Raw genomic sequence first — 519,120 nt, 5'->3', positions numbered from 1 at the left:
ACAGGGCGTGACTTAAGGATTGAAGGATGTCCATTTAGAACAGAGATGGTGGTGGGGGTTTGGGGAAGGTTTTCTTTATGACCAAGGCTCAGTACTAGAGTAGGAGTAGCACCTCGCCATGGGACCAAGGAAATCCTCTGCAGTGTTTCTCTGCACTGGGTTGGAATTAGCTCTTCCAGCGTCCTTAACACGAACAGCTTTCCTTGTGTCCTAAATCCCACACTAGTCCTGGTTTTTGCCTTCATCATTCACTGTTCCCCACTGTTGCTTTGTTTATCCAATTTCAAAGTAAATTTATTATCAAAGTACATAAAACCTTGAGCTGCTTCTGATTTAGTCCAAATACATTTGAAATGTAGAAGACACTAGCACTTGTCAGCTGTCGTCCTTTCAATCCGCTCTGACGCTTAAGGCTAGTTTTGATAAATTATCAGAGTTACTGGGATCTCAATAGGAGGAAATAAAGATTTATTAGTACAATGCTATTACAGCTTGGGGTGTGAAAGTTAAATTCCTCCATGGAGTTGGTGGGTTTCCTTTGGCTGCTCCAGCTTCCTCCCACAGTACAAAGTACTGGTTTGCAGGTTAGTGGGTCATGGTAACTTGTTCTGTGATCAGGCTGTGTGTTGCAGCTCGCAGGGCTGGAAGAGTGTTCTGCTCTGTACTTAATAACAATTAAGAAAGGAACAAGAAACCATGTTGGAGTATTCCTCTACCTTTATACGTAACAAACAACAGGAATTCTGCAGATGCTGGAAATTCAAGCAACATACATCAAAGTTGCTGGTGAACGCAGCAGGCCAAGCAGCATCTATAGGAAGAGGCGCAGTCGACGTTTCAGGCCGAGACCCTTCGTCAGGACTCGGCCTGAAACGTCGACTGCGCCTCTTCCTATAGATGCTGCTTGGCCTGTTGCGTTCACCAGCAACTTTGATGTATGTTGCTTTATACGTAACAGCTGTCTTCAAAGACAATCACAATATGAAATACAGCAATGGATATGGGTACATGGTAGATAATGTTTTTGACCTTTAGAGCTTCTCACAGATAAAAGGCAATTCCAGATTTCTATCAATTAGCCAGCAGAACAATACACAGCATGAAGATTGCAAACTCCACCAAATTCAGACTTCTCAGAGTTGTACAGCAGCTCTTCTGGTCCTACCTCTAGTGAAGACATTTACCTAAATTACACCTAGAGCCTTCACTGCCTTTAGCAATGTCACGAGAATAGCTGCCTCCCCTCCTCCAAGGTAAAACATTCCAGACTCCAGTCATTGATTTTGATTTAGAGATACAACACCGTAACAGGCTGTTCTGCCCCCAACAAGCCTGACCTACCCCATCACACCCATCTGACCAATTCACCTAATAAAGTTTGGGAATGAGAGGAAACAAACGTGGTTACAAGAAAGTACAAACTTTACAGAGAGCAAGGGGGAAATGTGCAGATGCTGGAGGAACTCTGCGGGAGAGAGTTGCCGTTTCGGGTCAAGGCTCGTAAGCCGGACTGGAGAGTTTCCACCACCACCTCTACTCCTGAATCGTCTCGATTTAAGTCTCTACACTTCGCTCCGAACAGCTTCAGGAGATGATCTGATCTCCTTGTTTTACCAGCCCTCGGCAACCCACACTCTCTCCGCCCTGACAGCAGACACCAGTTCACCCTTCGGCTTCCTCCCTCGCTCATCTGTCCTGGCGCAGGTTGAGAGGTCTGCTCGATGGCCCTGTTCCACTCTTCACCGACCGTGCCGTACCGCTAACGGTCGACAGGAACCCCTCCCCACCACGCCAGCACCGCCTACGCTCTCCCAAGGATCACCACCGGCCGCTGGCCAGACCAAACGTTTCGGTATAAAGACTTCCGGCCTATTTCGATGACGTCTCAAAGCGAATTCTGATTGGTTTGACGAAACATTAGGGCAAACTGGACGTCCATTGAACTCCTCTCTGATTGGCTATCCTCCAGAAGCCGGAAACCTGTTGATCTATCGCTCGATTGTGACCTATCATGTTTCCTCTCCCACTGGTCAACAGATTGGCCAATCAATACGCTCTTCTCTACTCGGCTGGAGCGGTCTTTCTTCCATTGGTTATTTTGACTAGCTGTTACGTACCCTTTTTCTGATTGGTCAAGGGTCCGGTTGTCAATGAAACAGTTCAGAAGAGCCGAGCTCTCTGATTGGCTCTGATGGCGGCGCGTAGGGGCGGACACGGCGGCAACGGGAGCCGGGCCAGGGATGTGGGCGAGGCCGAGGCCCAGGCCCCAGGTGTGTAAGTTCCGGAGCTGCAGAGCCCGGGCCTCGGCTGCAGCGGTGCCCCGGGCCGGGCTCCGGCCATGGCCCACGAGAGGATGGATCTGGAGTTGCCTGATCCGGCACCGACGGACGGCGGGTTGCGGCGATCCAACAGTGCGCCGATGATCAGCGGCCTGAGGTAAACGGCCACCCGTGGTGTCGAGGCTCCCTTCTCCCAGCCGGGTGGTCCGGGAGGCCGGCTGCAGGTGGCGGCCTCTCTGACCCTGGAGATATGGATCTCACCCTCGGTGTCTCCTGTGGCGTCCGGGTCAGCTGGGGGAGAGGACCCGGTTCTGAGGCCGTAGGAAGGTGGGTTTGGCCGAGGACTGGAGGGGAAGGGCTACCGTGGTCTGGAGCGGAGAAGAGAGACGGTAGAGACTGCAGAAAGAACGGGCGTAAAGTGAGTGTACTTGTGGCGCAGCAGGGACACACAGAATGCTGCAGGAACCCCGCAGGCCGGGTAGCGTTCATGGGAATGAGCGAATAGTCGATGTTTCGGGCCGAGACGGAAGTTTCTGGTTACGGTCTTGGAGTATGATGCAGATCGAACAGTTCTGTGTGGTAAACGGCTATCCAAACATGCTACGAGCCTCCAGTTGTTGGAGACGAGAGCCGGAGGAATGCAGATTAGAATATTATTGGACATCGAGTGCAAAGCACTGTTGGTTTATTATTGTCACATCTGCTGTTTGTCAAACCAAATCATTACATAGTGCATTGTGTTGGAGTAAGGTAAAACAATAAACCAATATAAAAGTTTCAGCTACAGTGAAAGTGCGCTGCAGGTAGTACAGTGTAAGGTCTAATATTGATTGGCACCTGATTAGTTCCAAGGGTTTAGATGGGACGGAATTTGTTAAATGTGCCCAGGACGGACCTGTCACAGTATGTTGACAGGCTGACTCGGAGGAATGCCATACTAGATCTAGTACTAGGTAATGAACCTGGTCAGGTCACAGATCTCTCAGTGGGTGAGCATCTGGGGGACAGTGACCACCGCTCCCTGGCCTTCAGCATTATCATGGAAAAGGATAGAATCAGAGGGGACAGGAAAATTTTTAATTGGGGAAGGGCTAATTATGAGGCTGTAAGGCTAGAACTTGCGGGTGTGAATTGTGATGATGTTTTTGCAGGGAAATGTACTATGGATATGTGGTCAATGTTTAGAGATCTCTTGCAGGATGTTAGGGATAAATTTGTCCCGGTGAGGAAGATAAAGAATGGTAGGGTGAAGGAACCATGGGTGACAAGTGAGGTGGAAAATCTAGTCAGGTGGAAGAAGGCAGCATACAGGAGGTTTAGGAAGCAAGGATCAGATGGGTCTATTGAGGAATATAGGGTAGCAGAAAGGAGCTTAAGAAGGGGCTGAGAAGAGCAAGAAGGGGGCATGATAAGGCCTTGGTGAGTAGGGTAAAGGAAAACCCCAAGGCATTCTTCAATTATGTGAAGAACAAAAGGATGACAGGAGTGAAGGTAGAACCGATTAGAGATAAAGGTGGGAAGATGTGCGTGGAGGCTGTGAAAGTGAGCGAGGTCCTCAATGAATACTTCTCTTTGGTATTCTCTAATGATAGGAAACTTGATGACAGTGAGGACAATATGAGTGAGGTTGATGTTCTGGAGCATGTTGATATTAGGGTAGAGGAGGTGATGGAGTTATTAAAATACATTAGAACAGATCAGTCCCCAGGGCCTGACGGAATATTCCCCAGACTGCTCCACAAGGTGAGACAAAAGATTGCTGAGCCTCTGGCTAGGATCTTTATGTTCTCGTTGTCTACGGGAATGGTACCGAAGGATTGGAGGGAGGCGAATGTTGTCCCCTTGCTCAAAAAAGGTAGTAGGGATAGTCCGGGTAATTATAGACCAGTGAGCCTTACGTCTGTGGTGGGAAAGCTGTTGGAAAAGATTCTTAGAGATAGGATCTATGGGCATTTAGAGAATCATGGTCTGATCAGGGACAGTCAGCATGGCTTTGTGAAGGGCAGATTGTGTCTAACAAGCCTGATAGAGTTCTTTGAGGAGGTGACCGGGCATATAGATGAGGGTAGTGCAGTGGATGTGATCTATATGGATTTTAGTAAGGCATTTGACGAGGTTCCACACGGTAGGCTTATTCAGAAAGTGAGAAGGCATGGGATCCAGGGAAGTTTGGCCAGGTGGATTCAGAATTGGCTTGCCTGCAGAGGGTCATGGTGGAGGGAGTACATTCAGATTGGAGGGTTCACAAGGATCTGTTCTGGGACCTCTACTTTTCGTGATTTTTATTAACGACCTGGATGTGGGGGTAGAAGGGTGGGTTGGCAAGTTTGCAGATGACACAAAGGTTGGTGGTGTTGTAGATAGTGTAGAGGATTGTCGAAGATTGCAGAGAGACATTGATAGGATGCAGAAGTGGGCTGAGAAGTGGCAGATGGAGTTCAACCCAGAGAAGTGTGAGGTGGTACACTTTGGAAGGACAAACTCCAAGGCAGAGTACAAAGTAAATGGCAGGATACTTGGTAGTGTGGAGGAGCAGAGGGATCTGGGGTTGCATGTCCACAGATCCCTGAAAGTTGCCTCACAGGTGGATAGGGTAGTTAAGAAAGCTTATGGGGTGTTAGCTTTCATAAGTCGAGGGATAGAGTTTAAGAGTCGTGATGTAATGATGCAGCTCTATAAAACTCTGGTTAGGCCACACTTGGAGTACTGTGTCCAGTTCTGGTCACCTCACTATAGGAAGGATGTGGAAGCATTGGAAAGGGTACAGAGGAGATTTACCAGGATGCTGCCTGGTTTCGAGAGTATGCATTATGATCAGAGACTAAGGGAGCTAGGGCTTTACTCTCTGGAGAGAAGGAGGATGAGAGGAGACATGATAGAGGTGTACAAGATATTAAGAGGAATAGATAGAGTGGATAGCCAGCGCCTCTTCCCCAGGGCACCACTGCTCAATACAAGAGGACATGGCTTTAAGGTAAGGGGTGGGAAGTTCAAGGGGGATATTAGAGGAAGGTTTTTTATTCAGAGAGTGGTTGGTGTGTGGAATGCACTGCCTGAGTCAGTGGTGAAGGCAGATACACCAGTGAAGTTTAAGAGACTACTAGACAGGTATATGGAGGAATTTAAGGTCGGGGGGGGGTCATATGGGAGGCAGGGTTTGAGGGTCGGCACAACATTGTGGGCTGAAGGGCCTGTACTGTGCTGTACTATTCTAAGGTCATTATCTTAGTGTATACAAAAGGCCGTAGGGAGGTGGAGATTGGGCAAGGGCTGGAGAGGAATGGCTACTGGGGTCTGGAGTAGACAGTGGCTGTAGAGACAGTAGAGGCTGCAGAAAGAACAGGCACGATGCGAGTCCACTTGTGTTGAGACTAGACAGAAGGTTCTTAGGAAATTGGAAGGTTTAAAGGTAGATAAGTCACCTGGACCAGATAGTGTGCACCTGGAGTTTTGGAAGAGGGTGCTGAAGAGATTGTGGAGGGATTAGTAATGACCTTTCAAGATACTGGAAAAGGCTCGAAAATTGCAAATGTCACTCCACTCTTCAAGTAAGGAGAGAGGCAGAAGAAAGGAAACTATAGACCAGTTAGTCTGACCTCTGTGGTTGGGAAGATGCTGGAGTTGATTATTAAGGATGAGGACTCATGGTACTGTATTTGGAGGCAGACAATAAAATAGGCTGTCATCAGCGTGGTTCCACAAGGGAAGTTTGAGAGCCCTTTGCAACTACCTGGTTTTCTGCAAAAATTACTCATAAAATGTGGTCTGAATTTCATCTGTCACTGATAGACAAACATAATCTGCCTAAATGAATAACACAACAATTGTATGATTTGTGTCTTTATTGAATACATTGTTTAATCATTCACGGTCCAGACTGGAAAATGTACGTGAACCTTTGCACTTAATAACTGGTAGAACCTCCTTTAGCCACAATAACATCCACCAAACATTTTCTATAGCTGCTGAGCAGACTTGCACAACAACAAGGAGGAATTTTAGACGATTCCTCCATACAAATCTACAAACATTTGTATTTCAGTTCATTAATATTTCTGGGGTACCTTACATGAACAGCTCTCTTCAGGTCATGCCACAGCATCTCAATTGAATTAAGGTCTGGACTCTGACTTGGCCATTCCAAAACTTCTTGTGTTTTTGATCATTGTCTTGTTGCATCATCCAGCTTCTATTAAGCTTCAGGTGATGGACTGCTACCCTGACATTCTCCTGTAAAATGTCTTGATTAATTTTGAATTAATTTTTCCTCAACGATTGCAAGTTGTCCAGGCCCTGAGGCAGCAAAACAGCCCCAAACCATGATTCCCCTACTACCATGTTTCACAGTTGGGATGAGGTTTTGGTATTATTACAAACATAGCAGTGTGCATTTCTGCCAGACAGTTCAACTTTTGTGGTATCTGTCCACAGAACATTGTTTCAGAGGCGTTGTAGAACATTCAGGTGGCTTTTTGCAAACTTGAGACTTCCAGCAATGTTTTGTTTGGAGAGCAGTGGTTTTCTTGTGGTGTCCTTCCATGAACACCATTCTTGTTCAGTATTTTTCTTATAGCGGACACAAGAACAGAGGCTTTAGCAAGTTCTAGAGATCTCTGCAGATCTTTTGCTATTATCCTTGGGTTCTCTTTGACCCAACATTGAACATTGTGCTGTCGGTGCGATCTTTGCAGGACATCCACTCTTGATGAGAGTAGCAACAGTACTGAGTTTCCTCCATTTGTCGACAATTTCTCTGACTGTGGACTGATGAACACTCAGCTCTTTAGAAATACTTTTGTAACCTTTTCCAGCTTCAAGCATCTCCATAATTCTTCTAAGATTCTCTGGAAATTGTTTTGATTGAAGCATGCTGCACATAATCAGATCTTTCTTGAGAATAGCAGGCTCTGTCTGTGAGCTGACTTCGTGTGTCTTTTTTCTAGGACAGGGCACCTCTACAACCCACACTCATCTCAGTGATTGGAACACCTGACTCCAAATAGCTTTTGTAGAAGGCATTGCCCCAGAGGTTCACATACTTTTTTTGAACCTAGACTATGATTGTTTAAATGGTGCACTTAGTATTGACCAGAAGAAGTACAATTGTTTATGTGTTTTTAATTTAGGCATTTTGTGTTTGTCTGTTATTGTGACTTAGATAAAGATCAGATCACATTTTGAGTAATTAATGCAGAAAACTGGGTAATAGCAAAAGGTTCACAAACTTTCTTGCAATTGTATATTCCTGTTAGAAGAAATTGATGGATTTTTGTGGCAACGTTTGCAGGTGATACGAAGGTAGTGCTGAGGAAGCAATGCGTTTGCAAAAGGTCTTGGACAAGTTGGAAGAATGGGCAAAAAAGTGGCAAATGGAATACAATGTTACGAAATGTATGATGATGCATTTTGGTGGAAGGAACTAAAGTGCAGATTATTATCCAAATGGGGAGAAAATTCAAACATCAGAGGTAAAAAAAGGGACTTGCGAGTCCTTGTGCAAGGCTCCCAAAAAGTTAGTTTACATGTTGAGCCTGTGAGAAAGAAGACAAGTGCAATGTTTGCATTAATTTCAAGGGAATAGAATATAAAAGCAAAGAGATGCTGAGCCTTTATAAGACACTGGTCAGACCGCACTTGGAGTATTGTCAACAGTTTTGGGCCCCAAATCTCAGAAAGGATGTGTTGTCATTGGAGAGAGTCCAGCGGAGGTTCACGAGGATGATTCTAGGAATGAAAGGATTAACATACGTGGAGCGTTTGGCAGCTTTGGGCCTAAACTCATTGGAATTTAGAAGAATAGTGGGTTGGGATCTCTTTAGCCAGAGAGTAGTGACTGTGGAACGCTCTGCCACAGACAGCTGCGGAGGTGAAGTCCGTGGGTATATTTAAAGTGAAAGTTAATAGTTTCCTGATTGGTCAGGGCATCAAAGGTTATGGCAAGAAGGCAGATTTTTTGGGTTGAGTGGGATCTGGGATCAGCCGTGATGGAATGGTGGAGCAGACTGTATGGGCTGAATGGCTGAATTCTGCTCCCATGTCTTGTGGTCTAAGGGAGGGTGGGCTTGGAAAGGTAAGAGAACTTTGAATGTCCAGAGAGGCTGATGAATATAGTCTAGAAGAGAAAGGAAATGTATGCAAAGTTTCAGAAATTTGGATGAAATAAAGCACTTGAGTATAAAGAAACCAGAAAAGAACTAAAGAAGGGAATTAGGAAAGCTAGGAGGGGCCATGAAATGCCCTTGGCAAGTCGGATTAAGGTGAATCCCAAGGCATTCCATATGTACATCAAGAGCAAGAGGATAACTAGGGAGAGGGTGGGACCTCTCAGATAGTAATCTGCCTTCCTGTTCTTGCCACCAAAGTGGATAACCTCACATTTATCCACATTAAACTGCATCTGCCATGCATCTGCCCACTCACTCAGCCTGTCCAAGTCACCCTGCATTCTCATAACATCCTCCTCACATTTCACACTGCCACCCAGCTTTGTGTCATCTGCACATTTGCTAATGTTACTTTTAATCCCTTCATCTAAATAATTAATGTATATTGTAAATAGCTGCGGTCCCAGCACCGAGCCTTGCGGTACCCCACTAGTCACTGCCTACCATTCTGAAAGGGACCCGTTAATCCCTGCTCTTTATTTCCTGTCTGCCAACCAATTTCCTATCCATGTCAGTACCCTACCCCCAATACTATGTGCCCTAATTTTGCCTTCTAATCTCCTATGTGGGACCTTATCAAAGGCTTTCTGAAAGTCCAGGTACATTACATCCACTGGCTTTCCCATGTCCATTTTCATAGTTATATCCTCAAAAAATTCTAGAAGATTAGTCAAGCATGATCTCCCCTTCATAAATCCATGCTGACTCGGACCGATCCTGTTACTGCTATCCAAATGAGCCACTAATTTCATCTTTTATAATTGACTCCAGCATCTTCCCCACCACTGATGTCAGGCTAACTGGTCTATAATTCCCTGTTTTCTCTCTCCCTCCTTTCTTAAAAAGTGGGATAACATTAGCTACCCTCCAATCCACAGGAACTGATCCTGAATCTAGAGAACATTGGAAAATGTTTACCAATGCGCCCACGATTTCTAGAGCCACCTCCTTAAGTACCCTGTGGTGCAGACTATCAGGCCCTGGGGATTTATCAGCCTTCAGTTTTATCAGTCTATCCAACACGATTTTCTGCCTAATGTGAATTTCCTTCAGTTCCTCCGTTACCCTAGGTCCTTTGGCCACTATTACATCTGGGAGATTGTTTGTGTCTTCACTAGTGAAGACTGATCCAAAGTACCTGTTCAACTCGTCTGCCATTTCCTTGTTCCCCATAATAAATTCACCCGTTTCTGTCTTCAAGGGCCCAACTTTGGTGTTAACTAATTTTTTCCTCTTCCTAAAGAAGCTTTTTCCATCCTCCTTTATATTCATGGCTAGCTTACCTTCGTACCTCATCTTTTCTCCCTTTTTAGTATTGCCTTTTTAGTTACTTTCTGTTGCTCTTTAAAAGTTTCCCAATCCTCTGGCTTGCCGCTCATGTTTGCTATGTTATACTTCTCTTTTATTTTTATACTGTCCTTGACTTCCCTTGTCAGCCACAGTCGCCCCTTACTCCCCTTAGAATCTTTCTTCCTCTTTGGAATGAACTGATCCTGCACCTTCTGTATTATTCCCAGAAATACCTGCCATTGTTAGATTCAGAACTTCTTTGCACTTAGAAGACGGTAGTGGTTGAAGGGACTTATTTGAGTTGGAGGTCGGTAATTAGTGGGGTTTCACAGGGATCTTTGCTGGGACCGCTACTGTTTATGATATTTATAGATGATCTGGATGGACAGATGATCTAGATAGGTGGGTTAGTAAGCTTGTGGATGTTATTGGGATTGGTGGAGATGTGGATAGTGTAGAAAATTAGCAAAGAATACAGCACGATATAGATCAGTTGCAGATATGGCTTGAGAAATGGCAGATGGAGTTTAACCCAGATAAATGTGACGTGTTGCACCTTGGTAGGGTAAATGCAAAGAGACAGTACACTTAACTGTCTTGCAAGATCCCTAACAGTGTTGCTGAGCAGAGAGATCTTGGGATCCAAGTTCGTAGTTCCTTGAAAGTGGCTACACAGTTCGATACAGTTAAGAAGGCTTATGGAACACTTGTTTTTATTAGTTGAGACATTGAGTTCAAAGGTCAGGAGTTTATGTTGCAACTTTATAAAACTCTGGTTAGGCCACATCTGGAGTAGTGCATAAAGTTCTGGCTGTCCCACTATCAGAAGGAAGTTGAGTCTTTGGAGAGAGTGCAGATGAGGTTTATCAGTTTGCTGCCTGGTTTAGAGGGCATTTGCCATCAGGAGAGGCTGGATAAACTTGGGTTGTTATCCCTGGAGCACCGGAGGCTGAAGGGAGATGTGATAGAGGTTTACAAGATTATGGGAGGCACAGAGATTATCTGTTTCCAGAGTTGAAATATCTATCGCCAGAGGGCATGTATTGAAGGTGAGAGGTGTAGGTTTGAGGGAGATGTGAGGGGAAGTTTTTTACTCGGAGACGTGGATGCCTGGAATGTGCTGCCTGGTGTGGTAGTAGAAGCAAATAGTTGGTTCGGCACACTAAAGGCCTGTCCCTGTGCTGTACTGTCCCATGTTCTAAGATTTGTTTGACAGTTTTTCACTGATTCTGGTTATTATTCTGTAGATTTATTGAATCTACAGAAGGAAATGGATCTCAGGGTTGTAGATGGTGACTTTTATGTGCTGTGATAAGTAAAGGTTGTGGACACAGTAGATGTGAGTGAAGTTGTCCGTGCTGATTCAGGAGCCTGGTGGATGGAGGGTTATAACTGTTCCTGAACCTGGTGGTGTGGGACCTAAGGCTCCTGTACCTCCTTCCTGATGGCAACAGTGAAGAAAGAGCAGGGTGATATCGAGGCATAGGACTTGAAGCTTATTGATTAGATTCGAGGGGATGGACATATTGAACACTGTGCTGTTTTCAAGGAAGGGCATCCTGATGTTTCACAGTCCGGGTGTTCCAGGGTTGCGTGAAGTGCCATCTCCTGTTGATCGGGTGAGACAAAGGGCAAATTAGAGTGGATCCAAGGCACCCCTTGGGCAGGAATTGATATGTTTCATGACCAACCTTTCAAAGTACTTTCAAAAAGGTCTGAATGTCCCAATCTCTGAATTCCTCACAGTGCTGTGTGTGAGCAGAATAGGACAGTGAAGTAAATTAAGACCATGAGACGTAGGAGCAGAATTAGGCCATTTGGCCCATCATGTCTGCTCTGCCATTTAATCATGTCTGATCCTTTTGTCACCTCCTCAGCCCCACTCCCGAGCTTTCTTCCCGTAACCTATGCTGCCATGTCCAATCAAGAACCTATCAAACTCGGCCCTAAGTACACCCAACAACCTGGACTCCACAGCTTCATGTGGCAAAAAATTCCTCAATTTCACCACCCTCTGGCTAAAGAAATTTCTCCGCATTTCTGTTTTAAATGGACGCACATCTATCTTGAGGCAGTGCCCTCTTGTCCGAGACTCCCCCACCATGGGAAACATCCTTTCTACATCTGCTCTGTCTAGGCCTTTCAACTTTCGAAAGATTTCAATGAGGACCCCCCCCCACCCCCATCTTTCTAAATTCCAGCGAGTACAGACCCAGAGCTGTCAAATGTTCCTCATATGATAACCTTTTCATTACTGGAGTCATCCTTGTGAACCTCCTCTGAACCCTCTCCAATGCCGACACATCTTTTCTAAGGTGAGGAGCCCAAAACTGTTCCCAGTACTTAAGATGAGGCCACATCAGTGCCTTTCAAGCCTCAGCGTCACATTGCTGTCTTGTATTCTCAGCCTCTTGAAACGCATAGTAACATTGTATTTGCGAATCTTAAAAAAATTATTGGATAATGAGATAGGTAAAGACTGAAAAAAATACTGAAATCTTGGCATTATCTTCATTTTTATACCATTTACCCTGCCCATCAGTGTGAGGGAAGGGTTATCCACCTACATAGGTCCTCCTCGACATTCCACAGCAGGGGGAGATAATTAAGTTTATAAAGGTCATCCAAATTACGATTAAACTTAATCCCCAGATATTTCATGTTGAATTTAACTCATCAAAGAATGGGGAAAGATTCTGGGGATGGATTCCCTCTAGACCCAGAATTGTTTCTTCTGGGGAACTTAGTTTTGAAAGTTAACCTCCCCAAGAATAAATCCAAATTTATTAAAATTGCGTTGTCAGTGGCCAGGAAGCGCATAGCGGTAACATGGAAATCCGATTCCCTTGTACATGTTGATCGTTGGAATAAAGAAATGCAAAGTTGTATACCCCTTGAGAAGATTACTTCTACCCTTAGGAATGGATACACTGTGTTCATTGAGATTTGGCAACCATATTTGGATTACTTAAATGCCCAGATTGTTTAATCTATTTATTTTATTTTTTTTTAAATTAATATATCCCTTATTATAAGCTAGTTTCTTTAATTTGTATTTTAAACTGACTCTGAGAGCTGGATGCCAACTCTTTTTTTTTCTTCTCTCCTTTCTTTCCTCTGTCTTTTATGTTTTTCTCCCTCCTTTTTTCTAAATGCAGGGAGATGGTGTTGGGATAGGTGTTCTTTTTCTTTCTCTTGGACTTATTAATGTATTTGAATTAATTTTTTTTCAAAATGTATTGTATTAATTGAGTCCTTATATTTCTTCTTTAAAAATTAAATAAAATGTATTTTAAAAACTTTGTATTTGCCTTCCTCACCACCAACTCAACCTGCAATTTAAACTTTAGAATGTTTTACACAAGGACTCTCAAGACCCTTTGCATCTCAGATTTTTGGATTTTCTCCCTGTTTGGGAAATAGTTTGCACAATTATTTCTACTCCCAAAGTGCATGACCATGCATTTTCCAACATTGTATTTCATTTGCCACTTTCTTGCCCATTCTCCTAATCTGTCTGAGTCCTTCTACATCCTACCTGTTTCCTCAACACTACCTGCCCCTCCACCAATCTTGTATCATCTGCAAACTTGGCAACAAAGCCATATGTTCCATCATCTAAATCATTTATATACAGCATAAAAAGAAGTGGTTCCATCACTGAACCCTGTGGAACACTGGCAGTTAACCAGACAAGGATCCTCTTATTTCCTCTTGCCTTCTACCAGTCAGCCAGTGGTCTAACCTGTAATACCATGGGCTCTTAACTTGACAATCAGCCTCACATGGCACTTTGTCAAGGACCTTCTGAAAGTCCAAATATACCACACCCCCCCCCCACTGCATCCCCTTTATCTGTCCTACTTGTAATCTGCTCAAAGAATTCCAATAGGTTCGCCAGGCAGAATTTTCCCTTAAGGAAACTGTGCTGACTTTGTCCTACCTTGTTTGGTGTCACCAAGTACTCCATAACCTCATCCTTAACAACTGACTCCAATATCTTCGCAACAACCAAGGTCATGCTAACTGGTCTATAATTTCCTTTCTGCTGCCTTCCTCCTTTCTTAAAAAATGGAGTGACATTTGCAATTTTACAGTCCTCTGGCACCATGCCAGAGTCCAATAATTTTTGAAAGATCATTATTCATGCGTCCACAATCTCTATTGCTACTTCTTTCAGAACCCTAGGGTACAATTCATTTGGTCTGGGTGACTTGCGTACCCTTAGGTCTTTCAGCTTTTGAGCACCTTCTCCCTTGTAATAGTAATTGCACTCACTTCTCTTCCCTCAAACCCTTCAATATCTGGCGCACTGCTCGTGTCTTCCACAGTGAAGACTGATGAAAAATACTCATTTAGTTCATCTGCAATCTTCTTATCCCCTGTTATTATTTCTCCAGCCTCATTTTGTAGCGGTCCTATACCCATTCTTTCTTCTTTTATTTTTTACATATTTGAAAAAGCTTTTACTATCCACCTTGATATTGTTTGCTTTTATATTTCATCTTTTCCCTCCTAATGATTCTTTTACTTTGTAGGATTTTAAAAGCTTCCCAATCCTCTGTCTTCCCACTAATTTTTGCTTTGTTGTATGCCCTCATTTTTGCTTTTACATCAGCTTTGACTTCCCTTGTAAGCCGTAGTTGTGCATATATCCTGCATATTATTTTTCACAGGAACTCAAGCCATTGCTGCTCTGCCGGCAACTCCTTCCAATTTATTCTGATTAATGAGTGGTTGACTACGTTACAAGAAGGGCTTCATCCTCTTGAGTTGTTGAGACCCATTAAGACAGGTGGAGTTCAGAATCAGAATCAGTTTATTTTCACCGGCATGTATTATGAAATTTGTTAAACTTAGCAGCAGCAGCAATTAAACAAAATAAAATAATATCAATAATAAATAAGTTAATCAATTATAGCATACTATATTGAATAGATTAAAAATCATGTAAAAAAACAGAAATAATATATATTTTAAAAGTGAGGTAGTGTCCAAGGGTTCAATGTCCATTTAGGAATTGGATGGCAGAGGGGAAGAAGCTGTTCCTGAATCACTGAGTGTGTGCCTTCAGGCTTCTGTACCTCCTACCTGATGGCAACAGTGAGAAAAGGGCATGCCCTGGGTGCTGGGGGTCCTTAATAATGGACGCTACCTTTCTGAGACATCGCTCCCTGAAGATGTCCTGAGTTCTTTGTCAGCTAGTACCCAAGATGGAGCCGACTAAATTTACAACTTTCTTCAGCTTCTTTTGGTCCTGTGCAGTAGCCTACCCCCAATACCAGACAGGGATGCAGCCTGTCAGAATGCTCTCCATGGTACATCTATAGAAGTTTTTGAGTGTATTTGTTGACATGCCAAATCTCTTCAAACTCCTAATGAAGTATAGTCACTGTCTTGCCCTCTATATAACTGCATCAACATATTGGGACCAGGTTAGATCGTCAGAGATCTTGACAGCCAGGAACTTGAAACTGCTCACTCTCTCCACTTCTGATCCCTCTATGATGATTGGTGAGTGTTCCTTCGTCTTACCCTTCCTGAATTCCACAGTCAGCTCTTTTGTCTTACTGACGTTGAGTGCCAAGCTGTTGCTGTGGCACCACTCCATTAGTTGTTATATCTCACTCCTGTATGCCCTGTTGTCATCACCTGAGATTCTACCAACAATGGCTGTATCGTCAGCAAATTTGTAGATGGTGTTTGAGGTATGCCTAGCCACACATTCATGGGTATACAGACAGTAAAGTTTGTTCAAGGTGAATCCTGAGAGGATTCTGTTCAGTGCCTTGGTATGGGTGTGAAGGCTTTAAATTGGCACCAAGATGTGTACTGCATTATTGTAAAGATGCAAAAGAAAGTGTTAGGTGTGTAAAAATGATCCCTCACAGCTGGGAGAAGGGTAAGGTATGTAATTGTGTAGTGATTTACACTCTGAAGAAGTTGAAATAAACAGCCATGAGGGAATGAGATGAACTGGTGATAACAAACATGTCCCCAAAAAGATGATTGAGCTGGGCCTTTCGTGAACTGGCCTGTAAAATATTTGGCATCTGCTGTTGTCCTGTTGTGACAGTAGGCAAATTGGGGCAGATCTAAGACGCTTTTCAGGCAGGAGTTGGTATGTTTCATGACCTCCCTCGCAATTGACTTTGCTTTACAACAGCCTCACTACAGCGTATCTATCATTCGGTTCCATCTCTTGCTGTCTGATAATACTGCAGTGCATTCCTGTTAATTGGGCCATCTGTTAATCGGGGCAGCCACTTATTTGGATTAACTCTTAGAGGACAAAAACTTATCAAGAAGAGAGCCAGGATTCCCATTTATTTGGGACACTATGCCACTTAGTTGGGATAGAAGACTGTTGCGAACAGTTTCTCACTAGTGTCAGTCACGTGCACTTGTGTGTCTGATAGACTCACAGCTGTGCTTAGAGTTAACAGTTTTTAAATAGAGTCCGTTGTGTGTTTGTGTTCAAAAAGCAGTGATTTTTGTCATTGATAGTTGGTTAAAAATAGGCAGTAAAACAATGCAGAGCTCTTTTGCTCATTGCTTTCAAACATTCAGGCTTGGAGATGCCAGAAGCAGCCATTAGACGTTGTGGAACGAATAGTTAAGTATCCTCAGTTGCGTGTGCTTGTGTTATGTTATGTTATCTGGTTGGGCTGACAGATGCTGATTCAACCATCAGTGGGTTTTGATTTTTTTTAAAATTTTGACTTAATGCATGAAGGTAGACTGCTCTGTTGTTCATTTGCAATCAATCAGAAGAATACGACAGTGATTAATTCTTTGAATTGAATTGATTTTATTTCTTACATCCTTCACAGGAGGAGTAAAAATCTCCATGTTACGTCCGTCTAAATATGCAATGTGCAATCATAGTAATTTATAATAAATAGAACAGTCAATGTAATATAGAGTACACTCAAATCAGCGTCAGTTAATCTGATGTCCTGGTGGAAGAAGCTGTCCCAGAGCCTGTTGGTCCTGGCTTTTATGCTGCGGTACCATTTCCTGGATGATAGCAGCTGGAACAGTTTGTGATTGTGGTGACTTGGGTTCCCAATGATCCTATGGGCCCTTTTTGCACGCCTGTCTTTATAAATGTCCTGAATAGTGGGAAGTTCAAAACTACAGATGCACTGGGCTGTCCGCACCACTCCCTGCAGAATCCTGCGATTGAGGGAAGTACAGTTCCCGTACCAGCCAGTGATGCAGCCAGTCAGGATGCTCTCAATTGTGCCCCTGTAGAAAGTTCTTAGGACTTGTGGGCCCATATCAAACTTCCTGAATCGTCTGAGGTGAAAGAGGCTCTGTTGTGCCTTTTTCACCACACAGCTGGTGTGTACAGACCACATGAGGTCCTCGGTGATGTGGATGCTGAGGAGCTTAAAACTGTTCCCCCTCTCAACCCCAGATCCATTGATGTCAATAGGGGTTAGCCCATCTCCATTCCTCATGTAATCCACAAGCAGCTCCTTTGTTTTTGTGACATTCAGGAAGAGGTTGTTTTCTTGACACCACTGTGTCAGAGAGATGACTTCTTCCCTGTAGGCCACCTTGTTATTGTTTGAGATAAGGCCAATCAATATAGTGTTGTGTGGCACATTTTTTTGGTGACAACTATTAGGAAAAAATACAGTTTTATAACACTTTAGTAGTATTGGTAGTGTTCTAATTTGTTCTGTATTTCATTCAAATGCATAATTTGTCACTCAGTTAAACCGTAGTTTGTCTTTGTTATGCTTTTAAATTATTTCCATGGAACTTTCGCTAATTGGTGCTTCAGCTTAATTGGGCCAAAATGTACTGGTCCCAATATGCCTCAATTAACCAGAATCCACCGTACCCCTCATTCAGCTTCCATTGCCAGGTGTGTGTTAAGTGATTTCAGGGTGCTTGGAATGAGTATATTTGATGCTTTACCAGCAGATCATTGCTCGTTTGTGATGTCAGAGATTGTTACACAGCGACAAGCACTTAACACAACACTCAGTCTTTTTTTAATGTGGACGGCACCATGAACAATGGTCTCATGTTATTTATTGTGTGAAGTTTTGAAGAATGCGATGAAAGAATTTTTGGAAATAGACCCTGGGCTAAAAATTGAGTAAGTTATTCAATAGCTTGAGTGAATGGATTTCGGGATGGTCAAGAAGAGTGAACACTGAGGGGGATTTAGAAGGAGGATGGAAAGGATTGAGTGGGTGTAGGCAGTTAGCAGTGGAAAGATAAATGAGTATAGAACAATATTTCTGAATGAATGCAGGCTATGAAGGTGCAGCCAGTGATAATGCAATGTGGGTTTGTGATTGGAACTGACAGAAGGATGGGCTGCCAACAGCTACATGGTACTTAAGTTTAGAAGTAACACTTATTTTTGTTGAAGAACAGAGAAATGTACTTTGAGGAGGTACTTGTGGTTCTCGAGGTGAAAAAAATTGTCCTTTGATAGATTTAAGTTTTGATTGGGCTTATACTTGCACAACTCCAGAAAACAGATTTTTTTTTTATTGTGAGTGGCCTTGAAGATGACGATGTTTCAGAATAATCAATGTGGGAGGAATTGTGGGTCAGGCAGGAAAGCGTACCTGGGATCTGAGACCTGAGATCTGATCAGCTGTAAAGACTTTGAAATGACAAGGATAGCTTGAGAGAACAAACAGGGCTACTCTTTTAGTATTGTTTGCAAATGTATATCGAGAGTACTGGTGGGATAAGGTATGGGAGGGATTTACAGGTATCCAGGTTTCAGCTATGTTCACCTGAGTGAGCAAGGCTGGTGAGGGTTGAATAAGGTGATGGATCATAAGACATAGCAGAAGTAGGCTATTTGGACCATCAAGTCTACTCCACCATTCAATCTTGGTTGATACTTTTTTCCTCTCCTCAGCCCCACTCCTGAATTACTATCCAGAGAGTACAACCTTTTTGATTCTGCTATTTAATTTAGTCCCTAGCCGCTCGAATTCCCTGAGCAGAATCTCTTTCCTTGTTCTACCTATGTCGTTGGTACCCACATGGACTATGGCAACTGGAACTTCCCCTCCCACTGCAAATTCCTCTGCAGGTCAGACAAGATGTCCTGAACCTGGGCACCAGGCAGGCAGCACAGTCTTCGGGACACTCTATCCTCACGATAGAGAACTCTGTCTATTGCTCTGCCTATACTATCCCCAATTACCACTACATTTATCTTCTTTAACTCCTCTTGAATGGCTCCCTGAGCTATGGTGCCACAGTTAGGTTGCTCATCCTTCCTACAACCCTCACTTTCATCTACACAGGAAACAAGAATCTCAGACATGTTGGACAAACTCAAGAGCTGAGGCTCCTCCAGCACTGTTTCTTGGATCCCACTACCCGCCTCAGTCACAATCACATCCTCTTGTCCCTGACCATAGACTAAATTTGAGGCAGCTCATCTAATGGGTGTGACTACCTCCTGAAACAGAGATTCCAAGTAACTCTTTCCCTCCCTGATGTGCCGCAGTGTGTGAAGCTCAGATTCCAGGTCAACTTTGAGTCTGAGTTCCTTGAGCAGCCAACACCCACTGCAGATATTGTCACCAGGAACCACAATGGGGTCCACCAGCTCCCACGTCATGCAGATCACCTGGTCCTGCATCATCCCTACTTTAGCTGTAACTTAGTGACTTTTTATTCAGCCACTACAAAAACCTTATCTATTTACTCACCTGTGCCTCCCCGCCGAAGCCTCTTTGAGCCAAAGCCTCAAGTTCCCACTGCTACACTGGTCCACACACACATTGGCTGCCCTGCTCTGACCCCGCTTTACTTTTATTTGCTCCTCCTGATGAATCAGAATTGATTGGTCTGCTGCAAATGCGCCAAACCCCACGAAACACTCATTTTTTAAACTCTTCTCCCCGGCCTGTGCAAAGCCCTCTCTCTCTTTGAATCGACTGGTCCGCTGCTAATGCCTTTTCGATTGAGCTCCACTAATTTTAGTTGATTTGGGCAAGTGTTTTTGGGCTGTAGAAAACCTGAAGCAGACGAGTGTCATTTGGCTGTTCGGTTGTGTTTAGTTCCAGATTTGGGTAGGGGAGGTGGGGTTCAGGAGGAGGATCTGTGGCAAATTCTCACCCCTGGCCTTTGGACAATGTGGTGTGGGGTCCAGTGAGGATAAGATCAGTAATTCAGTGTTTGCAGTTTAAATGCAGTGTAGGCTAGAGGTTGCATTACATTTTAAATGGCAAGAAGTTTCAGTCCATGGGTTGCAGCATTTTGAAATTTCAAAACCACCTCCTGATTTCCAGATCTGCAGGCGGTGTTTCTGAGTGCTGGCTGGAAGCAGAAAGAAGCCAGGTACAGTCAGTACAGTTTTATTGGAATTCTGGCCAGTTTGAATTTTTCAGAGTGGGAAGTAACAAAGAGCGGTGTCTCTAATCTACATATATTTTAGTAATGTCTTTGGTAAGATCACTTGTGCATGACTGCTCAAAGTTTAGAGCCTTGGACTTTGTGGGAAGTTTGCAAATAGGATCCAAAACTAGCTTTGTGATGGAATGCAGAGGGTAAATGTGGAGAGTTATTTTTGCGATTAGGAGCCTGTTCTAGAGGTATTGGTGCTGAGACCCCAGCTGCCTATTCCATCAATGATTTAGATGTGAAAGGTGAGGTCTGAACTGTTTGCAGAAAATCGATGCTGTTGAGGGGCAGGACATTAGTATTTGGCCTCAGGGCAACAATGAATTGGTAAAATGGGGAAATCAGTGATGGATATAAATTAATCAGAGCAAACAATGTGTTGCATTTTCAGAGGGCCAAGGCTGGTGCATGCACAGTGACTGGAAGGGCCTCGGGGAGCGTAGGATGATGGACACTTTGGTTTACAAGTCCATCAAGGTGGCTGCACAGATGGTTAAGGCAGATGGGATACCAGCCTTTGTTAACATCTGCTTAGATTAGGGCTTCCAATATTGGGTCCATAGACCCCTTCGTTAATGGTAGGTGTTCATGGCATTAAAAAAGTCTGGGAACCTTGGCTTAGGTTAAGTTTATGATACAACTTTATCAAGCATTGGTTAGACCATAGGAAGAGTACTGTGTGCAGTTCAGATCTTCGATCTGTGGGAACGACATGATTACAGTGGAGATGGTGCAGAGGAGATTCCCCAGGTAGGAAACAGTGGAGAATGGGAAGGATTGGACAAGGGAAGAGAACAGAGTTGAGATATGAGGCGATAGATTAGTGGGGCCATAGCATGTGAGCAAGAGCCCTTTTTGTGAATGCTGGGTCAGAGACCGAAGTGGACGTTGTGAAGTTGGGGCACTTTCAGTTTGGAGGTGGTAGAAGGGAGATCTCCTGATGTGATGAGATCTGAGAGATGGTGGCCTGGTGTTTAATAGTGGTGTTGTGATCCAGGGGTTGGTACAAGGAAGTGTCTGCGAGCTGCCATTTGGCCTCAATAAGGTAGAGGTCACTCTACAGACCACAGAGGCTGTATCTACCCTTAGCTGCAGCATCAGAGTTCTAAGGAAGGGTCTCAGCATTGACTATCTCTGCCTTCACAGATGTTGACTGAAACTGCTGAACTCCTCCAGTGGCTTGTTGCTTGGGCATGGAATGCTTGACTGGGGGTGAGATGGTGGACAGGCTGTGTCTGCTTACTTTGAAGTGAATGAGGCTGAAGCTGAACTGAGTGAAATATACAGATAGGGTGAATCATAACAGCATGTCTAAAATGAGACTGAAGTTTAGAGAGGATCTGAGGAATTCTTTTCTCTGTTCGGCATCTGGAACTGCCTGAGCTGGTGGAAGCAATATGTGTAGTTAGATGTATGTGATTCACCAGTGCATAGATCAAGTGGACAGAAGGATCTGTTTCCCAGAGTTGAAATGTCTAGTACCAGAGGACATGAATTGAAGGGTGAGAAGGGGGTAGATTCGAGGGGGATGTGACATGTAAGGTTTTTACTCTGAGTGGTGGATGGATGGAATGCACTGCTTAGTACTGGTGATAGAAGCAAGTGCATTAGAGGCTTTTAAAAGACATTTGGATAGGAAGATGGAGGGATGTGGACGTGGTGTAGGTAGGGGGAGTAGGGTTTGGATGTTTTTGATTTGCTTTTCAGCTGGTTCAGAAGAACATTATGGGCCGAATGGCCTGTTCCTGTGCTGTACTCTTTGCTTTATGAAATTCTTATTTTTACATACATTCATGAAATAGGAAAAACAAAACCGTAAACAATGAATGACAGAAAACATTAGAACCCCAAAGCCCTCCTCCCACACTCAGGCAGCAGCAAAAGTATCAACCCTTCTCCCACTACCACCGTGCAAGCATCAACCCTTCTTGCACTACCACCGTGCAAGCATCAACCCTTCTCGCACTACCACCGTGCAAGCAAGACCCTTCTCCCACTACCCACCGTGCAAGCAAGACCAAAACCCACTACCCACCATGCAAGCATCAACCCTTCTCCCATTACCCACTGTGCAAGCAAGACCAAAACCCACTACCCACCGTGCAAACATCAACCCTTCTCCCATTACCCACTGTGTAAGCAAGACCAAAACCCACTACCCACCGTGCAAAAACTTACTCCTGACATCTCCTCTGTACCTACTTCCAAGCACCTTAAAACTGTGCCTTCTCATGTTAGCCATTTCAGCCCTGGGAAAAAGCCTCTGACTGTCCACACAATCAGTGTCTCTCATCATCTTATATACCTCTATTAGGTCGCCTCTCATCCTCCATCGCTCCAAGGGAAAAAGGCCGAGTTCACTCAACCTATTCTCATAACGCATGCTCCCCAATCCAGGCAACATCTTTGTAAATCTCCTCTGCACCCTTTCTATGGTTTTCACATCCTTCCTGTTGTGAGGTGACCAGAACTGAGTACAGTACTCCCAAGTGGGGTCTGACCAGGGTCCAATATAGCTGTAACATTACCTTTCGGCTCTTGAACTCAATTCCACGATTGATGAAGCCCAATGCACCGTATGCCTTCTTAACCACTGAGTCAGCCTGCACAGCAGCTTTGAGTGTCCTATGGACTTGGACCCCAAGATCCTTCTGATCCTCCACACTGCCAAGAGTCTTACCATTAATACTATATTCTGCCATCATATTTGACCTACCAAAATTAATCACCTCACATTTATCTGGGTTGAACTCCATCTGCCACTTCTCAGCCCAATTTTGTATCCTATCAATGTTGCGCTGTAACATCTGACAGCCCTCCACACTATCCACAACACCCCCAACCTTTGTGTCATCAGCAGATTTACTAACCCATCCCTCCACTTCCTCATCAAAGTCATTTATAAAAATCACGAAGAGAAGGGGTCCCAGAACAGATCCCTGAGGGACACCACTGGTCAGACCCCATGGAGAATATGACCTGTCTACAACCACTCTTTGCCTTCTGTTGGCATGCCATTTCTGGATCCACAAAGCAATGTGCCCTTGGATCCCATGCCTCTTTACTTTCTCAATAAGCCTTGCATGGGGTACCTTATCAAATGCCTTGCTGAAATCCATATACACTACATCTGCTCTACCATCATCAATGTGTTTACTTGCATCCTCAAAAAATTCAATCAGGCTTGTAAGGCCCAACCTGCCCTTGACAAAGCCATGCTGACTATTCCTAATCATATTATACCTCTCCAAATGTTCATAAATCCTGTCTCTCAGGAGCTTCTCCATCAACTTACCAACCACTGAAGTAAAACTCACTGGTCTATAATTTCCTGGGCCATCTCTACTCCCTTTCTTGAATAAGGGAACAACATCCGCAATCCACCAATCCTTCGGAACCTCTCCCGTCCCCATTGATGATGCAAAGATCATTGCCAGAGGCTCAGCAGTCTCCTCCCTCACCTCCCACAGTAGCCTGGGGTATATCTCGTATTGTCCCAGTGACTTATCCAACTTGATGCTTTCCAAAAGCTCCAGCACATCCTCTTTCTTAATGTCTATATGCTCAAGCTTTTCAGTTCACTGTAAGACATCCCTACAATCGCCCAGGTACTTTCCCGTAGTGAATACTGAAGCAAAGTATTCATTAAGTACCTCAGCTATCTCCTCCAGTTCCATACACACTTTTCCACTGTCACACTTGATTAGTCCTATTCTCTCATGTCGTATCCTCTTGCTCTTCACATACTTGTAGAATGCCTTGGGGTTTTCCTTAATCCTGCTCACCAAGGCCTTCTCATGGCCCCTTCTGGCTCTCCTAATTTCATTCTTAAGCTCCTTCCTGCTAGCCTTATAATTTTCTAGATCTCGATCATTACCTAATTTTTTTTAACCTTTCGTAAGCTTTTCTTCTTGACTAGATTTTCAATAGCCTTTGTACACCATGGTTCCTGTACCCTACCATCCCTTCCCTGTCTCATTGCAGAACACCACACAAATATCCCCTGAACATTTGCCACATTTCTGCCGTACATTTCCCTGAGAACATCTGTTCCCAATTTATGCTTTCAAGTTCCTTCCTGATAGATTCATATTTACCCTCACTCCAATTAAACGCTTTCCTAACTTGTCTGTTCCTGTCCCTCTCCAATGCAATGGTAGAGTTGTGATCACTATCTCCAAAATGATCTCCCACTGAGACACCTGACCAGGTTCATTTTCCAATACCAGATCAAGTACAGGCCATGGGAAACATCCTTTCCACATCTACTCTGAGTAGGCCTTTCAATATTCGAAAAGTTTGACTGAGATAGCCCCTCATCCTTCTGACTTCCAGTGAGTACAGACCCAGAGCCATCAAACATTCCTTGTATGATGACACTTTCATTTCTGGAATCATCCTTGTGAATCTCCTCTAGACCCTCTCCAATGCCAGCACATCTTTACTAAGATGAGGGGCCCAAAACTGTTCATAACACTGAAGGTGAGGCCTCACTAGGGCCTTATAAAGCCTCAGCATCACATCCCTGCTCTTGTGTTCCAGACCTCTTGAAATGAATGCTAACCTTGCATTTGCCTTCCTCACCACCGGCTCAACCTGCAAGTTAACCTTTGGTTGCTCTGCACAAGGACTCCCAAGTCCCTTTGCATAGAAACATAGAAAATAGGTGCAGGAGTAGGCCTTTAGGCCCTCGAGCCTGCACCGCCATTCAGTATGATCATGGCTGATCATCCAACTCAGAACCCTGTACCTGCCTTCTCTCCATACCCCCTGATCCCTTTAGCCACAGGGGCCATATCTAACTCCCTCTTAAATATAGCCAATGAACTGGCCTCAACTGTTTCCTGTGGCAGAGAATTCCACAGATTCACCACTCTCTGTGTGAAGAAGTTTTTCCTCATCTCGGTCCTAAAAGGCTTCCTCTTTATCCTCAAACTGTGACCCCTCGTTCTGGACTTCCCCAACATCGGGAACAATCTTCCTGGATCTAGCCTGTCCAATCCCTTTAGGATTTTATATATTTCAATAAGATCCCCCCTCAATCTTCTAAATTCCAGAGAGTATAAGCCTAGTTGATCCAGTCTTTCATCATATGAAAGTCCTGCCATCCCAGGAATCAATCTGGTGAACCTTCTTTGTACTCCCTCTATGGCAAGGATGTCTTTCCTCAGATTAAGGGACCAAAACTGCACACAATATTCCAGCTGTGGTTTCACCAAGGCCTTGTACAACTGTAGTAGAACCTCCCTGCTCCTGTACTTGAATCCTCTTGCTATGAATGCCAGCATACCATTCGCCTTTTTCACCGCCTGCTGTACCTGCATGCCCAATTTCAATGACTGGTGTATAATGACACCCAGGTCTCGTTACACCTCCCCTTTTCCTAATCGGCCACCATTCAGATAATAATCTGTTTTCCTGTTTTTGCCACCAAAGTGGATAACTTCACATTTATCCACATTAAATTGTATCTGCCATGAATTTGCCCACTCACCTAACCTATCCAAGTCACCCTGCATCCTCTTAGCATCCTCCTCACAGCTAACACTGCCGCCCAGCTTCGTGTCATCTGCAAACTTGGAGATGCTGCATTTAATTCCCTCATCTAAGTCATGAATATATATTGTAAACAACTGGGGTCCCAGCACTGAGCCTTGCGGTACCCCACTAGTCACTGCCTGCCATTCTGAAAAGGTCCCACTCTTTGCTTCCTGTCTGCCAACCAATTCTCTATCCACATCAATACCTTACCCCCAATACCGTGTGCTTTAAGTTTGCACACTAATCTCCTGTGTGGGACCTTGTCAAAAGCCTTTTGAAAATCCAAATATACCACATCCACTGGTTCTCCCCTATGCACTCTACTAGTTACATCCTCAAAAAATTCTATGAGATTCGTCAGACATGATTTTCCTTTCACAAATCCATGCTGACTTTGTCCGATGATTTCACCGTTTTCCAAATGTGCTGTTATCACATCTTTGATAACTGACTCCAGCATTTTCCCCACCGCTGATGTTAGGCTAACCGGTCTATAATTCCCTGGTTTCTCTCTCCCTCCTTTTTTAAAAAGTGGGGTTACATTAGCCACCCTCCAATCCTCAGGAACTAGTCCAGAATCTAAAGAGTTTTGAAAAATTATCACTAATGCATCTGCTATTTCTTGGGCTACTTCCTTAAGCACTCTGGGATGCAGACCATCTGGCCCTGGGGATTTATCTGCCTTTAATTCCTTCAATTTACCTAACACCACTTCCCTACTAACATGTATTTCCCTCAGTTCCTGCATCTCACTGGACCCTCTGTCCGGAAGATTATTTATGTCCTCCTTAGTGAAGACAGAACCAAAGTAGTTATTCAATTGGTCGGCCATGTCCTTGCTCCCCATAATCAATTCACCTGTTTCTGTCTGTAGGGGACCTACATTTGTCTTAACCAATCTTTTTCTTTTCACATATCTATGAAAGCTTTTACGGTCAGTTTTTATGTTCCCTGCCAGTTTTCTCTCATAATCTTTTTTCCCCTTTCTGATTAAGCCCTTTGTCCTCCTCTGCTGGACTCTGAATTTCTCCCAGTCCTCAGCTGAGCCACTTTTTCTGGCTAATTTGTATGCTTCTTCTTTGGAGTTGATACTATCCCTAATTTCTCTTGTCAGCCACGGGTGCACTACCTTCCTTGATTTATTTTTTTGCCAAACTGGGATGAACAATTGTTGTAGTTCATCCATGCGATATTTAAATGCTTGCCATTGCATATCCACCATCAACCCTTTAAGTGTCATTTGCCAGCCTATCTTAGCTAATTCACATCTCATACCTTCAAAGTTACCCTTCTTTAAGTTCAGAACCTTTGTTTCTGAATTAACTGAGTCACTCTCCATCTTAATAAAGAATTCCACCATATTATGGTCACTCTTACCCAAGGGGCCTCTCACGACAAGATTGCTAATTAACCCTTCCTCATTGCTCAATACCCAGTCTAGAATAACCTACTCTCTCGTTGGTTCCTCGACATGTTGGTTCAAAAAACCATCCCTCATGCATTCCAAGAAATCCTCTTCCTCAGCACCCTTACCAATTTGGTTCACCCAATCTATATGTAGATTGAAGTCACCCATTATAACTGCTGTTCCTTTATTGCACACATTTCTAATTTCCTGTTTAATACCATCCCCAACCTCACTACTACTGTTAGGTGGCCTGTACACAACTCCCACCAGCGTTTTCTGCCCCTTAGTGTTATGCAGCTTTACCCATATCGATTCCACATCCTCCCGGCTAATGTCCTCCCTTTCTATTGCGTTAATCTCCTCTCTAACCAGCAATGCTATCCCACCTCCTTTTCTTTCATGTCTATCCCTCCTGAATATTGAATATCCCTGAATGTTGAGCTCCCATCCTTGGTCACCCTGGAGCCATGTCGCTGTGATCCCAACTATATCATATTCATTAATAACAATCTGCACTTTTAATTCATCCACCTTGTTACGAATGCTCCTTGCATTGATACACAAAGCCTTCAGGCTCGCTTTTACAACACTCTTAGCCCTTATACAATTATGTTGAAAAGTGGCCCTTTTTGATTTTTGCCCTGGATTTGCCGGCCTGCCACTTTTACTTTTCACCTTACTACTTTTTGCTTCTACCCTCATTTTACACTCCTCTGTCTCTCTGCACTGGTTCCCATCCCCCTGTTTTGAAGTAACCTCCTCTCGCCTAGCCTCTTTAATTTGATTCCCACCCCACAACCATTCTAGTTTAAAGTCACCTCAGTAGCCCTTGCAAATCTCCCTGCCAGGATATTGGTCCCCCTAGGATTCAAGTGTAACCCGTCCTTTTTGTACAGGTTACACCTGCGCCAAAGGAGGTCCCAATGATCCAAAAACTTGAATCCCTGCCCCCTGCTCCAATCCCTCAGCCACGCATTTATCCTCCCCCTCATTGCATTCCTGCTCTCACTGTCGCGTGGCACACGCAGTAATCCCGAGATTACTACCTTTGCGGTCCTTTTTCTCAACTCCCTTCCTAACTCCCTATATTCTCCTTTCAGGACCTCTTCCCTTTTCCTACCTATGTCGTTGGTACCTATGTGTACCATGACCTCTGGCTCCTCACCCTCCCACTTCGTGATATCTTGGACGTGATCAGAAATATCCCAGACCCTGGCACCAGGGAGGCAAACTACCATCCGGGTCTCTGGACTGCGTCCACAGAATCGCCTATCTGACCCCCATACTATCGAGTCCCGTATTACAACTGCCCTCCTCTTCCTTTCACCTACCCTTCTGAGCTACTGGGCCAGACTCTGTGCCGGACGCACGGCCACTGTCGCTTCCCCCAGGTAAGCTGTCCCCCCCAACAGTACTCAAACAGGAGTACCTATTGTCAAGGGGCACAGCCACTGGGGTACTCTCTATTACCTGACTCTTCCCCTTCCCCCTCCTAACCGTGACCCACTTGTCTGCCTCCCGTGGCTCCGGTGTGACCATCTGCCTGTAACTCCTCTCTGTCAACTCCTCACTCTTCCTGACCAGACGAAGGTCACCGAGCTGCAGCTCCAGTTCCCTAACGCGGTCCCTTAGGAGCTGCATCTTGCCGCACCTGGCGCAGATGTGGACATCCGGGAGGCTGGGAGACTCCAGGACCTCTCACATCCGGCACTGAGAACAACAAACTGCCCTCACACTCATACTGCCCCCCTCCTCAAATAACAACAAAAAATGAATACCAAACCTTCCTCGCCTATCCGTTTCCACCTAAGCCCGTTGAGCCGAAGCCCTTAAGCCTTCACTCTGCTCTCGGCTCACTCTGCCACCCGCAAACTATGCTGCCCGCTGTATGAGGCTCTGTGCCTTTTAAATCTTCTGTGCTTCGCTGCCTGAGGTCACACGCCTGCGCAGCCCCGCCTCTCTGAACACTGATGGAAAAAAACCGAAAAATTCAAAAATGGCTTCCTCCGCACTCCCGCTCCCATTCTCAGACTTTCTTTTTCGAATTAAACCCGAAGCAGGATTTCTGTCCTTCTAAATCTTCTGCGCTTCACTGCCCGACGTCATGCCTGCGCAGTCCCGCCTCTCTGAACGCCGATGGAAGAAAAACCCGAAAAATTCAAAAATGGCTTCCTCCGCACTCCCACTCCGATTCTCAGACTTCCTTCTTTGATCTGAGATATTTGGATTTTCTCTCTGTTTGGAAAATAGTCCACACATCTATTTCTACTACCAAAGTGCATGACCATGCATTTTCCAATATTGTATTTCATTTGTCACTTTCTTGCCCATTCTCCTAATCTGTCTCGGTCCTCCTTCATCCTACTTGTTTCCTCAACACTACCTGCCCCTCCACCAATCTTTGTATCATCTGCAAACTTGGCAACAAAGCCATCTATTCCATCATCTAAATCATTTATATGCAACATAAAAAGAAGTGGTCCCAATACCGACGCCTGTGGAAAACCACTAATCCACTGGCAACCAACCAGAAAAGCATCCTTTTATTCCCACTCACTGCCTTATTCCAATCAGCCAATGCTCTCACCATTTTAGTAACTTTCCTGTAATCCTACGGGCTCTTAACTTGGTAAGCAACCTCATGTGGGGATAAGTCACCTGGACCAGATGAACTAGATCTCAGAGTTCTGAAAGATAATGCTGAAGGGATAATAGATGCATTGGTCATGATCTTTCAAGAATCACTTCATTCTGGCATGGTCCCGGAGGACTGGGAGTTTGCAACTATCACTCCACTCTTTAAGAAGGGAGGAAGCAAAAGAAAGGAAATTATAGGCCAGTTAGCCTAACCTCAGTGGTTGGGAGTGTGTTGGTTTATTATTAAGGATGAGGTTTCAGGGTACTTGGGAGACTAATGATTAAAAAAAAAGTCATCCTGGTTTCTGTAAGGGGAAATCTTGCCTAACAAAATCTGTTTGTGTTCTTTGAGGAAGTAATGAGCATGGTAGATGAAGGAGTGGCAATGGAGGGCATTTACTTGGATTTTCAGAAGGCATTTGATAAGATACAACACATGAGGCTACTTAACAAGATAAGACCCTATGGCATTACAGAAAAGATAATGGCATGGATAGAGGAATACCTGACAGGAGACAGTGAGTGAAAATAAAGGGAGCCTTTTCTGGTTGGCTGCCAGTGACTAGAGGTGCTCCTCAGGATTCAGTATTGTTTTTCATTGTTTGTCAGTGATTTAGATAGTGGAATTGATAGCTTTAAGGCAAAGTCTTAACCAAAGTTGCAGTCTACAGGGCCTGTGTCCTCAGCACACTGCTTTATGGCAGCGAGACCTGGAACCTGTACTACAGACAAGAGCTGTGTCTCAACGCCTTCCACCTTCGCAGCCTGAGACGCATCCTGGACATCACGTGGACTGACCGTGTCACCAACAATGAGGTCCTGGCCTACGCCCGGATACCCAGCCTCTTCACCCTACTCCAACAATGCGGTCTCTGCTGGCTGGGCCACGTACACCGCATGTCAGACGGGAGGATCCCGAAAGACCTGCTGTACGGGGAACTGGCCTCCGGCAAGAGAGCACAAGGGCGGCCCCATCTTCATTTCAAAGGCGTTTGCAAGAGAGACATGAAAATGAATGTCGAGAGGTGGGAGGACATCGCAAGCGATTGCCCTCACTGGAGGCTGGGACTACGCAGAGGTCTAAAAAGAGAAGAAGAGAAGCTGAGGCTTGCTGCTGAAGAAAAGCGCACTCGTCGAAAAAACAGCAGCAAGACAACACTGGAGGACAGCGCCTTCAAGTGCAGTCACTGCAGCCAAGACTGTCACTCCCGTGTGGGCCTCTACAGCCACAACAGACGCTGCTCTAACACAGACTGAAACAAGACTTTCCAGGCGCAGATCCATGGTCTCGCGAGACTAACGGATGCCACCATTGTGGATGATATAAAGATAAGTGGAGATGTTGGTCATACTGAGGAAGCAATGTGTTTTCAGCAGGACTTAACCAAATTGGAAGAATGGGCATAAAATGGCAAATGGAATGCAGTTTTGGGAAATGTACGATAATATATTTTGGGAAAAGGAACAAAAGTGCAGACTATTATTTAAATGGGGAGAAAATTCAAACATCAGAGGTGCAAAGGGATTTGGGAGTCCTCGTGCAAGAGTCCTAGAAGGTTGATTTGCAGTTTGAGTGTGGTAAAGAAGGCAAATACAGTGTCGACATTCATTTCAAGAGCAATAGACTATGAAAACAAGGAGATAATGCTGAGCCTTTATAAGACGCTAGTCATGCTGCACCTAGATTAGATTACATTATGAGGACACTCAGTCCTCGTTTAATATCATTTAGAAATGCATGCATTAAAAAATGATACAATGTTCCTCCAGAAAGATATCACAGAAACACAGGACAAACCAAGACTAAAACCAACAAAACCACATAATTATATCAAATTACGGTATTGCTTTGCATTGTTGTAACTATATGTTAAAGAGCAGATCATGGGCACGGTAAAAAAAAGTCTCAAGGCCCGACAGCCCCATCATCTCACGCAGACAGAAGAAGGGAGAAACTCTCCCTGCCATGAACCTTCAAAGCGCTGCAAACTTGCCGATGCATTGGAAGCACCCGACCGCAGCCGATCCTGAGTCCATCTGAAAACTTCAAGCCTCCGACCAGCCCTCTGACACCGAGCACCATTTCTGCCGAGCGCTTCAACCCCGCCCCGGCTGCCAAGCGAAAAACAAAGCCAAGGACTTGGGGCCTTCCCCTCTAGAGAATCTGGATCACACAGTAGCAGCGGCAGCGAAGCGGGCATTTCAGAAGCTTCACTAGATGTACCTCCATGCTCTCATGTCTGTCTCCATCAAATCAGGATTGTGTACGGCACCCTACTTGACAGATAACAGATATCATTTACCGGAGTGGCCGCTGCAAGCTGCGTTGTGCCGCTATCTTCTCCTCCCAACTTCTTGGAGTATTATCAACAGTTTTGGGCCCCATATCTCAGAAAGAATGTGTTGTCGTTGGAGAAAGTCCAGAGGAGGTTCACTAGGATGATTCCAGGAATGAAGGGGTTAACCTCTGAGGAGTGTTTGACAGCTTTGGGCCTGTCCTCACTGGACTAGTAGAAGAATTCAGAAGAATGGTGGGGAGGGGTGGTGGTGGTGGGATCTCACTGAAAGCTACCGAATGTGGAGAGGATGTTTCCTTTGTTGTGGGGTATCCAGAACAAGAGGGCACAGCCTCGAATTTGAAGGGTGACCTCCAGGACAGAGGTAAGGAAGAATTTTATTAGCCAGGGAGTAGTGAATCTGTGGAATGCTCTGCCACAGACAGCTGTCAAGGCCAAGACCGTGGCTATATTTAAAGTGAAAATTGATAGTTTCCTGTTTGGTCAGGGCATCAGAGGTTATGGTGGGAAGGCATGTGTATGGGGTTGAGTGGGATCCAGGATCAGCCAGACACGTCGAGCTGAATGGCCAAATTCTGTTCCTCTCTCTTATAGTCTACTTCTTTGTATCAATGAGGCAGAACTCCGTATGCAAACTACATTTTGTTTTAAGAGGTGATGACCTTCAGGACTGGGATGGAATGGGTAACCACCAGGTAGAACTGATTGAATCTCTAGAGAGTGCATCTAGAACCGAGATCTCGGCACTCCAGGTGGGTGCTTCAACTGAACAATGGGGGAAGTGAGAGAGTCTATGACCATAGTGGTGGGGACTTGGAGAAGGAAATTGGAAGAGATATGTGAATCCAGGCTGGCTGTCTTCTCCCTGGTGCCTGTGTCAAGGAAAGTAATGGTGATTGACAGGGTATTCTAAAGAGAGACAGTGAAATTCCATAGCTGGAAATTGGTCCACATTGGTCTTAACTTCAGTGAGGAGCAGGAGGAGGAGGTGGTGATCCTTGTTGGTCTTGTCCTCTGTGAGGAGCAGGAAGAGGTCATGGTTTTAACTTTGGTAAGGAACAGGAGGAGGTTGTGGTCTACGATGGTTTGAACCTTGCTGATGTCAGAGGGTGGTGAAAGTGTGTAATGAGCTGCCAGTGGAAGTGGCGGATGTAGGTTTCATTTCAACAATTAAGAAAGGTTGATAGAATGTTGGTAGAGAGGACATACTGGAGTGAGATTTGCCAATGAGTGGAGTGGTGCTGCAGCAACAACAACCTGGCACTCAATGTCAGTAAGACGAAAGAACTAATTGTGGACTTCCGGAAAGGTAAAATGAAGGAACACATACCAGTCCTCATAGAGGGATCAGAAGTGGATAGAGTGAGCAGTTTCAAGTTCCTGGGTGTCAAGATCTCTGAGGATCTAACCTGGTCCCAACATATCGATGTAGGTATAAAGAAGACAAGACAGTGGCTATATGTTATTCGGAATTTGAAGAGATTTGGCATGTCAACAAATACACTCAAAAACTTCTATAGATGTACCGTGGAGAGCATTCTGACAGGCTGCATCACTGTCTGGTATGCGGGGGGGGGGGTGCTACTGCACAGGACCGAAAGAAACTGCAGAGGGTTGTAAATCTAGTCAGCTCCATCTTGGGTACTAGCCTACAATGTGCCCAGGACATCTTCAAGGAGCGGTGACTCAGAAAGGCAGCGTCCATTATTAAGGACCTCCAGCACCCAGGGCATGCCCTTTTCTCACTGTTACCATCAGGTAGGAGGTACAGAAACCTGAAGGCACACACTCAGCGATTCAGGAACAGCTTCTTCCCCTCTGCCATCCGATTCCTACATGGACATTGAACCCGTGAACACTACCTCACTTTTTTAATATACAGTATTTCTTCTTTTGCATGTTTTTAAAATCTATTCAATATATGTATACTGTAATTTATTATTTTTATCACTTTTTTTCTATATTATGTATTGCATTGAACTGCTACTGCTAAGTTAACAAATTTCACGTCACGTGCCGGTGATAATAAACCTGATTCTGAGGCTCAGAAGGGAGGAAAATAGAGAGCTATGTTTAGGTCTGGGTCTGTGGCACCAGGCAGATTGATGGTTTGGCATGGGCTAGATGGTCCAGTGGGCCTGTTTCTGTGCTGTAATGATTTATGATTCTATGTTCTTGGACATCAGTGATCTGCCACTGCATGACAACAATATTTCCAAACATCTCTGCTTTTGACATTTATTTGACTTCACAGTGGTTTACGTTTGTTAGGTGAATCTGGAAACACAGGACACAATAAGACCATAAGACTTCGGAGCAGAATTGGGCCAAAAGGCCCATGGAGTCTGATTTGCTATTCCATCATCGCTGATCCTGGATCCCACTCAGTTTCGTACAGCTGTCTGCTTGTATCATTTGATGCCCTAAATAATCAGGAAACGATCAACTTCTGCCTTAAATATGTGTGTTGACTTGGCCTCCACTACTGTCTGTGGCAGAACATTCCACAGATTTACTTCAGTCTGGTTAACAAAATTCCTCCATACCTCTGTCCTAAAGGGTTGCCCCTCAGTTTTGAGTCTGTGCCCTCTAGTTCTGTGCCCCCACTATAGGAAACAGCCTCTCCGCATCCCACCCTATCTAGTCCTTTCAACATTCATAGAAACATAGAAACATAGAAAATAGGTGCAGGAGTAGGCCATTCGGCCCTTCGAGCCTGCACCGCCATTTATTATGATCATGGCTGATCATCCAACTCAGAACCCCGCCCCAGCCTTCCCTCCATACCCCTTGACCCCTGTAGCCACAAGGGCCATATCTAACTCCCTCTTAAACATAGCCAATGAACTGGCCTTAACAGTTTGCTGTGGCAGAGAATTCCACAGATTCACCACTCTCTGTGTGAAGAAGTTTTCCTAATCTCGGTCCTAAAAGGCTTCCCCTCTATCCTCAAACTGTGACCCCTCGTTCTGGACTTCCCCAACATCGGGAACAATCTTCCTGCATCTAGCCTGTCCAATCCCTTTAGGATCTTATACGTTTCAATCAGATCCCCCCTCAATCTTCTAAATTCCAACGAGTACAAGCCCAGTTCATCCAGTCTTTCTTCATATGAAAGTCCTGCCATCCCAGGAATCAATCTGGTGAACCTTCTTTGTACTCCCTCTATGGCAAAGATGTCTTTCCTCAGATTAGGGGACCAAAACCGCACACAATACTCCAGGTGTGGTCTCACCAAGGCCTTGTACAACTGCAGTAGTAGCTCCCTGCTCCTGTACTCGAATCCTCTCACTATAAATGCCAGCATACCATTCGCCTTTTTCACCGCCTGCTGTACCTGCATGCCCACTTTCAATGACTGGTGTATAATGACACCCAGGTCTCGTTGCACCTCCCCTTTTCCTAATCGGCCACCATTCAGATAATAATCTGTTTTCCTATTTTTGCCACCAAAGTGGATAACTTCACATTTATCCACATTAAATTGCATCTGCCGTGAGTTTGCCCACTCATCCAACCTATCCAAGTCACCCTGCATCCTCTTAGCATCCTCCTCACTGCTAACACTGCTGCCCAGCTTCGTGTCATCCGCAAACTTGGAGATGCTGCATTTAATTCCCTCATCCAAGTCATTAATATATATTGTAAACAACTGGGGTCCCAGCACTGAGCCTTGCGGTACCCCACTAGTCACCGTCTGCCATTCTGAAAAGGTCCCGTTTATTCCCACTCTTTGCTTCCTGTCTGCTAACCAATTCTCCACCCACACCAATACCTTACCCCCAATACTGTGTGCTTTAAGTTTGCACACTAATCTCCTGTGTGGGACCTTGTCAAAAGCCTTTTGAAAATCCAAATATACCACATCCACTGGTTCTCCCCTATGCACTCTACTAGTTACATCCTCAAAAAATTCTATGAGATTCGTCAGACATGATTTTCCTTTCACAAATCCATGCTGACTTTGTCTGATCATTTCTCTGCTTTCCAAATGTGCTGTTATCACATCCTTGATAACTGACTCCAGCAGTTTCCCCACCACCGACGTTAGGCTAACCGGTCTATAATTCCCCGGTTTCTCTCTCCCTCCTTTTTTAAAAATTGGGGTTACATTAGCCACCCTCCAATCCTCAGGAACTAGTCCAGAATCTAACGAGTAGGTTTTTATGAGATCCACCCCCTGCATTCTTCTGATTCCACTGAGTACAGGCCCAAAGCTGCCAAACACTCCTCATATGTTAACCCCTTCATTCTTGGAATCATCCTTGTGAACCTCCTCTGGACTCTCTCCAATGACAACACGTCCTTTCTGAGATATGGTGCCCAAAACAGTTGACAATACTCCAAGTGCGGCCTGACTAGTGTCTTATAAAGGCTCAGCATTATCTCCTTGCTTTTATATTCTATTCCCCTTGAAATAAATGCCTTCTTTAGCACAGGCTCAACCTGTAAATTAACCTTGGGAGTCTTGCATAGAAGTCCCTCCACACCTCTGATGTTTGAACCTTCTCCCCATTTAGATAATAGTCTGCACTATTATTCCTTATACCAAAATGCGTTATCATACATTTCCCAACACTGTATTCTATCTGCCACTTTTTAGCCCATTCTTCCAATTTGTCTAAGTCCTTCCGCAATCACATTGTTTCCTCAGCACCACCTACCCCTCCACCTATCTTTGTACCGTCCACAAACTTTGCCACAAAGCCTTCAATTACATTATCTAAATCATTGACAAACAATGTGAAAAGTACTAGTCCAAATACTGACCGCTGAGGAATACCACTAGTCACTGGCAGCCAAACTGAAAAGGCCCCTTTTATTTCCACTCGCTGCCTCCTGCTTGTCAGCCGTTCCTCTATCCATGCCAGTATCTTTCCTGTAATGCCGTAGGATTTTATCTTGTTAAGCAGCTCATGTGTGGCACCTCATCAATTGCCTTCTGAAAAGCCAAGTAAATGAAATCCACTGCCTCTCCTTTATGCACCCTGCTTGTTACTTCCTTGAAGAACACTGGATTTCCTTCTAGAGAAACCATGCTGACTTAGACTTATTTTATCATTAGTCTCTAAGTAACCCAAAACCTCATCCTTATTAATAGACTCCAGCACTTTCCCAACCACTGAGGTTAGGCTAACTGGAACTGGCCTATAATTTTCTTTCTTTTGCCTTCTTCCCTTCATCAAGAGTGGAGTGACATTTGCAATTTTCCAGTCTTCTGGGACCATGCCAGAATCAAGTGATTCTTGAAAGCTCATGACCAATGCATCCATTATCTCTTTCGCAACCTTTTTCAGGACTCTGGGATGTAGTCCATCTGGCCCAGGTGACTCATCGACCTTAAGACCTTTCAGTTTGCCTGGCACTTTTTCCTTTGTGACATTCACTCTTGCTCCCTGTCACTCACAATGCCTTCTTTTTGAGGATTAGTCACCCATTACCTAAATTTGAGCTTTTCATAGGTTTGGTGACACATGAATCTGATATTTGGTTGTTTTCTTTCTTTAGTGACAACTGTCAGGTTTTTCAGCCAGATGTTGTGCGTAATCGGAGGAACAGCACCACAGTGATGAACAGACATAGTCAGGTAAAAGCATCAAGAAGGCACTTTGTTCTCTGCCTGATACATACTTTTACTTCATGTGTGTTAATTCAAAAAGTTTGAAATTTAACTGATGTTTTAAAAAAAAACATGCTCTCAAGTGATTCCAATCAGTATTGCAAAAAAACTTGCTTGATTTAATTGATGTAGGAACCTGAAAAGACCCTTCAGTCCTTATGCCTGGCTTAACATTCGGTGTGATCATGGTTCATACTGTTACCTCATCAGTGACTTGCGTACAAGCCTTAGCTCCTTCTCAAATATATTTGATCATCAGATCCTTATGTGTCAGATTTAAACTTGGCCCAATGACAGTTTCATTTTGCAGGAGAGAGCCACAGATTTTATACTACTCTCTCTATCACGTTTCCTATTTTCACTGCTTTTGACACCCTCACCATCTACCTGTCACAAGTCAGAAATGTGGAATATTCTCAGTTATATGGGGAAAAACAGCGGCAAGCTTCAAATAGTTTGACAATATCGTCATTCTTTTCTGTAACTAACTTGACATTTGGGGACCTGTGGACACTATCTTGATGTCCCTGATGCATGCTTTCCCTGGCACAATGGTGATGCTGCTGGAGACTGGGTCTAGTACTGCCTCTGCTTTAGTGGGATTATATGTACCAGCTCAAAAAGCCCTTCTGGATGCACTTCAAAAAAGGAATTGTCACCATTTCAGGTCAAAACTCAGTCCTAATGCACGGTTTCAACTGAAACATCAGCTATTCCTTTTCTGCCACAGATGGTGCTTGATGTGCTGAATCCTTCCAACAGATTGTGTGTTGCTCCATGTTCCAGCAACCTCTGTGTCTTTCTGAGCATGTTTGAGTTCATCATAGGATATTGACAACTGTTCAAGTTCCATAAGTTTTGTAATGAAGACTTTGGGTGTTTATTTCATTGCTTTGTTTTCTAGATTGTCCCTTCATCACCAGTTCGTATCCCAAGCAGCCGGCTGCATCAGATCAAACAGGTAAAGTGAATATTTTTACCATGATTCAAAGCAGTTAGAACCCAGAAATGTTCAAACCTGGCAGGAAGTTAATTTGTATCTTGTAAGCCCTTCCACAACCCATGGCTGGACTGGAACTTAATTTTTGGACTGGTACAGTCTCTTAGCTTTTTGGAGGTTGTATCTCGATTTCTTGTAAAGGTCTAAATGCTGCAGATGTAGATGTCAGAAGAGAATGGATCTCCCAGTTCATCCATAGTTTCTGCTTTGAAAACATCCAGATTGTTCTCTTTGGTGCACAGTCCTCAACACACTTACTGATACAGTAAATGATGGTGGTGACATACTCTTCTAGGCTGACAGCTGAGACTTTGAATATGGACCAGTCTACTGTCTCAAAGCAGTTAGATTACAAAGAAGTTCATCTATTTCTACTGTGCAGTTATCTGTATTGGATCCTTCTGTTTCAGCTTCTGTTTAGCAAGAAGGAGCAGAACCTGGTGTCTGATTTACCAAAGTGTGGATGGTAGGCATCTTTGGTTGTACAGCAATGGTTGAGGGTGTTTGGACCCCTGGTGCACAGGAGCTACCAGTATTTTGATAGCACATTCCTGATGCTGGCCTTGTAGAAGGTCAACGACAATGATGAAAAGGGGCTCAATGATTTCAAGAGGTCTAGAATACAAGAGCAAGTGTGTGATGCTGAGGCTTTGTAAGGCAGAGGCCTCACATTGAGTATTGTGAACAGTTTTGGGCCCCTCATCTTAGAAAAGATGTGCTGGCATTGGAGAGTGTCTAGAGGAGGTTCACAAAGATGATTCCAGGAATGAAAGGATTATCATACGAGGAACGTTTGATGGCTCTGGGTCTGTACTCACTGGAATTCAGAAGGATGGGGGGGGATCTCATTGAACCTTTCGAATGTTGAAAGGCCTAGACAGAGTATAGGATGTTTCCCATGGTGGGAGAGTTTAGGACAAGAGGGTACAGCCTCAGGATAGAGGGGTGCCCTTTCAGACCAGAGATGCGGGGAAATTTCTTTAGCCAAAGGGTGGTGAATTTGTGGAATTTGTTGCCCCATGCAGCTGTGGAGGCCAGGTTGTTGGTGTATTTAAGGCAGAGATTGATAAGTTCTTGATTGGACATGGCATCAAAGGTTACGGGGAGAAGGCCGGGAACTGGGGTTGAGGAGGAGATTTTTTAAAAAAAGGATCAGCCATGATTGAATGGCAGAGCAGACTCGATGGGCCAGATGGCCTAATTCTGTTCCTACGTCTTACGGTCAATGATTAGGGTTTTACAGGTTGGTACAAGAACCAGATGTTTGAAGGGCAGTAATTGACATTGAACCTGGTAGTGTTGGGACTTGAGGCTTCTCTACCTCTGTTCCAAGAAGATGCTTGGCTTGGATGGTGGTAATTACTGATGGGGAGAGATGTGCCTGTGAGTGCATGGCTCCGCAGCTTCTCACATTCCTGAACATTTGAATTGCTGTAGCAGACCATAAAGCAACTTAGTGGTTCCGGTCCCCACACTGTGCGGAGGGCATGATTGCACTGGAGTGGGTGCAGAGGGCATTCCTTTTGAGGAGGGACTGAACAATGTGAAGCAGAGGAGGCAGAATATGATACAAGTCTACAGGATTGCCAGGTATTGATTGAGTAGGTGATAGGAAGCCACTCCCCAGAGCAGAGACATGTAAAATTAGAGGGTGTAGATTTAGGATGGAAGGTAAGAGACCTAAAGAAGAATTCTTTTTCCACCAAGATGGTGGTTGGAATCTGGCACACGCAGCCTGTGGGGAGACGCTCATGATATTTCAGGAGTATTCAGACGAGCAGTTGAATCGCCAAGGCAGAGGAGACTTCAAGCACTGGTAAATGGGAGGAGGGAACGTCAACTCAGACTATCAGAGGCCTGCGTCGGGCATTTTCATGCCTTACAAGGCGCAGATTGGAAGTCTGTGTGGGGCGCCACTCCTCGCACAGACTAGAGCAATGTGGGATTAAGTGCCTTGCTCAAGGACACAAGCACGCTACTACAGCTGAGGCTCGAACTAGCGACCTTCAGAGCACTAGACGAATGCCTGGTAAATGGGCTTAGTATAAATTGGGTCTTTTTTGGTCTATATGGAGGGTCTATTTCTACTGCATGACTGCAGCTTTCATTATAAATAGTGAAGTTGTTTGGAATGAACTGAATTGTCTTAGTTAAAGAGGGAATTGCTCCATGCTGTTTTAAAGGGACGGGTTACACCTGGATTTGACAGGGACTGGTATCTTTGCATGCATGTTTGCTAGAGCTGTTGGGGAGGGTTTAAAATAAGTTGGCGGGGTGGGGGGGGGGGTGGGGTTGCCTGTTGGGAACCTGAATGATAGGGCTGAGGATGGAGTAGTTGGTGTACAACAAGATACAGTGTGCAGTGAGACTGAAGAAGGATAGTCAGATGAAATCAGGGAAAGTGAAGAGGTGATAGACAGGAGCTACAGGGAGGTAGTCATCCCTAGGCTACAGGAGTCAGTAGTCATCCCTAGGCTACAGGAGTCAGAACACTGGGTCACTTTCAGGAGAGGGAAGGGAAATGCCCGGATAGTGGAGAGCACCCCTGTGGCTGTCCCCCTCAGCAACAAATATCTTGTTCTGGATGCTGTTGAGGGGGATGACCTGACGGGGGATGCCCACGGTGACCGGGTCTCTGGCACTGAGCCTGGCGCTGTTGTGCAGGAGAGAAGGAGGGTGAAGAGAAATGCGGTAGTCGTGGGGGATTCCATAGTCAGGGGAACAGACAGGAGATTCTGTGAGCCTGACAGAGATACCCACATGGTGTGTTGCCTCCCGGGTGCCAGGGTACGGGATGTCTCGGATCGAGTCCTGAATATTCTAAAGGGGGAAGGTGAGTAGCCAGTTGTCTTGGTACATGTTGGTACCAATGACATAGATAGGACAAAGGAAGAGGTCCTGAAGAGAGATTTCCAGGAGTTAGGAAGGAAGCTGAGAAGCAGGACCTCCAGGGTAGTAAGCTTGGGATTGCTACCTGTGCCACGTGCTAGCGAGGGCAAGAGTAGTCGGATCAGGCAGATGAATGTGTGGCTGAGAGACTGTTGTAGGGGGCAGGGCTTCAGATTCTAGGATAATTGGGATCTCTTCTGGGGAAGTATGACCTGTTCAAAAAGGACAGGTTACACCTGAACCCGAAGGGGACCAATATCCTGGCGGGGAAGTTTAATAGAGCTGTTAGGGAGGGTTTAAACTAATTTGGCAGAGGGATGGGAACCGGAATGATAGAGCGGAGGAAGGGGAAAACAGAAGTAAATCTAAGATAGTGAGCAGTAAAGATGTCAGGAAAGACAGGCAGGTGATGAGGCAAATGTGTAGCCATTAGGATGAGTTGCAGTGCAATAAAGTTGCAGTGAAATCAAAGCAAAAAGTATCAAATACTGGTCTTAAGGTGTTGTACTTAAATGCACGCAGCATAAGAAATAAGGTGGATGATCTTGTTGTACAGCTACAGATTGGCAGGTATGATATTGTGGCCATCAGTGCCACCTGGCTAAAGGATGCACGTCTCTGGGAGTTGAACGTCCAAGGATACACGGAGTATCGGAAGGATAGGAAGGTAGGCAGAGGGGGAGGCATGGCTTTATTGGTAAGAAATGATATTAAATCATTAGAAAGAGGTGATATAGGATCGGAAGGTGCAGAATCTTTATGGGTTGAGCTAAGGAATAGCAGGGGTAAAAGGACCCTGATGGCAGTTATTTATAGGCCTCCAAACAGCTGCAGGGATGTGGACTACAAATTACAACTGGAAATAGAAAAGGCTTGTCAGAAGGGCAGTTTTATGATAATTGTGGGGGATTTTAACATGCGAATAGATTGGAAAAATCAGGTCGGCACTGGATCTCGAGAGAGAATCTGTAGAATGTCTGCGAGATGGCTTTTTAGAACAGCTTGTTGTTGAGCCCACTAGGGGATCGGCTGTACTGGATTGGGTATTGTGTAATGAACCGGAGGTGATTGGAGAGATTGAGGTGAAGGAACCCTTAGGAGGCAGTGATCATAACATGATTGAGTTCACTGTGAAATTAGAAAAAGAGAAGCCGAAATCTGATGTGTCAGTGTTTCAGTGGAGTAAAGGAAACTACAGTGGCATGAGAGAGGAACTGGCCAAAGTTGACTGGAAGAGACACTGGTGGGAAAGACGGCAGAGTAGCAGTGGCTGGAGTTTATGTGAGAAATGAGGAATGTGCAAGACAGGTATATTCCAAAAAAGAAGAAATTTTCGAGTGGAAAAAGGATGCAACCGTGGTTGACAAGAGAAGTCAAAGCCAAAGTTAAAGCAAAAGAGAGAGCATACAAGGAAGCAAAAATTAGTGGGAAGAGAGAGGATTGGGAAGTCTTTAAAACCTTACAAAAGGAAACCAAGAAGGTCATTAAGAGAGAAAAGATTAACTATGAAAGGAAACTAGCAAATAATATTGAAGAGGATACTAAAAGCTTTTTCAAGTATATAAAGAGTAAAAGACAGGTGAGAGTAGATATAGGACCGATAGAAAATGATACTGGAGAAATTGTAATGGGAGATGAGGAGATGACAGAGGAACTGAACAAGTATTTTGCATCAGTCTTCACTGAGGAAGACAGCAGGATACCGGACACTCAAGGGTGGCAGGGAAGAGAAGTGTGCGCAGTCACAATTACGACAGAGAAAGTACTCAGGAAGCTGAATAGGCTAAAGGTAGATAAATCTCCTGGACCAGATGGAATGCACCCTCGTGTTCTGAAGGAAGTAGCTGTGGAGATTGCGGAGGCATTAGCGATGATCTTTCAAAAGTCGATAGATTCTGGCATGGTTCCGGAGGACTGGAAGATTGCAAATGTCACTCTGCTATTTAAGAAGGAGGCAAGGAAGCAAAAAGGAAATTATAGACCTGTTAGCTTGACGTCGGTGGTTGGGAAGTTGTTGGAGTCGATTGTCAAGGATGAGGTTACAGAGTACCTGGAGGCATATGACAAGATAGGCAGAACTCAGCATGGATTCCTTAAAGGAAAATCCTGCCTGACAAACCTATTACAATTTTTTGAGGAAATTACCAGTAGGCTAGACAAGGGAGATGCAATGGATGTTGTATTTTTGGATTTTCAGAAGGCGTTTGACAAGGTGCCACACATGAGGCTGCTTAACAAGATAAGAGCCCATGGAATTACAGGAAAGTTACATATGTGGATAGAGTATTGGCTGATTGGCAGGAAGCAGAGAGTGGGAATAAAGGGATCCTATTCTGGTTGGCTGCCGGTTACCAGTGGTGTTCCACAGGGATCAGTGTTGGGGCCGCTTCTTTTTACATTGTACATCAACGATTTGGATTATGGAATAGAGGGCTTTGTGGCTAAGTTTGCTGACGATACGAAGATAGGTGGAGGGGCCGGTAGTGCTGAGGAAATGGAGAGTCTGCAGAGAGACTTGAATAGATTGGAAGAATGGGCAGAGAAGTGGCAAATGAAGTACAATGTTGGAAAGTGTATGGTTATGCACTTTGGCAGAAAAAATAAACAGGCAGACTATTATTTAAGTGGGGAAAGAATTCAAAGTTCTGAGATGCAACGGGACTTGGGAGTCCTCGTACAGGATTCCCTTAAAGTTAACCTCCAGGTTGAGTCGGTAGTGAAGAAGGCGAATGCAATGTTGGCATTCATTTCTAGAGGAATAGAGTATAGGAGCAGGGATGTGATGTTGAGGCTCTATAAGGCGCTGGTGAGACCTCACTTGGAGTACTGTGGGCAGTTTTGGTCTCCTTATTTAAGAAAGGATGTGCTGACGTTGGAGAGGGTACAGAGAAGATTCACTAGAATGATTCCGGGAATGAGAGGGTTAACATGAGGAACGTTTGTCCGCTCTTGGACTGTATTCCTTGGAGTTTAGAAGAATGAGGGGAGACCTCATAGAAACATTTCGAATGTTAAAAGGCATGGACAGAGTGGATGTGGCAAAGTTGTTTCCCATGATGGGGGAGTCTAGTACGAGACGGCATGACTTCAGGATTGAAGGGCACCCTTTCAGAACAGAAATGTGAAAAATTTTTTTTAGTCAGAGGGTGGTGAATCTATAGAATTTGTGGCTACGGGCAGCAGTGGAGGCCAAGTCATTGGGTGTCTTTAAGGCAGAGATTGATAGGTATCTGAGTAGCCAGGGCATCAAAGGTTATGGTGAGAAGGCGGGGCAGTGGGACTAAATAGGATAAAATGGATCAGCTCATGATAAAATGGCGGAGCAGACTCGATGGGCCAAATGCCCTACTTCTGCTCCTTTGTCTTATGGCCTTATGATAGGGAAAATTTGCAGTCAGTGGGATAAGTTGCAGTATAACATGGGGACAAAATTGAAAAGGCTGACAAATACAGCACTGAATGTGTTATGTTTGAATGCACCAGTATACCGAATAAGGTAGATGATCCTGTAGCACAGTTAGAGGTTGGTAGGTATGACATTGTGGGATTAATGAGTCGTGGCTGAGCAAAATCATACTTTGGAGCTTAATATCCAGGGATGCACATTGTATTGAAAGGACAGTTGGCATGGCTGTTCTGGTATATAAAAAAAATGAAATCAAATCCTTAGAAAGAGATGACATAGGATTGGAAGATGTAGAATCCTTGAGGGTAGAGTTAGAAACTGCAAGGGTAAAAAGACTGGTGGGACTTATATACAGGCCTCAACAGTAACCAGGATATGGGCTACAAATTACAATGGGAGATAGAAAAAGCATGTCAAAAGGGCAATGTTGCAATAGTCATGGCGGATTTCAATATAAAGGTAGATTAGGAAAATCAGGTTGGTGTTGGATCCCGAAAGAGAGAATTTGTAGAATGCCTACAAGATGGGTTTTTAGAGTAGCTTGTGGTTGAGCCCACTGGGGGAAAGGCTATTCTGAATTGGCTGTTGTGTAATGAACCCACTTTGATTAGTGAGCTTAAGGTAAATGTACCATGAGGCGGCGGTGATCATAATATGATCGAATTCACCCTGCAATTTAAGAGAGAGAAGCTAAAGTCAGATGTATCAGTACTACAGTGGAGTTAAGGGAATTACAGAGACATGAGAGAGGAGCTGGCCAAAGTTGATTGAAAGGGGACGCTAGCAGGGATGACAGCAGAGCAGCAAATGGCTGGACTTTCTAGGAGAAATTCAGAAGGTGGAGGATAGATACATCCCAAAGAGGTAGTATTCTAAAGACAGGATGATGCAACCGTGGCTGACAAGGGAGGTTAAAAATGGCATAAAAGCCAAAGAGAGGGCATATAATAGAACAAAAACTAGTGGGAAGCCTTTAAATACTAACAGAAGGGCAACTCAAAAAGCCATAAAGAGAGAAAAGATGAAGTATGAAGGTAAGCTGGCTAATAATATCAAAGGGAATATCAAACGTTTTCAGATATATCTATATACTACTAAAACTCTCATGCTCTGTTTGTCTGTTTGTGACCTCCAATTAGGGCAAATGGTGCATTACAGCGGCACTTTTTTTTGGCTACATCGAATTAAAATGCACTAACTTACAGAATAGGCAAAGTTCATGGCTATATATTCGTATAAAATTGCTCATTTGCCAAATTCAACAGGCTCCCTTTTAACCCGAAAGCCGATCTGCCATCATGGAAATCGGGACGTGACAGCCCGACGCAAGCGCACGGCCAGCCTCAGCAGCGACACCTACCGGAGCAGAAGGGCAGGGCAGCTCTATTTCGAGGGGTCACATCCTGCTAATCACCATCAGCATGTGCGGGATTGGGACAGATCTAACTGCCACCCATCAATAAGAGATAATTAAATCTTATTGTAATGACCTACTTTGAGACACCCATCAAACCCTTTGCTGCAGTCAAAGGACAGCGGTGACTATTTCACGTCCATTTAGGAGAGTGCCAACCACATCATCAAGAATAATCAGCATCCTTTGGTGTTACTGCTTCATATCTTCTATTCTGTCTACCAATAGACAATAGATGCAGGAGTAGGCCATTCAGCCCTTCGAGCCAGCACCGCCATTCACTGTGATCATGGCTGATCATCCACAATCAGTATCCAGTTCCTGCCTTATCCCTGTAACCTTTGATTCTGCTATCTTTAAGAGCTCTATCCATCTCTTTCTTGAAAGCATCCAGAGACTTGGCTTCCACAGCCTTCTGGGGCAGAGCATTCCATACATCCACCACTCTGTGGGTGAAAAAATAGCATTAGGGTAAAAAAAATGGTCAGACTAATTATGCCGCGTGGAAAGGGAAGGGGGGCATTATGGTCAAGAGATGACGCCAAACGTCATCGGGAAGCAGCAAGAAGAGGGACAGAACAAGAATCGGATGAGGCCAGGGCTGCACGACTCCAGGATCAAAGAGTCAGGACAAAAAAAGTTGAGAGAAGAAGAGCCAGGAGGAGAGGCATGCACGTCTCCAGGATCAGAGACAAACAACAGCAGAAGAGCTGAAGAGACGGGGGATGAAAGGGCTGCACCTCTCCAGAATGACAAAAACTGGTGTAGAAGGAAGAGAGAGGAAGAGACAAAGGAGCTGAGAAATGCGCATCTCTAAGATCAGAGACAAAGAACAAACAGCAGAAGAGATGAAGAAACGGCAGATGAAAGGACTGCAAGTCTCCAGAATGACAACAAGAGGCACAAGGGTGGCAGATAAACCAGAAATGATGCCATCAAAAGTGTCCTTCGTGAAATGAGGAGGAGCTATATTTGCTTTACTACCCGTCATTCTTCTTCAATAAACTGAGGTTTTCTTCAGTTTCCAAAGCAAAGTGATACCAGTAGTATTCAGGAAAATTTAATGTTCATTCTGGTCACATCAGACTGCACTACCCTTCTCTCAAAGGGTACCCCAACGGGTCACCCTGTTGTCTAGTAAAGAATAAAAGCAGTGCTGTCGTTTCTATGTGCTTCAAGGCTGCCATCATCGTCCCCGTGCCGAAGAAGTCTTCAGTGTCCTGCCTCAACGACTACCATCCCGTTGCACTCACATCCATCATCATGAAGTGTTTCGAGAGGCTTGTCATGAGGCACATCAAGACCCTGCTGCCCCCCTCACTGGACCCTCTGCAGTTCGTGTACCGTTCCAACCGTTCAACAGACGACGCCATTGCCATCACCCTCCACCTGGCCCTAACCCACCTGGACAAAAAAGACACATACGTTCGAATGCTGTTCATAGACTTCAGTTCAGCATTCAACACAATCATTCCTCAGAAACTGATTGGAAAGCTGCGCCTACTGGGCCTGAACACCTCCCTCTGCAGCTGGATCCTAGACTTCCAGACTGGGAAACCTCAGTCAGTCTGGATCGGAAGCAGCATCTCCAACCCCATCACACTGAGCACAGGGGCCCCCCAGGGCTGTGTGCTCAGTCCACTGCTGTTCACTGTGCTGACCCACAACTGTGCAGCAATACACAGCTCGAATTATATCATCAAGTTCGCTGATGACACAACCGTGGTGGATCTCATCAGCAAGAACGATGAGTCAGCATACAGAGAGGAGGTGCAGCGGCTAACAGACTAGTGCAGAGCCAACAACCTGTCTCTGAATGTGAACAAAACAAAAGAGATGGTTAGTGACTTCAGGAGGACATGGAACGACCACTGTCCGCTGAACATCGATGACTCCTCCGTAGAAATCGTTAAAGCACCAAATTTCTTGGTGTTCACCTGGTGGAGAATCTCACCTGGTCCCTCAACACCAGCTCCATAGCAAAGAAAGTCCAGCAGCATCTCTACTTTCTGTGAAGGCTGAGAAAAGTCCATCTTCCACCCCACCATCCTCGCCACATTCTACAGAGGTTGTATTGAGAGCATCCTGAGCAGCTGCATCACTGCCTGTTTTGGGAATTGCACCGTCTCGGATCGCAAGACCCTGCAGCAGATAGTGAGGTCAGCTGAGAAGATCATCGGAGTCTCTCTTCCAGCCATTACAGACATTTACACCTCAAGCTGCATCTGTAAAGCAAACAGCATTATGAAGGACCCCATGCACCCCTCATACAAACTCTTCTCCCTCCTGCCATCTGGCAAAAGGCACCGAAATATTCGAGCCCTCATGACCAGACTATGTAACAGTTTCTTCCCCCAAGCCATCAGACTCATCAATACCCAGAGCCTGGACTGACACCAACCTACTGCCGTCTACTGTGCCTATTGTCTTGTTTATTATTGTAATGCCTGCACTGTTTTGTGCACTTTATGCAGTCCTGGGTAGGTCTGTAGTCTAGTGTAGTTTTGTGTTGTTTTACGTAGTTCAGTGTAGTTTTTTGTATTGTTCATGTAGCACCAGGGTCCTGAAAAACATTGTCTCGTTTTTACTGTGTACTGTACCAGCAGTTACGGTCGAAATGACAATAAAAGGTGATTTGACTTGAGTGGCAAGAGTACATATTGGACCACTGGAAAATGATGCTGGAGAGGTCCAGTTTCTACAGTATTTAGCCCCCACAACTACTTTGGAGTCATCATGTAGGATTTCCTAAAGGTTAATTTGCAGGTTGAGTCTGTAGTGAGGAAGGCAAATGCACTGTAATTTTAAGAGGACTAGACTATAAAAGCAAGGATGTAATGCTGAAGCTTTATAAGGCACTGGTGAGACCTCGTGAGCAGTTTTGGGTTCATGATGTACGACAGGAAGTGCTGACATTGGAGAGGGTTCACAGGAGGTTCATGACAATGATTCTGGGAATGAATGGGTTATCGTGTGAGGAGTGTTTGATGGCTCTCGGCATGTACTCGCTGGAATTTAGAAGAATGAGGGGAAACTCATTGAAACTTTTGAATGTTGAAAGGCCTATATAGAATAGATATGGAGAGGCGGTTTCTTGTAGTTGGGGAGTCTAGGAACAGAAGGCACAGCCTCAGAATAGAGGGACATCGAATTAGAATGGAGAGGAGGAGGAATTTCTTTAACCAGAGGGTGGTGAATCTGTGGAATTTTTTGCCACAGGTGGCTGTGGAGCAAGGTCACTGGGTGTTACTTAAGGTGGAGGTCGATAGATTCTTGAGTTGTCGGGGCATAAAAGGTTACGGGGAGAAGCCAAGAGATTGGGATTGAGAGGGAAAATTGATCAGCCACGATCAAATGGCGGAGAAGATTGGATGGCGAAATGGCCTAATTCTGCTCTGATCTCTTATGATCTTATAGTCTTGCTGTGAAATTTCTGGTTTTATATTTTTCACTAGTTTTCTTTTCTATTGTTGACCCCAGACCATTTTGTAGTTTGAAATTTCTTGCTAAGGTTGAACCAACCAGAGAGGGAGATTTAGTTTGCTGCACTAATTCACACTTTGCCTGTATCTGAGACTTGTCAACAGTTGCAACTGCAAAATAAATCTCCTTCACCTGGTTTTGTGTGCACATTTTCATACAGTGGCAAGAACTGTTATAAGAGATTATTCCGTTGTGACTCTGTCTGAAAACGTCACAACACTTCAAGATCATAAAATTCAAAGAATGTCCTCTGCAGGGACCAACAGACAGATGGAGAAGAGAGGATATAAAATCATTCGACTGACTTTGATTGAAAGATTTGAGTCTGATGAGCACAAATATCCCCCATGAGCAAACTCCTGTGCAAGGTGTTTCATTGTACCTGAAGTTTAATCTCCTGTTACTGGGTCAGCATCTTCAGATGCAGATCTCTCGGATTATCGAAGGAATAAGTTCTAAATGAGCCCTTATTTTTCAAATGGCTGGGACAGTAAATGCAAGAAGTATCATAGGAAAAGCAGATGAAGATGAGGTAGCTGGTTTACAAACAGAGGCAATGTGTAGTGAGAAGAGGCTGTCGATAGGGCAAAATTGCAGTCAATGGGATGAGTTGTAACTTAAAAGGTGGACAAAATCGAAAAAGGTGAATTCAGGACTGAAGGTTTTGTTTCTGAGTGCATGCAGTATACAGAATAAGGTAGATGAACTTGTAGCACAGTTGCAGACTGGCATGCATGATGTAGAAGTAATGCTCTGGTTACTGTCTGAATGCTGTTTAAGGATTGATTAAGCGGTTTGTGTGTTTAAACCAGGGTTTAACTAGTGTTAGGAAACGTGATTAAGGCATTTTAATAGGGATGCTGCAGTGATTAAAGTTTGGTAGGATTCGAAGAGGTTATCCACAAAGAACTCTTGTGTTCTGAGCGGGGTGGATATTCGAAGCCCCGACATGCTGCTGCTGAGTGCTGAGTTCTGTGGAAGCACTGGGGAAAGTTACGCTGGCTGAATGGCATTTTGAACAATCAGCTGGTAAGGATGTCACGTTCATCCACACAAGCAGTGACATAGCTAATGATGCGCTGCCCAATACAGAGTTGGGGTTATGGGCAGTCCATATTTTTAGAGAAGGGGAAAATGCAGCTGAAGGTGAAGACTTTAAATCAAATTGTTCTCAGTTCTGCAAAGTAAGGGAAAGGAGTAGTCTGCTGTGAAAGGTCTAATGGGTCCTTGAATGGTTGATGGAAATTCTCAGCTGGCATTGCCAATTATGTGGCTGGTGGATAAAAGCCAGAGCCTGGGGAGAACCAAAGTTACTGTCGGCTGAGAATGTTCTCTGGAGTCAAGCCCACCCCCTGCGGGGAGGAAGAATATGAGCGAAGCAGACATCTCAGTTACTGGATAAGTGGCAGTGCGCAGATAATAGGAAAATTTAGACTGGTAGAGTCTAAAAGGTCTGGCTGCTGAGGTGGTGAGGTTCCTAAAGGTAGAAAACCTGTTGGTCACATCTGTGGACTGCATGCAAGAGTTAGAAAAACATTTTTGGCATGACGGTCAGCTCGGCGGACCTTACGATGAGGTTTAGGCACACATTCCAGGAGAAAGGGGAGAAGCTGAACATGGGAGTGTCAGGCTTTGACTCAAGAGGCTTTGATGAGAAGCAGTTGAGGACGAAGACACAGGTTAGAAGATTTGGTCTTGGTTGCCCATTGTACAGTGCAGGCAGGGTGGCAGATATGGCAGTGGAATGTTCCTCCTGTAGGATGTGGGAATTCATGGAACCTGATGGTCTCCCTGATGACACCTGCAGGAAGTACAGCCATTTCAGCTCATGAAAGACCACATTAAGGAGCTGGAGCTGGATAAACTAAGGATCATCTGGGAGGCAGAGCAATTGATAGATATGACTTTTGAGCAGGTGGTTACACCCTGAGTGCAGAATTCAGGGAGTAGACAGGTGAACACAGAGAGCTAAAGGGGGAAGGAAGTCAGTGCAGGGTCTCCCTGTGGCCATTCTCCTCAGCAACAGCTACTGCTGAGGGTCATGACCTATCTGGACAAGGCAGCAGCAGCCAGACCAATGGTACTGTTGTCAGCTCTGACCCTCTGAAGGGTAGGGTGAAGTCAGGTGGAGCAATAGTCATAGGGGTCTCGATAGTTGGGGGACAGGTAGGAGATTCTGTGGCAGCAAAAGAGGAACCAGGATAGTGTGTTGCCTCCCGGGTGCTAGGGTCCAGGATGTCTCTGAGCGGTTGCAGAATAGTCCTGAAGGGGAGAGTGAGCAGCCGGAGGTCATGGTACATGTTGGTACCAATGACATAGGCAGGAGAGGGGTAGAGGTCCTGTGCAGTAAGTTTAGGGAGTTAGGAAGGAGGCTGCAGAGCAGGACCTCCAAGGTGGTAATTTCCGGATTACTGTCGGTTCCACGAGCTGGGGAAGGTAAGAACCAGGAAGATAGTGCAGAGGAATGAGTAGCTAAGGAGCTGGTGCAGGGGGTAGGGTTTCATTGGAACCTTTTCTGGGGAAGGAGTGACCCGTACAACTGGGACGTATTGCACCTGAACTGGAGGGGAACCAATATCCTGGAATGGAGGTTTGGTAATGCTATTGGAGAGGGTTTAAAATAGATTTGCAGGGGGGTGGGAACTGAAGTGAAGAAGCAGAGGATGGGGCGGTTGACGCATAAGTAGAGACAGTTTGTAGGGAGTTTTTGAGGAAGGATAGGCAGATGATAGAGCAAAGAAACACTCAGCCAGATGGTTTGAGATATGTCTAATGCAAGGAGGCAGGGAAAAGAATGGTAAGGTAAAAGAATCATGGTGTATGTACAAAGGATGTAGAAAATCTAGTTAAGAAGGAAAGAAAAGGTTATGTCCATGGTTACACGTTGTTTTGGAGGGAGAGGAAGGTAGACAGAGGGGCTGGTGTGGCTCTGCTGGTAAAGAATGGAATCAAATCAGTAGAAAGATGTGACAAGATTGGAAGACGTTGAATCCTTGTGGGTTGAGTTAAGAAACTACAAGGGTAACAGGACCCTGTTGGCAGTTATGTACAAGCCTCCCCACAGTGGCTGGGAGATGGACCACAGATTACAACAGGAAATAGAAAAGCTGAGTCAAAAGGGCAATGTTATGACAGTCATAGGAGATTTAAACATGGGTTGATTGGGAAAATCAGGCTGGTAATGGATCTCAAGAGAGTGAGTTTGTTGAATGCCTAAGAGATGTCTTTTTAGAGCAGTTTGGTGTTGAGCCTACTTGGAGATCAGCTATACTGGATTGGGTGTTGTGTAATGAACTGGAGGCAAGTAGGGAGATTAAGGTAAAAAACCCTTGGGAACCAGTGATCACAATATGATTGTCTTCAATTTGAAATTTAATAAGGAGGAAGTAAAGTCTGACATAGCAGTATTTCAGTGGAGTAAGGGAAGTTACAGTTGTATGAGAGAGGAGTTGGTCAAAATAAATTGGAAGGAGCTGCTGGCAGGGATGTCAGCAGAGCAGCAATGGTGTGTGTTTCTGGGAAAAATGAGGAAATGTTGGATAGATGTATTCCAGAAACGAAGTTATACCCAAATGGGAGAACAGTACAATTGTAGCTTACCGGGGAAGTCAAAGCTAATATAAAAGCAAAAGAGAGGGCATACAACAAAGCAAAAATTACTCGGAAGAAAGAGGATTGGGAAGCTTTTAAAACTCTACAGGGACCACTGAAAGAATCATTAGGAGGGAAAAGATGAAATATGAAAGCAAGCTAGCAAACAATATCAAAGTAGATAGTAAAAGTTTTTTTCAAGTTAAAAAAAAGTAAGAGATGAGGGTGGATATAGAACTGCTAGAAAATGAGGCCGGAGAAATAATAACAGGGGACAAGAAGATGGTAGATGAACTAAATGAGCATTTTGCGACAGTGCTCACTGTGGAAGACACGAGCAGTGCGCCAGATGTAGTGTGTGAGGGAAGAGAAGTGTATCAATACTATTTCAAGGGAGAAGGTGCTCAAAAAGCTGAAAGACTTAAGGGTACATAAGTCACTCGGACCAGTTGAACAGCAGTGATCTTTCAAAAATCATTGGACTCTGGCATGGTGCTGAGGACTGGAAAATTGCAAATGTCACTCCACCCTTTAAGAAAGGGGAAGGTAGCAGAAAGGAAGTTATCGACCAGTTAGCCTGACCTCAGTGATTGAGAAGATGTTGGAGTCAATTGTTAAGGATGAGGTTATTGAGTACTTGGTGACACAGGACAAGGAAGGACAAAGTCATCATGGTCTCCTGAAGGGAAAATCTTGCTTGACGAATCGATTGGAATTCTTTGAGGAGATTACACGTAGGATTGATATGGATCCTTTTCTGGTTGCTGGCAATGACAGATGTTCTGCAAGTGTTAGTGTTGGGGCCACTTCTTTTTATGCTCTGTATCGATGATTTTTATGATGGAATAGATGGTTTTGTTGCCAAATTTGCAGATGACACGAAGGTTGGTGGAGGGGCAGGTAGTGTTGAGGAAACAGGAAGGTTGCAGAAGAATTTGGACAGTTTAGGAGAATGGGCAAGAGAGTAACAAATGAAAAATACAATGTTGGGAAATGCATGGTCATGCACTTTGATAGTAGAAGTAAATGTGCAGACTATTTTCTAAACGGGGAGAAAGTCCAAAAGTCCAAAAATCTGAGATGCAAAGGGACTTGGGAGTCTTTTTGCATAACACCATAAAGGTTGACTTTCAGGTAGAGTCAATGGTAAGGAAGGCAATTGCAATGTTAGCATTCATTTCAAAAGGTTTAGAATACAAGACAGGGATGTGATGCTGAGGATTTATAAGGCACTAGTGAGGCCTCAGCTTGAATATTGTGAACAGGTTTGGGCTCGTCATCTAAGAAAAGATGTGCTGGCATTGGAGAAGGTCCAGAGGAGGTTCACAAGGCTGATTCCAGGAATGAAAAGGTTATCATATGAGCAATGTTTGATAGCTCTGGGTCTGTACTCGCTGGAATTTAGTGTGATGGAGGAGGATCTCATTGAATGTCGAAATGCCTAGACAGAGTCGATGTGGAAAGGATGTTTCCCATGGTGGGGGGTGGGGTGCTAGGACAAGAGGGCACAGCCTCAGGATAGAGGGGCATCCATTTAAAACAGAGATGCGGAGAAATTTCTTTAGCCAGAGGGTGGTGAATTTGTGGAATTTAGTACCACAAGCAGCTGTGGAGGCCAGGTCGTTGGGTGTATTTAAGGCAGAGCTTGATAGATACTTGATTGAACACGGCATCAAAGGTGACGGGGAGAAGGCCGGGGAGGAGATAAAAGGATTAGCCATGATTGAATGGAGAAGGAAACTCGATGGGTCAAAAGCCTAATTCTGTTCCCATATCTTATTGTCTTTACTGCTGGAGTGCTCGTGAGACCTGAACTGCAGAAAGTTCTGTCTGTATACTTAAACAGGATGACAGTGATTGTCAGGAACACCTTGGTGAGAGAGGTGACCCTCAGACATGGGATACCGATGGCACATCTTCTCCCATTGACCCTAATGTTTAGTTTTTCGGTGAGAAAACCGGAAGAGAAGACAGTTTCGTGGATCGGGAATGTTAACAACAATGTCATTCAACTTTGTTGACTCCCCAGTACCCAAGAAATGGAAAACAAGGCTAACAGAGAAGATGTTGAAGCTTGAAGATATGTTTTCTACTGATGAATTTGATGTGGGTTGGACTAAGAGTTCTCGCTACACTATTCGAGTGACAGAGGACACCCCTTTTAGAGAGGTCTCAACAGTTAGAACCAGTGGTGGTGAGAGATGTTGAGCAGCATCTCATGAAACTGAAGGAAGCTAGAATTATCACTGAGTTAAAGAGCCCCTGTGTGTCACCCATAGTGGTGATGAGGAAGAAGAATGGGGAGGTACAAATATGTGTTGATTATTGAACACTGAACTGACTTACAGTCCCCGACCAACATAGAACATAGAATAGTACAGCACAGTACAGGCCCTTCGGCCCACAATGTTGTGCCGACCCTCAAACCCTGCCTCCCATATAAGCCCCCACCTTAAATTCCTCCATATACCTGTCTAGTAGTCTCTTAAACTTCACTAGTGTATCTGCCTCCACCACTGACTCAGGCAGTGCATTCCACGCACCAACCACTTTCTGAGTAAAAAACCTTCCTCTAATATCCCCCTTGAACTTCCCACCCCTTACCTTAAAGCCATGTCCTCTTGTATTGAGCAGTGGTGCCCTGGGGAAGAGGCGCTGGCTATCCACTCTATCTATTCCTCTTATTATCTTACTGTTCCATGGATTGAGGATGCTCTAGCCTGTCTGAGTAGAGCAAAATGGCTCAGTGTGTTGGATCAAAGGAGTGGGTGTTATCAGATACCCATGAATGAAGCTGATAGAGAAAATGGCATTTATATGTTTATGTGGATTCTTTCAATTTGAATGAATACCCCAGGACATATCAGGAGAACTGTCTACTTTCCAATGTGTCAAGGAGAAGACTGTTGGGGATATGAACTTGCTTGAGATGTTGGTGTACTTGGAAGATCTCATAGTGTTCGGGTCTATTCTGGAAGTATGAGACTAGGTTACTGAAGGTGCTAGACCGTCTGAAAGCTAAAAGGTTAAAACTGTCACTGGACAAGTGCCAGTTCTGTAAGACATCAGTCGAGTACGTTTGACACACTGTCTCACAGTATGGAGTAGCTATGCATCTGGCCAAGATAGAAATGGTGACCACATTGCCAAGGTCCAAGAATTTGAGTGGCCTGTGTTCATTCCTTGGATCTGTGGGTAGTTCTAGAGATTTATAAAGGACTACTTTTGAGTTAGCCACCCTTTGAATTAACTTCTGTGTGGTTTAGCAAACCACCCCTGCCCCCCCCCCCCGGGGGGAGAAAGTGGGGAGACTGAAAGAGAATACAAGGTTTATCTTAACCCTTCGGAGCCTTTCACTGAAAGATAGGATGCAAAATATGAAGAGGCCTTGCAGCTACTGAAAGAGTTACTGACTGTAGCACCTGTGCTGACCTTTACAAACCTCTAGTTGCCCTACGTACTGCATACCGACACTGGCTGTGAGGGTTTAGGTGGGGATCTATATCAGGAACAGGGCAAAGGGTTGAGACCTGTTGCTTTTCTCAGCCGGAGTCTGTAACCCTCCGAGCAAGACTACCCTATGCACAGATTGGAGTTTCTGGCATTGAAATGGGCCGTGGTGGATGTTAGCTGACTATACAGTGTCAAGATTGAGGTGAGGATTGACAACAATCCACTGACGCATATTCTGACCTTGGCAAAGTTGGACGCCACTGGCCATCACTGGTTGGCGATGTTATCTGCTTATGATTTCAGCCTGAAATATCGGCAGGAGAGTCAGAACATTGATGTGGATGCATTGTCCTGATGTTCACTTGACGTGCTGCAAATAGGTGGAGGGGGGAGGATGTTCCTGTTTCTGGTGTTAAAGAAATGTGCCAATTTTCCACAATGTGGAAATCAGAGGCAAGACATGATAGAGCTGTGGACCATCTAGGAGCTTCCAGTTGTGACATTCCACAAGTATATTGCAACTCAACGACTCTGGATGTGAAGCAGTTGCCTACCCTGAATCCTATGGAATTGGCAGCAACCCAGCGAGACAAACCTTGTATAGGTGCCATTTGGTCACCGGTTGTCAAAGGGGATATGGCCCATTTTGAGAACACAAACACCCTATCATACCCCTACAGATGAGGGAATAGGATATCCTGGAGTTGAGGAACAAAGTTTTATTCAGGGTCAAGTCTTCCGACAGACCTCGGCATTCCCAATTGGGTTTGCCTGAGAAGTACCAGAGGATGTTACTGAAGTCACTTTATGATGATTCAGGTCATTTGGGGTTTGAGAAGACTTACGAATTGGTCCGAGATTGGTACTTTTGACCCCGAGTGAAGCCTGAAGTTGAAGAGTACTCTATAAATCATGCATCTAATGTTTTCAGAGGAAGACGCTGCCTCCAAGAGTTGCTTTACTATCTCAGTAACAGTGCAGGACCACATGATTAAGTGTGTGTGGATTTTCTTTCCATAGAGCCTGATCCCAGCAACCCTGCAAATGTCTTGGTCATTATGGATCACCACACCAGATATGTTCACGCCTTCCCCACAAAGGATCAGAGGGCATCCACAGTTGCCAAAGTGTTATGGGAGAAGTAATTTGTTCCTTATGACCTCCCAAGGACAATACACAGTGATCAGGGAAGGGATTTTGAGAGTTGGCTCATACATGAGTTACTGGGCATGCTTGGAGTCAAGAAGTCAGGAACCATGCCTTCTCACCCTCAGAGTGATCCTCAGCCTGAAAGGTTCAACTGGACTTTGCTAGACATGCTTGCAACTCTGGATGGCAAAAAGAAGAACAAGTGGGGTCAGCAAATTGGGCATTTGGTGCACTGCTGCAACTGTACGTAGAATGAAGCTACTGGATACTATTTAATGTTTGCACGCGAAGCGAGATTACCTGTAGATCTCTGTTTTGGAGCTGGCAGTGAAGCCTTGCCACAGAAGATGTATTTCAGAAGTGTGACTGACATGAAGAAAGAACTGCCAGAAGCTTATAAGCTAGCAGCGTTTTCTACTACCAAGCAAAACTAAGGAAACAAGAGAAGATGTGATCAAAATATTAGGTTCTCTCAACTGATGCCTGGAGACAGTTTTAACAAGAAGTCTTTTATCTGCTACCGGGGAAGCATAAATTGTCTGACCGCTGGGTGTTTACACCTCACATAGTGGAGAACCAGATGCCAAATGTGCCAGTTTCCAGGTGAATCCGGGGGATTGGAATGGTCCTGTTAATATTCTCAATTGGAATCACCCTCTACCCCTCGGGCAGGAAGTACATGTTGACCCAGAGCCTGACACAGAACCTACAGCTAGTAGGAGAATTCTGCACATGAGAACAGAAAGGCCACCAGCTGACAACAGTGTGATTTTAGTGGAAAGACCTGCAGAGGGGCAAACTACTGAGTACTGTACAGACTCAGAGGATGAGGAAATTGGAGTATGGTAAGCTGCCCAAGAATTGATGAAGAGATTTCTGAATCCCCTAGCCCTGACTCAGATGTAACAGGGAGGACTACCAGTGGACAGGCAGACATGATAAAAGACATTAAGGGGAAACTGGGCTCCAATACAATTATGGATGAAGGTGAGTTCAGTCAGGTAGCTAGGGGACCTGAGTCGCCAGAAGGTGTGAGTGATAGACAGGGGAATGCATCCCCAAGTAAACAGGAACAGTCAAAAGAAGTGCCTGAGACTGAAGAAGCTGACGATGAGATAAGAAGGTCTTGGAGGGTCAGGAAATTCCCAGAGACGCTGGCGTATGATGCACCGAGGAAACAGAGTGTTGCATCCATCACAATAGTCAGATATGTTATTGCCATTTACAAATAGATTGGGGGTTCCTGAAATCACAAAATTCATCTGAATATTGTATTATTAATAATGGCTTAGAAAGTTCCAAAGTGATAAGGACATGACTATTTTTGATGGGGGAAGAATGTAATGCCCAGATTAAGATTTCTACTGCTATGCTGTGAGGTATTTTATTTTAGCAGTTTTCTGTAAAAGCAGTGTGTCCTTTTGGTGAGAGTATTTTACTTTCGGCTAAAGATAAGGAGCTGTGCTGTCCAATTTAAAAATGTTGTGTCAGCCAATGAAGATAATGGGATGGAGAGAAGGTTCTAGAGAGAGCAGGGCAGAGATTAATTTCTGATGGACAGTAGTTGGGTTCATGGTCTTTTGGCAGGAGATGCAGAGAGGAAAGGATCAGGAAAGGTGCCTGGAGGATCCAAATCGAAGGGAAGACCTTAATGCAAGGAGTGCTTTGTGAAACAAAGGATTCCAAGAAGGGAAGTTCAACTTGTGGTTGATGATGAGAATTCAGCGCTGTGAGTAAAGCAGTACACCCAACCACTACAGGAATGAGCTCCATCGTTTATGTGCATATTTAGACTGGTTCAACAGTAATGGCCCCTTTTATTATTTTTCTTTTCTTTTTCCTATTAACTGTTTGAAAAAGCTGAAATAGGTAAATATACTTGCTTTATATTTTAATGCAGTGTATGATCTGTTGTTTCTGATGACAGATATGGACAGTATTTGCTTAACTTGAGGTTCCTTTAATCCTGTTTGGTTGAACCCCAATATACATCCAGGGTCAGTATGATTTGAACCCCAAATCATACTGACCCTAGATGTATATTGTTTAGAAAGGTGGCCTTCTCACCACTGAGTCACGTGGCTGCTAGCAGGCGAGCCAAACTGGCAGACAAGCTCTGGTGAGAGGGTTACATCGGCATCATAGTAGAAAGAAGATTGTGGTTGAGAGCTTAATGTCTGAGGATACACATTGTATCAAAAGGACAGACGAAGGCAGAGGGACAGGCGTTGCTTTGTTGGTAAAAAAAAAATGAAATTAAATCATTAGAAAGAGGTGACATAGGGTCAGAAGGTGTTGAATTGTTGTGGGTAGAAATAAGGAACTGCAAGGGTAAAAAGGGGGACAAGAAAATGGTGGACAAAATGAATAAGTATTTTGCATCAGTCTTCACTGTGGAAGACACTTGCAGTTGGTGGAAGTTCCAGATATCAGGGGTCAAGAAGTGTGTGAAATTGCCGTTACTAGAGGGAAGGTTCTTGGAAAACTGAAAGGTTTGAAGGCGGATAAGATGGTGTACACCCCAGGATTCTGAAAAAGGTTGTGGAGGCATTAGTAACGATCCCTCAAAAATCTCGAGATTCTGGAATGGTTTCGGAAATGTCATTCTACGCTTCAAGAAGGGAGAGAGACATAAGAAAGGAAATTAAAGGCCAGTTAGTCTGACCTCTGTGGTTGGAAAGATGTTGGAGTTGATTATTATGGATGAAGTCTCGGTGTATTTGAAGCACTTGATAAAATAGACCGTAGTCAACATGGTTTCCTCAAGGGAAAATATTGCCTAATAAATCAGTTGGAATTCTTTGAAGAAATAACAAGCCGGTTAGATAAAGGATATTGATGTTGTGTACTTGGATTTTCAGAAGGCCTTTGACAAGGTGCTGCACATGAGGCTGCTTAACAGGCTTTGAGCCCATAGTATTACAGGAAAGATTCTAGCATGGATAAAGCAGTGGCTCGTTGGCGGGAGGCAAAGAGTGGGAATAAAGGGAGCCTTTTTTGGTTGGCTGCTGGTGACTATTGGTGTTCTACAGGATTATGTGTTGGGACTGATTTTCTTTTTACATTGCCTATCAGTGATTTGGATGATGGAGTTGATGTCTTTGTTGCAAAATTTGCACATGATATGAAGACAGGTGGAGGGGCAGGTAGCTTTGAGGAAGTAGGGAAGCTGCAAAAGGACTGAGACAGATTAAGCGAATGGGCAAAGAAATGGCAGATGGAATACAGTATCAGGAAATGTTATGTACTTTGGTTGAAGAAATGAAAGGGTTGACTATTTTCTAAATGTAGAGAAAATACAAAAAACTGAGCAGCAAAGTGACTTTGGAGTCCTTGTGCACGATTCCCTAAAGGTTAATTTGCAGGTTGAGTCTGTGGGGAGGAAGGCAAATGTGATGTTAGCATTCATTGCAAGAGGACTAGAATATAAAAGCAAGGATGTAATGTTGAGGTTTTATGAAGCACTGGAGAGGCCTCACTTGTGTGCAGTTGGTGGCCTCGTATCATGGAAAGATTGTGCTTGAAAGGGTTCAAAGGAGGTTCACAAAAATGATTCCAGGATTGAATGGCTTGTCATATGAAGAGCGTTTGATGTCTCTGGGTCTGTATTCACTAGAATTCAGGAGAATAAGGGGGTGACCTCATTGAAACCTATTGAATGGTGAAAGGCCTTGATAGAGTGGATTTGGAGAGGATGCTTCAAATTGTGGGAGAGTCTAGCCAGAGGACACAGCCTCAGAATAGAGGGGTGTCCTTGTAGAACGGAGATGAGGAATATCTTTGGTGGTTAATCTGTGGAATTCATTGCCACAGGCAGCTGTGGAAGCCACCTTTATGTATACTTAAGGCAGAGGTTGATAGATTCTTGATTAGTCAGGGCATGAAGGGATATGGGAGAAGGCAGAAGATTGGGGCTGAGGGGGAAATTGGATCAGCCATGATGAAATGATGGTGCAGACTTGAAGGGCCAAATGGCCTAATTCTGCTCCTATATCTTATGGTCTAAAGGTCTTAAATATACCATAAATATACCTCATGGGGACACTGTTTGATGTAGGTAAGACAATAAAAGTTAGTCAGAGGGCGGTTAGATGCAATAAAATAAAAGCAAAATGTTTGTTATGACAAGCTGAAACTTGCAAATCATTCATCCAGTTAGAAGAAATCAGGTGCTTGATATTTTACCTTTTTAAGTACATGGTGACTTTTCTATTTCACTGACACCACTCAAGCAAAAGATTGTTTTTCTGTATTTCATAGATGTGTGTGAGAAAGATTGTGTCCAACTGTGTTCGCTACATTTCTCTGTGACGGATGAAACTTTCCGAAAGTGACAGATAATTGAAACTCTTCATTGTAGTGAATGGAAGCTCACCAAGGAGGCATGTATTTCAAACCAGGCTCTTTTCTTTTCAAAATAGGAAGAAGGAATGGATCTCATGAACAGAGAGACAGCTCATGAGAGGTAAGATTCTAGCAAGCTTAATCAGAGGCAACTTTAAATATAAGTAGGGTGTGCAGCCTATCACACCTGTACTGGTCAAAGGAGAACAAGTAGTTTAATCTGTCTGGCTGACACAAGTTCCCTCAGGTCAGGGCTCTTCATATCTTTATTCAATTACTGCTACAATGTGGGGAGGAGTTCTCAGAACACACCAGTACAGAACAGGAACAGGCGATCGTCTCGTTCACAGTCTCTTTGGATGATGCTTTCCTTTCTCAGTTCAGACATTTCTATGAATTACATTAAATCTGTGCTCTGGTTGTTGGCCCTGGGCAAAGGCAAATGGGGTGTCTCATAACTCTGGAGATCTGTTACTACTTTCAGTCTCCTCGGTTCGCAAGAAAACAACCCTGGGTTTTCCAATAGTTTATGTCTCTGTACAGCCTCTTAAACCTCCTCTACCCTCGCCAGTGTGGTCACACTTTATGCTGTGCTGATCACAATTGTACACAGTACACTGGTGTAATCTGTGTTATACTCATTTCCAGTGTTATCTCCTACCGTGATATACCATGTCTCAAATGACAATTAGCTGGTCAGGCAGTAGACTGTAATATCTGAAGTCGTGTTGTTTAGATAACAGAAGTTATTTTGGTTCTGTCAGGGAGAATAAAAGAAACAGTTGAAAATACAGAGGAAAACAGCTGCTAGAAATCTAACAGAAATGGAAAATACCATGGATGTTGTTTTTACCATAAGAAATAGGAACAGAATTAGGCCATTTGGCCCATCAAGTCTGGCCTGCAATTTCATCATTTTCCCTCTAGCCCCAATCTCCTGCCTTCTCTCCATATCCCTTCATGCTCTGATCAATCAAGAATTTATCAACCGTTGCCTTAAATATACCCAATGACTTAGCCTCCACAGCTGCCTGTGGCAATGAATTCCACAGATTCACTACTCTCCGGATGAAGAAATTCCTTCTCATCTCTCTTCTAAAAGGGCGCACCACTATTCTGAAGCAATGTTACTGTATTTAAGGCAGAGATAGATAGGTTCTTGATTAGCCAGGGCATCAAAGGGTATGGGATGAAAGCAGGGGAGTGGGGATGACTGGAAGAATTGGATCAGCCCATGACTGAATGGCAGAGCAGGCTCGATGGGGCCAAATTGCCTACCTGCTCCTATATCGTATTGTCTTATGTTCTCTGGTCCTAGACTCTCACCATAGGAAATATCCAACACACATACACTCTATCGAGGCCTATCAACATTCAATAGGTTTCCATTCGGTCACCCCTCATTCTTCTGAATTCCAGTGACCACACTCCAAAGCATCAAATGCACTTCATATGACAAGCTGTTCAATCCTGGAATCATTTTTGTGAGCCTCCTTTGAACCCTCTCCAGCGCCACCACACCCTTTCTAAGATAAAGTGCCCAAAACTGCTTACAATACTCCAAGTTAGGCCTCACCAGAGTTTTACTTTTCTTTTTCAATCTTTTTATTAATTTCATAGAATGAAAACATAACAAAGCAAAAATACAAGTAGTAGGAGATACGTTGTTACATTTAAAATGAGTAATTGTAAAACCAAATAGTAAAAATTAACAAAACTCCCAATCGTGCAGAATAATAGTGAATAATACAAAGCAAAAAAAAACTGGAGAAAAATCATGAAAAAGAAAAAAAAGAAAAAAAAAACAAACCCCATCCCCCAAAAAAACTAAACTAAACAGAATTAGTCAACTAAACTAAAAGACTCGGGCAATACTAACAACTTGAAAATGGGAAAGAAGAAGACCTTGGTGTCGATGACTCCATTCCTCTCAACCAACAGTACAGAGAAATAAAACAAGTTTGGAAATAAAGCAAGTTTGGAAATGGTCAAATTACATCAAATGAAAATGCTGAATGAATGGCCTCCAGGTTTTTTCAAATCTAATGGAAGGGTCATAAACCGCACTTCTAATTTTTTCCAAATTCAAACATACCATAGTTTGTGAAAACCAATGAAATACTGTAGGAGGGTTAATCTCTTTCCAATTCAGCAAAATTGATCTTCTAGCCATTAGAGTAAGAAATGCAATCATCCTGTGTGCTGAAGAGGTTAGATAATTTGAATCTATCATTGGTAATCCAAAGATAGCAGTAATTGGATGAGGTTGTAAGTCTATATTCAAAACCGTTGAAATAATGTCAGAAGGTCATCAAGGGAATGGCGGCGTAAGGAAAAGGTCTCTCGACAAAAAAGAAGGTAAACTGCCCCAAAATCGAATTTAGACAAATACTTAATATTGCATAACTATATTAATAAAAGGGGCAAGGATGATGTCAAAGAACAAGATTAAAAAGTCCGCTCCGAAGGCTGATAAACATAAAGAGACGCAGCAAGGTGACGGGCCTAGCTCCCCCACGGCAAGCCAGGACGGAGATAATGAGGGGGAATCGGTGACTCTGTCTTTAATTCTCGGAGAGATTCGCAAGTTCCGACAAGATAACAGCAAACAGCTGGAAGATATTAAAGGAGAAATAGTAAAAACTAACTCGCGGATAGATGAAGCCGAAGCGAGGATAGTTGGAATTGAAGAGAAGCTACAAAACGCCGAGGAAGTGATAGCAGAAATGCTGAAGCTGCAAGACCAGCTCCAGTGGAAACTAATAGATCAAGAAGGCCGCTCAAGAAGGGAAAATGTGAGGATTTACGGAGTTCCCGAAGGTAAACCCGGATTGATGATTCCCTTCATAGAGAAGCTGCTCAGAGAGAACCTTGATATACCGGCCGCAAAAGACCTACAGATAGAAAGAGCTCACCGCGCGTTGGCACCACAGCCCCCGGCAGGCGCCCAGCCCAGATCGATTCTGATCAGATTTCTCAGTTACAGAACGAAGGAAGAGGTGCTTAAATGAGCATGGCAAAAGAAAGGTTTCATGTGGAACAACTGCAAAATCAGTTTAGACCACGACTACGCACCGGGGATTCTTGCCAGACGGAAGGAATATACAGAAACACGGAGAGTCCTGAAGGAAAACAACATCAGATTCCAGACCCTGTATCCAGCTCGGCTGAGAGTCTTTTACGACGAAGGGACAAAAACTTACGCTACGGTGGAGGAGGCAACGTCGGACCTGCGGACTGGGGACTACCTATTAAAGTTATCACCCAACCGGAGTCGCTACTGGAGAGGATTCGACAGAAGTCGTGGCAGTTAGTGGGGCGAGGACTCTCCACTCGAACCAGAGTGTCAAACTACAAGGAAAAGCTGCAAATTGCTGGTTAAAAAAGAGATTAACGCAATAGAAAGGAAGGACATAAGCCGGGAAGATGTGGAATCGATATGGGTAGAGCTGCGTAACACTAAGGGGCAGAAGACGCTGGTGGGAGTTGTGTACAGGCCACCTAACAGTAGTAGTGAGGTCGGAGATGGTATTAAACAGGAAATTAGAAATGTGTGCAATAAAGGAACAGCAGTTGTAATGGGTGACTTCAATCTACATGTAGACTGGGTGAACCAAATTGGTAAAGGTGCTGAGGAAGAGGATTTCTTGGAATGTATGCGGGATGGTTTTTTGAACCAACATGTCGAGGAACCGACTAGAGAGCAGGCTATTCTGGACTGGGTTTTGAGCGATGAGGAAGGGTTAATTAGCGATCTTGTCGTGAGAGGCCCCTTGGGTAAGAGTGACCATAATATGGTGGAATTCTTCATTAACATGGAGAGTGACGTAGTTAATTCAGAAACAAAGGTTCTGAACTTAAAGAGGGGTAACTTTGAAGGTATGAGACATGAATTAGCTAAGATAGACTGGCAAATGACACTTCAAGGATTGACGGTGGATATGCAATGGCAGGCATTTAAAGGTTGCATGGATGAACTACAACAATTGTTCATCCCAGTTTGGCAAAAGAATAAATCAAGGAAGGTAGTGCACCCGTGGCTGACAAGAGAAATTAGGGATAGTATCAATTCCAAAGAAGTAGCATACAAATTAGCCAGAGAAAGTGGCTCACCTGAGGACTGGGAGAAATTCAGAGTTCAGCAGAGGAGGACAAAGGGCTTAATTAGGAAGGGGAAAAAAGATTATGAGAGAAAACTGGCAGAGAACATAAAAACGGACTGTAAAAGCTTTTATAGATATGTAAAAAGGAAAAGACTGATAACGACAAATGTAGGTCCCCTGCAAACAGAAACAGGTGAATTGATTATGGGGAGCAAGGACATGGCAGACCAATTGAATAATTACTTTGGTTCTGTCTTCACTAAGGAGGACATAAATAATCTTCCAGAAATAGTAAGGGACAGAGGGTCCAGTGAGATGGAGGAACTGAGCGAAATACATGTTAGTAGGGAAGTGGTGTTGGGTAAATTGAAGGGATTGAAGGCAGATAAATCCCCAGGGCCAGATGGTCTGCATCCCAGAGTGCTTAAGGAAGTGGCCCAAGAAATAGTGGATGCATTAGTGATAATTTTTCAAAACTCGTTAGATTCTGGACTGGTTCCTGAGGATTGGAGGGTGGCTAATGTAACCCCACTTTTTAAAAAAGGAGGGAGAGAGAAACCGGGGAATTATAGGCCGGTTAGCCTAACGTCGGTGGTGGGGAAACTGCTGGAGTCAGTTATCAAGGATGTGATAACAGCACATTTGGAAAGCGGTGAAATGATCGGACAAAGTCAGCATGGATTTGTGAAAGGAAAATCATGTCTGACGAATCTCATAGAATTTTTTGAGGATGTAACTAGTAGAGTGGATAGGGGAGAACCAGTGGATGTGGTATATTTGGATTTTCAAAAGGCTTTTGACAAGGTCCCACATAGGAGATTAGTGTGCAAACTTAAAGCACACGGTATTGGGAGTAAGGTATTGGTGTGGGTGGAGAATTGGTTAGCAGACAGGAAGCAAAGAGTGGGAATAAACGGGACCTTTTCAGAATGGCAGGCGGTGACTAGTGGGGTACCGCAAGGCTCAGTGCTGGGACCCCAGTTGTTTACAATATATATTAATGACTTGGATGAGGGAATTAAATGCAGCATCTCCAAGTTTGCGGATGACACAAAGCTGGGTGGCAGTGTTAGCAGTGAGGAGGATGCTAAGAGGATGCAGGGTGACTTGGATAGGTTGGGTGAGTGGGCAAACTCATGGCAGATGCAATTTAATGTGGATAAATGTGAAGTTATCCACTTTGGTGGCAAAAATAGGAAAACAGATTATTATCTGAATGGTGGCCGATTAGGAAAAGGGGAGGTGCAACGAGACCTGGGTGTCATTATACACCAGTCATTGAAAGTGGGCATGCAGGTACAGCAGGCGGTGAAAAAGGCGAACGGTATGCTGGCATTTATAGCGAGAGGATTCGAGTACAGGAGCAGGGAGGTACTACTGCAGTTGTACAAGGCCTTGGTGAGACCACACCTGGAGTATTGTGTGCAGTTTTGGTCCCCTAATCTGAGGAAAGACATCTTTGCCATAGAGGGAGTACAAAGAAGGTTCACCAGATTGATTCCTGGGATGGCAGGTCTTTCATATGAAGAAAGACTGGATGAACTGGGCTTGTACTCGTTGGAATTTAGAAGATTGAGGGGGGATCTGATTGAAACGTATAAGATCCTAAAGGGATTGGACAGGCTAGATGCGGGAAGATTGTTCCCGATGTTGGGGAGGTCTAGAACGAGGGGTCACAGTTTGAGGATAGAGGGGAAGCCTTTTAGGACCGAGGTTAGGAAAAACTTCTTCACACAGAGAGTGGTGAATCTGTGGAATTCTCTGCCACAGCAAACTGTTGAGGCCAGTTCATTAGCTATGTTTAAAAGGAAGTTAGATATGGCCCTTGTGGCTACAGGGGTCAGGGGGTATGGAGGGAAGGCTGGGTTCTGAGTTGGATGATCAGCCATGATCATAATAAATGGCGGTGCAGGCTCGAAGGGCCGAATGGCCTACTCCACCTATTTTCTATGTTTCTATGTAAATATTCAGATGCGAATGTACAGAGAGTACAGATTAATTAAGAGAAATGACTGAAAAGAGTAAATCGGACTTAAAGGTAAAATGAAAACTGGTAACTGAAAATAAACTAGGCGGAGTAACTTGAATGATAGCAATTTGGTCGAGACATAAATAGGAGAAAATTCTCTATGATTATTCAAACTGCAGAGGGCCCTCTAACACAGGGTGAAGATAGAGGTTATCCCTCTGAACTGAGGCAGGTCGGTGCTCAGGCCTCACTGTGGGAAGTCGGGAAAAATGTTCAAATGTTACACGTTCAAAAATGTCTAGGGTGTGGTTATATGTCTTGGTTTACTGTTGAGAAGGGATTGCTTACTGTTTGGTTAGAAAAGGAGAGTGTTTTTTTTCTACTAGAGAAAAATGCAAACTGAATTGGTAAAAATAATTTCCTATAATGTTAATGGGGTTTTGAATCCAATTAAAAGAAATAGATTATGTCTAAATTGAAAAAAGAGAGGGCACAAATAGCTTTCCTCCAGGAAACACATATGAGCCAATCTGAACATGGAAAATTAAAAAGAATGGGATTTAAGCATGTATTTTATTCATCATATAAATTGAGTCACAAAAGAGGGGTAGCTACTTTAATATCAAGTACTCTTAATTATGAACATATTTCAGAGACTAAAGACAAAGAAGGACGGTTTGTAAAAATCACAGGAAGAATAGAAGGTACAGAAATAACATTGCTGAATGTTTATGCTCCTCCAGGTTGTGAATGGTCATTTTATAGACACGTTTTTGACCTAATGGTCAGTTCTCAAGGGGTAGTAATTTGTGGAGGGGATTTTAATATTAGATTAAGTCCTGTATTAGATTCTTCAAGAATAGTTACTCAGAATAAACCTCTGACTCGGAAAATGAATTCATTGATGGAGGAGTTGGGAATTATAGATGTCTGGAGGGAATTACACCCTACTAGTAAAGATTATACACAATACTCTTTTCCTCATTCAGCCTATTCAGGGATAGACTATTTCTTTATCTTTAATACAGATAGACTCAGGATAAAAAACTGTAATATTGCAACAATTGATCTGTCGGATCATAGCCCAGTCTCTATGTCTCTAATTCTGGAAAGGAAAATGAGGAAAACACTATGGAGGCTAAACTCACATATACTCAATAACCCGAAAGTAATGGAGAGATTAAGGGGAGAAATCAAAGAATATCTAGACCTTAATGACACGCGAGAAACATCACCAGTGATCTTATGAGATACATTGAAAGCTGTACTGAGAGGGAAAATTATTTCTATTACCACTCACATGAAAAAAATCAATGCACAAAAATTAGCAGACCTTCAAGGAAAATTAAAACAACTTCAAGTTGTAGATAGCAACAAAAGTAATTCAAATCGAAAACAGGAAATTAGGAAATTGCAAAGTGAAATTGACGATATTTATACGTTGGAAACTCAAAGAAATTATCTTTACCTGAGACAAAAGAATTATGAAGTAGGAGGTAAATCAGCTAGATTATTAGCATATAAATTACGAAAACAACAAGCAGACAATACAATTCATAAAATAAAGAATCCAAAGACAAAGCTTGTGGAGAGTACAATAGGGAAAATTCAAGAGAGTTTTGAAACATATTATCGAGAGCTGTACTCCCAACCCCGGGCCCCCAATGAGCCCTATATAGACAGTGTATTGAATTTTTTAGATCTACCTAAATTTACAGATTTACAAAATGAAAGTTTATTAGAACCAGTAACTGTCAAAGAACTGAACGTGGCCATCTCTAGGTTAAAGGCTGGAAAGTCCCCGGGTTCTGATGGGTTTTCCTCAGAGTGGTACAAGTCCCTGAAGACACAGTTAGCCCCATTACTACTTAACACCTTTAATTGGATCTTGCAGAGAGGAGAAACTCCACCTTCCTGGAGAGAAGCGATTATTTCAGTTATTCCTAAAGAGGGTAAAGATAAACTAGAATGTGGCAATTATCGGCCAATTAGTGTTCTTAATTTAGATTACAAACTATTTACATCTATATTAGCGCGCAGATTGGAAAAGCTTTTACCTGGCCTAATCCATTTAGACCAGACTGGATTTATTCAACAAAGACAAACACAGGGCAACATAAGGAGAACTCTGCACATATTAAAACAGGTTAATAAGAACGAGACAGAGACAATGGTAGTAGGATTGGACTCTGAGAAAGCTTTTGATTTGGTTAGTTGGGCATTCCTATACAGAGTGTTAGGAAGATTCGGCTTTCAAGAAAAGTTTATTAAAGTAATTCAGACTCTATTGACAGCCCTACAGCCCGAATTAAGATAAATGGGGACCTCTCTGACTCCTTCATCTTAGAGAGAGGCACTAGACAGGGATGCCCAATTTCTCCTCTCCTTTTTGCGCTATATATTGAACCACTTGCCCAACTAATAAGACAGAGCGAAATCGTAAAAGGTATCAAGGTGGCAGGGATTGAACAGAAAGTGGCGTTATTCGCAGATGATGTTTTGGTCTATCTGAGTGAACCAGAAAAATCATTTATAGGATTGTTTACACTGTTGGATGACTTTGGGAAAATATCAGGTTATAAAATAAATGTAAAGAAAACGCAGGTTATGTCCCTAAATTATACACCATCCAAAAAATTGCAGGATACATACGATCTTAAGTGGGAAGCTAAATCATTAAAATATTTAGGAAATAATGTCAGAAATGTCTTTCCAATATTTTTCCAACAAAGACATGACCAAAACATATGAGTTAAAGAAGCTATCTCGGAATGACATCTATCACATATAGGATTTATATAAGAATAATAACAAGATAATTTATCTTTGGACATATGAGCCCTGTGCACTACTTTAAACTGTATCAACACATGTTTAGCACATATAGAGGATAAATTAACCAATTGAAGAATTGTTTTCCCATTTTTCAATCGGTATAATAATGTTAAGTTCACTTTCCCAGTCAGCTTTAATTTTATTGGAAACATCAGGACATAAATTCATAATTATATTATATATAATTGCTACAACACTTTTTTGAGAGAGGTTTAAATCTAAAATTTTTTCCAAAGTGTCCATTGGATATGGGTGTGGAAAATTGGGAGAAACAGTAATTAAAAAGTTTCTAATCTGTAGGTATCTAAAAAAGTGAGATCTGGGTAAGTTATGTTTATTAGAAAGTTGATGAAAAGATATGAAACAATTATCCAGAAATAACTCGCGAAAACATATTATACCTTTGGTTTTCTAATCAAAGTAAGCTTGATCCATAGTGGAAGGTTGAAAAAGGAAATTAGGTTTAATAGGACTTGCTAAAATAAATTGATTAAACCCAAAAAATCTTCAAAATTGAAACCATATACGTAAAGTATGCTTAACTATTGGATTATTCATTTGTTTATACAATTTGGAAGAAGTAAAAGGAAGCGAAGTTCCTAAAACCGAACCCAAGGAAAACCCTTGTAATGAATTACATTCAAGATTTACCCACTGTGGATTTAAAGGTACATCCAAATCTCGTAACCAAAATTTTAAATATCGAATATTAATTGCCCAATAATAGAATCTGAAATTCGGGAGGGCAAGCCACCCTCCTTTTTAGGTTTCTGTAAATACCTTTTACCTAACCTAGGATTTTTATTCTGCCATATATATGAGGAAATTTTTGAGTCTACATTATCGAAAGAAGATTTGGGGATAAGAATTGGAACCGATTGAAATACATCTAAAAATTTGAGCAAAATGATCATCTTAATAGCATTAATCTGACCAATCAAAGACAAAGAGATTGGCGACCATTTGGTAAACAAAAGTTTAATCTGATCAATTAAAGGTAAAAAAATTAGCTTTAAATAAATCTTTATACTTTTTCATAATTGTTGTCCCTAAATATATAAATGAATCAGTAACCAATTTAAATGGTAAACATCCATAAATAGGTATCTGCGTATTTAGGGGGAATAATTCACTCTTACTAAGATTCAATTTGTAACCAGAAAAATTACTAAATTGAGCCAACAAACCTAGAATAGCAGGAATTGACTTCTCCGGATTGGAGATGTATAATAACAAATCATCTGCAGATAGTGATAATTTATGTGTTTCGTTTCCACAGGTAATACCAAAAATATTGGGCGAGTCACGGATAGCAATTGCTAAAGGTTCAAGGGCGATATTGAAAAGTAAAGGACTAAGAGGACATCCTTGCCTAGTACCACGAAAAAGATGAAAAAAAGGAGGTCTATGATTATTAGTACAAACCGAGGCTACCGGGGAGTAATATAAAAATTTAATCCAAGATATAAATGTCAGACTAAGATTAAATTTCTCAAGAACATTAAATAAATAAGGCCATTTGACTCGGTCAAAGGCTTTCTCAGCAGCTAGTGAGATAATACATTCCGGGGTAGTAAGTGAGGGAGTATAAACAATATTCATTAACCTCCTAATATTAAAGAATGAATAACGATTTTTAAAAAATCCGGTTTGATCCATAGATATAATTTGAGGTAATACCTTCTCTAACCTAGTTGCTAGAATTTTTGAAAAAATTTTTGAATCTACATTCAAAAGAGATATCGGTCTGTATGATGCACAATCAGTAGGATCTTTATTCTTTTTAAGGATTAAGGAAATAGAGGCTTCGTAAAACGATTGTGGTAATTTACCTAAACTGATTGGTTCTTTGAATATTCTAGACAACCTTGGAGAGAGAATGGAGGAAAAAAAAAGTTTTACAAAGCTTCAGCATTATATCCTTGCTTTTATGTTCTAGTCCTCTTGAAATGAATGGTGACATTGCATTTGCCTTCCTTACCATCTCAACCTGCAAATTAACCCTTAGGGAATCCTGCACAAGTCCTCCTAAGTTGTCTTGAGCCTCAAGTTTTTAAAGAACTCTCCATTTAGAAAATAATCTACCTTTTAATTTCTTCTACCTGGAAAGTGCATGACCATACACTTCCTGACACTATTTCATCTGACACTTCTTTGCCCGTTTTCCTAATCTGTTGGCTCTGTACTTCTCAAAGATACCTGCCCCTCCACCTTTCTTCGTATTCCGTCGTCCAAGTCATTGACATGTGACTTAAAAAGAAGTGGTCCCAACATAGATCCCTGTGGAACATCAATAGTCATCAGCATCCAACCAGAAAAGGAATGCTCCCTTTATTTCCACTCTTTTGCCTCCTGCCAATTAGCTACTACTTTATCCATGCTAGTACCTTTCCTGTAATACCATGGGCTTGTAACTTGTTAAACGGCCTCATGCGTGACACCTTGTCAAAGTCCTTCCGAAAATCCAAGTCCTCAACATCCACTTATTTCTCCTTTATCTAATCCTGCTTATTTCTTCAATGAATTTCAAGATCTTTGTCAGACAAGATTTTCCCTTGAGGAAACCATGCTGGCTCCAGCCTCTTTTGTCATGTGCCTCCAAGTTCCCCGAAACCACATCCTTAACAATTGGGGTCCAACATCTTCCCAACCGCAGAGGTCAGACTAACTGACCTACAATATCTTTTCTTCTGCCTCTCTCATTTCTTGAACTGTGGAGTGATATTTGCAATCTTCCAGTCTTCCAGAACCATTCCAGAGTCTAGTGGTTCTTGAAAAATTATTACTAATGCCTCCACATCTCTTCAGCCACCTCTTTCAGAACCCTGCGTTGTACACCGACTGGTCCAGGTGACATCTACCTTTAGATCTTTCAGTTTTCCATGAACCGTCTCCTTAGTAATGGCAAATTCACATGCTGTCCTTGATATGCTCGAACTTCCAGCATGCTGCTAGTGTCTTCCACAGTGAAGACTGATGCAAAATACTACTTTAGTTCGTCTGCTGTTTCTTGTCCCCCATTGCCACCTCTCCAGCATCGTTTTCCAGTGGTCCGATATCCATTCTCACCACTCTAGTTTATGTATCTGAAGAAATTTTTGGTATCCTGTAGTATTATAGAGACATGGAAGCATAAAAAACCTACAGCACAATACAGGCCCGTTGGCCCACAATGCTGTGCCAAACATGTACTTACTTTAGAAATTACTAAGGGTTACCCATAACCCTCTATTTTCTAAGATCCATATGCCTGTCCAGGAGTCTCTTAAAAGACCCTATCCTTATTGCCTCCACCACCGTCCCTGGCAGCCCATTCCACGCACTCACCACTCTCTGCATAAAAAAACTTACCTCTGACATCTCCTCTGTACCTACTTCCAAGCACCTTAAAACTGTGCCCTCTCGTGTTAGCTATTTCAGCCCTGGGAAAGAGCCTCTGACTATCCACATGATCAATGCCTCTCATCATTTTATTCATCTCTTATCAGGTCACTTCTCATCCTCTACCATTCCAAGGAGAAAAGTCTGTTTTCACTCAACTTATGGCATGCTCCCCAATCCAGGCAACATCTTTGTAAATCTCCTCTGCACCCTTTCTATAGTTTCCACATCCTGCAGTGAGGTGACCAGAACTGAGCACAGTACTCCAAGTGGGGTCTGACCAGGGCCCTATACAGCTGTAACATTACCTCTCGGCTCTTGAACTTATTCCCACGGTTGATGAAGGCATATGCACAGTTTGCCACCTTAACCACAAAGTCAGCCTGTGCAGCAGCTTCGAGTGTCATATGGTCTCAGACCCCAAGATCCCTCTGATCCTCTACACTGCCAAGAGTCTTACCATTAATACTATATTCTGCACCATATTTGACCTACCAAAATGAACCACCTCACTCTCATCTGGGTTGAACTCCGTCTGCCACTTCTCAGCACAGTTTTGCATCCTATCAATGTTCCACTGTAACCTCTGACAGCCCTCCACACTATCCACGACACCCGCAACATTTGTGTCATCAGCAAATTTACTAACCCATCCCTCCACTTCCTCATGCAGGTCATTTATAAAAATCATGAAGAGAAGGGGTCCCAGAACAGATCCCTGAGGCACACCACTGGTCACTGACATCCATGCAGAATATGACCCGTCTACAACCACTCTTCGCCTTCTGTGGACAAACCAATTCTGGATCCACAAAGCAATGTCCCCTTCGATACCATGCCTCCTTACTTTCTCAATAAGCCTGGCATAGGGTACATTATCAAATGTCTTGCTAAAATCCATATACATGACATCTACCTGCTCTTCCTTCATCAATGTGTTTCGTCACATCCTCAAAAAAAATTCAATCAGGCTCGTATTATCAGTTAGCTTACTTTTGTATTCCATCTTTTCTTTAATTTGTTTCAGTTGTCTTCTGTTGGTTTTTAAAAGCTTCCTAATCCTTCAACTTTCCATTAATTTTTGCTCTATTATATGCCCTCTCTTTGGCTTTTATGTGATTTTGATTCCTCTTTTTAGCCATGGTTGTGTCATCTTGCGTTTAGAATACTATTTCCTGTGTGGGATGTATGCATCCTGTGTCTTCCAAATTTCTCCCAGAAACCCCAGCCATTGCTGCAGTGCCATCATCCTTGTCAGTGTTCTTTTCCATTCAATTTTGGCCAACTCCTCTCTCATGCCCCTGTAATTCCCTTTACTCCACTACAATATTTATACATCTGATTTGATGCTCTTTTCACCAACATATTAGTTCTCCTGCTATGTTTAAGGATGTGGTGGTAGCATCCGTTAGTCTCGCGAGACCATGGATCTGCGCCTGGAAAGTCTTGCTTCAGTCTGTGTTAGAGCAGCGTCTGTTGTGGCTGCAGAGGCCCACACGGGAGTGACAGTCTCGGCTGCAGCGACTGCACTTGAAGGCGCTGTCCTCCAGTGTTGTCTTGGTGCTGTTTTTCCGATGAGTGCGCTTTTCTTCAGCAGCAAGCCTCAGCTTCTGTTCTCTTTTTAGACCTCTGCGTAGTTAGCACAGAAATAAATGATTCGGCCCACTGTGGCTATCCCACCCATGGAGTACACATCAGTGTTAATGGTAGGGAACAAAGGATTGTTGGTGAACAAAGAGACAGTCTGTAAGTGGCAGCACAGCTAGATTGGTGAAGAACGCTCATAGTCTGCTTGGCATCGAGTATACAAGTTGGGACATAAATTGCACTTTAAAAAAACTGTTAATGCCACTTTTAGAATATGTTAGGCTGTTCTGGAAATGATGTAGTTGCGCTGGAAAAAGTGCAGAGGACATTCACCAGGTTGTGTGGATTGACAGACTCTATTTGTGGAGAGAGATTGGATCAGCTGGGTGTGTTTTCCACGGAGCGGAGAGGGCTAATGGTTAATAAGATGGAGAGGTGTGGAATAGGGTAGATGGACAGATTTTTCTCCCATGCCTTTGTCAGTCAGGGTAATGGGTATAAAAGTTGGCAATCTGTCAGAGTTATACAGCAGTGGTCCCCAACCACCGGGCCGCGGACCGGTACCGGGCCGCAAAGCATTTACTACTGGGCCGCAAAGAAACAATACGATTTGGCGATATGAAACGATATGAGTCAGCTGCACCTTTCCTCATTCCCTGTCACGCACTGTTGAACTTGAACGCATGCGAGGTCGTCAGTGACCCAAGACGCAAATGACCCAAGACGTGCAAAGGAATGGGTCCGTGACCCATTTGTGAATGTCCCCGGTGAATCATCCATGTCAGCGCGGGAAAAAGATCAACTCCTTGAGCTTGCAAATGACAGTGGGCTGAAAAGTATGTTTGACTTAACATCTCTGCCAGCATTCTGGATCAAAGTCAAGGCTGAGTATCCTGAGGTAGCCACAAAAGCACTGAAAATGTTGCTTCCATTTCCAACATCATATCGCTGCGAAGCGGAGTTTTCTGCAGTGAATGCAATGAAAACTAAATTGCGGAATAGACTAGACATAAGGAACCCCCTTCGAGTATCGCTGTCTCCCGTCACCCCTCGATAGGACTGTCTTGTTGCAGGGGAACAAGCCCAGGGCTCCCACTGATTCACGATATTGGTGTGTTGCAATGATTTTATATGTTCATACGGGGAAAATTTGTGCTGTGTGTTTAATATCCAAACGTTACTTAAAATGTTATGATGCTATTGACTTATAAGTGACTTATAATTCAGTGGTCCCAATCTCCGGGCTGCGGACCGATACATTGCCGCGAAGAATGCAGTGGTACAGCGGTAGCCGGGATGCATCCAGCACACCTTTAAGGAAAAAGACAAAATAAACAAACTAATTAATTAGGTGCCGCCCGGCACGTAAATGTCGGCTCAGATCTATACTGGAGAGCATTCTAACTGATGCACTACTCTCTGGTAGAGTCGGGCCACTGCACAGGATCAGAAAAAGCTGCAGAAAGTTGATTACTACTGATCATGTTGAACACCAAAATGTAATTAAGTATTCAGCAGTCTGCTGTAGGTATTGCTGTTGTCCAAGGCCAAGGGGAGAGCCAGTGAGATTACGTCTGCTATAGTCCTGTTGCTGCCTAGGCAAATTGCAGTGGGTCCAGGTCCTTATTCAGGCAAGAGTTAGTTCTAGCTATGACCACTCTCAGAGTACTTCATCGCTGTAGATGTTAATGCTACCAGTTGATAGTCACTGAGGCAGCTACCCTTCTCTTCTTGGGCACCAGAATGATTGATGCCCTTTTGAAGCAGGGGGGAAGCTTCAACTGCAGTAGTGAGAGGTTGGAGATGTCCTTGAACATTCCAGCCGGTTGATTGGTACAGGTTTTTAGTGCCTTGTGAGGGTTCACCCTTTAAAAGATGTTATGACATTGGTCTCTGAGACAGATATCAAAGAATTGCCAGATGCTGCAGAGATTTGCATAAGTGTAGTTTTATTCTCCTTTGCAACGCGTACATAAAACTTGTTGAGCTCATCGGGAAGTAAAAACATCCCAACCATTTACAATCTTTAATATTCCAGTTAGATTTTTACAGCTTCATTTTTATTGATGCCATCTTTATACTTGTAGATTTTTCAAAAAGATGCTGCTCAACCCACTGATTTCTTCCAGCAGTTTTTGTTTCAGGCATTGGAGAAAAATAGACTGTGTGCATGTACTTGTGATGGGTTAGGTGCAGACATGATGGGCTGATGGGCTGTTCCTGTGCTGTTTTGTTTATGTGCTATGTAAATCAATATGCAGTATATTGCATAAAGCCAAGTGCCACCATGAACACCCTGTGCAGTTTGGTGTACACGCCTTGAGGAACACAACTAGTAACTGCCTTCCAGTCATAAAATTCCTTTCAGTCGTTACCCTGGACTTCCAACTTCTCAGCCAAATGTTGATGTGTCTTGTCATTTCAATGGCATGGGTTTGTGGTTAAAATCTGTCCTTCTCCACCTCTGGATATTCCACCTGATAAGTTTTCTTTGGAAAAGCGTTGATCTATTTCAAGTCAGTTGCATGAAGTCAGAGGTTTTATGAATATTGCTCAGTCAGTGAAATCACTCTTATCTCTGCCTCCAATCTGGCCTTTAAAACTCCTCAAGATGCTGATTTTTGCTGTTGTATATAACATACTTTGTTTCTATATCCAGCAAAGACTGAAAGAATCTTTCGACTTGTCTTTAACATTGCGAATTGACTCTGGTCTTGTTTTGTGAACAGGGGAGTGCAGGCAGCAATGCAGATGAGTGTTTCATGGGAAGAAAGCTTAAACCTGGTGAGTGAAAAGTTTGAATTATTCACACCCTTTAGGTTGCGTCACCTCGAATTGTATCTGATTTCCTGAGAGCAATGTGTTCCTTGATTTGTCTGCGCATGCTGGTCCTCATCTACTAATTGTTGGGCTGTGAACTCACCAACTTCACTAAGACAGGTATAAGTCTCACTAAATCCTTGCAATAGATTCTCCCATGTGTTCAGGCTGTCACTATCATTGTCAAGCAACACACATAAAAGTTGCTGGTGAACGCAGCAGGCCAGGCAGTATCTCTAGGAAGAGGTACAGTCGACGTTTCGGGCCGAGACCCTTTGTCAGGACTAGCTGAAGGAAGAGCTAGTAAGAGATTTGAAAGTGGGAGGGGGAGGGGGAGATCCAAAATGACAGGAGAAGACAGGAGGGGGAGGGATGGAGCCAAGAGCTGGACAGGTGATAGGCAAAAGGGATATGAGAGGATCATGGGACAGGAGGCCCAGGGAGAAGGAAAAGGGGGATGGGAGGAAAAAAAACCCAGAGGATGGGCAAGGGGTATAGTCAGAGGAACAGAGGGAGAAAAAGGAGAGTGAGAGAAAGAATGTGTGTATAAAAATAAATAACGGATGGGGTACGAGGGAGAGGTGGGGCATTAGCGGAAGTTTGAGAAGTCAATGTTCGTGCCATCAGGTTGGAGGCTACCCAGACGGAATATAAGGTGTTGTTCCTCCAACCTGAGTGTGGCTTCATCTTTACAGTAGAGGAGGCCGTGGATAGACATGTCAGAATGGGAATGGGATGTGGAATTAAAATGTGTGGCCACTGGGAGATCTTGCTTTCTCTGGCGGACAGAGCGTAGGTGTTCAGAAAGCGGTCTCCCAGTCTGCGTCGGGTCTCGCCAATATATAGAAGGCCACACCGGGAGCACCGGACACAGTATATCACCCGAGCCGACTCAGGTGAAGTGTTGCCTCACCTGGAAGGACTGTCTGGGGCCCTGAATGGTGGTGAGGGAGGAAGTGTAAGGGCATGTGTAGCATTTCTTCTGCTTACAAGGAAAGTGCCAGGAGGAAGATTGGTGGGTAGGGATGGGGGGGACGAATGGATAAGGGAGTCGCGTAGGGAGCGATCCCTGCGGAAAGCAGTGGGGGGGAGGAAAAGATGTGCTTAGTGGTGGGATCCCGTTGGAGGGATCACGTTCACCAGCAACTTTGATGTGTGTTGCTTGAATTTCCAGCATCTGCAGAATTCCTCGTGCTATCATTGCCAATACAGCTTTGTCAGCAACAGTACTGTTAAAGAGTATCAGAGCAAAGATGTAGTGCTGAGGCTTTATAAGGCATTGATGAGACCACATTTGGAGTATTGTAAGCAGATTTGGGTCCTTTATCTAAGAAGAGTTGTGCTGGCATTGGAGAGGGTCCAGAGGAGGTTCACAAGAATGATTCTGAGAATTAAAGGGTTAGTGTATGTGGAACATTTGACTTTGCGGTGTATTCGCTGGAATTCAGAAGAATGAGGGGAGATCTCATGAAGCCTATCAAACATTGAAAGGCTTAGACAGTGGATGTGGAGAGGATGTTTCCTATAGTGGGTGAATCCGGGACCAGAGGGCACAGCCTCAGAATAGAAGGGCGTCTGTTTAGAACAGAGATGAGAAATTTCTTAAGCCAGAGGGTGGTGAATCTGTGGAAGTCATTGCCACAGTGGAGGCCATGTTATTAGGTATAATTAAAGCGGATGTTGATAGGTTCTTGATTAGTGCGGTCATCAAAGGTCACGGGAAGAAGGCAGGAGAATGGGGTTGAGAAGGATAACAAATTAACCATGATGAAATGGCACAGTAGTCTTGATGGGCCAAATGGCCTAATTCTACTTCTATGTCTTGTGGCGTTACGGTGTTAAAGTGACTGATAGTCAAATGCAGGGAAGTAACTTAGTTAGGCATCTTGTCACATGGATGAGCTTAGATTAGATTATGAGAACACTCAGTCCTCTTTTATTGTCATTTAGAAATGCATACATGCATTAAGAAATGATACAATGTTTCTCCGGAGTGATATCACAGAAAACAGGACAAACCAAAGACAAACACTGACAGAACCACGTAAGTATAACATATAGTTACAGCAGTGCAAAGCAATACCATAATTTGATGAAAAACAGACCATGGGCACAGTAAAAAAAAAGTCTCAAAGTCCCGAGTCAATCGACTCCCGAATCCCCGATAGCGGCAGCAAAATGGAGAAACTCCCTGCCGTAAACCTCCAGGCACCGTCAACTTGCCGATGCCTTGGAAGCAGCCGAACACAGCCGACACCGAGTCCATTCGCCTTCACTACTGACTCAACCTGTGGTTAACCTTCAGGTTACCCTGCACAAGGACTCCTAAGTCCCACTATATGTCTACATTTTGAATTCTCTCCCCATCTAAATAATAGTCTGCCTGTTTATTTCTTCCACCAAAGTATATGACCATACACTTTCCAACATTGTATTTCATTGTCACTTCTTTGCCCATTCCTCTAAGCTATACAAGTCTCTCTGCAGGTTCTCTGTTTCCTCGACACTACCCACTCCTCCAGCAATCTTTGTATCATCAGCAAATTTAGCCACAAATCCATTAATATCGTAGTCCAAATCATTGACATACATCATGAAAAGCAGTGGTCCCAGCACCGACCCCTGTGGAACTCCACTGGTAACCGGCAGCCAGCCAGAATAGGATCCCTTTATTCCCACTCTGTTTTCTGCTGACCAGCTAATACAACACCCATGCTAGTAACTTCCCTGTAATTCCATGGGCTCTTATCTTGCTAAGCAGCCTCGTGCGGCAGCTCGTCAAAGGCCTTCTGAAAATCCAAGTACACCACATCTGCTGTATCTCCTTTGTCTACCCTGCTTGTAATTTCCTCAAAAAATTGCAGTCGGTCAGTCGGGCAGAGTTTTCCTTTCAGGAAACCATGTTGGCTTTGGCCTGTCTTGTCATGTGCCTCCAGGTAACCCGTAATCTCATCCCTAACAATCGATTCCAACAACTTCCCAACCACTGATGTCAGGCTAACAGGTTTATGGTTTCCTTTCTGCTGCCTCCCACCCTTCTTAAATAGTGAAGTAACATTTGCAATTTTCCAGTCGTCTGGTACAATGCCAGAATCTATAAATTCTTGAAAGATCATTGTTAATGCCTCCGTAATCTCTTCAGCCACTTCCTTCAGAACCCAGAAGTGCATTCCATCAGGTCCAGGAGACTTATCCACCCTCAGACCATTAAGCTTCCTAAGCACCTTCTCGGTCATAATTTTCACTGCACAAACTTCACTTCCCTGACACTCTTGAATATCCGGTATACTGCAGATGTTTTCCACTGTGAAGACTGATGCAAAATACACATTCAGTTCCTCTGCCGTCTCTGCGTCTCTCATTACAATATCTCCAGTGTCATTTTCTATTGGTCCTATACCTACCCTTGACTCTCTTTTAGCCTCTATATACTTAAAAATGCTTTTAGTATCTTCTTTGATATTAGTTGCCAGCTTCCTTTCATAATTCATCTTTTCCTTTTTAATGACCTTCTTAGTTTCTGTCAAGTTTTTAAAAGCTCCCCAATCCTCTATCTTCCCACTAGCTTTGGCTTCCTTGTATGCCCTCTCTTTTGCTTTTACTTTGGCTCTGACTTCACTTGTCAGCCATGGCAGTGTCCTTCTTCCTTTCAAAAATTTCTTCTTATTTGGAATATATCTGTCATGCATCTCCCTCATTTTTTACAGAAATTCCAGCCATTGCTGCTCTGCTGTCCTTCCTGCTAGTGTATCTTTCCATTCAACCTTGGCCAGGTCCCCTCTCATCCCATTGTCATTTCCTTTATTCCACTGAGATACTGACACATTGGAATTTGGTGTCTCCTTCTTAAATTTCAAAGTGAACTTAATCGTATTGTGATACTGTTTCCTAAAGGTTCCTTAACCTTAAGCTGTCTTATCACCTCCGGATCGTTGCACAACACCCAATCCAGCATAGCCGATTCCCTAGTGGGCTCAACAACAAGCTGTTCTAAAAAGCCATCCCTTAGATATTCTACAAATTCTCTCTCTTGAGGTCCAGTACTGGTCTGGTTTTCCCAATCCACTTTCATGCTAAAATCCCCAACAATGATCATGACGTTGTCCTCCTGACCCGCCTTTTCTATCTCCTGCTGTAATTTGCAATCCACATCCTGGCTGCTGTTTGGAGGCCTGTATACAACTGCCATTAGGGTCCTTTTACCCCTGCCATTTCTTAACTCAACCCACAGAGACTCTACACCTTCTGTTCCTATGCCATCCCTTTCTAATGATTTAATATTTTTTCTTATACACAGAGCCACACCACACCCTCTGCCTACTAACCCTTCTTTCCGATACACTGTATATCCTTGGCTGTTCAGCTGCCAATGGCAGCCATCCTTTAGCCAAGTTTCAGAGATGGCCACATCATACTTGACAATCTATAGCTGAATTTCAAAATTGTGCAATTTAATTTCTTATGCTGTGTGCATATCAATATCTCTTTCTGGTTTTAAAAAAGAATTGCCTCTGTGTCCCCCTTCTTCTGTTCCCCACTCTTCTCACTTGCTTATCTCCTCCCCCTGGGTCCCCTCCTTCCCTTTCTCCTATGGTCTTCTCTCCTCTCCTATCAGATTCCTTCCTCTCCAGCCCTTTACCTTTCCCACCCCACCCTCCCGTCTTCACCTATCACCTTCCTGCTCTTTCTAACTGTCCTCCTTCCCCTCCCCCAATTTTTGTTCTGCTGTCTTCCCCCTTTCCTTCCAGTCTTCCTTTCTCGGCCCGAAACATCAACTGTTTCTTGTGGGCAGCTTTGTTAGAGCTGTTGAGGAGGGTTTAAACTAATTTGGCAGGGGGTGAGAACTGGAGTGAAGGGAGTCATGATAGGACAGATGGTAAAAAAGTAAAGATAACGTGCAGTCAGATTGTCAGGAAGGGCAGGTAGGTGATGGGACTTAGTTGCAGCCGACAGGCTGAGTATCAAATCATGAGAGATGCAGAATCAGGAAGGATAGCAAATACGGTACTCAAGGTGTTGTATCTAAATGCACTTAGTGTAAGAAATAAGGTGAATAAACTTGCTACGATATTACAGATGGCCAGGTATGATGTTGTGGCCATCACTGAAGGATGGTTGTAGTTGGGAGTTGAATGTCCAAGGTTACATGTTGTATCGGAGGGATAGGAAGGTAGGTAGAGGGGATGGTGTGGCTCTGCTGGTAAAGAATGGCATCAAGTCAGTAGAAATATGTGACATAGGATCAGAAGATGTTGAATCCTTGTGGGTTGAGTTAGGAAATTGCAAGGGTAAAAGGACGCTGATGGCAGTTATATACAGGCTTCACAACAGTGGCTGGGAGGTGGACCACAGGTTACAACAGGAAATAGAAAAGGCCAGTCAAAAGGGCAATGTTATGGTAGTGATGGGAGATTTTAACATGCAGGTCGATTGGGAAAATCAGGTTGGTAATGGATCTCAAGAGAGTAAGTTTGTTGAATACCTGAGAGATGGCTTTTTAGAGCAGTTTGTCATTGAGCCTACAAGGGGATCAACTATACTGGATTGGGTGTTATGTAATGAACTGGAGGCAATTAGGGTGCTTAAGGTAAAAGAGCCCTTGGGAACCACTGATTACAACATGGTTGAGATCAACTTGAAATTTGATAGGGAGAAAGTAAAGTCTGATGTAGCAGCATTTCAGTGGAGTGGGGGAAATTACAGTGGTATGAGAGAGGAGGTGGCCAATGTAAATTGGAAGGAGCTGATGGCAGGGATGTCAGCAGAGCAGCAATGGTGTGTGTTTCTGGGGAAAATGAGGAAGGTGCAGGACATGTGTATTCCAAAAATGAAGAAATACTCAGATGATAAAATAGTACCACCATGGCTTATAAGGGAAATCAAAGCTAATGTTAAAAGCAAAAGAAAGGGCATAGAGCAAAGCAAAAATTAGTGGGAAGATAGAGGATTGGGAAGTTTTTAAAAACCTACAGAGAGCAACTAAAAGAATCATTAGAAGGGAAAAGATGAAATATGAAAGCAAGCTAGCAAATAATATCAAAGTCAAGTTAAGTCAAATTTATTTATAAAGCACATTTAAAAACAACCCATGTTGACCAGAGTGCTGTACAATCCATAACAGGTAGCTAAAGTCACAAATACAAGAAACACAGATAGAAACAACAAGGCACACAGCTTATAGGCACAAAATAAACAACACATGAGCCTAAGCACAAACCAAAAAATCAGCCACATCAGGAAGATTCAAATGCTAGTGAATGAAGGTAAGGTTTGAGCCTGGACTTAAAAGAGTCAATGGAGGAGGCAGATCTGATAAGGATAGTAAAAGTTTTTTCAAGTACATTAAAAATAAGAGAAATGAAAATGGATTTAGGACTGCTAGAAAATGAGGCAGGAGAAATAATAATGGGGGACAAGGTATTGGCTGATGATCCAAATGAGTATTTTACATTAGTCTTCACTGTAGAAGACACTAGCAGTATGCTTGATGTTGTTGTGTGTGAAGGAAGAGAAATGGGTACAGTTACTATTACGAGAGAGGTGCTCAAAAAGCTGAAAGACCTGAGGGTACATAAGTCACCCGGACCAGATGAACTGCACCGTAGGGTTCTGGAAGAGGTAGTGATAGAGATTATGGTGGCATTAGAAATGATCTTTCAAAAATCATTGGACTCTGGCATGATGCCAGAGAACTGGAAAATTGCAAATGTTACTCCACTCTTTAAGAAAAGAGGAAGGCAGCAGAAAGGAATTTGTAGACCAGTTAGCCTGACCTCAGTGGCTGGAGTCAGTTGTTAAGGATGAGGTGATGGAGTACTTGGTGACACAGGACAAGATAGTACAAAGTGAGTATGGTTTCCTTCAGGGAAAATCCTGCCTGACAAACCTGTTGAAATTCTTTGAGGTGATTACAATTAGGATGGATAAAGGGGATGCAGTGGATGTTGTATATTTGGACTTCCAGAAGGCCTTTGACAAGGTGCCACACATGAGGCTGCTTACCAAGTTAAGAGCCCATGGTATTACAGGAAAGTTACTAACATGGTTAGAGCATTGGCTGATTGGTAGGAGGCAGTGAGTGGGAATAAAAGGATCCTTTTCTGGTTGGCTGCCAGTGACTAGTGCTTTTTCACAGGGGTTGGTGTTGGGACCACTTCTTTTTATGCTGTATATAAATGATTTAGATAATGGAATAGATGGCTGTGATGCCAAGTTTGCAGATGATACGAAGACTGGTAGAGGGGCAGGTAGTATTGAGGAAACAGGTAGGCTGCAGAAGGATTTAGACCAATTAGGAGAATGAACAGGAGAGCATCAAATGAAATAAAATGCTGGGAAATGCATGGCCTTGTACTATGGTTGAAGAAATAATTGTGCAGTCTATTTTCGAAACAGGGAGAAAATCCAAAAACCTGAGATGCAGAGGGACTTGGGAGTCCTTGTGCAGAACACCCTGAAGGTTAACTTGCAGGTTGAGTTGGTGGTGAGGAAGGCAAATGCTATGTTAGCATTCATTTCAAGAGATCTAGAATGTAACAGCAAGGATGTGATGCTGAAGCTTTATAAGGCACTGGTGAGACCTCACCTTGAGTATTGTGAACAGTTTGAGGGCTCTCATCTTCGAGAAGATGTGCTTGCATTGGAGAGGGTCCAGAGGAGGTTCACAAGGATGATTCCAGGAATGAAAGGGTTATCATAGGAGGAACGTTTGATGGCTGTGGGTCTGCTCGCTGAAATTCAGAAGACAGAGTAGATGTGGAAAGGATGTTTCCATAGTCATAGTCATACTTTATTGATCCCGAGGGAAATTGGTTTTCGTTACAGTTGCACCATAAATAATTAAATAGTAATAAAACCATAAATAATTGAATAGTAATATGTAACTGATGCCAGGAGATAAGTCTAGGACCAGCCTATTGGCTCAGGATGTCTGACCCTCCAAGGGAGGAGTTGTAAAGTTTGATGGCCACAGGCAGGAATGACTTCCTATGACGCCCAGTGTTGCATCTCAGTGGAATGAGTCTTTGGCTGAATGTGTTTCTGTGTCCACCCAGTCCATTATGTAGTGGATGGGAGACATTGTCCAAGATGGCATGCAACTTGGACAGCATCCTCTTTTCAGACACCACCGTCAGAGAGTCCAGTTCCATCCCCACAACATCACTGGCCTTATGAATGAGTTTGTTGATTCTGTTGGTGTCTGCTACCCTCAGCCTGCTGCCCCAGCACACAACAGCAAACATGATAGCACTGGCCACCACAGACTGGTAGAACATCCTCAGCATCATCCGACAGATGTTAAAGGACCTCAGTCTCCTCAGGAAATAGAGACCATGATGAAAGAGTCTAGGACAAGTGGGCACAGCCTCAGGATAGAGGGGCACCCTTTCAAAACAGATGCAGAGAAATTTCTTTAGCCAAAGGGTGGTGAATTTGTGGAATTTGTTGCCCCATGCAGCTGTGGAGGCCAGGTCGTTGGGTGTATTTAAGGCAGAGATTGATAGGTTCTTGATTGGACATGGCATCAAAGGTTACGGGGAGAACTTCGGAAACTTCGGTTGAGGAGGAGATTGGAAAAAAAAAGGATCGGCTATGATTGAATGGCGGAGCAGAGTCTGTGGGCCAGATGGCCTAATTCTGCTGCTATGTCTTGTGGTCTTATGGTTTATTCATTTCTATAGATACTGCCTGACCTGCTGAATGTCCTCCAGCATTTTGTGAGTTGCTGCAGATGAATGGGAACTTGGTCTGCCAATGAGAAAGTACCATATATACATTCTAAATGTGGAGGCAGTCTAACTGTATGAGAGCTGAAAGTTTCAGTTTCAAGGCAATCTAATTACACACTATAGCTGTGTTTCTCAGTGAGATGCAGTAGAGTGTCAGAGAGAGGGACGTTGTTGAGGGGATGGCCTACCAGAGAGAAGCTGCAGTGACAGGGTCTCTGGCACCGAGGCTCAGAGGAGGAGAGAGGTGAAGAGGACTGCAAAAATTGAGTGGAAGGGGACACTAGTGGGGATGACGACAGAACAGCAATTGCTGGAGTTTCTGGGAGCAATTTGGAAGGCGTAGGATAGATATAGGAGAGGCAGATGACTAAGACAACTGTGCTGCTCCAAAGAGGTGCCATATAATGGATAAAGTAATAAAATGGATTCAGCAGTGGCTGGATGGGAGACGCCAGAGAGTAGTGGTCGATAACTGTGTCAGATTGGAGGATGGTGTGTAGTGGTGTGCCTCAGGGATCTGTACTGGGTCCAGTGTTGTTTGTCATATATATTAATGATCTGGATGATGGTGTGGTAAATTGGATGAGTAAGTATGCAGATAATACTAAGATAGGTGGTGTTGTGGATAATGAAGTAGGTTTTCAAAGCTTTCAGAGAGATTTAGGACAGTTAGAAGAGTGGGGTGAAAGATGGCAGGTAGAGTTTAATGCTGAAAAATGTGAGGTGCTACATTTTGGTAGGTCTAATCAAAATAGGACATACATGGTAAGTGTTAGGGCATTGAAGAATGCAGTAGAACAGAGGGATCTAGGAATAATGGTGCATAGTTCCCTGAAGGTGGAATCTCATGTGGATAGGGTGGTGAAGAAAGCTTTTGGTATGCTGGCCTTTATTAATCAGAGCATTGAGTATAGGAGTTGGGATGTAATGTTGAAATTGTATAAGGCATTGGTAAGGCCAAATTTGGAGTATTGTGTACAGTTCTGGTCACCGAATTATAGGAAAGATGTCAATAAACTTGAGAAAGTACAGAGGAGGTTTACTAAAATGTTGCCTGGGTTTCATCTCCTAAGTTACAGAGAAAGGTTGAACAACTTAGGTCTTTATTCTTTGGAGCATAGAAGGTTGAGGGGGGACTTGATAGAGGTGTTTAAAATTATGAGGGGGATAGATAGAGTTGACGCGGATAGGCTTTTTCCATTGAGAGTGGGGAAGATTAAAACAAGAGGACATGAATTGAGAGTTAAAGGGCAAAAGTTTAGGGGTAACATGAGGGGAATCTTCTTTACTCAGAGAGTGGTAGCTGTGTGGAACGAGCTTCCAGCAGAAGTGGTTGAGGCAGGTTCTATGTTGTCTTTTAAAGTTAAATTGGACAGATATATGGACAGGAAAGGAATGGAGGGTTATAGGTTGAGTGCAGGTTGGTGGGACTAGTTGAGAGTAAGAGTTCGGCACGGACTAGAAGGGCCGAGATGGCCTGTTTCCGTGCTGTAATTGTTATGTGCTTATATATAAGATCATTCTTATGCTGGCCCATTAGGCTCTATAATGAGTCAACCTAAGTGATGACCCCCCTCCCCCCACCTCCTGTTAGACTGTTTGAGGTCCCTTTTTTTAATTCTTTCTTACTTCTAAAAGACACTGTAATTTCCTTTGGGATAAATGAAGTATCTATCTATACATCCCAAAGAAGTAGTATTCTAAAGGGAGGATGACGTTAACAGTGGTTGACAAGGAAAATTGAAGACAGAGAGAACAAAAAATAGAACAAAAATTAGTGGGAAAGTGGAGGATTGGGAAGCTTTTAAAAACCAACAGAAGGCAACTAAAACAATCAATAAGAAGGTAAAGATGGAATATGAAAGTAAGCAAGACAATAGTACGAAAGAAGATACCAGAAGTTTCTTCAGATACAGAAAGTGTAAAAGAGAGACGAGAGTCGATACCAAGAGTGGAGAGCTGGAAAACTATACTGGAGAGGTAGCAATGGGGGACAACAAAATAGCGGACAAAATTATTGAGTACTTTGCATCAGTTTTCACTGTGGAAGACACTAGCAGTACTGTGGAACTTCCAGGTGTCAGGGGTCGTGAATTCTGAATTTACCATAACTAGAGAGAAGGTTCTTTGGAAACTGAAAGCTCTGAAGGTAGATAAGTCACATGGACCAGATGGTGTACACACCAGAGTTTTGAAAGTGGTGGCTGAAGAAATTGTGGAGGCATTAATCTTTCTTTTTAAATCTTTTTATTGAGTAAGTATACAAAAAAGGTAAGCCATATAAACATTAATACAATGTTAAAGTATAATAAAATTCCAAAAGATAACAATACCAAAAAGAAAATACTACAAACAATGTAATTTAAGCATAAGAAACCAAGATAACATAATAGTATACTAGATTTTATATATATCAATGGAAAAAAAAGAAAAAAAAACCCCAAAAAAAAAACCCACCGTGCAACTAACTAAAAGCAAAGCAAAGCAATGGGCTAACTTGAAACCAAACAGAGTTAAACTTAAAATCACGTCCTCAATCCCGACCTCCATTAAAACAGTGAAGAAAAAAACAAGAAGGGTAAATATTACATTAAATGAAAATATCGAATAAAAGGTCCCCAAATCTGTTCAAATTTAAATGAAGAATCATAAAGGTTACTTCTAATTTTCTCCAGATTCAAACATAAAATCGTCTGAGAAAACCAAAAAAAGGTAGTTGGAGCATTAAGCTCTTTCCAATGTTGTAAAATACATCTTTTCGCCATTAAAGTAAGAAATGCAATCATTCTACGGGCTGAAGGGGAAAGATTACTAGAAATTTTAGGTAGTCCAAAGATAGCAGTAATAGGGTGAGGAGAGATATCTATATTTAATACCTTAGAAATAATATTGAAAATATCTCTCCAAAAAGTTTCCAAAGTAGGGCAAGACCAAAACATATGAGTTAAAGAGGCTATCTGCCCCGAACATCTATCACAGAAAGGATTAATATGCGAGTAAAAACGCGCTAACTTATCTTTGGACATATGTGCTCTATGAACCACTTTAAATTGAATTAGGGAATGTTTAGCACAAATAGAGGAAGTATTAACTAATTGTAAAATCTGCCCCCAATCATCCACAGAAATGGTAAGCCCCAATTCCTGTTCCCAATCTACCCTAATCTTATCAAATGGAGCTTTCCTAAGTTTCATAATAATATTATAAATCATAGCCGATGCACCTTTCTGACATGGATTAAGGTTAATTATCGAATCTAAAATATATATAGGAGGAAGCATTGGAAAGGAAGAAAGTATGGAGGCATTAATAATGATCGTTCAAGGATCACTAGATTCTGGAATGGTTCTGAAAGATTGGAAAATTACAAATGTTACTCTAGTTGGGCTAGAGGCAGAAGAAAGGAAATTATAGGCCAGTTCCTCTTACCTCAGTGGCCTGGAAGATGTTGGAGTTGAATCTTAAGGGTGAGGTGTCAGAGTACTTGGAGGCACATGATACAATAGGCTGTAGTCAGCATGGTTTCCTCAAGGGAAAATCTTGCCTGACAATTTTATTGTAATTCTTTGAAGAAGTACATGTAGGACAGACAAAGGAGAATCGCTATGTTGTATACTTGGATTTTCAGGCCTTTGACAAGGTGCCACACATGAGGCTGCTTAACAAGCTATGAGCCCATGGTATTACATGGATAAAGCAATGGCTGCTTGGCAGGAGGCAAAGAGTGGAAATAAAGGGAGCCTTTTCTGGTTTGCTGATGGTGACTAGTGGTATTCCATAGGGGTCTGTGTTGGGAATGATTCTTTTTACGTTGTATGTCAATGATTTTGATGATGGAATTGATGTCTTTGTTGCAAAGTATACAGACGATATGAAGATAGGTGGAGGGACAGGTAGTTTTGAGGAAGTAGAGAGGCTACAGAAGGACTTAGACAGATTAGGAGAATGGACAAAGAAATTGCAGATGGAACACAGTGTCGGGAAGTGAATGGTCATGCACTTTGGCAGAAGAAATGAAAGGGTTGGCTATTTTCTAAATGGAAAGAAAATACAAAACACCGAGGTTGCTAAGGGATCTGGGAGTCCTTGTGCAAATGCAATGTTGGCATTCGTTTCAAGAGGACTAGAATATAAAGCAAGGATGTAATGTTGAGGCTTTATAAAGCACTGGTAAGGCATCACTTGGAGTATTGTGAGCAGGTTTGGGCCCCTTATCTAAGAAATGTGGTTCATGAAAATGATTCCAAGATTGAAATGCTTGTTGTATGAAGAGTGCTTGATGGTTCTGGAGTTGTATTCACTGGAATTCAGAAGAATGAAAGCTGACCTCATTAAAACCTATTGAATGTTGAAAGCCTTGATAGAGTGGATGTGGAGAGATGTTTCCTATGGTGGGAGAGTTTCGTACCAGAGAAAACATCCTCAGAACAGGGGGGTGATCCTTTTTGAACAGAGATGAGGAAGAATTTCTTTATCCAGAGAGTGGTGAATCTGTAGTGAAGTCGTTGCCAGAGGCGGCTGTGGAGGCCAAGTCATTGGGTATTTCAGGCAGAGGTTGATCGATTCTTGATTAGTCAGGGCATGAAGGGATACAGGGAGAAGGTAGCAGATTAGGGCTGAGAGGCAAATGGATCAGCCATGATGAAATGCCAGAGCAGAGTCGATGGGCCAAATAGCCTCATTCTGCTCCTCTACCTTATGTTCTTATAAATAGTCAAAGAGTGACAACTAACCAATGTGTCAAAGAAGACAAAGTGTTCGTATATATAAGATAAGTACTGGGAGCTCAAGTTATATCAAGTCCTTGAAAGTGAGTCTGGAGTATTCAACCTTTCAACATATTCATGTCCTCCTGCCCTGGCAACCTCATGACTACCATCAGAGAAGAGGTATAGGAGCTTAAAGACACACACTCAATGTTTTAGGAGCCATTAGCTTTCTGAACTATCCATGAAGCCATGAACATAGAGTGTCCTTGAAGGCTGTTATTTTTCAGGATTATTTTGTGCTGTTCTCCACAGAGTGACAATGACCTGGATAAGTCCGCATCACCGAAGCGCATTGACTTCATTCCTGTCTCACCAGCTCCTTCACCAACCAGAGGCATCGGCAAGGTAGGGGGTCACTGTTATCCAGGAAGGGAGGCCATTTGTACAACTTTCTGTGGGTCAACTGTAGGCTGCTGATGCAGAGCTTGGTTGGGGGTCACCTGATGCTGATTACAGACCCTTCACCATCTCAGGCATTGTGAAACTAAAATCGGTTTTCAGTACATTGCGGTGAATTGAAACGATTTGACTTTATTTCTTACATCCTGCACATGAGGAATAAAATTCTTTACATTACGTATCCGTCTAAATGTGCAATCATAGTAATTTATAATAAATAGGACATCAATGTAACATAGAAGTACACTCAAATCAGCGTGAATTAATCAGTCTGAAGGCCTGATGGAAGAAGCTGTCCTGGAGCCTGTTGGGACTGGCTTTTATGCTGTGGTACCGTTTCCCGGATGGTAGCAGCTGGAATAGATTGTGGTTGGGGTGATTCAAGTCCCCAGTGATCCTTTGGGCGCTTTTTACACACCTGTCTCTATAAATATCCTGCATAATTGGAAGTTCACAACTACAGATGCGCTGGGCTGTTCACACCACTCTCTGCAGAATCCTATGATTACGGCAGGTACAGTTCCCATACCAGGCAGTGATGCAGCCAGTCAGGATGCTCTCAATTGTGCCCCTGTAGAAAGTTCTTAGGATTTGGGGGCCCATACCAAACTTCCTGAATCGTCTGAGGTGAAAGAGGTGCTGTTGTGATTTTTCACCCCACAGCTGGTGTGCACAGACCACGTAAGGATCTCGGTGATGTGGATGCCGAGGAACTTAAAGCTGTTCACCCTCTCAACCCCAGATCCATTGATGTCAATAGGGGTTAGCCCGTCTCCATTCCTCCTATAGTCCACAACCAGCTCCTTTGTTTATGCAACATTGAGGGAGAGGTTGTTTTCTTGACACCACTGTGTCAAAGAAATCATTTCTTCCCTATCGGCCAACTCGTTATTGTTTGAGATTAGGCCAATCAATGTTGTGTCATCGGCAAATTTAATTAGCAGATTGGAGCTGTGGGTGGCAACACAGTCATAAGTATACAGGGAGTAAAGAAGGGGACTTGGTATACAGCCCTAAGGGCCTCCTGTGTTGAGGGGTGTTGATGAAAAGTAAGAGGATATCAATATGTTGGGCTGGAGTGGGATCGGAGGGATACTACAGTACCACAGAGGCTAATCCCATGATGGAGCTGATAAAGTTTACAACTCTCTGCAGTTTATTTTGATCCTGTGCAGTAGCCTCCCCCTCCGCCCCCCCCCCCACCCCCCCATCTCTAGTGCATACCAGACGGTGATGCAGTCAGTTAGAATGCTCTTCCCGGTACATCTGTAGGAATTTGAATTTGTTTTTGGTGACATACCAAATCTCCTCAAATACCTAATGAAATGTAGCCACTGTAGTTTCTTCTTTGTAGCTGCATCGATATGTTAGGATGAGATGAGATCTTCAGAGATATTGACATCCAAGAACTTGAATTTGCTCACTTTTTCCACTTCTGATCGAATCCTCAGTGAGCAACACACATAACAGTTGCTGGTGAAATCTCTCACTAGCTCTTCTTTCAGTTAGTCCTGACAAAGGGTCTCGGCCCAAAACGTCGACTGCACCTCTTCCTAGAGATGCTGCCTGGCCTGCTGCGTTCACCAGCAACTGTTATGTGTGTTGCTTGAAATTCCAGCATATGCAGATTTCCTCGTGTTTGCGTTTTGGAATCCTCAGTGAGGACTGGTTTCCTCATCATTCTCTAGTGACTGTACATTTTCTAACAAGATATTGGATAGAGGGAGTTTCATTCCTCGGCGTTTTAGCCTGACTTGGAGTCCTTACTACTTCTCTTAATTCTGGCCATGGTGATGTACCTTCGTCCTCTTAAAAATGCCATAACTGCTTGCTTGAGAGTTAAGTCCACCGAGTCCTTCAGTAGATTGTGAACTCACTAGTTCATTAAGATGGTTCAAAAGTCCAGTGCTTACAGGGAAATTCCAGGCTGCAGATTACAGTGCGAGCAATTTACTATATATTCTGAGTGTATATTCATAAACAGCCCGCAAATTGCTGTGGTTCAACTTTGCCCTCTTCAATTTCTACTCGGTTGGGGTGGAGGGGAAGCAACAGATCTGAACAGATCAGCTGCGGAAAATTTTCAGCACTTTAGAAACATAGAAAACCTACAGCACAAGACAGGCCCTTCGGCCCACAGAACTGTGCCGAACATGTCCTTATCTTAGAAGTACCTACGCTTACCCATAGCCCTCTATTTTTCTAAGCTCCATGTATCCATCCAGAAGTCTCTTAAAAGACCCTATTGTTACCGCCGGCGGCGGCAGCCCTTTCCACGAACTCACCACTTTGTGTAAAAAACTTACCCCTGACATCTCCTCTGTACCTATTTCCAAGCACCTTAAAACTGTGCCCTCTCTTGCTTGCCATTTCAGCCCTGGAAAAAAGCCTCTGACTATCCACACGATCATGCCTCTCATTATCTTGTACACCTCTATCAGGTCACTTCTCATCCTCCATTGCTCCAAGAAGAAAAAGGTCGAGTTCATTCAATCTATTCTCATAAGGCATGCTCCCCAATCCAAGCAACATCATTGTAAATCTCCTCTGCACCCTTTCTATGGTTTCCACATCCTTCCTATAGTGAGGTGACCAGAACTGAACACGGTACTCCAAGTGGGGTCTGACCAGGGTCCTATACAGCTGCAACATTACCTCTCGGCTCTTAAACTCAATCCCACAATGATGAAGGCCAATGCTCCGTATGCCTTCTTGACCACAGAGTCAATCCGCGTAGCAGCTTTGAGTGACCTATGGACTCGGACCCCAAGATCTCTCTGATCCTCCACGCTGCCAAGGGTCTTACTATTAATGCTATATTTTGCCATCATATTTGACCGACCAAAATGAACCACCTCACAGTTATCTGGGTTGAACTCCATCTGCCACTTCTCGGCCCAGTTTTGCATCCTATCAGTGTCCCGCTGTGACCTCTGACAGCGCTCCACACTATCCACAACACCCCCAACCTTTGTGTCATCAGGAAATTTACTAACCTATCCCTCCACTTCCTCGTCCAGGTCATTTATAAAAATTGCAAAGAGTAAGGGGTCCCAGAATGGATCCCTGAGGCACACCACTGGTCACCGGCCTCCATGCAGAATATGAACCGTCTACAACCACTCTTTGCCTTCTGTGGGCAAGCCAGTTCTGGATCCACAAAGCAATGTCCCCTTGGATCCCATGCCTCCCTACTTTCTCAATAAACCTTGCATGGGGTACCTTATCAAATGCCTTGCTAAAATCTATATACACTACATCTATGGCTCTACCCTCATCAATGTGTTTAGTCACATCCTCAAAAAATTCAATCAGGCTTGTAAGGCAGGAACTGCCTTTGACAAAGCCATGCTGTCTATTCCTAATCATATTATGCCTCTCCAAATGTTCATAAATCCTGCCTCTCAGAATCTTCTCCATCATCTCACCAACCACTGAAGTAAGACTTACTGGTCTATAATTTCCTGGACTATCTCTACTTCCTTTCTTGAATAAGGAAACAAGATTTTAGAGTTTGTAAAATGTGTTCAGGAAAGTTTTCTAAATCAGTATATAGAGGGACCAACTAGAGGGGATGCAATATTGGATCTCCTGTTAGGAAACGGATTAGGGCAAGTGACAGAAGTCTGTGTAGCGGAGCACTTTGGTTCCAGTGATCATAACACCATTAGTTTCAATTTGATCATGGACAAGGATAGATCTGGTCCTAGGGTTGAGGTTCTGAACTGGAAGAAGGCCAAATTTGAAGAAATGAGAAGGATCTAAAAAGCGTGGATTGGGAAAGGTTGTTCTCTGGCAAAGATGTGATTGGTAGGTGGGAAGCCTTCAAAGGGGAAATTTTGAGAGTGCAGAGTTCGTATGTTCCTGTCAGGATTAAAGGCAAATTGAATAGGAATAAGGAACCTTGGTTCTCAAGGGATATTGCAACTCTGATAAAGAAGAAGAGAGAGTTGTATGAAATGTATAGGAAACAGGGGGTAAATCAGGTGCTTGAGGAGTATAAGAAGTGCAAGAAAATACTTAAGAAAGAAATCAGGAGGGCAAAAAGAAGACATGAGGTTGTCTTGGCAGTCAAAGTGAAGGATAATCCAAAGAGCTTTTACAAGTATATTAAGAGCAAAAGGATTGTAAGGGATAAAATTGGTCCTCTTGAAGATCAGAGTGGTCGGCTTTGTGCGGAACCAAAGGAAATGGGGGAGATCTTAAATAGGTTTTTTGCGTCTGTATTTACTAAGGAAGCTGGCATGAAATCTATGGAATTGAGGGAATCAAGTAGTGAGACCATGGAAACTGTACAGATTGAAAAGGAGGAGGTGCTTGCTGTCTTGAGGAAAATTAAAGTGGATAAATCCCCGGGACCTGACAGACAAGGTCCCTCGGACCTTGAAGGAGACTAGTGTTGAAATTGCGGGGGCCCTGGCAGAAATATTTAAAATGTCGCTGTCTTCGGGTGAAGTACCGGAGGATTGGAGAGTGGCTCATGTTGTTCCGTTGTTTAAAAAAGGATCGAAAAGTAATCCGGGAAATTATAGGCCGGTCAGTTTAACGTCAGTAGTAGGTAAGTTATTGGAGGGAGTACTAAGAGACAGAATCTACAAGCATTTGGATAGACAGGGGCTTATTAGGGAGAGTCAACATGGCTTTGTGCGTGGTAGGTCATGTTTGACCAATCTGTTGGAGTTTTTCGAGGAGGTTACAAGGAAAGTGGATGAAGGGAAGGCAGTGGATATTGTCTACATGGACTTCAGTAAGGCCTTTGACAAGGTCCCGCATGGAAGGTTAGTTAGGAAAATTCAGTCGCTGGGTATACATGGAGAGGTGGTAAATTGGATTAGACATTGGCTCGATGGAAGAAGCCAGAGAGTGGTGATAGAGAATTGCTTCTCTGAGTGGAGGCCTGTGACTAGTGGTGTGCCACAGGGATCAGTGCTGGGTCTATTGTTATTTGTCATCTATATCAATGATCTGGATGATAATGTGGTAAATTGGATCAGCAAGTTTGCTGATGATACAAAGACTGGAGGTGTAGTAGACAGTGAGGAAGGTTTTCAGAGCCTGCAGAGGGACTTGGACCAGCTGGAAAAATGGGCTGAAAAATGGCAGATGGAGATTAATACTGACAAGTGTGAGGTATTGCACGTTGGAAGGACAAACCAACGTAGAACATACAGGGTTAATGGTAAGGCACTGAGGAGTGCAGTGGAACAGAGGGATCTGGGAATACAGATACAAAATTCCCTAAAAGTGGCGTCACAGGTAGATAGGGTCATAAAGAGAGCTTTTGGTACATTGGCCTTTATTAATCGCAGTATTGAGTATAAGAGCTGGAATGTTATGATGAGGTTGTATAAGGCATTGGTGAGGCCGAATCTGGAGTATTGTGTTCAGTTTTGGTCACCAAATTACAGGAAGGATATAAATAAGGTTGAAAGAGTGCAGAGAAGGTTTACAAGGATGTTGCCGGGACTTGAGAAACTCAGTTACAGAGAAAGGTTGAATAGGTTAGGACTTTATACCCTGGAGCGTAGAAGAATGAGGGGAGATTTGATAGAGGTATATAAAATTATGATGAGTATAGATAGAGTGAATGCAAGCAGGCTTTTTCCACTGAGGCAAGGGGAGTGAAAAACCAGAGGACATGGGTTAAGGGTGAGGGGGGGAAGTTTAAAGGGAACATTAGCGGGGGGCTTCTTCACACAGAGAGTGGTGGGAGTATGGAATGAGCCGCCAGACGAGGTGGTAAATGCGGGTTCTTTTTTAACATTTAAGAATAAATTGGACAGATACATGGATGGGAGGTGTATGGAGGGATATGGTCCGTGTGCAGGTCAGTGGGACTAGGCAGAAAATGGTTCGGCACAGCCAAGAAGGGCCAAAGGGCCTGTTTCTGTGCTGTAGTTTCTATGGTTCTATGGTTCTATCTGCAACCCTCCAGTCCTCTGGAACCTATCCTGTTCTCATTGATGATGCAAAGATCATCGTCAGAGGCTCAGCAATCTCCTCCTTCACTTCCCACAGTAGCCTGGGATACATCCAGTCTGGTCCCAGTGACTTATCCAACTTGATGCTTTTCAAAAGCTCCAACACATCCTCTTCCTTAATATCTACATGCTCAAGCTTTTCAGTTTGCTGCAAGTCATCCCTACAATTACCAAGATCCTTTTCCGTAGTGAATACTGAAGCAAAGTATTCATTAAGTACCTCTGCTATCTCCTCTGGTTCCATACACACAATTCCACTGTCACACTTGCTTTGGTCGTATTCTCTCGCGTCTTATTCTCTTGCTCTTCACAGAATGCCTTGGGGTTTTCCTTAATCCTGTCCGCCAAGGCCTTCTCATGGTCCCTTCTGGCTCTCCTAATTTAATTCTTAAGCTCCTTCTTTCTAGCCTTATAATCTCTTAGATCTCTATCATTACCTAGTTTTTGTTAAACCTTTCGTAAGCTCATTACTTCTTGACTAGATTTACAACAGCCTTTGTACACCACAGTTCCTGTACCCTACTATCCTTTCCCTGTCTCATTGGAATGTACCTACGCAGAGCCCCATGCAAATATCCCCTGAACATTTACCACATTTCTTCTGTACGTTTCCCTGAGAACATCTGTTTCCAATTTATGCTTCCAAGTTCCTGCCTGATATCCTCATATTTCCCCTTACTCCAATTAAATATTTCCCTAACTTGCCTGTTCCTATCTCTCTCCAATGCTATGGTAAAGGAGATAGAATTGTGATCACTGTCTCCAAAATGCTCTCCCGCTGAAAAACCTGACACCTGAGCAGGTTCATTTCCCAATATCAGATCAAGTACAGCCTCTCCTTTTGTAGGCTTATCTACATATTGTGTCAAGAAACCTTCCTGACCACACCTAACAAGCCCTCCCGTCACTCTAGGGAGATGCCAATCAATATTTGGGAAATTAAAATCTCCCACCACAACAACCCTGTTGTTATTACTCCTTTCCAGAATCTGTCTCCCTTTCTGCTCCTCGATGTCCCTGTTACTATTGGGTGGTCTATAAAAACCACCCAGTAGAGTTATTGACCCCTTCATATTCCTAACTTCCACCCACAGAGACTCAGTAGACAACCCCTCCATGACTTCCACCTTTTCTGCAGCTGAGACACTATCTCTGATCAGCAGTGCCATGCCCCCACCTCTTTTGCCTCCCTCCCTGTCCTTTCTGAAACATCTAAAGCCTGGCACTTGAAGTAGCCATTCCTGACCCTGAGCCATCCAAGTCTCTGTAATGGCCGCAACATCATAGCTCCAAGTGCTGATCCACGCACTGAGCTCATCCGCTTTATTCATAATACTCCTCTCATTAAAATAGACACATCTCAAACCATCGGTCTGAGTGCATCCCTTCTCTATCACCTGCCTATCCTCCCTCTTGCACTGTCTCCAAGCTGTCTCTATTTGTGGGCCAGCCTCCCTTTCCTCCATCACTTCAGTTCAGTTCCCACCCCCCACTTTGTCATTAAGGTCTCCAGCATTTTCAGTAATTTAGGGACTTGTTTTTATTTCCATCGTATTCATTGAATCAACTGAATTGTTGTTAATTTATCTCTCCTGTTATGCACAAAGCCCTACCACATGTCTCCTTTTGTTCATTAGCTCCATCTTTTCCCATGACAATGTCTGGCTTTGGCTGTTACCTCACCGGTTCAGTTGAGGATAAGACCATAAGACAAAGGAGCAGAAGTAGGCCATTCGGCCCATTGAGTCTGCTCCGCCATTTTATCATGAGCTGATCCATTTTCTCCTATTTAGTCCCACTCCCCTGCCTTCTCACCATAACCTTTGATGCCCTGGCTACGCAGATACCTATCAATTTCTGCCTTAAATACACCCAATGACTTGGCCTCCACTGCTGCCCGTGGCAACAAATTCCATAGATTCACCACCCTCTGACTAAAAAAATTTCTTCGCATTTCTGTTCTGAAAGGGTGCCCTTCAATCCTTAAGTCATGCCCTCTCGTACTAGACTCCCCCATCATGGGAAGCAACTTTGCCACAACCACTCTGTCCATGCCTTTTAACATTCGAAATGTTTCTATGAGGTCTCCCCTCATTCTTCTAAACTCCAAGGAATACAGTCCAAGAGCGGACAAACGTTCCTCATATGTTAACTCTCTCATTCCCAGAATCATTCTAGTGAATCTTCTCTGTACCCTCTCCAACGTCAGCACATCCTTTCTTAAATAAGGAGACCAAAATTGCCCACAGTACTTCAAGTGAGGTCTCACCAGCGCCTTATAGAGCCTCAACATCACATCCCTGCTCCTATACTCTATTCCTCAAGAAATGAATGCCAACATTACATTCGCCTTCTTCACTACTGACTCAACCTGGAGGTTAACTTTAAGGGTATCCTGTATGAGGACTCCCAAGTCCCGTTGCATCTCAGAACTTTGAATTCTTTCCCCATTTAAATAATAGGCTGCCTGTTTATTTTTTCTGCCAAAGTGCATAACCATACACTTTCCAACATTGTACTTCATTTGCCACTTCTCTGCCCATTCTTCCAATTTATCCAAGTCTCTCTGCAGACTCTCCGTTTCCTCAGCACTACCGGCCCCTCCACCTATCTTCGTATCGTCAGCAAACTTACCCACAAAGCCATCTATTCCATAACCTAAATCGTTGATGTACAATGTAAAAAGAAGCGGCCCCAACACTGATCCCTGCGGAACACCACTGGTAACCGGCAGCCAACCAGAATAGGATCCCTTTATTCCCACTCTCTGTTTCCTGCCAATCAGCCAATGCTCTATCCACGTATGTAACTTTCCCGTAATTCCATGGGCTCTTATCTTGTTAAGTAGCCTCATGTGTGGCACCTTGTCAAAGGCCTTCTGAAAATCCAAATATACAACATCCACTGCATCTCCCTTGTCTAGCCTACTGGTAATTTCCTCAAAAAATTGTAGTAGGTTTGTCAGGCAAGATTTTCCTTTAAGGAATCCATGCTGAGTTCTGCCTATCTTGTCATATGCCTCCAGGTACTCTGTAACCTCATCCTTGACAATCGACTCCAACAACTTCCCAACCACCGATGTCAAGCTAACAGGTCTATAATTTCCTTTTTGCTTCCTTGCCCCCTTCTTAAATAGCGGAGTGACATTTGCAATCTTCCAGTCCTCCGGAACCATGCCAGAATCTATCGACTTTTGAAAGATCATCGCTAATGCCTCCGCAATCTCCACAGCTACTTCCTTCAGAACACGAGGGTGCATTCCATCTGGTCCAGGAGATTTATCTACCTTTAGCCTATTCAGCTTCCTGAGTACTTTCTCTGTCGTAATTGTGACTGCGCACAGTTCTCTTCCCTGCCACCCTTGAGTGTCCGGTATCCTGCTGTCTTCCTCAGTGAAGACTGATGCAAAATACTTGTTCAGTTCCTCTGCCATCTCCTCATCTCCCATTTTGATTTCTCCAGCATCATTTTCTATCGGTCCTATATCTACTCTCACCTGTCTTTTACTCTTTATATACTTGAAAAAGCTTTTAGTATCCTCTTCGATATTATTTGCTAGCTTCCTTTCATAGTTAATCTTTTCTCTCTTAATGACCTTCTTGGTTTCCTTTTGTAAGGTTTTAAAAACTTCCCAATCCTCTCTCTTCCCACTAATTTTTGCTTCCTTGTATGCCCTCTCTTTTGCTTTAACTTTGGCTTTGACTTCTCTTGTCAACCACGGTTGCATCCTTTTTCCACTCGAAAATTTCTTCTTTTTTGGAATATACCTGTCTTGCACATTCCTCATTTCTCGCATAAACTCCAGCCACTGCTGCTCTGCTGTCTTTCCCGCCAGTGTCTCTTTCCAGTCAACTTTGGCCAGTTCCTCTCTCATGCCACTGTAATTTCCTTTACTCCACTGAAATACCGACACATCAGATTTCGGCTTCTCTTTTTCTAATTTCACAGTGAACTCAATCATGTTATTGATCACTGCCTCCTAAGGGTTCCTTCACCTCAATCTCTCCAATCACCTCCGGTTCATTACACAATACCCAATCCAGTACAGCCGATCCCCTAGTGGGCTCAACAACAAGCTGTTCTAAAAAGCCATCTCGCAGACATTCTACAAATTCTCTCTCTTGAGATCCAGTGCTGACCTGATTTTCCCAATCTACTCGCATGTTAAAATCCCCCACAATTATCATAACACTGCGCTTCTGACAAGCCTTTTCTATTTCCAGTTGTAATTTGTAGTCCACATCCCTGCAGCAGTTTGGAGGCCTATAAATAACTGCCATCAGGGTCCTTTTACCCCTGCGATCTCTTAGCTCAACCCATAAAGATTTTGCACCTTCCGATCCTATATCACCTCTTTCTAATGATTTAATATCATTTCTTACCAATAAAGCCACGCCTCCCCCTCTGTCTACCCTCATAGTTCAGGATATACTGAAATGGGCAAAACGTAAATCTCATTTTCCTACTTTGGGTAGTTTCCCCTTCCCCTTCCGTCTTCAATTCCCCACTCTGTCGTCTCCCTCCCCTTACCTCTTCTCCTTACCTGCTCCCTTTCTCTCATGGTCCACTCTTTTCTCCTGTTGGATTAATTCTTCTCCAGCTCTTACCTTTTCTCTCCGTCACTTCCCAGCTTCTTACTTTATCCTCCTCCCCCACCCACCTGCCTCAGTCACCTTCTAGCTTGCCCTCCTTTCCTTCCCCCTCCGACCCCCACCACCTTATTTCCCTTCCTTTCCAATACTGATGAAGTGTCTCAGCCCAAAAGTCGACCATTCATTCATATGGATAGATGTGCCTGACCTTCAGCACTTTCCTCCAGGAATCTGCTGAGTTCCTTGGTAGGGCAAATGCAAGGAGACAGCACACAGTTTTATGGACAAGATACTTAACAGTGTTGCCGAGCAGAGAGATCTTGGGATCCAAATTCATCGCTCCTTGAAAGTGGCTACACAGGTTAAGAAGTCTTGTGGGATGCATTGAGTTCCAAAGTTAGGGGGTTCTGTTACAATCTTATAAAACTCTGGTTAGGCCACATCTGGAGTATTGCGTACATTTCTGGTCCCCCCCCCTATAGGAAGGATGTTGAGGCATTAGTGAGGGTGCAGAAGAGGTTCACCAGGATGTTGCCTGGTTTAGAGGGCATGTGCTATCACAAGAGTCTGGATAAACAGATTGTTTTCTCTCGAGCATCGGAGGCTGAGGGGAGATCTGATAGAGGCTTACAAGATAATGAGCAGCATAGCTAGAGTGGACAGAAAGCATCTGTTTCCCAGGGTTGAAATGTCTAATACCAGAGAGTGGTGGACGCCTGGAATGCACTGCCTGGTATGGTGGTGGAGGCAAACACGTTAGAGTCCTGCCATAAGGTCTCAGCCCAAAATGTTGACTGTACCTGACCTTCTGAGATCCTCCAGCATTTTGGGTATTTTGTTTGGATTTCCAACATCTGCAGATTTTCTCTTGTTTGTGAGAGGCTTTTAAGAGACATTTGGATAGGTACATGGATGTAAGGAAGATGAGGGATATGGACACGGTGTAGGTAGGGGGAGTGTTTTGCTTTTTCGTTGTTTCAGCACAACTTTGTGGGCCGAATGCCCTGTTTTTATGCTGTGCTCTTCGATGTCTATTTTGTGTGTGTTGCTGTAGATTTACAGCATCTGCAGAATTTCAGGTTATTTTATCTGACTCATTTTCCTCTTTCCCTCCAGCATAATTACACTAATAAAGAATGTTTCTTAGACCAGTGGTCCCCAACCACTGTGCTACCGGGCCGCGAGGAAGTGATATGATTTGGCGATGTGAACCGATATGAGTCAGCTGCATCTTTCCTCATTCCCTGTCACGCCCACTGTTGAATTTGAATGCAGGCGAGGTCCGCGAGAATATTGTCGATATTAAACAGGTCCGCGGTGCGCAAAAGGTTGGGGACCCCTGTCGTAGACAACAGAAGGAGCAGCAAATGAAAGTGGATTGAAGTATTTATACATGATTGGCTAAAGTCCAGACAAAATGCTGGAGGAACTTTGCAGGCCAGGCAGCATCTATGGAACAGAGTATAGTCGATGTTTCGGGCTGAGACTGAGAGTGGCCCGAAACATCGACTGTACTTTTTTCCATAGATGCTGACTGGCCTACTGAGTTCCTCCAGAATTTTTGTATGTTGCTTAGATTTCCTGCATCTGCAGATTTTCTCTTTGTGGCTAAAAGTCCAGATCTCTTTTGATTCTAACTAATGATTGCAAATTTTACTTTTGGAAGCCAATGTCCTTTCCTTTATTTACACAGTCCCATGTAATGTTGAACTCAACATTCACTTCATAACAAATGGTGTGTGCACACTCGTGCGTGTACGTGCCTGTCTACATGTCTGCGGTTGTTATGATGCAATGATTAATTGTCACTTTCCCCCCTCTATGTCCTACAGCAATGCTTCTCACCTTCCCTGCAGATTTTTGTCAGCAGTAATGGGCTCCCTCCAAGTCCAAACCCCAGCCCAACACGCAGGTTTGCCACGTAAGTCTTATGTGAACAGAATACTTTAAATTTTATCAGTTTTAGTTTTGGCTGAAAATAAGCAGTTTTTTAATGTTCACAGGGCAGCTTTGGTATATATTCCTCAGTTGTCGTTACTCTGATATAACCAAGAGAACTGTGCATTTTAGAACAACTGGATGAAGGGAATAATTAATACTCTTGATAAGCACACCTCTGCTTCGTTGCTGCCTATGTTGACATGAGGAATAGGGTAGAGGTGGAGGTAATGCAGAGATAACCTTCAGCACTCTACTGGGTAATGTTAGCTTATAAAATGCCTTGTTAGTTTCAACTTGGACAACTCTAGATTGCGGTTTTCTGGATTGGACAATGAATCTAAGTAGGATTCAATAGGTACATTTAATGTCAGAGAAATGTATACAATATATATCCTGAAATTCTTTTTCTTTGCTGACATCCACGAAAACAGAGGAGTGCCCCAAAGAATGAATGACAATTAAAACGTTAGAACCCCAAAGCCCCCCCACCCCACCAGCAAAAAAAGTATCAACACCCTTCACTGAGCACTCAAGCGTGCAACAGTCAATGGACACAGACTTGCAGTACCCCAAAGCTACTCATTCACCCAGTAATTCGACATGCCACAGTGTCTGTGTGTGTGTGTGTCTCTCTCCCTCTCTCACACTCTCCTCTCACTCTCACGCTGTCTCCCTCGCGCTCTCACACTCTCTCTCTCTTCAGGTGTCCCTGTTTCACAGCAAGAGGGGAGACATAACAATTAACTAGCTGATTGACCACGTTAAAAGTCTGTTGTGTTGCTTTCTCTGAGGTTGGCTCCAAAAAGGCACATCTCTCCGGGCACACAACCCCCTGCTAACCAGCCTTTCCCGGTGTTCCGTATTCTCCCGTGACACCTCAGTCAGGGGAACTAGCCTAGAATCAACACGTCCCCAGAGCCACGAAATCCCAGAACCCTGAAGGCATGCTCATCTAACAGGCCACGTCCTTGGGATATCAAAAAGCGGCCAGTCATAAGGCCCTGAGAGCGGGTTCCATTCCCGCTAAGAACTGAAGTCAGAGTGTAACTCCAGGTCAGGGTCTTCAAAAGAACCATCTTCATGCTGAAAAGGGAAAAAAAAGAGATATCAAAGAGAGAAATAAAGCTGTAGATGAGAAGTAATGTAGTAGATGGGAGAATCTGGTCTAAAACAGATCCACGAACCATTAACACTTGTCATGCAGGTTAATATAGTTGTCAAACAGCAAGCCACAATTCCATTTTGTGAGATATTCTAAACTGTAATGTGGAGCTGGCTTCTGCTGTGACAGGGAATATAGGCATTGGGAAAGTGCAGAACAGATGTACAGGGATTGTAGAAAAGAGAATTGTTGACAGATGACCTAGGAGAAAATGATGAAGGTGGTGAAGATTTTTTCCCAGGATGTAAGTATCAAATACTAGAGAGCAAAACTTTAAGGTGAGACAGAGAAAGTTTGAAGAAGATTTCTGCAGTAACTTGTTTTCGTACAGAATGGTAGACACCTGTAACAACTGGGTGTCAGGAAGCTGATGTGATAGCATCATTCAAGAAACATTTAGACAAATCCACAGTCAGGGTGTTAAGGGAGATAGCCCATATGTAGGCAAATATGCAATTAAACTAACATCATGATTGGTACCAATGTCACGGGCCAAGGGGCCTGTTCCTGAGCTGTACTGTTCCATGTTTAAGTCAGAGAAGGGAAGAGTCAGATATGGACCACGTTCGAGTGAAAAGGGGGGTGGGTCATTGATATAATGGTGAAGAAGCTGATTGGAGCAACAATAAAAGCAATACTATTCCATGTACCCTGCAGAGCAACAGGTGAAGTTGGAGCCACACCAGTTGCACTTTTGGCTTTTCTAGAAGTGAATAGAGTTCAAGGTGAAGTTATTGTGAAACCTGAAGGTGAACTGGTGTGGACTGTGCTCAAACAAGTGAAGAGTATTAGTGCATTGGAAGGAGTGATGAGGAAGGGCATGAAAAAGGCCTGAAACAAAAAGCCACTTTGACTTCTTCCACATTGTTAACTGTAAATTGTGTTGATGAGGGAGCTATGTGTATGTCGTCTACATGGGTTTAGAGTCATAGAAATATGCAGCACAAAACATTGTCTACATCAACTGCTGTGCCTCTCACTACTAATCCCATTTGCCTTTCAACCTGTATCATTCCAAAATGTTCCTACCCAAATATCTAACCAAATGTAGTTCTAGCTGCCTTTACCACCACACTATCTGAAAAACTTGCCCTTCAAATCTCCTTTATATTTCTCCCCTCTCCTTAAACCTGTGCACTCTAGTGATTCCCTATTCTGGAAAAAGACTCTGACTTTCTGTCTTGTCTCCGCCCCTATAACTTTATAAACCTCAATAAGTTCACCCCTCCGTTGCAATGAAAATGAACCCAGACTCTCCATTCCAGGCAACGTCTGAGCTCTGCCACATCCAAAATCTACATGCCTTTCTGAAAGAGTGATAAGAATGCATGTGGAATAGACTGAGGCTCGTGGAAATGAGGGCAGTGACAGGATGTTGACTAAAGGCAGAGGATAAGTAAAAGTCTTTCCCAGGATCAATGCCACATCCATGCTTTTTTCTGATAAATACCAGCTCAATTAGTACATATATAATACTCATTTTCTATATGGCTGTCACATGGGTATGCTATAATTGCCAATATCTTATTTCCACTAATAGTAAGTTGTTGATACCTTGTTGTGTGAAGCGTTCTGAATGACTGCCTCACTACGACATGATCCGTTTCCTTTGGGACAGGCTGACCGTGGTGATGGGAGCTTACAGTAAAGGTGCTCCTGGTCCAATGTGTCTGAGCTGTCTCTGAAACTATGCTCCACAGGACAGTACAGCACCAGAACTGGCCCTTCAGCCCACAGTGTCTGTGCTGAGCACAATGCCAAATTAAACTAATGCCATCTGCCTGCACATGGTCTACTTATTTATGCCTCTCATGATTTATTTTAGCTATCAGGTCATCGCCTCAGTCTCCGGCTGCAAAACAAGCAATCTAACTTTGTCCAACCTCTCCTTAGAGCTAATGCTTTCTAATCCAAACGACATCCTGGTGAATCTTTTCTACACCTCTGCTAATCCTCCACATCCTACCAGAACAGCATACAGTGTGTGGCCTGACTAAAGATTTGTACAGCTGTTGTTCGCCCTCGGCTTGTTCTTTTCTCCTCTTCTGAATCGTCCCTCTGTGTTGAATTATTTTGCTCTGACTTGCATTAATTTTCATTTATTATTTCAGGTAGTTTCCTACGTGACTGTTCCGTCATTCAGTTTCCTGTCATTTGCAAAAGTTGAAATGATGAAATGTCCATATCACAACCCTCTGAAATCCCCGTGAACACTGTTGTCTGTCACCTTGCAATCTAGAAAACTATTTGCCCATCCTATCATTTTGCTGACATTGCTTCTTTAATACACATTTTCATTTTGTTTCAGATTATTGCGGAGAAATGAGTTGAAGATTCAGGAAGTTATGATGCAGCTTTATAAAACAACTTGTGTTGCATCTGGAGTATTGCTGACTCTTCTGGTTGCCTCATTATAGGAAGCATGTGAAGGCTTTAGAAAGGGTTCAGGAGAGGTTTACCAGAGTCTTCTGGATTAGAGGGCATGTGCTCCAGCAATAGGTTGGACAAATTTGGGTTGTTTTCTTGGAAAAGCAGAGGCTGAGGAAAGATTTGACAGTGGTGTATAAGGTTATGAAAGGCATAGATAGAGTTTGCAGACTGTATCTTTTTTCCAGGGTCAAAATATATAATAACAAAGGGAATGCATTTCAGGTGAGAGGGGCTAAGTTCAAAGGAGATGTGTAGTGCAAGTTTTTTTTTTTACCAGGAGTGATGGGTGCCTGGAATGCGCTCCTTGGGGTGGGTGATGGTGGAGGCAGATATGACAGGTGTTTAAGACACTCTTCAGAGAGAGAAGAATGTGCAAGAAATAGAAGGGTATGGACATTGTATAGAGTTGGACAGTCCACACCAGGGATGTGTGAAAAGAGCTCATTTTTAATCAGGACGGCGATCAAGATTTCAAAGGCAGAGTTTCACACAGTTTCTTTGAGTTGAGGAGCAGCCATTCATCAAAAGGCAGTGTGTTAAGGCAGCTTCCTTTCAGCCAGGCGTGCATTCAAGGTTCAAAAAGCACAGCTTCGAGCCACTTTTCTAAGTTGGGCAACCTACACCAAGGATGTGTGAAAATAGCTGTTCTTTTTAATCAGGATGGTGTTCGAGATTCCAAAGGCAGAGTTTTGCAGCAGGTCTCTGAGTTGAGGAGCAATCAATCAGCAATTAGAAAGAGGGAATAGAAGTAACGCAGGTGCAAGCAGGGTAGCCATTCTTGGAGTGGCCATTCATTTGCCGTGTGCCAGTCTCTAGAGTGGCTTTGGCTCATCAGGCTTAGATGAGATCAGACTGGGTGAGGTAGGTTGTCCTGTAAATTACTCTGTTTGTGTTCTTAATGTTTATTCCTCATCTAATAGTGAGAAAGGTTTCAGGCGCAGTATTTTGTACTACATGTGGGAAGCGAGAAGTGTGGGAGACCTCCAGTCTCCCAGACAAACATCTGCACCAGGTATACTGAGCTAACATATGGAGAGAACATATGGAGGAAGTGGAACTACAGCTTGATGGCCTTCCACTCATACTGGAGAATGAGGAGGAGACAGCTAGGAGCTACAGAGAGGTAGTCACACCTAGCTTGCAGGAGACGGGTAACTGGTGACTCCCAGGAGAAGTCGGAGAAATGCACAGCCAGTGCAGAATACACCTGTGGCCATTCCCAACAAATAAGAAGAAAAAAGTGTTAAGCAAACTGAAAGGTCTTAAGGTTGATAAGTCACCTGGCCCAGATAGGCTACATCCCGGAGTCCTGAGAGAAGTTGCTGATTTGTCATGATCTTTCAAGAACCACTTGATTCTGGCATGGTCTGGAGGACTGAAAAATTGCAAACGTCATTTTACTCTTGAAGAAGGGAGTAAGACAGAAGAGGAAATTATAGGCCGGTTAGCCTAACCTCAGTGGTTGGGAAAGTGTTGGACTCCATTATTATTAAGGACGAAGTTTTGGGATATTTGGAGACTACAGAAACCATGCTGACTTTGACTTTATTAAAGGGAAATCTTGCCTGACAAACCTGTTAGAATTCTTCCAGGAAGTAACAAGGGTGGACAAAGGAGAGGCAGTAGATGTCATTTACTTAGATTTCAAGAAGGCATTTGATGAAATACCTCAGATGAGGCTGCTTGACAAGATAAAATTCTATGGTGTTACAGGAAAGATACAGGCTGACAGGAGGCTGTGAGTGAGAATAAAGTGGGCCTTTTCTGGTTGGCAGCCAGTGACTAGTGGTGTTACTCGGGGGTCAGTATTGGAATTGCTACTTTTCACATTGTTTGTCAATTATTTAGATAGCGGAATTGATGGCTTTGTGGCAAAGTTTGTGGATGATATGAAGATAGGCGGAGCGGTAGGTCGTGCTGAGGAAGCAATGCGATTGCAGCAGGACTTGGACAAATTGGAGAATAGGCAAAAAAGTGGCAGATGGAATACAGTGTTGGGAAATGTTACGTCAATGCATTTTGGTGAAAGGAACAATGATGCAGACTATTATCTAAATGGGGAGAAATTCAAACATCAGAGGTGCAGAGGGACTTAGGAGTCCTCATGCAAGGCTCCCAGAAGGTTAATTTACAGGCTGAGTCTGTGGTAAAGAAGGTAAATGCAGTGTTGGGATTTATTTCAAGGGGAATAGAAATAGAATTATTTTAAAAAGATAATACTGAAGTTTATACACTTGTCAGGCCGCACTTGGTGTGTTGTCAACAGTTTAGGCCCCTTATCTCAGAAAGGATGTGTTGTCATTGGAGAGAGTCCAGAGGAGGTTCACGAGGATTATTCCAGGAATGAATGGGTCAATATATGAAGAGTGTTTGGTAGCTTTGGGCCTGTACTCACTGGAATTTTGAAGATTGCGGGGGGATCTTATTGAAATCTACCAGATGTTGAAAGGACTAGATAGATTGTATAGAAAATTGGTTGGCAGACAGGAAACAGAGTAGGGATTAATGGGTCCTTTTCAGAATGGCAGGCGGTGACTAATGTGGTACCGCAAGGCTCGGTGCTGGGACCGCAGCTATTTACAATATACATTAATTATTTAGATGAAGGGATTAAAAGTAACATTAGCAAATCTGCAGATGACACAAAGCTGGGTGGCAGTGTGAAATGTGAGGAGGATGTTATGAGAATGCAGGGTGACTTGGACAGGCTGGGTGAGTGGGCAGATGCATGGCAGATGCAGTTTAATGTGGATAAATGTGAGGTTATCCACTTTGGTGGTAAGAACAGGAAGGCAGATTACTAGCTGAATGGTGTCAAGTTAGGAAAAGGGGAAGTACAACGAGATCTAGGTGCCCTTGTTCATCAGTCACTGAAAGCAAGCTTGCAGGTACAGCAGGCAGTGAAGAAAGCTAATGGCATGTTGGCCTTCATGACAAGGGGAGTTGAGTATAGGAGCAAAGAGCTCCTTCTGCAGTTGTACAGGACCCTGGTGAGACCACACCTGGAGTATTGTGTACAGTTTTGGTCTCCAAATTTGAGGAGGGACATTCTAGCTATGGAGGGAGTGCAACGTAGGTTCACAAGGTTAATTCCCAGGATGGCGGGACTGTCATATGTCGAAAGATTGGAGTGACTGGGCTTGTATACACTGGAATTTAGAAGGATGAGAGGGGACCTGATTGAAACATATAAGATTATTAAGGGATTGGACACGCTAGAGGCAGGAAACATGTTCCGGATGTTGGGGACTCTGAAAAGAGAATTTAGGGAGCTCAGTAGAAAGCTGAGAAACAGGGCCTCCAGGGTAGTAATCTCTGGATTGCTGCCTGTGCCACATGACAGTGAGGGTAAGAATAGCATGATTTGGTAGGTAAAGCGTAGCTGAGGAACTAGTACAGGGGGCAGGGGTTCAGATTTATGGATCATTGGGATTTCTTCTGGGGAAGGTATGATGGGTTGCACCTGAACCTGACTGGGTCCAATAACCTTGTGGGCAGGTTGGCTAGAGTCGTTTTGGGTGGGGTTAAACTAACTTAGAGGATGGAACTGGAGTGGTAGTGGGGTTAAGATCAGCCAATGTGTAGTGAGACTCCCAGTAAGGAGAAGCTGATGATAGGGCAAAATTGCAGTCAACATGATGAGTTGCAAAGTAAAAGGTGAACAAAATTGAAATGAGTGACTACAGGACGAAAGATATTGTATCTGGAGACAATAATTTCTTAATGATTGGCAAGTATGATGTTGTAGGCATCACACTGTATCATGGCTGAAAGTAGATTGAAGCTCGGAGCTTAATGTCCAAGGATACACATTTTATCAAAAGGATAGACAGGAAGGCAGATAGGGTGGCGTGGCTCTGTTGGTAAAAAATGAAATTAAATCATTAGAAAGAGGTGACATAGGGTCAGAAGGTGTGAAATCGTTGTGGATAGAGCTAAGGAACTGCAAGTGTAAAAAGACCCTGATGGGATTTATATAAAGGCCTCCAAAGAATAGTAAGGACATGCTTTACAAGTTACAACGGGAGATAGAAAATGCATGCTAGAAGGGTGATGTTACAATAGTCACTGGGGGATTTCAACCTGTGGGTAGATTGGGAAAATCAGGTTGGTGCAGGATTCTGAGAGGGGGAATTTCTAGAATGCCTATGAGATGGCTTTTTAGAGCTGCTTGTGGTTGAGCCCTCAAGGGGATCAGCTATTCTGGACTGGATCTGAACACTAGCAGTATGGTGTTGTGCAATGAATCGGAATTGATTTGAGAGCTTAAGGTAAAAGAACCCTTTGGAGTAAGTGATCATAATATGATCCAATTTATCCTGAAATTTGAGGAGGGGAAGCTAAAGTCAGATGTATCAGTGTTACAGCAGAGTAAAGGAAATTACAAAGGCATGAGAGAGGAGTTGGCCAGAATTATTTGGAAGAGAACACTGGCAGGGATGACGGCAGAGCAGCAATGCCTGGAATTTCTGGACGCAATTCAGAATGCGCAGGATATATACATCCCAAAGTGGAAGTATTATTATAAAGGCAAGATGACACAACCATGGCTAACAAGGGAAGTCAAAGCCAACATAATAGCCAAAGAGAGAACATATAATAGAGCAAAAAATTAGTGGGAAATTGGACGATTAGGAAGCTTTTAAATACCAACAGAAGGCAACTTAAAAAGTCATTAAGAAGGTAAAGATGGAATATGAAAATAAGCTAGCCAATAATAAAAAGGATACCAAAAGTTTATTCAGATACAGAAAGTGTAAAAGAGAGGTGAGTGGAGAGGTAGTAATGGGTGACAAGGGAATGGTGGATGAACTGAATAAGTATTTTGCATCAGTCTTCACTGTGGAAGACACTAGCACTATAGTGGAAGTTCCAGCTGTTAGGGGCCATGAAGTGTGTGAAGTTACCATCACTAGGGAGAAGGTTCTTGGGAAACTAAAATAGTCTGAGGATAGATAAGTCACCTGGACCAGATGGTGCACACTCCAGGGTTCTGAAGGAGGTGGCTGACAAGATTGTGGCGATACTAATAATGATCTTTCATTATTTTCACTTAAATGCACGCAGCATTAGAAATAAAGTGGATGACCTTGCTGCACAGCTGCAGGTTAAAAGGTATGACATTGTGGCCATCACCGAGTCATGGCTAAATGATGGATGTGATTGGGAGCTGAATATCCCAGGATACACAGTGTACAGGAAGGATAGGAAGGTAGGTAAAGGGGGTGGCGTGGCCCTGATAGTAAGTAACGATATCAAATCAATAGAAAGAAGGGACATAGGATCAGAAGAGGTAGAATCCTTATGGGCAGAATTAAGAAATGGCAAGGGTAAAAAGACCCTAATAGCAGTTATATACAGGCCTCCAAACAGCAGTCGGGATGTGGACTACAAGTTGCAGCTGGAAATAGAAAAAGCGTGTCAGAAGGACGATGTCAAGATAATTATGGGGGATTTTAATATGAAAGTGGTTGGGAAAGTCGGGAAGGTAATGGATCTCAGGAGAGGGAGTTTGTAGAATGCCTACAGGATGGCTTTTTGGAGCAACTTGTCCAGAAGCCCACCAGGGGACCGGCTGTTTTGGATTGGGTGCTGTGTAACGAACCTGAGGCGATTAGGGAGCTGGAGGTAAAGGAACCTCTTCGAAGTAGTGATCATAATATGATTGAGTTCAGTTTCAAATTTGAAAAGGAGAAGCTGGTATCAGGTGTATCGATATTTCAGTGGAACAGGGGAAATTACAGTGGTATGAGAGAGGAACTAGCTCAAGTCAATTGGAAGAGTAAACTAAATGGAGGGACGGCAGAGCAGAATTGGATGAAATTCCTACAAGAAATGAGGAAAATGCAGGAAAAATATATTCCAAGAAAAAAGAAAATCATGAATGGAAAAATGGCACAAATGTGGCTAACGAGAGAGGTTAAGGCAAAAATAAAAGCAAAGGAACGGCGTACAAGGAAGCAAAAATTAGTGGGAAAAATGAGGACTGGAAGACCTTTAAAAACTTACAGAAAGAAACTAAGAAAGTCATTAGGAAAGAAAAGATGAATTATGAAAGGAAGTTGGCGATTAACATAAAAAAGGATACTATGAGTTTTTAAAAAATATATGAAGAGTGTCCGGGTCATCAAGGGAATGGCGGCGTAAGGAAAAGGTCTCTCGACAAAAAAGAAGGTAAACTGCCCCAAAATCAAATTTAGACAAATACTTAATATTGCATAACTATATTAATAAAAGGGGCAAGGATGATGTCTAAGAACAAGAATAAAAAGTCAGCTTCGAAGGCTGATAAACATAAAGAGATGCAGCAAGGCGACAGGCCTAGCTCCCTCACGGCAAGCCAGGACGGAGATAATGAGGGGGAATCGGTGACTCTGTCTTTGGTTCTCGGAGAGATTCGCGAGTTCCGACAAGATAACAGCAAACAGCTGGAAGATATTAAAGGAGAAATAGTAAAAACTAACTCGCGGATAGATGAAGCCGAAGCGAGGATTGTTGGAATTGAAGAGAAGCTACAAAATGCCAAGGAAGTGATAGCAGAAATGCTGAAGCTACAAGACCAGCTCCAGTGGAAACTAATAGATCAGGAAGGCCGCTCGAGAAGGGAAAATGTGAGGATCCACGGAGTTCCCGAAGGAACCGAAGGTAAACCCGGATTGATGATTCCCTTCGTGGAGAAGCTGCTTAGAGAGAACCTTGATATACCGGCCGCAAAAGACCTACAGATAGAAAGAGCTCACCGCGCGTTGGCACCACAGCCTCTGGCAGGCGCCCAGCCCAGATCGATTCTGATCAGATTTCTCAGTTACAGAACGAAGGAAGAGGTGCTTAAAAGAGCATGGCAAAAGAAAGGTTTCATGTGGAACAACTGCAAAATCAGTTTAGACCATGACTACGCACCGGGGATTCTTGCCAGACGGAAGGAATATACGGAAACACGGAGAGTCCTGAAGGAAAACAACATCAGATTCCAGACCCTGTATCCAGCTCGGCTGAGAGTCTTTTACGACGAAGGGACAAAAACTTACGCTACGGTGGAGGAGGCAACGTTGGACCTGGTGGACCGGGGACTACCTATTAAAGTTATCACCCAACCAGAGTCGCTACTGGAGAGGATTCGGCAGAAGTCGTGGCAGTTAGTGGGGCGAGGACGCTCCACTCGAACCAGAGTGTCAAACTGCAAGGAAAAGCTGCAAATATTCAGATGCGAATGTGCAGAGAGTACAGATTAATTAAGAGAAATGACTGAAAAGAGTAAATCGGACTTAAAAGTAAAATGAAAGCTGGTAACTGAAAATAAACTAGGCGGAATAACTTGAATGATAGCAATATGGTCGAGACATAAATAGGAGAAAATTCTCTATGATTATTCAAACTGCAGAGGGCCCTCTAACACAGGGTGAAGATAGAGGTTATCCCTCTGAACTGAGGCGGGTCGGTGCTCAGGCCTCACTGTGGGAAGTCGGGAAAAATTTTCAAATGTTATACGTTCAGAAATGTCTAGGGTGTGGTTATATGTCTTGGTTTACTGTTGAGAAGGGATTGCTTACTGTTTGGTTAGAAAAGGAGAGTGCTTTTTTTCTACTAGAGAAAAATGCAAACTGAATTGGTAAAAATAATTTCCTATAATGTTAATGGGGTTTTGAATCCAATTAAAAGAAATAAGATTATGTCTAAATTGAAAAAAGAGAGGGCACAAATAGCTTTCCTCCAGGAAACACATATGAGCCAATCTGAACATGGAAAATTAAAAAGAATGGGCTTTAAGCATGTATTTTATTCATCATATAAATTGAGTCACAAAAGAGGGGTAGCTACTTTAATATCAAGTACTCTTAATTATGAACATATTTCAGAGACTAGAGACAAAGAAGGATGGTTTGTAAAAATCACAGGAAGAATAGAAGGTACAGAAATAACATTGCTGAATGTTTATGCTCCTCCAGGTAGTGAATGGTCATTTTATAGACACATTTTTGACCTAATGGTCAGTTCTCGAGGGGTAGTAATTTGTGGAGGGGATTTTAATATTAGATTAAATCCTATATTAGATTCTTCAAGAATAGTTATTCAGAATAAACCTCTGACTCGGAAAGTGAATTCATTGATGGAGGAGTTGGGAATTATAGATGTCTGGAGGGAATTACACCCTACTAGTAAAGATTATACATATTACTCTTTCCCTCATTCAGCCTATTCAAGGATAGACTATTTCTTTATCTTTAATACAGATAGACTCAGGATAAAAAATTGTAATATTGCGACAATTGATCTGTCGGATCATAGCCCGGTCTCTTATGTCTCTAATCCTGGAAAGGAAAATGAGGAAAACACTATGGAGGCTAAACTCACATATACTCAATAACCCGAAAGTAATGGAGAGATTAAGGGGAGAAATCAAAGAATATCTAGACCTTAATGACACGGGAGAAACATCACCAGTGATTTTATGGGATACATTGAAAGCTGTACTGAGAGGGAAAATTATTTCCATTACTACTCACATGAAAAAAATCAATGCACAAAAATTAGCAGACCTTCAAGGAAAATTAAAACAACTTCAAGTTGTAGATAGCAACAAAAGTAATTCAAATCGAAAACAGGAAATTAGGAAATTGCAAAGTGAAATTGATGATATTTATATGTTGGAAACTCAAAGAAATTTTCTTTACCTGAGACAAAAGAATTATGAAGTAGGAGGTAAATCAGCTAGATTATTAGCATATAAATTACGAAAACAACAAGCAGACAATACAATTCATAAAATAAAGAATCCAAAGACAAAGCTTGTGGAGAGTACAATAGGGAAAATTCAAGAGAGTTTTGAAACATATTATTGAGAGCTGTACTCCCAACCCCGGGCCCCCAATGAGCCCTATATAGACAGTGTATTGAATTTTTTAGATCTACCTAAACTTACAGATTTACAAAATGAAAGTTTATTAGAACCAGTAACTGTCAAAGAACTGAACGTGGCCATCTCTAGGTTAAAGGCTGGAAAGTCTCCGGGTTCTGATGGGTTTACCTCAGAGTGGTACAAGACCCTGAAGACACAGTTAGCCCCATTACTACTTAACACCTTTAATTGGATCTTGCAGAGAGGAGAAACTCCACCTTCCGGGAGAGAAGCGATTATTTCAGTTATTCCTAAAGAGGGTAAAGATAAACTAGAATGTGGCAATTATCGGCCAATTAGTGTTCTTAATTTAGATTACAAACTATTTACATCTATATTAGCGCGCAGATTGGAAAAGCTTTTACCTGGCCTAATCCATTTAGACCAGACTGGATTTATTCAGCAAAGACAAACACAGGGCAACATAAGGAGAACTCTGCACATATTAGAACAGGTTAATAAGAACGAGACAGAGACAATGGTAGTAGGATTGGACGCTGAGAAAGCTTTTGATTCGGTTAGTTGGGCATTCCTATACAGAGTGTTAGGAAGATTCGGCTTTCAAGAAAGGTTTATTAAAGTAATTCAGACTCTATATGACAGCCCTACAGCTCGAATTAAGATAAATGGGGACCTCTCTGACTCCTTCATTTTAGAGAGAGGCACGAGACAGGGATGCCCAATTTCTCCTCTCCTTTTTGCGCTATGACAGAGCGAAATCGTAAAAGGTATCAAGGTGGCAGGGATTGAACAGAAAGTGGCGTTATTCGCAGATGATGTTTTGGTCTATCTGAGTGAACCAAAAAAATCATTTATAGGATTGTTTACACTGTTGGATGACTTTGGGAAAATATCAGGTTATAAAATAAATGTAAAGAAAACGCAGGTTATGTCCCTAAATTATACACCATCCAAAAAATTGCAGGATACATACGATCTTAAGTGGGAAGCTAAATCATTAAAATATTTAGGAATAACCCTGCCGAAGGATCTTTCAACACTGTCACAGGTAAATTATGGGCCATTAATCTCAGAGATAAAAGCAGATATGCATAGATGGAATCTTATCCCCTTTTTAAGTTTAAATTCAAGGATAAATACTATAAAAATGAATATTCTTCCTCGGTTATTGTATCTTTTCCGTACTTTACCAGTGGAGGTGGATGATAATCAACTCAGGGAATGGGACAAATGAATTTCCCGCTTCATTTGGCAAGGAAGGAAACCTAGAATTCGATATAACATCTTACAGTTAGGGAAGGAAGGAGAAAGTATGGTTCTTCCTTGCCTGAGAAATTATTTTTATGCCTCACAGATAACCCCTCTGTTATATTGGTGTAATAGGGAATATATGGCTAGATGGAAGGAAATAGAATTTGGATTAGTTGACAGTTTTCCTCTTCAGGCCTCAATAGCTGACAAAGGATTGATGGCCCAGTTGGAAAAATTTAATAATGCTTGGATAAATCTTACATTAAAAGTATGGCAGAAGGTGGTTAATTCATGTGGAATTAATAACATGTTAAAACTCTTTAGATGGTGTGCATATGATACCGAATTCCTTCCCAACAGAGGAGATAAAAGATTTGAGCTATGGATAAAGAAAGGTCTTACAACCTACCTCTCATTTATAGATAAAAGAGTATTACAAAGTTTCCAGATCCTGCAGGACAAACATGGCCTAGAACATAATGACTTTTTTAGGTACCTTCAAATACGAAACTATGTTAACCGGAGTTGTAGATATACAGACCTATCAACAGTAGAATTAGAATTTTTCAAGATTCTGAATTCGGCTTGCAGTTCAATACCTAGTAAATCAGTTTCTCACCTATATAATGCACTCTCCCATGCTAAAAATGTAAATACACTGTATATTAAAGAGAAGTGGGAGAAAGAAGCGGGGTTGGTACTTTCAGAGGAGGCTTGGGGGAAAATCTGCAGCTTTCAATGGTCCTCGACTAATTCTTTGACTTGGAGAGAACATTGTTGGAAAAACATTATAAGATACTTCAAGACCCCATATCAGGAAAAATATAAAGATACAAATGTGATGTGTTGGAGAAGGTGCGGCTCCAAGGAGGCAAATCATTTTCATATTTTCTGGGATTGCCCTAAATTAAGTCTATTTTGGGAAGGTATTCATAGAACATTAGTTAAGGTACTTAGGTCCCAGATAGCTCTGAACTTTGAGACGCTCTATTTGGGGCATGTATTGTTCCTTGAACAGAAGGAAGATATAAAGTTGCTGCAGGCCCTCTTAGCGGCAAGTAAGAAATCAATCACTAGAAAATGGCTAAATCGAATGCCACCTACATTAGAAGATTGGTACGAAATTATCTTGGAAATATTTAAAATGGAAAAGTTGACTTACTCCCTGAGAACTCAAAAAGAAACATTTTATCAAATCTGGAATAAATGGATTGAATATATAACCCCAATGCGAGCAGACTTTAGATGACTCTCCTAATGATTTATATTGCTCTTCTCATCAACACAGTAATATTGCTAACGTAAGCACCCCTAGTCTAAATGTTTGTTTTTTTTTGGAAAATAGAGAATTAACACAAGTAAAGGGAAAGATTTGGGAAAGGGATAAAAAGAAATGAAAAAAATTAAGTAAATAAGTACATAGGGATTGGATAATTATGTTTGCGGGCAGGAACAAGCACGACCAAATTGGGATATAAACACCTACAATGGTTGGTATATAGGCTTGTATGCAACATTTTGGACCAGTGGAAATGGTCCAGAAGGGTTGTATGGAAACTATTATTACCATTTTTCTTAACAACTAATTTCATTACTTAGCCTAATAGGTTAGATTTACCACAGTACATAATTATCTATTTAAATGTTTATTTTCCTTTTATATCATCTCAATGTGTACTTAAGAATGTATAAATAATTGTAGTTTTATACATATAAAAAAATGGAAAAGGTTATATGTGTGAAAAAAGTACATGATAATTGTGAATTCCTTATCCAAATAAAAATAAAATTTAAAAAAAATATATATATATGAAGAGTAAAAGAGTGACAAGGGTAGATATGGGACCGATGGAAAATGATGCTGGAGTAATTATAATGGATAACAAAGAGATGGCGGAGGAACTGAATGAGTATTTTGCATCAGTATTCACAGTGGAAGACATGAGCAATATACCTGATAGCCAGAGGTATCAGGGAATAGAATTAGGTACAGTCAAGATAACTAGAGAGAAAGTGCTTGGGAAGCTAAGTGGACTAAAAATAGCTAAGTCTCCCGGCCCGGATGAGGTGCACCCAAGGGTTCTGAAGGAGATGGCTTTGGAGATTGTGGAAGCATTGGAAATGATCTTCCAGGAATCAACAGACTCTGGCATGGTTCCGGAGGACTGGAAGGTCGCAAATGTAGTTCCGCTATTTAAGAAAGGAAGGAGGCAGCAAAAAGAAAATTACAAACCTATTAACGCAAACAACAGGAATTCTGCAGATGCTGGAAATTCAAGCAACACACATCAAAGTTGCTGGTGAACGCAGCAGGCCAAGCAGCATCTATAGGAAGAGGCGCAGTCGACGTTTCAGGCCGAGACCCTTCGTCAGGACTAACTGAAGGAAGAGTGAGTAAGGGATTTGAAAGCTGGAGGGGGAGGGGGAGGTGCAAAATGATAGGAGAAGACAGGAGGGGGAGGGATAGAGCCGAGAGCTGGACAGGTGATAGGCAAAAGGGGATACGAGAGGATCATGGGACAGGAGGTCCGGGAAGAAAGACGGGGGTGGGGGGTGACCCAGAGGATGGGCAAGAGGTATATTCAGAGGGACAGAGGGAGAAAAAGGAGAGTGAGAGAAAGAATGTGTGCATAAAAATGAGTAACAGATGGGGTACGAGGGGGAGGTGGGGCCTAGCGGAAGTTAGAGAAGTCAATGTCCATGCCATCAGGTTGGAGGCTACCCAGACGGAATATAAGGTGTTGTTCCTCCAACCTGAGTGTGGCTTCATCTTTACAGTAGAGGAGGCCGTGGATAGACATGTCAGAATGGGAATGGGATGTGGAATTAAAATGTGTGGCCACTGGGAGATCCTGCTTTCTCTGGTGGACAGAGCGTAGATGTTCAGCAAAGCGGTCTCCCAGTCTGCGTCGGGTCTCACCAATATATAAAAGGCCACATCGGGAGCACCGGACGCAGTATATCACCCCAGTCGACTCACAGGTGAAGTGATGCCTCACCTGGAAGGACTGTTTGGGGCCCTGAATGGTGGTAAGGGAGGAAGTGTAAGGGCGTGTGTAGCACTTGTTCCGCTTACACGGATAAGTGCCAGGAGGGAGATCAGTGGGGAGGGATGGGGGGGACGAATGGACAAGGGAGTTGTGTAGGGAGCGATCCCTGCGGAATGCAGAGAGAGGGGGGGAGGGAAAGATGTGCTTAGTGGTGGGACTTACTCCCTTACTCACTCTTCCTTCAGTTAGTCCTGATGAAGGGTCTCGGCCTGAAACGTCGACTGCGCCTCTTCCTATAGATGCTGCTTGGCCTGCTGCGTTCACCAGCAACTTTGATGTGTGTTACAGACCTATTAGTCTGACATCGGTGGTTGGAAAGATATTGGAGTCAGTCCTCAAGGACAAGGTTATGAAATACCTCAAGGTGCATGACAAGATAGGCCGAAGCCAGCATGGTTTCATGAAGGGAAGATCCTACCTCACCAACCTACTGGAATTTTTTGAGGTAATCTCGAATAAGATTGACAAGGGAGAGGCTGTGGATGTTGTGTATTTGGATTTTCAAAAGGCCTTCGATAAGGTGCTGCATATGAGGCTGCTTAATAAGATGAGAGCCCATGGAATTATAGGAAAGATATTGAAATGGGTGGAGCATTGGCTGATAGGCAGAAAGCAAAGGGTGGGAATAAAGGGATCCTATTCTGATTGGTTGCCAGTTACTAGTCGTGTTCCACAGGGGTTGGTGTTGGGGCCGCTTCTTTTTACGATGTCTATCGATGATTTGGATTATGGATTAAATGGTTTTGTGGCCAAGTTTGTGGATGACACCAAGATAGGTGGAGGAGCAGGAAATGTTGAAGAAACGGAAAGGTTGCAGAGAGACTTAGTCAGTTTAGGAGAGTGGGCAAAGAAATGGCAGATGAGATACAACGTTGACAAATGTACAGTTGTACATTTTGGAAGAAGAAATAATTGGGCAGATTATTATTTAGATGGGGAGAAAATTCAAAAATCGGAAGTGCAAAGGGACTTGGGGGTCCTCGTGCGGGATACCCTAAAGGTTAACCACCAAGTTGGTTTGACAGTAAGGAAAGCGAATGCTATGCTGGCATTCATTTCAAGAGGAATAGTGTATAAGAGTAAGGAGGTTTTGATGAGGCTCTATGGGGCATTAGTGAGACCTCATTTGGAATACTGTGTGCAGTTTTGGGCCCCCTATCTTAGAAAGGATATACTGATGTTGGAGAGAGTTCAGAGAAGATTTACAAGGATGATTCCTGGAATGCAGGGGCTAACATATGAGGAGCATCTGTCGGCTCTTGGATTGTATTCATTAGAGTATAGAAGAATGAGAGGGGATCTCATAGAAACGTTTCGAATGTTGAAAGGGTTGGACAGAGTAGGTGTGGAAAGGTTGTTTCCCTTGGTGGATGAGTCCAGGACAAGAGACCATAGTCTTAGAATTAGAGGGTACCCAGTTTAAACAGAGATGAGGAGAAATTTTTTTAGCCAGAGGGTCGTGGATTTGTGGAATTCGTTGCCATATATGGCTGTGGAGGCCCGATCATTGAGGATGTTTAAGGAGGAGATTGACAGGTATCTAATTAGTCAGAATATCAAGGGATATGGGGAAAAAGTCGGAAATTGGAACTAGGTGGGTGAATAGTTTAGCTCATGGGGGAGCTGCAGAGCAGACTCGATGGGCCGAATGGCCTACTTCTGCTCCCTTGTCTTTGTCTTGTGAATAATCACTAGATTCTGGAATGATTCCGGAAGACTGGAAATTGCAAATATCACTCCACTCTTCAAGCAGGGAGGGAAGTAGAGAAAGAAAATTATATAGGGCAGTTAGTCTGACCTCAGTGGTCAGGAAGATATTGGAGTCAATTATTAAGGATGAGGTCTCAGGGTACTTGGAGGCACATTATGAAGTAGGCTGTAGTCAACATGATTTCCTCAAGGGAAGATCCTGCCTGACAAATCTGTTGGAATTCTTTGAAGAAATAACAAGCAGGATAGAAAAAGGAAAATTGGTTGATGTTATGTACTTGGATTTTCCCAAGGCCTTTGACAGGGCTTCAAGCTCATGGTATAACAGTAAAGATTTTGGCATGGACAAGGCATTGGCTGATTGGGGGGAGGCAAAGAGTGGGAATTAAGGAACCCTTTTCTGGTTGGCGGCCAGTGACTGGTGACATTTCACAGGGGTCTGTCTTGAGACCGCTGTGTCAATATGTCAATGATGTGGATGATGGAATTGATGGCTTTGTTGCAAAGTTTGCGGTTGATAAGATAGTTGTTTTTAGGAAATAGGCTACAGAAGGACTTAGATTAAGAGCATGGGCAAAGAAGTGGCAGATGGAATGCAGTGTTGGGAAGTATATGGTTAAGCACTATGGCAGAAAGAACAAAAGGTAGATTATTTTCTAAATGGTGAGAAAATACAAAAATCTGAGGCGCAAAGGAATTTAGGCGTCCTTGTGTATGATTTCCTAAAGGTTAATAGAACATAAGACAGGGGAGCAGAATTAGGCCATTTGGCCCATCGAGTTTGCTCCGCCATTCAGTCATGGCTGATCCTTTTTCCCCGCTTCTGAGCCCACACCCCGGCCGTTTGCCTGTAACCTTTGATACCTATCAATTTCTGTCTTAAATACACCCAACGACCTGGCCTCTACAACTGTGGTAACAAATTCCAAACATTCACCACCCTCTGGCTGAAGAAATTTCTCCACGTCTCTGTTTCAAATGGATGGCCCTCTATCCCGAGGCTGTGCCCTCTTGTACTAGACTCACCCACAGTGGGAAAACATCCTTTCCACATCTATACTTTCTAGGCCTATCAACATTTTAAAGGTTTCAATGAGACCCCTCCTCTTCCTTCTAAATTCCAGTGAGTAGAGTCCCAAAGCTAACATGCATTCGTTTCATTCCCAGAATCATACTTGTGAACCTCCTCTCCAATGCCAGCCCAAAACTGTTCATAATACTCAAGGTGAGGCCTCACCAGTGCCTTATAAAGCCTCAGCATCACATCCCTGCTCTTGTATCCAAGTCCTCTTGAAATGAATGTTAACATTGTATTTCCCGCCTTCCCCACCAACTCAACCTGCAAGTTAACCTTTAGGATGTTCTGCACAAGGACTCCCAAGTTCTCTTGCATCTCTGTTTTTGGAATTTCTCCCCGTTTGGAAAATAGTCTGCATGTTTATATTTACTATCAAAGTACATGACCATGTATTTTTCAACATTGTATTTCATTTGCCACTTTCTTGCCCATTCTCCTAATCTGTCTAAGTTCTTCTGCATCTTACATCCTTCTGCATTCAGATTATTATCTGAATGGTGGCCGATTAGGAAAAGGGGAGGTGCAACGAGACCTGGGTGTCATTGTACACCAGTCATTGAAAGTGGGCATGCAGGTACAGCTTGCGGTGAAAAAGGCAAATGGTATGTTGGCATTCATAGCAAGAGGATTCGAGTACAGGAGCAGGGAGGTTCTACTGCAGTTGTACAAGGCGTTGGTGAGACCACAGCTGGAGTATTGTGTGCAGTTTTGGTCCCCTAATCTGAGGAAAGACATTCTTGCCATAGAGGGAGTACAAAGAAGGTTCACCAGATTGATTCCTGGGATGGCAGGACTTTCATATGAAGAAAGACTGGATCAACTAGGCTTATACTCACTGGAATTTAGAAGATTGAGTGGGGATCTTATTGAAACGTATAAAATCCTAAAGGGATTGGACAGGCTAGATGCAGGAAGATTGTTCCCGATGTTGGGGAAGTCCAGAACGAGGGGTCACAGTTTGAGGATAAAGGGGAAGCCTTTTAGGACTGAGATTAGGAAAAACTTCTTCACACAGAGAGTGGTGAATCTGTGGAATTCTCTGCCGCAGGAAACAGTTGAGGCCAGTTCATTGGCTATATTTAAGAGGGAATTAGATATGTCCCTTTTGACTAAAGGGATCAGGGGGTATGGAGATAAGGCAGGTATAGGGTTCTGAGTTGGATGATCAGCCATGATCATACTGAATGGTGGTGCAGGCTCAAAGAGCCGAATGGCCTACTCCTGCACCTATTTTCTATGTTTCTATGTTGCTTACCTGTTGCCACAACACTACCTGCCCCTCCACCAATCTTAGTATCCTCTGCAAACTTGGCAACAGCAGCATCTATTTTAATCATAGAAACATAGAAAATAGGTGCAGGAGTAGGCCATTTGGCCCTTCGAGCCTGCACCATTTATTATGATCATGGCTGATCCTCCAACTCAGAACCCCGCCCCAGCCTTCCCTCCATACCCCCTGACCCCCGTAGCCACAAGGGCCATATCTAACTCCCTCTTAAATATAGCCAATGAACTGGCCTCAACTGTTTCCTGTGGCAGAGAATTCCACAGATTCACCACTCTCTGTGTGAAGAAGTTTTTCCTAATCTCGGTCCTAAAAGGCTTCCCCTCTATCCTCAAACTGTGACCCCTCGTTCTGGACTTCCCCAACATCGGGAACAATCTTCCTGCATCTAGCCTGTCCAATCCCTTTAGGATCTTATACGTTTCAATCAGATCCCCCCTCAATCTTCTAAATTCCAACGAGTACAAGCCCAATTCATCCAGTCTTTCTTCATATGAAAGTCCTGCCATCATCTGAATCATTGATATATAGCATAAAAAGAAGTGGTCCCAGCAGTACCCCGTCAACCAGAAAAGGATCCTTTTATTCCCTTTCACTGCCTCCTACCCATCAACCAGCGCTCTAACCATGTTAGTAACTTTCCTGTGATAGCATGGGCTCTTAACTTGGCAAGCAGCTTCATGTGTGGCACCTTGTCAGAGGCCTTTTGAGAGTCCAAATCTACAACATCCGCTGGATCCCCTTTATCTATCCTATGTGTAATCTCCTCAAAGAAACATAGAAAACCTGAGGGAGATGGGGACCCCTTCCCCCACCGCCACTCTGCAACCCCATCTCCCTCAGATCCCACTGTCAGCTCCTGGGTCCTCAGAGGCTCCATCTCCCTCTCACCCCCAGCCTCCCCTCTCTTCCCCCCTCTGATCTCAGCGCTCAAGATTCCAACCTTGAACTCCAGACCGGTTCTTTACGTGCTGCTATTGTGACTCCCGTCTCCCCTTCCCCCACCACCACTCTGCAACCCCATTTCCCTCATATTCCATCAGCTACTCCTGGGCCCTCGGAGGCTCCCTCTTCCTCTCACCCCAACCTTCCCCTGTCCACTGACACCACCAGCCTCCCTGCCCCTCCCCGCCTCTGATCCCAGCTCTCATCCGTGCTGGGTCTTTACCATCCCCTCCGACCTTCTACTGTCTGAGGCAGAGCGCTCTGTCCTCAGTAAGGGCCTCACTTTTGTCCCCCTTTGCCCACACCTCAGGGAGTTCCGCGTTCACCATGATGCGGAACTCTTCTTCCACTGGCTCCGTTTCCAAGCCTACTTCTTCGGCAAGGACTCTCCCACCCCCACTGATGACCTCTTCTCCCGTCTTCAACCCTCCTCCTCTTCATTGACACTCCGCTCTGGTCTGCCTGCTCTGGATCTCTTTATTGCTTTCTTGCTAACTGCCGATGGGACATCAATCATCTCGACTTCACCGCACCTTGTTCCCATTCCAACCTCACTCCTTCCTTCAGAGAAGGAAGTCTGAGAATCGGAGCGGGAGTTTGGAGGAAGCCATTTTTGAATTTTTTGTTTTTTTTTCCATGGGCGTTCAGAGAGGCGGGACTGCGCTGGCGTGTGACGTCAGGCAGTGAAGCGCGGAAGATTTAAAAGGAACACAACCTCATACAGCGGGCAGCGTAGTGAGCCGGGAGCAGAGTGAAGGCTTAAGGGCTTCGGCTCAACGGGCTTAGGCGGAAATGGGCGACGCGAGGAAGGTTTAGTATTCATTTTTTGTTGTTATTTGAGGAGAGGGGCAGTATGAGTGTGAGGGCAGTTTGTTGTTCTCGGTGCCGGATGTGGGAGGCCCTGGAGTTTCCAAGCCTCCTGGACGTCCACATCTGCGCCAGGTGTGTCGAGATGCAGCTCCTAAGGGACCGCGTTATGGAACTGGAGCTGCAGCTCGATGACCTTCGTCTGGTCAGGGAGAGTGAGGGGTTGATAGAGAGGAGTTACAGGCAGGTGGTCACACCGGGGCCACAGGAGGCAGACAAGTGGGTCACGGTTAGGAGGGGGAAGGGGAAGAGTCAGGTAATAGAGAGTACCCCGGTGGCTGTGCCCCTTGACAATAGGTACCCCTGTTTGAGTACTGTTGGGGGGAGACAGCTTACCCGGAGGAAGCGACAGTGGCCGTGCCTCCGGCACAGAGTCTGGCCCTGTAGCTCAGAAGGGTAGGGAAAGGAAGAGGAGGGCAGTTGTAATAGGGGACTCGATAGTAAGGGGGTCAGATAGGCGATTCTGTGGACGCAGTCCAGAGACCCGGATGGTAGTTTGCCTCCCTGGTGCCAGGGTCTGGGATATTTCTGATCACGTCCAAGATATCCTGAAGTGGGAGGGTGAGGAGCCAGAGGTCGTGGTACATATAGGTACCAATGACATAGGTAGGAAAAGGGAAGAGGTCCTGAAAGGAGAATATAGGGAGTTAGGAAGGGAGTTGAGAAAAAGGACCGCAAAAGTAGTAATCTCGGGATTACTGCCTGTGCCAAGCGACAGCGAGAGCAGGAATGCAATGAGGTGGAGGATAAATGCATGGCTGAGGGATTGGGGCAGTGGGCAGGGATTCAAGTTTTTGGATCATTGGGACCTCTTTTGGCACAGGTGTGACCTGTACAAAAAGGACAGGTTGGTTACACTTGAATCCGAGGCGGACCAATATCCTGGCGGGGAGATTTGCAAGGGCTACTGAGGTGCCTTTAAACTAGAATGGTTGTGGGGTGGGAATCAAATTAAAGAGACTAGGAGAGAGGAAGTTAGTTCACAACAGGGGGATGGGAACCAGTGCAGAGAGACAGAGGGGTGTAAACTGAGGGTAGAAGCAAAAAGTAGCAAGGTGAAAAGTAAAAGTGGCAGGCTGGCAAATCCAGGGCAAAAATCAAAAAGGGCCACTTTTCAACATAATTGTATAAGGGCTAAGAGTGTTGTAAAAGCGAGCCTGAAGGCTCTGTGTGTCAATGCAAGGAGCATTCGTAACAAGGTGGATGAATTAAAAGTACAGATTGTTATTAATGAATATGATATAGTTGGGATCACAGCGACATGGCTCCAGGGTGACCAAGGATGGGAGCTCAACATTCAGGGATATTCAATATTCAGGAGGGATAGACATGAAAGAAAAGGAGGTGGGGTAGCATTGCTGGTTAGGAGATTAACGCAACAGAAAGGAAGGACATTAGCTGGGAGGATGTGGAATCGATGTGGGTAGAGCTGCATAACACTAAGGGGCAGAAAACGCTGGTGGGAGTTGTGTACAGGCCACCTAACAGTAGTAGTGAGGTTGGGGATGGTATTAAACAAGAAATTAGAAATGCGTGCAATAAAGGAACAGCAGTTATAATGGGTGACTTCAGTCTGCATACAGATTGGGTGAACCAAATTGGTAAAGGTGCTGAGGAAGAGGATTTTTTGGAATGTATGCGGAATGGTTTTTTGAAGCAACATATCATAAGACCATAAGACAAAGGAGCAGAAGTAGGCCATTCGGCCCATCGAGTCTGCTCCGCCATTTTATCATGAGCTGATCCATTTTCTCCTATTTAGTGCCACTGCCCCACCTTCTCACCATAACCTTTGATGCCCTGGCTACTCAGATACCTATCAATCTCTGCCTTAAATACTCCCAATGACTTGACCTCCACTGCTGCCCGTGGCAACAAATTCCATAGATTCACCACCCTCTGACTAAAAAAATTTTTTCGCATTTCTGTTCTGAAAGGCCGCCCTTCAATCCTGAAGTCATGCCCTCTCAACTAGACTCCCCCATCATGGGAAACAACTTTGCCACATCCACTCTGTCCATGCCTTTTAACCTTCGAAATGTTTCTATGAGGTCTCCCCTCATTCTTCTAAACTCCAAGGAATACAGTCCAAGAGCGGACAAACGTTCCTCATATGTTAACCCTCTCATTCTCGGAATCATTCTAGTGTATCTTCTCTGTACCCTCTCCAACGTCAGCACATCCTTACTTAAATAAGGAGACCAAAACTGCCGACAGTACTCCAAGTGAGGTCTCACCAGCGCCTTATAGAGCCTCAACATCACATCCCTGCTCCTATACTCTATTCCTCTAGAAATGAATGCCAACATTGCATCCGCCTTCACTACCGACTCAACCTGGAGGTTAATTTTAAGGGAATCCTGTACAAGGACTCCCAAGTCCCGTTGCATCTCAGAACTTTGAATTCTTTCCCCATTTAAATGATAGTCTGCCCATTTATTTTTTTTGCCAAAGTGCATAACCATACACTTTCCAACATTGTACTTCATTTGCCACTTCTCTGCCCATTCTTCCAATCTACCCAAGTCTCTCTGCAGACTCTCCATTTCCTCAGCACTACCGGCCCTTCCACCTATCTTCGTATCGTCAGCAAACTTAGCCACAAAGCCATCTATTCCATATGGAAGAACCGACTAGAGAGCAGGCTATTCTAGACTGGGTATTGAGCAATGAGGAAGGGTTAATTAGCAATCTTGTCGTGAGAGGCCCCTTGGGTAAGAGTGACCATAATAGGGTGGAATTCTTCATTAAGATGGAGAGTGCTATAGTTAATTCAGAAACAAAGGTTCTGAACTTAAAGAAGGGTAACTTTGAAGGTATGAGACGTGAATTAGCTAAGATAGACTGGCAAATGACACTTAAAGGGTTGACGGTGGATATGCAATGGCAAGCATTTAAAGATCACGTGGATGAACTACAACAATTGTTCATCCCAGTTTGGCAAAATAATAAATCAGGGAAGGTAGTGCACCCGTGGCTGACAAGGGAAATTGGGGATAGTATCAATTCCAAAGAAGAAGCATACAAATTAACCAGAAAAAGTGGCTCACCTGAGGACTGGGAGAAATTCAGAGTCCAGCAGAGGAGGACAAAGGGCTTAATTAGGAAAGGGATAAAAGATTATGAGAGAAAACTGGCAGGGAACATAAAAACTGACTGTAAAAGCTTTTATAGATATGTGAAAAGAAGAAGATTGTTTAAGACAAATGTAGGTCCCCTACAGACAGAAACAGGTGAATTGATTATGGAGAGCAAGGACATGGCAGACCAATTGAATAACTACTTTGGTTCTGTTTTCACTAAGGAGGACATAAATAGTCTTGCGGAAATAGTAGGGGACAGAGGGTCCAGTGAGATGGAGGAACTGAGGGAAATACATGTTAGTAGGGAAGTGGTGTTAGGTAAATTGAAGGGATTAAAGGCAGATAAATCCCCAGGTCCAGATGGTCTGCATCCCAGAGTGCTTAAGGAAGTAGCCCAAGAAATAGCGGATGCATTAGTGATAATTTTTCAAAACTCTTTAGATTCTGGACTAGTTCCTGAGGATTGGAGGGTGGCTAATGTAACCCCACTTTTTAAAAAAGGAGGGAGAGAGAAACCGGGGAATTATAGACCGGTTAGCCTAACATCGGTGGTGGAGAAAGTGCTAGAGTCAGTTATCAAAGATGTGATAACAGCACATTTGGAAAGCGGTGAAATCATCGGACAAAGTTAGCATGGATTTGTGAAAGGAAAATCATGTCTGACAAATCTCATAGAATTTTTTGAGGATGTAACTAGTAGAGTGGATAGGGGAGAACCAGTGGATGTGGTATATTTGGATTTTCAAAAGGCTTTTGACAAGGTCCCACACAGGAGATTAGAGTGCAAACTTAAAGCACATGGTATTGGGGGTAAGGTATTGATGTGGATAGAGAATTGGTTGGCAGACAGGAAGCAAAGAGTGGGACCTTTTCAGAATGGCAGGCAGTGACTATTGGGGTACCGCAAGGCTCAGTGCTGGGACCCCAGTTGTTTACAATATATATTAATGACTTAGATGAGAGAATTAAATGCAGCATCTCCCAAGTTTGCAGATGACACGAAGCTGGGTGGCAGTGTTAGTTGTGAGGAGGATGCTAAGAGGATGCAGGGTGACTTGGATAGGTTAGGTGAGTGGGCAAATTCATGGCAGATGCAACTTAATGTGGATAAATGTGACGTTATCCACTTTGGTGGCAAAAACAGGAAAACAGATTATTATCTGAATGGTGGCCGATTAGGAAAAGGAGAGGTGCAACGAGACCTGGGTGTCATTATACACCAGTCATTGAAAGTGGGCATGCAGGTACAGCAGGCGGTGAAAAAGACGAATGGTATGCTGGCATTCATAGCAAGAGGATTTGAGCACAGGAGCAGGGAGGTACTACTGCAGTTGTACAAGGCCTTGGTGAGACCACACCTGGAGTATTGTGTGCAGTTTTGGTCCCCTAATCTGAGGAAAGACATTTTTGCCATGGAGCAAGTACAAAGAAGGTTCACCAGATTGATTCCTGGGATGGCAGGACTTTCATATGATGAAAGACTGGATCGACTAGGCTTATACTCGTTGGAATTTAGAAGATTGAGGGGGGATCTTATTGAAACATATAAAATCCTAAATGGATTGGACAGGCTAGATGCAGGAAGATTGTTACCGATGTTGGGGAAGTCCAGAACGAGGGGTCACAGTTTGAGGATAAAGGGGAAGCCTTTTAGGATGGAGATTAGAAAAAACTTCTTCACACAGAGAGTGGTGAATCTGTGGAATTCTCTGCCACAGGAAACAGTTGAGGCCAGTTCATTGGCTATATTTAAGAGGGAGTTAGATATGGCCCTTGTGGCTAAAGGGATTGGGGGTATCGGGGGAAGGCTGGTACAGGCTTCTGAGTTGGATGATCAGCCATGATCATACTGAATGGTGGTGCAGGCTCGAAGGGCCGAATGGCCTACTCCTGCACCTATTTTCTATGTTTCTATGTTTCTTCGGAACGCTCTGCTCTCCACTCCCTCTGCACTAATCCTAACCTTACTATAAAACCCGCCGATAAGGAGGGTGCTGTTGTAGTCTGGCGCACTGACCTCTACCTTGCCGAGGCATGGCGACAACTCGCTGATACCTCCTCTTATTTACCCCTCGATCGTGACCCCACTAAGGAGCACCAGGCCATTGTCTCCCACACCATCACCGACTTTATCCGCTCAGGGGATCTCCCATTCACTGCTACCAACCTTATAGTTCCCACACCCCGCACTTCCCATTTCTACCTCCTACCCAAGATCCACAAACCTGCCTGTCCTGGCTGACCTATTGTCTCAGCTTGCTCCTGCCCCACCGAACTCGTTTCTGCATACCTCGACACGGTTTTATCCCCCCTTGTTCAATCCCTTCCTACCTATGTTTGTGACACTTCTCACGCTCTGAAACTTTTCAATGCATTGAAGTTCCCTGGCCCTCACCGCTTTATTTTCACTATGGATGTCCAGTCCCTATATATATCAGGAAGGTCTCAAAGCTCTCCGCTTCTTTTTGGATTCCAGACATAACCAGTTCCCCTCTACCACCACTCTGCTCTGTCTAGCGGAATTAGTCCTTACTCTTAATAATTTCTCCTTTGGCTCCTCGCACTTCCTCCAAACTATAGGTGTAGCTATGGGCTTCCGTATGGGTCCTAGCTATGCCTGCCTTTTTGTTGGCTTTGTGGAACAATCTATGTTCCGTGCCTATTCTGGTATCTGTCCCCCTCTTTTCCTTCGCTACATTGATGACTGCGTTGGCGCTGCTTCCTGCATGCATGCTGAGCTCGTTGACTTCATTAACTTTGCCTCCAACTTTCACCCTGCCCTCAAGTTTACCTGGTCCATTTCCGACACCTCCCTCCCCTTTCTAGATCTTTCTGTCTTTTTCTCTGGAGACGGCTTATCTACCGATGTCTACTATAAGCCTACTGACTCTCACAGCTATCTGGACTATTCCTCTTCTCACTCTGTCTGTTGCAAAAATGCCATCCCCTTCTCGCAATTACTCCGTCTGCGCCGCATCTGCTCTCAGGATGAGGCTTTTCATTCCAGGACGAAGGAGATGTCCTTTTTTAAAGAAAGGGGCTTCCCTTCCTCCACCATCAACTCTGCTCTCAAATGCATCTCCCCCATTTCATGCACATCTGCTCTCACTCCATCCTCCCGCCACCCCACTAGGAATAGGGTTCCCCTTGTCCTCACCTACCAACCCACCAGCCTCCGGGTCCAACATATAATTCTCCGTAACTTCTACCACCTCCAACGGGATCCCACCACTAAGCACATCTTTCCCTCCCTCCCCCCTTCTGCTTTCCGCAGGGATCACTCCCTATGTGACTCCCTTGTCCATTCGTCCCCCCCATCCCTCCCCACCGATCTCCCTCCTGGCACTTAACCTTGTAAGCAGAACAAGTGCTACACATGCCCTTACACTTCCTCCCTCACTACCATTCAGGGCCCAGACAGTCCTTCCAAGTGAGGCGACACTTCACCTGTGAGTCAGCTGGGGTGGTATACTGCGTTCGGTGCTCCCGATGTGGCCTTCTATATATTGGCGAGACCCGACGCAGACTGGGAGACCATTTCATGGAACACCTACGCTCTGTCCACCAGAGAAAGCAGGATCTCCCAGTGGCCACACATTTTAATTCCACAGCCCAATCCCATTCTGATATGTCTATCCACGGCCTTCTCTACTGTAAAGATGAAGCCACACTCAGGTTGGAGGAACAACACCTTATATTCCGTCTGGGTAGCCTCCAACCTGATGGCATGAACATTGACTTCTCAAACTTCCGTTAATGCCCCACCTCCCCCTCGTACCCCATCCGTTATTTATTTTTATGCACACATTCTTTTTCTCCCTCTCCTTTTTCTCCCTCTGTCGCTCTCACTAAACCCCTTGCCCATCCTCTGGTTTTTTCCCCCCTATCCCCCTTTTCTTTCTCCCTAGGCCTCCTGTCCCATGATCCTCTCATATCCCTTTTGCCAATCAACTGTCCAGCTCTTGGCTACATCCCTCCCCCTCCTGTCTTCTCCTATCATTTTGGATCTCCCCCTCCCCCTCCCACTTTCAAATCTCTCACTAGCTCTTCCTTCAGTTAGTCCTGACGAAGGGTGTCAGCCTGAAACGTCGACTGTACCTCTTCCTAGAGATGCTGCCTGGCCTGCTGCGTTCACCAGCAACGTTTATGTATGTTGCTTGAATTTCCAGCATCTGCAGGTTTCCTCATGTTTGCGGCTCTATATTCACACTCATTTTTGCTTTGTTGTATGCCCTCTCTTTTGCTTCTATATTAGCTTTGACTTCCCTTGTCAGCTACGGTTGCACTATTTTGCCATTTGAGTATTTTTTCTTTTTTGGAATACATCTATCCAGTCCCTTCCTCATTTTTCCCAGAAACGCACGCCATTGCTACTCTGCAGTCATCCCTGTTAGCATCTCCATCCAAATTACTTTGGCCATCTCCTCTCTCATACCACTGTAATTTCCATTACTCCACTGAAATACTGCTACATCAGACTTTACTTTCTCCCCATCAACTTTCAAGTTGAACACAATCATATTGTGATCACCGGTTCCTAAGGGTTCTTTTACTTTAAGCTTCCAGTTCATTACATGACAACCAATCCAGTATAGCTGATCCCCTTGTAGGGTCAATGACAAACTGCTCTAAAAAGCCATCTCGTAGGCATTTAACAAACTCACTCTCCTGAGATCCATTACCAACCTGATTTTCCCAATCGGACCTGCATGTTCAAGTCTCCCATGACTATCATAACATTGCCCTTTTGACACGCTTTTTCTATTTCCTGTTGTAATCTGTGGTCCAACTCCCAGCCACTGTTGGGAGGCTTGCATATAACTGCCATCAGGGTCCTTTTACTCTTGCAGTTTCCTAACTCAACCCACAAGGATTCAACATCTTCGGATCCCATGTCACATCTTTCTATTGCTTTGATACCATTCTTTACCAGTAGAGCCACACCACCCCTTCTGCCGACCCTCCTATCCCTCTGATATAATGTATAACCTTGGACATTCAGCTCCCAACTACAACCATCCTTCAGCCACGATTCAGTGATGGCCACAACATCATACCTGACAATCTGTAACGGTGCAACAAGATCATCCACCTTATTTCTTATACTCCATGCATTGAGATATAACACTTAGAGTGCTGTATTTGCTACCCTTTTTGATTCTGCATCCCTAATACACTGATACTTACCCTGCTGGCTGCTATTTTGTTCTACCATCTGACTGCACGCTATCTTTGCTTTTTTTAACCATCCCTCCTACTCAGAGTCCCTTCACTCTGGTTTCCACCCCCTGTCGAATTATTTAAACCTACCCCAACAGCTCTAGCAAACCTGCCCGCGAGAATATTGGTCCCCCTTGGGTTCAGGTGCAACCTGTCACTTATGTACAGGTCATACCTCCCCCAGAAGAGATCCCAACGATCCAAGAACCTGAAGCCCTGCCCCCTGTACCAGCTTCTCAGCCACGCATTTATCTGCCAGATCATCCTGTTTCTACCCTCACTGGTGCAAGGCACAGGTAGCAATCCAAAAAGGAGGTCCTGCTCCTCAGCTTTCTGCCTCGGTCTCTAAATACTCTCTTTCGGACTTCCTTTATTTTCCCTGCTATGTCATTGGTACCAATCTGCACCAAGACATCCGTCTGCTCTCCCTCCCCCTCCAGAATGTTTTGGACATGATCCGAGATGTACCTGAGCCTGACGACTGGGTAGGAAACATACCATCTTAGTGCCCCGTTTGCGTCCACAGGATTTGCAGGTTGAGTCTGGGTGAGGAAGGCAAATGCATTGTTAGCATACATTTCAAGAGAACTGAAGTATAAATATAAAGCGGTAATGTTGAGGCTTTATAAAGCACTGGTGAGGCCTCATTTGGAGTATTGTGAGCAGTTTTGGGCCCCTTATCTTAGAATGGATGTGCTGAAACTGGAGAGGGTTCAAAGATGGTTCACAAAAATGATTCCAGGATTAAATGGCTTGTCATATGAAGAGTGTTTGATGGCTCTGGGCCTGTGTTCTCTGGAGTTCAGAAGAATGAAGGGTGACCTCATTGAACCCTTTTGAATGGTGAAAGGCCTTAATAGAATGGATGTGGAGAGGATATTTCCTATGGTGGGAGAGTCCAAGACCGGAGGACACAGCCTTAGAGTAGAGAGGCGTCTTTTTGGAACGAAGATGAGGAATTTCTTTAATCACAGAGTGGTGAATCTGTGGAATTCTTTGCCACAGGAAGCTGTGGAGGCCAAGTCTTTATGTATATTTAAGGCAGAGGTTGATAGTTTCTTGAATGGTCAGGGCATAAAGTGATATGAGGAGAAGGCAGGAGATTGGGGCTGAGAGGAAAATTGGATCAGCCATGATGAAATGGCAGAGCGGACTCAATGGGCCAGATGGCCTAAGTCTGCACCTATATCTTAGTCTTGTGGTATTCCACGTGGGCCAAAGATCAAGTGTATTCCACATGGGCCTAAATGTCAGGTGTATTCTATGCAGACTGGACAGAATTTCTGTTCCACATGAGTGCAGGTCGATGGGACTAGACAGAGTAATATTTCAGCATGGACTAGATGGGCTGAAGGGCCTGATTCTGTAGTATTTTATGAACTATACCTGTTAACGTGGCTTTCCATTATGAAGCATAAAAGAATTGAGTTTAATCCTCAAAAGTGCCATTGATGTTGCTACAAGTCTCTGTGTCAGTGAATCTCAATTGGTCCACCCCTCTGTTCTGATAAGGGCATTGAACTTGTCCCTTGTGATGTTCATGATAGCGTAGGTCCCAACACAGGCCTCAACCCCAATCTTGACAACATGGGTGCTCACACGTTTTCAACCCAATCTGAACAGCATGGGTGCTGATGTTACCAAGAACGCAATGATGCTTTTAGAACCCTTCCAAACCAGTACAATTGTTAAAACCTGAAGTGAAATGTACCCTTTGTACTGTGTGTGGGAAAAGTACGATTTCTCTTCATATAAATGTATTTACCAGCATTGTTTAAGTCAAGATTCTGTGAAATGGTTTTATATTCGTGTCGAATATCTGACTGCTTTGTGTGACCCTGAGGAGCTCCCGTGCAGAGGAGCCATCTGCTTTCAGAGAGATTCACTGCCCATCAAAACCTCTTTGGGTTTCTGGGGAGCACCTGGATTCTTTATCTTGTCATTTATTAATGATAGAACTGTGAAATGACAAAATGGTTTTAATTTGTTGATCTCCGTTGTACACTTAGAAGGAGAAGTCAGAGCCCCATCAACTGCATCAGGCCCAGTGTGCTGGGGCCTTTGAAACGAAAAGGTAAATAGTTTTCTTATTTCAAATATGAAGGCAGTTTAAACACAGCAAGTTCTTGTAGCCTGTGTGGGTGGATGGGTTACCTACAGAGCAACGTCGCCCTCTCTACCTTCCTGCCTGTCCTTTGGGTACGATGTGTGTCCTTGGATGTTAAGCTCCCAGCTATAATCTTTCAACCATGATTCAGTGATGCCCACAACATCATACGTGCCATTCTGTAACTGTGCTACAGGTTAGTACATAAGACATAGAAGCAGAATGAGGCCATTCAGCCCATCGAGTCAGCTGACCCCAGATCCCACTCAACCCCATACTCTTGTCTTCTCGCCATATCCTTTAATGTCCTGAACAATATGAAATGATCAACTTCTGCCTTCAACATACACACTGACTTGGTCTCCACCACAGTTTCTGGCAGAGCATTCCACAGATAGACCACTCTCTGGCTAAAAAAAAAATTCCTTCTTGCCTCTATTCTAAAGGGTTGCCCCTCAATTTTAAGGCTGTGCCCTCTAGTTCTGGGTACCCCCACCACAGGAAATATCCACATCCACCCTACCTACTCCTTTCAGCATTCGGTCGGTTTCAATGAGATCTTCATGCATTCTTCTAAATTCCAGTGAGTACAGGCCCAAAGGTCCTCGTATGTTAACCCCTTCATTCCTGGAATCATCCTCATGAATCTCCTCTGGACTCTCTCCAACGACAATACATCCTTTCTGAGATATGGGGCCCAAAACTGTTGACAATACTACAAGTATTGAGTCGGCTGGGGTGATATACTGCGTCCGGTGCTCCCAATGTGGCCTTTTATATATTGGCGAGACCCGACGCAGACTGGGAGACCGCTTTGCTGAACACCTGCGCTCTGTCCGCCAGAGAAAGCAGGATCTCCCAGTGGCCACACATTTTAATTCCACATCCCATTCCCATTCTGACATGTCTATCCACGGCCTCCTCTACTGTAAAGATGAAGCCACACTCAGGTTGGAGGAACAACACCTTATATTCCGTCTGGGTAGCCTCCAACCTGATGGCATGAACATCGACTTCTCTAACTTCCGCTAATGCCCCACCTCCCCCTCGTACCCCATCTGTTACTTATTTTTATACACACATTCTTTCTCTCACTCTCCTTTTTCTCCCTCTGTCCCTCTGAATATACCCCTTGCCCATCCTCTGGGTCCCCCCCCTCCCCTGTCTTTCTTCCCGGACCTCCTGTCCCATGATCCTCTCTTATCCCTTTTGCCTATCACCTGTCCAGCTCTTGGCTCCATCCTTCCCCCTCCTGTCTTCTCCTTATCATTTTGGATCTCCCCCTCCCCCTCCAACTTTCAAATCCCTTACTCACTCTTCCTTCAGTTAGTCCTGACGAAGGGTCTCGGCCTGAAACGTCGACTGCACCTCTTCCGAGAGATGCTGCCTGGCTTGCTGCGTTCACCAGCAACTTTTATGTGTGTTGCTTGAATTTCCAGCATCTGCAGAATTTCTGTTGTTTACAATACTACAAGTGTTGCCTGACTAGTGTCTTACAAAGGCTCAGGATCATTTCCTTCCTTTTATATTCTATTACCCTTGAGATAAATGCCAACATTGCATTTGTCTTCTTTACCACAGACTCAGTCTGTAAATTAACCATCTGGGAATCTTGTACGAGAACTCCCAAGTCCCTCTGCACCTCTGATGTTTGAACCTTCTCCCCATTTAGATAATAGTCTGCACGATTGTCCCTTTACCAAAATGCATTATCATACATTTCCCAACACTGTATTACATCTGCTACTTTTTTGTGTATTCTTCCAACTTTCGGTTGTAATCTGTTAGGGGGCATGTATATAACTGTCAATAGACAGTAGGTGCAGGAGTAGGCCATTCGGCCCTTCGAGCCAGCACCGTCATACACTGTGATCATGGCTGATCATCCACAATCAGTACCCCCTTCCTGCCTTCTCCCCATATCCCTTAACTCCACTATCTTTAAGAGCTGTATTTAACTCTTTCTTGAAAGCATCTAGAGAATTGGCCTCCACTGCCTTCTGAGGCAGAGCATTCCACAGATATCAGGATCCTTTTACCCTTGCTGTTTCTTAACTCACTTCACAAGGATTCAACATCTTCCGATCCTATGTCTCATCTTTCAACTGATTTGATGCCATTCTTTACCAGCTCAGATATGCCAGCCTCTCTGCCTACCTTCCTATCCCTCCAATACAATGTGTAACCTTGGACATTCAGTTCCCAACTACAACCATCCTTCAGCCACAATTCAGAGATGGCCACAACATCATACCTGACAATCTGTTATAGTGCAACAAGATCATCCACCTTATTTCTTGTACTCAGTGCATTGAGATATAACACTTTGAGTACTGTATTTGCTACCCTTTTTGATTCTGCATCCCTCATGCACCGATTCTCACCCTGCTGGCTGCAATTTTGTCCTATTATCTGCCAGCTCTTCCTAACAGTCTGACTGTATACTATCTTTACTTTTTACCACCCGTTCTATCGTCAGTCCCTTCACTCTAGTTCCCACCCCCTGCCAAATTAGTTTAAACCCTCCCCAACAGCTCTAAAAAAAACCTGCCCATGAGAATATTGGTTCCCCTCAGGTTCAGGTGCAACCCGTCAGATTGGCATAGTTCATACCTCCCTCAGAAGAGATCCCAATGATCCAAGAACCTGAAGCCCTGCCCCCTGCACCAGCTTCTCAGCCATGCATTTATCTGCCAAATCATCCGGTTTCTACCCTCACTGGCGCGTGGCACAGGCAGCAATCCAGAAATTACTACCCTGGAGGTCCTGCTTCTCAGCTTTCTACCCGGCTCTGTCAATTCAATTTTCAATGCATTTTCTATGTCATTGGTACCAATATGTACTAAGACATCTGGTTGCCCCCCTTCCACTTCCAAAATGTTGTGGATGCAATCTGAGATGTCCCTGATCCTGGCATCTGGGAGACAACATACCATCGGGGTGTCCTGTTCACGTCTACAGAATCTCCTGTCTGTTCTCCTCACTATTGAGTCTCCTATCACTACTGCTCCCTTCTTCTCTCGCTTTCCCTTCTGCACCACGTACCCATGCTCAGTGCCTGTAACCTGGTCACCATGGCATTCTCCCGGGAGGTCATCCCCCACAACAATATGCAAAATGGTATACCTATTATTGAGAGGAATGTCAACAGGGGTGCTCTGCTCTAACTGCCCATTCACATTTCCATTTCTTCTGACAGTCATCTAGCTACTCACCTTCTGCAACTTTGGGGTGACTACTTCTCTGCAACTCTGATCAATTATCTCCTCACTCTCCTGCGCAAGCCGAAGGTCATCCAGCTGCTGCTCCAGATCCCTAACACGGTCTTCAAGGAGTTGCAGCCGGATGCACTTCATGCAGATGTAGTTCCCTGGGAGACTCTGGGCCTCCCAGTTCTCCAACATCCAGCACGAAGAGCACACAACAACCATTTACTACATTAGGTACAGTAACAGAAAAATAAGGAACCTTAACCCTTCCTGTGTCCTGCACCTTGCATGTAACTATCTCTCAATATGTCCTCTATTATTCCTCCAGCTCCATCTCCATCTCCTTAACACAAATTATTAGAAGCTGCAGCTGGTTGCACCTTTTGCAAGTGTAGTTGTTGGGGCCACTGGAGATCTCCCTGCCTTTCCATATCCCACAACAGGAGCATTCCTCTATCCTAGCATCTCTACTGTCCTAACTAAGCAAATGTAAAGAAGGACAGGGGAGCCTGTACCTACAGCTTTTTGTTTTTGCCTTCTCTGACTGAAGGCTCTCCCATCCACTCCAACAATGGCTTCCCCCCATGCCCCTGCCTTTTTAAAATTGTTTTCTTGCTAATCAATTCCAAGCAGCAATTGGCCGCTGCACAGCTCCAGAAACCTGCCATGAGTCACTGCTTTTAACAGTCAGTCAGCTAACCTGAACGAATTACGACCTCTCAAGCCTGTGGTCTCTCTGAATGGTTGCTGGTCAAAGCTCCAAAAATGTTGGGTTCAGGTTAGATTCTCAGAGATATTGACACCTAAGAACTTATTAATGCTTACTCTTTCCACTTCTGTTCCCCGTACGCAGACTGGTGTATGTTTCCTCATCTTTAACTTTTTTGAAGTCCACAATCAGTTCTTTGGTCTTACTGACGTTGAGTCCAAGGTTGTTGCTGCGACAGCACTCAACTAGCTGATATATCTCGCTCCTGTACGCCCTTTCATCACCATCTGAAATTCTGCCAGCAATTGTATTGTCAGCAAATTTATAGATGGCATTTGAGCTGTGCCTAGCCACGCAGTTATGGGTGTAGACAGAGTAGAACTTAGGTTCAGCACATATCCCTGAGGGGTGCCAGTGTTATCAGCGACGTGGAGATGTTATTTCCAAACTGCACAGATTGTGGTCTTCTGTTTAGGAAGTCGAGGATCCAGTTGTAGAGGGAGGTACAGAGGCCCAGGTTCTGGAGTTTTTTGATCAGAAATGTAGGAATGAGTGTGTTAAGTGCTGAGCTGTAGTCAATGAACAGCTTCCTGACATAGGTGTTCGTATTGTCCAGTTGATCTAAGGCCGCGTGAAGAGCCAATGAGATTGCCTCTGCCGTAGACTATTGTGGTAATGGGCAAATTGCAGTGAGTTCAGATCCTTTCTGAGTCAGGAGTTAATTCTAGTTATAACCAAACTCTAAAAGCACTTCATATAGATGTGAATTTTACTGAATGATAGTCGTTAAGGCAGCTCACCCAACTCTTCTTGTGCACTGGTGTAATTGTTCTTTTGAAGCAGGTGGGAACTTCTGACTGTAGGAATGGGAGACTGAAAATATTCTTTGTATCCTCTTTAACCACAGGTGAGGTGGCAGAATACAGTGTTCTCTGTCTAAGAAAGGAAACAGGGACGAACCAGGAAATTATGGGCCAGTGCACTTTGCATTAATGATAGGAAAATTATTGGAGAGGATTCTTAGGGACATGATTTATAGATTTAATCACATTTGGAAAAGCAAGGACAGATTGGGGATAGTCAGCATGGTTTTGTGCCAGGAGGTCATGTCTCACATCTGAGTATTTTTCAGCAAGTTGATCGATGGATGTTATCTACCTGGACTTCAGAAAAACATTTGATAATGTTCCTCAAAGGGCACCAGTCCAGAAGCTGAAGCCAATGGGATGACTGTAAATTAGGCTGGTGTTAAATGGTAGATGTTAGTGGTGGAGGGATCTTTTCTGACTGGAGGTCTGAGACCAGTGGTGTTCACAGGGATCAGTAACTTTAGTAAGTTTGCAGATGCACAAAAACTGGTGGAGCTGTAGATAGCGAGGAAGGTTGTCAAAGGGTATAACAGGATAGAGATTGGTTAGAAATGTGGGTGGAGCAACGTTAGATGGAGTTTAATCCAGACAGGTGAGGTGATGCACTTGGGCTCATAAGGCGCAGGATAGAAGAAGTTCCACAGAAGAAGTAGTTCCACAGAAGAAGTTGTTCTCAAATGGCAGGGGTAGGCAACCAGGGCTGACAAGGCAAGTTGAGGACTACATAAAAGCCAAGGAAAGGGCATGTAGGGTAGCAAAAGTGATTGGGAAGATTTTAAAATCCAACAAAACGCAACTGAAAATGCTATAAGAAGGGAAAAGATGATATATGAGGGCAGACTCACCAATAGTGTAAAGCAGGATACTAAAAGTATTTTCAGTTCTATAAAAGGTAAAAGAAAGGTGAGAGTTGATATTGGACCAATGGAAAATGATGCTGGGGAGGTGGTAATGGGGGACAAAGAATTGGAAGATGAACGTAAGGAAAATGGCATATGAATTTAACGCAAACACGAGGAAATCTGCAGATGCTGGAATTTCAAGCAACACACATCAAAGTTGCTGGTGAACGCAGCAGGCCAGGCAGCATCTCTAGGAAGAGGTACAGTCGACGTTTCGGGCCGAGACCCTTCGTCAGGACTAACTGAAGGAAGAGCTAGTAAGAGATTTGAAAGTGGGAGGGGGAGGGGGAGATCCAAAATGATAGGAGAAGACAGGAGGGGGAGGGATGTAGCCAAGAGCTGGACAGGTGATTGGCAAAAGGGATATGAGAGGATCATGGGACAGGAGGCCCAGGGAGAAAGAAAAAGGGGGGGGGGTAAAGTGAGAGGGACAGAGGGAGAAAAAGAGAGAGAAAAAGAATGTGTGTATATAAATAAATAACAGATGGGGTACGAGGGGGAGGTGGGGCATTAGCAGAAGTTTGAGAAGTCAATGTTCATGCCATCAGGTTGGAGGGTACCCAGACGGAATATAAGGTGTTGTTCCTCCAACCTGAGTGTGGCTTCATCTTTACAGTAGAGGAGGCCGTGGATAGACATGTCAGAATGGGAATGGGATGTGGAATTAAAATGTGTGGCCACTGGGAGATCCTGCTTTCTCTGGCGGTCAGAGCGTAGGTGTTCAGCAAAGCGGCCTCCCAGTCTGTGTCGGGTCTCGCCAATATATAGAAGGCCACATCGGGAGCACCGGGCGCAGTATATCACCCCAGCTGACTCACAGGTGAAGTGTTGCCTCACCTGGAAGGACTGTCTGGGGCCCTGTATGGTGGTAAGGGAGGAAATGTAAGGGCATGTGTAGCACTTGTTCCACTTACAAGGATAATTGCCAGGAGGGAGACCGGTGGGTAGGGATGGGGGGGACGAATAGACAAGAGAGTCACGTAGGGAGTGATCCCTGTGGAAAGCAGAGAGAGGGAGGGAGGGAAAGATGTGGTTAGTGGTGGGATCCCGTTGGAGGTGGCCTGCTCTACTGTAAAGATGAAGCCACACTCGGGTTGGAGGAACAACACCTTATATTCCATCTGGGTAGCCTCCAACCTGGTGGCATGAACATTGACTTCTCTAATTTCCGCTAATGCCTCACCTCCCCCTTGTACCCCATCCGTTATTCATTTTTATACACACATTCTTTTTCTCTCCTTTTTCTCTCTCTGCCCCTTGCCCATCCTCTGGGTTTTTTCCCCCCTCCCCCTTTTTCCTTCTCCCTGGGCCTCCTGTCCCATGATCCTCTCATATCCCTTTTGTCAATCCCCTGTCCAGCTCTTGGCTCCATCCCTCCCCCTCCTGTCTTCTCCTATCATTTTGGATCTCCCCCTCCCCCTCCAACTTCCAAATCCCTTACTCACTCTTCCTTCAGTTAGGCCTGACGAAGGGTCTCGGCCTGAAACGTCGACTGTACCTCTTCCTAGAGATGCTGCCTGGCCTGCTGCGTTCACCAGCAACTTTGATGTGTGTTGCTTGAACTTAATGGGTAACTTGCATCAGTCTTCACTGTGGAAGACACCAGTAGTGTGCCAAAGGTCCATGAGTTTCATTGCTATTACAAAGGAAAAAGCACTAGGCAAACTCAAAGGTCTTAAGGTGGATATGTCACCTGGACCAGGTGGGCTCCTTACATCCCTAAGTCCTGAGAAAGGTTGCTGAATAGATAACAGATGTTTTGGTCATGACCTTTCAAGAATCACTTGATTCTGGTATTTCCCAGAGGTGTAGAAGATTGCAAATGTCTCTCCACTCATTCAGAAGGGAGGAGGGCAAAAGAAAGGAAATTATAGACTGAACAACAGGAATTCTGCAGACGCTGGAAATTCAAGCAACACACATAAAAGTTGCTGGTGAACGCAGCAGGCCAGGCAGCATCTCTCGGAAGAGGTGCAGTCGACGTTTCAGGCCGAGACCCTTCGTCAGGACTAACTGAAGGAAGAGTGAGTAAGAGATTTGAAAGTTGGAGGGGGAGGGGGAGATCCAAAATGATAGGAGAAGACAGGAGGGGGAGGGATGGAGCCAAGAGCTGGACAGGTGATAGGCAAAAGGGATAAGAGAGGATCATGGGACAGGAGGTCCGGGAAGAAAGACAAGCGGGGGGGCGGGACCCAGAGGATAGGCAAGGGGTATATTCAGAGGGACAGAGGGAGAAAAAGGAGAGTGAGAGAAAGAATGTGTGTATAAAAATAAGTAACAGATGGGGTACGAGGGGGAGGTGGGGCATTAGCGGAAGTTAGAGAAGTCAATGTTCATGCCATCAGGTTGGAGGCTACCCAGACGGAATATAAGGTGTTGTTCCTCCAATCTGAGTGTGGCTTCATCTTTACAGTAGAGGAGGCCGTGGATAGACATATCAGAATGGGAATGGGATGTGGAATTAAAATGTGTGGCCACTGGGAGATCCTGCTTTCTCTGGCAGACAGAGCGTAGATGTTCAGCAAAGCGGTCTCCCAGTCTGCGTCGATATATAAAAGGCCACATCGGGAGCACCGGACGCAGTATATCACCCCAGCCGACTCACAGGTGAAGTGTTGCCTCACCTGGAAGGACTGTTTGGGGCCCTGAATGGTGGTAAGGGAGGAAGCGTAAGGGCATGTGTAGCGCTTGTTCCGCTTACACGGATAAGTGCCAGGAGGGAAATCGGTGGGGCGGGATGGGGGGGACGAATGGACAAGGGAGTTGCATAGGGAGCGATCCCTGCGGAATGCAGAGAGGGGAGGTAGGGAAAGATGTGCTTAGTGGTGGGATCCCGTTGGATGTGGCGGAAGTTACGGAGAATAATATGTTGGACCCGGAGGCTGGTGGGGTGGTAGGTGAGGACCAGGGGAACCCTATTCCTAGTGGGGTGGCGGGAGGATTGAGTGAGAGCAGATGTACGTGAAATGGGGGAGATGCGTTTAAGAGCAGAGTTGATAGTGGAGGAAGGGAAGCCCCTTTCTTTAAAAAAGGAAGACATCTCCCTCGTCCTAGAATGAAAAGCCTCATCCTGAGAGCAGATGCGGCGGAGACGGAGGAATTGCGAGAAGGGGATGACGTTTTTGCAAGAGACAGGGTGAGAAGAGGAATAGTCCAGATAGCTGTGAGAGTCAGTAGGCTTATAGTAGACATCAGTGGATAAGCTGTCTCCAGAGACAGAGACAGAAAGATCTAGAAAGGGAAGGGAGGTGTCGGAAATGGACCAGGTAAACTTGAGGGCAGGGTGAAAGTTGGAGGCAAAGTTAATAAAGTCAACGAGCTCTGCATGCGTGCAGGAAGCAGCGCCAATGCAGTCGTCCATGTAGCGAAGGAAAAGTGGGGGACAGATACCAGAATAGGCACGGAACATAGATTGTTCCACAAAGCCAACAAAAAGGCAGGCATAACTAAGACCCATACGGGTGCCCATAGCTACACCTTTAGTTTGGAGGAAGTGGGAGGAGCCAAAGGAGAAATTATTACGAATAAGGACTAATTCTGCTAGACGGAGCAGAGTGGTGGTAGAGGGGAACTGATTAGGTCTGGAATCCAAAAAGAAGCGTAGAGCTTTGAGACCTTCCTGATGGGGGATGGAAGTATATAGGGACTGGACATCCATGGTGAAAATAAAGCGGTGGGGTCCAGGGAACTTAAAATCATCGAAAAGTTTAAGAGCGTGAGAAGTGTCACGAACATAGGTCGGAAGGGATTGAACAAGGGGGGATAAAACCGTGTTGAGGTATGCAGAAACGAGTTCGGTGGGGCAGGAGCAAGCTGAGACAATAGGTCTGCCAGGACAGGCAGGTTTGTGGATCTTGGGTAGGAGATAGAAACGGGAAGTGCGGGGTGTGGGAACTATAAGGTTGTTAGCAGTGGATGGGAGATCCCCTGAGCGGATAAAGTCGGTGATGGTGTGGGAGACAATGGCCTGGTGCTCCTTAGTGGGGTCGCGATCGAGGGGTAAATAAGAAAAGGTATCTGCGAGTTGTCGCTGTGCCTCGACAAGGTAGAGGTCAGTACGCCAGACTACAACAGCACCCCCCTTATCGGCGGGTTTAATAATAAGGTTAGGATTAGTGTTGCTTGAAATTATAGACCAGTTAGCCTAACCTCAGTGGTTAGGGGAGTGTTGGGGTCTATTATTAATGATGAGGTTTCAGGGTACTTGGAGACTAATGATAAAATAAGCCATGGTTTCTGTAAAAGGAAATCTTGCCTGACAAACCTGTTAAAGTTCTTTGAGGAAGTAATAAGCAGGGTGGACAAAGGAGAGGCAGTGGATGTTATTTACTTACATTTTCAGAAGACATTTGATAAGGTGCCACGCGTGAGTCCACTTAACAAGATAAAACCGTATGGCGTGGATACTGGCATAGATAGAAGAATAGCTGACAGGCAGGAGGCAGCAAGTGGGAATAAAGGGAGCCTTTTCTGGTTGTCTGCCAGTGACTAGTGGTGTTCCTCAGGGGACCACTACTTTTCACATTGTTTATCAGTGTTTTGGATAATGGAATTGATGACTTTGTGACAAAGTTTGCGGATGATACAAAGGTAAGTGGAGGGTAGACAAGTTGGCAGAATGGGCATATAAATGGCAGATGGAATACAGTGTTGGGAAATGTATGATGCATTTTGGTAAAAGAAACAATAGTGCAGACTATTATCTAAATGGGGAGAAGGTTTAAATATCAGAGGTACAGGGGACTAGGAGTCCTTGTGCAAGACTCACAGAAGGTTAATTTACAGGTTGAGCCTGTTGTAAAGAAGGCAAATGTAATGAGACATACAGGGGGATCTGGATTCTCTTGGAGGAGTTTATCTTACACAAATGTAATCCCCAGGTTCGGTGGGCTGGCGTAAATCTAGGGGAAGACAGTTGCCACCCCTGCCAAACTGATGAAACTTCGTTTGTGTGGATGCTGCATGATGTGTTCCCTGTTATAACTCAGTACTATGAAAGATCAGATGGCACACCATTTGCAATTAAACAATTGAGCTTTATAATTCTTAATTTGGCTATAGGGTTTATACAGAAAACAAAAAGTAAAAGGGTCCATTTTAATGAAATAGTCTATTGTGCACTTTGGAGCTGACGGCTTTCTGTCCATTAGTTCCCCATCGATTTTCTCCGCGCATCAGTGACTGCCGAACCCTTGCTTCAAGTCCACTGCGTCCTGCGGTATACCAGCTCACTCCTCTCGCATCAGACCCGACAAAAGACCGCGAATACCTCCTCTCAGACGCACAAGAAAGAAACAATACGCCTCTAATTGGATGGTGCATATTCCAAAGCCCTCGCAATCTCTAGTCATAACCCAAACACTGCTGCTGTAGAAAAACCATTATATTAGCAGTAAGACCTCACAGAGAAGCCATCATGTTAACAGTGAAACCTCACAGAGCTTTACACAAAGTATTTGTTTAATTATTCTGCCATTTGCTTATTCATCACCTTCATGTTTCTGCCTGTAAAGGACAAATGTCCTCAGTAATCCTTACAGTCTTTACAGTGTCCTTGTGTCTTGCTAATTTATTCTCACATTGCTTTCTTCATCCATTGCTTGGACAACCTTCACTAAGTTCTGAGCCCGGATGGGCTGAGTTTAATTTCCTCAGATTGGAAGTGGCCAAGATGTGAATCTGTGAGCACAAATGTGTCAGTTGTCAGAGGCCGTAAGGTGAAGTCGAGGAGTAAGAAGTATCAATAAGATAGGAATTTTTTTTTAAATGAGAGGTGGGTTTGGATCATGATGCTTGACGGGGTGGTGACAGCATTTAAGCACCAAGTTGTCAAAGTGGGCTAATCCAAGTGCTAGGAAATGGGTTAAGTAGAGCTTTGAGTGCAGAACTCTGACATTCCCCCACATACCTTTCATATCAAATCAAATTTCAGTATCATTCAGACTCTACATGGATACAGTTAAACAAGATAGTGTTCCTTTGGGGCCAAGGTACATAACAGCCAGTCAAAATAGCGAGAGAGAAAAAAAACACACGTCATTATGTAAGAAAACGTGTATTCTCCTAGTCCCTGAGCGCCGTGCAAATTGATCGTACAGCTCCTGTCATTGTGCCAGTCAAACACTGGCAGGTAGCAGTGACGGGAGAAGCCAGCTCCCAACTGAGCACGGATTCCACGCTACACCACCTCCAGTGACATCTCACCTAGACTGCAGCAGCAGGCAAGCCCACTGGAGGCCCCGTCTTCGCTACAGCCAAAGCCACACTGCTGCTCGTCACCTGTCTCACTGCCAAACAAGGGAAGCAGGCCTGCAGCATCTCACATTATCAATGTCCAACAGGGTCTTGCAATCACAAGAGAAACGTCCAAGACTGTCATTTACAGTTACACTGCATGTTCCTTCCGTCCACCAACTCGGATGTATTCGAGTAGCAGGCAGCAGGATGGTGTACACCCAGGCTGGCTCCTCTGGTCCTTCCCTCAGTCGACTACCGGCTTCTCCTTCTCTGAACTAAGTCTTGCTTCTCCTTCTCTGATTTGTCTGGTAACTCTGAACAAGGAACAGATCACTGATGCTGTAGATCTGCTGTACCTGTTGTTCTTGGAGTACAGTAGAGGCTTACAATCATAAAAAACACATTTTAAAAAGAAAAATGCACCTTTGGTTGGCCCCGGAGAGGCCGCTGTGTTTGAACATGCCGCCAACTTACCAGAAGCTACTCCAATCACCTCAAAATTATGCCCCCTTATATTAGCCATTTCTGCCGTAGGGAAAAAGTTTCTGGCTGTCCACTATATGTAAACCTCTTACCGTGTACACCTCTATCAAGTCACCTGTCATCTTCCTTCGCTCCAAAAAGCTGTGGTTCACTCAACCTTTCCTCATCAACTCCCGGTAAATCCCCTCTGCACCTTCTCTACAGTTTGTGCTTAATCATCAATATGATAAGATGGGCCAAGGGGCCTGTTTTATCTTCTGAATGATTCTTCTTCCAGCTTGCAATTTTCTGGCTCTGTTATAAACTCTTCTCATGGATTTATACAATGTTACAACACGAGGATCTCCGGGCCACGCAGCGGTACCTCTCGCGGATCTGCTGGCCACGCGGCGGTACCTCTCGCGGATCTCCCGGCCGCGCGGTGGTACAGTATAGCAACGAGCCTGTTGGGCCCCCTTGTTCATGCCAAATGTTATCCCTCTTTGCTGTTCCCATTCAAGAACTGGTCCAAATGCCTTTTAAGTGTGGTAATTGTTTCTGTCTCTTCCACCTCCTCTGGCAGTTCCTTCCAGATACCCACCATCTTCTGTGCAGAAAATTTCCCCCTCATGTTTCCATTATACCTGTGGCCCCTCCCTTGTCCTGGGGAAGGGACTTCAATCACCCCTCTATCAGTAACCCAGCCCAGGCGAGTCTTGGAATGTCTTCTGCACGTTCTCTGTCACTACCATATCCTGCAGTGTGGTGAACACATCGCTAAGTACAGTCGGATCATTGTGTACAGCTACAAACTGACATTTCAACTCCTATACTTAGTCAAACACACCAGATACCTGCTTTCCAGTCCTGCCCACCCGTGTCTCCGTGGGGCAATGCCTCGGCACCCTGGTTTCAGGCACTGAGCATGGGTCTGTGGTGCAGAAGGGAAGGAGAGAGAAGGGAGCGGCAGTGATAGGGGACTCAGGAGTGAGGGGAACAAACAGGAGATTCTGTGGATGTGAACGGGACACCCGGATGGTAAGGTGCCTGCCAGGTGCCAGAGTCAGGGACGTCTCAGATCATGTCCACAACGTTTTGGAGAGGGAGGGAGAGCAACCAGATGTCTTGGTATATATCGGTAACAATGACATAGGAGGAAAAGCAAAGAGGTCCTGAAAAGAGATTTTAGAGAGCTAGGTAGAAAGCTGAGAAGCAGGACTTCCCAGGTAAAAATTTCTGGATTGCTACCTGTCCCACGCACCAGTGAGGGTAGAAGCAGGATGATTTGGCAGATAAATGTGTGGCTGAGAAGCTGGTGCAGGGGGCAAGGCTTCAGGTTCTTGGATCATTGGGATCTCTTCCGGGGCAGGTATGTCCTGTTCAAAAGTGACGGGTTGCACCGGAACCCAAGGGGGACCAATATTCTCGTGGGCAGGTTTGTTAGAGTTGATGGGGAGAGTTTAAACTAATTTGGCAGTGGGGTGGGAACTGGAGTGAAGGGACACATGATGGGTTGGATGGTAAAAAAGTAAAGATAGCGTGCAGTCAGGCTGTGAGGAAGGGCAGGCAGGTGATGGGACAGGGTGAGTATCTGTACATTAGGGATGCAAAATCAAAAAGGGTAGCAAATACCGTAAGGTGTTGCATTTCAATGTGCAGAGTCTAAGAAATAAGGTGGATGATCTTGTTGCACTATTACAGATTGTCAGGTATGATGTTGTGGCCATCACTGAATCGTGGATGAAGGATGCTTGTAGTTGGGAGCTAAATGTCCAAGGTTACACATTCTATCGGAGGGATAGGAAGGTAGGCAGAGGGGGTGGTGTGGTTCTGCTTGTAAAGAATGGCATCAAATCAGTAGAAAGATGTGACATAGGATCAGAAGATGTTGAATCCTTGTGGGTTGAGTTTAAAAAAAAACTGCAGGGGTAAAAGAACCCCGTTGATAGTAATATACAAGCTTCCCAACGGTGGCTGGGATGTGGACCACAGATTACAACAGAATAGAAAGTCATGTCAAAAGGGCAATGTTATGATAGTCATGGGAGATTTTAACATGCAGGTCGATTGGGAAAATCAGGTTGGTAATGGATCTCAAGAGAGTGAATTTGTTGAATGCCCAAGAGATAGCTTTTTAGAGCAGTTTGTTGTTGAGCCTATAAGGGGATCAACTATACTGGATTGGGAGTTATGTAATGAACCGGAGGCGGTTACGAAGCTTAAGGTAAAAGAATCCTTTGGAACCAGTGATCACAATATGATTGAGTTCAACTTGAAAATTGATGGGGAGAAAGTAAAGTCTGATGTAGCAGTATTTCAGTGGAGTAAGGGAAATTTCAGTGGTATGAGAGAGGAGCTGGCCAAAGTAAATTGGAAGGAGCTGCTGGCAGGGATGTCAGCAGAGCAGCAATGGCGAATGTTTCTGGGAAAAATGAGGAAGGTGCAGGACGTGTATTCCAAAAATGGAAAAAATACTTCAAATGGTAAAATAGTACAATCATGGCTGACAGGGGAAGTCAAAGCTAATGTAAAAGCAAAAGAAGGGGCATGCAACAAACCAAAAATTAGTGGGAAGATAGAGGATTAGGAAGTTTTTAAAAACTTACAGAGAGCAACTAAAAGAATCATTAGAAAGGAAAAGGTGAAATATGAAAGCAAGCTGGTAAATAATATCAAAGTGGATAGTAAAACCTTTTTCAAGTATGTAATAAATAAGAGACATGAGTGGATATAGGACCACTAGAAAATGAGGTAGGAGAAATAATAACCAGGTCAAGGAGATGGCTGACGAACTAAACAATTATTTTGCATCAGTCTTCACTGTGGAAGACACAAGCAGTGTGCCAGATGTTGTAGTATGTGAAGGAAGAGAAGTGGGTGCAATTACTATTACAGGAGAGAAGGTGCTCAAAAAGCTGAAAGACCAAGAAAAAGTACATTTTCAGGGATACCCCCTCCCTCAGGTCTCGATATCAATGTTTCTTAGGTCTTGCCCAATGTTTCTTAGGTCTTGCCATGTGTCCTCCCAGAATGCATCATCTTGCAAAATGCATTATCTTCCACCTGTCTGGATTAAATTCCACCCAGTTTTACAGTTGACCCATGTCTGACTGCATCTTCAGACAACTTTCACGATCTGTCACTTAAATTTACTAATCAGACAGCCTATCTTCCTATCCATGTTGTTATATAGCATTTATACAACTAAAGTTCCAGGTACCAACACGAGGAAGTAGCATCTTCCCAAAAGGTTTTTCAACATTCTGAACCGAAAGTGTTCCATTGGTTCACCTTGATATTGAAAACATTAATTTGGTTTGCTCAGTCTATTTGTCAATCAGAGTTCCCCATCAATACTGTATTGCTGCTCTTGGTTAATTTGCAGTTCCCTGTATCACAACCATCTCTCACTCGCTCTTTGGCCTTTCCCAGCTTGAGTGATCCTGTGGCCTTGAAAATATTCCTCCCCCTCCTGACTCATGTCCTGACAGGGTGGAAATTGCTTTGGGGGATCAGGAGGTGAGCCACTCCTCAAGGTTATGTAGTTGTAGTCCTGCTCTTGCAGATGTGCTGTTCACATGGCTGCTCCGCGTTGATAATAGGGGACACAGTAATGGATTTATTCACTGAATGCCACAGATGTTGCCCGGACTCCCCCATTGGCGGGTGTTATTCCCCAGCCGTTGCATGCTGAGAATTGTGTTCATGTGCTGCTGTGTGTGGAACGAGACCTTTCACCCCTCCAGTTTACCCTGCTGAGTATTTTCTTTAAGGACACCGTTGTCTCACAAACAGCATAAGCTGAAACATAGCCCAGTTTTAGTGGATGTCTTCAAGTATTCGTACTGTGTACTGCCCGTCAAAATGTAATTGCTGCCATAGTGTCCAAGATATCTACAGATACAGTTGTGCTGTTCACAATTTTCCCACCTTAGTGCCCGTTAAAATGTAAAGTGCAAGTCTTTTGTACCTTAGGGCAGTTTTCAAAAAGGTGGAAGGTTCTTCTGCGGTGTGGTACAGTCTCACTGTGGGAATGGCCATGCGCCCCGTTTGTACACAACTCTTGAGTGTGACGATAACTAGGTGATCTGTTCCTCACCGGATATTGGGTGAAGGGTCAAGGATTCACTCCTTCACTGGTACCATAGGGTCTAATGACGCAGAACATTCTACTGTCATGTCAGAAAGGTGATCCACCAGTGCTGGAGTGCTTTCCTGGGTTTCTGGCTGCAGGACTCAAGCGTTTAGATGGAGGGCGAGGTTCCCTGATGTGTAGGTAGTTTTGTCCACAGTGTTGATGATTGATCTCTCTTTGCGTTTCAGGTGAGATGGATGCTGAAAGCCAACCAAAGCGACTTTTCCAAGGAACTGCAACAATGCTGCCATCGGAAACATCCCACTCACCAGAACACCACTCCTGGTGAGAATACCCTTGTACTGGTGTTGTTCCAGTATCTGTTTATTGTACTAAAGAGACATTTTCCCATTGCTGTTGAGAAGTGAACTCTGCTCAGCCATCTTCCTTGCTCTCTGGATCTTTGAAATCTGAAGGTTCAACAACAGTTAGCTGCTGGTGTTTGTTCAGCACCTCATACCATCTGTGTAGACTGTGCATGGACACAACTCTGACCCCTTCACATGCATGAACATAGGCACACATGATCATAAACACATTACGCATGATCCATATGATGAAACACATCTGATCAGAGAATGTATACGTTGGTGCCAATGCTGGCATATATCCCCGACTCCCTGAATGACTGGCATCTGTCACAGGGTTCAGTGAACGAGCAGCAGAGACATTTCCCTGTAAAGGGAGGGGTGTGTGTGTCTAGGCAGGAACTGCAGTTGCTGGTGTTGTCTTGTTCTAATAATATGAAAATCTGGGGATTCATATGTAAGAAGTTCAGGACAGCACAGCAGCATATTGGTTAGCGTAGCGCTATTACATCATCAGCAATCTGGCTTCGATTCCTGCTGTCTGAAAGGAGTTGGTACATTCTCCCTGTGATCATGTAGATTTCGTCTGTGTATTGCAGTTTTCTCCCACATTCCAAAGACATATGGGAATGTAGGTTACCTGATCATGTATGTGAAATTCGGCAACATAGGCCTCTAAGCTTGTATCTCTAAATTAGAAAAGTAAAGGCCCTCTCACCCTCTTCAATGCGCTCTGCGTTGACCCTGACACCCTCTCCAATCCACTGTGTAGACCCCCACTGACCCTCTCCAATCCACTCTGTGTAGACCTCGTCACCCTCTCCAATCCACTGTGTAGACCCTGTCACCCTCTCGAATCCACTCTGTGTAGACCCCCAGTGACCCTCTCGAATCCACTGTGTAGACCACCAGTGACCCTCTCTAATTGACTGTGTAGACCCAGTCACCCTCTCCAATCGACTGTGTAGACCCCGTCACCCTCTCCAATCCACTCTGTGTAGACCCCCACTGACCCTCTCCAATCCACTGTGTAGACCCCCACTGACCCTCTCCAATCCACTGTGTAGACCCAGTCACCCTCTCCAATCGACTGTATAGACCCCATCACCCTCTCCAATCGACTGTGTAGACGCCATCACCCTCTCGAATCCACTCTGTGTAGACCCCCACTGACCCTCTCCAATCCACTGTGTAGACCCAGTCACCCTCTCCAATCGACTGTGTAGACCCCGTCACCCTCTCGAATCCACTCTGTGTAGACCCCCACTGACCCTCTCCAATCCACTGTGTAGACCCAGTCACCCTCTCCAATCCGCTGTGTAGACCCAGTCACCCTCTCTAATCGACTGTGTAGACCCTGTCATCGTCTCCAATCCACTCTGTGTAGACCCCCACTGACCCTCTCCAATCCACTGTGTAGACCCCCACTGACCCTCTCCAATCCACTGTGTAGACCCAGTCACACTCTCCAATCCACTGTGTAGACCCCGTCACCCTCTCCAATCCACTGTGTAGACCCTGTCACCCTCTCGAATCCACTCTGTGTAGACCCCCACTGACCCTCTCCAATCCACTGTGTACACCCTGTCACCCTCTCCAATCCACTGTGCAGACCCTGTCACCCTCTCGAATCCACTCTGTGTAGACCCCCACTGACCCTCTCCAATCCACTGTGTAGACCCAGTCACCCTCTCCAATCCACTGTGTAGACACCCACTGACCCTCTCCAATCGACTGTGTAGACCCAGTCACCCACTCCAATCCACTGTGTAGACCCCCACTGACCCTCTCCAATCGACTATGTAGACCCCCACTGACCCTCTCCAATCCACTGTGTAGACCCCCACTGACCTTCTCCAATCCACTGTGTAGACCCCCACTGACCCTCTCCAATCCACTGTGTAGACCCCGTCACCCTCTCCAATGCACTGTGTAGACCCTGGCACCCTCTCGAATCCACTGTGTAGACCCCCACTGACCCTGCCCAATCAGCTGTGTAGACCCCCACTGACCTTCTCCAATCCACTGTGTAGACCCCGTCACCCTCTCCAATCGACTGTGTAGACCCCGTCACCCTCTCGAATCCACTCTGTGTAGACCCCCAGTGACCCTCTGCAATCCACTGTGTAGATCCTGTCACCCTCTCAAATCCACAGTGTAGACCCAGTCACCCTCTCAAATCCACTCTGTGTAGACCCCCACTGACCCTCTCCAATCCACTGTGTACACCCTGTCACCCTCTCCAATCCACTGTGTAGACCCCCACTGACCCTCTCCAATCCACTGTGTTGACCCCCAGTGACCCTCTCCAATCCACTGTGTAGACCCAGTCACCCTCTTGAATCCACTCTGTGTAGACCCCCACTGACCCTCTCCAATCCACTGTGTAGACCCAGTAACCCTCTCCAATCGACTGTGTAGACCCCGTCACCCTCTCCAATCCACTGTGTAGACCCCCACTGACCCTCTCCAATCCACTGTGTAGACCCCCAATGACCCTCTCCAATCCACTGTGTAGACCCCCACTGACCCTCTCCAATCCACTGTGTAGACCCCCAGTGACCCTCTCCAATCCACTGTGTACACCCTGTCACCCTCTCGAATCCACTGTGTCGACCCAGTCACCCTCTCGAATCCACTCTGTGTAGACCCCCACTGACCCTCTCCAATCCACTGTGTAGACCCCGTCACCCTCTCCAATCCACTGTGTAGACCCTGTCACCCTCTGCAATCCACTGTGTAGACCCCCACTGACCCTGTCCAATCAACTGTGTAGACCCCCACTGACCCTCTCCAATCCACTGTGAAGACCCCGCCACCCTCTCCAATTGACTGTGTAGACCCCGTCACCCTCTCGAATCCACTCTGTGTAGACCCCCACTGACCCTCTCCAATCCACTGTGTAGATCCTGTCACCCTCTCCAATCCACTCTGTATAGACCCCCACTGACCCTCTCCAATCCACTGTGTAGACCCAGTCACCCTCTCCAATCCACTGTGTAGACCCCCACCGACCCTCTCCAATTGACTGTGTAGACCCTGTCACCCTCTCCAATCCACTGTGTAGACCCCGTCACCCTCTCCAATCCACTGTGTAGACCCCCACTGACCCTCTCCAATCCACTATGTAGACCCCCACTGACCCTCTCCAATCCACTGTGTAGACCCCGTCACCCTCTCCAATCCACTGTGTAGACCCCCACTGACCCTCTCCAATCCACTGTGTAGACCCTCACTAACCCTCTCCAATCCACTGTGTAGACCCCCACTGACCCTCTCCAATCCACTGTGTAGACCCAGTCACCCTCTCCAATCGACTGTGTAGACCCTGTCACCCTCTCCAATCCACTGTGTAGACCCCCACCGACCCTCTCCAATCCACTGTGTAGACCCCCACTGACCCTCTCCAATCCACTGTGTAGACCCCCACTGACCCTCTCCAATCCACTGTGTAGACCCTGTCACCCTCTCGAATCCACTGTGTAGACCCAGTCACCCTCTCGAATCCACTCTGTGTAGACCCCCACTGACCCTCTCCAATCCACTGTGTAGACCCCCACTGACCCTGTCCAATCAACTGTGTAGACCCCCACTGACCCTCTCCAATCCACTGTGTAGACCCCCACTGACCTTCTCCAATCCACTGTGTAGACCGCCACTGACCCTCTCAAATCCACTGTGTAGACCCCGTCACCCTCTCCAATACACTGTGTAGTCCCAGTCACTCCCTCCAATCCACTGTGTAGACCCCCTCTGACCCTCTTGAATCCACTCTGCATAGATCCCCACTGTCCCTCTCCAGTCTACTATGTGTAGACCCTACTGACTCTCTCAAATATATTCTGTTTAGACCCTCATCTCCCTCTCCACATCCAATCTGTGTAGACCATTCAAAGTTCAAAGTGAATTTATTATCGAACTATATATACATCACCATATAAGACAGTGATACTTATTACGCTCGATAAATGCAAAATCCACAGCAGAATCAATGAAAGACCGCACCAACAGGCTGGACAACCAGTGTGCAAACGACACTAACTGTGTAAATACAAAAAGAAAAAAATAATTGTAATAATGAATTTATAATCAATAAATATTGAGATGAGATGAAGAATCCTGACTGCGAGTCCACAGGTTGTGGGAACAGTTCACTGTTGGGGGGACTGAAGTTATCTCCTCTTGTTCAAAAGTCCCTGAACCCCTCTCTCCTTCTCCAATAAGGCATTGGAGCAGAATTAGTCCATTTAGCCCAATGAGTCTGTTCTGACATTTCATCATGGCTGATCCATCTTCCTTCTTGGCCCCAATCTCCTGCCTTCTCCCTGTATCCCTTCATGCCCTGACAAATTAAGTGTCTATCAAACTTAGTCTTAAATAAATGTAAAGACTTGGCCTCCACAACTGCCTATGGCAATGAATTCTAAAGAAATTCCTCCTCATCCGTGTTCTAAATGGATGTCCCTCTATTCTGAGGCTGTGCCCTCTGGTTCTAGACTCCTCCACCATACCAAACATCCTCTTCACATTGACTCTATCAAGTTCTTTCAATATTCACGAGGAATTCTGCAGATGCTGGAAATTCAAGCAACACATCAAAGTTGCTGGTGAACGCAGCAGGCCAGGCTCTAGGAAGAGGTACAGTCGACGTTTCAGGCCGAGACCCTTCGTCAGGACTAACTGAAGGAAGAGCTAGTAAGAGATATTCAATATTCTATAGGTTTCAATGAGATCCGTCCCTCACCCTCCCCAATCTATTCTACCAAGACCCCTTTCACTCTCCACACCGCTCTGCCAAAACCCAACTTTCTCTTCCAAATGCCAGCCTGTAGATTTTTCCTCTCTTAGAAGCCTAATCGGTCCAGGTATTGGTCCAGTAAACTGTTTCCATTGAATTAGCTTCTTTCCTTAAACAAGGAGACTGATAGTGTTCGTACTACTACCAGGTGAGTCCTCATCACTGCCAGTCGCATCTGCTCTTGTTTGCAGTCACTTCCCCTCACAATTAACCATGACGTTCCCCAGACAACAGCTGTGCACTGACCCAGATCATTCCCAACTTACTGGGAAGCAAGGGGCTCCTGGCACAGAGTTTAGAATCATTTTTAGGCACAGCTGAGGTGCCAGAAGACTGGAGAGTGGTTAATGTTGTGTCTTAGTTTAAGAAGGGCTGCAAGGTCAAGCCAGGGAACTTCAGTCTGGTGATTGAGTTACTGGAGTGGATTCTGAGCGTCAGGATCTGCCTGCGTTTGGAAAGGCAAGGACTGATCCTGAATAGTCAGCATGGCTCTGTGTGTGGGAGCTGGTGTCTCACCAGTTTAATTGTGTGTGTTTGAAGATGTGGTCAAGTAGTGATTGGATATTGTCTATATTGACTGGTCCAGAAGATAAGATTACATTGAATAAAGGGTGAATTAGCCAGGCCTTTATAGGCAGCGCAGGAGGCCTCCTACAGATCTGGGAGTGAGAGACTTAAAAAAGGAGATTTTGTGGGATTTCAGCTTTTTTTGGTAGCACAGTTGCAATCGAATTGGCTGCAAGGGCCTCACGTAGGTTGTGAGCGAGAGATTTTAAAGAAGAAACTTGTTGGATTATGGCTTTATTTGGCAGCGCAGTCATGATTCAGTAGCAGAGGCAGGTAAAGATAAGGCAGGGAGAAGCAGAGCAGCCATTGTGTGAGCGGACCAGTGTTAAAGTGGGAAGGCTTTAGCTCATCACGCTTCAGTGAGAGCAGGCTTGGGCAAGGTAAATATGTGGTAAGTTTCTTCACTCTTCATTCTTCGTCTGTTAGTGCATATTTGGAGCAGTGAGAATGGCTCTAGGGGCTGTGTTGTGTTCTTTGAGATGTGGGGATTCTGGGTGATCTCCAGCCTCCCAAATGACCATATCTTGAGCTGCAGCTCAAGTTCCTTCATGCCATAAGACATAGCGTTTGGCCCATCGAGTTTGCTCCATCATTCAATCATGGCTGATCCTTCTTTTCCCCTCCTCAGGCCCATTCCCAGGCCTTCTCCTCGTAATCTTTGATGCCATGTCCAATCAAGAACCTATCAATCTGTGCCTTAAATACACCCAATGACCTGGCCTCCACAGCTGCCTGTGGTAACAAATTCCACAAATTCACCACACTCTGGCTAAAGAAATTTCTCTGCATTATTTTAAATGGATACCTCTCTATCCTGAGGCTGTGCCCCCTTGTCCTAGACTGCCCCACTGTGGGAAATATCCTTTCCACATCTACTCTGACTTGGCCTTTCGACATTCGAAAGGTTTCAGTGAGATCCCCCTCATCCATCTGAATTCCAGCGAGTACAGACCCAGGGCCATCAAATATTCCTTACATTGATAACCCTTTTATTCCCGGAATCATCCTTGTGAACCGCCTCTGAGCTTGCTTCAATGCCAGCACATCGTTTCTTAGATGAGGAGTCCAAAACTGTTCACAATACTCAAGGTGAGGCTTCACCAGTGCCTTATAAAGCCTCAGCATCATATCCTTGCTCTTGTATTCTAGACCTCTTGAAACTAATGCTAACATTGCATTTGCCTTCCTCACCACCAACTCAACCTGAAAATTAACCTCGGTGTCCTGCACAAGGACTCCCAAGTCCCTTTGCATCTCATATATTTGGATTTTCTCCCTGTTTAGAAAATAGTCTGCACATTTATTTCTACTACCGAAGCGCATGACCATGCATCTCCTATAGTACCGTGGAGAGCATTCTGACAGGCTGCGTCACTGTCTGGTATGGAGGGGCTACTGCACAGGACCGAAAGAAGCTGCAGAAGGTTGTAAATCTAGTCAGCTCCATCTTGGGTACTAGCCTACAAAGTATCCAGGACATCTTTAGGGAGCGGTATCTCAGAAAGGCAGCATCCATTATTAATGACCTCCAGCACCCAGGGCATGCCCTTTTCTCACTGTTACCATCAGGTAGGAGGTACAGAAGCCTGAAGGCACACACTCAGCGATTCAGGAACAGCTTCTTTCCCTCTGCCATCCGATTCCTAAATGGACATTGAAGCTTTGGACACTACCTCACTTTAATATAATGTCTTTCTGTTTTTGCACATTTTTGAAAAATGTTCAATATGCGTATACTGTAATTGATTTGCTTGTTTATTATTTTTTTATTTTTTCTCTCTGCTAGATTATGTATTGCATTGAACTGCTGCAGCTGAGTTAACAAATTTCACATCACATGCCAGTGATAATAAACCTGATTCTGATTCCAATGTTGCACTGTGGTGCTAGAAAGTTTGTGAACCCTGTAGAATTCTCTGTATTTCTGCATAAATATGACCTAAAACGTGACGAGTCCCACACAGGTCCCAAAGCTAGATAAAGAGAACCCAATTAATAAATAACATTATACTTGTTCATTTATTGAGAAAAATGATCCAATATTACATGTATCTGTTGGAAAAAGTTTGTGAACCTCTGAGGTAATGCCTTTTCCAAAAGCTACTTGGAGTCAGGTGTACTATTCAATGAGATGAGATTGGAGGTGTAGATTGTAGAGATGCCCTGCCCGATTTTTTGAAAAAATTCAGGTTACTGACAGCCTGTTCTTCTCAAGAAAGATCTACTTACGTGCACCATGCCTCGATCAAAACAACTTTCAGAGGACCTTAGAAGAAGAATTGTAGAGATGTATCAAGCTGGAAAAGACTACAAAAGCTTTTACAAAGTTCTGAGTGTTCATCAGTCAACAGTAAGAGAAACTGTCTACAAATGGAGGAAACTCAGTACTGTTGCTACTCTCTCTAGGAGTGGGCATCCTGCACAGATCACACCAAGAGCACAACATGCAGTGCTGGAGTAAAAAAAACCAAGAGTAACAGCTGAAGTCCTGCAGAAATATCTAGAACTTGCTGAAGTGCCGATCATGTGTCCATTATAGGAAAAACACTGAACAAGAATGGTGTTCATGGAAGGACACCACGGAGGAAACCACTGCTCTCCAAACAAAACATTGTTGTGCATCTCAAATTTGCAAAAGACCACCTGGAAATTCTACACTGCTTCTAGGACGATGTTCTGTGAATAGATAAGACAAAAGTTGGACTTTTTGGCAGAAATGCAGACCACTGTGTTTGGAGGAAGAAGGACACTACACACCCACACCCAAAACCTCATCCCAACTGTGAAGCACGGTGGAAGCAGCATCATGGCTTGGGGCTGCTTTGCTGCCTCAGGGCCTGGACAGCTTGTAATCGTTGAGGGTACGGTGAATTCAAAATTGTATCAAAGACATTTTACAGGAGAATGTCAGGGTAACGGTCTGTCATCTGACGCTTAATAGAAATTGGATAATGCAACAAGGCAATGGTCCAAAAGACAAGAGTAAATCAATAACAGAATGGGTTAAAAAAGAAGAAATTTTCATGTTTTGGAATGGCTGAGTCAAAGGCCACCTTAATCTTATAGAAATGTTGTGGAAGGACCTAAAGCAAGCAGTGCACCTGGGGAAGTGCACCAACATCCCAGAGTTGAAGCAGTTTTGTAAGGAGGGATGGCTAAGACTTACAGAAGATCTGATCACATTTTAGGTCATGTTTATGCAGGAATAGAGAAAATTCTATGGGGTTTATTGGCTTTCTAGCACCACTGTATTTCATTCATGCTATGGGGTTGAGATTGCATTGGGAGATTACATAGCTCACTATGTAAACCCAACCCCACATCTTGGATACTGTTGGAGGCTGATATCTCATTCCCATAATGGTTTTTTTCCCCACCCTTACAGTTTATTTACTCCACCCAAAAAGATTCAATATTCTCTGACCCTGTGCCACCTCTTTCTAAGGGTGTAATTCCATCTCTTACCAATAAAACCACACCACTGCCTATGCTTTCTTTCAAAGTATATCATTTGATATCAAATTCCCAACTATGATCTTCTTTCAGCCATGACTCAGTCTGCACGTTTATTTCTACTACCAAGTACACAACCATTCCAACACTGTATTTCATTTGCTACTTTCTTGCCCATTCTCCTAATCTGTCTAAGTCCTTTTGCAGCCTTCCTGTTTCCTCAACACTACCTGCCCCTCCATCATTATTCGTCTCATCTGCAAACTTGGCAACAAAGCCATCTATTCTATCATCTAAATCATTTACATACAGCATAAAAAGAAGTGGTCCCAACATTGACCCCTGCGGAACACCACCAGTCACTGGCAGCCAACCAGACAAGGATCCTTTTGTTTCCACTCACTGCCTCCTACCAATCAGCCAATGCTCTAATCATGTTAGTAACTTTCCTGTAATACCATAGGGTCTTAACTTGGTAAGCAGCCTCATGTGTGACACCTTGTCAGAGGCCTTTTGAAAGTCCAAATATACAACATCCACTGCATCCCCTTTATCTATCCTGCTTGTAATCTCCTCAAAGAATTCAAACAGGTTCCTCAGGCAGGATTTTCCCTGAAGGAAACTATGCAGATTTTGTCCTAGCTTGTCCAGTGTCACCAAGTACTCCATCACCTCATCCTTAACAATTGACTCCAGCATCTTCCCAACCACTAAGGTCAGGCTAACTGGTCTGTAATTTCCTTTCTGCTGCCCTCCTCTTTTCTTAAAGAGTGGAGTGACATTTGCAATTTTCCAGTCCCCTGGCACCATGCCAGAGTCCAATGATATTTGAAAGGTCATTACTAATGCCTCCACAATCTCTACCACTACCTTTTTCAGAACCCTAGGGTGCAGTTCATCTGGTCCAGGTGACTTATGTACTTTTAGGTCTTTCAGCTTTTTGAGCATCTTTTCCCTTATGATAGTAACTGCACTCACTTCTCTTTCCTCATATCCTTCAACATTTGGCACACTGCTAGGGTTTTCAACAGTGAAGACTGATGCAAAATATTCATTTAGTTCATCTACCATCTCCTTGTGCCCTGTTATTATTTCTCCAGCCTAATTTTCAATGGGTCCTATGTCCACTCTCATCTCTTTTATTTTTTAATATGTTTGAAAAAGGTTTTTCTATCCACCTTGATATTGTTTGCTAGCTTGCTTTTACATTTCATCTTTTCCCTCCTAATGATTATTTTAGTTGCTTTCTGTAGGTTTTTAAAAGTTTCCATTCCTCTATCTTCCTACTAATTTTCACTTTGTTGTATGCCCTCTGTATTGTTTTTACGTTAGCTTTGACTTCCCCTGAAAGTCACGGTTGCACTATTTTGTCATTTGAGTATTTCTTTGTTTTTGGAATACACCTATTCTTCAATTTCCTCAGTTTTTCTAGAATCTCACAATTGCTGCTCTGCTGTCTTCCCTACAGCAGCTCCTTCCAATTTACTTTGGCCGACTCCTCTCTCATACCACTGTAATTTTCTTTACTCTACTGAAATACTGCTACATCAGACTTTACTTTCTCCCTATTAAATTTCAAGTTGAACTCAATCATTATTGTGATCACTGTCTGCTAAGGGTTCATAGAAACATCAAAAACCTACAGCACAATACAGGCCCTTTGGCCCACAATGCTGTGCCGAACATGTACTTACTTTAGAAATTGCTAGAGTTACCCATAGCCCTCTATTTTTCTAAGCTCCATGTACCTATCCAGGAGTCTCTTAAAAGACCCTATCATATCCGCCTCCACCACCATCACTGGCAGCCCATTCCACACACTCGCCACTATAACCATATAACCATACCAATATAACCACTCTCCACGTGTAAAAAAAAACTTACCCTTGACATCTCCTCTGTACCAACTTCCAAGCCTCTTAAAACTGTGCCATCTCGGCCGTGGGAAAAAGTCTCTGACTATCCACACGATCAATGCCTCTCATCATCTTATACACCTCTATCAGGTCACCTCTTGTCCTCCGTCGCTCCAAGGAGAAAAAGCCGAGTTCACTCAATCTATTCTCATAAGGCATGCTCCCCAATCCAGGCAACAATCTTGTAAATCTCCTCTGCACCGTTTCTATGGTTTCCATGTCCTTCCTGTAGTGAGGCGACCAGAATTGAGCACAGTACTCCAAGTGGAGTTTGACCAGGGTCCCATATAGCTGCAACATTACCTCTCGGCTCTTAAACTCAATTCCACGGTTGATGAAGGCCAATGCACCATATGCCTTCATAACCACAGAGTCAACCTGTGTAGCAGCTTTGAGTGTCCTGTGGACTTGGACCCCAAGATCCCTCTGATCCTCCACACTACCAAGAGTCTTACCATTGATACTATATTCTGCCATCATATTTGACCTACCAAAATGAACCACCTCACACTTATCTGGGTTGAATTCCATCTGCCACTTCTCAGTCCAGTTTTCCATCCTATCAATGTCCCTCTGTAACCTCTGACAACCCTCCACGCTATCCACAACCCCCAACCTTTGTGTCGTCCGCAAATTTACTGACCCATCCCTCCACTTCCTCATCCAGGTCATTTATAAAAATTATGAAGAGTAGGGGTCCTAGAACAGATCCATGAGGCACAGCACTGGTAACCAACCTCCATGCAGAATATGACCTGTCTACAGCCACTCTTTGCCTTCTGTGAGCAAGCCAGTTCTGGATCCTCAAAGCAATGTTCCCTTGGATCCCATGTCTTCTTACTTTCTCAATAATCCTTGCATGGGATACCTTGTCAAATGCCTTGCTGAAACCCATATACACTACATCTACGGCTCTACTTTCATCAATGTGTTTAATCACATCCTCAAAAAAATTAAATCAGGCTCATAAGGCACAGCCTGCCTTTGACAAAGCCATGCTGGCTATTCCTAATCATATTATGCCTCTACAAATGTTCATAAATCCTGCCCCTCAGGATCTTCTCCATTAACTTACCAACCACTGAAGTAAGACTCATTGGTCTATAATTTCATAGAAACATAGAAACATAGAAAATAGGTGCAGGAGTAGGCCATTCGGCCCTTCGAGCCTGCACCGCCATTTATTATGATCATGGCTGATCATCCAACTCAGAACCCTGCCCCAGCCTTCCCTCCATACCCCCTGATCCCCGTAGCCACAAGGGCCGTATCTAACTCCCTCTTAAATACAGCCAAAGAACTGGCCTCAACTGTTTCCTGTGGCAGAGAATTCCACAGATTCACCACTCTCTGTGTGAAGAAGTTTCTCCTAATCTCGGTCCTAAAAGGCTTCCCCATTATCCTCAAACTGTGACCTCTCGTTCTGGACTTCCCCAACATCGGGAACAATCTTCCTGCATCTAGCCTGTCCAATCCCTTTAGGATTTTATACGTTTCAATCAGATCCCCCCTCAATCTTCTAAATTCCAACGAGTACAAGCCCAGTCCATCCAGTCTTTCTTCATATGAAAGTCCTGCCATCCCAGGAATCAATCTGGTGAACATTCTTTGTACTCCCTCTATGGCAAGGATGTCTTTCCTCAGATTAGGGGACCAAAACTGTACACAATACTCCAGGTGTGGTCTCACCAAGGCCTTGTACAACTGCAGTAGTAGCTCCCTGCTCCTGTACTCGAATCCTCTCACTATAAATGCCAGCATACCATTCACCTTTTTCACCGCCTGCTGTACCTGCATGCCCACTTTCAATGACTGGTGTATAATGACACCCAGGTCTCGTTGCACCTCCCCTTTTCCTAATTGGCCACCATTCAGATAATAATCTGTTTTCCTATTTTTGCCACCAAAGTGGATAACTTCACATTTATCCACATTAAATTGCATCTGCCATGAATTTGCCCACTCACCTAACCTATCCAAGTCACTCTGCAGCCTCTTAGCATCCTCCTCACAGCTAACACTGCCACCCAGCTTCGTGTCATCCGCAAACTTGGAGATGCTGCATTTAATTCCCTCATCCAAGTCATTAATATATATTGTAAACAACTGGGGTCCCAGCACTGAGCCTTGCGGTACCCCACTAGTCACTGCCTGCCATTCTGAAAAGGTCCCGTTTATTCCCACTCTTTGCTTCCTGTCTGCTAACCAATTCTCCATCCACATCAATACCTTACCCCCAATACCGTGTGCTTTAAGTTTGCACACTAATCTCCTGTGTGGGACCTTGTCAAAAGCCTTTTGAAAATCCAAATATACCACATCCACTGGTTCTCCCCTACCCACTCTACTAGTTACATCCTCAAAAAATTCTGTGAGATTCGTCAGACATGATTTTCCTTTCACAAATCCATGCTGACTTTGTCCGATGATTTCACCGCTTTCCAACTGTGCTGTTATTACATCCTTGATAACTGACTCCAGCAGTTTCCCCACCACCGACGTTAGGCTAACCGATCTATAATTCCCTGGTTTCTCTCTCCCTCCTTTTTTAAAAAGTGGGGTTACATTAGCCACCCTCCAATCCTCAGGAACTAGTCCAGAATCTAACGAGTTTTGAAAAATTATCACTAATGCATCCACTATTTCTTGGGCTACTTCCTTAAGCACTCTGGGATGCAGACCATCTGGCCCTGGGGATTTATCTGCCTTTAATCCCTTCAATTTACCTAACACCACTTCCCTACTAACATGTATTTTGCTCAGTTCCTCCATCTCACTGGACCCTCTGTCCCCTGTTATTTCTGGAAGATTATTTATGTCCTCCTTAGTGAAGACAGAACCAAAGTAATTATTCAATTGGTCTGCCATGTCCTTGCTCCCCGTAATCAATTCACCTGTTTCTGTCTGTAGGGGACCTGCATTTGTCTTTACCAGTCTTTTCCTTTTTACATATCTATAAAAGCTTTTACAGTCTGTTTTTATGTTCCCCGCCAGTTTTCTCTCATAATCTTTTTTCCCCTTCCTAATTAAGCCCTTTGTCCTCCTCTGCTGAACTCTGAATTTCTCCCAGTCGTCAGGTGAGCCACTTTTTCTGGCTAATTTGTATGCTTCTTCTTTGGAATTGATACTATCCCTAATTTCTCTTGTCAGCCACGGGTGCACTACCTTCCTTGATTTATTCTTTTGCCAAACTGGGATGAACAATTGTTGTAGTTCATCCATGCAATCTTTAAATGCTTGCCATTGCATATCTACCGTCAATCCTTTTAGTGTCATTTGCCAGTCTATCTTAGCTAATTCACGTCTCATACCTTCAAAGTTACCCCTCTTTAAGTTCAGAACCTTTGTTTCTGAATTAACTATGTCACTCTCCATCTTAATGAAGATTTCCTGGGCTATCTCTACTCCCTTTCTCGAATAAGGGAACAACATCCACAACCCTCCAGACCTCCGGAACCGGTCCTCATTGATGATGCAAGGATCATCACCAGAGGCTCAGCAATCTCCTCCCTCACCTCCCAGAATAGCCTGGGGTACATCCCATCTGGTCCCAGTGACATATCCAACTTGATACTTTCCAAAAGCTCCAGCACATCCTCTTCCTTAATATCTACATGCTCAAGCTTTTTAGTCCACTGCAAGTCATCCTTACAATTGCCAAGATCCTTTTCCGTGGTGAATACTGAAGTAAAGTATTCATTAAGTACCTCTGCTGTTTAAAGTTTTTTGGTCTTTGGATGGTTGTTTTTAATGTGTAATTTTACAGTTTATAATTTTATTCTTTTTCAGTCAGGGGCAGAGTGATGATGTGTTCCTCAGTCTCTCCACAGACTGTCTGGATGAGAACATCAGAAACGGTAACTCGGCAAACTCCAGTGCGATGAGAGTGACTCCAGTGGCAACGTCTGACTCCTGCTTGTCTTTCACTGCAGACCCTGAATGTTCACCAAAGTGACAGTGTTTGCCAATAGAATGTCTGAATCGGAGTTTGGGACAGAGTGTATCTGTAGTAATATGGTGTAAAATGTGCAGTGCCATTAATATATGTCAATGTGTAAAGAATTGACTGTAGGAATTCAGAGAAATATTTTCTCCTTTGAGTTTTTTTTCTTCCTGAAATTGCTCATTTACTTTTACTTCAGAACTTAGGATCAGAGAGATTGTGAAAGTCTCTCCAAAGTCCAGGCAGAATCACATACTCTCATATAACTAACATTCACAGGGTCAATTCTAAGTACAACATCAGGTTGCTCTTATTATTTGCTTGCAACCTCTTTATGAATAGCACTAAATGTAAAGGGTTTTGACTTGAATTTATTTTTAAGCCATTGTTGACTAGATTTCTGTTCTTATATAAGCGCAGTTGTTATGGGCAAGAACTGCAGTCTTTATATTTCGACAGTGGTAGGAGAGATTGGGAGCGTGAAGGTATACGAGTTCCATTTGTTCTTTTGTACAGATTTGGTTATTTTAGTTGTGTTTCTTTATTGAATGTTGCAAAAGCACCTTTTGCAGAGAGTCCGGTACCTGCGATGTTTGCCAGCTCCTGCGGAGTGTCCCTTGCTGCCCTATTAACAAAGATGTGCATAGTGTAGCATACCAGAGCTGAGGCTTGAGAAGCCTATCGTGCTTCACAACTGTCCAAGCCAACAGTAATCCTTATTACTCAGTATGTGTATAATTCACAGATCCTTTAAACAAGTTACCTGCTTCTTGTGGAATAAATTAGTTTATTGAGCTATGTGGGTTCACCATAAAACAACTTAAAATCATCTGACTCTTCTCTGGCCGTGTTTATATGTGGGTTTTATTTTTCCAAGCGTGGAATTACCAGCTGTTTGTTTGCCAGACTGCATATACTGGAGTTCATGTACTTTTTTGTCTGGACGAAGAGGAACCACAGAAACGTGGAGATCCTGAACATTTGATCTGGAACGGTGACTGAAAATATTCATGTGCCAACAAAAATGGTTCAGTAGCAAATCTCTCATCTGCTTTTGTGAAGATTTTCCCATGGACATTGCGGCAATGATGTTTAACTCACTCCTGCACTGGCTGACTTGACAAAGGAGCTTCGAATGGCAGATGACTGAATCCCAGGCCTGAGATCTAAATGTTTCTATCTCAGTCAGAGCCTCTGAGGGAATCATTGGCTGCTGATCGTGGAAAGTTGCTGAAACAATGACTGCAGATTAAAAGTAATTGCACAATGCAAATGTTCTGTAAAAACAAGCATCATAGTACATGAATGCTCTGTTTACCTGCCACAGATGCAAGTCATTAAATGAAATTAAAAATAAACCTGCTTTTCTCAGTGCAGGAACGATTGACAAAAGTTTCCTTTTGCTTGGAATACCTGGGCCAAGCTCCATCCTTAACCTGAGAAGAGGTGTAAGGTCTTCACCACCACTACGTTACTGTTCACCTGTCACTCCACTTGTGATTTAGTTTGCCCTCTACCTCTAGTGCAGTCCTTACCAATATGCTGCAGTCTGAACCTCACCCATCCCTCTGCCTTCCTCCGTAATCTTACAACCGCAACGCTGCAGCAGATGGATGGCCGGTATCAGGGACACTTTTATAAATAGTACAGTGATCTGGAGAGCCCCTCTCTCATGCCTCTATAATTCACGAACCTATGCTGAAATACTGAGATACCTGATGTCAGCTTTCCCTCTCAAATTGCAGGGAGAATTCTATCATATTATGATCACTGCTTCATGAGTGTTTCTTTTCCTTAAAATCCCTAATCAAATCCGGTTCATTACACAACACCCAATCTAGAATAGCTGATCCCATCGTAGGCTGAACTACAAGCTGCTCTAAAAAGCCATCTTGTAGGCATTCTACAAATTCGCCCTTTTGGGATCCAAACCAATCTGATTTTCCCAATCTATCTGCATATAGAAATCCCCCATGACTATTGTAACACTGCCCTTTTGACATGCTTTTTCTATCTCCCATTGTAATTTATATCCCACGTCCTGGCTACTGTTAAGAGGCCTGTATATAACTCCCATCAGGGTCTTTTTTCACCCTTGCATTTTCTTAACTTTACCCACAAAGATTCTGTGACCTCTTTCTAACGATCTGATTTTTTTAACCAACAGAACAACTCCACCCCCTATGCCTACCTGCCTGTCCTTTCAATACAATGTGTATCCTTGGAAGTTAAGCTCCCAAATATGATCTTCTTTCAGCCATGACTCAGTGATGCCAACAACGTCATACCTGATTCGTTTGGAAGATTTGTTTACAAGTTCGGAGTAAGAAGGCTGCGAGTGAACGGCTGATTTTTCGGAGCGAAAGGAGTTTTTTTACACTCGGGTAAAAGAGATGCGAGATTGCGCAGGTGCGTGACATCAGCCAGTAGCGGGCGAAAAGTTTAAAAAGACTGCTGTATCCAGTGGGCAGTGGAGTGAGAGGCAGCAGAATGGTAGAGCTTTGGCTTAATGGGCTTAGGCGGTAACGGGAGGAGGTGAGGTAGGTTTACCTGTGTTAATTGCGGAAAGGAGGAAGTATGAGTGTGAGGCCAGTTTTCTGTGCTCGGTCTCAAATGTGGGGTGTTTGGAGTCTCCCAGCCTCCCGGATGGCCATATCTTCGCTCGGTGTGTTGAGCTGTGGCTCCTAAGGGACAGAGTTAGGGAACTGGAGATGCAGCTCAATGACCTTCGCCTGGTCAGGGAGAGCGAGGAGGAGATAGAAAGGAGTTATAGGCAGGTGGTCACACCGGGGCCATGGGAGACAGACAAGTGGGTCACAGTCAGGAGGGGGAAGGGGAAGAGTCAGGTACTAGAGAGTACCCCTGTGGTTGTACCACTTGACAATAAGTACTGCTGTTTGAGTACTGTTGGAGGGGACGGCCTACCTGGGGGAAGCGATAGTAGCTGTGTCTCTGGCACAGAGTCCGGCCCTGTGGCTCAGAAGGGTAGGGGAAGGAAGAGGAGGGCAGTAGTGATAGGGGACGCTATAGTTAAGGAGTCAGACAGGCGATTCTGTGGATGCAAGAAAGAAACTCGGATGGTAGTTTTGTAATCACAAAATAATCTGCAGATGCTGGGGTCAAAGCAACACTCACAACACGCTGGAGGAACTCAGCAGGTCGGGCAGCATTCGTGGAAAAGATCAGTGGATGTTTTGGGCCGGAACCCTTTGGTCCTGATGAAGGGTTCTGGCCTGAAACGTCGACTGATCTTTTCCACGGATGCTGCCGGACCTGCTGAGTTCCTCCAGTGTGCTGTGAGTGTCGGATGGTAGTTTGTCTTCCAGGTGCCAGGGTCCGGGATGTTTCGGATCGCGTCCATGATATCCTGCAGTGGGAGGGAGAACAGCCAGAGGTTGTGGTACATATTGGTACCAATGACATGGGTAGGAAAAGGGAAGATGTCCTGATAAAAGACTACAGGGAGTTAGGAAGAAAGTTGAGAAGCAGGACCACAAAGGTAGTAATCTCAGGATTACTGCCTGTGCCACATGACAGTGAGTGTAGGAATAGAATGAGGTGGAGGATAAATGCGTGGCTGAGGGATTGGAGCAGGGGGCAGGGATTCAGACTTCTGGATCATTGGGACTTCTTTTGGTGCAGGTGTGACCTGTACAAAAAGGATGGGTTGCACTTGAATCCCAGGGGGACCAATATCCCGGAGGGGAGGTTTGCTAAGGCTACCGGAGAGAGTTTAAGTAGAATTGTTGGGGGGTGGGAACCAAACTGAAGACTGGGGAAGAGGAGGTTGGCTCACAAATAGAGAAAGCTTGGAGACAGTGTGTGAGGGAGGATAGGCAGATGATAGAGAAGGGACGCGCTCAGACCAAAGGTTTGAGATGTATCTATTTTAATGCAAGGAGTGTTGTGAACAAAGCGGATGAGCTTAGAGCGTGGATCAGTACTTGGAGATATGATGTAGTGGCCATTACAGAAACTAGGATGGCTTAGGGGCAGTAATGGCTACTTCGAGTGCCAGTCTTTAGATATTTCAGAAAAGACAGGGAGGGAGACAAAAGAGGTGGGGGCGTGGCACTGTTGATCAGAGATAGTGTCACAGCTGCAGAAAAGGTGGACGCCATGTAGGGATTGTCTAAGGAGTCTCTGTGGGTGGAGGTTAGGAACAGGAAGAGGTCAATAACTTTACTGGGTGTTTTTTATAGACCACCCAATAGTAACAGGGATGTCGAGGAGCAGATAGGGAAACAGATCCTGGAAAGGTGTAATAATAACAGAGTTGTCGTGGTGGGAGATTTTAATTTCTCAAATAGCGATTGGCATCTCCCTAGAGTGAGGGGTTTAGATGGGGCGGAGTTTGTTAGGTGTGTTCACGAAGGTTTCTTGACACAATATGTACAAAGAGATGAGTCTACAATAGGAGAGACTGTACTTGATCTGGTATTGGGAAATGAACCTGGTCAGGTGTCAGGTCTCTCAGTGGGAGAGCATTTTGGAGATAGTGATCATAATTCTATCTCCTTTACCATAGCATTGGAGAGAGATAGGAACAGACAATTTAGAGAAGCATTTAATTGGAGTAAGGGGAATTATGAGGCTATCAGGCTATCAGAGTGCTTAAGGAAGTAGCCCAAGAAATAGTGGATGCATTAGTGATAATTTTTCAAAACTCGTTAGATTCTGGACTAGTTCCTGAGAATTGGAGGGTGGCTAATGTAACCCCACTTTTTAAAAAAGGAGGGAGAGAGAAACCGGGGAATTATAGGCCGGTTAGCCTAACGTCGGTGGTGGGGAAACTGCTGGAGTCAGTTATCAAGGATGTGATAACAGCACATTTGGAAAGCGGTGAAATGATCGGACAAAGTCAGCATGGATTTGTGAAAGGAAAATCATGTCTGACGAATCTCATAGAATTTTTTGAGGATGTAACTAGTAGAGTGGATAGGGGAGAACCAGTGGATGTGGTATATTTGGATTTTCAAAGGGCTTTTGACAAGGTCCCACACAGGAGATTAGTGTGCAAACTTAAAGCACACGGTATTGGGGGTAAGGTATTGGTGTGGGTGGAGAATTGGTTAGCAGACAGGAAGCAAAGAGTGGGAATAAACGGGACCTTTTCAGAATGGCAGGCGGTGACTAGTGGGGTACCGCAAGGCTCAGTGCTGGGACCCCAGTTGTTTACAATATATATTAATGACTTGGATGAGGGAATTAAATGCAGCATCTCCAAGTTTGCGGATGACACGAAGCTGGGTGGCAGTGTTAGCAGTGAGGAGGATGCTAAGAGGATGCAGGGTGACTTGGATAGGTTGGGTGAGTGGGCAAACTCATGGCAGATGCAATTTAATGTGGATAAATGTGAAGTTATCCACTTTGGTGGCAAAAATAGGAAAACAGATTATTATCTGAATGGTGGCCGATTAGGAAAAGGGGAGGTGCAGCGAGACCTGGGTGTCATTATACACCAGTCATTGAAAGTGGGCATGCAGGTACAGCAGGCGGTGAAAAAGGCGAATGGTATGCTGGCATTTATAGCGAGAGGATTCGAGTACAGGAGCAGGGAGGTACTACTGCAGTTGTACAAGGCCTTGGTGAGACCACACCTGGAGTATTGTGTGCAGTTTTGGTCTCCTAATCTGAGGAAAGACATCTTTGCCATAGAGGGAGTACAAAGAAGGTTCACCAGATTGATTCCTGGGATGGCAGGTCTTTCATATGATGAAAGACTGGATGAACTGGGCTTGTACTCGTTGGAATTTAGAAGATTGAGGGGGGATCTGATTGAAACGTATAAGATCCTAAAGGGATTGGACAGGCTAGATGCGGGAAGATTGTTCCCGATGTTGGGGAGGTCCAGAACGAGGGGTCACAGTTTGAGGATAGAGGGGAAGCCTTTTAGGACCGAGATTAGGAAAAACTTCTTCACACAGAGAGTGGTGAATCTGTGGAATTCTCTGCCACAGCAAACAGTTGAGGCCAGTTCATTGGCTATGTTTAAGAGGGAGTTAGATATGGCCTTTGTGGCTACAGGGGTCAGGGGGTATGGAGGGAAGGCTGGGTTCTGAGTTGGATGATCAGCCATGATCATAATAAATGGCGGTGCAGGCTCGAAGGGCCGAATGGCCTACTCCTGCACCTATTTTCTATGTTTCTATGTTTCTATGAAATTGGAGGCTTAAATTGGAAACAGAAGTTCTAAGGGAAAAGTACGGAAGAAATGTGGCAAATGTTTGGGGGATATTTGTGTGGAGTTCTGCATAGGTATGCTCCAATGAGACAGGGAAGTTATGGTAGGGTACAGGAACCGTGGTGTACAAAGGCTGTAATAACTCTAGTCAAGAAGAAAAGAAAAGCTTACAAAAGGTTCAGAGAGCTAGGTAATGTTAGAGATTTAGAATATTATAAGGCTAATAGGAAGGAGCTTAAGAAGGAAATTAGGAGACCCAGAAGGCCTTAGCGGGCAGGATTAAAGAAAACCCCAAGGCATTCTATAAGTATGTAAAGATCAAGAGGATAAGACGTGAGAGAATAGGACCTATCAAGTGTGATAGTGGGAAAGTGTGTATGGGCCGGAGGAAATAGCAGAGGTACTAAATGAATACTTTAGTTCAGTATTCACTATGGAAAAGGATCTTGGTGATTGTAGTGATGACTTTCAGCAGACTGAAAAGCTTGAGCCTGTAGATATTAAGGAAGAAGATGTGCTGGAGCTTTTGAAAAGCATCAAGTTGGATTAGTCGCCGGGACTGGATGAGATGTACCCCAGGCTACTGTGGGAGGTGAGGGAAGAGATTACTGAGCCTCTGGTGATGACCTTTGCATCATCAGTGGGGACGGGAGAGGTTCCGGAGGATTGGAGGGTTGCGAATGTTGTTCCTTTATTCAAGAAAGGGAGTAGAGATAGCCCAGGAAATTATAGACCAGTGAGTCTTACTTCGGTGGTTGGTAAGTTGATGGAGAAGATCCTGAGAGGCAGGATTTATGAACATTTGGAGAGGTATAATGTGATTAGGAGTAGTCAGCATGGCTTTGTCAAGAGCAGGTCGTGCCTTATGATCCTGATTGAATTTTTTGAGGATGTGACTAAACACATTGATGAAGGAAGAGCTGTAGATGTAGTGTATATGGATTTCATCAAGGCATTTGATAAGGTACCCCATGCAAGGCTTATTGAGAAAGTAAGGAGGCATGGGATCCAAGGGGACATTGCTTTGTGGATCCAGAACTGGCTTGCCCACAGAAGGCAAAGCGTGGTTGTAGATTGATCATTCTTGCATGGAGGTCAGTGACCAGTGATGTGCCTCAGGGATCTGTTCTGGGACCCCTTCTCTTCGTGACTTTTATAAATGACCTTGATGAGGAAGTGGAGGGATTGGTTAGTAAGTTTGCTGATGGCAGAAACGTTGGAAGTGTTGTGGATAGTGTGTAGGGCTGTCAGAGGTTACAGCGGGATATTGATAGGATGCAAAATTGGGCTGAGAAGTGGCAGATGGAGTTCAACCCAGATAAGTGTGAGGTGGTTCATTTTGGTAGGTCAAGTATTATGACAAAATATAGTATTAATGGTAAGACTCTTGGCAGTGTGGAGGATCAGAGGAATCTTGGGGTCTGTGTCCATTGGACACTCAAAGCAGCTGCACAGGTTGACTCTGTGGTTAAGAAGGCATACGGTGTATTGGCCTTCATCAACCGTGGGATTGAGTTCAAGAGTCAAGAGGTAATGTTGCAGCAATATAGGACACTGGTCAGACCCCACTTGGAGTACCGTGCTCAGTTCTGGTCACCTCACTGCAGGAAGGATGTGGAAGCCATAGAAAGGGTGCAGAGGAGATCTACAACGATGTTGCCTGGATTGGGGAGCATGCCTTATGAGAATAGGTTGAGTGAACTCAGCCTTCTCTCCTTGGAGTGACGGAGGATGAGAGATGACCTTATAAAGGTGTATAAGATAATGAGAGGCATTGATCGTGTGGATAGTCAGTGGCTTTGTCACAGGGCTGAAATGGTTGCCACAAGAGGACACAGGTTTAAGACGCTGGGGAGTAGGTATAGAGGAGATGTCAGGGGTAGGTTTTTTTTACCCGGAGGATGGTGAGTACGTGGAATGGGCTGCTGGCAACGGTGGTGGAGGCGGATACGATAGGGTCTTTTAAGAGACATTTAGATAAAGAGACATGGAGCTTAGTAAAATAGAGGGCTATAGGTAAACAAGCCTAGTAATTTCTAAGGTAGGACCATGTTCGGCACAACTTTGTGGGCCGTAGGGCCTGTGCCGACGGGACATCAACCGTCTCGACTTCAGCACACCTTGTCCCCATTCCAACCTCACTCCTTCCGAACGCTCTGCTCTCCACTCCCTCCGCACTAATCCTAACCTTACTATTAAATCCGCCGATAAGGGGGGTGCTGTTGTAGTCTGGGGCACTGACCTCTACCTTGCCGAGGCACGGAGACAATTCGCGGATACCTCCTCTTGTTTACCCCTCGATCGTGACCCCACTAAGGAGCACCAGGCCATTGTCTCCCACACCATCACCAACTTCATCCGCTCAGGGGATCTCCCATCCACTGCTACCAACCTTATAGTTCCCACACCCCGCACTTCCCGTTTCTACCTCCTACCCAAGATCCACAAACCTGCCTGTCCTGGCAGACCTATTGTCTCAGCTTGCTCCTGCCCCACCGAACTCGTTTCTGCATACCTCGACACGGTTTTATCCCCCCTTGTTCAATCCCTTCCTACCTATGTTCGTGACACTTCTCACGCTCTTAAACTTTTCGATGATTTTAAGTTCCCCGGCCCCCACCGCTTTATTTTCACCATGGATGTCCAGTCCCTATATACTTCCATCCCCCATCAGGAAGGTCTCAAAGCTTTCCGCTTCTTTTTGGATCCCAGACCTAATCAGTTCCCCTCTACCACCACTCTGCTCTGTCTAGCGGAATTAGTCCTTACTCTTAATAATTTCTCCTTTGGCTCCTCCCACTTCCTCCAAACTAAAGGTGTAGCTATGGGCACCCGTATGGGTCCTAGCTATGCCTGCCTTTTTGTTGGCTTTGTGGAACAATCTATGTTCCGTGCCTATTCTGGTATCTGTCCCCCGCTTTTCCTTCGCTACATGGACGACTATGCAGAACTCGTTGACTTCATTAACTTTGCCTCCAACTTTCATCCTGCCCTCAAGTTTACCTGGTCCATTTCCGACACCTCCCTCCCCTTTCTAGATCTTTCTGTCTCTGTCTCTGGAGACAGCTTATCCACTGATGTCTACTATAAGCCTACTGACTCTCACAGCTATCTGGACTATTCCTCTTCTCACCCTATCTCTTGCAAAAATGCCATCCCCTTCTCACAATTCCTCCGTCTCCGCCGCATCTGCTCTCAGGATGAGGCTTTTCATTCCAGGACGAAGGAGATGTCTTTCTTTTTTAAAGAAAGGGGCTTCCCTTCCTCCACTATCAACTCTGCTCTTAAACGCATCTCCCCCATTTCACGCACATCTGCTCTCACTCCATCCTCCCGCCACCCCACTAGGAATAGGGTTCCCCTGGTCCTCACCTACCACCCCAACAGCTTCCGGATCCAACATATTATTCTCCGTAACTTCCACCATCTCCAACGGGATCCCACCACTAAGCACATCTTTCCCTCCCCCCCTCTTGTGCTTTCCGCAGGGATCACTCCCTACACAATTCCCTTGTCCATTCGTCCCCCCCCCCCGCCCCCATCCCTCCCCACTGATCTCCTTCCTGGCACTTACCCTTGTAAGCAGAGCAAGTACTACATATGTCCTTACTCTTCCTCCCTTACCACCATTCAGGGCCCCAAACAGTCCTTCCAGGGAGGCGACATTTCACCTGTGAGTCGGCTGGGGTGATATACTGCGTCCGGTGCTCCCGATGTGGCCTTCTATATATTGGCGAGACCAGCCGCAGACTGGGAGACCGCTTTACTGAACACCTATGCTCTGTCCGCCAGAGAAAGCAGGATCTCCCAGTGGCCACACATTTTAATTCCACATCCCATTCCCATTCTGACATGTCTATCCACGGCCTCCTCTACTGTAAAGATGAAGCCACACTCCGGTTGGAGGAACAACACCTTATATTCCGTCTGGGCAGCCTCCAACCTGATGGCATGAACATCGACTTCTCTAACTTCCGCTAATGCCCCACCTCCCCCTCGTACCCCATCCGTTATTCATTTGTATACACAATTCTTTTTCTCTCTCTCCTTTTTCTCCCTCTGTCCCTCTGTCTATACCCCTTGCCCATCCTCTGGGTTTCCCCCCCTCCCCCTTTTCCTTCTCCCTGGGCCTCCTGTCTCATGATCCTCTCATATCCCTTTTGCCTATCACCTGTCCAGCTCTTGGCTCCATCCCTCCCCCTCCTGTCTTCTCCTATCATTTTGGATCTCCCCCTCCCCCTCCCCCTCCAACTTTCAAATCCCTTACTCACTCTTCCTTCAGTTAGTCCTGACGAAGGGTCTCGGCCTGAAACGTCGACTGCACCTCTTCCTAGAGATGCTGCCTGGCCTGCTGCGTTCACCAGCAACTTTTATGTGTGTTGCTTCTAAGGTGGTCCTTTACCACATGAGATATTATGGGATAACACCGCCATCTTATGGATAGTTTGTGTGATGCAGCTCTCAGACTGAAGAGTTTTTGAAAGCTTCAGTCAGAATTAGGTTTAATATCACTAGCGTATGTCGTGAAATTTGTTCTGCAGTAGCAGTACGGTGAGATACTAAATTACTGTATTTATTTATATATAAATCCTAATTTTTAGAAAAAGCAATGTAAGAGAGCAAAAAGCTCGGTATTGTACATGGGTTCATTGTCTAAACTGAGATCTGATGGTGTAGGGAAGAAGCTGTTCCTGAAATGTTTTGTGTGTGTCTTCAGGTTCTTGTACTTCCTGTTTGATGGTAGCATGTCCTGGGTGGTAGGGATCCTTAATGATGATGCCGCGACAGTGCCTGGATGCTAGTGCCCACGATGCAGCTGGGTGAATTTGCAACTTTTTCCAGTCGTGTGTATTAGCCTCTCCGTACCAGGTGGTGATGCAACCAGTCTGAAGGTTCTCCACGGTTCACCCGAGGGTCTTTGGTGACATACCAAGTCCCCTCAAACTGCCTTCTTTGTACTTGCATCAATATGTTAAGCCCAGGAGAAATCTTCAGAGACGTTGACACTCAGGAACTTGGAGCTACTCATCCTTTCCACTGCTGATCCCTCGACGAAGATCGTACAGATAGAGCTACCGTAACTGACCTTACAATGTGCGGATCTCCAGCTGCATATTGTGTGAAATGTTGAGTGTTATGTGGACAACGTGCATGAGATGGATCAGGAAATCATAGAAACATAGAAGATAGGTGCAGGAGTAGGCCATTCGGCCCTTTGAGCCTGCACCACCATTCAGTACGATTATGGCTGATCATCCAACTCAGAACCCCGCCCCAGCCTTCCCTCCATACCCCCTGATCCCCGTAGCCACAAGGGCCATATCTAACTCCCTCTTAAATATAGCCAATGAACTGGCCTCAACTGTTTCCTGTGGCAGAGAATTCCACAGATTCACCACTCTCTGTGTGAAGAAGTTTTTCCTAATATCGGTCCTAAAAGGCTTCCCCTCTATCCTCAAACTGTGGCCCCTCGTTCTGGACTTCCCCAACATCGGGAACAATCTTCCTACATCGAGCCTGTCCAATCCCTTTAGGATCTTATACGTTTCAATCAGATCCCCCCTCAATCTTCTAAATTCCAACGAGTACAAGCCCAGTTCATCCAGTCTTTCATCATATGAAAGTCCTGCCATCCCAGGAATCGATCTGGTGAACCTTCTTTGTACTCCCTCTATGGCAAAGATGTCTTTCCTCATATTAGGGGACCAAAACTGCACACAATACTCCAGGTGTGGTCTCACCAAGGCCTTGTACAACTGCAGTAGTACCTCCCTGCTCCTGTACTCGAATCCTCTCGCTATAAATGCCAGCATACCGTTCGCCTTTTTCATGGTACAGTATTGATATCTTTCTGACTTGTAATAATGTCAATGAATAATAAATTAGTCATTTTAGCATTTTAAAATGCTTTGAAATGGTCAACTGGAGAATATTACCGAATCTGGTATTACATGGCATAAAATGAGATTAGATGTCAAGAATGTATTGGAAAGTCAGTAAGAGGGTAAAGTAAACCTTTTCTTTATGGGATGCAGATGAGTCATCAAATACAAATTGCAGGAATGAAGTCAAAGATCTGGAGAGTTATAAATGTTCTGTCCTTGTACCACAGTGAAACTGACAATCAAGACATTAACATCGCTGGTGAGGGAACTTTTCAAAATGATCTGAAAACCAGCAGCCACATGATTTGTTGACCCATTGGTGTTTTTGGAAGGGTAACAGAATGGTGGGGTTAGAATCATCACGTAACCCATCGAGCAGAAGACGAGTCCCCCCCCCAACCCCCACCTCCAATGCATACACTTGCACATTCCATCCTTTTCAGAGACTTGTTCATTCTTTTTACCCAGGGTAGAAATGCCAAATACTAGATACCATAGGTCTGAGGTGACAGGGGCAGGATTTGCACAGACTGATAAGTGCCTGGAATGGGCTGCCATTAGAGTTGGTAGAAGAGGCATTCAGACAGGCACATGAACAGGCAGGGAATGGAGGAATAGGCAGATGGGATTAGCTACACTCACAACACACTGAAGGAACTCAGCAGGTTGGGCAGCATCCGTGGAAACGATCAGTCAACATTTCGGGCTGGAACCCTTCATCAGGACTGAAGAGGGAAGGGGCAGAGGCCCTATAAAGAAGGCGGGGGGAGGGTGGGAAGGAGAAGGCTGTAAGGTTCCAGGTGAAAAACCAGTCAGGGAAAGTGAGGCAACACTTCACTTGTGAGTCTGTTGGGGTCGTCTTTTGCATCCAGTGCTCCCACCTCTACATCGGTGAAACCCGACGCAGATTGGGGGACCACTTCTTCGAGCACCTCCACTCCATCTGCCGCAACAGACAGGATGTCCTGGTAGCCACCCACTTCAACTCTGCTTCCCATTCCCATTCATATATGTCCATACATGGCCTCCTCTACTGCCATGATGAGGCTAAACTCAGGTTGGAGGAGCAAAACCTCATATACTGTCTGGGTAGTCTCCAGCCCCCTGGTATGAACATAGAATTCTCCAACTTCTGGTAATTCCCTTCTCTCTATCCCTATTTCACTCTGCCCCCTCCCCCAGCTGCCTATCACCTCCCTCATGGTTCCACCTCCTTCTACTACCGATTGTGTTTCCTCTATTCTTTCTTCACCTTTCCTGCCTATTACCTCCCTGCTTCCCCTCCCCTACCCCTTTATCTTTCCCCTTACTGGTTTTTCACCTGGAACCTACCAGCCTTCTCCTTCCCACCCTCCCCCCACTTTCTTTATAAGGCCTCTGCCCCTTCCCCCTACAGTCCTGACGAAGGGTTCCGGCCCGAAACGTTGACTGTTCATTTCCACTGATGCTGCCCGACCTGCTGAGTCCCTCCAGCGTGTTGTGAGTATTGCTTTGACCCCAGCATCTGCAGATTATTTTGTGTTTGGGATTAGCTAAATTGCCAGTTTTGTCAATTGTGAATTACCATTCATTTGTCTTGTTGGATGGAAGTGAATATTAACATATTGTGATGAATGGCTAGTGCAGCTGAGGGGAAGATAATCAGTGGGTTGCCCTTGTGGTTCAGCTCTATCAGAGTTGTTTTAACTTTATTTTAATTTTAGAGTTAGTACAGGGTAATCCAGCCCGAGCCCACACTGCCCAATTACACCCATAGTCAGCAACATGACGGCTGAGGTTGATTGACCAGTTACACAACCAGACCTCAGGCCAGAAACTGCAGTAACAGTGCTCTCTCTCTCTGTGCGCAAAGCAAAAAAGTGATCTGTTCTCTAAAAATAACTTTATTAAGATGTTTAAATAAATTGTATAAATCATGATGTAAACATTTACAAGGTGTTTTACTGTTCTGACTTTTAAAATTAACCATAGTCTGCAAAATGTAGATTTGCACAGTGTGATCACAGGATGGGCTAATGCATCAGAATGTGATTTGCCCTGCAACTTACTTCCGGGCATTTAGTGTACGGCTTCTGCTGGTTGTATTTGTAACAATTACAATTTAACTCCCAATTATTCAAAATTCTATGTAATCTCATGCAAAAGAATTTAAACAAGATTTAAAAAATATTGTTCTGAAGTATTCCCTTCAGAAAAGCCTGGATTTAATTTTCCAGATTAGAGGGAAAGTTCTGACAGAGGGTCCTCGTGCTGCAGTTCTCCTGTGCAGGTTTCAGAAGGCTGGTAATACCCAGGATGGGAAGCAACTGGCAGGTGGATAGGATATCATAAGTAAGTTTTAACATTTTATTTACCAACTTAAATTTCTAGCCTTGGTAAATACAATTCCATTATATCACTCTCTTGGACCTCATTTTAACTGCTTGCCATAATGAAAAGATTGCAGTATTTTGTGAAATGAGACTTACACACACTTTTGGCTGGGATTCCAGTTGCCTCCACATTAGACTTCTGCCAAACTTCTCCTCGTTTTCCCCCCTTTGACCAGAGTTGCAGCATGTTAAAACATCTAACTGAAGGACTTCTTTCCATTGTAAGGTAACTGTGAATGCCAGTGTGATCTCACTGACGAATGGGTTGTCTGCAATCAACAGCTAAGCCTCACTGCAGAAGGCACTTTGTGCACGGACCAAAAGCTGACGGGCACACTCACTGCAGCCGATTCAAGTACAGACCTGCGTCAGCCTCAGGCATATCCACTGCAGTCAGTTCCGGTACAGAGCTGCGACAGCTACAGGCACAATCACTGTAACTGGTTCCAGTATAGGCCTGTGCTATCTATGGATATACCATGGAGCGAGCTCTGCACCAACTTTCAGTTTATCTACTCATCCTTGTTTCCTCCTCCCCCTCTCCCACGTGAATGAGCAGTGGTGTGTCACGGTACACAGGGTCTTCAATCCTGAAGTGAATGAAGAAAGAATTAAGACATTTCCTTTTGATTTACTGCCCTGGCCGAGGAATTGCTGCGTTATTCACCAGTCTTGTTCAATGCAGACTTCACAGATTATACAGTATTGTGGAAATGTTTCCAACTGGGAGACTTCACCAGTGATTTGTACACAGAAAGCTCCCACAATGTCATAAGATAAAGGAGCAGAATTAGGCCATTTTTCCATTGAGTCTGCTCTGCAACTATCATAACAATTGAATAAGTGAGGCTGATTGAGGGATAAATATAGACCAGCACACGGGGAACTCTGGTCTACAGAATGATGGCATGCGCTCTGTTAAGCAACAATGTTGATGCTCCCTCTGACGAGCTGCAGGTTCAGTGCAGAGAATATCGTGTGGGGAGAGTGAAATGGGATTTGAGCTCAATCTTCCACCTCAGAGGGGAGACAGCTACCCCCTGAGCTATTATGCCTGGCAATTTAAGTCTGTTGGGTTGTTTCATGACCACCTTAATTAAAATTTGATGACTAAACATTGAAATAAAAAGTGCAGGAGATACAGTGGCAGCAGTTACTATTGAGTGTTTCCACTATTATAACAGTGTGGACAATTTCATACCACCAAAGTGCCAGGTTGTGGGACTGCTGAGGCTGATGCTGGTGAGGGGTTCTCATTGGTACTGTTGAAGGACTAACACCTGGCCTCACTTACAAAGAGTCCAGGTACTACAGAGCAATCTGCAGCTGGAGTAAAAGTAACAAATGATGTTCTGTTTAATAAATATGTGTGCACGTGTGAAATTTTATCCAACCTATTCAGAGCAAGTAAAACAAAGAAAGCTTCCTTACGGTGTTTGGAACAAGGAGGCTGCACTTTTACAGATTTGCCTCAAGACTTGTACAATATTAAAATATGCAAGAGACGGATAAATCCATGCAGCTCGGAACAGGAGATGGCGCCATGTGCCCGCTTTCAACTCTGCTGATGGATTGATTGTCCTCAGGACCAGGTCTGGCCCGCAGCAACATCCGTTCCAATGTCCCCTCGTCCGCCTTTATTCCACTCAACTGGCCACAGGTCATGTCCGCAGTATCACCATGGTCACCAGGCCTGAAATAAACCACAGCCGTTTTTCTCTAGCACCATCTACAGGCTCTGAGTTCATGTAGGAACATCTGTCAAATTGGACATGTCAGACCCCATTCACTGTGTTGTGCAATTGAGGGAGAAAGGGCTGGTTCTGATTCAGGAAGTCTCACTTTATTTTAACAAACCTTGGTTGAACATCAGGGTGTCCTGACACACAAACTTTCTTTTAGCCCAGATACACTACACTCAGATTCAGATTCCTATAGTGCATGAGTCCGGGACCAGAGGGCATAGCCTTGGAATAGAAGGACATCCAATTAGAACAGTCATTGTCATAGAAAAATACAGGCCTCACCAATGTCTTATACAACTTCAACATAACATACATCTCCTGTAATCAACACATTGATTTATGAGGGCCAACATGCTCATAGCTTTCTTTATGACCTAGCAACAGACACAAAATGGTGGAGGATCTCAGCAGGCCAGGCAGCATCTAAGAAAAAAAGTACAGTTGACACTTTGGGCCAAGACCCTTCAGCAGGACTGGAGAAAAAAAGCTGAGGAGTAGATTTAAAAGGTGGGGAAGGGGAAAGAGAAACACAAGGGTGAATGGTGAAACCTGAAGTGGGAGGGATGAAGTAAAGAGTTGGGAAGTTGATTGGTGAAAGAGACACAGGGCTGGAGAAGAGGGGAGTCTGATAGAGGGCAGAAGGCCATGGAAGGGGGGAAAAAGGACCAGCAGAGGGAGGTGATGGGTGGGCAAGGAGATGAGGTGAGAGAGGAAAAAGGGGGTGGGGAATGGTGAAGGAGATGGGGGAGGTGGGGCATTACCAGAAGTTTGAGAAATTGACGTTCATACCATCAGGTTGGAGGCTACCCAGACAAAATATAAGGTATATATTCTCCAACCTAAATGTGGCCTCATCAGGACAGTGGAGCAGGCTATGAATAGACATATCGGAATGGGAATGGAAAGTGGAATTAAAATAGGTGGCCACTGGGAGATCTTGCTTTTTCTGGTGGATGGAGCACAGGGACAGACCCTATCTACCTGTGATGCCACTTTCAACGAGTTATGGACATGTATTCCTTCATCGCTTTGTTCTATCACACTCAATGCACTGTGTAAGACCTACCTGGTTCGTCCTACCCAAGTGCAACACCTTGCACTTGCCTGCGTTAAATTCTATCTGCCATTTTTCAGCTGATCCAGATCCCTCTGCCTTCCTGACTGTCCACCTCACTTCCAATCTTGGTGTCACCCACAAATTTGCAGAGCCAGTTAACCACATTGTCATTCAGATTGTTGATATAAATGATGAAAAACAATGGACCCAGCACTGATCACTGCAACACATCACTAGTCACAGGCCTCCAGTCTGACAGTCAACCATCTGCTACCACTCACTGGTTTGTGTATCAATGATCTGGATGATGGTCCGTTTGACTGGATCAGCAAATTTGCACATGACTCCAAGATTAGGGGTGTAGTGGACAGTGAGAAAAGCTATCATGGCTTGCATCAGCTGGAAAATGGCAGTTGGAATTTCAGGCAGCCTAGTACTGAGAGGACAGGCAGGAAGGCATAGGTGGTGGTGTGGCTCTGTTGGTAAGAGATGGAATTACATCTTTAGAAAGGTGATATAAGGTCAGAGAATGTTGAATCTTTGTAGGTGGAGTTAAGAAACTGCAAGAGTGAAAAAAAAACATTATGGAAATCATATATAGGCCTCCAAATAGTAGCCAAGACGTGCGGTTGAGATTGCAAAGGCACCTGGAAAAGGCATATAATAAAGGCAATGACATAATTGTAATGGGGGACAATTGTAATGCAAGGGAATGGTGTTGGATCACAAGAGAGAGAACTTGTTGAATGACTATGAGATGGCTTTTCAAAGCAGCTTGTGCTTGAGTTTATGCAGGGGAAGGTCATCTTAGACTGGGTGTTATATAATAACCCAGATCTTATTAGGGAGGTTAATGTAAAGGAACCCTTAGGAGGCAGTGATCATAATATGATTGAATTCATACTGCAATTTGAGAGAGAGAAACATGTCAAATGTACCAGTATCACAATGGGAAAAAAAGGGAATTACAGAGGCATGAGAGAGGAGCTTGCCCAGGTAAACTGGAGGAGGATACTGGTAGAAACATAGAAACATAGAAAATAGGTGCAGGAGTAGGCCATTTGGCCCTTCGAGCCTGCACCGCCATTTATTATGATCATGGCTGATCATCCAACTCAGAACCCCGCCCCAGCCTTCCCTCCATACCCCCGACCCCTGTAGCCACAAGGGCCATATCTAACTCCCTCTTAAACAGAGCCAATGAACTGGCCTCAACTGTTTCCTGTGGCAGAGAATTCCACAGATTCACCACTCTCCGTGTGAAGAAGTTTTTCCTAATCTCGGTCCTAAAAGGCTTCCCCTCCGTCCTCAAACTGTGACCCCTCGTTCTGGACTTCCCCAACATCGGGAACAATCTTCCTGCATCTAGCCAGTCCAATCCCTTTAGGATCTTATACGTTTCAATCAGATCCCCCCTCAATCTTCTAAATTCCAACGAGTACAAGCCCAGTTCATCCAGTCTTTCTTCATATGAAAGTCCTGCCATCCCAGGAATCAATCTGGTGAACCTTCTTTGTACTCCCTCTATGGCAAAGATGTCTTTCCTCAGATTAGGGGACCAAAACTGCACACAATACTCCAGGTGTGGTCTCACCAAGGCCTTGTACAACTGCAGTAGTACCTCCCTGCTCCTGTACTCGAATCCTCTCGCTATAAATACCAGCATACCATTTGCCTTTTTCACCGCCTGCTGTACCTGCATGCCCACTTTCAATGACTGGTGTATAATGACACCCAGGTCTCGTTGCACCTCCCCTTTTCCTAATCGGCCACCATTCAGATAATAATCTGTTTTCCTATTTTTGCCACCAAAGTGGATAACTTCACATTTATCCACATTAAATTGCATCTGCCATGAGTTTGCCCACTCACCCAACCTATCCAAGTCACCCTGCATCCTCTTAGCATCCTCCTCACAGCTAACACTGCCACCCAGCTTCGTGTCATCCGCAAACTTGGAGATGCTGCATTTAATTCCCTCATCCAAGTCATTAATATATATTGTAAACAACTGGGGTCCCAGCACTGAGCCTTGCGGTACCCCACTAGTCACCGCCTGCCATTCTGAAAAGGTCCCGTTTATTCCCACTCTTTGCTTCCTGTCTGCTAACCAATTCTCCACCCACACCAATACCTTACCCCCAATACCGTGTGCTTTAAGTTTGCACACTAATCTCCTGTGTGGGACCTTGTCAAAAGCCTTTTGAAAATCCAAATATACCACATCCACTGGTTCTCCCCTATGCACTCTACTAGTTACATCCTCAAAAAATTCTATGAGATTCGTCAGACATGATTTTCCTTTCACAAATCCATGCTGACTTTGTCCGATCATTTCACCGCTTTCCAAATGCGCTGTTATCACATCCTTGATAACTGACTCCAGCAGTTTCCCCACCACCGACGTTAGGCTAACCGGTCTATAATTCCCCGGTTTCTCTCTCCCTCCTTTTTTAAAAAGTGGGGTTACATTAGCCACCCTCTAATTCTCAGGAACTAGTCCAGAATCTAACGAGTTTTGAAAAATTATCACTAATGCATCCACTATTTCTTGGGCTACTTCCTTAAGCACTCTAGGATGCAGACCATCTGGCCCTGGGGATTTATCTGCCTTCAATCCCTTCAATTTACCTAACACCACTTCCCTACTAACATGTATTTCACTCAGTTCCTCCATCTCACTGGACCCTCTGTCCCTTACTATTTCTGGAAGATTATTTATGTCCTCCTTAGTGAAGACAGAACCAAAGTAATTATTCAATTGGTCTGCCATGTCCTTGCTCCCCATAATCAATTCACCTGTTTCTGTCTGCAGGGGACCTACATTTGTCTTTACCAGTCTTTTCCTTTTTACATATCTATAAAAGCTTTTACAGTCTGTTTTTATGTTCCCCGCCAGTTTTCTCTCATAATCTTTTTTCCCCTTCCTAATTAAGCCCTTTGTCCTCCTCTGCTGAACTCTGAATTTCTCCCAGTCCTTAGGTGAGCCACTTTCTCTGGCTAATTTGTATGCTTATTCTTTGGAATTGATACTATCCCTAATTTCTCTTGTCAGCCACGAGTGCACTACCTTCCTTGATTTATTCTTTTGCCAAACTGGGATGAACAATTGTTGTAATTCATCCATGCAACCTTTAAATGCTTGCCATTGCATATCCACCGTCAATCCTTGGTAGGGATAATGGCACAGCAGAGATGGCTGGCTGAAGTTCAGAAGGCATATGGTGCATTGACCTTCGTAAACAGTGGGATTGAGCTTAAGAGCTGCGAGGTAATGTTACAGCTTTATAGGACCTGGTCAGATGCCACTTGAAGTACTGTGGTCGGTTCTGGTCACCTCACTATAGGATGGATGTGGATACTATTGAAAGGGTGCAGAGGAGAGTTACAAGGATATTGTCTGGATTGGGGAGCATGCCTTATGAGAATAGGTTGAGTGAACTTGGCCTTTTTTCCTTGGAGCGACAGAGGATGAGAGGTGACCTGACAGAGGTGTACAAGATAATGACAGGCATTGATCGTGTGGATAGTCTGAGGCTTTTCCCCAGGGCTGAAATGGCTAACACGAGAGGGCACAGTTTTCAGGTGCTTGGAAGTAGGTACAGAAGAGATGTCAGGGGTAAGTTTTTTTTACGCAGGAAGTGGTGAGTGCGTGGAATGGGCTGCCAGTGATGGTGGTGGAGCCGGATATGATAGGGTCTTTTAAGAGACTCCTGGATAGGTACATGGAGCTTAGAGAAATAGAGGGCTATGGGTAACCCTAGGTAATTTCTAAAATAAGTACATCGTGGCTGAAGGGCCTGTATTGTGCTTTAGGTTTTCCATGTTTCAAACTACCCTATAGTACAAAGCAGGATAACAGAAGTTTTTTCAGTTATATAAAGCATAAAAGGGAGGTGAGAGTTGATATTGGACAACTGGAAAGTGATGCTGGTGAGGTAGAAATAGGGGTCAAAGAAATAGCATATAAACTTAATAGGTACTTTGCATTTGTCTTCACTGTGGAAGACACTAGCAGTGTGCCAGAGGTCAGTGAGTGTGAAGGGACAGGAGTGAGTGCCAATGCTATTTCAAAGGAAAAAGTGCGAGGCAAACTCAAAGGTTTTCAGGAGGATAAGTCACCTGGACCAGATGGACTACATCCCAGAGTCCTGAGACAGGTTGCTGAAGAGAATGGATGCATTGGTCATGATCTTTTAAGAATCACTTGATTCTCGCATGTACCAGAGGACTGGACGATTGTAAATGTCTCTCCACTCTTTAAGAAGGCAGGAAGACAAAAGAAAGGTAGCCTAACCTTAGTGGTTGGGAAAGTGTTGGAGTCTATTATTAAGGATGATGTTTCGGGGTATTTGGAGACTAACGATAAAATTAGTCAAAGTCAGCATTGTTTCTGTAAAGGGAAATCTGTTAAGAGTTCTTTGAGGAAGTAACAAGCAGGGTGGACAAAGGAGAGGCAGAAGATGTCACCTATTTGGATCTTCAGAAGGCATTTGATAAGGTACCATACATGAGGCTGCCTAACAAGATAAAATCCTATGACATTACAGGAGAGATACTGGCATGGATAGAGGAATGGCTGACAGGCAGGAGGCAGCAAGTGGGAATATAAGGAGCCTTTTCTGGTTGGTTGCCAGTGACTAGTGATGTTCCTCAGGGGTCAGTTTTAGGACCACTGCTTTTCACATTATATGTCAATGATTTGGAAAATGGAATTGATGGCATTGTAGCAAAGTTTGTGGATGATACAAAGATAGGTGAAGGGGTAGGTAGTGCTGAGGAAGCAATGCAATTGCAGCAGGACTTAGACAAATTGGAAGAATGGACAAAAAAGTGGCAGACGGAATACATGTTGGGGAAATGTATGATAATGCATTTTGGTAAAAGGAAAAATAGTGCAGACTATTATCTAAATGGGGCGAAGGTTCAAACATCAGAGTATTAGGAATAAAGGGGATGAACTTAGAGAATGGATCAGTACGTGGAACTACGATGTTGTGGCCGTTACTGAAACTTGGCTGGAGGAAGGGCAGGATTGGCTGATGCAGGTACTGGGGTTTAGGTGTTTTAAAAGGAATAGGATGGGAGGTAGAAAAGGGGGCGGGGGGGAGAAGCATCACTGGTCACTGGTCAGGGATAGTATCACGGCTATGGAAAGGGAGGACGCTGCAGAGGGAGTGTCCACTGAGTCGGTGTGGGTGGAAGTCAGAAATAGGAAGGGATCAATCACTGTGCTGGGAGTAGTCTGTAGGTCCCAATTAGCCCTCGGAACACCGAGGAGCAGATAAGCAGGCAAATTTTAGAATGGTCCAGGAAATACAGGGTTGTAGTTATGGGTGATTTAAACTTCCCTCATATTGACTGGCACCTCCCGACTGCAAGGGGGATAGATGGGGCTGAATTTGTCAGGTGTGTTCAAGAAGGATTCTGACACGGTATGTGGACCGGCCGACGAGAGGAGAGGCCATATTGGATCTAGTTCTGGGTAATGAACCTGGTCAGGTGGCAGACCTTTTGGTGGGGGAGCATTTTGGTGAGAGTGACCACAACTCCCCTAGCTTCAGCATAGCTATGGAAAAGGATAAAACAGACAAAATGGGAAAGTGCTTAACTGGGGAAGGGCTAACTGTGAAGGGATGAGGCAGGAATTAGCGAGAGTAAATTGGAAACAGATGTTCAAGGGTGAAAGCACAGAAGTAATGTGGAGGAAGTTTAGCGACCACTTGTGGTGGGTTCAGGATAGGTTTATCCCACTGAGACAAGGAAAAAAAAATGGTAGGAAAAGGGAACTGTGGCTGACAAAACACGTGAGGCAACTCGTCAAGAGGAAGAAGGAAGCATATGTTAGATATAAGAAGCAGGAAGCAGGAGGGGCTCATGAGAAATATAGGGTAGCCAGGAAGGAGCTTAAGAAAGGACTTAGGAGAGCTCAAAGGGGGCATGAGAAGGCCTTGGCATGTAGGTTTAAGGAGAACCTCAAGGCATTCTATGTGTATGTGAAGAACAGAAGGATGACAAGAATGAAGGTGGGGTCGCTAAAGGATAAAGAAGGCAACATGTGCCTGGAGGCGGACGAGATTGGGGAGGTCCTAAATGAATACGTTGCTTCAGTATTCACAAGTGAAAAGGACCTTGATCAGGGTGAGGTCGAAATAGGACAGGCCTGTGTGCTGGACAATGTGGAGATTAAGGAAGAAGAAATGTTGGATCTTCTTAAAAACATCAAGTTTGATAAGTCCCCAGGGCTGGACGTGATATACCCCAGATTGATGTGGGAAGTGAGAGAAGAGATTGCTGGAGCAGTAGCTATGATCTTTGAATCCTCTTTAGCTGCAGAGGAGGTGTCGAAGGATTGGAGAATGGTAAATGTAGTTCCCTTGTTTAAAAAAGGTAATAGGGAGAATCCTGGGAACTACAGACCGGTGAGTCTTACGTCGGTGGTCTGCAAGCTATTGGAAAGGATTCTTAAGGATAGGATCTACGAGCACTTGGAGAAGTACAGTCTACTCAAGAATAGTCAACATGGCTTTGTGAAGGGAAGGTCGTGCCTCACGAGCCTAATTGAGTTTTTTGAAGAGGTAACAAATGAAATTGATGAGGGTAGGGCAGTAGATGTGGTCTACATGGATTTTAGCAAGGCATTTGACAAGGTCCCCCACGGGAGATTCATCCAGAAAGTCATGAGACATGGGATCAGTGGAACCTTGGCGTTTGGTTAAAAATTGGCTTAAAGGAAGAAAGCAGAGGGTAGTAGTGGAAGGAAAGTATTCTGCCTGGAGGTTGGTGACTAGTGGAGTGCCACAAGGATCTGTCCTGGGACCCCTGCTCTTAATCATTTTTATAAATGACCTGGATGAAGAGGCGGAAGGATGGGTCAATAAGTTTGTGGATGACACGAAGATTGGAGGAGTTGTGGATGGAGCTGTAGGTTGTCGAAGGTTACAAGAAGATATAGACAGAATGCAGAGTTGGGCAGAAAAGTAGCAGATGGAGTTCAATCCAGATAAGTGTGAGGTGATGCATTTTGGAAGGACAAACCAGAAGGCTGAGTACAGGGTTAATGGTGTGGATGAACAGAGGGACCTTGGGGTTCAAATCCATACATCCTTCAAGGTCGCTGCACAGCTTGATAGGATAGTTAAGAAAGCCTATGGGATGCTAAGCTTCATTAATAGGGGATTGAGTTCAAGTGCAGAGAGGTCATGTTGCAACTCTACAAATCTCTGGTGAGACCACACTTAAGAGTATTGTGTTCAGTTCTGGTCACCTCATTATAGGAAGGATGTGGAAGCTATGGAGAGGGTGCAGAGGAGATTTACCAGGATGTTGCCTGGATTGGAAACCAAATCTTATGAGGCAAGGTTAGCAGAGCTGAGACTTTTCTCTTTGGAGTGTAGAAAGATGATAGGAGACTTGATAGAGGTTACCGAGATTATGAGAGGCATAGATAGGGTGGATAGCCAGTACCTGTTTCCCAGGGCACGAATAGCAAACACCAGAGGGCATATGTACAAAGTTAAGGGAGGGAAGTTTAGGGGAGACATCAGGGGTAAGTTTTTTTTTACACAGAGGGTTGTGTGTGCCTGGAATGACTTGCCAGGGATGGTGGTGGAGGCTAAAACATTAGGGGTATTTAAGAGCCTCTTGGACAGGCACATGGATAAAAGAAAAATAGAGGGTTATGGGGTAGTGTGGGTTTAGTATGTCTTTTTTAAGGAATATATGGGTCAGCACAACATCAAGGGCCGAAGGGTCTTCTAGTGTCTAGTATCAGAGGTGCAGAAGGTCTTCGTGCAAGACTCCAACTTGCAGGTTACGTCTGTGGTAGAGAAGGCAAATGCAATGTTGGCATTTATTTCAAGGGAAATACAATATAAAAGCAAAGAGATAATGCTGAGCCTTTATAAGAAACTAGTCAGGCCACACTGGAAGTATTGTCAACAGTTTTGGTTCCCACATCATTGGAGAGAGTCCAGAGGAGGTTCACGAGGATGATTCTGGGAATGAAGGAGAGTTTGGCAGCTTTGGTCCTGTTCTCATTGTAATTGAGAAGAATGTGGGGGTGTGGGGGGGGGAGATTTCCTTGAAACCCACCAAATGTTGAAAGGACTAGATAATGTGGATGTGGAGAGGATGTTTTGTGTGGTGGGAGTGTCCAGAACTAGAGGGCACAGTCTCGAAATTAAGGGGTGATCTTTTCAAACAGAGGTAAAGAGAATTTTTTTTTGTAGCTAAAGAGTAGTGAATCTGTGGAATGCTCTGACACAGTCTGAGGTGGAGATCAAGTCTGTGGGTATATTTAAGGCAAAAGTTGATCACTTCCTGATCGGTCAGGACATCAAAGGATACAGTGAGAAGGCAGGTATATGAGGTTGAGTGGGATCCAGGATCACCCATGATGGAATGGCAGAGCAGACTCGACAGGCTGAATGGCCAAAATCTGCTCCCATGCCTTAAGGTCTTGTGGTCTTACTGCAGGTTTTGCACTTTGGTAGAATGAACCAAGGTAGGTCTTACACAGTGATCACTTGGGCGCTAAGTGTGGTAGAACAAAGGGATCCAGGAATACAGGTCCATAATTCGTTGAAAGTGGCATCACAGATAGAAAGCTTTTGACACGTTGGCCTTTATAAATCAAAGAACTGAGTACAGGAGATGGGATATGTGTTGAACTTGTACAGGACATTGGTGAGGCCTTGTTTGGAGTATTGTGGGCAGTTCTGGTCATCTGCATACAGGAAAGATGTAAATGTGGTTGAAAGAGTACAGAGAAAACTTACAAGAATGTTGCTGAGTCTGGAGGACCTGAGTTCTAAGGAGAGATTGAATAAGTTAGGTCTAATATTTAGAACATAGAGGATTGAGAGAAGATTTGATAGAGGTATACAAAATTACATGTAGAGTAAATACAAGCAGGTTTTTTTCCACTAAGGTTGGGTGGGACTACAATCAGAAGTCATGGGTTACAGGTAAAAGGTGAAAAGTTTAAGGGGAACATGAGGGGAAACTTCTTCACTCAGAGGGCTGTGAGAGTGTGGAATGAGCTGCCGGCACAAGTGGGACATGCAAATTCGATTTCAATGTTTGAGCAAAGTTTGGATAGGTACATGGATGGTAGGGATATGGAGGGCAGGTTTACATGTTTTCTGCATGCACTAGATGGGACGAAGGTCCTTTTCCTATGCGGTAGTTTTCTATGATTCTAGAACTTTCCTGAACACACTTGTCAAACTCTATCTCATCCCATCATTACAATATGGATATCCCAGGTAATATGTGGAAAGTTAAAATCACCTATTATCACTACCATGAGATATAGGAGCAGAATTAGACCACTTCACCTGGAGTCTCCTCCACCATTTCAACTCTGTTAATCCATTTCCCTCTCAGCCCCAATTATTTGCCTTCTCCCCGTATCCCTTCATGCCCAGACTAATCAAGAATCTATCAACCTCTGCCTAAATATACCCAATAACGTGGCCTCCACAGCCACATATGGCAACAAATTCCAAAAATTCATGACTCTCTGGCTGAAGAAATTCCTCCTCAACTCCATTCTAAACAGAGAATTTACAGGCTGTATCCTCTGGTCTTAGACTCTCCCACCATAGGAAACATCTGATTGATTTTAATGCAAAATTCCCTTCATTCTTCTGAACTCCAGTGAACACAGTTCCAGTGCAATCCCAAATCATTTCTGTGAACCTCCTTTGAACCCTCTCAAAAGTCAGTACATCCTTTCTAGGATCACAGGTCTACAACTGCTCAAAATACACCAAGTGAGCCCTCACTAATGCCTTATAAAACCTCAACATTACATCCATGCTTTCAATATCCTAATCCTCTCGAAATGAATGCAAACATTGCATTTACCTTCCTCACCACCGAATCAACTGAAAATTAACCTTCAAAGAATCCTGCATGAGGACTCCCAAGTTCCTCGCATCTCAGATTTTTGAATCTTCTCTGCATTTAGAAAACAGTCTACACCTCTATTACTTCTACCAAAGTGCATGATCATACATTTCCCAAGTCTGTATTCCACCTGCCTATTCTCCTAATCTGTCTAAGTCCTTCTGTATAGTCTCTCTGCTTTCTCAACACTACCCTGCCATCAATTCTGTCATCCAAATCATTGACATATAACGTAAAAAGAAGTGGTCCCAACACAGACCCTGTGGAACAGCACTAGTCACTGACAGCCAAGCACAAAGGTTCCCTTTATTACCACTCTTTGCCTCCTGCCAATCAGCTAATATTCTATCCATGCTACCATTTTTCCTGTAATGCCACCAACTCTTAACTTGTTAAACAACCTCATGTGTGACACCTGATCAAAGGACTTCTGAAAATCCAAGTACACAACATCCATCGATTTTCCTTTGTCTATCCTGATTGTTATTTCTTCAAAGAATTCCAACAGATTTGTTAAGCAAGATTTTCCCTTAAGGGAACCATGTTGACTTTGGCTTGTGTTTATCTTGTATCCCTAAGTACTCTGAAACCACATCCTTAACAACCAATTCTAACATCTTCCCAACCACGGAGGTCAGACTAACTGGTCCATAGTCTCCTTTCTTCGGCCCCTCTCCCTTCTTGAAGAGTAGAGTGAAATTTACAATATCCAGTCTTCCAGAACAATTCCAGAATCCTGTGATTCTTGAAAGATCATTACTAATGCCTCCACAATCCCGTCAGCCACCTCTTTCAGAACCCTGGGTGTAGACCATCTGGTCCAGATGACTTGCCAACCTTCAGACCATTCAGTTTCCCAAGCACCTTCTTGCTAATAATGGCAACTTCACACACTTGTGCCCCCTGACACTGTCAAGTTTTCAGAATACTGCTAATGTCTTCCACAGTGAAAGAAACTTGCAGAAAAGAATTCTGAATGTGTGACATGTTGAACCTTGAAGTGTATGAGCTACACCACATGTACAGTACCTGATAAAGTAGCCACCAAGCACTGAGTTAGTTTCAAATATCTGCCATTTCCTTGCCCCTCCCCCATTACTACCTCTCCAGCATCATTTTCCAGCAGTCTAATATCTAGTCTCACTTTTCTTTTACACTTTATATATCTGAAGAAACTTTTGATATACTCTTTAATATTATTGGCTAGCCTCTCTTCATATTCCATCTTTTCCTTCGTTGTGACTTTTTTGTTGCCCTCTGTTGGATTTTAAAAGATTCCCATCCTCTAACTTCCCACTAATTTTTGCTCTATTATATTGGCTTTGACTTCTCGTCAGTCATGGTTGCATCATCCTGCATTTAAAATACTACTTCTTTGGAATGTATCTGTCCTTTATTTTTCAAACTGCTCCCAGAAACTCCAGCTTTGCTGTCACCCCTACTAGTGTTCCCTTCCAATGAATTTTGGCTAGCTCCTCTCATGTCTCTGTAATTCCCTTTGCTCCACTATAATACTAATGCATCTGACTTTAGCTTCTCCTTCTCAAATTGTAGGGTGAATTCTACCATATTATGATCACTGCTTTACCCTAAGCTATCGAATCAATTCCTGTTCATTGCACAGCACCAAATCTAGAAGAGCTGATCCCCTAGTGGTTTTCACCATGAGCTGCTCTGAACAGCCTTCTTGTAGGCATTGCGTAAATGTTAACCTTATGTTTCTTGTAAGTGTGCAATTTCATTACAAATTTGTTCCACTAGATCCCAAGAACCGTTGGGTGGTCTATAATATAACCTCATTAACATGGTCATACTTTTCTTATACCTCAGTTCCACCCATAAAGCCTCACTAGATGAGTTTTCCAGTCTGTCCTGACTGAGCACTGCTGTGATATTTTCCCTGACTAGTAACGCCACCCCTTTCCCTGTAACCCTTCCCGCTCTGTTGCATCTAAATAAAGTTTGCTGATGATACAAAGATTGGAGGTGTAGTAGACAGTGAGGAAGGTTTTCAGAGCCTGCAGAGGGACTTTCCAGCTGGAAAAATGGGCTGAAAAATGGCAGATGGAGTTTAATACTGACAAGTGTGAGGTATTGCACGTTGGAAGGACAAACCAACGTAGAACATACAGGGTTAATGGTAAGGCACTGAGGAGTGCAGTGGAACAGAGGGATCTGGGAATACAGATACAAAATTCCCTAAAAGTGTCGTCACAGGTAGATGGGGTCGTAAAGAGAGCTTTTGGTACATTGGCCTTTATTAATCGAAGTATTGAGTATAAGAGCTGGAATGTTATGATGAGGTTGTATAAGGCATTGGTGAGGCCGAATCTGGAGTATTGTGTTCAGTTTTGGTCACCAAATTACAGGAAGGATATAAATAAGGTTGAAAGAGTGCAGAGAAGGTTTACAAGGATGTTGCTGGGACTTGAGAAACTCAGTTACAGAGAAAGGTTGAATAGGTTAGGACTTTATACCCTGGAGCGTAGAAGAATGAGGGGAGATTTGATAGAGGTACATAAAATTATGATGGGTATAGATAGAGTGAATGCAAGCAGGCTTTTTCCACTGAGGCAAGGGGAGAAAAAAACCAGAGGACATGGGTTAAGGGTGAGGGGGGAAAAGTTTAAAGGGAACATTAGTGGGGGCTTCTTCACACAGAGAGTGGTGGGAGTATGGAATGAGCTGACAGATGAGGTGGTAAATGCGGGTTCTTTTTTAACATTTAAGAATAAATTGGACAGATACATGGATGGGAGGTGTATGGAGGGATATGGTCCGTGTGCAGGTCAGTGGGATTAGGCAGAAAATGGTTCGGCACAGCCAAGAAGGGCCAAAGGGCCTGTTTCTGTGCTGTAGTTTCTATGGTTCTATGGTTCTAAATCAATGGAAACCCAAAATACTCAACTGCCAGTCCTGCCCCTCTTGCAAAAAAGTCTCACTAATGGCTACAATTTCACAATTCCAGGTGTTGATCCATGCCGAACTCATCTACCTTTTCTACAATACTTCTTGCATTGAAATATACGCAACTCAGAACGTTAGTCCCACACGCTGAACCTTCTGATTCCTGATTTTATCTGAGGTCCTAATAACATCTGTCTTCACAACCACTCCACTATCTATTCTGGCACTCTGTGGTTTCATTGCCATCCAACTTTAGTTAGGGCATCAAAGGTTACAGAATGGGTTTGAGAGGGTTAATAAATGGTGGAGCAGACTCAATGGGCCAAATGGCCTAATCTTGCTGCTAAGTCGTATGGTGTTAGGGACTCAAACTGCACACAATTCTCCTGATACGGTTTAACCAATGATGCCTCAACTGCTGTACTCAGTGCCCTGACCGATAAAGGCCAAAGGCCTTCTTTACTACCCTGTTTACTATGCCCCCACTTTCAGGCACGATGTGCCTGTGCCCCTCAATCCCTCTGTTCTACAAAGACTCCCCAGGGCCTGACCATTTAGTGTGTAATTCCTGCCATGGCTTAACGTCTTAAAATACATCACATTGCACTCAGTAAAGTTGCACCTGTCCCTCATGTAGTGAACCACAGGTAAAATGGCCCACACATGGACCCAGCATATGGAGTTGACGTACAGGAACATCCTGGGGTCTAAGTACACAGCTCCCTGACAGCTGCGACACGGGTTAACAGAATGGTGAAGATGTATAGCAGGCTTGTCTTCATTAGTCAAGGGACTGAGTTAAGTCAGGAAGTTATATTGCAGATTTATAAAAAGGTATACCAAGATGCTTCCAGGATTAGAGGGCATGTGTTGTAAGGATAGTCTGGACAAACTTGGGGCTGCTTCCTCTGGAATTTCCGAATTGAGAGAAAGGTACAGACAATTAAAACACCCAATGTCTTTTGTCCAGGGTCAAAACTAGAGGAAATGTAATTAAGATGAGAGGGCGAAAATTCAAAGGAGATGTGCGGTTTTTTTTAAACCTAGAGAGTAGTGGGTGCCTGCCAGGGGTGGTGGTGAGGCAGATACAATAAAGGTGTTGAAGAGCTCTAAGGCAGACACATAAATGGGCAGAAAATGGAGGGATATGGACCATGTGCAGGTAGGAGCGATTAGAATAATTAGGCATGATTAGTTAGCAATGTTCCGTACAACATCATGGGCTGGATGACTTGTTCCTGTGCTGTCCTCTTCCTAAGCACAGAATTCTCTGTATTTAATCTGAAGCATGCTTACCCAGAACATAAGCAGCAACTAACTTCTGATTGACACTCAAGTGGAGGTAGACGGGCACCAGGGATTCCGCTTCTCCGAGTGTTGGTAACATCAACACTGCAATGCAGATGATTCCCAGGAAGACAGTAAGCAAGCTGGGTCCTGAGGACACTGTTCTTGATTCTGAAAATTAATGAGACATTAATGAGACTATCGAAAGCCAGTTGATGAAGCTACGTGTATGGTGAAACTAGATGAGGAACCCAGAGCAGCAGAGAAGGAAGAAAACAGGGGAACAAGTGGCTGAGACTTTAGTGTTTTCCTTGTAGAGGATATGGAAACTGCATCCCGAATATAGTAAAGGACGATGGACAATTAGGAATGAGGATCTTTACTGATGTTAATCAGTGAAAGGATTACAAGCTGATAAAGTTCCTGGAGCTAATAGCGAAATCCTAGATACCAAAAAGGTATCAGAGCAGTGGATCCATTGATTATAATCCACTGAACCTTTTCAGATTCTAAGCAGGTCCCAGCAGAATGGAAAAATATAAACTCAACACTTTTAATCAAGAGAAGGGAAACCTTGTTCTGTTTGTTGCAGGGATTTAATGTTTAGACTCATAGAACACTACAGCACAGGAAGATAATACACTTAGGAAGATCTTACAGCTTAACATACGGCTAAAAGAGATGGTGCATGAGGGAGCCCTTCAGATTGGGCTCCCTTTTGGGGAAGGTGGGACCTGTATAGAAGGAACGGTGTGTACCTGAAGTGGAGGGGGACTGGTATCCTGGTGAGAAGTTTGCTAGTGCTGTACAGGGGGAGGGATTTACAGTTTACAGGGAGATGTGAACCAGAGTGCCAAAAGAGACAGTGGAGTGATTGTGGGGCAAGATATTGTTAAGCCTACATACACTACCATCTGGGAAATGGTATCGCAGCATAAAAGCCAGGACCAACAGGCTCCAGGACAGCTTCTTCCACCAGGCCATCAGACTGATTAATTCAAGCTCATACAATTGTATTTCTATGTTACATTGTCATATATTCCTGTTGCACATACTGTTTATTACAAATTACTATAAATTGCACATTGCACATTGAGACAGAGATGTAACGTAAAGATTTTTACTCCTCGTGTATGTGAAGGATGTAAGAAACAAAGTCAATTTGATTCAAATCCAAATACTCAGTACACCAGGTAGCATCTGTGAAGAAAATAAATCAAGATAACGTTTCATGTTATGACTTTCCGTCAAAACAGTAAAATGAGAAAACAACTGTGGTTTAAGTTGCAGAAATGAGGAGTGCAGAAAACAAAGGGAATACTGTGACTCTGGAGTTAAAGGCAGATGAGTTTACATAAAGGCAGATTTTTATAAATGACCTGGATGCAGAAGTAGAAGGGTGGATTAGTAAGTTTGCTGATGACACAAAAGTTGGGGATGTTGTGGATAGTCTGGAGCGCTGTCAGAAGTTACAGCAGGACTTCAATAGGATACAGAACTGGGCTGAGAAGTAGCAGATGGATTCAACCCCCATTAGTGTGAAGTGGTTCATTTTGGTAGGTCAAATTTGAAGACACAATATAGTATTAATGGTAAGACTCTTGGCAGTGTGCAGGATCTGAGAGACCTTGGGGTCCGTGTACATGACACAACTCAAAGCTGCTATGCAGGTTGACAGTGTTGGCACTCATCAGCCATGGGATTGAGTTCAAGAGCCATGAGGTAATGTTACAGCTATATACAATATCTTAGTGTAGAGGAGATTTACAAGGATGTTGCCAGATGTTGGAGGGTGTTACCTTATGAGAACAGATTGAGTGATCTTAGCCTGTTCTCCTTGGAACGATGGAGGATGAGAGGTGACCTGATACAGGTGTATAAGATGATGAGGGGCATTGATGGTGTGGATAGCTAGAGGCTTTTCTCCCCAGGGCTGAAATGGCCAACTTGAGGGAGAGTAGTTTTAAGGTGCTTGGAAATAGGTACCGAGAGGATGTCAGGGGTAAGTTTTTTCACACAGCGAGTGATGGGTGTGTGGAATGCACTGCCAGCGGCGTTGGTGGAAGCGGATACAATAGGGACTTTTAAGAGCCTCTTAGATAGATACAAGGAGCTTAGAAAAATAGAGGGCTATGCGCTGGAGAAATTCTAGGCTGTTTCCAGAGTAGGTTATATGGCACAACATTGTGGGTCGAAGGACCTGTAATGTGCTGTACAATGCTATGTTGTATGTTCTATGTTCTATAAGCTTAAGGCATGGATCAGCACGTGGAATTATGACATTGTTGCCACTATTGAGACTTGGCTGCAAGAAGGGCAGGACTAGCAGTTCAATATTTTGGGGTTCCGTTGTTTTAGATCTCATAGAGCAGGAGGGATTAATGAGAAGAGATGGCAATATTCATCAGGGGAAATGTCACAGTAGTGCTCAGATACGACAGACTGGAAAACTCTTCTAGTGAGGCTCTACGGATGTAAATGAGGAACAAGAAAGGTACAACTGATAAAGTTAAGTTCTCCACAAAAGATGTCTCCTGTCTTTTCACACCTTTTGGTTTCGACAAAAGGCAGTTGCTGATGGAGCTTAAGACAATTAAAATTTAAATTTTAGTGGAGTCTTTTATCTAAGTTATTAAGTTTTGCTCTATTTGAGTAGCTGGGATGTCTATCGAACTGATTGTTCTGTTGTATCAACCTGACTGTTCTTTTGTATTGGTGACCTTATAACTTGTAACAATTCTGACGTCAGGCAGTGAATGTGTTGAACCACCGGTGGGATGAGAACACCTCTCCCCTGATGTCGGGACCAAGTTCAGTCACCAGCTGAGATAGAAGAAATAAACTGGTGAAAAGATAAGTAACACACATAAAAGTTGCTGGTGAACACAGCAGGCCAGGCAGCATCTCTAGGAAGAGGTGCTGCCTGGCCTGCTGCGTTCACCAGCAACTTTTATGTGTGTTGCTTGAATTTCCAACATCTGCAGAATTCCTGTTGTTTGCGTTTTTAAGAGATAAGTAACAATCTTTTTGTGCTGTGGTTATTTGATCTGGCAAATTTACGTTTGCACAACCGTGTTAGTGGAATTATAACCGTGTTAGTGGACCGCCCAATAGGATTTAAAGGAACAATTTTGTAGAGAGATCGCAGACTGTTTGTTGCAAGAAATATGAAGTTGTGATAGTAGGTGATTTTAACTTTTCCACATATTGGCTGGGACTCCCATACTGTAGAAGGGCTGGATGGGAAAGTGTTTGTCAAATATATTCAGGAAAGTTTCCTTGAGAAAGCTAAAGAAATTTGGCCTGTCCCCTAAAACCCTCACTAATTTTATAGATGCACCATAGAAAGCATTCTCCTAGGGTGCATCACAACCTGGTATGGAAGTTGTCTTGTCCAAAACTGGAAGAAGCTGCAGAAGATCGTGAACACGGTGCAGCACATCACACAAACCAATCTTCCGTCCTTGGACTCACCTTACACCGCACGCTGTTGGAGCAGTGCTGCCAGGATAATCAAGGACACGACCCACCCAGCCAACACACTTTTCGTCCCTCTTCCCTCTGGGAGAAGGCTCAGGCTTGAAGACTCGTACGGCCAGATTTGGGAACAACTTCTTTCCAACTGTGATAAGACTGCTGAACGGTTCCTAACCCGGATCTGGACCGTACCCTCCAAATATCCAGACCTGCCTCTTGGTTTTTTTGCACTACCTTACTTTCTCTTTTCTATTTTCTATTTATGATTTATAACTTAAATTTTTAATATTTACTATCAATTTGTACTCCAGGGAGCATGAAGCGCAGAATCAAACATCACTGTGATGATTGTACGCGCTAGTATAAATTGTTTGGCGACAATAAAGTATAAAGTAAGTAAGCAATCAATTTGAGGTCACAGTTTGAGGATAAAGGGGAAGCCTTTTAGGACCGAGATTAGGAAAAACTTCTTCACACAGAGAGTGGTGAATCTGTGGAATTCTCTGCCACAGGAAACAGTTAAGGCCAGTTCACTGGCTATATTTAAGAGGGAGTTAGATATGGCCCTTGTGGCTAAAGGGATCAGGGGGTATGGGGGGAAGGCTGGTACAGGGTTCTGAGTTGGATGATCAGCCATGATCATACTGAATGGCGGTGCAGGCTCGAAGGGCCGAATGACCTACTCCTGCACCTATTTTCTCTGTTTCTATAGGGGACCCAATTAAAGAGAGTGCAATACTTCAGCAACACACACAAAATGCTGGAGGATCTCAGCAGGTCAAGCAGCATCTATGGAAAGAAGAACATTTGACATTTCGGGCTGAAACATCAACTGTTCTCTTTTCCATAGATGCTGCCTGGCTTGCTGAGTTGCTCCAACATTTTGTCCGTGTTGCTCAGTTTTCCAGATCTGCAGATTTTCCCTTGTGAGTGCAATACTTGATCTGTGATTAGGAAAAGAGACAGGGCAGCTCCTTGAAGACTGTGTTAGGAATCTGGAACAGCAGCTAGATGACCTTTGGCTTGTATGGGAGTGTGAGGAGATCACCGGCGTTACAGGGAAGTAGTCACTCCTAAGTTGCAGGAGGCAAGTAGCTGGGTGACCATCAGGAGAAATGCAAGTGTGAATACACAGTTAGCACAGAGCACCACTGCAGCCATTCCCCTCAAAAATAAGTAGACCGCTTTGGATCCTGTTGTGGGGGATGACCTCCCAGGGTAATGCCATGGAGTCTGGATTACAGGCACTGAGTATAGGTCTGTGGTGCAGAATGGAGGGAGAAGAGGGAAGTGGTAGTGATAGGGGACTCAATAGTTAGGGGAACAGACAGGAGATTCTGTGGTCATGAAGGGGACACCTGGACAGTATGTTGCCTCCCAGGTGCCAGAGTCAGGGACGTCTAGGATAGTGTCCACATTTTGGAGGGGGAGGGAGAGCAGCCAGATGTCTTGGTACATATTGATACCAATGACGTAGGAAGGAAAAGCAAAGAGGTCCTGAAAAGAGAATTTAGAGAACTAGGTAGAAAGCTGAAAGCAGGACCTCCTGGGTAGTAATTTCTGGATTGCTGCCTGTGTCACACGCCAGTGAGGATAGAAACAGGATGTTTGCAGATTAATGTGGCTGAGAAGCTGGTGCGGGGGGCAGGGCTTCAGGTTCTTTGATATTTGGGATCTCTTCAGGGGGAGGTATGACCTGTTCAAAAGTGACGGGTTGCACCTGAACTCAAGGGGAACCAATATTCTCACGGCAGGTTTGTGAAAGCTGTTGGGGAGGGTTTAAATTAATTTGGCAGGAGGGTGGGAACTGGAGTGAAGGGACTCAGAATAAGACGAATGGTAAAAAAGCAAAGATAACGTGCAATAAAACAGTCAGCAATGGCATATTGATGATAGGGCATAATTGCAGCCAGCAGGGTGGGTATCAGTGCAGTTGGGATGCAAAATCAAAAAGGGTAGCAAATACAGTACTCAAAGTTTTATATCTCAATGCATGGAGTATAGGAAATGAGGTGGATGATCTTGTTGCACGATTACAGATTGTTGGGTATGATGTTGTGGCCATCACTGAATCGTGGCTGTAGTTGGGAGCTGAATGTCTGAGGTTACACATTGTATCGGAGGGATAGGAAGGTAGGCAGAAGGGGTGGTGTGGCTCTGCTGGTAAAGAATGACATCAAATCAGTAGAAAGATGTGACATAGGATCAGAAGATGTTGAATCCTTGTGGGTTGAGTTAAGAAACTGATGGCTGTTATATACAGGCCTCCCAACAGTAGCTGGGAATGTGGACCACAGATTACAACAGAAAATAGTTGGCTAATCTGGCTGCTCTATGTGGTGGAGAGAGAGATGCCAAACCTACCAGTTTTCTGGGTGAAACCCGTGGAGGGGAATGGGCCTGTCTAGATTCTCCATCAGAACCACCTGGTGCCCCTGGGACAAGAGGTGCAGGTAGACCCAAAGCCTGACTTGGAGCCTACATCTAGTAAGGGACTCTGCAAAAACACGGGGCGACTGCAGGGCCCACAGCAGGAGAGGCCGAGCCGGGCCCCGCCCCTGAGAGGGATACTGATTCGGAGGATGATGATCTGGATGTGTGGTACATGCTGCCTTTCGCTAACTCCCCATTGATTGAGGAACGGACTCGTGGCCCTTCTCCCACTGAGTCAGGTGAAGTGGGGTGGGGGGGGGCTATCTGTGGGCAGCCTGGGTTATAGCGGGACCCTGAAGGACAGGAAATGGGGCCTGGACACGGGACTGGGGGCTGCAAGTTGCAGGGGGGCATGAGTGATAGATCGGAGGAGGGCTCGCCAAGTAGACTCGAAGTATCCCCTGTATCGTCTGAGCCTGAAGGGTTAGGTGAGGAGGTACGGAGGTCTCAGAGAATTAGGAGACCACTGGATAGGTTGGCCTATGTAGTGCCTGGGGAACAGGGCGTGATCTTTACTGTTTTGGGGAGCTTTGTCACTGCCTTTTGCACCTGGATTGGGCTTTGTACGTTTGTATTTTGCAGGAAGGGTTGGCGAATTATCTCAACGTCATGAAGACATGACTAAATTTGGTGAGGGGAGAGTAATGCACTGTAAGGTTTCACTGCTAATGTAGTGGCTTTGTTGTAATGTTCACTGCTGAAGTAATGGTTTCTCTGTAGCAGGAATGTTTGGGTTATGACTGGAGATAATAGGACTATGGATGCATGTTAGCCAATCAGGATTTTGTTGCCGTCTTGTGAATCTGGAAACAGTTGATTTCGCGGGCTTTTGCCAGAGAGACGGAGAGAGAGATGAAGAGAGAAGACGCGAATGGAGAGATTTGGTAGACCAGCGGACGGGGTGGACTCGGAACAAGGGTCCGAAGGGCTGCAACGATCAGAGGAGGTCAATGGGGACCGATCGGCCTATGAGTGAGCTCCAACTTTGTGCACAGACTGTTTAATAAGATTTGGGGCCCTTTTTTAAAATTTATTTCATTTCTCTACTAACTATATAGTCAAAATAAGAGTTATAAAGCTTAATTGTTTAATCGCATACTGTGTACTGTTTGTTATTTCGGGGTACTGATTTGTAACAGGGAACACATCGCGCAGCATCCACCCAAACGAGATTTCTTAAGTTTGGTCACCGCCTATATTAAGCCGCTAGGCGAAGCGAGTGTTATGGGGAAATTCAGATTGTAAATGGATCCCAAGAGAGTGAGCATGTTGAGTATCTACGAGATAGCTCTTTAGAGCAGTTTGTTGCTGAGCCTACTAGGGGATCAGCTATACTGGACTGGGTGTTATGTAGTGAACAGGAAGTGATTAGAGAGCTTAAGGTAAAAGAACCCTTAGAAAAAGTGATCACAGTCTGATTGGGTTCAACTTGAAATTTGATAGGGAGAAAGTAAAGTCTGAAATAGCAGTACTTTGGTGGAGTTAAAGAAATTACAGTGTCATGCAAAAGTCTGGACATCCCTGGTCAAAATTTCTGTTACTGTGAATAGCAAAGCAAGGAAAAGATTAACTGATTTCCAAAAGGCATAAAGTTAAAGATGCCACATTTCTTTAATATTTTAAGAAAACTTTTTTATTTCCATCTTTTACAGTTTCAAAATAACAAAAAAGGAAAAGGGCCCAAAGCAAAAGTTTGGGCACCCTGCATGGTCAGTACTTAGCAACACCCCCTTTGGCAAGTATCACAGCTTATAAACGCTTTTTGTAGCCAGCTAAGAGTCTTTCAATTCTTGTTTGGGGGATTTTCGCCCATTCTTCCTTGCAAAAGGCTTGTAGTTCTGAGAGATTCTTGGACCGTCTTGCATACACTGCTCTTTTGAGGTCTATCCACAGATTCTCGATGATGTTTAGGTCAGGAGACTGTGAGGGCCATGGCAAAACCTTCAGCTTGTGCTTCTTGAGGTAGTCCATTGTGGATTTTGAGGTGTGTTTAGGTTCATTATCCTGTTGTAGAAGCCATCCTCTTTTCATCTTCAGCTTTTTTTACAGACGGTGTGATGTTTGCTTCCAGAATCTGCTGGTATTTAAGTGAATTCATTCTTCCCTCTACCAGTGAATGTTCCCCGTGCCACTGGCTGCAACACATGCCCAAAGCATGATCGATCCACCCCCGTGCTTAACAGTTGGAGAGGAGTTCTTTTCATGAAATTCTGCACCCTTTTTTCTCCAAACATACATTTGCTGATTGCTGCCAAAAAGTTCTATTTTAACTTCATCAGTCCACAGGACTTGTTTCCAAAATGCATCAGGCTTGTTTAGATGCTCCTTGGAACTTTTTGAATAGAACTTTTTGGCCATGGCCCTCACAGTCCCCTGACCTAAACATCATCGAGAACCTGTGGATAGACGTCAAAAGAGCAGTGCATGCAAGACAGTCCAAGAATCTCACAGAACTACAAGCCTTTTGCAAGGAAGAATGGGCGAAAATCCCCCAAACAAGAATTGAAAGACTCTTAGCTGGCTACAGAAAGCGTTTACAAGCTGTGATACTTGCCAAAGGGGGTGTTACTAAGTACTGACCATGCAGGGTGCCCAAACTTTTGCTTCGGGCCCTTTTCCTTTTTTGTTATTTTGAAACTGTAGAAGATGGAAATAAAAAAGTTTTCTTGCTTAAAATATTAAAGAAATGTGTCATCTTTCACTTTATGCCTTTTGGAAATCAGTTCATCTTTTCCTCGCTTAGCTATTCACAGAAACAGAAATTTGGACCGGGGTGCCCAAACTTTTGCAAGCCACTGTACAGTGGTATGTGACAGGAGTTGGCCAAAGTAAATTGGAAGGAGATGCTGGGAGGGATCACATCAGAGCAGCAAATGGTGTGAGTTTCTGGGAACAATGTGAAAGGTGCAGGATAGATGTATTCCAAAAACAAAGAAATGCTCAAATGGCAAAAGAGAGGGTATACAACAAAGCAAAAATTAGTGTGAAGACAGAGGATTGGAAAGATTTTAAAAATCTACAGAGAGCAACTAAAAGAATCATTCGGAGGAAAGAGATGAAATATGAAAGCATCTAGCAAACAATATCAAAGTGGATGGTAAAAGCTTTTTAAAATATGTAAAAAATAAATGAGAGATGAAAGTGGATACAGGACCGCTAGAAAATGAGACTGGAGAAATAATAGTAGGGACAAGGAGATGGCAGATGAATTAAATGAGTATTTTGCATCAGTCTTCACTGTGGAAGACACCAGCAATGTGCCAGGTGTCGAAGGGAAGAGGAAGTGAGTGCAGTTACTATTTCAAGAGAGAAGGTGCTCAAAAAGCTGAAAAACCTCAGGGTACAAAAGTCACCCAGACCAGATGGGCTGCACCCTAGGGTTCTGAAAGAGGTAGCGTTAGAGATTGTGGTGGCATTAGTAATGATCTTGCAAAAATCACTGGACTCTGGCATGGTGCCAGAGGACTGGAAAATTGCAAATGTCACTCCACTATTTAAGAAAGGAGGAAGGCAGCAGAAAAGAAATGGTAGACCAGTTAGTCTCTCATTAGATTGTTAGATGTTGAAGTCAATTGTTAAGGATGATGTTATGGAGCACTTGGTGATACAGGACAAGATAGGACAAAGTCAGCATGGTTTCCTTAAGGGAAAACCTTGCCTGACAACCTTGCTGGAATCCTTTGAGGAGATTACACATAGGATAGATAAAGGGATGCAGTGAATATTGTATATTTGGACTTTCAGAAAACTTTTGACAGAGTGCCGCACATGAGGCTGCTTACCAAGTTAAGAGCCCATGGCATTACAGGGAAGTTACTCGCATGGTTAGAACATTGGCTGGTTGGTAGGAGGCAGCGAGTGAGAATAAAAGCATCCTTTTCTGGTTGGCTGCCAGTGACTAGTGGTGTTTCACAGGGGACAGTATTGGGACCACTTCTTTTTATGCTGTATATCAATGATTTAGATAATTGAATAGATGGCTTTAGTGCCAAGTTTGTAGATAATATAAAGATTGGTGTTGGGGCAGGTTGTGTTGAGGAAACAGATAGGCTGTAGAAGGACTCAAGACAGATTAGGAGAATGGGTAAGAGAGTGGTAAATGAAATACAATTGTAAGGGGGTTTTGTCTCTTATGCTACTGCGTAGGCTCATTAAAATGGCTTCTTTGTTATGTTATACTTGGGAATGCTTCTTTGTTATGTTAAACGCTGAGAAAGTTTTTGGCTAGCAGCTTGTTTTGGTTTAGAGTGTGATGAGAATATGTTACGAACCAATTGGGATAGTTGTTATGTTTTTGGTGTATTTGAAGATACTGTAAGCGTGGGGTTTGGGGGAGAAGGCGGGAGGGAGAGACAGAGGATGGACCAGATGCTGTGATGTCCGCTAATGGGGTCGGACCCCGAGTTCAGTGAGGAGACGGAGATGGACCCGTGTGGAGCGTCTGGTTGACCACCGTTGTTGGTCCCAGGCGGCCAGTCGAGGTGGTCCGAGGGGTCGCGGGGTGAAGAAGAGGGGTCCTGAGCTCCAACTGTTTGTGCACGAAGAGATTGAACTTTGATAAGTGTGGCACCTTTTATTTTCCTTTTATATTTTATTCTCTATTAATTATATAGTTCCAGTAATATCTACAAACTGTAAATCATTTAATCGCATCCGGTGTATTGTCTGTTATTTGGGCGGGGTGGAGTACATCACACAGCATCCACACAAACTAATTACCCAGTTTGGCGGGGCCGAGGGCTGTTTCCCTAGATGACAGCGAGCCAAGCGACCCTGAGGTTGGCTGGGGGGCTACACAATGTTGGAAAATGCATGGTCATGCACTTTGGTGTTAGAAATAAATGTGAAAATCCAAAAACCTGAGATGCAAAGGGACTTGGGAGCCCTTGTGCAGAATACACTAAAGGTTAACTTACAGGTAGAGTCAGTGGTGAGGAAAGCAAATGCAATTGTGACAAGAATACACATAGATTACGATGTAGCTGTCCTGTGCTGGCACCAGTGGAATCAGCAGTTGGTCTGCCACCTGTCTTCAGGAGAGAGAGAGATAAGGAAAACAACGGAGCAGCATAGGGAGATGTTAATGAAGGAAGGAGAGCTGTCAAGAGCGGCTCCCCCTTTGAACCCTGAACTGTCTGAAGTGATGGACAGGCGATACCCCAGCAGGGGGATAAAAAGGGACAGGTTCGCTAAGGCGACACACACGACACCCGAGGTAACAAGATCCTGGAATCGGTGCGTCTCTCACAAGTCGGTGGGAAGTACCGGGTCATAGACGCACAGGGTGGAAAGGCACGATTGGCGGGAACCTGGTGTGTGTCCACCCTTGCCTGGGTGCCAGGTTCACCGCAGAGAAACGGTCATATCTGGAAACAGAGGGGTCACGGTCGGTGACCTCAGATGACATCACAAAGGACTCGTCCGAAAGCTGACTGCGAAGGTCTGTGTGTGGAAGCTGTTTTGAATATTCATTCGTTTTGCTCTCTCTCTCCTTCCCCCCACTGACCATCGCCACGGCAGCGATTACTGCGAACTGAACTGAACTAAATTGAACTGAACTTTGCGTCATTTTGAAACTGGTCATTTACCCCTAGACAACGATAGAGCTTGATTGATCCGGTTATCTTAATTCTGTGTACATGTATGTTTATCATTGCTGGACTGTTGCATTCATTATCCTTTTGATTAGAGTACTGTGTTGCTTGTTTCTTTAATAAAACTTTCTTAGTTCTAGTAATCCAGACTCCAACTGAGTGATCCATTTCTGCTGGTTTGGCAACCCAGTTACGGGGTACGTAACACAATGTTAGCATTCATTTCAAGAGGTCGAGAATACAAGAGCAGGGATGTGATGCTGAGGCTTTTTAAGGCCCTGGTGAGGCCTCACATTGAGTATTGTGAACAGTTTTGGGCTCCTCATCTAATAAAAGATATGCTGGCATTGGAGAGGGTTCAGAGGAGGTTCACAAGGATGACTCCGGGAATGAAAGTGTAATCGTACGAGGAACATTTGATAGCTCTGGGTATTTGCTGGAATTTAGATGGATGGGGGGTGGGGGAATCATTAAAACCTTTCGAATGTTGAAAGGTCTAAACAAAGTGGATGTAAAAAGAATGTTTCCCATGGTGGGGGAGTCAAGATCAAGAGGGCACAGTCTCTGGATAGAGGGATGTCCATTTAAAACAGATACGCAGGGAAATTTCTTTAGCCAGAAGGTGGTGAATTTGTGGAATTTATTACCAGAGGCATCTGTGGAGGCCAGGTCGTTGGGGGTATTTAAAGCATAGCTTGATAGGTTCTTGATTGGACACGGCATCAAAGGTTATGGGGAGAAGGCCGGGGAGTGGGGCTGAGGATCGGAAGAAAGGATCAGCCATGATTAAATGGTGGACCAGACTCAACAGGCCAAATGGCCTAATTCTGCTCCTACATCTTATGGTTGTATGGGCAGGTGACAGAGGTTGTGTAGGGGAACACTTTGCATCTAGTGATCATGATGCCATTAGCTTCAAGATAATTATGGAGAAGGACAGGTTCGGTTCTTGGGTTGACATTCTAAATTGGAGAAAGGCCAATTTTGATGGTATCAGAAAGGATCTGGCAAGTGCGGATTGGAAAAGGCTGTTTTTTGGCAAATGTGTACTTGGTAAGTGGGAGGCCTTCAAAAGTGAAATTTTGAGAATACAGAAATGTACATAGAAACACAGAAACATAGAAAATAGGTGCAGGAATAGGCCATTCGGCCCTTCGAGCCTGCACCGCCATTTATTATGATCATTGCTGATCATCCAACTCAGAACCCCGCCCCAGCCTTCCCTCCATACCCCCTGATCCCCATAGCCACAAGGGCCTTATCTAACTCCCTCTTAAATATAGACAATGAACCAGCCTCAACTGTTTCCTGTGGCAGAGAATTCCACAGATTCACCACTCTCTGTGTGAAGAAGTTTTTCCTAATCTCGGTCCTAAAAGGCTTCCCCTTTATCCTCAAACTGTGACCCCTTGTTCTGGACTTCCCCAACATCGGGAACAATCTTCCTGCATCTAGCCTGTCCAATCCCTTTAGGATTTTATACGTTTCAATCAGATCCCCCCTCAATCTTCTAAATTCCAACGAGTACAAGCCCAGTTCATCCAGTCTTTCTTCATATGGAAGTCCTGCCATCCCAGGAATCAATCTGGTGAACCTTCTTTGTACTCCCTCTATGGCAAGGATGTCTTTCCTCAGATTAGGGGACCAAAACTGCACACAATACTCCAGGTGTGGTCTCACCAAGGCCTTGTACAACTGCAGTAGTAGCTCCCTGCTCCTGCACTCGAATCCTCTTGCTATAAATGCCAGCATACCATTCGCCTTTTTCACCGCCTGCTGTACCTGCATGCCCACTTTCAATGACTGGTGTATAATGACACCCAGGTCTCGTTGCACCTCCCCTTTTCCTAATCGGTCACCATTCAGATAATAATCTGTTTTCCTATTTTTGCCACCAAAGTGGATAACTTCACATTTATCCACATTAAGTTGCATCTGCCATGAATTTGCCCACTCACCCAACCTATCCAAGTCACCCTGCATCCTCTTAGCATCCTCCTCACAGCTAACACTGCCACCCAGCTTCGTGTCATCCGCAAACTTGGAGATGCTGCATTTAATTCCCTCATCCAAGTCATTAATATATATTGTAAACAACTGGGGTCCCAGCACTGAGCCTTGCGGTACCCCACTAATCACCGCCTGCCATTCTGAAAAGGTCCCGTTTATTCCCACTCTTTGCTTCCTGTCTGCCAACCAATTCTCTATCCACATCAATATCTTACCCCCAATACCGTGTGCTTTAAGTTTGCACACTAATCTCCTGTGTGGGACCTTGTTAAAAGCCTTTTGAAAATCCAAATATACCACATCCACTGGTTCTCCCCTATGCACTCTACTAGTTACATCCTCAAAAAATTCTATGAGATTCGTCAGACATGATTTTCCTTTCACAAATCCATGCTGACTTTGTCCGATGATTTCACCGCTTTCCAAACGTGCTGTTATCACATCTTTGATAACTGACTCCAGCAGTTTCCCCACCACCGACGTTAGGCTAACCGATCTATAATTCCCCGGTTTCTCTCTCCCTCCTTTTTTAAAAAGTGGGGTTACATTAGCCACCCTCTAATCCTCAGGAACTAACCCAGAATCTAACAAGTTTTGAAAAATTATCACTAATGCATCCACTATTTCTTGGGCTCCTTCCTTAAGCACTCTAGGATGCAGACCATCTGGCCCTGGGGATTTATCTGCCTTCAATCCCTTCAATTTACCTAACACCACTTCCCTACTAACATGTATTTCGCTCAGTTCCTCCATCTCACTGGACCCTCTGTCCCCTACTATTTCTGGAAGATTATTTATGTCCTCCTTAGTGAAGACAGAACCAAAGTAATTATTCAATTGGTCTGCCATGTCCTTGCTCCCCATAATCAATTCACCTGTTTCTGTCTGTAGGGGACCTACATTTGTCTTTACCAGTCTTTTCCTTTTTACATATCTATAAAAGCTTTTACAGTCAGTACGTACCTGTCAGAATAAAAAGACAAAGACACCAGGTTAGGAAACCTAGCAGACAAGGTGGAGGAGAATCCCAAGGGCTTCTACAGATATGTTAAGAGCAAAAGAATAACAAGGGACAAAATTGATCCTCTGGAAGATCAGAGTAGTAGCATACATGTGGAGCCAAAAGAGATGGGGCAGATCTTAAATGGATTTTTTGCATCTGTATTTACTTGGGAGACAGACACAGAGCCTACAGAAGTGAGGAACGACAGCAGCGAAGTCATGGGCCTATAGAATTATAGAGGAGGAGGTGTTTGTTGTCTGGAAGCAAACAAAGGTGGCTAATAGACACTTACAAGGTGTTCCATCAGACCCTGTGGGATGCCAGTGCAGAGACTGCAGGGGGGCCCTAAATAGTTAAGACTTCGCTTACCAATATGTGAGGGGCCGGAGAATTGGAAGATAGTTAAAGTTGTTCAAGATGGGCTCCAAGAATAAGCCAGCAAATTATAGGCCAGTGAGCTTGACATCAGTAAAGTTCAAAGTAAATTTTATCGAAGTACATATATGTCAACATACACATCCCTGAAATTCAATTTTCTATGGGCGTAATTTGTAAATCCATAAAACAGTACCTGTAACAGGATCAGTCGTGGGAAAGTTATTGGAAGGTATTCTAAGGGACTGGATATATAAGTATTTGGATAAACAGGGACTGATTAGGGATAGCCAACATGACTTTATGCGTGGTAAGTCGTGTCTATCCAATGTTACAGAATTTTTCAAGGAAGTTACCAGGAAAGTTGATGAAGGCAAGGCAGTGGATGTTGTCCACAGGGAATTTAGCAAGGATTCTGACAAGGTCCTAATGAATGGCTGGTCCAGAAGGTTCAATCACTTGGCATTCAGGACGAGGTAGTAAATTGGATTAGACATTGGCTTTGTGGGAGAAGCCAGAGAGTGGTAGTGGAGGGTTGCCTCTCTGACTCGAGGCTTGCGACTAGTGGTGTGCTGCGGGGATTGGTGCTGGGTCCATTGTTGTTTGTCATCTATATCAACAGTCTGAACGATAATGTAGTAAACTGGATCAGCAAAAATGTGAATGACACCAAGAGCAGGGCATAGTGGACAGTGAGGAAGGCTATCAAAGCTTACAGGTGGATCTGGATCAAATGGAAAAATGGGTTGAAAAATGGCAGATGGAAATTTTTGCGGACAAGTGTGAGGTGTTGCACTTCTGGAGGACCAATAATGTAAGGTCTTACGTAGTGAGTGGTAGGGCACTGAGGAGTGTGGTAGAACAAAAGGATCCAGGAATACAGGTACATAATTCATTGAGAGTGACATCACAGGTAGTTAGGGTTGTAAAGGCAGGCTTTGGCACATTGGCTTTCATAAATCTAAATATTGAGTACAAAAATTGGGATGTTACGTTGAAGTTATATAAGATTTGGTGAGACCTAATTTGGAGTATTGTCTGCATAAGAGAATGAGGGAAGGTTTGATAGAGGTACACAAAATTACGAGGGGTATAGATAGGACAAAATGCAAGTAGGTTTTTTCCACTGAGGTTGGGTGAGACTACAACTAAACAATATGGGTTAAAGGTGAAAGGTGAGATATTTAAGGGGAACATGAGGGGGAACTTCTTCACTCAGAGGGTTGCGAGAGTGTGGAATAAGCTGCCAGCACAAGTGGTGGATGCGGGTTCAATTTCAACATTTAAGAGCAATTTGCACGTACACATCGATGGGAGTGGTATGGAGGTCTATGGTCCAGCTGCAGGTCAATGGGACTGTCCATATTAATAGTTTGGCATGCACGAGATGGGTCAAATGGTCTGTTTCTGTGACTCTAACTCTAATGTCGCTCCTTAATAAATACCGTTGAAACGTATTCATTTAATCCCTTGCTCAAGTCCTCTGATTCTTCACACGCATTGCTCCTTGGGTCCCTAATGAACCATATTCTTTCCCTGGTTTCTCCCTTACTCATAAAGATATAGTACAGAAGCATCAAGCTCACATTGATCCTCAACCACCCATTTACACTTATGTTGTCCCCATTGACATTAACCCCCAGGTTCTACCACTGTATTACACACTAGGGGTAATAACTATCAGCCTGCATGCCCTTGGCTGGAAACCAGGGCACCGAGGAAATCCATGTAGTCACAGGGAGAATTTGCAAGCTGCAGACGGTCAAAGTTGAAACTGGGTCTCTGGTGCATGAGGCAGAGATATATTTTATACATGGAATGGCTTGGAAATCTTATAATCTTGTCCTCTAATGATATTTTGTGGCTTGTCTTTGCCAATAGTCTCTTTTCGAAATTTTCACCTATATATTCTATACCCTTCTCACTTGGTTTTTATTTTTCTTTGTCAAATCCTAGGTGTCTCTAGACATCCAGCTTTCCCTGGACTTTATGTCCTTACCTTTCACCTCTCCAAAACATGCTTCTTCCGCTCTGCTTCCTTTTTCAACATAACCGTATAACACTTTCTCAATCGTTATCAAACTTCCCCACTCTGCCCAAGGCAACACAACTGAGATAAAACTGCAGAAAGACTCTTACCCTGCTGGAACGAGGTCTGTTGAAAAACTGCTGCCTCAGCCAAATGTTCCTTAATGTGTTTGTCTTCCTCCTCCTTGCACTCCTGCTCCTTGATAGACGGAAGGAGAACGGAAATCACCTCCTTTTTACCCAGTGCTTTCCGCTGACTTTGTTCCGAAACCTGAAGCCGGAATTTGTCTATGATACCGTAATGACAAGGCCGCACGTCTCTATGGCGAATAACACTGCAGACAGAAAGCTCATTTCAATAAATAAAACATCTTTGAAAGCACAAGCCACAAAATGAGAGCATCATGAAATGACTAACGGTGAGTGAGCAAGGGCTTTTGTCTTTGGAGCAAAGGAGGATGAGAGGTGACTTGATAGAGATATACAAGTTGATAAGAAACATTGATAGAGTGGATTCCCAGGGTGAAAATGGCTAATACCAGGGACATAATTTTAAGGTGAGAGGAGGGAAGTGTAGAGAGGATGTCAGACATAGGTGTTTGTTTGTTTTTTTTTTACACAGAGAGTGGAGGGTGTGTGGAACACCCTCCCAGGGGTGGTGGTACAGGCAAATACATCAGGGATCTTTAAGAGACTCTTGGGCAGATGGATTAAAGAAAGTGGAGGGCTATGTAGGAGAGGAAGGTTGGATTGATCTTGGAGTAGATTAAAAGTACAGCACAACATTGTTGGTTGAAAGGCCGGTACTATTCTATATTCTAATGCAACAGTGGGACAAAAATTTAGCTAAAATACAACTACTAACACCACAGCAACAGATAGACAACTTAATAAGTATTTTGTGTCAGTCTTCAGTGTTGAAGACACTAGCAGAATGCCAGAAATTTGAGAGTGTCGGGGCAGAAGTGAATGTCGTTGCCATTACTAGGAAGAAAGTGCTTGGGAAGCTCAAAGGTTTGAAGGTAGATTAAGTCATCTGGACCCGATGGACCTCACTCCAGGGTTCTGAAAGAGATAGCTAAAGAGATTGTGGAGGCATTAGTAATGATCTTTCAAGAATCACTGAATTCTGTAATGGTTCCAGAGGACTGGAAAATTGCAAATGTCATTTCACTATTCAAGAAGGGAAGAAGGCAGAAGAAAAGAAATTATAGGCTAGTTGGCCTTACTTCAGTGATTGGAAAGATATTGGAGTCTATTATTAAGGATGAGGCTTTGGAGTACATAGGGAAATGTAATAAAGTAAGCCAAAGTCATCATGGTTTCCTTAAGGGAAAATCTTACCTGATATGCAGTTAGATTGGGAAAATCGTGTTGGTGCTGGATTCCAGGAGGGGGGGTTTCTAGAGTGCCTACAAGATGGCGTTTTAGAGCAGCTCGTTTGAGCCCAATAGGGGACTGGCTATTCTGGATTTGCTGTTGTGCAATGAACTAGAATTGATTAGAGAACTTAAGGTAAAAGAACCCTTAGGGGCAAGTGATCATAATATGATCAAATTCACTGAAATTTGAGAAAGAGAAGCTAAAGTCAGATGTATCAGTACTACAGCGGAGTGAGGGGAATTACAGAAGTATCAGAGAGGAGTTGGTCAGAATTGATTGGAAAAGAACACTGGCAGGGATGACGGCATAGCAGCAATGACCGGAATTTCTGGAAACAATTCAGAAGGCACAGGATATATACAAAGTAAAGGGGCAGAAGTATTCTAAAGGCAAGCTGACAAAACTGTGGCTAACAAGAGAAGTCAAAGCCAACATAAAAGCCAAAGAGAGGGCATAGAATACAGCAAAAATTAGAGGAAAGTTAGAGGATTGGAAAGCTTTCAAATACCAACAGAAGACAACTAAAAAAGTCATTGAGAAGGTAAAGATGGAATACAAAAGTAAGCTAGCCAATAATATTAAAGAGGATACCAAAAGTTTCATCAGATACGTAAAGTGTAAAAGAGAGGCAAGAGTGGATATCGCACTGCTGGAAAATGATGCCTGAGAGGAAGTTATGGGGGAAAGGAGATGGTGAACAAACTGAATACATATCTTGTGTCAGTCTTGACTGTGGAAGACACTAGCAGTATGGTGGAAGTTCCAGGTGTCAGTGGTCATGAAGTGTGTGAAGTTATCATAGCCAGAGAGAAGGTTCTTGGGAAAATGAAAGGTCTGAAAGTAGTTAAATCACCTGGATCAGATGCTGTATATTCCAGGGAAGATCTTGCCTGACAAATCTGTTGGAATTCTTTGAAGAAATAACAAGCAGGATTAACAAAGGAGAATCAGTTGATGTTGTGTACTTGGATTTTCAGAAGGACTTTAACAAGATGTAACACATGGGGCTGCTTAACAAAGCTACGAGCCCATGGTATTACAGGCATGAATAAAGCAGTGGCTGATTGGCAGGAGGCAAAGAGTGGGAATAAAGGGAGCCTTTTCAGGTCAGCTGCTGGTGACTACTGGTGTTTCACAGGGGTCTGTATTGGGACCAATTCTTTTTATGTTACATGTCAATGATTTGGATGATGGAATTGATGAGGTGAGCTGCCGTTGGAGAAGGTCTAGACAAGGCTCATGAGAATGATTCCAAGAATAAAAGGTTAACATATGAATCAGAATCAGGTTTATTATCACCGGCATGTGATGCGAAATTTGTTAACTTATCAGCAGCAGTTCAATGCAATACATAATCTAGCAGAGAAGAAAAAAAGGAAACAAGTAAATCAATTACATACATTGAATAGATTTTTTTAAATGTGCAAAAACAGAAATACTGTATATTAAACATGAGTGAGGTAGCATCCAAAGATACAATGTCCATTTAGGAATCAGATGGCAGAGGGGAAGAAGCTGTTCCTGAATTGATGAGTGTGTGCCTTCAGGCTTCTGTACCTCCTACATGATGGTAACAATGAGAAAAGGGCATGCCCTGGGTGCTAGAGGTCCTTAATAATGGACACTGCCTTTCTGAGACACCGCTTCTTAAAGATGTCATGGATACTTTGTAGGCTAGTACCCAAGATGGAACTGACTAGATTTACAACCTTCTGCAGCTTCTTTCAGTCCTGTGCAGTAGCCCCTCCATACCAGACAGTGATGCAGCCTGTCAGAATGCTCTCCACGGTACAACTAAAGAAGTTTTTGAGTGTATTTGTTGACATACCAAATCTCTTCAAACTCCTATGAGGAGGACTTTGATGCCACATCGGAGTTTAGAAGAATGAGGAGGATCTCATTGAAGCCTATTGAATATTGAAAGAGCTAGATAGCGTGGATATGGAGAGGATGTCTAAGACGAGAGTGCACAGTCTCAGAATAGAGGGATGTACATTTAGAACAGAGATGAGGAATTTCTTAGCCGGAGGGTGGTGAATCTGTGGAATTCAATGCCTCAGGAGGCTGTAGAGGCCAGATCATGGGTGTATTTAAAGTGGAGGTTGAAGGTTTTTGGTTCATCGGGACCTCAAAAGTTACAGAGAGAAAACAGAAGAATGGGGTTGAGAGAGATAATAAATCAGCATGATGTAATGTTGGAGCAGACTTGATGTGCCAAGTGGCCTAATTCTGCTCCTATGTTTTCTAGTCTTATAGGTAACTCATTTCACATTTACTGATTTGCTCTTGCAATTTGAGGATTCCATTTCAGATGCTAAAACAGAACAAATGGAGAAAAAGGAGATGCAGAAATAATTCCAGACCAACATTTCGATGCAATAAATGGGCTGCAGGGCCAAGCACCACAGCACTGAGGTGATGTGCTCCCTGGAACACATGAATAAGACATCATCAAATATTTTTTACTGCATTAAGCCTCAGCTCCTGTGCCACAGCCATCCAAATTTAATAACCATCACTACCACACTGAAGCTTAGAAAAATAGAGGGCTATGGGTAAGCCTAGGTAATTTCCAAAGTTAGTACATGTTTGGCACAGTGTTGTGGGCCATAGAACCATAGAAACTACAGCACAGAAACAGGCCCTTTGGCCCTTCTTGGCTGTGCTGAACCATTTTCTGCCTAGTCCCACTGACCTGCACACGGACCATATCCCTCCATACACCTCCCATCCATGTATCTGTCCAATTTATTCTTAAATGTTAAAAAAAGAACCCGCATTTACCACCTCGTCTGGCAGCTGATTCCATACTCCCACCACTCTCTGTGTGAAGAAGCCCCCACTAATGTTCCCTTTAAACTTCCCCCCCTCCCACCCTAAACCCATGTCTTCTGGTTTTTTTCTCCCCTTGCCTCAGTGGAAAAAGCCTGCTTGCATTCACTCTATCTATACCCATCATAATTTTATATACCTCTATCAAATCTCCCCTCATTCTTCTACGCTCCAGGGAATAAAGTCCCAACCTATTCAACCTTTCTCTGTAACTGAGTTTCTCAAGTCCCGGCAACATTCTTGTAAACCTTCTCTGTACTCTTTAAAGGGCCTGTATTGTGCTGCAGGTTTTCTGTGTCCCCGGGGAAGGCCAAGCATCACGGAGAGTCAGGCTCTGAGAAATGTAACTCAGAGAGTGGTGGGAGTGTGGAACCACCTGCCATCTGACGTGGTAAATGCCGACTCACTCTTAAGTTTGAAGAATCAATTGGAAAGATACATGGATGGGAGAGGTCTGGAGGGTTATGGACTGGGTGCAGTTCAATGGGACTAGCGGAATAAAGTTTGGTCACAGACTAGAAGAGCCGAATAGCCTGTTTTCTGTGCTGTAGTGTTCTATGGTTTCTATATGCTACAAACAGCAGACAGATCCCTGAGCAACTAAAATAAAAATAAATTAATTAAACAAAATGCTGGTTTATCATGAGGAGCTCTTTATACTTACATGTCAACGCAGCATTGAGGCTTCACCGCACCGGCAGCATCAACAACCACGTATTTGTTTGGAGCAGTGCACAGAACTAAAGCCACACAGAGGGAGAGGGAGAGAGAGAGAGAGAGAGAGAGAGAGAGAGAGAGAGAGAGAGAGAGAGAGAGTTATATATTCAAGCAGCCTCACAACCAAATGCTGTTCAGTATAAACCCTTAAACTGGTGCAGATATACCTTTAAATTTTAACGCAAACTCGTAAGGATTGTAAAGTGTCAACACCTGTTTGTGTGTTGACTGATCTTCGGCATAAAATACCAGTTCTGTTGGGAATACAAAGACAGGAAGATTTCCTTCCAGTGATTCTGGCTGCTGCCTGTATTGCTGCATTGGCACTGTTTCTTTTACTCACTTACACCCCAACAAAACACGCCACACTTTTCACAGTCCTCCAAGCATCCTGAAGGCCTATCAATGAAAAAGAAAAGTTTTACAGAATTAAATTCAGAGTAATTTATTTTAAGATTGCTTTGTGGAAATACTAATACATTTCCTGTCACTTGATGCAGCTTTTCATAAGATTTATAATGAAACTAAACAGAAAGATCTGATTATTCTTAAGGAAAAAGCTTTCTACTTCAGACCTACTAAACTCTCCATGTTAACATCAAGTTTTTTCAAAATTCAAAGTACATATATGTCACCAGATACAACTCTGATATTCATTTTCTTACTCCGTAATAGAATAATAACCATAATAGAACCAATGAGAGAGCCCACCGACTTGGGCATTCAACCAGTGTGTGAAAGACAAAAAAATGCAGATACACGCACAAACTTATAAATAAACAAACAGACAGATATATAGATAGATAGATAAATAAATATCAAGAACATGAAATGAAGTGTCCATAAGACTTTACGATACAGGAGCAGAATTAAGCCATTTGGCCCATCGAATCTGCTCCGCCATTTCATCATGGCTGATCCGATTTCCTCTCACCCCCAATCTCCTGACTTCCCCTCATATCTCTTCATGCCCTGACCAATCAAGAATCCTTGAGACTGAGTCCATTGGTTGTAGGAACATTTCAATGATGGGTTAAGAAATTGAGTGAAGATATCCCTGTATCTGATACTGGTGGTGTGAGTCCTGAGGTTCCTGTCCTTTCTTCCTGAAGGCACGAGAGAGCATGTCCTCAGTAGTGGGGTCCCTGATGATGGATGCTGCTTTCCTGCAACAACACTTTGTGTAGATGTGCTCAAAGGTGAGAAGGGCTTTATCCTGTGGGGATGGACTGGGCTGTATCCATTACTTTTTGTAGAATTTTTCATTCAAGGACATTGGTGCTTCCATACCAGACTGTTTGTCAAAGTTTTAGATGTCATGCCAAATCTTCACAAACTCCTCAGGAAGAAGAGATAATACCGTGCTTTCTTTGTAATTGCATTTATGTGCAGGGCCCAAGACAGGTCCTCCAAAATGAAAACACTGAGGAATTTAAAGTTGCTGACCCTGTCCACCTCTGATCCTCCAATGAGGACCAGCTCATAGATCTCTGGTTTTCTTCTCCTAAAGTCAATATTCAGCTCCTTGGTCTTGCTGACATTGAGAAAGAGGTCATTGTTGTGGCACCACTCAGCCAGATTTTCAATCTCCTACAAGCTAACCCATCACGACCTTTGATTTGGACTACGACAGTGGTGTTGACAGCAAACTTGAACATGGCTTTGAAGCTGTGCTTAGCCAGATAGTAGTAAGTGTGAAGCAAACAGAGCAGTGGAATAAGTACACAGCCTTGTGGTGCACCTGTGCTGATCGAGATCATGGAGATGTTGTTGCCAATCCAAACTGACTGGCGTCTGCAAGTGAGGAAATCAAGGATCCAATTGTATAAAGAGGTATTGAGGCCAAGGTCTTGAACCTTATTGATTAGTTTTGGGGGGATGATGGCATTAAATGCTGAGCTGTAGACAATGAAGAACATCTTGATGTATGTATCTTTTCTGTCCAGATGTCCCAGGGTTGAGAGAAGAGCTACCTGCTGTAGTCCTATTGCTCTGGAAGGTAAATTGGAGCAGATTGAGGTGTTTTCCAGTCACAAAGAAATCGAAGATGTGGCCATTAGATTAAGTACATTTCCTTCATTGTTGTAGCTTAGCCAATATGGCTGCAACTGGTCTCACTGAACATCGAGGTCACTGTCTCCATCTCAGCCTGTAGATCATGCACATCTTTAACTCACTAAATGATGATTATTGCCTGTGGGAAGTCTGAGTGGTGTCTTTAGGCAAAACCAGAGGAAACAGATACTCAGTGCCAAGATTGCAAGAACAGAAGACAATTATTCACTCCTTCAGGTCATCTTTCCATACTCTGTGTTAATTGTCATTTCTTATTATAATGGAGACAGATTTAATTGGGAAAATATCATCATGTTTTCTTCATTAGAAACTCACTTTGGCATTTATTTTTATAAATTTAGGTCTGTACCAGAAAACCAGGTATGACTTGCAGAAGGCTATTTCAAGGGTGAACAGACAATTTTGAACGAGGTTGGAGGCGACATCACATTTACAACAACTCTGGCAGGGTTTGCAAGACATTACTTCCTACAAAGCAAACCCAATAGCATGAATGGTGGCAATATTTCATTACCAGATTAACTCAATGCCTTCTAATGGAATGAAGGGATAGGTAAATAGGGAAAAACAGAGGACAATGATTAACTTATAATCAATCACCTTGTAAGCGCCTTAGCTTACTGCTTTGGACAAGTTTGGACAAGTCAGAAAGAAGTTTCACTCCGCAACGGGTGACGTACTAGTCATTGTTCTCTAAAGATAGGCAAAGGCTCAGATAAGGAACTATCTGATCTTGCAGAAGCAGCTCAAGGTATAGCTAAATATGGGAAGTATGGTGTAGGGGCTATAATGTTCTGGAGAAAAGCGGAAGGGTCCGAATGATGAACTGATGGGCTAGCTTTGGCTTAAAATAATTATAACTAACTGACCAATGATTATCTTACATCTAATTGTATCTTAGCATGTGATTGAAATGATTCTAATATTGTCTAAACTTGTAACCGTAAGATTTCCTGCTACCTGATCAATGTCATAAATTGTGGAGAATTGTTTAATTCAGGGGCAGTTTCTGGACTGGCTCTTTTGGGAGATCAATCTGTAACTTCCTCCATAGCATGCTATGAGTAGGGAATAAAGGTTTGAAAAGAATTCCGTGTGTCAGTGTATTTGTGGTACAATTGCTCTTGCATCGGGTCCGATCGAGTACGACACCTTCTATGCCCGCTTTGCAAAGGAGGACATAATTGCAGCTGTGAAGATCCCTGTGATCTCTGTCTTGGCCAATGTTAGGCTGCCTTTAAAGAGGGTGGACCCTTGCAAAGAAGAAGGCCCCGACAGAGTACCTGGTAAGGCTCTGAAAACTTGTGCCAACCAACTGGTGGGAGTATTCAAGGACATTTCCAACCTCTCACTGATATGGGCAGAAGTTCCCACTTGCTTCAAAAAGACAACAATTATACCAGTGCCTAAAAAGAATAATGTGAGCTCCCTTAATGACTATCGCCCAGTACCACTCACATCTACAGTGACGAAATGCTTTGAGAGGTTGGTCATAACTAGACTGAATTCCTGCCTCAGCAAGGACCTGGACCCATCGCAATTTGCCTATCGCCAGAGTAGGTCAATTGCAGACGCAATCTCAATGGCTCTTCACACAGCCTTAGAACACCCGGACAATACGCACACCTATGTTAGGATGCTGTTCATCAACTATAGCTCAGCATTTTACACCATCATTCCCACAATCCTAATTGTTAAGTTACAGAACCTCGGCCTCTGTACCTCCCTCTGCAATTGGATCCTCGACTTCCTAACCAGAAGGCCACAATCTGTGCGGATTGCTGCTAATATCTCCTCCTTGCTGACTGGCGCACCTCAGGGGTGTGTGCTTAGCCCACGGCTCTACTCTCTCTATACTCATGACTATGTGGTTAGGCATAGCTCAAGTACCATCTATAAATTTGCTGATGATACCATTGTGGTAGAATCTCAGATGGAGACGAGAGGGCGTACAGGAATGAGATATAACAACTAGTGGAATGGTGTCGCAGCAACAACCTGGCACTCAACGTTAGTAAGACGAAAGAGCTGATTGTGGACTTCAGGAAGGGTAAGACGAAGGAACACAAACCAATCCTCATAGAGGGATCAGAAGTAGAGGGAGTGAGCAGTTTCAAGTTCCTGGGTGTCAAGATCTCTGAGGACCTAACCTGGTCCCAACATCTTGATGCAGGTATAATGAAGGCAAGACAGTGACTATACTTCATTAGCAGTTTGAGAAGATTTGGTATGTCAACAAATACACTCAAAAACTTCTATGGATGTACCGTGGAGAGCATTCTGCAAAGCTGCATCACTGTTTGGTATGGAAGGGGGCTACTGCACAGGACTGAAAGAAGCTGCAGGGGGTCATAAATTTAGTCGGCTCCATCTTGGGTACTAGCCTACAAAGTATCCAGGACATCTTCAACGAGCGGTGTCTCAGAAAGGTGGAATCCATTACTAAGGACCCTCAGCACCCACTGTATGCCCTTTTTCTCACTGTTAACATCAGGCAGGAGGTACAGAAGCCTGAAGGCACATACTCAGCAATTCAGAAACAGCTTCTTCCCCTCTGCCATCCAACTCCTAAATGAACATTGAATCTATGTACACTATCTCAGTTATTTAATATGTATTATTTCTGTTTTTGTACAATTTTTAATCTACTCTATATAAATATACTGCAATTTATTTACTTATTTACTTCTACATTATGTATTGCATTGAACTGCTCCCGCTAAGTAACAAATTTCACGATACCTGCCAGTGATAATAAACCTGATTCTGATTCTGGCATTACTTTATAATGCAAAATTGCTGATAAAAATGCAGGTAGGTGTAAGATTAGGCTAAAAGATGCATTTGCCTGAATCTGAATTAGATGTCTTGCTCCCACAATTTAAGTGTCAAGCCTGGTTCAACATTTAAAACTCTCTCTCCAAGTCAGGTCAAAAGGCCCAAGTACTATTTTAAAGATAATCTGCATGTTAGTAAAATTAGAAACAAAAGATTATTGAAATGAATCAGCTGATCATTGAGGATGCTAGTTTTGAGTGTCCGCTTCCTGTTGGGTTACAGCAACATCCACTCTGGGATGCAGGCTGAATTACCTCCTGAATTTTGCAGTGTTGACAACTGTTTGTTCTTGTTCCCTGTAGCCTGAGATGGACTGGGTTCCCTTTGTCACAACATCACTGATTTCTTTCCACCATTTGCAAGTAAGAATTGTGCATTGAGAAGAGTGTTTGGTGAGGAGGACAAGGTAAAAGACGGCTGATGGCTGCAAATTTCTGGTTTAAGATAGCCCTGGTGAATTCTAGCCACTTCTGGCTGATGGCTAATGAAACAAGGAAAATGACTTTGTTAATCACACTTTTTCTGACAAACGATCATCAAAAGTAATACGTAGTCTATAACTTCCCTTTGGACATGAGCCAATTTGACGTGACCGAACCGAGAGTAGGTGGTGGGCCTGTTGCTGACAGAGAGGAAGATCCAAGGTTCAATCTTGCCGAATTGGAAAGGTCAGGTACAGGCTGAACTGAAGCGGTGGGGTCCAGTTACCACAGCATATCGAAGCAACTGTAGTGGCACTGCGGCGTAGTGGTTAGCAATACCAGCGACCCCGGTTCAATTCTTGCTGCTGCCTGTACTGAATTTGTACATCCTCCCAGTAACTGTGTAGGTTCCTTCCAGGTGCTCCGGTTTCCTCCCACATTCCAAAGACGTGCCAGTTGGTGGGTTAATTGGTCATTGTAAATTGTCCTGTGATCAGGCCAGGATTAAACTGGGTGATTACTTGGCAGCGCAGCTCAAAGGGCTGGAAGGTCCTACACTGTGCTGTATGTCAACAAATTGAACCTGGTGTTTGGACGAAGGTTTAAAGGCCAGGCCAAATCGGAAATACCGGGTGTGGGTCGAATCGAGGCAGTGGGGTCCAGGCCCCAGAGTGTATTGAAGCAATGTCTGTATGTTGATTTAGGCGCCAGGACAGATTAAAAAGGTCAGGGTGTAGGGCCTGAGGTGAGGTACAGGACAGTTTAGCTAGCTGCTCTGCGATATTTATTCAGCTCTGCACTGAACTATGGGTCTCAGACTCTCCTTGTAGACTTCAGTTCAGAACGCTATTTGATTGTGTTACTGTTTGCGTGATTTGTTTTTTTTTCCCTCTCTGAACACGAGGTGTCCAATGGTCTTCTTTTAAAAGAGTTAGAAACAGAGAAAACCTACAGCACAATTCAGGCCCTTCGGCCCACAAAGTTGTGCCGAACATGTCCCTACCTTGGAAATTACTAGGCTTACCCATAGCTCTCTGTTTTTCTAAGCTCCATGTACCTATCAAAAAGTGTCTTAAAAGACCCTATCGTATCTGCCTCCACCACCGTATTCCTAATCATATTATGCCTCTCCAAATGTTCATAAATCCTGCCTCTCAGAATCTTCTCCATCAACTTACCAACCACTGAAGTAAGACTCACTGGTCTATAATTTCCTGGGCTATCTCTACTCCCTTTCTTGAATAAAGGAACATCTGCAACCGTCCAATCCTCCGGAACCTCTCCTGTCCCCAATGATGATGCAAAGATCATCGCCAGAGGCTCAGCAATCTCCTCCCTCGCCTCCTACAGTAACCTGGGGTACATCTCATCCGGTCCCGGTGAGTTATCTAACTTGATGCTTTCCAAAAGCTCCAGCACATCCTTTCTTAATACCTACATGCTCAAGCTTTTCAGTCCACTGCAAGTCATCCCTACAATTGCCAAGATCCTTTTCCATAGTGAATACTGAAGTAAAGTATTCATTAAGTACCTCTGCTATTTTTTCCGGTTCCATATACACTTTCCCACTGTCACACTTAACAGGTTCTATTCTTTCACATCTTATCCTCTTGCTCTTCACATACTTATAGAATGCCTTGGGGTTTTCCTTAATCCTGCCCGCCAAGGCCTTCTCATGGCCCCTTCTGGCTCTCCTAATTTCCTTCCTGTTAGCCTTATAATGTTCTAGATCTCTAACATTACTTAGCTCTCTGAACCTTTTGTAAGCTTTTCTTTTCTTCTTGACTAGATTTACTACAGCCTTTGTACACCACGGTTCCTACACCCTCCATAACTTCCCTGTCTCATTGGAACGTACCTATGCAGAACTCCACACAAATATCCCCTGAACATTTGCCACATTTCTTCCGTACTTTTCTCTGAGAACATCTGTTCCCAATTTAAGCTTCCAAGTCCCTGCCTGACAGCCTCAGAATTCCCCTTACTCCAACTAAATGCTTTTCTAACTTGTCTGTTCCTATCTCTCTCCAATGCTATTGTAAAGGAGATAGAATTATGATCACTATCTCCAAAATGCTTTCCCACTGAGAGATCTGACACCTGACCAGTTCTTTTGGGTTTCTTTGTTTCGTGGCTGCCTGTTTGGAGATGAATCTCAAAGCTGTGCAATGTGCACATACTTTGATAATAAATGTACTTAGACCAAAAGGGATTAGGAGGAGACAATATAGGTGAGACCATTCAAAGGCAACTCTTGTAGACAATGGATTTTTAAAACTTTGGGGAATCCTCTTATACATTAAAACGGTTACTGAGCAAGATGCCAGTTTGATCTACCAGAGCAGAGATGGCACTGGTAAGACATGGCAACACTTTGCCGGCAGTTAACAAGACTACTAACAACTTTAGTAAATATACTTTATCAGGGTGACAATCACTGAATTGGCTCGTGGCTGTGGCCTGCAGCCATCGGGCTCCTGGACTGGCTGCAGTACTGACCTGGCTTGTGGCTGTGGACTCACTTCTGAGGACTACAGTTCATGTTCATCAGACCGTTTACTTTTTTGTTTGCACGATTTGTTCTTTCTTTTCACACAATGGATATTTGAAAGTCTTAATCATGTGGGGGTTTCTCATGAATTCAATTATGTTTCTTTGTTTTGTGGTTGCAAGAAGTTGAATCTCAAGGTTGTATATAGATAGACAGATAGATACTTTATTGATCCCAAAGGATATTACAGTGTCACTGTAGCATTACAAGTGCACAGATATACGAACATACGAATATTAGAAAAGAAAATATTATATATATAGTCAGCTGCTGGCGTAGTGGCATCAGAGCCAGACTTCAGAGTGAAGGCACCCGAGTTCAAATCCAGCCGGCTCCCTTGCACGCTTTCCATCTGTGCTGGGAGTGACAAATATAGGACTGAAGGTGTTGTACAGGTGCACATTCCTTTATCTGAAATTCAAAAAGTTCCAAAAACCGAAGTTCTTTTCGCCAACAGCTGACGTCACTCGGGTGTGAGGTGGCAGCACTAGCAGAGGCCGCCAGACGTCAGTTGTGGCTCAGCACTCGTACTGGTTACACGTGCATTTGCTGTTCACTGATTTTGTGTTCACTGTTGACTTTGTGTTTAATTTCACTGTGAAAATGTCAAAAAGAGCTGCAGATACCCCTATGGGTAACAATGAGAAAAAGAGAAGGAAGCATGTATCATCATCAATAACGCAGAAAGTGGAGTTATTGCAGAAGTTTGATCGTGGTGTGTCTGTGCGGCGTCTTACTGAAGAAAATAGTATCGGAACTACCACTGTATATGATTTAAATAAACAGAAAGACAAGTTACTGAAGTTTTATAGTGACAGTGACGTTCTACATTTATTCCAATAAGTCATCTACCATCTGTTTGATTCGGTTCGTTTGACTTTAATTTTGAAAGGGTATGTCGGTTTACAGCATATTTGCAAGATGGTTTGAGTCCGTACAAAGAACTGTATGATAGAAAAATGCGTGAGGCTAAGCAAAGGGGATTGCTGATTGCGTCGCCTCTGATTTGGGTTGACATTTACGTGCCGGGTGGCACCTAATTAATTAGCTTGTTTATTTTGGCTTTTTTCTTAAAGATGTGCTGGGTGCACCCTGACTACCGCTGTACCCCTGCATGCTTCACGGATCGGTATCGGTTTGCTGCCTGGAGGGTGGGGGCCACTGCACCACCCCAAACTCCGACGACTCTGCCTAACACACCATCATCAGTGTGCTTTGTGCTGTCTTCCAGATTCCCGTAAGTGATACTACACTGTAAGTACATTATTTCTACTTCATATCGGTTCTGTATTTTAAAGGGTTATTTGGTATGATTTGGCAGCTTCATAGCTTAAAGATTACTGGAGAGACTGTTTTTGCCGAGAGCGCTTGCGCCATGTTTCTGCTGAGAGCGCTTGTGTGGGATTTTCGCTACGGAGAACGGTGCAGGCAATGATTATAGAGAAGTACACCCTATCCTCCTTATATGCGAGGGATACGTTCCTTGAAGTTGACTCATAATGTGAAATCGCATAATGTGAAAAATTATTTAAATGGAGAAAATAGGGATGCGTTTCAGAGGGCTTCCTAAATATGTTTTATCTGTAACTTATTCACATTTTTATACCAATATGACACGAAAGCAGTACTACAAGGCAACATTTGTATTATATTTAATCAATTTAAGGGAATATTCAGTGTAATAAATCATAGAAAGTTAACATCCGAGGGTGTACAGTACTCACCAACATAGAAACATAGAAAATAGGTGCAGGAGTAGGCCATTCGGCCCTTCGAGCCTGCACCACCATTCAGTATGATCATGGCTGATCATCCAAATCAAAACCCTGTACCAGCCTTCCCTCCATACCCCCTGATCCCTTTAGCCACAAGGGCCATATCTAACTCCCTCTTAAATATAGCCAATGAACTGGCCTCAACTGTTTCCTGTGGCAGAGAATTTCCACAGATTCATCACTCTCTGTGTGAAGAAGTTTTTCCTAATCTCGGTCCTAAAAGGCTTCCCCTTTATCCTCAAACTGTGACCCCTCGTTCTGGACTTCCCTAACATTGGGAACAATCTTCCTGCATCTAGCCTGTCCAATCCCTTTAGGATTTTATATGTTTCAATAAGATCCCCACTCAATCTTCTAAATGCCAGTGAGTATAAGCCTAGTTGATCCAGTCTTTCATCATCTGAAAGTCCTGCCATCCCAGGAATCAATCTGGTGAACCTTCTTTCTACTCTCTCTATGGCAAGGATGTCTTTCCTCAGATTAGGGGACCAAAACTGCACACAATACTCCAGGTGTGGTCTCACCAAGGCCTTGTACAACTGCAGTAGTACCTCCTTGCTCCTGTACTCGAATCTTCTTGCTATGAATGCCAGCACACCATTCGCCTTTTTCACTGCCTGCTGTACCTGCATGCCCACTTTCAATGACTGGCGTATAATGACACCCAGGTCTCGTTGCACCTCTCCTTTTCCTAATCGGCCACCATTCAGATAATAATCTGTTTTCCTGTTTTTGCCACCAAAGTGGATAACCTCACATTTATTCACATTAAATTGCACCCACCATGAATTTGCCCACTCACCTAACCTATCCATGTCACCCTGCATCCTCTTAGCATCCTCCTCACAGCTAACACTGCCGCCCAGCTTCGTGTCATCCACAAACTTGGAGATGCTGCATTTAATTCCCTCATCTAAGTCATTAATATATATTGTAAACAACTGGGGTCCCAGCACTGAGCCTTGCGGTACCCCACTAGCCACTGCCTGCCACTCTGAAAAGGTCCCGTTTATTCCCACTCTTTGCTTCCTGTCTGCCAACCAATTCTCTATCCACATCAATATCTTACCCCCAATACTGTGTGCTTTAAGTTTGCACTCTAATCTCCTGTGTGGGACCTTGTCAAAAGCCTTTTGAAAATCCAAACATACCACATCCACTGCTTCTCCCCTATCCACTCTACTAGTTACATCCTCAAAAAATCCTGAGATTCATCAGACATGATTTTCCTTTCACAAACCCATGCTGACTTTGGCCGATGATTTCACCGCTTTCCAAACGTGCTGTTATCACATCTTTGATAACTGACTCCAGCATTTTCCCCACCACCAATGTCAGGCTAACCTGTCTATAATTCTCCGGCTTCTCTCTCCCTCCTTTTTTAAAAAGTGGGGTTACATTAGCCACCCTCCAATCCTCAGGAACTAGTCCAGAATCTAAAGGGTTTTGAAAAATTATCACTAATGCATCCACTATTTCTTGGGCTACTTCCTTAAGCACTCTGGGATTTATCTGCCTTTAATTCCTTCAATTTACCTAACACCACTTCCCTACTAACATGCATTTCCCTCAGTTCCTCCATCTCACTGGACCCTCTGTCCCCTACTATTTCCGGAAGATTATTTATGTCCTCCTTAGTGAAGACAGAACCAGAGTAGTTATTCAATTGGTCTGCCATGTCCTTGCTCCCCATAATCAATTCACCTGTTTCTGTATGTAGGGGACCTACATTTCTCTTAACCAATCGTTTTCTTTTCACATATCTATAAAAGCTTTTACAGTCAGTTTTTATGTTCCCTGCCAGTTTTCTCTCATAATCTTTTTTCCCCTTCCTAATTAAGCCCTTTGTCCTCCTCTGCTGGACTCTGAATTTCTCCCAGTCCTCAGGTGAGCCACTTTTTCTGGCTAATTTGTATGCTGCTTCTTTGGAATTGATACTATCCCTAATTTCCCTTGTCAGCCACAGGTGCAATACCTTTCTTGATTTATTCTTTTGCCCACAGTGGCAGGTGTGTTCCCTCTGGGAGATGAGTGGTTGTTGTGGTGTCGGGCAGCTTTACATGGATAAGGTGGATGATTGTGGTTGTCAGGATAATATCAAGTACAGCAAGGGGTGAAGGAAGACTCACAGAACTTTTAGAACTGCTGGCAGCAGAAAGATTACAGCGATTTGCATAAAGTGGTGAGGGTTGTTTGCTTGGCAGCATTTTGTTTCTCAGCATAAATTTGCTTGAAGGGAATAAGGGTTGACGGCAGGGAAAGACTAAAATGCTGACTCCGTTCTAAACGTGGGTCCAAGTCCATCGCCATTTGTGCCAAGTGTTCTGACTTCCACCATTCCCTCATCGTTGGTAAACTCCCGGGATTTTCAAAATTGTCTGTTGCCTGCAGCATCTGAGAGATAGTTTGCCGTAAAAAAAAACGTACACCTTGAATATGGATTACACCTTGGTTGAGTGGTTGAATTAGCGATGTTGTGTTAGGTGGCAGGAAACGCACTGTTATGTTAGGATGAATGCTGTCCAAATGTTTAGGATGGGCTGGCGCATTGTCAAGCAACAAAAGAACTTTAAAGGCAAGATTCTGTTCCTGACAGTAGAGTCCCAGAGCTGTGTTACCTTCAGCTGACGCTGCGCTGTTTATAATTTCCAACTTTTTTTCAAGTGTTAAAGCGGTTCTCTGCCGCTCTGCTGACAGCCCAAGACGTGACATTGGAGGCATAGTTAAATATTTCAAGCGCAAAATTACTGCACCGTAGGTAAAACCAACAGAAGTTTAAGATCGCGCATCCACACCTTGCCAAAACCAATGCGAGAGTGGCGGGAGAGAGATTGTGAGGTGCGCGCACCTGACTTGTATTGGCGGGAAAGCGGTGATCCTCATCCCAACAGAGAGACGGTGAAGCGCGCGCACATGACTTGTATTGGCAGGAAGGCAATGCTCTTCGCATAACTATGAATTTTGGACGCATATAACGAGACGTTGGTAGAAATAGGTTCCTCGCATAACTGTGAATCCGCATAGTCTGAAGACACATATAACGAGGATAGGGTGTATTTCTACTTTATATAGGCTGTGTATTTATCATATCATTCCTGCTTTTACTATATGTTACTGTTATTTTAGGTTTTATGTGTTATTTGGCATGATTTGGTAGGCTATTTTTGGGTCTGTGAACGCTCACAAATTTTTCCCATATAAATAAATGGTAATTGCTTCTTCGCTTTACGACATTCGGCTTACGAATGGTTTCACAGGAACGCTCTACCTTCGGATGTTGGGGGAAACCTGTATTGTGGACATAATCCAAGATGTCCCTGACCCTGGCACCTGGGAGGCAACATACCATCTGGGTCTCTCCATCACATCCACAGACTCTCCTATTTATTCTTCTGACTATGGAATCTCCTATTACCACTGCATTCCTCCCCTGGCCGCTTCCCTTCTGAGCCACAGTGCCAGCGACCCAATCGTTGCAGCTCCCCCCACCCCCTAACAGTATCCTGCAGACCTACAACCTTAAAAGATCTTAGCATTCATCCTTGTCTGGTGTCTTGTGCTATCTCAATTTTAGTGACTATCCTAATGACTAAGTAACAATTTATATTCATAATGTTCCCATGGACACAGTGGCATAGTATATCTACATTACTGTTGCTTGATCATCAAGAAACACTGTTATGTTGCTGTACCACGAAACGTTCCAAAACTCTTCAGATATGTCCACAGCAAGGCCCCAAAATATTCAAGTATAGGCTGGCATTTCCATGACATAAATTGTGGGCACTAACCATTCAGCCTATCAAGTCTGTACTACAATGTAGTTAGTCTCACTCCCACTCAACCTTGCAAGTACTTATCCTGTTTGCTGGGCTTGGGGCGGGGGCAGGATAATTGACAGTAATCAATCAGTCACAACACAGAAACAAACCAACTCAACACACACAAAATGTTGGAGGAACTCAGCAGGTCAGGCAGTGTCTATGGAAAAGATATTTCGGGCCCAGACCCTTCTTCAGCATTGGAAAGGAAGGGGGAAGAAGCTAGAACAGGGTGATAGGGGAAGGGGGAGGAGAACAAGGTAGAAGGTGATAGGTGAAGCCAGATGGGTGGAAAAGGTAAAGGGTTGGAGAAGGAGTTATCTAATAGGAGAGGAGAGTGGACCATGGGAGAGAGGGAAGGAGGGGGTGGTGATAAGTAGATGAGGAGAAGAGGTAAGAGGCCAGAGTGAGGAATGGGGGGGGGGGCGGGGAAGGAATGCAAAAAAAAAGGAAGGAGAAATCGATATACAGCACATGCCATCAGGTCAGAGGCTACTTCGATGGAATACGAGGTGTTGCGCCTCCAACCTGAGAGTGATCTCATCATGGCAGAAGAGGAGGCCACGGACTTGACATGTCGGAACAGAAATGGGGATAGGAATTAAAATGGTTGGCCACTAGGAAATTCTGCTTTTGGTAGGTGGAGCAGAGGTATTACATTCCAACTCTCACGTCAACCATGGCACCTTCCTGACTTCCTGAGTTCTTCCAGAATTTTGTGTGTTGCTCAAAATTGCCAATATCTGCAGAATCTCTTGTGTCTATTTTCTTATTGTATTTCCCTCCACCACATCCTCTGGCAGTTGGTTCCATATGTCCTCCATCCTCTTTGTGGGAAAAATTTTCCCTCAGGTACGACTTAAATCTTTCCCCTCTCTCAGTAAACATGTGCCCTCTTGTTTTATCAGAATCAGGTTTACTATCACCGGCATGTGACGTGAAATTTGTTAACTTAGCAGCAGCAGTTCAATGCAATACATAATCCAGCAGAGAGAAAAAAAAAACAAACAAACATAATAATAATAAGTAGGTATATTGAATAGGTTTTTAAAAATGTGCAAAAACAGAAATACTGTATATTAAAAAAAGAGTGAGATAGTGTTCGAAGCTTCAATGTCCATTTAGGAATCGGATGGCAGAGGGGAAGAAGCTGTTCCTGAATCGCTAACTGTGTGCCGTCAGGCTTCTGTACTTCCTACCTGATGGTAACAGTGAGAAATGGGCATACCCTGGGTGCTGGAGGTCCTTAATAATGGACACTGCCTTTCTGAGACACTTTTTTAGATTCCACTATCCTGGGAGAGAAAAAGAATGAGACAACTTTCCCTATCCATTCTATACATACATCAAGAGCAAAAGGTTAACAAGGGAGATGGTAGGATCACTCAAGAAGGTAATTACCTTCACATCAGTAATTACCAAGGAGATGGACATGGAGGATATGGAGATCAGTGCCAAGCATATTAATAATTTAGGGCGTTTCAAGGTAAAGGAGGAGATATTGTTGAATCTCTTAAAGAGCATTGAGGCAGATAAATCCTCATAGCCTGATGGGACATAGAAACATAGAAAACCTACAGCATAATACAGGCCCTTCAGCCCACAATGCTGTACAGAACATGTACTTACTTCAGAAATTACCTAGAGTTACCCATAGCCCTCTGTTTTTCTAAGCTCCATGTACCTATACAGGAGTCTCTTAAAAGAACCTATCGTACCTGCCTCCACCACCATTGCCAGCAGCCCATTCCACGCACTCATCACTCTCTCTGTAAAAAACTTACCCCTGACATCTTCTCTGGACCCACTTCCAAGCACCTTAAAACTGTGCTCTATAATGTTAGCCATTTCAGCCCTGGGGAAAAGCTTCTGACTACACACATGATCATGCCTCTCATCATCTTCTACACCTCTATCAGGTCACCTCTCACTCCAAGGTGAAAAGGCCGATTTCACTCAACCTATTCTCATAAGGCATGCTCCCCAATCCAAACAACATCCTTGTAAATCTCCTCTGCACCCTTTCTATAGTTTCCACAAACTTCCCGTAGTGAGCTGACCAAAACTGAGCATAGTACTCCAAGTGGGGTCTGACCAGGGTCCTATATAGCTGTAACATTACTTCTCGCCTCTTAAACTGAATCCTACGGTTGATGAAGGCCAATGCACCGTATGCTTTCTTAACCACAGAGCCAACCTGCACAGCAGCTTTGAGTGGCCTATGGACTCGGACCCCAAGATCCCTATGATCCTCCACACTGCCAAGAGACTTAGCATTAATACTATATTCTGCCATCATATTTGACCTACCAAAGTGAACAACCTCACACTTATCTGGGTTGAACTCCATCTGCCACTTCTCAGCCCAGTTTTGCATCCTATCGATGTCCCACTGTGACCTCTGACAGCCCTACACACTAACCACAAGATCCCCAACCTTTGTGTCATCAGCAAATTTACTCCACTTCCTCATCCAGGACATTTATGAAAATTGTGAAGAACAGGGGTCCCAGAACAGATCCCTGAGGCACACCACTGGTCACCGACCTCCATGCAGAATATGACGCGACTACAACCACCCTTTGCCTTCTGTGGGCAAGCTAGTTCTGGATCCACAAAGCAAGGTCCCCTTTGGTCCCCTGCCTACTTACTTTCTCAATAAGCCTTGCATAGGGTACCTTATCAAATGCCTTGCTAAAATCCATATACGCTGCATCTACTGCTCTACCTTTATCAATGTGTTCAGGCACATCCTCAAAAAATTCAATCAGGCTCATAAGACACGACTTGCCTTTCCCAAAACCATGCTGATTATTCCTAATCCTATTATGCCTCTTCAAATGTTCATAAATCCTGCCTCTCAGGATCTTCTCCACTAACTTACCAACCATTGAACCAAGACTCACCGGTCTATAATTTCCTGGGCTATCTCTACTCCCTTTCTTAAATAAGGGAACAACATCTGCAACTCTCCAATCCTCCAGAACCTCTCACATCCCCAGTGATGATGCAAAGATCATCTCCAGAGGCTCAGCAATCTCCTCCCTCACCTCCCACAGTAGCCTGGGGTATATCTTGTCCGGTCCCGGTGACTTATCCAACTTGATGCTTTCCAAAAGCTCCAGCGCATCCTCTTCCTTAATATCTAAATGCTCAAGTTTTTCAGTCCACTGTAAGTCATCCCTACAATCACCAAGATCCTTTTCTGTTGTGAATACTGAAGCAAAATATTCATTACGTAACTCCTCTACCTCCTCCGGTTCCATACACACTTTTACACTGTCACACTTGGTTGGTCCTATTCTGTAAAGTCTTATCCTCTTGCTCTTCACATACTTGTAGAATGCCTTGGGGTTTTCCTTAATCCTGCTCGCCAAGGCCTTCACATTGCCCCTTCTGGCTCTCCTAATTTCATTCTTAAGCTCCTTCCTGCTAGCCTCATAATTTTGTAGATCTCTGTCATTACCTAGTTCTCTTGAACCTTTTGTAAGCTTTTCTTTTCTTCTTGACTAGATTTTCTACAGCCTTTGTAGACCATGGTTCCTGTACCCTACCATCCTTTCTGTCTCATTGGAACATACCTATGCAGACCGCCACACAAATATCCCCTGAACATTTGCCACATTTCTGCGGTACATTTCCCTGAGAACATCTGCTCCCAATTTATACTTCCAAGTTCGTGCCTGATAGCTTCATATTTCCCTTTACTCCAATTAAACGTTTCACTGACTTGTCTGTTCCTATCCCTCTCCAATGCTATGGTAAATGAGATAGAATTGTGATCACTATCTCCAAAATGCTCTCCCACTGAGAGACCTGACACCTGACCAGGTTCATTTCCCAATACCAGATCAAGTACAGCCTCTCCTCTTCTAGGCTTATCTACATATTGTGTCAGGAAACCTTCTTGAACACACCTAACAAACTCCACCTCATCGAAACCCCTCACTCTAGGGACATGCCAATCGATACTTGGGAAATTAAAATCTCCCACCACAACAACCTCATTATTATTACACCTTTCCAGAATCAATCTCCCTATCTGCTCCTCGATGTCCCTGTTACTATTGGGTGGTCTATAAAAAAACTCAGTAGAGTTATTGACCCCTTCCTGTTCCTAACTTCCACCCACAGAGACTCTGTAGACAATCCCTCCATGAATTCCTCCTTTTCTGCAGCTGTGACACTATCTCTGATCAGCAGTGCTACACCCCCACCTCTTTTGTCTCCCTCCCTGTCTTTTCTGAAACATCTAAAGACTGGCACTCTACGTAGCCATTACTGCCCCTAAGCCATCCAAGTCTCTGTAAAGGCCACAATATCATAGCTCCAAGTACTGATCCACACTCTAAGATCATCTGCTTTGTTCATGATACTCCTTGCATTAAAATAGACACATCTCAAACCATCAGTCTGAGCACATCCCTTCTGTATCACCTGCCTATCCTCCCTCTCACACTGCCTACAAGCTTTCTCTATTTGTGAGCCAACCACCCCTTCCTTCGTCTCTTCAGTTCGGTTCCCACCTCCCAGCAATTCTAGTTTAAACTCTCCCTAACAGCCTTAGCAAACCTCACTGCCAAGATATTGGTCCCCTGGGATTCAAGTGCAACCTGTCCTTTTTCTACAGGTCACTCCTGCCCCAAAGAGGTCCCAATGATCCAGAAATCTGAATCCCTGCCCCCTGCTCCAATTCCTCAGCCATGCATTTACCCTCCACCTCACTCTATTCCTATACTGACTGTCACATGGCACAGGCAGTAATCCTGAGATGACCACCTTTGTGGTCCTGCTTCTCAACTTCCTTCCTAACTCCCTGTAGTCTGCTTTCAGGACCTCCTCCTTTTTCCTGCCAATGTCGTTGGTACCAATATGTACCACGACCTCTGGCTGTTCTCCATCCCACTTCAGGATATCATGGACGCAATTAGAAACATCCCAGACCTTGGCACCTGGGAGGCAAACTACTATCCATGCTTCTTTCCTGTGTCCACAGAATTGCCTGTCTAACCCCATAACTATAGAGTCCCCTATGAATGTTGCCATCCTCTTCCTTTCCCTACCCTTCTGAGCCACAGGGCCAGACTCTGTGCCAGAGGTGCAGCCACTGTTGCTTCCCCCAGGTAGGTTGTCCCCCCAACCGTACTCAAACGGGAGTACTTATTGTTAAGGGGGGCAGCCACAGGGGTGCTCTCTAGTATCTGACTCTTGCCCTTCCCTCTCCTGACTGTTACCCACTCATCTGTCTCCTGAGGCCCTCGTGTAACTACTTGCCTGTAGCCCCTCTCTATTGCCTCTTCACTTTCCCTGACCAGACAAAGGTCATCAAGCTGCATCTCCAGTTCTGTAACCCAGTCCCTAAGGAGTTGCAGCTAGACGCACCTAGAGCAGATGTGGCCGTCCGGGAGGCTGGGAGTCTCCCAGACAACCCACTTCCAACACCCAGTACAGAACACTGGCCTCACAGACATAGTTCCTATTCCGATTCTTCACAAGTAACTTATCTCGCCTCAACCCATTATTGCTGAGGCCCCGTTGAGCCAAAGCCCTCCTACTCTGACTCCCTCTACTCCAACACCCACTCTATAAAACTGTCTTCTTTTTAAATTCTTCCCGCCGGACCTGCCCTTCATGAATCTGGGACCAGATTTGCTCTCATTTTCTTGATAATGGCCCTTCTAGCAATCATTTTTAATCCTGAATTGATTTGTATATTTTACTGAGCTATATATATTACACAAATAATATAAAATCTAAGTGTATACCTCCAATTGGAGTCATCAGGGAAGAAGTATAAAAAGACACAATCTGAACAATTTCTTCACCTGAATGCTTGCAGCATTTATAACAAGAAAACTGAATTCATAATACATGTAAAAATAAACAGAACTCCACCACGGACGGTTCCAAGCCCAGACACGAAAGGAGGACAAGTGAGCATCCGATATAACAACCAGCACCACAGAAACACCAACAGAAGTGTCAGAAACCTCATCCCTGGGAGAGAAAGGATGGGCTACAACTGGGGATAACTTGAAAGACTGGCCAGGATAGAGGACTCTGTCAACAGTCCATGGTTGACGGACTAAGAAGCAGCAGAAGAAGAAATAAATAGGTATGATCTCACAGCCATCACAATAATTGAAAAGTGACCTAGATTAAGAACTCATATTATTGGTTAGTAATACCTGTCAGTGCCTAAGAGGAATAATGTGAGCTGCCGTAATGACTATCACCCAGCAGCACTCACATCTATGGTGAGGAAATACTTTGAGAGGTTGGTCATGGCTGAAATGAATTCCTGCCTCGGCAAGAACCTGGACCCACTGCAATTTGCCTATTGCCACAAAAAGTCAACAACAGAAGCGATCTCAAAGGCTCTTCACATGGACAATACAAACACCTCTGTCAGGATGCTGTTCGTTGACTAGAGCTCATCATTCCCACAGCCCTGATGATAGCTGCAGAATCTGGCCTTCTGTACCTCCCTTTACTAACTATAAATTTGCTGATGATACAACCATTGTTGGTAGAAATTCAGATGGAGATGAGAGGGCGTACAGGAGCAGGGTATATACCAGCTAGTTGAGTAGTGTCGCAGCAACAACCACCTCGCATTCAATGCCAGTAAGACTTCAAAAAGGGAAAGATGAGAGAACTCGAATCAATCCTCACAGAGGGATCAGAAGTGGAGAGAGTGAGCAATTTCAAGTTCCTGGTCAAGATCTCTGAGGAGCTAACCTGGTCCCAACATATTGATGCAGCTACAAAGGAGGCAAGACAGCAGCTATATTTCATTAGGAGTTTGAAGAGATTTGGTTGGTCACCTAAAATACTCAAAGCCTTCCACAGATGTACCGTGCAGAATATTCTGACAGGCTGCATCACTGTCTGGTATGTGGGGCGGGGGGGGGGGGGGCACTACTGTGCACAGGACCAAGAAAAGCTACAGAAATTAGTCATTTCCATCTTGGGTACTAACCTCTGTAGAATACATCTTCAAGGAGCGGTAGCTCAGAAAGGCAACGTCCATTATTAATGACCCCCATGACCTAGGCATTGTTACTGTCAGGTAGGAGGTACAGAAGCCTGAAGGCACACACTCAGCGATACAGAAACAGCTTCTTCCCCTCTGCCATCCGATTCCTAAATGGACATTGAACCCTTGAACAACAGGAATTCTGCAGATGCTGGAAATTCAAGCAACACACATAAAAGTTGCTGGTGAACGCAGCAGGCCAGGCAGCATCTCTAGGAAGAGGTGCAGTTTCAGGCCGAGACCCTTTGTCAGGACTAACTGAAGGAAGAGTGAGTAAGGGATTTGAAAGTTGGAGGGGGAGGGGGAGATCCAAAATGATAGGAGAAGACAGGAGGGGGAGGGATGGAGCCAAGAGCTGGACAGGTCATAGGCAAAAGGGATAAGAGAGGATCATGGGACAGGGGGTCCGGGAAGAAAGACATGGGGGGGGGGAACCCAGAGGATGGGCAAGGGGCAACCCTTGAACACTACTTTTTAAATATATATATATTTACTTCTGTTTTTGCACTATTTTAATCTATTTAATTTAAAAATATATACTTCTGTAATTTATTTAATTATTCTTTCTTTTTATATTATCATGTATTGCATTGTACTGCTGCTGCTAAGTTAACAAATTTCGTGACACATGCCAGTGATAATAAACCTGATTCTGATTTTAATATTGAGAAGAGAAAGGAAAGATGGAAAAGGCACAACACGCTTTATATTAAAGGCTGGACAATGAAGATAGCTCAGGTCAGAAAATCAAACATGAGAATATGTTTACATGGAATTAAGATACAACGTGGGGCAGGAAAAGTTGGGACCTGTATGTATCAGAATCAGAATGATCACCACCATATGTCGTGAAATTTGTTAATTCATCAGCTGTAGTTCAATGCAATACATAATATTAAAGAAGAAAAAAAACAAATAAAATAAATTTACAGTATGCGTATATTGAATAGATTAAAAACGTGCAAAAACAGAAATAATTGTACATTAAAAAAGTGAGGTAGTGTTCACAGGTTCAATGTCCATTTAGGAATCGGATGACAGAGGGGAAGAAGCTGTTCCTGAATCGCTGAGTGTGTGCCTTCAGGTTTCTGTATGTCCTGCCTGATGGTAACAGTGAGAAAAGGGCATGCCCCGGGTGCTGGAGGGCCTTAATATGAACGCTACCTTTCTGAGACACTGCTCCTTGAAGATGTCCTGGGTACTTTGTAAGCTAGTACCCAACATGGAGCCAACTAAATTTACAACCTTCTGCAGCTTCTTTCAGTCCTGTGCAGTAGCCCCCTTCCACAGTACATCTATGGAAGTTTTTGAGTGTATTTGCTCTCCAAACTCCTAATGAAGGATGTGGAGAATGAGGAGAGGGTGCAGAACAGATTTCCCAAGATGTTGGCTGGATTACAGAGCAAGAGCTATAAGGAAAGCTTGGACAAACTTGGGATGTTCTCCCTAAGGTTGGATACTGAGGGGACACCTGATAAAAGCATAAGACATAGCAGCAGAATTTGGCCATTTAGTCCATCAAGTCTGCTCTGTCATTCCATCATGGCTGATTTATTATCCCTCTCAACCCCACTTTCCTGCCTTCTCCCTGAAACTTTTTGGATGCTCTTACTAATCAAGAACCTATCACCCTCCACTTTAAATACACTCAATGACTTGCTCTCCTCAGCTGTCTGATAAAAATTTTTAAAATGAAGAGAGGCAGAGATAGAAACATAAGAAAAAGGAGAGCAGGAGTAGGATAGAGTCAGAATCTTTGCCCCAGGGTAGGAATGTTAAAAATCAGAGAGCATGCTTTTAAGATCGGGGGCGGGGGGGGGGGGAGAGTGGAGTTATGAGAGTTTAAAGGCAATGTGAGGGGCAAGTTTTTCATCTGAAGTTTAACGGGCATGCAATGAAGATGAAGACAGAGGGATAATAATGATACACAGGAAGAGGGCATTTAGTATAAATTAGCATTGAGACTGACACAATATTGACAGCCGCATGGCCTGTCCCATGTTATATTGCTCTAAACTGACAAACGTGATAAATATTTCAGATCTGTACTGGTTGGACAAAGGTAAACAGTCAATGTTATTCATTACACTATCAAAGAATCTGTGGTAATACAAATAAACTCTTATTGGGTTTCCAGCTGGGTACAGGTATAGATTTTAACCGAGGTTTCGATGACAAACTCTGCCATCTTCATCAGGGATGATGCCTAGGCATGTCTAGTCCCATGCTATTTACACCCCAGTTGTCTGTCCCTCCTGATTGGTTATTCCTCATCCAATCATATTTCCACTGTCCCACCTTGTTTACAATCCAATTCCAGTTCTTACTTAGAGTGGGACATTTGTCTTGGTTAAAATTATTTTCCTCTAGTTTTATTTTAATGGCTTCCTTCACCAGGCGGTCCCAAAAACCTTTGACATAGCACAGTAGTTATGTTCCATCGAAGTCAATCCTATGCCACTACGAATGCAATGTTCAGCTACCGCCAATTTCTCGGGATAACCCAAACGGTTACACCTCCATTGTTCCTTGGTACGAATTTCCACAATGCATCCCATCTGGCTGATATATGTTGCTCTGCATTCACAGGGAATCGTGTAAACACCAGCCATTCTGTATCCCAGGTCATCTTTGATCCACATAAGCTGTGATTTCAGTTTCCTTACAGGTTTGTGAATGGAATTAATCTGGTATTTCTTCAGGATCCTGGCAATCCTTACAGAAACCATGGAAATATAGAGAAGACCACAGTAAGAACGGGTTCCTCCTTGTTGTTAGGTTTCCTGGTTTTTCCGTCAGCCCTTTTAAGAGCCCAATTAGTTTCCTTTACCTTGTAGCCATTCTGTAGAAATATCATGTGTAATTGTCTTATTTCCTAGTGGATACTCTCTAGTCTGAGATATATTTTACATGGTTAATCAAGTAGAAAGAACAGCTCTGTATTGGGAGGTGTGTTGGTGGTTGTTATCATTGAGGTACAAGTCTGTGTGAGTGGGTTTCCAATGGACGCCATGTCTGAGGCTACCGTCTGGTTTCCATCATATTAGAATTAAGATCGATGCCTGTACCTAGCTGGAGCCTGAGAAGAGTTTATTCTTCATATAAGCTGGGAAAGTACTAGACCCTTAATCTGTGATAAGATGCCACACAAGAAATTAGTCCACAAAATTACGCATGGACTGACACTGCTTAACAGACAAAGTAGAGATTAAAGATTCATTTTATTTGTCACATGTACATTGAAACATACAGTGAAATGTGATGTTTTGCATCAGTGACCACTCAAGGATCGTGCAAGTGTCACCACGCTTCCAGCACCATGATAGTGTTTATTTATTTAGCCCATTGAGCCACGCTGCCCCAGCAACACCAAATCCCTGATTAACCCTAACCTAATCATGGGGCAACTTACAGTGACCAATCAACCTAGCCGGTACATCTCTGGACTGCAGGAAGAAACAAGAGCAGCCAGAGAAAAGCCAAGCACTCTACCGGGTGGACGTACAGATTCTCGATACAGAACAGCACCAAAATTAAACTATAGAATGCCCTCAGCTGTAATAGTGCCACACTAAGCTCCATGCTACTATGGTGCCCATACTCAGCCTGTGATAGAGTTCAATGGAATCGCTGTCCAAAGACCCAGCTGTTTACAATCTACTATCATTGATTACATAAGGAATAGGAGCAGGAGTAGGCCATCTAGCCCGTCACGTCTGCTTTGCCATTTAATAAGATCATGGCTGATCTGGCCTTGGACTCACCTCCACCTATCTGCCTTTTCCCCATAACCCTTAATTCCACAACTATGCAAAAATGTTTCTACAAGGAAAAAAAAGATTTGAACAGGCGACCAAGTCTAACACTATTTGCTGATAATACAAAACTGTGTGGCAGCACGAGCCACCAGGATGCAACATTTTAGGAGGGGGTGGGTGTAATCAGGAATAGTGAATGGATCAGGATGTGCCAGATGGAATATAGTGTAGAAAATGTGAGGTCATCCATTTTGGTAGAAAACAGAAATGTGGAGTTTGTTTTTAAGCAGTGGAAGACCCAGGTGTGATAATCAGAGGGATCTGCATAACCTGATTAAAAGAAATCACTGGTTAACCTGTAAATACAACAGACAATCAGGAAAACAAACAATACCATGATTTGGATACAAGAATAGAGGCAGCACACCCTAACTACAGAAATGTGTATGGATCTGGTTTCCCTAACTAAAGTTAAAACTTAACTAACTGCTCACAAAAGAGGGAGTGCTACAAAGTTTCACCCAACAAAGATAAAGATGCTAGAATTCTAAAATAGAAGAGAAAATGTTGGAGACACTTGGGAAATCAAGTAGCACCTGATCGATTCCAGGGTACTGGATATTTATGGGTTCCTTTAGTTAGAGTGATTGGAACCACATGTCATTGTCATAAGAGGTTAGAAGTGTACAATGAACCATTTCACGCCACTCAACTGGAACAGCCACGTAAGTGCTTTGGCGACAAGAACAGAACAGTGGTGTTCCATAGCAACTGACATCCAAAGTCATTCTACAATCAACAAGACTAAAGATAGCGGCGTGATGGAACACCTGCCTGGATCAACTCTCAGCACCCAAGACAAAGCGGGGACGTCACTACCTACTTAACCTACATAATCACTGTCTCCACTGCCAACAAATGTAGCTTCAGTCTACATTTGTAACGCCCATAAAATAATCGGCAAAGCTACAATAACAACCGAGAGGCACTCAATGACAACAGCCCATAAAGGCATTAACGCCCTCTTATACACGTTGTGGAAACAGGGCACTGGCGATAGTTCGACCGGAGGGAGTGCCGAACAGACGCGAGGGAACGGCCCGATGTACGAGGGAGCGTCGCGCCGGCGAGGGATCGCCTCGCCTGCCCGAGGGAGAACAACACGGGGGTCACCGACCATCCTGTGTCCGATGCCGCGCGAGTTTCCTAACCCATAGCCTGCACCTGAAGCCCAGTGCGAGCGAAGGGGAGCAGATCGCGGTCCTGAGACGCTCCACCGACGCCAACAACGGCATATCCGAGCACAGCCTTCCTTACCTGCTCCGCCACCGATTCCGCAGCGTCCCTCAGCCTCAGCCGTGGGGGCCGCCGGGATGCTGGAGGACCAGCGTTCCTCCGGCGCTGACGTCAACGGATGGGGGGGGGGGGGGGGGGGGGGGGGGGGGTGGACCGGTTCCAGACTCAGGGTCCTGAGTGGTAAAGAAACATTTCCTCACCCGGGTCAGGCAAATCAAGCTCTAGAAAATATTTATGGGAAGTGAGAATTCTGAGACACAAAAGACGACAGTAGGAATATGCTTCGAAGGATCAGCAGGAAAGAACATCGGCATCAAGAAGGGAACGTGACTCTTGGGAAAGCATCAAAACGTGGGCACAAACAGAAAGAACGGGGCAAAGCAACATTGGGGAGGACGGACATGTGGAAAAAGAACACGGGCGCAGGGGAAAACGCAAGGGCACTAGGGGAAAGAACATCCTTGGTCCACTGAGTCCTCTCAATGATTTTTTAAAATTTATATATAGAAACATAGAAAACCTACATCACAATACAGGCCCTCCGGCTCACAATGCTGTGCCGAACATGTCCTTACCTTAGCAATCATCCAGGGTTACCCATAGCACTCTATTTTTCTGAGCTCCATGTACCTGTCCAGGAGTCTCTTAAAAGACCCTATTGTATCCGCTGCCACCAGCAGCCCATACCATGAACTCACCACTCTCTTACCCCTGACATCATCTCTGTACCTACTTCCAAGCACCTTAAAACTGTGCCCCCTTGTGCTAGCCATTTCAGCCCTGGGAAAAACATCTGACTATCCACACGATCAATGCCTCTCATCATCTCCTACGCCTCTATCAGGTCACCTCTCATCCTCCGTCGCTCCAAGGAAAAAAGGCCGAGTTCACTCAACATATTCTCATAACGCATGCTCCCCAATCCAGGCAACATCTTTGTAAATCTCCTTTGCACCCTTTCTATGGTTTCCACATCCTACCTGTAGTGAGGTGACCAGAACTGAGCACAGTACTCCAAGTGGGGTCTGACCAGGGTTCTATATAGCGGCAACATTAGCTCTTGGCTCCTAAACTCAATCCCATGATTTATGCAGGCCAATGCACCGTATGCCTTCTTAACCACACAGTTAACCTGCGCAGCAGCTTTGAGCATCCGATGGACCCGGACCCCAAGATTCCTCTGATCCTCCACACTGCCAAGAGTCTTACCATTAATACTATATTCTGTCATCATATTTGACCTACCAAAATGAACCACCTCACACTTATCTGGGTTGAACTCCATCTGCCACTTCTCAGCCCAGCAATGTCTCACTGTAACCCCTAACAGCCCTCCACACTATCCACAACACCTCCAAGCTTTGTGTCATCAGAAAATTTACTAACCCATCCTTCCGCTTCTTCATCCAGGTCATGTATAAAAATCATGAAGTGTAGGGGTCCCAGAAGAGATCCCTGAGGCACCCCACTGGTCACTGACCTCCATGCAGAACATGACCCATCTACAACCTTCTGTGGGCAAGCCAGTCTGGATCCACAAAGCATTGTCCCCTTGGATCCCCTGCCTCCCTACTTTCTCAATAAGCCTTGCATGGGGTACCTTGTCAAATGCCTTGCTGAAATCCATATACACTACATCTACTGCTCTACCTTCATCAATGTGTTTAGGCACATCCTTAAAAAATACAATCAGGCTCATAAGGCACAACCTGCCTTTGACAAAGCCATGCTGACTATTCCTAAACATATTATGCTTTTCCAAATATTCATAAATCCTGCCTCTCAGGATCTTCTCCATCAACTTATCAACCACTGAAGTAAGACTCAATGGCCTATAACTTCCTGGGCTATCTCTACTCCCCTTCTTGAATAATGGAACAACATCCGCAACCCTCCAATCCTCTGGAACCTCTCCCGTCCCCATTGATGATGCAAAGATCATCGCCAGAGGTTCAGCAATCTCCTCCCTCACCTCCCACAGTAGCCTGGGGTACATCTCGTCCGGTCCTGGTGTCTTATCCAACTTGATGCTTTCCAAAAGCTCCAGCCCATCCTCTTTCTTAATATCTCAGGCTTTTCAGTCCATTGTAAGTCATCCCTACAATCGCCAAGATCCTTTTCCATAGTGAATATTGAAGCAAAGTACTCATTAAGTACCTCCGCTATCTCCTCCGGTTCTATACACACTTTTCCACTGTCACACTTGATTGGTCCTATTCTCTCATGTCTTATCCTCTTGCTCTTCACATACTTGTAGAATGCCTTGGGATTTTCCTTAATTCTGTCCGCTAAGGCCTCCTCATGTCCCTTCTGGCTCTCCTAATTTCTTTCTTAAGCTCCTTCCTACTAGCCTTATAATCTTCTAGATCTCTATCATTACCTAGTTTTGTGACCCTTTCGTAAGCTCTTCCTCTTGACTAGATTTACAACAGCCTTTGTACACCTTGGTTTCTGTATCCTACCATCCTTTCCTTGTCTCATTGAAATGTACCTATGCAAAACTCTACGCAAATATCCCCTGAACATTTGCCACATTTCTGCCGAACATTTCTGAGAACATCTGTTCCCAATTTATGCTTCCAAGTTCCAGCCTGATAGCTTCATATTTCCCCTTACTCCAATGAAACACTTTCCTAACTTGTCTGTTCCTATCCCACCTCCAATGCTATGGTAAAGGAGATACAATTGTGATCACTATCTCCAAAATAACTTCCACCCTCAGAGACTCAGCAGACGATCCCTCCATGACTTCCTCCCTTTCTGCAGCCGTGACACTATCTCTGATCAACAGTGCCACGCCCCCAACTCTTTTGCCTCCCTCCCTGTCCTTTCTGAAACATCTAAAGACTGGCACTTGAAGTAACCATTCCTGCCCCTGAGCCATCCAAGTCTCTGTAATGGCCACAACATCATAGCTCCAAGTCCTGATCCACACTCTGAGCTCATCTGCTTTGTCCATAATACTCATTGCATTAAAATAGACACATCTCAAACCATCAGTCTGAGCGTGTCCTCTCTCTATCACCTGCCTCTCCTCCCTTTCGCACTGTCTCCAAGCTTTCTCTATTTGTGAGCCAACTGCCTCTTCCTCCGTCTCTTTAGTTTGGTTCCCACCTCCCCCTGCTCCAATCCCTCAGCCATGCATTTACCCTCCACCTCATTCTATTCCTGTACTCACTGTCACATGGCACAGGCAGTAATCCTGAGATAACTACCTTTGTGGTCCTGCTTCTCAACTTCCTTCCTAACTCCCTGTAGTCTGCTTTCAGGACCTCCTCCTTTTTCCTGCCAATGTCATTGGTACCAATATGTACCACAACCTCTGGCTGTTGTCCTTCCCACTTCAGGATATCGTGGACGCGATCAGAAATATCCCAGAACCTGGCACCTGGGAGGTAAACTACCATCCATGCTTCTTTTCTGTGTCCACAGAATCGCCTATCTGACCCCCTAACTATAGAGTCCCCTATCACTGCTGCCATCCTCTTCTTTTTCCTACCCTTCTGAGCCACAGGGCCAGACTTTCTGCCGTAGGCATGACCACTGTTGTTTCCCACAGGTAGGCCATTCCCCCCCTCCGCCCCAACAGTACTCAAGCAGGAGTACTTATTGTCAATGGGTACAGCCACAGGGGCACTCTATAGTATCTGACTCTTGCCCTTCTCTGTCCTGATTGTTAACCACTGATCTGTCTCCCGAGTCCCCGGTGTGACTACTTGCCTATAGCTCCTCTCTCTCACCTCCTATACCTCCTCTCTATCACCTCCTCACTTTCCCTGACCAGGCGAAGATCATCGAGCTGTATCTCCAGTTCCCTAAAACGGTCCCTATGGAGCTGCAGTTCGACACACCTGGCGCAGATGTGGCCTTCCGGGAGGCTGGGAGTCTCCTGGATTTCCCACATCTGACACCAAGCGCAGAACACCGGCCTCACACACATACTTCCTGTCTGTATTCTACACAGGCAAGTTTACAATTTATGTTTACAATTAAATCTAGGCCTGTACACTATGAATCACAACTGTAATGTATATTTGTTCAAGAAAGGTAACAGCAATAATCCTGGGAATAAAAGACCGTAAGCCATACGAGCAGAATTAGGCCATCTGGCCCATCGAGTCTGATCCGCCGTTTGATCATGGCTGATCCTTTTTCTCTCCTCCTCAACCCCAGTTCCCAGCATTCTCCCGGTAACCTTTGATACCATGTCCAATCAAGAACTTATCAATCTCTGCCTTAAATACACCCAACAACCTGGCCTCACAGCTGCATGTGGCAACAAATTCACCATCCTTTGGCTAAAGAAATTTCTCCGCATCTCTGTTTTGAAAGGGTGCCCCTCTATCCTGAGGCTATGCCCTCTTTTCCTAGACTCGCCCAACATGGGAAACATTCTTTCCACATTTACTCTGTCTCGACCTTTCAACATTCGAAAGGTTTCAGTGAGATCCCCCCCTCATCCTTCTGAATTCCAGTGAGTACAGACCCGAGCCATCAAATGTTCCTTGTTTGATAACTGTTTATTAGAAAACATAGAACATGGAAAACCTCCAGCACAATACAGGCCCTTTGGCTCACATGTGCCGAACATGTCCCTACCCTAGAAATTACTAGGGTTACCCATAGCCCTCTATTTTTCTAAGCTCCATGTACCTATACAGGAGTCTCTTAAAAGACCCTATCGTATCCGCCTCCACCACCGTTGCCAGCAGCCAATTCTACGCACTCACCACTCTCTGCATAAAAAAACTTACCCCTGACATCTCCTCTGTACCTACTCTCCAGCACCTTAAACCTGTGCCCTCTTCTGGCAACCATTTCATAGTCATAGCCATACTTTATTGATCCCGGGGGAAATTGGTTAAATTGGTTCAGCCCTGGGAAAAAGCCTCTGACTATCCACACAATCAATGCCTCCTGGAACCATCCTTGTGAATCTCCTCTAGACCCTCTCCAATGCCAGCACATCTTTTCTATGATGACGGGCCCAAAATTGTTCACAATACTCAAGGTGAGGCCTCACCAGTGCCTTATAAAGCCTCAGCATCACATCATTGCTCTTGTATTCTAGACCTCTTGAAATGAATGCTAACATAGCATTTGCCTTCCTCACCACCAACTCAACCTGCAAGTTAACCTTCAGGGTGTTCTGCACAAGGACTCCCAAGTCCCTCTGCATATCCTCATTTAGAAAATAGTCTGCACATTTACTTCTAGTACCAAAGTGCATGACATGCATTTTCCAACCAGTTAAGTAAGTGATTGGCAAACAATTGGAGGGGGTTATTACAGTCAAGATTTATGAGCATTTGGAGAAGCAAGTCTGGTTAGGGGTAGTCAACATGGCAGCTTAAGCTTCATGAGCCTAATTGAGTACTTTTGAGGAGAAGAACAAATTGATGAAGATTATACAGTTTAATATGTGGCTAAGAAGTTGGTGAAGGAGTTGAGGGCATCAGATTTTTGAAACATTAGGCTGTCTTACAGGGAAGGTGGAACCTGTACAGAAGAGATAGTTTACACCTGAAATGGAAGGGGACCAATATCCTAGCGGGAAGTTTGCTAGTGCTGCTGAGGGATGGGAACCAGAGTGTTAGAGCAGGTAGAGGAGTTGTTATGGAGACAGATGTTCTTAAGACCTCAGAAAGAGTCAGAAATCAAAACATTAAGCATGGTGCAACTAATGTCCTGAGCTGTAAATATTTCAATGCAAAAAGTATCATAGGAAAGGCAAATGAAGTCAGGGCATGGATCAACACATAGAATTATGACATTGTGGTCATTAGTGACATTTGGTTGCTTGTGGGGGCAGGACTGGCAGCTCAGTATTCCAGGTTTCTGTTGTTTTAGACATGACGGAGTGGGTGGAATTAAAGGAGGAGGGATGGCATTACTAGTCAGAGAAAATATCACAGCAGTGCACAGTCAGATCAGACTGAGAACTTGTCTAGTGAGGTTTCATGGGTGGAATGGAGGAATAGGAAAGATATGATCACATTAATGGGGCTCTATTACAGACAACCCAACATACCATAAGATCATAAGAAATAGGAGCAGGAGTCAGCCATCTGGCCTGTCGTGACTGCGCCACCATTCAATAAGAGCATGGCGATCTGGCCATGGACTCACCTCCACCTACCTGCCTTTTCCCCATAACCTTTAATTCCTCTACTATGCAAAAATCTATCCAACCTTATCTTAAATATATTTACTGAGGTAGCCTTCACTGCTTCAATGGGCAGAGAATTCTATGGATTCACCACCCCCCCACCCCAGGAAAAGCAGTTCCTCCTCATCTCTGTCCTAAATCTACTCCCCCAAATCTTGAGGCTATGTCCCCTAGTTCTAGCCTCACCTATTAGTGGAAACAACTTCCCTGCCTCGATCTTGTCTTTCCCTTTCATAATTCTATATTTTCTATAAGATCTCCTCTCATTCTTCTGACTTCCAACAAGTACAGTCCCAGGCAACTCAATCTCTCCTCATAGTCTAACCTCCTCATCTTTGGAATCAACCTGGTGACAAACCTAAGTTAACAAATTTCACGACACATGCCAGTGATAATAAACCTGATTCTGATTCTGAACCTCCTCTGCACCGCTTCCAAAGCCAGTATATCTTTCCTCAAGTAAGGAGACAAGAACTGCACGCAGTACTCAAGGTGCAGCCTCACCAGTATCCTATACAAGTGCAGCATAACCTCCCTGCTCTGAAATTCCTGACGAAGGGTCTCGGCCTGAAACGTCGACTGCACCTCTTCCTACAGATGCTGCTTAGCCTGCTGCGTTCACCAGCAACTTTGATGTGTGTTGCTTGAATTTCCAGCATCTGCAGAATTCCTGTTGTTTGCTCTTAAATTCAGTCCCTCTAGTAATGAAGGGCAATATTCCATTTGCCTTCTTGATAGCCTGCTGCACCTGCAAACCAACCTTTTGTGATTCATGCACAAGCACTCCCAAGTCTTTCTGCATTGCAGCATGTCGCAATTTTTTACCATTTAAATAATAATCTGCTCTTTTATTTTTTCCTTCCAAAATGGATGACCTCGCATTTACCAACATTGTACTCCATTTGCCAGACCCTTGCCCACTCACTTAACCTATCTATATCTCTCTGCAGACTCTCCGTATCTTCTGCACAATTTGATTTTCCACTCAACTTAGTATTATCAGCAAAATTAGATACACTATACTAAGTTTCCTCTTCCAGATCGTTAATGTATATCGTGAACAGTTGTGGGCCCAGTACTGACCCCAGCAGCACACCGCTCACCACTGATTGCCAACCAGAGTAACACCCATGTATCCCAACTCTCTGCTTTGTATTAGCTAATCAATCCTCTATCCATGCTAATACATCACCCCCAAATTTATGCATCCTTATCTTATGGATAAGTCTTTTATGTGGCACCTTATCGAACACCTTCTGGAAATCCAAGTAAATAATGTTGATCTGTTCCCCTCTATCCACTACACTTGTTATATCCCCAAAAACCTCCAGTAAGTTTGTCAAACAGGACCTGCCTTTGCTAAATCCATGTTGCATCTGCCTGATGGATCCATTTCTTCCCAGATGCCTCGCTATTTCTTCTTTAATGATAGCTTCAAGTATTTTCCCAACTACAGATGTTAAACTAACTGGCTAAGAGTTACCTGCTTTTTGCCTACATACTTTTTGGAACAGTGGTGTGACATTCACCATCTTCCAGTCTGCTGGGACCTGCCCAAAGTCCAGAGAATTTTGATAAATTATCACCAAAGCCTCTACTGTAACATCTGCCATTTCTTTCAGTACCCTGGGATGCATTCCATCAGGACCAGGGCACTTATCTATCTTCAAGCCCACAAGTTTTGCTCAGCACTACCTCTTTAGTGATAGCTGTTGAATCAAGGTTCTCACCTCCTAGCGCATTCATAACATCTCCTTTGGCATGTTAGATGTCTCCTCCACAGTGAAGTCTGACACAAAATAGTCATTCAAAGCCTCTGCCATTTCCTCATTACCCAATATCAATTCCCCCTTCTTGTCCTCCAAGGGATCTATGCTTACTTTAGCCACCCTTTTCTGCCCTTCACCCTTTTATATAATCATAAAAAATTTTACCATCCATTTTTATATTTTGTGGGAGTTTGTTTTCATAATCTAGCTTCCCTTTCTTTACTGCTCACTTAGTGGATCTTTGTTGCTTTTTAAAGTCTTCCTAATCTTCCAGTTTCCTACTACTCTTGGTGATTTTGCACGCACGAGCTTTCAGTTTGGTTATTTCATTCCCAATCCTCTCTACCCTGCAACCATATTTCTGTAATGGCCACTAAATCATTCCCCTTTGTACTGATTTATGCCACAAGTTCACAACCATATTTCGAATACTACGGGCGTTCAGATAAAGTGGCCTTACACTCATTGTATTTGCCTTCATTAGTCAGGGGACTGAGTTCAAGAAGCACAATGTAATGTTGCAGCTCTATAAAACTCTGGTTAGACCACACTTGGAGTATTACGGTCAGCTCTGGTCGCCTCATTATTGGAAGGATGTGGAAGCTTTAGAGAAGGTACATAGGAGATTACCATTTTGCTGCCAGAATTGCGTGACACGTTTTATAAGAAGGGGTTGAGTGAGCTAGGGCTTTTCTCTTTGGAGTGATGGAAAATGAGAAGCAAAATGAAAGAAGTATATTAAATAATGAGTTGAATAGATAGAGTGAACAGCCAGCACTTTTTCCCAAAGGTAGCAATGGTCAATATCAGATGGCATCCATTTAAATTGATTGGATGAAAGTTTAGGGGAGATGTCAGGCGAAGATTTTTTTTACATAGAGTGGTAGGTGTCGGGAATGCACTGGTGGGGGTGGTGTTAGTGGTGGATCCACTAGCGATACTGAGATAGGCACATGGATGATAGAAAAATGGAGTGTTATGGGCTATGTAGGATGGAAGGGTTGGATTGATCATAGAGTACGTTTACATAGGCAAACTGAAGAGCCCGTACAATGCTGTACCGTTCTATGTTTATTTTTTTATTTAACACATGTTTGCACTCAAAAAAGCACCTGAATTAAGCACACAAGATAATGTGGCATAGAGCAATTGCACAGATTTGACCAGGATTGATGTTAGTCTCATCTCTTGCTGGGCGTATCATAGCCTGATTTGCATTCCCTTTGCTAATGAAAAGAACGTGATCAGAACAGATGAGTTTGTTGTATACACCAGGATGCAATGAAATTACCTGCTCACGTTAAGCTTACAGAGTAAACAATAAATGCAGCAATTGGCACAAAGCAATGGTATAATGCAAAAACAGTGCAATCTGTAGTAGTGCTAAAGTGACGGAGAAAGGTAGAATTAAGTGTCTGAAAACATGACAGCATCACCTGAAAGAGAGTGTGAAAGAAATCATTGCTTCAGAAAAATGATGACAGTGGGGAAGAAGTTGTTTCTGAGTCTGAATGTCCAGGTTTTCAAGCTCATGGATCTTCTCCCAAAAGGTAGAAGAGAGAAAAGGGAATGTCAGAGGTGATAATGTTGAGTGAGAAGTTGACCAATGTTGGAATTGAATTCAGCCATCAAATGAGCCTGATAATGGAAAAGGAATTGTTTGTGTCTCTCTTGATTGAAAAAAGGAGGATCCTTGGAAAGTCTGGTTTTGGAATGGAGGAGAAAAGCGACTAGCTTTCCTAAGAAAAGATGTTAGCTTCTGGAAATCATCAACGTTCTCACAGATTAAGTGACAGGTGAGCAAAAAAAAGGGATGTCAAAGCAGGAAGAAATGAGTCATGTGCATCCAGAGCACGTTTATCTCGGTTTATCCTTGGTCCCGAGTTATCCTCTTTCTTTTGATGTTTGTATAGAATGCATTGGGATTCAGTTTAGTCTTACTTGCTAGGGACTTTTCATGCTCCCTACCTGTTTTCCTAATTTTCTTCATGAGATCTTTACTGTCATTTTTATAAATCCTAAAGGACGCTGTAGAGGCGAAGAATGACGCCCAGGATTCTACCTGAAACTTTGGTGGAGAATTTCACCAATCATCAAATTTGATGTTTCCTTTCCAGTTCTGACTAAAGGTTTTCGAGCGTTTCCTTTCACGGATGGGTGCTACCAAATCTGTTATGAGTCATTGCTGAGAGAGTGGAAGACTTCAACTCCCAGAGCCCCTTGCTCAATGCCTGTGTGCGACATTCACCAATGAGAGGCGGCCGAATCACGTGGATCGCCCGCCGGTGGAGCGCGCAGGCCTCGTGCGCCTGTTCGAGCGGCGTCGCGTCGCGTCGGGTCGGGTCCGGGGGGGAAGATGCCCATTCTCCTTTTCCTCATCGATACGTCGGCGTCCATGAATCAGCGCTCGTACCTGGGCATCACTTACTTGGACATCGCTAAGGGCGCTGTCGAGCTTTTCATGAAGGTAAAAAAGACTAAATGTAGTACAATCAGCGCCGGTGCCGCCTGTCATCGCTCCCGCCCTCACCCTGCGCTCTCTCTCCTCACAGCTACGCGCCCGCGACCCGGCCAGTCGGGCGGACAGGTACATGTTAGTGACGTTTGACGAGACGCCGTTCGCAATTAAGGTGAGGACTTCCGGCCGAGGGCGGGGCTTAGCTGCTGGATGGAAGGGAAGGGGAGGGGAGGGCGCCCGGGGGCTGAGGCTGGGTTTGGACTGCCAGCGGAGTGGATGGATGTCTGGGAAGGTGTGAGGGTGGGGCTGGGTGTGTTAGGCTTGGGGTGGTGTGAGTGTAAGTCTCCTGGCTGATGTCTTGTAAGGCTGCGGTGAACTGAAGGAGAGTAAAGGCGAGCAACACACATAAAAGTTGCTGGTGAACGCAGCAGGCCAGGCAGCATCTCTAGGAAGAGGTGCAGTCGACGTTTCAGGCCGGGACCCTTCGTCAGGACTAACTGAAGGAAGAGTGAGTAAGGGATTTGAAAGTTGGAGGGGGAGATCCAAAATGTTAGGAGAAGACAGGAGGGGGAGGGATGGAGCCAAGAGCTGGACAGGTGATAGGCAAAAGGGATACGAGAGGATCATGGGACAGGAGGTCCGGGAAGAAAGACCAGGGGCGGGGGACCCAGAGGATGGGCAAGGGGTATATTCAGAGGGACAGAGGGAGAAAAAGGAGAGTGAGAGAAAGAATGTGTGTATAAAAATAAGTAACAGATGGGGTACGAGGGGGAGGTGGGGCATTAGCGGAAGTTAGAGAAGTCGATGTTCATGCCATCAGGTTGGAGGCTACCCAGACGGAATATAAGGTGTTGTTCCTCCAACCTGAGTGTGGCTTCATCTTTACAGTAGAGGAGGCCGTGGATAGACATGTCAGAATGGGATGTGGAATTAAAATGTGTGGCCACTGTGAGATCCTGCTTTCTCTGGCGGACAGAGCGTAGGTGTTCAGCAAAGCGGTCTCCCAGTCTGCGTTGGGTCTCGCCAATGTATAGAAGGCCACATCGGGAGCACTGGATGCAGTACAGGTGAAGTGTTGCCTCACCTGGAAGGACTGTCTGGGGCCTTGAATGGTGGTAAGGGAAGAAGTGTAAGGGCATGTGCAGCACTTGTTCCGCTTACAAGGATAAGTGCCAGGAGGGAGATCAGTGGGGAGGGATGGGGGGGACAAATGGACAAGGGAGTCGCGTAGGGAGCGATCCCTTCGGAAAGCAGAGGCGGGGGAGGGAAAGATGTGCTTAGTGGTGGGATCCCGTTGCAGGTGGCGGAAGTTACGGAGAACAGTATGTTGGACCCGGAGGCTGGTGGGGTGGTAGGTGAGGACCAGGGGAACCCTATTCCTAGTGGGGTGGCGGGAGGATGGAGTGAGAGCAGATGTGCGTGAAATGGGGGAGATGCGTTTGAGAGCAGAGTTGATGGTGGAGGAAGGGAAGCCCCTTTCTTTAAAAAAGGAGGACATCTCCCTCATCCTGGAATGAAAAGCCTCGTCCTGAGAGCAGATGCGGCAGAAACGGAGGAATTGCGAGAAGGGGATGGCATTTTTGCAAGAGACAGGGTGAGAAGAGGAATAGCCCAGATAGCTGTGAGAGTCAGTAGGCTTATAGTAGACATCAGTGGATAAGCTCTCTCCAGAGACAGAGACAGAAAGATCTAGAAAGGGGAGGGAGGTGTCGGAAATGGACCAGGTAAACTTGAGGGCAGGGTGAAAGTTGGAGGCAAAGTTAATAAAGTCAACGAGCTCAGCATGCGTGCAGGAAGCAGCGCCAATGCAGTTGTCGATGTAGCGAAGGAAAAGTGGGGGACAGATACCAGAATAGGTACGGAACATAGATTGTTCCACAAAGCCAACAAAAAGGCAGGCATAGCTAGGACCCATATGGGTGCCCATAGCTACACCTTTAGTTTGGAGGAAGTGGGAGGAGCCAAAGGAGAAATTATTAAGAGTAAGGACTAATTCCGCTAGACGGAGCAGAGTGGTGGTAGAGGGGAACTGATTAGGTCTAGAATCCAAAAAGAAGCGGAGAGCTTTGAGACCTTCCTGATGGGGGATGGACGTATATAGGGACTGGACATCCATGGTGAAAATAAAGCAGTGGGGGCCAGGGAACTTAAATTCATTGAAAAGTTTCAGAGCGTGAGAAGTGTCACGAACATAGGTAGGAAGGGATTGAACAAGGGGGGATAAAACCGTGTCGAGGTATGCAGAAACGAGTTCGGTGGGGCAGGAGCAAGCTGAGACAATAGGTCGGCCAGGACAGGCAGGTTTGTGGATCTTGGGTAGGAGGTAGAAATGGGAAGTGCGAGGTGTGGGAACTATAAGGTTGGTAGCAGCAGATGGGAGATCCTCTGAATGGATAAAGTCGGTGATGGTGTGGGAGACAATGGCCTGGTGCTCCTTAGTGGGGGTCACGATCGAGGGGTAAATAAGAGAAGGTATCCGTGAGTTGTCGCTGTGCCTCGGCAAGGTTGAGGTCAGTACACCAGACTACAACAGCACCCCCCTTATCAGCGGGTTTAATAATAAGGTTAGGATTAGTGCGGAGGGAGTGGAGAGCAGAGCGTTCCGAAGGAGTGAGGTTGGAATGGGGACAAGGTGTGGTGAAGTCGAGACGGTTGATGTCCCATCGGCAGTTAGCAATAAAGAGATCCAGAGCAGGCAGAAGACCAGGGTGGGGTGTCCATGAAGAAGAGGAGGGTTGAAGACGGGAGAAGGAGTCATCGGTGGGGGTGGAAGAATCCTTGCCGAAGAAGTATGCTCGGAGACGGCGGAAGAAGAGTTCCGCATCATGGCGATCACAGAACTCGCTGAGGTGTGGGCGAAGGGGGACAAAGGTGGGGCCCTTACTGAGGACAGAGCGTTCTGCCTCCGACAGTTGAAGGTCGGAGGGGATGGTAAAGATGCAGCACGGATGAGAGCTGGGATCAGAGGGGGAGAGGGGAGGCTGGGGGTGTCAGTGGAGAGGGGAGGGTTGGGGTGAGAGGAAGATGGAGCCGCTGAGTACCCAGGAGTTGACGATGGGATCTGAAGGAGACGGGATTGCGGAGTATTGGTGGGGGAAGGGGAGACGGGAGTCACAATAGCAGCACATAAAGACCCGGTCTGGAGTTCAAGGCTGGAGTCGCAGTTGGTGGTTGCGCAATCGCTGTGAAGGTGTCCATGGTCGTTGCTGGAGACCGGGTTTTGAATATGCCCTGAGGTGTTGGAGCTGGCAAAATCAATGGCAGAGGCAATCTGAAGTTCATGCCTGCAAGTTTCAGGGCCAGCAGGCTCTGGAGTCTGCCACCCCACCAGCCTCCGGGTCTAACATATTATTCTCCGTAACTTCCGCCACCTCCAACGGGATCCCACCACTAAGCACATCTTTCCCTCCACCCCCCCTGCTTTCCGCAGGGATCGCTCCCTACGCAACTCCCTTGTCCATTCGTCCCCTCCATCCCTCCCCACTGATCTCCCTCCTGGCACTTATCCTTGTAAGCAGAACAAGTGCTACACATGCCCTTACACTTCCTCCCTACCACCATTCAGGGCCCCAGACAGTCCTTCCAGGTGAGGCAACACTTCACCTGTGAGTCGGCTTGGGTGATATACTGCGTCAGGTGCTCCCTATGTGGCCTTCTATACATTGACGAGACCCGACGCAGACTGGGAGACCGCTTTGCTGAACACCTACGCTCTGTCCGCCAGAGAAAGCAGGATCTCCCAGTGGCCACACATTTTAATTCCACATCCCATTCCCATTCTGATATGTCTATCCATGGCCTCCTCTACTGTAAAGATGAAGGCACACTCGGGTTGGAGGAACAACACCTTATATTCCGTCTGGGTAGCCTCCAACCTGATGGCATGAACATCGACTTCTCTAACTTCTGCTAATGCCCCACCTCCCCCTCGTACCCCATCCGTTATTTATTTATATACACATTCTTTCTCTCACTCTCCTTTTTCTCCCTCTGTCCCTCTGACCTTACCCCTTCCCCATCCTCTGGTTTCCCCCCCCCCAGTCTTTCTCCCTGGGCCTCCTGTCCCATGATCCTCTCATATCCCTTTTGCCAATCAGCTGTCCAGCTCTTGACTCCATCCCTCCCCCTCCTGTCTTCTCCTATCATTTTGGATCTCCCCCTCCCCCTCCCACTTTCAAATCTCTTACTAGCTCTTCCTTCAGTTAGTCCTGATGAAGAGTCTCGGCCCGAAACGTCGACTGTACCTCTTCCTAGAGATGCTGCCTGGCCTGCTGTGTTCACCAGCAACTTTGATGCGTGTGGCTTGATTTTTCTATTAGTTTGCTTGTGTGCCCTTCAGGGTGCGCAAGTAGGAGCAAGCCATTTGGACCTGGGTACCTGATCTGTCACTGTTACAAACTGCAATATATTCCTTTTTTTCATGTGCAATAATCTGTTTACCTTTATCTTGAGTGCACTTGGTGGCTGATCCTCCAGGGTGCACGGTGGCATAGGTAGTGTCACTGCTGCTTCAGTTCCAGCTTTGTTCCTGATAGCTGTTGCCCATCTGCAGTTTGCACCTTCTCCCTGCAACTGTGTACACTGTCTTGCTTTCTTTCCACATGACTTGTAACTTTAAAAAGTACTGCAGTATCTGTACCCATCACAATGCCAATTGAAACTAATCCAATTTTTCCTGCACCTGGTCTATAGCTTGCTGTTCATTTGCCTGTCTAAGTACATTTGTTTGCACCACCTCCTCTGGCTGTGTGATCCAGGCACCTACCATGCTCTGTATAAAATAATAAAAACAGACTTGCTTTGTAAACTCAGTCTATGACACTCCAGAGAAAACAATCTAATCCTCTCTATTCCAAAGAGCACCATGATGAATTTGTTCTGAACCTTTTATTTACTTGTAAATAAAAACAAAGTATTGAGAAAACTCTGCTTGACCTCATTTCTTTTTCCTGACATTGTCTGGTTTATTCTAGATTTCTATTCTCTGCAGCAGCACATAGAAACATAGAAAACCAACAGCACAATACAGGCCCTTCAGCCCACAGAGTTGTGCCAAACATGTCCCTACCTTAGAAATTACTAGGCTTACCTACAGCCCCCTATTTTACTAGGCTCCATTTACCTATCTAAAAGTCTCTTAAAAGACCCTATTGTATCCACCTCCACCACCATTGCCGGCAGCCCATTCCACACACTCACCACTCTCCGTGTAACAAACTTACCCCTGACATCTCCTCTGTACCTACTCCCCAGCACCTTAAACCTGTGTCCTCTTGTGGCAACCATTTCAGGCGTGGGAAAAAGCCTCTGACTATCCACACGATCTGTGCCTCTCATTATCTTGTAAACCCCTATCAGTCACCTCTCATCCTCTGTCACTCCAAGGAGAGAAGGCTGAGTTCACTCAACCTATTCTCATAAGGCATGCTCCCCAATCCGGGCAACATCCTTGTAAATCTCCTCTGCACCCTTTCTATGGCTTCCACATCCTTCCTGTAGTGAGGTGACCAGAACTGAGCACAGTGCTTCCCAAGTGTGGTTTGACCAGGGTCCTATATAGCTGCAACTTTACCTCTCAGCTCTTAAATTCAATTCCACGATTGATGAAGGCCAATACACTGTACGCCTTCTTAACCACAGAGTCAACCTGCGCAGCTGCTTTGAGTATCCTATGGACTCGGACCCCAAGATCCCTCTGATCCTCCACACTGCCAAGAGTCTTACCATTAATACTATATTCTACCATTATATTTGACCTACCAAAATGAACCACTTCACACACAAAATGCTGGAGGAACTCAGCTGGTCAGACAGCATCTGTGGAAAAGGGTCTTGGACTCCCCCCAACACCTTCCCCCTCATCATCTGCTAGCTTGTATTCTATCTCCCCCCCCCTTCATTATCATAAGACACAGGACCAGAATTAAGCCATCTGGCCCATCGGGTCTGCTCCACCACTCAATCATGGTTGATCCTTTTTTCTATCTCCTCCTCAACCCAGCTCCCAGCCTTCTCCCTATAACCCTTGATGCCATGTCCAATCAAGAACCTTTCAATCCCTGCCTTAAATATACCCGATAACCTGGCCTCCACAGCTGCATGTGGCAACAAATTCCACAACTTCACCACCTTCTCTTGTGTTTATGTCCAGCATTTGCAGCCTTTATTTGTTTCCTTATCACATTCCAACCTTCGCCTTCCCTTGCCTGGCTTTGGCTGCCTCCTGTTTTCCCCTTTTTTCCCTCTCCTTATCTGGTTTTACCAACCACTGTCTCCCTTCCTCCTCCACATCTGCCCATCATTCCCCTCCTCCTATCACCAGCTAGCCCCTGCCATTTTCTTCCCTCTCACCTCTATGCTGGCTGACTTTACAATCCGAGTCCTGACTGCAGGGTTTTGACCCAAGTGTGAACAATCCCTCCACTTTTGTGTTTGTGAACTCAACAATACTGTTTTCTATTGTTTTGTCCAAATCAGTGATATATATTGTGAAAAACAAGGTCCAGATGCTGGTCCCTGTGCTACTTCACTACTGAGAAAAGCTTTATGTCCTGTTTCCTATCCCTCAGCCAGGGTGGTGCCCTCACATGAGTTTGTATTCTTGGTGGCCCTGCCATAGGAGTATATGCCTGCACTGCTCCAATTCCATCCGTTTGAACAAAACTAGTGTTATTTGCTCTGCAAGTGCTTGCCACAACATCATCCACCAAAACAGTAATCTGTGGAATCCTTCCCTTTGTCTCTACCTTGTCTGATTCTCCTGTATTGCTATGACCAAAGTTTGGTCTAAGAGCTTCAGTCTGTGGTGTGGCACTGATTTTTATTTTTGATGCTCCTCGTAAGCTGGAGGGGATGTGGAAAAGATAAATAAGGATGTAGATGAGTTACGAGGATAGAACAGATAGGTGAGATTGTTTTTCCTTGGCCCAAGGAGGCTGCCAGGTAATGTAATAGAGGTTTATAAAACTGAGGGGTGTAGATAATCGGAGTCAGGTTTATTATCACTGGCATGCGTCGTGAAGTTTGTTAACAGCAGTTCAATGCAATACGTAATATGGAAGAAACAAAATAAAATATAATAATCAATTACAGTATACGTATATTGAATAGATTAAAAATTGTGCAAAAAACAAACAATAGATTATGAGAACACTCAGTCCTCTTTTATTGTCATTTAGAAATGCATACATGTATTAAGAAATGATACAATGTTTCTCCGGAGTGATATCACAAAAAACAGGACAAACCAAAGACTAACACTGCCAGAACCACATAAATATAACATATTGTTACAGCAGTGCAAAGCAATACCATAATTTGATGAAGAACAAACCATGGGCACAGTGAAAAAACAAGTCTTAGAAGTCCCCGAGTCGATTGACTCCCGAGTCCCCGATAGCAGGCAGCAAAAGGGAGAAACTCCCTGCCATAAACCTCCAGGCACCGTCAACTTGTCGATGCCTTGGAAGCAGCCGACCACAGCCGACACCGAGTCCATCCGTCCGAAAACTTCGAGCCTCCGACCAGCCCTTCCGATACAGCCTCCCGAGCGCCTTCGACCTAGCCCCGGCCGCTGAAACAAGCAAAGCCGATGATTTCGGGGCCTTCTGCTCCGGAGATTCCAGTTACCACACAGTAGCAGCGGCAGCAAAGTGGGCACTTCAGAAGTTTTCCAGATGTTCCTCCGTACTCTCATGTCCGTCTCCATCAAATCAGAATTGTGCACCGTCCCCTACTTGACAAATAACAGATATTAAAAAAGTGAGGTAGTGTTTAAAGGTTCAATGAATATTTAGGAATTGGATGACAGAGGGGAAGAAGCTGTTCCTGCATCGCAGAGTGTGTGCCTTCAGGCTTCTGTACCTCCTACCTAATGGTAACAATGAGAAAAGGGTATGCCCTGGGTGCTAGGAGTCCTTAATAATGGACGCTGCTTTTCTGAGACGTCGCTCCTTGAAGATGTCCTGGGTATTTTGTAAGCTTGTACCCAAGATGGAGCCGACTAAATTTACAACCCTTTGCGGCTTCTTTTGGTTCTGTGCGGTAGACCTTCCATACCAGACAGTGATGCAATCTCTTCAAACTCCTAATGAAGTATAGTCACTGTCTTGCCTTCTTTATAACTGCATTGACTTGTTGGGACCAGGTTAGGTCCTCAGAGATCTTGACACCCAGGAACTTGAAACTGCTCACTCTCTCCACTTCTGATCCCTCTGAAGATTGGTGAGTGTTCCTTCATCTTACCCTTCCTGATCAGCTCTTTTGTCTTACTGAAGTTGTTGCTGCAACACCACTTCACTAGTTGGCATATCTCACTCCTGTACGCCCTCTCGTCACCATCTGAGATTCTACCAACAATGGTTGTATCATTAGCAAATTTATAGATGGTATTTGAGCTACGCCTACTACACAGTCATGGGTATAGAGAGAGTAGAGCGGTGGGCTAAGCACACACCTCTGAGGTGCACCAGTGTTGATCGTCAGTGAGGAGGAGATGTTGTCACCAATCTACACAGATCGTGGTCTTCCGGTTAGGAAGTCGAGGATCCAATTGCAGAGGGAGGTACAGCAGCAAAGATTCAGTAGTTCTCAATCAGGATGGCGGGAATGATGGTATTAAATGCTAAGCTATAGTCAATGAACAGCATCCTGACATAGGTGTTTGTGTTATCCAGGTGGTCTAAAGCTGTGTGAAGAGCCATTGAGATTGCTTCTCCCGTTGACCTATTGTGGCGATAGGCAAATTGCAGTGGGTCCAGGTCCTTGCTGAGGTATTCCATCACTGTAGATGTGAATGCTATGGGCGATAGTCATTAAGGCAGCTCACATTATTATTCTTAGGCACTGGTATAATTGTTTCCTTTTTGAAACAAGTGGGAACTTCCACCTGTAGCAGTGAGATGTTGAAAATGTCTTTCAATGCTCCCAGCAGTTGGTTGGCACAGGTTTTCAGAGCCTTACCAGGTACTCCATTAGGACCTTCCACCTTGCGAGGGTTCACTCTCTTTGAAGACAGCTCAACGTCAGTCTCAGAGACAGATCACAGGGTCATCAGGTGCAGCCAGGATCTTCACAGCTGTAATTATGTTCTCCCTTTCAATGCAGGCATAGAAGGTGTTGAGTTCATCTGGTAGTGAAGTATCGCTGCCTTTCATACTATTGGGTTTCACTTTGTAGGAAGTAATATCTTGCAAACCTTGCCAGAGTTGTCGTACATCTGATGTTGCATCCAACCTTGTTCGAAAGAGGGTCTATCTTTTTCTAAGGTAGCTGAGTCTGAAACTAAAGGCCACAAGTTTAAGGTGAGGGAAAAGATTTAAAGGAGGTGTGAGGAGGGGCAGGATTTTCCACACAGATGATGGTGGATATGTGAAACAAGCTGCCAGAGGAGGTGCAAGAGGCAAATACATTATTTGAAGGATATTTGGTCAAGTACACTTGTTAGAAAAAGTTTGAGAACCTTTGCAATTACCAGTTTTCTGCATTAATTACTCATAATTGAATAATTGTGCCACTGTTGCACCCTGGAGTATCAGCCACCAAGTGTACTCAAGACAAAGATAAGTAGATTATTACATACGAAGAAAAACAAGGTGTGTACGGGTGTTAGTAACAGTCTCAAAAGTGCCCAAGGTTGTAGTTGGGAGCTGAATGTTCAAATTACACATTTTATCAAAGGGATTGGAAGGTAGGCAGAGGGAGTGACATGTCTCTGCTGGTAAAAATCAGTAGAAGGATGTGATGTAGGATCAGAAAATGTTGAATCCTTGTAGGTTGAGTTAAGAAACTGCAAGAGTAAAAGGACCCTGATGGCAATTATATACAGACCTCCCAATGGTAGCTGGGATGTGGACCACAGATTACAACATAACAGGCGTGTCAAAAGGGCAGTGTCATGATCGTTATGGGAGATTTTAACATGCAGGTTGATTGGGAAAATCAGTTTGTAAATGGATCTTGAGAGTGAGTTTGTTGAATGCCTACGAGACGGCTTTTTAGAGCAGTTTGTTGTTGAGCCTACTAGCGGATCAGCTCTATTGCGTCGGGTGTTATGTACTGAACCGGAAGTGATTAAGGAGCTTAAGGTAAAAGAGCCCTTGGGAGGCAGTGATCGCGTTCAACTTGAAATTTGATAGGGAGAAAGTAAAGTCTGACGTAGCAGTGGAGTCAAGGAAATTACAATGGAATGAGAGAGGAGGTGGCCAAATTAAATTGAAAGGAGATGCTGGCAGGGATAACAGGAGAGCAGCAATAGTATGAGTTTCCGGGAAAAATTAGGGAGTTGCAAGGTAGATGTATTCCCAAAACAACAAAATACCCATGGCAAAACAGTACCACCATAGGCTGACAAGGGACGTCAAAGTTAATGTAACAACAAAAGAGAGGGCATACAACAAAGCAAAAATTAGCAGGAAGGAAGAGGATTTGGAAGCTTTTAAAAACCTTCAGAGAACAATTAAAAGAATCATTAGAAGGAAAAAGATGAAATATGAAAGCAAGCTAGTAAATAATATCAAAGTGGATAGTAAAAGTTTTTCAAATATGTAAAACAGAAAAAAGAGATGGAGTGGATATCGGACCACTAGTAAATAAGGCCAGAGAAATAATAACGATGAACAAGGAGATGGCAGGTGAATTAAATGAATATCTTGCAACAGTCTTCACTGTGGAAGACACTAACAGTGTGCCAGATATCATGGTATGTGAAGGAAGAGAAGTGAGTGCAGTTACTATTACAAGGGAGAAGGTGCTTAAAAACCTGAAAGACCTAAGTGTACATAAGTCATCCAGTCAAGATGAACTGCCCTCTGGGGTTCTTAAAGAGGTAGTGATAGAGATTGTGTTGGCATTAGAAATAATCTTTCAAAAATCATTAGACTCTGGTATGGTGCCAGAGGACTGGAAAATTGCAAGTGTCACTCCACTCTTTAAGAAAGGAGGGAGACAGCAGAAAGGAAATTATAGTCTAGTTAGTCTGACCTCAGTGGTTGGAGAGATGTAAAAGTCAATTGTTAAGGTTGAGCTTATGCAGTACTTGGTGACACAAGACAAGATAGTACAAATTCAGCATGGCTTCCTTCAGGGAAAATCCTGCCTGACGAACCTGTTGGAATTCTTTGAAGAGATTACAAGTAGGATAGATAAAGGAGATGCAGTGGATGTTGTATATTTGGACTTTCAGAAGGCTTTTGACATGGTGCCACACATGAGGCTGCTTACCAAGTTAAGAGCCCATGGTATTACAGGAAAATTACTGACATGGTTAAAGCATTGGCTGATTGGTAGGGGGCAGTGAGTGGGAATAAAAGGAGCAACACACACAAAATGTTCAGGAACTCAGCAGGCCAGGCAGCATTTATGGAAAAAAGTACAGTTGATGTTTCAGGCTGAAACCCTTTGGCAGGACTGGAGAAAAAATGCTGAGGAGTAGGTTTGAGAGTTGGGGGGAGGGGAGAGAGAAACGCCAGGCAACAGGTGAAACTTGGAGGGGGAGGGATGAAGCAAAGATCCACGAAGTTGATTGGTGAAAGAGACAGAAGCCTATAGAAGAAAGGGGGGAGGAGCACAAGAGGGCAGCGATGGGTGGGCAAGGAGATAACATGAGAGAAGGACAAGGGAATGGGAAATGGTGAGGGGGGTGTAAGGAGGCATTACTGGAAGTTTGAGAAGTCAATATTCATTCCATCAGGTTGGAGGCTACCCAAACAGAATATAAGGAGCTGTTCCTCTGACCTAAGTGTGGCCTTATCCAGCAGTGGAGGAGGCCATGGATGGACATATCAGAATGGGTAGTAGAATTAAAGTGGGAGATCTGGCTTGTTCTGGCGGATGAAGCGTAGATGCTCAGCGAAGCGGTCTCCCAAGCGGTCTCTCTTCAATCTACATATAGATTGGGTGAACCAAATTGGTAAGGGTGCTGAGGAAGAGAATTTCTTGGAAGGTATGTGGGATGGTTTTTTGAACCAACATGTCGAGGAACCAACTAGAGAGTAGGCTATTCTAGACTGGGTATTGAGCAATGAGGAAGGGTTAATTAGCAATCTTGTCGTGAGAGGCCCCTTGGGTAAGAGTGACCATAATATGGTGGAATTCTTCATTAAGATGGAGAGTGACATAGTTAATTCACAAATAAAGGTTCTGAACTTAAAGAAGGGTAACTTTGAAGGTATGAGATGTGAAATAGCTAAGATAGACTGGCAAGTGATACTTAAAGGATTGACGGTGGATATGCAATGGCAAGCATTTAAAGATCGCATGGATGAACTACAACAATTGTTCATCCCAGTTTGACAAAAGAATAAATCAGGGAAGGTAGTGCACCCGTGGCTGACAAGGGAAGTTAGGGATAGTATCAATTCCAAAGGAAAAGCATACAAATTGGCCAGAAAAAGCGGCTTACCTGAGGACTGGGAGAAATTCAGAGTCCAGCAGAGGAGGACAAAGGGCTTAATTAGGAAAGGGAAAAAAGATTATTAGGGAAAACTGGCAGGGAACATAAAAACTGACTGTAAAAGCTTTTATAGATAGGTGAAAAGAAGAAGATTGGTTAAGACAAATGTAGGTCCCCTACAGACAGAAACAGGTGAATTGATCATGGGGAGCAAGGACATGGCAGACCAATTGAATAACTACTTTGCTTCTGTCTTCACTAAGGAGGGCATAAATAATCTTCCGGAAATAGGGGGCAGGGGGTCTACTGAGATGGAGGAACTGAGGGAAATACATGTTAGTAGGGAAGTGGTGTTAGGTAAATTGAAGGGATTAAAGGCAGATAAATCCCCAGGGCCAGATGGTCTGCATCCCAGAGTGCTTAAGGAAGTAGCCCAAGAAATAGTGGATGCATTAGTGATAATTTTTCAAAACCCTTTAGATTCTGGACTAGTTCCTGAGGATTGGAGGGTGGCTAATGTAACCCCGCTTTTTAAAAAAGGAGGGAGAGAGAAACCGGGGAATTATAGACCGGTTAGCCTAACATCAGTGGTGGGGAAAATGCTAGAGTCAGTTATCAAAGATGTGATAACAGCACATTTGGAAAGCGGTGAAATCATCGGACAAAGTCAGCATGGATTTGTGAAAGGAATATCATGTCTGACGAATTTCACAGAATTTTTTGAGGATGTAACTAGTAGAGTGGATAGGGGAGAACCAGTGGATGTGGTATATTTGGATTTTCAAAAGGCTTTTGACAAGGTCCCACACAGGAGATTAGTGTGCAAACTTAAAGCACATGGTATTCGGGGTAAGTTATTGATGTGGATAGAGAATTGGTTGGCAGACAGGAAGCAAAGAGTGGGAATAAACGGAACCTTTTCAGAATGGCAGGCAGTGACTATTGGGGTACCGCAAGGCTCAGAGCTGGGACCCCAGTTGTTTACAATATGTATTAATGACTTAGATGAGGGAATTAAATGCAGCATCTCCAGGTTTGCGGATGACACGAAGCTGGGCGGCAGTGTTAGCTGTGAGGAGGATGCTAAGAGGATACAGAGTGACTTGGATAGGTTAGGTGAGTGGGCAAATTCATGGCAGATGCAACTTAATGTGGATAAATATGACGTTATCCACTTTGGTGGCAAAAATAGGAAAACAGATTATTATCTGAATGGTGGCCGATTAGGAAAAGGGGAGGTGCAACTAGACCTGGGTGTCATTATACACCAGTCATTGAAAGTGGGCATGCAGGTACAGCAGGCGGTGAAAAAGGCGAATGGTATGCTGGCATTCATAGCAAGAGAATTCGAGTACAGGAGCAGGGAGGTACTACTGCAGTTGTACAAGGCCTTGGTGAGACCACACCTGGAGTATTGTGTGCAGTTTTGGTCCCCTAATCTGAGGAAAGACGTTCTTGCCAAGAGGGAGTACAAAGAAGGTTCACCAGATTGATTCCTGGGATGGCAGGACTTTCATATGAAGAAAGACTGGATCGACTAGGCTTATACTCGTTGGAATTTAGAAGATTGAGGGAGGGTCTTATTGAAACTTATAAAATCCTAAAGGGATTGGACAGGCTAGATGCAGGAAGATTGTTCCCGATGTCGGGGAAGTTCAGAACGAGGGGTCACAGTTTGAGGATAAAGAGGAAGCCTTTTAGGACCGAGATGAGGAAAAACTTCTTCACACAGAGAGTGGTGAATCTGTGGAATTCTCTGCCACAGGAAACAGTTGAGGCCAGTTCATTGGCTATATTTAAGAGGGAGTTAGATATGGCCCTTGTGGCTAAAGGGATCGGGGGTATGGAGGGAAGGCTGGTACAGGATTCTGAGTTGGATGATCAGCCATGATCATACTGAATGGCGGTGCAGGCTCGAAGGGCTGAATGGCCTACTCCTGCACCTATTTTCCATGTTTCTGTGGGCCTCACCAATATACAAAAGCCCGCACCAGTAGCATCGAACTAAGTATATGACCCCAACAGACTTGCACTTGAAGTGTTGCCTCACCTGGAAGGACTGCTTGGGGCCCTGACTGTTAGTAAGGGAGGAGGTGAAGCACTTGTTCTGCTTGCAAGGATAAGTACCAGGAGGGAAATCAGTGGGGAGGGACCAATGGACATGGGAGTTGCGAAGGGAGCGATCCTTGCAGACAGAAAGTGGAGTAGGTGGGGAGGGAAAGAAATGTTTGGTCGGATCCAGTTGGAGGTGGCGGAAGTTTTGGAGAATTATGTGCTGGACATGGAGGCTGGTGGGGTGGTAGATGAGGACAAGAGGAACCCTATCCCTGGTAGCATGGTGGGAGGATGGGGTAAGAGCAGATGTGCAAGGGAAGAGATGCGGTTGAGGGCAGTGTTGATGGTGGAGGAAGGGTAGCCTCTTTCTTTGAAAAAGGAGGACATCTCCTTCGTCCTAGAATGAAAAACCTCATCCTGAGAGCAGATGTGGCGGAGAAGGAGGAATTGAGAGAATGGGATGGTGTTTTTACAGGCGGGAATAAAAGGATCCTTTTCTGATTGGCTGCCAGTGACTAGTAGTGTTCCGCAGGGGTTGGCGTTGGGACTGCTTTTTATGCTGTATATCCATGATTTACATGATGGAATAGATGGCTTTGTTGCAAATTCTGCAGATGATATGAAGATTGGTGGAGGGGCAGGTAAGTTGAGGAAACAGGTAGGCTGCAGAAGGACTTGGACAGATTAGGAGTATGGGCAAGAAAGTGGTAAATTAAATACAATGTTGGAAATGTACGATCGTGCACTTTGGTATTATTTTCTGTATGAGGAGAAAATCCAAAAATCTGAGATGCAAAGGAACTTGGGTGTCCTTGTGCAGAACACCCTAAAGGCTAACTTGCAGGTTGAGTCGGTGGTGAGGAAGGCAAATGCAATGTTAGAATACAAGAACAAGGATGTGATGCTGAGGCTTTATAAGGCACTGGTGAGGTCTCACCTTGAGTATTGTGAACAGTTTTGAACTCCTCATCTAAGTGAAACCTTGCTGGTTTCCTTGGCTGTGTAAGTCAAGGGAATACACACTCCGTCCTTCCAAACCTGTGAGATTGAGACGACTCTCCCACCTCAAACCCTGGTTTGTGTGGACGCTGTGTAATTTGCTACCCTGTTACAACTCAGATCCAGGAAATAACAGACAGCACACTGCAGTTGATGAATAGAATTATATTTATGAATCTTAACTAAAGGATTAATAAAGGGAAAAAACCAAAAGGACCCATTATAATTGAATAGTCAAATGTGCATAGGTTGAGCACAACTCTTCCCAAAAATTCACATGCACTGATCCTCAATTAATCTTAGCACCTGGCTTCATTGAATCACAGTCACCCACCAGGTCAAATCCTACCACTGGTTTTCTCCAACGGCTCCTCTTCATCTCTCACTGAACAAAGGACCCAGCTCACATTCCAAAGCACCCAGTATCTCTCATCATAACCCAAACACTGCTTCTACAGAAAGCCCATTATCTTAGCAGTGAAACCTTTCCCAGGGTGTTGCATAAGAGAAGATGTGTTGGCATTAGAGAGGGTCCAGAGGTGGTTCACAAGGATAATTCCTGGAATAAAAAGGGTTAGCATGCTAGGAATATTTGATGGCTCTGGGTCTGTACTTGCTGAAATTTAGAAGGGTGAGGAGGGATTTCACTGAAACCTTTCAAATGTTGAAAGGCCTAGATAGAGTAGATGTGGAAAGGATGTCTCCCATGGTGCGGAAGTCTAGGACAAGAGGGCACATCCTCAAGCCGGTGGGGGGGTGGGGGGGGCGTCTATTTAAAACAGAGATGCAGAGAAATTTCTTTAGCCAGAGGGTGGTAAATTTGTGGAATTTATTACCACAGGCAGCTGTGGAAGCCAGGTCGTTGTGTGTATTTAAGACAGAGATTGATAGGTTCTTGATTGGACACGGCATCAAAGGTTACGGGGAGAAGGCCGGGAATTGGGGTTGAGGAGGGGAGGAAAGGATCAGCCATAATTGAATGGTGGAGCAGACTCAATGGGCCAAATGGTCTAATTCTGCTCCTTTGTCTTATACTCGTATAAAATGTGATCTGATCTTCATCTAGATCACAATAATAGACAAACACAATCTGCCTAAGTGAATAACACACGCCAACAATTGTACTACTTCTCTTCAATATTGAGTACACTATTTTAACAATCACAGTCTAAGTTCCAGAAAGTAGGAACCTCCGATGTAATGCCTTGAACCAAAGCTATTTGGAGTTGAGTGTTTTGATCAATGAGTTGAGCTTGGAGGTGTGGGTTATTGAGATGCCCTGCCCTATTTGAAGAAAAGACATCCAAAGTGTGTTTTTGACAGCCTGCTCTTCTCAAGAAGGATCTGTTTATGTGCATCATACCTCGATCAAAACAACTATCAGAGGACCTTAGAAGAAGAATTGTAGAGATGCATGAAGCTGGTAAAGGCTACAAAAGCATTTCTAAAGATCTGAGTGATCATCAGTCCACAGTAAGAGAAATTGTATACAAATGGAGGAAATTCAGTACCATTGCTACTCTCCCTAGGAGTGGGCGTCCTGCAAAGGTCATACCAAGACCACAATGTGCAATGCTGAAAGAGGTGAAAAAGACCAAGGGTAACAGCAAAAGACTTGCAGAAATCTTTAGATCTTGCTAAAGTCTCTGTTCATGTGTCCACTATAAGAAAAACACTGAACATGAATGGTGTTCATAGAAGGAAAGCACTGCTCTCCAAATAAAATATTGCAATCATTGAGGGAACAATGTATTCAAAATTATATCAAGACATTTTACAGGAGAATGTCAGGGTAGCAGTCCATCACCTGAAGCTTAATAGAAGTTGGATGATACAAAAAGACAATGATCCGAATTGAGTAAATCAACAACAGAATGGTTTAAAAAGAAGAAAATTTGTTTTTTGGAATGGCCAAATCAGAGTCCAGACCTTAACTAAATTAAGATGCTGGGGATGCAAGGTACCTCAGAAATATTGATGAACTGGAACAGTTTTGTATGGAGGTATGGTCTAAAATTCTGCCTTGCTATTGTGCAAGTCTGATCAGCAGCTACAGGAAATGTTTGGTGAATGTTATTGCTGCTAAAGGAGGTTCTACCAGTTATTAAATACAAAGGTTCATATACATTTTCCAGCCTGAGCTGAATGATTAAGCAATGTATTCAATGAAGACATGAAAAGTACAATTGTGTGTTATTCGTTTAGGCAGATTGTGTTTGTCTATTATTGTGACTTAAATGAAGATTAGACCACATTTTATGAGAAAACCAAGTAATTGGAAGGGGTTCACAAACGTTTTCTTGCAGTTGTACATGTAGAGGGATATGGGTCAAAGGCACCTTAGTCAGTATGGACAGTTTGGGCTGATGGACCTGTTTCTGTGCTGTGTAATTGACTCATAGTGGATCAGAAATGCTAGTTGGTGTGGAATCATCAGGTTGCCTTCACTTGCTTTGGATATGTGCTTCTAACAGGAAACAAGCTGGCTAACTAGTGGGCAGATGAGCAATCTGCTGCAAGAGATATGAAGAGTGGACTTTTAAAGCATTTTTTTTAACCAAGGATTTTGATATTGGTGTTCCTACATAGTTTTCATTTGCATATTGCTTTGCTTCTGATAATGGACTGAGATATTTGTTTTTCAACAAGCTTGCAGAAAATGGATGAAAAGTGGTTTAATAGCGAGCAGACTTTAGATGACTCTCCTAATGATTTATACTGCTCTTCTCATCAACACAGTAATATTGCTAACGTAAGCACCCCTAGTCTAAATGTTTACTGTTTTTTGTTTTCTTTTGGAAAGTAGAGAATTAATACAAGTAAAGGAAAAGATTTGGGAAAGGGATAAAAAATGATAAAATTAAGTAAATAAGTACATAGGGATTGGATAATTATGTTTGGGGGCGGGAGCAAGCATGAACAAATTAGGATATAAGCACCTACAATGGTTGTTACATAGGCTTACATACAACATTTTGGACCAGTAGAAATGGCCCAAGAGAGATATATGGAAACTATTATTACTATTTTTCTTAACAACTAATACCATTACTTAGCCTAATAGCTTAGAATTACCACTGTATATAATTATCTATTTAAGTGTCTAATTTCCTTTTATATCATCTCAATGTGTACTTAAGAATGTATAAATAATTATAGTTTTATACATATAAAAAAATGGAAAAGGTTACATGTGTGAAAAAAGTACATGATACTTGTGAATTCCTTATCCAAATAAAAATAAAATTTAAAAAAAAAGAGAAAAGTGGTTTAATAGGAACGTTAAAGGAAACATCTAAATGGCATCTGAATCTGAAACAGTAGAATAGAATATATGGTTTGGGCAAGTTCCGTCTATATTATTCATTTGGATTTAGTCACATTCTGGGAATGAGGAGGTACTATTTACCTCTAACTGGTTTCATAGAACATACGAGAGGCCTTTGCTGTTGTGTCGCCGAATATAAACCTACTTCACAATCAATATAATCCTTCCTTCCGATACAGCCCATAAACCTCCGTTTTTCTTATATCCATGTTTTAACTGTTCCTATTGTATCAGCTTTTATCACCATTCCTGGCACCCACAATTCTCTTAAAAAAAAGACCTTTCTCTGATACCTCCTGTAAACCTTCCCAGGCTACATTTTGCCAAGTCGGATCATTTGGCTGTACTCCTGCTAACTGCATACAGAAAAAGCCTAAAGAGCAATGCTCCAGAGTTCAAGACAACCAAGAGGTGGTTGCTGGAGGCTGAGGAGTGGTTACAGGATTGCCTTGAGTCAAGAACTCATCTGAGGACCTGAATGACTACACCAGGATTGTTACAGACTTTATTAAAATGGCTGTGGATGAGTGTGTGTCCACAACATTGTTCAGGGTTTTCCCCATTCAGAAGCCCTGGATGAAGAATATAATCTGGAATCTGCTGAGCGCCAGATCAGAGGCATTCAAGTCTGGAAATCAAGAATGTTACAAGAGGTGCAGGTATGATCTCCAGAAAGCCGTCTCTCGGGCAAAGTGGAGATTTCGGACCAGACTGAAATCAGTGAGGGTTGTTCAACAGCTGTGGCAAGGTTTGAATGCCATAACTATCTACAAAGCTAAATCTTGTGCCATATGGGACAGCAGAGCTTCACTTCCAGATGAGCTCAATACCTCCTATGGTCGCTTTGACCACCAGAACTGGGAGGAACCATCACATGCCCTCATGTTTCTTGATGATCCTTTGGTCTCGGTATCTGAAGATGACATGCGGCTACCTTCAAGAGAGTGAATCCAAGGAGAGCATCTGGCCTGGACCGAGTACCTGGTCGAGTACTGAAGACCTGTGCCAACCAATTGACTGGTATATTCATGGATATCTTCAACCTCTTGCTCCAGCAGTGTGTGGTGCGGACCTGCTTCAATCGTACTTGTGCCCAAGAAGAGTGTGTTAACCTGTTTAAACGACTATTGCCCAGTGGTATTTGCATTCATTGTGATGAAGTGTTTTGAGAAGCTGGTGTTGAAGCATATCAGCTCCTGTCTGAGTGGTGACTTGGATCTGCTCAAATTAGCCTACTGAAGTTAAAAACGTGAACACGAGGAAATCTGCAGATGCTGGAATTTCAAGCAACACGCATAAAAGTTGCTGGTGAACGCAGCAGGCCAGGCAGCATCTCTAGGAAGAGGTACAGTTGACATTACGGGCCGAGACCCTTCGTCAAAAGAAGAATAGGGATTGCAAAAGAGACCTTTATGAGAATGAAGAGTATATTGACCAATACGAAACTAGGCATGACAACTGGCCTCAGAGTACTGAAATATTACGTTTATCCAGTTATGTTATATGGCTCAGAATGTTGGACAATATCTAGTAACATGAGGAAACGAATTGTAGCAGCAGAGATGTGGTTTTTGAGGGGGATGCAAAGAATATCATGGACAAAATGAATATCCAACGAGGATGTCATGAACAGAGCAAACGCAAAAAGAGAAATAATGTATGAGATCATGAAAAGGCAACGTAACTTCATTGGACATGTGATTAGGAAAGAGGAGTTAGAATGCACGGTAATTATGGGAAAGATTGAAGGGAAGAAAGCAAGAGGAAGACAAATGATGACAGCAGCCAGAGAACTGGAAATGAATACCAATGAGTTGATCCACTTGACCCAAAACAGGAGTGTGCGGGCCATGACAGTCAAAGCTCAAACTGAGCACGGCACCTGATGATGGTGATGAGACCATAGAACCACCTTCCAGCTGACTTCAGAGTCTCCCACGTGCCTTCTGGCAAAGTCTTGCTGAGATTTCATGTGAGTTTTTATTTAACAGTTTTGCCACTCTCCCATAAAGCTGTCACTGGTGAAGCATCCGGGCAACAGTTGTTGTATATGCAGTCTCTCCCATCTCAATCACAGAAGTTGTCATAGGTTTCTTGATGGCCTCCCTCACTTGTCCACTTCTTGCAGAGTCACTCAGTTTGAGGACAGCCTGCTCCAGGCAGATTTGCACCTGTGCCATATTCTTTCCATTTCTTGATGATTGACTTAACTGTACTCCAGGGGATATTCAGTGACTTGGAAATTTTCTTGTATCTATCTGCTAACTTGTGCTTTTCAATAACCTTTTTGCAAAGTTGCTTGGAGTGTTTTTTGTCTTCTTTTCTTTGTATAGATCTGTTTTCATTTTGACATGAAAGAGTCTTTTTCTGTTGATCAGTGTCAAAAAAAAGCCAAGTTAAATTGACTGATTCGATGTAAAACAATAAAACTTGATAACTTCTGGTGGGGGGGGGCGGAAACGAATACTTTTTAATAGACTCTGTATAACTCACACACATTACTTATAACTCTGACACAACATGAAGTAGTGTTATCACAAATATTTTGACAAATAATAAAATGTGTTCCAGAAGATGGACATTTAGCATTGCTGACACAAGTATTTAAAAAGTAAGCACAATAATGCGACAACCTTTTCATTGGTGATGACACCTGGGTGGTGGTAAGGAATTCAGTAACTATTCAGCCTGTCGAGTTTGCTCTACCATTCCATCATGGCTGATCCCAGATCCCAGATCCCACTCAACCTCATACATCTGCCTTCTCGCCCTATCCTTTGATGCCTTCACTGATCAGGAAACGATCAACTTCTGCATTATATCCACGGACTTAGCCTCCACTGCAGTCCATGGCAGAGCATTCCACAGATTCATCACTGTCTGGATTAAAAAAAATTCCTCCTGACCTCTGTTTTAAAATGTCGGCTCCTCAGTTTTGAGGCTGTGCCCTCTAGTTCTGGATACCTCCACCATAGGAAACATCCTGTCCACATCCACCTTATCTTTCAACATACAGTAGGTTTCAATGAGATTTCTCTCTCTCTCCCCCCACCCCCAGTCTTCTAAATTCCAGTGAGTACACACCCAAAGCTGCCAAACGCTGCTTTATATTTTAACACCATCATTCCCAGAATCATCCTCGTGAACCTCCTCTGGACTCTGTCCAATGACAACACGTCGTCCTTTCTGAGATAAGGGGCCCAAAAACTGTTCACAATACTCCAAGTACAGCCTGACTAGTGTGTTATAAAGGCTCAGCATTATCCCCTTGCATTGACATTCTATTCCCCTTGAAATAAATGCAACATTGCATTTGCCTTTACCATAGGTTGAACCTGCAAATTAACCTCCAGAGAATCTTGCACAGGACCTCCTAAGTCCCTCTGCAGCTCTGATGTTTGAATCTAATAGTCTGCACTATTGTTCCTTTTACTAAAATACATTATCGTACAAATGCCTGACTGAAATCCATATACACTACATTCACTGCCCTACCTTCATCAATGTGTTTCGTTACATCCTCAAAGAATTCATTCAGGCTCGTAAGGCATGACCTGCCCCTGACGAAGCCATGCTGACTATTCCTAATCAGATTATGTCTCTCCAAATGCTCATAAATCCTGCCGCTCAGGATCTGCTCCAACAACTTGCCCACCACTGAAGTAAGACTCACTGGTCTATGATTTCCTGGGTTGTCTCTATTCCCTTTCTTCAACCCTCCAATCCTCTGATACTTCTCATGTCCCTATTGATGCAAAGATCATCACAGGAGGCTCAGCAATCTCCTTCCTTGCTTCCTACAGTAGCCTGAGGTATATCTTGACTGGTCCCTGCAACATTTCTAACTTAATACCTTTCAAAAGCTCCAGCACATCCTCTTTCTTAACATCCATACACTCAAGTCTTTCAGCCTACTGCAAGTCCTCCCCACAATTGCCATGGTTCTTATCACTGGTGAATACTAAAGCAAAGTATTCATTAAGTACATTCTCTACCTCCTCCAACTCTATGTACATATTTCCACTATCACTCTTGATGAGTCCTATTTTCACACGCCTCACACTCTTGCTTTTCACATACTTGTAGAATGCCTTGGGGTTTTCTTTAATCCTATTCATCAAGGCCTTCTCATGGCCCCTTCTAGCTCTCCTAATTCATTCTTGAGCTCCTTCTTGGCACCCTTGAAATTTTCTAGGGCTCTAACAGAACCAAGTTTCTTGAACCTTTCATAAGCTTTTCTTTTCTTAACTAGATTTTCTACATCCTTTGTACACAATGATTCTTTTACTCTACCATCCTTTCCCTGCCTCAATGGAACATACCTAGGTAGAATGCCATGCGAATGTTCCCTGAACATTTGCCACATTTCTGCTGTGCATTTCCTTGAGAACATCTGCTCTCAATTTATAGAACATAGAATAGTACAGCACAGTACTATGCTCCCAAGTTCCTGCCTAATAGCATCATATTTACCCCAACCCCCAACTAAATGTTCTCCCAAATTGCTCCTATCCCTCTCCAGCGCTATGGTAAAGGTGATAAGAGTTGTGATTACTACCTCCAAAACACTGTTCCACTGAGAGATCTGACACCTGACCAGGTTCATTTTCCAATACCAGATCAAGTACAGCCTCTCCTCTATTTGGCTTATCTACATACTGCATCAGAAAACATTCCTAAACACACATAACAAACTCTACCCATCTAAACCCCTTGCTCAAAGGAGATGAAAGTCAATGAAAGTTAAAATCATGCATCACAACAACCCTATTTTTGTTTCACAGTTCCAGAATCTGCCTCCCTATCTGCTCCTCAATGTCTTTGTTACTATTGGGGGGGGGGGTCTTTTTAAAAAACACTCAGTAGAGTGATTGCCCCATTCCTGTTTTTGACGTCCACCCACAATGACTCAGTAGACAATCCTTCCATGACCTCCTGCTTTTCTGCAGCCATGATACTATCCCGATTAGCAATCTCACTCCCCCACCTCTTTTGCCTCTTTCCCTGTCCGTTTTGAAACATCTAAACCCCGGCACACTCAGCAGCCATTCCTGCCCCTGAGACATCCAAGTCTCTGTAATGGCCACAGTGTCAGTTCCACGTATTGATCCATGCTCTTAAGTTCATCCGCCTTGTTTATGATACTCCTTGCATTAAAATAGACACATCTCAAACCAGCTGGATGAGTATTTCTTTGCTCTATCATCTGCCTAACCTTCCTCACAAGTCCCTACAAGCTGTCACTGCTTGTGTGCCAACCCATCCTCTACCTCTCCACTTCAGTTCCCACCCCTTGCAAATCTAGTTTAAACTCCCCCAAATAGCATTAGCAAACCTCCCTCCCAGAATATTGGTTCCCCTCCAGTTCAGATGCAACCCGTCCCACTTGTACAAGTCACCCCTTCCCCAGTAAAGGTTCCAATGATCCAAGAACTTGAGACCCTGTTCCCTGCACCATCTCCTCAGGCACTAAATTTATCTGCACCATCTTCCTGTTCAGTCCTTCACTAGCTCGTAGCACTGGGAGTTATCTGGAGATTACCACCTTGGGGATCCTGCTCTTCAGCCTCCTTCCTAAATCCTTAAACTTACTGCTCAGGCCCTAACCCTCTCCTGCCTATGTCATTGGTGTACCAACATGTACCATGACCTCCAGCTGCTCACCTCCCTCTTCAAGAATCTCTGAGCAACCGCTCAGAGATATCCTGGACCCTAGCACCCGGGAGGCAACACACTATCCTGGTATCCCTTTTGCTGCTGCAGAATCTCCTATATGTCCCCCTAACTATCGAGACCCCTATGATTATTGCTCCACCTGACTTCACCCCACCCTTCTGAGGGACAGAGCTGACAACAGTGCTATTGGTCTGGCTGCCGCTGCCTTGTCCAGATAGGTCATCCCCCTCAGCAGTAGCTGTTGCTGAGGAGAATGGCCACAGGGAGACCCTGAACAGACTTCCTTCTCCCTTTAGCTCTCTGTGTTCACCTGTCTACTCCCTGAATTCTGCACTCTGGGTGTAACCACCTGCTCAAAAGTCATATCTATCAATTGCTCTGCCTCCCGGATGATCCTTAGTTTATCCAGCTCCAGCTCCTTAATGTGGTCTTTCATGAGCTGGAATGGCTGCACTTCCTGCAGGTGTCATCAGGGAGACCATCAGGTTCCATGAATTCCCACATTCTACAGGAGGAACATTCCACTGCCATATCTGCCACCCTGCCTGCACTGTACAATGGGCAACCAGACCAAGCCTGATGCTCCTCCTCTCACTGCTGGCCCACTCCTGACAATGGTTGCCCTGCTTGCCCCTTCTGTACTTCTATTTAATTTGAAGTGCTCTGCTCCCTATGCTGATTGGACCTGATCATATGCTCCTTCCGTGGCATTTATGCAGTCCTTAACTTCCCTTGTCAGCCACCGTTGCCTACCCCTGCCATTTGTCACAACTTCTGTGGGGTATACCTATCCTGCACCTTCGGAAGTGTTCCCAGCAACTTCAGCCAGCCATCTCTGCTCTGTCATCAGCCCCACCGGTATTCTCCTCTAATCCACGTGGGCAAGCTTCTCTCTCATACCTCTATAATTACCTTTATTCCATTGAGATGCTGATATGTGTGACTTTGTGCTGCTCCCTCTCAAATTGCAGTATGAATTCAATCATATTATGATCACTGCCTCCTAAGGGTTCCTTTACATTAATCTCCCTAATAAGATCTGGGTTATTGCACAACACTCAATCTGAGATTGCCTTTCCCTGAGGTGGCTTAAGCTCAAGTTGCTCTAAAAGCCCATCTCATCGGCATTCATAAGACATAAGAACATAAGAAGTGGGAGCAGGAGTCAGCCATCTGGCCCGTCAAGCCTGCTCAGCCATTCAATAACATCATGACTGATTCAGCCATGGACTCATCTCCACTTACTTGCCTTTTCCTATAACCCTTAATTCCCCTACTATGCAAAAATCTATCTAACCTTGTCTTAAATTTATTTATTGAGGTAGCCTCCACTGCTTTATTGGGTAGAGAATTCCACATATTCACCACCCCCACCAACCCAGGAAAAGCTGTTCCTCCTCATCTCCATCCTAAATCTACTCCCCTGAATCTTGAGGCTATGTTCCTTAGTTCTAGTCTCATCTATCAGTGGAAACAACTTTCCTGCTTCTACCTTATCTATCCCTTTCATAATTTTATACGTTTCTATAAGATTCTTCTGAATTCCAGTGAGTACAGTCCCAGGCGACTCAATCTCTCCTCATAGTCTAACCCCCTAATCTCTGGAATCAACCTGGTGAACCTCCTTTGCACTGCCTCTAAACCCAGTATATCCTTCCTCAAGCAAGGAGACCAGAACTGCACCAGTACTCCAAGTGTGGCCTCAGCAGTACCCTGTGCAGTTGCAGCACAACCTCCCTGCTCTTAACGCAAACTCGAGGAATTCTGCAGATGCTGGAAATTCAAGCAACACACATCAAAGTTGCTGGTGAACACAGCAGGCCAGGCAGCATCTATAGGAAGAGGTACAGTCGACGTTTTGGGCCGAGACCCTTCGTCAGGACTAATGTGAATTTTGAATTCACTGCTGCGCAGCCTCTTCCGGTTTTTAAATTCACTTCTGCGAAGCCTCTTCCGGTGATGCCTACACTGAAGAAGTTTAAATCTTCTCTTTGACGGGAGTTCAGTGAAGCCATCTCTCACTGCTCCCCATCTGTAATTTCTTCGGCTCTTCAACTTTTTTGAGTTAGTCCTGACGAAGGGTCCAAAACGTCGACTGTACCTCTTCCTATAGATGCTGCCTGGCCTGCTGCGTTCACCAGCAACTTTGATGTGTGTTGCTCCCTGCTGTTAAATTAATCCCTCTAGCAATGAAGGCCAACATTCCATTTGCCTTCTACAAATCAACTTTTTGTGATTCATGCACAAGCACTCCCAAGTTCCTCTGCACAGCAACATGCTGCAATTTTTTACAATTTAAATAATAATGTGATCTTCAATTTTTCCTTCCAAAGTAGATAACCTCACATTTACCAACATTGTACTCTATCTGTCAGACCCTTACCCACTCACTTAACCTATCTATATCTCTCTGCAGGCTGTCTGTATTTTCTACACAATTTGCTTTTCTATTCAATTTAGTATCTGGTTAAAAAGTAAAGGTTCCAATTGTACAGGAAGGTACAGATGCCCAAGTTCTGTAGCTTATTAAATGGGACTGTGGGAATGATGGTTGAGCTACAGTCAATGAACAGCATTCGGACTTAGGTGTTTATATTGTCCAGGTGATGTATGGCAGTGTGAAGAGAAAATACGATTGTGTCTGCCATAGACGTATTGTGGCAATAGTCAAAGGGTCCAGGTCCTTGCTGGGGCAGGTGTTCACTCATACGGCCGTGAGAGTTTGGAATGAGCTACCAGCGCAAGTAATGCATTTCAAACATGATCTCAACGTTTTAAGAGAAGTTTGGATAGGTACATGGATGGTCAGGGTATGGACGATGATGGTCCCAGTGCAGGTCAATGGGAATAGGCAGCTTAAATGATTTGACGTGGCCTAGATAGGTGAAAGGGCCTGTTTCTGTGAGTATTTATCTATGACTCTATTTAATCACGACACCTCTGCTCTGCCTTTCTTTTACAAAGTTCCTTTAGCCCTGTTTTTGATCAAGCATTTGCTTGTTTGCTTGTGTCATTGGATGACATATTATCTCCTAACGGTTTCCTCAAAGCCCTTGTATAGGCTCAATGGTCTTTTAGATGGATTATGATGACATCTTTCAAGTTGTCTTTCAGGGAAGTCCATATGACACCATCTGCACAAAATTACTGGCCTACATGTCAGAATGAGCTGCTAGTGGATAGTTCTTCATTCATAAATCTGGATATTGAATCTGAATTTGTTTCTTGAAGTAATTGGTGTCTTTTTTGTAATTGTCATAAGTGTCTCAGACTTGCTTTTTGGCTTCAGATGTGTATGAATCCTTAACTGATAGATAAGATGTTTGAAGTGCAGAGAAATGACTACATGATTTTGAATTCAGGATATTTTAATTTGGGTATAAATATAGTGAGCATTTAAACTAAATGAAAGAAATATTGTTTCTCTAATTTAATGTTTAACCATCCTCAGAAAACATTTGCCCTTACTGAATTTTACACAATTTTTATGTGTATTTGATTAGATCGAGTCCATGGCCAGATCAGCCATGATCTTATTGAATGGCGGAGCAGGCTCGACAGGCCAGATGGCCTACTCCTGCTCCTATTTCTTATGTTTATATTTACTTATGTTCATATTTTCCAGGCTGGCTGGAAAGAAAATCATACGACTTTCATGAATGAGCTGAAGAATCTTCAGGCGACTGGACTCACTACGCTTGGGCAAGCCCTGCGGGCATCCTTCGATTTACTGAATTTGAACCGTTTAGTGTCAGGAATAGACAATTATGGTCAAGTAAGTCCAATCAACATTTTAAAAATTAACCCCATGTCACTGAGATTCACAGTTTAAATGTAAACCCATTTTGTTGGGACTGAAAATTGTAGAATTTGGCATTGCTTACTTTGAAATTTGTCTTGTATTCAGTTATATCTGAAATACTTTTAAGTCAATAATCTCTCAGATTCAGTCACTGTAGAGCAGAAATGAAGTTTAAAATCTAGAGGTATATATGTATATTGCAAAGCAAGTTTGGTCAATAGCCATACTTTGGTATTTGGCAGTCAGTTCTAGCCAAAGCGCTTGCATCAGAGCTGACAGTGTGGCTGGGGTGAAAATAAATGATGTTAAAAGTTCAAGCAAATCCACTAATAGAAAGATTGTGAGTGGTGGTAAAAGTCTTCTGAGGTGCATATATTTCAATGCTAGGAGTATTGCGGGGAAGGCGGATGAGTTGAGGGCGTGGATTGACACATGGAATTATGACGTTGTAGCAATTAGTGAAACTTGGCTACAGGAGGGGCAAGACTGGCAGCTTAATATTCCAATGTTCCGATGTTTCAGATTTGATCGAGGCAGAAGAATGAAAGGTGGGGGAGTGGCATTGCTTGTTAGGGAAAATATTACAGCAGTGCTCAGGCAGGACAGATTAGAGGGCTTGTCTACTGAGTCCTTGTGGGTGGAGCTGAGAAACAGGAAAGGTATGGCCACATTAGTGGGATTGTATTACAGACCACCCAATAGTCAAAAAGAGTTGGAAGTGCAAATCTGCAGAGAGATAGCAGGCAACTGCAGGAAACATAAAATTGTGGTGGTAGGGGATTTTAATTTTCCATATATTGATTGGGTCTCCCATACTGTTAGGGGTCTAGATGGTTTAGAGTTTGCAAAATGTGTTCAGGAAAGTTTTCTAAATCAATATATAGAGGGACCAACTAGAAGGGATGCAATATTGGATCTCCTGTTAGGAAACGAGTTAGGACAAGTGACAGAAGTCTGTGTAGGGGAGCACTTTGGTTCCAGTGATCATAACACCATTAGTTTCAACTTGATCATGGACAAGGATAGATCTGGTCCTAGGGTTGAGGTTCTTAACTGGAAGAAGGCCAAATTTGAAGAAATGAGAAAGGATCTAAAAAGCGTGGATTGGGACAGGTTGTTGTCTGGCATGGATGTGATCGGTAGGTGGGAAGCCTTCAAAGCAGAAATTTTGAGAGTGCAGAATTTGTATGTTCCTGTCAGGATTAAAGGCAAGGTGAATAGGAATAAGGAACCTTGGTTCTCAAGGGATATTGCAACTCTGATAAAGAAGAAGAGGGAGTTGTATGACGTGTATAGGAAGCAGGGAGTAAATAAGGTGCTTGAGGAGTATAAGAAGTGCAAGAAAATACTTAAGAAAGAAATCAGGAGGGCTAAAAGAAGACATGAGGTTGCCTTGGCAGTCAAAGTGAAGGATAATCCAAAGAGCTTTTACAGGTATGTTAAGAGCAAAAGGATTGTAAGAGATAAAATTGGTCCTCTTGAAGATCAGAGTGGTCGGCTATGTGCGGAACCAAAGGAAATGGGGGAGATCTTCAATAGGTTTTTTGCACCTGTATTTACTAAGGAAACTGGCATGAAGTCTATGGAATTAAGGGAAACAAGTAGTGAGATCATGGAAACTGTACAGATCGAAAAGGAGGAGGTCCTTGCTGTCTTGAGGCAAATTAAAGTGGATAAATCCCCGGGACCTGACAGGGTGTTCCCTCGGACTTTGAAGGAGACTAGTGTTGAAATTGCAGGGGCCCTGGCTGAAATATTTAAAATGTCGCTGTCTACAGGTGAGGTGCCAGAGGATTGGAGAGTGGCTCATGTTGTTCCGTTGTTTAAAAAAGGATCGAAAAGTAATCCGGGAAATTATAGGCCAGTAAGTTTAATGTCGGTAGTAGGTAAGTTATTGGAGGGAGTACTAAGAGACAGAATCTACAAGCATTTGGATAGACTGGGACTTATTAGGGAGAGTCAACATGGCTTTGTGCGTGGTAGGTCATGTTTGACCAATCTATTGGAGTTTTTCGAGGAGGTTACCAGGAAAGTGGATGAAGGGAAGGCAGTGGATATTGTCTACACGGACTTCAGTAAGGCCTTTGACAAGGTCCCGCATGGGAGGTTAGTTAGGAAAATTCAGTCGCTAGGTATACATGGAGAGGTGGTAAATTGGATTAGACATTGGCTCGATGGAAGAAGCCAGAGAGTGGTGGTAGAGAATTGCTTCTCTGAGTGGAGGCCTGTGACTAGTGGTGTGCCACAGGGATCAGTGCTGGGTCCATTGTTATTTGTCATCTATATCAATGATCTGGATGATAATGTGGTAAATTGGATCAGCAAGTTTGTTGATGATACAAAGATTGGAGGTGTAGTAGACAGTGAGGAAGGTTTTCAGAGCCTTCAGAAGGACTTGGACCAGCTGGAAAAATGGGCTAAAAAATGGCAGATGGAGTTTAATACTGACAAGTGTGAGGTATTGCACGTTGGAAGGACAAACCAAGGTAGAACATACAGGGTATGTAAGGCACTGAGGAGTGCAGTGGAACAGAGGGAGCTGGGAATACAGATACAAAATTCCCTAAAAGTGGCGTCACAGGTAGATAGGGTCGTAAAGAGAGCTTTTGGTACGTTGGCCTTTATTAATCGAAGTATTGAGTATAAGAGCTGGAATGTTATGATGAGGTTGAATAAGGCATTGGTGAGGCCGAATCTGGAGTATTGTGTTCAGTTTTGGTCACCAAATTACAGGAAGGATATAAATAAGGTTGAAAGAGTGCAGAGAAGGTCTACAAGGCTGTTGCCGGGACTTGAGAAACTCAGTTACAGAGAAAGGTTGAATAGGTTGGGACTTTATTCCCTGGAGCGTAGAAGAATGAGGGGAGATTTGATAGAGGTGTATAAAATTATGATGGGTATAGATAGAGTGAATGCAAGCAGGCTTTTTCCACTGAGGCAAGGGGAGAAAAAAAACCAGAGGACATGGGTTTAGGGTGAGGGGGGAAAAGTTTAAAGGGAACATTAGGGGGGGCTTCTTCACAGAGAAAATGGTGGGAGTATGGAATGAGCTGCCAGACGAGGTGGTAATGCGGGTTCTTTTTTAAACATTTAAGAATAAATTGGACAGATACATGGATGGGAGGTGTATGGAGGGATATGGTCCGTGTGCAGGTCAGTGGGACTAGTCAGAAAATGGTTCAGCACAGCCAAGAAGGGCCAAAAGGCCTGTTTCTGTGCTGTAGTTTCTAGGGTTTCTATGTTTTCTGTCAATTGGAAAATTATCCTTTGAATTGGGTGATCTGCCTTTTTGACACATCTGTTTTCCTATCAATTTTTAGATGTCTTTTCCATGTTAGAGATTTAACAGTTATTTATTTGTATTGGCTCTTTGCTTTATAAGTGGACTGGATAAACACGTAGGAAAGAAGGGTCAAAATCTCCAGAGGTTTAAAGTTACTAGGAGGATTAGATGGGCCATGAGAGATGAGAAAAGATTTTCACTCAGTGTTATTACATAGAACAGTACGTCACAAGAATATTATTTATTTATTCATTTTACGGAATGTGGGCATCACCAGATAAGCCAGCATTTATTGCCTATCCCTGGTTGCCCTTGAGAAGGTGGTGATGAGCTGTCTTCTTGAATCGCTGCAGTCCCTGAGGTGTAGGTATACCCACGGTGCTGTTAGGGAAGGAATTCCATAAATTTGACCCAGCAACAATGAAGGAACGGCGATATGTTTCCATCTCAGGATGGCGGGTGACAGGAGGATTTCCAAGTGGTGGTGTTCTCAGGTATCTGCTGTTCTCGTTCTTCTAGATGGTAATGGTCGTGGGTCTGGAAGGTGCTACTTTAGGAACTTTGGTATGTTGTTGCAGTGCATCTTGTAGGTAGTACACACTGCTACAACTGTTTGTCGGTGGTGGAGGGATTGGATGCTTGTGGAAGGGGTACCAATCAAGTTCGCTGCCTTGTACTGGATGGTGTCAAGCTTCTTGAGTGTTGATGGAGCTGCACTCATCCAGGCAAGCATTCCTTTAAACTCCTGACCTGAGCCTTGTAGATGGTGGACAGGCTTTGGGGAGTCAGGAAGTGAGTTGCACACTGTAGGATTCCTAGCCTTTGACCTGCTCTGGTAGCCTCCTTCTTTCAGGAGAGGGCCAAGTTCACTCAACCTATTCTCATGAGGCCTGCTCTCCAATCCAGGCAACATCACATGGAGTGAATCAGATTGGCTGAATACTGATGCATCTGGGATGCTGGGAACTTCTAGAAGAGGCCAAACTGGATCATTTACTCAGCCTTTCTGACTGAAGATTGTTGCAAATGCTTCAGCCTTTAGACCCACAATGTTCTGCTGAACCAATTAAATTAGTAATCAAATAGCTAACTAAACTAACCTCTTCTGCCTACACAATGTCCATACCTTTCCATTTTCCTCACATTCATGCGTCTCTTAAAAGTATCTAAAGTATCTGTCTCTACCACTACCACAGGCAATGCATTCCAGGCACCCACCACTGCGTTTTCTGGTGTTAGACATTTCAATCTTGGGGATAAGACATTGTCTGTCTACTCTTCCTACACCTCTCATAAACTTGCTTGTAAACTTCTATTGGGTCTCCCTTCAGGTTCCGCTGCTGCAGAGAAAACATAGAATATAGAATAGTACAGCACAGTACAGGCCCTTCGGCCCACAATGTTGTGCCGACCCTCAAACCCTGCCTCCCATATAACCCCCACCTTAAATTTCGTCATATAACTATCTAGTAGTCTCTTAAACTTCACTAGTGTATCTGCCTCCAAACAACCCAAGTCTGTCCAACCTCTCATTCTTTAGCACCTGGCAGCATCCTGGTAAACCTCTTCTGCACCCTCTCCAAATTCTTGATATAATTACTCATTCTTATTCAGAAGATTTAATAAGACCATAAGATATGGGAGCAAAATTAGGCTATATGACCCATTGAGTCTGCTCCACCTTTCAGTCATGGCTGATCTGTTTTTGCTCTCTTCAGCCCCACTCCCCGTAACCTTTGCCGTGTCCAATCATGAAAGTATCAAGCTCTGCCTTAAATATACCCAACGACCTGGCTTCCACAGCTGCCTGTGGTAATAAATTCCACAAACTTACCACCCTCTGGCTAAAGAAATTTCTCTGCATTTCTGTTTTAAATAGATGCCCCCCTGTCCTAAGGATGTGCCCTCTTGTCCTAGACTTCCGCACCATAGGAAACATCCTTTCCACATCTACTCTATCTAGGCCTTTCGACATTTGAAAGGTTTCAGTGAGATCCCTCCTCATCCTTCTAAATTTCAGCAAGTACAGACCCAGAGCCATCAAATATTCCTCGCATGGTAACCTTTTCATTCCCAGCATCATCCTTGTGAACCACCTCTGGACCCTCTCTAATGCCAGCATATCTTCTCTTATGCAACACCCTGAGAAAGGTTTCACTGCTAAGGTAATGGGCTTTCTGTAGAAGCAGTGTTTGGGTTATGATGAGAGCTAGTGGGTGCTTTGGAATGTGAGCTGGGTCCTTTGTTCAGTGAGAGATGAAGAGGAGCCGTTGGAGAAAACCGGTGGTAGGATTTTCCTGGTGGGTGACTGTGAATCAATGAAGCCAGGTGCCAAGATCAATTGAGGATCAGTGCATGTGAATTTTGGGAAGAGTTGAGCTCTAACTTGTGCACATCTGACTGTTCAATTGTTTTTTTTTTCCTTTATTAATCCTTTAGTTAAGATTCAGAAATATAATTCCATTAATCATCTGCAGTGTGCTGTCTGTTATTTCCTGGATCTGAGTTGTAACAGGGTAGCAAATTACACAGCATCCACAGAAACCAGGGTTTGAGGTGGGAAAGTTGTCTCAATCTCACGGGTTTGGAGGGACGGAGTGTGTATTCCCTAGACTTACACAGCCAAGGAAATCAGCAAGGTTTCATTTAGATGAGGAGTCCAAAACTGTTCACAGTACTCAAGGTGAGGCCTCACCAGTGCATTATAAAGCCTCAGCATCACATCCCTGTTCTTGTACTCTTGACCTCTTGAAATTGATGCTAACACTACATTTGCCTTCCTCAGCACCGACTCAACCTGCAAGTTAGCTTTTAGGGTGTTCTGTACAAGACCCTTTGCATCTCAGATTTTTGGATTTTCTCCTGGTTTAGAAAATTGTCTGCACATTTACTTCTACTACCAAAGTGCATGACCGTGCATTTTTCAACCTTTTATTTAATGTGCCACTTTCTAGCCAATTCTCCTAACCTATGTCTTTCTGCAGCTTACCTGTTTCCTCAACTCTACCTGTCCCTCCACCAATTTTCATGTGATCTGCAAACTTGCCAACAAAGCCTTCTATTCCATCATCTGAATCAGGGGTCCCCAACCTATTTTGCACCGTGGACCGGTTTAATATTGACAATATTCTGGCGGACCGGCTGACCGGGCGGGGGGGGAGGAGTGTGTTAATCACGACCGGAATATAGATGATAAGTCAACTATAAGTCACTTATAAGTGGCTAGTACACTCAGTTTCGTTTCTAAAAGGGTTTATTGAACGAATTTAATATTAAACACACAATATTTTCCTTGCATGAATATAGTGATAAGTCACTTATAAGTCAATAGCATCATGACATTTTAAGTAACGTTTGGATATTAAACACAGCACATATTTTCCTCGTATGAACATATAAAATCATTGCAACACACCAATATCGCTGAATCAGTGGGAGCCGTGGGCTTGTTTCCCTGCAACAAGACGGTCCTATTGAAGGGTGATGAGAGACAGCGATACTCGAACGGGGTTCTTTATGTCCAGTCTATTCCGCAATTTAGTTTTCGTTACATTCATTGCAGAAATCCCCGCTTTGCAGAGATATGATGTTGGAGATGGAAGCAACGTTTTCAGTGCTTTCGTGTCTATCTCAGGATATTCAGCCTTGATTTTGATCCAGAATGCTGGTAGAGATGTTATATCAAACATACTTTTCAGCCCACCGTCATTTGCAAGCTCGAGGAGTTGATCTTCCTCCCGCGCTGACATGCATGATTCACCAGGGACATTCACAAATGGGTCATGGACCCATTTCTTTGCATGTCTTGGGTCATTTGCGGTTGGGAAGTAATGCTTGAATTCTGTCGACAGCGAAGATAGGTGATTGCACACCAGCTGTGAGAAGGATGGTGCAGCCTCAGTCTCTCCCAAAATCCCAGCTAATGTTAGGAACATGTCAAATATGCCCCTGTCCACTGGCCATCCCCACAGTTCCAGTTTGGCTTTGAAAGCAGACACTTTATCTGCCAACTTGAAGACCGTTGTCATTCTCCCCTGAAGTGACAAATTGAGTTCGTTGAGCAGGTTGAAGATGTCACCCAGATAACACACATCAAAGTTGCTGGTGAACGCAGCAGGCCAGGCAGCATCTCTCGGAAGAGGTACAGTCGACGTTTCGGGCCAAGACCCTTTGTCAGGACTAACTGAAGGAAGGGCTAGTAAGAGATTGTTGCTTGAATTTCCAGCATCTGCAGAATTCCTCGTGTTTACGTCACCCAGATAAGCGAGTTTTGCTATCCACTCCTCGATACTGAAGTGTGCTGCCAGTGGTGACTTTTTTCCTGAAACAAATCTCTGTAGCTGCTCTCTTAACTCAAAAACCTTGGCCAGAGCTCTCCCCCTTGATAGCCACCTGACTTCAGTGTGTAAGAGAAGGCGTTTGTGCTCTGCATCCATTTCCTCGTAAAGCTGTTCAAACAGACATGAGTTAAGGGATTTTGCTTTGATGTGATTGATAACTTCAACATTGTCACTCAATACGCTGTTAAGATCAGGTGACATTTTTCGGCTAGCCAGCACTTCCCTGTGTATGACACAGTGTGTAGACTGGCATTCAGGAGCAACCTCTTTGACTCGGGTAGTGAAACCAGACAGCTGTCCAGTCATAGCTGCAGCCCCATCTGTGCATATTCCAACACAGAATGACCAGTCCAGTTTGCCTGACAAGTAGTCATTCAAAGACTTGAATAGTTCTGCTCCAGTTGTGTTAGTTGGCAGCGGCAGTGCACACAACATATCCTCGTGCACATCGTCTTGAAATATATATCGCACATAAACCAGCAGTATTGCCTTGTTATCGATATCGGTAGACTCGTCGACCTGGATAGCATACCATGGTGACTCGTTAAGCCGTTCCAACAGCCATGCTTCGATGTCCTCCACTATGTCATCGATTCTCCTTGAAACTGTGGTAGCTGAAAGAGAAATCTGTGCCATCTTGTTATCTGCAGCTTCTCCCACCAGTTCATGGCACATGTCCTTGGCAGCAGGCAGAATCAATTCTTCACCAACAATGAAAGGCTTCTTAGCTTTAGCAATATGGCTAGCCATGACGCTCTCAGAGCAGTAGCATTTGTGGAGATGGTGGCTCCACATATCACACACAGGAGGCTTGGAGCGTGTGGGTCACCGGTCGCAATAAAGCCATATTTTATGTATGACTTGTTGTATTTTCTGTTGAAGGAAGCTTTCTTTTTTTTTGCAGTCTCGGCCTCAGCTGTCTCTGTGTTATCATCATCGTTAGGCCTTTTATGTCCCCTACCACCTCTTCCAAAGAAACTCTCAAGCGACATTTGTTTTTTCACTCATTGAGCAGTTGTTGGTTAATGACCGACTGATGACCTCACGTGCATTCAAGTTCAACAGTGGGGGTGACAGGGAATGAGGAAAGGTGCAGCTGACTCATATCGTTTCATATCGCCAAATCATATTGTTTCCTCACGGCCCAGAAGCACATGCTTTGTGGCCCGTTGGTTGGGGACCACTGATTCTAAATCATTGATATACAGCATAAAACTTATGCCATTGCTACTCTGCTCTCATCCCTGTCAGCATCTGCTTCCAATTTACTTTGGCCAACTCCTCTCTCATACCACTAATTTTCTTTACACCACTGAAATGCTATTATGCCAGACTGCACATTCTTCCTTTCAAATTTCAAGTTGAACTCAATCATATTGTGATCACTGCCTCCTAAGGAGTCTTTTGCCTTAAGCCCTCTCATCACCTCTGGTTCATTACATAACACACAATTCAGTACAGCAGATCCCGTAGTAGGCTCAATAGCAAACTGCTCTAAAAAGCCATCTGATCGGCATTCATTCAACAAACTCACTCTCTTACGATCCATTACCAACCAGATTTTCCCCATCTCCCATGACTATCATAACATTGGCCTTTTCTGTTTCCTGTTGTAATCTGTGGTCCACATCCCAGCTACGGTTGGGAGCCTGTATATTACTGTCATCAGGGTCCTTTTACCCTTGCAGTTTCTTAATTGAACCCACAAGGATTCAACATCTTCCAATCCTATGTCACATCTTTCTACTAATTTGATGTCATTCTTTACCAGCAGAGCCACACCACCCCTTCTGCCTACCTTCCTATCCCTCCGATACAACATGTAACCTTGGACATTTAGCTCCCAACTACAACCAACCTTCAGCCACGTTTCAGTGATGCCCACATTATACCTGACCATCTGTAACAGTGCAACGAGATCATCTACCTCATTTCTTGTACTCCATGCATTGAGATATAACACTTTGAGTACTGTATTTGTTACCCTTTTTGATTTTGCATCCCTAATACACTGATACCCACCCTGCTGGCTGCAATTATATCCTATCATCTGCCTACCCTTCCAAACAGTCTGACTACATGCTATCTTTGCTTTTTACCATTTGTCCTATCCTGAAGCTCTTCACTCTGGTTCCCACCCACCTGCCAAATTAGTTTAATCCTCCCCAACAGCTCTAAAAAAAAACCTGGCCATGAGAATACTGGTTCCCTTCGGGTTCAGGGCAAATCGTCACTTTTGAACAGGTCATACCTCCCACAGAAGAGATCCCAGTGATCCATGAACCAGAAGCCCTGCCCATGCACCAGCTTCTCAGCCACACATTTACTTGCCAGACCATCCTGTTTCAACCCTCAATGGTGCGTGGCACAGGCACTACCCTGGAGGTCCTGCTTCTCGCTTTTCTCCCTAGCTCTCTAGAATTTCTTTTCTGGACTTCTTTGCTTTTCCTTCCTATGTCATTGGTACCAAAATATACTAAGACATCTGGCTGCTCTCCCTCCTTCTCCAAAATATTGTGGACGCAATCTGAGACATCCCTGACCCTGGCACCTGGAAGGCAACGTACCCGTTCACATCCACAGAATCTCCTGTCTGTTCCCCTGATTATTGAGTCCCCTATCACTACCACTTCCCTCTTCTCCCCCTTTCCCTTCTGCACCACGAACCTATGCTCAGTGCCAGGAGCCTGGTCTCCATAGCATTCCCCCAGGAGGTCATCTCCCACAACAGTATCCGAAACAGTATAATTGTTATCAAGGTGAATGGTCACAGGTGCTCTGCACTAACAGTCTGTTCACGTTTCCATTTCTCCTGACAGTCACCCAGCTTCTTGCCTTCTGCAACTTAGGGGTGACTACGTCCCTATCACTCTCATGATCTCCTCAATCTCCTGTACGAGCCAAAGGTCATCCAGCTGCTGCTCCAGATCCCTAACGTGGTCTTCAAAGAGCTGCAGCTGGATGTACTTCACGCAAGTGTAGTTCCGTGGGAGACTCTGGGTCAACATCCGGCACAATGAACAGACAACGGCCATTTACTACACTGAGTACAGTAAGAAAAAAACGAGAACCTTAACGGAAACTTGTCCAAAGCCAACACCTCTTCTGAGCTGAAGCCTCCTTTGAGTCAAAACCCTACACTTCTACTCTCACCATTCACCTGCTCCCAATAATGGCCACCCTGCTTGTCCGTTCTGTACTTTTAAACAAGCATCGCCGACCTGTGAAAAACCTTGTTGCTCTGGCCTACTCCTGCTGCTGATTGGGCTGCTGGAATGAGCCCAAATACCCACAAGGGTCTCCTTTTAAACAAGTGTCGCCGACCTGCGCGAAACCTCGTGGCTCTGGCCTGCTCCTGCTGCTGATTGGGTTGCCGGAATGATCCATTATTAAATGTGCTTGTTGGAAAAAGTGTGTGAACCTTTGCCTTCAGTAACTGGTGTGACCCTCTTGTATAGCAATAACTTCAAACGTTTCCGTTAACTGTTGATTAGTCCTGCACATCGGCTTGGAGAAATTTTAGGCCATTTCTCCTTAAAAAACTGCTTCAACTCTGGGATGTTGGTGGACTTCCTTGCACGAACTGCTTGCTTCAGGTCCTTTCACAATATTGCAGGATGCCGACTCCTAGCAACAGTACTCAGTTTCCTCCATTTGTAGACAATTTCTTACTGTGGACTGGTGAACACTCAGGTCTTTAGAAATCCTTTTATAGCCTTTTCCAGCTCTGTGCAGCTTTACAATTTTTCAAAGGTCTCCTGAAAGTTGTTTTGATTGAAGCATTGTGCACATGAATAGATCTTTCTTGAGAAGAGCAGACTCTGTCAGGAGCCTGATTTTGTGTGTCTTTTTATAGGACAGGCACCTGTACAATCCACACTTCTAATCTCATCTCACCTGACTCCAAAGAGCTTTTGTAGAAGGCACTACCCCAGAAGTTCACATACTTTTTCCAACAAATACATGTAATACTGGATCATTTTCTCAATAAATAAATGAACAAGTATAATGTTATTTAATTGGGTTCTCTTTATCTAGTTTAGGACTTGTGTGAAGATCTGATCACAGGTCTTATTTATGCAGAAATAGAGAAAATTCTACAGGGATCACAAACTTTCTCGCACCACTGTATCACAAATAACAAGGGTCCCAGCACTGATCTCTGTGATACAGCACTGGTCACAGAATTCCAATTGGGAATTTTTCCCATTAGTTTCTAATTGCTAATTTTGAACCCAGTTAATTAGCTCACTCTGGATCCGATGTGCCTTAACGTTCTGGACCATGCAGACCTTGTCAGAGCCTTACTAAAATCCATTAAGACAATGTCTACCACCCTGCATTCATCAATCATTTAAGTTTCCTCAAAAAAAACTCAGATTAGTTAAATGAGGTTTGCCCTGCACAAAGTTATGCCCTTAGGGTGGTAATGCATTTCATCCCTCTACTCTCTTGGAGGTTCAGCAGAATAATGGCTAATCTTTTACCACAGCTTTATTTTCCGGCACTTTTCCATATACTTTGCCTTCTTTAACATCTAGAATCTCTGTTTTAAATTAACTTGATGACTATATCGCAGCCTTGGAGGTGGGGAATTCGATGATCGCCATCCTCTTAAACCAAAAACAAAAGTCTTTCAAGGTGTTTTGAGATGAAATCATTACTTAATAACATTGACAAGTTAAAAGAGTTATTTGAAAAAGCCACAAAGCATAAAATTGCTTCAGAAAATCTTTTGATTTCTGTTTATAATTAACCTTCTCTACGTGAGTGACTTGATTCTATTTATTTGCAGGCGTTCATTGTGAAACTGTGAATGAACCTGCTGTGCTAGTCAGCACATGCAGATCTTTCTGAAATCCGTGTGCTGCAGTTTGTAAAATGTGGTTTCTTTTCTTCAGGGGAGGAATCCGTTTTTCCTTGAACCGTCTGTTATAATCACTATCTCTGATGGAAGCAGAATGACAAACAATGGAGGGGTGCAAGACGAGGTAAAATGCAGAGCCTTGAGGCAGTTGTACATGGATTTGCAGTTGTAACCTAGAATTTAACATTACTTCTATTTAGTAATCCCAATTCCTACAGCTGCTTGTTTGATTTTACTGAATTTTAATGGCTTCAGTCTTCTTACTTCTTGCCAAAAATCAGCTGCTGGAGGAACTCAGTGAGTCAGGCAGATTCACTTGCACCTCCTCCAACCTTGTTTATTCCAGTCCTTGCTGTGAATGTAGCCTCATCAACATCAGTGAGACCTAGCAACCACTTTGCCAAGCACCTGCACTTTGTCTGTCATGGTTCCAGTTGCAAGTGATTTTAATTCCCCTCCCTATTCAAAGGTTCAAAGTATATGTCACCATATACAACCCTGAGATTCATTTTCTTGCAAGCATGCACAGTAAGTACACTCAGGGCTGTATTTCCTTTTCTTTATTACTGTATATTTTTCTGAAATCGTAACTGAAACACTCTGGTTCTATCGGCTGCATAAGTCGAGGGAAGACAATCTCTGACCCCGCCAAACCTGTGAGATTGAGGTGTAAGCTCTCCCGAAACCCCCTGTTTGGGTGGATGCTGTGTGATTTGTTCCCCTGTTACAGATCAGTACCACGAAATAACAGACTGTACACCATACACAATTAAATAATTTAGCTTTTTATTTCTTAATTTGACTAAAGGGTTAGTAAAGAAAAAGCAGAAAAAAGAAAAGGGTCCATTTTAATGTAACAGTCTAATATGCACAAGTTGGAGCTCACGGTTTCCACTTCGCCGATCCTCCTTTGATCTCCCCAGCCTTCAGCGGATCATGGCACCACTCTGGGTCGAGAACTACGGCCTCTCCACTCCGGCGTCTTCTCCTGCCGAACAAAGACCCAGATCACCCCGGTGTCAGGCACACGGCACGAAACACACCCCTTTCATTGGGCGGCTCACATTCCAAAGCACCTGTTATCTCTAACCATAACGCAAACACTGCTCCTACAGAAAGACCATTACATTAGCAGTGAAACCTTTCCCAGGGTGTTACGTAACCATATGTGCTTTTTGGTGCTGTTGGTAATGTGTTTAGTATCTTGGCCCCAGAGAACACTCCATTCCAGAGGCCCAATCATGGCAGGAGCAGAGCACCTTGAGGAGGTTACTGTGCAGGTCGGCAAAGCTTTTATAAAAGGAGAGCTTCGCGGGCAACTGGACATTCCAGAGGCCCAATCAGCAGAGGGAGCAAGCCACTGTGAATTAAATAAAAGTACAGAAGGGACGAGCAGGGCAGCCATTGCTGGTAGGCCAGTGGTGAGAGTAGGAGCACCACTCAAGAAGCTTCAAGGAGAAGAGGCTGAGACCAAAGAAACAGGTTAAAAGGGTTAGTGTTCCCTTTCGTTGTTGCTGATTTGGTCTTGGTTGCCCATTGTATGGTGCAGGCAGGATGGCAGATATAGGTGTGGAATGCTGCTCCTGTAGTATGTGGGAATTCATGGAACCTGAAGGTCTCCCTGATGACTACACCTGCGGGAAGTGCAGTCAATTCCAGCTCCTGAAGGCCTGCATAAAGGAGCTGGAGCTGGATGAACTAAGGATCATCTGGGAGGCAGGGCAATTGATAGATACGACTTTTGAGCAGGTTGTTACACCCAGAGTGCAGAACTCGGGGAGGAGACAGGTGAACACCAAGAGAGCTAAAGGGAGAAGGAAGTCAGTGCAGAGTCTCCCTGTGGCCGTTCTCCTCAATAACAGGTGAGCCCCTTTGGATACTGCTGAGGGGGATGACCTGTCTGGACAAGGCAGCAGCAGCCAGACCAATAGCACTGTGGTCGGCTCTGATCCTCAGAAGGGTGGGGTGAAGTCAGGTGGAGCAATAGTCTTAGGGGTCTCAATAGTTAGGGGGACAGGTAGGAGATTCTGTGGCAGCAAAAGAGAAACCAGGAGAGTTGTGTTGCCTCCCGGGTGCTAGGGTCCAGGATATCTCTGAGCGGTTGCAGAATAGTCCTGAAGGGGAGGGTGAGCAGCCGGAGGGGTAGAGGTCCTGTGCAGTAAATTTAGGGAGTTAGGAAGGAGGCTGAAGAGCAGGACCTCCAAGGTGGTAATCTCCAGATTACTCCTAGTGCCATGAGCTAGGGAAGATCAGAACAGGGGGATAGCGCAGGTGAATGAATGACTGAGGAGATGGTGCAGGGGGCAGGGTTTCAAGTTCTTGGATCATTGGAAACTTTTCTGGGGAAGGAGTGACCTGTACAAGTGAGTCAGGTTGCAACTGAACTGGAGGGGAACCAATATCCTGGGAGGGAGGTTTGCTTATGCTATTCGGGGGAGTTTAAACTAGATTTGCAAAGGCTGGAAACTGAAGTGGAGAGGTAGAGGACGGGACAGGTGGCACACAAGCAGTGACAGCTTGTAGGGATTTGTGAAGAAGGTTAGGCAGATGATAGAGCAAAGAAGTATTCATCCAGATGGTTTGAGATGTTTCTATTTTAATGCAAGGAGTACCATAAACACGGCGAATGAACTTAGTGCATGAATTATTATGTAGAACGATGACATTGTGGCCATTACAGAGACTTGGATGTCTCAGGGGCAGGAATGGCTGCTGAATGTGCCAGGGTTTAGATGTTTCAAAAAGGACAGGGAGGGAGGCAAAAGAGCGTGGCATTGCTAATCAAGTATAGTATCACGGCTGCAGAAAAGGAGGAAGTCATGGAGGGAATGTCTACTGAGTTATTGTGGATGGAAGTCAGAAACGGGAATGGGGCAATAACTCTACTGGGTGATTTTTTTTGGCCCCCCCCCCCCCGCCTCCGTAGTAACTGAGACATGGATGAGCAGATAGGAGGCAGATTCTGGACCTGTGCAATAATAATAGGGTTGTTGTGATGGGTGATTTTAACTTTCCTAATATTGACTTGCCTCTCCTTTGAGCAAGGGGTTTAGATGGGGTAGAGTTTGTTATGTGTGCTTAGGAATGTTTCCTGACGCAATATGTAGGTAAGCTGGGTATTGGGGAAATGAACCTGATCAGATGTCAGATCTCTCGGTGGAAGAGTGTTTTGAAGGTAGTGATCACAACTGTATCACCTTTACCGTAGCGCTGGAGAGAGATAGGAGCAGACAATTTGGGAGAATATTTAATTGGGGTAGGGGGAAGTGTGATACTATTAGGCAGGGACTTGGAAACAGATGTTCTCCAGAAAATGCACGGCAAAAATGTGGCAAATGTTCAGGGAATATTTGCATGGCATTCTGCATAGATATGTTCCATTGAGGTAGGGAAAAATTAGATTATGAGGACACACAGTCCTCTTTTATTGTCATTTAGTAATGCATGCATTAAGAAATGATACAATATTCCTCCGGTGTGATATCACAGAAACACAGGACAGACCAGGATTGAAAAACTGACAAAACCCACATAATTATAACATAATTACAACAGTGCAAGCAATACCATAACTTGATGAAGAACAGGCCAAGAGCACGTTAAAAAGTTCAAAGTCTCTCGAAAGTCCCATATCTCACGCAGACGGGAGAAGTAAGAAAACTCTCCCTGCTGTACCCGACCGCAGTCCGACTCTGAGTCTGTCCGAAAACTTCGAGCCTGCGACTAGCCCTCTGACACCGAGCACCATCTCTGCTGAACGCTTCGACCCCAGCCCCGGCTGCCAGCAGCAGGCAAAGCCGAGCATTTTGGGGCCTTCCCTCCGGAGATTCTCGATCGCACTGTAGTAGCGGCAGTGAACCAGGCATTTCAGAAGTTACTCCAGATGGTCCTCCGTGCTTCTCACGTCTGTCTCCATCAAAGCAGAATTGTGCACGGTACCCTCTTTAACAAATACGATATCATTTCACTGGAGAGGCTGCGTGCGCTGCGTCGCGCCGCCATCTTCTCCTCCTGAGAAGGATGGTAGGGTAAGAGAATCATAGTGTACAAAGGATGTTGAAAATCTAGTTAAGAAATAAAGATAAACGAAGAAAAGATAAGCATACAAAAGGTTCAAGAAACTAGATTCTGTTAGAGCTCTAGAAAATTAGAAGAGTACGAAGAAGGAGCTCAAGAATGAAATTAGGAGAGCTAGAAGTGGCCATGAGAAGGCCTTGGCAAGCAGGATTAAGGAAAACCCCAATGCATTCTACAAGTATGTGAAGAGCAAGAGCGTGAGCCGTGTGAGAACAGGACCTATCAGACGCGATAGTGGAAACGTGCATGAAGTCAGAGGAGGTAGCAGAGGTACTTAATAAATACTTTGCTTCAGTATTCACCAGTGAAAAGGACCTTGGCAATTGTGGGGATGACTTTCAGCAGACTGAAATGCTTTTGAAAGGTATTAAGTTAGATAAGTTGCTGGGACTGGTCGAGATATACCTCATGTTACTGTGGGAAGCAAGGGTGAAGATTGCTGAGCCTCTTGCAATGGTCTTTGTATCATCAATAGGGACGGGAGAAGTACCAGAGGATTGGAGGGTTGCAAATGTTCCCTTGTTTAAGAAAGGGAATAGAGACAACCCAGGAAATTATAGACCAGTGAGTCTTACTTCAGTGGTGGGCAAGTTGTTGGAGAAGATCCTGAGCGGCAGGATTTATGAGCATTTGGAGAGACATAATCTGATTAGGGATAGTCAGCATGGCTTTGTCAAGGGCAGGTCGTGTCTGATTGAATTCAGAAACATAGAAAACCTACAGCACAATACAGGCCCTTTGGCCTACAAGGTTGTGCCGAACACGTCCCTACCTTAGAAATTACTTATAGGCATCCATTAGTCTCATGAGACCATGGATCTGCACCTTGGAAGGTTTCCAGGGCACAGGCCTGGGCAAGGTTGTGTGGAAGACCAGCAGTTGACCATGCTTCTCCATGCCACCGATGTTGTCCAAGGGAAGGGCATTAGGACCCATGCAGCTTGGCACCGGTGTCGTCGCAGAGCAATGTGTGGTTAAGTGCCTTGCTCAAGGACACAACACGCTACCTCAGCCAAGGCTCGAACTAGCGACCTTCAAATCACTAGACCAACGCCTTAACCACGCGCCAACACCAACTGCTATATAAGACCTTAGTTAGACCCCACTTGGAGTACTGTGTTCAGTTCTGGTCACCTCACTACAGGAAGGATGTGGATACTATAGAGAGAGTGCAGAGGAGATTTATAAGGATGTTGCCTGGATTGGAGAGCATGACTTATGAGAATAGGTTGAGTGAACTTGGCCTTCTCCTTAGAGCGATAGAGGATGAGAGGTGACCTGATGGAAGTGTGGTGAATTTGTGGAATTTGTTGCCACATGCAGCTGTGGAGGCCAGGTCTTTGGGTGTTCTCGGACCTTTTTGGACCCCCATATCTGATCTCAATGAGGCAGCTCTCCAGACGCAGGATAGTGCTGGATCCTTCACTAGAATTCCAAACTGTGCATCCCAGGTTCCAATAGTTTCCGTAACACAATTAAGACAAAAAGACCAAGCAAAAGGCATAGAAAAAGTGAAATAATTGTATATTGAATTGAATTGACTTTATTACTTATATCCTTCATGTACATGAGTAAAAATCTTTGTCTCCATCTAAATGTGCAATGGGCAATTTATGGTAATTTATAATAAATATACAACAGGATAGTCAATATAACATAGAAATACAGTTGCATCAGCATGAATTAAGCCAGGGGTCCCCAACCTTTTTTGCACTGCGGACCGGTTTCATATTGACAATATTCTTGCGGACCAGCCGACCGGGGGCGGGGGTGGGGTGGGTATGGTTGCCAACGGACAAGAGTAGCAGTCAAATACGTTGCTTACCCAGAGAAAGACTACCATGACCATGAAGCCTTGCGCGGGCACCAGTGCGCATGTGTGACTTTGCGCATGCGTGCACGTGCTGATTATTTTGCTGCAAATCGTTTTTGGCGATTCTGTTCATTGGGGGGGAGGACTTTAATCACGACCGGAATATAGGTGAGAAGTGGCTAATACATTCAGTTTCGTTTCTAGAAGGGTTTATCTAACGAATTTAATATTAAACACACAGCGCATATTTTCCTCGCCTGAATATAGTGATAAGTCAATTATCAGGGGAGGACAGGGAAGCTTGAAGTAAGTGTTGAACGAACTTCCAGTAGAAGTGGCAGAAGCAGGTTCGATATTATCATTTAAAGTTAACTTGGATAGGTATCTGGACAGGAAAGGAATGGAGGGTTATGGGTCGGTGGGACGAGGTGAGAGTAGCGTTCAGCACGGACTAGAAGGGCAGAGATGGCCTGTTTCTGTGCTGTAATTGATACATGGTTATATTAGTCAATAGCATCATAACATTTTAAGTAACGTTTGGATATTAAACACACAGCGCATATTTTCGCTGTATGAACATATAAAATCATTGCAACGCACCAATATCGATGAATCAATGGGAGCCCTGGGCTTGTTTTCCTGCAACAAGACGGTCCTATCGAGGGGTGATGGGAGACAGCAATACTCGAAGGGGGTTCCTTATGTCCAGTCTATTCCGCAATTTAGTTTTTGTTACATTCATCGCACAGATATGTTGGAAATGGAAGCAACATTTTCGGTGCTTCTGTGGCTATCTCAGGATATTGAGCCTTGACTTTGATCCAGAATGCCGGCAGAGATGTTATGTCAAACATACTTTTCAGCCCGCCGTCATTTGCAAGCTCGAGGAGTTGATATCCTTCCCGCGCTGACATGGACGACGTGCGTGTAATGGCTCAACAGTGGGCATGACAGGGAATGAGGAAAGGTGCAGCTGACCCATATCGCCAAATCATATCGTTTCCTCGCATGCTTATGCGGCCCAGTACCAGTCCGCGGCCTGGTGGTTGGGGACCGCTGAATTAAGCAGTCTGATGGCCTGGTGGAAGAAGCTGTCCCGGAGCCTGTTGGTCCTGGCTTTTATGCTGCAGTACCATTTCCTGGATGGTAGCAGCTGGAACAGTTTGTGGTTGGGGTGACACAGGTCCCCAATGATCCTTCGGGCCCTTTTTACACACACATCTTGGTAAATGTCCTGAATAGTGGGAAGTTCACATCTACAGATGCGCTGGGCTGTTCGCACCAGTCTCTGCAGAGTTCTGCAATTGAGGGAAGTACAGTTCTCATACCAGGGGGTGCGGGGATGTAGCCAGTCAGGATGCTCTCAATTGTGCCCCTAAAGAAAGTTCTGAGGATTTGGGGGCCCATACCAAACTTCTTCAACCATCTGAGGTGAAAGAGACGCTGTTGTGCCTTTTTCACCACACTGCTGGTATGTGCAGACCACGTGAGATCCCGGTAATGTTTATGCTGAGGAACTTAAGCTGTTTACCCTCTCAACCCCAGATCCATTGATGTCAATAGGGACTAGCCTGTCACCATTCCTCCTGTAGTCCACAACCAGCTCCTTTGTTTTTGCGACATTGAGGGAAAGGTTTTTTTGACACCACTGTGTCAGGGTGATGACTTCTTCTCTGTAGGCTGCCTCATTATTATTTGAGATTAGGCCAATCTGTGTAATGTTATCAGCAACTTTAATTAGCAGATTGGAGCTGTGGGTGGGAACACAGTCATGGGCATACAGAGGGTAAATGATTGGGCTTAGTACACAGCCCTGAAGGGCACTTGTGTTGAGGTTCAGAGGGGCAGAGGTGAGGGAACCCACTCTTACCACCTGCTGGTGATCTGACAGGGAATCCAGGATCCAGCTACACAAGGCAGGGTGAAGGCTGAGAACTCTGAGCTTCTTGTCGAGCCTGGAGGGAATTATGGTGTTGAATGCTGAACTGTAGTTCAAGAACAACATTCTCACAGAGCATCCCTCTTCTCCAGATATGTAACAACAGTGTGTAAGCTCTGTCGATTGGTTGTGTTGGTAGGCAAATTGTAGGGGGTCCAGTTTGGGTGGTAGCATGCTGCAGATGTAGTCCTTGACCAGCCTCTCAAAGCATTTGCTTATTATTGAGGTGAGTGTGACAGGATGCCAGTCGTTTAGACATGTTACCTTGGTCTTTTTAGGTACCAGAACAATGGTGTATGTTTTGAAGCAGGAAGGCACTCTACCCTGGGAGAGGGAGAGATTAAAAATGTCTGTAAACACACCTGCCAGTTGTGCCGCACACATCCTGAGTACTTGCCCTGGGATGCTGTCCGGTCCTGCAGTCTTGCGACTGTCCACTCGTTGGAAATACCTGCATACTTCGGCCTCAGAGATTACCAAGCTGTAGGTCGTATCAGCCGTAGGTCTCCTCAGGGGCTTAGTGTCGGCAACACCAAATTGAGCTTAAAAAAGATTTAGCTCGTCTGGGAGAGAGGCAGCGATGTTGGAAATTCAACTGCGTTTAAGCTTTGAAGTCTGTGTTGGTGGGCAGACCTTGCCATAGATTTGTTATCAGATTGATGTTGCCTAAGGAGTTGTTGTTTGCTGGCGCCATCTTGACCTGAAGGTCCTCTCAGCTTCTATTGCTATCTTGTCTTTCCCTCCTTCTGCCAATCAGCCTCTCCTTGGATCCTGAATTCACCTACTGCTTTCCAGATCTTGCCCAGGCCTGTCTTCACGGTCTCTATCCTGGCTATCTTCCCTCTACTCTCAGTTCAAATGAAGTCTTGACTGAAATCGTTGCCTGTTAATTTCCCCCTGTAGATGTGCATGACGGCTGAGTTCCTGTAGCATGGATTTTTATGCCATGGATCCCTACCACTAACTGAGAGGTCTGTGGACCCCGCTTTGGGAAACTACTTTAGCAGCCTGTTTCTTGCTTCAGATTCAATATCTGTATTTAGTGTCTCCAAATTATCGCTTTTTGCAACCTCAATTTCAATATTTCAATTGTACTGTGGTATTGTATAAATATATGATACTTGGAGGAAACAAATCTCAAGTGAACAAATTGTCTAGTGGAACTAATGACCAAGGAGCTCACTGGCCAACGTTCATCTTTAAGATATCATCAAAGAAGCAATATCTTCCATATGGGAAATTGCTGTAAGCAAGTTGTCAGATTATAGCAGTAACTACACTTCTAAAATAGATTGCTGGCTGTTAAGCACATAGGATGTTTTATTAGTGTAAAGACATTCTGAAGATGCTATTTCTTTGTTGCAAGCAGAACTTGTAAATTAAGTGCTGCAACCTGTACCAGGCTGTGGCCAAGGGCATTTCCCAGTACCAGCTCCAGTATCGTCCCTCTTGTTGAAGTAGCCACAAATTGCTTTAAGAAACACTTAAGGGGGTAGCATTGCTTGTCAGGGAAAATGTTACAGCAGTGCGCAGGCAGGACAGATTAGAGGGCTTGTCTACTTAGTCCTTATGGGTGGAGCTGAGAAACAGGACAGTTATGACCACATTAGTGGGGTTGTATTATAGACCACCCAATAATCAGCGAGAATTGGAGGAGCAAATCTGCAGCGAGATCGCAGGCAACTGCAGGAAACATAAAGTTGTGGTGGTAGGGGATTTTAATTTTCCACATATTGATTGAGACTCCCATACTGTTAGGGGTCTAGATGGGTTAGAGTTTGTAAAATGTGTTCAGGAAAGTTTTCTAAATCAATGTATAGAGGTACCAACTAGAGAGGATACAATATTACATCTCCTATTAGGAAACGAGTTAGGATAAGTGACGGAGGTATGTGTAGGGGAGCACTTTGGTTCCAGTGATCATAACACCATTAGTTTCAACTTGATCACGGATAAAGATAGATCTGGTCCGAGGGTTGAGGTTCTCAACTGGAAGAAGGCCAAATTTGAAGAAATGAGGAAGGATCTAAAAAACGTGGATTGGGACAGGTTGTTCTCTGGCAAGGATGTGATCGGTAAGTGGGAAGCCTTCAAAGGAGAAAGTTTGAGAGTGCAGAGCTTGTATGTTCCTGTCAGGATTAAAGGCAAAGTGAATAAGAATAAGGAACCTTGGTTCTCAAGGGATATTGAAACTCTGATAAAGAAGAAGAGAGAGATGTATGACATGTATAGGAAACAGGGAGTAAATAAGGTGCATGAGGAGTATAAAAAGTGCATGAAAATACTTGAGAAGGAAATCAGGAGGGCTAAAAGAAGACATGAGGTTGCCTTGGCGGTCAAAGTGAAGGATAATCCAAAGAGCTTTTACAGGTATATTAAGAGTAAAAGGATTGTAAGGAATAAAACTGGTCCTCTTAAAGATCAGGGTGGTCGGCTATGTGCGGAACCAAAAGAAATGGGGGAGATATTAAATGGGTTTTTTGCGTCTGTATTTACTAAGGAAACTGGCATGAAGTCTATGGAATTAAGGGAAACAAGTAGTGAGATCATGGGAACTGTACAGATTAAAAAGGAGGAGGTGCTTGCTATCTTGAGGCAAATTAAAGTGGATAAATCCCCAGGACCTGACAGGGTATTCCCTCGGACCTTGAAGGAGACGAGTGTTGAAATTGCAGGGGCCTTGGCAGATATATTTAAGATGTCGGTGTCTACGGGTGAGGTGCCGGAGGATTGGAGAATGGCTCATGTTGTTCCGTTGTTTAAAAAAGGCTCTAAAAGTAATCCGGGAAATTATAGGCCAGTAAGTTTGACATCAGTAGTGGGTAAGTTATTGGAGGAAATACTAAGAGACAGAATCTACAAGCATTTGGATAGACAGGGACTTATTAGGGAGAGTCAACATGGCCTTGTGCTTGGTAGGTCATGTTTGACCAATCTCTTGGAGTTTTTCGAGGAGGTTACCAGGAAAGTGGATGAAGTGAAGGCAGTGGATATTGTCTACATGGACTTCAGTAAGGCCTTTGACAAGGTCCTGCATGGGAGGTTAATTAGGAAAATTCAGTCGCTAGTTATACATGGAGAGGTGGTAAATTGGATTAGACATTGGCTCGATGGAAGAAGCCAGAGAGTGGTGGTAGAGAATTGCTTCTCTGAGTGAAGGCCTGTGACTAGTGGTGTGCCACAGGGATCAGTGCTGGGTCCATTGTTATTTGTCATCTATATCAATGATCTGGATGATAATGTGGTAAATTGGATCAGCAAGTTTGCTGATGATACAAAGATTGGAGGTGTAGTAGACAGTGAGGAAGGTTTTCAGAGCCTGCAGAGGGACTTGGACCAGCTGGAAAAATGGGCTGAAAAATGGCAGATGGAGATTAATACTGACAAGTGTGAGGTATTGCACGTTGGAAGGACAAACCAAGGTAGAACATACAGGGTTAATGGTAAGGCACTGAGGAGTGCAGTGGAACAGAGGGATCTGGGAATACAGATACAAAATTCCCTAAAAGTGGCGTCACAGGTAGATAGGGTGGTAAAGAGAGCTTTTGGTACGTTGGCCTTTATTAATCAAAGAATTGAGTATAAGAGCTGGAATGTTATGATGAGATTGTATAAGGCATTGGTGAGGCCGAATCTGGAGTATTGTGTACAGTTTTGGTCACCAAATTACAGGAAGGATATTAATAAGGTTGAAAGAGTGCAGAGAAGGTTTACAAGGATGTTGCTGGGACTTGAGAAACTCAGTTACAGAGAAAGGTTGAATAGGTTAGGACTTTATTCCCTGGAGCGTAGAAGAATGAGGGGAGATTTGATAAAGGTATATAAAATTATGATGGGTGTAGATAGAGTGAATGCAAGCAGGCTTTTTCCACTGAGGCAAGGGCAGAAAAAAACCAGAGGACATGGGTTAAGGGTGAAGGAGGAAAAGTTTAAAGGGAACATTAGGGGGGCTTCTTCACACAGAGTGTGGTGGGGGTATGGAATGAGCTGCCAGACAAGGTGGTAAATGCGGGTTCTTTTTTAACATTTAAGAATAAATTGAACAGATACATGGATGGGAGGTGCATGGAGGGATATGGTCCGTGTGCAGGTCAGTGGGACTAGTCAGAAAATGGTTCGGCACAGCCAAGAAGGGCCAAAGGGCCTGTTTATGTGCTGTAGTTTTTCTGTGGTTTCTATGGTTTCTAACACCTACCTGGATGTGCCTAACAGGTTTACTATCACAGGCATATGTCATGAAATATATAAATTAAATTAAATAAGTAGTGGAAAAAGAGGAAAATTAGTGAGGTAGTGTACATTGGTTCATGTTCCATTCAGGAATCTGATAGTGGAGGGGAAGAATCTGGTCCTGAAACATTGAGTCTATGTTTCTTGTACCACCCTGAGAGTGGCCTCATCATGGCAGTTGAGGAGGCTATGGATTGATGTGGAAATAGGAATAGGAATTAAAATGGTTGGCCACCAGAAATCCTGCTTTTTCTGGATGAAGCATAGGTGTTCAATAAAAAGAACTTCTGTGAGTTTGGAAGCACTTTTACCTTCGGGTACCTGAAAAGTTGGTGCCATATAAGTAAAATATGTAATTTCCTTAGAGAATTAACAGCTTGCTGTCAAAGGTGATCAGGAAATGCTGAAGGTAAAGCATGAACCGTTACAATATGAAGAAACATTGAATAGTGTGTAGCCCCCCTGGCCACCCTCAGGGTCGCTCGGCTCGCTGTCGTCTAGGGAAACAGCCTCGGCCCTGCCAAACTGGATAATTCGTTTGTGTGGATGCTGTGTGAGGTACCCCACCCCGCCCAAATAACAGACAATACACCAGATGCAATTAAATGATTTACAGTTTATAGATATTACTGGAACTATATAATTAAAAGAGAATAAAATATAAAAGGAAATTAAAAGGCGCCACACTTATCAAAGTTCAATCTCTTCGTGCACAAAAACTGTTGGAGCTCAAGGACCTTCTTCTTCACCCTGTGACCCCTCGGACCACTTCGACCGGCCGCCTGGGACCAACAACGGTGGTTGACCAGACGCTCCACATGAGTCTGTCTCCGTCTCCTCGCCGAACGTCCCGCTTGGGGTCCGACCCCGTCAGCGGACTCACAGCACCTCGTCCATCCTCTGTCTCGCTGTCCCGCCTTCTCCCCAAAACCCCGCGCATACAGTATCTTCAAATACACCAAAACCATAACAACTATCCCAATTGGTTAATAACGTATTTCTTATCACCCTCTAAACCACAATAAGCTGCTAGCGCAGATTTTCTCAGCGTTTAACACAACAAAGCCGCATTCCCCAGATTAACATAACAAAGGCGCCATTTTAATTAGCCTCCGCAGTAACATAAAAATCGAAACCCCCTTACACTCTCCCCCCACCAAATAAAGTCATATCCTCATGACTTCTAAATAACTCGCCACTCAGTTCTACAGACACACAACACACACATACACAGATACACACAGTGACAGTGCTCCCCAAACAGTGGACCTTACTCCCGTCCCACGGGCGCTAAATAGGCTAACCTATCTGGGAGCTTCTTAACCCTCTGAGACCTCTGTATCCCCTCACCTAAACCCAAAAGGCTCAGACACTACTAGGGATACCTCGGGCCGGCTTGCCAACTCCTCTCTCACTCAGGCCACCACTACAGCTCGGAGCCCCCAGTCCCGTGTCCGGGGCCCCGCCTCTCCTCCTTCCTGATCCTGCCGTAACTCAGACTGCCCACAGCTAGCTCTCCCCACTACACCTGACTCAGTGGGAGAAGGGCCAAAGGTCTCTTCCTCAATCACGGGGAAGTTAGCGAAAGGCAGCATGTACCACATGTGCAGCACATCATCCTTCGAACCCGTATCCTTCCTCATTCCCTCGATCGGTAGCTGCTGTTTGAGTTTCTCCAAACTGAAACATTTAACCGGGGCTACCCCTTCAGCCTCCTGCAGTCGAGACGTCGGCTTCTTTGGGGACTCCTTCAAGTCTCGCCACAGCCTCTGCAGTTCTGACTCAGGGTTCCTGGCCACCTCAACCTGGGACGCAGTTACCTCACCAGCTTCTTCCACCCTGACCTGAAAAGCAGCAGTTAAAAAATGTTCAGCCTCCAGTTGTTTCTTCCTGAGGGCGTCTTCCAGGTCAACTTTCAGTTTTTCCACTTCATTTAAACTCGCGATAGTCACCTTCAGGTTCCTTTCAAGCGTCCGCCTCCCTTTTCCGAGATCTGTCCTCCATTTCTTCACCTCCTCGGGAGTGTAGTCAAACTCCCCTCCCTGGGCTCTCAGTTTTCTGTTGACCTTAGTCAGAACACTTCCTTGATCTTCCCCAACTTGTAAATCTTCCAATCTGTTCTGAATGGACGTCTTGAGTTTCTGCTGATCCCTTTGAAGGTGGGTCACTGTTTCTTCTCGCTGGATTAATTCATCAGTACATGACCGCAGTGCGGTGCAAATCCCCTCTCTTCCCTGTGTCTCATTCAGATTGACGACCTGGGTTTCCATCCCCCAGTCCACCACCGTCTGTCCCAACACCAGGAAGTTCAACTGGTAAGTCGGGTCACTTTCCTCACATTGCACCAAACTCCTCCGGCCAAAAACTCCTCCACATTTGACACTTCGCTTCGGTCACCCGGGCTCAGCCACTCGCCTCGCCTCATAGTCCCCCCAGGCAAATCCAAGCTCTAGGCGGTCATCCACATACGTCAAAACTCCACACACCTTCACTTCCCCCATGGTCTTCCTCATGCCCCGCGGGAAGGATGCAGGGGCTCTGGATATGCCCTTGGGCATCTTTTCGGATCGGAAGAATCCTAGGGAACTAGTAACGGCCGTCTTCGGTTCAACAGCCGCACTCCTCAGGATCTGGCAACATCCACTCCTCAGATGCAGCACATTAAACCACATCGCATCATCCCCACACACGCTGCCTTCATCTTCCACGCTGCTAGGGTACATTTGCCGCGACCTCTCTCTCACTGAGGTGTCTTCAGCGGTCAACTCCTTTCCCTCGTGGTGGTTCGGAGCGTCTACTAAGAGGGTCTCACCCTCAGCTACTTTCCCCAAGCCGTACCACCGCTGGGTCTCGTTTAATTTCGGTACCGGCTCAAGGCTGCTACACACGTCCTCAGAAGCAACTGGACACGCTGGGTGCCCAGAAAATGCCTCCATGAACTCCAGGGTCATTAACCAATCATCGTCTTCTGGATAACTACTGCCACTAGTACCCAAAGTCTCCGGTGCCCTGTGGTTGTCAAGGATAAATGCTTCAGACACCGGTTGTAAAACGAATTGTACAACAACTTGATCTGTGCCCCGGGGTCGAGGATAGCTTTAGCATCGCTTCCCTCTATCCATAGCGGCACCCTGGGGCGTGGTCCCTCTAAGCCTTCAGGAATAGGGTCTTTTTCTTTCGGAAGTTCATCAGTACATTGCTGGGAACGTGCTTCCTCAGAGACCCCAAGCCGTTGCCCCACTGGGCCTCCACAAAGTTTCCCGACACCTCTCTAATCAGCCGAACAACTGAAGGAGGGGCTGATCCCCTGAAATGATCCCCCTAGCACTGCAAGCAATTTAGCCGCCCTCCTAGCCAGAGAAGACACACTGAAAACTCCCCCCCCTTCAAATAACTGACAGCTGTCACTACGGTGTAAGTGAACCTGACAGTTCTAACACTGTCACCAGCCCGCCTACTCAAACTTTCAACCAATTCCTGTCGCTCTCCCTCCACCGAGCACTGCCACTCATCTAACAACAGAGATCCGCTCCGCTCACATCTCGCACGCCTCCGCCCCTCTTGGAGTGGACACTATCCCAAGTGCCAGGCGGAGCCTTCCAGAGCTAGAACATTTATTCGCAGACTCTACCTCCAAATCAGACCACTCTTTCCTCTCTCTCCCAACCGCATGGACAGCCCCTAGTGCCACCTCCAACTCGTCAATGTTAGTCTGAACTCGAACAAAGACCTCACTCACCACGCATACAGCAATCACCAGCAAATAACCCACAGAGACACACATTACAGATTTAAACAGGGCACCCACACAGCATACCAGCAGACTCAATTTCGGACAAAGCCCACACAATGTAGCCCCCTCTGGCCACCCTCAGGGTCGCTCGGCTCGCTGTCGTCTAGGGAAACAGCCTCGGCCCCGCCAAACTGGATAATTCGTTTGTGTGGATGCTGTGTGAGGTACCCCACCCCGCCCAAATAACAGACAATACACCAGATGCAATTAAATGATTTACAGTTTATAGATATTACTGGAACTATATAATTAAAAGAGAATAAAATATAAAAGGAAAATAAAAGGCGCCACACTTATCAAAGTTCAATCTCTTCGTGCACAAAACAGTTGGAGCTCAAGGACCTTCTTCTTCACCCTGTGACCCCTCGGACCACCTCGACCGGTCGCCTGGGACCAACAATGGTGGTCGACCAGACGCTCCACACGAGTCCGTCTCCGTCTCTTCGCCGAACGTCCCGCTCGGGGTCCGACCCTGTTAGCGGACTCACAGCACCTCGTCCATCCTCTGTCTCGCTGTCCCGCCTTCTCCCCAAAACCCCGCGCATACAGTATCTTCAAATACACCAAAACCATAACAACTATCCCAATTGGTTAATAACGTATTTCTTATCACCCTCTAAACCACAACAAGCTGCTAGCGCAAACTTTCTCAGCGTTTAACACAACAAAGCCGCATTCCCCAGATTAACATAACAAAGACGCCATTTTAATTAGCCTCCGCAGTAACATAAAAATCGAAACCTCCTTACAAGTGTATGAGCTATTATCAGACTAAAACTTCTGCAAATCTGGAGAGCATTTTATGATGATAGTTCAAGCCAGAAATAAACATAGATGAAAATAAATTCCTGCTTATTAACTTGTTACCAGTTTTGATTTCTTGGTGTGGGAGCCAAACAGCAAATTAATCAGTTTTTGTTTGTGCTTGCAGTTCATACCACACAGTGTTTTTGATAAGTAGTGGGTTTTTATTTGGGAAGTACTTTACCTTGCAGGCACACTGGTCATATATTTGCACTTCATTTTTATCTAATTGATAGCCATTTGCTAGTTTTAGTGAAAGAACATAAGAAATAGGAGCAGAGATAGGCTATCTGGCCCCTCGAGCCCGCTCCACCATTCAGTAAGATCATGGTTGCTCTGGCCATGGACTCATCTCCACCTACCTGCCTTTTCCCCATAACTCTTAATTTCTCTACTATGCAAAAATCGTTCCAGCATTGTCTTAAGCATATCTTCAAACTAAATAGGTAACTGTTTCTCCATAGGAGCTTCCTGAGTATTTCTGGCATTTTCTGTTTTAAACCTCGCCCGTCTTTATAATTTATTAACATTCTTGCAGATATCATGTCTCAGAGGTAAGACTCTAGAATATCCTCCTTTGGTAAAGACTGATGTACTCCACCTCATTTTCTCTGACTCTGTATATCTTCTAGTCCATGATCAGTCTCATGCTTATTTCCTGTTTACATGTACATTGAGGTGCTTAGACTTCTGTCCTTTGCTGATGGTGTTTTGCCTTTTTCAGTTTTGTGGAACAATTTTATTTGAATCTTGTGGAATGAAACAGGCTACTAAGATTGAAATCAGTAGTGCCTCTTGCTACGCTGCACCTTATTTTTTTTGTTCACATCTTTTGTCACATTTTGTGCAATTAGTTGGCTATTGTTTATTGTTTGGGAGATCCAGTTTGGATATCATTTTATTCCACAGGTATTGCATGTTGGAAGGACAAACCAACGTAGAACGTACAGGTTTAATGGTAAGGCACTGAGGAGTGCAGTGGAACAGAGGGATCTGGGAATACAGATACAAAATTCGCTGAAAGTGTCGTCACAGGTGGATAGGGTTGTAAAGAGAGCTTTTGGTACATTGGCCTTTATTAATTGAAGTATTGAGTATATGAGCTGGAGTGTTATGATGAGGTTGTATAAGGCATTGGTGAGGCCGAATCTGGAGTATTGTGTTCAGTTTTGGTCACCAAATTACAGGAAGGATATAAATAAGGTTGAAAGAGTGCAGAGAAGGTTTACAAGGATGTTGCTGGGACTTGAGAAACTCAGTTACAGGGAAAGGTTGAATAGGTTAGGACTTTATTCCCTGGAGCATAGAAGAATGAGGGGAGATTTGATAGAGGTATATAAAATTATGATGGGTATAGATAGAGTGAATGCAAGCAGGCTTTTTCCACTGAGGCAAGGGCAGAAAAAAACCAGAGGACATGGGTTAAGGGTGAGGGGGGAAAAGTTTAAAGGGAACATTAGTGGGGGCTTCTTCACACAGAGAGTGGTGGGAGTATGGAATGAGCTGCCAGACGAGGTGGTAAATGCAGGTTCTTTTTTAACATTTAAGAATAAATTGGACAGATACATGGATGGGAGGTGTATGGAGGGATATGGTCCGTGTGCAGGTCAGTGGGACTAGGCAGAAAATGGTTCGGCACAGCCAAGAAGGGCCAAAGGGCCTGTTTCTGTGCTGTAGTTTCTATGGTCTCTCCAGTTTTATGAATGAAATGTTATGATGGTTTTGGACATTAACTTGCCTAAGTTTGATCCATGCAACATGAAGCTGCTTTTCCTTTTTTAGCTGCACTTGCCATTAAATTCTCCCCTGCCTGGTAGTGAATTGACAAAAGAGCCATTCCGTTGGGATCAGAGGCTGTTTGCATTGGTTCTTCGCCTCCCTGGTGCATCATCTCTTGAAGCAGAGCAGCTTGGTAGTGTACCTTCAGATGAGTCTGCTGTGACCCAGATGTGCGAAGTGACTGGAGGTAAGTTAACGTTTCATCTATCCAAAGAAAAGTAATTACTTTCAGTTCTTCAACCTTATTCTTTTGCTGAGGTGGCATTGGAAATTTCTGGGTATTTAAAGCTGTAATTGTCAGACATTAAGATAAAAAAAATGTTGCAGAGGAAGTTTGAACTGGAGTGTAAGAGAATGAGAGGAGATTTGATAGAGGTATACAAAATTATGAGGGGGTATGGTTAGGGTAGGGCAAGTGCAAGCAGGCTTTTTGCACTGAGGTTGGGTGAGACTAGTACTAAAGGGCATCGATTTAAAGTGAAAGCAATCGATTTGTATTCCCGGTTTCTGTTGGTCAAAACTGGAGAATTTAACGCTAGTCTGTTCACACACGAAGTTAGAATAATGAAAATGTTTATTTTTTAGCCTGGTGTAATTTTGTAACCGTATAAAAGCTAATCATCCTTCATACCCTGAATGCTCATATTGTACTGTACATATACACAGTACTGTGCAAAGGCTTTGGGCACATATGTTTAGCTGGTCATAAATACGAGAAACTGCACATGCTGAAAATCCAGAGCATCTCACACAAAACGCTGGAGGAACTCAGAAGGTCAGGCTGCATGTGTGGGCATGAATAAACAGTCGACAGAATATACTGCATAGCTAAAATACCCAAGTCATTTGCAGAGTACTATATAATTTTATATACTGTACTAGTGCCGCAAAAAAAAACAGATTTCATAACATGAATGATGATCAACCTGATTCTGATATGGGTCTTTATTGTGGACTGAGAGTGGGGAGTGGTAGGGGGAGAGGAGGGAGTGGGAAGCACCAGAGAGGGAGTCTGTAATGATCAATAAACCATTGTTTGGAATCAAATGACCTTTCCTGGTCTCTCAGGGCTGGGTGTGTCTGTACCTGTGCCACCATCCACCACCTCGGCACTCCTCTGCCTCCTACCCCACATCCTCCCACGATGCTCCACCTCACAATCACCAACATCCTTTGCTCCTACCAGATTCACATAATCACTCTCTGCTCCATGTTGACAAATACAGTACTGTGCAAAGCTCTTGGACACCCTAACTCTATAAGATTTTGTACAGTATATTGTACTATTTTTATTGATGAGCGTAGGGGCACCTACATTTTCATCCAGGTTTTATTATTGCAAACAGTGGAGGTCCCCGCCCTTGTGCAACCAGAGAAATGACCCTCTGTGACCACTCTCTATTTTTGAGGACCAAGCCAACTTTGGATCCAGTTTACCAACTTGCCGTGGACTGTTGTGATGTAATGTTCTGGAGCAGCCTGAAGTCCATGTAGAAGCTGCTTGTTTATTGTCATTCTTTTTTAATAGCGTTTCCCAATCTACCTTTGCTAAATTATGTCTTAAGATTGGAGATTTGATTTTGTTTTGCAGATTAAACTAAATCACTGTGATTACTGTTTCCTAAAAGCCGCTGAACTACCAAATTTTTGTATATCGTTCACTTCTCTTGCCGTGTTACAAGAAGGGTGCAGAGACTTTAAGGAGGGTACAGAAAAGGTTTATCAGAATTAGAGACTACCAGCTTAGAACACACGACACTTTCAGACAGACATGTGAACAAGCAAGGAATGGAGGGATTTGGACCATGTGCCACCATGTAGGTTTAGTTTGGGTTAGCATCGTGGTCAGCAGAGACATTGTGGGCTGAAGGATCAGTTCCCATGCTAAACTGTTCTATTAATCAATTATTTCTCAATGTGCAATACTCAATCTAATATGGCCTGTTTTCTAGCTGGTTCCTCAGCAATGTAGGATAGCCATTCATTTTTATATGCCCATATACTGTACCTGTTCTCTACAGTATTAATGACAACTTAGTTTGCTTGCCTAGCTTGTCCACACTATACTCAGTGTTCTCATTTTAAATTGCAGAAAGTGATGTGGACCTGTAATCCTGAACTACCGCAGTCCACAGATCCCTTGCTTAATGGTATAGGTCCATGGCATAAAAAAAAATTGGAGCAACACCCCCCACCCCGGTTTTCCCTTGACAATCTCGTAGGGAGATGTATCGGGATATGGACCAAATGTTGATGAAGGAACAGCACTATATTTCCATCTGAGGCGGTGTGACTTGGACAAGGGATATTTCCATAAGACATAGGGGCAGAATTGCACCATTCGGCCCATCGAGTTTGCTCCGCCATTCCATCGTGGCTGATCCTGGATCCCACTCAACCCCACACACATGCCTGCCTTCTCGCCATATCCTTTGATGCCTTAAATATACCCATGAATTCCACTGCAGTCTGTGGCAGAGCATTCTAGAGATACACTGCTCTCTGGCTAAAAACAAATTCCTTCTTACCTGTGTTCTGAAAGGACACACCTCAATTTTGAGGCTGTGCCCTCCAATTCTGGATACCTTCACCATAGGAAACATCCTCTCCACATCCACTATATCTAGTCCTTTTAACATTTGGTAGGTGCAATGAGATCTCCCTGCATTCTTCTAAATTCCAGTGAGTACAGGCCCAAAGTTGCCAAATGCTTCTCATATGTTAACCCCTTCATTCCCGTAATCATGCACTGCACTTCTGATGTTTGAATCTTCTCCCCATTTAGATAATAGCTCGCAGTATTGTTCCTTTTACCAAAATGCATTTATCATACATTTCCCAACACTGTATTCCATCTGCCATTTTTTGCCCATTCTTCCAATTTGTCTTAAGTCCTGCTACAATCGCGTTGCTTCCTCAGCACTACCTACCTATCCACCTATTTTTGTATCATCCGCAAACTTTGCCACAAAGCCATCAGTTCCATTATCCAAATCATTGACAAACAATGTGAAAAGTAGCGATCCCAATACTGACCCCTGAGGAACACCAACAGCACTGGCAAACAGCCAGAAAAGGCCCCTTCTATTCCTACTCACTGCCTCCTGCCTGTCAGCCATGTGTAGCACCTTATCAAATGCCTTCTGAAAATCCAAGTAGATGACATCCACTGCCTCTCCTTTGTCCATCCTGCTTGTTACTCCCTCGAAGAGCTCTAACAGATTTGTCAGGCACGACTTCCCTTCACATAAACCATGGTGACTTTGACTTATTTTATCATTGGTCTCCAAGTACTCTGATACGTCATTCTTAATAATAGACTTCAACACTTTCCCAACCACTGAGGTTAGGCTCACTGGCCTATAATTTCCTTTCTGTTGCCTTCCTCCTTTCTTAAAGAGTGGAGTGACATTTGCAATTTTCCAGTCCTCCAGGACCATGCCAGAATCAAGTGATTCTTGAAAGATCATGACCAGTGCATCTGTCATCTCTTCAGCATCTTCTCTCAGGACTCTGGGATGTAGTCCATCTGGTCCAGGTGACTTATCCACCTTAAGACTTTTGAGTTTGCCTGGCACTTTTTCCTTTATAATAACAATGGCACTCACTCCTGCTCCCTGACACTCACGGTTCTCTGGAACATTGCTAGTGTCTTCTACAGTGAAGACTGATAAGTTCATGTGCTATTTCTTTGTCCCCCTTACTACCTTATCAACATAATTTTCCAGTGGTCCAATATCAACTCCCACCTCCCTTTTAATCTTTATATAACTGAAAAACTTTAGTATCCTGCTTTATGTTATAGGCTCGTTTGTCCTCATATTTCATCTCTTCCCTTCTTGTAGCTTTTTTAGTTACCTTTTGTTGGATTTTAAAAGCTTCCCATTCGTCCAACTTCCCACTCACTTTTGCTACCTTATATGTCCTTCCCTTGGCTTTTATGCAGTCCTTAATTTCCCTTGTCAGCCATGGTTGACTAGCCCTGCTATTTGAGAACTACTTCTTCTGTGTGACATATCTATCCTGTGCTTTGTGAACTATTCCCAGAAACTTCAGCCGTCATTCCCTTTATTCCATTGCGATACTGATACTTGTGACTCTCCCTTGCAAAGTACAGTATGAATTCAATCATATTATGATCACTGCCTTCTAAGTGTTTGTTTACATTAAGCTCCCTAATAAGATTTGGGTTATTACAGAACACCCAATCTAAGATAGCATTGATAGGATACAAAACTGGGCTGAGAAGTGGCAGATGGAGTTCAACCTGGATAAGTGTGAAGTGGTTCATTTTGGTAGGTCAAATATGATGGCAGAATATAGTATTAATGCTAAGACTCTTGACAGTGTGGAGGATCAGAGGGATCTTGGGGTGTGAGTCCATAGGACGCTCAAAGCAGCTGCGCAGGTTGACTCTGTGGTTAAGAAGGCATATGGTGTATTGGCCTTCATCAATCGTGGAATTGAATTTAGGAGCCGAGAGGTAATGTTGCAGCTATATAGGACCCTGGTCAGACCCCACTTGGAGTACTGTGCTCAGTTCTGGTCGCCTCACTACAGGAAGGATGTGGAAACCATAGAAAGGGTGCAGAGGGTGGATTTACAAGGATGTTGCCTGGACTGAGTATGCCTTATGAAAACAGGTTGAGCGAACTTGGCCTTTTCTCCTTGGAGCAACGGAGGATGGGAGGTGACCTGATAAAGGTTTACAAGATAATGAGAGGCATTGATCGTGTGGATGGTCAGAGGCTTTTTCCCAGGGCTGAAATGGCTGCCACAAGAGGGCACAGGTTTAAGGTGCTTAGGAGTAGGTACAGAGAAGATGTCAGGGGTAAGTTTTCTACGCAGCGAGTGGTGAGTGTGTGGAATGGGCTGCCGGCAACGGTGGTGGAGGATTGCCCAATGTGGGTTTTTTTAGAAGCGAACTCTGTCAATAAATTTTCTATTATTTCTCTTCTTAGATCTTCACTTCCTTTGTCTCTGAGTAAATTAACTCATAATCTGGTAGTTAAACACACTATGAGAATTTGGATACAATTCTGAAAATATTTTGGCTTATTGAGATTTTCTCTTTCAAGTCCCATTTCTTCTAATTTTTTTTAAACCCTCTATGATTGATGTGGCTTTTAAAGAATGGGATAGATTAGGTATTAAATGCTTTCAGAACTTGTTTGTAGAGGGAAGTCTCTTTTTGTTTGAACAACTGTCAGCTAAATATAGTTTACCCAAAACTCATTTTTTCGATACCTACCAATAAGAGATTTTTTACAGTCTCAAATAAGTACATTTCCTAAAAGTCCTGATCAGAATCTACTAGATGTAATTTTTAATTTGAAACCTTTTTATAATGGATGTATATCTAATATTTATAATATGCTGTTGGGAATGAGAAGTGATCCTGTAGATAAAATTAAAAATCTTTGGGAACAAGATTTACAGACTTCAATTTCTAAGGAAACTTGGAATCAAATTTTTTAATTGGTTAACACTTCATCGTTTTGTGCCCGCCACTCTCCTACAATTTAAAGTGCTCCATAGGGCCCACATGACCAAGGATAAGTTGTCTCGTTTTTATTTAGATATATCTCCGTATTGTGATAAATGTAATAATGGAGAAGCTTCATTCATTCATATGTTTTGGACATGTCTGAGTCTTGGAAAATATTGGAAAGAAGTAAACTTTCTTTTCTTTTTCTTTTCTTTTTAAATCTTTTTATTGAGTAAGTATACAAAAAAGGTAAGCCATATAAACATTAATACAATGTTAAAGTATAATAAAATTCCAAAAGATATCAATACCAAAAAAAATACTACAAACAATGTAATTTAAACATAAGAAACCAAGATAACATAATAGTATACTAAATTTTATATATATCAATGGAAAAAAAAAGAAAAAAAAAACCCCAAAAAAAAAACCCACCGTGCAGCTAACTAAAAGCAAGGCAAAGCAATGGGCTAACTTGAAACCAAACAGAGTTAAACTTAAAATCACGTCCTCAATCCCGACCTCCATTAAAAACAGTGAAAAAAAACAAGAAGGGTAAATATTACATTAAATGAAAATATCGAATAAAAGGTCCCCAAATCTGTTCAAATTTAAATGAAGAATCATAAAGGTTACTTCTAATTTTCTCCAAATTCAAACATAAAATCGTCTGAGAAAACCAAAAAAAGGTAGTTGGAACATTAAGCTCTTTCCAATGTTGTAAAATACATCTTTTCGCCATTAAAGTAAGAAATGCAATCATTCTACGGGCTGAAGGGGAAAGATTACTAGAAATTTTAGGTAGTCCAAAGATAGCAGTAATAGGGTGAGGAGAGATATCTATATTTAATACCTTAGAAATAATATTGAAAATATCTCTCCAAAAAGTTTCCAAAGTAGGGCAAGACCAAAACATATGAGTTAAAGAGGCTATCTGCCCCGAACATCTATCACAGAAAGGATTAATATGCGAGTAAAAACGCGCTAACTTATCTTTGGACATATGTGCTCTATGAACCACTTTAAATTGAATTAGGGAATGTTTAGCACAATTAGAGGAAGTATTAACTAATTGTAAAATCTGCCCCCAATCATCCACAGAAATGGTAAGCCCCAATTCCTGTCCCCAATCTACCCTAATCTTATCAAATGGAGCTTTCCTAAGTTTCATAATAATATTATAAATCATAGCCGATGCACCTTTCTGACATGGATTAAGGTTAATTATCGAATCTAAAATATATGTAGGAGGAAGCATTGGAAAGGAAGAAAGTATAGTACTTAGGAAATTTCTAACTTGTAAATATCTAAAAAAATGTATTCTTGATAAGTTATATTTATTAGATAATTGTTCAAGAGACATAAGGGAACCATCTAAAAATAAATCCAAAAACCGTAAAATACCCTTAGTCTTCCAAGTTTGAAAAGCGCGATCCGTAAAAGAGGGAGGAAAAAATATGTTACCTAAAATAGGAATCGGTAACCCGAATTGATTAAGATCAAAAAATTTTCTGAATTGAAACCAAATGCGCAAAGCATATTTAACTATCGGGTTAGAGACCTGCTTAAGACGTTTCGAATCAAAAGGGAGAGAGGAGCCTAAAATAGAACCAAGTGTATAACCCTGAACAGATTGTAATTCCAATGCTACCCATTTAGGAATAGATAGTATGTCCTGGTCAAGTAACCAAAATTTCATATGTCGAATATTAATAGCCCAATAATAGAATCTAAAGTTAGGTAATGCTAAACCTCCATCTCTCTTAGCTTTCTGTAAATGTATTTTACCCAGTCTCGGATTCTTATTCTGCCAAATAAATGAAGAAATTTTAGAGTCAACTTTATCAAAAAAAGATTTTGGAACGAAAATTAGTAATGCCTGAAACACATATAAAAATTTTGGCAAAAAAAACATCTTAACTGCATTAATACGACCAATCAAAGTTAAATATAAGGGAAACCATTTAGATGAAAGTTGAGTAATATGGTCTATTAATGGTAAAAAGTTAGTCTTAAATAAATCTTTGTATTTACAAGTAATTTTAATCCCAAGATATGAAAAGTAATTATTAATCAATTTAAATGGAAATTTATAATATAAGGGAAGATGTTTATTAATCGGAAAAAGTTCACTCTTACTAAGATTTAATTTATAACCTGAGAAAAGACCAAATTGTGCTAATAACTCTAAAACAGCAGGAATGGATTTCTCAGGATTAGAAATGTATAAAAGTAAATCATCAGCATAGAGTGATAATTTATGGGACTTTAATCCCCGAGTTATCCCAGTAATATTTGAAGATTCTCGAATAGCAATTGCAAGAGGTTCTAATGCAATATCAAATAATAGGGGACTAAGAGGACAGCCTTGTCGAGTACCACGAAAGAGAGGAAAAAAAGGTGAGTTTAAAGAGTTAGTACGAACCGAGGCTACAGGGGAATGATATAACAGTTTAATCCAGGATATAAATTTCAAGCTAAAATTAAACATTTCAAGCACCTTAAATAAATAAGGCCATTCTACTCTATCAAAAGCTTTCTCGGCATCTAAAGAAATAACACACTCAGGAACATTTTGTGAGGGAGTATAAACGATATTTAACAATGTACGAATATTATAAAAAGAGTAACGACCTTTAATAAAACCCGTTTGGTCTTCCGAAATAATAGAAGGAAGTACTTTTTCTAGTCTATTTGCTAATAACTTAGAAAAAACTTTAGAATCAACATTTAATAAAGATATTGGTCTATAAGATGCACATTGAGCAGGGTCTTTATCCTTCTTTAGTATTAGAGAAATTGATGCTCTATTAAAAGATTCAGGAAGTTTACCAAGTTTCAAAGAAGCCTCAAAAACCCTACAGAGCCAAGGAATCAATAAAGAAGCAAAACATTTATAAAATTCAACGGTAAACCCATCAGGGCCAGGAGCTTTCCCCAGATTCATAGAAAAAATAACATTCTTAATCTCATCCATTGTAATGGAAGTATCTGATAAAGAAGACATATCCTGTGAAATCTGAGGGAAGTCTAACTTATCTAAAAAATCATTCATATATTTAGAATCTCGAGGAGACTCTGATTGATATAAAGAAGAATAAAAATCACAAAAGGTTTGATTAATCCCCACATGATCCAGTATCAATCGATCATTTTGGTTATAAATCTGATTGATTTGAGATTTAACATAATTAGATTTCAATTGATTAGCCAGCAGCTTGCCAATTTTGTCACTGTGAACATAAAAGTCACTTCTTGTTTACTTTAATTGGTTTACAATCGAGGACGAGAGTAGTAAACTGTGTTCCATTTGAAGTTCAGTTCTTTGTTTGTATAACTCCTCAGAAGGAGCCATAACATATTTCTTATCAATTTCTTTAATCTTGTCCACAATTGCCATCTCCTCCTGCTTCTGTTTCTTCCTCAAAGCAACAGAATACGAAATAATCTGACCCCGAATATAGGCTTTAAAAGTGTCCCAAAGAGTGTTAACCGAAATATCTTCTGTATGGTTAATTGTAAAAAAAAGCTCAATCTGTTCATTCATAAAATTAACAAAGTCCGAGTCCTGAAGCAACAGCGAATTAAAACGCCATTGTCTATTATTTGGTATATTGGCCATAATTTTAATAGAAAGCTTAAGTGGAGCATGATCCGAAATGGTTATAGAATCATAATCACATTTAATCACTGAAGGAATAAGACGAGAATCAATGAAAAAATAATCAATTCTTGAATAGGAATGATGAACATGTGAAAAGAAGGAAAAATCTTTTTCCTGAGGATGCAGAAAACGCCAAATGTCCGTCGACCCAGAATCAGAAAGGAAAAAATTAATCAGATTTGCAGATTTATTAGGTAAAGTCCGTAAAGGAGCCGAACGGTCCAAAGCTGGAGACAAACAGGTATTAAGATCTCCGCCCCAGATCAATGAAAACTCGTTCAAATTCGGAAACTGATCAAACAATGATTTATAAAATTCCGGACAATCCATATTAGGAGCATAAACATTAACCAAAACTACTTTTTTATTAAATAGTAAACCACTAACCAATAAAAATCTACCATTCGGATCAGAGATAATATCCTGTTGTATAAAAGTAACTGAGGAATCTATAAAAATAGAGACGCCTCGAATCTTAGCATTGGAGTTCGAATGAAATTGTTGTTCCTTCCAGAATTTGAAAAAACGTAGTCTGTCCCCCCTCCGTACATGGGTCTCTTGTAAAAATAAAATTTGTGCTTTAAGTCTCCGGAACACTTTAAAAACTTTTTTCCTTTTAATAGGATGATTAAGACCGTTAGTATTCCAGGAGACAAAATTAATAATAGACTCCATAAATCCTAAAGTCAACCCACAACAAGGAGGATTGACGATAGGCGCGACCCACAAACCCGGAGAGGAAACAGAACAGACAAAAGATACCGGGAAAAAGGACGCAACCAGTACTTCAATAATGTATATAGCCCAAAGAGAAACAAACTAAAACGTGAAGCCCCTCCCACCACCCCCGCCCCAAGACCCCAAGGCAAAATCTAAAGCAGACCCGCCAGAAAGAAGCAAGCACTAAAACTACCCCCATGACTTCCGGTATACGCTCCCTAAAAAAAAAGGTATAAATATGAAAAGGATCAGCTAATTGTAAAACAGTAAAAAAGTAAAAAAAAAGGTAGCTCAATTAAAATACACACAGAACAGAACAAAAGCCGGAAAATATATGTTAAAAAAAAAACCACAATAAACCTCAAACCCATGAATAGACACAGCAACCAGAAAAAATAAGATTATTGACATAAAGTGGTTATAAAAAGCAAAACAGAATAAAATTTAAAGAAACTACAAAATTTAAGGCCACACAGGAAATACGTAAGATGACAAAAGGGAAGTAACCACCCAGAATCCCCTGGGAAAAGAAAGAAATGACGCAGTTAAAAAGAAAGTTTAGCAACCATATTAAGAAATCAAAAATAAACTTTTCTGCCCAAATAGGGCACGAAAAAGTTAAAACCAACCAATTCACAGCCTCCGATCAACGGAGATAATTAAAAAAAAGCAATTAAGATGTTGAAGATGAAAGTTGATCCAGATAACTCTGGGCGTCCGATGGAGAATCAAAAAAACGAAGGGCTCCATCTGACATGCGAATCCTTAGACGTGCAGGGTACAGCAGCGCTGGTCTTAAGTCCATCTTATAGAATTCCGACATCACGGATCTGTAACGAACCCGTTGGTCCCAGATTGGTTTACTGAAATCTTCCACGAATCGGAACTTAAGATCCGAAAAATCAATGAAACCTTTAGATCGAGCGAATCGAAACAGTCTCTCCTTGTCTTGAAAGTAATGAAAACGTAAGATAACATGCCTAGGTCTATCTGACCTAGACGAGTATGATGGGATTCTGTGAACACGATCCAGAAGCGGTGGTTGGTCAGGAAATACAGTAGGGAATGCATCTTTTAAAAGTTGAGAAAAATATTTCATGGGATTGTTAGATTCCACAGCTTCCCTCACCCCTATCATTTGTAAATTCTGCCGTCGCATTCTAGATTCCAAGTCAGAGTTTTTAAAAGTCAAAAAGTCAAGTTTCTTCTTCATTACATTAATTGTTTCTTCGATTTTCCCCATCTTAAGCTCACTTTGTTGCGCGAATTTTTGAAGATCAGATATAGCCGACTGATGTTCCGCAATAAATGTTTGCATCTTATCAATTGAATCGGCAATTTTCTGGAGATTAGTTGAGATTTCCGTATGAATCAGGTCTTTAACAGGGCCTGCAATTTCCGTACGAATCATCTCCCTAACAGAGGTTGAAATTTCCCTCTGAATTAACTCCAATATCGCTTTCAAAGTCACTGGTGATTCAGTCGGGGGGAGATCCGTAGCTTTCGGTTTAACCGGAGGTTTACCATCCTTGCCGTCTTTCCCGTTCTTAGACATAGCAGATCTAAGTATCATCCAATTGTCGGAGAATTCAGTTTAATTCAAAGTATTGTAAGAATTGATGCCTTAATGGTTAATTAAAGTATAGCTGACCATAGAGAAAAAAAACTCAGAGGTAATGGAGCGAGTCAAGAACGCGACTTCACTCCATGAGCGCTACCGGAAGTCCGGAAAGAAGTAAACTTTAAGTCTAATCATTTGACCACTTTATTTGGTATTGTTGGAGGAAAGGATATTATTTTGGAGTCATCTGACTTGCACATTTTGGATTTTATTTCTCTTATGGCCAGAAGGACACACTTGCTTAAATAGAAAGATGTGGCCCCTCCTATTCCCGCTCAGTGGTTATGTGATGTAATGTCATGTTTAAATTTAGAGAAGATTCAATGTTCAATCTCTGAATCTAGCCAAGACTTTCAAACATTGTGGGGACCTTTTTTGAATTGTTTTCAAAACCTTTGATTTGCTGTTAAAGCACAGATGATGACTAATAATTCTTTTATCCTTTTTTTCTTTACTAATCAGCTTCGGTCTTGGTAGTGGGTTAGTTTTTTATTATAATAAGATTACTATATTTCAATGTTACGAATTAATTAATTTGTATGAATATAGGGAAGGAGTCTTTATATGCGATTTAGTATAATGTATTGATACATTTTTTTCTTGTACTCTATTCTAATATTAATAATAAAAGTACTGGAAAGAGGATACGATAGAGTCTTTTAAGAGACTTTTGGATAGGTACATGAAGTTTAGAAAAATAAAGGGCTATGGGTAACCCTAGTAATTTCTAAGGTAGGGACATGTTCGGCACAACTTTGTGGGCTGAAGGACCTGTATTGTGCTGTAGGTTTTCTCTGTTTCTGTGTTTCCCCGAGTAGGCATAAGCACAAGCTGTTCTAAAAACCCATCTCATAGGCATTCAACTAATTCCTTCTCTTGTGATCCGACATCAACTTGATGTTCCCAATCTGCTTACATATTGAAGACCCCCCCCCGCTTACAATTGTGACATTACCCTTATTACATGCCTTTTCTAGCAATCTCAACCCCAAATCTTGGTTACTATTTGGAGGCCTATATATGATTCCCATAATGTTTTTTTACCCTTGCAGTTTCTTAACTCCACCCACAAAGATTTAGCAACACTCACAACACACTGGAGGAACTCAGCAGGACAGGCAGCATCTGTGGAAATGATCAGTCAACGTTTCAGGCCAGAACCCTCCTTCAGGACTGAAGAGGGAGGGGGGACAGGCCCTATAAAGAAGGTGGGGGAGGGTGGGAAGGAGAAGGCTGGTAGGGGCCAGGTGAAAAACCAGTCGGGGAAAGATAAAGGGGTGGGGGAGGGGATAGGAAAGGTGAAGAAGGAATAGGGGAAAGCACAATGGGTAGTAGAAGGAGGAGGAACCATGAGGGAGGTGATAGGCAGCTGGGGGAGGAGGCAGAGTGAAACTGGGATGGGGGAAGGGAGGGGGAGGGAATTACCGGAAGTTGGAGAATTCTATGTTCATACCAAGGGGCTGGAGACATCCCAGACGGTATATGAGGTGTTGCTCCTCCAACCTGAGTTTAGCCTCATCATGGCAGTAGAGGAGGCCATGTATGGACACATCTGAATGGGAATGGGAAGCAGAGTTGAAGTGGGTAGCAACTGGGAGATCCTGTCTGCCGTGGCGGACGGAGCGGAGGTGCTCGACAAAAGTGGTCCCCCAATCTACCGCGGGTTTCACCGATGTAGAGGAGGCCACACCGGGAGCACCGGATGCAATAGATGACCCCAACAGACTCGCAAGTGAAGTGTTGCCTCACCTGGAAGGACTGTTTGGGGCCCCGAATGGTGGCAAGAGAGGAGGTGTAGGGACAGGTGTAGCACTTACGCTTACAGGGATAAGTGCCAGGTGGGAGATCTGTGGGGAAGGACGTGTGGATCAGGGAGTTGCGGAGGGACCGATCCCTGCGGAAAGCAGAGCGGGGCGGAGAGGGAAAGATGTGCTTAGTGGTGGGGTCCTGTTGAAGGTGGCGGAAGTTGCGGAGGACAATATGCTGGATCTGGAGGCTGGTGGGGTGGTAGGTGAGGACAAGGGGAACCCTGTCCCTTTTGTGGTGACGGGAGGATGGGGTGAGGGCCGAAGTGCGGGAAATGGAGGAGATGCGGGTAAGGGCATTATTGATGACAGCAGAAGGGAACCCCATCTCCCTGTCACCACAACTGGTTTTTCACCTGGCACTTACCAGCCTTCTCCTTCCCACCCTCCCCCGACCTTTATAGGGCCCCTGCCCCCTCCTTCTTCAGTCCTGACGAAGGGTTCCGGCCTGAAACGTTGACTGATCATTTCCGCGGATGCTGCCCGACCTGCTGAGTTCCTCCAGCGTGTTGTGAGTGTTGCTTTGACCCCAGCATCTGCAGAGTACTTTGTGTTTACCACAAAGATTTGACATTCTGTGACCCTATGTCACCTCTTTCTAAAGATGTAATTCCATCTCTTGCCAACAGAACCACACCACTGCCTGTGCCTTCCTGCCTGTCTTTCCAATGCAAAGTATATTCTTTGACGTACTTTGGTCTTTTTTCAGTTTCTTTCCGCTCCCAACTATGGTCTTCTTTCAGCCACGACTTGGGGTTGCCATGTGCCTGCTGCTTTAGAACTTGTTGCTAGAGAGCATGGGTTCGACAGATGCTGTCAGAGTACCCTAGATGAGCAATTAAGTAGCTGCAGTCTGCCGTCTAGTAGATGACCTGCTCATCAAATGAAGTACTGTTTAAGGCAAAGGCTCTCAATCAGATGTGATTCTTTGGCTTGGATGGTGTTGATTTTGAATTTGTTGAAGCATTAATCCAAGTGAGTTGTGAATATTCAGTTGCATTCCTGATGTACCTTTGAGATGTCAGAAAAGCAGTGAGTCAGTAGGTGTTGGAAATACAGACTGATATTTTCCAGTAGCCTTAATGTGTATCTTGCTGTTCCAGTTAAATTCCTGATCACCTCCTGTTGCTGTTGAGGAGCATGACATGGTTTTAGGGAAATAGTTATTCATAGTTGTTAGACATGGCCGTTGCCTGATATTTCTCTGGTGTAGTGTTAACTTCCTACTTCTCAGCCCAGTCTTGTCCGAGTCTTGCTGCATGGGGCATGGATTGTTGTATTTGGCGAGGAGCTGGCAATGCAAATGAATATTATGCAATCATCTGGAAAAAGTCTGCACTTCTGTGCTTTTGGTGAAATGCAGGTTATTATCGGAGCTATTCCAGTGTTTGGGTTTTGCACTCATTTATGTCTTGGGGGTTGTAATTATTAATTGCACCCACAATTATCTTCTGTTGTGCAAAGTTTTACTCTAGCCATTGGAGTCTTTTCCTCTCTAAGCCTTGATTTCATTTTCACCAGAGCTCCTGAGTACAGTTCCAATAATCATTAAATGCCTCCTGATGCCAGGGCGTATCAACTACTATTTAACATAGCTGTATTTTGTTTCATAGGTGAGTGATTGTTACAGGCAAATAAGTGGGAACTGGAATTTATGGGAATGCCCTGAGAACTGTTATGGGCTGAGTGACCAGAAGAAATTGGAGCACAATTAGGCCATTTGACCCACTGAGTATGCTGAATGAAATGAATGTTGTTAGGAAGTATTAAAGTATTACCATTTTCCATGCTGTTTCCCTGCAGATCCTCTTTCCTAATATAACTGAGCTGATTTTTGATGTATTTCAAATGTTCCTTTTGAGCTTTTGTTTAGTCATGCTTTGTTTCATTTCTCCCCATCACTAGAAACACTCACAACATGCTGGAGGAACTCAGCAGGTCGGGCAGCATCGGTGGAAAAGATCAGTCAACGTTTCGGGCCGGAACCCTTCATCAGGACTGAAGAGGGAAGGGGCAGAGGCCCTATAAAGAAGGTGGAGAGAGGGTTCAAAGGAGAAGACTGGTAGATGCCAGGTGAAAAACCAGTAAGGGGAAAGATAAAGGGGTGGGGGAGGGGAAGCAGGGAGGTGATAGGCAGGAGAGGTGAAGAAGGAATAGGGGAAAGCACAATGGGTGGTAGAAGGAGGCGGAACCATGAGGGAGGTGATAGGCAGCTGGGGGAGGGGGCAGAGTGAAATAGGGATAGGGGAAGGGAGGGGGAGAGAATTACCGGAAGTTGGAGAATTCTATGTTCATACCAAGGGGCTGGAGACTACCTAGACAGTATATGAGCTGTTGCTCCTCCAACCTGAGTTTAGCCTCATCATGGCAGTAGAGGAGGCCATGTATGGACATATCCGAATGGGAATGGGAAGCACAAAAGACAGGATCTCCGGGTAGCCACCCACTTCAACTCTGCTTCCCATTTCCATTCGGATATGTTCATACATGGCCTCCTCTACTGCCATGATGAGGCTAAACTCAGGTTGGAGGAGCAACACCTCATATACCGTCTAGGTAGTCTCCAGCCCCTTGGTATGAACATAGAATTCTCCAACTTCCGGTAATTCCCTCCCCCTCCCTTCCCCCATCCCAGTTTCACTCTGCCCCCTCCACCAGCTGCCTATCACCTCCCTCATGGATCCGCCTTCTTCTTACTACCCATTGTGTTTTCCCCTATTCCTCCTTCACCTTTCCTGCCTATCACCTCCCTGCTTCCCCTACCCTGCCCCTTTATCTTTCCCCTTACTGGTTTTTCACCTAGAACCTACCAGCCTTCTCCTTCCCACCCTCCCCCCACCTTCTTTAAAGGGCCTCTGCCCCTTCCCTCTACACTCCTGATGAAGGGTTCCGGCCCAAAACGTTGACTGGTCGTTTCCACGGATGCTGTCCGACCTGCTGAGTTCCTCCAGTGTGTTATGAGTGTTGCTTTGACCCCAGCATCTGCAGAGTATTTTGTGTCCCCATCACTAGAAGCTGCACACACTGCTTTTCTATCTTATTAAATTTTATAGTCCAGTTTGTGTATTTATTCCTTATTGTTTTTGTTGAGGCCACACAGCCACTGAAACTAATATGATGAACTGTATCAGTTTTCACTACCCTATTGTGTTGCCCATTTGCTAATTTCCCCAGTTTTCCATAAATGCATTTGCTTCATTGCATGAAATCAGTTTTAATGCAATCTTCAGTTTTATTCATTTCTATATAAACCTTGTCAGATTGCTGCAGTGTGTCATGTTGATAATAAAATGACACCTGCAGTGTACAGGTAATTGAGAAGGTGATGGTTCATTATGGTCATTGAATACCGGTCAAGCAGACTGCTTGGTCCTGGGTGGTGTGTTTCTTCATTGTTATTTGAACTGCACTCTTGCTAAGTTCTCAATGTGTTGTAAATATTCTTTTGTTTTGAGTTCATCGGGTCATTCTGCAGGTGTCCAAAATACCTTATTTCTGTGGTTATAAAATATGGGCTAGTGCCACTTTATTTTAAACAGTGAAAGAAAGGAATTAATTGGTCCCCTGCCTGCTATGTACCTGATACCAGTGCAGGCAGAGCATTTGACCTGTCAGTACTGCAACTTGTGGGAGTGCAGATTGCAATTAGCATTCTTCTGTGCTTTCACAGGGCTTGAAGATCCCTACTTGTTGTTTCTACAGGCAGACAAGTGGATCTGCTCCCGAGTGAGGCTGTGAATCAGCAGAGCTGGGGAAGATCAACATGAAAATTTTTGGGGACAGTGCCCCAGAGAGTGGTTTCTCATAGGATGGAGCAAATACCTATTTGTGTGTGGAGGTTGAACTTCACACAAAGAATGAGGAAGAGGCAATCTACGGTAAATTATCTATGATTACTAAATGTAATTTACTTAGGAGGAAACTGTAAGGAAGAATTAGATAATTCAATCAATCATTGCCACTCATACTTATCCATTATCCTTTTGCATATTGTGTGCATTTTCAGTTTCCACAGTGTCAATTCTGTCCTCCTAAGGACTAAAAGTAGTATTTTGGAGTACATTGCATCCAACGGAGTTGAGCTACAGCATCTATTATTTCTAAATTTTAATGTGCACAGTGTACTTAACTTTGTATTTTATTTTAATTCTCTTAAAGGTCGGTCCTACTGTGTGCGCACGCAGCGGATGTTAAACCAGTGTCTAGAATCCTTGGTGCAGAAAGTTCAAAGTGGAGTGGTTATTAATTTTGAAAAAACTGGATCAGACCCAGCACCAATCAGTGAAGGTAAGAATGATAAAAATTTTACAGCCATTGAACCCTTTAAATACATGCTGGCTCCTTGAAGGGAAATTGGTTGTCTCATGAACCTTGCAAATTATTTCCCTTTGTGCCTATCAGTTCTCTTGGAAAGATCTGATTGACTGCCAAAGGCCGTGATTTCCAGATTGTAACCACTGAGTGAAAGAAAAGTTTTGTTATAGAAACCTTAAGGATTCTTTCTAACTCTTACACTCAGTGCACTGCTTATAGAACATAGAATAGTACAGCACAGTACAGGCCCTTCGGCCCACAATGTCATGCCAACCCTCAAACCCTGCCTCCCATATAACCACCACCTTAAATTCCTCCATATACCTGTCTAGTAGTCTCTTAAATTTCACTAGTGTATTTGCCTCCACCACTGACTCAGGCAGTGCATTCCACGCACCAACCACTCTCTGAGTGAAAAACCTTCCTCTAATATCCCCCTTGAACTTCCCACCCTTTACCTTAAAGCCATGTCCTCTTGTATTGAGCAGTGGTGCCCTGGGGAAGAGGCGCTGGCTATCCGCTCTATCTATTCCTCTTAATATTTTGTATAACTCTATCATGTCTCCTCTCATTCTCCTTCTCTCCAAAGAGTAAAACCCTAGCTCCCTTAATCTCTGATCATAATGCATACTCTCTAAACCAGGCAGCATCCTGGTAAATCTCTTCTGTACCTTTTCCAGTGCTTCCACATCCTTCCTATAGTGAAGCGACACAGCACTTCAAGTGTGGCCTAACCAGAGTTTTATAGAGCTGCATCATTACCTCGCGACTGTTAAACTTTATCCCTCGACTTATGAAAGCTAACACCCCATAAGCTTTCTTAACTACCCTATCTACCTGTGAAGCAACTTTCAGGGATCTGTGGACATGTACCCCCAGATCCCTCTGCTCCTCCACACTACCAAGTATCCTGCCATTTACTTTGTACTCTGCCTTGGAGTTTGTCCTTCCAAAGTGTACCACCTCACACTTCTCTGGGTTGAACTCCATCTGCCACTTCTCAGCCCACTTCTGCATCCTATCAATGTCTCTCTGCAATCTTTGACAATCCTCTACACTATCTACAACACCACCAACCTTTGTGTCGTCTGCAAACTTGCCAACCCACCCTTCCACCCCCAAATCCTTGCTTGAAGGCAAGTATGCCTAATTGTTTCACCACTTTATCTATCTGCATCGCCGCTTCCAGGGAACTATGTACTTGTACCCATAGGTCTCTCTGTTATACAACACTCTTCAGGGCCCTGCCATAAACTCTTAAGTCACTTGTCCAAGTTAAATTCCACCTGCTATTCCTTCACTCCCGTCCTGTTAGTCCACCTCCTTCACTGTCCAATATACCACTAAGTTTGATATAGCTGCAACATGCCTTTGTACTCCACTCCCCAACTGACAAAGGCAGACCTACCGTGATCTTCTTTACCGCCCTGTCTACTTGCCTGGCTACTTTTGGGCAGCTACATACAGATCCCTCTGTAGATCAACGCTGTTAAGGGTTCTGTCATTAACTTTATATTTTCACCTTGTATCTGACTCCCAAAATGCAACACCTCACATTTGCGTGTATTAAATTCCATTTGCTTTTTCTCAGCCTTATCTGCAACTGATCTATATACACAAGAAAGTCTGCAGATGCTGGAAATCCAGAGGAGCAAAGAAAATGCTGCAAGAACTCGGCAGGTCAGGCAGCATCGATAGAGGGGAATGAACAGTCAATGCTTGGCTTGAAACTTCGACTGTTCATTCCTCTCCATAGTTGCTGTCTGACCTGCTGAGTTCCTACTGATGTATCCATAGACAATTTTCTTCACTGTTCATTACTTCATCAATCTGTGTTGTGGACAAATTTACTAATCTGTCCGTCTACATTTTTATCCAAGACATTTTGTATGTCACAAATGATGGGTTCCAGTACTGAAAGCACTAATGTTTGGAGACCTCCAGCAAGAATAACATTCTTCCTTCACTACTTTCTGTCTTATGATCAACCCAAGCTACCACGTCACCATGGATCCCAAGCATCTGAATCTTATCAGACACACTTGGTCAGGCCCTGAGAATCTGTCCATCTTTATGTGCTTTAAGACCGCCAGCACCACCTCTTTTGTAATGTGATATTTCCCTCAGTACGGGCATGTGCAACTCTAGTACCTATCTAATTTTTTTCTCATTATGTGGTGACTTATAGAATGACTCCATGATGCGTTATTCTTGCAACTATACTCTAATCATATGGATTCTTTCCTTCATTTAGGAAGCCTTTTTCCACTACTTTATTAGCTGCCTTAATCTGTACTGCCATGTTGTATGTGTGACCATCTTTTTTGACTATATGTGTCTCAGAATATTGTGCTCTCCTTTACTGTTTTGAGTCTCTTGTCTGGTCAACAAGCAGTGGACAGTTCCGTTTCCTTTGTCTCTTTGTTTCAGATGGTGTGGTTGAACCACCTCGAGCAACTTTATGTACTCCTCAAACTTGGCATAGCTGTCACAAGTTGATATATGTGCGACCTAATCCTAAGACGGGAGTACCTGTTGGACACTGGCCAATTCCTGAATCCTTTTGGCCAGATCAAAACTCCCCAACATTGGTGAGTATCAGTGACATAGGAAGTGATTATTTTCAGAAATTATTTGCTCCTTGACTAATTAATATTTTCTATTCAAATTAGTAATTTGAATATATGGTTGACTCCAATATTGCACATAAAGAAAATACATTTAAAGGTCAGAAATTCAATGAAAGGGTTAACATATGAGGAGTGTTTGATGGCTCTAGTCCTGTACTTGCTGGAGTTTAGAAGAATGACACAGGGATCTCATCAGGAAGGCTGGATCTGTCCTTGGCTACAACCCGGACTCTTTTGAGTTAGTGGTAGAGAGAAGGTCACTAAACAAACTTATCCATTATGGATAATCTGGCACATCCTCTCCATGACCTACTGAATAAGCAGCAGAGCACCCTTTCGAACAGACACATTCAGCTCCCCTGTTACAAGGGTTGTAACAGAAAATTTTTCCTACCAAATGCAATAGGCATATGCAACTGTTAATCTTTGTGCAACAGGAGAACACATTTCGTAATACAATAGTCTCTGTTTTATTATTTTGTACATTATTGTTGCACATTATTGCAAATTACTACACATTGGTAAATTATTGTGTATATTATTATTCTGTACTTTATTATTAGTTAAGTCTGCACACTGCTAAGTGTGTTTTTAAATGTTGCTGCAGTAATGACAGAATTTCCCACTCGGGATCAATAAAGTATTATTATTATCTTATTGAAACCTATCGAATGTTGAAAAGTCTAGATAGAATGAACTTGTAGAGGATGTTTCCTGTAGTACATGAGTCTGGGACTAGAGTACACAGCTTCCGAATAGAGGGGCATCTATTTAGAGCAAAGATGAGGAGAAATTGTTTGAGCCAAAGAGTGATGAATCTGTGGAATTCATTCCTACATACAGCCGTGGAGGCTGAGTCATCGGGTATAATTAAAGTGGAGGTTGATGGTTTCTGTTTAGTCAGGATGCCAAAGGTTATGGGAAGAAGGCAGGAGAATGGGGTTGAAAGGGATAATAGATCAGCCATGATGGATGGCAGAACATACTTGATGGGTTGGATGGCCTCATTCTACTCTGATGTCCTGTGTTCTTAACTCAAATTGATTAAGGAATCCAGGGAATATAGAAAAGTAATAAACAATCAAATAATCAGAATAATGTGAAATTCCAGATGCACAGGCCTGGTGTTTAGAAAGCTGTTTGAAAGAGTGACGAATAGAACTACAGGTTTAAACTCTCTGGTCTGGAATCTTCTGAATCTGTAGTACATACCTGTCCTAAATAACTAATTCTGAGTAAGATTCAAATAAAATCTAAAATTAACCAAGGTATCTACCAACCCTACCAGAGCAACCTTTGTGATCTCAGCTGACAGCATTCAGACTTGTGGGAATTTCAGCTGGCTCACCGATATCTGAGCCCGAGCATGACTCAGGGAGTGTCTCTGGCTCAGAGGAAAATGATTGGGGACAATTTTTGCCATCCAGATAAGTGTTTCATCCTGTATTTCATAAAGTTCAATTGGCATTTAAAATCCAAAAGCCAGCAATCAGTAGCAGGTAATTATTGGTGAAAAAAGCTAGGATGTTAGGTGAAGCTTTTGGATATAGCCTTGCCAGCATTGAGTGCTGTGAGATTCTGTATCTTTGACTATCTAGAATGTACTGGCTGAGTGAAAGGCGAATGCAGGTGTTCTCATGATTTTTAACACCTGTTTAGACAAGCATTTGAACTGTCAAGGTATGTAAATCTATGGGTCAATTGCTGGTAAATGGGATTGCTATAGATGGGTGTTTTCTGTTAAGGATGGGCGTGGTGGGCCAACAGACTCATTTCTTTGCTGTATCATCATTCTGGGGATGAAGTGTACAGGGTGGTGTGCTAGTTTAGTGCAGCTGCAGAGGGTTGTAAACTCAGCCAGCTTCATCATGAGCACTAACTTCCCCAGCATTAAGGTTATCTTCAAAAGGTGATGCTTCAAAATGGTGACATTAGTCATTAAAGACCCCTTTCTCCCAGGACATGCCCTCTTCTCATTGCTGCCATCAGGAGGCGGTACTGGAGCTTGAAGACACACTCAATGCTTCAGGAACGGCTTTTTCCCCACCACCATTAGATGGTGATACAGGTACCAAACCTGATTCTGATATTGGTGGGCCAGTGGTCTGGAGATTTTGAGGAACCAGCAGAGGAAATCGATATGGAAGTAGTGGCAACTAGTTTGATATGTAAAATGGAGAGTAAAGGCTAATACCTTCCATTTTGGTCACCTTGTCATAGGAAACACATTGTCAAGCTGAAAAGGTTGAAGAGGAGATTTACAGGGATGCTACTTGGACGACAGTGCCTGAGTTGTAAAGAGAGGTTGGCTATGCTTATTCTTAGCTCAGGGGAATGAGGGGTGACCTCAGTTTGTAAAATTGTGATGGGGTATGGATAAGGTGGAAAGTCATAGTCTTTCTGCCAGGGTTAGAGTGTCCAAAACAAGAAGGGACAAATAGAAGATAAGAGGGGAGAGATTTAAAAGGGACCTGAGAGATAACTACTTTACATCAAGGGTAGTGAGTACTTGGAATGAGCTGCCAGAAGAAGTGGTCAGGCAGGTACAACTGCAACATTTAAGATACATTTAGGAGGACTTCCGGTAGCGCTCATGGAGTGAAGTCGCGTTCTTGACTCGCTCCATTACCTCTGAGTTTTTTTTCTCTATGGTCAGCTATACTTTAATTAACCATTAAGGCATCAATTTTTACAATACTTTGAATTAAACTGAATTCTCTGACAATTGGATGATACTTAGATCTGCTATGTCTAAGAACGGGAAAGACGGCAAGGATGGTAAACCTCCGGTTAAACCGAAAGCTACGGATCTCCCTCCGACTGAATCACCGGTGACTTTGAAAGCGATATCGGAGTTAATTCAGAGGGAAATTTCAACATCTGTTAGGGAGATGATTCGTACGGAAATTGCAGGCTTTGTTAAAGACCTGATTCATACGGAAATCTCAACTAATTTCCAGAAAATTGCCGATTTAATTGATAAGATGCAAACATGTATTGCGGAACATCAGTCGGCTATATCTGATCTTCAAAAATTCGCGCAACAAAGTGAGCTTAAGATGGGGAAAATCGAAGAAACAATTAATGTAATGAAGAAGAAACTTGACTTTTTGACTTTTAAAAACTCTGACTTGGAATCTAGAATGCGACGGCAGAATTTACGAATGATTGGCGTGAGGGAAGCCGTTGAAGCTAACAACCCCATGAAATATTTCTCCCAACTTTTAAAAGATGCATTCCCTACTGTATTTCCTGACCAACCACCGCTACTGGATCGTGTTCACAGAATCCCATCATACTCGTCTAGGTCAGATAGACCTAGGCATGTTATCTTACGTTTTCATTACTTTCAAGACAAGGAGAGACTGTTTCGATTCGCTCGATCTAAAGGTTTCATTGATTTTTCGGATCTTAAGTTCCGATTCGTGGAAGATTTCAGTAAACCAATCTGGGACCAACGGGTCCGTTACAGATCCGTGATGTCGGAATTCTAAAAGATGGATTTAAGACCAGCGCTGCTGTACCCTGCACGTCTAAGGATTCGCATGTCAGATGGAGCCCTTCGTTTTTTTGATTCTCCATCGGATGCCCAGAGTTATCTGGATCAACTTTCATCTCCAACATCTTAATTGCCTTCTTTTTAATTTTCTCCGTTGATCGGAGGCTGTGAATTGGTTGGTTTTAACTTTTCTGTGCCCTATTTGGGCAGAAAAGTTTACTTTCGATTTCTTAATATGGCTGCTAAATTTTCTTTTTAACTGCGTCATTTCTTTCTTTTCCCAGGGGATTCTGGGTGGTTACTTCCCTTTTGTCATCTTACGTATTTCCTGTGCGGCCTTAAATTTTGTAGTTTTTGTTTAAATTTTATTCTGTTTTGCTTTTTATAATCACTTTATGTTAATAATCCTATTTTTTTTTTTGCTGTGTCTATTCATGAGTTTGAGGTTTATTGTGGTTTTTTTTTAATATATATTTTCCGGCTTTTGTTCTGTTCTGTGTGTATTCTAATTGAGCTAACTTTTTTTTTACTTATTTTTTTACTGTTTTACAATTAGCTGATCCTTTTCATATTTATACCTTTTTTTTAGGGAGCGTATACCGGAAGTCATGGGGGTAGTTTTAGCGCTTGCTTCTTTCTGGCGGGTCTGCTTTAGATTTTGCCTTGGGGTCTTGGGCTGGGGGGTGGCGGGAGGGGCTTCACGTTTTAGTTTGTTTTTCTTTGGGCTATATACATTATTGAAGTTCTGGTTGCGTCCTTTTCCCCGGTATCTTTTGTATGTTCTGTTTCCTCTCCGGGTTTGTGGGTCGCGCCTATTGTCAATCCTCCTTGTTGTGGGTTGACTTTAGGATTTATGGAGTCTATTATTAATTTTATCTCCTGGAATACTAATGGTCTTAATCATCCTATTAAAAGAAAAAAAGTTTTTAAAGTGTTCCGGAGACTTAAAGCACAAATTTTATTTTTACAAGAGACCCATGTACGGAGGGGGGACAGACTACGTTTTTTCAAATTCTGGAAGGGACAACAATTTCATTCGAACTCCAATGCTAAGATTCGAGGCGTCTCTATTTTTATAGATTCCTCAGTTACTTTTATACAACAGGATATTATCTCTGATCCGAATGGTAGATTTTTATTGGTTAGTGGTTTACTATTTAATAAAAAAGTAGTTTTGGTTAATGTTTATGCTCCTAATATGGATTGTCCGGAATTTTATAAATCATTGTTTGATCAGTTTCCGAATTTGAACGAGTTTTCATTGATTTGGGGCGGAGATCTTAATACCTGTTTATCTCCAGCTTTGGACCGTTCGGCTCCTTTACGGACTTTACCTAATAAATCTGCAAATTTGATTAATTTTTTCCTTTCTGATTCTGGGTCGACGGACATTTGGCGTTTTCTGCATCCTCAGGAAAAAGATTTTTCCTTTTTTTCACATGTTCATCATTCCTATTCAAGAATTGATTATTTTTTTATTGATTCTCGTCTCATTCCTTCAGTGATTAAATGTGATTATGATTCTATAACCATTTCGGATCATGCTCCACTTAAGCTTTCTATTAAAATTATGGCCAATATACCAAACAATAGACAATGGCGTTTTAATTCGCTGTTGCTTCAGGACTCGGACTTTGTTAATTTTATGAATGAACAGATTGAGCTTTTTTTTACAATTAACCATACAGAAGATATTTCGGTTAACACTCTTTGGGACACTTTTAAAGCCTATATTCGGGGTCAGATTATTTCGTATTCCGTTGCTTTGAGGAAGAAACAGAAGCAGGAGGAGATGGCAATTGTGGACAAGATTAAAGAAATTGATAAGAAATATGTTATGGCTCCTTCTGAGGAGCTATACAAACAAAGAACTGAACTTCAAATGGAACACAGTTTACTACTCTCGTCCTCGATTGTAAACCAATTAAAGAAAACAAGAAGTGATTTTTATGTTCACAGTGATAAAATTGGCAAGTTGCTGGCTAATCAATTGAAATCTAATTATGCTAAATCTCAAATCAATCAGATTTATAACCAAAATGATCGATTGATATTGGATCATGTGGGGATTAATCAAACCTTTTGTGATTTTTATTCTTCTTTATATCAATCAGAGTCTCCTCGAGATTCTAAATATATGAATGATTTTTTAGATAAGTTAGACTTTCCTCAGATTTCACAGGATATGTCTTCTTTATTAGATACTTCCATTACAATGGATGAGATTAAGAATGTTATTTTTTCTATGAATCTGGGGAAAGCTCCTGGCCCTGATGGGTTTACCGTTGAATTTTATAAATGTTTTGCTTCTTTATTGATTCCTTGGCTCTATAAGGTTTTTGAGGCTTCTTTGAAACTTGGTAAACTTCCGGAATCTTTTAATAGAGCATCAATTTCTTTAATACTAAAGAAGGATAAAGACCCTGCTCAATGTGCATCTTATAGACCAATATCTTTATTAAATGTTGATTCTAAAGTTTTTTCTAAGTTATTAGCAAATAGACTAGAAAAAGTACTTCCTTCTATTATTTCGGAAGACCAAACGGGTTTTATTAAAGGTCGTTACTCTTTTTATAATATTCGTACATTGTTAAATATCGTTTATACTCCCTCACAAAATGTTCCTGAGTGTGTTATTTCTTTAGATGCCGAGAAAGCTTTTGATAGAGTAGAATGGCCTTATTTATTTAAGGTGCTTGAAATGTTTAATTTTAGCTTGAAATTTATATCCTGGATTAAACTGTTATATCACTCCCCTGTAGCCTCGGTTCGTACTAACTCTTTAAACTCACCTTTTTTTCCTCTCTTTCGTGGTACTCGACAAGGCTGTCCTCTTAGTCCCCTATTATTTGATATTGCATTAGAACCTCTTGCAATTGCTATTCGAGAATCTTCAAATATTACTGGGATAACTCGGGGATTAAAGTCCCATAAATTATCACTCTATGCTGATGATTTACTTTTATATATTTCTAATCCTGAGAGATCTATTCCTGTTGTTTTAGAGTTATTAGCACAATTTGGTCTTTTCTCAGGTTATAAATTAAATCTTAGTAAGAGTGAACTTTTTCCGATTAATAAACATCTTCCCTTATATTATAAATTTCCATTTAAATTGATTAATAATTACCTTTCATATCTTGGGATTAAAATTACTTGTAAACATAAAGATTTATTTAAGATTAACTTTTTACCATTAATAGACCATATTACTCAACTTTCATCTAAATGGTTTCCCTTATATTTAACTTTGATTGGTCGTATTAATGCAGTTAAGATGTTTTTTTTGCCAAAATTTTTATATGTGTTTCAGGCATTACCAATTTTCGTTCCTAAATCTTTTTTTGATAAAGTCGACTCTAAAATTTCTTCATTTATTTGGCAGAATAAGAATCCGAGACTGGGTAAAATACATTTACAGAAAGCTAAGAGAGATGGAGGTTTAGCATTACCTAACTTTAGATTTTATTATTGGGCTATTAATATTCGACATATGAAATTTTGGTTACTTGACCGGGATATACTATCTATTCCTAAATGGGTAGCATTGGAATTACAATCTGTTCAGGGTTATACACTTGGTTCTATTTTAGGTTCATCTCTTCCTTTTGATTCGAAACGCCTTAAGCAGGTCTCTAACCCGATCGTTAAATATGCTTTGCGTATTTGGTTTCAATTCAGAAAATTTTTTGATCTTAATCAATTCGGGTTAGCGATTCCTATTTTAGGTAACATATTTTTTCCTCCCTCTTTTACGGATCGCGCTTTTCAAACTTGGAAGACTAAGGGTATTTTACGGTTTTTGGATTTATTTTTAGATGGTTCCCTTATGTCTTTTGAACAATTATCTAATAAATATAACTTATCAAGAATACATTTTTTTAGATATTTACAAGTTAGAAATTTCCTAAGTACTATACTTTCTTCCTTTCCAATGCTTCCTCCTATATATATTTTAGATTCGATAATTAACCTTAATCCATGTCAGAAAGGTGCATCGGCTATGATTTATAATATTATTATGAAACTTAGGAAAGCTCCATTTGATAAGATTAGGGTAGATTGGGAACAGGAATTGGGGCTTACCATTTCTGTGGATGATTGGGGGCAGATTTTACAATTAGTTAATACTTCCTCTATTTGTGCTAAACATTCCCTAATTCAATTTAAAGTGGTGCATAGAGCACATATGTCCAAAGATAAGTTAGCGCGTTTTTACTCGCATATTAATCCTTTCTGTGATAGATGTTCGGGGCAGATAGCCTCTTTAACTCATATGTTTTGGTCTTGCCCTACTTTGGAAACTTTTTGGAGAGATATTTTCAATATTATTTCTAAGGTATTAAATATAGATATCTCTCCTCACCCTATTACTGCTATCTTTGGACTACCTAAAATTTCTAGTAATCTTTCCCCTTCAGCCCGTAGAATGATTGCATTTCTTACTTTAATGGCGAAAAGATGTATTTTACAACATTGGAAAGAGCTTAATGCTCCAACTACCTTTTTTTGGTTTTCTCAGACGATTTTATGTTTGAATCTGGAGAAAATTAGAAGTAACCTTTATGATTCTTCATTTAAATTTGAACAGATTTGGGGACCTTTTATTCGATATTTTCATTTAATGTAATATTTACCCTTCTTGTTTTTTTTCACTGTTTTAATGGAGGTCGGGATTGAGGACGTGATTTTAAGTTTAACTCTGTTTGGTTTCAAGTTAGCCCATTGCTTTGCTTTGCTTTTAGTTAGTTGCACGGTGGGTTTTTTTTTGGGGTTTTTTTTTCTTGTTTTCCATTGATATATATAAAATCTAGTATACTATTATGTTATCTTGGTTTCTTATGCTTAAATTACATTGTTTGTAGTATTTTCTTTTTGGTATTGTTATCTTTTGGAATTTTATTATACTTTAACATTGTATTAATGTTTATATGGCTTACCTTTTTTGTATACTTACTCAATAAAAAGATTTAAAAAGAAAAGAAAGAAGATACATTTAGATAGGTACATGGAGGGAGAGGGTCTTGGAGGGTTGTGGGCCAAATATGCCCAACTGGGAGTAAGAGGGAGGATACTTTTGGGCTGAAGGGCCTGACCTGTTTCTGTGCTGTGTGACTAAGTATGGGATGTCTGGAAATTGAAAATTAATAACAGAAACAAGGAATTGGCAGATACAGTAGTTAAAACCAATACTTTGCATAAGCCTTCATATATTGATTGATTGTCTAGAGTTTAGGTTTAGTAATCTTGTATTTTAATTCAAATGATAGATGTGTTTTGATAACAAGCCCTTCTGCTCACTCTCCACCTATGTACCTACACTTGGTCTGTACTCTTCCATTCACATAGCACAGCAATGTTAAATATGCTCCATTTTGTTTGATCCTCAGCCTCCACGTACAGCTCATCCTGTGGTAAGGTTCTCCTGTGCTGATTGTGAACCAATGGTCATTGATAAATTACCCTTTGATAAATATGAACTTGAACCTTCACCTTTGACTCAGTACATTCTGGAGCGCAAATCTCCTCACACCTGCTGGCAGGTAAGTGTATTACTGCAGTGGTGACTGCTTATTCTGTATTTATGCCTATAGTCTTTTCCTTTAGGTCATTCTCATATATATTCTTCCTGTAATATTGACAGGGAGTGGATAATTGAATGCTGTCTGCTACCCAACTGCAGAGTGCTCAGGTGGGTGATACACATCTACATATACCATGCCAGTAGAGTCCTTGTGCTCTTGTTAAGTCATCCATTTCAAGATTCTTCACCTCATCAAAACTGACTTGTGATTCCAGGTGCTGCTTTGATAGGAATGTTCTTCTCTGTTAGCTAGGTTCCATGTACCTGTATAGGTGATTATAAAGATCCTATGTCATTGTTCGAAGAACAACAAGGTGTTCTCCAACTATCCTCACATATTTATTCATGAGCAGCATCTAGAAGAGCTTATCTGGGCATTTATACTATTGGTGTTTGTGGGAGCTTGTATATTCAGCTGAATTACAACCTTCCATTTATTAAATTTTGACCTTACAGGTGGTTCTCTGTATTCCAAGTCTATTATTATTGTAGCCATAGTTTATATTATCAGCCCATGAGATGGGTCCCCCATACATCAATTAGTTCTCAACCACAACTGCAAAATCTGTTTCTGCCCGTGCTGACTAGTTGCCTCCACCAGTGGCTTACCATAGTGTTGAGAAATCAACATTTCCTTAAACGAATGGGACATATGAAGTACCAATGGATGGGACAGGTGTTGTGGCTGTAGTTTAAGGGAATTTGCTTGATGCTGGGCTCAGCAACTAAGATACTATGTCCAGCGGAATCTAATCTTCTGGGCCCAAGTTCAGCTCTGGATCCATCTCCAACTGTTTTGTTTTATAGATATTTGGTCGCGTTGTACATCTTATCAGCATAGATTGCAGCTTGAAATGGCTGTTACAAGCACAATGCTAAGACTGTTGGAATTGCAACCCTTGCAACATTCTCCCTCTCAGATACTTTTGTTAGAGGCAGGTATATGTGTAAAGAAACGTACAATGGCTGTTGCTGGGGGGTTTGGAGCAATATCCCTTCCTGAGAGGCATAGAAAATGTTGCCTTGAGGTGTGAACATGTGTGGTGCGGGGGGTCTCTTACTCTGTTCTTCTGAGTAACTTCCTGCATTCTGCACTTTGCGAAGGAGAAGCATCAGTCATATGTATCAGTATCGCAATGCAATAAAGGAAATTGCAGAGGCATGAGAGAAGAGCTTACCCAGGTGGATTGGAGGAGGATACTGGCAGGGCTGATAGCTGAAGTTCCTGGATGCAGGATAGATAATGTCCCACAGAAGTTGTTCTCACACGGCAGGGCTAGGCAACCATGGCTAACAAGGGAAGTTAAGGACTGCATAAAAGCCAAGGAAAGGGCATATAAGGTCACAAAAGTGAGTGGGAAGTTGGATGATTGGGAAGCTTTTAAAATCCAATAAAAGGTGTCACGTGATCGGCAACAATGAATATATTGAGTCAGGATTTATAAACAAACAAGCATTTATTAAACCCTGATAAACAATGAAAAACAAACAAACGAAAACCCTAACCAGAAGTAAACAGCTATGCGGCCATTCAGTAAACCGCTACTCAGTACTAACTCTTAAAGTGATAAATGCGAAATCAGTTCTTAAAGCGATAAATTCAAACACAGTTCTTCGAATGGTAAATTTTAAAGTCCAAGAGATTTATATAGTCAATTAGGAGAGACTTTCATGAAGTAACGAATTCCTCGAAGACACAATGTCACTGCCACTCCCAACCGGATCCTGCCTGTCTGCAGGAGTCACGACGACGGAAATAAAACGGTTTTAAAGGCACTGTCCTCTTCCTCTGTACAATAGATTCTGCACAGCCTTTTCTGCCACTTTTAGCAGAGGCTATCTCATGCAGATCGCTCTTTCTTGAACGAATTCAATAATGGTCGATCCTTTCCAAACCCGTCGAACGTCTCCTTCAGGGTCCCATCTTCACTCTCCAATGTTACTGAAAAGATACATTAACAAACCTGGCAGCGATTGGTCAAACTGCCAGCCCAGACTTCTATACCTGACAATAGAACATAAAACTCCGTTTAAAATCAAAACTGTGTCATAATGCAAATATGCAACGGAGCGGAGTATCTCATTGACGTTCTAACTGGAAAACTAACTGCGGCACCAGGGGTCTTCCCTTTTATACCCGTGGTGAACATGTCATCACGTGACCTCACATCGGTGGGGAAATTATATCAGGTGACCTCCAAAAGACCATTACATCATTCTCACAAAAAAATCTCCATGAGGTATGTAACAAAGGCAATAAAAAAGCTATAAGAAGGGAAAAGATGAAATATGAAGGCAGACTAGCCAATAATATAAAGCAGGATACTAAGTTTTTTCAGTTATATCAGTACTAAAGAGGAGGTGAGAGTTGATATTGGACCACTGGAAAATGATGCTGGTGAGGTATCAGTTGGGGACAAAGAAATGGCGGATGAACGTAATGGGTGCTTTACATCAGTCTTCTCTGTGGAAGACACTAGCAGTGTGCTAGAGGTCCGTGAGTGTCAGAGAGCAGGAATAAGTGCCGTTGCTATTAAAAAGGAAAAAATGCTCTGCAAACTGAAAGATCTTAAGGTGGATAAATCACCTGGACCAGATGGACTACATCCCAGAACCCTGAAAGAGGTTGCTAAAGAGATAATGGATGCATTGGTCATGATCTTTCAAGAATCACTTGATTCTGGCACGGTCCCAGAGGACTGGAAGATTGCAAATGTCTCTCCACTCTTTAAGAAGGGAGGAAGGCAAAAGAAAGGAAATTTCATAGAACATAGAATAGTACAGCACAGGACAGACCCTTTGGCCCACAATGTTTGGCTCACAAAGCTGGGTGGCAGTGTGAAATGTGAGGAGGATGTTATGAGAATGCAGGGTGACTTGGACAGGCTGGGTGAGTGGGCAGGTGCATGGCAGATGCAGTTTAATGTGGATAAATGTGAGGTTATCCACTTTGGTGGTAAGAACAGGAAGGCAGATTATTATCTAAATGGAGTCAAGTTAGGAAAAGGGGAAGTACAACGAGATCTAGGTGTCCTTGTACATCAGTCACTGAAAGCAAGCATGCAAGTACAGCAGGCTGTGAAGAAAGCTAATGGCATGCTGGCCTTCATAACAAGGGGAATTGAGTATAAGAGCAAAGAGGTCCTTCTGCAGCTGTACAGGGCCCTGGTGAGACCACACCTGGAGTACTGTGTGCAGTTTTGGTCTCCAAATTTGAGGAAGGACATTCTTGCTATTGAGAGAGTGCAGCGTAGGTTCACGAGGTTAATTCCCGGGATGGCGGGACTGTTATATGTCGAAAGATTGGAGTGACTGGGCTTGTATACTCTGGAATTTAGAAGGCTGAGAGGGGATCTTATTGAAACATATAAGACTATTAAGGGATTGGACACGCTGCAGGCAGGAAGCATGTTCCCGCTGATGGATGAGTCCAGAACCAAAGGCCACAGTTTAAGAATAAGGAGTAGGCCAATTAGAATGGAGTTGAGAAAAAACTTTTTCACCCAGAGAGTGGTGGATATATGGAATGCTCTGCCCCAGAAGGTTGTGGAGGCTAAGTCTCTGGATGCTTTCAAGAAAGAGATGGATAGAGCTCTTAAAGATAGTGGAATGAAAGGTTATGGGAATAAGGCAGGAACTGGATACTGATAGTGGATGATCAGCCATAATCACAGTGAATGGCGGTGCTGGCTCAAAGGGCCGAATGGCCTACTCCTGCACCTATTGTCTATTGACCCTTAAACTCTGCCTCCTATATAACCCCTCACCTTAAATTCCTCCATATACCTGACTAGTAGTCTCTTAAATTTAAATTATAGGCTAGTTAGAGGAAGAGGATAAGACGTGAGAGTATAGGACCAATCAAGTGTGACATTGGAAGAGTGTGTATGGAAGCGGAGGAGATAGCAGAGGTACCTAATGAGTACTTTGCTTCAGTATTTGCTACGGAAGAGGATCTTGGCTATTGTAGGGATGACTTACAGCGGACTGAAAAGCTTGAGCATATAGACATTAAGAAAGCGGTTGTGCTGGCGCTTTTGGAAAGCATAAAGTTGGATAAGTCACCAGGACCGGACAAGATGTACCCCAGGCTACTGTGGGAGGTAAGGGTGGAGATTGCTGAGCCTCTGGCGATGATCTTTGCATTATCAATGGGGACGGGAGAGGTTCCGGAGGGTTGGAGGGTTGCGGATGTCGTTCCATTATTCAAGAAGGGGAGTAGAGATAGCCCAGGAAATTATAAACCAGTGAGTCTTACCTCAGTGGTTGGTAAGTTGATGGAGAAGATCCTGAGAGGCAAGATTTAAGAACATTTGGAGAGGCTTAATGTGATCAGGAATAGTCAGCACCAGGAATTCTGCAGATGCTGGAAATTCAAGCAACACACATCAAAGTTGCTGGTGAACGCAGCAGGCCAGGCAGCATCTCTAGGAAGAGGTACAGTCGATGTTTCGGGCCGAGATTCTTCGTCAGGAGATGACCCTTCCTAGAGATGCTGCCTGGCCTGCTGCGTTCACCAGCAACTTCGATGTGTGTTGTAGGAATAGTCAGCATGGCTTTGTGAAAGGCAGGTCGTGCCTTACGAGCCTGATTGAATTTTCTGAGGATGTGACTAAACACATTGATGAAGGTAGAGTAGTAGATGTAGTGTACAGGTTTCCCTCACTATCTGAAAGTAGAGCGTCCCTATGAAACCATTTGTAAGCTGAAATGCCGTAAAGCGAAGAAGCAATTGCCATTAATTTATATGGGAAATATTTTTGAGCGTTCCCAGACCCAAAAAAAACCTACCAAATCATGCCAAATAGCACATAAAACCTAAAATAACACTAACATATAGTAAAAGCAGGAATGATATGATAAATACACAGCCTATATAAAGTAGAAATAATGTATGTACAGTGTAGTTTTGCTTACCAGAATCAGGAAGATTTAGCCAAAACTGATTTGTAGAAAAAAAAACGGCACGTACATGCATGTGCACACACCTGCCCGCGCAAGGCTCACGGTCACGGTAGTCTTTCTAGGGGTAAACACAAGTTTAAAGCGGGTGACTTTTTTCGTAAAAGCGAAAATCCTCTTTCAGTTAGCGAAAACAGGTACTAATGTAGGTCCTTCGTAAAAGCGAAGTGACGTAAAGCGACCTTTCGTAAAGTGGGGGACACCTGTATGTGGATTTCAGCAAGGCATTTGACAAGGTACCCCATGCAAGGCTTATTGAGAGAGTAAGGAGGCATGGGATCCAAGGAGGCATTGCTTTGTGGATCCAGAACTGGCTTGCCCACAGAAGGCAAAGAGTGGTTGTAGACAGGTCATATTCTGCATGAAGGTTGGTTACAAGTGGTGTGCCTCAGGGATCTGTTCTGGGACCCCTACTGTTCGTGATTTTCATAAATGACCTGGATGTAGAAGTGGAGGGATAGATTAGTAAATTCGCTGATGACAGAAACGTTGGAGGTGCTGTGGATAAGGTGGGAGGCTGTCAGAGGTTACAGCGGGACATTGATAGGATGCAAAACTGGGCTGAGAAGTGGCAGATGGAGTTCAACCCAGATAAGTGTGAAGTGGTTCATTTTGGTAGCTCAAATATGATGACAAAATATAGTATTAATGGTAAGACTGTTGGCAGTGTGGAGGATCAGAGGAGTCTTGGGGTCTGAGTCCATAGACACTCAAAGCTGCTGCGCTGGTCGACTCTGTGGTTAAGAAAGCAATTGGTGCATTGGCCTTCATCAATCGTGGGATTGTGTTTAGGAGTTGAGAGGTAATATTGTAGCTATATAGGACCCTGGTCAGACCTCACTTGGAATACTGTGCTCTGTACTAGTTGCCTCACTATAGGAAGGATGTGGAAACCATGGAAAGGGTGCAGAGGAGATTTACAAGGATGTTGCCTAGATTGTGGAGGATGCCTTATGAGAAAAGGTTGAGTGAACTCGGACTTTTCTCCTTGGAGCGATGGAGGATGAGAGGTGACCTGATAGAGGTGTATAAGATGATGAGAGGTATTGATCGTGTGGATAGTCAGAGGCTTTTTCCCAGTGGTGAAATGGCTAACACGAGAGGGCACAGTTTTAAGGTGCAGGGAAGCAGGTATAGAGGAAATGTCAGGGGTAAGTTTTTTTACGCAGAGAGTGGTGAGTGCGTGGAATGGGCTGCCAGCGACAGTGGTGGCGGCGGATATGATAGGGTCTTTTAAGAGACTCCTGGACAGCTGCATGGAGCTTAGAAAAATAGAGTGCTATGGGTAACCCTAGGTAATTTCCAAGGTAAAGACATGTTCGGCACAGCTTTGTGGGCTAAAGAGCCTGTATTGAACAGCAGTAGGTTTTCTATGTTTCTAGTTAGCTTTACCTCAGTAGTTTGGAAAAGTGTTGTAGTCTATTAATAAGGATGAGGTTTTGGGGTGCCTGCAGACTGAGTCGGCAAAGTCAGCATGGTTTCTGAAGGGAAATCTTGTCTGACAATCTGTTGCAGTTCTTTGAGGAAGTAACAAGCAGGGTGGGCAAAGGAGAGGCAATGGATGTCACTTACTCGGATTTTCAGAAGGTGGTTGATAAGGTGCCGCACATGAGCTACTTAAGAAGATAAAATCCTATGGCATTACAGGAAAGATACTGGCATGACCTACTGCCAGGGGGCAGCAAGTGAGAATAAAGGGGAGCCTTTTCTGGTTAGCTGCCTGTGACTAGTGGTGTTTCTCAAGGGTTAGTATTGGGACCACTACTTTTGACATTGTTTGTCAATAATTTGGATAATGGAATTGAGGGCTTTGTGGCAAAATTTGTGGAGGATATGAAGGTAGGTGGAGGGGTAGCTAGTGCTGAGGAAGCAATGCGATTGCAGCAGGACTTAGGCAAAAATGTGGCAGATTGAATACAATACTGGAAAACGTACAATAATGCATTTTGGTAATAGTCCACACTATTGTTCCTTTTATCTAAATGGGGAGAAGGTTCAAACATCAGAGGGGCATTGTAGTCCTGGTGCATGACTCCCAGGTTAATTTTCTCGTTGTGTCTGTGATAAAAAAGGGAAATGCAATGTTGGCATTCCTTTCAAGGGAAATAGGCATTGATCGTGTGGATAGCCAGAGGCTTTTTCCCAGGGCTGAAATGGCTAACACAAGTGCTTGGAAGTAGGTACTAGGGGGATGTCAGAGGTAAGTTATTTTTTACTCAGACTGGTGGTGTGTGGAATGCACTGCCAACGACAGTGGCAGAGGCGGGTATAATAGGGTCTTTTAAGAGACTCTTCGGTACATAGAGCTTAGAAAAATAGAGAGCTATGCGGTAGGGTAATTCTAGGCAGTTTCTAGAGTAGGTTACATGGTCGGCACAACATTGTGGGCCGAAGGGCCTGTAATGTGCTGTAGAATTCTATGATTCTATGATAAAAGCAAGGAGATGACATTGAGGCTTTATAAGACACTAGTCAGGCCGCACCCGGAGTATTGTCAACACTTTTGGGCCCCGTATCACAGAAAGGATGTGTGTCATTGGAGAGAGTCCAGAGGAGGTTCAGGAGGATTATCTGGGAATGAAGGGGTTAACATGTGAGGAGCATTTTGCAACTTTGGGCCTTTACTCACTAGAATTTAGAAGAACGCGGGTGGGTGGGGGTGGGGGGGGCGGGGGATTGCACTGAAACCTCCCGAATGTTAAAAGGATCAGATAGGGTGGATGTAGAGAGGATGTTTCCCATGGTAGGGGTATCCAGAACTAGAGGGCATAGCCTCAGAATTGAGGGGCAACCAATTAGAATAGAAAACACGAGGAAATCTGCAGATGCTGGAATTTCAAGCAACGCACATAAAAGTTGCTGGTGAACTCAGTAAGCCAGGCAGCATCTCTAGGAAGAGGTACAGTCGAGGTTTTGGGCCGTCTCGGACCCGAAATGTTGACTGTACCTCTTCCTAGAGATGCTGCCTGGCCTGCTGCATTTACCCTGCAACTTTTATGTGTAATTAGAATAGAGGTATGGATGAATTTTTTAGCGAGAGAGTAGTGAATCTGTGGAGCTCTGCCACAAACTTCAGTGGAGGCCAAGTCTGTGGGTATATTTAAGGCGGAAGTTGATAGTTTCCTGATCGGTCAGGGGATCAAAGGATATGACAGGAAAGCGGTTGTATGGGTTTGAGTCGGATTCAGAATCAGCCATGATGGAATGGAGCAGCAGATTTCATGGGCTGAAGAGCTTAATTCTGCTCCTATGTCAAGGCTAGTGGTCTAACCTGGTTAAACTATAATTCTGTGTGAGTATTCAGAAAGTGGTTGGCCTTGTCTCCTGCAGGGGCTGATGGCCATTTTCCCAGTTAGAGCTCTAGCACGGGGAATTAATTCGCAGATTGATTTATCATCACAAAATTTTCAGAGCACTGTGTCTTCAGCCACTCTGATTTCAGGTATAATCACTGTGTTTAATTGCACCATGCCAATAGCTCGACTGTAAATGTGCAGAGTACTACGGGATTGGAAAGATAACTAAATGCTGTTCTGTTCAAGTACAGTTAGGGCTGGCAATAATTAATGATTCTCTAATGTGACTTAAATTGGTTGTATTTGGTTGACTTCAGGATAATGAAACTAAGTCCTTGCATGCAAAGGAAGGCACTGAAGAATTGAGAATCAGTATTCCTGTTAAAATCAGTTTGGAATTACTGCAATCCATTCAAGCGCCATGATAAATGATTTATATTCCATATATAATTGGATCATTGATGTATTCAGTACAGTGAGGCCAATCAACCCATTGTCGTCTCCAGCTGTTTTGAAATTAATTCTACTTCCTTGTTCTTTCCTCATGTACTTTTTAATCTCCTTTGAATATTCCTTTCAAATAACACCATTAATTCATTGTTTATATGCAGTTCTTTCCTTTGCTAATTTTCTTTTAAACTCTTTTCCCAGGTATTTGTGAGCAATAGTGGAAAATACAGTGACCTGGGACATCCATTTGGTTACCTGAAGGCAAGCACAACATTAACCTGTGTGAATTTCTTTGTAATGCCTTACAATTACCCAGTACTACTCCCACAGCTTGGTATGTTCATTACAACTTAAACTATGCAATTGTAAAGTATGTTATAATTGTCAGTAAAAAAAATCAACCATTTAAAGAAGATGTAGATTTATTTATTGTGCATTTTGCATAGGGCCAGATTATATTGAATCAAGTTCAATGCTCAGGCTGATATTAACCTGCACTGTATCTTCTTTGGATGCAAAAGATTGAAAGAGTAGGTCTATTTTACCTGGGAAGCAGAGCAGCTATATGAGGTGAGTAGGTGGCATAAGCTGAGGCCCAGCCACTGGAACCTGATGGTGTTCAATTCCATGTTTGTAGTCAAGAGACTTTTTAAAATAAATAACACATGATATTAAAAATTAGCTTTACAAAGAAATTGGACTAATAATGGCTTAAAATGCTTAAAAGTAATTGAAACCTTAAAGTAATTCACTTACCTGGCACTTCTACAGAGTTAGGAGCACTGTATGAGTAGCATCTGTAGCCAGCAAATACAAGCATAACACTGAGGGGGAATGAATGCGAAGTGCAATCTGTCCTTCCAGCTCTATTCAGGCACATCTGTCTTTGCAAACTTGCACGTTTGGTCATGTATATGCAGAAGTTCAAGATCATCTGATTTGTGAACAGCTGACACAGGTATAGAACTACTGATGCCAGTTTGCTCAGTTCCATGCTTGAACCAGAGAGGGGCTAATATCCTTGCAGGGAAATTTGCTAATACTACATGGAGGGTTTAAAGTAGATTGGTAGGGGATTGGAACTCTGAACAAGTCATGGGTAAAGGGAGCAGCCAGCCAGAGTAAGTTTAGTAATCGGGATAGTTAGGGCACAGTGAAGGGAAGGAAAGGAATATTCATTTGAACTGCATTATTTCTGTCAGGTCTTCCTGCATCCTCTGTCACTCCAGAGAAACAGCCCAAGTTTGTCTAACCTCCCTTTATAGCACAATACCTTCTCATTCAGGCATCATCCGGGCAAACCTGCAACCTGTCCAAAGCCTCTGCATCGTTCCAATGATGGGGCAATCAGAATGGAATGCAATCTTCCACATGCACCCTGCCTCAGCTCTATAAATCTGCAACATAATTTTCTGGCTCTTCAACTTAATACCTTGACTAATAAAAGCAAGCATATCATAGTCTTTCTTTACTACCCTTCCTACCCATGCAGCACTATCACTGAGCTATGAACTTGAATTCAATTGAAACTTCTGTACATCAATGCTCCAAATGATCCTGCCACTTTCGTTTTGGCCTTTAACTTATCAAAACGCACCATCTCATATTTGTAAATACCCCACAGTTAGTGGTTTGTCTCCTGACATTCCTAAGCCTTTCCACTATCTATGAAAGAAGTCAAGAGGATGATGGATTACTCTTCACAGGGCTAGTTTAGTAATAGATTATTAAATCTTGTAAAGGTTTAATTGATTGATTCCTAGAATGGCAGGGCTGACTTGAAGAGGTTGGATCAATTAGGCCTATTTTCATTGGAGTTCAAAAGAATGAGAAGAAACTTCATTTAAAAAAAACGCATAAAGTTCTGACTGGTTATTTCTGACTAGATCCTGATGGCTGAGGAGAGTTATATCCTCGGGTATCAAATGTGCTACTTAGAATTGAGATCAAGAGAGGTTTCTTTATGCTAAGGGCACTGAGCTTGTGAAATTTTCTACTGCAGAAAATGATGCACATTAAATATATTTTTCTTGATAGTGAAGAGATAAGGGTCACTCGGAGAGTGCACCAACAAGGGACTCGAGTGGAGGATGGTGACATGCTCCTATTTTCTGTGTTTTCTGGTACGGCCAAATAATATATGCAATTTTAACAGTGTATGTTTTTAATTAAAATCATTTAGATGTGTTGATATGGAGATCATTTGGTTGTGTACTGTACTGTTATGTTCTAAGCTATTTTGGTTTACAGACCAGATTAATTTGCGTTACAGATGATCTGCTCAAAGTGCACAAACTAAAACCAAACCTGAAGTGGCGTCAAACCTTTGATAATTACTTGAAGATTATGCCTCCATACTACCTGCTGGTATGTTGTAAATGCTGAAAACACGTCAGCTTTTGTCTGTTTACCCGTCCTAGAGATGGCAAATGAGAAATGTATATTTCAGTGCTGACCAGTGGTGCTCTTCTACCCTATCATGTCCAAGTTAATCAGTGGGTGTTCTACTATCCTAATGTTTCCACGCTGACCACGGGTGTTCTATCCTAACGTGTCCACGCTGACCACGGGTGTTCTATCCTAACGTGTCCATGCTGACTGCGGGTGTTCTATCCTAACGTGTCCATGCTGACTGCGGGTGTTCTACTATCCTAATGTTTCCACGCTGACCACGGGTGTTCTATCCTAACGTGTCCATGCTGACTGCGGGTGTTCTATCCTAACGTGTCCATGCTGACTGCGGGTGTTCTATCCTAACGTGTCCATGCTGACTGCGGGTGTTCTACTATCCTAATGTTTCCAGGCTGACCACGGGTGTTCTGTCCTAACGTGTCCATGCTGACTGCGGGTGTTCTATCCTAACGTGTCCATGCTGACTGCGGGTGTTCTGTCCTAACGTGTCCATGCTGACTGCGGGTGTTCTGTCCTAACGTGTCCATGCTGACTGCGGGTGTTCTATCCTAACGTGTCCATGCTGACTGCGGGTGTTCTGTCCTAACGTGTCCATGCTGACCGCGAGTGTTCTGTCCTAACGTGTCCATGCTGACTGCGGGTGTTTTGTCCTAACGTTTCCACGCTGACCATGGGTGTTCTGTCCTAACGTTTCCATGCTGACCATGGGTGTGTTATTCTAACGTTTCCACGTTGACCACGGGTGTTCTTCTATCCTAATGTGTCCACGCTGACCATGGATGTTGTATCCTAATGTTTCCACGCTGACCATGGGTGTTCTATCCTAATGTGTTCATGCTGACCAGTGGGTTGTCTTTTACCCCAACGTGTCCATGCAGATCGGTGATGTTCTTCTGTCCTACCATGTCCAAGTTGACTAATGGCTGATCTATACCAACATGTCCATGTTGACCAGTGGAGCTCTGTCCCAGCGTGTCCTTGTTGACCAGTAGCGTTCTTCTATCCCGGTGTGTCCATGCTGACCAGTGGGTGTTGTATCCCAATGTGTCCATGCTGATCAGTGCGTGATATACTATCCCACTGTGTCCATGGTGACCATTGGGCATCCTTCTATCCCAAGGGTGTCCATGCTGACAATTGGCTCTCTTCTAACCCATTCTATTCCAATGTGTCCATCCCGACCAGTGGGTGTCCTTCTATCCCCAACGCGTCCATGCTGACCAGTGAGTGTTCTGCTATCACAATGTGTCCAGGCTGATCAGTGGCTCTCTTTTATCCCAATGTGTCCAAGTTGACTAGTGGCTGCTCTATCCCAACGTGTCCATGTAGACCAGTGGGTGTTCTTCTTTCCCATTGTGTTCATGTTGACCAGTGACATTCTTCTATTCCAACGTGTCCTTGCTGACCAGTGGTGTTCTCCTATTCCAGCGTACCTATGCTGACCAGTGTGTGATCTTCTATCCCATCATCCAGTATTTGGTCCATAGCGTTCCATGCCTAAGCTATTCAAGTGATCATTAAGACACATCCTAAATGCTGTTTGCGACCCAGCTTCAACCACTCTCAGACAATGTATTCCAAATACTTGCCCCTCTCCGGGTAAAGAAAGAGGCCCTCCTATCACTGCTGAATCTCTTTTCCTTGCCCTTTGCAGTAAATGCCCCTTTCCTTCCCTTCACTCTTTATATTGTCTACGTCCTCCCAATCTTTCAATCTAGACAAAGGTTTTTGACCCAGAACGTCGGCTGTCCATTTCCTTCCACCAATGCTGCATTCCTTCACTTGTTTGTGTTCCTTCCAGATTCTCTTATGTCATCAGTATGTTGCCTGGATTAGAGTATGAGCAATAAGGACTGCTGGACTTTTTTTTTCCTCTGCAGTGTTGGAGGCTGCAGAGCCACCTAAAAGAAGTATATAAAATTGAGAGGTATGGACAGTAAATGAATTCTTTACGCAGGGTAGAAAAGTTAAATATAGAGAGCAGAGCATTAAGGTGAGAGGATGAAAGTTTAACAGAGATCTACACAGTAAGTGGTTTTTGACAGTGTGGTAGGTGCCAGGGGAGGTGGTGGAAGCAGATTTAAGAGGCATTTAAACAGGTATTTGAACAGATAGGGATGGTTCTTAGGGGGAAATGTCATTATTGTGAGTGGTGATTCACTTTAGTGACATCTTGAGGCGGACTCGTGGTGAAGCTAGATGGATACGATTGCATATTCCCTTTCAGCCTGCTACTACTGAGAATCGCAATTGTTTCCAAGGTCTTTACAGTTAATAGATGTTTTAATGCAATTGAACAATCTATCTCTGCTTAAAACCGATGGAAATAATGCCGATTGTGGCAGGTCTTCTTGTTGGACTCCTTGAAGGAAATGTGGCTGCCTGTCTGGGCTAAGTATGTTTAAAAAAAAACAACTAGGTTTTCGACTCCCAGTACAGGCTATATTGCTGGCAAACAATCTCTGATAAATAAAATTGACAATCTCAGAGCTAGGGTATTGTATCAGAGAGACATGAGGACCACTGCGTCCTCTGCTTCACAGAATTCTGGTTAACCTTCTCTGTACCAGGGATACTATTACAGCTGCAGAAAGGGTGGGTAATGTAGCAGGAAGCTCTTTTGAGTCAGTATGGGTGGAAGTCAGGAACAGGAAGGGAGCAGTTACTCTATTGGGGGTATTCTATAGGCCCCCTGGTGGCAGCAGAGATACAGAGGAGCAGATTGGGAGGTAGATTTTGGAAAGGTGCAAAAATAACAGGGTTGTTATCATGGGTGACTTTAACTTCCCTAATATTAATTGGCACCTGATTAGTTCCAAGGGTTTAGATGGGGTAGAGTTTGTTAAGTGTGTCCAGGATGGATGACAGGCCGAGTAGGGGGAATGCCATACGAGATCTAGTACAAGGTAATGAACCGGGTCAGGTCACAGATCTCTCAGTGGGTGAGCATCTGGGGGACAGTGACCTCCACTTCCAGGACTTTAGCATTATCATTTAAAAGGATAGAATCAGAGAGGACAGGAAAATTTTTAATTGGGGAGGGGCAAATTACGAGGCTATAAGGCTAGAACTTATGGGTGTGAATTGGGATGATGTTTTTGCAGGGAAATGTACTATGGACATGTGGTCGATGCTTAGGGATCTCCTACAGGATGTCAGGGATAAATTTGTCCCGGTGAGGAAGATAAAGAATGGTAGGGTGAAGGACCCATGGGTGACAAGTGAGGTGGAGAATCTAGTCAGGTGGAAGAAGGCAGCATACAGGAGGTTTAGGAAGCAAGGATCAGAGGGGGTCCATTGAGGAATATAGGGAAGCAAGAAAGGAGTTTAAGAAGGGGCTGAGAAGAGCCAGAAGGGGGCATGAGAAGGCCTTGGCGAGGAGAGTAAAGGAAAACCCCAAGGCATTCTTCAATTATGTGAAGAGCAAGAGGATGACAGGAGTGAAGGTAGGACTGATTAGAGATAAAGGTGGGAAGATGCGCCTGGAGGCGGTGGAAGTGAGCGAGGTCCTGAATGAATACTTCTCTTCGGTATTCACCGATGAGAGGGAACTTGATGACAGTGAGGACAATATGAGTGAGGTTGATGTTCTGGAGCATGTTGATATTAAGGGAGAGGAGGTGTTGGAGTTGTTAAAATACATGAGGATGGATAAGTTCCCGGGGCCTGACGGAATATTCCCCAGGCTGCTCCATGAGGCGAGGGAAGAGATTGCTGAGCCTCTGGCTAGGATCTTTATGTTCTCGTTGTCTACGGGAATGGTACCAGAGGATTGGAGGGAGGCGAATGTTGTCCCCTTGTTCAGAAAAGGTAGTAGGGATAGTCTGTGTAATTACAGACCAGTGAGCCTTACGTCTGTGGTGGGAAAGCTGTTGGAAAAGATTCTTAGAGATAGGATCTCTGGGCATTTAGAGAATCGTGGTCTGATCAGAGACAGTCAGCATGGCTTTGTGAAGGGCAGATCGTGTCTAACAAGCCTGATAGAGTTCTTTGAGGAGGTGACCAGGCATATAGATGAGGGTAGTGCAGTGGATGTGATCTATATGGATTTTAGTAAGGCATTTGACAAGATTCCACACGGTAGGCTTATTCAGAAAGTCAGAATGGGATCCATGGAAGTTTGGCCATGTGGATTCAGAATTAGCTTGCCTGCAGAAGACAGAGGGTCATGGTGGAGGGAGTACATTCGAATTGGAGGGTTGTGACTAGTGGTGTCCCACAAGGATCGGTTCTGGGACCTCTACTTTTCGTGATTTTTATTAACAACCTGGATGTGGGGGTGGAAGGGTGGATTGGCAAGTTTGCCCATGACACAAAGGTTGGTGGTGGTGTAGATAGTGTAGAGGATTGTCGGAGATTGCAGAGAGACATTGATAGGATGCAGAAGTGGGCTGAGAAGTGGCAGATGGAGTTCAACCCAGAGAAGTGTGAGGTGGTACACTTTGGAAGGACAGACTCCAAGGCAGAGTACAAAGTAAATGGCAGGATACTTGGTAGTGTGGAGGAGCAGAGAGATATCGGAGTACATGTCCACAGATCCCTGAAAGTTGCCTCACAGGTAGATAGGGTAGTTAAGAAAGCTTATAGAGTGTTAGCTTTCATAAGTCGAGGAATAGAGTTTAAGAGTCGCGGGGTAATGATGCAGCTGTATAAAACTCTGATTAGGCCACACTTGGAGTACTGTGTCCAGTTCTGGTCGCCTCTCTGTGGAAAGGATGTGGAAGCATTGGAAAGGGTACAGAGGAGATTTACCAGGATGCTGCCTGGTTTAGAGAGTATGGATTATGATCAGAGATTACGGGAGCTAGGGCTTTACTCTTTGGAGAGAAGGAGGATGAGAGGAGACATGATAGAGGTATACAAGATATTAAGAGGAATAGATAGAGTGGGTAGCCAGCGCCTCTTCCCCTGGGCACCACTGCTCAATACAAGAGGACATGGCTTTAAGGTAAGGGGTGGGAAGTTCAAGGGGGATATGAGAGGAATGTTTTTTACTCATAGAGTGGTTGGTGCGTGGAATGCACAGCCTGAGTCAGTGGTGGATGCAGATATACTAGTGAAATTTAAGAGACTACTGGGCAGGTATATGGAGGAATTTAAGGTCGGGGGGTTATATGGGAGGCAGGGTTTGAGGGTCGGCACAACATTGTGGGCCGAAGGGCCTGTACTGTGCTGTACTATTCTATAAGCCTCTATAAGTACCAGCCTTGGTGATTCAGATTGACAGGTTCACTATACCCTGTCAGGATTGGACTGTCGAGTCTCAAAAGCAGGTGGAAGTGTATGCCTCACGATCAACACCTCATGGTGTACTAATGTGTCAGTGATGTCCCACCAGACTTGGAATTAAGTGCCAGCCAATTTACCTGCCGTGGGGGAGACTTTGGTAGCGGTGTACATTCCACCTCAAAGGTTCAATTTATTGTCAGAGAAATGTATACAATATACATCCTGCAATGCTTTTTCTTTGCAAAACTTCCACGAAAACAGAGAAGTGCCCCAAGAATGAATGACAGTTAAACGTGAGCACCCCAAAGTCCCCCCCCCAAGCTTCCCCTCCCACGTGTACGTGGCGGCAAGCAACAACCTCCCCCACCAGCAAAACAAAACGCTTACCCGCTACCAAGCACAAACGTAAGCGAAACGATAGCAAAGACACAGACCTTGCAGTTACCCCAAAGACTATCACAATTCATCTGGCATTTGGCAATCCAAATGTTCTCTCTGTCCCTGATAAGGGAGAGGGAAGTGTCCTCCCATTTTCACAGCAAGCGGGAGATATAACAACAACCTGCTGGTTTATGATGTTAAAAAGTCCTTTCCTTGGCTTCTTGTGAGCTCTGTGCCCGAAGATCGCAAAGATCTCAGGTCTTCGGGGCCACAGCAAAAGATTTTTCGACCTTTCTGATGACACATGAGTCTCCTGCTGTGACATCGACCTTCGATCCGCCCGTATCCAGAGCTCCGAGATCTTAGGCTTCCAAACACAAGGCTGCCTCTCAGGCCTAACCCTTGGCGTGCTGAACATCGGTTGGTCCTGAACCCCGAGAACAAGTCCCATTCCCGCAAAGAACCAAAGTCAATGTATAACTCCGGGTCAGGTTCTTTAAAAGAACTCTGGAAGGGGAAAATAAAGATATTAAAGATGGGAATAGAGAAGTTTCCAAAGATGCTAACAAATGAGTTGCTGTTTAGCACCATCTTAACTCCGCCTCCGTCTCTGCTTCAGGCCAGTATCTAGATGATCTGAGCAATGTGATCAGCACACTCTAAAACCTTCACCATCATTTTGGGGGATTTTACCCAGGCCAGCCTGAAAAAGTCACCAAATAATTATCATCAACAAATCACTTGTGGAACCAGAAAACTCCCCCACTCTTGATGGGGGAGTAACCACTGTTACTCCCCCATCAAGAGTGCTTACCGTGCTATTCCATCCCACACTTCAAAGTCTGATCACCTGGCTGTGCTTTTACTCCCTGAGTATACGCAGAGACTGAGCAGCGAGGACCAAGAAGGAATGGATAAGGGAAGCACAGGAGCACTTACAAGACTTCTTTGAATTGGTGTTAAGAAAATCTAATCAAGAAGAAAAGAAGAGCTTACGAAAGGTTCAAAAACCAAGTTAATGATAGGAATCTAGAAGATTATAAGGCTAGCAGGAAGGAGCTTAAGAATGAAATGAGGAGAGCCAGAAGGGGCCATGAAAAGGCATTGACGGACAGGATTAAAGAAAACTCCAAGGCATTCTACAGGTATAGAAACATAGAAAATAGGTGCAGGAGTACGCCATTCGGCCCTTCGAGCCTGCACTGCCATTTATTATGATCATGGCTGATCATCCAACTCAGAACCCCGCCCCAGCCTTCCCTCCATACCCCCGATCCCCGTAGCCACAAGGGCCATATCTAACTCCCTCTTAAATATAGCCAATGAACTGGCCTCAACCGTTTACTGTGGCAGAGAATTTCACAGATTCACCACTCTCTGTGTGAAGAAGTTTTTCCTAATCTCGGTCCTAAAAGGCTTCCCCTTTATCCTCAAACTGTGACCCCTTGTTCTGGACTTCCCCAACATCGGGAACAATCTTCCTGCATCTAGCCTGTCCAATCCCTTTAGGATTTTATACGTTTCAATCAGATCCCCCCTCAATTTTCTAAATTCCAACGAGTACAAGCCCAGTTCATCCAGTCTTTCTTCATATGAAAGTCCTGCCATCCCAGGAATCAATCTGGTGAACCTTCTTTGTACTCCCTCTATGGCAAGGATGTCTTTCCTCAGATTAGGGGACCAAAACTGCACACAATACTCCAGGTGTGGTCTCACCAAGGCCTTGTACAACTGCAGTAGTACCTCCCTGCTCCTGTACTCGAATCCTCTTGCTATAAATGCCAGCATACCATTCGCCTTTTTCACCGCGTGCTGTACCTGCATACCCACTTTCAATGACTGGTGTATAATGACACCCAGGTCTCGTTGCACCTCCCCTTTTCCTAATCGGCTGCCATTCAGATAATAATCTGTTTTCCTATTTTTGCCACCAAAGTGGATAACTTCACATTTATCCACATGTGAAGAGCAAGAGGATAAGACGTGACAGAATAGGACAATCCAGTGTGTGACAGTGGAAAAGTGTGTATGGAACCGGAGAAAATAGCAGAGGTACTTAATGAATAATTTGCTTCAGTATTCACTACGGAAAAGGATCTTGGTAATTGTAGGGATGACTTGCAGTGGACTGAAAAGCTTGAGAATGCATATATTAAGAAAGAGGGTGTGCTGGAGCTTTTGGAAAGCATCAAGTTGGATATGTCACCAGGTCTGGACGGGATGTACCCCAGGCTGCTGTGGGAAGCGAGTGAGGAGATTGCTGAGCCTCTGGCAATGATCTTTGCATCATCAATGAGGACGGGAGAGGTTCCGGAGGATTGGAGGGTTGCTGATGTTGTTCCCTTATTCAAGAAAGGACATAGGGATAGCCCAGGAAATTATAGACCAGTGAGTCTTACTTCAGTGGTTGGTAAGTTGATGGAGAAGATCAAGTCAAGTCAAGTCAAGTCACTTTCATTGTCATTTCAACCATAACTACTGGTACAGAACATAGTGAAAATGAGACAACATTTTCCAGGACCATGGTGCTACATGAAACAATACAAAAACTACACTGAACTGTGTAAGAAAAAACACAAAAACTACACTGAACTGTGTAAGAAAAAACACAAAAACTACACTAGACTAGAGACCTATCCAGGATTGAATAAAGTGCATAAAACAGTGTAGGCACTACAATAAATAATAAACAAGACAGAAGGCACAGTAGAGGGTATAGTAGGTTGGTGTCAAGCCAGGCTGTGGGTATTGAGGAGTCTGATGGCCTGGGGGAAGAAACTGTTACATAGTCTAGTCGTGAGATCCCGAATGCTTCGGTGCCTTTTTCCAGGTGACAGGAGGGAGAAGAGCTTATATGAGGGGTGCGTGGGGTCCTTCAGAAGCAGGAGTTATGAACATTTGGAGAGGCATAATATGATTAGGAATAGTCAGCATGGCTTTGTGAAAGGCAGGTCGTGCCTTACGGGCCTGACTGAATTTTTTGAATATGTGACTAAATACATTGATGAAGGTAGAACTGTAGAAGTAGTGTATATGGATTTTAGCAAGGCATTTGATAAGGTACACCACGCAAGGCTTATTGAGAAAGTAAGGAGGCATGGGATCCAAGGGGACATTGCTTTGTGGATCCAGAACTGGCTTGCCCACAGAAGGCAAAGAGTGGTTGTAGACAGGTCATATTCTGCATGGAGGCTGGTGACTACATGCATGGTGTGTTACACATCGCATGATGTGTTGTCTCCCAGGTGCCAGGGTACAGGATGTCTTGGATTAGGTTCAGAATATTCTGAAGGGAGAGGGCGAGCAGCCAGTTGTCTTGGTACATGTTGGTACCAATGACATAGATAGGAGAAGGGAGGAGGTCCTGAAGAGAGATTTCCGGGAGTTAGGAAGGAAGCTGAGAAGCAGGACCTCCAGGGTAGTAATCTCAGGATTGCTACCTGTGCCACGTACTAGCGAGGGCAAGAATAGTAGGATCAGGCAGATGAATGCGTGGCTGAGAGACTGGTGCAGGGGGCAGGGCTTCAGATTCTTCGATCATTGGCATCTCTTCTGGGGGAAGTATGACCTGTTCAAAATGGATGGGTTACACCTGAACCCGAAGGGGACCAATATCCTGGCGGGAAGGTTTAATAGAGCTGTTAGGGAGGGTTTAAACTAATTTGGCAGGGGGATGGGAACTGGAATGCTAGAGCGGAGGAAGGGGAAAACAGAAATAAATCTAAGATAGTGAGCAGTAAAGATGTCAGGAAAGACAGGCAGGTGATGGGGCAAATTTGTAGCCATTGGGATGAGTTGCAGTGCAATAAAGTTGCAGTGAAATCAAAGCGTAAAGTACCAAATACTGGTCTTAAGGTGTTATACTTAAATGCATGCAGCATAAGCAATAAGGTGGATGACCTTGTCGTACAGCTACAGATTGGCAGGTATGATATGGTGGCCATCACTGAGACATGGCTAAAGGATGCATGTCTCTGGGAGCTGAACGTCCAAGGATACATGGTGTATCGGAAGGATAGGCAGGTAGGCAGAGGGGGAGGTGTGGCTTTATTGGTAAGAAATGATATCAAATTATTAGAAAGAGTGACATAGGATCGGAAGGTGCAGAATCTTTATGGGTTAAGCTAAGAAATTACAGGGGTAAAAGGACCCTGATGGCAGTTATATACAGGCCTCCAAACAGCTGCAGTGCTGTGGACTACAAATTACAACAGGAAATAGAAAAGGCTTGTCAGAAGGGCAGTATGATGATAATTGTGGGGGATTTTAGTATGCGAGTGGATTGGGAAAATCAGGTCAGCACTGGATCTCAAGAGAGAGAATTTGTAGAATGTCTGCGACATGGCTTTTTAGAACAGCTTGTTGTCGAGCCCACTAGGGGATCGGCTGTACTGGATTGGGTATTGTGTAATGAACTGGAGGTGATTAGAGAGATTGAGGTGAAGGAACCCTTAGGAGGCTGTCATCATATCATGATTGAGTTCACTGTGAGATTTGAAAAAGAGAAGCTGAAATCCGATGTGTCGGTATTTCAGTGGAGTAAAGGAAATTATAGTGGCATGAGAGAGGAACTGGCCAAAGTTGACTGGAAAGGGACACTGGTGGGAAGGATGGCAGAGCAGCAGTGGCTGGAATTTATTCAAGAAGTGAGGAAGGTGCAAGACAGATATATTCCAAAAAAGAAGAAATTTTCGAATGGAAAAAGGAGGCAAACATGGCTGACAAGAGAAGTCAAAGCCAAAGTTAAAGCAAAGGAGAGAGCATACAAGGAAGCAAAAATTAGTGGGAAGACAGAGGATTGGGAAGTTTTTAAAAGCTTACAAAAGGAAACTAAGGTCATTAAGAGGGAAAAGGTGAACTATGAAAGGAAGCCAGCAAATAATATCAAAGAGGATACTAAAAGTTTTCTCAAGTATATAAAGAGTAAAAGACAGGTGAGAGTAGATATAGGACCGATAGAAAATGATGCTGGAGAAATTGTAATGGGAGATAAGGAGATGGCGGAGGACCTGAACGAGTATTTTGCATCAGTCTTCACTGAGGAAGACATCAGCAGTATACCGGACACTCAAGGGTGGCAGGGGAGAGTAGTGTGCGCAGTCACAATTACGACAGAGAAAGTACTCAGGAAGGTGAATAGTCTAAAGGTAGATAAATCTCCTGGACCAGATGGAATGCACCCTCGTGTTCTGAAGGAAGTAGCTGTGGAGATTGCTGAGGCATTAGCAATGATCTTTCAAAAGTCGATAGATTCTGGCATGGTTCCGGAGGACTTGAAGATTGCAAATGTCACTCCACTATTTAAGAAGGGGGCAAGAAGTGCCACACATGAGGCTACTTAACAAGATAAGAACCCATGGAATTACGGGAAAGTTACATACGTGGATAGAGTGTTGGCAGATTGGCAGGAAACAGAGAATGGGAATTAAGGGATCCTATTCTGGTTGGCTGCCGGTTACCAGTGGTGTTCCACAGGGGTCCGTGTTGGGGCCGCTTCTTTTTACGTTGTACATCAACGATTTGGATTATGGAATAGATGGCTTTGTGGCTAAGTTTGCTGATGATACAAAGATAGGTGGAGGGGCCGATAGTGCTGAGGAAACAGAGAGTCTGCAGAGAGACTTGGATAGATTGGAAGAATGGGCAAAGAAGTGGCAAATGAAATACAATGTTAGAAAGTGTATGGTTATGCACTTTGGCAGAAGAAATAAACGGGCAGACTATTATTTAAATGGGGAGAGAATTCAAAGTTCTGAGATGCAATGGGACTTGGGAGTCCTCGTGCAGGATACCCTTAAGGTTAACCTCCAGATTGAGTTGGTGTTGAAGAAGGCGAATGCAATGTTGGTATTCATTTCTTGAGGAATAGAGTATAGGAGTCGGGATGTGATGGTGAGGCTTTATAAGGCGATGGTGAGGCTTTATAAGGCGCTTGTAAGACCTCACTTGGTGTACTGTGGGCAGTTTTGGGCCCCTTATTTAAGAAAGGATGTGCTGATGTTGGAGAGGGTACAGTGAAGATTCACTAGAATGATTCTGGGAATGAGAGGGTTAACATATGAGGAACGTTTGTCCGCTCTTGGACTGTATTCCTTGGAGTTTAGAAGAATGAGGGGGGACCTCATAGAAACATATCGAATTTTGAAAGGCATAGACAGAGTGGATGTGGCAAAGTTGTTTCCCATGATGGGGGAGTCTAGTACGAGAGGGCATGACTTAAGGATTGAAGGGCGCCCATTCAGAGCAGTGATGTGAAGAAAATTTTTTAGCCAGAGGGTGGTGAATCTATGGAATTTGTTGCCACGGGTGGCAGTGGAGGCCAAGTCATTGGGTGTATTTAAGGTAGGGATTGATAGGTATCTGAGTAGCCAGGGCATCAAAGGTTCTGGTGAGAAGGTGGGGAAGTAGGACTAAATGGGAGAATGGATCAGCTCAGGATAAAATGGCGGAGCAGACTCGATGGGACAAATGGCCAACTTCTGCTCCTTTGTCTTATGGTTTTATGGTCTTATGGACCAGTGGTGTGCCTCAGGGTTCTGTTCTGGGACCCCTACTCTTTGTGATTTTCATAAGTGACCTGGATGAGGAAGTGGAGGGATGGGTTAGTAAATTTGCTGATGACACAAAGGTTGGGTGTTTTGTGGATAGTGTGGAGGGCTGTCAGAGGTTACAACAGGATATTGAGAGGATGCAAAACTGGGCTGAGAAGTGGCAGATGGAGTTCAACCCAGATAAGTGTGAGGTGGTTCATTTTGGTAGGTCAAATATGATGGCAGAATATAGTATTAATGGTAAGACTCTTGGCAGTGTGGAGGATCGGAGGGATCTTGGGGTCTGAGTCCATAGGACACTCAAAACTGCTACGCAGGTTGACTCTGTGGTTAAGAAGGCATATGGTGCATTGGCCTTCATCAACCGTGGGATTGAGTTTAAGAGCCGAGAGGTAATGTGGCAGCTATATAGAACCCTGTTCAGACCCCACTTGGAGTACTGTGCTGAATTCTGGTCACCTCACTACAGTCATAGTCATAGTCATACTTTATTGATCCCAGGGGAAATTGATTTTCTTTACAGTTGCACCATAAATGATAAATAGTAATAGAACCATAAATAGTTAAATAGTAATCTGTAAATTATGCCGGTAAATTATGAAATAAGTCCAGGACCAGCCTATCAGCACAAGGGTGTCTGATCCTCCAAGGGAGGAGTTGTAAAGTTTGATGGCCACAGGCAGGAATGACTTCCTATGACACTCTGTGCTGCATCTTGGAGGAGTGAGTTTCTGGCTGAATGCACTGCTATGCCCACCCAGTACATTATGTAGTGGATGGGAGACATTGACCAAGATGGCATGCAACTTAGACTGCATCCTCTTTTCAGACACCGCCGTGAGAGAGTCCAGTTCCATCCCCATAACATCACTGGCCTTTTGAATAAGTTTGTTGATTCTGTTGGTGTCTGCCACCCTCAGCCTGCTGCCCCAGCACACAACAACAGGAAGGATGTGGAAACTTTAGAAAGGGTGCAGAGGAGATTTACAAGGATGTTCCTGGATTGGGGAGCATGCCTTAAGAGAATAGGTTGAGTGAACTTGGCCTTTTCTCCTTGGAGCGATGGAGGATGAGAGGTGACCTGACAGAGGTGTACAAGATAACGTGAGGCATTGATTGTGTGGATAGTCAGAGGGTTTTCTCCAGGGCTGAAATGGCTAGCACGAGAGGGCATAGTTTTAAGGTGCTTGGAAGTAGGTACAGAGGAGATGTCAGAGGTAAGTTTTTTATACAAAGAGTGGTAAGTGCGTGGAATGGGCTGCCAGCAACAGTGGTGGAGGCGGAAATGATAGGGTCTTTTAAGAGACTCCCGGATGGCTACCTGGAGCTTAGAATAATAGAAGGCTATGGGTAAAACCTAGGAAGTTCTAAGGTAGGGACGTGTTCGGCAGAGCTTTGTGGGCCGTGGGCCTGTATTGTGCCGTATGTTTTCTTTGTTTCTATGGTGGACTGGACTGTATTCAGGGATTCATCTTTGAATCTGGATGAGTATGCCGCAACTGTTACCAACTTCGTTAAAACCTGTGTGGCTGAGTGTGTACCTATGAAAGCTTGCTGTACATTCCCAAACCAAAAGCCATAGATGAACCAGGAGGTTCATTGTCTGCTGAGGGCTAGATCTGTGGCATTCAAGTCTTGTGACCTTTGTCTGTACAAGAAAACCAGGTATGACTTGTGGAGGACTATATCAAGGGTGGAGAAACAATTCCGAGCGAGGTTGAAGGTGACATCAATTGCACGTCAACTCTGGCAGGGTTTGCAGGTTATTACTTCCTACAAAGTGAAACCCAATAGTATGAATGGCAGTGATGCTTCACTACCAGATGAGCTCAACACCTTCTATACCTGCTTTAAGGGAGAATATAACTACAGCTGTGAAGATCTCTGCTGTACCCGACCCTGTGATCTCTGCCTCGGAGGCTGATGTCAAGCTGTCTTTAAGGAGGATAAATCCTCACAAGGTGACAGGCCCCCATGGGTACCTGGTAAAGCTCTGACCAACTGGTGGGAGCATTCAAGGACATTTTCAACCTCTCACTGCTACAGTAGGAAGTTTCCACCTGCTTCAAAAGGGCAACAATTATTTCAGTGCCCAAGAAGAGTAGTGTGAACTGCCTTAATTACTGTCGTCCAGTAGCACGCACTCTGTGGCGATGAAATGCTTTGAGAGGTTGGTCATGGCTAAAATGAACTCCTGCCTCAGCAAGGACCTGGACTGATTGCAACTTCCCTATTGCCACAATAGTCTACCGCAGACGCAATCTCAATGGCTCTTCACATAGCCTTGGATCACCTGGACAATATAAACACCTATGACAGAATGCTGTTTGTTGACTATAGCTCAGCATTTAACATAGTCCCTCCAACAGTCCTGATCGACAAACTACAGAACCTGGGCCTCTGTATCTCCCTCTGCAATTGGATACTCGACTTCCTAACCGGAAGACCACAACCTGTGCAAATTGGTAATATCTCCTCCTCGCTGACAATCAATGCTGGCTGACTTCAGGTGTCTGTGCTCTACTCTCTCTATACCCATGACTGTGGCTACATATAGCTCAAATCCTATCTATAAATTCGCTGATGATACAACCATTGTTGGCAGAATCTCAGATGTAGGGGAGTGGACATACAGGACCAAGATATACCAGCTATTTGAGAGGTGTTACAGTAACAACTTTGCACTCAACATCAGTCAGACCGAAGAGCTGATTGTGGACTTAAGGAAGGATAAGACGAGGGAACATGAACCAATCCTCTGAGGGATCAGGGGTGAAGAGTGTGAGCAATTTCAACTTCCTGGATGTTGATATCTCTCAGAATCTAACCTGGTCCTAACATATTGATGCAGCTATATATTTTAAAAAAAGGCAAGAGGTTTGGTTAGTTACCTAAAATATTCAAACTTCTACAGATATACCATGGAGAGCATTATGCATCATAGTCTGGTATGGAGGGGCTACTGCACTGGATCGAAGGAAGCTACAGAAAGTTGTAAAATTAGTCACCTCCACCTTGGGTACTTGCCTCCATAGTATCCAAGACATCTTCCTGGAGCGGTGAATCAGAAAGGCGGCGTCCATTATTAATGACCCCAGTCACCCAGGGCATTGACGGTAAAGTAATTCTTCTCATTGTTACCACCAGGAAGGAGGGACACACTTAGTGATTCAGGAACAACTTCTTCCCCTCTGTCATCCGATTCCTAAATGGACAGTAGTATTTTTAATTTAACTATTTAATGTATAAATAGATACTTTAATGATTTACTTATTTACCTTTTTTCTCTATGTTGTCATGTATTGATTGTACTGCTACTGTAAAGATAACAAATTTCAAGACACATGCTGGTGATATTAATTCTGATAGATTGGTGAAAAGAGAAAGCGCAGTTAAGCATGAGTTGCTCAAAGTGAGTCATTAGGCATTACAGCATGGAAATAAGCCCTATGTTCCAACTATAGTGCCCACCAAGCTAGTCTGTTGCCTACATTTGGTCCATATCCCACTCGACCCCTCCAATCCATGTACTTATCCTCTAGTTTTATCTGTGTGATAAACCTGTGCCCTCCAGCTTTATCTATGTGATAGAGTTGTGTCCTCTCAATTTAAACCCATGACCCTTAGGTTTACGTGTGATAGACCTTTGTTCTCTAGCTTTATCTGTGTGATGGGCCTGTGACCTCTCAACTTAAACCCATGACCTCTAAGTTTATGTGTGATAGAAATTTGTCCTGTAGCTTTATCAGTGTGATAGACTTTTGTCCTCTAGCTTTATCTATGTGATGGACCTGTGTCCTCTCAACTTAAATCTGTGACCTCTAGGTTTATCTGTGTGATAAACTTGTGACATCTTGCTTCATCTGTGTGACAGACCTGTGTCCTCCAGCTTTATCTGTGTGATAGATCTTTATCTAGACACTATCCCTATCTCTCATGATCATATACACCTCTATAAGATCACCACTCAATCTCCTACGTTCCAAAGATTAAAGTCCTAGACTGCACAACTTCTTTCGCATAAGCTGGGTCCTCGAGTCCTGGCAGCATCCTCTTAAATCTTCTTTGCACTCCTTCCAGTGTAATATCTTTAACGTAATAGTGTAGCCAAAACTGAACACAATACTCTTAAATGCAGTCTCACCAAAGATGTTGCAACATAACATCCACAGTCCTTAACTCACTGCCAGGCTGCTGAAGGTCAGCGTGCCAAACACCTGCTTTACCATCCTGTCTACTTGTGTTTAGAGTGAATTTTTCTCTTGTACCCCTAGGATCCTCTGTTCCACATCGCTCCTCAAGGCTTGACCATTCATGGTACAACTGCTAAACTGATTTAAGATGCAATAACCTTTGTGCAATTGGATCCTTAAGTTTCTCACTTAAAGACCCCAGTCAGTTCAGATTAGCAACAATGTCTCCACAATCTCCCATCAACACAGGTGCACCACGAGGCTGTGTGCTTATCCCCCTGCTCTATCCACTTTAACTTTATTACTGTGTGGCTAAACACAACTTCACTGCCATCTTTAAGTTTGGTGATGATACCACTGTTGTAGGCTGAATCAAAGGTGGTGAGGAATCAGCATATAGGAGGCAGATTGAAGATCTGGTTGAGTGGTGCAGTGACAACCTCTTACTCAATGTCAGCAAGACCAAGGAGCTGATTTGACTTCAGGAGGAGGAAGCTGGAGGTCCATGAGCCAGTCCTAATTGGGGCATCAGATGTGGAGATGGTCAGCAACTTTAAATTCCTCAGTGTTTTCATTTCAGAGGACCTGTCCATAAGTGCAATTACAAAGAAAGTATGGCAGCACCTCTACTTCCCTAGAGGTTTGTCAACATTTGGCATGGCATTTGAAACTTGGACAAGCTTCTAGATGTGTGGCCGAGCCTGTTATGAAAATACCAATGTCTTTGAGAGGAAATCCTACAAAAAGTAGTGGATACTGCCCAGTCTATCACAGGTAAAACTCTCCCCACCACTGAGCACATATGCATGGACCGTTGTCACAGAAAAGCAGCATCCAGCATCATGGACCACAACCACCCAGGCCAAGGTCTTTGCTGCCATCAGGAAGGAGGTACAGGATTCACACCACCAGGTTCAGGAACAGTTGTTACCCCTCAATCATCAGGCTCTTGCACCAGGGGGGATAACTTCACTTGCCCCATCATTGAAGTGTTTCCACAATCTATGGACTGACTTTCAAGGATCTGTCATCTCATGTTCTCGATATTTATTGCTTGTATACTTATTATTACTATTTCTTTTTTCTTTTTTTAGTTGCGCAGTTTGTCTTTTACACATTGGTTAAAAGCCCAGTTGGTGCAGGTTTTCGTTGATTCTATTATGTTTATTGGATTTATTGAACATGCCTGCAAGAAAGTGAATCTCAGGGTTGTATATGATGATATACATGTACTTTGATAATCAATTTACTTTGAACTTGAACTCGTGTTTAATATTTGACATTTTTTCCCTATCTGTCTATCCTATCTCTGCCTCTCATAATTTTACAAACTTCTATCCGATCTTCCCTCAGCCTCCAATGATCCAGAGGAAACAATCCGACAGTTCCGTCCAGTTTCTCCATATACCTCATGCCCTCTATTCCAGACAGCATCTTCTGTATCCTTCCCATTCTTCTGTAATGTGGTGACCAGAATTGCACACATTGCTCCCAGTGCAGCTGCAGTGTGGTTTCTATACTCAATATCAGAGTGTACACAGTATAACTATTTGAAAATATAGGCAGATGAGGGTTAAAATATGTTCAAATGTAATCATCTCCTTATTGACTGCAACTGGCCATAGAAATCCACTAGTAAATGGGGTATGCTACCACAACCTTTCACTGCAGCCTCCTGCCTCTGCAAAGTCACTGTCTTGCACAATTGTCCTAAGTACCCAAGGAATTCAAAAACTTTATTTTGTGATAATTAACAATATAACATAGTTGATATATTTAAGTTGTTGTCCTGTCTTCTGATGTCTGATATTTGTTTATGGTTGCAGCCACTGAAGAAGGCACTGCGGATGATGGGGGTTCCCAACTTAATCAGCGATAGCAGCCTGGATTGTGGACTGAGTTACAGTGTAATTTCTTACCTCAAGAAACTTAGCCAGCAGGTAAATGCTTCCTCTCAGTATTTGGTATAGGACAGGCTGCCTGCAGGGCATTGCAAAACATGACTCCGTAAGGCACGGAATGATAATGGTTATTTCTGTGCAGGAAATGACTGCAGAGGAGGGAAGGGTAGCAAGGTGTTGGTGGAGGCAGTGATGGGGAAAACAGCATGGTACAACATGAACTGTATAATACTGGAAGGATACAAGTCTGGTAACAGATCGGAATACTGTTTTTGAATACTGCTTTGGAGATGGGCAGGAAGGAATTTGCTGGCTTGCAGATAGCAATTCTAAACCATCACCCCAGTGACTATATGCAGTGCCTATAAAAAGTGTTCACCCCTCTTTGGAAGTTTTCATGTTTTATTATTTTACAACATTGAATCACAGTGGATTTAATTTGGCTTTTTGACACTGATCAACAGAAAAGATTCATGTCAAAGTGAAAACAAATTTCTATAAGTTGGTCTAAATTTATTACAATTATTAAACACAAAATAATTGTATACTTACTCACCCACTTCAAATCAGTATTTAGTAGATGCACCTTTGGCAGCAGTTAGAGCCTTGAGTCTGTGTGGATAGGCTTTGGACATCTGGACACTGCAATTTTTCCCATTCTTTATGTAACCTCCAGGTTCAGTGGGCTATGTTAGTCTAGGGAAAGACACTCTCCAGCCCGCCAAACTTGTGAAATCTCGTTTGTGTGGATGTTGCATAATGTTTTCCCCTGTTACAAATCGGTACCATGGAATATTCCCCAGGCTGCTCCACGAGGTGAGGGAAGAGATTGCTGATCCTCTGGCTAGGATCTTTATGTCCTCGTTGTCCACAGGAATGGTACCAGAGGATTGGAGGGAGGTGAATGTTGTCCCCTTGTTTAAAAAGGATAGTAGAGATAGTCCGGGTAATTATAGACCAGTGATCCTTACGTCTGTGGTGGGAAAGCTGTTGGAAAAGATTCTTTGAGATAGGATCTGTGGGCATTTAGAGAATCATGGTCTGATCAGGGACAGTCAGCATGGTTCTGTGAAGGGCAGATCGTGTCTAACAAGCCTGATAGAGTTCTTTGAGGAGGTGACCAGGCATATAGATGAGGGTAGTGCAATGGATGTGATCTATATGGATTTTAGTAAGGCATTTGACAAGTTCCACACGGTAGGCTTATTCAGAAAGTCAGAAGGCATGGGATCCATGGAAGTTTGGCCAGATGGATTCAGAATTGGCTTGCCTGCAGAAAGCAGAGGGTCGTAGTGGAGGGAGTAGATTCGGATTGGAGGGTTGTGACTAGTGGTGTCCCACAAGTATCTGTTCTGGGACCTCTACTTTTTGTGATTTTTATTAACGACCTGGATGTGGGGGTAGAAGGGTGGGTTGGCAAGTTTGCAGACGACACAAAGGTTGGTGGTGTTGTGGATAGTGTAGAGGATTGTCGAAGGTTGCAGAGAGACATTGATAAGATGCAGAAGTGGGCTGAGAAGTGGCAGATGGAGTTCAACCCGGAGAAGTGTGAGGTGGTACACTTTGGAAGGATAGACTCCAAGGCAGAGTACAAGGTAAATGGCAGGACACTGGGAGTACATATCCACAGATCCCTGAAAGTTGCCTCACAGGTAGATAGGGTAGTTAAGAAAGCTGATAGAGTGTTAGCTTTCATAAGTCGAGGAATAGAGTTTAAGAGTCACGGGGTAATGATGCAGCTCTATAAAACTCTGGTTAGGCGGAACTTGGAGTACTGTGTCCAGTTCTGGTCACCTCACTATAGGAAGGATGTGGAAGCATTGGAAAGGGTACAGAGTAGATTTACCAGGATGCTGCCTGGTTTAGACAGTATGGATTATGATCAGAGATTAAGGGAGCTAGGGCTTTACTCTCTGGAGAGAAGGAGGATGAGTGGAGACATGATAGAGGTATACAAGATATTAAGAGGAATAGATAGTGTGGACAGCCAGTGCCTGTTCCCCAGGGCACTACTGCTCAATACAAGAGGACATGGCTTTAAGGTAAGAAGTGGGAAGTTCAAGGAGGATATTAGAGGAATGTTTTTTACTCATAGAGTGGTTGGTGCGTGGAATGCACTGCCTGAGTCAGTGGTGGAGGCAGATACACTAGTGAAATTTAAGAGACTGCTGGACAGGTATATGGAGGAATTTGAGGTGTGGGGTTATATGGGAGGCAGGGTTTGAGGGTCGGCACAACATTGTGGGCCAAAGGGCCTGTACTATGCTGTACTGTAATATGCTCTATGAAATAACAAACAGTACACCATATGCAATTAAATGATATAGCTTTATAATTCTTAATTTGACTAGAGAGTTAGTAAAGAAAACAAAAGGAAAAGGGCCCATTTTAATAAAACTGTCTAATGCGCACGTTGGAGCTCACGACTTTCCTAGCAGTTCGTTCTCCATCAATTTCCCCCAGGTGTCGTTGACTCCCAACCCCATTCCACGTTCACTCAGTCCTGCAGTCTACGACCTGTCTGTTCTGGTCTCCACCGAATAAAAGCCTGCAAATCCCCCACTCTCAGGCACAGAAGAAAGAAAACCTCTCCCCCTATTGGACGCCGCACATTCTAAAGCCCCTGTTATCTCTAGTCATAACCCAAACACTGCTGCAGAGAAACCATTACATTAGCAGTGAAACCTTTCCCAAGGCGTTACATTTACAAAATTGCTCAAGCTCTGTCAGATTGCATGTTGATCCTGAATTAACAGCCTTTTTCCAGGCCTGCCTCAAATTGTCAATTGGATTGAGGTCTGGACTCTGACTTGTCCACTCCAGGCCTTTAATCATGTTGTTTTTAAGCCATTCTTGTGTAGCTTTGGCTTTATGCTTGGGGGTCATTGTCTTGCTGGAAAACAATTCTTCTCCCAAGTCCCAGCTCTCTTGAAGATTGCATCCTGTTTTCCTCCAGGATTTCCCTGTATTTTGCTGCATTCATTTTGCCCTTTACCTTCTCAAGACTTCCAGAAGCATCCCCACAGCATGATGCCACAGTTGAGGTGGTGTATGATGCTTGGCTTATGCCAAACATAGCATTTAGTCTGATGGCCAAAAAACTCAATTTTGGTTTCATCAGACCAGAGAACCACCTTCCAGCTCTGACTTCAAAGTTCCCACATGCATCTGGAAAACTAACCGAGATTTCATGTAAGTTTTTTCAACAGTGGCTTTCTCTTTGCCACTCTCCCATCTCAGCCACTGAAGCTTGTAACTCCTCCAGAGCTTTCATAGGTCTCTTGGTGGCCTCCCTTACTAGTCCCCTTCTTGCATGGTCACAGTTTTGAGTACGGCCTGCTCTAGACAGATTTCCAGCTGTGCTATATTCTTCCTATTTCTTGATTATTGGCTTAACTGTACTGCAAGGGATATTCAGTGACTTGGAAATTTTCTTGTATCCATCTCCTGACTTGTGTTTTTCAATTAGCTTTTGGTGAGTTGTTTGGAGTGTTCTTTTTGTCTTGGTGTAGTTTTTGTCACAATTCTGATTCACCAGCAGTTGGACCTTTGGCCTTGGTATTGGTCCATGGCATAAAGGCTGGGAACCCGTGATCTGAACGATGTATAAGTATGGTCTAGCATTTTCAGATTTGAAATATTTGTTTGCCATGATAAGAGTTGATGTGTGTTTCAGGCCAAAATCGAGTCAGATCGTATCGTTGCATCTGTTGGGAAAAAGACTCCTCAGCAGCTGGGAATCAAGGTTAAGAACCAATCTAGTATACTGTCTCTGGCTTATCGCAAAGATTTTAAGCAACTTCTGCAAGGAATCACAGGGGAAGCACCTCTCCGACCTTTGGAGATGAGCATGAAGGAATTTGGTGGCTTTCAGATAGCAATCCTAAACAAGGTAAATGATGCTTCCATCTGGTAATGTCCATGGAAATAAAATTAGCTTCTTGTGCTGGAGCAGAAGGTTTGTTGACCTATGAAGTATTTTGATAAATGTTTTTTCGGAAAATCTTCGCAAGAAATTCACTTAAAAGTGGCCTTGTCTTCAAACACAGGAAGTTAAACCTCAGAGTTATAGGAATGCCTATGACATTTCTCGCTGGAACCTGTTGGATCAGCTAACTAGAATGAGATCAAATCTACTGAAAACTACACAGAAATTGATTCAAGGGCAAGATGAAGGTAAGGAAAATTACTGAGATAGTCCTAAATAATGCAGGCAAACTCCTTTTACATCTTGCTGAATACAGAGGGGCCATTGTAAGCTACAACGTTGGAGATGCAAAAATGGCGTCAAATGTAGGGAAAACCTGTAGACTGGGGATCTTGAGAAGTTGAAGACCACAGGTGATGGAAAGAGACAGAAGTGGAGAATAGTGGTGCCTGTCCCACTCACAGCTGTACCGATCAGCTGGTGAAAGCTCTTACTCTTGCTCCTTTCTCCATTCTTATGTTAGCCACCTCCTCGCTCCCCAATTCCTTCTTTCAGTTCAGATGAAGGATCTTGAGCCAAGTTGAAACATCCATTTTCCTACATACAGTTGAAGTCGGAAGTTTACATACACTGAGGTTGAAGTCATTAAAACTCATTGTTTAACCACTCCACAGAGTTCATATTAGCAAACTATAGTTTTGGCAAGACGTTGAGGACATCTACTTTGTGCATGACACGAGTAATTTTTCCAACAATTGTTTACAGACAGATTATTTCACTTTTAATTGACTATGTCACAATTCCAGTGGGTCAGAAGTTTACAAACAAAATCAAAAGAAATCAGCCAAGACCTCAGGAAAAAAAATTGTGGACCTTCACAAGTCTGGTTCATCCTTGGGAGCAATTCCCAAACGCCTGAAGGTACCTTGTTCATCTGTACAAATAATAGTACGCAGGTATGAACGCCATGGGACCATGCAGCCGTCATACCGCTCAGGAAAGAGACGCATTCTGTCTCCTAGAGATAAACGTACTTTGGTGCAAAAAGTGCAAATCAATCCCAGAACAACAGCAAAGGACCTTGTGAAGATGCTGGAGGAAATAGGTAGACAAATATCTATATCCACAGTAAAATGAGTCCTATATTGACATAACCTGAAAGGCTGCTCAGCAAGGAAGAAGCCACTGCTCCAAAACTACCATAAAAAAGCCAGACTACAGTTTGCAAGTGCACATGGGGACAAAGATCTTACTTTTTGGAGAAATGTCCTCTGGTCCGATGAAACAAAAATTGAACTGTTTGGCCATAATGACCTTCGTTATGTTTGGAGGAAAAAGTGTGAGGCTTGCAAGCCGAAGAACACCATCCCAACCGTGATGCATGGGCGTGGCAACATCATGCTGTGGGGGTGCTTTGCTGCAGGAGGGACTGGTGCACTTCACCAAATAGATGGCATCATGAGGAAGGAAAATTATGTGGATATATTGAAGCAACATCTCAAGACATCAGTCAGGAAGTTAAAGCTGGGTAGCAAATGGGTCTCCCAAATGGACAATGACCCCAAGTATACCTCCAAAATTGTGGCAAAATTGCTTAAGGACAACAAAGTCAAGGTATTGGAGTGGCCATCACAAAGCCCTGACCTCAATCAGATAGAAAATTTGTGCGCAGAACTGAAAAAGTGTGTGTGAACAAGGAGGACTGCAAACCTGATTCAGTTACACCAGATCTGTCTGGAGGAATAGAACAAAATTACTTTATTGTTGCCAAACAATTGATACTAGAGCGTACAATCATTACAGTGATATTTGATTCTGCATTTTGTGCTCCCTGGAGTACAAATCGATAGTAAATATAATAAAAATTTAAATTATAAATCATAAATAGAAAATAGAAAAGGGAAAGTAAGGTAGTGCAAAAAAAAACCGAGAGACAGGTCCGGATATTTGGAGGGTATGGCCCAGATCCGGGTCAGGATCCATTCAGCAGTCTTATCACAGTTGGAAAGAAGCTGTTCCCAAATCTGGCCGAATGAGTCTTCAAGCTCCTGAGCCTTCTCCCGGAGGGAAGAGGGACGAAAAGTGTGTTGTCTGGGTAGGTCATGTCCTTGATTATCCTGGCAGCACTGCTCTGACAGCGTGCGGTGTAAAGTGAGTCCAAGGACGGAAGATTAGTTTGTGTGATGTGCTGGGCTGTGTTCACAATCTTCTGCAGCTTCTTCCGGTCTTGGACAGGACAACTTCCATACCAGGTTGTGATGCACCCTAGAAGAATGCTTTCTATGGTGCATCTATAAAAATTAGTGAGGGTTTTAGGGGACAGGCCAAATTTCTTTAACTTTCTCAGGAAATAAAGGCGCTGGTGGGCCTTCTTGGCAATGGACTCTGCTCTCAACTTATTGTGAGAAGCTTGTGGAAGACTATCCAAAATGTTTGACCCAAGTTAAACAATTTAAAGGCAATGCTACCAAAAACTAACAAAGTGTATGTAAACTTCTAACCCTCTGGGAATATGATGAAGGAAATAAAAGCTGAAATAAGTCATTCTCTCTACCATTATTCTGACATTTCCCATTCTTAAAATAAAGTTGTGATCCTAACTGACCTAAGACAGGGAATGTTTTCTGGGATTAAATGTCAGGAATTGTGAAAAACTGAGTTTAAATGTATTTGGCTAAGGTGTATGTAAACTTCTGACTTCAACTGTGATACTGTTTGACCATTGAGTTCCTTCAACATCTCAGGTGTTCCTAGTAATCCAGTCTAACATTTAAATCCCACCTCTAGCTAGTAAATTTAAAATCAGTTAATAAAGTAACCTAAAACTAAAATAAATCCTGTGTTTGTATGAATGTCATTAAGAACCAGACCTGTTATTTAATAATAGTTAAAATGCAATCCATATGAAGAGAAATTACTGGACAACAAAGATTTTGCTTCCTGAATACTTTTGGGTGTATCTTGTGGATTTTGGGCTGCCCCATCACCATCATTTTTTTGAAATTGCCTATACTGTATTTGTTTTTTCAATTCATATTTCAAGTCAATTAAAACGCGCACAATGTATGCTTAAATCGCAAAGACAGAACATGACGCCGCTTATTAAAAAAGCCTATGATCTTTACTTTGGGTGTAAAATTGATGACCAAGATAAAGCCTGGGCTCCTCATAGTTGTTACGCAAGATGCACTGTCAATCTGAGAGCTTAGGTCAGAGGCACTTGGAAGTCAGTGCTGTTCACTGTCCCGATACGGCGAGAACAGAAGGATCATGTGACAGACCGCTACTTCTGTCTGACCAGTGTGTGGTTCCTCTACTAAAAACAAGAAATCCATTGACTACCCCAATCTCGCTTCAGCCATGAGACCTGTGCCACATGATGATACCGAAGCCACCAGAGACGTGGAGTCTAGCGGAGGCAGACAAAGGTGCCATGATGCACAAGCCAGGAATGGAAAACAACACTGATACCAGTACAGACTTTGAACCCTTTATGTCGAGTGGGTCTTATCTGATAACTCAATGTGAACTAAATGACTGTTCAGAGATGGGTTTGTCAAAGACAAAACCAGAATTACTGAGTTCAAGACTGAAGGACTAACAATCTGCTGTTAGCAGGCACAAAAAATTCTGTTCAGGATTTAGATATTTGAGTCACATGTTTTCCAGAAAAGCTGATGCCAAGATTAAGGAAGGCATGTTTGTTGATCCACAAATCAAACGGGTCATCAATGAAAGGCAACTCAAAGAACTTCCAGTGGGACTGGAAAAAATCACATGGAAGGCATTCAAGGATGTTGTTGAAAATTTTTTCGGCAACTACAGAGCACCAAACTACGTGCAGCTGGTTGACAACATGCTTCAAGCATAAAAAACCATGAAGTGCAACATGTCACTAAAGGTTTACTTTCTGCATTGCTATTTAGACTTTTTACTGCAATCTTGGCGGTGTCAGTGACAAGCATGCTGAAAGGTTTCACCAGGACATTGCGGTCATGGAGAAATGGTATAAGGGCAACTGGGTATAAGAGGTTGATCATGCCTAGACTGAACATCTGCCTCAGTAAGGACCTGAACCCATTGCAGTTTGCCTTTCGCCACAATAGGTCAATGACAGATGCAATCTCAATGATTCTTCACATGGCTTTAGACCACCTGGACAACACAAACACCTATGTCAGGATGCTGTTCATCTACTACAACTCAGCATTTTGTACCATCATTCCCACAATCCTGATTGAGAAGTTGCAGAACCTGGGCTGTGTACCTCTCTCTGCAATTGGATCCTCGACTTCCTAACCGGAAGACCACAATCTCTGCGGATTGGTGATAACATCTCCTCCTTGCTGACGATCAACACTGGTGCACCTCAGGGGTTTGTGCTTAGCCCACTGCTCTACTCTGTATGCTACACACATCAAAGTTGCTGGTGAACACAGCAGGCCAGGCAGCATCTGTAGGAAGAGGTGCAGTCGACGTTTCAGGCCGAGACCCTTCATCAGGACTAACTGAAGGAAGAGTGAGTAAGGGATTTGAAAGTTGGAGGGGGAGGGCGAGATCCAAAATGATAGGAGAAGACAGGAGGGGGAGGGATAGAGCCAAGAGCTGGACAGGTGATTGGCAAAAGGGGATACGAGAGGATCATGGGACAGGAGGTCCGGGAAGAAAGATGGGGGGGGCGGGGACCCAGAGGATGGGCAAGAGGTATATTCAGAGGGACAGAGGGAGAAAAAGGAGAGTGAGAGAAAGAATGTGTGCATAAAAATAAGTAACAGATGGGGTACGAGGGGGAGGTGGGGCCTTAGCGGAAGTTAGAGAAGTCGATGTTCATGCCATCAGGTTGGATGCTACCCAGACGGAATATAAGGTGTTGTTCCTCCAACCTGAGTGTGGCTTCATCTTTACAGTAGAGGAGGCCGTGGATAGACATGTCAGAATGGGAATGGGATGTGGAATTAAAATGTGTGGCCACAGGGAGATCCTGCTTTCTCTGGTGGACAGAGCGTAGATGTTCAGCAAAGCGGTCTCCCAGTCTGCGTCGGGTCTCGCCAATATATAAAAGGCCACATCAGGAGCACCGCCAGGATTGTGGCCTTTTATATATTGGGTCCGGTGCTCCCGATGTGGCCTTTTATATATTGGCGAGACCCGACGCAGACTGGGAGACCGCTTTGCTGAACATCTACGCTCTGTCCGCCAGAGAAAGCAGGATCTCCCAGTGGCCACACATTTTAATTCCACATCTAATTGAAACCTATCGAAAGACTAGATAAAGTGGATTTGTTCTTTGTAAATCTTTTTATTAATTTTCCAAAGTTATAAACAAAATAACAATGTTGATACAGAGAGATTGGAATAATCTTATTGTTAATGAGCATGTACAGAAAAGATTTCAGATAACACAGGTATAATAGACTTCCAAACTCATGATGTAATTAATCATAGAGAAAAAAGAAATAAAAAAGAAAAAATACAAAGAAAAACCCCAAAAAGAAACAAAAGAAAAGAACTAAATACCAAACCCAAACAAGCAAACGGAACAAAACAAGGCTAGACCATTATCTTAAATCGAACACGTTCAATAATGTCGTCAACTCTGCTCCTCTATTCATATATTTTTATTATGATTATGAGGACACGCAGTCCCCTTTTATTGTCCTTTAGTAATGCATGCATTAAGAAATGATAAAAATGTTTTTCCAGAATATCACGAAAACACATGACAAACCAACTTAAAAACTAACAAAAACCACATAATTATAACATATAGTTACAACAGTGCAAAGCAATACCGTAATTTGATAAGAACAGACCATGGCACGGTAAAAGTCTCAGAGTCACTCGAAAGTTCCATCATCTCACGCAGACGGTAAACTTCCCAGCGCCACCAACTTGCCGATGCAGCATCCTGGAAGCACCCGCCCACAGTCCGAGTCCGTCCAAAAACCCCGAGCCTCCGACCAGCTCCCCGACACCAATGCACTGAACATCATCTCTGCCGAGCATTTCGATCCCAGCCCCGGCAACAGGCGATACGCAAAGCCGAGGATTTGGGGCCTCCGCCTCCAGAGATTCTTGATCGCACAATAGCAGCGGCAGCGAAGCAGGCATTTCAGAAGTTTCACCAGATGTTCCTCTGTGCTTCTCACGGCTGTCCCCATCAAATCCGGATTGATGCACGGCCCCCTAGTTCCACATATCAATATAAATTCGGAATGGCTGAATAAGTTAATAAGAAGGATTTGGAAAGGTCAAATTACATCATATAAAAACGTTGAATAAATGGTTTCCAAGTCTCTTCAAATTTAACTGAAGGATCAAAAATATCACTTCTAATTTTTTCTTAATTTAAACATAATATAGTTTGGGAAAACCATTGGAATGTAGTAGGAGGATTGGTCTCCTTCCAGTTCAATAAAATGGACCTTCTGGCCATTAAAGTAACAAATGCAATCATCCAACAGGCTGAAGAAGATAAAAATCTATGTTCTACCATTGGCAATCCAAAAATTGCTGTAATAGGATGGGGTTGTAAATCAAAACACAGAACTGTTGAGATAATATCAAAAATATCTTTCCAATATTTTTCTAAAAGAGGACAGGACCAAAACATATGAGTTAAAGAAGCCACCTCAGAGTGACATCTGTCACAAATAGGGTTTATATGGGAATAAAAATGGGCTAATTTATCTTTAGACATATGGGCCCTATGCACTACTTTAATTTGTATTAATGTATGTTTAGCACATTTAAAAGAAGTACTGACTAATTGAAAAATTTTATCCCATTTCTCTATCGGTAGGCAAAGTTGAAGTTCCCTTTCCCATTCATTTTTAATTTTATCAGATATACCTGTCTGTAATTTCATAATTATATCATAGATAGATGCAATTAATCCCTTCTGAAGACGATTTAAACCTAAAATTTTATCGATGATATCAGTAGGGTATGAAGTCGGGAAGGTAGGCAACATGGTATTTAAAAAATTTCTTATTTGTAAATATCTTAAAAAAAATGGGATCTAGGCAAATCAAATTTCTTAGAGCAGCGGTCCCCAACAACCAGGCCTGTGACCAGTACCGGGCCGCAAGGAAATGATACGAGTCAGCTGCACCTTTCCTCATTCCCTGTCACGCACACGAGGTCATTACACACGCGTCATCCATGTCAGCGCGGGAAGGAGATCAACTCCTCAAGCTTGCAGATGACGGCGGGCTCAAAAGTATGTTTGACATAACATCTCTGCCGGCATTCTGGATCAAAGTCAAGGCTAAATATCCTGAGATAGCCACAAAAGCACTGAAAACGTTGCTTCTATTTCCAACATATCTCTGCAAAGTGGGGTTTTCTGCAATGAATGTAACAAAAACTAAATTGCAGAATAGACTGGACATAAGGAACTCCCTTGGAGTATCCTTGTCTCCCATCACCCCTCGATGGGACTGTCGTGTTGCAGGGAAACAAGCCCGGTGCTCCCACTGATTCACGATATTGGTGTGTTGCAATGATTTTATATGTTCATACGGGAAAAATATGTGCTGTGTGTTTAATATCCAAACGTTACTTAAAATGTTATGATGCTATTGACTTATAAGTGACTTATAATTGACATCACTATATTCATGTGAGGAAAATATGCGCTGTGTGTTTAATATTAAATTCGTTAGATAAACCCTTTTATAAACGAAATTGAGTGTATTAGCCACTTATCACCTATTCCGGTCGTGATTAACAACCCTCCCGCCCCCCGAACAGAATACGGAATTGCCAAAAACGATCTGTAGAAAAAAATCATGCACGCACAACTCAAGCATGCGCACTGGTGCCCGCGCAAGGCTTCATAGTAATTGTAGTCTTTCTCGGGGTGAGCTCAACATATTTGACTGCTACTCTTGTGCGTTGGCAACCCTACCCCCCTGCCCCCAGTTGGCCGATCCACAAGAATATTGTCAATATTAAACTGGTACGCAGTGCAAAAAAGGTTGGGGACCCCTGTGTTAGATAACCGTTCAAAAGACGTGAAACAGTTATCTAGAAATAAGTCACGAAAACATGTTATACCTTTCATTTTCTATATCAAAAAGGCTTGGTCCATAACTGAAGGTTGAAAAACAAAACTAGATATAATAGGGCTTGATAATATAAATTTGTTCAAGCCAAAAGATTTACGAAATTGAAACCATATTCGTAATGTATGTTTAATTATTGGATTAACCATTTGTTTATTCAATTTAGATAGTACAAAAGGAAATGAAGTTCCTAAAATGGAAAGCCAAAGAGAACCCTTATACAAAGTAGCCTTCAAGGTTTACCCAGTGTGGGCTTGGAATTATATTCCAATCTTGTGTCCAAAATATTAAATATTGAATATTAATTGCCCAATAATAGACTCTTAGATTAGGCAGCGCTAAACCATTATCTTTTTTGGACTTCTGTAAATATTTCTAACTTAATCTGGGATTTTTGTTCTGCCATATATAAGAGGAAACTTTAGAATCAATAGTATCAAAAAAGGATTTAGGAATAAAAATTGGTATCATTTGAAATAAATATAAGAATTTAGGTAAAATAATCATTTTAATAGCATTAATTCGGCCAATCAGTGATAGAGACAGTGGGGACCACTTAGTAATCAGTTGTTTAACCTGACTAATTAATGGTAAAAGGTTGAACTTGAATAAATCCCTATGTCTCTTAGTAATTTTAACTCCCAAGTAAGTAGAATAGTCAATAATCACTCTGAATGGAGAACATCTGTAAATGGGAACTTGAATATTTAATGGAAAAAGTTCACTCTTACCTAGATTCAATTTATAACCAGAAAAGCTACTAAACTGAGCAAGTAGAGTTAATACTGCCGGAATAGATTTCCCTGGGTTAGAAATATATAATAGTAAATCATCTGCATATAGTGATAATTTATGTGTCAGGGGGACAAGGCAAGGCTGTCCATTAAGTCCTTTGTTGTTTAATTTAATATTAGAACCCCTTGCTATTGCTCTTCGTGAGGCTAAAAATATCCATGGGATCTTTGTGAATGAGACCATGCATAAGGTCTCTCTTTATGCTGATGATTTATTGGTTTATATATCTAACCCTGACGAATCCATTCCTGCCCTGCTAAAATTATTTAATGAATTCGGAGGTTTTTCAGGATATAAAATTAATTTTAGTAAAAGTGAATTTTTTCCTTTAAATGATTCTGTTTCTATATATGATAATACTCCTTTTAAAGTTTCAGACTCTTTTAGATATTTAGGTATTATAATTACTAAAAAAATATAAGGATCTTTATAAAGCTAATTTTGTTCCCTTAGTAGACTGTATGAAGTATTTATTTAGTAGATGGAGTCCACTAACATTTTCACTTGTTGGTCGTATTCATATAGTTAAAATGATGATTCTACCGAAATTTTTATATTTATTTCAAAATATTCCTGTTTTTTTGACTAGGAAGTTTTTTGATCGGATTGATTCTATTATTTTATCTTTTATTTGGAATAATAAAAGACCAAGAATTAGTAAATGTCATTTACAAAAATTGAAAAAGGATGGAGGTCTTGCTTTGCCTAATTTTAGAATGTATTATTGGGCTGTTAAACTGCGATATATGTCTTTTTGGTTACACTGGGTTGATAAGAGTGATCGGCCAATTTGGGTAGACCTGGAACTAAAGGTTGTAAAACAGTTTTATTTAACCTCGTTATTGGGGGCTCCTTTACCTATGCAATTAGGTGAAAGTTGTTAATTTAAACCTATATCCTGTGATTAAGTATTCTTTACAAATTTGGCTCCAGTTCTGCAATTTTTTAATCTTAAAAAAATTTAAACTTTGTAGTTTCATTTACCGAAATTACTTTTTTAAGCCTTCTTTGAGTGATCCAATTTTTCTACTTTGGAAAAATAAAGGTATTAATTCTTCTTTGGATTTATTTAAAGGAGATAGATTGATGTCCTTTGAACAATTAATTGATAAATATTCTCTTTCATACTCACACTTTCTGCAAAACCTTCAAGTTAGACATTTTTTACAAAAATATTTAAGTAGTTTCCCTTACATATTGGAGGCTGACCTGTTAGATACTATTATGAGTATGAATCCTTTGATTAAGGGTTCTATTGGAAGAATTTATAATTTACTATTACAATGGGATAAGCGTCCTTTGACTAAGATTAAACAGGATTGGGAAAAGGAACTTAATTTGACTTTTATGATGGAGGATTGGATGCGGGTATTGAAGTTGGTTAACTCTTCTTCGATTTGTGCTAGCCACTCATTGATTCAATTTAAAATTGTACATCGTTATCATTTGACAAAGGAGAGACTTTCTAAAATCTTTCCTAATGTTGATAGTCATTGTGATAGATGTAAAACTGAGATAGCTACACTGACACGTATGTTTTGGTCTTGTTCTATATTGGAACAGTTCTGGAAGTCGGTTTTCTCAACAAGTTCTAAAGCACTTAACATTAATTTACAACCTGATAAATTAACTGTGCTTTTTGGAATAGTTCCTCAAAATATTCATGGTATTTCTGTGTCTGACCAACCTGTTATTGCATTGTTACATTGATAGCTAGGAGGGCCATTTTGTTGAAGTGGAAGGATACATCAGCTCCCACTTTGTCACAATGGTTCTCCCAAGTGATGCTGTGTCTTAGTTTGGAGAAAATTAGAAGTCGAAACTTTGAACCTGTATTTGATTTTGAGAAAAGATGGGGCTCATTTGCTCGTTATTATCATTTGAGTTAATTGATATAATTTTTCCACGATCTAATTGTAAATTTTTTTAGTATATTTTCTTTTCTTGCTGGCGGTTTGATGTTTATTTTTAGAAGCTTTTTGAATGACGCATGGCTCCGGGGTTGTACACCTATGGGTTCTCTTTTTTTTTTCTCACTTTTCTGCTTAGTAGGTTTTTTTTGTTATCACAAAATTTTGTTTTCACTCTTTAAGATGATGGGTTTTTTTCAGGCATTGTAAGTGTTCTTACTTCGATGTACTCATCTTATTTTTCCTATATATACAGTAAAAAGATTTGAAAAGAAAGGAAGATAATTTATGTGTCTCATTTCCATGGGTAATGCCAGATATATTAGGGGAGTCACAGATAGCAATAGCTAGCGGTTCCAAGGCAATATCGAATAGTGGTGGACTAAGAGGGCAACCCTGCCTAGTACCACGAAATAAATGAAAGAGTGGAGATCTTTGATTATTAGTAAATACCGAAGACAAAGAAGTAAGATATATCAATTTAATCCAAGATATAAATATCGGACTAAAATTAAATTTCTCAAGGGTATTAAATAAATATGTCCATTCAACTCTGTCAGAAGCTTTCTCAGCGTTCAATGAAATGACACATTCTGGAATTCTGGGTTAAGGAGTATAAACAATATTCATTAATCTTCTAATATTAAAAAAAGAGTAACAATTTTTAATAAATCCAGTCTGATCAGCAGAAATAATTTGAGGTAATACATTCTCCAATCTCATTGCCAATATTTTAGAAAAAATCTTAGAATCCACATTCAACAAAGATATAGGCCTATAAGATGCACATTCAGTAGGATCCTTATCTTTTTTAGAATTAGAGAAATAGAAGCTCGATAAAAAGATTGTGGTAATTTACCTATAGATACTGCATCCCTAAAAATTCTACATAACCAAGGAGTCAGTGTAGTAGAGAAAAATTTAAAAAATTCTACTGTATATCCATCTGGGCCAGGTGCTTTACCTGAGTTCATCAAAAGAATAGCATTTTTAATTTCCTCTACCGTAATAGGTACGTCTAGTTTTAAACGTTCACTAGATGATAATTTTGGAATATTCAATTTCTTTAAGAATTCATGCAGTATAGTGGAGTCATCAGGAATTTCTGATTGATATAAGGAGGTATAAAATTCTTGAAAGGATTTATTTATCTCGTCATGGTCAACCATCAAAGTGCCATCTTGTTTACGAATCTTAACAATCTGTCACTTAACTGAGGCCGATTTCAATTGATTAACCAATAGTTTCCCAATTTTATCACCATGTATATAGAATTGACTCTTAGTTTTGGTTAATTGACTTTCAGTGGAAGATGATAGTAATAGATTATGCTCCATTTGAAGTTCAACTCTCTCTTTGTAAAGCTTCTGATTAGGGGCTATAGAATATTTCTTGTCAATTTCTTTAATCGTGTCAACTAGTTTAAGTATTTCATTATTAGTTCGCTTTTTTAATCCAGCAGTATATGAAATAATTTGTCCACAAATATATGCTTTAAAAGTATCCCATAGTGTCCCACTGGAAATATCCTCTGTAGAATTCGTTGTGAAGAAAAAATTAACCTGTTCCTCAATAAACTTGACAAACTCCGAAACTTGAAGCAAAGTGGTATTAAATTGCCATTGTCTAGAACTAGAAGATGTATCCTTTGACTTAATAGATAGTTTCAATGGCACATGATCAGGAACAGCAATGGAATCATATTTGCAACCAGTAACAAGTGGAATTAATCGAGAATCGATAAGAAAATAATCAGTTCTTGAATAGTGATGATATACATGTGAAAAAAATGAGAATTCTTTCTCATTTGGATGCAAGAATCTCCAAATTTCTGAGATTCCAGAGTCAGTCATAAAAGAGTTAATAAGAGTAGCCGATTTATTCGGAAGTACTTGATTGGACATGGATTTATCCATCAAAGGATTTAAACAACAGTTGAAATCTCCATCCATAATCAACATATAATCATTTAAATTAGGAAGAGATGTAAAGAGGTTCTTAAAAAAATCGGGACAGTCAATATTTGGGACATAAACATTAAGCATAACAACTTTTTTGTTAAATAACAAACCAGTAATCAACAAAAATCTGCCATTCGGGGCTGAAACCGTCTCATAGTGCAGAAATGAAATTGATGGTTCTATAAAAATAGAAACGCCTTTTACTTTGGCCTGTGAAATTGAGTGGTGCTGTTCTCCCTTCCAGAACCTAAAAAAACGCTGATTATCCTCTTTGCGGACATGAGTTTCTTGTACAAAGATAATGTGAGCATTCATCCTATGGAATACTTTAAAAATTTTCTTCCGTTTAATCGGGTGGTTTAAACCATTTGTATTCCAAGAAACCAAATTAATAATCTTATCCATCGTACTGAACTCAAGCATAAGGTATGTAAAGGGTTAACCAGAGTACAAACTCATGACTCCAGAAGAGGGAAAAAGGTCCAAAGAGGAACCGGAAGTTACGAGATTTCGGACATTTTGGTAGTTTTAGGTCAGCCCGTTTAAAAAGAAAAAGAAAATTAAAAATAAGAACAAAAATGTCATCCTCCTCCCACAAAAACCCGGAAAAAAGCCAGAAAGTGGCCAATGCTAAATCTACAGCTAAGTCTAACCCCATCTTTCCAGAAGGCAACCCAAAAGAAACATGTTTATCATAAGAAACACCATCCATATTCAAAAAAGTGAAGAAAAAATTACTATAAAGGTAAGGAAAAGATTACAATTTCAAAAAAAAAAGACCAAGCGCCAGTTCATATTATTAGTTTTTTGTATATAAATGATTGGAAGTGACGTGAGAAAAAAGAGAGAATCCTAGGAAGAAGGAGGAAGCAATCCACCATCTTAAAATATAATACTTCTCCAATAACATTTCAAAAAAAAAGGAAAACAAGCATTAAAATTGTAGCTAAATAACTCTCAAAAAGAAAAAAATATTAAAAGTGAGATATACAAAATCACTAGCAAAAAAGCGTATGACCATTTAAGAATGTAAAACATACCTACGCTACAAGATCAAGGCACAAACCCTCAGAATATAAAGTTCTAATTTTATAAACTAAATATTAATTTTTTTTTAAAAAAGAAAGGAAACGAAAAACAGATCAAGGATGGGGGGAAAAAACAGTGCATTAATTGGTCCTGAACAGAGGAAGACAAATTGTCGAGAAAACTTTGAGTTTTGGTCGGACTTTTGAACAAATGACGAGAGTTGTCCAGCAGAACAATTCTCAGACAGGCTGGGAACAGTAACGCTATTTTATAGCCCTGATGATAAAATTCTGACATCTGTGGTTTAAAAACCATCTGTTTTTTCAGTACTTCTTGGCTGTAATCCTCAACATTTCGAAATTTAAAACTTTGAAACTCAATCATGCCTTTCTGCCGAGCAGCTTGAATCACCTGTTCCTTATCATGAACATAATGAAACTGAACGATGACTGGCCTTGGTCTAGCCTGTTTTGCCGGTTTAAAACGTAAAGAATGGTATGCGCGGTCTAACAGTGGGGGTTCCTCCAATATATCTGGACCAAACACATCCGCTAACAATTTAGAGAAGTACTTAGTAGGATCTCCCGTCTCAACATCTTCAGGAAAAACGATTATTCACAGATTCTGTCGTTGAGAACGATTTTCAAGATCAATAGTCTTAGCTTTATAACGCTCCAACTGCTGAGTTACCGCAGTTAATTTTTTTTTCAAGAGCTTCAATTTTTCGAACCCATTTGCAGCCATCTTCGTCTAGTTCCATGATTCTAATTTGTTGTTGATCGATGTCACGTCTGAACGATTTAAGATCATCTTGAGTCGTCTTCACCACACCTTCAATTACGGCAAGTCTTCGATTAACTGTATAGTCTAGAAGTTTCTTCATTGCTTCAGCAGTTAGTGGAGCCTCCTTCAATGCTTCAGGATCACCATCTTTTTTTTCCGTTCCCGCCGGAGCCCTTTCCGTTTTTAACTTCTCGTGGTTTGGTAAGTGTTTTCAGTAAGTAAAAGTCAAAGTTCAAAGATATATTTGTGGTATAAATCGTTTAGTGTAGGTATAGGTAAAGTAAATAAGAGTGATTATATGTAAAAAAGATAAAAGAAAAAGCGACGCCAAAATACAGCTCACTCCATGAGCGTCCCCCTGGAAAGTCCGATAAAGTGGATTTGGAGAGGATGTTTCCTATTGTGGGCATATCCGGAACTAGACAGCACAGCCTCAAAATTGAGGGGTGACCTTTTAGAACAGAAAAAAGGAGTTTTTTTAGCCAAAGAGTGGTGAATCTGTGGAATATTCTGCCACAGACTGCGGTGGAGGCCAAGTCCATGTGTATATTTAAGGTGGAAGTTGATAGTTTCCTGATTGGTCGGGGCATCAAGGGGTCTGGTGAGAGGGTAGGTGTATGGGGTTGGATGAGATCCGGGCTCAGCCATGATGAAATGGTGGAGAGGACTTGATGGGCTGAATAGCCTAATTTTGCTCCTATGTCTGATGGTCTTATCATAAACAAAAGAATTTCTGAGGAAGCAACACTTACGAAAAAATTTGCTGTCCTGTGTTATTCCATTGGTTACTGTGTACTCCCTCCACCTGGGACACATGGTGCATCTCAACTTGTGTCTGAGCAATTCCCTGAAAACCACTCTCTGATGCAATCATTTCGACTAAATTCCTCCATATTTACTATCTGATTTTTTAATGTATATTTTTAAATTAATCTATCCTGCTGCATTAAGGCCTGGTTTTGGAATGCCAATGCCTTTGAGCGGAAAATCCTACAAAAGATGGTGGATTCAGCCCAGTACATCACGGGTAAAACCCTCCCACCACTGAACACATCTACATGAAATGGTGCCATAAAAAAGCAGCATCAGTCATCAAAAATTGTCACCAACCAGGCCATGCTCTTTTCTCACTGCTACCATCAGGTAGAAGGTACAGGTGCCTTGGGTCTCGCACCGCCAGGTTCACGTACACAGAACTGAAAATCACAGTCAAAGGACAGAAACTGCAGGCAGTTGACCAGTTTACTGACCTTGGCAGCACCCTCTCCCGAGCAGTGACTATTGATACAGAAGTTAGCAGTGACAATTGGTACAGAAGTTAACTGCAGAATAGCAAAGGCAAGTTCTGCTTTCGGTAGACTGCGCTCCACTGTATGGGAACACCGAGGAATCTGTACAGCAACAAAACTGAAGGTCTACAGAGCCGTGGTACTTGCTACCCTCTTGTATGCCTGTGAAACATGGACTGTGTATCGAAAGCATGCAAGACAACTCAACCATTTCCACATGACTTGTCTTCGCAGAATATTAGGCATCAGATGGCAATTTTAAGTACCAGACACTGAAGTTCTCTCTAGAGCAACTCTACCATCAGTCCACTCACTGCTGATGAGAGCACAGTCCCGGTGGCAGATCATGTCATCCGCATGCCGGACGAGCGCATACCCAAGCAGCTCCTTTTTGGGGAACTCTCTGCTGGAAGACGCTTGCATGGAGGGCAGAAGAAACGTTACAAAGACACACTAAAGGCCTCCCTGAAGTGCTTGACATAGACACGACCACCTGAGAAACGCTGGCACAAAACCGTCCTACCTGACGCGGCCTTATCCACAAGGGCTGTCAAGCTTACGAAGCAAGGCACATTGCTGAAGCAGAACATAAGTGCGAGCTGCGCAAGTCCAGAGCCACCAGTGCAACAACTGCAGTGTCCACACATGTCTGCCCAACATGTGCCAGGACATTTCATGCCCGAATTGGCCTGACCAGTCATCTTCGGACACCGCATCCAGTCTCAAAGTGACTAATGGTGTTGAGATCTTCATTGACGACGACAATGGACGAACAACAAACCAGGTTCAAGGACAGTCACTACCCCTCAACCATCAGGCTGTTAAACAAAAGGGGATAGCTACTCTCATTTAAGGACTGCTATATTGTTATTTCTTGCTATTTGTTTATATCAGCATTTGCAGTTTGTTTACAGTTAACAGTTCCTGATGTTTACAGCTTACAGTTACTGTTCTGTAGATATGCTAAGTATGCCAGCAGAAAAAGAATCTCAGGGTTGTATGTGGAAACATGTATGTACTCTGATAATAAATTTTACTATGAACTTTGAAATATTTTGGGCTAGCAGCTTGAGTTGATTACACTCATTAATATTAAGTTTGTTTACTCTCTTTCCAAGTTCTGACTACGTTTTCAACCTGAAGCATTAGCTCAGTTACTGTCTCCACAGTTGCTGCCTGACCTACTGAGTGTTTCCACCATTTCATGTTTCTTTCAGCTTTCTCTGCTCCAGGGAGAGCACCCCCCTCCCCCGCACATTCGTTGAACCCCACAGTTGAAATAATTCATTCCTAAAATTCAAAGTAAATTTATTACCAAAATACGTATGTTTGCTGTTTGCATGATTTGTTTTTTTTTTTGCATGTTGCGTGTTTGATTTTTTTTTTAACAGGTTCCATGATGTTTCTTTGTTTCGTGGCTTTCTGTGGGAAGAAGAATCTCAGGGTTGTATACTGCATACATACTTTGATAATAAATGTACTTTGAACATATTACCATCTATCACCCTTGAAAATGTAGACCACTTTCCCTACCTTGGCAGCAGTCACTCCTCAAAAGCAGACATCGGCTCAGAGATCAACCACCACCTGAGTTGTGCTGGTGGTGCCTATGCAATATTAAGGTAAAGAGTCTTTGAAGGTGGCAGTGTACAGGTTGAAACAAAACTTTTGATCTATAGAGCAGTTGTCCTCCCTTCACTACTGTATGGACCTGAATCATGGACCACGTACAGTTGGCTTCTGAAAGCCCTGAAACAGTGCCACCAAAGATCCTTATGAAAGATTTTAAGGATCAGCTGGAAGGACAGATGCACTAACACCAGCGTACTGAAGGTGGCCAACATGAACAGCATCTCCACTACAGTCCCAACTTTGATGGATTGGTCATGTCATCTATATAAGACCGTAAGACATAGGAGCAAAATTTGCCATTCGGCCCATTGAATCTGTCTGCCATTCCATCATAGCTGATCCCGGATCTTACTCAACCTCATACACCTGCCTCCTCACCATATCCTTTGATGCCCTGACCGATCAGGAAACGATCAGCTTCTGCCTTAAATATACCTATGGATTTGGCCACCACCGCAGTCTGTGGCAGAGCATTCCACAGATTTACTACTCTCTGGCTAGATGCCTAACTTGCAGTTTCCCAAACAGATCTTTTACTCTCGGTTGAAGAAAGGTCAGAGAGCTTCTGGTGGTAAAGGAAACGTATCAAAGATAACATCAAAATCAGCCTGAAGAAATCCAACATTACATCTAAAAGCTGCGAGGACATTGCACACAATAGATACACCTGAAGGAAATCTGTTCAAGATAGATCTGTGTTACATGAGAATGACCTCTGCTGTGCCGCAGAGAACAACTGGCAGCTGTGAAAGGAGAGACTGAACAACCAAAAGACCTAACCACAGCCACCACTTGCTCTTGCCCACACTGTACCAGGATATGTGGATCCTGGCCCAGCTTCTACAGCCACCTGGAAACCCACCAATAGACAACTCCCTGGGAGAACATCTTACTCGACTCAAGCGATTGCACTACTATGTTACCATATACTACCTGAGATTCATTTTCTTGCAGGCATTTGAGGAAAAAAGAAATACAGTAGAATTTCATGAAAAACTATATATTAACAGACAAGACTGATGAACAATCAATATACGAAAGAAGGCAAACTGCAGATAAAAATAATACTGAGAACATGAGTTGTAAAGAGCCCTTGAAAGTGAGTCTGTAGGTTGTAGAATCACTAGATTGAGATGCATGATTTGGCGGAACGATAACTTAGTGTTCCTCATCTTAAAAAAAATTGCTGCAGATCTAATTAAACATTCATGTCATGAGAATGAATTTAGACAAAATATATGAATTATTTTATTATCTTCAATACAATATAGCAATCATATTGGGCAGTTTAAATGTTTCAGCATGGACTAGATGGGCCAAAGGGCCTGTTTCTGTGCTGTACTTTTCCTATGATTCTATGACTTGTTAATAATTAAAACTACAGACATGCATTGTAGCAATGTTACTGCTATACAAATCTGTAGCAATTAGTGCCACCTTTATTTCAGATTTTCTGCACAGTATTCCTGTGGCACAAATGGGCAACTATCAAGAATACTTGAAACTTATGGCCCTGCCTCTTCGGGAGATTGATCCAGACCAACCTAAACGACTCCACACATTTGGGAATCCTTTCAAGCAGAACAAGAAGGTAGGCTGCTGAATGCATCTCCAAGTTTTGTGTTAGATGGAGCAAATTTAGAGCATGGGATGTGAAATTGTGCTATGCACCCTAACCAACTTCAAGCAATAAAATAGCAGACATAGGCTGTGAAATCCTCTCAAATTTGGAGCTGACCATGATATTTTGAAATCTTGTTTGGGTTAGCTTGTTCTTAGGAGTGGCCATCAGCTGCTCACAATGTATCTTAACACCAATTGAACAGACAATAGAATTAGTCATTTGAAGACGTGGAATAAAGCTAGTGAAAACTCTTGAGTGTGGTGGTGAGATGGCAAAAGGCTCTCCCACAGATCGTGAGGATTGGTGGGGATGCTTGTGTAACTCCCTGGGAAAGGTTTCATTGCCAACGTAATGGTCTTTCTGTAGAAGCAGTGTTTGGGTTATGGTTAGACATAACGGGTGCTTTGGAATGTGAGTTGGGTCCTTTGTGTGGCGGGAGATGGAGAGAGAGGACGCTGGAGAGAACTGATCATAAGATTCGACCTGGTAGGGGACTGTGCTTTGATGGAGCAAGAGTCCACAGTTGACCGAGGATCAGTGAGTATGCCTTTTGAAAGACTAGAGCTCCAACTTGTGCACATTTGACTGTTTAATTATAATGTGCCCTTTTTTTTTGTATTTTCTTCTTTGCTAACCCTTCAGTTAAGATTCATTAAATAGAATTCCTCATTTGTATGCAGTGTGCTGTCTGTTATTTCTTGGCACAGAATTTGTTACAGAGTAGCAAATTACACAGCATCCACATGAACCGGGGTTTGAGGTGGGAGAGCAGTCTCAATCTCATGGATTTGGCGGGACCGGAGACTGTATTCCCTAGACTTATGCAAGCAAGGAATCCAGCAGGGTTTCACTTGGTTGTCCAGATTGGAATAGGAGAGGTTTCAGATGAGACCTCAAATCAGTGTTGAAATTTCACACTTAAGAAACACACCAACTGGCTCAGAAATTCCTTTCTTTTTCTTTTCAAATCTTTTTATTATTATGATGATGATTATGAAGACACGTAGTCCTCTTTTATTGTCATTTAGTAATGCATGCATTAAGAAATGATACATTATTTCCTCCAGTGTGATATCACAAAACACAGGACAAACCAAGACTGAAAAAACTGACAAAACCACATAATTATAACATATAGTTACAAACAGTGTAACAATACCATAACTTGATGAAGAAGTCCGTGAGCACAGTAAAGTTCAAAGTTTCTCAAATGTCCCACATCTCATGCAGACAGGAGAAGGAAGAAAAACTCTCCCTGCCATGCTGACCACAATCAGACTCTGAGTCGTCTGAAAACTTCGAGCTCTGATCAGCTCTCCGACACTGAGTACTGAGCGCCATCTCTGTCCGAACGATTCGACCTCCTTCTCGGTCGCCAAAAGTAGGCAAGGCCAGGAATTTTGAGGCCTACTCTCCGACAGATTCATGACCACACAGTAACGACAGCAGCGAACGGGCATTTCAGAAATTTCTCCGGATGTTCCTCTGTGCTTTCACATCCATTCTCCATCAAATCAGAATTGTCTACGGCCCCTATTTAACAGATACGATATCATTTTCACCGGAGAGCTGCGCACACGCTGCGCGCCGCCATCTTCTCCTCCTGCCAATTGGTTAATTATTATCCAAAATTAACGAGAGTACATCGAAGTAAGCAACACTTACAATGTCTCAAGAAAAAAAATATTATTTTAAAGATTGAAAAATTGTTGGTGATTTTAAAAAAAGAGGGGGAAAACCCTACTCAGCAAGAGAAAGTGAGAAAAAAAAACCCATTAGGTGTTCAACCCCAGAGCCATGCTTCATACAAAAAGCTTCCAAAGATAAATATCAAATCGCCAACAAGAAAAAAAAATGTACCAAAAATTTACAATTAGATCGTGGAGGAATTTTAACTCAAATGATAATAACGAGCAAATGAACCCCATCTTTTCTCAAATTCAAACATAGGTTCAAAGGTTCAACTTCTAATTTTCTCCAAACTAAGACATAGCATCACTTGAGAGAACCATTGTGACAAAGTGGGAGCCAATGTATCTTTCCACTTCAACAAAATGGCCCTCCTAGCTATCAATGTAACAAATGCAATAACATGTTGGTTAGACAAAGAGGTAACCATGGATATTTTGAGGAATTATTCCAAAAAGCGCAGTTAATTTGTTAGGTTGTAAATTAATTTAAGTGCTTTAGAAATTGTCGAAAAAACTGACTTCCAGAACTGTTCCAGTATAGAACAAGACCAAGACATGTGTCAGTGTAGCTGTCTCAGTTTTACATCTATCACAATGACTATCAACATTAGGGAATATTTTAGACAATCTCTCCTTCATCAAATGGTAACGATGTACAATTTTAAATTGAATCAGTGAATGACTAGCACAGATCGAAGAAGAGTTAACCAGCTTCAGAATCCGCATCCAATCCTCCGTCATAAAAGTCAAATTGAGTTCCTTTTCCCAATCTTGTTTAATCTTAAATGGGATACTTATCCCATTGTAATAGTAAATTATAAATTCTTCCAATGGAACCCTTCATTGAAGGGATCATACTCATAATAATATCTAACAGGTCAGCATCCAATATGTAAGGAAAATTACTTAGACATTTCTTACAAAAATATTTAACTTGAAGGTATTGTAAAAAGTGTCAGTATGAAGAGAATATTTATCAACTAATTGTTCAAAAGACATCTTCTTTAAATAAATCCAAAAAAGAATTATTACCTTTATTTTTCCAAAGTAAAAATTTGGATCACTCAAAGAAGACTTAAAAAAGTAATTTTGATAAAATAAACTACAAAGTTTAAATTTTTTAAGATTAAAAAAATTGCGGAACTAGTGCCAAGTTTGTAAAGAATGCTTAATCACAGGGTATAAATTTAAATTAGCAACTTTAGTTAATTGTATAGGTAAAGCAGCTCCCAATAATGAGGTTAAATAAAACTCCTCTGCAGCTTTCAATTCCAAATCTACCCAAACTGGCCGATCATTCTTATCAACCCAATGTAACCAAAACGACAAGGGGGGACATAGAATCAGGAGAAGTAGAATCGGTGTGGATAGAACTGAGGAACAGTAAAGGCAAAAAGACCCTAATAGGTGTTATCTGCAGGCCCCCGAACAGTAGCATGGATATTGGGTGCAAGTTGAATAGGGAGTTAACAATGGCATGTGGCACAGGAAATGTCGCAATAGTTATGGGGGATTTCAACATGCAGGTGAACTGGGAAAATCAGGTTGGTACTGGACCCCAGGATAAGGAGTTTGTAGAGTGCCTACGGGATGCATTTTTGGAGCAGCTTTTTCGAGAGCCGACCAGGGGTAAGGCTATTCTGGATTTAGTGTTGTGCAATGAACAGGAATTGATAAGTGATCTTGAAGTAAAGGAGCCATTAGGAGGTAGTGACCATAATATGATAAGTTTTTATCTGCAAGTTGAGAAGGATAAGGGTAGATCAGAAGTGTCAGTATTGCAGTTGAACAAAGGAGACTATGGAGCCATGAGGGAGGAGCTGGCCAAGTTGACTGGTCGGATATCCTAGCAGAAAAGACAGTGGAACAGCAATGGCAGGTATTGTTGGGAATAATGCACAAGGTGCAAAATCAGTTCATCCCCCGGAGAAGGAAGGATTCAAAGGGGGGAAAGTGGCCATAGTGGTTGACAAAGGAAGTCAGAGATAGCATAGCATTAAAAAAGAAGTATAACAGCTAAGGTGAGTGGGAAGGCGGATGATTGGGAAATTTTTAAGGAGCAACAGAACTTAACTAAAAAGGCAATACAGGGAGAAAAAATGAGGTATGAACGCAAGCTAGCTAGGAATATAAAGGAGGATAGCAAAAGTTTTTTAGGTATGTGAAGAGAAGGAAGATAGTTAAGAACAATGTTGGGTCCTTGAAGAATGAATTGGGAGAAATTGTTATGGGAAACAGAAATGGCAAACGAATTTAATAAGTACTTTGGATCTGTCTTCACGAGGGAAGACACAAGCAATCTCTCAGATGTATGGATGGGCCAAGGACATAGGGTAACAGAGGAACTGAAACAGATTGACATTAGGAAGGAAACGGTGATGAATAGACTGATGGGACTGAAGGCCAACAAATCCCCAGGTCCAGATGGTCTGCATCCTAGGGTACTAAAGGAGGTGGTTCTGGAAATTGCGGATGCATTGGTGATCATTTTCTAATGCTCCTTAGATTCAGGATCAGTTCCTGAGGATTGGCAAGTGGCTAATGTTATCCCACTTTTTAAGAAAGGAGAGAGGGAGAAAACAGAGAACTATCGCCCTGTTAGCCTAACATCAGTAGTGGGGAAGATGCTAGAGTCCATTATTAAAGATGAAATAGCGGCATATCTTGATAGCAGTGATAGGATTGGGCCGAGCCAGCATGGATTTACCAAGGGCAAATCATGCTTGACTAATCTATTGGAGTTTTTCGAGGATGTAACCAGGATGATAGATGCAGGAGATCCAGTGGATGTGGTGTACCTTGACTTTCAGAAGGCATTTGATAAGGTACCACATAGGAGATTGGTGGGTAAGATCAGAGCTCATGGCATTGGGGGGAGGATATTGACATGGATAGAAAACTGGTTGGCAGATAGAAAGCAAAGGGTAGCAGTGAATGGGTGTTTCTCGGAATGGCAGGTGGTGACTAGTGGGGTGCCACAAGGCTCGGTATTGGGACCACAGCTGTTTACGATTTACATCAATGATTTAGAGGAAGGCATTGTGAATAACATCAGCAAGTTTGCTGACGATACTAAGCTGGGTGGCAGTGTGACATGTGATGAGGATGTTAGGAGAATTCAAGGTGACTTGGATAGGCTGGGTGAGTGGGCAGAAACTTGGCAGATGGCGTTTAATGTGAATAAATGTGAGGTTATTCACTTTGGGAGCAAGAACAGGAAGGCAGATTATTATCTGAACGGTGTGGAGTTAGGTAAGGGAGAAATACAAAGAGATCTAGGAGTACTTGTTCATCAGTCTCTGAAGGTGAATGAGCAAGTGCAGCAGGCAGTGAAGAAGGCTAATGGAATGTTGGCCTTTATTACAAAGGGAATTGAGTACAAGAGCAAGGAAATCCTTTTGCATTTGTACAGGGCCCTGGTGAGACCACACCTGGAGTATTGTGTGCAGTTTTGGTCTCCAGGGTTAAGGAAGGACATCCTGGCTGTGAAGGAGGTGCAGCATAGGTTCACTAGGTTAATTCGTGGGATGTCCGGACTGTCTTACGCAGAGAGGTTAGAGAGACTGGGCTTGTACACGCTGGAATTAAGGAGAGTGAGAGGGGATCTGATTGAGACATATAAGATTATTAAGGGATTGGACAAGATAGAGGCAGGAAATATATTCCAGATGCTGGGAGAGTCCAGTACCAGAGGGCATGGTTTAAGAATAAGGGGTAGGTCATTTAGGACAGAGTTGAGGAACTACTTCTCCCAGAGAGTTGTGGAGGTGTGGAACGTGCTGCCTCAGAAGGCAGTGGAGGCCAATTCTCTGGATGCTTTCAAGAAGGAGCTAGATAGGTATCTTATGGATAGGGGAATCAAGGGTTATGGGGACAAGGCAGGAACCGGGTATTGATAGTAGATGATCAGCCATGATCTCAGAATGGCAGTGTAGGCTCAAAGGGCCGAATGGTCTACTTCTGCACCTATTGTCTATTGACACGTATCGCACATTAACAGCTCAGTAATACATTCTTAAATTAGGCAAAGCGAGATGTCCATCCTTTTTCAACTTTTGTAAATGACATTTATTAATTCTTGGTCTTTTATTATTCCAGATAAAAGATAAAATAATAGAATCAATCTGATCAAAAAACTTCTTAGTCAAAAAAAAGGGATATTCTGAAATAAATATAAAAATTTTGGTAAAATCATCATTTTGACTATATGGATGTGACCAACAAGTGAAAATGTAAGTGGATTCCATCTACTAAATAAATACTTCATAGAATCTACCAAGGGAACAAAATTAGCTTTATAAAGATCCTCTTTTTTGGTGATAATAACACCTAAATATCTAAAAGAATCCGTGACTTTGAAAGGAGTGTTATCATATATAGAAACAGATTCATTTAAAGGAAACAATTCACTTTTACTAAAATTTATTTTATAATCCCGAAAAATCTCCAAATTCATTAAATAATTTTAGCAAGGCAGGAATAGATTCATTGAGACTGGACATATAAACCAATAAATCGTCAGCGTAAAGAGAAATCTTATGAATGGTCTCATTTACAAAAATCCCATAAATATCTTTAGCTGCACGAAGAGCAATAGCAAGGGGTTCTAATATTAAATAAAATAACAAAGGACTTAACGGACAACCTTGTCTTGTCCCCCTGAAAGCTGAAAAAAAGGAGACCTACAGTTATTGGTAATAACAGTAGCAATAGGAGTTTTATATATCATTCTAATCCAATTATTAAAATTAACACCAAAGCCAAATTTCTCTAAAACATTAAATAAATATTTCCATTCAACTTGATCGAACGCTTTTCAGCATCCAAAGAGATGACGCATTGTGGAGTTTTAAAAGAGGACGAATATATAATGTTAAATAATCTCTGAACATTTGAAAAATAATAACAACCCTTTATAGAGCCCGTTTGATCTTTAAAAATAATTTTACCCAAAATATTCTCCAACCGATTGACCATTATCTTTGACAGAATCTTAGCATCAACATTCAATAATGAAATAGGTCTATATGAGGCACAATCAGTAGGATCTTTATCCTTTTTAAGAATAAAGAAATAGAAGCCTCATAGAAAGTAGAGGGTAAGTCACCTTTCACAAAAGAATCTTTAAATATTTCCAACATACACGGAGAAAGCAATTTTCCAAATTTTTTATAAAATTCTACAGGATAGCTATCAAGTCCAGGGGCCTTACCAGATTGCATTGAAAAACTAGCTTTACAAATTTCGGCTTTAGTAATTTGGGCATCAAGCGTTTTTTGATCCTCAACAGAAATTTTAGGAAAAGCAATCTTTTGTACAAAAGCATTCATTTTAGAAGAATCTGATGGACATTGAGATTTATAAAGTTGAGTATAAAAATCTTGAAAAATCTTATTAATTTCTTCATGTTCCCAAGCCAGGGTATCATCTTTCCTATGAATTTTCAAAATTTGCCTTTTGGCTCTAGCCGTTCTTAATTGAGATGCAAGCAGTTTATGATTTTTATCTCCAAACATATAAAATTGGCTCTTTAACTTAAGCAAATAGCCTTCAATAGGATGAGTTAATAATAGATTATATTGTGATTGAAGTTCCACCCTTCGTTTAAATAAATCAATATTAGGGGAAATTGCATAAATATTATCAAAGTCTTTAATTTGTTTTGAAATCTTATCTAATTCTCCTGTAGTCCATTTTTTAAGCTTAGCTGAATAAGAAATGATCTGACCACCTAAAAATGCTTTAAATGTATCCTATATGATTGATTTAGGCATACCCCCATATCATTAAAAAGAAAAAAAATCTTTTATCTATGTTTCAATAAAGCTGACAAAGTCAGAGTTTTGCAATAATGTCTGAAACATGCGCCATGGTGGACGGGGCAAGAATGACATCATCAAATTCAAAAGACAAATTCAAAGATGCATGATCAGATATAGCAATAGCGTCATATTCACAATTTTTAACACTAGGTAAGAAGTGAGGATCGATTATAATATAATAGATCCTCGAATTATTTTTATAAACATGAAAAGAAAGAATATTCTCTGTTATCAGGGTGTAGATATCTCCATAATTCAATCAATCCAAAATCAGTCAAAAAGGAGTCAATAAGTGACGCGGAGCGATTTGGAAGTCGCTGATTGGTTGAGCCCTTGTCAATCAAAGGATTTAAACAACAGTTAAAATCCCCACCCATTATCAACATATATTCATTTAAATCAGGCAGTAAAGCAAATACCTTTTTAAAAAAAGAAGGATCATCTGAGTTAGGACCGTACAAATTGACCAAAACAACTTTTCTGTTACAGATTACTCCTTTAAGAATTAAAAATCTACCATTAAAATCTTACTCAATATCCGCTTGAGGAAATATATTGGATTTAATAAAGATGGACACTCCCTTAGTTTTACTCTGAGAAGTGGAGTGAAACTGCAAATCCCTCCACCATCCAAAAAAATCTGTTTTGATCTCCCGCCCTGATATGTGTCTCTTGGGCAAAAATTGTATCAAGTTGGAATTGGTTAATGATTTTTGAAAGTCTTTTCTTGTTTGATAGGATGATTCCAACCATGTACATTCCAACTTATTACATTAATCCGTTTAAATACCATACTCTAATTTTATTCTACTTTATACATGCGCAGAGCACATACTAATATGGGATGATCAAAAATGGCGGCGATGAAGAATACAACCGCATAGAAAACACGCATGCTCCGGAACCACCCAATGGGGAAAAAAACCCTAACTCTAACCCCACCTCTTCCCCCCTATGGCTCAGAAATTCTCAAGCAACTCTGGAGTGTTGGCTGTTTGAATTTCTGAAAAAACTTTTTATTAAAGAGATTCATGGTGTGCTGTGAGGATCACAACATTCACCATTTTTCTTCAGGTTCTCCATCTGTGACAATTACAGCAAATGAGGCAAATTATGTTTCATATCTGTTCACCACTGTTATCTTTATTAGCACATCTTTGGCTCTTGGATGGTGCAGGTTACTCACTCAAGTGAACACTTGCTTGGATTAAACTTTATCTACCACTTCTCCATCCATAAAGTATCTACACTGGATCTATATCCTGCTGTATTCTTTGGCAATCTTCTACCATAACACCAATTTTTGTGTCATCTGCAAACTTACCAACCCTATCACATTTTTATCAAAATCATTTATTTATATGACAAACAACAGAGGTGCCAGTACAGATCCCCATGGATAAGTCCTGCTTTGTTGCTAGTGCACAGGTATATGGAGGAATTTAAGGTGGGGGGGGGGTTATATGGGAGGCAGGGTTTAAGGGTCGGCACAACATTGTAGGCCAAAGGGTGTGCTGTACTATTCTATTTTCTATGTTCTAAGGGTGACCTGCCTGAGCAAGTTCCAGGCCAGCATGTGCTAGAGCTAGCCTTCTTTGGGTTGCGTTACTTGAACTTTAAAACATTAACTCCCAGCATCACATTCTTAAATCCTACAACCACTCTTTTCCATTTGTGGCTGTCTCATTTCTCAAAGCATCTAATGCCTCAAAATATGTCGTCTCACTAATACCCATCCACCGCGCCCATCGCTCACTCACCACCCCATGACATAAGAAACATTTGTCAACCGGCTGCTGATCTAATGAGCTGTTCCAGATAACAGAAGTTTTTCAGGGTTCACTTGTCTATTCTTTGATCTTCTGGTTTCTGATCATTTGACGTTCTATTAAGTACCATAAGAGAGGAGTGAGCATTAACCATGTGTTCTGTTTAATCTCTTCTTACAGATCTCATGAGTTTGGTTTTGCTATAATTGTGTTTTATTTTCTGTTAAAGGGAATGATGATCGATGAAGCTGATGAGTTTGTTGCGGGTCCACAGAACAAGGTGAAACGATCTGGAGAGTACAACGCACCAGGGTCACTGAAGAGAAGACATAGCATGTCGCCATTACTGCGACGACCTCAGACTTCACCTGTCATTAATTACGTTGGAGGAAAGGGACCTCTGACTGCAGGAGTCCAATCTCAGGGCTGTCCTGTGAAGCCTCTGGAAATACATAATGGTAAGGGCACTTCTATTTCTGCAGTGTTAGAAATTGTATGCCTGGCTCTTGGTTCCTGCTGTCAAGACCTTATACAGTTCCCTGTAACCTGCTTTACTATCAACAAGACTCACAAGTAATGAGTGACATTGATCCCTGAGTCACCCTACAGTGGAGAATCGACCTCGAACTATCACCTGCTGTCTCCTATCTTTGAGCCAATTCTGAATCCCATGCAACCTAAACTTCCAAATCAGCCTGATGTGTGGGACCTTGCCGGAGGCCTTGCTAAGGTCCATGTAGACAATATCTACTTCCCTACCTTCATCTGTCACCTTACGCTTTGAAAAATTCCAAAAGATTTGTCAGATGTGACCACTGCACATATAACCATGCTGACCGTTCCAGATCAGGCCTTGATTGTCCAAGTGATGGTAGATTTTGTCCCTCAGAATTTCCTCCAGTAACATCCCAATAAATGAAGTTAGGCTTACTGGCCTGTTTTGCTACCTTTGAACATTAGCTGCCCTCCAGTCTTCTGGAACTTCACCAGTGGTTAACAAGAAGGCAAGTATCTCCACTAGGGCTTCCTCGAAATGATGAGTAACAAAAGGATAGTAACAAGACTAAGTCTAAATTCAAAGTAGAGTTCATTAAACAAAAGTGCAAGAGGGAAATAATTGGTGTGAAAGCCTAACATAAGGCTTTCAAAAGGGTTTTGACAAGGTCCCACACAGGAGATTAGTGTGCAAACTTAAAGCACATGGTATTGGGGGTAAGGTATTGATGTGGATAGAGAATTGGTTGGCAGCCAGGAAGCAAAGAGTGGGAATAAACGGGGCCTTTTCAGAATGGCAGGCAGTGATTAGTGGGGTACCGCAAGGCTCAGTGCTGGGACCCCAGTTGTTTACAATATATATTACTGACTTAGATGAGGAAATTAAACACAGCATCTCCAAGTTTGCGGATGACACGAAGCTGGGTGGTAGTGTTAGCTGTGAGGAGGATGCTAAGAGGATGCAGGGTGACTTGGATAGGTTAGGTGAGTGGGCAAATTCATGGCAGATGCAATTTAATGTGGATAAATGTGAGGTTATCTACTTTGGTGGCAAAAACAGGAAAACAGATTATTATCTGAATGGTGGCCGATTAGGAAAAAGGGAGGTGCAACGAGACCTGGGTGTCATTATACACCAGTCATTGAAAGTGGGCATGCAGGTACAGCAGGCGGTGAAAAAGGTAAATGGTATGCTGGCGTTCATAGCAAGAGGATTCGAGAACAGGAGCAGGGAGGTACTACTGCAGTTGCACAAGGCCTTGGTGAGACCACACCTGGAGTATTGTGTGCAGTTTTGTTCCCCTAATCTGAGGAAAGACATTCTTGCCATAGAGGGAGTACAAAGAAGGTTCACCAGATTGATTCCTGGGATCGCAGGACTTTCATATGATGAAAGACTGGATCGACTAGGCTTATACTCGTTGGAATTTAGAAGATTGAGGGGGGATCTTATTGAAACATATAAAATCCTAAAGGGATTGGACAGGCTAGATGTAGGAAGATTGTTCCCGATGTTGGGGAGGTCCAGAACGAGGGGTCACAGTTTGAGGATAAGGGGGAAGCCTTTTAGGACCGAGATTAGGAAAAACTTCTTCACACAGAGAGTGGTGAATCTGTGGAATTCTCTGCCACAGGAAACAGTTGAGGCCAGTTCATTGGCTATATTTAAGAGGGAGTTAGATATGGCCCTTGTGGCTAAAGGGATCGGGGGTATCGGGGGAAGGCTGGTACAGGGTTCTGAGTTGGATGATCAGCCATGATCATACTGAATGGCGGTGCAGGCTTGAAGGGCCGAATGGCCTACTCCTGCACCTATTTTCTATGTTAAGAACAGAAGATGTTTGAAATGTTCATTACAGCGAACTGAAATGCTTGAGTGTGTAGACATTAAGAAAGAGGATGTGAACCATGTTGGTTGGACTTGCGGTCGGCAGCTGCATGGAGTAGTCGCAGAGAACGAGCGCTCCATCCTATTTTTTTTTATCTCCGCACTCCTTCTTCCCCCTTCTCTCATACCAAACTTTTTGCCCTCCCCCCGCCTGTGATTACACTCGCTTCACAATGACTTCAAAGAGTACTAAACCCAGGAAAAAAGACGATTCGGCGGCTGGCCTGAGAGTAAAGGCTATTTCCACGCTGCTAGACCAACACCGTGCGGTGTTAGCGGCCGAATTTGAATCCTCTTCCAGTCTGCTGGAAAGGAATCTCGACCAAATTCAATGCAAAGTGGAGGACCATGGCCAACGCTTACCCTCTTTCGAGCTCGCTGTGGACGACCTGAGCCAGTGCGTCAGTGAACTGGAAAAATCTGCTCCAGCTTATGTGAAAATAATATCAAGCTAATGGCTAAAGTTAGTGACCTGGAAGGCCGGAGCAGACGGCAGAACCTACGCATCCTGGGCCTGCCAGAATCTATTGAAGGCAGGCGTCCTACTGAATTTTTTTTCCAGTCTGCTTTGTGAGATCTTCGGGAAGGAGACACTCTCATCCCTGCCGGAGATTGGTGGAGCCCACCGTTCATGAGCAGCTAAACCAACCCCAGGACAGAGACCGCGTCTGGTTATTCTTCGCCTGCACCGCTACCAGATTAAAGATCATCTGATTAGAGAGGTCCAGCGGCGAGGGAAGCTAGAATACCACGGCCAGCAGATTCGGGTTGTGGAGGATAACTCTCCCGAAGTTTTGAGCCTGCGAGCTGAGTACAGAGAAGTAATGATAGAGCTATACAACCGAGGACTCAGGCCTTCTCTACCATACCCTGCACGGCTCCGCATCACACTTCCCAGGGGTGACAAGCAGTGGCTACGCTCAGTGGATGAAGCAGGGAAATGCATCGATAGCCTCCCAACTACATTGATCTCTGAATAAAATACTTTTCTCCTATACCCTCTGCAGGTAACGTTAGTAGTGCTTGGATAGTGAGGTCTGGTCTGACTTGGCCGGGTTAGGTACTGACTACTACGATAGGTGGAATAATAATTCACTCAGACTTTTCTTTTTCTTTTTTTCTCTCTCTCTCTCTCTCTCTCTCTCTTTCTCTCTTTCATTTTCTTTTACCTCCAATTCAATGAACTGTACAACCTCTCGTGGGAAGAGCACTGGGTCAAATCTGCTTATTTTTTACTTTTCTCAAATATAAGCTTATATTTCTGTTTTATGGTTCATTTTTCAGAGACATGTTTAACAAACCTTGGGGGAATTGTTTATCTCTCACTAAGTATAATGTCAGTTTAGGGGTGTTAAATGCTTACTGTTTCCTTTAAATAACAATAATGGAGTTGAAGATGACGCTATGAGTGACAGGAAGTTGTACTGTTGGATGACTATTGTTCTCAAGAGCTTGCTGCTATGTTCTTTGACAGCTGTCTTGTTGTGGGTTGGCGGGGTGTGGTGGGAGGAGGGTACTCCAATGCTGGTACTGTTTTAAGAACCCTTAGAAGCTCTTGTTATACAGGATCTATTTCTGCCCTGTTTCTCTTTGTTTTACACTTTTGCCTCAGAGCTGATACCGGTAATCTTGGCAGCGCTTATGCCTATCAATCTGTATCTTATTTAAAGGAGAATGTTAGTCGGTTAAATTTTGTGAGCTGGAGTGTCAAGGGGCTGAATCACCCTGTTAAAAGAAGGAAGATGTTCTCACATCTCAAACAGTTTAATACAGCAGTTGCATTTCTACAAGAAACATACATTCGCAGTTCTGATAATTCCCGTCTTATGTCACGATGGGCGGGGCAGCACTTCCACTCCACTCCACTTTTCAGGCTAAAGCCAGGGGAATCTCAATTCTCATAAACCCAAATGTTCCCTTTGAGCTTCACAACACAATATCAGACACAAATGGTCGTTTTGCCATTGTCTCGGGGAAATTATGTAACACATTGGTAGTGTTGGCTAACATATATGCTCCTAACTCGGATGATGTGGGCTTCTTTGAACGTTTTTTTTCTGCGCTGCCTGACTTGAGTTCATACTCTCTCACACTAGGTGGAGACTTCAACTGCCCCACCGAACTCGTTTCTGCATACCTCGACACTGTTTTATCACCCCTTGTTCAATCCCTTCCGACCTATGTTCGTGACACTTCTCACGCTCTTAAACTTTTCGATGATTTTAAGTTCCCTGGCCCCCACCGCTTTATTTTCACCTTGGATGTCCAGTCCCTATATACTTCCATCCCCCATCAGGAAGGTCTCAAAGCTCTACGCTTCTTTTTGGATTCCAGACCTAATCAGTTCCCCTCTACCACCACTCTGCTCCGTCTAGCAGAATTAGTCCTTACTCTTAATAATTTCTCCTTTTGCTCCTCCCATTTCCTCCAAACTAAAGGTGTAGCTATGGGCACCCGTATGGGTCCTAGCTATGCCTGCCTTTTTGTTGGGTTTGTGGAACAATCTATGTTCCGTGCCTATTCTGGTATCTGTCCCCCACTTTTCCTTCGCTACATCGACGACTGCATTGGCGCTGCTTCCTGCACGCATGCAGAACTCGTTGACTTTATTAACTTTGCCTCCAACTTTCACCCTGCCCTCAAGTTTACCTGGTCCATTTCTGACACCTCCCTCCCCTTTCTAGATCTTTCTGTCTCTGTTTCTGGAGACAGCTTATCCACTGATGTCTACTATAAGCCTACTGACTCTCACAACTATCTGGACTATTCCTCTTCTCACCCTGTCTCTTGCAAAAACGCCATCCCCTTCTCGCAATTCCTCCGTCTCCGCCGCATCTGCTCTCAGGATGAGGCTTTTCATTCTAGAACGAGGGAGATGTCTTCATTTTTTAAAGAAAGGGGCTTCCCTTCCTCCACTATCAACTCTGCTCTTAAACGCATCTCCCCCATTTCACGTACATCTGCTCTCACTCCATCCTCCCACCACTCCACTAGGAATAGGGTTCCCCTGGTCTTCACCTACCACCCCACCAGCCTCCGGGTCCAACATATTATTCTCCGTAACTTCCGCCACCTCCAACGGGATCCCACCACTAAGCATATCTTTCCCTCCCCCCCCTCTCTCTGCATTCCGCAGGGATCGCTCCCTACACAACTCCCTTGTCCATTCGTCCCCCCCATCCCTCCCCACTGATCTCCCTCCTGGCACTTATCCGTGTAAGCGGAACAAGTGCTACACATGCCCTTACACTTCCTCCCTTACCACCATTCAGGGCCCCAAACAGTCCTTCCAGGTGAGGCATCACTTCACCTGTGAGTCGACTGGGGTGATATACTGCGTCCGGTGCTCCCGATGTGGCCTTTTATATATTGGTGAGACCCGACGCAGACTGGGAGACCGCTTTGCTGAACATCTACGCTCTGTCCGCCGGAGAAAGCAGGATCTCCCAGTGGCCACACATTTTAATTCCACATCCCATTCCCATTCTGACATGTCTATCCACGGCCTCCTCTACTGTAAAGATGAAGCCACACTCAGGTTGGAGGAACAACACCTTATATTCCGTCTGGGTAGCCTCCAACCTGATGGCATGAACATTGACTTCTCTAACTTCCGCTAGGCCCCACCTCCCCCTCGTACCCCATCTGTTACTCTTTTTAATGCACACATTCTTTCTCTCACTCTCCTTTTTCTCCTTCTGTCCCTCTGAATATACCTCTTGCCCATCCTCTGGGTCACCCCCCCCCCGTCTTTCTTCCCGGACCTCCTGTCCCATGATCCTCTCGTATCCCCTTCTGCCTATCACCTGTCCAGCTCTCGGCTCCATCCCTCCCCCTCCTGTCTTCTCCTATCATTTTGCATCTCCCCCTCCCCCTCCAGCTTTCAAATCCCTTACTCACTCTTCCTTCAGTTAGTCCTGACGAAGGGTCTCGGCCTGAAACGTCGACTGCGCTTCTTCCTATAGATGCTGCTTAGCCTGCTGCGTTCACCAGCAACTTTGATGTATGTTGTTTGTTGGAGACTTCAACTGTTGGTTAGATCCAGTGCTGGATTGATCATCTCCTATTCCTAGAGTACTAAGCAAATCTGCGTCATTAGTTCAGTTCTTCCTGCCCAACTATGGCATCTCCGATGTATGGCGTTTTCTCCACCCAAATAAGAGAGAATATTTTTTCTTCTCATACGTCCATCACACCTTTTCTAGAATTGACTACTTTTTAGTCGATAATCAGCTGATTCCATCGGTCCGTTCCTGTGTTTATCGGAGTATAGTGTTGTCAGACTACACTCCGGTTGTCCTGTCTATAATTCTTCCTGGCTTTCCTCAAATAAATAAGCATTGGCGTTTTAATTCAACCTTACTGTCAGATAATGATTTTGTAAAATTTATGGAGGACCAGATAATTTTTTTCCTTCACCAATACATCACCTGAAACCTCAAGTCTAGTTGTTTGGGACGCTATGAAAGCATACCTCAGGGGTCAAATAATTTCCTACACTGCGAATATGAAAAGAAAGACCCATAAAGAACAACTAATCAAATTAAATTAATGGCCAATCAAATTAAAGAAATAGACCAACAATATGCTCAAATTAAAAATCCAGAGCTGTACAAAAAATGAGTGGAACTCCAAACTAAATTTGACCTTATTTCCACTCATCCAATTGAACGCCAACTTTTGAAGAGCAAGAGCTGGTTCTATATCCATGGTGACAAATCTGGCAAATTTTTAGCCAACCAATTAAGAGGCCTGAAAGCCAAACAACACATCACAGAAATTCAGATGGATAACGGAAGCTTCACCTCGAATTATTCTGAAATCAACGACACATTCAGGAATTTTTACTCCTGACTTTACACTTCTGAATCCCCAAATGATAACATTTCGGTCGAGAATTTTTTAAACGGCTTAAATATCCCCACGCTCTCTCCTGATCTCACAATGAGACTGAATGAGCCAATATCATTATAGGAAATATCCTCAACCATCTCGTTACAGCAGACTGGTAAATTTCCAGGACCCAACGGGTTCCCTATTGAATTCTTCAAATCATTTTTGTCACTGCTCTTACCTCAACTAACTTTGGTTCTATCTGATTCGTTTAAACAAGGTAAACTGCCAGCATCATTTAATGAGGCATGCATCATTCTTTTAGCGAAGAGAGGCAAAGATCCAGTAGAGTGCTCCTCATACAAGCCAATCTCTCTGTTAAATGTCGATGTCAAAATTTTAGCTAAAGTTTTGGCCCGTAGATTGCTGAAGACCAAACCGGCTTTGTCAAAAACCGTCTCCCCTTTTTTAACATATTCTTAAATATTTTATACTCACCTTCAGTTGGGATCTGAATGTGTCATTTCTTTAGACGCAGAGAAAGCGTTCGACCGTGTGGAGTGGAATTACCTCTTTGCTGTTTTAGAAAAGTTTGACTTAACGTGGATTAAACTGTTATATTTGCGTCCTACTGCCTCTGTTTTGACTGATTCTCAGAAATCCCAACTTTTCAACCTCAAACGCAGAACCTGCCAAGGGTGCCCCTTAAGCCCTTTACTTTTTGATCTGGCCATAGAGCCACTGGCGATTGAGTTCTGTAGTTGTGCGGATCTGACAGGGATTTGCAGAGAGGGAGTTGAGCACAAAGTCTCCCTTTATGCTGACAATCTTTTACTTTTTATATCAAACCCGATCACCTCCTTAACCCCCACTCCATGTTCTCACTGTAACAAATTTCGCCAGTTTTCAGGATACAAACTTAACTTGGACAAGAGCGAACTTTTTCCAATAAATCTAGAAGCACAAACATCAGAGTTCCATTACCTCCCTTTTAAGGTAGTGAATAACCAATTTACTTACCTTGGTGTCACAGTAACAAGGAAACATAAGTGTCTTTTTGGAGAAAATTTTAATAATTTGTTAAATCATACAAAACAGGGCCTAGCACAATGGTCACCCCTGTCCATGTCCCTGATGGGCCGAATCAATGTTGTCAAAATGAACATCCTTCCTAAATTCTTATATTTTTTTCAATCCATACCAATTTTCATTCCTAAAGCCTTCTTTGACTCGATAGACTCAGTCATATCGTCCTACTTATGGAAGGGCAAGCATTCCCGACTGAATAAAGTCCATGTTCAAAATCTAAAAGAGATGGGGGCATAGCTTTGCCCAATTTCCACTTATATTACTGGGCAGCTAACATACACTGTCTCACCTTTTGGTCTCATTTTTACAACCAATCTGACTGCCCAGTATGGGTGACAATGGAGCTGAACTCTATTAAGAATGTCTCCATCTCCTGGGCCGGCTGGTGGCGCAATGACATCGGCGCCGGACCCGGGAGCAGAGGATCCCAGGTCCGAAACCAGCTGGGTCCACTCCCAAGTACACTTTCCATCCGTGCTGGGTTGAGTGTCGAGATCGCAACTCGACCTCGTAAAAAATAAAGGGAAGAATACTGCGAAATGGCTGTGTGAGGAGTGGCGCGCCACACAGTCTCTCTCTCTCTCTCGCTCTGCGCCTTGTAAATATCTGTTAAAAAGCCATGAAAAAGACATCATCATGGATGCACACGCGCACGCACAGACTTGCACGCACGCAGGTACATGCCAAAAAAAAGTCTCCATCTCTGCACTCCCTTTTCTTACGCCTAAACCAATTACTAATCCTGTTATCAGGCACACCCTGAGAGTATGGGCTCAGTTCAGAAAGCATAGTGGTCTCCATGGCTTCTCTCTTTCAAGTCCTATTCTATATAATCATCTCTTCCAGCCTTCTATACATGATCCAACATTTCAAAACTGGTACAGAAAGAGCATCAGGCGCTTTAAAAATCTTTTTATAGACAACTGCTTTGCATCATTTGAACAACTGTCTGCAAAGTTTAACCTACCCAACACTCATTGCTTCAGATATTTGCAAATTAGACACTTTATCAGCCCTCTGATACCAAACTTCCCTGAGACACCCGACACAAACGTCGTTGATCTGCATGAATCCATTGCGCAAAGGTCTAGTATCTGCTATTTGCAACAAGCTAGCGGCTCTGAGGTGAGCCCCCCTTGACAAAATTAAAACTGCCTGGGAGCAAGATTTAAGTTTCTCACTGTCAGATGAGGTATGGGATGCAATTCTCAAGTTAGTTAACGCAACCTCTTTATGTGCCCGCCACTGCCTGTTACAGTTCAAGGTCGTACACAGGGCCCATATGTCTAAAACTAAGTTGTCTCGCATTTACCCAGATGTTAATCCCTGTTGCGACAAATGCAAAAGGGGTGAAGCTTCCCTCATTCACGTGTACTGGGCATGCCCTAGCTTGGAAAAATACTGGAAAGATGTTTTCCAAACACCATCCCAAATTCTTAATTACAATTTGGAACCTAACCCTTTGATTGCTCTTTTTGGCACCTCTGGAGAGGGGGACACGCACCTAAGTCGGACCAAATGGCGCACACTGTCTTTTGCCTCTCTGTTGGCCAGGCGCGCAGTCTTGCTCAGGTAGAGGGATGCTGCCCCACCCGCCCACACTCAGTGGCTCAGAGACATCATGTCTAGTCTACACCTTGAGAAGATCCATTATTCAATTCTCAACTCAGTTATAAAGTTCCAAAAGGTGTGGGGACCCCTTCCTGAATATTTTCAGAATTCCCAGCCAGACTAAAGGTCCATCCTTTCTTTCTTTCCTCAGTAAATAAATCCCTGACCTCCAGCATTTTCCAGTAAAATTCTGTGGACTCAGACTTGTAAACATACAACAGTCTATGTATCAGGAAAACACACCTTCTCTATACCAAACAAGTCCTGACGAAGGGTCTCGGCCTGAAACGTCGACTGTACCTCTTCCTAGAGATGCCGCCTGGCCTGCTGCGTTCACCAGCAACTTTGATGTGGGTTCTCTATACCAATGCAGCTCTGTGGGGGCAAAGGTTCTGTTTAACTCTATTTGCTAATGCAATGATAGCTTGGAGTTGGGGACTGGGAGGGGTGAGGGGATAATCAAAGAATGATTGTACTCTGGGTGCATCATTTTCATAAATATGAATTGTACATTTGATACACTTGTTATGCACTGCACAAATCTCCTTTATACTATGCTCTCTTTATTTACAAAAACAATAAAAATATTGTTGAGAAAAAAAGAAAGAAGATGTGCTGGAGCTTTTGAAAGGTATTAACTTAGACGTTGTGTTGGCGTGTGGCCAAGTGGTTAAGGCATTCATCTAGTGATTTGAAGGTCGTTAGTTCGAGCCTTGGCTGAGGCAGTGTGTGTGTCCTTGAGCAAGGCACTTAACCACACATTGCTCTGCAACGACACCAGTGCCAAGCTGTATGGGTCCTAATGCCCTTCCCTTGGACCTGGATTTTTATAAATGACCTGGATGAGGAAGTAGAAGGGTGGGTTAAAGTTTGCTGATGACACAAACGTTGGGGATGTTGTGGATAGTCTTGAAGGTTGTCAGAGGTTACAATGCGACATCAATAGCATGCAGAATTGGGCTGAGAAGTGGCAGATGACTGTGAAGTAATTCATTTCAGTAGGTCAAACTTGAAGACAGAATATAATATTAATTGTTAGACTTTTGGCAGTGTGGAGGGTCAGAGGGATCTTGGGGCCTGTGTCCATAGGACACTCAGAGCTGCTGCGCAGGTTGACAATGTTGTTATGAAGGGGTTTAGAGTGTTGGTCTTCATCAATCATGGGATTGAGTTCAAGAGCCATGAGGTAATGTTACAGCTATATAAGACCTTAGTTAGACCCCAGAAGATGATGAGGCATTGATCGTGTGGATAGCCAGTGACTTTTCCCAGGGCTGAAATGGCTAACACGAGGGGACATAGTTTTAAGGTGCTTGGAAGTAGGTACGAGGGGGATGTCAGAGGTAAGTTTTTCACACAGAGAATAGTGGGTGCGTGGAATGCACTGCCAGTGATGGTGGTCGAGGCGGGTACAATTTTGTCTTTTAAGAGACTCTTAGATAGGTACATGGAGCTTAGAAAAATAGAGGGTTCTGTGGTAGGGAAATTCTAGGCAGTTTCCAGATTAGGTTATATGATTGGCACAACATTGTGGGCCGAAGGGCCTGTAATGTTCTGTAGATTTCTATGTTCTATGTTTCAAAGTGTTGAGCTCAATGCACATATGAGAAGAAATTTCTTCACCTGGAGGATACTGAATCTTCAGAATCCTGTACCAAAGAGGAACATGGAGACTCAATCTGAGGACATTCAAGGCAGGTCAGCAAATTTTTGGATAACAACAGGACATTAATGCAAGAAAGTGGCATTGAGTCAGAAGGTGAGCCAAGTTGTTATGTGAATATGGGGCAGCCTCATAGAACAGAACAGTACGTGCTCTTTGGCCCACAATGTTGTGCTGACCCTTTAACCTACTCCAAGATCAATCTAGCCCTTCTCTCCCCTTGCCTCTTTGTATTCTTGTGAACTGATGGTGCTGATTAATTAAAGTAATCAATATGATAGGATTTGTGCAAGAAAGTTGCATGGATGTAAAAGACCCTGCAGGGGAAGCACAAGGGGGCATCTGGCCTGTCCTTGTTTTGTTTTCGTATGCCAATGAAGAATTGTTCATTACTTACTAGCGTTAAAACTAGATTTATTGCTGAAGTTTTGTTCTTTCACATGTAGATACAAGTGGTGCAACAAATGAAGTGAGCACAGAAAAGGATGTGTGGCAGCTCCTGGGTAAAGCCATTGGTGATGCAGTGGAAGCAGCACCTGCTGAAATACCTGCTTCAGCATCAGCCCCCCCAGTGCCCCCTGACTCTGTGCCAGAACTCAATCACGTGTCTGATGATACACTGGATTATAAATTTGGGCTGGATGTTGAAATGAGGAACTGCTTGGAGAGCCCATCTAAGAGTGATGTTGAAGCAGATGTGACACGGGAGGGCATCCTGGGTATATCCTCACCTACCATGAACGCAGAGCAAGTTCAGCCCGTGGCAGAAGAGAATAATGCAGAGCTCAGGATCAAAGTCATGAAGGAGATTCGCAAACCTGGAAGGAGTAAGTGTACCTTACACTGCTCATTGATCTCAGAATTGATGTGTGAAGAGCAGGAATCGATCAAAATCTCTTGACAACATTGTGCTCAGTTTTAGCTACCCTGTTACTGGAAATATGTCATTAACCTGGAAAGAGTGTAAAGAAGATTTATGTGAATGGTGCTGGGACTCAAGGGTCTAAATTACAGGTACCAGTTGGGCAGACTAAGTCTTCATTCGTTGCAATGTAAGAAACTCAGGAACTGTCTTATAGAAGTGCATAATGAGGGTCATAGATAGGGTGAATGCACACAGTCTTTTTCCCAGGGAATAGGAAACTAGAAGGCATAGGTATTAGTGAGAGGGAAAGATTTAAACAGGACATGTGTGGCAATTTCAGAGAGGCTTAGTTACCAGAGATTGCGGCAGCTTATTTGAGCTCTGGCGACCAGCCAATCCAGACATCAGTTTGAGTTCATGGGACTAGATGTTTCAATCCTTTTGATAAGCAGGTCCTACCTCAGGTCTTGAGCATAGAGATCTTGAGGTAGGGCTTGGTGGGTGGCAGATGCTTCCTGGGGTCATCAGGTGAGCACCCCCCCCCCCAGATGTTTTGTCAGTTTAAGCCCACTACATCTCCAGAGGGCTCAACAGTGCGACCTGGCATCCCAAGTGTACCCCCTCCACATCTGGCCACCCATGGGTCATTTTAGGGCCCAGCTGCCATCACTCCTCTTCGTCCATAACCAGTGGCGGCTTCACTCAGCTGCCTCCGAAAGTTCGTTATAGCTTGCCGCCGGCCCTGGCCACGGATTCCCAATCCCTTCAGCAATCTGACCATGGAAGTAGCCAACCTCCACTGGGAAAATCTGCACCTTCCATCCACACTACCTCGCCCCTGTGGCCAGCTCAGCGTATCTTACATGTTCCCCCTCATACGCCTCACAGACTGCATCTTCTCAGGGCACTGTGAGCTCTGTGATTACTACAGCCTTCAGACTGCTGGACCACAAGACCAAGTCTGGTCTGAGGGTGGTAGTAGATATCTCCGGGGGAAATATTAGCCTTTTGTCAAGGTTGACCGCTATGTTCCAGTCACGAGTATGCTCCAGTGTGCTTGATGCCAACTCAGTCACTGAGGGTGGCACTGTCGATCCTTGCTGTACAACTAGGAAGTTTGTGAGGAGGGGATTTCACTCATGTCCACTGCCTGAGTAGAAAAAGGCAGCACCAGATCACCGTAGCTTATTTGAGCTCTGACCAGTGACCAATTGGCATTTGGGATTGATAAGCAAGAGCGAATTTAAGGAAGACAAGCACAACGGCCATATTCTGAGTTAGAGAGGTGAGGCTTTAGATTAGATTAGATTCAACTTTATTGTCATTGTGCCAAGTACAGATCCAAAGCCAATGAAATGCAGTTAGCATCTAACCAGAAATGCAAAGAATAGTGTTATTTACAAGATAACTGCGAATAAAAAGTAAGTGCTACAGCACACAAATATAAAAGTACTGAGACAGTACAATATGGGTGCAATACTGCTTAGCGCTGTGATGTGAGGTTCAGCAGGGTCACAGCCTCAGGGAAGAAGCTCTTCCTGTGCCTGCTGGTGCGGGAGCGGAGGCTCCTGTAGTGCCTACCGGATGGGAGGAGAGTAAAAAGTCCATGGTTAGGGTGAGATGCATCCTTGATAATGCTTTTCGCCCTGCCCAGGCAGCGTTTATGGTAGATGTTCTCAATGGTGGGCAACTGGGTGCTGATAATCCGCGGGGCAGTTTTTACCACACGCTGGAGTGCTTTGTGGTCCGATACGGGACAATTGCCGTACCACACTGAGATGCAGTTGGTGAGTATGCTCTCAATGGTACAACGGTAAAAGTCCGTCAGTATCCTGGGACAGAGATGAGCTTTCTTCATGCTCTGCAGGAAATAAAGGCACTGTTGTGCCTTTTTAATCAGGATGGAGGAGTTGAGGGACCAGGTGAGATCCTCAGAAATGTGGACACCAAGGAAGTTGAAGCTTGATAAACGCTCCACTACAGCTCCGTTGATGTAGCTGGGGACGTGAGTGTAGCTCCTAGCATGCCTGAAGTCCACAATGATGTCCTTGGTCTTCTGGGTGTTAAGGTCCAGGTTGTTGTTGGCACACCACACGGCCAGGTGCTGAGCTCCTTGAGGCTTCAGTCAGAGAAGGAAAAAGGAAAAACTATAGGTAAAGTTTTTTTTTTCTGCTTCCCTTCTTTATATGTGCTTAGCATAGCAGAGATGCCAGGTAGGACAATTGAATGCTCCTCTCGTAAGATGTGGGAAGGCAGGGAGACCTCCAGTGTTCCTGACAACTACAACTGTGAGAAGTGCATCCAGATGCAGCTTCTAACATTCCATGTTAAGAGTTGGGGCTGAAACTGGATGAACTCCAGATCATTCAGGAGGCTGAAGGGATGATGGATAGGACATAAAGAGAGGTAGTCACCCAAGGTGCAGGACACAGGAAGTAAGTGAGGAGGGTGCGGGATAGATGTATTCCAAAAATGAAGAAATGCTCAAATGGCAGAATAGTACAATTGTGGCTGACAAGGGGAGACAAAGCTAATGTAAAAGCAAAAAAGAGGGCGCATAACAAAGCAAAAATTTGTGGGAAGATAGAGAATTGGGAAGCTTTTAAAACCCTACAGAGAGCAACCAAAAGAATCATTAGGAGAAAAAAGAAGAAATATGAAAACAAGCTGGAAAACAATATCAAAGTGGATAGTAAAAGCTTTTTCAAGGATATAAAAATAAAAGGGAGATGAGAGTGGATGTAGGACTGCTAGAAAATGAGACCGGAGAAATAAGGCAAGGACAAGGAGATAGCAGATGAACTAACTGAGTATTTTGCATCAGTCTTCACTGTGGAAGACACTAGCAGTGTGCCAGGTGTTGAAGGGTATGAGGGAAGAGAGGTGAGTGCAGTTACTATTACAAGGGAAAAGGTGCTCAAAAAGATGAAAGACCTAAGAGTACATAATCACCCGGACCAGATGAACTGCACCCTAGAGTTCTGAAAGAGGTAGTGGTAGAGATTGTGGAGGCAGTAGTAATCATTGTATGGGCATTGTGCCAGAGGACTGGAAAATTTTAAATATCACTCCACTCTTTAAGAAAAGAGGGAGGCAGCAGAAAGGAAATTATAGACCATCTAGCCTGGTCTCAGTGGTTAGAAAGATATTGGAGTCAATTGTTAAGGATGAGGTTATGGAGTACTTGGTGACACAGGACAAGACAGGATAAAGTCAGTATGGTTTCCTTAAGGGAAAATCTTGGCTGACATGCCTGTTGGAATTCTCTGAGGAGATTACACATAGGATAGGTAAAGGAGATGTGGTGGATGTTGTATATTTGGATTTTCAGAAGGCCTCCAGCAAGGTGCCAGACATGAGGCTGCTTACCAAGTTAAGAGCCCGTGGTATTACAGGAAAGTTACTGGCATGGTTCAAGCATTGGCTGATTGGCAGGAGGCAGTGAGTGGGAATCAAACGATTTTTCTGGTTGCCTGCCAGTGACGAGCGGTGTTCCGCAGGTGTCAGTGTTGGTCCTGCTTTTTATGCTGTATATCAGTGATTTAGATGATGGAATAGATGACTTTGTTGGCAAGTTTGCAAATGATATGAAGATTGGTGGAGGAGTAGGTAGTGTTGAGGAAACAGATAGACTGCAGAAGGACTTAGACAGTTTAGGAGATTGAGCAAGAAAGTGGCAAATGAAAGACGAGGGGTAATTGATAAGTTCGTGGCCTAAGGTAGAAAGAGTCAAATTTAGAAAACCCAGCACATTTATTTTTCAACCTAGTCCCCTCCTACATGTGCACATTTAGTCCAGTGGTCGTAGAGCATATGGATCTCTTCTTTGTAGAAGTGGTCCACAGCAGGGGTGATTGATAAGTTTGTAGAAGGAGATGAGTTATTAACTTCAAACTTTCTGCATTTTCACTCAAAGAGTTGAACTGCACGTACATATAACGAGAGTGTCTTGGACCTCCAGGTGGTCTACAGCAGGAGTGATTGATAGTTTGTAGCCTAAGGTAGAAGGAGATGAGTTATAGAGCTCTCATTACATGCATGTGCAGTTCATCTCTTTGAGTGAAAATGCAGGAAGTTTGAAGTTAATAACTCATCTCCTTCTGCCTTAGGATCTCGATGCAATAGCTATCACTGCAGAGGTAGTGCTGATCAAACTTGTGGGCCTAAAGATAGTTAAGTCCCCTGGTCCTGATGGAATGCATCCCAGGGTACTGATAGATATGGCAGAAATGATAGTAGAGGCTTTGGTGAAAATTTACCAAAATTCTTTGGACTCTGTGCAGGTACCAGCTGATTAGAAGATGGCGAATGTCACGCCACTGTTCAAAAAAGGATGTAGGCAAAAGGTAGGTAACTGTAGGCCAGTTAGTTTAATATCTGTCGCTGGGAAAATGCTTGAACCTATCATTAATGAAGAAATTGTGAGGCATCTGGAAAGAAATGGATCCATCAGACAGACGCAGCATGGATTCACCAAAGGCAGGCCCTGTTTGACAAACTTACTGGAGTTCTTCGAGGATATAATGAGCATAGTGGATAGAGGGGAACAGATGGGTTTTATTTTCTTGGATTTCCAGAAGGCGTTTGATAAAGTACCACATAAAAGACTTATCCATAAGTTAAGGATGCATAGAGTTGGGGGTGATGTATTAGCATGGATAGAGGATTAGTTAACTGATGGAAAGCAGAGAGTTGGGATACATGGGTTTTACTCGGGTTGGCAAACAGTGCAGGCTGGTACTGGGCCCACAACTGTTCATGGTATACATTAACGACCTGGAAGAGGGGACTGAGTGTACTCTATCAAAATTTGATGATGATACTAAATTGAGTGCAAAAGCAAATTGTGCAGAAGATACGGGGAGCCTGCAGATAGATATAGATCGGTTAATTGAGTGGGCAAGGCTTTTGCAGATGGAATACAATGTTGGAGAATGTGAGGTCATCCACTTTGGAAGGAAAAATGGAGCAGATTATTATTTAAATGGTAAAAATTTGCAGCATGTTGCTGTGCAGACTGACTTGGGAGTGCTTGCAAATCAAAAGGTTGATTTGCAGGTGCAGCAGACTATCAAGAAGGCGAATAGGATGTTGCCCTTCATTGCTAGAGGGATTGAACTTAAGAGCAGGGAGGTTATGCTGCAATGGTACAGGTGAGGCCGCACCTGGAGTACTATGTGCTGTTCTGGTCTCCTTACTCGAAGGATATACTGGCTTTGGAGGCGGTGCAGAGGAGGTTCACCAAGTTGATTTTAGAGATGAAGGGGTTAGACTGTGAGGAGAGATTGAGTCATCTGGGGCTGTACTCGCTTGGAATTCAGAAGAATGAAAGGAGATCTTATAGAAACATAAAATTATGAAAGGGATAGATAAGATAAAGGCAGGAAAGTTGTTTCCATTGATAGGTGAGACTAGAACTAGGGGATATGGTCTTAAGATTCAGGGGAATAGATTTAGGACAGAGGTGAGGAGGAACTGCTTTTCACAGAGGGTGGTGAGTACTTGGAGTGATGGAGTACTTGGTGACACAGAACAAGATAGCACAAAGTCGGCATGGTTTCCTTCGGGGAAAATCCTGCCTGAAGAACCTTCTGGAATTCTTTGAGGAGATTATTAGTAGGATATAAAAGGCATGCAGTGAATGTTGAATATTTGGACTTTCAGAAGGCCTTTGACAAGGTGCCACGCATGAGGCTGTTTACCAAGTTAAGAGCCCATGGTATTACAGGAAGGTTACTGGCATGGTTAGAGCATTGGCTGAATGGTAGGAGGCAGCGAGTGGGAATAAAAGGATCCTTTTCTGGTTGACTGCCAGTGACTAGTGGTGTTCTGCAGGGGTCTATGTTGAGACCACTTCATTTTATGCTGTAACCATATAAAACCATATGACAAATACTCTTTACTTTCACCTAGTCCCACCAATGTGCACTCAGCCCAGAACCCTCCATTCCTTTCCTATCCATGTAGCTGTCCAGTTTAACTTTAAACGACAACATTGACCCTGCCTTAACCACTTCTGCTGGAAGCTCATTCCACACAGTCACCACTCTCTGAGTAAAGAAGTTCCCCCTAAACTTTTGCCCTTTAACTCTCAACTCATGTCCTCTTGTTTGAATCTCCCCCACTCTCAATGGAAAAAGCTTATCCACGTCAACTCTATCTATCCCTCTCATAATCTTAAATACCTCTATCAAGTCCCCCCTCAACCTTCTACGTTCCAAAGGATAAAGACCCAACTTGTTCAACCTTTCTCTGTAACTTAGGTGATGAAACCCAGGTAACATTCTAGTAAACCTTCTCTGTACTCTTTCTAATTTGTTGACATCTTTCCTATAATTTGGTGACCAAAACTGTACACAATACTCCAAATTTGGCCTCACCAATGCCTTGTACAATTTCAACATTACATCCCAACTCCTATACTCAATGCTCTGATTTATAAAGGCCAGCATACCAAAAGCTTTCTTCACCACCCTATCCACATGAGATTCCACCTTCAGGGAACTGTGCACCATTATTCCTAGATCCATCTGTTCTACTACATTCTTCAATGCCCTACCGTTTACCATGTATGTCCTGTTTTGATTAGTCCTACCAAAGTGTAGCACCTCACATTTATCAGCATTAAACTCCATCTGCCATCTTTCAGCCCACTCTTCTAACTGGCCTAAATCTCTCTGCAAGCTTTGAAGACCTACTTCATTATCCACAACTCCACCTATCTTAGTATCATCTGCATACTTACTCATCCAATTTACCACCCCGTCATCCAGATCATTAATGTATATGACAAATAACATTGGACCCAGTACAGATCCCTGAGGAACACCACTAGTCACTGGCCTCCAATCTGACAAACAGTTTTCCACCACCACTCTCTGGCGTCTCCCATTCAGCCACTGCTGAATCCATTTTACTATTTCAATACTAATACCTAATGATTGAACCTTCCTAACTAACCTTCGGTGTGGAACCTTGTCAAAGGCCTTACTGAAGTCCATATAGACAACATCCACTGCTTTACCCTCGTCCATTCCTAGTAACGTCTTCAAAAAATTCAGTAAGATTTGTCAAACATGACCTTCCACTCACAAATCCATGTTGACTGTTCCTAGTCAGACCCTGTCTATCCAGATAGTTATATATACCATCTCTAAGAATACTTTCCACCAATTCACCCACCACTGACGTCAAACTCACAGGCCAATAATTGCTAGGTTTACTCTTAGAACTCTTTTTAAACAATGGAACAACATGAGCAATATGCCAATCCTCTGGCACCATCCCCATTTCTAAAGACATTTGAAATATTTCTGTCAGAGCCCCTGCTATTTCCACACTAACTTCTCTCAATGTCCTAGGGAATATCCTGTCAGGACCTGGAGACTTATCCACTTTTATATTCCTTAAAAGCTCCAGTACTACTACTACTTTAATCTTCATAGTTTTCATAACTTCCCCACCCGTTTCCCTTATCTTACACAATTCAATATCCTTCTTCTTAGTGAATACCAAAGAACAGAAATTGTTAAGCATCTCCCCCATCTCTTTTGGCTCCACACATAGCCGTCCACTCTGATTCTCTAAGGGACCAATTTTATCCCTCACTATCCTTTTGCTATTTATATAACGGTAGAAACCCTTTGGATTTACTTTCACCTTACTTGCCAAAGCAACCTCATATCTTCTTTTAGCTTTTCTAATTTCTTAAGATTCTTTTTACATTCTTTATATTCCTGGAGCACCTTATTTACTTCATGCTGTCTATATTTATTGTAGATCTCTCTTTTTTTCTGAACCAAGTTTCCAGTATCCCTTGAAAACCATGGCTCTCTCAAACTTTTAACCTTTCCTTTCAACCTAACAGGAACATGAAGATTCTGTACGCTCAAAATTTCACCTTTAAATGACCTCCATTTCTCTATTACATCCTTCTCATAAAACAAATTGTCCCAATACACTCCTTCTAAATCCTTTTGCATCTCCTCAAAGTTAGCCTTTCTCCAATCAAAAATCTCGACCCTGGGTCCAGATCTATAATTTCTCCATAATTATATTGAAACTAAAAGCGTCGTGATCACTGGACCCGAAGTGCTCCCCAACACAAACCTCCGTCACCTGCCCTATCTCATTCCCTAACAGGAGATCCAACACTGCCCCTTCTCTCGTTGGTACCTCTATGTATTGCTGCAAAAAACTATCTTGCACGCATTTTACAAACTCCAAACCATCCCGCCCTTTTACAGTATGGGCTTCCCAGTCTACGTGTGGAAAATTAAAATCTCCCACAATCACAACCTTGTGCCTACTACTAATATCTGCTATCTCCTTACAAATTTGCTCCTCCAATTCTTGCTCCCCATTTGGTGGTCTATAATACATCCCTATAAGAGTTACTGCACCTTTCCCATTCCTCAATTCCACCCAAATAGCCTCCCTAGACGAGCCCTCTAATCTATCCTGCCATAGCACCGCTGTAATAATTTCTCTGACAAGCAATGCAACCCCTCCCCCTCTTGTCCCTCCGATTCTATCACACCTGAAGCAATTAAATCCAGGAATATTTAGCTATCAGTCACACCTCTCCTGTAACCATATTTCACTATTAGCTACCACATCATACTTCCAGGTATCAATCCATGTTTTAAGCTCATCCACCTTTCTTACAATGCTCCTAGCATTAAAATAAATGCATTTAAGAAATTTTCCACCTTTTACTCTCTGTTTATCATGAACTGTGCCAACAATTTTACTATTTTCTTCCTTCTTCCCTACAACTGTTCCTACACTCTGGTTCCCCTCCCCCCTTGTATCTAGTTTAAATCCACTGGAGCCTCTCTAGCAAACCTACCCGCAAGAATATTTGTTTCCGTCCAGTTCAGATGTGGACCGTCCCACTGGAACAGGTCCCACCTTCCCTGGAAAACTGCCCAATTATCTATATATCTGAAGCCCTACGTCCCGCACCATGTCTTCAGCCACGTGTTGATCTGCGCTATCTTACTATTTCTGAACCTGCCTGCATGTGGCACTGGTAGCAATCCTGAGATTGCTATCGTGGAGGTCCTGTCCTTTAACTTGGCGCCTAACTCCCTAAACTCGCCTTTCAGGACCTCCTCACTCTTCCTACCCACGTCATTGGTCCCTACATGGACCATGACATCCGGCTGCTCACCCTCCCTCTTGAGAATTCTGAGAACTCGATCCGAGATATCACAGACCTTGGCGCAAGGGAGGCAACAGACCATCCAGGATTCTCGATCTCTTCCACAGAACCTCTTATCTGTCCCCCTAACTATCGAATCCCCTATCACTACTGCTCTCCTCTTTTCCGTCCTTCCCTTCTGAGTTGAGGGTCCCATCTCGGCACCAGAGACGCAACCACCGCAACTTGTCCCTGGTAGGTCGTCCCCATCAACAGTATCCAAAACGACGTACTTATTATTAGTGGGAATGGCCGCAGGGGTGCTCTGCTCATTCTGTCTCTTCCCCTGCCCTCTCCTGACAGTCACCCAGCTACCTGTCTCCTGACTCTTAGGGGTGACTATCTCCCTGTAACTCCTCTCTATTTCTGCCTCTGCCTCCTGAATGATCCGAAGTTCATCCAGCTCCAGTTCCCTAACTCGGTTTGTCAGGAGCTGCAGCTGGATGCACCTTTTGCAGGTGTAGTAATCACGGACAATTGTGCTGTCCCTGACTTCCCACATCCTGCAAACGGAGCACTCAACTGCCCTGACTGCTGCCTCCATTATCTACTCTTAAGTTAATTAGATTTATTAAAGGAACTTACCCGGCCTCACTTCACTTGGAGTGAAGCTCTTCCTCAACTTCTGCTCGCTGAATCTTCAGGAGCCAAAGCCGTCCTACTCTGTCTCTCTCTACTTCGTCGCCCGCTCCGTTAATCTGCTGTCTTTTAAATACTCCCACTGCCTCACGGTCCGACTTACACGCGCTTGCGCAATCGTGCCCTATTCAACTGCCGAAGAAAAAAAATGATTTATAAATGATTTAGATGTTGTAATAGGTGGCTTTGTTGCCAAGTTTGCAGATGATGCAAGATTGGTGGAGGGGCAGGTAGTGTTGAGGAAACAGGTAGGATGCAGAAGGACTTAGACAGATTAGGAGAATGAGTAAGAAAGTGGCAAATGAAATATAATTTGGAAAATGCATGGTCATGCACTTTGGTAGTAGAAATAAATGTGTGGACTATTTTCTAAATGGAGAGATGCAAAGGGACTTGGGAGTCCTTGTGCAGAACACCCGGAAGGTTAACTTACAGGTTGAGTCGGTGGTGAGGAAGGCAAGTGCCATGTTTGGATTCATTTCAAGAGGTCTAGAATACAAGAGCAAGGATGTGATGCTGAGGCTTTATAAGGCACTGGTGAGGCCTCACCTTGAGTATTGTGAACAGTTTTGGGCCCCTCATTTTAGAAAAGATGTGCTGGCATTGGAGAGGGTCCGGAGGAGGTTCACAAGGATGATTCCAGGAATGAAAGTATCATCATACGAGGAACATTTGATGGCTCTGGGTCTGTACTCACTGGAATTTAGAAGGATGAGGGGGATCTCATTGAAACCTTTCGAATGTTGAAAGGCCTAGACAGAGTAGATGTGAAAAGGATGTTTCCCATGGTAGGAGAGTCTAGGGGAAGAGGGCACAGCCTCAGGATAGAGGGGCACCCATTCAAAACAGAGATGCAGAGAAATTTATTTAGCCAAAGGGTGGTGAATTTGTTGCCGTATGCAGCTATGGAGGCCAGGTTGTTGGGTGTATTTAAGGCAGAGATTGATAGGTTCTTGATTGGACATGGCATCAAAGGTTACGGGGAGAAGGCCGGGAACTGAGGTTGAGGAGGAGATTTAAAAAAAAGGATCAGCCATGATTGAATGGCGGAGCAGACTCGATGGGCCAGATGGCCTAACTCTGCTTTTATGAGGGTGGGTGGGACTACAACCAGAGGTCATGGGTTAAGATTGAAAGGTGAGAAGTTTAAGGGGAACGTGAGGGGAAACCTCTTCACTCAAAGGGTTGTGAGAGTGTGGAATGAGCTGCCAGCACAAGTGGTGCATGTGAGGTCAATTTCAACATTTAGGAGAAGTTTGGATAGGTGCATGTATAGCAGGGGTATGGAGGGCTATGGTCTCACTGCAGGCTGATGGGGCCGAAGGGCTTGTTTTTGTGCTGTTCTTCTCTGTGAAATCTATGAAAGTGATTGATGCACATACAATAACAACATTTAAAAGACATTTCGACAGTTTAGAGGGATATAGGTCAAACAAAGTCAAATGGGGCTAGTTAAAATGGGCATTGTGGTCAGCATTGATGTGTTTGGCAGAAGGGAGAATTTCCATGTAGTATTACTCTATGAATCTAACATAACCACATTTGATGAATTAATGAAAATATTTCAAACTGGGAGTTGATGCCAGTCAGTTTGATGAAAAAACTCTAGTAAGCCGTCTGCTGAAGTACACTAAGGCATTTGGATCAAAATGCACAGAATAACTATTAAACAATGTGTCCACTGGACTAATTGAAGCATGTAGACATATCTGCAGAAAACATTACTTCAGGAGTTGCAGTGAAAGTGTATGTTATTATTTCCTGGATGATCTGTCCATCTGCTCATACTGGGTCAGCATTCAGCCTCTTGTTCCCATTCTTAACAATTTTATTGTCACTCATTTTGTCCTTTTCCGCTCACCATAACCAGCTGGGATATTTCAGATTAGTGGGCAATGATTCCTGCTGCCCCAAGTCAACCAACTTCACATTCCTCGTGACTGGGTGAAACATTTGTGTTCTGGGATTGGATGGGTACAGCAGACTCTGGGAGTGCATGGGGGACATAAAACTATCAGTGGACTGAAGTAGTGGGGTTGCTGGTTCTTTTGGCAAGTGGGTAAGGAAGTCAACTTGTTTACATTTCTTCGCAGCCATCCTACAATTTCAACAGGTGCAGATGCATAGAGAAAAGCAATACAAAGTTTTGATTAAATAGTCTCACAGAACACGGAAACAAGCTTGTTCATCTCTTGCGCATCAAGTATCCATCTATACCAAATATACTTACCAGCAATTTAGCCAGTTTGATTCCTTCCATGTTTGAGGCATTGATCATGTGGATAGTCAGAGGCTTTTTCCCAGGGCTGAAATGGCTAGCACGAGAGGGCATAGCTTTAAGGTGCTTGGAAGTAGGTACAGAGGAGATGTCAGGGGTAAGTTTTTTTACACGGAGAGTGGTGAGTGCATGGAATGGGCTGCCAGCGGCGGTGGTGGAGGCGGAAACGATAGGGTCTTTTAAGAGACTCCTGGATGGGTACATGGAGCTTAGAAAAATAGAGGGCTATGGGTAAGCCTAGGTAGTTCTAAGGTAAGGACATATTCGGCACAGCTTTGTGGGCCGAAGGGCCTGTATTGTGCTGTAGGTTTTCTGTGTTTCTATAGCAAGAGGCCACTGAGAGCATTGGATATTGCGAAGGCTAGGCAATCATACACCACTGTGACTGTAGTCTGAAGCTAAGTGCAGAACCACCTACATTTCCAGACATCACCCAATAATGTGGAAACTAGCCCAAGTATGCCCTGCTTATAAAGAGCAGAAAAACAAAACAAACCAGTTAGTTTTTGCCGTTCAAGAAGATTGTTGGAGGTGATCCATCCCATTCCAGAACATTACTTCAGGAAATGCTCAGAGCTGTGAAAAAGGACCAAGCATCACAGGCCTGATGCAGGGCTTTCACCTACAATGTTGACAGTTGTAATTTTGTGTTCAACCCTATATCCCTCCAGGCCCCTCCCTCCATGTATTTACTCAAATTCCTCTTCAATTATTCTGTTGTACCGGCCATCCTCTGGCAGCTCATTCCATATACACACCACCCCCTGTGTGATAAACATTGCTCCTCAGTTCCCTTTATGCAGCTCTATTAAGGATAAAGCAACACTAAAAATAGTTGTTTTTTTTTGTGTGGGTCCACAGAAAGTCATTAAGATGGAATAGGAAAGTAAACTAGCCAATAATATTGAATATGATACCAAAAGTTTCTTCAGATACATAGTGCAAGAGTGGATATCGGACTGCCGGAAAAAGATGCTAGAGAGGTAGTAATGGGGGACAAGGAAATGACAGATGAACTGAATACATATTGCATCAGTCTTCGCTGTGGAAGACTCTAGCCATCTGGTGGAAGTTCCAGGTGTCGGGGCATGAAGTGTGTGGTTACCATAACTAGGGAGAAGGTTCTTGGGAAACTGAAAAGTCTGAAGGTAGATAAGCCACCTCAACCAGATGGTATACATCCCAGATTTCTGAAACAGGTGGCTGAAAAGATTATGGGAGACATTGGTAATGATCTTTCAAGAATCACTAGATTCCAGAATGGTTTGGGAAGACTAGAAAATTGCAAATGTCACTCCGCTCTTCGTAGAAAACTTAGAAAAAAATAGGTGCAGCAGTCAGCCCTTCGAGCCTGCACCGCCATTCAGTATGATCATGGCTGATCATCCAACTCAGAACCCTGTACCAGCCTTCCCCCCATACCCCCGATCCCTTTAGGCACAAGGACCATATCAAACTCCCTCTTAAATATATCCAATGAACTGGCCTCAACTGTTTCCTGTGGCAGAGAATTCCACAGATTCACCACTCCCTGTGTGAAGAAGTTTTTCCTAATCTCGGTCCTAAAAGGCTTCCCCTTTATCCTCAAACTGTGACCCCTCGTTCTGGACTTCCCCAACATCGGGAACAATCTTCCTGCATCTAGCCTGTCCAATTCCTTTAGAATTTTATATGTTTCAATAAGATTCCCCCTCAATCTTCTAAATTCCAACGAGTATAAGCCTAGCCGATCCAGTCTTTCATCATATGAAAGTCCTGCCATCCCAGGAATCAATCTGGTGAACCTTCTTTGTACTCCCTCTATGGCAAGGATGTCTTTCCTCAGATTAAGGGACCAAAACTGCACACAATACTCCAGGTGTGGTCTCACCAAGGCCTTGTACAACTGCAGTAGTAACCCCCCGCTCCTGTACTCGAATCCTCTTGCTATGAATGCCAGCATACCATTTGCCTTTTTCACCGCCTGCTGTACCTGCATGCCCACTTTTAATGACTGGTGTATAATGACACCCAGGTCTCGTTGCACCTCCCCTTTTCCTAATCGGCCACCATTCAGATAATAATCTGTTTTCCTGTTTTTGCCACCAAAGTGGATAACCTCACATTTATCCACATTAAATTGCATCTGCCATGAATTTGCCCACTCACCTAACCTATCCAAGTCACCCTGTATCCTCTTAGCATCCTCCTCACAGCTGACACTGCCACCCAGCTCCGTGTCATCCACAAACTTGGAGATGCTGCATTTAATTAGAACCAAAGAAACTACAGCACAGAAACAGGCCCTTTGGCCCTTCTTGGCTGTGCCGAACCATTTTCTGCCTAGTCCCACTGACCTGCACACGGACCATATCCCTCCATACACCTCCCATCCATGTATCTGTCCAATATATTCTTAAATGTTAAAAAAGAACCCACATTTACCACCTCGTCTGGCAGCTCATTCCATACTCCCACCACTCTCTGTGTGAAGAAGCCCCCCCTAATGTTCCCTTTAAACTTTTCCCCCCTCACCCTTAACCCATGTCCTCTGGTTTTTTTCTGCCCTTGCCTCAGTGGAAAAAGCCTGCTTGCATTCACTCTTATCTATACCCATCATAATTTTATATACCTCTATCAAATCTCCCCTCATTCTTCTACGCTCCAGGGAATAAAGTCCTAACCTATTCAACCTTTCTCTGTAACTGAGTCTCTCAAGTCCCGGCAACATCCTTGTAAACCTTCTCTGCACTCTTTCAACCTTATTTATATCCTTCCTGTAATTTGGTGACCAAAACTGAACAGAATACTCCAGATTCGGCCTCACCAATGCCTTATACAACCTCATCATAACATTCCAGCTCTTATACTCAATACTTCGATTAATAAAGGCCAATGTACCAAAAGCTCTCTTTACGACCCTACCTACCAGTGACGACACTGTTAGGGAATTTTGTATCTGTATTCCCAGATCCCTCTGTTCCACTGCACTCCTCAGTGCCTTACCATTAACCCTGTATGTTCTACGTTGGTTTTTCCTTCCAACGTGCAATACCTCACACTTGTCAGTATTAAACTCCATTTGCCATTTTTCAGCCCATTTTTCCAGCTGGTCCAAGTCCCTCTGCAGGCTCTGAAAACCTTCCTCACTGTCTACCACACCTCCAATCTTTGTATCATCAGCAAACTTGCTGATCCAATTTACCATATTATCATCCAGATCATTGATATAGATGACAAATAACAATGGACCCAGCACTGATCCCTGTGGCACACCACTAGTCACAGGCCTCCACTCAGAGAAGCAATTCTCTACCACCACTCTCTGGCTTCTTCCATCGAGCCAATGTCTAATCCAATTTACCACCTCTCCATGTATACCTAGCGATTGAATTTTCCTAACTAACCTCCCATGCGGGACCTTGTCAAAGGCCTTACTGAAGTCCATGTAGACAATATCCACTACCTTCCCTTCATCCACTTTCCTTGTAACCTCCTTGAAAAACTCCAAGAGATTGGTCAAACATGACCTACCACGCACAAAGCCATGTTGACTCTCCCTAATAAGCCCCTGTCTATCCAAATGCTTGTAGATTCTGTCTCTTAGTACTCCCTCCAATAACTTACCTACTACTGACGTTAAACTCACCAGCCTATAATTTCCCGGATTACTTTTCGATCCTTTTTTAAACAACGGAACAACATTAGCCACTCTCCAATCCTCCGGCACTTCACCTGTAGACAGCGACATTTTAAATATTTCTGCCAGGGCCCCCGCAATTTCAGCACTAGTCTCCTTCAAGGTCCGAGGGAACACTCTGTCAGGTCCCGGGGATTTATCCATTTTAATTTTCCTCAAGACAGCAAGCACCTCCTCCTTTTCAATCTTTACTGTTTCAATGGTCTCACTACTTGATTCCCTCAATTCCATAGATTTCATGCCAGCTTCCTTAGTAAATACAGACGCAAAACACCTATTTAAGATCTCCCCCATTTCCTTTGGTTCCGCACAAAGCCGACCACTCTGATCTTCAAGCGGACCAATTTTATCTCTTACAATCCTTTTGCTCTTAATATACTTGTAAAAGCTCTTTGGATTATCCTTCACTTTGACTGCCAAGGCAACCTCATGTCTTCTTTTAGCCCTCCTGATTTCTTTCTTAAGTATTTTCTTGCACTTCTTATACTCCTCAAGCACCTGATTTACCCCCTGTTTCCTATACATTTCATACAACTCCCTCTTCTTCTTTATCAGAGTTGCAATATCCCTTGAGAACCAAGGTTCCTTATTCCAATTCCCTCATCTAAGTCATTAATATATATTGTAAACAGCTGGGGTCCCAGCACTGAGCCTTGCGGTATTCCACTAATCACTGCCTGCCATTCTGAAAAGGTCCCATTTATTCCCACTCTTTGCTTCCTGTCTGCCAACCAATTATCTATCCACATCAATACCTTACCCCCAATACCGTGTGCTTGAAGTTTACACACTAATCTCCTGTGTGGGACCTTGTCAAAAGCCTTTTGAAAATCCAAATATACCACATCCACTGATTCTCCCCTATCCACTCTACTCGTTACATCCTCAAAAAATTCTATGAGATTCGTCAGGCATGATTTTCCTTTCACAAATCCATGCTGACTTTGTCCGATGATTTCACTGCTTTCCAAATGTGCTGTTATCACACCTTTGATAACTGACTCTCGTATTTACCCCACCACTGATGTCAAGCTAACTGGTCTATAATTCCCTGGTTTCTCTCTCCCTCCTTTTTTAAAAAGTGGGGTTACATTAGCCACCCTCCAATCCTCAGGAACTAGTCCAGAATCTAAAGAGTTTTGAAAAATTATCACTAATGCATCCACTATTTCTTGGGCTACTTCCTTAAGCACACTGGGATGCAGACCATCTGGCCCTGGGGATTTATCTGCCTTTAATCCCTTCAATTTACCTAACACCACTTCCCTACTAACATGTATTTCGCTCAGTTCCTCCATCTCACTGGACCCTCTGTCCCCTACTATTTCTGGAAGATTATTTATGTCCTCCTTAGTGAAGACAGAACCTAAGTAGTTATTCAGTTGGTCTGCCATGTCCTTGTTCCCCATAATCAATTCACCTGTTTCTGTCTGTGGGGGACCTACATTTGTCTTAACCAATCTTTTTCTTTTCACATATCTATAAAAGCTTCTACAGTCAGTTTTTATGTTCCCTGCCAGTTTTCTCTCATAATCTTTTTTCCCCTTCCTAATTAAGCCCTTTGTCCTCCTCTGCTGGACTCTGAATTTCTCTCAGTCGTCAGGTGAGCCACTTTTTCTGGCTAATTTGTCGGCTTCTTCTTTGGAATTGATACTATCCCTAATTTCCCTTGTCAGCCGCAGGTGCACTACCTTCCTTGATTTATTCTTTTGCCAAACTGGGATGAACAATTGTTGTAGTTCATCCATGCGATCTTGAAATGCTTGCCATTGCATATCCACCGTCAACCCTTTAAGTGTCATTTGCCAGTCTATCTTAGCTAAGAAGGCAGAGAGGCAAAAGTATGGAAACTATAGGTCAGTTAGTCTGACCTCAGTGGTTAGGAAGATGTTGGAGTTGATTATTAAGGATGAGGTCTCAGGGTATTTGGAGACACATGACAAAATAGGCAGTAGGCAGCATGGTCTCCTCAAGGAAAAATCTCACCTGCCAAATCTGTTGGAATTCTTGAAGCAGGATAGACAAAAGAGAGTCAGTTGATGTTGTGTACCTGGATTTTCAGAAGGCCTTTGACAAGGTGCCACACATGAGGCTGCTTAACAAACTATGAGCCTAAGGTATACCAGGAAAGATACCAGCATGGACAAAGTGGTGGCTTATTGGCAGGAGGCAAAAATGGGAATGAAGGCAGTTTTTTCTGGCTGGCTGCCAGTGACTAATGGTGTTCCACAGGGATCTATGTATGGAACAATTTTTACGTTATATATCAACGATTTGAGTAATGGAATTGATGGCTTTGTTGTAAAGTTTGCAGATGATATGAAGATAGGTGGAGGGGCTGGTAGTTTTGAGGAAGTAGAGAGGCTACAGAAGGACTTGGAGAGATTAGGATAATGGGCAAAGAAATGGCAGATGGAATACAGTAACACATAAAAAGTGCTGGAGGAATTCAGCATGCCAGGCAGCATCTATGGAAAAAAGTGCAGTTGACGTTTTGGGCTGAAACCCTTTGCCAGGTGTTGCTCGGATTTTCAGCATCTGCAGATTTTCTCTTTTAGATGGAATATAGTGTTGGGAAATGTATGGTCATGTACTTTGACAGAAGAAATGAAGGGGTTGAGTATTTTCTAAATGGAGAGAAAGTACAAAAAACTGAGGTGTAAAGAAAGGGACTAGTGAGTGCTTGTGCAGGATTCCTTAAAGTTTAATCGCAGGTTGAGCCCGTGGTGAGGAAGGCAAATGCAATGTTAGCATTCATTTCAAGAGGACCAGAATATAAAAGCAAGGATGTAATGTTGAGACTTTATAAAGCAGTGGTGAGGCCTCACTTGGAGTATTGTGAGCTGATTCATAGAAACATAGAAACATAGAAAATAGGTGCAGGAGTAGGCCATTCGGCCCTTCGAGCCTGCAACCGCCATTTATTATGATCATGGCTGATCATCCAACTCAGAACCCAGCCTTCCCTCCATACCCCCTGACCCCTGTAGCCACAAGGGCCATATCTAACTTCCTTTTAAACATAGCTAATGAACTGGCCTCAACAGTTTGCTGTGGCAGAGAATTCCACAGATTCACCACTCTCTGTGTGAAGAAGTTTTTCCTAACCTCGGTCCTAAAAGGCTTCCCCTCTATCCTCAAACTGTGACCCCTCGTTCTAGACCTCCCCAACATCGGGAACAATCTTCCCGCATCTAGCCTGTCCAATCCCTTTAGGATCTTATACGTTTCAATCAGATCCCCCCTCAATCTTCTAAATTCCAACGAGTACAAGCCCAGTTCATCCAGTCTTTCTTCATATGAAAGACCTGCCATCCCAGGAATCAATCTGGTGAACCTTCTTTGTACTCCCTCTATGGCAAAGATGTCTTTCCTCAGATTAGGGGACCAAAACTGCACACAATACTCCAGGTGTGGTCTCACCAAGGCCTTGTACAACTGCAGTAGTACCTCCCTGCTCCTGTACTCGAATCCTCTCGCTATAAATGCCAGCATACCGTTCGCCTTTTTCACTGCCTGCTGTACCTGCATGCCCACTTTCAATGACTGGTGTATAATGACACCCAGGTCTCGTTGCACCTCCCCTTTTCCTAATCGGCCACCATTCAGATAATAATCTGTTTTCCTATTTTTGCCACCAAAGTGGATAACTTCACATTTATCCACATTAAATTGCATCTGCCATGAGTTTGCCCACTCACCCAACCTATCCAAGTCACCCTGCATCCTCTTAGCATCCTCCTCACTGCTAACACTGCCACCCAGCTTCGTGTCATCCGCAAACTTGGAGATGCTGCATTTAATTCCCTCATCCAAGTCATTAATATATATTGTAAACAACTGGGGTCCCAGCACTGAGCCTTGCGGTACCCCACTAGTCACCGCCTGCCATTCTGAAAAGGTCCCGTTTATTCCCACTCTTTGCTTCCTGTCTGCTAACCAATTCTCCACCCACACCAATACCTTACCCCCAATACCGTGTGCTTTAAGTTTGCACACTAATCTCCTGTGTGGGATCTTGTCAAAAGCCTTTTGAAAATCCAAATATACCACATCCACTGGTTCTCCCCTATCCACAGATGATTCAGACCCCTCATCTTAGAAAGGATGTGCTAAAACTGGAGGGGGTTCAAAGGAGGTTCACAAAAATGACTCCAGGATTTAAGGGCTTGATAAATGAAGAACGTTTGTTGGCTCTGGGCCTCTATTCAGTACAATTCAGAAGAAGGAAGGGTGACTTCATTGAAACCCTTCAAATGGTGGAAGGCCTTGATGGAGTGGATGTGGAGAGGATGTTTCCTATTGTGGTTGAGTCTAAGACCAGAGGACAGGGCCTCAGAATAGAGGGGGTGTCCATTTAGAATGTAGATGAGAAAAATTTCTTTAGCCCAAGAGTGGTGAATCTGTGGAATTCTTTGTCACAGGCAGCTGTGGAGGCCAAGTCTTTATGTATAATTGAGGCAGAGGTTGATAGATTCTTGACTGGTCAGGGGATGAAGGGATACGCGAACAAGGCAGGAGATTGGGGCTGAGAGGAAAATTGGATCATTCATGATGAAATGGCAGAGCAGACAGGATGGGCCAAATGGCCTGATTCTGCTCCTATATCTTATGGTCTTGTTGCTTCATAATTGAAAACTTTTAAAACTAAACTGCAGTTTAATAAAATGCAACACATTTTTTTTGCAGAAAATGCTTTTCCATGCTGTGACAGGAGGAAGTCTAAATTCATGTTGGCTTCCAACAGCAGTCTGATCAGTTCCTTTCCCCTTCTCTTTATTTCCCTCTAGATCTGTAATTTATTGTGTCTCATCAACTCCTTTTTGATTCATTGGAATGATTTACAGTGGCCACTTAATCTACCTTAATGGTTTGGAATCTTTCCTCCATTTTGCAGATTCATTGATTGATCTTTAATTTCAGATTATGACAGACTCTTCAGATTATTGGAGCACATCCAAGGTCCTTCAGAGATTCATAGGAATTTTATTCAGAATACCATCAAAGAAGCTGCCAGGTATGTTTGTAATCAAACCATCACTAATTTAAATCTCTAGCTCCCCGAAAAAAAGAGAGATTTGGTTTCTTGAAGAGCATCAAAATTGAGTCTCAGGGTGATGAGATCTGTTCCAGGTTATTGAGAGACGCAAGAGAGGAGATTGCTGGGGCAGATCATTGTTACCCACAGGCAAGATCCCAGATGACTAGAGAATAACAAGTGTTTTTCCTTTGTTTATGAAGTGCAAGTTATCCCAGTTGAGATTTGCAACAGAAAAATTATTGAAGAAGGGGCAGGATCTGCCTACTTTTGGAAAAGCAAATATTTATTAGGAATAGTCAGCATGTCTATGTGCAGGCCAGTTTCTGTCATACAAACATGATTGAGTTTGTTAAGGAGGAGACGAAGATAATCGTTGAGGGAAGGGAGTGGATGTTAGTAAACACAAAATACTCTGCAGATGCTGGGGTCAAAGCAACACCCACAACATGCTGGAGGAACTCAGCAGGTTGGGCAGCATCCGTGGAAACGATCAGTCAATGTTTCGGGCCGGAACCCTTCATCAGGACTGAAGAGGGAAGGGGCAGAGGCTCTATAAAGAAGGTGGGGGAGGGTGGGAAGGAGAAGGCTGGTAGGTTTCAGGTGAAAAACCAGTAAGGGGAAAGACAAAGGGGTGGGGGAGAAGAAGCAGGGAGGTGATAGGCAGGAAAGGTGAAGAAAGAATAGGGGAAAACACAATGGGTAGTAGGAGGAGGCGGAACCATGAGGGAGGTGATAGGCAGCTGGGGGAGGGGGCAGAGTGACATAGGGATAGAGGAAGGGAGGGGGTGGGAATTACCGGAAGTTGGAGAATTCTATGTTCATACCAATGGACTGGAGACTACCTAGACAATATATGAGGTGTTGCTCCTCCAACCTGAGTTTAGCCTCATCATGGCAGTAGAGGAGGCCATGTATGGACATATCTGAATGGGAGTGGGAAGCAGAGCTGAAGTGGGTGGCTACCGGGAGATCCTGTCTGTTGTGGACGGAGCGGAGGTGCTCGATGTTAGTAACGTTTTGACAAGATCCCTCAGTATAGGCTTATCCAGAAGATTAAGGTGTGTGGGTTCCTTGAGGCCTTGGTAGATTGGAATCAAAATTAGCTTAGCCATTAGAAAACAGTGGGTATTGGTGGAGGAGTGTTATTCTGGCAGGAGGTCTGTGACCAGGAGGTTCTACAAGAATCAGTGATGGGACCTCTGTTCATGATACATAAAAATGATTTTCAATAAATATGTACTGTATGTAGAATGATAAACAAGTTTATGGAAGACACAAATGGTAGAGATGTGGATGGTGAGAGAGGCTGTCAGCAGTTGGAAATATCCCATCGGGGGCTTAAACACCCTACACCATAAGATATAGGAGCCTAATTAGAGCATTCGGGCCGTCGGGCCTTCTCCGCCGTTTAATCACGGCTAATCCATTTTTCCTCTCAGCCCCAATCTCATGTCTTCTCCCCAAATTTCTTCATGCCCTAACCAGTCAAGTATCTGTAAGGGGTTCCTTCTTTTATGTTACTGCGTAGGCTAATGAAAATGGCTTCTTTGTTATGTTATAATTAAAATGGCTTTTCTGAAATAACTGTGATGTAAGAAGTTCTCTCTCTCTCTCTCCCCCTCTCTCTCTCTCCCTCTCTCCCTCTCCCTCTCCCTCTCCCTCTCCCTCTCCCTCTCCCTCTCCCCCTCCCCTCCCTCTCCCTCTCCCTCTCCCCCTCCCTCTCCCTCTCCCTCTCCCTCTCCCTCTCCCTCTCCCTCTCCCTCTCCCTCTCCCTCTCCCTCTCCCTCTCCCTCTCCCTCTCCCTCTCCCTCTCCCTCTCCCTCTCCCTCTCCCTCTCCCTCTCCCTCTCCCTCTCCCTCTCCTTGTTATATTATTGATAAGAGAGGGAACAAACCAATTGGGATAGATGTTATTCTTTCTTGTGTGTCTGTAAGCGATTGTGTTGCGCAGGCTTTGGGGGAGAAGGTGCGATGGGGACAGAGACAGTGGATGTGATGCTGTAAGCTGGCTGACGGGACGGATCCCGAGTGGGACTCCGAGGCCCAGGGTCTTAGGAGAGGAGACGAAGACAGACTCGTGTGGAGCGTCTGGTCGACCACCATGACTGGTCCCAGGCAGTGGGTCGAGGGAGTCGGAGGGGATCGAATGGTGGAAAGAAGGCTCCGTTACTTGAGCTCCAACTGTTGTGCATGAAGTGGTTGAACGTTGATAAGTTTGGCGCCTTTTACTTTCCTTTTATATTTTATCTCTATTAATTACATAGTTCCAGCAAGATCTATAAATTGTAATCATTTACTCGCATATGATGTATTGTCTGTTATTTGGCGGGGTGGGGTACATCACACAGCATCCACACAAACTTGATTACCCAGTTTGGCGGGGCCGAAGGCTGCTCCCCCAGACGAAAGCCAGCTGAGCGAGCCTGAGGCTGACCAGAGGGCTACATATCTATCAACTTCTGCTTTAAATATACGTAAAGACTTGGATTCCACAGCTGCCTGTGGCAACAAACTTCCACAGATTCAGTAATCTCTGGCAAAAGAAATTCCTCCTCATCACTGTTCTGAAAGGACGTCCCTGTATTCTGAGGCTGTGTCCTCTGGTACGACACTCTCCCACTACAGGAAACATCCTCTCCACATCCACTCTATCGAGGCCCTAAGCTGCTCAAGTGAGGCCTCACCATTGCTTAATAAAGCCTGAACATTACATTCTTGCTTTTATCTTCTAGACCTCTTGAAATGAATGTTAACATTGTACTTGCCTTCCTCACCACAGAATCACGCTGAAAATTAATTTTTAGGGAATCCTGCTATAGGACTTGCAAGTCCCTTTGTGCTTCAGATCTTTAAATTTTCTCTCCATTTAGAAAATAGTCTACCCTTTTATTTCTCCTATCAAAGTGCATGACCAAACACGAGAAAGTCCTGACAAAGAGTCTCTGCCTGAAACGTCGACTGTACTTCTTTCTATAGATGCTGCCTGTCCTGCTGCGTTCCACCAACATTTTGTGTGTGTTGCTGGAAAGTGCAAGACCATACACTTTCCGACATTATATTCCATTGCTATACAACCATCAAAGTCGTCTACTGAGCTAACCCCCCCACCCCCTTCCACTCTTGGTAAATCAGACCACCAGACTGTGTTGCTTCTCCCTGCCATCAAACAGATGATAAGACAGGAGGATCCAATACAGAAAGTCATACGGTACCGATCTGAGGTAATAGATGAGTCAGTAGAGAGGTCTGTGTTCAAAGTTCAAGGTTCATTTTATTGTCAAGGTATCATGTACAATACAAATCAAATAGCATCCAAGTTGTGGGGTTGAGATTGCAAAGAGATCTGGAAAAAGCATGTAATAAGGGTAATATCACGATTATAATGGGGACTTCAATATGCAAGAAGATTGGGAAAATCGGGTTGGTTTTTGATTGCAAGGGAGGAAATTGTTGAATGCCTGTGAGATGGCTTTTTAGAACAGCTTGTGCTTGTGCTTGAGCCTACTCTGGGAGGGCTATCTTAGATTGGGTGTTGTGTAACAACCCAGATCTCATTGGGGACCTTAACGTAAAGGAACCCTGGGAAGGCAGTGATCATAATATGATTGAATTCAATCTGCAGTTTGAGAGGGAGAAGCATAAGTCACGTGTATCAGTATCGCAATGGAATAAAGGGAATTACAGAGGCATGAGAGAGGAGCTTGCCCGGATGGATTGGAGGATACAGGCGGGGATGATGGCAGAGCAGAGATGGCTGAAGTTTTTGGGAATAGTTCACAAGGTGCAGCATAGATATATCCCAGAGAAGAAGTTGTTCTCAAATGGCAGGGGAAGGCATCCGTGGCTGACAAGGGAAGTTAAAGACTGCATAAAAGCCAAGGAAAGGGCATATAAGGTAGCAAAAGTGAGTGGGATGTTGGATGATTGGGAAGCTTTTAAAATCCAACAAAAGGCAATTAAAAAGCTATAAGAAGGGAAAAGATGAAATTGAGGGCAAACTAACCAATAGTATAAAGCAGGATACCAAAAGTTTTTTCAGTTTTATAAAGAGTAAAAGGGATGCAAGAGTTGATATTGGACCACTGGAAAATGCTGCTGGTGAGGTAGTAATGGGGGAGAAAGAAATGGCTGATGAACCTAATGAGTACTTTGCATCAGTTTCCACTGTGGAAGACAGCAGCAGTGTCCCAGAGGCTCGTGAGTGCCAAGGAGTGGGAGTGAATGCAATTGCTATTACAAAGGAAAAAATGCTAGGCTAACTGGCAGTTCTTAAGATGGATAAGTCACCTGGGCCAGATGGACTTCATCCCAGAGCCCTGAGAGAGGTTGCTAAAGAGAGAATGGATGCATTGGTCATGAACTTTCAAGAATCTTTTGATTTTGGCATGGTCGCAGAGGACTGGAAGATTGCAAATGTCTCTTCACTGAGGCAGGTAGGCAAATGAAAGGAAACTGTAGGCCAGTTAGCCTAATCTCAGTGGTTGGGAAAGTGTTGCAGTCTATTATTAAGGATGAAGTTTTGGGGTGCTTGCAGACTAATGATAAAATAAGTCAAAGTCAGCATGGTTTCTGTAAAGGGGAAATCTTGCCCGACAAATCTGTCAGAGTTCTTCGAGGAAGTAACAAGCAGGGTGAACAAAGGAGAGGCAGTAGATATCATTTACCTGGATTTTCAGAAGGCATTTGATAAAGTGCCACACATAAGACTGCTTAACAAGATATAAAGTTCTATGGAGTTAAACAGGAATGGATGGAGGAATGGCTGACAGGCAGGAGGCAGTGAGTGGGAATAAAGTGGGTTTCTATGGTTGGCTATCAGTGACTAGTGCTGTTCATCAGGGGTCAGTATTGGGATTGCTACTTTTCACATTGTTTGTCAATGACTTGGATAATGGAATTGATGGTTTTGTGACAAAGTTTGCGGATGATACAAAGATAGGTGGAGTGGTGGGTTGTGCTGAGGAAGCAATGTAATTGCAACAGGATTTAGACAGATTGGAAGAATTGGCAAAAAAGTGGCAGATGGATCACAGTGTTGGGAAATGCATTTTGGTAAAAGGAACAATAATAAGACCATAAGACAAAGGAGCAGAGGTCGGCCATTCGGCCCATTGAGTCTGCTCCACCATTTTATCATGGGCTGATCCATTCTCCCATTTAGTCCCACTCCCCCACCTTCTCACCAATAACATTTAATGCCCTGGTACTCAGATACCTATCAATATCTGCCTTAAATACACCCAATGACTTGGTTTCCACTGCCGCCCATGGCAACAAATTCCATAGATTCACCACCCTCTGGCTAAAAAAATTTCTTCGCATTTCTGTTCTGAATGGATGCCCTTCAATCCTCAAGTCATGCCCTCTCGTACTAGACTCCCCCATCACGGGAAACAACTTTGCCACATCCACTCTGTCCATGCCTTTCAACATTCAAAATGTTTCTATGAGGTCCCCCCTCATTCTTCTAAACTCCAAGGAATACAGTCCAAGAGCGGACAAACGTTCCTCATATGTTAACCCTCTCATTCCCGGAATCATTCTAGCGAATCTTCTCTGTACCCTCTCCAACGTCAGCACATCCTTTCTTAAATAAGGAACCAACTGCCCACAGTACTCCAAGTGAGGTCTCACCAGCACCTTATAGAGGGTCAACATCACATCCCTGCTGCTATACTCTATTCCTCTAGAAATGAATGCCAACATTGCATTCGCCGCCTTCACCACCGACTCAACCTGGAGGTTAACCTTAAGGGTATCCTGCACGAGGACTCCCAAGTCCTGTTACATCTCAGAACTTTGAATTCTCTCCCCATTTAAATAATAGTCTGCCTGTTTATTTCTTCTGCCAAAGTGCGTAACCATACACTTTCCAACATTGTATTTCATTTGCCACTTCTTTGCCCACGCTTTCAATCTATCCAAGTCTGTCTGCAGACTCTCTGTTTCCTCAGCACTACTGGCCCCTCCACCTATCTTCATATCATCAGCAAACTTAGCCACAAAGCCATGTATTCCATAATCCAAATTGTTGATGTACAAGGTAAAAAGAAGCAGCCCCAATACGGACCCCTGTGGAACACCACTGTTAACCGGCAGCCAGCCAGAATAGGATCCCTTTATTCCCACTCTCTGTTTCTTGCCAATCTGCCAACGCTCTATCCACGTATGTAACTTTCCCGTAATTCCATGGACTCTTATCTTATTAAGTAGCCTCATGTGTGGCACCTTGTCAAAGGCCTTCTGAAATTCCAAATATACAACATCCACTGCATCTCCCTTGTCTAGCCTACTTGTAATTTCCTCAAAAAATTGTAATAGGTTTGTCAGGCAGGATTTTCCTTTAAGGAATCCATGCTGAGTTCTGCCTATCTTGTCATATGCCTCCAGGTACTCTGTAACCTCATCCTTGACAATTGACTCCAACAACTTCCCAACCACCAGTGTCAAGCTAACAGGTCTATAATTTCCTTTTTGCTTCCTTGCCCCCTTCTTAAATTGCAGAGTGACATTTGCAAACTTACAGTCCTCCGGAACCATGCCAGAATCTATCGACTTTTGAAAGATCATTGCTAATGCCTCCGCAATCTCCCTAGCTACTTCCTTCAGAACACGAGGGTGCATTCCATCTGGTCCAGGAGATTTATCTACCTTTAGCCTATTCAGCTTCCTGAGTACTTTCTCTGTCGTAATTGTGACTGCGCACACTTCTCTTCCCTGCCACCCTTGAGTGTCCGGTATACTGCTGTCTTCCTCAGTGAAGACTGATGCAAAATACTCGTTCAGTGCCTCCGCCATCTAATCTCCCATTACAATTTTTCCAGCATCATTTTCTATCGGTCCTATATCTACTCTCACCTGTCTTTTACTCTTTATATACTTGAAAAAGCTTTTAGTATCCTCTTTGATATTATTTGCTAGCTTCCTTTCATAGTTAATCTTTTCCCTCTTAATGACCTTCTTAGTTTCCTTTTGTAAGCTTTTAAAAACTTCCCAATCCTCTGTCTTCCCACTAATTTTTGCTTCTTTGTATGCCCTCTTCCCTTGCTTTAACTTTGGCTTTGACTTCTCTTGTCAGCCATGGTTGCATCCTTTTTCCATTTGAAAATTTCTTCTTTTTTGGAATATACCTGTCTTGCACCTTCCTCACTTCTCTCATAAATTCCAGCCACTGCTGCTCTGCCGTCCTTCCCACCAGTGTCCCTTTCCAGTCAACTTTGGCCAGTTCCTCTCTCATGCCACTGTAATTTCCTTTACTCCACTGAAATACCGACACATCAGATTTCAGCTTCTCTTCTTCAAATTTCGCAGTTAACTCAATCATGTTATGATCACTGTCCCCTAAGGGTTCCTTCACCTCAATCTCTCTAATCACCTCTGGTTCATTACACAATACCCAATCCAGTACAGCCGATCCCCTAGTGGGCTCAACAACAAGCTGTTCTAAAAAGCCATCTCGCAGACATTCTACAAATTCTCTCTCTTAAGATCCAGTGCCGACCTGGTTTTCCCAATCCACTCGCATATTAAAATCCCCCACAATTATCATAACACTGTCCTTCTGACAAACTTTTTCTATTTCCTGTTGTAAATTGTAGTCCACATCACTGCAGCTGTTTGGAGGCCTATAAATAACTGCCATCAGGGTCCTTTTACCCCTGCGATTTCTTAGCTCAACCCATAAAGATTCTGCGTCTTCCGATCCTATATCGCCTCTTTCTAATGATTTAATATCATGTCTTACCAATAAAACCACGCCTCCCCCTCTGCCTACCTTCGTATCCTTCTGATACACAGTGTGTCCTTGGATGTTCAGCTCCCAGAGATGTGCATCCTTCAGCCATGTCTCAGTGATGGCCACAATATCATACCTGCCAATCTGTAGATGTACGACAAGGTCATCTACTTTATTGCTTATGCTGCATGCATTTAAGTATAACACCTTAAGACCAGTATTTGGTACTTTACGCTTTGATTTCACTGCAACTTTATTGCACTGCAACTCATCCCAATGGCTACAAATTTGCCCCATCACCTGCCTGTCTTTCCTGACATCTTTACTGCTCACTATCTTAGATTTATTTCAGTTTTCCCCTTCCTCCGCTCTATCATTCCACAGAGTATTATCTAATAATAATGCAGACTATTATCCAATGAGGAGAAAATTCAAACATCAGAGGTGTAGAAGGACTTGGAAGTCCTTGTGTAAGGCTCACAGAAGGTTAATAGAACAGTACAGCACCGTACAGGCCCTTTGGCCCACAATGTTGTGGCGACCCTTAAACCCTGCCTCCCAGATAACCCCCCCACCTCAAATTCCTCCATATTTTATTTAGTGGTCTCTTAAATTTCACTAGTGTATCTGCCTCCACCACTGACTCAGGTGGTGCATTCCACGCACCAACCACTCTCTGAGTAAAAAAACCTTCCTCGAATATCCCCCTTGAACTTCCCACCCCTTACTTTAAAGTCATGTCCTCTTGTACTGAGCAGTGGTGCCCTGGGGAAGAGGCGCTGGCTGTCCATTCTATCTATTCCTTTTAATATCTTGTATATCTCTATCATGTCTCCTTTCATCCTCCTTGTGGTGACCAGTGCTATCATGTTTGCTGTTGTGTGCTGGGGCAGCAGGCCGAGGGTGGCAGACACCAACAGAATCAACAAACTCATTCGTAAGGCCAGTGATGTTGTGGGGATGGAACTGGACCCTCTCACGGTGGTGTCTGAAAAGAGGATGCTGTCTAAGTTGCATGCCATCTTGGTCAATGTCTCCCATCCACTACATAATGTACTGGTTGGGCACAGGGGTACATTCAGCCAGAGACTCATTCCACCGAGATGCAGTACTGAGCGTCATAGGAAGTCATTCCTGCCTGTGGCCATCAAACTTTACAACTCCTCCCTTGGAGGGTCAGACATCCTGAGCCAATAGGCTGGTCCTGGACTTATTTCATAATTTACTGGCATAATTTACATATTACTATTTAACTATTTATGGTTCTATTACTATTTATTATTTATGGAGCAACAGTAACGAAAGCCAATTTCTCCCGGGATTAGTAAAGTATGACTATGACTATGACTTCTCTCCAGAGAGTAATGCCCTAGCTCCCTTAATCTCTGATCATAATGCATACTCTCTAAACCAGGCAGCATCCTGGTAAATCTCTGTACCCTTTCCAATGCTTCCACAGCCTTTCTATAGTGAGGCGACCAGAACTGGACACAGTACTCCAAATGTGGCCTAACCAGAGTTTTATAGAGCTGCATCATTACCTCGCGACTCTTAAACTCTATCCCTCAACTTATGAAAGCTAACACCCCATAAGCTCTCTTAACTACCCTATCCACCTGTGAGGCAACTTTCAGGGATCTGTGGACATGTACCCCAAGATCCCTCTGCTCCTCCACACTACCAAGTATCCTGCCATTTACTTTGTACTCTGCCTTGGAGTTTGTCCTTCCAAAGTGTACCACCTCACACTTCTCCAGGTTGAACTCCATCTGCCACTTCTCAGCCCACTTCTGCGTCCTATCAATGTCTCTCTGCAATCTTTGACAATCCTCTACACTATACTTAATTTACAGGTTGTGTCTGTGGTAAAGAAAGCAAATGTAGTGTTGGTATTTATTTAAAGGGGAATAGAATATAGAAGCACGGAGTAATTCTGAGGCTTTATAAGACACAGGGCAGGCTGCATTTGGAGTATTGCCAACAGTTTTGGGCCCCTTATCTCAGAGAGGATTTGTTGTGATTGACGAGTCCAGAGGAGGTTCACAAGGATGATTCTGGGAATGAAGGTGTTAACATATGAGGAGTGTTTGGCAGCTTTGGGCCTGTACTCACTGGAATTTAGAAGAATGCAGACGGATTTCATTGAAGCGTACCATTGTTGAAAGGACTAGATAAGGTGGATATGGAGAAGATGTTTCCTATGGTGAAAGTATCCAGAATTAGCAGGGCAACCTTTTAGAACAGAGGCAAGGAGGAAGTTTTTTAGCCAGAGGGTGGTGAATCTGTGAAATGCTCTGCCACAGATTACGGTGGAGGCCAAGTCCCTTGGTATATTTAAAGTGGAATTTGATAGCTTCCTGATTAGTCAGGGCATTCAAGGATATGGCGAGAAGGCAGGTGTACTGGGTTGAGTTGGATCCAGATTGGCCATGATGGAATGGCAGAGCAGACTCTGGGCTGAATGGCCTAATTCTGCTCCTATCTATTGTGGTCTTATGATGTTTGTCTTTAGAGTTGTATTCGAAGACTCAGCAGCCAGCCTAGACGAGTATTTCACCACCATGACAACTTTTATCAGCAAGAGTATTTCCAAGCCGGTACTATGGATGAACTGGGAGATCACTGTCTCTGAAGTCTAGGTCTGCAACATTCAAATCAGAGGACCTGATCTTTACAAGAAATCGAGATACGGCTTCGTAAAGCAAAGAGACAGCACCAGTCCAAAATAGAGTCTCAGACCAGCTGTTAGTTGTGATAGGGCTTGCATGCTCTAACGGGCTACAAAATGAAGTTGGGAATTATTGCCAATAACAGCACCATCCTTTCCCAATAAGCTGAACATATTCTGTATACATTTTGGACAGAAAGGAATCGATATGTCACCACCCACCCTGACAGAATCTACAGTCACCACTTTGGATGTAAGATCAGTCATTTGGAGGGTGAACCCCTTAGAAGGCATCTGGCCCAGATGGTGTCCCTGCCCATGTTAGATCCTGTGCAGATCAACCAGTGGGGGTATTTGTAAACATTCTTTAACCTCTCTCTACTTTCAGTTGTGGTTCCCTCCTACTTTTTTTTATTAAGTGCAATCGTGAACAATAGCCAGATCAGAAATGCTGATCAAGTCAACTAGTTCCCAAAGAGAACTCTGATACGCCGATCAGATGGTTCACTGCTGCTCAGCGATAGAACACAAAAAAATCATATATACAATTAAGAAACAGTAAAAAATAGTAGAAATACTGGAGTCATGATGATCATGATGAAGTCTGCTGGAGAGAGACATTTATACACATGCTGTCCTCCATAATTTAAAGAGATTGAGGGATAAGGTTGCAGGATGACAAAACGTGGCAGGAGCACTTGGAACTAAAAACTAATCCCTACCGGGTGAAAACAGCACCTGTTCTTTCCGCACTGTTCTCCAGCTGTTTAAGGACTAAGTCCAGCCGGAACATAACTCACAAGTGCTCTTGAAAGTCAACCAACGACCAAGCATTGCCATCCTTACCCCTTCATGATAGCTTATGAAGAAGCATGTGACTTCCCTCCCAGAGATGATAGGTGTTTGTGCACTTGACTCTTGAAGGCCATCGATAGACCCTATTGTCGCAGATGTTTCCAACCACAGCATCTGGAAAGCTGTTCCAAATTCTGATAGCACAGTGAAGGAAGCTTCTATCCAGTGTGTAGGTTCTCGCATCAGGCATAGAAACAGCATGAGCAGGCACAGATAAACTTGATCGTGTGGTGCGCCATCTCTCATAAGATGAAGGCAGCATGGTGTGAAGGTCTGCAGGGCTGTGGCTGGTATGCATTTTGTACAGCACAGTAGCTGCAGCAACCTGTCGTCTGTGGTGTAAGCTACTGATGGCTAGCTTCTCACGAGCTGTGGCTTCATCTACACCTATAATCCTGAGAGCCTTTCTTTGAATTGAATTAAGCTGGCTGAGGACACTCTGTGAGGCATTCATCCATGATAAGCAGGCATACTCCATGATACTTTGTACCTGGGTTTTGTAAACAGTTGCTCTGTCCTCTTTGTCTAGCTTGGATGCCACTTTCTGCAGGGCTCCAAGCCTTTGTCCAGCCTTGTTTGAAATAGTGGAAAGGTGTTTATCCCACACCAACTTGCTGTCAATATTAACACCAAGGATTACTAGCTCCTTCTTTAAATCCAGCTTGCAGTTCCCAAAATACAGATCGGGGTTAGATGGATTCCTCTTCCTAGACATCACCATCGCCTTGCACTTAGTAGGCTCAAAGGTGACATTCCAGTCGTCTGCCCAGGCTTTCATCCTGTCAAGATCCCTATTCAGGCCTGCTGCCACTGTATTACTCTCTCCTGCTCTAATTGGTGCAAATAGTGTGGAGTTGTCAGCGTACAGGTATAGCTCGTTACTGCATGCATCAGTCAAGTCGTCAATAAAGATGGAAAACAGAAGTGGCCCAAGTATTGAACCCTGTGGTACAGATGCGTTGATGGTTGAAGAATCAGAAGCCTGACCAGAGATAACAACTTTGATGGTCCGTCCATGAAGGTAGCTCTGCAGCCATCTAAGCAGCTTTCCAGATATTCCTTGGATCTCAGCTTAACACAGAGTCCATTATGCCAGACCTTGTCAGATGCTCCTTTGATATCCAGGGCTATGACACGCACTTCTCCACCTTTGTCTAAGGAGGTGTTCCACGTTTGAGATAAGGTGGTAAGGAGATCGGCTGTACTGTGATCAGGTCTAAATCCATACTGCCTACTTGAAATTAAGTTGTTACGGAGCAGGTAGTTCTGAACTTGTTTGTGGACTGCTGCTTCCATTGCCTTGCTGATGACACTGAGTAAGGATATGGGGTGGTAATTTGTAGGATCAGCTCTGGAATCCCGCTTGTGTACTGGTGTTACTGATGCTATTTTCCATTGTTCTGGGAATACACCACTCGAGAAGCATAGCTGGAAGAGGCAGTACAGAGGACTTGCAAGTTCTGCACTACATTCCTTTAAGACCCTAGTTGGAATCTGGTCAGGGCCAGATGCTTTATCAGGCTGAAGCTGTTGCAATATCTATATTCTATCATGTTGGAGCTGTCACAGTTATAGGCAAAAACCAAGTAGAGCATCCCTGTGATGCTCCTGTGCTAATGGAGATTGTGGAGGAGATATTTTTGCCAATCCAAACTGACTGGGGTCTAAAAGTGAGGAAATCCAGGATCCAATTGAACATGGGAGTTTTGAGGCCCAGGTCTTGGAATTTACTGATTAGTTTTGAGGGGATGATGGTGTTAAATGCTGAGCTGTAATCAAAAAGAGCTTCCTTGATGTATGCACCTTGTGCTCAGTAGAGGGGAGGGCTTTACCCCATGATGGACTGGGCTGTATCCGTTAATTTTTGTAGGCTTTTCTGTTCAAGGGCATTGGTGTTTCCATATCAGGCTGTGATGCAACCAGTCACTATACTCTACACTACAAATGTAAAGAAGTCTGTCAGAAGTTTTAGATGATATGCTGAATCTTCACAAACTTCAAAGAAAGTAGAGGTGCTGCCGTGCTTTCTTTATGTAACTCTCAGGTTCGACCAGCATGCTTGTGTCTGGGGGAAGACAGCCTCTGGCCCAGCCAAACTGAGAAATCTCGTTTGGGTGGATGTTGCGTGATGTGTTGCCCGGTTACAAGTCCGTACCGCAAAATGTCAGGCAGTACACCATATGCAATTAAACAATTGAACTTTATAAATCTTAATCTGACTATAGGGTTAGTAAAGAAAATAAAAAGAACAAGGGCCCGTTTTAATGAAACAGTCTAATGTGAACGTTGGACCTCACGGTTCCGTCCATTTCTTCCCCATCGACTTCCTCTGAGTGTCGCTGACCCTTGGTTCACTCCGTCCGGCGGTCTACCAACTTTCTCCACTCGCGTCTTCTGTCTTAATCTCTTGCCAACAAAAGACACAAAATCCCTTCTCTCAGACCCAGAAGAAAGAACAACATGCCTCTCATTGGATGGCGTACACTCCAAAACCCCCATTATCTCTATTCATAACCCAAACATTGCTGCTACAGGGAAACCATTACCTTAGCAGTGTAACATTACAGCGCATTACACTCTCCCCCCACCAAATTTATTTATGTCCTCATGGCATTGAGATAATTCGCCAACCCTTCCTGCAAAGCACAAAGTGTAAAACCCAGCTGTAAAAGGCAGTGACATAGTTCCCCAAAACGGTAGGGGTCACACTCTGTTCTCCTAGTGCTATGTAGGCCAGCCTATCTGGTGGTCTCCTAATTCTGTGAGACCTCCATTCATTCCCCCCCCCCCCACCTAACTCTTCAGGTTCAGACACTACTGGAGATACTTTGGGTCCGCCTGGCAAGGCCTTCCCTGGCCTATCACTCGCACCCACCTGCAACTCGGACCCCTCAGTCCCGTGGCCAAGCCCCACTTCATCCCTTGCAGGGTCCTGCTGCAACCCAGGCTGTCCACAGATAGCACTCCCCCCACTACACTTGACTCAGTGGGAGAAAGGGTAGAAGTCTCCCTAGTAGAAGGCTACTGGGGGGACTTTAAACTAGAATGGTTGGGGGGTGGGAATCAAATTGAAGGGACTAGGAGAGAGGAGGTTAGTTCACAAATAGAGAAAGCTAGTAGACAGTGTGTGAGGGAGGATGGGCAGGGGACAGAGAACGGGAGCACTCAGACCGAAGATGTAGGGGAGAAGAAAGAAAAAGATAACACAGTTGTTTGCACCATTAAGGATAAATGGAGAGTAAGAGGTGGAGAGCTTCTTAAATCCATCTATTTTAATGCTAGGAGCATTCTAAGAAAGGTGGATGAGCTTAGAGCATGGATTGATACCTGGAAGTATGATGTTGTAGCGATTAGTGAAACATGGTTGCAGGAGTGGTGTGATTGGCAACTAAGTATTCCTGGATTTCATTGCTTCGGGTGCGATTGAATTGAAGGGGCAAGAGGGGGAGGTGTTGCATTGCTTGTCAGAGAAAATATTACAGCGGTGCTTTGGCAGGATAGATTAGAGGACTCGTCTAGGGAGGCTATTTGGGTGGAATTGAGGAATGGGAAAGGTGTAATAACGTTCATAGGGGTGTATTATAGACCACCTAATGGGGAGAGAAAATTGGAGGAGCAAATTTATAAGGAGATAGCAGATAGCACAAGGCTGTGATTGTGGGAGATTTTAATTTTCCACACATAAACTGGGAAACCCATTCTGTAAAAGGGCTGGATGGTTTGGAGTTTGTAAAATGTGTGCAAGATGGTTTTTTGCCGCAATACATAGAGGTACCGACTAGAGAACGGGCAGTGTTGGATCTCCTGTTAGGGAATGAGATATGTCGGGTGACAGAGGTTTGTGTTGGGGTCACTCACAACAGGCTGGAGGAACTCAGCAGGTCGGGCAGCATCCGTGGAAAAGGTCAGTCAATGTTTCGGGCCAGAACCCTTCGTCAGGACTGAAGATTATTTTGAGTTTGTGTTGGGGAGCACTTCGGGTCCAATGATCACAACGCCATTAGTTTCAATATAATTATGGAGAACGATAGGTCTGGACCCAGGGTTGGGATTTTTGATTGGAGAAAGGCTAACTTTGAGGAGATGCAAAAGGATTTAGAAGGAGTGGATTGGGGCAATTTGTTTTATGAGAAGGATATAATAGAGAAATGGAGGTCATTTAAAGGTGAAATTTTGAGGGTACAGAATCTTTATGTTCCTGTTAGGATGAAAGGAAAGGTTAAAAGTTTGAGAGAGCCATGGTTTTCAAGGGATATTGGAAACTTGGTTTGGAAAAAGAGAGAGATCTACAATAATTATAGGCAGCTTGAAGTAAATGAGGTGCTCGAGGAATATAAAGAATATGAAAAGAATCTTAAAGAAATTAGAAAAACTAAAAGAAGATATGAGGTTTCTTTGGTAAGTAAGGTGAAAATAAATCCAAAGGGTTTCTACAGTTATATTAATAGCAAAAGGATAGTGAGGGATAAAATTGGTCCCTTAGAGAATCAGAGTGGACGGCTATGTGCAGAGCCAAAAGAGATGGGGGAGATTTTGACAATTTCTTTTCTTCGGTATTCACTAAGGAGAAGGATATTGAATTGTGTAAGGTAAGGGAAACAAGTCGGGTAGTTATGGAAAGTATTACGATTAAAGAAGAGGAAGTACTGGCGCTTTTAAGTAATATAAAAGTGGATAAGTCTCTGGGTCCTGACAGGATATTCCCTAGGATCTTGAGGGAAGTTAGTGTGGAAATAGCAGGGGCTCTGACAGAAATATTTCAAATGTCTTTAGAAATGGGGATGGTGCCGGAGGATTGGCATATTGCTCATGTTGTTCCATTGTTTAAAAAGGGTTCTAAGAGTAACCTAGCAATTATCAGCCTGTGAGTTTGATGTCAGTGGTGGGTAAATTGATGGAAAATATTCTTAGAGATGGTATATATAATTACCTGGATCGACAGGGTCTGATTAGGAACAGTCAACATGGATTTGTGCGTGAGAGGTCATGTTTGACAAATCTTATTGAATTTTTTGAAGAGGTTACTAGGAAAGTTGATGAGGGTAAAGTGGTGGATGTTGTCTATATGGACTTCAGTAAGGCCTTTGACAAGGTTCCACACGGAAGGTTAGTTAGGAAGGTTCAATCGTTAGGTATTAATATTGAAGTAGTAAAATGGATTCAGCAGTGGCTGGATGGGAGACGCCAGAGAGTAGTGGTGAATAACTGTTTGTCAGATTGGAGTCCGGTGACTAGTGGTGTGCCTCAGGGATCTGTACTGGGTCCGGTGTTGTTTGTCATGTATAGTAATGATCTGGATGATGGGGTGGTAAATTGGTTTAGTAAGTATGCAGATGATTGGTGAAGACAAATGTAGGTCCCCTACAGACAGAAACAGGTGAATTGATTATGAGGAGCAAGGACATGGCAGACCAATTGAATAATTACTTTGGTTCTGTCTTCACTAAGGAGGACATAAATAATCTTCCGGAAATAGTAGGGGACAGAGGGTCCAGTGAGATTAAGGAACTGAGGGAAATACATGTTAGTAGGGAAGTGGTGTTCGGTAAATTGAAGGGATTAAAGGCAGATAAAACCCCAGGGCCAGATGGTCTGCATCCCAGAGTGCTTAAGGAAGTAGCCCAAGAAATAGTGGATGCATTAGTGATAATTTTTCAAAACTCTTTAGATTCTGCACTAGTTCCTGAGGATTGGAGGGTGGCTAATGTAAACCCACTTTTTAAAAAAGGAGGGAGAAAGAAACCAGGGAATTATAGACCGGTTAGCCTAACATCGATGGTGGCGAAACTGCTAGAGTCAGTTATCAAAGATGTGATAACAGCACATTTGGAAAGCGGTGAAATCATCGGACCAAGTCAGCATGGATTTATGAAAGGAAAATCATGTCTGACGAATCTCATAGAATTTTTTGAGGATGTAACTAGTAGAGTGGATTGGGGAGAACCAGTGGATGTGGTATATTTGGATTTTCAAAAGGCTTTTGACAAGGTCCCACACAGGAGCTTAGTGTGCAAACTTAAAGCACACGGTATTGGGGGTAAGGTATTGATGTGGATCGAGAATTGGTTGGCAGACAGGAAGCAAAGAGTGGGAATAAATGGGACCTTTTCAGAATGGCAGGCGGTGACTAGTGGGGTACCGCAAGGCTCAGTGCTGGGACCCCAGTTGTTTACAATATATATTAATGACTTGGATGAGGGAATTAAATGCAGCATCTCCAAGTTTGCGGATGACACGAAGTTGGGCGGCAGTGTTAGCTGTGAGGAGGATGCAGGGTGACTTGGATAGGTTAGGTGAGTGGGCAAATTCATGGCAGATGCAATTTAATGTGGATAAATGTGAAGTTATCCACTTTGGTGGCAAAACCAGGAAAACAGATTATTATCTGAATGGTGGCCGATTAGGAAAAGGGGAGGTGCAACGAGACCTGGGTGTCATTATACACCAGTCATTGAAAGTGGGCATGCAGGTACAGCAGGCGGTGAAAAAGGCGAATGGTATGCTGGCATTTATAGCAAGAGGATTCGAGTACAGGAGCAGGGAGGTTCTACTGCAGTTGTACAAGGCCTTGGTGAGACCACACCTGGAGTATTGTGTGCAGTTTTGGTCCCCTAATCTGAGGAAAGACATCCTTGGCCTAGAGGGAGTACAAAGAAGGTTCACCAGATTGATTCCTGGGATGGTAGGACTTTCATATGATGAAAGACTGGATCGACTAGGCTTATACTCGTTGGAATTTAGAAGATTGAGGGGGGATCTGATTGAAACGTATAAAATCCTAAAGGGATTGGACAGGCTAGATGTAGGAAGATTGTTCCCGATGTTGGGGAAGTCCAGAACGAGGGGTCACAGTTTGAGGATAAGGGGGAATCCTTTTAGGACCGAGATTAGGAAAAACTTCTTCACACAGAGAGTGGTGAATCTGTGGAATTCTCTGCCACAGAAAACAAGTTGAGGCCCGTTCATTGGCTTTATTTAAGAGGGAGTTAGATATGGCCCTTGTGGCTAAAGGGATCAGGGGGTATGGAGGGAAGGCTGGTGCAGGGTTCTGAGTTGGATGATCAGCCATGATCATACTGAATGGCGGTGCAGGCTCGAAGGGCCAAATGGCCTACTCCTGCACCTATTTTCTATGTTTTCTATGGTTCTATGATACTAAGATAGGTGGCATTGTGGATAATGAAGTAGATTTTCAAAGCTTGCAAAGATATTTAGGCCAGTTAGAAGAGTGGGCTGAAAGATGGCAGATGGAGTTTAATGCTGATAAATGTGAGGTGCTACACTTTGGTAGGACTAATCAAAATAGGACATACATGGTAAATGGTAGGGCATTGAAGAATGCAGTAGAACAGAGGGATCTAGGAATAAGGGTGCATAGTTCCCTAAAGGTGGAATCTCATGTGGATAGGGTGGTGAAGAAAGCTTTTGGTATGCTGGCCTTTATAATTCAGAGCATTGAGTATAGGAGTTGGGATGTAATGTTGAAATTGTACAAGGCATTGGTGAGGCCAAATTTGGCGTATTGTGTACAGTTCTGGTCACTGAATCATAGTAAAGATGTCAACAAAATTGAGAGAGTGCCGAGAAGATTTACGAGAATGTTACCTGGGTTTCATCTCCTAAGTTACAGAGGAAGGTTGAACAAGTTGGGTCTTTATTCTTTGGAGTGTAGAAGGTTGAGGGGGGACCTGATAGAGGTATTTAAAATTATGAGGGGGATAGATAGAGTTGTCGTGGATAGGCTTTTTCCATTGAGAGTTGGGGAGATTCAAATAAGAGGACATGAGTTGAGAGATAAAGGGCAAAAGTTTAGGGGTAACATGAGGGGGAACTTCTTTACTTAGAGAGTGGTAGCTGTGTGGAACGAGCTTCCAGCAGAAGTGGTTGAGGCGGGTTCGATGTTGTCATTTAAAGTTAAAATGGATAACTATCTGGACAGGAAAGGAATGGAGGGTTATGGGCTGAGTGCAGATCGGTGGGACTAGGTGAGAGTAAGAGTTCGGCATGGACCAGAAGGGCTGGGATGGCCTGTTTCCATGCTGTAATTGTTATATGGTTAAGTCTCTTCCTCAATCAATGGCGGGTCAGCAAAAGCAACACTCAATGCACACTGGAGGAACTCAGCAGGTCGGGCGGCATCCGTGGAAAAGATCGGTCGACGTTTCGGGCCGGAACCCTTCATCAGGACTGAAGGGGGAAGGGGCAGAGGCCCTATAAAGAAGGTGGGGGGCCGGTGGCAAGGAGAAGGCTGGTAGGTTCCAGGTGAAAAACCAGTAAGAGGGAAGATAAAGGGGTGGGGGAAGGGAAGCAGGGAGGTGATAGGCAAGAAAGGTGAAGAAAGAAGAGGGGAAAACACAATGGGTAGTAGGAGGTGGAACCAAGAGGGAGGTGGTAGGCAGCTGGGGGAGGGGACAGAGTGACATAGGGATAGGTGGAGGGAATTACCGCAAGTTGGAGAATTCTATGTTCATACCAAGAGGCTGGAGACTACCTAGACGGTATATGAGGAAAGGGAAAAAAGATTATGAGAGAAAACTGGCAGGGAACATAAAAACTGACTGTAAAAGCTTTTATAGATACGTGAAAAGAAAAAGATTGGTTAAGACAAATGTAGGTCCCCTACAGACAGAAACAGGTGAATTGGTTATGAGGAACAAGGACATGGCAGACCAATTGAATAACTACTTTGGTTCTGTCTTCACTAAGAAGGACATAATTAATCTTCAGGAAATAGTAGGGGACAGAAGGTCTAGTGAGATGGAGGAACTGAGGGAAATACATGTTAGTAGGGAAGTGGTGTTAGGTAAATTGAAGGGATTAAAGGCAGATAAATCCCCAGGGTCAGATGGTCTGCATTCCAGAGTGCTTAAGGAAGTAGCCCAAGAAATAGTGGATGCATTAGTGATAATTTTTCAAAGCTCTTTAGATTCTGGACTAGTTCCTGAGGATTGGAGGGTGGCTAATGTAACCCCACTTTTTAAAAAAGGAGGGAGAGAGAAACTGGGGAATTATAGACTGGCTAGCCTAACATCGGTGGTGTGGAAAATGCAAGAGTCAGTTATCAAAGATGTGATAACAGCACATTTGGAAAGCGGTGAAATCATCGGACAAAGTCAGCATGGATTTGTGAAGGGAAAGTCATGTCTGACGAATCTCATAGAATTTTTTGAGAATGTAAGTAGGAGAGTGGATAGGGGAGAACCAGTGTTTGTGGTATATTTGGATTTTCAAAAGGTTTTTGACAAGGTCCCACACAGGAGATTAGCATGCAACCTTAAAGCACATGGTATTGGGGGTAAGGTATTGATGTGGATAGATAATTGGTTGGCAGACAGGAAGCAAAGAGTGGGAATAAACGGGACCTTTTCAGAATGGCAGGCAGTGACTAGTAGGGTACCGCAAGGCTCAGTGCTGGGACCCCAGTTGTTTACATTATATATTAATGACTTAGATGAGGGAATTAAATGCAGCATCTCCAAGTTTGCGGATGACACGAAGCTGGGCGGCAGTGTTAGCTGTGAGAAGGATGCTAAGAGGATAGGTTAGGTGAGTGGGCAAATTCATGGCAGATGCAGTTTAATGTGGATAAATGTGAGGTTATCCACTTTGGTGGCAAAAACAGGAAAACAGATTATTATCTGAATTGTGGCCGATTAGGAAAAGGGGAGGTGCAACTAGACCTGGGTGTCAATATACACCAGTCATTGAAAGTGGGCATGCAGGTACAGCAGGCGGTGAAAAAGGCGAATGGTACGCTGGCACTTATAGCAAGAGGATTCGAGTACAGGAGCAGGGAGGTACTACTGCAGTTGTACAAGGCCTTGGTGAGACCACACCTGGAGTATTGTGTGCAGTTTTGGTCCCCTAATCTGGGGAAAGACATTCTTGCCATAGAGGGAGTACAAAGAAGGTTCACCAGATTGATTCCTGGGATGGCAGGACTTTCATATGGTGAAAGACTGGATCGACTAGGCTTATACTCTCTGGAATTTAGAAGATTGAGGGGGGATCTGATTGAAACGTATAAAATCCTAAAGGGATTGGACAGGCTAGATGTAGGAAGATTGTTCCCGATGTTGGGGAAGTCCAGAACGATGGGTCACAGTTTAAGGATAAAGGGGAAGCCTTTTAGGACCGAGATGAGGAAAAACTTCTTCACACAGAGAGTGGTGAATCTGTGGAATTCTCTGCCACAGGAAACAGTTGAGGCCAGTTCATTGGCTATATTTAAGAGGGAGTTAGATATGTCCCTTGTGGCTAAAGGGATCGGGGGTATGGAGGGAAGGCTGGTATAGGGTTCTGAGTTGGATGATCAGCCATGATCATATGGAATGGTGGTACAGGCTTGAAGGGCCGAATGGCCTACTCCTGCACCTATTTTCTATGTTTCTATCGCTCTGATCCTCCAGACTGCCAAGAGTCTTACCATTAATAATACATTCTGCCATCATATTTGAGCTACCAAAATGAACCACATCACACTTAACTGGGTTGACCTCCATCTGCCACTTCTGAACCCAGTTTTGCATCCTATCAATGTCCCGCTGTAACCTCTGACAGCACTCCACACTATCCACAAGATCCCCAACCTTCGTGTCATCAGCAAACTTACTAACCCATCCCTCCACTTCCTCATCCAAGTCATTTATAAAAATCACGAAGAGTAGGGTCCCAGAACAGATCCCTGAGGCACACCACTGGTGACCAACCTCCATGCAGAATATGACCCGTCTACAACCACTCTTTGCCTTCTGTGGGCAAGCCAGTTCTGGATCCACAAAACAATGTCCCCTTGGATCCCATGACTCCTTACTTTCTCAATAAGCCTTGCATGGGGTACCTTATCAAATGCCTTGCTAAAATCCATATACACTACAGCTACTGCTCTTCCTTCATCAATGTGTTAAGTCACATCCTCAAAAAATTCAGTCGGGCTCATAAGGTATGATCTGTCCTTGACAAAGCTATGCTGACTATTCCAAATCATATTATGCCTCTCCATATGTTCATAAATCCTGCCTTTCAGATCTTCTCCATCAAATTACCAACCACTGAAGTAAGACTCACTGGTCTATAATTTCCTGGGCTATCTCTACTCCCTTTCTTGAATGAGGGAACATCATCTGCAACCCTCCAATCCTCTGGAACCTCCCCTGTCCCTATTGATGATGCAAAGATCATTGCCAGAGGCATAGCAATCTCCTCCCTTGTCCTTCACAGTAGCCTGGGGTACCTCTCATCCGGTCCCGGCGACTTATCCAACTTGATGCTTTCCAAAAGCTCCAGCAAATCCTCTTCCTTAATATCTACATGCTCAAACTTTTCAGCCTGCTGCAAGTCATCACTACAATCACCAAGATCCTTTTCCATAGTGAATACTGAAGTAAAGTATTAGTTAAGTACCTCTGCTATTTCCTCCGGTTCCATACACACTTTCCCACTGTCACACACATAAAAGTTGCTGGTGAACGCAGCAGGCCAGGCAGCATCTCCAGGAAGAGGTGCAGTTGACGTTTCAGGCTGAGACCCTTCGTCAGGACTAACTTCGAAGGGTCTCGGCCTGAAACGTCGACTGCACCTCTTCCTAGAGATGCTGCCTGGCCTGCTGCGTTCACCAGCAACTTTTATGTGTGTTGCTTGAATTTCCAGCATCTGCAGAATTCCTGTTGTTCCCACTGTCACACTTGATTGGTCCTATTCTTTCACGTCTTATCTTGTTGCTCTTCACATGCTTGTCGAATGCCTTGGGGTTTTCCTTAATCCTGCTTGCCAAGGCCTTCTCATGGCCCCTTCTGGCTCTCCTAGTTTCCTTCTTAAGCTTCTTCCTGTTAGCCTTATAATCTTCTAGATCTCTAACATTACCTAGCTCTTTGAACCTTTTGTAAGCTTTTCTTTTCTTTTTAACTAGATTTATTACAGCCTTGGTACAGCATGGTTCCTGTACCCTACCATAACTTCCCTGTCTCATTGGAATGTACCTATGCAGAACTCCACACAAATATAGAAACCATAGAAACTACAGCACAGAAACAGGCCTTTTGGCCCTCCTTGGCTGTGCCGAACCATTTTCTGCCTAGTCCCATTGACCTGCACATGGACCATATCCCTCCATACACCTCCCATCCATGTATCTGTCCGATTTATTCTTAAATGTTACAAACGAACCTGCATTTACCACCTCGTCTGGCAGCTCATTCCATACTCCCACCACTCTCTGTGTGAAGAAGCCCCCCCTAATGTTCCCTTTAAACTTTTCCCCCTCACCCTTAACCCATATCCTCTGGTTTTTTTTCTCCCCTTGCCTCAGTGGAAAAAGCCTGCTTGCATTCACTCTATCTATACCTATCATAATTTTATATACCTCTATCAAATCTCCCCTCATTCTTCTACGCTCCAGGGTATAAAGTCCTAACCTATTCAACCTTTCTCTGTAACTGAGTTTCTCAAGTCCCGGCGACATCCTTGTAAACCTTCTCTGCACTCTTTCAACCTTATTTATATCCTTCCTGTAATTTGGTGACCAAAACTGAACACAATACTCCAGATTCGGCCTCACCAATGCCTTATACAACCTCATCATAACATTTCAACTCTTATACTCAATACTTCGATTAATAAAGGCCAATGTACCAAAAGCTCTCTTTACGACCCTATCTACCTGTGACGACACTTTTAGGGAATTTTGTATCTGTATTCCCAGATCCCTCTGTTCCACTGCACTCCTCAGTGCCTTACCATTAACCCTGTATGTTCTACATTGGTTTGTCCTTCCAACTTGCAATACCTCACACTTGTCAGTATTAAACTCCATCTGCCATTTTTCAGCCCATTTTTCAGCCCATTTTTCCAGCTGGTCCAAGTCCCTCTGCAGGCTCTGAAAACCTTCCTCACTGTCTACTACACCTCCAATCTTTGTATCATCAACAAACTTGCTGTTCCAATTTACCACGTTATCATCCAGATCATTGATATAGATGACAAATAACAATGGACCCAGCACTGATCCCTGTGGCACACCACTAGTCACAGGCCTCCACTCAGAGAAGCAATTCTCTACCACCACTCTCTGGCTTCTTCCATCGAGCCAATGTCTAACCCAATTTACCACCTCTCCATGTATACCTAGCGACTGAATTTTCCGAACTAACCTCCCATGCGGGACCTTATCAAAGGCCTTACTGAAGACCATGTAGATAATATCCACTGCCTTCCCTTCATCCACTTTCCTGGTAACCTCCTCGAAAAACTCCAACAGATTGGTCAAACATGACCTACCACGCACAAAGCCATGTTGACTCTCCCTAATAAGCCCCTGTCTATCCAAATGCTTGTAGATTCTGTCTCTTAGTACTCCCTCCAATAACTTACCTACTACTGACGTTAAACTCAGCAGCCTATAATTTCCCGGATTACTTTTCGATCCTTTTTTAAACAACGGAACAACATGAGCCACTCTCCAATCCGCCGGCACTTTGCCCGTAGACAGCGACATTTTAAATATTTCTGCCAGGGCCCCCGCAATTTCAACACTAGTCTCCTTCAAGGTCCAAGGGAACACTCTGTCAGGTCCCGGGGATTTATCCACTTTAATTTTCCTCAAGACAGCAAGCACCTCCTCCTTTTCAATCTGTACAGTTTCCATGATCTCACTACTTGATTCCCTCAATCCCATAGATTTCATGCCAGCTTCCTTAGTAAATACAGACGCAAAAAACCTATTTAAGATCTCCCCCATTTTCTTTGGTTCCGCACAAAGCTGACCACTCTGTTCTTCAAGAGGACCAATTTTATCCCTTACAATCCTTTTGCTCTTAATATACTTGTGCTCTTTGGATTATCCTTCACTTTGACTGCCAAGGCAACCTCATGTCTTCTTTTAGCCCTCCTGATTTCTTTCTTAAGTATTTTCTTGCATTTCTTATACTCCTCAAGCACCTGATTTACCCCCTGTTTCCTATACATTTCATACAACTCCCTCTTCTTCTTTATCAGAGTTGCAATATCCCTTGAGAACCAAGGTTCCTTATTCCTATTCAATTTGCCTTTAATCCTGACAGGAACATACAAACTCTGCACTCTCAAAATTTCCCCTTTGAAGGCTTCCCACCTACCAATCACATCTTTGCCAGAGAACAACCTGTCCCAATCCACGCTTTTTAGATCCTTTCTCATTTCTTCAAATTTGGCCTTCTTCCAGTTCAGAACCTCAACCTAGGACCAGATCTATCCTTGTCCATGATCAAATTGAAACTAATGGTGTTATGATCACTGGAACCAAAGTGCTCCCCTGCACAGCTTCCGTCACTTGCCCTAATTCGTTACCTAACAGGAGATCCAATATTGCATCCCCTCTAGTTGGTCCCTCTATATATTGATTTAGAAAACTTTCCTGAACACATTTTACAAACTCTAAACCATCTAGACCCCTAACAGTATGGGAGTCCCAATCAATGTATGGAAAATTAAAATCCCCTACCACCACAACTTTATGTTTCCTGCAGTTGCCTGCTATCTCTCTGCAGATTTGCTCTTCCAAGTCTCGTTGACTATTGGGTGGTCTGTAATACAATCCCACTAATATTTGCCACAATTCTTCCGTACCTTTCCCTGAGAACATCTGTTGCCAATTTAAGCTTCCAAGTTCCTGCCTGATAGCCTCATGATTCCCCTTTCTCCAATTAAATGCTTTTCTAACTTGTCTATTCCTATCTCTCTCAAATGCTATTGTAAAGGAGAAAGAATTATGATCACTATCTCCAAAATGCTCTCCCACTGAGAGATCTGACACCCGACCAGGTTCATTTCCCTATACCAAATCAAGTACAGTCTCTCCTCTTGTAGGCTTATCTACATATTGTGTCAAGAAACCTTCGTGAACCCACCTAACAAACTCCACCCCATCTAAACCCCTTGTTCTAGGGAGATGCCAATCGATATTTGAGAAATTAAAATCTCCCACCACAACAACTCTGTTATTATTACACCTTTCCAGGATCTGTTTCCCTATCTGCTCCTCGATATCCCTGTTACTATTGGGCGGCCTATAAAAAACACCCAGTACACAGAGACTCCGTAGACAGTCCCTCCATGGCGTCCACCTTTTCTGCAGCCGTGACAGTATCTCTGATCAACACTGCCAAGCCCCCACCTCTTTTGCCTCCCTCCCTGTCCTTCTGAAACATCTATAACCTGGCACTTGAAGTAACCATTCCTGTCCCTGAGCCATCCAAGTCTCTGTAATGGCTACCACATCATAGCTCCAAACTCCACGCTCTAAGCTCACCCGCTTTGTTCACAATACTCCTTGCGTTAAAATAGACACATCTCAAACCGTCGGTCTGAGTGCGTCCCTTTTCTATCACCTGCCTATCCTCCACCTCATTCTATTCCTATTAGCACTCAGATCTGCAGCTGGATCTTCAACTTCCTCACAGACAGGACCCAGGCTGTAAAAATAGGGGACAAGCTCTCCTCTACAATCACTCTGAACACCGGTGCCCCACAAGGCTGTGTACTCAGTACCCTGCTGTACTCACTGTACATCCATGATTGTGTAGCCAAGTTTCCATCAAACTCAATATATGAGTTTGCTGATGACACAACAATTGTAGGCCCTATTTCGGGTAATGATGAGTTTGAGTACAGAGAGGAAATTAAGAACCTGGTGGCATGGTGCGAAGACAGTAACCTATCCCTCAACGTCAGCAAGATGAAGAAATTGGTTGTTGACTTCAGGAGGAGTAGCGGACCGCACGACCCAATTTACATCAGTGGTGCGCAAGTGGAACAGGTCAAAAGCTTTAAGTTCCTCGGGGTCAATATCACAAATGATCTGACTTGGACCAACCAAGCAGAGTTCACTGCCAAGAAGGCCCACCAGCGCCTTTACTTCCTGAGAAAACTAAAGAAATTTGGCCTGTCCCCTAAAACCCTCACTATTGTTTATAGATCCGCAGAAGAAAGCATTCTTCTAGGGTGCATCACAAGCTGGTATGGAAGTTGTCCTGTCCAAGACTGGAAGAAGCTGCAGAAGATCGTGAACACGGCGCAGCACATCACACAAACCAATCTTCCATCTGTGGACTCACTTTACACTGCATGCTGTCGGAGCAGTGCTGCCAGGATAATCAAGGACACGACCCACCCAGCCAACACACTTTTCGTCCCTCTTCCCTCCGGGAGAAGGTTCAGGAGCTTGAAGACTCGTACGGCCAGATTTGGGAACAGCTTCTTTTCAACTGTGATAAGACTGCTGAACGGATCCTGACCTGGATCTGGGCCGTACCCTCCAAATATCCGGACCTGCCTCTTGGTTTTTTTTGCACTACCTTACTTTCCATTTTTCTATTTTCTATTTATGATTTATAATTTAAATTTTTAATACTTACTAATTTTAACTATTTTTAATATTTAATATTTGTAATCCAGGGAGTGTGAAGCGCAGAATCAAATACCGCTGTGATGATTGTACGTTCTAGTACCAATTGTTTGGCGACTATGAAGTATAAAGTATTCTCACTGTTGTGTGGCACAGGCAGTAATCCTGAGATTACTACTTTTGCGGTCCTGCTTCTCAACTTGCTTCTTAACTCCCTGTAGTCTGTTTTCAGGACCTCTTCCCTTTTCCTACCTATGTCATTGGTACCGATATGCACCACGACCTCTGGCTGTTCTTCCTCCCATTGCAGGATATCTTGGACGCGATCTGAAACATCCCGGACCCTGGCACCTGGGAGGAAAACTACCATTCCGAGTTTCCTTCCTGCGTCCACATAATTGCCTGTCTGATCCCCTAACTATAGTGTCCCCTATCACTACTGCCTTCCTCTTCCTTTCCCTATCCTTCTGAGCTACAGGGCCAGACTCTGTGCCAGAGGCACAGCCACTGTTGCTTCCCCCAGGTAGGCTGTCCCCTCCAACAGTACTCAAACAGGAGTACTTATTGTTCAGGGGGACAGCCACAGGGGTACTCTCTAATACCTGACTCTTCCCCTTCCCTCTCCTGACTGTTACCCATTTGTCTGTGTCCCGTGGCCCCGGTGTGACTACTTGCCTACAACATTTCTATCACCTCCTCGCTCTCCCTGACCAGACGAAGGTCATCGAGCTGCAACTCCAGTTCCCTAACATGGTCCCTTAGGAGCTGCAGCTCGACACACCGGGTGCAGGTATGGCCCTCCGGGAGGCTGGGAGACTCCAGGACTTCCCACATCTGACACCAAACACAGAACACCGGCCTCACACACATACTTCCTTTCCGCAATTAACACAGGTAAACCTACCTCGCCTCATCTCGTTACCGCCTAAGCCCGTTGAGCCAAAGCCCTATCGCTCTGCTACCTCTCACTCTGCTGCCGCTGGATATGGCAGCCTTCTTTTTAAACTTTTCCCACTCTTCTGGCTGACATCACATGCCTGCGCAGTCTTGCCTCTCTTTACCCCGAGTAGTAAAATGCCTTCACTCTGGAAATTCTTAGCCATTCCACTTGCAGCCTTCTTGCTTTGAAGAAAGCTAAGAAGCAGGACCTCCCAGGTAGTAATTTCTGAATTACTGCCTCCACCACATGCCAGTGAGGGAAGAAACAGGATGATTTGGCAGATTAGTGTGTGGTTGAGAAACTGGTGCAGGGGGCAGAGCTTCAGGTACTTGGGTCATTGGGATCTCTTCTGGGGGAGGTATGACCTGTTCAAAAGTGACAGGTTGCACTTGAACCCAAGGGGGACCAATATTCTTGCGGGCAGGTTTGTTAGAGCTGTTGGGGAGGGTTTAAACTAATTTGGCAGGTTGGGGTGGGAACTGGAGCGAAGAGACTCAGGGTAGGATGGATGGTAAAAAAGCAAAGATAGCATTCAGTCAGACTGTCAGGAAGGGCAGGCAGATGATACTCACCAGCAGGGTGAATATCAGTGCATTAGGCATACATTATCAAAAAGGGTAGCAAATATAGTACTCAAAATGTTATATTTCAGTGCATGGAGTATAAGAAATAAAGTGGATTATCTTGTTGCACTTTTATAGATTGTTGGGTATGATGTTGTGGCTATCACTGAATCATGGCTGAAGGATGGTTGTAGTTGGGAGCTGAATGTCCAAGGTTAATACGTTGTATCGGAGAGGTAGGAAAGTAGGCGGGGGTGCGAATCTGCTGGTAAAGAATGACATCAAAGAGGTAGAAAGATATGACATAGGAAGATGCTGAATCCTTGTGGGTTGAGTTAAGAAACCTCAAGGGTATAAGGACCCTGATGGCAGTTACGTACAGGCATCCCAACAGTAGCTGGGATGTGAACCCTCGATGACAACAGAAAATTGAAAAAGTATGTCAAAAGGGCAATGTTATAATAATCATGGGAGATTTCAACTTGCAGGTCAATTGGGAAAATCAAGTTGATAATGGATTTCAGGAGAACAGGAAAGTGAATTTGTTGAATGCCTATGAGATGTCTTTTCAGAACAGTTTGTCATTGAGCCTACTAGGACATCAGCTATTCTGGATTGGCTGTTATGTAATGAACCAGAGATGATTGGGGAGCTTAAGGTAAAAGAACCCTTAGAAGGCAGTGATCACAATATGGTTGCGTTCAACTTGAAATTTGATAGGGAGAAAGTAAAGTCTGATGTAGCATTAGGGACCCTGTACAGTGGAGTAAAGGAAATTATAGTGGTATGACAGAGGAGTTGGCTAAAGTGAATTGGAAGGAGATCAAGTCAAGTCAAGTCACTTTTTATTGTCATTTCGACCATAACTGCTGGTACAGTACACAGTAAAAAAGAGACAATGTTTTTCAGGACCATGGTGCTACATGAAACAATACAAAAACTACACTGAACTATGTAAAACAACACAAAACTACACTAGACAACAGACCTACCCAGGACTGCATAAAGTGCACAAAACAGTGCAGGCATTACAATAAATAATAAACAAGACAATAAGCACAGTAGACGGCAGTAGGTTGGTGTCAGTCCAGGCTCTGGGTATTGAGGAGTCTGATGGCTTGGGAGAAGACACTGTTACATAGTCTGGACGTGAGAGCCTGAATATTTCGGTGCCTTTTGCCAGATGGCAGGAGGGAGAAACACAGAAACATAGAAAATAGGTGCAGGAGTAGGCCATTCAGCCCTTTGAGCCTGCACCACCATTCAGTACGATTATGGCTGATCATCCAACTCAGAACCCTGCACCAGCCTTCCCCCCATACCCCCGATCCCTTTAGCCACAAGGGCCATATCTAACTCCCTCTTAAATATAGCCAATGAACTGGCCTCAACTGTTTCCTGTGGCAGAGAATTCCGCAGATTCACCACTCTCTGTGTGAAAAAGTTTTTCCTCATCTCGGTCCTAAAAGGCTTCCCCTTTATCCTCAAACTGTGACCCCCCATTCTGGACTTCCCCAACATCGGGAACAATCTTCCTACATCTAGCCTGTCCAATCCCTTTAGGATTTTATACATTTCAATAAGATCCCCCATCAATCTTCTAAATTCCAGAGAGTATAAGCCTAGCCGATCCAGTCTTTCATCATATGAAAGTCCTGCCATCCCAGGAATCAATCTGGTGAACCTTCTTTGTACTCCCTCTATGGCAAGAATGTCTTTCCTCAGATTAGGGGACCAAAACTGCACACAATACTCCAGGTGTGGTTTCACCAAGGCCTTGTACAACTGTAGTAGAACCTCCCTGCTCCTGTACTCGAATCCTCTTGCTATGAATGCCAGCATACCATTCGCCTTTTTCACCGCCTGCTGTACCTGCATGCCCACTTTCAATGACTGGTGTACAATCACACCCAGGTCTCGTTGCACCTCCCCTTTTCCTTCGGCCACCATGAGAAGAGTTTGTATGAGGGACGCGTGGGCTCCTTCGTAATGCTGTTTGCTTTATGGATGCAGCGTGTGGTGTAAATGTCTGTAATGGCAGGAAGAGAAACCCCGATGATCTTCTCAGCTGACCTCACTATCCGCTGCAGGGTCTTGCGATCCGAGATGGTGCAATTTCTAAACAAGGCAGTGATGCAGCTGCTCAGGATGCTCTCAATACAACCCCTGTAGAATGTGGTGAGGATGGGGGGCGGTGGGAGATGGACTTTTCTCAGCCTTCACAGAAAGCAGAGACGCTGCTGTGCTTTCTTTGCTATGGAGCTGGTGTTGAGGGACCGGGTGAGATTCTCCACCAGGTGAACACCAAGAAATTTGGTGCTCTTAATGATCTCAATGGAGGAGTCGTTGATGTTCAGCGGAGAGTGGTCGCTCCGTGTCCTCCTGAAGTCAACCATCTCTTACCTCCTCTCTGTATGCTGACTCATTGTTCTTGCTGATGAGACCCACCACGACCGTCAGTGGACGGTCTGGCAGGGACAACAACAGAGCAGCATTGGCATGAGTTTCTGGAAAACAGGAAGGTGCATGATCGATATATTCCAAAACGACAAAATACTCAAATGGCAAAATGCATGACTGTCAAGGGAAGTCAAAGCTAATGTAAAAGCAAAAGAGAGAGCATACATCAAAGCAAAAATTAGCAGGAAGATAGAGGATTGAGAAGCTTTATTTCTGTAATACTGTTTAATTAAAATAAAATATGCTGTAAATAGACCATGAGTGCAGCAGTATCCACAGGCGGGGAATGATCCGCAGCCTGAGCAGTATCCACAGGCAGGGAATGATCCGCAGCCTGAGCAGTATCCACAGACGGGGAATGATCCGCAGTTTGAGCAGTATCCACAGACGGGGAATGATCCGCAGTTTGAGCAGTATCCACAGACGGGGAATGATCCGCAGCCTGAGCAGTATCCACAGACGGGGAATGATCCGCAGTTTGAGCAGTATCCACAGACGGGGAATGATCCGCAGCCTGAGCAGTATCCACAGACGGGGAATGATCCGCAGCCTCAGCAGTATCCACAGACGGGGAATGATCCACAGCCTGAGCAGTATCCACAGGCAGGGAATGATCCGCGGTTTGAGCAGTATCCACAAGCGTAATAGTTGGCGGGTCCAGCAGTATCCATGGACAGGGAATAGCCTGCAGCTCCGGCGGTACCCACAGATGGGATTCTTTGTGGCTCCAGCAGTATCCATAGATGGAATAGTCAGCGGATTCAGCAGTGTCTGCAGACAGGGAATAGTCTGCAGGTCATAGAGTCAGGAGTACATTACCAAAGCAGACCCTTCTGCCCATCTAGCCCATGCTGAAACTGTTTTAACTGCCTACTTCCATTGACCTGCTCCAGGACCGTGGTCCTCCATATCCCAACTATGTACTTATCCAAACTTAAGTGTTGAAATCGAGCCCTTATGTACCACTTGTGCTGGCAGCTCATTCCACACTCTCATGATGCTCTGACAAAGATGTTTCTCTGGTGATCCCCTTAAACTTCTTACCTTTCACCCTTAGCACGTGACCTCTGGTTGTAGTCCCACCCAACTTAAGTGAAAAGTCGGTGGGTCCGACAGTATCCACAGACAGAATAGTCCGTGGGTCGGTGGGTCTGGCAGTATCCACAGACAGGGAATAGTCTGCAGGTCCGACTGTATCCACAGACAGGATAGTCGGCTGGTCCGGCAATATCCACAGACGGAATAGTCGGCTGGTCCGGCAGTATCCACAGACGGAATAGTCGGCTGGTCCGGCAGTATCCACAGACGGAATAGTCGGCGGGTCCGACAGTATCCACAGACGGAATAGTCTGCGGGTCCGACAGTATCCACAGACGGAATAGTCGGTGGGTCCGACAGTATCCACAGACGGAATAGTCGGTGGGTCCGACAGTATCCACAGACGGAATAGTCTGCGGGTCCGACAGTATCCACAGACGGAATAGTCGGTGGGTCCGACAGTATCCACAGATGGAATAGTCGGTGGCTCCAATGTCATCCACAGGCAGGAAGTAGTCCACAAGTCTGGTGATATTCACAGCAGGTAAAGGTTTCAGGTTTATAACACTTCATTAAGTGTTTGGTGTTTATAATTTGATCTGAGATGTTTGATGCTGTTTGAATTGTCGTAAACATTTGGGTGTGTTGAATATAATGTAGAAGGTAAATATTTTGTCCTAATTCTTGCTCTCATTTTATTCCCTAGGTTTAAAAGACGAGTATTAATCCAGCAATTAGAAAGAGTACTGGAAGATGTTACTTCAAGGTCTCTGGCAAGGCAGATCAACCATGTCAACAATAGGTAGTTCAATTGTAGGATGAAGGACCAGCAGTTTACTTCCCTGTCATACTGAATTGCTCATAACCAGTTTGATTTGGGCATCCTGTCAGCCCTTTGTGGTACAGCACAGAGTCTCTAAACACCGATTTAGGTTCTGTGGGAGCTGTTGCTTTTAGCGATGGATATGGTGAACATCAAGGAGTGGCAGAAAGAACAACTGATGATTTTAAATAATTACCTTTTTGGTACTATTGTTCACCTTGTTGTTGAAGGCTTCCGCATTCAGTTATGGTGCCACCTTTGGCACATGATCTAAGCACTGTGCTGTAGGGAAGAAATGTGAATTTTTATTTTTAAAAGAAAATAAAAAGTTAAATATGTGGAGGACACCATCTACCTCAGAGTCACTTTACAATTTTGTAGATAATGACGTGACCGATTCATCCGTACTGTGCACAGCCTGTACACAAGGTGCTTTGTACGGTGCATGAACGCTGCATGGGTATCTTCACCTTTTTATTGTTGATTTGAGAGATTATTTTTGACTACATTATTACAAACTAAAACACCAAATTGTCATATTTTTAAGGGTAAAATTACTTTTGTAACTTATCTATTGAAAAAATAAACGCGTCTATCATGGAGTTTTGTACTGGTGATCACGTGCAGGTGCAGTGTCACAGAGCTGAGCTTACACAGTTGGAGGTAGACCTTACACAGAGGAAGGTGGGTGAGGGTGTTGGTGGTCTATCATCTCCAGGACACTACTACAGGTGTTCTTCAGAATATTGTCCTTAACCCAGCCATCTCCAGCTAATCACTGACCAAGGTCAGTGGATGTTCAGCTCCTCAACAGATGAAATGCCTATGACTGCATACAGCACAACCACATTCACACACAGGTTAGTAACAGGCTAGGAATATTCCCACTGCATCATCATCATTATGAAGCCATTCACAGATTGGAGGAGCAACACCTGATATTCCATCAACCTGATGGCATAAACATTGATTTCTCCAACTTCTGGTAATTTCTCTCCTCCCCATTCAGTCTTTTTCCATTCCCCTCGTCTTCCCATCATCTCCCTTTGGTTCCCCTTCGCTTTCTCCCATGATCTACACCTATCAGATCACTTCACATTTTCCACCTATCACCTACCAGCTTCTCATTTCACCCCCACCTGTTTACCCATTACCTGCTCCCCCTACCTTCCTCCCCAACCTTCTTATTCTGGCTTCTTCCCGGTTCTGATGAAGGGTCTCAGCCTGAAACATGGACTCATTATTCCTCTATCTGACCTGTTGAGTTCCTCCTGAATTTTGTGTGTGATTCTGAATAATTTTGGTATGGTCACTCTGCACTGAGGATTTGCATGTACGTTCTGGAATGGAATTGAATTGAATTACTTTTATTACTTGTGTCCTTCATATACATGAGGTGTAAAAATCTTTGCGTTATGTGTCTGTGTAAATGTGCAATGTGCAATTTATATTAATTAATAATAAATAGTATGTATAACAGGACAGTCATTATAACATAGAAATACAATTGTGTCAGCATGAGTTAATCAGTCTGATAGCCTGGTGAAGAAGCTGTCCTGGAGCCTGTTGGTCCTGCCTTTTATGCTGCGGTACAGTTTCCCAGATGGTACCAGCTGGAACGGTTTGTGCTTGAGGTGACTCGGATCCCCAATGATCCTTCAGGCCCTTTTTTCACACCTGTCTCTGTAAATGTCCTGAATAGTGGGAAGTTCAACACCTACAGATTCATAGCAGATGACAGTGTTCAGGCTGAGTTGACTGTAAACTCAAATGCACTTTACTGTTGGATCATGAGAATCTTTTCCTTATAAGGTGGATGGAGGATGAGAGGTGACCTGAGAGAGGTGTATAAGATGATGAGGGGCATTGATCATGTGGATAAGCAGAGGCAATTTCCCAGGGTTGAAATGGCTAACACGAGGGGGCATAGGTTTAAGGTGCTTGGGAATAGGTACCGAGGGGATGTCAGGGGTAAGTTTTTCACACAGGTAGTGGTGGGTGCATGGAATGCACTGCTGGTGGTGGTGGTGGAGCAGATACAATAGGGTCTTTTAAGAACCTCTTCGGTAGGTACATGGAGCATAGAAAAATAGAGGGCTATGCGCTAGGGAAATTCTAGGCTGTTTCTAGAGTAGGTTACATGGTTGGCACAACATTGTGGGCTGAAGGGCCTGTAATGTGCTGTAGATTTCTATGTTCTATAAGGGGAATAAGATCCCAGTGTATTTGGGATAGTTACTTTGAACAATACTTTGTGGAAACAACCAAGTACAGGCTATTTTAGATGGGTTAAATGTAATAACAGTGCAATTTTGGTCGCGATATACATTCCACCTCAGGCCAATGTCAATCAAGCTTTAGATAATCTGAGCAATGGGATCAACTGCAGGAAACAGCGCACCCTAACACCTTCACCATTGTTTTGGGAGATTTTAACCAGGTCAGTCTGAAAAAATCACCAAGCTATTACCATCAACACATCACTTGCAATACCAGAGGAAACAACATACTGGACCATTGCTACACCACCATCACGAATGCCTACCGTGCTATTCCACGCCCTCACTTTGGGAAGTCTGATCACCTGGTTGTACTTCTACTCCCTGAGTATAGGCAGAGACTGAAGAGGGCAGCACCAGTAGTGAGGACCAAGAAGGTATGGACAAGGGAACATAGAATAGTACAGCACAGTACAGGCCCTTCGGCCCACAATGTTGTGCCGGCCCTTAAACCCTGCCTCCCATATAACGCCCCACCTTAAATTCCTCCATATACCTATCTAGTAGTCTCTTAAATTTCACTCGTGTATCTGCCTCCATCACTGACTCAGGCAGGGTATTCCATGCACCAACCACTCTCTCAGTAAAAAAACCTTCCTCTAATATCCTCCTTGAACTTTCCACCCCTTACCTTAAAGCCATGTTCTCTTTTACTGAGCAGTGGTGCCCTGGGGAAGAGGCGCTGGCTATCCACTCTATCTATTCCTCTTATTATCTTGTACACCTCTATCATGAGGGAAATAGAAAAGGCTTGTCAGAAGGGCAGTGTTATGATAATTGTGTGGGATTTTAACATGCGAGTAGATTGGGAAAATCAGGTCAGCACTGGATCTCAGGAGAGAGAATTTGTAGAATGTCTGTGAGATGGCTTTTTAGAACAGCTTGTTGTTGAGCCTACTAGGGGATCGGCTGTACTGGATTGGGTATTGTGTAATGAACCGGAGGTGATTGGAGAGATTGAGGTGAAGGAACCCTTAGGAGGCAGTGATCATAACATGATTGAGTTCACTGTGAAATTAGAAAAAGAGAAGCCGAAATCTGATGTGTCGGTATTTCAGTGGAGCAAAGGAAATTACAGTGGCATGAGAGAGGAACTGGCCAAAGTTGACTGGAAAGAGACACTGGCGGGAAAGACAGCAGAGCAGCAGTGGCTGGAGTTTATGCGAGAAATGAGGAATGTGCAAGACAGATATATTCCAAAAAAGAAATTTTCGAGTGGAAAAAGGATGCAACCGTGGTTGACAAGAGAAGTCAAAGCCAAAGTTAAAGCAAAAGAGAGGGCATACAAGGAAGCAAAAATTAGTGGGAAGAGAGAGGATTGGGAAGTTTTTAAAACCTTACAAAAGGAAACCAAGAAGGTCATTAAGAGAGAAAAGATTAACTATGAAAGGAAGCTAGCAAATAATATCGAAGAGGATACTAAAAGCTTTTTCAAGTACATAAAGAGTAAAAGACAGGTGAGAATAGATATAGGACTGAGAGAAAATGATGCTGGAGAAATTGTAATGGGAGATGAGGAGATGGCAGAGGAACTGAACAAGTATTTTGCATCAGTCTTCACTGAGGAAGACAGCAGTATACCGGACACTCAAGGGTGGCAGGGAAGAGAAGTGTGCGCAGTCACAATTATGACAGAGAAAGTACTCAGGAAGCTGAATAGGCTAAAGGTAGATAAATCTCCTGGACCAGATGGAATGCACCCTCGTGTTCTGAAGGAAGTAGCTGTGGAGATTGCGGAGGCATTAGCAATGATCTTTCAAAAGTCGATAGATTCTGGCATGGTTCCGGAGGACTGGAAGATTGCAAATGTCACTCCGCTATTTAAGAAGGGGGCAAGGAAGCAAAAAGGAAATTATAGATCTGTTAGCTTGACACTGGTGGTTGGGAAGTTGTTGGAGTCGATTGTCAAGGATGAGGTTACAGAGTACCTGGAGGCATATGACAAGATAGGCAGAACTCAGCATGGATTCCTTAAAGGAAAATCCTGCCTGACAAACCTATTACAATTTTTTGAGGAAATTACCAGTAGGCTAGACAAGGGAGATGCAGTGGATGTTGTATATTTGGATTTTCAGAAGGCCTTTGACAAGGTGCCACACATGAGGCTACTTAACAAGATAAGAGCCCATGGAATTACGGGAAAGTTACATACGTGGATAGAGCATTGGCTGATTGGCAGGAAACAGAGAGTGGGAATAAAGGGATCCTATTCTGGTTGGTTGCCGGTTACCAGTGGTGTTCCGCAGGGATCAGTGTTGGGGCCGCTTCTTTTTACATTGTACATCAACGATTTAGGTTATGGAATAGATGGCCTTGTGGCTAAGTTTGCTGACGATACGAAGATAGGTGGAGGGGCCGGTAGTGCTGAGGAAACGGACGGTCTGCAGAGAGACTTGGATAGATTGGAAGAATGGGCAGAGGAGTGGCAAATGAAGTACAATGTTGGAAAGTGTATGGTTATGCACTTTGGCAGAAAAAATAAATGGGCAGTCTATTATTTAAATGGGGAAAGAATTCAAAGTTCTGAGATGCAACGGGACTTGGGAGTCCTCATAGAGGATACCCTTAAAGTTAACCTCCAGGTTGAGTCAGTAGTGAAGAAGGCGAATACAATGTTGGCATTCATTTCTAGAGGAATAGAGTAAGCAGCAGGGATGTGATGTTGAGGCTCTATAAGGCGCTGGTGAGACCTCACTTGGAGTACTGTGGGCAGTTTTGGTCTCCTTATTTAAGAAAGGATGTGCTGACATTGGAGAGGGTACAGAGAAGATTCACTAGAATGATTCCGGGAATGAGAGGGTTAACATATGAGGAACGTTTGTCCGCTCTTGGACTGTATTCCTTGGAGTTTAGAAGAATGAGGGGAGACCTCATAGAAACATTTCGAATGTTAAAAGGCATGGACAGAGTGGATGTGGCAAAGTTGTTTCCCATGATGGGGGAGTCCAGTACGAGAGGGCATGACTTAAGGATTGAAGGGCGCCCATTCAGAACAGAAATGCAAAGAAATTTTTTTAGTCAGAGGGTGGTGAATCTATGGAATTTGTTGCCACAGGCAGCAGTGGAGGCCAAGTCATTGGGTGTATTTAAGGCAGAGATTGATAGGTATCTGAGTAGCCAGGGCATCAAAGGTTGTAGTGAGAAGGCAGGGGAGTGGGACTAAATAGGAGAAAATGGATCAGCTCATGATAAAATGGCGGAGCAGACTCGATGGGCCGAATGGCCTACTTCTGCTCCTTCATCTTATGGTCTTATGTCTCCTCTAATCCTCCTTCTCTCCAAAGAGTAAAGCCCTAGCTCCCTTAATCTCTGATCATAATACATACTCTCTAAACCAGGCAGCATCCTGGTAAATCTCCTCTGTACCCTTTCCAATGCTTCCACATCCTTCCTATAGTGAGGTGACCAGAACTGGACACAGTACTCCAAGTGTGGCCTAACCAGAGTTTTATAGAGCTGCATCATTACATCGCGACTCTTAAACTCTATCCCTCTACTTATGAAAGCTAACACCCCATAAGCTTTCTTAACTACCCTATCTACCTGTGAGGCAACTTTCAGGGATCTGTGGACATGTACCCCCAGATCCCTCTGCTCCTCCACACTACCAAGTATCCTGCCATTTACTTTGTACTCTGCCTTGGAGTTTGTCCTTCCAAAGTGTACCACCTCACACTTCTCCAGGTTGAACTCCATCTGCCACTTCTAAGCCCACTTCTGCATCCTATCAATGTCTTTCTGCAATCTTTGACAATCCTCTACACTATCTACAACACCACCAACCTTTGTGTCATCTGCAAACTTGCCAACCTACCCTTCCACCCCCACATCCAGGTTGTTAATAAAAATCACGAAAAGTAGAGGTCCCAGAACCGATCCTTGTGGGACACCACTAGTCACAACACTCCAATCCGAATGTACTCCCTCCACCACGACCCTCTGTCTTCTGCAGGCAAGCCGATTCTGAATCCACCTGGCCAAACCTCCCTGGATCCCATGCCTTCTGACTTTCTGAATAAGGCTACCATGTGGAACCTTGTCACATGCCTTACTAAAATCCATATAGATCACATCCACTGCACTACCCTCATCTATATGCCTGGTCACCTCCTCAAAGAACTCTAACAGGCTTGTTAGACACGATCTGCCCTTCACAAAGCCATGCTGACTGTACCTGATCAGACCATGATTCTCTAAATGCCTGTGTCACTGCTCCTCCCACAGTCCAGGACAGACATACAGCATGGACGTGGATCCATTTTACTGTTAATAAAGGCCTTTCAGTATTTACTCTACTTCCGGTCTTTTGGAGTCATTGATAGTGCATCAATTTTATTAACAATAATTTTAAGGTTCTGAGACTCGACAAGTTAGACCTCGACCCGCAAACACCTGAAGCCAGAAACGCTTTTGAACTCTGGCTGACCTGCTTCGAATCATACCTGGAGGAGATTGAAGTGACCAAGTCCGCCGCGAAACGCAGAGTTCTCCTCGCCAGGGTCAGTCCACAGGTCTACTCAATAATTAAGGACCAGCGGGGCTACGACGGCGCGATGAACGTCCTTAGAAGACAATACCTGTGGCCGGTAAACACCGTCTATGCATGACATCGCTCAGCGACGCGGCAGCAGCGGCCTGGAGAGTTGAGCACTGAGTTCGTCTGGGCCCTACAGACACTTCTGCGGGCCTGTGATTGCCGGGGGCTGACAGCCAAAGAGCATGCAGAGCTCCTAGTAAGAGACACCTTTGTCACGGGGACCAGGTCAGTGTATGTGCACCAGCGGCTGCTGGAACACGCTGATCGTACCTTACGTTCAGCGATTGAGCTGGCCGACACGCTGGAGGCTGCTCTGCACAACTCTGACACTCTCCAGGCACGCGATCTCCCAACGGCCTCATGGATGCTGCAGACCCCGCAACCCGCCAGCGCATCGACCATGGCTGCTGCCAGTCGCGAGTCCACGAAGTGCTACTTCTGCAGACTGGAGAAGCACCCCCGGAAACACTGCCCGGCCCGAGAAGCTACCTGCTCCAGCTGCAGAAAGAAGGGCCACTTTGTCAAGGCCCGTAAGTCCAAACTGTGAGCGGGATCGAGCAGCACCACGTGCAAGGCATGGGGGTCGCTATCTTGGTCGGCACCACCTCGCACCACCTACGACCCAGGGGCATAGGTGACCTTAAGCATCTGGGGGCCCATTTCAAGAGTTAATGTGGGGCCCTTACCCCCGCTTCCCAAAAAAAAATTAAAAAGGTGAATATTCAAGTTGGTTTGCATCAATAATGGTATAATTTCAGACTTAAACGTTGATGCATTATATGCACTTTCAGCATAATGGACAGACAGCTCAACATAATCCAAACAATTCTCTTAATTAAAAACTGAAAAAAATGACATTTTTTGCTTTGGAGTGAGAAGCCTCGCCCTTTTCAGCAAATAGTCTGCATTGAATGGCATTATGTGTTAGGTATCAGCTGACATAACAACAGCTTAAACAATTTCACTCTAATTAATAACAAAAGCAATATCATATTTAACGAAAATTCATACTTTATTTATTCAATGGACAGTGTCTGAAAGTTAACTACTGGAAGTTTACAACAAACTTTGTCTTGCGCTCTTTCAGCACCACGGACAGCTCATGTAAGGCCTGGAGAGCGAACAGGAGGAGAGTGAGAGAGAGAGGAGACACAAGCGGGAGAGAGAAATTATGATTTGCGGAAATGCTGCCTAATCGCCTATACACATTTTGAGTGAAATACGTGGTTTATTTTATTATTTTAATTATAAACTTTATTTCTGCTAAAAATGTGTTAAAAGACTTACCACTAGAACTTCATCCTGTGCTTGAGTGCTGAGAATGCTTTAATGAGCTTATCCTTGTCCAGCAATCTTGTTATTTCATGCTCAATTGATACCTGAGCAAGAGCTGACAGACGCTCCTGGAGCATGGTTGTCCTCAGATGCGTTTTGATGAGCTTTAGCCTCGAAAAACTTCTCTCTCCACTCGCTACAGTCACAGGCACTGTCAGCATGAGTCTTCGAGCAATGGTGAGGTTAAGATACAGTTCAACCAGACTGTTGCTGTAAATGTAGCTCAGAATCTGCAGGCCAGTGGTTTCTTTTGCAGGCACGGCACTGACCGCAGCCGACACCTCGCGCAAAAGGTCCTCAGCACCCACATCACCAAGTGTCCTCTCCATGTTTATGCAGTGTGCGACTTTGGGTGGCTTTTTTCATTTCCTCTCTTCCATAAATAAAGCCAAACAGACTGTCAAATGACTCCATCAGCTTGAAGCGCTCACTAATGCCTGTGATGGCAGAGTCCACTAGTGGAAGGAAAACTTCTCTCTTGTACCGTTCCTCGGGTGCCACTGTCAGGGAAGGATCTGCACTTTGGGACTCGTACTGGAACTGGTGTTTTGGTTTTCTGATTCGTGCAGCAGGAAAGACCATTGACATCCCTATCTCTTCAGCTATGTCTCTGGCATCTGTTTGGGTGGATGAAAGGCCGTTCTCTCTGTATTCCTTGAGAAATTTCAGAACATATTCCACTTCGCGCTGTAGCACATCGAATCCCACATGTGGGCTCTGAAGCAGCTTGCTGACACGATTCACCTCATGTAAAACGTTGTACCAGATGATAACAGTCAGCAGGAATTTCCATGACATGATCTCCTGTTCTAGGCCTCTAGCTGCAGATATGGTTTCACTATCACCTTTCTGTGTGGCATGTTCAATCAGTGACAGGAGCACATTGCCAACGTTGGGAAGCTGGTAGCGCAGGACTTTCACACTTTCCACGCGGCACTCCCATCGCGTGTTGGATATGGCCTTGAGGGTCATCTGTGGCACGTTCTCTTTGAAAAGCTCCCATCTCTGTGTCGATGAGCTGAATAGTGTGTACAGACGTTGCAGCACCCCAAAGAAGCTCAGAGACTCCACTGTTGATTTTGCAGCATCGACAATGACTAGGTTTAGGCTGTGGCTGGCGCATGGCATGAACTGTTTTTTTTGTTAATACCTAGCACCCTCTTCTGCGCCCCGCTATTTTCCCCTGCATATTGCTCCCGTTATCATATGCCTGCCCCTTGCATTTTCAGATATCTAATCCCAACTTCTCCATATGCGTTACGAAAACATCGGTTAGGCCTGCACCTGTTCTGTCAAGCACCGGTAGGAAACCGACAAGATGCTCACTAACAGTAGCTCCGACATCCCCTTCTTGCAATTCCTCTGTCTCCGCCGCATCTGCTGTCAGGATAAGGCTTTTCATTCCAGGACGAGGGAGATGTCCTCCTTTTTTAAAGAAAGGGGCTTCCCTTCCTCCACCATCAGCTCTGCTCTCAAACGCATCTCCCCCATTTCACGCACATCTGCTCTCACTCCATCCTCCCGTCACCGCACTAGGAATAGTGTTCCCCTGGTCCTCACCTACCACCCCACCAGCCTCCGGGTCCAACATATTATTCTCCGTAACTTCCGCCGCCTCCAACAGGATCCCACTACTAAGCACATCTTTCCTCCCCCCCCCGCCCCCAGCTTTCTGCAGGGATCGCCCCCTACGTGACTCCCTTGTCCACTTGTCCCCCCCATCCCTCCTGGCACTTATCCTTGTAAGCGGAACAAGTGCTACACATGCGCTTACACTTCCTCCCTTACCACCATCTTACCACCATTCAGCGCCCCAGACAGTCCTTCCAGGTGAGGCGACACTTCACCTGTGAGTCGGCTGGGGTGATATACTGCGTCCGGTGCTCCCAATGTGGCCTTCTATATATTGGCGAGACCAGACGTAGACTGGGAGATCGTTTTGCTGAACACCTACGCTCTGTCCACCAGAGAAAGCAGGATCTCCCAGTGGAGGGACCCTTATTTTTAATTTCACATCCCATTCCCATTCTGATATGTCTATCCATGGCCTCCTCTACTGTAAAGATGGAGCCACACTCAGGTTGGAGGAACAACACCTTATATTCCGTCTGGGTAGCCTCCAACCTGATGGCATGAACATTGACTTCTCTAACCTCCGCTAATGCCCCACCTCCCCCTCGTACCCCATCCGTTATTTATTTATATACACACATTCTTTCTCTCTCTCTCCTTTATCGCCCTCTGTCCCTCTGACTATACCCCTTGCCCATCCTCTGGGTTCCCCCCCCTCCCCCTTTTCCTTCTCCCTGGGCCTCCTGTCTCATGATCCTCGCATATCCCCTTTGCCAATCACCCGTCCAGCTCTTGACTCCATCCCTCCCCCTCCTGTCTTCTCCTATCATTTTGGATCTCCCCCTCCCCCTCCCACTTTCAAATCTCTTACTAGCTCTTCCTTCAGTTAGTCCTGACGAAGGGTCTTGGCCTGAAAGATCGACTGTACCTCTTCCTAGAGATGCTGCCTGGCCTGCTGCATTCACCAGCAACTTTGATGTGTGTTGCTTGAATTTCCAGCATCTGCAGAATTCCTCGTGTTTAAGCTCCGACGTTGACTTGGCATGTGACATTGCGCAGTGTCACAGAGAACTGCTCTGTGTGTGCAGCGTCAGTGGTGCAGTCCATTATCACCGCGTTGTAACGTGATTGTTTTACTCTCTGTTATCGCTTCCAGTGTCTTGTCTCCAATAAGTGTGTTGAACTCATTTTGTATGGTTTTCCCCATGTAGTGGTCAGCAATCTCTTTTTTCTCTGCTTGTCTGGCATGTTCACTCATCACTGGGTTGAACTCGGCAAGCAGCTCCACCAGACCTAGAAAGTTCCCATTATTTGGTTCATGTAGGGTGGAATTGTGGCCACGGAAAGCAAGGTTTCGTTCTGCAAGGTGACAGACTATGGCAATGAACCTCTTCATGATATCATTCCAGTGTTTTTTTTTCCAGCTTTTGCATTTCTTGGTAAGTGCTGTCAATGGCACTGTGCTTTCTTAAGCGCGTTTCCAGCTTGCGTCAGCTATTCATGTTGGCACGGTGCGCATTTGACTTCTCATGATCCTGGAGTGTGAGAGTGAGTCGCTCCCACACTCTGAAACCTCCGCAAGTGAGACTGTGATTTCGCTTGTCAAATAAGGTACAGCAGAAACAGAAGATTGAATCAGATGATTCTGAGTACAGCAACCATGACCTACAAATGGTTTCTCCATTTTTCATCTTCATTTTTCATTTTCTGTTGCTATTTGAGGAGAGGGGCATTATGACTGTGAGGGCAGTTTGCTGTTCTCGGTGTCGGATGTGGGAGGCCCTGGAGTCTCCAAGCCTCCCGGACGTCTACATCTGCGCCAAGTGCATCGAGATGCAGCTCCTAAGGGACCGCGTTACGGAACTGGAGCTGCAGCTCGATGACCTTCGTCTGGTCAGGGAGAGCGAGGAGGTGATAGAGAGGAGTGGAAGGCAGGTGGTCACGCCGGGGCCACGGGAGGCAGACAAGTGGGTCACGGTTAGGAGGGGGAAGGGGAAAAGGCAGGTGATGGGGAGTACCCCGGCGGCTGTGCCCCTTAACAACAGGTACTCCTGTTTGAGTACTGTTGGGGGGGACAGCTTACCCGGGGGAAGCGACAGTGGCCCTGCCTCCGGCACAGAGTCTGGCCCTGTAGCTCAGAAGGGTAGGGCAAGGAAGAGGAGGGCAGTTGTGATAGGGGACTCGATAGTAAGGGGGTCAGATAGGCGATTCTGTGGACGCAGTCCAGAGACTCGGATGGTAGTTTGCCTCCCTGGTGCCAGGGTCCGGGATATTTCTGATCGTGTCCAAGATATCCTGAAGTGGGAGGGTGAAGAGCCAGAGGTCCTGGTACATATAGGTACCAATGACATAGGTAGGAAAAGGGATGAGGTCCTGAAAGAAGAATATAGGGAGCTAGGAAGGGAGTTGAGAAAAAGGACCGCAAAGGTAGTAATCTCGGGATTACTGCCTGTGCCACGCGACAGTGAGAGTAGGAATGCGATGAGGTGGAGGATAAATGCATGGCTGAGGGATTGGAGCAGGGGGCAGGGATTCAAGTTTTTGGATCATTGGGACCTCTTTTGGCGCAGGTGTGACCTGTACAAAAAGGACGGGTTACACTTAAATCCTAGGGGGACCAATATCCTGGCAGGGAGATTAGCGGGGGCTACTGAGGTGACTTTAAACTAGAATGGTTGGGGGGTGGGAATCAAATTAAAGCGGCTAGGTGTGAGGAGGTTAGTTCACAACAGAGGGATGGGAACCAGTGCAGAGAGACAGAGGGGTGTAAAGTGAGCGTAGAAGCAAAAAGTACAAAGGGGAAAAGTAAAAGTGGCAGGCCGACAAATCCAGGGCAAGCATTAAAAAGGGCTAAGAGAGTTGTAAAAGAGCGCCTGAAGGCTTTATGTGTCAATGCAAGGAGCATTCGTAATAAGGTGGATGAATTGAAAGTGCAGATTGTTATTAATGATTATGATATAGTTGGGATCACAGAGACATGGCTCCAGGGTGACCAGGGATGGGAGCTCAACGTTCAGGGATATTCAATATTCAGGAGGGATAGACATGAAGGAAGGGGAGGTGGGGTGGCATTGCTGGTTAAAAAAGAGATTAACGCAATAGAAAGGAAGGACATAAGCCGGGAAGATGTGGAATCGATATGGGTAGAGCTGCGTAACACTAAGGGGCAGAAGACGCTGGTGGGAGTTGTGTACAGGCCACCTAACAGTAGCAGTGAGGTCGGAGATGGTATTAAACAGGAAATTAGAAATGTGTGCAATAAAGGAACAGCAGTTATAATGGGTGACTTCAATCTACATGTAGACTGGGTGAACCAAATTGGTAAAGGTGCTGAGGAAGAGGATTTCTTGGAATGTATGCGGGATGGTTTTTTGAACCAACATGTCGAGGAACCGACTAGAGAGCAGGCTATTCTGGACTGGGTTTTGAGCAATGAGGAAGGGTTAATTAGCGATCTTGTCGTGAGAGGCCCCTTGGGTAAGAGTGACCATAATATGGTGGAATTCTTCATTAACATGGAGAGTGACGTAGTTAATTCAGAAACAAAGGTTCTGAACTTAAAGAGGGGTAACTTTGAAGGTATGAGACGTGAATTAGCTAAGATAGACTGGCAAATGACACTTCAAGGATTGACGGTGGATATGCAATGGCAGGCATTTAAAGGTTGCATGGATGAACTACAACAATTGTTCATCCCAGTTTGGCAAAAGAATAAATCAAGGAAGGTAGTGCACCCGTGGCTGACAAGAGAAATTAGGGATAGTATCAATTCCAAAGAAGTAGCATACAAATTAGCCAGAGAAAGTGGCTCACCTGAGGACTGGGAGAAATTCAGAGTTCAGCAGAGGAGGACAAAGGGCTTAATTAGGAAGGGGAAAAAAGATTATGAGAGAAAACTGGCAGAGAACATAAAAACGGACTGTAAAAGCTTTTATAGATATGTAAAAAGGAAAAGACTGATAAAGACAAATGTAGGTCCCCTGCAAACAGAAACAGGTGAATTGACTATGGGGAGCAAGGACATGGCAGACCAATTGAATAATTACTTTGGTTCTGTCTTCACTAAGGAGGACATAAATAATCTTCCAGAAATAGTAAGGGACAGAGGGTCCAGTGAGATGGAGGAACTGAGCGAAATACATGTTAGTAGGGAAGTGGTGTTGGGTAAATTGAAGGGATTGAAGGCAGATAAATCCCCAGGGCCAGATGGTCTGCATCCCAGAGTGCTTAAGGAAGTGGCCCAAGAAATAGTGGATGCATTAGTGATAATTTTTCAAAACTCGTTAGATTCTGGACTAGTTCCTGAGGATTGGAGGGTGGCTAATGTAACCCCACTTTTTAAAAAAGGAGGGAGAGAGAAACCGGGGAATTATAGGCCGGTTAGCCTAACGTCGGTGGTGGGGAAACTGCTGGAGTCAGTTATCAAGGATGTGATAACAGCACATTTGGAAAGCGGTGAAATGATCGGACAAAGTCAGCATGGATTTGTGAAAGGAAAATCATGTCTGACGAATCTCATAGAATTTTTTGAGGATGTAACTAGTAGAGTGGATAGGGGAGAACCAGTGGATGTGGTATATTTGGATTTTCAAAAGGCTTTTGACAAGGTCCCACACAGGAGATTAGTGTGCAAACTTAAAGCACACGGTATTGGGGGTAAGGTATTGGTGTGGGTGGAGAATTGGTTAGCAGACAGGAAGCAAAGAGTGGGAATAAACGGGACCTTTTCAGAATGGCAGGCGGTGACTAGTGGGGTACCGCAAGGCTCAGTGCTGGGACCCCAGTTGTTTACAATATATATTAATGACTTGGATGAGGGAATTAAATGCAGCATCTCCAAGTTTGCGGATGACACAAAGCTGGGTGGCAGTGTTAGCAGTGAGGAGGATGCTAAGAGGATGCAGGGTGACTTGGGTAGGTTGGGTGAGTGGGCAAACTCATGGCAGATGCAATTTAATGTGGATAAATGTGAAGTTATCCACTTTGGTGGCAAAAATAGGAAAACAGATTATTATCTGAATGGTGGCCGATTAGGAAAAGGGGAGGTGCAACGAGACCTGGGTGTCATTATACACCAGTCATTGAAAGTGGGCATGCAGGTACAGCAGGCGGTGAAGAAGGCGAACGGTATGCTGGCATTTATAGCGAGAGGATTCGAGTACAGGAGCAGGGAGGTACTACTGCAGTTGTACAAGGCCTTGGTGAGACCACACCTGGAGTATTGTGTGCAGTTTTGGTCCCCTAATCTGAGGAAAGACATCTTTGCCATAGAGGGAGTACAAAGAAGGTTCACCAGATTGATTCCTGGGATGGCAGGTCTTTCATATGAAGAAAGACTGGATGAACTGGGCTTGTACTCGTTGGAATTTAGAAGATTGAGGGGGGATCTGATTGAAACGTATAAGATCCTAAAGGGATTGGACAGGCTAGATGCGGGAAGATTGTTCCCGATGTTGGGGAGGTCTAGAACGAGGGGTCACAGTTTGAGGATAGAGGGGAAGCCTTTTAGGACCGAGGTTAGGAAAAACTTCTTCACACAGAGAGTGGTGAATCTGTGGAATTCTCTGCCACAGCAAACTGTTGAGGCCAGTTCATTAGCTATGTTTAAAAGGAAGTTAGATATGGCCCTTGTGGCTACAGGGGTCAGGGGGTATGGAGGGAAGGCTGGGTTCTGAGTTGGATGATCAGCCATGATCATAATAAATGGCGGTGCAGGCTCGAAGGGCCGAATGGCCTACTCCTGCACCTATTTTCTATGTTTCTATGTCTATGTTTCTATAAGCTATCTGTCCTTGGTAAAATGACAGCGTGATTGGCTCTGTGGAAAGTTAATATCCTCTAACTGAACGGGACCTCTCAATAGACAATAGGTGCAGGAGTAGGCCATTCAGCCCTTCGAGCCAGCACCACCATTCACTGTGATCATGGCTGATCATCCACAATCAGTATCCTTTTCCTGCCTTCTTCCCATATCCCTTCACTCCGCTGTCTTTAAGAGCTCTATCTAACCCCTTTTTTGAAAGAATCCAGAGAATTGGCCTCCACTGCCTTCTGAGGCAGAGCATTCCACAGAACCACAACCCTCTGTGTGAAAAAGTTTTTCCTCAACTCCGTTCTAAATTGTCTACCCCTTATTCTTAAACTGTGGCCTCCGGTTCTGGACTCCCCCAACATTGGGAACATGTTTCCTGCCTCTAGCGTGTCCAATCCCTTAATGATCTTATATGTTTCAATCAGATCCCCTCTCATCCTTCTAAATTCCAGTGTATACAACCCCAGTCGCTCCAATCTTTCGACATATGACAGTCCTGCCATCCTGGGAATTAACCTCGTGAACCTACACTGCACTCCCTCAATAGCTAGAATATCCTTCCTCAGATTTGGAGACCAAAATTGTACACAATACTCCAGGTGTGGTCTCACCAGGGCCCTGTACAGCTGCAGAAGGACCTCTTTGCTCTTATACTCAATTCCCCTTGTTATGAAGGCCAGCATGCCATTAGCTTTCTTCACAGCCTGCTGTACTTGCATGCTTGCTTTCAGTCACTGATGAACAAGGACACCTAGATCTCATTATACTAACCCTTTTCCTAACTTGACACCATTCAGATAATAATCTGCCTTCCTGTTCTTGCCATCAAAGTGGATAACCTCACATTTATCCACATTAAACTGCATCTGCCCACTCACCCAACCTGTCCAAGTCACCCTGCATTCTCATAACATCCTCCTCACATTTTACACTGCCACCCAGCTTTGTGTCATCTGCAAATTTGCTAATGTTACTTTTAATCCCTTCATCTAAATCATTAATGTATATTGTAAATAGCTGCGATCCCAGCACCGAGCCTTGCGGTACCCCACTAGTCACTGCCTGCCATTCTGAAAAGGACCCATTAATCCCTACTCTTTGTTTCCTGTTTGCCAACCAGTTTTCTATCCATGTCAGTACCCTACCCCCAATACCATTTGCTCTAATTTTACACACTAATCTCCTATGTGGGACCTTATCAAAGGCTTCCTGAAAGTCCAGGTACACTACATCCACTGGCTCTCCCTTGTCCATTTTCATAGTTACATTCTCAAAAAATTTCAGAAGATTAGTCAAGCATGATTTCCCCTTCGTAAATCCATGCTGACTCGGACCTATCCTGCCACTGCTATCCAAATATGCCGCTATTACATCTTTTATAATTGATTCCAGCATCTTCCCCACCACTGATGTCAGATTAACTGGTCTATAATTGCCTGTTCCCTTATGAAATCCGGTTCATTACACAACACTAAATCCAGAAAGGCTCTAATACAAGCTGCTCTAAGAAACCATCTCCGAGGCAATCCACAAACTCCCTTTCTTGGGGTCCAGTACCAACCTGATTTTCCCAGTCTACCTACATGTTGAAATCCCCCATAACAACCGTAGCATTACCTTTGCAAAATGCCAATTTTAACTCTTGATTTAACTTGCACCCTATATCCAGGCTACTGTTTGGGGGCCTGTAGATAACTCCCATTAGGGTCTTTTTGCCCTTACAGTTTCTCAGTTCTATCCATACTGACTCTACATCTCCTGATTCTATGTCCCCCCCCACCCCCGCAAGGGACTGAATTTCATTCCTCACCAACACAGCAACCTCACCCCCTCTGCCAACCTGTCTGTCCTTTCGATAGGATGTATAACCCTGAATATTCATTTCCCAGCCCTGGTCCTCTTGCAGCCATGTCTCTGTTATTCCCACAACATCATACTTGCCAATTTCCAACTGAGCCTCAAGCTCATCCATTGTATTTCTTATACTTTGTGCATTCATATATAATACTTCTAATCCTTTTAAAATAATACTTTTACTCCCCTCACCTTTCATATCAATTCCTATTGCACTTGGCCATACTCTCCGATCCCTTCCTGATCTTTCTGCCCCTTTATTTCTGTTGTCTTCCTTAACTTTTCTTATTCTCTCATTCCCTTTAACTCCATCCTTATATTTCCAGTTAGTCCCCTCCCCCCCCGCCCCCCACTACTCAGTTTAAACACACCCGTGTAGCAGTGGCAAACCGGCCTGCCAGAATGCTGGTCCCCCGTCTGTTAAGGTGCAACCCCTCCCTTTTGTACAATTCATCCTTACCCCAAAACAGATCCCAGTGGTCCAAGAATCTAAATCCCTGCTCCCCGCACCAGCTCCTCAGCCACACATTCAGATCCCCTATCTCCCTGTTCATGTCCTCTCCAGCACAAGGAACTGGAAGCAAACCCGAGATAACCACCCTGGAGGTCCTGCTTTTCAGCCTTCTTCCGAGTCCTCTGAAGTCATGCTGCAAAATGTCTCTCATCTTCTTCCCGACGCTATTTGTGCCGACATGCACCACCACCTCCGGCTGATCACCTTCTCCCTTGAGGATGCCCTGCAATTGGTCCGTGATGTCCTGGATCCTGGCACCAGGGAGGCAACACACCATCCTTAAATCCCGCCTGTTGCCGCAGAAATCCTTGTCTCTACCTCTTTCCTAACAATGTCGATCCATTAGTCACTGGTAATATACGTTGGCCAATGTGCCGGTCGATCTCTGTGAATGTTAGTGGGGCTTTCTCTCTGTCTGGTGTGCTGGTGGCAGCATTTCCCTCACCTGTCTCAGTTGTAGGACTGTCATCATGCTGTAGTGCTTGTTCATCAAACGACGTTTGGTCATCATTATCACCATCTGTTTGAGTAGAATTGTTCTTCTCATTTTCATTGCCCTGATTATCAGCATCTCCTGTACCGCTTACACTGTCACTTGGCACTGCAGCCGCATGCTGTGACGATGGTGCAGCAGCAACTGCAGTCGGCGGGCCTTTTACAGATGCTGGACCAAAGAAAGATGTAACTTTTGGGAGATTATTTAGACGTTTTGTTTTGTTGTCTAATATTTTCCGTTTTTCAGTACCACTAGGATAGGAGCGTTTCATTTTCCTCTCATTGAAAAGCAGCCTTCTTTGCAAGGAGCAATGTTTAGAAGTGAAGTAAATATCTCGGCCTGAAACGTCGACTGCACCTCTTCCTATAGATGCTGCTTGGCCTGCTGCGTTCACCAGCAACTTTGATGTATGTTGCTTAAATATCTTAATGTATTTTCTCAGATGTCAGTCAGCGAGCGCCCACTGGTGGTTCGGCTGGCAATAGCAGGAGGATATTGTGGCGTCTGGGAGCTGTGCATTAAATTTTTGCATGTCAATCGGGGGCCCCTGGGAGGGCTGGGCCCGTTTCAAGGCCGCCTATGCCCATGGGCACCCCACCGCGCTGGACCAAGACAGCAACTCACCTCTGGCCTCCATGACCCTCGACCAAAGCGCTCCCCACCAGCTCGCAAGGTCAATGATGGACATCTTGGTGGAGGGGCACAGGACAAGCTGCCTATTTGACATGGACAGCACGGAGAGTTTTATTCACCTGGACACGGTGCAGCGTTGTGGACTCGCGATACAGCCGGTAAGCCAGAGGGTCGCTGTGGCTTCTGAGTTGCATACAACAGACATCCGGGGGGGGTTATGTAGCGATGCTAGTGGTGCAGGGCACAGAATATCAAGACTTTACATTACTGGTAATGTCTCAACTGTGTGCCCCTGTGCTATTGGGGCTTGACTTCCAGAGCCAACTGAAAAGCGTGATAATGGAGTATGATGGGCCCCTCCCATCAATCACTGTCGGAAATCCTCAGTTTTGTAGGAATACGTCACATACCCCGCAACTGACCACACACACACACCGACCCGCACATCCCACCCAACACCATGCCAACTGCCGCACTACGGACACCACTTGCGGCCTCTCCACCCTCAAGATCCCTCCCCCACCGCTGTTCGCCAACCTGACCCCCGACTGTAAACCTGTGGCAACTAAAAGCAGGAGGTACAGCGCGGGGGACAGAGCTTTCATTAAGTCGGAGGTGCAGCGGCTACTCAGGGAGGGGGTCATTGAGGCAAGCACAAGTCCTTGGAGGGCGCAGGTCGTTGTTGTTCAGAACGGGGAGAAGAATAGGATGGTCATGGACTATAGCCAGACCATCAATAGACCATCACGCAGCTCGACGCGTACCCTCTACTCCGCATCGCGAATATGGTCAATCAGATAGCACAGTACAAGGTGTACTCAACCATAGACCTAAAATCTTCTTACCATCAGTTCCCCATCCGCTGGGAGGACCGCCCTTACACCGCCTTCGAGGTGGACGGCAGGCTTTATCACTTCCTGCGTGTCCCCTTTGGTGCCACGAATGGTGTATCTGTCTTCCAGAGGGCAAAGGACCGGATGGTGGACCAGTGCCAACTGAAGGCCACGTTCCCATATCTGGATAACATCACCATCTGCGGTCACGACCAGCAGGATCACGACAACAACCTCTGAAAATTTCTCCAATTGGCCAAAGCTTTCAATCTCACCTATAACAAGGACAAGTGTGTGTTCGGGACCACCCGACTTGCTATCCTTGGGTGTGGCATGGAGAATGGAGTCATTGGCCCTGACCCCGACTGTATGCACCCCCTGTTGGAACTCCCTCTTCCCAACACCCTCAGAGCCCTCAAAAGGTGCCTGGGCTTCTTTTCATATTACGCCCAATGGGTCTCTAACTATGCAGACAAGGCCTGCCCTCTGGTCAAGTCCACCACATTCCCCCTCTCAGCCGAGGCCCGCACGGCCTTCAGCCGCATAAAAGGGGACATTGCCAAAGCAGCAAGGCATGCAGTGGACGAGGCCATTCCCTTCCAAGTAGAGAGTGACGCCTCCGACTTTGCACTGGCTGCTACCCTCAACCAGGCAGGAAGACCAGTGGCGTTCTTCTCCCATACCCTTCAAGGCCCTGAAATTCGGCACTCTGCGGTGGAGAAAGAGGCCCAGGCCATAGTGGAAGCTATAAGGCACTGGAGGCACTATCTTGCTGGCAAAAAGTTCACCCTGCTGACTGACCAGCGCTCAGTCGCATTCATGTTTAATAACCAACAGTGGGGCAAAATCAAAAATGATAAAATTCTGAGGTGGAGAGTTGAACTCTCCACCTACAACTATGACATCATGTACAGCCCTGGGAAGCTCAACGAGCCCTCCGATGCCCTATCCCGGGGAACATGCGCCAGCGCGTAGATCGACTGGCTATACGCCCTACATGTAGATCTTTGCCACCCGGGGGTTACCCGGCTTTTCCACTTAGTGAAAGCCCGGAACCTGCCTTACTCCCTTGAGGAGATCAGGACGATGACCAGGGACTGCCAAGTCTGCACAGAGTGCAAACCGCACTTCTGCCGACCCGAAAAGGCACAACTTATCAAGGCCACCCACCCCTTTGAGGGACTGAGTGTTGACTTTAAGGGCCCCTTCCCTCCACTGATCGCAATGTGTACTTTCTTAACGTAATCGACGAGTACTCACAGTTCCTCTTCGCCATCCCCTGCCCCGATACCACTACTACATCAGTTATAAAAGCCCTGCGCAAGCTCTTCACTCTGTTTGGATACCCATGCTATATCCACAGTGACAGAGGGTCCTCGTTTATGAGTGACGAGCTGTACCAATACCTGCTGGCTATAGTCCCTGGGGGAATGGACAGGTGGAAAAGGAGAATGGCACGGTGTGGAAAGCCACACTCTTAGCCCTCAGGTCAAAGGGACTGCCAGTCTCCTGCTGGCAGGAGGTCCTTCCCGAGGCACTCCATTCCATCCGCTCCCTGTTATGCACGGCCACCAATGCCACCCCTCATGAGCGGCTCTTTTCTTTTCCCAGAAAGTCGACCACTGGGACCACCCTACCAACTTGGCTGACATCCCCGGGGCCAGTGCTGCTCCGGAAACACGCAAGGACCAATAAATACTCCCCGATGGTCAAGAGGGTTCACTTACTTCATGCGAACACCCAGTATACCTATGTGATTTTACCTGACGGGCAGGAGGACACGGTCTCCATCCGCGACCTGGCGCCCGCAGGAGTACTGGGCCCTTACCCTGAACACTCCGTGGTGACTATTAACCCCATACCCACTGATACATATTCCCACGAGACACCGCGCACTCCAAGCCCAACACAGACACCACACGACACTCCCATACCGGGCGCGACGCACACTCACAAGGGATTACCAATGACTGAAACCTGAAGTCAGGCTGGAGCCAGCACAACCGCCATCACTGATGCAATCACCACCGGTGCTACGTAGATCACAGCAACGGACTCGACCGCCTGATAGACTTGACCTGTAAATATACTTGTTTTAAATATTGTCAGTCACTTCACCCCGCGGAACTCTTTTTAAAAAGGAGGGGTGAATGTGGTGAACCACGTATATAGGTTGTAACTGGGTTACCTGTCTGAACATGCCCCTCTACTGACTGCTCCTGTGGCTCCTCCCACAGACCCTGAATAAAGGCGATTGCACCATTGCTCCTCCTTCAGTCCAGGACAGACATACAGCATGGACATGGATCCATTGTACTGTTAATAAAAGCCTTTCAGTATTTACTCTACTTCCAGTCTTTTGGAGTAATTGATAGTGCATCAATTTTATTAACAGTAAAATGGATCCACGTCCATGCTGTACGTCTGTCCTGGACTGAGGGAGGAGCAGTGACACAATCGCCTTTATTCAGGGACTGTGGGAGGAGCCACAGGAGCAGTCGGCAGAAGGGCGTGTCCAGACAGGTAACTCAGTTACAACCTATAGACATGGTTTACCACAATGCCCATAGATCCTATCTCTAAGAATCTTTTCCAACAGCTTTCCCACCACAGATGTAAGGCTCACTGGTCTATAATTACCCAGACTATCCCTACTACCTTTTTTGAACAAGGGGACAACATTCACCACCCTCCAATCCTCCGTTACCATTCCCGTGGACAACGAGGACATAAAGATCCTAGCCAGAGGCTCAGCGATCTCTTCCCTCATCTCGTCGAGCAGCCTGGGGAATATTCTGTCAGGCCCCGGGGACTTATCTGTCCTAATGTATTTTAACAACTCCAACACCTCCTCTCCCTTAATATCAACAAGCTCCAGAACATCAACCTCACTCATATTGTCCTCACCATCATCAAGTTCCCTCTCATTGGTGAATACCGAAGAGAAGTAGTCATTGAGGACCTCGCTCACTTCCACAGCCTCCAGGCACATCTTCCCACCTTTATCTCTAATCGGTCCTACCTTCACTCCTGTCATCCTTTTGTTCTTCACATAATTGAAGGATGAAGCACAGGAGCACCTACAGGACTGCTTTGGATTGGTGGACTGGACTGTGTTAAGCGATTCATCTTTGAATCTGGATGAATATGCCGCAGTTGTTACCGACTTCCTTAAAACCTGTGTGGATAAGTGTGTGCCTATATTCCCAAACCAAAAGCCGTGGATGAACCAGGAAGTATGTTGTATGCTGAAGGCCAGATCTGTGGCATTCAAGTCTGGTGACCCAGGCCTGTACCAGAAAACTAGGTATGATTTGCGGAGGGCTATTTCAAGGGCAAAGAGACAATTTCGAACGAGGCTGGTGGCGACATCAGATGTACAACAACTCTGGCAGGGTTTGCAAGACATTACTTCCTACAAAGCAAAATCCAATAGCATGACTGGCAGCAATGTTTCAGTACCAGAACTCAATGCCTTCTCTGCCTGCAATGAAAGGGGAAATATAACTCCAGCTGTGAAGATTCCTGCTGCACCTGATGATCCTGTGATCTCTGTCTCAGAGGCCGATGTTAAACAGTCTTTAAAGAGAGTGAACCCGCACAAGGTGGAAGGTCCCAATGGAGTACCTGGTAAGGCTCTGCAAATCTGTGCCAACTGGTGGGAGTATTCAAGAACATTTTCAACCTCTCACTGCTACGGACGGAAGTTCCCACTTGCTTCAAAAAGGCAACAATTATGCCAATGCCTAAGAAGAATAATGTGAGTTGCCTGAATGACTATCACCCGGTAGCACTCACATCGACAGTGATGAAATGCTTTGAAAGGTTGGTCATAACTAGACTGAACGCCTCCTGCAAGGACCTGGACCCATTGCAATTTGCCTATCGCCACAATAGGTCAACAGCAGATGCAATCTCAATGGCTCTTCACACGGCTTTAGACCACCTGGACAATACAAATACCTATGTCGGGATGCTGTTCACCGACTATAGTTCAGCATTTAATACCATCATTCCCACAATCCTGGTTGAGAAGTTGCGGAACCTGGGCCTCTGTATCTCCCTCTGCAAATGGATCCTCGACTTAGTGATGTTTTCATTCTAGCCTGGTTAAAATCCCCCAAAACGATGGTGATGTTGTTAGTGTGCACTGTTTCGTGCATGTTGATCCCATTGCTCAGATCATCTAAAGCCTGATTGACATTGGCCTGAGGTGGGATGTATATCACTACCAAAGTGGCATGGTTTTGATCGAGGCACAACTGCACAAGGGCATGGATGTCAACAAGTTAGACCGGCGGGAAGGATTTAAAAGAAGACAGTTTTATAGAGCAGGCGACTGAGTAGAGGGAGAAAGAGTGGGAGGGCTTTGGATCAACAGGGCTTCGTTGATAGCCGGTTGATGCGAGGTAAGCTACTTGTGAGGAATAGGAAGTATGTCTGTGAGGCTGGTGTTCTGTACTGGGTGTTAAGTGTGGGATTTCAGGGAGACGCCCAACCTCCCAGATGGCCACGTCTGCACCAGGTGTGTCAAGCTGCAGCTCCTCAGGGACCGTGTTAGGGAACTGGAGATGCAGCTAGATGACTTTGGCTGGTCAGGGAAAGCGAGGAGGTGATAGAGAGGAGCTATAGGCAAGTAGTCACACCGGGGCCTTGGGAGACAATTAAGTGGTTAATAGTCAGGAGAGGGAAGGGCAAGAGTCAGATATTAGAGAGTACCCCTGTGGCTGCCCCCCTTAACAGCAAATATTCCTGTTTGAGTACTGTTGGCGGGGACGACTTACCTGGGGGAAGCAACAGTGGCTGTGCCTCTGGCATAGAGTCTGGCCCTCTGGCTCAGAAGGGTAGGGAAAGAAACATAAAACATAGAAAACCTACAGTACAATACAGGCCCTTTGGCCCACAAAGCTGTGCTGAACATGTCCTTACCTTAGAAATTACCTAGGGTTACCCATAGCCCTCTATTTTTCTAAGCTCCATGTAACTATCCAGGAGTCTCTTAAAAGACCCTATGCAACACTCACAACACACTGGAGGAACTCAGCAGGTTGGGCAGCATCCATGGAAAAGATCGGTCGACGTTTCGGGCCAGAACCCTTCGTCAGGACTGTAGAAAGAAGGGACAGAGGCTCTATAAAGAAGGTGGGGGGAAGGTGGGAAGGAGAAGGCTGGTAGGTTCCAGGTGAAAAAACAGTAAGGGGAAAGTTAAAGGGGTGTGGGAGGGGAAGCAGGGAGGGGATAGGCAGGAAAGGTGAAGAAGGAATAGGGGAAAACACAATGGGTAGTAGAAGGAGGGGGAACCATGAGGGAGGTGATAGGCAGCTGGGGGAGGGGGCAGAGTGAAACTGGGATGGGGGAAGGGAGGGGGAGGGAATTACTGGAAGTTGGAGAATTCTATGTTCATACCAGGGGGCTGGAGACTACCTAGACGGTATATGAGGTGTTGCTCCTCCAACCTGAGTTTAGCCTCATCATGGCAGTAGAGGAGGCCATGTATGGACATATCTGAATGGGAGTGGAAAGCTGAGTTGAAGTGGGTGGCTACCGGAAGATCCTGTCTGTTTTGGTGGATGGAGTGGAGGTGCTTTACGAAGCGGTCCCGCAATCTGCGTCGGGTTTCACCGATGTAGAGGAGGCCACACCGGGAGCACCGGATGCAATAGATGACCCCAACAGACTCACAAGCAAAGTGTTGCCTCACCTGGAAGGACTGTTTGGGGCCCTGAATGTTGGCAAGAGAGGAGGTGTAGGGACAGGTGTAGCACTTACGCTTACAGGGATAAGTACCGGGTGGGAGATCTGTGGGGAGGGACGTGTGGACCAGGGAGTCGCGGAGGGACCGATCCCTGCGGAAAGCAGAGAGGGGTAGAGGGGGAAAGATTAGATTAGGTTCAACTTTATTGTCATTGTGCCAAGTATAGATACAAAGCCAATGAAATGCAGTTAGCATCTAACCAGAAATGCAAAGAATAATGTTATTTACAAAATAACTGTGAATAAAAAGTAAGTGCTACACCACACAAATATAGAAGTACTGAGACAGTACAATATGGGTGCGATACTGCTTAGCGCTGTGATGTGAGGTTCAGCAGGCTCACAGCCTCAGGGAAGAAGCTCTTCCTGTGCCTGCTGGTGTGGGAGCAAAGGCTCCTGTAGCGCCTACCGAATGGGAGGAGAGGAAAAAGTCCATGGTTAGGGTGAGATGCATCCCTGATAATGTTTTACGCCCTGCCCAGGCAGCGTTTATGGTAGATGTTCTCAATGGTGGGCAACTGGGTGCTGATAATCCGCGGGGCAGTTTTCACCACACGCTGGAGTGCTTTGCGGTCCGATACGGGACAATTGCCGTACCACACTGAGATGCCGTTGGTGAGTATGCTCTCAATGGTACAGCGGTAAAAATCTGTCAGTATCCTGGAACAGAGGTGAGCTTTCTTCATGCTCCGCAGGAAATAAAGATGCTGTTGCACCTTTTTGATCAGGATGGAGGAGTTGAGGGACCAGGTGAGATCCTCGGAAATATGGACACCAAGGAATTTGAAGCTTGATACATGCTCCACTGTAGCTCCATTGATGTAGCTGGGAACGTGAGTGTAGCTCCTAGCATGCCTGAAGTCCACAATGATCTCCTTGGTATTCTGGGTGTTAAGGACCAGGTTGTTGTTGGCACACCACGCAGCCAGGTGCTGGACCTCGTCCCTGTAGGTCGTCTCGTCATCCCCTCTGATCAGGCCAACCACCGTGGTGTTGTCTGCAAACTTGATTATGGAGTTAGAACCATGTACAGGAATGCAGTCATAGGTGAAAAGGGAGTACAGAAGAGGGCTCAGCACACAGCCTTGGGACACGTCAGTGTTCAGGGTGAGAGTGGAGGAGGAGAGGTTGTCTAACTCAACTGATTGGGGTCTGTTAGTCAGAAAGTCCAAGGTCCAATTGCAGAGGGATGAGCTGATACCAAGCTAGCGATGTTTGGTGAGCAGCTTGGAGGGGATCATAGTATGCAATGTCGAACTAAAGTCAATGAACAGCATTCTTACGTAAGAGTTGGGGCTGTCCAGGTGGGTCAGGGCAGAGTGAAGTGCAGTGGAGATGGTGTCCTCTGTTGACCTGTTGGTGCGATAGGCAAATCGATGGGGGTCCAGAGCAGTGGGCAGACAGGATTTCAGATGTGATAGAATCAGTCTCTCAAGGCACTTTGCAATGATGGGGGTGAGTGCAACTGGGCGGAAGTCATTCAGGCCCGTGGCTGTGGAATGCTTCCGCACGGGCACGATGGTGACAATCTTGAAGCTTGTGGGGACAACTGCCTGGGCCAGGGACAGATTAAAAATGTCCGCGAAGATCCTGGCCAACTGTCCTACACAGACTCTGAGTACATGGCCAGGTATTCCATCCGGACCAGCTGCCTTCCGTACATTCACCCTGCTCAGGGTGGCACAAACATCGGAGGTGGGAAGTGAGAGAGGCAGTTCACCAGGTGGGAGATCCGCTCTGAGGGTGACCTCCTTGTTCTCTCGGTCAAAGTGAGTGTAGAAGTAATTGAGCTCATCAGGGAGGGAAGCAGAGCTGGAAAGGGGCACAGTACTGGGAGGTTTGAAGTCTGTAATGACCTGTATGCCATGCCACATGCACCGGGGGTCCGAGGAGTTGAAATGCTCCTCGATTCTCTGTTTGTATATGTGTTTAACCTGAGAGATACCCCTCCTCAGGTTGGCCCTGGCTGAGCTGTAAGCCTCCCGGTCTCCAGACCTAAAGGCTGAATCTCTGGCTTTGAGCAGGAGGTGAACTTCTCTATTCATTCATGGTTTCTGACTGGGGAAAAGTTTTATTTGTTTTTGCTACACACTTGTTGATGTGCTCAAGGACAGAGTTGGTATATAAGTCAATATTAATCTGAGAGTCTGTGGTGGCATGGGCAGCAAATGCACTCCAGTCTGTGTGCTGGAATTGGTGCAGAAGAGCAGAGTCAGGACCTTCCAGCCAGATCTTAATAGTCTTCATTGTGGGGTTCACATGTTTAATGACCGAGCTATACTTGGGAAGCAGAAAGAATGAAAGATGGTCGGACTGTCCCAAGTGGGGGAGGGTAGTGGCTTTGTAAGCATCAGCCACATTTGTGTAGACGTGATCTAAGGTTTTATTTCCCCTTGTGGTGCATGATATAGTTTGGTAAAATCTTGGAAGTATGGTACGTAGGTTACAATGATTAAAGTCCCCAGCGACAATAAAGGCTCCGTATTATTTTATTTTGTTTTGTTCTTCTGTTTTGTATTGCATTGAACTGCTGCTAGGTAACAAATTTCTCAACAGATGCCTGTGATAATAAATGTGATTCCTGGTCAGATAAAGGATTCTGTGAATAGTTAGGTCTGAAATTTCTCTAAAAGGCCATCAAGAGACCGAAAAGTAAATGGATAAGCCATTGCAGATACTTAAGAACAGATTTCTTAAATCCCAGCAGGGACTGAGGCTTTATAAGGCATTGGTCAGACTGCACTCGAGGTATAGTGAACAATATTTGGGCCCCTTATCTCAGAAAAGATGTGCTGGCATGAGAATGATTCTGGGAGTGAGAGGGTTAACATGAGACCTTGATGGCTCTGTGCCTTTTCTTGTTGGACTTTAGAATAAGTGGGGATGAAGGGTCTTGGCCTGAAACGTCGACTGTTCCATGGATGCTGCCTGGCCTGCTGAGTTCTCCAGCATTTTGTCTGTGTTGCTCAGATTTCCAGCATCTGCAGACTTTCTGTTGTTTGAGAATATGGGGGTACCTCATTGAAACCTATTTAACGTTGAAAGGCCTACATGGACCATGAGATATGAGAACAGTTTGACGGGTCCTGAATTACCCCTATGAACCGTGCTTTTAAAAGACGGAGAGAGAGTTGTGGAACACAGACACCTTGTTAAACAAGAGAAAGAAAGAGAGAGAGAGAGAGGGGAGGACTGCTCACAGTTTGTTTATACTTTCTACAAGGACACTGCCTGCTTGTAAGTTCTGACAGAGAGAGAAGGGAGGAGCTACTTGAGAGATAGTTGGTATTCAGCACGGTGAGATAAAGAGAAAGTCAGATGATAGACCTACAGACACTTGGTTTTGGACACTGAATGAGCTTTGTTGTGCCCACGATGTCGAGGCCGGCCACCTAAAAGAGCTGGGAGTCTGCAGGCTGCGGACTCTGCACCTCCTAGCGCCGGTTCGGGGGGGGGGGGTCATGTGGTGGCTCGCCCACGCAGCAAGCGAACCGGCTCCAGCAGTCGCCGGCGAGCCCGCAGCCAGCGGCAAACGAGAGGACTCTGAGTGCGGGGCAGACCTTGGCCTGGAAGCCGACATCGCTTCTGCCCCGAAAAGAGCAGCGGTTGCTGGGAGCTGGTAGTTAAGTGCGCGCCGATTCAAACTGTAAATGGTCCACCCGACCCTGGTCGAGTCAGTGTGTTGTGATGTTTTCAATCGTAGTGTATCAGCGTGACTACATTGATGTGCCCACAAAAAGGGTGGGTTTTGGAGGATCAGTCAGGCTCTCAGTGTGAGAAGGGTGTGTCCAACCCTCGCCTGGGTTGGTAATTCCACCACAGAAGACCGGTCCCCTTTGTTGTGGTCACAGTCGGTGACTCCTGAAGGATTTCAGAGGACAACGGGAAGATCGACAGCGTCAGCTCACCTGAAGACTCAAATCTCTCCCTCTCTCTCTCCATCACTACTCAACTCAATAGCACGAACTGAACTGAACTTTACTCATCATCGTAAGACTATCTATTTACCCATAGACTTGAAGAAGCTTGGTTTTCATATATTTATTTATTTATTTATTGCTAACCTATTTGATATATCTGCATTTATATTACTGTATTGCATAGTTACATGTGGCCAAGTGGTTAAGGCGTTCGTCTAGTTACCTCAAGGTTGCTAGTTCGAGCCTCAGCTATGGCAGCGTGTTTGTGCTCTTGAGCAAGGCACTTAATCACACATTGCTCTAGTGTCTGTGCGAGGAGTGGTGCCCCACACAGACTTCCAATCTGCCCCTTGTAAGGCATGAAAATGCCCGATGCAGGCCTCTCATGGTCTGAGTCGACGTTCCCTCCCTCCCCTAATAAATACCATTAGTTAATAGCAATACTGGACTCCAAAGTGTTTTCCATTTCTGCTGGTTCTTTAACCCGTCATGGGGTACGTGACAACAGAATTAGGTCATTTGGCCCATCAAGTCTGCTCTGCCATTTCATCATGGCTGATTCTTTTTCCTTCTCAGGCCCAATCTCCTCCCCGATTCGTTTCATGCCCTGACCAATCAAGAATTTATCAACCTCTGCTTTAAATATGCCCAATGTCTTGGCCTCCATGGCCATCTGTGACAATGAATTCCACCGATTCATTGAAGCAGGTGTATGGGATTCAGTGGGATCCAGGATCACCCATGATGGAATGGTGGAGCAGACTCGATGGGCTGAATGGCCTAATTCTGCTCCCATGTCTTATGGTCTTATGATTCACCACCATCTGGCCAAAGAGGTTCCATCTCATGGACGAGTCACTATTCTGAGGCTGTGTCCTCCGGTCTTAGACTTCCTCACCATAAACTTCCTATCCACATTCATTCTGCTGAGGCTTTTGGACATTCGGTCTGTAGATCGGCTGAGGCACTGGCATCTCGCTGTGGATTAGACCCTCTGACTCGGTATTGCCTTGTCCCGGCGCGCTCGGTGCTGCCACGTTTGTCCACGGTGAGGTGCGGGACCAATGGCTTCGGGCGCGGCCCGGCTCTGGGATGTCCTCAGAATCAGACCGGGGTATGGACTCTGCGGAGGGGAGAGGCATGCCAGGGAGGGCCGAGCGGTCATCGGGCGAGAAGGAGGGCTTCAGTACCAATGACAGCAGATCGGAACGACCATTCTGCCCGAAGTTCATTGTTAAAATGGGGAAGTCTGCGAGATGGGGGGGGGGGCGGGCGTGGTTGTGGGCCGGAAGGGAGAGAGGCGATTTCTCCTGCCGGGGTTTGAGGCTGGTCACCAGGCGCGGCCCCGGGCCCTACCGGGACTGACCGGCCGGACTGCCGTAGACACACAGGATCAGGGTGCTGAGGAACCCACGGCTCGGACAGCGCCTGTAGCTGCCGATCTTTCGGGGGAAGGGGAGAGGGAAGACGTTGGCGACCCTAACCTCACCCCCATCTTTCAGTATCACCTCTCCCACATCATAGTGCTCCCTCGGTATCTCCCCCACCCCCCCAGAACCGCCGCTTACACAAAACTACACAAGTTTATTTACACAAAATAGAAACATCAAGTATTTACAAGACAGTGAACAAATTCAAATTAAAATATGATTATTACTGTCTATAAGACAGTCAATTCCCTGGGGGCACCGTTTGCGGAAATTCCCCACTGGACCCACTGTGACCGCATGCACCCTCTCCAAGGGCAGCTGGGCACCGACACATCCCCGGCGGAGGGGCAGGCGGTCGGCTCCGACGGAGCCCGCGACCGTCCGTCGCCTAAACCTGTGATTGGCTATCGCGGCCTGAACCCGTGATTGGCTATCGCGGCCAGGCCTGGGAGCAAGCCCACCGGTAAATCCTCCAGAAGACCCTCCCCCTTCTGGAATGGGTGTCCGGGGATCAGGACTCTGGCGAGGCTAGGGAGGCCGGCTGAGTTGGCTCGACTGGAAGCTGGCTGTGTTTTGCTTGATGCGTGAATGTGGTTTGGAACCTGTTGAGGGAAAGAGAGTGGGGAAGGAACGGAAATTGCTGGGAGGGGGTTGTGTGGGTCCGGTAATGGCGGACAAGAGGTGGGGTTGAGGGAAAGAAAGTGGAGAAGGAGAGGGATAGAGACTTGGGACCAGAGGTAGGCAGCTGGGGAGAGGTGGATTATTGTGAAGGGAGAAATAAAGGGAATGAGGAGGTAGTGAGGGGTCGGATGAATAAAAACCAAGACAAAGGGAATAAAAGAATAAGAAATGATAGTGGAGAAAGCTCTGAAAGTGAGGAAGATGAACAAGCTCAGAGAGGAGGTGTTGTCATAATTAGGTTTAATGAGAAGGCTCAGGGACATATGAAGAAAATTAACCTGTTTGTGCTAACAACAACTCTGACAAATAAGGTAGGGGAAATAGTATTTGCAAAAGTCCTTAATGATGGCAACTTATTGGTAAGATGTGCGAATGAGGAACAACTTGAGAAAGCACTCAAGCTAAAAGAGATAGGAAAATGCAAGGTGGAATACACCGGGAGGGTGGGAGCACAAAACAGTGGTTGTAAAGGAGTGATCACGGGGATACCAATGAGTATAGATATGGAGGGATAAAGAGGAATATCAAAGGAGGGAAAGTAATGAATGTTCAAAGACTGAAAACAACAAAGGAGGGAGTGAAAAAGGAAAGTGAATCAGTATTGATTGAATTTGAAGAAGAAAGAGTGCCAAGGAAGGTGTTCCTGGGTTTCATGAGTTACCCAGTAAGGGTGTATGTGCCAAAGCCACTGGGGTGCTATAATTGTCAAAGGTTTGGACACGTGGCTAAAAACTGTAAAAGGCAGAGGAGATGTGCTAGATGTGGGGGTGATCATGAATATGGAAAGTGTGGAACAGGAGTTCAACCAAAATGCTGCAATTGTGGAGGAGCTCATAACGTTGCATATAGTGGGTGTGAGGTTGTGAGACGGGAGACTAAAATTCAAGAAATAAGAGTGAAAAGAAAGATCACTTATGCAGAAGCTGTAAGAATGTCAAGAGAACAGAATAATGCTCCTAATGAACAGGGAGCAATAGGGATACGAGAGATGCAACAAAGAACAAATGACAGGATTTATGTAGACAAAAAGGCTCTAGTAACATTCATTGCAGGAGTGATTAATAGTACGGCTGAGGTAAAGTCAAAAAGTGACAAAATTCAGCTGGTGGTAAAAGCAGCAGTAAACCATTTAGGGTTAGTAGGACTGACATGGGAGGAAGTGAGGGAGAACCTCAGTAATCAGTCAAGCCAGGAAGTGTCATGTGTTGGTTAATACTAATTATGGTGATTCTTTTACAATGGAATGCAAGGAGCATACTGGCCAATAGCCAGGAATTCAAGCACTTTATTAAAGAAATGGTTGTAAAACCGGATGTAGTGTGTATTCAGGAAACTTGGTTAAAACCAACTTTAGACTTTGTGGTATATGGGTATACAATGATAAGGAAAGATAGAAATCTAGGGGGAGGAGGGGGTTGTGCTATGTTAATCAAGCAAGGTATACCATATAGGGTACTGGAAAAAGGAGATGATCAGGAATACATAGTGGTGGAAGTGTGGGAGAGAGGGGAGGGAGTGGTTATAATTAACTACTACAATCCACGTAAAAGGTTGGATTTGGACAGCCTATTAAAGATACAAGGACAAAACAGACAAAGTAGTGTGGTGTGCAGATTTCAATGCTCATAGCACAATATGGGGGGGATCAGATTACAGATCCAAATGGAAAGGTAATTGAAGATTTGATGGAAGAAAGGGATTTGGTGTGTATGAATGATGGTAGCGGCACAAGGATAGATATAACAACAGGAACTGAGTCAGTGTTAGATATTACGTTAGTGTCTAATACCTTGGCTGGCATTAATAACTGGGGAGTTTGGACTGCTTCAACAGTAGGCAGTGATCACTACCCAGTTTTGTGTTCAGGTGGCGGAACCCCAAAGTGGGTGTTTGAAAAAGCTGATTGGGGTAAGTTCCAGAAGTTGAGTGAAGAAGGGTTGACAAAGATTGATATTTCTGGAAATGTAGATGAATTAAACAGTCAGGTGACTTCAGCAATTATCATGGCAGCAGAAGGATCTATACCTAGGAGTAAAAATAGGATGAATAGAAAACTGGTACCATGGTGGACAGAGGAATGTTGTCAGGCTGTAAAAAACAGAAATAGAGCATTCAGGCTAGTTAAAAGAACCCATAATATGCAGCATTTGGTTCAATATAAGAAAGCACAGACAGTGGTGAGAAGAACTATACGTCAAGCTAAAAGGGCAAGTTGGAGGAGTTTTTGCGACAAGGTAGGAAGAACAACACCTGTGGGAGAGATATGGGGAATGATTAAGAGGATGGGAGGAGATAGAAGGGAGTGGGAATATCCAGTAATGATATCTGAGGAGGAAACTGCAGTCTCCAGTAGGGATAAGGCTGAGGTCATGGCCAAGTCATTTGACTGATACACAGTTCAGAAAATTTGTCTGAAGAAGGGAAAGAATAATGAGCCAACACCCAGGTGTGTTAAGCAGGAGGGAAGGAACAGATGATATAATTGATGATCCATTTACATTAGCAGAAATGGTGAGAGCAATAAAGAGATCGAGACCAACCTCCCCAGGGAAAGATCTGATATGCTCTGTGATGCTAAAAAATCTAGGAGAAGGAGCGCTCTTGAAGTTGCTGCATTTTTATAACAGAGTGTGGGAGGAGGGAAGATTACCAAGTGCATGGAAAGAAGCAGTAGTAATTCCAATAAGGAAGCCTGGCAAGGATCTGTCAAAACCCACTAGCTACAGACCAATTGCATTAACATCAAGTATATGTAAGGTAATGGAAAGGATGATAACAGAAAGGTTATCATATGAGCTTGAGAAAAGGGGAATGCTGGCAAGTTATCGAGTGGTTTTAGAAAGGGAAGGAATTCCATGGACCCAGTGATTATGTTAGAGACTGAAATAAGGAAGGCCCAGGCAAATAGAGAGTCAGTAGTGGCAGTGTTCTTTGACATTGAAAAAGCCTATGATATGATGTGGAAGGAAGGATTATTAATTAAACTGCACAAGATGGGGGTTGGTGGGAGAGTTTTTAATTGGATTAAAGATTTTTTGTTTGGTAGAAAAATTCAAGTTCGGATTGGATCAGAATTATCAAAACAGTACATAATGGAAAATGGCACACCTCAAGGTAGTGTGATTAGCCTGTTACTTTTCATCATTATGATCAATGATGTCTTCACAAAGGTACCAGTGGATATAGGTAGGTCACTGTTTGCGGATGATGGGGCCTTGTGGAAAAGAGGCAGGAACATGGACCATATAATCAGGAAACTACAAGAAGCAATTGATGAAGTGGTGGAGTGGGGTTATGATTGGGGATGTAGATTTTCAGTAGACAAAACTCAAACTGTATTTTTTTTTTACCAGGAAAAGGGTTGAGGTAGGGAAGAAGTTAAGGATGTATGGGGTTGAATTAGAAAGGGTTGCATCATTTAAATTTCTGGGAGTTATATTTGATTCACGATTAACATGGGCAGACCATATCAGGAAAGTTGAGGAGAAATGTAAAAAAGTAATAAATGTGATGAGATGTTTGACTGGTAGGGAATGGGGAGCAAGTTGTTCAGCTTTGAAGAGAATGTATGTGGCTTTAGTAAGATCTGTATTGGATTATGGAAATATAGCATATGGATCAGCAGCTAGGTCTCTTATAAAGAAACTGGATGTGATTCAGGCTCAGGCCTTGAGAGTGTGCAGTGGGGCTTTTAAAACGTCACCAGTGTCAGCCCTACAGGTAGAAATGGGAACTAAGAAGGATGCAACTGATAGCAAACTACTGGGCTAACTTGCAGGGGCACAATGATTCTCACCCTACTAAAGGAGTGTTGCAGGAGTGCTGGGAAAATGGGAGGTTTCAGAGGGATACCCTTAGTCGGGTAGGGAATGATATCGTGAAAGAATGTGGAGTATTTGATCTGAGGATAAGTCCTTCAGTAGTTTATCCGGTTGTAGCTCCATGGAAGCTTGTATGGCCTGATATAGACTGGCATTTGTTAGAGGTAAAAAGGAAAGAAAAGATATAAAACAGATTTGGTAAATGCATTTAACTGTCATGTGATGGAAAAGTATAGTGATTATACTCACATTTATACGGATGGTGCGAAGGAACCTGAAACAAGAGTGACAGGGTTTGGGGTGGTAATATCAGCAAAAGAAATTGGAATCAGCAGCAGAACATCTAATAAGTTAGGGGTGTTTACAGTGGAGATGCTGGCAGTGTTGGTTGCGTTGCAATGGGTGCAGAAAGCCAGACAAGCCAAAGCATTGATATGTTCAGATTCATCCTCAGTTCTAGCAAGTTTAAGGTCTTTTCACACAAACAGTCGGCAAGATGTACTTTATGAAGTCCTTCAGTTAGTTACAAGAATTGCAAATCAGGGAGGTCAGGTAAAATTTCTATGGGTTCCAGCACATGTAGGGGTGAAGGGGAATGAGAGGGTGGATGAGTTGGCGAAGAGGGCGTTAAAGAAAGAAAATGTGGAAATGCACATTAGTATCAGTAAAGCAGAGGTTAAGTGTGTAATCTGGGAAAAAGTCAACCGAATGTGGCAAGAAAGATGGGACAGGGAGGGGAAAGGGAGGCATTTATATCAAATACAAAAGAGTGTTGCAGTTATTAGGGTAGGTAATGGAAACAGAAGAGAGGAGATTGTGTGGACTAGGTTAAGGCTGGGGCACTGTGCATTAAACAACGAGAGAGAGAGAGAGAGAGAGAGAGAGAGAGAGAGAGAGAGAGAGAGAGAGAGAAAAGAAAAAGAATGGGTGTCCATATATAAGGAGCGCAGGGCTGAAATGTAACCGGAACCCGAGGAGCGACCGCTTCAGATATTTAAACCGGGGCTGCAACCTCTCACATTCCATGTATGACTCCTCCCGGCCACAGACTGGACAGGTGGACGGGGTGTCAGAGAACCTGCTTAAAAACCTGTTGCACGGTTCTGTCCTATACAACACCTTCCACCCCAGGTCCCCAATGTACAGGGGAAGGACCCCAGCATAAAGAGATTTCCACTGGCAACCTACCCTGCCGGTAGATGGTAAAACAGACTGCCAAGGCGAGTCTGGTCGGCAAGGAAGTGAAAGGTGTGCAGGAACAGCCCGTACAAGAAACGTTTTGGAGTTTCACGGTGGGCATCACCCCGAGACGTTATGTTGGACCCGGTCCCGTGAAGTATCTCGAGGCCTGGGTACAATGAGCAATTCCGGCTAACCAGCTGTTAGTGCAGCCTCCAGCTTCCTCGGCATCCACCGTAATGGGATGGGGACCAGTCCTCCTCACAGCCAGAGCACCATCCCGCACCAGCGCACTGGCTGGACGAGACTGAACCTAATACCCACAGCAGATCTCAATAAGCGGAGATAGTTCTCGCAAAGCGGCGCGGCTGAAGCTTGCGTGCTCTCCAGCAAGGCAACGTCCCCGCCGGAGAAAGTGCCTGGCCAGCGTATGCCACCTCGAAGGGTGTCTCTGCAGCATCCTGAGGCGGAGAGCCACCAGCCGGGTCTGCAATCGGAAGACTCAGGACTGCAGCAAAGACCCAATGCTTCATATTTCCCCAGAGGTTCACCAGATTCGTTTGGGTCCTGGAGACAAAAGCTGTTTGCGGGATTAAAGCGATCAGCCGGTATCGTATTATGAAGGTGGCCATCTGAATCTCGACCAACGCTCTAACTCGGTATGAGATTGCACGAAGGAGGCCTGACTGAGGTCCCAACGGGCAGAGATTTTTGTCTCCAAGTCCCACGAATTCGTCAGCCAGGCCTCCTCCGTTGAGCTCAGGTTGACCACCAAGTTGAAGAGATGCGATCGGGCCTCAACCCGTCTGGTAGGGAGTCCACCTGCCACAAATCCAAGAGGCTCGCACTCTTCTCCCAGTTAACCCTTTCAGAGGACGCGGCCGAGAAGATCTGCTGGCTGTTTCGCATCAGCTCGGTGACCATGAGGGGGATGTCATCGGCATAGCCGACAGGACAACCTCCCTGTCTGTTTCGCGTAGAACCAAACCCGTCAACCTGCTACGGAGGAAGCACCGAAATGGTTCCACGGAAATAGAATACAACCGCCCCGAAATGGGGCACCCCTGAAACACTCCTAAGGCCCAAGGGCTCTGTCAAAGATCCATTCAGCTTAACGAGGCACTCCGCACCGGTGTACAACAGTCGGGAGCGTGGCAGAAAACGAGGCGCGATCACGAATGCTTGCAGAGTCCCAAAAGGTAGTGGTGGTGTCCTATCGAACGCCTTCTCCTGGTCGAGGCAGAGAGAGGTGACTGACAGACCAGCCTCCCGGCGACAGGTGATTCGGATCCCGGCGAAGGCGGATGTTGCCCTGGAGGGATCGCGCTCGGATCAGGGAGGATCACTTGAACGGGCACAGAACCCTGGCGATTGGCTGTTGCCCGGGCAACGATCTAATACTCCGCCCGAGGAGAGATGCTGGACGCCATTTATTTAGGCAACAGAGATTTGACAGCAGGGCTACAACTGTGCGCCAAGAGAGGGCTCTCTCACGCGTCGCCGTGTTTTCCCGAAATATCCTTGCATAATCAGGCCTCAGGATGTCCCAGAAGGCCCGGAGAAATTGAACGGTCAACCCGTCGACTCCTGGGACTCGCCTCTCTGCAGCTGGTTGAGGGCACGGGTCAGCTCCTCCAAAGATAGTGAAGCATCTCTCCGCTCAGCACCCTTGGCAAGCCCTCCCCCGGAGCCTTGCGTGCGTCCTCACTACATGGCGAGAACAGAGCCTCATTTGAGGAATGGGCCTGCAATAGTTTTTGCCGGATCCATGACGGAGGAGCCAGCAGCTCCGCGAGAAAGAGTAGAAGAAGGGCGAAGCGTGGTCCAGATCCTGCACCTTCTGGAACGGTGACCTCACTTGAGCGCCTCGGGAGCTCTGGTAGGTGCCTCAGCGCCTCCTTCTTCCTCTGGTACAGTACTCATTCCCCAGGGCTGCTCCCCATCGGTCGGTCCTAGCCGGGACTCCAAGTCGATCAGGTCCTCAAGCCGATCGATCCCAGACCTTCGCCGCTTGGTCGACCCACGAACAGAACAGTCGGACGTGAACGTGAACCTTGCCCATATCCCACCAGAATCTCAGGGAGGGAAACTCCTCTGTTCTGCCTGCCAAGTCTTCCAAAACTGACGGAACGAAACGCGAAACGGGCCATCTTCCAGCAGCCGGTTTTTGAAATGCCCCAGGCAGGCAGGGCACGGAGCCCTACCCGCAATAGGTGCGGATCCGAGCACGCAGCCTGTCCACACCACTGGGACGTTTCACTTAGCTTGTTGTTTTGTGATACGGAATGAGTTTGAATGAAATGCGGGGTGTGAGGGGGCGAGTCAAGGTGGAGGGTGAGGGTTCCTACCTCTGCTGGAGAGGCCGCTCTGAGTCAGGAATTCCCTCAGATTCATTGCTGCCGCCGGCAGTGCGACGCCCGCTGACTGCAATGACCGTATTGTCCACACGGCGGGGCTACTGCGCCACAGCGACCGGACCTTCACCACACCCTCGCTGGGAAGAAGACGCTCGAATTGTTTACTGGAACAATTAAGTTAGGATAATTTTTTTTTGCAGAAAATATGGTTGCAACATTAGTTAAAAAGTCAACAAGGAGAGAGCGGCTGGAACTGTTGCAGGACTCAGGAACGCTGGTGTACACCTGGCACACTCTCCACGCTCGTCCACGGAAATTCTTCACCTCTGGAAAAGCTGCAGAATCAATCTATTCTATTGTGTACAAACACTGTTGTGTACTCTTCTGATCACTGGGGAACAGGAAGGATGCCATTAAACACACACAAAATACTGAAGGCAGTCAGCAGGCCAGGCAGCGTTTATGGAAAAGAGTAAACAGTCGACGTTTCGGGCTGGACCCCTTCATCAGGACTGGGAAAAAAGATGAGAAATCAGATAAGAAGGTTGGGGGAGGAGAGGAGGAGGTACAAGGTGCTGGGTAATAGGTGAAACTGGCGGGGGGGGGGGAGGTGCTGGACAGCACACACAAAATGCTGGAGGAACTCAACAGGCCAGGCAGCATCCATGGAAAAGAGTACAGTTGATGTTTTGGGCTGAAACCCTTCAGCAGGACTGGGAGTCGATGGGTGAAAGAGATAAAGGGCTGGAGAAGGGATACACATGTCGGAATGAAAATGGGAAGTAGAATTGAAATGGTTGGTCTCCAGGAAATCCCTTTTTTTTCTGGGGGAGCAGTGTAGGTACTCATCAAAGGGGTATCCCAATCTACCGTCGGGTTTCACCAATATACAAGAGGTCACACTGGGAACACCGGATACAGTCGGTGACCCCAACGGACTCATAGGTGAAGTGTCACCTCACCTGGAAGGACTCAAGGAGAAATACCAGGAAGGAGATCAGTGGGGAAGGGAGTCGTGCAGGGAGTGATCCCTGTGGAAAGTTTTGGGGGGAGGAGAAGGTAAGATGTCCTTTGTGGGTTCAGTTACAGATGGTGGAAGTTCTGCAGAATTCTGTGCTGGACATGGAGGCCAGTGGGGTGGTAGGTGAGGACAAGAGGAACCCCATTCCTGGTGGGCTGGCGGGAGGATGGAGTGAAGGCAGACATGTGGAAAATGGAAGAGATGTGGGTGAGGGCAGCATTGATGGTGGAGGAAGGAAAGCCTCTTTCTTTGATGGACATCTCCTTCATTCTGGAATGAAAACCCTCATCTTGAGAGCGATGCAGTGGAGATGGGGGAACAGAGAAAAGGGGATGGTATTTTTACAAGTGACAGAGTGGGAAGAGCTGTAGTCCTGGTAGCTGTGAGAATCAGTGGGTTTATGAAATATATCCACACATAAGCTGTCTCCAGAGATAGTTAAAGAGAGATCGACAAAGGGGAGGGAGGTGGCGGAAATGGATCAGGTAAATTTGAGGGCAGGGTGGAAGTTGGTGGCAAAGTTGATGAAGTCAATGAGCCTAGAATGGGGGCAGAAAGCAGCACCAATGCAGTTGTCGATGTGGCGTGGGAAACGTTGGTGAGTGATATATAGACTGGAGCAACACACACAAAAAATGCAGCAGGCCAGGCAGCATCTGTAGGAAGAGGTACAGCTGACGTTTCAGGCCGAGACCCTTTGTCGAGACCCTTCCTACGAAGGGTCTCGGCCCGAAACATCTCCCATACCTCTTCCTACAGATGCTGCCTGGCCTGCTGCGTTCAGCAGCAACTTTTATGTGTGTTGCTTGAAATTCCAGCATCTGCAGATTTCCTGGTGTTTGCAATATATAGACTGGGCTTGGAACATAGACTGTTCTACATAGCCGACTAACAGGCAGGTGTAGCTGGGATCCATGCAAGTGCCCATGGCCACAGCTTTTGTTTGAAGGAAGTGGGAGTAGCCAAAGGAGATTTTATTGAGAGTGAGGTCAGGTTCCACCAGACAAAATGCTGGCTCCTGTCTGTGCCCAGTTCAGTCTCTGTGTTTCCTCAGTGTGGGGTCAAAGTCAAGTTTATCGTCATAGCCACAGGTTGACGTGTGCACAGGTGCAGAGACACAGCACGTAGTCGGCCCTTTTGGCTGCAAACCTGGACAAACCCGATTGACCCTAACCTAATCACAGGGCAATTTACAACAACCAGTTAACCTGCGGGGATGTCTTTAGACTGTGGGAGGAAACCAGAGCACCTGGAGAAAAGCTATGCATTCCACGGGGAGGATGTACGGAAACTCCTTACTGAACGGTGCTGGACACTCTGAATTCAGAATGCCCCGAGCTGTAACAGCATCATGCTAACGGCTACACTACTTGTAGGTGCATCACAGGTACAGAGCGTTAGATAAGCAGCAGTTACAAGAAAACCAGATTAAACATACATTCAGGAAAGTACTAGCAGAGTAAAACAAATATTTTAGGCCAACGTTGTTGTACTGAGGTAGTGATTAGGGTTGAGCCAGATGGTTGCAGGGAATAGCTGCTCTTGAATTTGGAGGTGTGGGGCTTCAGGGTTTCATATCTCCTGCCCGATGGGAGCTGTGGACGAAGACATGGATCAGATGGTGGCGATCTTTGATGTTAGATGTAGCCTTGGATAAGTCTGGCTACAGAAGGCAGTTATGCTAACAGCTGTGTGAAGTGTCAGATACTTATCTCCTCTGCGTTATGTGCTGTCCTTAGCAACAGGGAAAACATCTGAAGTTATAACAATGACTCACACACACACACTTCCACCATGAAATATTCAGCTTAGAATTACTGGCCCCAAAACAACACTGCTGCCTTGTTCACAACAGGAAAATGTCTTGTTTTTGGGTTCAACTCAGTGGGATTATGATATTGCGATCCTAGTAAAATGGCAGGGGAATGGTGCAGAGAGCGTCACTGTGGGAAGGAGGGCTACGCCCAAGGAAAGAGATTTTTCAGCTGAAGGAATTAAAGTGACCAATCAGCCATGCCAATTAAGAATGTGCAGGAGTTGAATGGCCTGATTCTTCTCTGATGTCTTATGGTCAAAAAGAAGAGAGCACGGGTAATAACAGAGGATGCGGCGAATAGCAAGGTCCAAGCAAATGCCTGCTTGTTTGCAATCTGTGCCAAGTGTGCAAAGGGTGCAGCAGACCAAGATACTGAGAGAAAGAAACAAAAACTGGAACTTCTAAATATAAAGCTGAAGTGCAAAATAAATTATCTTCACAAAAAGGGGCAGAGCTGGGCTGGGAAGCGGCAGATGGAATTCAATTCAGAAACATGAATTCAATTCAGAAACGTGGATGGAATTCAATTCAGAAAAGTGTTAAGTGCTTCACTTTGGAAGGTCAAATTCAAAGATCTGGTATGGCCACACATTTTAATTCCACGTCCCATTCCCATTCTGACATGTCTTATCCACAGCCTCCTCTACTGTAAAGATGAAGCCACACTCAGGCTGGAGGAACAACACCTTATATTCCGTCTGGGTAGCCTCCAACCTGATGGCATGAACATCGACTTCTCTAACTTCCGCTAATGCCCCACCTCCCCCTCGTACCCCATCCGTTATTTATTTATATACACACATTCTTTCTCTCTCTCTCTCTCCTTTTTCTCCCTCCATCCCTCCCCCTCCTGTCTTCTCTTATCATTTTGGATCTCTCCCTCCCCCTCCAACTTTCAAATCTCTTACTAACTCTTCCTTCAGTTAGTCCTGACGAAGGGTCTCGGCCAGAAACGTCAACTGTACCTCTTCCTAGAGATGCTGCCTGCCCTGCTGCGTTCACCAGCAACTTTGATGTGTGTTGCATAAAGGATTACTAGCAGGATTCTTAACAGTGTGGATGGACAGAGGAATCCTGGGATTCACGTCCATAGCTCCCTCAAAGTCACTGCGCAAGTTGATAGGGTGGTTAAGAAAGCATATGGCATGCTGGCCT

At 44.0% G+C, this 519,120-nt stretch overlaps 3 protein-coding genes across 10 annotated transcripts; 2 read left to right on the top strand and 1 right to left on the bottom strand.

The window, feature by feature from the left end:
* The first annotated feature begins 2,159 nt into the window (after positions 1–2,159).
* Positions 2,160–171,380, top strand: pabir2 (PABIR family member 2). Its single transcript, XM_063061201.1, has 10 exons — positions 2,160–2,436; positions 37,523–37,601; positions 38,539–38,595; positions 62,441–62,484; positions 78,968–79,022; positions 92,809–92,901; positions 105,361–105,449; positions 138,417–138,481; positions 155,226–155,322; positions 169,869–171,380. The coding sequence occupies exons 1-10, from the start codon at positions 2,339–2,341 to the stop codon at positions 170,032–170,034; spliced, it is 843 nt and encodes a 280-aa protein (XP_062917271.1). The 5' UTR covers positions 2,160–2,338; the 3' UTR covers positions 170,035–171,380.
* A 12,302-nt stretch (positions 171,381–183,682) lies between these two features.
* Positions 183,683–259,305, bottom strand: mospd1 (motile sperm domain containing 1). Of its 2 annotated transcripts, none has more exons than XM_063061200.1 (6): positions 259,169–259,305; positions 223,394–223,625; positions 223,174–223,249; positions 218,406–218,629; positions 201,384–201,545; positions 183,683–186,156 (listed from the first exon to the last, which is right to left on the bottom strand). In XM_063061200.1, exons 2-6 carry the CDS (start codon positions 223,545–223,547, stop codon positions 186,125–186,127), a joined length of 648 nt encoding a protein of 215 aa, XP_062917270.1. In that variant the 5' UTR covers positions 223,548–223,625; positions 259,169–259,305; the 3' UTR covers positions 183,683–186,124. The 2 variants fall into 2 exon arrangements, with proteins under 2 accessions (XP_062917270.1, XP_062917269.1); XM_063061199.1 differs by lacking the exon at positions 259,169–259,305 and adding an exon at positions 248,824–248,906.
* On the top strand, positions 257,809–480,130 carry ints6l (integrator complex subunit 6 like). Of its 7 annotated transcripts, XM_063061193.1 has the most exons (18): positions 257,809–259,207; positions 259,293–259,370; positions 287,273–287,422; positions 299,974–300,063; positions 318,378–318,561; positions 335,831–335,959; positions 338,417–338,577; positions 347,506–347,658; positions 356,609–356,741; positions 358,680–358,774; positions 377,000–377,113; positions 380,751–380,966; positions 381,124–381,250; positions 399,919–400,061; positions 409,606–409,834; positions 421,402–421,782; positions 442,545–442,638; positions 476,005–480,130. In XM_063061193.1, the coding sequence occupies exons 1-18, from the start codon at positions 259,097–259,099 to the stop codon at positions 476,102–476,104; spliced, it is 2,688 nt and encodes an 895-aa protein (XP_062917263.1). In that variant the 5' UTR covers positions 257,809–259,096; the 3' UTR covers positions 476,105–480,130. The 7 variants fall into 7 exon arrangements, 5 of the variants coding, with proteins under 5 accessions (XP_062917263.1, XP_062917264.1, XP_062917266.1 ...); XM_063061194.1 differs by lacking the exon at positions 299,974–300,063; XM_063061196.1 differs by lacking the exon at positions 421,402–421,782.
* The last annotated feature ends 38,990 nt before the right edge of the window (positions 480,131–519,120 follow it).

The sequence above is a fragment of the Mobula hypostoma genome, chromosome 10 (genome assembly GCF_963921235.1).
Source record: "Mobula hypostoma chromosome 10, sMobHyp1.1, whole genome shotgun sequence".
Taxonomy (NCBI): domain Eukaryota; kingdom Metazoa; phylum Chordata; class Chondrichthyes; order Myliobatiformes; family Myliobatidae; genus Mobula; species Mobula hypostoma.
Note: the sequence above shows the minus strand (reverse complement) of the source record. Positions and strands in the feature narration are given on the sequence as shown.

What these genes read in the sequence shown, in the direction of transcription:
- pabir2 (XM_063061201.1), top strand. Translation starts at nt 2,339, where the DNA reads ATGGCCCACGAGAGGATGGATCTGGAGTTGCCTGATCCGGCACCGACG. An exon ending in CCAACACGCAGGTTTGCCAC is followed by an intron (nt 105,450 to 138,416) that starts GTAAGTCTTATG and finishes TTGTACACTTAG; the next exon opens with AAGGAGAAGTCAGAGCCCCA. An exon ending in GGGGCCTTTGAAACGAAAAG is followed by an intron (nt 138,482 to 155,225) that starts GTAAATAGTTTT and finishes TTTGCGTTTCAG; the next exon opens with GTGAGATGGATGCTGAAAGC.
- mospd1 (XM_063061200.1), bottom strand. Translation starts at nt 223,547, where the DNA reads ATGCAGCAATACAGGCAGCAGCCAGAATCACTGGAAGGAAATCTTCCT. An exon ending in GTTTGCGTTAAAATTTAAAG is followed by an intron (nt 223,250 to 223,393) that starts GTATATCTGCAC and finishes GTGTGGCTTTAG; the next exon opens with TTCTGTGCACTGCTCCAAAC. An exon ending in ACAGACCTCGTTCCAGCAGG is followed by an intron (nt 201,546 to 218,405) that starts GTAAGAGTCTTT and finishes ATTAATTTTCAG; the next exon opens with AATCAAGAACAGTGTCCTCA.
- ints6l (XM_063061193.1), top strand. Translation starts at nt 259,097, where the DNA reads ATGCCCATTCTCCTTTTCCTCATCGATACGTCGGCGTCCATGAATCAG. An exon ending in GAATAGACAATTATGGTCAA is followed by an intron (nt 287,423 to 299,973) that starts GTAAGTCCAATC and finishes TCTTTTCTTCAG; the next exon opens with GGGAGGAATCCGTTTTTCCT. An exon ending in GATTCAAGGGCAAGATGAAG is followed by an intron (nt 381,251 to 399,918) that starts GTAAGGAAAATT and finishes CCTTTATTTCAG; the next exon opens with ATTTTCTGCACAGTATTCCT.